We start from the raw sequence: 566,931 nt of genomic DNA, 5'->3' as shown, positions 1-566,931 counted from the left end.
AACCAACCCCCAACATCCCTGCACAACTTAAGGGTATCCTCAGCACAGCAGAGCGGTGACCCAAAACCCCTGCACACCTTTAGAGGAACCCAAACATGACACTCAGGGATCAGCAAGACAGCTGAACCATATTCCCTGTGTCTGCTCAGCATGTGACCCGGGGTGAACAGATGAGGCCCCGGGGGAAAATCCCCACTCTGCTCCTGAGGGCCCCCAGGGGGCCACAGACCCAGTCTCTTGTCAGGCTCTGAGCTCATCTCTCAGTCTATGAAGGACTTCCTTGTGGGTGCACAGCCCAGCCTCATTCCATTTCCTAAAGGCAAGCACTAGTGATTGCTTCTGTCTTTTCCTGGGCATGCTCCTGAAGGAGGTCCAGACCCAGATGATGCCACTGAAGGAGATGTGCCCTCAGCCCCAGGGATGCTCAGCATGGGCTCCTCCAGCCCCTTCGGACCCCTACCGCTGCTCACAGCAGCCCCTGCCTGGCTCCTGCCTGCCTGCACCGTGGGCATCCATGGCCACTCCTGGACATGGAGCTCAACCAGTGCTGCTGCTGCCGTGTGGGCTTTGCTGGTGGTACCACCCGGAGATAGCTTTGACAACTCAATCTCTGTATTGGAACATAAAACATGGGTCTGCCCTGGAGGACAGGGGCTGCCCAACTTCAGTCCGGGCTGGAGAGAAGGGCCAGGGGGCTCGGGGGCAGAGGTTCTCATTTTTGACGTGTGGGTGATGTTATGTGCTCAAGATGGGGGTGTAACCATGCCAGGGCAGATGAGGATGGATGTGAAGAACTGGAATGAGTCAAATTCTCACTGCCTGACCTCTTAGGTGCTCTTCTGAATCTGCACAGGAGCACCCGGTGGAGAGAGGAGTGGCTGAGGCCCCAGCTAGTGGTGGCACACAGGGACCCTCCTGCACAGCAGGGCCCAGAGCTGGCAAGGCTCCCCTGCATGGCTGGAGCTGCTGGCACACCTTGGCCCAGCTGGACAGCTGCCCCTCAAGGCCCCGGCGAGCAGGGGATGGCTCTGGGCAGGGTCCCTGGCCTGGTGCGGACCCCAGAGCGCGTCTGCCTTTCAAGGGTAATGTGGTCCCTGCGCTTTCTCCTCTCCACATTGCTTTGCCTCTGCCCACCTCTCCTGGGCAGGATTAATAATCAGGGATTATTCTGTCAGGAAAGGGACATTTAGACGTTGCCTCCAGCATGCACCATGATCTTCACACTGGGACCTCCCAGGACTTCCAGTTGTAATATATGTTGTTATAATTCATGTTTATATAATATAAGAAGGTTGTATAAAATAAAATAAAAAGAACCTCTTAAACCGCCAAGCACCCGGGGCCATAGACAACGGCTGTAATTAGGATATCAACAGACCTAGAGGACGGGAAAAGATCATCGATAAAGAACTTGTCAAGTACCACAATCAGACAGCCGATCACCTCGGCTGGTTTCTGTAAGAGAGAGACAGTACTCCCAAGGAAAATTACACATCAATGTGGAGCAGACACAGCCTTCATCAGCACGCAGGAAGGACCTTTGTCCAGGGTAGCACCAGAAAAAGGATTTAATTTAAATATGAGAATCTGCAGCAGAAACAAAGGAAACTTTCGCCTCAGACCAGAAAAACTGTATAAAAGCTGGGCTCCCCGAGATGGCGGTGTGAACACAAGGAGATCTGATGCGATAGAGGTCAGATCAGTGTATGTGTCCACCCAGCGCTGACCCCGGGCTCAGTGCTGTCCTGTTTTCGCTTGTGGCTTGCCAAGACCGTATTTTCGGTCGCAAAAATAAAAACTGCTGTTTTACTATTTAATTCAACTTGATTCAGTTATTATCTATAACAATCTGGTGATCCCGACATGAAACATGGTAAAAAAGGTATACTAAGGTAGCTTAGGACTTTTATTTGTAAAAGAAATAGGACAGAAAAAGAGCAAACCCCAGGAAAACCCTGGAGAAACTGAAAAAGAAAAAAAGGTAAGTTCCCCGAAATAACAAAGGACAGCCCGCTGGGTTGGATGACAGAACACTGGAATGGGAGTCCCGATAAGAAAAATAAGTAAAGAAAAATTAATCCATTATTGCATAGAGATTTGAGGAAGGGGTGGTGCAGCTGCGAGTCCCCTGTGTCCTCCACTTCCAGAGTGGCGGGACAATCAGTAAAGGTGATTGGGAGGGTGTATCGACAGCGGCAGGGGGGCAAGTGGTGTCTGTGTGTTATGGCAGGCTTGGTGGAAGGGAGAGTGTGCAAAGATATGAGTGAGAGAATGAACCGCCAGACCAAGCGCAGAGGTGCGGGTCCGGGAGCGTGGCCTGTGGAGGCTGGGGGAGGCTGAAGGGCCGCGGGAACTCAGCGTCCGAGCAGGAGCGGCAGTGACCGCTGGTCCCTTCAAGGCTGCAGGATGCTCGGCTGGCTGCCGCTGAGAGCACAGGTGGCAGAAGAGAGGTGTTTAAACTGTAACCAGACAGTGACTGGCCCTTGGATACAGTGTCTGAAAGAGAGGGGGAGAACAAAGATAGATAAATATCTGAGAAATGCAAATTGTATGCAGAAAAATTAAGCTTCTGTTTTCATGTAAATTCTGCTAAAAAATAAAAGTAATACAGAAAAAGCCATGAAGGTTTGCTGAATGTGTGAAATGAGGTTAAAAAGCTTGAGTTTCTGATTGTGTTTGTAATTTACTAGGAAGGTATTTAACAGTACATTGAAGAGTATAGCAAAAAAGTAAAAGAAAAAAGGAAGAGAAAAATAGTTTGTGAATTAAAGCTTCCACGTGCCAGCACGAACTGCTTTGGATTTTGCTTCTTTCTTTTTAGCAGCAGTTACTGCTTGTTTAAGCCTTAAGGAAGAAGGATTCAGGGCTTGGACAGCCCCCTTCCTTTATTCCAAATTGAGATTTTAAGTGCTTAAAAGAGCAGTCGGGGCAATCCGGGAAGATGATGCAGAATTCACATTCCCCATGTGTGCTATTCTCTGTAAATCAATCCTGCTCCCCTGCGTGCGTAGAGAGAAATGCCTGGGGGAAAAGGGAAAGACCTGGCCCTTCCCAGGGAATGTATGCTGGTGCTTTAGCTGTTGCTGGAAGATGTGTAGGGACAGCGCTGAAGTGATTTAAAGTTGTGAGCAGAGCAGCTGAAAAGGATGTTACTGTTATATTTTGCTCCTCTCAGAGAAACTCAGCCCCTTTTGAGGAGAGGGACTTCCTCACGGATAGTGCTGGGAAATGTCCTGGCATTTAAAGTGAAAACCGATGGTGCTGCTCCAAGTGTACACATGAAACCTCCTTCCCAGGTGCTGTGTGAGTGCAGGGTCCCAGCTCCAATGGCTCTTCCCAGCCCTCTGGAACTGTGTGTGCAATGCTGGTAGTGACACTAGTGTCCCTGTACTCCCCAGGATTGTCAGGGCCAGTGGGACACTTGGGTTTCTAATATGGTTTAGTTGAATTAACCCTGTTCATTGACGAAAGCTGAATTAAGATGATCTTAGGAGTGTTTCACATGTGTAGCTATCCCTAAACCAATGAAGTTGCAGTTGTTTTTGATATGTGTGAAAAGGGTGTAGAAAAGAGCATCCTGCTCTGTGTCTACTTCTTCCCACCATCCTGAAAGAATTTCATCTTAAATCCAAAACTGTCTGGATGTGATGTGTGGCAGCTGCAAAGCAGGTTGTAGAGTTAAAAGTTTTACAGGAGCTGTTGGTGTGTGGATTTTCCCTTCTCAAAAGCCTGTGCTTTGGTTTTTCCTTTTCTTTAACATATTTAAGTTGAGAAGAAATGTACGTTTTGGTAGGGTGAGAAAAAATAGCCCAGGAAAGGATCTGGGGGGGGCAGAAGTCAGAAATGAGGTGTTTAGACCTGGGAGAGGATGTAGTGTCCTTTGGATCACTCTGGCTGCAACAGAGTGTCCCTGTGGGAGCAGAGAGTGTCTGTGTAGAGGTGGAGGAGAAGTTTCATGAAGAGAAAATCGAGATATGCAAACATAGATGGAAAACACGGGAAGTATTTAAATCAGAGCCCCTCAATGGGAGTTGGTCAGCTCAAGCATGTGAATTGTATGCAGTTTTACAGACATTAAAAAAAAGATTAAAAGGAAAAAGAGGAATTATATTTACAAACTCAAAATATGCCTTTGAGGTAGTTCATACTTCTGAAAAAATTTGAGAAGAAAAAACAGTAATAAATACTCAGAGACAGGGACTAGTCCATGGAGAAATAATAAAGCATATCTTAGAAGCTGTCCGGGAACCAGAGGCAATCTTGGTCCTGCATGTGAAGGGACATCAAACAGAAATACAATTTCAGATTAAAAGAAACAATTTAGCAAATAAGAAAGCAAAAAGTGCAGTACTACTAACGGTTAAGTACCCCAGAATTCGAGAAAAGCAGAACTCAGGGATGTCCCCCTTGTCCCTTCCAAAAGAAAAGACATTAAAGAATACAAAGGATAAGTACATTAGAAGAAGATAAGTGGAGGAAATTACCAAATGGCAAAAAATCTAAGGATTATACCAGAAAAATTCTAAAAAGATTACATTTGCAAACACATTGGAGATCACAGGCTCTGGCAGAACAATTTCTGAAATTCTTCGGGTGTAAGGAGATTTATGAATTAGCTAAAGAAGAAATCCAGGGGTGCCTGATATGCAAAAAGGTTAACAAAGCCAGGACACGGCAGGTAATTTGGGGTACTCACCCTATAATCTATCGTCCATTTGAAAGAATCCAAGTGGATTTCACTGAATTACCAAAGGTTGGGAGGTATAAATTCTTGCTAGTACTGTGGAGAGTTAGGGATTTGCGTGTGGAAGAAATCGGGCTGTACAGGTCAGTCAGGACATCCACCCCCTGCAGTCAGACCTTTGCGTCCGTACCTGGCCGCACCTAGCCGGACGTGAGCAGAAGGAAATGACACTGACTGCCCAAGCTATGAAAACCCTTGTGACCCCTCAATAAATGCCATTTGCTGTCCACCACGTTGGTGTCAGGAGCATATGGACCGAGTGGCCCTGGGCTTGGGCCACCGTGCCGCTCCCTAAACCAGGTGGCCACGCCTTGAGAAGGCAACATCTGGTGCCAAAACCCGGGACACGATTACCGCCCGGGGTTCAGGGATCGCCTGGACGAGGGACCGGCGGCTGCACAGCTGGCCTAGTGCAGCGGGGAAGGACGCTTCCCGCACCAGCGAGGAGCATGGACGCTATCGCGAAGGTTGTAAGTCAGATCCACTCACAGTGGGGTATCCAGTGTAAGCTTAAGGATTTTATTCTCGCTGTGCCAAGATTGATTAAGCTAGGGGCTATAGAAAGCCCGGCAGAAATTCTCCATCTGGAGATATGGGATAAATGCACGAAGGCTCTGGCGGAGGAAACCATGTCCTCAGGCTCAGGGAAAACCCTCAAATCATGGGGCAGAGTTATCCAGGCTCTGCAAAAAGCTCGGCAAGACCAAGAAACCTGGAAAGCCGCACAAACTTGTTTATTAACCACGCCGCAGCTGGGGGTCGGGGCAGCAACGCAAACCGCGGAGTTTGACCCGGTGCGGCGCGCGGAGGCGCGCGAACGCCGGGAAACCCTTCCGCTACCGGACTCACCATCGGGGGGGGGAGCACGTGCGAACGTTTTGGCAGGGGCTAGCAGAGGAGGCGCGGAATGCTGCTATAATATTGGACCCCAAAGTAGTTGATAAAAAAGCACCCCTGCCCATATGCGTTTGAAAATGGTGCCGGAGTGCGTGATGGTGGGCGGAACGATCACGCCGGGGGGCAGAGATGCAGAAGGCTCGCTGAACAGTGCAAGCGTGGGCGAGCGCGGAGGAGGGGCAGCCCCTGAGAAGGAGCTTAAGACCAATCAAAGTGCTTGTTTGAAATTAAGTCCTTGTAGGGCAAGAACCTCCCCCAGCAGGAGGCGGGGGGAGCCCAGGGAGGGGAATGGCCCGACCTCCGCAAGAAGGGGCGGGGTCGGAGCCCGAGAAAAAGGCTGAGCAGCCCGGAAATGTCCAACCAGTCAATTTCCGGCTCGGACTCCGACTCGAGCTGGGACAGGCTCGAAAGGTGGTCGGAGGACGATTCCGACACCGACTTGGGCTTTAACAAAAAGGGAGCAGCGGTATATAAGATCACTAGCTGCACTGCTCCTGCGTGGGTTAAGGGGATATCAGAGAAAGATCAAACCCCGCTTACAGACTGGTGGAAAATAAAAATGGCTTGCGCGGAGTGGGCTCCGTCTGCCAAACTGGTGTTCCCGGTCCGTGGTGGGGGGAGGCAGGCGGAAATCAAAGAACCTACTGGCTGGTTAACCTGAAAGACGTGCAGGCAATTTTTAAGGCGATTGTGGACAGGGGAATTAATTCTGCCATGGCTTCCACGCTCATTGATAGCGTTTTTGGAGGTGATGACATGCTTCCCTTTGATATCAAACAGACTTGCAGGCTGATTTTCGATGGGGCGGGGATGATCGCTTTTAAACAAGAATGGAAGGACAATTGTGTAAAGCAGCTAGCCTTAGTAACAGGGGCAGACCATCCACTGCACGGCTCCAGCATACAGCGGCTAATGGGCACAGACCCCACTATGATCACCCCACAAGCACAGGCAGAGGGCCTGCGGGCCCATGAGGTTATGACAACAACCCATGCTGCCCGGGAAGCCAACCGTGCTGCTTCTAAAGTAATAGCCAGACCTTCGCCATGGTCCACTATAAAGCAGAGTGAGAGTGAGAGCTTCACTCAGTTTGTGGACCGCCTTCAGGCAGCACTAGATTCCTCAGCATTACCCTCAGAGGCGAAGGGTCCTGTGCTAGCAGACTGCCTACGCCAGCAATGCAACTCAGCCACCAAGGACATTTTAAGATCACTGCCACCTGGGTCCAATGTTGCTGTCATGATCAGACATGCCGCAAAGGACGAACACCTAGCTCCCATCCAAGCAGCAGTTCACACTGCAATAACCAGTGTGATGACATGCTTCAAGTGTGGCCAGGTAGGCCACATGGCAGTAAACTGCCCCTAGTCAGGGCACCCACCAGCAGCTGCTCCACCACGCCAGGGGAAACTTAGGGGACCATGCTGGGCATGTGGAAAGAAGGGGCATTTAGCTAAGGAATGCAGATCCAAGCCTCAGGGAAACAGGAAGGGGAGGGGGCAGCCGGGCTGTACCCAGCCTCCTCCCTCCTGGAACACGAAGCGGCCCAGCTACAGCAACCCTCAATGGGGCAGGGAGCTTCTACATCCATTACTCCCTCAAGAAATGTCCAACTTCATCGCCCAACCAATGGCTCAATCAAACCCATCTGCACCTCAGGAATACCAACAACAGCTCCCTGGGGGTGAGGCCCCTGGGTGGCTTTGGCCATGAAAGCATGGGAACGAGACCCATGGGTGGCCTTTGCCATGAAGGTGGGCAAGCACCCACTGATCGTGTGGGCAGTGTGTTGTCTCCACAACAGCTCTGACAACTCAACCATCTGCCTTCCCTTTTGGGTGGACACAGGATCAGACGTCACTGTCATCCCAGATATACACTGACCTCTACCATGGAAGCTAGAAGAAGCCCCCATGGTGGGCGGAGTTGGAGGACTGTCCCGAGCCCGCAAAAGCACCCAGCCGATAGCAATAACACTCTGCACCGAGAGAGGACCAGGAAGAACTATCACCCTCACGACATACATCATGTCGGATTGCCCACCCTTGCTGGGGAGAGATGCCCTAGCCCTGCTGGACGTTAGGGTGACAAATTTATTCTAAGGGCCACTGTCGCATACCCACCATTGCCCATCAAGCTAACTTGGAAATCAGTTGATCTGGTGTGGATCGAGCAGTGGCCCTTGTCCAAGCCTCGAATGACTGCTCTCCTTGAGCTAGTTGGCCGTGAGTTGCAAAGAATCATATAGAACCCTCCACAAGCCCATGGAACACCCCAATCTTCATAATACCTAAACGGTCTGGTGAAGGTTTTCGTCTCTTACACTACCTTCAGGAAGTGAACAAGAGAATCCAGCCTATGGGCCCCGTGCAAACTTTGCTGCCCATGAACTCAATGATACCGAGAGGACAACCCTGCACAGTGCTCGACATCAAAGACTGTTTCTTTTCTATTCCCCTGCACAAGGACGACAAGGAGCGGTTTGCCTTTTCCATCGTCTTTCCGAACAGCCACCGGCCCAACCTACGCTTCCAGTGGAGAATGTTACCCCAAGGAATGATCAACTCCCCTACCATCTGCCAGATCACAGTAGACCGAGTGCTAGAACCAGTCCAGCAGAGCAATTCAACTGTGACCATGATGCAGTACATGGATGACATCCTGATCGCTGCACCATCAACAAGACAAGTAGACCAGCTGGTGTCAACCATCTCCGAGACTTTAAAGATAAATGGCTTTGAGATAGTAAGTGCAAAAATAAAAAAGGGACCATGCGTGACCTTCCTAGGAGTGGGAATCACAAGCTCCTACATAACCCCTCCCCAGATGAAAATTCGCCGAGACATCAAGACACTCCACGACGTGCAGCAGCTCGTAGGGTCCTTACAGTGGCTCTGCAACATCGTCCTGATTCCTCCCGAGGTCATGAATCCTCTAAATGACCTCTTGAAAGGAAAGAACCCACGGGAGCAGAAAACCCTGACACCGGATGCGATAAACTCGTTCAACTTTATCGAACACCAGATGTCAGTGAGCACGCTCACCAGATGGGATTCAAGTGCACCGATCGATCTGTATGTTCACTTTACAAAAAAGGGGGGAGTGGGTGCCTTAGCCCAAGGACCCCCCCGACAAAGCACAACCGATACAATGGGTGGTCTTGGGGAAACCATCACGTGCCTTTTCCCTGGGAGTCGAGTGCCTCAGCAGCCCCATCATGAAAGGCAGGAAACTTGCCCTAAGACATCTGGGCACCAAACCTTCCAAGATATACTTGCCCTTCCGCAAACAGCTCTCCGCACAGTCAACAACAATATCCGAATACCTAGCCATGGTCCTTGCAGGCTTTGGAGGAGAGATTCGCTACACGGCAAAACCCCCTTGTACTCGGCTGCTCAAGGTCATCGACATTGACCTCCCACCAAAGATAATCGACCGACCGCAGGCAGGACCAACCATCTTCACGGATGCATCATCGCTGACCTCCACCGCAACAGCAGTATGGCAGTCAGGAGAACAGTGGCAATGTGTCAAGACAACTGACCCCACACTTTCAGTCCAACAGCTTGAAGCAGCAACCATAATGCTAGCGTGCGGACTGTTCCCAGAAGAACACCTTAACATCGTGACTGACTCCATATTTGTTGCTAAGCTCTGCCTAGCCATGTCCAGACCAGGTGTGTCAGTGTCCACAGTGGCAACGATGCTGGAAGAAGCGCTCTATTCACGGAAAGGCACCATATCAGTCATCCACGTCAACAGCCATGACCCGATCAAAGGATTCTACCAAATTGGCAACGACAAGGCAGACGCCACCGCAAAAGGTGTATGGACACTGAAAGAAGCTCGTCAGCTGCATGAATCCCTTCACATCGGAGCAAAAGCACTTGCGAAGTAGTGCGGGATTTCTACCGCGGACGCAAAGCACGTCATCGCTACGTGCCCTCACTGTCAGAAATTGCTGCTGTGGTCAAGTGGTGTCAACCCCAGAGGCCTCAAAGCCTCAGAAATATGGCAGACAGACTTTACACAATGCCAGCTGTTAAAATCCCGAGCGTGGCTCGCAGGTACCGTAGATACATACAGCGGCATGATCGTGGCCACACAGCATCCCAAGACCGATTCCAAAGCGACCATCCAACAGTGGCTGACAGCCGTGGCATGGCTTGGAGTTCCAAAACAAATCAAAACAGACAATGGCACAAACTTCATCTCAAAGACGGTCCAAGCATTCGTCTCGAAATGGAACATCGCCTTGGTACATGGCATCCCATACAACAGCACCGGACGAGCCATCGTTGAAAGAGCAAATCGGACTCTGAAAACTAAACTAGAAGTACTAGCAAAGACAGAAGGCTTCACCAATACCATTCCCCCGAGTGATCAGGTGCGCATATTAGCAACCGCGCTGCTAGCGTTAAATCAATTCCCTAGGGGGGATGAAACAAACAGTCCTGCCCAGAGACACTGGGCCACTCGAGCACTAGAGAAAGGCCCACGGGTTGTGATCAAAAATGAATTAGGGGAGTGGGAGCAAGGTTGGAGGCTAGTGCTCACGGGGCGGGGGTATGCAGCTGTTAAAATGATGGGGACGTTAAATGGTGTCCACTTAAATCTATCAAACCAGACCTTCAGAGTAAAACTAATGAGAGTTGTGAGATTCTATTTGCAGGACCAGATCATCAGATGCCCCCGCAACCCACGCACCCCACTACCCGAAGAGAAGGAGAAACCATCAAGCAGCCCGGCACCGCACAAGATGCCAGTGAACCCGAAGGGAAAAGAAGCTCAACCGGGACAGTTCGAGTCATGGTTCAACCGGTGCCCATGGCTCACCACCCTAATTTCTACCCTAATAAGCCCACTCACCATAATCTTACTAACACTAATCTTTGGGCCTTGCATATTAAACAAATTGGTGCTATTCGTTAAGAAGCGTTTAGAAGCGGTTAACATTATGTTTGTCGAACGCCGACAATTACTTTGAGGTGTTCCTGTTACTAACACACTTACAATTTTATATACTAATTTTACTAACCCATGAAATTTTGTAACGTCTACATTTTATAATTTTATACAATTTTTACTAATCATGAGGGAGGGGGGAAATGTGGAGAGTTAGGGATTTGCGTGCAGAAGAAATCGGGCTGTACGGTCAGTCAGGACGTCCCCCCCTCTGCAGTCAGACCTTTGCGCCGTACCTGGCCGCACCTAGCCGGACGTGAGCAGAAGGAAATGACACTGACTGTCCAAGCTATAAAAACCCTTGTGACCCCTCAATAAATGCCATTTGCTGTCCACCACGTTGGTGTCAGGAGCATATGGACTGAGTGGCCCGGGGCTTGGGCCACCGTGCCGCTCCCTGAACCAGGTCACCATGCCTTAAGAAGGCAACAAGTACTAGTAGACAAATTAACTCATTGGTTAGAAGCTTACCCAAGTTCAAGGGCTACAGCCCAGACAGTATCTAAATTCCTTCTGAAAGAAATCATCCCCTGGTATGGTATAATCAACTATATAGACTCAAACCAAAGAACACATTTCACCTCAAAAGTTATTAAACAACTGGTTGAAACCCTAGGAGTTCGGTAGGAATATCATACACCATGGCATCCCCAGAATTCTGGACAAGTTGAGAGAATAAATAAGACCTTAAAGGTTCAACTATCAAAATTAATGTCCTGGCCAAAATGCCTCCCCTTAAGATTCTTAAATATTAAGATGATGCCTCACTCTTGAGACAAGGCTATCTCCTTTTGAAATGTTATATGGGATGCCATACGATCATGGGATGCCAGTGGAACATCCAAAAATAAACAAATACAACCCTACTTGCTAACAATAAATAAAAATTCACAAGAATTGCGAAAACAGAGAATTGTCACACAAAATGCTCCTTTGGGGTTCGCCATACACAAAATACAGCCGGGAAATCAAATCCTCATTAGAACCTGGAAAGAAGTTTCTCTCTCTCCTCACTGGGAAGGTCCTTTTCTTGTCCTTTTAACCACAGACACAGCAGTCCAGTCAGCAGAAAAAGGCTGGACACACACCTCCAGAGTGAATAAGATAGAGACAACTGAAGAAACACCCAAGTGGAAAGTGGCTTCCTCCCCTGGAGACCTCGAGATAAAATTGCGCCGAACAAGCCAATAAGCAACCTAGATCAAATACAGTGTATAGCTTCCGGGTGCAGGTGTTTTCCTTTTGTCCATTTCAGGTGCCAGATCTGTCGTGGGATTTGGGTTACACATTGTGTACAGGGGATCCAACCTAGAGGGCTCTGTACTAAGTGTTTTGATAAAGAGCTGTCTCTGACTGACCGAATTCTAGTACTTGCCACTGAACTGAATATCGTTGAAGTAGATTCTATAGAGTGGTTTCTCTTATACCAACACGAGATTAGTGGGAAACTAAATTGCAGAACTGAAATTTTAAGAGTAGAGTGCTGGAGAACAAATAAGGTACCTTGTTGGACGGACACGATAAAATTATCGAGGTGGGATGTCTTTAAGAGGCAATATGCAGCTCAGACTTTGCATTGGTCCCCTGAAAAATACCTCTGCTGCCAAGAAGATGGTTTCCCTCACCGCTAGCAGCAAACCAGTGGGCGTAGGCAGAGGCAGAGGTACGCCTATGGGGAATCCTGGTGAGCCTGTGCCTAGTCATGTTCCCACCGATTAATGCATACCCAAGGAATTCTGCAAGCCCTGTGGCACAAAGCCGTAACAATGAGTGTGGGGGATGGCCACTAATCAGCACCCCGACTCCTCTGTCCTGGCCAACTGCACCCAAAAAGGAAAGGAGTACTGTACCTTTAACGGCACTCAGTATATGAAGTGTAAATGGGGAAAGAAAATTATATGCTGTGATCTCAAGGCACGACATGGGAAAGGGCAGTCACAGACATTTGCTCACAATATCCAGAAGAGAAATGCCAATCAAACACCTCTTCTCACTTGTGGACAATGCAATCGCTCGGTGTGGGTAGGGAGAAAACAAAAGTCGGTATTTGTGGCTTATTTTCGGGTGAATGAGTTATGCTATGACAATACCCAATTAGGTATGTGTGTCATGGAAGGAAAAACATATTGGGTGGGCATAAATCTTAAGTTTGAGAATAGGTTGATCTCGGACGGTAAACCAATCATCATTGACCTACTTAAAGAAAATGATGAACGGGTTTGTGCCCAATTCAATAACACTTTTTGTTTCTCCAGAAATAAGGAAGGCATGGATCCTGAAAGTAAGATAGAATAAATAACCTTAAAAATGAAAAGACAGGAATCAGAAATGAGAAAGAGGAGACTAGAACAGGAAAGGTTAAGAACTTTAAGTGAGCAATATGATTTACTAGAAAAACAGTATGACAATTTTGGTCTGCCAAGATCGGATTGATGCAAGTTTATTGATTTGATGCAAGAAATTGCAACTGAATTAGGATTGTCCAACTGCTGGATTTGTGGAGGAATCAAGTCAGCAGAAGAATGGCCCTACAAAAGTGAGGTTTTAACTCCAGAGCAGCTCCTAAGGTGAGACAAAACACGAATCTCAAAGTCACTCCAAAGACCAGAAGGTTGGGTCTTAGATAAAAGAGTAATTGGGACCATTTGTGTCAGTCGGGAGGGCAAGGAATATACAGAGGTGGTGGGATACACCCCGTGCATCTCCACCCTAGCAGTAAACTCAAACAACAAAAGCAAAACTTGGCAACCAGAACCCTGCTGGATACTGGAGCCTAGAAAGAGGGAATAATTGTAAATGGAGTGACAAAATTAGACTTTGTTGGAACAAAGGCTCTGGAGCTAACCCTTACCAATCACTAGGGGAGTTAAGTACTTATTGGACCAAACCAGAGAGCACAAAAGTCACCTGGAAAGCTCCTGATAGGATATACTGGGTGTGTGAAAGGAAAGCATACGGTGAATTACCACAAAGGTGGAAGGGGTCATGTACTTTGGGGATAATTCAACCTGTTTTCTTTACCTTGCCAAGATCTGACAGTAGGATGTTGGGGGCACCCCTCTACGAGACACTGAAATGGGAAAAAAGAGAATTGAAAAAGATACTCCCTAATTTGAGTAGTAACCAAACTTGGGGAGGGGAAGAATGGCCAGCTGAGAGAATAATAAAGCATTATGGTCCTGCAACTGGGGCACAGGATGAGAGTTGGGGATATCGGACTCCGGTGTACCTACTAAATAGGCTAATAAGGCTGCAAGCTGTAATTGTGTCCAATTACACTTCAGATGCTTTCGAATTATTAGCCAAACAGCACTCCCAGATGCGAGCTTTTGTACATCAAAATAGAATAACCCTAGACTACTTGTTAGCCGGGGAAAGAGGGGTTTGTGAAAAGTTTAATGAATCCAAATGTTGTGTGAAGATTGATAACTATGGAGAAACTATAAGAGATCTTGCTACAGAGATAAAAAGGGTAGCACATGTCCCTGTCCAAAAGTGAAATTCCATTCTCCAGGAATCTTGGTGGGAACAGTTATTCTCGGGAGCATGGTGAAAAAAGATTGTGTTCTTTATCCTGTGCTCAGTAGCTGGAGTCATCTTCCTACCATGCTTGATACCTTGTTTCATCAGATTAATACACTCAGTAGTGCAGGGCATGTAAATAGCCGCTATGCCCATGGACCCAGAACTTGCATCTCAGAGAGTGAATGGTAAGGCATCCAAATTACTGAAATTGGGAAAAAGAGAGGTGGATACTAGTGCAGTAGAGGCACTTGCAAAATTTGAAGAGCAAATAGAGAAAAATAAACGCCCTTACACAGATTATCAAGAAGAGTCAATGGAGAAATAGGATAGCAGTGATGAATCTGAAGAAAACTGAGAGGGAAACACGAATTAATTTGGTTATATAGAAGGGAGGGATTGTAATATATGTTGTTATAATTCGTGTTTATATAATATAAGAAGGTTATATGAAATAAAAGAACCTCTTAAACCGCCAAGCACCCGGGGCCATAGACAACGGTCATAATTAGCATATCAACAGACCTAGCCTGGCAATCTCAACAACGGACGGGAAAAGATCATCGATAAAGGACTTGTCAAGTACCACATATCAGACAGCCGATCACCTTGGCTGGTTTCCGTAAGAGAGAGACAGCACTCCTACACATCAATGTGGAGCAGACACGGCCTTCATCAGCACACAGGAAGGACCTTTGTCCAGGGCAGCACCAGAAAAAGGATTTACAGTAATTTCACGACTATAAGGTGCACCCTTTTGACTAAAATTTTCCCCCGAAACTGGAAGTGCGCCTTATAGTCTGGTGCGCCTTATCTGATGGGCAAAGTGGCAAAATTTGTCAACCCGGAAGTGCGAGCCGCGAGGGGGAGTGGCCCCGCAGCAGGGTTGGGCTGTGAGCAGGGAACGGCAGAGGGGCTCTGCTGGGCTGTGAGGGGAGAGGTGTCCCGCGGGGCTGTGCCTGGCTGTGAGGAGGGAGTGACCCCATGGGGCTGTACTGGTGTACTGGGCTGTGAGGGGAGAGGTGTTCCGTGGGGCTGTGCCTGGCTGTGAGGGGGAGTGGCCCCGTGGAGCTGTGCTGGGCTGTGAGGAGGGAGTTCCCCTGCAGGGCTGTGCCGGGCTGTGAGGGGAGAGTGGCCCGCGGGGCTGTGCCGGGCTGTGAGGATGGAGTTCCCCCGTGGGGCTGTGCCTGGCTGTGAGGAGGGAGTGTCCCCCAGGGCTGTGCCGGGATGTGAGGAGGGAGTTCTCCCGTGGGGCTGTCCTGGGCTGTGAGGATGGAGTTCCCCCACGGGGCTGTGCCGGGCTGTGAGGAGGGAGTGCCCCCGCAGGGCTGTGCCTGGCTGTGAGGGGAGAGTGTCCCGCGGGGTTGTGCCTGGCTGTGAGTGGGGAGTGGCCCCGCAGCAGCGTCAGGATGTGAGGGGAGAGGGGCTCTGCGGGGAGGGCCTGCCGGCATCGGGGAAAGCTGCTGGAATCGGGGCAGTGGTGGCGCGGGGCGAACCTGCTGGCATCCGGAGCACCAGGGAACTCCTGGAGCAGCGGGGCCCTGGGGACGCCACAGGGAGCGGCGGCAGGCATGCCCCAACCCTGGGGACGCTGCACAAAGCAGCGGATACAAGCGGGTCCAGGGGCCCATGGCTGCCAGGTTGGGGCGGGGCCTCGGCCTGCAACGGCTCAGGGGGAGCTGGGGGTGGAGCCTCACTGCAAAAAAACAAAAAAAAGTGCGCCTTATAGTCCGGTGCGCCTTATGGTCGTGAAATTACTGTAATCTAAATATGAGAATCTGCAGCAGAAACAAAGGAAACTTTCACCTCAGGCCAGAAAAACTGTATAAAAGCTGGGGTCCCCAGGATGGCAGTGTGAACACAGGGAGATCTGATGCAATGGAGGTTAGATCAGCGTATGTGTGCATCCAGTGCCGACCCCGGGCTCGGCGCTGTCCTGTTTTCGTTTGTGGCTTCCCAAGACCGTATTGTCGGTTGCAAAAATAAAAATTGCTGTTTTACTATTTAATTCGGCTTGATTTGGTTATTATCTATAACACAGTGAATCCATATCTTGATCCCAGTCTCGACAAGAGCACAGATCAAAGAAGTTTTCATGGTGTGTTGCATTCCATATCTGCTTCGGGCAACTGGGCACTGCCTGGAGGACCCCAGTGTGAGAAGTCACCGCCTCAGTTGTAACCCCGGTGCCTCCTGTGCCCCAGGAATGGTCGTGGCTGTAAATGTGTCTTTGGCTGCAGCACAGGGCCACAGCGTAGCGAGGTCCTTGTGGTGCCTCTGGCGCGGTTCAGCAGCCCCATCGGAGCCCTGGGCCACACCCTTCCCCGCCGGGGCTCTGAGCCGGCCACAGGACCCGGTTCGACCAGGGCGCGGCGGCTCCAGAGGCCCCGCCCAGCCCGCAAGGGATGCGCTCCACCCACCCGCTGGGCCCGCCGGCCGGGCCCAAGGCTCTGCAGGAAGCTTCCCACCCACTTGGCAAAACCTCGCGTGAGAGTGCCCTTTGCTGTGCTGAGAAGCCTAAAGAGACACATCTGCTTTAACCCTGCTGCACACCTCATGAGGGATCCCTGTACACCCTAGCAGAGAGCCCAAAATAGCCCTGTGTGCCTCACAAAAGAATCCAGCCCCTGCCACCATAGGAAGGACTCAGCTCCTCTCCAGGCCTTGATGGCAACCACTAAACCGCCATGTAAATCATGAGGAACTCAATCCCCCGCCAGCCTTACAGTGGTCTCCAGTCACCTGTATGCCATAGAAGGGACCCCAAGTTCCCATAGAACCTCATGAGGAACCCCAGCCACATGCACCACGGACAAAGAACCCAAACCCCACATGTCTTACTGGAAAACTCCACAGCCCACTGTGTGCCCCATGATGGTCCCCAATCATCTGCCAGCCTTACAGGGGTCCCCATCACCTGCGTGCCACTGAATAACCAGGCCTGCCATTAACTCTAGCCAGCAATGTGTTTCCTGACAGAAACCCTTTCCAATGTCCTTCTGGGAATTGGGAACATGTGTTGAGGTGCCGGCTGCATTTGTGGGACCAATGGGAAGCCTGAGCCCGTGTGTGCTCCCCTGCTGAGCTGGCAACTCGCTGGATACAGCCAGGATGTTCTCTGTTTCCCCCAGAGCTGGGGCCTGAGGCACCTTGACACCCTTTGGTACAGGTTGTGCCACCCAACAAAGTCCAGCAGGCTGGGACGTGAGTCTGGGGGCAGCAGGAAGCTGAGAGAAATCCCTCTTCTAGAACTGGGGGAGTTCTTTCAGAAGCAAAGACAGCGACTTCAAGAGATTCCCACTCTTTGCCTTCAAAGTTTAGCTCTGAAGACTGAGAGATGAACTTGTCAGAAATCTGAGAATATAGCTGGGAAAAGGTTTTACGTAATTTGGTTGTGACTAGGTACAAATCTCCAGTAGCTTCTGAAGTAGGCTAGGTGTCTTAGTTCTTCCTAGACTGAAGACTACCAATTACATGCAATTTTATTTTTTATTCTTGAAGTGTAAATATTATCTAGAATTCAAAAACTACTTTGAAAAATACGCAAATTATTGTGGAAAAGGACAATAAATATTTGGGGATTTCTTTCTACAAAAAAAAAAAAATATTTCTAAAATTATCCAATTTCTAGAAATGAAAATGAAAGAAAACATGGTGCCCCATGTTCAACTGCTGCCTGCCCAGCCCTGGCTGTTCCCAGACAAGGAGCTCTTCCATGCTGGTGGTACCAGTCAGACACCAGAGCTGAAGCCCAGAGGTGTCGCTGGACTCAAGCCTGTTCCAGGCAGGACAGGGCCACCTTCAGTCCTGGCCAGACAGCAGAACTGGCACCTGTAGGGACAGAGAGTCCTGTTCTGGGTGGTGGTGGCATGTCCAGGGCAACAAATTGGTAAGGCAGCTGTGGCAGGGATGAAGGACACTGGCTCGGGGATGGTCCATGACTGGTAAAGGTGTCTCCAAAGGATGGTTTTGACCAGTGTTGGGAAGCTGGAGGGGTGTTCCTGTGGAGAGAGGAGTGTCTGAGGCCCCAGCTGCCGGTGGCACACAGGGACCCTCCTGCACAGCAGGGCCCAGGCTGACAAGGCTCCCCTGCATGGCTGGAGCTGCTGGCACACCTTGGCCCAGCTGGACAGCTGCCCCTCAAGGCCCTGGTGAGCAGGGGATGGCTCTGGGCAGGGTCCCTGGCCTTGAGTGGTCCCCAGAGTGTGTCTGCCTTTCAAGGGCAATGTGGTCCCTGCTCTTTCTCCTCCCCACCTTGCTTTGCCTCTGTGTGCTGCTCCTGGGGCTGTTCTTGGGCACGTAGCCTCAGTGGGAGCCAGCACTGGCTGCAGCTCCATTGGGTTCCCCAGGACAAGGCCCAGCAATTAAGAGGGCAATTAAAGCACTGGGCAGCAGCAGAACCCTCAGCTGAGTTATGTGGACAACCACTGACCATCCACAACTCCACATTGGGAATGTTTCCTATCTACAAGGAGCCATCAAATGAAGCTGTTTGACAAAACACTCACCGATTTCTCTTGCACCAATACCAGATTCCGACACAGCATGAAATGAAGACAAGCCCCCAAAAAACGATGTCTGATATGAACTCTTGCCAGCAGTATGCTCCCTGACAGAAACCGCTTCCAATGTCCTTCTGGGAATCGGGAACATGTGTTAAGGCTGCATCTGCGGGAGCAATGGGGAGCGTGAGCCTGTGCTGTGCTCCACTGCTGAGCTGGCAGCTCGCTGGATACAGCCAGGACGTTCTCTGTTTCCCCCAGAGCTGGGGTCTGCAGGGTCCTTGGCACCCTTTGGCACAGGCTGTGCCACCCAACAAAGCCCAGAAGGCCGGGAAGAGAGCCTGGGGACAGCGCAGCTGATTGGGCAGTCACTCCTTCCAGGGACCTGAGCCCAAACCCATCCCTGAGCAGCCACTGCCAGCCTCAACTCTCCCTGCCCTGTGACAGCTCCCCCAGCCCAAGGGAACAGTGTCAGGCCCTGTCAGGACCCAGTGCAGCCCCTGCCCAGTCGGGAGCCAGGGCTGGCTGTGGCCCGGGGCTCACAGCAGAGCTCCTGGTTAGGGCTGCTCCTGTGCCTTGGGCCTCTGGGCACTGAGGGCAGCTCTGGCAGCAGCTGCAGCAGGAGGGACCTTGGTGCACCAGTCCCATTTCCCAGGGGCTGGGAATGAGCTCCAGAGGCCTTGAAGCTCAGGCGTCTCCAGCTTTGGCTGCTTGCCAGGCCGTGCAAGAGATGGACCTGGGGGAAGAGCTGCTGCCACACAGCCCTGCTGAAGGCTGAGCCTGCCACAGCAATTACCTCCTATGCCTGTGCCTGTGCCTGTACCTGGCATGGCCTCCCTTCCTGCAGCAGATGCTGCCAATGAGCCCTTGTTTCCTCTGGGAAACTCATTCTTCAGCACAGTCTCTCCTTCCATCTCTGGAGAAAGGAAAAGGGACAGCGGGATCAGATGGACTTGTTCCCCATTGGGAAAGTGCCATCTTCAGGAGGCAATGCTTGTCAAAGACATTGATAAGAGTCAGGAGAAAGGCCAAGTTATCGGGGCTGGCAAGGGCCTCCCTCCACCAAACAGCTGACCCTCAGGATGTGCTGGGAGACCAAGAAATTTCAGGGAATCTAAGGTTGTGCATGGGGCAGTTTGGGCTTCCTGTCAGCTGATGCCAAATGCCTTCCTGCAGAGGCTGAGGAGAAGCTGCAGCCAGGCCTAGCTGGGAAACAGCCCTGCAGGGTGTGACAGCAGCAGTGGGACAGCGAGGATCCCTTCCTGTTGTGTCGGGCACGGTGTCTCCAGACGTGCAGAGAAAGCCCCCGGCTGCTGAGTCTCAGGAGAGGGATGAGGGAAATGCACTCACCAGGGCGTCTCTCCAGATCACTCAGCATCTGGCCCAGAAGTTTGGCTTCCTCCAGGGATTTCTTACCTTCAGTGTCTTGGGTGTTGCCTGTTGGAGGACCTTAGAGCAAAGTAGATCCACTTCATGTGGTTGGGTCCCACAAAAGCAGTGCTCAGCTTGTGGGGTGAGCAGGGACACACTACTCACCACTGTGATAGGAGCTGGGTTTGTAAACACCATCCAGCCCTGGAGCTGGGAAAGTGCCCTCTGCAGACATACCTGTAACTCAACAGCCACAGAAGCTTCTGTGACCCAGTTCCTGCCAGGTTGCCAATGATTACGCTATGAGGGAAAATTGAGAACTTACCTGCAGAAGCTCCCAAGAGGTCCAAACCATATTCCAACCAACCCCCTCGAGAAGCCTTCCTAGGAACCTCATCTAGAAGGAAGCACAGATGAGAACCATTTCCCTGGTGTCCTGGGATCCCCTTCTGCCTTAGGAAAGGGGGTCAGGTAAGGCTGTATGAACCATATGTCAATGGACATGGCCAAAGCTCCAGAGGAGCCTGGGGAGCTCTGGACTGGCTCCTGTTCAGTCTGCCCACTCTTTGCTGGTCCTCTGCAACAGCCTTGCATGGAGGCTGAAGCAGCCCAGGGCCCATTGGAGTCTCTCACTCCCACAGCAGATGGTCTTGCTAAAGCATTGGGGAAAACTGCAGCAAGCAGGGCCACAGCCATGTCTTCCAAAATTCCTCGTGCCCTCCCTCTCTTTCTGCCTACCTTCCTCTCTCTCTCCATCCCTCCTTCCTCTGGAACAGCTCCACCAGCCCAAGGAGACAGGGTCAGGCCCTGTCAGGACACACTGGAGCCCTGCTCTCCCCCTCTGCTCTTTCTCCACCATGGGAACCCCTTGCAGCCCCTCCCAGGTTTCGGGCAGTGTCTTCCACGGAGGGACCCCAGCAGGACTGTTCAGTACCCAAGTGGCCTGAGCCTGTTCAGGATAATTCCTCTGGACTCTGCCCGTCTTGTCTGGGCTGTGCCCGCACTGCCAAGCAGCAGAGACGGCAGCTCAAGGCTCAGCAGGGCTCAGGCCCAGAGGCACAGCCATTACCTCCTGTGACTGTGCCTGGCATTGATTTACCAAAATAAGAGTATTGGTCTAATACAGATACTCAATTGTGACGGACAAAAGACTCTCTAACAATTTAAAATTAGAAAGGGTATGTTTGTTCACCACTGGGCAGCAGCGTGGGGTAGCCCCCTAATACACACTGTGAAATTACAGGTGGTCACAGAGTCTATGTATTGACAAAAGGTTTAAACAAATACATATTCATAATACCAGCCCCTCCCACCCCCTGCTTCTTATGGTAATTACCTTGAATGGCTATTAAGCATGCCATTAAGCATGGTTCTCTAAAATGCTCCTGATTGCTGTGAGTCCAATCAGTGCAATCCCTCACTGCAGCAATGTGTGCTGCCCTGTGATGTGCCATGGGCTTCAGGAGCTGAGGTAGCCCCAACAGTGCCCTGGGAGAACATTTTCACACCTCAGGTGATCAGCGGGGCAAGAACAGCTGAAGGGGGCATTTACCATGCTCTGCCTGCCTTTGGGTTTGGAAATGCCTCCAGCAGGGCAGCAGTGCATTAAACACTGTATATCTGGAGGGTCACTATAGAAAGCTGCTGGCAGTGAACTGAGCCAGCCGCAGGTTTGTGTCTCCCAAGGATTAATGACAGCATCCCACGAGCACGTACGAGTCTGCTTTGCATTAGCAAAGGCTCACTGAACTGCACTGATCCTGCCCAGAGCTGGGAGAGTCAGGATAAATACTGCTTCTTTTCAGGGCTCTCATCCCTCTGGGAACAGAAAGGCCTTTGCTTTCAGATGTGAGGGCCACTATTAATGCTGGTTTGAGAAGTGACAGGCTCCAGATCTGATGAAGGGACAAAGCCAGGGAAAAAAACCCCAACTGGTGCATAAATTTGATTTTCTAGCAGAAGCATTTGTTTAAAATGCCAGATTATTCCCAGGTCTCCAGTTAAAACTCAAACACATCATTATGGACAGAAATCAAGATATTCCACGTGCAGATGTGTTTCAGATGACTGCACCACGTCATGCCCCAGTGCCTCACGCAGCCTCCAGGTGTGAGTACCAGAGAGTATCTGGTGGTGAGAGTGCTGGCACCTGCTTCAGGAATTGTCATTCAAACACATTCAGCAGAATAATGGGAATTGAGGCCCTCGGGTGTAAGAGAGATAAGATGTAAGTTCTCAATATCCCTTAAAACCTCTGTTTACTTCAGCTCCTAGAAAGTGCATGCAGGATCAAAGGTGACTCCAGAGTGTATCACTGATATTTGGGAGAGGGTTTAACAAAACCTTGCCCTACAGCAGAGCTTCCAGGCCTGCCTTTATTCCCAAGGAGTTCCTTGTATCCAGCCCTTCTGTCAGGCCCAGTCAATGGGATTCTGTAGAGATCTTCCAGTGGCTGTGTTTTCCCACCAAGACTGAGCAAGATTCCAGGAAATACTTTTTCCTGGCCATGTGCAATTTGACTGGAACAGTCTGTTCTTATTCAGTTGAATATTCTAAATTTCCTGATGCAATTGCTGTTAAACAAGAGTTGCTTCTCTCCTCTGTGTGCTCCGTGCTGCTAGTTGTGACTAACCCATGGCTACAGATGGAGACAATTGCAGGATTGTTCCCTAAGTCTTCCCTTCCTTGGTGAGCCAACAAAGCCATCACATCTGAAGTTCTGGGGCCTGTTATTCCTGCAATAACTGTATTTGTTTCCAAAACCAGGGCAGAAAGTTCACATTGATGGTGCTGCTCTCGTTGACTTCTCATGCCTCTACATTACTGCAGAAGAAAATGTAGAAAAGTCCCAACATCCATGAGATGCCAATTTGAAAGCTATTTACTGTGTGATCATTGCAAGCCTTCCAAGGATTTAGTGCCTACAATTCTTCACAGTTGTTAGGTTTTGCCTGTTTAGCTTTAAATTATAATTACAATGGTTGTACTGCCTCTGACAGGTGCATCTTCCATGGACCTGTTGGATTTCCTCACTTCCCTGATGAGGCTGATGGAAATCTGGGACCCCCTTGTTCTTGTGCCCGAGGGCTGCGGGTGTCAGCAGGACCTGAGAGTGATGGAAACATCTCCAAACTCTCCCTAATGTTCACCAAGAGATTCTCTAAACTCTATAAAAGCTTCTGAAATCAGAGTAACATCATTTTGAGGCGACACATTTGACCTTTCTTCTACAAGATGTATAAAACCCAAATCAAATCTTACAACCTGCCAGTGCACACCTCAGCCTGCCTTCAGACCCATCTCAGCTGGTGCAGGGGGTCATTTCCTGAGCAATCACTCTGGAATCCACATTTAGGCTGCTTTCATCAAATACTTTTCCATTCCCTATGGGTCTGTGGCCACTTGGAAAGTGCTCTAATGACTGACTTTGGCATCATATACAAAACCTACCAAAAAACCACATCAATTTTAGTAGAACAGCATATGCAGTTATGTATTTGTACGTATGTGCCAGCATAGCATCAATAACAATAGAAAAAAGTTCCTTACATTAAAAGCTCAAAACAGCCCATAAAGGAAAATTTTTCCTGTCCTCTGGTGGGGATTAGACCTGCAACTCTGAAATCTGATAGAATGTGGTTTATTTTTATAAAATGAATTTCCTGAAGAGGAGAACTACAATGCCGTGGTTAAAAACCTGACAAATTATTTTCCTAGAATGGAACAGTTCAGTGGGAAGGGACTGACAGCCATCAACTAGTCCAAGCGTAACTCTTCTGAATCAGTATTGGCTTTTTAAATCGTCTGTATTTGATATTCATGATGGAGTTCTCCAGAATTCATAGCACACAGCCTTCCTCAAGACAAGCATTCATGTGAAGACATTTTAAATGAGATTTTTCTGAATAATCTAACCAGATAATTTCATCATGTTCCTTTATCATATGGACATTTCTCTAATATTCAGGATACAGCCTGTAATTGATATCTATGGTTCTGGCAAGAACAGTGTAACCTCTATAAAAACAGATTTCTGAAATAACAAACTTCAATGTCAGATTCAAAATATTCCTAACTTATCCGACCAAGGTTGGACAGCACAAAGTAATAAGATCTATTACACAAAGTTTCTTTCTCATTTTACCACCTAAACCAGCAGTTATTTTTCTGGTGACATGAGCTATTACAATGACTAAAATAATCTGATAGTATCATTTGAGTGGCTGTAGAATATGTACCAGTAAAAGCCACTGCTGTGGGACACTGCTGAAAATGCAGCTCCTTGCTCCTAAGCAGTGCTACTGGGGGAGGTTTGGGATGCCTTTGGGATGATTTGCTCCTGTTGAAGTGAATAATGCAGGGTGTGCCCTGCAGTTAATAACTCCTTTTGTGTCATCTGCTTAAGCTTTGTGTTTTAGAGCACAGTTCTCCTGTCTGGTTCTCCTCCATTTGTGGAGTCAGATTATTTTTATATCCTCAGAGAGGTTTTAAAAGAAGAGAGGATTCCTCATTAATACTTCATTCCTTTTCTCAATGAGGTAAAATGTTGTATTTCTATCTCAGGACTACCTGGACTAGAAATTAGAAAAATCCCTCTTTCCAGGGTTATAAACACCATTTTCTCTCCCTGACAGTCCCAACAGGGTGGGAGAAACCAAGTCAGAGCTGCTTTTATGGGCAGAGAGAGGTGAGGCACTTGGATATGAATGATCTCACACAGATTATTGAACAAAATTTTTAATACTGGATTCAATATACATGCACATACCAAGCAGTTTGGAGTGAAGTGAGCAAATGTGCACAGAGAAACACCAGTGCATGTCTGTGCCAGCCAGCTGCAAACAGCAGCAAGGCCAAGCGAGTGGAAATACTAAAGCACATATTCTATTTCTGATAAACACACAGTGCTCTGAAAATGCTCTGCTTGCTCCCATATCTCAGCCCATGTTGAGAACCTCTGGGCCAACACTCTTACAAATGATGTTTTTCAATTATGTGAGGAAGTATTTGCTGTGCCAGCATGTCAGAAACACTAAGCCTAGCTTTTCAGAAGAGATTTCGCTGTAGGCAGGAAGGGATGAAAAGGCTCCTTGCAATATTGGTGTGGCTGTCTCTGCCACAAAGGTTGACATCTCCATCGAATGGGCTGTGCTGGTTCCCAGCCCAGCAGGGAGCTCCTGGGCTCTGAATGCAGATTAAAGCAGTGATTGCAGGCTGGACAATGGGCACCCCCAGGACATGCCAAAAACGGGAAAGCCTGGCCTAAAGGCTGGGACATGTGCAGGGTTTTGTCACACCAGATTTGGGTTGGGCTCTTCAGGCACCTAATCCTGTATCCTACTCATGTCCTACAAGGAGAAGCTTGTGAGGGGTGTGCAAGAAATTTATGAGAGGTTGCTAATGGGGAAGTTTGGGCTAAAGCTGAGAGATTTTCCCAAATTTGAGCTAATATTTATCAATGTAGCTCAGAAATTCTCCATAACAGAGGAACAGTTAATCCATTTCAAATCCTGCTGATCTCCAGCTATCAGTGATATTTGTGCATCTGAATGAGAGGGGGTTGTTAGAAAAGAATTAAACAGCATCTCTAAGCTTGGAGGTCATCTTGAAGGTGACTGTAGGAGCAGTAACTGATGTGGGTGATAGTTGCCTTCTTCTGTGGCCATTAAAATCACTTTTTAGAAGAAGAAATTGATGTGGAGGGACAACACCCAAAGCAGTGGTCTGGACTGTGAGACAGGGTTCATCTTAGAGTCCTCTGAGATTACAGGTGTGAAGTGAGTTTGAGTCTCAGAGCTGTGACCCTGGACTCTGCAGATGAAGCCAAGGTCATGTTCAAAACTTGTCTTGGGTTACAATACAGAGTGTGATAAAAGGTATCTGTTCTATCACCATCTGTTGAGGGTGGGGGCAGTGATCCTTATCTCTGTGGCAGATATTCTGCTAATGGGCCATCCAATGAAACCAGGTAGGGCATTGTTCTTCATCTTTTCACAACCCATCCTTCCTCCAGCGAGTCATTTTCTGCTAATGGCCATTGAGTCCCACTGTGTGACTGATAAAATTACTGCATCCCATTGGAAGTTGCTCCAGCCAGAGGAAAGAGCCCAGCATTCCTTACCAAGATAAAAACAGAGGTTTTGGGACACTAAGGGAGCCCTTTCTCCACTGGACTCCAGAGGAAAACCAGATTTCTGCACATCATCACTAGACCTCTGGAGGGAAACTGCACCTTGTACAGGAGCACTGCTCCAACTGAATCACATCTGTCACTACAAAAGGACTACAGCCACCATTTAATGGGACTGCTATCAACACCCTGCCTGACGGGGTGTCAGGTTGCACTCTGACTTTGTCAGGGTTTTGTGTTTGTTTCTTTGTAGTACTGTATTTCTATTTTAATTTCCCTAGTAAAGAACTGTTATTCCTAATTCCCATATCTTTGCCTGAGAGCCCCTTGATTTCAAAATTATAATAATTTGGAGGGAGGGGGTTTACATTCTCCATTTCAAAGAGAGGCTCCTACCTTTCTTAGCAGACACCTGTGCTCCAAACTAGGACAAAACTCAAACTCTTATTTTGTCATTTTATGTATATTAAAAGCTCAAAGACAATATCTAGGGATACATTTCCCCTGCTCATCATGGATCGGGTCCATCCTTAGTCCTCCCCTGGCCTTTCACTGCCAGTATTTAAGTACAGTAATTTCATGAATACAAGCCGCACCATTTTGACCAAAATTTTGCTCCCACACTGGAAATGAGGCTTACACTCAGGAGTGGCCAATATGTGAATAATTTTCTGACATTTTCAACCCCGGGAGTGCAAACCGAGTCAGTGCAAACTGCAAAGTCAAGCACCTGCCAGTAAAACCCGGCATTTACGCGGTTGTTACAAATTGGTTACTCTGTTGCGTGGCGGGTGGAGCTGCTCCATGCAGGCAGCACAGGGGGTGCGGAAGGCGGGGCAGCTCCCTCCTGCTGGCCCTGCGGCCCGGGGGGAGGCAGGGGCTCTCTCCTGCTGGCCCCGCGGCTCGGGAGGATATGGGGCTCCCTCCTGCTGGCCCTGCGGTTCAGGGGGAGGCAGGGGCTCTCTCCTGCTGGCCCTGCAGCCCGGGGGGAGGCAGGGGGCTCCGTGCTGCTGGCCCCACGGCTCGGGGGGCTCCCGTCCCTGCGTGCCGCCGCCGCAGGAGTGGGGTGGCTCCATCCCCGCCTCCCACCGTCGCCACGGGTGCCAGCGGGCTCTGTACCCCCCCTGCCACCGCGGGGCAGCGTTGGGCTGGGGCGAGCGAGCCCAGCGGCAGTGGCGGCCGGCCCCAAGCGGCCCCGCCAAGCGGCAGCGCCGAGCTGGGCCATCCAGCCCTATTGGCAGCCCCGAGCCCTCATGGCGTGAGCCAAGCCAGTAAACCCCGCCCTGACGTGTTTCTGTTACTATTTGGCAACTTTGTTGCATGCGGGTCCTCCCTGCGAATGACAGAGCGGCTTATACTCAGGTGCGGCTTATTTATGGACAAAGAACAAAATGTTTGCCAACACCCGGCGATGCAGCTTATACTCAGTGCGGCTTGTATTCGTGAAATTACTGTAATTTCCATGCTGACTCAGGCGGAGTTATATTTCTATTTAATACCAGCTAAGTGGTTTTTTTTTTTTAATTGTTATTTTAGTTGCTTGTTTAATCTGTGTAACCTTTCCTCAAGCTCAGCATTGTGCAGGAAGGTGCTCCAAGATTGTGGGACCCATTGGATGAGAATAACAAAGGTTTTCTGTGTGCTGTCTCTGCTTTCAATGCACAGTTCCTGTGCTGAAACACTGAACAATTCTCCCCTATTCATCTTCTGGATGAAAATTTCACAGACCCATTTCACATGTCTCTAAAACTATCTCTCTTCCGCATCTGCAAGTGGCTAAAATAATTTCCATGTCTTTTTCCACACTTGTTGCCTTTTCTAGGCCTCTTCCAGTTTAACTGGTTTCAGTGGAAAGATCATGAATTTCCTTGATCTGATACAGGTGTTCTGTTAATGTGCAGAACTACTTTCTTTGTATTGTCCTCTGTTCCCTTTGTAATACATTTTAATATTTTATTTGTTTTCCTCCCTGCAGCTTAATAACTGAACAGATACATTCCTACAGTTACAAAGCTCAAGGATATAATTCTTCAGCAGCTGTAAAAAACTCTTGAGTTCATTACTGTGTCTTTTCATTACTGAAGCTGAAAGTGTTGTTCAGGGTTGGTTTTGGTTTTTAACCCCCAAAATGAACCTGATTTCATTTATGTGGTATCTGCCACTATCCCATCACTCAGTGTCCTAAGATCATTCTGCAATTCTTCACAGTTGATCCTGGTTTTTCATATCTTGACTAACTGAGCATTTTAAAAATCTTTATTTCCAGTATTATTTCACCTAAAAATCAAATGATAATCACAATATTGTAGCTTTCCTTACTGTGTGATATAAAGCAGATTTCTCCAACTAAAACACAGCCAAAACAAAACATGTTTCTTTGCAGATTACCAGTTGTGGTTGAAAATAGGATAAAGTCAAAGTTAAGTATCCTTCTCCCCTTCAGCAGATATTCTGGTCTGAATCCAAGCTTTGTGATTCAAATTCACTTTTAGTGGAGGCATGAATCAAATTACTGAGCTGGAACTTCACTGCTGTTAGTTTCAGGGATTGGTTCAGACTCCTTTCTGAGCGATAGTCTCTTCTGCAGGGTTTAATGAGAAACATCTGATATATCCTGGTGTTTACTATCAGACAGGGTGCAGCTTTCTAAGCACAAATAAATCTTCTAAAGTATAAAATCTAGAATGCATTTGCAATGCACTTCAACCACTAAATGGCTTACCAGTGTCTGCAGGTGAATTTGTTTAATCAAGGAAGGAGGGGAAGCTCTTTAAGTTTAAGGATACACAATCTAAGCCACATATAGCACTCACCTCTGACCTGGCACTTTATATATTATATTCTGGGCCAGATCATGGGTTTATAGCTTCACTTCTAATGTAATGGAACAAATGAAGCATTTTTTGTAAAGCTTTGCACGGCAGCATATGTTCCCAGAGTTCTGGGAGGACTTTTGTCACTGAAAAGTTGCTTCATTCTAAGCTTGGTTAAAATGCAAACCGAAATCCAAGAGCATTGGTTTGCTTAACTTCACCAAAAATAACAAACCCCTGAAAGTGAACTTGGATCTCTGCATGTTGAGCTGATGGATTGTTCATAAACCTGCCTTTAAAAACAATGCAGTGCCTGGTTTTCTTGATGTGCTGCAGCAGCTCTCTCAGCTCACATTCATCTTGCCCACTGTGAGCAGTTAAAACACAGAACTCAAACTTAGCAACTTAGATTTCATCTAGTGCCTCTCTGCAGGCTGCCTGAGGAGATTCAGGTGCCCATGGCAAGGACACTCCTGGAGCACAGGCGACATCCACACCTGGCTGCTGTTGTTCTCCACACAGGAGTCTCCCCGGCACGATAAGGGCTGGAGAAGGGAGGCATTTCTCTGCCCACCGTGACCGAGCAGGCAGCCTCTGCCCCATGAGTTGGAGGAAGCCAGAGCTGAACTGTGCCTGCCTGGCCCTGTCCATCCCCACTGCCCACGAGTATTCCCTGCAACTCCATCCCCACCAGCACGCTTTGATTGGAACTCCCCGGGTCAGAAAACGGCTGGCCAGGGAGGAAGGATGAAAGAAGGTGATGCTTTGGCTGCTCCTTTCTCATGGTAAGAAGTAGAGCTGCTCCTTCTCCCCGCTCTGCCTTTTCTTTCTTTAGAGAACGGAAGGATTCAGCTCTGCCTTCCAGGCACTGGCCAGACAAACTGGAGGGCTCAGGCTGTTTTGTGGGCTCTGCCCATTGAGTCATTGATCTCCTGAGAGGTTACTTGCTGTTTCTTCCCTGGATATAATGACAGGTAAATGTGGATCAATAGAATAAAGGTTTGGCTTGAGGACATGGGGTAGCAAAGCAACAATTACTTCTGGTGATTTCTGCTCTGGGAGTCATGTTCCCTCAGGAAACAGAGATCCATTAATTTAGCTGGTCCATGGGAACCTGCCACAGGAAAGCTGCCGCTGCTTGGAAGGAGAAGGAATAAATGCTGCCTTTCCAGCATGAATAATTTTCTGTTCTAAAACAACAACATTTGATACAGAGGTAATTTGGATTATAAGCAAGGTGCACCCTAACTAGAAGAAAATACTTGTTTGATGCAAGATACTGCTGCTTGCAGGAACAGGGCCCTAACTGGTAAGGCTGGAGAACTGCAATTTAAGCATAAACTACTTTTAATACTTCAAAACAAGTGCCCAGCCTTAGGGATTGACAGTACAGGTCTAAACTCTATGGATCTTAGATCCTTAGTGATGGGGTTTTAATGTAAAATCAAAGCTTAAGATCATTCATATCCCACATAGTATTTACCTCAAAAGATTTATACTTAATTAATTTTCAAGTTTCCTATTTTTAAATGCATTTGAAGCATCCTTTGGAAACTGTAAATCATGATGAACAAAATCCCCCAAACCAAAGAGAGCAAAATAGGCAGGGAACAAGGGCAGAGGGAGGCAAGCAGCAAAGTGTAAGACTTTAATAAACCTGGAATAAACCTGGTGCGTAATTCTGCTGTAGGGAGATTAATCCAAGCTTTTCTGAGAGATCTCAAGCCCTGGCTACACTGTTCAAAGTCAATGCATTTACCCAGGAATATCCTGCCAGTGCTGGGAATATTTCACAGCTGCGAGACTTCTGAAAAGCCTGTCACATCCCAGCCAGGGCTCCAGCAGCACAGACACAATTTTACTGACAAAATAAACTGAGAACATCCTTATTCTTGGCCTTCTTATTCTTTTTTCCCTGCTGAAAGAATTGTCCCTGGGGAATGTGGACAGCATTGGAAATTAAGCAGAGCCATGTACATGCACTAATGGAGACACAAACCTTTCAGACTAAGGACCATCTTCTCTTCCAGCTTTTGCTTATAACAGTTTTCCTTTTTTATTTTTTTGTTTGGTTGAATTAGAAATCTGAGGAAAAAATATTTTGCAACTAAGGAAATTACCTCTTCAACATGAAACCAAAGTCAAGTATTTAATTTTATTTCTTTTGTGTATGTTAAAGTGGTACTTTGAAATTTGATTTATTAATGTCATTCAGATAATGACAGAGGGCTCATGGGTGACAACAGAGTGATGCCCCACAAAACACTGGTGTACCTTTGCTGCAAATGCCACCCTTGCCTGTTTGTTGGCACAGAAATGGGTAGCAAAGCTTCCTCTTCTGCAATTTGCACAAGCAATGGCTTTGCTCTGGTTGCTCCTATTTCTGCCTCCTGCAATTTCGTGCCAAGCAGTGCCCCTTAGACCTAGCAGCTCCAGGAGAGTGCAAATGCTGTACTCAGAGCCTGGCTTAAACCTTCCAAAACTGTGCTTTAAACTTGGTTGACCTCCCCCTGTGCAGCCCCAGCTACTTTGATGTTGTGTGAGCTCACACCAAGGACGTGTGATGGGCTCAAGCACAGAGAGGCAAAGCAGAACAGATGTGCACTGAGTACCAGATTTTTCAGTGCCATGATTAATGGCACACCATGAACCATCCCTGAAACATTCTGCTCTGAGCACAGGCTCGGCACAAAACAAAGCACAGGGCCTGATTTTGATGCTGGAGATTTATTGAAAGCTTTGGGCTCTTTCCACTGAAATCTGACTCCCAGCACCTTTGCTCCTGAAAGGGATGATGGGTGCTGTGATGGCAATTAGCACCCCAAGCTCAGGCAGCCTTCAGGGAATATTCCTCTCAAACAAGGAGGGGCTGCAATCCACAGTCGGTCACAGCCTCTACACCTTGTTTTTCAAGTGGTTGAAGTACGATTCTATGAAGGCTGAAGTTGTTTGCTCCACAGAAGTAACTTCCTAATGATTCCTTGTGCTCAAAGAAACGACATTCCTCTGTGGAATGGTGCACAGAGGACAGACAGGTCCTGGGATACAAACACCTGCAATAATGGCCAAGCTTCAGTCCATGCTTTATGTTTTCAGTCTCTGAAGTTGAGCATTAACTTTGTGATGCCTTAAGGCCACACATACCAATTCATTTTGATCAGAATTTGACACATTTTCAGATTATGAAAAGCTATAAAAATGTATAAAAATTCTTATTTCAGAGAGCAGGTCTCTGAGCTAAAGCCGGCCTCTTGATGCATTTTACAACTCTCAGGTTGCTTGACTTGAGCAGACAGATTAGGTTTCACATCTGGAATTGTGAAAATATCATAGAATTAGAGAGTGGTTTGGGTTGGAAGGGACCTTAACGTTGATCATTAAGTGGTCCTAAAGTACTCCTGGTATAGGGGAGGTGAAACTAGGTATACCTGGATATGTCTTGTCTGTAATAAAGAACTGAAGCAGATACATTGACCAGCACCTCCTCCTGCCCTCCTTCTTCCCTCACAGCCTCAACAGTCTTGGAATTTCCAGTCTGGGATTATCTCAGGACACGAATCTGTAAGACCAGGTCCATTTAACCCAAGTTTACTTATAGTGCAGGATATCCTTTTCCAGCATTTGTTTCTGGTTTTTTTTCACTTTCCTTAGGATGTGACTGCAGTTTTCCTTCATTTTTTTCAGGGGCTGCAGTTCTGAATAGCTGAGATTCAGATTCCCAGGTAAATCCAGGGAAACATGCTGAGTTCCACAAAGAGGATACCCCCAGGCAGGCATGAGAGAGGCAAATATCAGCCTGGATTTTAATCATGCTGCTAAGCAGGCAATGAGACACTGACAAAGTTGAAAGGATATCCAGGAGAAGGAAGGGAATAGCACAGCAAACATGGGCAGTGATTCAGCAGGAGTCCCAAAAAGAACAAATATTTGCAGGGCAGCTGAGTGCCTGCCTTGTGTCACTGCAAGTGCAGGAGTTGCCTGTACTGTTTTCTCACATCAGTGACATTTATCAGCTCAGCCCAGCCTCCTCAGAGTCCAGGCAGGTTTAAATGCTGCTTGACAGTCTCCCCCTGGGTGCCTCTGCTCCTGGCAGTGTCCTGAAGAACATGAGGGTATTTACAGCGTGGCTGAGGGCTGGGTGTGATCCAGGACCATGTCTGGTGCTGGCTTTCGCTGTAACCCCAAATCAGTGGCTCTGGACTGGGAGCTCTGCTTTCTGAGGGTCACAGCCTCTCATGTGCTTGGGTTTGAAAGGGGTAAAGGAGGAAGTTTTTCCTTTCAAGTGATGTTTGTGTGTGAAATCCCTCTTTTTTGGGAGGAACGTAAGATAGGGAATCTGCTGAGCACCTAGAAAGCAGCTGTAAGAGAGTCTGGTACTGGAGCACTGTCCAAAGTCAGGGCAGGCAGATGAAGGAGGGACATGCACAGCTGTCACCAAGCTGCTGCCTGAGTTTCCAGGCACTAATTCAGAGAAGAAAAGCTGCACAAATTCTGACTACACATCCCCTTGGCAAAAACGAATCCCTCTGATGTAGGAGGGGTTAGCATGATCCAAATCATGCACACAAGGGCAAAGGAGGCAGCTGTGAGAGGCAGGGCTTGCTGGGTAGGGGTGACAGCCCCAGCAGGGCCAGCAAACGGAGCCAGGAGGGGCAGACACAGGGGTGTCCCTATGTGTGGCACTGCCACTGATTCACTCCCACACAGCAAACACAGCCAGGCACATAAAGGAGGAGGTAGGGAGAAGCCAGGGAAAGCCTCCCAGCAATAAACACTGTCAATAAGAGCCCAGCATGGAAAAAGGCAGGGAAATGGCTACACTTCCAGTGTCACAGCACTCTGGGGATAAATGTTGCAGTTCCTTGGGGATAAATGAATTATGTGCAATTATGTGACTGGATTTGAAGTCAAGGCTTTGCTATTATTATTATTATGGGAAGCTTTGAAAGACTCTTGCATTTGAAATAAAAGTAGCCCTTCCACAGAAAGAGATGCATTGCATTTTCTACATGGCCAAATTATTCTCTTTAAAGTGGCTCTGTATGGTTCTCTTTACCATAAATAACAACACCTTCCATCATCCCTTCTTGTGAAATCAAAATGCTCCTTCAAACTGTTCCCAATGAGAGTCATCTGATTTGCTTACTTAGTTTATGATTCTTCTAGGACTAGACACCCACAAGTACTCTAAGCTTCATATGATGGGAAAATATTCACCTGCTACAGCTAACTTCTTCCAAAACTTGAAGCTCTGTGGTTTTTGGCAGACTTCTCTGTAATACAAAACTTCTTACACTCTTTAATAGAAAACAGTACCAGCTCCAGGCAAAGTTAGAAAATAAAATGAGACAATATCTGTTCACCCAGAAGAATCTGAGGTGCTTTCACAGATGAGGTTCTGCAAATGTAACATTTCATTTCACTCTCTGAGCTCAGTTCCCTGAGTGCCATCAGTCTCTGCTCCCTGCTCCTGCCCAAGGATGTCTTCATCACCTGCAGGTCTGTCCAGCACACACACACCCAAAGCCTCTTCTCAAATTTTGTGCCACCTGGACAAACTGCCAAGATGCCCTCACCTCACAATAGCAAGGAGTTGGTATTGATGACAGTAGTCAAGCAAAAGCTGTCCAGATTTTCTTTATTGTCTAATTATTAAAGCAGAAGAAGAGTTTTAGGGTGCCTAAATAGAAATCATTATCATTCTGACTGGAAATTACTATAGACACCTTCTGTTGTGGCTCAGTGTTTCCTTCCCAGGGCATTTTTTTCTACACTTAATGGAGCTGATCCTGTATCAATTAGAAAGATTTCCATATTTCCCTCCTGTTCTTGGATTATTGATTTGGACCTGTTTGGTCCATCTTGTTCTATCTCACACAGTGAATGATAACCTGAGAAACTATTGAAAAGACCAGGGCACTGTTTCCTCAAAGAATAAAAAAGATGAACTGTTTCCAGTGTAAGATAACCTAAAGCATAACTTTTTAGACAAATTGACACTGATGAAGTAAATATATAGAGAGAATGATGCTAGAGGCCTCAGTCTTCATATTTACAGGAGAATTTGAGGGACTGAAACAAACCTCTCTGCATTCCATGCCAAAAGGATTCCTACTCATTAACACACAGAGATGCTGATGGATAATTAATTTGGGAGACAGACCATGCATATGAAAAGCATCTTTGGTATTTTATGACTTCCTTCACTGACCTAAGTAATTACTGTGCTGATGACTAATGCAGCAACATAAACCCTCTGTGAACATGGCTATGATGAAGTTTATTTCAATTCTAAATGACCTTTCTTTTTGTTTGTTACACTGGGATCAAAAACATGCTTTTTAAGTTGTTCTATTCCCTCCAATGCTATGAAAGAGAAAAAGAATATGGAGACTTTATTAAAGAATCAATTTCTAAGCCACCTCCAATGCAGTATAGAAAACAGAGCCAACTGATATTTGGCAAGAACAATTCACGTCAAACCAATCCAATTTCCTTTTCTGACAGGGCAAATGGCTCAATGGATGAAAGAAGAAGTAGATGTGAAATTTTTACTGTAGTAACATTTTCATGGGTGGTATTTTTATAAACAATACTTAGAAATCATAGGACTATATTAGAATATATGGCTGGTGCCATCTTGTGCTAGAGCAAAACCTAGGGGAAAAAAAGGGAGTTTAGGGAATAGAAGTTAATGATTTGTCCTCTGGGAATAACTCCCTGGGCACTGCATAAAAATGGGACTTGCCTGATTTCCTAAACTCCCCTGTAATCAGGCACTGGGAACGGCACACTTTTAATGTAATATCGATGATAAATAGACAATTTCTTCTGATGTCTTTTTCCTCTGAAATGAATTGAACTCAAGCTTTTCACTAAGCAATTTATTGAAATTTTACCTTTAAAGTTGAGCTGACTCACTAACTTGACAGGGATTAAAAAATAAAAACTGAAAGATAATCCAGACAGAAACCTGACACATTCATCAGAGCAGGAAGATTAGGATGGGCACCTGAAGACAAGAACTATGAACCATTTGGTCAACTAGCTGGTTTAGGAACTGTATGATGGGACAGGGACATTTCAAACCCTGGCACAGGAACCTGTGCACTCAGAAAAAGTTCATGATTAAGTCATACAGATTTGCAGGAATATGAATCTGGAATATTAAATCAGGAACAGGTGATTATAATTACAATTCAGGACAATGTTGAATCACTAGCAGATACTTAAACACTTTCTTGACTAAATGCAAACTGTGTTGTTTCCTGCACTAGGGATTAGAACTTAGGGTCATGGTTGGGATTCCAGATCTAAGTGATAGCAAGTAGGTCTCAGACAAAGGTCTAGAAAAGGAATTTAGATGCTAAAAGAGCTTTGAAAATCTGAACCTAAAAGAAGAAATAATTTCCTTTATAAATATGAAACAATAAACAGTGTGTAAAGCCCATAGATTGAACTCGTTGAACATTTCTTCCTCTCTGGAAGAAATCTGACTTTAGCTGGAGGAAACCTGTGGGTCACCAAGCCAGTTAAGGTCGATTCTCAGGAGAGATATCTGCAATTGTCAATGCTTTCTGCAGAATACCCAAATCCCCACCATTCCTCTCTACCACTACCATGCAGCATTAGTTCTTGCCAAATACAGACCCTGCTCACAAACTCTGTGTGGCACCTGGCAAGGGAGAATACTGCTCACTGGAGTGGTGACTGAAACACAGCCTGCCTTAAACAACAGTACAGGTGACAGCATCTGAAATAAAGCCTGACTTAACTCACAGTACAGGTGACAGCAACTGAAATACAGCCTTATTTTAACTCACAGTACAGGTAACAGCATCTGAAATAATGCCTGACTTAACTCACAGTACAGGTAACAGCAACTGAAACACAGCCTGATTTAACCAATGGGACAAGTGACAGCCTTGCCAAGTGATAGTCAGAGCCCTGCGAGTTCTCAGCTGTCCCTCCCTCTCCACACCTCAGCCAACCCACCTTTTCCCCTCACCAAGCACTCCCAGCACCTCAGCCGAGCTGCACCCATGGATGTGGGCTCCTGCACATCAGGAGAAAGCGATTCTGTCTGAGCAGGAGGAGTTTGTGCTGCCCGAGCACCAGCGTGACCGAGCGGAGGGAGTGGGACAAGCTGGGACAGCCAAGGCTGTGTGGGGCAGAGCTGCTGCTGAACATTTCCCCATCCTAACACACAGCTCTGCACTGCTTATTCACCATTTTCTGCCACTTTGGGCACCTCTGTGCCACTCTGGGAGGAGTGATGGGATTCCATGTGTTATGGAACATGACCATAGGCATGCAAGTCCCAGTTATCATTATGCATCCCTAAGTTAAACTGTTTACACCACGAGCCGTTTGGCATGGATGGGGAGCTGCAGGTGCTTCATGGTCAACAGAGAATCTCAAAGGGTGGAAGCTGGCCTGGGCCTCTGTTAAATCTGCCACAGGGCTAATAATGGGGTGCAGTTCCCAAATGGTCAGTCCAGCACCATTCCTGAGCTTGACACTCATTTTAAATTAGCATGCAACTTCACTTCAAAATGAGTATTACAAATTATAAGGTTATCTTACAAGGAACATAGAATTTACATTTCTAAACTCACACTCTTTGTTTTGATGTAACCCATCAAGTTCCTGCTCTGCAAGGCCAGTGGACACTGCTTATTGCCTTTAACCCGTTTCAAGGAGATTTTTTGGATCCTTCATTGGAAAAGCAATTTGATAGGACAAGAACTCATCTTAAATCTTTGGTGTCATGCCTAGAAGAAGGTGACAGACCTGATGAGTTTTGTGGTCCCTTTTAGCACCAGGAGTTGTATCATTCATCCAGAGACTCCTGAGAGTCATCTTGAACATTATGTGCCCTCACAGTGTGTTTTAAATCCTATAGATATTTAAAGAAATGCTTTTATTTTCTTTGATCTTCTGCAAGCATGCAAGTATTAACATACACAATGCTCACAAAAAGACACTGGATCAAATGGTTATTTTTAGAATTTCCTCACTATATCAAATACAATAGCTATGATGCCACATATAAATTCTTCTTCAAAGAAAACAGAGGAAGTGTGAGTTTAGGAAGAGGCAAGGTCTTCAGAAGATGCAATTTATTAAAATACTAGATTTAGTAGTGTAAATTAAAAATATATATAAAAATACCGGTTTTGATTTGGGTCAGTGAAAATATAAACTAGATTTTATTCCATAGGTCAATCTGAAACTTGGGCAGAAATGCCTAACACTTAATAAGTGAGTCCAACTTTTCTCTGAGACAAAAAGCAACAAAAGCAGTGGACTATTAAATTCATGACCAACTTTCTGACTTCTGGAACATTTGTTTATGCTATTATAAAAGTGGGGTTTAATTGCATAATGTTTTTTGTTTGAGATTCCCACTGTATTATTTGGTGGGTGTCCTGGGGTGACGTTATGGTGGCTTGTATCCCCAATCGTGCGTTCTGTTTAAGTGAAAGTTTGTTTAGTCTACTTATCAGTTGGCTCCCCTCCCCCACGTCTGTGCTTGGGAGGCTGGCTCTGCTGGCACACGCGGGCTGCTTGCTGCTTGCTGCTTGCTGGCTGCTAGCTGCTTTTGCTTGCTTTTGCTAGCTTTAGTTTGCTTTTGCTTATTAGTTAGGCAGTCCAATCTATTTCTGTGGACTGTTCTTTGTTCTTTCCCCACTTTCCTTTCTGTATACTTTCTGAACCTGTTTGGACCGGACTTGGATCACCGAGGAACACCGGGACCCTGCAATTTGAGATCTGCAGCAACCACTCTCAGCGCCGGAGACTGACACTACCCACAGGAGAGATTTTCCTGAGTTTGTCACCCTCTCACACCGGTGAAAGAGTTTTTTTGTCATCCGGGGTTGTTAATTTTCTTCTCTTGTGTTGGGAGTGTTTTGTTTAACAGGTTTTTTCCACTTTTTCCTCTGAGGAAATTCTTCCCGAACCCGGTGGTGGGGGAGGAGTCTTGGGGGGTTTGTTTGGGTTTTTTTTTTTTTCTCCCCTCTCCTGGGGGCTCCTCCAGGAGGTTTTTCCCTAAATTTGCCCTAAACTAGGACAGTGGGTTCAGGAACATTTCAGCTTCTCTCTTCTATTACCTCTTCTGTCAGTGAAGAAGCAATGAAGTCACAGCAAGTTTGAAACCACTGGCCAGAAATTGTCCTTGTGTGCTTTTCCCCAATTCCTAGGACACGCTGAAGAGCTTCTTTATGAAATGGAGTGTCAGCCAGCTGATTACAGCTGGCTTGGGATGGGACCTAAGCACCAGGAAATGCAGTGAAAAAAACAAGTGTGCTAGAAATGCTTTCTGAAACACTGTTAGAAATTTGTTTTGGGGCTTTCTTGAAGCATTCTTATGCTGAGCTCTGTTGTTGTGTGTCTGAGGAGTAACTTCAGCTCTCTGTAGATCTGCACCCTTACTTTGGCCTGGAAGGCTCCCAGATCTCCTACAGACCCCAACCAAGAAAATGGACAAGCAGCTTCTCATTTCCCTCTGGCTACATTTGACAAGGTGTTTTGGAGACATTTAATAAGCCACAAGCAGACATTCTCAAACTGCCTTGTGTCCCAGCACTGTGATTTTACAGGCACTTTCGGAAAGACTCTGACCTACCTGTAGTGCTGCAGTTGTGATTCCAGCTGCTGAATGTATCCTTGCAGATGTGGCACCTCGTTAGCTCTCACCTCCAGCTCCTTCACTTTGACTTGTCAGGACAGCGTGTCTGGCCTCCTCCACCTTCCTCCTCATCTCTGCCTGCTCCCTCTTCAGGTTACGGTTGCAATCCCCCAGGCTGATCAGAGCTTCCTGAGAGCTCTGCAGCTCCTTCTCCAGCCTGATTGAACCTGATGGCTTCTTCAATCTGCCCATCCCTGGAGCTGCAGGTGAGCTCCTTTTCCTTCAGGACACTTTGGAGGCACTTGGTCTGGGAGTGCTTCTGTGATGAGCTCCTTTTCCTTCAGGACACTTTGGAGGCACTTGGTCTGGGAGTGCTTCTGTGATGAGCTCCTTTTCCTTCAGGACACTTTGGAGGCACTTGGTCTGGGAGTGCTTCTGTGCTAATGGTCTCTTACTCCCTATGAAGCACGATCCTTCTTCCTTATGGCTGGCATGGCTCTTCCGCAGTCCCACCTGCAGTGACCAGGAGCACAAAGCAGGGAGAAATTGATTGAAAGTAGTTGCATTGTGCTTTGTTGGGCTTTTTTCAACTCACATCTAGTTTATCAGCAAGTAAAGCTACTTGACCTTTGCCAAATACAGAGACAGGAAACAATCTCTGGAAAGTAGTTTTGAATACCTAGCTATACATTTAATTTTCAAACTACTCACTATTACGTTATTGCACAAGTTCCTGCATAACTTTTAATGTCATTACTATGGTCTGTACTCAGGAGTCAAGTAGTGTGCTGAAAAAGCTATTTCCAATGAAGTTCTGTTCAGGGCACCTGGGGGTGTTCTGAAGCTCACCTCTTTGTTCTTTTGATTCTTCCTGGGACCTCTGACTGGTGACTTCATGTTTGCTGCCAATTTCCTCTCCCTTTTTAAGATGAAAATGGTCAAAGTGTCTTTGACCTGCCTTGCTGGACATTGTGAAGAGGATCAGTCATCTACTACAAGTGGAAGTGTCACAGGTGGAGCAGAGTTCTGTGAGTGCTGTGTTAGGACCAAATCAGACCTCCTCAGACCTGCCAGAACAATTGGTCCATGCTGCCCTTCACTGCTCTCTGCCTGTTCCACATTATTTCATGCCAGAGAAACTGAACTGCTGTTAAGTGTGGATGTGTTTCGCTGGAGCCAGTACAGCAGAACCAGCAGAGACCAGTCCCAGAATTAATGGGGCTCTGCAGAGAAGCCCCAGACTATTCATCAGCCTGCCCGCAGAACTGGCTCCAACTCTGAACTCTTGTGACCACACTCTGAAGAAAACACACTTCTAATATTTCTGAGGCACTTATGACTGAGACACTGCATGTGCTTGTGCAGGTAAGAATCCAAAAGCTCTTCCTTACCTCAGGAAAAACCCTGCAGTGGTGCATACCCAGCATCTGGTATCAGCACATCCTGGCTGCAGGAGAAGAAGCAGCAGCATCGTACCCGTGGGTTTGTTAAGCTGAACTCCCCTACACTTTGAACAGTGCTCATCACAAATCTATTTAACGGCACACCGGTCCCATGCATTTCTCCTAAAAGCCTCCCTGTAAGTCAACTTTGCTCAAAAGTTAATGCCGAGCATGAACGAGCAACGTGACTGTCAGTCTGGAGGTGGAGGGATAGAAACACTGACTTTCCGAGAGCAGCATCTCTCCTGAACGCTCGGTACCCCCGAGCCGCCCCCGGACTCACCTGCAGCGCCAGGCACCGCGCATCGCTGCTCTGCAGGGCGGCCCGCATGTCCTCCACCAGCTCCCGCAGGCTGCCGTTCTCCTCCTGCAGCTTGGCGAGACGCTCCTCGGCCTGCTCCAGCGCCACCATCTCCTTGGAGCGCTCTCGGCAGCAGGGCCCCGGCGGCCGCTGCTCGGGCTCGGCGGGGTGGGCGCGGCAGCGGCGGCGGCGGGGGCTGCGCAGGCGGATCTGGGTCTCGATGTGCTCGCTCTCCCGGCCGAGCGGCAGACGCGGCCCCGCGCGTGGAACTGGCGGAAGGTGAGCTCGGCCGAGAGCCCGTCCCACAGCCCCGCGCCCTCCTCGGGCTCCGCCGCCTCTTCCAGCCCCAGCACCTGGCACAGCGTGCGGAAGTCTTCGCTGGGGATGCGGCCCGCCCCGGCGCAGTCCAGGTGGTGGAAGATCTCCTGCAGGTACTGATCCAGGCCGGTGGCCAGCACGACGATCTCGTTCTCCACGCCGCGGTCCAGCCCGTAGTGGTAGGCCAGGGCGCTGACCAGCCACTGCGTGCGCTGGGCCGGACGCCCGTAGGGGTCCCAGCCCTCAGGCGGCTCCATCGCGCCCGCCCGGCCCGCGGCGCTGCCCGAGCATCCTGAGCGCCGCCCGCCCGAGCGCTCGGCCCCGGCCCGCGGCGGGGCGGGGCCGCCGCCGCTCCAGCGCCGCGCACGGAGCGCCCCGCTCGCCCCGCTCGGAGCCGCGTCCGCCTTTGTGCGGCAGGAGCAGGGACTCGGGCAAAGTGGGCAGGTGCCACCCTGCTCCGTCTGTCTGCCAAGCCTCAGCCCCAACTGCGCTTCTGATTTCTTCGCGAATTTCTCCCTGCTTTCTCTCGAACACAGGCAAGATAATAGCATCGCGCAATCCAGTTTGACAAATAAGGCTTGTGAACGAGTGAGTGCTTCTACTAAATTAGAAACCCCATGTGCTTGAATGCCGACCTTGTGTTCGCTCAGGCTTCCTCACCTCTGTAGATGAGGTGACTTGCTGGTGTTGGTATGTGGGTGTTAAGAGGTCTGTGTTAGACATGAGTAAGTGTTGAACTCGTTCAAACGAGCTGCCCGAAGCATTGATTTCAGTCTCTTCTTGGCTGGGGAGTAGGACCGGCGTTGTTGAACGCAGGCAGCAGCACTAGCAGGGTTCCTCCAGCAGCAGGGACACGCCAGGAGCCAGAGGGGACCGTGGCACCAGCCGTGCCCGAGGTCTGAACAGGCTGCCAAAGTCAGGTGGTGCTAACAGGCTGCGTTAACAATCCAGGCAGGGTGTGGTGAGGAGCCAGGTCTGGGGGCCATCCAAGGCGTCCTGTCAAGAGCAAATCATTCTAATATTCTCTCTAGGACAAAAATGGAGCAAACCAGTGTAGCCAATATGTGAGGAAAGAGAATTCAAGTTCATTTAAAACACTGCTTAATATAGCATTGGGTTTCTTTTGAGTGAACTGATGCTAACAAATATTTGCTCACATATGGTGGGGTTTCTTTGCAAATAGGCCTTAATGGGAAATTTCTGACCACTTCTGGTTTTGCTCTTTAAGCTAAGTCAAGCACCTGAGTAGCTTTGTTGAGGAATGGAAAATTGTTTGTAACAGGAGGAGCCTGTTAAAGTGACACACTTTGAGAGGATTCTGTGAGAAGTCCCCTCAGCCACTGCCAGAGCTGTTTGCCTCCTCTGCAGGCTCAGTATTCTGGGAGTTCCACAAGCCTCAGCTGCCACTGTATTTTCCTCTGAATATTTCTTGTTGTGCAGTACACAGGGAGAATATTTTGTGCTAGATTCTCCTCTGAGCTTTGAGGTGAATCTCAGCAACAGTGGTGATTTTTATGTCCAGATGTACTTTTTCTAGATAGTAAAGAAAAGGGAAGAGGTCCCATGGAAATTTAATTGCTCAAAATGTGAGTGGCCATCCATATTAAAAAGGAATTCTGAACTGAAGATTTTTTTTATTTTTTTCCCCTGATAGGTGGGGTAAAACATGCAGTGCTAAACAATTTATTTGAAGAGATTCAGTCAGCACCCAGCTGTATGAAAATCAAAACAGCAAAGGAAGAGACAGGGCATGGGAAGAATCTTCAGCCCTTCCTGTTGAAAGTACAACAGTATGAAAACTGCCTCTGGGTGTTATCCATAGGTAGCACATGTTATTTGTCGATAAGAGCAGATGCCCCAAGCTGTTGGTGGCCAATGTCCTGAGTGGCTGGCCCAGTTTCAGTCCTAGCTGGACCAGGGGGGCTGGCTGGGCAGGGGAGGAGGTGGGGGGATCTCGGGGGGCTTCCGCATCACAGCCGGGCTGGGGGGCCGTGGGGGAGGCACAGAGGCCTGGTGCTCTGCTTTCCTGGTGGACTGCTGCTGCTGAGGCCATGTCTGAGAGCTGTCAAACCGGACGGGCCTTGGGCTCCGTGGGGGCGAGGGAGAGTCGCGCCTCCTTGGCCGGGGTGCTGGAGCTGCAGCAGGGCGACTGTGGAGAGAGGAGTGGCTGAGGCCCCAGCTGCCGGTGGCACACAGGGACCCTCCTGCACAGCAGGGCCCAGAGCTGACAAGGCTCCCCTGCACGGCTGGAGCTGCTGGCACACCTTGGCCCAGCTGGACAGCTGCCCCTCAAGGCCCTGGTGAGCAGGGGATGGCTCTGGGCAGGGTCCCTGGCCAGGAGCAGGCACCAGAGCGCGTCTGCCTTTCAAGGGCAATGTGGTCCCTGCTCTTTCTCCTCCCCACTTTGCTTTGCCTCTGTGTGCTGCTCCTGGGGCTGCTCTTGGGCACGCAGCCTCAGTGGGAGCCAGCACTGGCTGCAGCTCCATTGGGTTCCCCAGGACAAGGCCCAGCAATTAAGGGGGCAATTAAAGCACTGGGCAGCAGCAGAAGCCTCAGCAGAGGTTTATGGACAAGCCCTGACCATCCACAACTCCACAGCAGCCTCACTGGGAATGTTTCTTGACTATCAGCAGCCTTTAAAGAAGCTGGAGGGTAGAGATGAACAACAACAACTTACTGTTTGCTTTCCTTCCACCACCGGAATCCGACATAGCACAGGACCATGGAAAGTGGCACTGTGAACACTGTCACTACTGTGCCTATCATGCAGGACCTGCGCACATCCTGGGGGCAGAAAACTCCTGGGGTGCTCGGTGGATTCTCAGCATGTGTATCTGACTTGCCAAGTGCTTCTGTGGGAGCAATGGGGAGCGTGAGCCTTTGCTGTGCTCCACTGCTGAGCTGGCAGCTCACTGCATATGGCCAGGACATTCTCTGTTTCCCCCAGAGCTGGGGCCTGCAGGGACCTTGGCACCCTTTGGCACAGGCTGTGCCACCCAACAAAGCCCAGAAGGCCGGGAAGAGAGCCCGGGGGCAGCGCACCTGATTGGGCAGTCCCTCCTTCCAGGGACCCAGGCCAACCCATCCCTGAGCAGCCACTGCCAGCCCCAACTCTCCCTGCCCTGTGACAACTCCCCCAGCCCAAGGGGACAGAGTCAGGCCCTCTCAGGACACACTGGAGCAATTACCTTGTGTGGCACTGCCTGGCTGAGATGCCAATGAGCCATTGCTTATTCCTGGAACAACCACCCTCTGCACAGATTTTTGGTTCATCACTTGAAAAAGGAAAAGGGACAGCTGGATCACATAGAAGCGTCCCCATTGGGGAGATGACATCTTCAGAAGCCAATACTGGTCAAAGTCACGGACAAGGATCAAGAAATTATATAAACCTTTGGGATTGGCCAGGGCCCTCCCTCCTCCCAAGAGCTGCCATTTCTGATCTACCCTGAGATTGGGAAATTGCAGTGATGTCAGGGTGTGCATGGCCCCTGGGGCACTTTGGGCTCCTTGTCAGCTGATGCCAAGGCCTTCCTGCAGAGGCTGAGGAGAAGCTGCAGCCAGGCCTAGCTGGGAAACAGCCCTGCAGGGTGTGACAGCAGCAGTGGGACAGTGAGGCTGCCGTGGATCCCTTCCTGCTGTGTCGGGCATGGCGTCTCCAGATGTGCAGAGAAAGCCCCCGGCTGCTGAGTCTCAGAAGAGGGCTGAGGGAAATGCACTTACCACGGCGTCTCTCCAGATTACTCAGCATCTGGTTCAGATGTTTTGCTGCCTCCAGGGATTTTTTGTCTTCTGTGTATTGGGCCTTGCCTGTTGGAGGACCTTAGAGCAAAGTAGTTCCACTTCATGTGGATGGATCCCACAAAAGCAGTGCTCAGCCTGTGGGGTCAGCAGGGACATACTACTCACTATTGTCATGGGAACTGGGTTTGTACATATCATCCAGCCCTGGAGCTGGGAAAGTGTTTCCTGCAGACACACCTGTAACTCAACAGTCACAGAAGCTTCTGTCACTCAGTTCCTGCCAGGCTGTCCATGATTATGGTATGAGGGGAAGTTGAGAACTTACCTGCAGAAGCTCCCAAGAGTTCCAAACCATCTTCCAACCAACTTCCTCGAGAAGCCTTCCTAGGAACCTCACCTAGAAGGGAGCACAGATGAGAACCATTTCCCTGGTGTCCTGGGATCTCCTTCTGCCTTAGGGAACTGGGCACTGCAAGGGAGGGAAATGCACCCACCACGACGTCTCTCCAGATCACTTAGCATCTGGTCTAGAAGTTTTGCTGCCTCCATGGATTTCTTGTCTCCTGTGTCTTGGCTCTCTGGTCTTGGAAAACCTTATAGCAAAATAGTTCCACTTCATGTGTATGGGTTGGGTAAGGCTATGGGAGGCAGATGTGAATGGACATGGCCAAAGCTTCAGAGGGGCCTGGAGAGCTCTGGGCTGGCTCTGGTCTCTCTGCCCACTCTCTCCATGCCCTGTGCAACATCCCTGGATGGGTGGCTGGAGCAGCCCAGGGCCCCTGTGGGCTCTTTCCCTCCCGCAAAGGAAAGCCTCCCTAAAGCCCTATGCAAAATGATCCCCAGTGCTTCCTGTGGAGAGGTGAGCACTGTCCTGGGAAAGGGGAGCCAGGCCGCCAGCTCACCTGCTCCCTGTGCTTGCCATGGAGCTGCCTGGGCAGCCCTGGCAGGCAGGGCCACTGCCAGGAGGAGCAGGAGGAAGAGGCGCAGAGCAAGGGCCATGGTGCCTTCCTCTCTGCCAGTCCTACAGCTCTTGCTGTTACTGCTGTCCTGACACCGCTGTCCCAATGTCAGCACCAGTTGTAGTCAAGGACTGAGGGGCTGCACATTGTGATGCTGCAGAACCATGGGGCTCTGTGACCTCAGAGCCTGCTGCGGCCTCTCTGGCCCTGGAACACAGGGCAGGCCTAGGTGGGGATGGAGACCTGGGATATTCCTTCTTTGGGAGGGAGCTTGTCCAGCCTGGCAGTTCTGTCCAAGGGCTGGGACAGCCCCCCTAGGTCAAGCACACAGGCCTGCCCTGTGTTCTGGGCACTGTCACAGGAGCAGTGAGAGCTCACAAGCCCTGAGAAGAATAGGAGATCACATCCACGGATTTCTGAGCTCCTCAGGCACTGTCAGCCACAGCCCCCAATGCTGAAGAGTGAGTGATCTTTGGCTGCAGACAAGGGCAGGATTCCCTCTTGGCAGCAGCCTTCTGGCTGCAAGTTTGACACCTTGTGGGGAGCATGGCTAACACAGCCCTTTTGTTTCATGCCAAAGGTGAAGGCTTCACTTCACCATTTGGTCTTCAGGTGCAATTTAGTGGTCTGCTTTTTCCTGTGAGTCTCAAAGGACATCAGTCAGTTGATAAACTGGCAGACCTCCTTAAACCGGCCCAACCTCTTAAATGCTCTGATATGCCAAAGGAAACCTCAAGGAGCACACAGTGGGTCTGTGCTGCCTGACCAACCCAGAGGCCTTCCATGATGGAGTGACTGCCTCAGTGCACAAGGGAAGAGCTGCAGATGCCACCACTCTGGACTTCTGTAATGCCCTGGACACATCAACCCTGCCCATCATCCTTGTCCCTCATTTGGAGAGCTAGGGATCTGATGGATGCACAGTGTGGAGAATGAGGAATGGCTGGGTGGTGATATCCAGAGGATTGTGGTAAATGGCTTAGAGTCCCCATGGACATCAGTGACCAGTGGTGTCCCTTAGGGTGACCACAAAACCATCCCTGGACACTGGGAACTCAATGTCCCAATGGTGCTGTGGACAAGAGAGCTTGAGGTGCCTCCCAAACGGAAGTGGTCTGATTGCCCAAGTCTTTTAGCACTTGCTCCGTGAATAAGCAGCTGACTGAAGTACAAAGATACTGAGAAACCACACAATCCCTTCCCTGGGAAGAAACACCTCCCCATCCAAACCTCACCTGTCTTTATCCAGCTCCAAGGGGAACAGACATATACATATATATATAATAAACTAACTTCAGCTTTAAGTAAGATTTCTTTATTTGTCCGTTTCATATGAAGTTGTGGTTAGAAAGAAGCTTTATTTTGTACAGTTGCATTTAGTAAAGACATTAAATAACAGATGTTTTTAAGGTGTCAAATCCTGGAACTGCAGCAAATTCCTCCCTGATTGGGATTCATCAGTACCTGCTGCCAGGGAGGGATCAGAAGGTCTTGTCCAGGGGATGGGAGCAGATGTATGCCCTCTTCTCCAGGATCTGCTTTGCAGCTTTTTTAATGGAATCATCCAGGTTTTCATCAGCATCTATGGAAAAACAGAGAAAAGTCAACTAAGGTACCATAAAGAGTTTTTTAAAATTTCTTTCAAAAAGTGTTTTTGAATACAAATGCAAGTGTTTGAGTGCCAGGAAGAAACTGAACAGTCTCTTCTGAAAAAGACTGATTATTACAAGCTGAGTTTCAGAGAGCCAATGTCCAGCTGGTCAGTACTTCCCAAAGAGTCCAAATCCCTAATTTCTATCAGTTATTTGTCAGGAGTATTTCCTACTGGTAGATTTTATATTCAAAAAAGGAATCCTAGCAGTTTGTTTTAGCTATGAAGTGAAGAGACTTTTCAACAGGTTCCAGCTCTGCTCCCTGTTTGAATTAAAAGCAGAGCAAAACTCTTGGTCACATCAAACCCACCTTCTTTTCATCACAGTCTGCGAAACACAAAAGAGTGTAAAAGTTATTTTATAGTACTTACATTTTTCTAATTGAGCCATGGCATAATTATTTTTGAAATAGGCTTCTGTGCAGAAGATATTTGTAAGAAGCACCTGGAAAAGGAGTAAAACTGAGTTAAAAATGGTGAATTAATTTAATTTTTAAAAAATGTAGTAAAAATATAGAAATTTAAACTTCTCAAAGCCCTTTGATAATGGAGCCCTGCATCCCAGTCACATGCAGTGCAGCCTCAGCTGTCCTTTTCAGCCCAGAGCTACCAAGGGTCAGGGCTGGGATAAGCCTTCACCCAAAACTGGTTCCAAGACTGATTGGGAATCAATCCTGAACAGGGCTCACAAACAGAGCAAAGTCTCAAGGTCAAAGTCAAACCTTCATCAGAGTGGATTTGTTTTAACACTGAATTGAAGCATCATTGAATTGCTCATCTCTTGGGGGAGTTTTTACTCTTTTCCTCAGTGGAGAAATTTTTCCCATTATCATGTTAAAGAAACCTGGCCGGCCAACTCCCTTGGCTTCTGATCCCTCAAGACAAAAGAGAGGGTGGGGATGGATGGCTGTGAGTTGCTTTGTCCTTCCAGAGGACACTCACTCTCGATGGCCCAAATGTGGAGGAGAGAGGTTCTGTTTCGCTGTGGTGGGACCTGCCCTGCACTCCAGCACTGTTAAAGCTTCCTGTTTCTGAGAACAGTGCTGAGAACCGAGGTGCAAACGGTGAGCGGAGTTTTTTCCTTCGCCCTTCTCCCATCCGGGAGAGCCCTGCCACCTTGCCTGCCTGCTCCGGCTGCTGCTGCGACTGAGAGGGGATCTGCCCTGCTCCACTGGGACCATGAAGAAGAGGAGGGCATCTGTGACTAGGGAAAAAGGACAGACTGAGTTTCGTTCTGTTTTGTCACTGATTTTTCATAGCTGATATTGTTCTTGTTTGTCTTGTAAATTTATCAGTAAAGAACTCCTATTCCTAAACCCATACCTTTTTGCCTGAGAGCCCCCAAAATTATAGTAAACTGGGATGGAGGGGATTTTCACTCTCCATTTTGGAAAAAAAGCTCTTGCATTTTCTTCCTGGCAATACTGTCCTCTAAACCAGGACAGATCTTGGCGCCCGAACATGGGGCAGAGAAAAGAGGGTAAAAAAAAAAAAAAAGAATAACAGTTCTTCAGTTGCCTAAGATTGTCTTTTTGTGTGCTAGCAACATGTGGTCCAGTTTAACCTGGTTTGGGCTGCATGTGTTCATATATGTATCTCTCCCATTTGCAAGCCCTCATATAAACATGGGTCTTATAACTAAGACTACTGTGGCTGTTATCCAGTTTGCTTTATGGGTTAACAAGGTGAGGAATTAATGGATTTTTAACTTCCTTTGGAAGGTGGGTACATGGATTCAGGGATACCACACACTAACTGCATGTTTTTGGGGTTACTTTAATAATGGCACCTACTGTGAGGGAATAACACCAGAGGAAATTTTCTCCCAACCCTTCACGCAGATTTTTGGGTCTACCCCACCAGTTCTTGAAGGGTTCAAATCTCCTTTGAATGCTAATGATATCATACAGTGGCTGGTGTTACTGATAGGCTTGTCTTAACATTTAGAAATAAGGGGGGATTGAGCTGGATAACAACCCTGATACCTACTGCAGAAAATAGGGATGGTGCTGCAGACATTTACCCTGCCCCAGAGACTAGAGATGCTGCCCCAGAGCCCGACCCTGCCCCACAGCCCACCTCAGAGAGGAACCACCCAGAGTGGGTGGGGGTTCTAGTGAAGGAGATGAGTCAGATGATGGAGGACTACCTTTCCCCAGCTGGTGAGAAGCCCTGCCTTAAAGGGGGAGAATCCAGTGATGCTGCAGTGGAACCCATAGATGTTACATCTGCCCAGGTTCCAGCTGAATTGCCAGGGCACACACAGCCAGCAGTAGTTGCCCCTATGGAAACTACAAAGTCTAAAATGAAAACAAGGCACCTAGTCAAGGAGGACCAAAGAGGAGGGCCCTCACAATCAGCAGGGGAGCCAGAAGTTGAAATCACCACCGAATCCCTGTCTTACGAAAATCTCCACAATCTGCGGAAAGATATTGCACGACGGGGCCGGGAGGCTTTGACAACTTGGTTACTTCGGGTCTGGGTACAGGTGTGCACTTGGATGGTACAGAGCAAGGAATTTGGGATCCTTGTCCCAGGACTCAGGTGTGGACCAGATATTCATAAGGGAGCCAGGCCCCCTTCCCCTCTGGGAGCAGCTTTCAGTGAGTGCAAGAGAGAGGTTTGTCAACAAAGAAAGAATGCAGGAGCACCACAATAGAATGCACTGGAAGACCCTTGAGGAAGGAATTCAACAGCTGAGAGAAGTGGCAGTACTGGAGGTACTCTTTGGGAGGGATGGACAGCATGACAATGACCCTGACAAGGTCAGGTGCACAGGGCACATGCTGTAGAATCTGGCAAACCGAGGGCCATCTCAATCTACCACCTTCATTGAAATGATTAACGCTGATGAACACCGAGAAACAGTGAGCTCTGTTGCTAACAAGCTTAGGGATTTTCACAGTATGATGAATGGTGCAATGCAGGCCCAGGTTTCTGCTGTGGTCAAGGATTGCATACAGGCAGAGATAAGGAAGGAGATGAAGGAAGTGAGGGGGATGAGAGGTGAGATAAGTGAGATAAGGGAAAAGATGAGGAAGGTCAATGCAGCACCAGTGCGAGCCTCATACCCCAAGGTTGCAGCCCAACGCCCCCCAGCTAGTGAAAGAAGAGTACACCCCACAAGCTGATCTATGGTTTTTTCTGCGTGACCATGGGGAAGACATGGGAAAATGGGATGGGAAACCCACTTCTGTCCTGGCAGCACGGGTGCATCAACTCAGGGAGGGAAATGCTAACCAAGGGAGCTACACTAAAGTGAGGGTAGCCTCAGCCTCCTATGACCAAGGTGCTGGACATTACAGAAGGGAGGATAATCTCTCAGACCCACTTGAAGGAACCTCCACTATGTATGTCCAGAAAAGGAATAATAGCCAGGGCTAGAGGGGCCCTGCCTTTAGCCAGGGAGAGCACGAGATAACAGAGTCTGTTAGATGGTGTAGATCCAATCGCCTGGCACATCAGAGCCACAAAAACATAGGGCGTTACTTGATACTGGTTCACAATGCACCCTAATACCATCAGAACATGTGGGGGAAGAGCATGTTTCCATTGTTGGGGTGACGGGGGGATCACAGGAATTGACTTTGCTGGAGGCTGAGGTGAGCCTGACTGGGAAGAGGTGGCAGAAACATCCAATTGTAACTGGCCCAGAGGCACCGCGCATTTTAGGCATAGACTTCCTCCAGAGTGGCTATTATAAAGACCCAAAGGGATTCAGGTGGGTTTTTGGAATAGCTGCTGTAGCGGTAGAGGGCATTAAGCAGTTGAACACCTTGCCTGGATTGTCAGAAAACCCATCTGCAGTGGGACTCCTGAAGGTGGAAGAGCAACGAGTGCCAATTGCCACCTCAACAGTGCACCGCCGGCAGTACCGGACGAATCGAGATGCCGTGATCCCCATCCACAAGATGATCCGTGAGCTGGAGAGCCAAGGGGTGGTTAGCAAAACCCACTCACCCTTCAACAGCCCCATCTGGCCCGTGCGCAAGTCTGATGGAGAATGGAGATTGACTGTGGACTATCGTGCGTTGAACAAAGTGACTCCACCACTGAGCGCTGCCGTGCCGGACATGCTGGAGCTCCAGTACGAGTTGGAGTCCAAGGCAGCAAGGTGGTATGCCACCATTGACATTGCTAACGCATTTTTCTCCATTCCTCTGGCAGCAGAGTGCAGGCCTCAGTTTGCTTTCACCTGGAGGGGTGTGCAGTACACCTGGAATCGTCTGCCCCAGGGGTGGAAACACAGCCCCACCATCTGTCATGGACTGATCCAAGCTGCACTGGAAAAGGGTGAAGCTCCAGAACACCTTCAACACATTGATGACATCATTGTGTGGGGCAACACAGCAGTGGAGGTATTTGAGAAAGGAGAGAAGATCATCCAGATTCTGCTGAGAGCCGGCTTTGCCATTAAAAAGAGCAAAGTCAAAGGACCTGCCCGAGAGATCCAGTTCCTGGGAGTAAAACGGCAAGATGGACGGCGCCAGATCCCCACTGAAGTCATCAATAAGATCACCGTGATGTCTCCACCAACCAGCAAGAAGGAAACACAAGCTTTCCTAGGTGCCATAGGCTTTTGGAGAATGCACATTCCTGAGTACAGCCAGACTGTGAGCCCTCTCTACCTGGTCACCTGCAAGAAGAATGATTTCCACTGGGGTGCTGAGCAGCAGCAAGCCTTTGCCCAGATCAAGCAGGAGATCACTCATGCTGTAGCCTTTGGCCCAGTCAGGATGGGACGGGACCAGAAGTGAAGAAGTGCTTTACACTGCAGCCGGGAACCATGGCCTGTCCTGGAGCCTTTGGCAGAAGGTGCCTGGGGAGACTCGAGGCCGACCTCTGGGATTCTGGAGCCGAAGCTACAGAGGGTCTGAAGCCAATTACACTCCCACAGAGAAGGAGATCTTGGCTGCCTATGAGGGAGTCCAAGCTGCCTCAGAAGTGATCGGCACGGAAGAACAATTCTTCCTGGCACCCGGACTACCAGTGCTGGGGTGGATGTTCAAAGGAAAGGTTCCCTCTACCCACCACACCACCGACACCACATGGAGCAAGTGGATTGCCCTCATCACGCCCGCATCGGAAACCCAAATCGCCCTGGGATTTTGGAGATAATTACGAACTGGCCAGAAGGTGAAGATTCTGGTCTCGCTGATTATGAGGAGCAAGAACAAGTGAGCTGGACTGAGGAAGCCCCACCGTATAACCAACTGTCAGCAGATGAAACACGCTACGCTCTTTTCACCGACGGTTCCTGCTGCATCATGGGGATGAACTGGAAGTGGAAAGCAGCCATGTGGAGCCCCACACGACAGGTTACACAAGCAGGAGAAGGTGGATCAAGTCAACTTGCTGAACTTAAAGCTGTTCAGCTGGCCTTGGACATTGCTAAGAGAGAAAAGTGGCCAAAGCTCTACCTTTACACTGATTCATGGATGGTAGCCAATGCTCTGTGGGGTTGGCTGGAAAGGTGGAAAAAGGCAAACTGGCAATGTAGGGGAAAACCAATCTGGGCCGCTGATGAGTGGAAAGACATTGCCATCCGGGTGGAGAAGCTACCTGTGAAAGTTCATCATGTGGATGCCCATGTCCCCAGGAGTCGGGCTAATGAGGAACAGATCAGGCCTCAAAGATAGAGGTGTCAAAGACAGACTTAGATTGACAACACAAGGGAGAATTGTTCCTGGCTTGATGGGCTCATGATGCCTCAGGTCATCAGGGCAGAGATGCCACGTATAAGTGGGCACGAGACCAAGGGGTGGATCTGACCATGGACAGTATCTCTCAAGTTATCCATGACTGTGATACGTGCGCTGCCATCAAGCAAGCCAAGCGGGTGAAGCCCCTCTGGTATGGTGGGCATTGGTCCAAATATAAGTACGGGGAGGCCTAGCAGATTGACTACATCACACTGCCTCAGACCCGCCAAGGCAAGTGCTACGTGCTGACCATGGTGGAAGCCACCACTGGATGGTTGGAGACCTACCCTGTGCCTCACACCACTGCTCAGAACACCATCCTGGGCCTTGAGAAACAGGTCCTTTGGAGGCATGCTACTCCTGAGAGAACTGAGTCAGACAACGGGACTCATTTCAAGAACAGCCTCATAAGCAGCTGGGCTAGGGAACACGGCATTGAGTGGGTGTACCATATCCCCTACCATGCACCAGCAGCTGGAAAAGTCGAACAGTGCAATGGCCTGCTTAAAACCACCTTGAAGGCACTTGGTGGGGGGACTTTCAAGAACTGGGAGAGTAATCTGCCAAAGGCCACATGGTTAGTGAATACCCGAGGTTCCACTAACCGAGCAGGCCCTGCCCAATCTGAGTTCTTGGGAACACCAGATGGGGATAAGGTTCCAGAGGTACACATGAAAGGTATGCTAGGGAAAACTTTTTGGATGAACTCTGCCTCCAGCAAAGACAATCCTGTCCGTGGGGTGGTTTTTGCTCAAGGAACGGTTGTACCTGGTGGGTGATGCAAAAGGATGGAGAGACCCGAGGCATACCCCAAGGAGATCTTGTTCTAGGGTGAACTACCTATGATACTGTGTCTGTAACTGCATGTATGTACATAATTTAAAGGTTCCAATTTGATGCAGTATGTTAGCATGGGAAAAACTTGGGGTGGATAATGTTGGGGGTTGGGGGAGTTTTTACTCTTTCCCTCAGTGGAAAAATTTTTCCCATTATCATGTTAAAGAAACCTGGCCGGCCAACTCCCTTGGCTTCTGATCCCTCAAGACAAAAGAGAAGGTGGGGATGGATGGCTGTGAGTTGCTTTGTCCTTCCAAGAGGACACTCACTCTCGATGGCCCAAATGTGGAGGAGAGAGGTTCTGTTTCGCTGTGGTGGGACCTGCCCTGCACTCCAGCACTGTTAAAGCTTCCTGTTTCTGAGAACAGCGCTGAGAACTGGGACGCAAACGGTGAGCGGAGTTTTTTCCTTCACCCTTTTCCCACCTGGGACCGCCCTACCGCTGCTGCCTCGCCTGCCTGCTCCGGCTGCTGCTCCACCGGGACTGTGAAGAAGAGGAGGGCATCTGTGACGAGGGAAAAAGGACTGAGACTGAGTTTCATTCTGTTTTGTCACTGATTTTTCATAGCTGATATTGTTCTTATTTGTCTTGTAAATTTATCAGTAAAGAACTCCTATTACTAAACCCATACCTTTTTGCCTGAGAGCCCCCTTAATTTCCAAAATTATAGTAAACTGGGAGGGAGGGGATTTTCACTCTCCATTTTGGAAAAAAAGCTCTTGCCATTTTTTCCTGGCAATACTGTCCTCTAAACCAGGACATCATCCTATAACATCACTGTTACTATGAAACTTTACATGAGCTACTAAATAGCCACTGTCCTGTCCTGAACTGTACTGTCCAAATACTGCACTGATTATGTGTTAATATTTCTTATGGAAGGAGGTTGGGAAGAACTGCATGGTGCTAACAGATTTGAGAGAACATGAGAGTTGTGATGAGGTTCTAAATGCCTCTGTATGTGTCAAAAGAAGTATTTTATACATGTTTGTTAGAATCCAGAAGCCTGGGAGTTTTGATCTTTCTGTGCTTTCTGACTCTGACCCCCAGGAGAACATTGCTTTTGACTTGAGGCCTTGAAGGCTCCCAAATTTGAGTGATGGAGATAGTCATGGGTATGCAGTTGGAATAGAAGTGTGTGATTTCACATGGTGCAGGGTTTTGAATTTGAAGGTTTTAGAATATAGTACTAGGTATGGGACAAGATGAAGGATTTTTGGGTGTTGTCTCTTTCTGTCTTCTTCCTTCTTCATGCTTTCAGGTAATAGTTTTTACTTGGATAGTTAGTGCTGCACTGCAGGTCACAGGAATTTGGTTATTGGGTTAAAAGTATAAATAATATAGGTGTTAATTCTCTATTAGATTGCTTAGCTTTAAAAGACCTTGTAACTAGCTTGATTCACCTCCATTTTGCTCACTTTTAGCTGCTAGCTAAAATTGTTGCAAAACTCTCTGTACTTTATATAAGATTTAATAAACAACTAAGTCTGAACATGGGAAAATCATCTCCGTGTTTTTAATCCTAACTTTGAGTAAAGACAGAAGAAAATTAAGACAAGCCACTAATTAAGTTGAGCAGTTAACCCATTTACCATGTTAAGAGTGTGCAGCTCAACAAGCAGAGCCCCTGAGAGGCTCCTGCACACTGGAAGGTTCAGCTACATTCTGCTGCACTTTTATGGGAGAGTTTGCTGTAATACCCCACAAATGCAGCCTGCCTGCTCCCCGGAGCACAGCCTGAGTGGCAATGGATGCTGCTGAAGGACACTCACCTCATGGTCGTGGTTCCTCAGCCCAATGCTGATGGAGCGGCTCGCCCGGGAGATGGCTGCAGTCATTGCATACAAATTAATCACCACATCTGCCACTCTCTTCAGCACCAGTTGCTCCTCCACTATTGTCTGGGATAGAAAAAAATATTATCAGTTTGTGGTGCGTCAGTTTAAAACTTTAACCAAATATCAGTGTCCATACTTCATGTTTAGGTCCAGCTTTACCTCGCATAAACAGGTTCTAGCCTAGGTCAGAAATTATCATAGCTACTTTTTGGGTTAACTAAGCTGCTTGTAAAATTGTAAAACTGCTGTGTGCCTTAAACATGAATTGCTGAATGTCTGCAGCAGCAGGAATTGTGCTTATACAAGGAGAAGAAAACAACCAATTCACCAAGGGTGCTGATGCTTTGGTTTTGGTTTAAAAAATGTTCCTTGTCCATTACACTGAGTACAGAATGTCAGTGTGTCTTCTCACACCCAATGAGAAGGTGCCATGTGAAGGAAGTGCTGGATCCTGCCACACTCAGTCCCCTGCAGGTTCCAGTGGGGCCTGGAGGATAAACTGTTCAGTAACAAAGACAACAGACAAAATAAACAGTTACCTTGCCAAACCTACTTAACAGGCCCCTGACTGTACTTCCAAAGTAATAAACGTTTTCTTCAAGTTTCTTGGCACTCTCCTATAAAACAAGACAGAAAATGCAACAATTTGTGTTGTTTTATAACAAAAAAAAGCAGCATATCCCCACCCCCTTTAAAGACGATTTTCTCTTTTTTAACATGCATCCACTTTGCTGATGCAAGCCAGACAAATACTCTTTCTCTCAAACATGCATTAAAATTTTCTAGAGTTTACTCTTGGTAACTTTTAGTATAGGTTTATGCTGACAAAAGTAACTAAGGGAACATCCCATGAAAAATATACCTTAGCTTTTTGCCATTAACAGAACATTCATTTTTTATGTTAAAAACTTTTCCTTTTGATGATGAAAAAAACTTTTCCTAAGTGATGAAGCAAGTATGTGTATGTGAAATTCAAAGAAATTCTTATCTGAAACTTGCTACAATTACACAGGAAAAACTCCTGTGTTTTTTAACTGACCTTACAACAAAAGACAACTATTACAGACACTTCAATATAGTGAGGGCTCAAATTATACAAATTACCCTAATGGAACTAAACCTGGATTTGGTACAAACACAGGCTTAGAGCAGCCTTCATCCTCCCTTGATACCTGGACAATAACTGTAACTTCTTACCCTGAAATGCTGTCAACATCTGCTTACACTGGAAAATCTCACATTTCCTAAGCACATATTTTTGTTTGTAAAAACAGGAGATCAAATTGTGGCAAGAAGCAAAGGGAACAAACATGAGAGCTCAGCAGTGAGGCCATTACCTGAAGGCTGGGATGCACCACTCCACGGTCACCTATGAGTCCCAGATCCACCTTCCTGCCCAGGGTGTCCTGTAACCTGGTCAGGAACTCCCCCAGGGCTACTCCCATGTTTCCTTTCTTGATTGCTCTGAAATGTTGGGGAAAGAACAGCTGTTAAGGAAATTCCAGGAGGTTCAGACATAACCAGTTGGAATTCCAAATACTTTAGCAAAATGCCTGCAGTTTGTCCATGAATTACCAAGTCTTGATCTTGATTTTACTGTGCAGTCTGGAGAACAACTGTGGAGCCTTAAGAGTCATCAGCTGCTCCCCAAGACACCCACAAGGAATTCCAGAGACCAGTACTCAATATGCACAATGCAGCTGTTGTGCCAATACAACTTCATTCAGATACAAAATATTCATTACTGGTCTTGAAAGAAATAATTACAGCTTGTGTAAAAGACTAAGATAAAATGCATTAAATTCTACAACTCCTAAATCTACAAAACATCCCATTAAAAAGACAAAGAGCCCCTGTAACACTGAACTTTTACAGGCAATAAATAGAAAATACTGAAGTTTTCCCTACTGTTTCTTCTCTTATCTATAAAGTTATCAGATTCTGCTTATTCTGTTTATTAACAATAAATAAGAACATACTTAATTTTTTCAGTTAAGATCTTCCCTGCATGCTGCATCCCTGTCAGTGCAATGTACATTCTCAGGATTTCATTGGTTCCCTGGAAAAAAAACAGAAGAGAAAGTCAGACAGGTGGGTAACTTAAAATACTGGGTGTTTACCAAGCAGGTCTGTTGTGCCTCTGCGCCCTTTCCACTGTTCCAGTATCACATGATGACTCTCCCCACTCATAAATTGCTATCTTTTGCTTTATCTCAGTTTTAATTCTGATTTCATGGGGCATTGCAGAAGTCGAGACTCTCATTATTAAACACACAAATGAATCCCAATGAGAAAGAAACCAGACTAAATGCATTTTGAGTGAATAAGTTCCAGTGAATGAACATTCAAATAGTTGTAGAACTGCTCAAAATGAGCTGAGTTAAAATCAAGTCTGGCAGTGACTCCGATGTGGACACGATGGGTCACTGACAATCCAGCTTGGAAAGAGAACAAGCTTCAGAACCAACCTTTCTTTTAATATGAATGCCCATCAATAAGTTAATCAAACTTCTAAGTTGATCTTTTATGAGTTTCCCTACTTCACTTGTGAGAAGCACGCAAGAGGAAAAGGTTACTGCTGTAACTCACACTCTGGTCAGTCTATAAAAGCCATCATAAATTATTTTATTATAGGGAACTACTATTGATATTCCAACAAAACAAGGTTAGTCCTGCAGTCTTACTCTGTTGCAGGCTTTGCAGCTGAAGGAACTCCTGGTCAATCAAACCTTCATGTTTCTGCTCACCTTTATAGAATGTGTGAAGTGCAGTTTGCAGTTAACAACAGGATCCTGGTACTTGCCTCAAAGATGAGCAGGATCCTGGTGTCCCTGAGGTAGCGTTCATAGGGATAATCCTTCATGTAGCCAAGGCCTCCAAGGATCTGCAGAGCCTCACTCACACATGCCCAGGCACCTTCAGAGCTGAACACCTGACATGGAACAGGGTTTAACAACCAGGGAAAATGTAATAAATCAGCAATAAACACAGGATGCCTTGCTCTGGTGTGGTAGCTACAGGACACTGCTGCAGTATTTTCTGTGTGCTACACCAGTCTTGTTAACTTGCCTGAACAATGTCCCTGTGGCTCAGGGGGTTTGGCCAAACTCAAACAGTGTCTTTGCAATGACAAGGCACTCTCTGAAAGGGCACATTCCAGGGAAAGGGGCAGCCCCACACGAGCAGAGCAGCTGTAGCTGCTTGGCTGGAGCCCAGAGCAGGAATTTTCTGCAGTGACCACACCGTGAGGGACACCTTGGCAGCCACAGCCTGGATATTCCACAGGATGTGTTCTGCCACCAGTTTCCTGGGAAATATGGCACAGCAGCAGCTTGGCCATGCTGGCAGCTGGAATGGAACTGAGTGTCCCTGTGCTCGTGTGAGGCCTCCTCACACCAGACCTCTGCTCAGCAGGGCTGTCATATTCCCAACTTGTTCCCTGCAGGTGTTATTTCATATGAGTCTGAGCTTGTGGCATACAGACAGAATAGTATCTATAATTTCATCTGTCTGCAGTACTTCTCTCACCTGTCTAAACACAGCCCCTGAGCTCTCAGCCCTCTGCAGACTGAACACAGAGCCCTTCCCCAGCACTGCTTACCTTGACCATGGCAGCCTCCACAGAGCAGTCAGGGAAGCCTGGCCTGTCCATCATCCCTGCAGTCAGGTAAGCCATGCTCTCCATCACATAGGCTTTCACAGCCATCAAACAAAACTTTTCCTGCCAGATAACAACATGAGTAATCATACAGAAATTCAGATGCAAAAGTCCACAGTCAACCCTTAAACTTAAAAAAACCTGTAATTTTTATATGTTCAATATCATCAAATGAATCAATCCATAAAAAGCACCACTTCAAAACAACAATGAATAAAAAATACTTTTCTACATTTATCATTCTGGACATTTAAAACATCAGTGTACAGAAGTCAGCACCAGGTTCACACACATTTCTAGCAAATCCTTTAAAACAGAACAGCCAAAATACCCCCAATGCAATCTATGTCCTGGCACTTAGCACAGAGATTTAGGTGTTTCATTTTCTGTTACCTGGATTAATCCAAATTGGCTGAGTTTCTTATTGAATTGTTTCCTGGTACAAGCATACTCTGATGTCAGTTCTTTAAAGAAAGAAAAACAATTCCATCTCAGAACGGCTATGAGAGACCAAGACCATTCCTGCTGTTGGTGTCTGTCTCTGGATGATGACACTCCACTCTATGCCCAGGAACCCCCTGGTGCTCCAGAAGCAGCACTTTGTGAAAGTCACCCTCACACTGATGGTGTTGATCAAGTCTGGGACCTTTCAGTTCCTGCCAAAGGCTTTTGAACCAGAGGTGTGAACCTGTACTCTTAGATAAGTTATCAGTTTTGGGGCTAATTGATTAGAGAGTCTTCTGCTACTGCTTTGGTTAATTACTGGCAGAAACCAGTTTTATTCCTAATTACTGTGTGTAGTTTTGAGCCACTTATTCTGGTGGGAGGTTCTAGGGGAGATTACGCCTTCTAAAAGCAATAGTACAGAAGTTTTTTTTTTTCTTGGCAAGAAATTTTACCTTGGGGAAGTCCAACAGAGGTAATAACCTCCCACTCTGAACCAGCACCATATGAAAGGAAAAAAATCTTTATTTCAAAACCTCTGCAAACAGGCTTTTAATAACTATTTTTCAAAAACATATTTTAAACATATTTTAGTATTTTAAAGCTGTCAAAGCATGCTATGACAAGATCAAGACTCCTGTTCCCACTCTGAATGTCGTGCAATACCTGCCTCAGGCAGAGCAGTTTCTGCTAGAACCCAGCCATCCAGAGTACCCAGTTCACCCACCTATCAACTTTTTAATCATTCCAGCAGATGCACTGCCCATGCTAAATCTTCCACTGTTGAGGATATTCATGGCAACCTGTGAATAAACAGATGGGGTTTAGGCCACGCTGGTCACTGCTTCCTGCTTCAGTATTCTCTGGATTTCACTCCTCACTGGGACACACTCCCAGTCCTGGGAAGTGCCCTCACATCAGCCACCACAGCTCTCAGCATCCCAAGGAAAATGCTTCAAAACTGGGCCTTTCCTGACACCTATTACATCCAATTTTGTATCTGACTTGTGACTTGATCCAGTGACTTGGAAATAATCTCTATTCCAATTACATAAAGGTAAAATGTAGATTAAAATGTATTTACCTGCAGTTGGTAAAAACATTCCAGCTAGACAGCACTGCTCCAGTTTATCAGATGAAGAATAAAACCAAAATATTTCTCCCTGCAGCTGCCCTGTGATGGCTGCTCTCTGCCTCAGATTCCTTTCAACAACACACCACAGAAGGGAACAAGAACGGAGTTGCAGAAATGAAATACAGACCAATAATGTACAAAACCAGATTTTGGAGTCTGGTGGTGTTTCTCAACATGGGTGACTCAGGTCAAAGCCTGTTAGGAAAGAAGTCACTGTCCTACATTTTAACTTGTCAGGAAGACACCATAAAAATCTCCTTTTAATCTCTACTACATTAAGGAAAATTATTTAATTTAGCATTTAGGCCTGGACTTGCCTGCTACAGCAGGAGTAAGAAATGGAGAAGGAGTAAACGCGGTTTTGCAATCCCCAGGTCACACTCTTAGAGAAAGGTTACACAGCAAGGCCACCTGTGGTATCTTTCCTGGGGTCCAGCCAGCATTTCCTTGTGCAACAATCCAGCCCTGGGGAAGCACCTGACAGTTCAGGGCACCTTGGACCTGGGCTTGCCTCCAGCATTCCCTGTGACACTCATTCCTCTGTCTCCCTTTTCACATTCTGCTGGAGGAACCAGCAGAGAGCATGTTCCCCATTCAGGTCAGAAGGGCAGCTGAAGTCATTCCCTTTTCTGAGGGGACCATGACAAACAACCAAGAGCGCAACAAGAAGAGGAGAAACACACAGAAATCTGAGGTGTCACACTGTGCACTGGCCAGTGACACCAATCTACAGATCAGTGGGGGAGTCTGTGCTCCTGTACACTACAGTGTGGCAGTGCTCATCCCACCCATAAGGAAACTTCAGTAGAGAGGGAAAACAGTCTCCTTCAGGCTTTAAAAGATCACCAGTAGTTATTCTCCACAGCTTACCTTAAACCCCCCTCCAACTTCTCCAATTACATTCTCTATAGGCACTTTGGTGTTTTCAAAATGTACTTCACAGGCTGAAACACAGAATTAACACTTGATCAAATATGACACAGAAATACTTAAAAGACATTCAGGAACTGAAGTCATTATTTGTAGTAAGAAATTAAGTCTTCCTAATGCATTGGTTTTTTGGACAGAATTGTGCATGCTTTGCCAAAGAAGTGAGAATTTGGGAAAAAGCCATTGTTGACATCAATTACTGATGTAAAATATTAAAAATGTTATGAATGTTCACTGTGTAAACAGAGAACTACAGTTTTGTCTTTATTTTTAGTTCTAAGGAAGTGAATGAACAGTCACCAAGATAGTGAAAAGCTGCAATCATTAAAAAGCTTAGAAGAGCTGATGAAAGTGGACTTCTAGATTAAAGCTATTGGCCACTGAATCTCCTGAGCAATTTCTTTCACTGCACAGTGAATGAACTCCACAAAACGGATTTCTTACTTCAGACCTGGTGTCAGGAAGGACTCCTGGGAAAAGCCAGCTAAAGAAACATTAAACTTATACTGTAACATGGAATAGGTACTGATTTGCCTTTGAATTCAGATGATCTAACCAAAATAAAACATTAAACTATTAAAACAATCTCTGCTAACAATTTTAGGTGATTCTTACTGTTGGAGCCCCGAATGCCCAATTTATCCTCAGGCTTCCCGTGGGTGACGCCCCCAAAGTCCCGCTCCACGATGAAAGCAGTGATCTTATCCTTCACCTGCCCATCCTTATCCACAACCTCTGTCCTGGCAAAAACTGTGAAAATACTGGCCAGGCCACCATTGGAAATCCAGACCTGTTTTGAGAGAGGGAAGATGGGTAAGAAATGTAACTGTGTTGATTTTGTGAGCACAAGTCTGTGAGGTTTTGTAACAGGCTAGGCAAAGTACAGAGTGCTGAAAAAATGCTGTTCCTTCCCTTCAGTTCTAATGAGCGTCTGCTCCCAGTTATTTCTGGTTTTCTATTTTTCTTACAAGGAGTTTAATGCAGTAATTCCCAAACAATAATTTTCTATTCTCTTTGTGCCTAAATCAACAAGGGTTATCCTTTTGACACAGTTGTTCTCCTGTAGATTGGAAACCTCCCAGTTCCAGACCGATGCAAAAGACAAGAACACTTCCTATACTTGTAACAAAATGCCTTCCTCTTCCCAGTCTGTGAGTGGGTACCTTGGAGCCATTTAACAGGAAGTGTTTCCCATCTTCACTCAGGGTTGCTCTTGTCTGGATGGATGCAGCATCACTCCCACTAGAGAACAAGTTATTAATGCTTAAAGAAACAAACATGCTTCAAAAAAACAAAACTGCATATTTTCCCTCTTCCTATCCTTTAAAAAGGAGAAATTCTTAAAGAGCAGCATATCAATTTCAGCGTTTAACTAACAAGGAAGCTCACTAGATTGAACCACTCTAAAAGTTACCCGAGGAACATTTCTGCTCAATTACCATGTTCTCAGGGTTATGACCTGATCAGAATGTGCAGAATGCCCCAAAAGCAACTTTTTGGAGCTACACTTTGAGCTATGTGAACACACATATTACTTAAGCAACACCCAAAATTCTTCCTTTCAGTTTTGGTGGCTCCTTCAATGCAGGCTTTTATATATTGAATAAGAAATGAAAGCATCCTAGAACAGTCATAGCACATTATTTCTGACGTAGCACAAAGCATCCTTTCAATTCATGGAAGAAATTAAGTAAATGAATTCCTGGGATGGGAATAACAAGAGTCAGGGATTTCACAGACACTGCCAAAAGCAGCTCGTTAGGGAAAGAGTAATTACAGAATCTGGAGTGCTCCTTTAAAAACTAAATATAAAACACAGATTTATATACTGAAGCCACAGGCTCAGAATCATGAAGACTTCAGCTCTCAAGCAATGCAGATAAAGCAGTAAGGCCCATTAGGAGCTGTGGGGGCAGCAGCACCTGCCAGGCTCAGTGAGGCAGAAGGCAGCAATGTGCTCCCCCGAGGCCAGGCGGGGCAGGTACTTGGCCTTCTGCTCCTCGGTGCCAGCAATGAGGATCCCCTGCAGAAACAAGCATAGAAAACTCTGCAGCATCACCCTGTGGGAAAAGAGAGGGAGCTGACAAGCTTCAGTATGTTCAGAAAGCTTCATTTGCAAGTTTCATGGCATAGCAAGAGATAGTTTAATAAACAACAGACTGTATTATTTGTCAGACATTAAAATATTTTTTCATTAGCATTGTCTGCTCAATTCCATGAGGAATTTTCTCTTGCTATAACGAACTTAGTGTGGTTTCAAGCTTCTTTCTGCCATCCATCCACCACTAAAAGGTAAATACCTATGGTTGTGTTAAAGTCCAAAACTGACACACTTGTTCTCAGATGAGTTTTCTCCCCTAAGCTCCCCAACACATAGCCCCAGACAGCCAGCCAAAGTTGCTCTCTTCTGAATTCTTTCCTTCCTCATCACCTGAGCCCTCCTGGCACTGTTTATTTCAATTCTATTTATTCCAGCTACTTTAAACAAGTTTGGCCAATTAAAAAAACACAAACGCAAGAATCTGGGATTATTTAAAGTAGTTTTCCTAAGAATAATTATTCTCATAGAAATTTTCTTGTGTACTTCCTATCCAGCCTTTCTTGTCTTACACTGAACCAGTAGCAGAGGCTGCTGGGGACACCAACAACCTGATTTATGCTTCCCCAGTAATTCTGATTTGCTGTGCCCAAGCCCCACATTTTTCACTACACCTTTTCCATGCAATCTGTACAGAAGCACTGGCTCTAAAGCAGCAGCATTACCTTCAGCCCAATGGCCTGATGAGCTGCCAGGGTCACTGCAATGGAGCCATCCAGAGATGTGATTTCTCCCAGACGTGCATACATCGTGTTTGACAGGCCCAGCCCACCTGCAACAAGCACAAGATTTGACTTTAGTACATTTCATGTGCCCCTTCCCCCCAAACAAATCCATTTCAAATACAGAAGTATAGGAGTGCAGTAGCTTTAACTGGAGAGCTACAAAAGTGACACAAAATGCACCCCTGAATGCACTGGGTTGTTCTTCTGTGACATTTACTCACCATATTCCTCTGGAATCTGCATGCCAAAGAGACCCAGGTCCTTCAGTCCTTGTAGGGTTTCAGGTGGGATTTTTGCATCTTGATCGATCTTCTTCGAGTCCACTACAAATACAGAAGTTTTTCTCATTTAACACCGTGCTTCTTAGTGCCCAGAGGAGCTGTGAGACTGCAGGATTCCCGCAGCAAGGCCAAGGTCACTGAGGAGACTTCTCACCCCAGCTTCACAAGAATTTCTCCGTTCTAGCTTCAGCCTGACTCTCCTGTTCGTCCTCACGACATATTCAGAGAAAAGACTTGGAAGTGGGAAAAATCCAGCATTTATTTCATTTTCTTAAACATTTCTACTGGTTCTGCATGTCAGCACATTCCAAGACTGGAATAGCAAAGTATTTCCAGCATTTTCTATCTGAACCAAGTCTAGGTCGTGAATACAAGAAAAAAAAAAGCACAGTAATTTCACAACTATAAGGCACACCGGATTATAAGGCGCACTTCCGGGAGTCGGCAAATTTCCGAACTTTATCCATATATAAGGCGCCACCAGACTATAAGGCTCACGGTTTTTTTGCAGGGAGGATCCATGCGCAACAAAGTAACAAATTAGTAACAATACTGCCAGTCGTGCTGTCTTGGGTTACAATACAGGATGTGATCAAAGTATCTATTCTATCACCATCTGCAGTGATCAGGTGGGGCAGTGATCTTTATCTCTGTGGGAGATACTCTGCTAATGGTCCATCCATTGAAACGAGTAGGGCATTGTTCTTTATCTTTGCACCCCCGTACTTCCTCCAGGGAGTTATCTTTTGCTAATGGCCCATTGAGTCCCACTGAGTTACTGATAAAATTACTTTATCCCATTGAGTTGCTCCAGCCAGGGGGGAGAGCTCAGCCTTTCCTACCTAGATAAAAGCTGAAATTCTAGGACACCAAGTCACCCTCTATTCCCTGGACTCCAGAGGAAAACTGGACTATTTTCCATATCATCACTGGACCTTTGGAGGGAGGCTGCACCCTTCTACAAGACCACTAAACCACATCTGTCACTGCAGGAGGACTGTAGCCACCATTTAATGGGACTGCTACCAACATCCCTAACTGACAGGTGTGTCACCCTGATGGGGTGTCAGGTTGTGCTCTGACTTTGTGTCTTAGTTTGGAGGACAGATGTCTGCTGAGAAAGGCAGGAGCTTCTCTTTGAAATGCAGAATGTAAACCCCCTCCCTCCAAATTATCATAATTTTGAAATCAAGGGACTCTCAGGTAAAGATATGGGAATTAGAAATAACAGTTCTTTACTAGGGAAATTAAAATAGAAATACAATACTACAAAGAAACAAACCCCAAGCCCTGACAAAGTCAGAGTACAACCTGACACCCCGTCAGGTAGGGTGTTGGTAGCAGTTTGATTAAATTATGGCTGCAGTCTTCTTGCAGTGACAGATGTGGTTTAGTTGAAGCAGTGGTCTTGTAGAAGGTGCAGTTTCCTTCCAGAGGTCTAGTAGTGGTGTGGAGAAATCTTGGGTTTTTTTCTAGAATCCAGTAGAGAAAGGGCTATTCGGTGTCCTAGAATTTCATTTTTTATCTACGTATGAAAGGCTTTGTCTCTCCCCCCTGGCTGGAGCAACTCTCAATGGAATAAAGTAATTTTATCAGTCACACAGTGGGACTCAATGGGCCATTAGCAAAAGATAACTCCCTGGAGGAAGTACGGGGGTGCAAAGATAAAGAACAATGCCCTACTCGTTTCAATGGATGGACCATTAGCAGAGTATCTCCCACAGAGATAAAGATCACTGCCCATCTGGTAACAACAGATGGTGATAGAATAGATACTTTGATCACATCCTGTATTGTAACCCAAGACACTCTGTCAGTGTTTGGGGCTTGTTTCTTTGTAGTACTGTATTTCTATCTTAATTTTCCTAGTAAAGAACTGTTATTCCTAATTCCCATATCTTTACCTGAGAGCCCCTTAATTTCAAAATTGTAATAATTTGGAGGGAGGGGGTTTACATTCTCAATTTCAAAGAAAGTCTCCTGCCTTTCTTAGCAGACACCTGTCCTCCAAACCAGGACACGTGCCAAGCCCCGCTGAGCCCCGCGGCCCCACGTGAGCCGCACCCGCTCCCCCTCCCCAGCCCACCAAGCCCCACAGCCCTGCACAGTTCGGCTCGCAGCTCGCATTCCAGATTGGCAAATTTCCAAACTTTGTCCATATATAAGGCGCTCTGGAGTATAAGGCGCACTTCTGGGTTCGGACCAAACTTTTAGTCAAAAGGGTGTGCCTTAGAGTCATGAAATTACTGCACATAAATGAGGTAATGAGAAAATCTTGTTCTTAGGAGTCTTTAGATTCTTGGGGGATTAAGAGAGCTGTTCTGTATTATGGCAGTGAAAACAAACAGGAATAATATTCTCTCCAGACTCCGTAATTTGACCCTTTCATCCCTCCCCTAAACATCAGGTTGTTTACTCCATAAATTATGTTCCACCACAGAGCAAAGAACTAAAAAACATCATTTGAATAAATTCTTTATTTACTGTCAGTGAGCAACACTACAATTTTTCAGTTAAAATCACCTGGATCTCACAAATTGTGATGTGTGACATTCACTGGCTCCTTCAAACCTCTCCAGTGTTTGGGAAAGCAGAGCTGGTGTCTCTGTCACGGGGAAGTCTGAGACAATGCTGTCTACCTGCTCAGAAATGGCTGGCTGTGCAAACCAATATTCTGCAGGTGTTCTGGAATTGGCTTATCCATGGCAGCACCAATGGAAGGAACACCCTGCAATGCTCTCTGGAATGCAGATAGGTAATAAGGCCTTACCCAAACAGAATTATTACTCTAAGGTTGAAAAAACAAAAATGCTCGTGATTTTTCATAAGTTCTCAATGAGCCATCATTTCTGAATATCTCTGCTGCATTTTGTTACAGTCAGTTTTACCAGAGTAGGACAGTTAAAAATTTCTAGAAAAAAAAATCACAATATATAAAGTGGTAAAAACACAATTCAGCAGAGTGAAAACCAATTTCAAATCCTATCTTTATCCTGGAATGCTTTTACATCCTTATTTTTTCCCTTGTTTTGGAGATTTAATTCTTCTGATCAGCACCCAAATACTCCCCCCAAAAAGCCATAAATGGACATACTACAGAATGAGCATCACTATGTGAGCAGCACATACTATGCATAAAATATAAGTATAATAATTTTATTCAACTGCTATAGCTAGATCATTTTGTAATCACTGAATCACTTGCATGGATCACAACATAATAACATACCTTCTTCATTGAAGAACTTTTCGACAGGTCCCACAAACTCATTGATCTCTGCCAGTTCTTCATTGCTAATTTCTGGGTAAGGAAAAACTTCTTCCTAAAATAGGAGAATTATTTAATAATTTTTAATACATGAATTGTGCAGTTGAAATAAAAATTATGGGAGATATGCCTTGCAAAGACTCTAAAAACTGTGCAAATTAAGAATTGTGGAAAATGTTCCCAAACAAAAACAGAGCTCCGCAGGACCCAACTTTATTACAGTAATTTCACGACCATAAGGCGCACCGGACTATAAGGCGCACTTTTTTTTTGCCGCGAAGATCCGTGCCGCGCGCAACAAAGTAACGAATTAGTAACGAAAACCCGTGATCGTGGAGTTTACTGGCAGGGGCTCAATTTGAAACATTTTTCACAGATCGGTGTAGGCTTTCAAAGGCAGCCCCCAGCGCCCTCCCCGTGCAGTGGGCCCTGGCACTCCCGCCCGCCCCCAGTGCCGGCTGGCGCGGCTCGGCGCAGCCGCGGGGCCACCTCCCCCTTGTGGCTCCGTTCTGCCGTGGTGCTGTTCCCCCTCATGGCTCCGCGAAGCTGCCGTGCCGTTCCCTCGCTCGGCTCGGCGCTCCTGCCATGCCGTTTGTCCCTCACTGGACTCGGCGCCACCACCATGCCGCCTGTCCCTTGCTCGGCTCGGCACTCCTGCTGTGCCGCCTGTCCCCTTGCTCGGTTCGGTGGCGCGGCCGCCCTGCCGCCCGTCGCTCGCTCGGCTCAGTGGCACCGCCGCCATGCCGCCCGTCCCTCGCTCAGCTTGGTGCTCCTGCCATGCCGCCCATGTCTCGCTCGGCTCGGCGACGCCACCGCCATGCCGCCCGTCCCTCGCTCGGCTCGGCGCTCCTGCCGTGCCGCCCGTCTCAGCGGCGCGGCCACCATGCCGCCCGTCCCTTGCTTCGGCTCAACGGCGCCGCCGCCATGCCGCCTGTCCCTTGCTCCGCTCGGCACTCCTGCTTGTGCCGCCTGTCCCTTGCTCGGCTCGGTGGCACGGCGGCCCTGCCGCCCGTCCCTCGCTCGGCTCGGCAGCACCGCCACCATGCCGCCCGCCCCTCGCTCGGCTTGGTGCTCCTGCCATGCTGCCCATGTCTCGCTCGGCTCGGCGACGCCACCGCCATGCCGCCCGTCCCTCGCTCGGCTTGGCGTTCCTGCCGTGCCGCCCGTCTCGGCGGCGCGGCCACCATGCCGCCCGTCCCTTGCTTCGGCTCGGCGCCACCGCCGCCCTGCCGCCTGTCCCTCGCTCGGATCGGCTCCGCTGCCATGCTGTTCCACCTCGCGGCTCCGTTGTGGTACTATGCTGTTCCCCCTCGCGGCTCCGCGGAGCAGCCCTGCCGCCCGTCCCTTGCTCGGCTTGGTGGTGCCACTGCCCTGCCGCCCATCCCTCGCTTGGCTCGGCGCACTGCGGTCCCGTCGGCCCCTATCGGGCTGTGGCCCCGCTGCCTCCAGCACCGCAGCCCCGTTGGCCGCGCCTGCCCCTATCAGCTGTGGGGCCGCTGCCCCCAGCACTGCGGTCCTGTCGGCCCCTATCAGGCTGTGGCCCCTCGGCTCAGGCCGCCGCGCACAACAAAGTAACAAAATAGTAACGCCTCCCTGCCCGCGCTGCTCCCGGTGCCTGGGGCACCCAGGGCTGCCCCCCGCCTTCCAGCCCACGCTGCTCCCTGTGCTTAGGGCCGCCTGGGGCCGCCCCCCGCCTTCCAGCCTGCACTGCTCCCTGTGCTTAGGGCCGCCTGGGGCCGCCCCCCGCTTTCCAGACCGTGCTGCTCCCCGTGCCTGGGGCTGCCCGGGGCCACCCTCTGCCTTCCAGCCTGCACTGCTCCCTGTGTTTAGGGCCGCCTGGGGCCGCCCCCCGCCTTCCAGCCTGCACTGCTCCCTGGGCCTAGGGCCGCCTGGGGCCACCCCTTGCCTTCCAGCCTGCGCTGCTCCCTGGGCCTAGGGCCGCCTGGGGCCGCCCCCTGCCTTCCAGCCCGTGCTGCTCCCTGTGCCTAGGGTTGCCTGGGGCCGCCCCCCGCCTTCCAGCCCACGCTGCTCCCTGTGCCTGGGGCTGCCCGGGGCTGCCCTCTGCCTTCCTGCCTGCGCTGCTCCCTGTGCCTGGGGCTGCCCGCGGCTGCCCCACCATGGCTACTCAGCGCTCCCACGGTGCCGCCCCCCCTCGCGGCTCTCACTTCCGGGGTGGCAAATTTCGCAACTTTGTAGATCAGATAAGGCGCACCGGACTATAAGGCGCACTTCCGGGCTTAGCAAAAAATTTTAGTCATAAGGGTGCGCCTTATAGTCGTGAAATTACTGTACACACCAAAACCAGACCAGAGAGTGTTACCTGAATAACAGAAACATTAGGGAGAAACCCAGAGATTTTTGAAGAACTATGAGATTGCAAAAATCCTTCACTGCCCGTGAGCTTTGTCAGTGTAACCCCATTTAGGGATTGATAAAAAATGAGTCTGTGTCAAAATCAATAAGCTGTTCTTATGTTTCCAAAGCTCAGCCCATGAACACTGTCCCTTGCAAACATCCAACACATTTCATCTGTTAATGGTGAATTTCACCTCGAGGACAAAGGTGAGTGAGTCCCAGCACTCCTTATCATCACCAGAGTGTTCTGGGAGCAACACAGCCTGATAGGTTTGAACTGAAAAAAAATCCAAGCAAGGAATACAAGAAGTGGGAGGCCATGTGAGAAGCACACTTCTAATTCTTACTGTCTTTGCCCTTTTAAACAGAAGAATTCGTCTCTCTTCATGATACTCTGAGCAATAATATCAGCGTCAAAAATTCAGGACCTGGGACATGCTAGAGGTTGTCAGAAAGCTGTTGTATTGAAATTTGAGAGAAACACCCCAGATATATCTAAAGAGAGGTTTAACACAGTGGAGCCTGAATGCTACCTGTTTTAACACTTTACCTCACAAGCTCCACTGCAGGACACTTTATTGCTAACCCCATTTCAGTGGATTTGAGTTATTTCTTCTTTGAGTCTATCTCACTCTGCAATCTCTGATAAATGCACTCTAAGCCTTGCACTAACAAACTCTGGTTACTACAGCGTTCTGTCTCAGACTTTAACTTCTTTGTCCAGGGGCATCACAAGATGCGACAAGAATTTCAGTCTTTCATATCAAAATGGTAGGGAGAAATTTACATAAAGCCTCGATCCTTGAAGTAAAAACAGAGAATAGAGTGGTACAAGCAGCGTACCACAGGTGTTTACTTCCACGGGCAATCTGCGGAGCACAGGGGGTTGTGGCTTTTTCGCTGCCGGTTTTTTGGGTATTCTGAGCTACATGGCGAGTTTTGTGTGCCAAAGGGTCACTTCATGCCCCCGTCTCCAGCGGACGGCCCCGGGCACCCAGAGCCACCTCCTGCCCGCTCTGTGCGAGAGCAGGGAGCTCTGAGGGGACCGGACAGGCCGCACCCAGGGGCTGCGGGACATCCAGGCCAGGGCCACGTCGTGCCCTGAGCTCACTACAACCCCGCCGCCCCGGGCTGGGGATCAGCCGCTGGAAAGGCCCTGGGGTGCTGGTGACAAGCCCAGGCGAGCGATGCCTCTGCTCGGTGCCGTGCTGTGCCCTCCCCGCTGTCAAGTGGGTAAAAGGGCAGCGACACCCCGCCCCCATGGCCGCCCCCATCCCCGCGGACCCACCTTACGCAGGGTGCCGAGGAACAGCTCCTTGGCGAAGGCGCGGCGGGGAGCGGCCGTGCGCAGGCCGCGGGCTGAGGGGGGCCGGGCCCGGGGCCGGGGCCGGGCGGCGCGCAGAGCGCGCAGCAACAGCAGCACCGCGCTCATGGCCGCGCTCGGCGCTCCTCTGACGGCACCGCCGAGTGCCCGGCCCGGCCCCGGGGCGGGGCACGGCCACACAGCCCCACAGCCCCACAGCCCCACCAGGCGGCGCTTCGGTCACAGGAAACCGCCGCGAGCGGGACAGCCCTGATCATGACTTCTCCCGTCCGGGCCCGCGGCCCGTTCAGGGCGCGGCGCAGCCCCGACCGCCACAAGGGAGGGGCGCGGTGCCGTCCGCTCCCCGGGCACGCAGCTCCTGCGTGAGCCGCACGGTCACACCGGGAAATAGCTCCTGGTGCACCCCGGATGCCTTTGAATCGCATTCCTCGTGCGGGCCAGCCGGGGAGCAGCACCACAGACAGGGATCGATCGCATCCCCGCGCGGACCTAGGGAAAGAGCGGCAAACCGAGCGCATGGAAATCGCCCCAAAATCTCCATCCAAGCCTAACTCCCCCTTCTCCGCGTGTCAAGTGCCGGAGCAGGATGGTGTCGGCAGCTCCAGCCTTCCCCTGAGCAGCCCCGCACTCCCACGGATAAGTAAGTGCCAAAGGCATAGCACTGTGCCCTGCACCGAGCATTCCCTTTCCCCTGCCAGTCCTCTGGCAGCAGGTTTTGTCCTTTTTGAAAATCCAAGTGCCAAACCCGTGTAGAATTACGGAGTCGGTTACCCGAGACTGAAATCTGGTTGAGAAGCACTCGCTGTTCCCTTTCTGTACAAGTGGTTTGTGGCACCATCACCCCACAGCTGCTGCCTCACCTGCAGGTGGCTGGGACTGCTCAGGGACACAGAAGGGCTTTCTGCCTGCTAAACTTCATTTACTCAAGGGTAGAATTAGTTTATTTGACCTCCTCCTTTCAATTAAAATAAGCCTGTAAAGGCTGCTGCTACTATCTCATTTTAGGCAACTCCATGTCCACCTCCCCTCATTTTGCTTTGGTCTATGTGGACCTGCAGAATGTAACAAAATGGCATTTGCCAAAAGAACAAGTAAACACAGGCTTAATGAACTCACTTATTTTGCTTCCTTTACTTACGATTCATAAAATGAAAATCCTTTAGTCTTATAATTCAAATAAATTGCCATGTTGGTTGCCTCTTGACTGTACTGCAGCAAGGGAACAGGAAGGGCTGAGAGTGAGGGGACAGGAAGAGGTAAGGATGTGCTCAGCTCTTGCTAAGTAACATTATCCTACTTTTAGTCTTGAAGGGTGGAAAAGCAAGAGGTGATGTCTAATCCTGCCAGGAAACAATGGGTGGGGACCGCTGAGCTGGGTTCAGCATTTAGTAGTCTTTGGGATGAAGTGATGAGGTGTCAGTGCCTTGAAAGAAGGGATAAACAGAGCATGGTAAAAACTGCTTGAAGAAAATGATCCAAACAGTGAAAACAAGGCTGGGCAGTTAGCAAGCAAAGAGAAAAGATAACCTCATCAGGAATTTCAAAAGAACTGAAGCAGCAGCCAGCACACTCCACCCTGTGTGTTCATTCAGCAAGCATGAGGATGGCATTGTGAGCATATCCTAAATAAACATCTGGGTTTTTTTCAGTCACAGAGGGTGATATCACACCCACAGCATCAAACTGCAGGCAGACCATCACTGGCACGGAGAATGCTCTGTTCCTCTGCTGGCACCAATGGTGCTACTCCAGAGATTTTGTCCCATGCATGCAACCCTTCCAGTGCTGTGTGCAACCACAGCTGAAATCACACTCCTGGGAGTTGCAGTCCTCCGCAGAATCCCCCCATCCTGACTTGATACATCTTCAAACTGCCTTGCACAGAACTGCATAATCTACTGAAAAAAAGAAATATCAGTATTTTTGCCTTCTGCTTCATCAACGTGCCCAACATTTTCCTTTCCCCACTTTTATTTATGACTCGTCTCTGCTGTCTCTGCCATTCGTCCAGGTGTTTCCATCATTTCAGATTCCCTTCCTGGGCCAGCTAATCCCTCAGCTGTTCCAGCTTGTCATAACTCCCATTTTGTGAACAACCACAACTCCCACACTGATATCCATTTTAGCCCATCCCACAGAAGTGGAAAAATTCCTTCCTGAGAAGGAATTAGAAGAGAAGTAAAGATCAGTAAATTACTGCAATAAATTTACCCTTCAGTTTTCCTTTTTATTCTTCCATATTTTTCCAGCAGCTGCTTACATTTAGTTGTTTGAGACACATATATTTTATTTATTGAAAAAGTGTCACTAAATTACAGAAACATTCACCCAGGTTTGCAGCACTTCCAGGGAAATAAATAAAATTTCTCCTTTCTTTATGCAATCATTGTTTGCTCCTTTTCAACCTGACAGATGGTATGAAAGTTTTGCACTGATAATTGCATTGATAATTTTGACATTGATAATTGTCTTTCCCACAGGCATGTGATGATGTGCCCATTGCATCACCTCCTGGCTCGGAATATTTTTTTAAAAAGCTGGTTCAAATGAAATCCTGGGAAAGGTGAGGGAAGGAACTGGTATTTCCACTTTTGCTCATGGTTACATACTGTGGAAGTGATGTGATGTGTTTGAAACACAGGTCTTAACGTGATCACTGTATAAATAGATAAATAAATTTGTCCAAGCTGTTATCCATCCATGCTGACTGGACTGTGGCCATCTAAGAAACCACCTGCAAAAATAAAGATACATTCTGTTAGTGAAAGGGGTTCCTCACAATATCAGGTGGCACTTGCAGGGAAACTGTCCATCAGCGCTGCCATGTTAGATTAAAAGGAAGCCCTAAATTGCCTCATGTTTTGAAGTATTTCATATTTTATTTCACATTTAATTTTTTTCTTTTAACAACCAAATAAGATTTAATTTTTCAATCGAAGGAAAATAGGCCAAACAATGTACTGAAATCAAGTTTCTGGCTCAGTGAGGGGAGATAACCTGAACTCAGGGCAGGAAAGAAGCTGTTGCTGTGGGATTGCACCCAAGGAGCTGCAGGTCAGCCTGGAGAGTGCTGGCTTTATGTCCCACACAGATGACAGTGATGAGTGCGAGGACAAGGGTGGCTATAAAAAGACCTTGCAGTAACTATATAAAGCACATGTTGGCACTATTAATGAACACAGAAGGGAGAAGGGTCAAGAACCTTTTTGCCGAAATAAACTTTATTACACTCTAATGTTGGAGTGAAGGAAGGCGTTCCCATGAGCTCAAGAACATGTCACTAATAATTATTAGTCCAATAACTTGTTCCATCCCAAATGAGGCATCTGTTTCTCTGTTTTCACATCTGGGAAAAGAAATAGATGACCCAAAATGACAGCCCTTTTTCACCAGCTTTTTTTCCAAGTAATTTCAAATTCCTGCAGTCAGAGGAATTGTTCAGGACACATCCCCTGTGGTTCACCAATAACGTATAGACAGGTATATATGTTTTTTGTTGTTTTGCATGAGGCTGTGCTGGCAGTCTGCAAATGTGTGAGCAGAGTCATGGAATATTGCAACAGCCCAGAAAGCTGCATGTTGCACTTGTAGGAACAAAATATAGGAAGAGTAGCAACCAAGTTTCCTCCCCCTTTAGGTATAAAATACACATACAAATAAATTTTGAAAATTTACAGGCTGGCATAGTAGAGGATTTAGCATATAATCAAGGACATTTTTAAAACCTGCTGAAATGCCGTGAAAATCCAGGGCTATAAACACCTGGGATGCTTAAAGTGTCAGAATTGGAATAGTTAGTGCATTTGTCACTGGGCTGGAAAATGTTGCTGCTCTTCCAAAGTCAGGGGTTGAAAGACAATAGAAGTATCTCAAACTCTGGTGATTGCAAGGTGTGTTTGGTTGGTTGAATTCCTGGGGTTTGGCTGGGGATTTTTTGGATGTTATTTTTAATTACAGAAGAGTCACATTTTGGAGCCTGGTGTCAGGGTAGAGGCAGAAGCAGAGACACAAGACTACCAGAAAGATGTCAAGCACAATATACAGGATGAATCATTAAATAAAAATGTTCTTCCTTCTTGGAGATGGACATAAAGGAGTATTAGCCAGCAAAATGAAGGAATAATCAGCCAAGAGCACATGGGGAGCTGGTGGAAGGGAAAGATGCTCACAGGGGTGGGCACCTCCCTGCAGGGTCCCATACTCAGCTGAGCTCTGCTCCTATAAAAAGTCACAACAAAATCAGACTGGTGTTGGGGGTTGGAGGAGTTTTTTCTCTTTCCCTCAGTGGAGAAAATTTTTCCCATTAGCATGTCAAAGGAACCTGGCCCGGGTAAATCCCTGGTTTCTGATTACTCAAGACAAAAGAGGGGGTGGAGATGAATAGCTGTAAGTTGCTTTGTCCTTGTGCGGAGCCACTCGCGCCCGCCGGCCCGAACGAGGAGGAGAGAACTTCTTTTTTTTCTCTGGGTGCAACCAGGCCCTGCACTCCGGCACTGCTACAACTTCCTGCTTCTGAGAGCAGCACTGAGAACCGGGACGCAAACAGTGAGCGGAGGTTTCTTTTCCTTCACCCTTCTCCCACCTGGGACCCCCCTGCCGTTGCCCCCTGCCTGCTCCTGCAGTTCCCGCGACTGAGAGAAGAGAGAAGGCCACTCCGCACCCGCTCCACCGGGACCGTGTGGAGGAGGAGAGCGCCTGACTGGACAAAAGGACTGAGACCGAGTTTTGTTCTGTTTTGTCACTGATCTTTTCATAGCTAATGTTGTTCTTGTTTGTCTTGTAGATATATCAGTAAAGAACTGTTATTCTTAAACCCATACCTTTTGCCTGAGGAACCCATAAGTCCCAAATTATAGTAAACTGGGAGGGAATTTTCACTCTCCATTTTGGGAAAAAACTCCCACCTTTTTCTTTCCTGGCAATACTGTCCCCTAAACCAGGACAACTGGCAATGATTAAATGAATTCATTCCCAGCCCTGGTTCACTCTGATCCCACTGCCGAGTCCCTGAACTCCTGCACAGTCCCTGCTTTTCTCATTTCCCTGGACACAAACCCAGGGCCCATTTCCTCATCAGAAATGAGGCACTGTGTTGTAGCAGAGCTGAGAAGCTGCAAAGACATTTCCATCATGCACTCCTAACATTTCATTTGCCTTAGAATGAATTTCCTCTGCTCATCTTATTAAAGACAGATTATTTTTGCTTTGGTCATTACACAGACCTGTCTAAAGCACTGTGTCCATGTATGAAAAATAAATGAAAGCTCCAGTGGTGTAATTTCCCAGCAGAGCTGATGAATTGCGTGCTCCTGTGTCTCATGAACCATGCTGCTAATTTCACATCTCAGTTACTGCAAAAACGTTAAATAAAGGGGATTATTTTTTTTCATTTTATCCCTAAAAGTATGCATTTATTCACATGGCAAAAATTATTAATCTAAACATTTGAAAAAAGTGATGGCTTCCAGTCAGCATCACCCACAAAACTTTCATTTAAATCTTGTTTAGCTGAGGAAGTACTTCCAGCAGAAATATTAATTCAAGCTTGTCTAACTTTCATGACCAGCCTCATCCTGCATTTTATTTGCTGAGTAACACAGCATTTGGCTTTAATTCTTGCAATAACGGGAAACAGAAAGAAGGCCTATTAAAAGATACATCTAAAATGAAATATTTGTTTAGTTTAGATATTTCTATTAGATTGGTTGCGCTAGGTTCTCTTCCAGGAATTTTATGTCAACAAAATACAGAGGCAAAAATCACTAAGAAGGGTAAAAATCCAGAAAGATTCTTTTGGAAAAGGTGTATTCGATGCAGCTGTAACACAGGGTGGAGATGAATAAAGCACTGCACAACTATTAAAATAAAATAAATATATGCTAAAATACTATACCTCTTTTTATGAAGCTCTGAATGAAAATCAATCATTAAGGCCAACTGGAAAAAACAAAGTTAAGTAGAACTCATTGATTGTGAAGTCAACAAAAATCTGAAGAAAGATACAGATAAACCATTTAAAGTTCTTTATTTTGTTTTTCTGTCCTATTAATCATGCATTTCTTTATTTCAAATAAAAAATACAAAAACTCCTTGGAAAAGAACCTGTTGTTAAAAAGTTGCTATCTAAAAGAGCTTGAAAAGTTGTTTATTGCATGACAACTCATTCCTGCAATCTGTGTGTGCGCTGCCATGTGCAGACATCCCGTCTTCTCAAAATGTATTAAAATTCTACAAATCCTAATTTCTAAACCAGGAATAGAAGTATCAGTGAAGAACAGCTCTGCAAATTCTTCTCCTTCCACTAGAGGATGTTTCTATGGTACAGATGCACTGGTCACCTTCCAAGGGGTCCCACAGCTCAGGTGGCATAGAAGATCATGTCATTGGGTACTTACCTATCAAATAATTGATGAAGATGCACATCCTGAAATTAACAACCCTCCAGAAAGAGGTCATAGTTGACTCTTCCCAGAAAATATTTAAAGAATCTCCTAAAATTAATAGAAAACAGAAGCAAACACAGTATTTACTTTAATTGACAGCTGAGCATTAGCTTGACCAGGCTTTACAGACACACTGCAATCCCCTGGACATGCTGGAAATGCACAGTGGTGAGAACACAATGATTATCCCACAGGTGGTTACCAAAGTCAAACTGCAGGATGCAATTCAAATACTGGGAAGGCCACGTGTGGCAAAGGATCCTTCTGGGATGGAAACTGAGACATACAACAAACAGAGAGGACAAGGAGTAACTGGGCAGTACTTACTCAGTGGTGGGGTGAGGGGTCCGGGGCTCCCTGCCCGTGGCCACAGATGCACTGCCAGCTCCTGGGGGATTCCACAGAGCAGCCCTGGCAAGGACAAACAGGGCCCTCCCCAGGCAGCGCAGAAGTGCCCTGGACAGGAACGCCACCTGGGCCACCTGGGGTCAGCTGGACACAGTTCCTGGGCCAGAAGGTCTCAAAGCTGTCAGCACTGGCCAGGGCTCGAGGGGTTTGGGAATTGTCCACCAGGGCCTCTGCACTGCCTCCCTGTCTGTCTGCACATCTGGATGCTGGAGTCACTGTCTCCCTGTCTGCACATTTGGATGTTGGAGTCACTGCTTCCCTGTCTGTCTGCACACCTGGCTGCTGGAATCACTGCCTTTCTGTCTGCATATCTGGATGTGTGGAGTCACTATGTCCCTGTCTGCACACCTGGCTGTTGGATCCACTGCTTTTTAGCCACTCTAGCACTAAATTCATTACAGCACCACCGCACCAATTAGAAGCCGAGTGAGAAGGGGTCACAGACTCTACTCACCACCTCCACTGCCTGATCTTCAGTTCCTGGCCCCTCTGAAGTGAGCAGCAGAAACCCCACTGCCTCAGTGGGGCCAGGATACCATTGGAAAGAATTTCCTTAATTTCAAATATGAAGAATTGAAGCTCTTGGATTGCACAAAATGAGAAACAAAGAGTTTTAAATGATTTATTTGATTTCTCCACATGATCACAGTTATAGTTTTACATCAATAGGGTCTGTTACTACTTACAAACAGAATGCATATTAAAATGAAAGCACTCCTTTCTTCCCCAGAGTTACAAAAGGGGTCTCAAGCCTCCCCAGAACAGAAGCTTCTTGTAAGCATAATGATTTTTGAAGTCTTTAACAGTCTGCATTCAAGACCTAATTCTAACAGTTTAATACAACTCAAAGCTGATTTAAGTTCCTAGCAGGAAATAGGCAACCTCAAAGTGACTGCAGACTTATAGTAATGCTAATTTACACACTATGTACAATTCAGAGAATTCTCCATTCCCTCTACTGGTCCCATTTTCACCACCCCCTTTTCTCTTTTCCAAATTGAATCTTGTTATTGGTTCCACTTTTCTTTGAAATATATACATGAGAATCAATTTTGCAGGCAAGAAGTATGATGGTATTTTACAAGGGAACAGCAAAATGCATGCTAACTGCAGAAAACACATAGCTTCATATGGAACAGCAAGTCAACATCTAGAGATTCAGTGTTTAAATATCTGCTGACTGTCTTTCAGCTCATTTTATCAAGAAACAAGAGGCTTCTGCTGCATGCAGTACATGATGGGAAAATCATTCTACACTGTATGTTAGACTTTTTTTTAGCAATACAAGACGCACATTATATTAGGATGAACTTTGATTTTTTTTGTTTTTTTACATTGTTTTACATTTCGTTTTTAACTTTAAAAAAATAAAACCCCCAAATATATATTTGATTGTTGTCCCAGAAAAGATTTTGTTGTTGTTGCCACACCTTTATTCTTTACTTTTCCCTTTCATTTGTTCAAATCAGCATTACTGCTTTGCCACATTGTTTATGGGAAGAGAGAACCACGGTCACTCTGTGCACTTCTGTACCAGTTAGTAATTGGCAATGGCATCTGAAAAAACCCTCTCCATTCTGCTCCTGCCTGCAGGCTGAAGAATTCATTTTAATTCATTTTCTTAAACCCTATGCTGTGTTAAGTGCTGGAATTCTCCTATTCTAGGCATGACCCACACTGCTCTAAGCAACTGTTGATCAAGGACTGAGTCAGAGAGGTTTCATGGCAACCCTAAACGAGCAGCAAAGGTCTGGAGACTTGTGCTGACACCAAGACACGTTTGGTTGGTTGGAGTACATAGAAACACATAGTCTAAGAAACAAAACAGAACAAAACTAGGAAAAAGTCAAGTCCACTGTTTCTCCTTGGCTTGAAAAAACAGTCTCCAAATCCTGTGTTCTCCCGTGACCAGTTTTGGTTTCTAACCAGCCTCCAAATGATCTGTGATTTCACACACCCCACATCAAATCTGTGATTTCACACTGCCCCATGCCCAGGGCAGGCACAGCCTGCTCCCCAGTGTCCATGGAACCATGTGGATACACATTTGTGACATCTCCTCAACACTTTGGTTCACAAATACATTGATTGCACATGAAAAATCAGTGGTCAGACATTAAACTGTGGCTTACTATTTAAGTACAGAATATTTATATGTAACTCTAATTTAAATGAATGAAAGGGTTTTTTTAAACATAAAGCAAATGTGGATCTGGGAGATTGAACATCTTCAGTGTTAATCAACACAGTGAGTCACATTTTCCTCTCCACTGCTACTGCATATTCTGCCTTTATTCCATATACAGAATTTTACTTTCATTACGCCTCTGCATCTGAAACAAGTACAGACTCTGTTACCCAGTGAAGAGGAGCTTTCTCACCTCTATTTTAATTAAAAGATGCAGTTTCGGAGAGATGTTTGCACCTAAATGATTCTTTATCTTTTCTGGAACAACCTATAAATTACAGTTAGACTCTACTATTGGTACAGATGTAGGAAGAAAAGTCTACATATTGAAATATGTTATCACTTTACTTCAACTAATATCAACAGTAACACTGGTATATTTTGCAATTATACGATATGTAGAGTGTAGCCTCACACTAATAACATTAGATGACATGCAGACAGTTCTACTTTCCCTTATAAGAACAGTATATATTTTTTAAACTGCAAGGAACAGAGCCTCAGGGGACCTTTAGGCGAGCCCTCTTAAGCCAAGTCGCAGAATTTAGAATAGAGTGAGTGATACAGAAAAATAATAATCACTTGTTTTCTTTACATGGATATCATTCTGAGGAGAAGGAGCAGAAGGGGAAAACATATTGCACATGTGTGAAACAAACGTGGACTGCTGGAAACAAAAGGCTAAACCCTAGATTGCTGTATTTGCTCTCTGTGGAGGTGAACAAAGTGCTCAGTTTGCAGTTTTGCTGGTATTGTGGTATCCATGGTATGAAAGGGAAAAAATGACTGAACCTCTCTCATCCTCCCCATGCTAGAGATGCCATGAGCAAGCCAACGTGACAAGTCACTCTGTTGCTCCCATGAGCCCCTAATGTGGGACACTTTTATTACTGTTACACAGAAACCCGACTGATTGGAGCTGTGATTACTTTTACCCATCTCTTACTGGAACTTTTTGCTCATCCTCTTCAAGGTTTGCTTTTAGGCTGGTACAGTTTTGCAGTTGTGATTCCTTTGTCTCTACTGTTTAGGTGTTAAGTCCTTGCAGTGGCTCAAAGTGCTGAAACTACAAAGTAGGCGCCATGGATAACTTTGTACAAGATTTTGGGATACAAATTGTTGAGAAATTTGCAAATGGTTTGGTTACAACACATAAGCAACAACAGCACAGCCTATTTTTATGTGATGTTTTGCAACTAACTGGACTATGAAAGGGAGGGTTTGAGCATAAACTCAGCCTGCTGAGTGCTGGGTGCTTCAAACTAACAAATGTGATGAGCAAAAATGGTAAAGCCACTTTGTTGCTAGCACATGGCTACATGGAATTACATATTTTTCTTACTTTTTATATATATATACATATATACACACACACACATATATATATATATATATCCTATACTAAATTCTAAAACAACCCTTCAAGTTTTAGAGCACTTCCACTGGAAACATTCTGGACTAGAATTCAGCTTTGCTGGGGGTAGAAATGAGAAATTATTGTAAACAGGAACCAAAGTAGCTGAGAAGGATGGAGGTTTGCCATTTTCAGGTTTGAGATGAATGTTTTTGCAGTGTTTACATGCACCTGGCAGAACTCTTCCTGTGTGCTCGTTCAATCCATATGCTTACGAAAGAAATGTGGATCATGTAAACTCACAGTTATCACAGCCTTTGAAGTGTCTAAAAACTTGTGTGACCAATGGTTGGAGGTGCCCTCAGGTTAAGTGGGCACCCTCCATTGCTATGGAATAATTACTGCATCTTAACAAGTTTGCTTACCTGAAATAGCAGAGCAGCTCTAATACTGATTACTTCTGATATCATCGTGTTAATAAAATAAGGATTTATACAAAGCAGTATTGGACTACAACATTTAAATGCTATGTTACTTGGCACATTTAGTAATGATTACTTAGAAATCTTAACAAGTCCGGGGGACTCGTGATGAAAATATTGAAATGTTTAAAATTGGTTTCTAACGTTTAATGTTTTTGGTCTACTCTTCCATATGCTATTCATCTATTATACTGTCCTATCAAGTAAGTGGAATTCCTTGTAAAGTCTATATTGCTAGTTTTGTGGACTGAAAAAATTTCTTTCCAAGCACAAATGTTAACTATACAGTATATATATATATATATATATTTATATGTATATATTTATATTATATAAAGTTTACTTACGTAATTTCATCAACCATATCAGGTCTACTTATTTTTTTTCCCATTGAGAATAAAAGAGCAAGAATGCAACACTTGGTTCTGTCTCACTTTTTTTCCCTGTTTTTTTTTTTTTTTTTTTCCATAGGCTAACTTTTCATTACGCATGTAAAATTGTCCAGGGGTTGGGTGTAAAAGGTAGCTTTCCTCAGATTTAGCAAGCAGCATGTTTTCAAGGCAAGTCTGGAAATAAGACCTAACCAGATGATAGTGAACATCTATCCAGTAGATAAGTAAAACCAGGATTGCCTGGGCTAACCGGAATGATTTTATTTAGTAATGGCAGGCCTTGAAGCTCATGGAACGGCCTAACGGTGTGATTTGTTGCTTCCTGCAAGTGCCTTGTTCAAAACTGGAGTTATGAGGAGGCCTTTGGGCCTAGACTATGGTGCTGATGCCGCTGTGCTTGGGCTTGGTGCTGGCGGTGGTGGGCGGCGGGGGCGGCCCATGGTGGTGCGGGCCGTGCCCGTGCGGGCCGTGCCCGTGCGGCAGGAAGGGGCCGTGGGCATGCCCGTGCCCGTGCCCGTGCTGGTGGTACTGGTGTGGATGTGGGTGCGGGGGCGGGTGGTAGTGGTGGTGGTGGTGGTAGGGCGGTGGGTTCTGGTGACAGTAGGGGCTGTGGTGCGGGTGTGGAGGGGCCGCCGTGCCCTCGGCGTGGTGTGGGGGTTGCGGGGCCGCATGGCTCTGGGATGGGGCTTTGCCCCTCTTGCTACCGAACAGGGACCCTAGGAGGGAGGAGGAGTTAGGCATAGTCTGGTGAGGGCGAGATGGACACTCTCGGGTTGATGTAGCTCTTCGGCGCATGTGAGGACTGCTAATGATGGACCCCTAAAAAGAAATTAATAGAAAATAAAAATTAAAAAAAAATCTTGAAATGTTTGAAAAGGGGAAAAAAAAGAAAAATAATAAAAAGAAAAAAGTTCACATTGACCCACAAACTCCTCCTTTAGAGTTTGCATGGGTGGATTATGTTAAAGAATTCTAGAGAAAATTTTATCTCCACCTTCCCTAAGTTGCCAATGGGGCACTCATGCCCTTCTTAGGGGATACTAAACACTGAGTGATTTTCTCTCAGTGCTTTGACATCAAAAGATATGACTTTGAATTTTAAAAAATGTCATGGAAGAATAACATGATACAAGACCTACAAGTGTGTTTTTAAAGGAAAAATACATTTTTAAATACTGAAAAAAATACTATACTTGCTTTTTTACCACACACACACACACAAAATAAAGCTACATTAAATTCAGCCTAAATAGGTGAACATACAGCAGCAAATATTACAGTTACAGTTCAGATTTTAAAATGGTATTTAAATCTTTAGTTATAGTAGTTTTCCACTACTATACATGACAGTGCTGCTTCTCAGGCCTACCTCTGCATTTTGTGTTAAATGGAACCATACCATTTTTGCCACTAAGATTTCCATGTGCTTGTATTATTCTGACCTGTGGTTCAACATTCTCTATTATTCAGCCTGGAATTTAGTTGCTGGAAGTTGTATTTTTAAAGAGCCATGAGGCACAACAGTATTTAGGCAAAGTGTGCTAGATTTAAACTGCAATCTACCTAAAGCAAACATTGAAAAAAAAGAGAAAAAAAAAAAGAAAAAAAACCTGCAAGCTGAATTCAGAGACATGAACAGTATATATAAATGGTTTGAAGATGAATGAAATCTCATGAAATCCACATTGAATTCACCTATCTGAATATTTTTTTATCCTCCCATGCCCTATCTGTGCAATTCCATGGTGTCATGACTGCATACATTTAGCAATTGAACTCGAAAATAAGCAATGGGGATGGTTGAGCATGTAGCTAAATATCAAACAGCAAGAACAGTGTACTTGGTAACAAAGAGCAAGTGGGCTTTTAAGCTGGGACCAGACTGACATGGTGGCAAAAGGACACATCATATCCATTTAACCATGCTTGCAGGAACAAAGGGAACAAGGTTAGCTCAAACCAAAAATGGTATTGCTCTAAAACAAGCTGTCAGTGCTTTGTAAGCTGGAAGAATACAGAGTAGCCTAGGCATGCATTTTATTTGTGGCAGGTGGGTTATATACATATATATATGTTAGAAGAAAAAAGAGCAAAAAAATATGTATGTATATAAAAGAAAAGTTTGAAATGCACATCATCACATCCAGCTAGACATCAGGAACTTCCTACTTACTTCCATATTGCTGTCTAGCGATCCTGCACTGCTGCGTCGCCCACGCTTGCCTGCCCAGGACATGCAACAGCAGAGATTAGAGACTGTGACACGATGGCGCCCACACCGGCCACACAACCCCACAGCTTTAGGGCCAGCAGGGACAGCACCTCCCTGCACCTGCCTGGGCTTTTAGGGGTTCAGTGGCAATTTGGAGGGCAGTTGTTGTTGTTGGGAATCGACTCGCACGAGCAGGGGGTGGGTTTTTTGTAGATTTGAACAATTGAAGTATGTGTGTTTGAGCAGTTTTAGTGCTGTGGTTGTGATGCTGAGCAGTAATGATTTTAAAGGGTTTGGTTTCTTGGAATCTAATCAGCTATGAAGTTTTTTTTTTCTTTAAACATTGAGATGTTCTTGTGGGGTGACATTAACTTAAATGCAAAATTTTATGTTGAAAATATTCTGAACTTCAGTGTGGAGCACTGTGAGGGGCATCGGTTTTATCACTTCATTGGTTTTATTACTTCAGTGATATCAGTTTTATCATTTCATCGATTTTATAATTTCAATTTCGGCTTTGAACCTCAGTGGATTTCATACAATCTTCTTTCATGAGGTTTAAAAAAAACTAAACTTAATTTTTCATCAATCTGGAATCTGTCTTGACATTATGGTTAGATTTTGTTTGTTTAGCTGTGCAGTGCTTTATCTTTAAGCATGTTGGATTTGTACTCCAACAGCATCAAATTGCAAAGACATTTGCCTAAACCCACAGGTGAAACTCCAGACTGTTTGCCTAAAGAATCAGAATACCTCAGTGGCTCTATAGGACACAGGATCTCAGATTTTCTTTCTCACTTCACAGCAGAGCAAATAGCATCTGGCTGCAGTGGAAATAGAGATTTTTAGAAGATAGCTTGTGGAGCTTTGCTTTGCAAAATTTTAGAATACTTTCCTGACAGGGTGTAGAAACAAAGCTGAGCTCAGAGGAGCCCTCAGGTGCTCAGAGCTTTCCTAAAATCTGCAGGGCTCTAGATACCAAAGCTTTCTCAGCATTCTCTCCTTGCTTTCCTTGAAGGCCAAATATCAAAGACAAATCTCCACTCTGCATTGGGACATTGCTGCCTTCAGAATCTTCTACTCTGGGAGGTGGTTTTGGGGCAGAATGTGAGGATTACAGCATCACAGAACCAATGAATGATGTACCCTCATGACAGGCACCCCAAAAGCATCTGGGATAAGAACTAGGGAACACTGGAACTGCTCATAGGAGAATTCAGACTACCCAAAGGATCAGTATGATCAAAAACTACCACCTGCTGGATTTATAAGCATAACGTTGAGCTTGCTGGTCACAGGACACTGCCCTGGAACAAGTTTCTCTTAAGCTACAGTTCCAGACTACTGGAACATTTTCCCCTCCTATAAAGAGCTGCTCCCCAGCATAAAGCCCTCTGCAGTGACATTAAACTGAGGGGGAGGCATCTGTGGTCAAAGTGTTGTGTTTGACTTGTAAAATTTGGGATTTGGGACAACTCTCTTGGATGGGCTCTTTGTCAAAAGCTCACTGCTTCATCTACAGCCAAATCCGAGTTGTACTATCTTATGAGCCCCCCCAGAAAAACTGGGTTTGATAATCCCTTATTTTGACTCCTAGTCAGGTTTTGATATTTTTCTGCTCTGATAACAGGATTAGTACTGATTAACACTCCAATCACTCTTGCTTGCTTATGCAAACATACTGCAGCAGCCACCTCGGAACTTAGCAGTCAGGGTTGCAAATAAGACTGAGAGCTGACATGGGGTATTAAATGTGGCCAAAAATGAAGGAAAACACAACAATCCAATGCTTTTTGCATATGGCAGGAGTCACAGTCTGATCAAATAACCATGGACACAGTAAATACAGACAAAGAGCGACAGATGGAATTTTGCTCAGAATAACTTCAGGGCAAAGTAGTATTTGCAAAGCCAAGAACAAACAGAAAAATCCTACTTAAAATGCCTCTGATTTCCCTCAGATAGGCACCATTGCTGTACAGAGGCTTCATTCATTGTCTTAAAAACAAACTGAATCCAATTCTGTGCTGACATGCAGTGTGATGGGAAGGCTACTCAGTAAACCCCCTGGAGTATTCCCCCTGCCAATGTGAGATTATTCCAGACTGTTCCCTGGTCTTTGGGATAGCATCCCATCCCAGAAATACCTCCCTAGAGCTCCAGCCTTCACATGCATCTCAGGGAAATGGTGACTCTCAACTAGAATTGCATCTAAGCATGTACTGGCAGGATAATTAGCAGCTGTGGTATAAAGCAAGGTGATATTTATCAAATCTGAAGATTACTTTTGCTTAATATATTATGCTTACTTTAAGGTTGTTAGAGCAGGCTTTAATTTATTTTATAAAATTAAATTTCAATTAATTTAACCTTATCTCTTAGATATGAATATTCCTTGTAAGAAATATCTTTAACTTACACAAGTGTATGTCCCATATATGAAGATGCATTGTATGGGGCTAAGGATATTTCAAATTTACAGTAGAAATATGAAGTGATTACAAGATTTTCACAAACTTGAACATGCCAAAAGAAAATTGAACTTCATTAATAAAAGTCATTGCACCTTGCAGAATGGATGTGTGCAGGACACATCACAGGATGTGTGGTGATCTCACAGCTCAGGCTGCAGATCAGCTCAGTACGTGGGAAATGCTTCTCTCTGCTACTCTGTAGTTCTTGAAACTCTTCTGGGCCAGTGAGATAATTGATAGTTAAACACTGTATTATGATCTGGCTTTGTGTGTCTTCGAGGAAAAGGTTTGGAAAAAAGTTTTAATTAAATTACTCTCTTCAGTCATTAGAGAGACCACTTTTGGCAGGGGTGGGGGGGAAGACTCTTTATCACCTTCACATTTTCATCTTGTTTTCTGTGTGAAACAGGTAGTCCTCTTGAGACCTTACACTGAAATAGAATTATTTTAATCCTGGAAATACTTTTTGTTTTGATTTGGTTTAATCTTTTTTGGTCTGTGGCTGTTCTAGACAAGCCCAGCTCCCAGTAATAGGAACCACTGTACCACCCTCACTTGGGCAGTACTACCTGGTTGTGCCAGTTGTGGAATACTGGGGCAAACAAGAAAATTACAGTTTTTAAACTAGTTCAGTGTGTAAATATTATTCTCACCTTACAAGTTAGGGATATGAGAATAAAGTTTGAATTCCACTGCAAACTCAGTGTAAAAGCACTTGGTCCCCCACCAACTCAAAGTGGCTGGAATTCAAATTAAAGAACCTAAAATCAGTCCAGAAAAGTGGGAGAAAAACAGAATGGGAAACACAATCAGGTCAATCCTTCCCGCCCTGCTTTAGTGACCAAACAATTCTTTCTGTGGAACAGTGGCCATGAGGGGACATCACACTTTCCCCATCTTTCTGTAAACTCATAAAACTCAGTTTTAGATGCATTAAAATTTGTCTGGTTTCTAACATTTTCATATAAATTAAGAATTTCTAAGTCTGGAATAAATAAATTCATCTCTTCCTTGAGTATAGCTCAAGAATGTGCAATAGAAATGATACATTTCTCTTTAGAGAAAAAGAAAGCCCTCAATATTTTTGACATATTCGCATCTTGGAACACTTGGATGCCACATTCTATTTTATATTCCAAGCAAAGAACTGTCAATCCACCGGGAACAGCAGCATCTCTCAGATGAAGAGACCCTCAGCACACCCTTTCCACAGCTGGGAGTTGAGCTGTTGTGGCAAAGGCATGGAACCACCCTCAGGAAAGGATTCCTGATGGACAAATCCTGCTTTTCTGTGCATTTCCAGCTTAGGAGGCAGAATCAGTCAGGGTGTCAGCACTTGTTAGATCGCAGAAGTTTCTGAATCGTCACTCAGAGAAATTCAAAGTCACTTTCCACAGCCTCCATTTACTGGGATATCTGAGGGACAGCAATGGATTGTTTTCCTAAATAGTTCTGTCATGTATCTGTGCAGCCAAATGCTGTTCATTCACATTTCCCTTTACTGAATACACAGTTAAAATTTTGGGTTTGCAGTGTTCATTGGACATTTACCTGCCTTCATACATAAATATGCAACCAGGTCATTTTCTCATGTTTGTTAGATTTATTTCTGATTAACTGCAAAAAGGTTCTCTCTAAAAATCCACTTTCCTACAGGGCCACACACTCCTGTTCATCTTTCTTGATGATCCTGTGTTTCATCCACAAAAGGATTTGAGGCAACCTAACTCAGTTCTGTTTCAGAGAAGCAATTTAATATGGGATAATCACTGGGATGCAGTATCTTCCTAACCGAGAGAGATTTCTTTGCTTTTCTATGGATCACCTCTCCCACATTAAAAACAGCATTAGCCTCACATGCAAGCTTTCCCCGAGAGAAGGCAGGAAAGATATGGATCATATCCCTAAAGACACTCCACCAAATAACAAAGCAAGTAACAGGCTGGTAATTTCTCAAGTCATTTGCACTGCACAAGACCAAACAGAAGCTCTCCATAATTCTCAGCTATTTCAAGTTAAAATTAAGTTTAGTTGGGTTTAACAAAGTCATTGATAAACCCTGCATCTGTGAGTGATTTCTACTTTTTGTCATGGAAAAAGGTTATTTTCAGTAATAAGCATGCCAGTTGTAGGCATGCCCTGTGAAATGTGTTTGTCATTACAAAAGCTGGTTTGTTGAATTAAACCCACAATATGAATTCAAATACATGGCAATGTTTGAAAGAGAGAGAGAAGTAATTCTGATGGAATGAAAAAATTAATCAGAAACCACATTTAGGGATACAGATACCCACTGAACTCACATATTAACAATATGGTAGTTCTCCTTCTAATGAAATAAAACCAGAACAACAGAAAAGGATGATGAAGTATCCTCAAATCTGAGAGATAAGAGTGGTGAAGACTAGGGCTTGATCTAAAATCCATTGGAGCCAAGCAAGCACCAATATTCAACTTCAGCCTGATTTTGGATCAAGGGCCTAAGTCTTTATAATGAAGCACATGGAGATGTGAGTATGAAAGCCTAAACAGAGAAGAAAAGAATTGAAAGAGCTCACTCTCTACATAGTTGTATGCACATACATATTCGCACAAAACAGAGGCTATCATTTCAGTTTACAATTTTATTTATTGTAGCATAGCTAAAATCTCTTCTTTAGTTAAAAGAAAAGTAAATAGGTAAGTAGCATCTACTACCAAAGATATACAGAATATTGAAATTAAGACTACGCTGTACATAATCACTGCAATTGAAAGAACAAAGTAGAGTATGCAACACAAAGACTACACTGTACATAATCACTGCAATTGAAAGAACAAAGTAGAGTATGCAACACAGCCTATGAACTAAAACCAAAATAATTAAAAAAAATAGAGTTGCTACTATCCCTGGAAATATTTTCTGAATAGTGGACATGGTGTTCAGATAAGAGTTCTTGTTGGTGACAAGAATATTTAACACTGAAAGATTACATGGCTATTCCACGTGTGAGGCAAACCATCAAATTAAAACATGCCCAATTTTCCCTGGCTTTCTTTGAGTAAAAATTCACACCACCACTGTTTTCCAGTCTTTAATCAGTTAATAAAACTTAAAACACACCAGTGGCTTTGTGGGTTATCAGCATTCTTGTCCACTAGGGCTGCTTTGGTTTTATTGTTAAGACAACTTCACAACAAGCTCTTTTTGCAAGAATTAGGAACTGTGTCTGAGTTACAAAACAAGAAAAGAGCATCAGGGATGCACTAAGTTACACAGTTCTAGGCAGAATTTAGTAGGGCTTCACTCAATTTCATTCATCCAGGTGGTAACACAGGTACACTTGAGCACAGAATACACAGAGACCAGGAGCTTTCCTTCCTTTCTAGGCCTACTCTATGAGGGGGAAAAAGCAACGGAGATGAAAAAAAAATCAAGGAAAACTAAGTGAATTACTCCTAGCACAAGTCAATAATTTCCGTTTAATTAAAAACTTAAAAGTTTTCCTCTGCCTTCACTGTCCTTTAAAAGTTTCTATAGTAACCTACAAGGGCTTAAATGCTTTCAAACAGTGGCCGCTTAATAGAACAAGGGTAAAAAACAAACAGAAATTAACCACGAGCTGGGGTAGGGTTCGGGGAAGGAGCTATTTGGAAGTGTGAGATTCCAACACTGCTATTTCTGGAGGCCCAGAGCGAGCTGGGCTCTGTGGGCATGGTGGAGGCGGCTTTGCATGCAGAGAGCCAGGGAGGAGAGGCAGCGCTTACCTGCTTCGGACAGGTCCCGCAGGGAGGAGCTGAGCGCGCTCCGCTTCAGCCCCTCGCCCCCGGCGTAGCTGTCATCCAGGCATGCCCTGGGCAGGGTCCCGTTCCCGGAGTCCTTCTTCAGGCTGGAGCACTGCGACATGCTGGGACGCACCACCCCCTTCTGCTTCTCCAGCTCGGCTGCAACACACACGGAGATTTTTACACTGGTGTTCATCGGGATAAAACAACCCAGAACATCCCTGTGTCCTGGAGGGGAGTGAACGCCACAGAGCAGCTTTGCCCCTCTACTGATGCCTTAACATTTAGCTTTCATGTTTTCCAGACTCTGTACTGCCTTAGTGTATAACTCTGAACTTCATATAAAATGTTAGCAACTTCTCCTCACAGTTTAGTCAGACAAAAATCCTTTTCCAGCCCCAGAACCAAGGACACTGCAGCTTCAGGCCCAAAAAGTGCAAACAGCAGCAAACTGAGGAGAGAATCTGGGAGGATAGGACTGCAGAACCTGGAGCTGGAATTGGACAATTAACCCTAACATGGAAATGGACCAAAACTTACAAAAGTGTGAAAACTTGTGATCTTGAGTCCATCTTGGGTGGAGCCATGGCCAGGCTCTTGCACTGCCCAAGGTGCATCCCTTGAAGGGCTTTCAATAAATTTCCTTTAACACTGTCAAGCGTCTGTTCCAGGGAGTCTCTCCAGGCATAAATACCAACAGCTGGATATGGATCAGGACCTCTTTTGGAAAAATGGGATAAAATTTCATGTTTGGACACTCAGGGGACTACCAGCAAAATATATCAGTTTGGACCATGGCTTTCTTATTGACTAAAGGAATTGCAACATGGAAATGAAGAAAAATTCCATGAAGCTTATTGGAAGGGCCATCATTGGGAATTTCAGCATGAGGTAAATTACCCCTAAAATTCTTGCTTTAATTTATGATACAATCACAGATCCATCTGTCCTCTGTCCAAATTATCCCTAAATTCCTACTGGAATTTACAGTACAAATCACAGATCCATCTGTTCTCTGTCCATATTATCCCTAAAATTCTTGCTGTAATTTATACTACAAATCACAGACCCAGCTCTCGTCCGTTCGTTGTCAGTTGCAGCTTGTCCAGGATAAATTCCACTGCAGCTACACTGCAGTAAACAGGAGTCAATGAACTCAGCTGGGCTTAAGGCATTATTGGTTTTTTCCTCCTTCTCAAGGCAAAGTCATGGAAAAACCCACATTACTCTGAACTTTTAAGGAGTTCTAATCGTTATATACATACTCAGAATTTTCTTATTTTGGTTAGCTGGAAAATGCTCTATTATATGTACCTTTGTACTTACACTCTATTCTGTGCTTTTCCATTTCTTGAACTTCTGCAATGGATTCCCTCAAATCATCTGTAAACTTCTTCCTGTCCTGAGGATTTGGTGCATTGAAATTTATAAGTACTTTGATATCTGCTCCTGGAACAGCTGACGTGAGCCGAATGCCATTGGGATAATCTGGAAGAAAAGGGCAAGAAAAACTAAGCTCTGATTATTATATTTTTCTTTTAATAAAAATACCCACCAAAACTGAAAGCTTTTTACTAATATTACTACAGAGGATACAAAGTCAGAGAAATAAAAATCTGACAGCACAAAATTAGAATAAAAATCCCTAAGGTACATTGGAGCAGCTCAACAGTCAAATACTGAAAATATTGAGAGATATCTTTATGTAGCTGCTACCCTTAAGGTACAATATAAAATATACATCAAAAATAGCAGGAAAAAAAGTGCAAAAAGCTAAGGGGATAATTTTCCCTTCATGGAACAGATCCCATGACCTACCTTACCCACTTGTGACCAAAGTTTTGCTGAGTGTAAAGGCTACCTGAAGACATTTCAAATGCTACAAATTGTCTTTTAACGTTATTTTTCACTTTTTAGCCTTTAACTCACCATTTGCAGGAAGATAAACAGGTACAGATTTAGTATTTCCTATTAGACTGTGTTTCCTGTACATCCTACTTTCAATTTTTTCTTTTAAATAAAATTAAAAGTATCTGTGAAATCACATACTGAAAAAGTAAAAGGACTGGTTAGGTTTTCTCACCCTTCTTTTGACCCATATTCTGGACTTTTAATAATAAAAGGTAGATTTTTCAGGAAACTATCTTTTCTTCTTTTCTAGGTGTACTTCTGAAATTTTAACAGCTGGTCAAAAATATCTCCTGGGACAGAAAACTCATTTACAGAAAGATACTCAGAATGAAAGTATGTCCTGCTGTAGAAAATAAATCAGTCTTTGCTTCAAGCACAGGCCTGGAGCAATGGGGTGTCAGCAAACCTCAACGTGTGCATTTTAACTCAATGTTTTCTTTTACTCAGATGCCTTCCCCTCTTGGTTTGCTAAAGGTCTCAAATATTTACTTCAGTGTTTGAGCCCAAGCTGAAGGGCTCCCATGTACTAAAACCTCCCTCCCTCAAGAGCCAGCAGATGAAGTGAAGGTGAGGTCTCAGCAAAACTTGAACTATTGAGAAATCAGTGTGTGTGTTTGGCTTTTTTACGGTACCTTAACTTTGGCTTTATTAGGATACCTTAATTTGGCTTTTTTAGGGTACCTAAACTTCCAGATCAAAGCTGCAACTAAAAGTGAAGCAAGTCCATTTACAATCCTCAGGGAAAACAGAGCAACTGTCCCGAGGTTCAAATGGTCCTGAGGGGAAGGAGGGAGGAAGGATTTGGGAGTTTTGCTGGGATTTGCTGTCAACACCTCACACAGAAAAACAGCCACAGGGTCCCAGTGCTGGGCAGACTCGGGTGGGATGTTGGGAACGCTGGCACAGGGAATGCAGCAAACAGCTCTGCACCACTTCAGCAGAAAGAATAACAATGTTTACAAAACCACACAAGGAAATCTGGCAATCCCAAAGTCACCAGGTCCCCACATGCGAGCCAAGAAGTAATTTCCACATAACAAACACACAGATTTTATTACCAGAGGTACTTCTCTGCACTGTATTGATCAAGTATCAGGAAATCCTCACATGAATATTTCTTTATTTCAGTCACACTCTCTCCTAAGTGATCTGCTCCCCCTCTACATTTTGTTAGTGATTTTGACTGAAAATGGAAAATATACTTCCCTTATGGCCTATTTATTTACTAGAGATATGTCACATTGTTTTCCCTTTTAGAGATCATCCATCCCTCAACATAATTGACTTCTATCATTAAAAGTCAATTCTTCTATCACCAGTGTCATTCATTTGTTCAACCTCACCAGCAACCAAACCAGTATTATTGTTGCTTCTGCTTTAGAAACACCGACTTTTATCCCCTTGAAACCAGGGAATGGTTGCTCCACACAGTGTTACTGATGGCTCTGGCCAAAACAGCCCAAACCTTGCCGGAGCCAGGGTAGACCAAGAATATTGAATTTTACAAATCAAAGGGGACAAATACTTCTCTTTCTCAACCAGAAAATTGTGCATCCCATCTAAGAGGCACCAGTATAACAGTACAGTCTGTTCTCTGATTCACTGCAGTGAATTCGACTCAGAAGCCCTCCTGAAGTGCTTCAGTTAAAATGCCTCTGTTTACTGGGAGGAATCCTTTACTTTTTATTTCACTACAGAGATTTTTAAGTTTATTTCATTAGTGCTTCTACTTAGCATGCTTGTATTTTTGAAATACATTTTATTTTGCATGGCATCAGAGATCTTTTTATTCTTAGCAGAATCCAGGACAGACGTATTTGGCCTTTCCCCCCCAAAACTGAATTTTATATCACATAATGCATTCAACAAGAGAGAGAGAATGCATGTGTAAGCACAGAAATAATCTGTGGGCTACAGAGCTGCTGTGAACTCTGCAAAACCTTCCCCTTGGAAATCTCCAGAGGCTTTGACTCAGTAGCAGCAATGGATTTTTAGGGAGCACATTCTCAAGGACAAGGCAAAACTAAGAACCTTCCATGACAGAAAAGCACAGGAACTACTGCAACTCACACTGGGCTGCATCCAATTTACCAGGGGTAAAAATCTGGCCACAAACCATGAATTCAGTCAGGCTGTCTCCCTATGTATCACACCACCAACTCTGCTCTGCTGTCACTACTGATACTGTATTTGGGCTTAGAAGCAGGATTTTAGTAAATTATTTGGGTTTTGTCTGCTAAGAAGCACTAAAGATAAAAAGAATATTGGACTGATGTAGATTGTAAAAGACATAAACAAAAGGCGTCTGAAAATGAAAGTTTATACTTTGTATTTAAATTTGAGGTAGCATATATCATCTAGGCAAAGTTAAGCCATAAATCAGGAAAATAAATTAAATAGTGCTTTGAATTACAGATATCATTATAAGAGTCATTAATTATTATCACTCAGTTCCAGCTAACTGTACCAGCAACAGATGTGCTTGTTTCTTGGTAATCCTGTCATGCTTTTCAAGTAATCACAAATACATTTGGGGAGATTTGGCTTCTGACTACAATAAAAAAAACTCTGTTTTACATACTGTCAGTATCTTGTTTTAAACTTCAAGTTAAATCCTGAGCAATTTTCCTAAATTCCTAAATTCAGAATCAAGTCGTGTCCATCCCTTTCATTCACTCAATTTTTGTTTTATTTATGAACCAAGTGGTCCTCTAAAAAGAGAGGGAATACTTACACTGGTTCTCAAAGAGAAGAACTTGCATTCCATAGAGGGAAAAGGACTGCCGAAAACTGTATGTAACAGAGTTCTTCTTCTTCTGAAAAATCTTGGTCACCTGAAAGGTATCAGATAAACAAAGTGAAATATTCCTTCTACCAAATGCGCCTGTGGAAAATTATTGCTCTGAAGAATTAGCATAGAGAAAACATTTTATTTAAAATAAAGTTATAAATCTGTCTGGAAAAAATGCACTTGCCATTTCCCCCATTTTTTAAAATGCAACTGCTGCATTTAATCTCCTGCTACTGAAAAATCCAAAGCTCTGCAGAATCATCTCTCTAAAGCAGAAGGTTAATATTTTATCCAGACAAAAACCCTTTGAGTTCTCTCTCCTCCAGAACTCTACTTCTTGAAATTCCAAAACAAAAAATAACCATGCATCATTTCTGTGCCAGCAAAAAATGTAAATACATTTAAGTTATCCTTTAACCCACCCCAAATTTAGGTGCTACCACACTGACAAATTTGGTTTATATTATTCCCCAAACAGTTTGAGAGAACTACCTGAGTAAGTAATAAAAACCAGCAGAAAACAATGAACCATCAGTTTCCACTCAAGCTCCCATTTACAACTTCTAGGTTATACTCAGAAGCAAAATGGTTAATGTTTTTTATTTAATTCCTGGTTTTAAGGTCTGCAGGTATGTAAAAAAACACAATAAAACTGTGTATATGAGGTGTGCTTTTTTCCTAACAAAATACGAAATATTTAGTGTAATTCGCAGTTCTCAGGTAATAGCCAAGTGCATTCCAAATGGAGTGCAACAAATTTTCCTATTTTTAGGAGTAAATCAACCAAATAATTCCAAGCTGTCCTGAGCTCTGTGTCTCTGCTTTTCAAAAGACTGGGTCAAGTTAAAGTCTGTGAGGTAAGTGCACACTAAAGTCAGCTGTAAAATCTATTTCAACAGATCCTATTCCTGTTTCAATGCACAAACAGATCTGGTTTATAGAACACGTGGGGAATACAAAGGAGGATGTAATTCTGGTTTTCCACAAGTATCTTGAATTCATTATTCATGGAATAAATAATGTCTGTTTATCCTTTAGGGCAATGGGTGAACTGGAGGTGAGGTTTTTTTTCACTATAATAAAAGCTACTGCATCAAATACCTTCTTACAGAGTGCAGTCATCAATAAAATACTTCAGTTTAAAAGCAAATTATACAAAATTAAAAAAATTAAGATAGAAATCTCTTTATCATCCCAGGATCGTTGGAATACAGGGTAACAGACATTTTTTTTTAGGAATGCTCGTGTACTTCATCGCCTATGATTTCATGGAGATAGGATTTCTGAATACCTCATTCTCTCTGCCTGGAAATACATACCACGAGAAGATCATTAAATAAAAATATTTCTCGTTGGTGCAATCCAAGCTTCTGAGGTTTATTTGGATCTGGAACTTCAAACAGCCTACAGTAGCAAACAAGCCTCCGGTGGGGGAGAGAGAGCACCTGCAACAATACAAAAATTCATGGTTCATATAACAACTTTCAGCCAAGAAAGAGCATTTTTCATATAATTTTTACTTTTTTTTCAATACTTCAAATATTTTTACCTCTAAGTCCATTAGATCTTTTCATCAAACAACCAACAACAGGAACATAAAGAGTTTACACCACAAACTTGCAGGACATTCAAATTTCATCACAGTTCTCTAAAATGCTCCCTAACAGCCTGTATCCCATACAGGATGGAAGCTTCACTGGGGATAGAGTTTTATTTTGTGAAATGATAGAAACGTGAAAGAACTTGAGATTAACCTGAGTGGAAGCTCAAAGCAAGAGATGGTTCTTTCCACAAGCATTTTTATTATCATTAGAAGAAAGGATGCAAAGCAGGTTTAGCTTTTGTGAGATGCTGAAGGTTACTTTTTGTCATTTGAGTTAATTCAATTTGTTCATTCCTTAATGTCACCAAGAAAATGGTGACATCAGGACAAAGTAAATGCATTTTTAATCTGTCTTATTTTCTCAAGCCAGCAAGAAAATCAAGATTGAGTTTCCACTTTCTTATTGGAATTGTCTGCTGAAGCTATCTCTGAAGCTGCTGAGTGAAACTTAATTTCTTTCAAATGCAAATGATGAGATCCCATTAACAACAAAAGAAATCCGTAAACTGGTGCATTATAAGAACAGTTTTAGCTTTATTACTGACCATGCCTATAATTTAAATCTGGAATCAGTATTTTCAATGTTCATCTACCATTCACAAGTGAACTTTAACTGGCAGTATCTTTCCACAGTAGCATTCGATTCTCAAATGGAGCAGAAAGAATAAACACACCACAGTTCAACTGGAAAGGTGAGGTGAAAATGCTGATGTTAATTACTTGTTTATTCTTTACTGGCCAATTTCTATAGTGATAATAACATTTCAAATAAATAAAAAGTGTACTAGAAAGGGCTAGAAGACCCTTGGCAATAAATCAAGCAGCTGCTGGGAAATACAGTAAATTCACGAATACAAGCCGCACTGAGTATAAGCCGCATCTCTGGGTGTTGGTAAATATTTCGGTTTTTGTCCATAGATAAGCCGCACCCGAATATAAGCCGCTCTGTCGTTCGCAGCGAGGACCCGCGTGCAATTAGTAACAGAACCGCGGGAGGGCGGGGTTTACTGGCTGAGCTAAGGCTGTGCAGGCTCGGCCCGCTAGGGGCCGCTGACGGGGCCAGGTGGCCCAGCCCGGTGCTGCCGCTCGGGGCCGGTCGCCGCTGCCACTGGGCTCGGTCACCCCGGGTCGGCACTGCCCCGCGGTGGCAGGCAGGGACGGAGCTTCCCCCGCTCCTACGGCAGCGGTAGCGGGCGGGGACGGAGCTTTCCCGCGCCCGTGGCGCCGGCGGTGGGCGCGGACAAAGCACCCCGCCTCCTCCCCGGGCCGCGGCAATGGCGGCGCGCACTTCCCGCCCCCCCCCGGGCCGCGGCAATGGCGGCGCGCGCTTCCACCCGCCTCCCCGGGCCACAGCAATGGCTGCGCAGGGCTCCTGTCGGCTCCCGGAGCCGCGGCAATGGCGGCGCGCACTTCCCCCCCCCCCCTGGGCCGCGGCAATGGCTGCGCAGGGCTCCCGTCGGCTCCCGGAGCCGCGGCAATAGCGGCAGCCCCCCCCGTCGGCTCCCCGGGCCGCGGCAATGGCGGCGCCCCCCCCCCCGCTCCTCCCCTGGGCTGTGGCAGAGGAGGGAAGAAGAGAGCTCTCCCGCCTCTCTCCCCGCCCCCCGTGCTGCCTGCAGGGAGCCAGGGCAACACGGTAACACTGTAACAACTGCAAAATGCCGGCTTTTACTGGCCGGTGCTTGGCTCGGCACTCTGGCTGGCACGTCTGGGGTTGTAAATGTCAGAAAATTATTAACATATTAGCCGCACCCGACTATTAGCCGCACTTCCGGGTTTCCACCAAAATTTTTGTCAAATTGCTGTGGCTTGTATTCGTGAAATTACTGTACATTTTTAAGAAAATCCTTATACTTTGGAGAGTTTTTACTATAACACAATGAAAATGTCACCTGAAAGAACACTAGTAATTTTAAAATTTCAAATGTAACAGAATTTCTTATTTCGAGTTTAGGAAAATGCTGCCAGTTACAAAGATTATAAATTTTGAAGCAGTAGGAGAGAAATACCTACACAACCAAGTCCATGGTGCAGAGATCCAATCTACAGTAGAAAGACACATACAAGTTGATTAAACTTCAGAGAAACACAGAACTGTATCATAGCAAGTAAATACAGCACGCTCTGACTATGACTAAATGCCTATAAAGTAAAAACAAATAGAGCTGTCAATAAAGACTCTTGCCTCTTTCCCTCATTTCCTTGCAAATAGTTAAAAAGTCTCCCACCAGAAGAATCCTTCAAGCTAGGACTCCACCAAGGGCATTGTTTTCTTAATCCCATTTAATTTACAGGGTCAGGATTGGTTTTAGGATTTGAATTGCCACATGTCTGAATATGAAAAGAGATACAGAAAAAACGCATCTCCCACAGAATCCTATCTATAAACCTAAATCCCCAATTACGGAAACAAAGTTTCATATTAAGTGCCTGAATACTGACTTCAGAATATTTATTTCCCCTCTTCTCAAAAACAGGTACAAGCTTTTATAAAAATTTTGCTTTCTTTCCACTGCTTCTTCAAAGAGATTTCCTAAGCATGTTCTTTATTGCAAGCAGACTGAAATTAGATTTTTGGTGGTCCCTCGTTCCCTTCTCCCATCCCCTGACTAAGGCTTGTCTGAGAAGAGATTACAATTCAAAGCCCTTTAACAAATCCCCCAGCCCATCAGACCCTGCTACAGTGAAGTTCCCTGGAGCTGATAAAAGCCAGATATAAGGCTTCAAGACCATGCAAAGGTAGGGATTTTTGGCTTTTCTCTGGGCACTCTTTGTGACTACTGACATGAAGGTTTGAATTCAAGAAGCCTGAGCATCCAGTGGTTCCACTCCACATTAGTTACCTTTTCTAGCATGGAAAATACTGTTCTTAAAACCTCTGTGCTCCTTAATTGGAGGCAAAATGCTGTGGGCTTTCTTTTCTCTCTCCTCTTCTAACAGATGCTTTGAAGATTCACTTATACAGTAAAATATTTCAGGACATTTCCCACAACAATCCTATCTTTGGATGCTCAAACCCAGCACCAGAATCCCTGGGATCACATTTCCAGATGTCTCCTGAGATATCCCATGTGCCCTTACAAATCCCAGGTCAGCTGAGCAGGTAACAAAGATGCTGATGTGAACTCTGTTACTCTTGCAAATTATGGAGCCATAACTGACAGTGCAAATTTTGAAATACAGTTCTCTGCAATATCACATTAACAAAGCACTTTGATTCTTCAGAAATAAACAAGAGAACTGCCTAAAATGCAGATATTGTAAAGCTTCACAATAAAGGATTTTAAGACTCCTAACATCATCGTGTCATCCATGACTGCAAAAACAAAATTCATTTGCATGGATTTAAGTCAACTTCTTATAGGGAATTACTTTGACAGTTTCTGCCCTTTGCCATTCCTGGTCCAGTGTGTACTGGGGAGCAGCACAGCTCTGCTGCCTTGCCCTGCCAGTTGCCCATGGCACAGCAGAGGGCACTCACCGGTTTCTTGCCCACGATGAGCTTCTCCACCTTCTGCACCTGGGACACGTGGTCCTCGTTGGTCTTCAGCTCGCGCTTGCGGATGCGCTCATAGATCCCGATCAGCATCTCCCGTGGGATGTCCTCCCCATCATCCACTCCTGCAGGGCCAAGCTTCTGTTAGCAGGGATCTGACCCATGCTGGCAGAAAAGAAAACCTGGGCACTCTCTGTTTCAAGCTTCTGTGAGCAAGGATCTGACTTACACTGCAGAGGACAAAACCTGGGCACTCTGTTTTCCTGCCCTCCCAGTGCTGCCTGCCTGCTGATGTTTGTGCTGGCTTTTCCCAGCTGCTAGTCAGCTCCTCTGTGTCCTTGTGCTGCCTCAGCCAGGCAGAAGAACTGGTATGAACAGGATTTAAGCACTGATTTTGATCCAGAAGTTTGCTGCCCCAGACACCAAGACATTGATGGAGATCACTCAGGTTTGGGGATTTTTTGTTTTAAAACTCCCATCTAAAACTAAGACATAAAAAGGTTGTTCTCTTGAGAATTTTTTTTTTTCTTTCACATTTCCTCTGTTTGGTATTAAAGCTAATGAGTTAAATTCCTTTTTAGACACTAAAACCTCCATATGACATTCTCCTAGGAATGGGAGGAAGCAGAAGAACAGCCCTGGGAGAAAGTAGGATCACTTCATTTTGCCTGTGCCTCAGTATTACTCAACACTGTTCATGAAACAATTTCCTATGTGAGAACCTTATGAATGCAGTAAAGTTGTTTAACCAATATTTCCTATGACATTTCAAAAAGAACTAGTTTATTCTGGAAAAACAAATCAACAAAATAGCCTGGATCCAATATAATTGTTTAGCACTGTGTGATTATCATTGGCATGACATTCTAACACAGTGTCTTGAATGCCTGATCCTGAATTTTTAATAGCAGTGGAAGTAGTCAAATTTCACTAAGTAGCTTAAAGCTGGATTTTCTGGGGACAGGGAGATGCATGTCTCTTTTTAAAACAGGTTTTAAAGCAATAAACTCTTGTCTCCCATTCAGAAACAAAGATAGAATGTTTTGTCACACAGTGCAACAACTGCTCCCATAAAAAATACAGTGATAAAATACAATTTGCAGATAGAAGCAAGCAAAACTGCCTCTGTTCTGTGCCACATGGCCAAGCCTTCCACAGTCCACCCTTTGTGATTTACAGCTGCAGCAGGGTAGCCTGTTACAAAAATGCCTGCAGTAACGAGAATTGCTGGCATACCTGCTGGAGCTCAGAGAGAATGCGCTGTGGCTAACTCCACAAATGTAACTATAGCATTATGCCAACAGATGCATATCAGGCCTTTGGAGTATTTGTGGATTTTACAATAAAATCTCGGCACTAACTTAAACCTTGCTAAGCTGAAACATCTGCTAAGCACAGGCTATTCACTGCTGCCTTATATCAATCTCGGGGAATAAAAATCACCAACCAGGACTTTCATTTTCAAGATCTGAAATTCCAGAACGCCACAAGTATTTTGGTTTTACTTGTCCTAAAATGAAAGGTCCTGACAATACATTCATCCACCAAGAAAGACAAGATAAAAATGACAAAATATTATACAATTAATCCTGATTTTGCTGTTACAGAAATCACTGACATCTGTCCAAAGGGCAGTCAGGTGATAGCAGCATGTAGTCATTCCCAAAAGACACAGAGTGTCCCTGCAAGGACAGTGCCAGGGAAAAGCTTTTAGGAGCTTTGCCCTTAGGGTCTCTTACCCCTGAGGTTCTTGATGAAGTCCTCCAGCTTCATCTTGCGCTCGGGTTTGACGTTGGGGCTGTACATGTCGGTGTTGAGCAGGATGATGGCGAAGGCCAGGATGAAGATGGTGTCGGGATTGCGGAACTGCCGCACTATGCCTGGGTTGCAGATGCAGTAGCGCTGGCTAGGAACACCAGGGGAGGCTGTCAGGGCTGGGAAGTGCTGCTCACATTCACCAAATAACCCACCTGCTGCATTCCAGAGCCTCAGGAAGCTACTGCTCCTTTTCCAGGTACAACTTTAGCTTTGCATCCACATGTTTTCATAAGGCAATCCTTGAACATGCAAGGAGTTTGTTTCTACTTCTGCTGTAACTTCACTTACTACAATAACTTCTATATCCCATTTTTGTAGTAATTAATACCCTGACAGCAACTAAGAACTCAGCATTCATTCTGGCTTACTGCCTTGTAGTGATTTCCACCTTATCCTGCCCTGGATACATACACCTGTGTCAGTACTGATAAGTGACTCCTCTTTCTCCCACTGTTCTTGAAGTGTTTAATAAAAAGTCAGGAGTATACATACCCTTAAAAAGTGCATGGGCTTATAATTCCACTCCTATAAATTACTAAATCCAAATATATTCTTAGAGATGTTCAAAAATCCTTGAGTATCTTTTCAACTGATGCCAGAAAGAACTTGTGAGAAAGTTCTATTAATATAAATGCCACACATGAACAACACGAGCAAATGAAACTTCCTATTCCATACTTAGCAACCCCCTGCCCAAACAAGACATATTTGGAAGTGTTTGTAGCTCATGAGGACACTTAAAATATAATTAAGAAAGTAACTTGGATAAGGCCAAGTTCCCCAGTTCTGCAGTGTGACTGCAAGGCAGTAGCTTTCTGAGGGATTTATTTCACATCCTACCTAAAAGCTTCAATGAGCCGCTCCACTTTCTGGGCTTCTCCTTGGACACGGATGTGGGCCTGAAATTTCCTGAGTGCTTCATCCAGCTCCATTGTGGAGAAGTCCATCTCATCCACCACACAGCTAGAACAAAAACAGATTGACATTATGTCTCTTCATTTCTAACAACGCAGTACCAAAGGGAAGATATGGAAACAGAAAAAAACTTTTCCATTTTCCATTTGACAGAGGTTTAAGGAATTGTTTTTTAAACTTTCAGCAGCAATTGCAATAATTGCAGGTAAGTTGTGAAGGAAGGTTGAAAATAATAGATCAATGAGAATGTGCACATGTGAGCAGACTCTTGTGTTTTTTAACAAAAGAACTGCTGGAATGACAAATATCTGACCATTTAAAATGATGTACCACTGCCACAAATAATTATTAGTTCTGTGCTTCCAGGCCAATCAACTATCGCAATGCCTCCAACAATAATAAATAGTTTATACTGCTCAAAATATATCTCAGACAGTCTGCAGCAGGCACAATAATCTGCACCAAATGGTGCTGTGTCTAGGAACGTTCTTAAATGCAGAGAAAAAAAAAAACTTGTTTGTATACTCTCTTATTATTACTGTAATTTTCATCTCCCCATCATTTGCCATGACTTACAGTTAACATCTATGGAGAAATAATTACTTTCTTGCTTTGAAAATAGTACTGACAAAAAATAAAAAGGAACCATTTTCATATAATCAGCAATATGAACTATGTAATTCTAATACTTTGTTTAAGGACTGCTTTAAAATCAGAGGCTTATAAATTTCCTTTAAGGTTAGCTTTTATTCTTGAAATGACCAGACATGAATCACTGCAAGTAATGGAACTGTAATGCAGAAACCACAGAGAGCATTATGCACTTTTAAAAGCTTTTCCTTAAATGTATAGATACACAATGACAAATTACAGTAGTTCATATTTTTCTTCCAGTAACACTGTAGCTAATGTAGATTAACAGCAAGTAATATTCCTCTTGCTTTTAGTACTTTTCCTTTTATGCAAAAGCACAATGAAACAATGAGCCTGACATTCTCACACCCTTTCCAATCCTCACCTGAACTTTATTAATCAGTTCTGCAATAATGCTCACAGGCTTCCCATTATTGCAAATTCTGTTAGAGTGTCAAAAGCCCCTTTCCCATTCCAAGGTGTAAAGCACATGTGCAGAGTCAAAATGAAGTAATTAGCACAATTAAGGATCCCCAGGAACAACTGGCCAACAACAGGATGGGCCTGGGAATGAAGAAGCATTTCCGTTAACCATGGAGACAGCAGATTTCCCATCGTGGGCAGTGCTTGCCGCTTCCCCACACCATACTCACTCTAAGACATCCCTGTTGAATTGCTTCTGCCGGTTTCCCAGGAATTCTCCAATCATCTGCCTGCTGAGCCCTTTCCTCTGCAGCAGGAAGTGGGCAACCCCAACAGGAGTGTCCGGCACAAATCCTCGCTCAATGAGGTACTGCACTCCTTTTTCAGGTTTTCTGAGGAGAAATGACAGTGCAAAATTATGAATTTCCTTCTATTCCACCTGACCACATCTGATTAATATTCCACAAGGAGTTCTGCCAATTATTGTCAATATATTTAATCACTTTTAACCAAATGTCCCAACAGGATGGATTAATGTAGATTCAGGAATGTGTAGTTGAATACATTGCTCACTGCTAAAAGCTGACAGCTTTGAGACACATCTTTGCCTCTTTTTACACATTCCCTGCTCCATAACCCTCCCAAGAAGAAGCTGTGGATGCAAACAGTCTCCCTTGCCAGTGAAACAGAGCCCAACTACTAAAAGCTCCTGTTGCTGGGAGAGAGGCAATTTCCAGAAACTGAAGTGAAAGACTACTGCTGAAAAACAAGAAACAAAGAGCTCCCCTGACATCCCCCCTGCCTGCTGGCAAAAGTTAAACTTAATGAATAAAAACATCTGAAGTGGTGTCACTTGCAAACTGAGAGAACAAAAAATAAGGGGGAAAACTAGAGTCCGTCAAGTAAAATGAAGCAATTAAAAATGGTGTAGCTCCCATCTAATTGAGACTTTTATTCCTTCCTTTAACACATCCACTGCTGCAGATTTTTCTCCCTCAGACAAGCACCTTGCAAGTTTCTGCAGTGTTTTACATCTCTTCATACAGCTCCAGATTTAGCTGTAACCACTTTCACATCCCAAAACAAAGCAAAACCAAAGCCACTCATTTTAACTTATTAAGAAGTGTGTGCTGGGGGGGAGGGTTGGGACAGAGCTGGCAATAAATATATTGCTTATAAAGACAAATGTTGCTTTATTCTCAAGTGCTGCAAAATCCCCCTTACAGCACACACGGTGCACTGCATCACCCAGCAGTTCAACACAGCAGGAAACCGTCATTCCTTTTAAAAATATTCAAGGGGAATATTTGAATTAGTAAGGGAACTAGTAATTCCACCATCAGCTTTATTTTGTAAGGAATTATGCTGTAATGTCCACCTGTAAGAGTGGGTGGTTTGCAGCTGGCTGAATGACCTAAAAGATATTTCCTTTAAGGCAAGCAAAATCAATCTGAGAGGACAAGGTGACTGTGCTATTTTTGTACAAAGTTGATCACGCAACCATAACCTTTCCCCAGGGTTTTAATTGCAAATAACATTGCTAAATACATCATCATTCAGTTCTCCTACTCTTCTGCATTCCATTATTATACACTTAATACCCTATTAAGAATTAGACACATCAGAGAAATATGTATAATTTAATCCAAAGGGCGTTCTCAAATCTCAATTTCTTGCATCAGGCTTTGTGGCTCTTTTCCTCTGAAATATGATTATGCACATGGTCATCTTCTAAAGTTAATCTCCTTCATACTAAAAAGTCCCTTTTCTGTAAGTAATGTAATTTCTATGTTCATACGCTCTTAAACTGCATTTCAGAATCCTTAATCTTTCTAAATTTAAATTCACAGCATCCAACAAAATCAGGAATAGTTTTCTCCATCCCCCTTGTTAGTGAGCTACAGTAAATTCAGAGTGATACAAACCCGGCAGAGTTCCTCACCAGCAACTGTCAAAGCAGAAAACAGCTCTCAAAACCCACTGTTTAATACAAAGATCACCTTTACCTGACATACAGAAAATGCTGGATCACTACTTACTGTACTAAAAAATCACTTGAATTCCTACCAACTGCATAAGCCTGAACACTTAAAATCATCACAAAGACGAAATACTTTCTTTTTCATCAGCCCTTATCTGGTTGTACAATTTTGCATAAGTCAGGGTGTGCTTTTTCACTAAAGAAGCTTTGCCTCTGGTTTGGTAATATGAAATCACTTGATTCAAATATCCTTCAAAGCAAGTAAGGTGAGTGTCCAAAACAGAGTTAAAAATCCATTTACAAAACATTGGAAGCCAAGAGCTCTTTTCCCATCGATACGCCCCTCATGCTGAAGTGAAATACCAGGGAGTTTTTCAGTCTGGGATTATTTGAAAGCACTCTAGGATTATTTAAAAGTAGCCCAGTTTGTTACAAAAGTTGTAACCTGGCAGCAGTAATATGAAAATAACACCCTGAACCCCAAGCTGTAAAAAAGAAGGCTGCTCCTTCCCCGTTTGATCAATCACCTGGTAAGTAAGGTAGGCTTAGAGTTTTATTGTGTTTTAATCTCTTTTCCAGCTCCCACTAGGTGGGACATTATCTTATTCACCAGGAAAAGTACTTACTAGAGAAATGATGACTCTTCCAGAGTGTTCTGAAGTGCTGTATTTCCAAGGAAATTTTACTTCAAAAGAGAAGTTAACAATAGATTCAGAGGAAAATGTACTCAAGGGGGCCTCCCCCTTCTGCTTTTAACATAAGTAGCATTTTATTTCCTTTCAAAGTCAGAGAAACTGAAGAACTAAATAGGATGATGGAAATTTAAGTCATCTCCAACACCAGAAATTTCAAACACCACTAAGTCTGAAGGTATTGTTCCCTAAAAGCACCAAGAGGAGGTGAAGGTTGGGATCCTGACAGCAAACTACCAGAAACTCATTTGCTCCTTCCCAAGGTGTTTTTTCACACTAGGTATCTGCCAGGATTTGAGGAGGGCAGGTTGGAACGGCACAAGCAGCCAGGGATTCTATGCTGTCAAACCAAGCTGTTTTAAACAAAACAAACCCTGACTTTTCCTAAGTTTTTGACTGGATGCAGAAGGGACTGGGACACGCGAGGGTCAGGACTGAATGCGGGACAGGACATCTGGATAAATTATCCTCATTTCTGTCTGCTCACAGCTGGGTACAGACCATTTTGTACTTACAACTAAGAGTCTTCTGTGATTAGGAAAATTCCCACTGACGGCTTGTTAATTACACAGACCGATAACAGACAAGCTAAGAAATCTGTAAATAGCAATGGAGGAAGCAGCAGAAGCAGAGCAGTTATTTTCAGATTTGAATACATTAGCTAATATCAAAATAAACCATCTAATGTTAGCACCTTGCATAGCTGATGATGTACTTATTTAGAGAACTTTTGATATTTACAAGGTTGCTTCCACAATAAGTTTTAAAAGTCTTGTCTCAAAAAAACCCCAACAAAACAACTTAAAATGAAACAATCAAAAACAACAAAAAAAAATCACAAGTACAGTAATTTCACGACCATAATGTGCACCAGACTATAAGGCGCACTCCCCGGGAGTTGGCGAATTTTGCAACTTTGTAGATCATATAAGGTGCACCGGACTATAAGGTGCACTTTTTTTTTGCAGCAAGGAGCCGCGGGCATGCAACAAAGTAACGAATTAGTAACAGAATCGAGTTTACTGGCATGTGCTCAATTTGCAAACATTTTTCACAGATTGGCGTAGCCTTTAAATGCAGTTTACTGGCATGTGCTCAATTTGCAAACATTTTTCACAGATTGGCGTAGCCTTTAAATGCAGTCCCAGGCACCCTCCCTGTGCCGTGAGCCTTGGCACTCCCACCTGCCCGCGGTGCCAGCTGGCGAGGCAGGGCTCGGGGTGGTCACAGCTCGCGGCGGTCCGGGGTGGTTCGGGGCTGCCCGTGGTCTGGATTGGTTCGGGGTGGCCACGACTCGTGGCTTCTGTGGTCGCCCGCTCCCGCCTTCCCTGTGTGGCTAGCGCCAGGCCAGCAGCAGTGCTTCCCTCTCTCCCCGCATGGCGGTTGGGACTGGTGTCGCTCCGCTCTCTCCCTGCGTGGCTCGTACGGACCGGCATGGAGTCGCTCTCTACCCGCGCGGCATGTACGGGGCCGGGGCAGCACTGCTCTCTACCTGCGCGGCGCACACTGGGCCGGGGTGGCACCACTCTCTCCCTGCGTGGCTTGTACAGGCCCAGGGTGGCGCCACTCTCTCCCTGTGTGGCTTGTACGGGGCCGCCGCGGCGCTGCTCCGCTCTCTACCCGCGCGGCATGCACGGGGCCGGGGCAGCGCTGCTCTCTCCCTGTGCAGCATGTACGGGGCTGCCGCGGCGCCGCTCCACTCTCTACCCACGCAGCACGTACGGAGCTGGCGCGGCAGCGCTCGGCTGTCTACCTGCACGGCATGCACGGAGCTGGCGCGGCAGCTCTCCGCTGTCTACCCACACGGCACGCACGGAGCTGGCACGGCGCTGCTCTGCTGTCTACCCGTGCAGCACGTACGGGGTCAAGGTGGCACCGCTCCGCTGTCTACCTGCACGGCACGTACAGGGGTGGGACAGCGCTGCTCCGCTCTCTACTCGCACAGCACGTACAGGGCCGGGGCAGCGGCACTCCGCTGTCTACCCATGCGGCACGCATGGGGCTGGCATGGCGGGACTCCGCTCTCTACCCATGCAGCATGCATGGGGCTGGGGCAGCGCCACTCTCTCCCTGTGCAGCACGTACGGGGCCATCGCGGCACCGCTCCGCTCTCTACCCATGCGGCATGCACGGGGTCGGTGCGGCGGTGCTCCGCTCTCTACCTGTGCGGCACGCATGGGGCCAGGGCAGTGCTGCTCTCTCCCTGTGCAGCACGCACGGGGTTGGCACGGCAGCACTCTGCTGTCTACCCACGTGGCAGGCACGGGACCAGTGTGGCGGCGCTCCGCTGTCTACCCACACAGCAGGCACCGGGCCGGCGTGGTGCTGCTCTGCTGTCTACTCGCGCAGCATGTACGGGGCTGGGGCGGCGGCACTCTGCTCTCTACCCACGCAGCATGCACGGGGTCAGGGCAGCGCTGGTCTCTCCCCATGCAGCATGTACGGGGCCAGCACGGTGCCGCTCCACTCGCTACCTGCGCAGCATGCATGGGGCTGGCAAGGCAGAGCTCCGCTCTCTACCCGCACGGTACGTACGGGGCTGGGGCGGCGCCGCTCTGCTCTCTCCCTGCGTGGCTCACATGGGACCAGTGCCGCCTCCCTCCCTCCCCGCGCGACTCATATGAGACCAGCGCCGCCTCCTTCTCTCCCTGCACTGCGTCCGGGGACGGTGCCCCCTCCCTCTCTCCTCACGCGGCAGCTGGGGCTGGCGGCAGCTCCCTCCCTCCCCACGCGGCTCCTGTCGGCTGTGGCTGCCCGCTCCCACCCCCCCTCACGACTTGGTGCTCCTGCGGCACTGCCCCCCCATTGCAGCTCACACTTGTGGGGTGGCAAATGTCGCAACTTTGTACATCATATAAGGCGCACCGGACTATAAGGCGCACTTCCGGGTTCAGGGGAAAATTTTAGTCAAAAGGGTGCGCCTTATAGTTGTGAAATTACTGTATCTACTGAAAGAAGACAAAAAAATCAACACTAAAAGATGTGCAAAATTATTTTCATAAGATTCTCTAAGGTTGAGGACTAAATATCTTGCCAGGAACTGATTAATAACAAGACATTTAGGGTGGTTTAAAGTGACTTCTAAGGGGAAAAAAAAGATGGAGGGATTAATGCAAACTTCAAAATAACAGATCAAGCCAGTGAATTTTAATAAGCTCATTTCTTAGAGAATACTGGTCATATCCAAAAATGCTCAAGACCTGCAGAGTTTGAGAAGGCAGGAAAGCCAGGCAGAGACAGCTCCTCCTTTGAAGAAGGGAAGGGTAAAAGCTGATTGACTTCCTAAACATATCCAAACTGTTATATTGAAACTTTTAGGAAATACTGCTTTTACAAACATTTTACGAACAGTGATTCTGAAAAGTGGATTTGGTAGAGGAAAAGCTTTTAGTGAGATTCTGGATGGGAAGAGGGATCAGCACAGGCTTAGCATGCCCTGTTTTCCCTTGGATTTACTGGTGCAGCCAGTCCTGGTGCAGGACAAACGCAGTAACCCCTAGTGTTGAGCTGGGTGAGCACTCCAGTGGCACTGCCAGAAGTCCCTTCTCCCATTCCTGTAGCTGATTTGGGACTTCCTGACAAACTGAACTAGGAAAAAAGGTGTTTTGTGTGTTTTGGGTTTCTTTTCGTTGTTGTAGCTTTATGTTTTGGGTTTTTGGTGGTGTTTTTTTTTTTTTTTTTTGGCAGTGTTGGTTTGGTTTTTATTGCTATTTTTCAAATCCAGTCAAGCTCTCCCCACAGCTGCACCATCATTTGTAGTGTCCAAGCCACAGTGTGGATAAAGTGCTGGTGTCCACAAAAGTGCTGGTGCTCACAGCAGCCAAGAGGACAGAACGAATAACAAGCCCTGCCTCAAAAAGAAACCTGCCACAAAACCACAGCACCAAGGTGAATAAAGCCTCGCCCATCTCTGACTTGCTAAACATGTAAAGCTTACAAACACCCAAAACCACATTAAATCTTTGTATTTCCTTTTAAAGCTCAGACAATAAGAGAGCTGTAAAATGAGAGCATTAATTAACAAACGAGCACAGGACATTTCCAATACCCAGCAATGCCAGAAGTATCATCTGAATTAAAGCAGGGATTTATGAGCAGCATAAATAACCACAAGCACACTGCTCTAATGGCTGACTGAGGCAAGGGGGAAAAGCCAGCCTGAGTGAGAGTGAGAAGCTTGGTGATACTTCTGGAATTTCAGGATTTCTGAAGGTTCACCTATGTTTGTTGGTTCCTTGTCTCTGGTACAGGGAAACTGAGACAATTCGAAAACAAGCAAACCAGAAGTACAATATTTCTTAGAAGCTGTTAGAAACCCACTGCAAAGACAAACACTTCACAAACATGCTGCTGCCAAAGAAATCTTTTCATGTCAGGGGCGGAGAGTTTAATACAACTATGATGCCAGCCCCCTGTTAAAAAAAAAAAAAAAAAAAAAAAAAAAAAAAAAAAAAAGGTACAGTAATTTCACGACTACAAGGCACACCCTTTTGACTAAAATTTTGATTGAAACCCAGAAGTGCACCTTATAATCCAGTGCGCTCATATATGGACAAAGTTGGGAAATTTGCCAACCTGGAAGTGTGAGCCATGAGCCAAGCCGCGCACTGTGAGGGTCATGAGCTGAGCCGCAAGCCGAGCCGTGCACCGAGCCGCCTGCAGAGCCACGAGCCGAGTTGCCCGCTGACTGTGCACCGAGCCGCACACCGAGCTGCGCACCGAGCCGCCTGCAGAGCCATGAGTCGAGCCGCCCGCTGACTGCGCGCCGAGCCGCCCACCAAGCCGCGAGCCGAGCCGCCTGCTGACTGCGCACCAAGCCGCCCGCCAAGCCGCGAGCCGAGCTGCACGCCGAGCACGAGCCGAGCCTTTAGTAATTTGTTACTTTGTTGCGTGCAGATCCTCGCTGCAAAAAAAAAGTGCGTCTTATAGTCCGGTGCGGAAATTTGCCGACACCCAGAAGTGCTCCTTATAATACAGTGCGCCTTATAGTCATGAAATTACTGTAATAATCTCACTTGCCTTTGATAGCAGCGATCTCATTTTGAAAATATTTACAATTGTCACAAAAATAAGCATTACTTTGGCATTTAAAAAACAGGGAAGGCTCTTTTTGAAGCAAGAACCTAAGACTTTTCTTAGAGTCATTTAAGAAGTTAAATATTTTCAAATAACCAAGCTGGCATAACAAGCTAGTTGAACATTCTCCTTAGTCTGGCACACAGCTCAGTTTTATTTCAAAGTTATATTTCTTGCTTTGCTTTTGCTGAAGAGCCCACTGCTACTGCAGTAAAGCCAAGAGAATCCATAGGTCTATTTTAAACCTTCTGGATAAGAAGGAAAAAACCAATATCCTTAAAATACTACCAAAACTAGTGCCAAAACAACTTGTCAGAGCTCACTCCACAGCGAGACAAAAGGGGATTGAGAGGAGGAAAATGAGAGAAACTGAGTAGGAAGCCTGAGCTGTGCTTTTCTTAATTGCGTAGCTGTTTAATGAAGAGAAAAAACTGGCTGTAAATTGCATCTTCTGGTAATTACAGGAAAAAAATCCCTGGGTCAGGAAAATAAGCCAGGAAAGAGCATAGTTCTCCCAGCTTCTCTGCATCTCATGGAAAAAGGGAGATAGTTATTCCCATGATTTGGGCAGGAGCACTACACTTTGCCCCCAATGGGCATGACCTCTCCCACATTAGCATATTAACTCTCTAAAGTTCACTCAAGAGCTCCCACCACAGATGGGGAGGTCAGGGCACACTTGCAATCACACCTAATTACCTGGAGTAACCTCTGTTCACAAAAAGTTAATTTCTACTCATGCGACTGAGGAAAGAATTCACCAAGAAGTGATCGCAGTGCCAGGTTCTGTTTGGTGGGGGAGCAAAATAGAGAGGAAACCCTGTAGATCTGCATTTTCATTAAATTGAGCAACTGACCTATGTGGTTCTACCATTACTTTCTGCCTGACCAACCAGTGTCTTTATGGCATCATTTCCTAACAAGGTGCTGGGAAATTATACATTGAACATTATTAATGCTTCTGGATGTTTAGACTGAAAAGTATTGCCTGAATCAGAACTGATTATTAAAAGGGTAAAAAGTGTATAAAAGGGTAAAAAGTGTATCAAAGGCACCTAAGGGCCCCCAAACAGAAAGCTGTGCTCATTCTAATAGAGGGGGGAAAATAGAGTTTAAAGCTATTTTCCTGTGTAAGAAGCATTATCCTTGAGGAACAGAGCAGGCAGCACAAAGAGGCACACGAGGCACACCCCAGGCACTGGCAATGCAGCAGCTGGACATGTCCTTGCTAGTGAAAACAGCCCTGAGTCATCCTGCCAGAGCATTTCCTACCTCCTCATTATTCCCTCTCTTGGCAGTGGGCAGCCTGCTTTTTTGTGCCCCCCACTCCTTCCTTCCTCACAAGAAAGAAGGCAATAAGAAGGAAATATTTTAGTTAAATTAATGATCCTAAACACTCTATGAGGTTGCTCTCACCTCCTCTGACCCCACTGTATTTCTCACAGAGCAGGGACAGGAGTTTGTAGCTGCCAGCAGAGCAATGCACAGTCCACTTTGGGACAACATGGAAAACTGGTCGCCTCTCTCAGGACTGTGTGCCAGGGCTGAGTATTGCCTTCATGTTTATGCAAGTGTTGTCAGAAATGACACTTTAGGCTGACTGTGTCCTTTAAACTAAGGAACAGTCCCTGTCTTTATGTCTTCTCATGTCCCTGCCCTAAATCCTCTTTTCACACCCACACTGCAGTTACACCAAACAGAAGCACTTCAGCTTCAAGTTCTGCAACTCTGCTGAGTAAAAATGGAAAACTCTGACAGTCACATTCCCTTTGAGAGGGACACCTTTTGTGCAAGTACAGTTTCAAGATCTCCTGATTTTCCATTTATGACCTACAAAACCACAATTCAGTTCGTACATATGAACTATTACATACGAAAGAGTTGATGGGACCTTCCCTTCTCCTTAACTCTTTTTCCTGCTGTTATAAGTGCATGACATTGGCTTTTCGCAACTATTGGGATAAATGCTACATGTATAATGTTAAAATAGCTTTTCTGTATAGGTTTTTTTGCTTCTAATAACAAAAGTTGAATGTAAGTTTTTTTAAAGATAGTATGCTTAAACTACCCAGTTAGTTAAAATAACAGCCCGTAAATGTATAAGGAAAACCCTACAACTATCAACACTCACCAATGACAAAAACCAAAACCACCACCCAAATTAAAAAGTTATTAAAAAAAATATTAAAACCACGAGCCAAAAAACACACATGCTCTAAAAAAACAAACCCAAAAAGTAACCATACTAAATAATTCCCAAAAATTTTTAGCTATACATAAAAAAACTATAAATATGCAACAAATTAATGTATTGTAAAGTATATTTTAAAAAAGTTCCCAAAGCAACCGTGTGCTCTTGGCAACTTGTCAAGCACCCAACCATTTTAACCATTTACTTTATGTGTCTCCTATTGTCTTTTTATTAAACCTTTTAAATTTTACCAAAACAATAAAACGTGTTTTTCGCACTACACTGCCTTCTCAGGTCCCTATTCTAACTGTTTCCTTCATTCCTGCAAGGCAGCTGGTCACATTTGTCACCCTCAAAATTTGACCACTGGAGATTTTCAGACAGAAGGAATTCCAATCCTGGCACCTGGAGTCCCATCAGCCACTGTCTGGGATCTGCTCAGCCAGTGGAATTCCTCCATTCATGGGCTCATTTTCCAACAGGAGGCACTGTCAGAGCTCAGGTTCCATTCCTGGCACGTAGCAGGGAGGCCAGGAGTGTGCCTGGAATGCTTAAGGGTAGCCAGAGCTGGAGGCAGGGATGAGGTAATGGCTCTTGCAGGGATCCAGGACCACTCGCACTCAGCTATTGTTGCTTCCAGCAAAGCCACATTTGCTTCCAATGTTTGAGAAAGTTTGTATTGCCTTTTAATGGCAATAAAAGGAGTCCCCATGCCCATATTTGAACCTGGTGCTTCAATTTACTATTGGTTCTACATTTCAGCTGCTTTGGAGGGATATAATTTATGCTAATCAAAGTACAGTAATTTCACGACTATAACGCGCACCGGATTATAAGGCACACTTCTGGGTGTCGGCAAATTTCAGAACTTTGTGCAAATATAAAGCGCACCAGACTGTAAGGTGCAATTTTTTTTTTTTTTTTTTTTTAAGCGAGGATCTGCGCGCAACAAAGTAACGAATTAGTAACAGAATCGCGCAATCGCGGGGTTTACTGGCAGGTGCTCAATTTGCAAACATTTTTCACAGACTGGCGTAGCCTTTAAAAGCGGCCCCAGACGCCCTCCCCGTGCCGCAGGCCCTCGCACTCCCGCCCACCCCTGGCACCGGCTGGCACAGCTTGGGGCTCCTGCCGCACGGCCCCCCCACAACTCCCACACCACGGCCGCAGCTTGGGGCTCCCACGGCGTGGCCCCCCCTCGCAGCTCAGCGGTCCCGCGGGGATGCTCCCCCTCGCGGTTCAGCTTGTGGCTCGCACTTCCGGATCGGCAAATTTCCGAACTTTGTCCATATATAAGGCGCATTGGATTATAAGGCACACTTCTGGGTTTCGATCAAAATTTTAGTCAAAAGGGTGCGCCTTATAGTTGTGAAATTACTGTATTTGTTTTGGAAAAACAAAAAAGCAGGAAAAATGGCTCCTCCAGGAGAAAAGATGAAACAAGCACAGAACAAAGCAAAACACACAAAGCATTTTTTTTCTTTGGGTGTTCTCACTTAGGGCTAAATGTTTTTAGAAATAATGAGAATCATACTAAGAACATTCTTCTCCTCTTACTAACTCCTCGGCATGTTAGAGGACAAGTTACATGGAGTGCTTTGATTTTAATTTTTGTTGGAACCGTCTGTGCCTGAATAATCTGCAGTCCAGATGTTGCAACAACAGCGAAGTCCCCCTCAGCACACACAAGGACAGCAAATGGCTCTGTTGTGAAATCCTGGCCAAGTCTCTTCTCTCCCCCTTCCTCCTTCTGTCAAACCATTCAAAAAAATCATTGAAGGTATTAGGGATCAGCTGGCAAAATAGAAGAATTGGTTCAAAGGTAAAGAGAATCAACTCAGTTTGATACATGCCTTCTCCCTCCTACTCAATCTGTACTTGCAAAGTAAATCATTAGAAATGTTTCCAAAAGGCTTTCAAATTCAAATTGAAAGGAGCACAGTCCGAAAGCACGTGTTTAGAGACCAGATATTGGAATGCTGAATGGGTGTCATGAGACTGACTCTAAGCAACACAAGAAGTATGTTCAGCACCTTAAATGAAATTCATTATGAGTATGATGGGTGTAAATTGAGAACACCAATATTACAGATGTTAAATTAATGAGTACTTGCAAAACTACTTTTTAAAAACCACGTAAGTAACATTTGGAAACTTTTAAGGATTCCAAATAGAAACCAAGCTTGCAGCACTTTTTGAGTATAACAGTACGTAGGAAACCAAATTACTTTCAGGCTCTACCTGGAGATGGAAAATGATGGAAACCTTATACCTCTGTTGAACAGTTAAAGATGCTTTCATGGAAAATGAAAAATATGCCTTCTCACAAATATTATTATTGTGTGCCTCAGATTTCCAAAAGAATTTATCTAGAAATTGTAATTTGTAATATTGTCTTTGGTATAATCCCACCAGCACTCGGCAAATTCCTCTCATATCTGCTTAGTAAAAGAAAAAACTTCTTAAATTAATATTCCAGGGAATCTAGAAATGTTAGAAAAAGCCTGCTCCTGGAATTAGTATCCAATTCATATCAACAGTGGGTTTTAAATTGGAATAAAATCATCCCCATTGTGCAATAAAGGAAGACAGTAGGGCTTTCAGGGCTAAGGATGATACATCATTACATATTGCAAACAGATACTCAAGCCCTTTTATCTCTGTCAACAAATTGTTTGGGAGAACTTTGGAAAAGCAGGAACCTTGATAACAGCCCACTATAAAAGAAGCTACAGCAAACTCTTCAGCACAGGGCATTGTAATGCACTGAGGACATGTGGGGAGCAGTTCTGTCATCTGTCCCTGCCCTTTCCAGAGAGGAAAAGAGGACACAAGAAGGGATGTAGGGGGTGAAAGGCATCTGGGAAAATTTATTGTAAAATTATTGTTGGCCCAGGTGCTGTTCTAGTACATGGAAGTGGTGTCATGTTCATGTACCCCCAAGAAGTACATGTAGGATTAGGATGTAAAGCCTCAACAATGCCCTGGCACCAAGCTCAGAGCAGTGAAACAGCCCCTGAGCTGTACTTTGCAGCCTCTCCTCAGCAGCAATATCAGCAATCAGCACCAGCAAGACTGGCTCCCATGGCAAGGAACACAATGCTACAGGAATCCTGCCAGACGGGAGGACCATTTACAGTGCCTTCCAACAGCTGATACCCCAAGAGAGACACTAAACATGATTCCAGGCTCTGCTAGATTAAAAACTGAGTCTGGGTGATGCCAACCCCTATCTCCCATCTCCTGTAACACCAGGCATAGTTGCAGCAAGTTTTCAAAGTGCTCTGATGTTGTCCTGGTTTTGCTGACACTGCTTTGTTAGCACAGAAGGTGTTTGTGTCGTGTGCCCAGGAGTGCTGAGCAGGCACTGCCCTGGCCCTGGCCCTGGCATGACCCTGCCAGGTGTCACCCCGGGCAGGGGGCACAGTAACCCCGGGCAACAAACACGCCTGGCAGTCACAGATGCTCGGCATGGCTCCAGAGCTGCTATCACCCTCCTGGTGGCACAAGGCTCTGTGGCAATCCACGTGCACAGACTGCCAGTCCTGCACTGCTGACCCACGGGCAGGACACATCTCCTCACTGCTGAGGTCAAACACTCTGTTCTAGTTAATCTGTCAGAACTATCAGCACATCAGCAGCAGGATGGAACCTGAAAATCCTACCAGAATGAGGTGCAATAACTGGTAAACCTGGTACTTCCAGCCTGCAGTCAAAACAAACAGGAGAATGAAATCACAGCTCTTTTTTCATTTTTTTCTCCTTCTTTTTATTTTCAAAGCAACAGTCAAAAGGCCTCTTGAAGCCTTGTTTGTAAGCAAACCAGTCTCAGAGGCTGGATTTGCATTGGCAGGATTTGCAGCCTGCAAAATAAACCTTTCTAGGTAGTGTTTTGCTTCTGCCTGTGAGGGAGGAATGGTTTCTAGTGCAATTCTCCCAGGCCACATCCCTTTCCAGCTCCACTGAAGAAAATGCCTAATTCAACACAGCTGGCCTGCCCAAGGCTCTCTGGGAGCTGCTGCACTCCGAGCATGCACCTGCAACCCCTCCTTTGGGGAGGGATGAATGGGAACACACACTGCCAGCCCACTGCCAGGGGGAATCACTGCTGCCATTCAGAGCCACAGCAATGCACAGAAGCTGGTACTCAGCTACAATTTCTTTGGCAGAAATAATTCCATTTTGGATGATACTTTACCTTCTAGCTCACTGGCTAGCTACTACAAATGATCTTCAAAAAGTGCACTTCTTTAATCAACCCTAAGGTTCCAAATTGAAGGCAAATTTACAGTTTGAAAAAAAATCCGTGATCAAGTGATAATCATGGAGTTACAAAATGGTTTGGGCTGGGAGGGGCACTAAAGATGATTTATTCCAAACCCTCTGCCATGGGTTCCAATAGAACTTCTTGTATTCTTCCAACAGAACTCCCAGAAAAGTGATTTTCAATGACTTATATTTTTTTCCCAATGTCATGTGTTCTCCAGTCTCCAGGGAGCTTTGTGCTACTGATGTTTTGCATCTATCAGTGATTAAGTGAACTGAACCACCAGCTGTGCTCAACTTTTACCCCACCCATAACTGCCTATCCTAATAAAGAGCCTCTGATAAGAAAACTGCACTTTGGCTTCTAGAAATTGTTATTAAAATAGGAAAGCCAGAAAACCCAAAAATTGAAATTTCAATTGTGATGATAGTGACTTTCCATGCTTTTAAAATCTTCATCCCTGTAGCACTTCTACTGAACAAAGCAGAAGCGTTTGCTACAATTCATGCACTTCTTTAACATTGTTAATTCTCTGCATTTCAGTCAAGCTTCACGTACCACAAAGAAAAGGACATTAGTTAATTAAGACTTGAGATCTTAATTTGCAAGAAAGATTTCAAAGGCATAGTAAAATTAAGCTGAACTCCTTATAAAAGACATCCCTAAAATTTCCACTGGTAGATGAAGACATTTGGAAAAAAACTTGCCCTCTTGTACTAGGTAAGTTCAAAGCCACCTCTTTCAGTGCTTCCTCCTGGGTGGAGCACACATCCTTCCAGGAGCTGCTGCCAACACTCCCACTGCTCCGTGGTTTGATGATCATAAATGTGTTGTAAAGATAATGTGGTGAAAAGACAGTGAAGTGACTCTGCTGCACTGACATGACCACTGCACTGACCACTCACCTCAAGATGCAGTTTGCAATCCCACCTGATGCACTCTCTAGAGACTCCTGAACTTTCACAAGAATAAAGCTTTGAAGGATTTCCAGCTCTCTTTTCAAAAGAATTTACAGATTTATGCACCATCACATACTGTGATGGTTCAATACCTGACACTGCACATTAACAAGAATGTCACAATCCTCAGACCTGAAGGGCGACAATCAAAACCCAAGACATGTGGGATATGTGGGATATTTGCGGACTGTCTCACCAATCAATAGAATCACACTGACTCAGGAAGAAGTAATGACAGTCTTCAGTTCGTTTTCAGCACTGGAGATAAAATGCAGTGGGGACAAGGAAATTACACAGAGCAAAAGATGCCACTCAGAGGTGCTGCCTGGAGCTCTGCACAGTCCTGTCCTGCAGCACTGACTGCTGAGGAGCTGCACATCACCTCACAACAATATAGAGAGCAGGTTTCTCTCTATGCAAGTCCGTGCAGCAAGGTCACTTCAATCTGTTTCAATCAACTGCCTCTACTCTTATCTGTTCCTGATGTTTATTTTTCACTTGCAGCCTCCTACTGATGTGTCACTAAGCAGCACCTGACAGCTTCCAATGCTCTCATACACACCTGCATGCTGCCTGAGCACTTTTTCCATGCACTTTTTCCCTATGCCCTTCTGCAGCTGACTCAAAAGACTCTTACCAAGCCTGCGGCTCGCTGAGCATTGACTGCTCGAGGCCTAATTGCTGTGCAAAACCCAGGAAAACACCAAGTGTTAAATGTCAGCTGACAGCACTAACATCTTCCTCCCTGACAGCCCTGCCAAGGACGTTATTTTAAAATCTTCTAAAAAAGAGCTAATTGATGTATTTTCCTACCCATTCAACTTCATAAGCAGCAATCCTACAACTTGCATAATTCCAATTAGCTGGAAGCTCCCAGAAAGGCATTTTCACCAAGATTAAAAGCTAAACCTGAAAGTGTTTACAGCCAAACTTGGGGATGTAACCCACAGCTCATCTGATAGCACCAAAAAGCTGCAGCGTTACAACAAATGCATGAGGAACCACCAACCCATCAATCCAAACATATCAAAGCACTACCTGAAAAGGAGGCCTGAAATCACACAAGCCACAGGGAAAACATAGGGAAATTATCAGTTGTAGGCAGAAATACTAATTTTGTGATAGTTTTATGATAAATAAACATCAATTTAGTATAAAAAATATTCCGTGCATTGGCTTTTAGCATCAGTTTTAATGAGATTAACTGAACAAATTCCAGGCCCTGCCAGTGTTAAACAGGAAACGCATCATATGCTGCATGCTGTTTCTAATTCCCATCTGATGCGTTTTACACCACCTACATGATTAGGGCAGGAAGAAATCCGAATTTTTTATAACACCAAAAAATGGATCAGGACCGAGCCATCATATTTTTCCCCAAGAAAGGAGTTGGATTAATCTTCAATAACTTACTACCATTCCTATACACATAATTACAGTAGTTTCATGAATACAAGCCACATCATTTTGACTAAAATTTTGCTCCCAAACCAGAAAAGCGGTTAATACTCAGGAGCGGCTAATATGTGAATAATTTTCTGACATTTCCACCCCCAGAAGTGGAAACTGAGGTGCCGAGTCGAGCAACTTGCCAGTAAAAGCTGGCATTTCGCGATTGTTACAAATTGTTACTCTGTTGCACCGTGGGTGGAGCCTGGCTCCCTGCAGGCAGCACGGGGGGCGGGGAGAGAGGCGGGAGAGCTCTCTCCTTCCCTCCTCTGTTGCAGGCCGGGGTAGAGACGGGGGGGGCCCTGTGCTGCCTTCCCCGCGGCCTGGGGGGAAGGCAGGGGCCCCATGCCGCCATCCCCGCGGCCCGTGGGGTAAGTAGGGGGCTCCTGTCCCCGCCCACCGCGGCAGGAGCAGGCAGGCTCCGTCCCCACCCTCCGCCGCTGCCGCGGGAGCGGGGAAGCTCCGTTCCTGCCCGCCGCCGCCGAGGCAGGAGCAGGGAAACTCCATCCCCGCCCGCCACCGCCACCGCCACGGGAGCGGGGAAGCTCTGTCCCCGCCTGCTGCCGCTGCAGCAGGAGCGGGGTGGCTCCATCCCCACCCGCTGCCGTGGGAGCAGGGGTGCTCCGTCCCTGCCTGCCACCACGGGGCAGCGCCGGGCCGGGGTGACCCGAGCCCAGTGGCAGCAGCGGCCAGCCCCAAGCGGCCCCGCTGAGCGGGGCCACCTGGCCCCGTTGGCAGCCCCGAGTGGGCCGAGCCTGCACAGCGTTAGCTCAGCCAGTAAACCCCGCCCTGCTGCGGTTCTGTTACTATTTGGCAACTTTGTTGCACGCGGGTCCTCGCTGCGAACGACAGAGCAGCTTATACTCGGGTGCGGCTTATTTATGGACAAAGAACAAAATGTTTGCCAACACCCAGAGATGCAGCTTATACTCAGTGCGGCTTGTATTCGTGAATTTACTGTATACATTTTCTTTTTTCCTGAAGCTGTTAAACTATGAAGACATCAACTTAAACTTGAACAGTCACCACAAGCACCTTGTTTATACACTGAAAGGTCAGTACCAGACACCAGTCTTACCTTCCTGATATAAGAAAAATACTCCTGGTTCATTCTCAGTGACAGAGAGGAAGGCAGGAAGTGCTGTACTTACTTGTTAAAAAGATTCAGCCCAATCCTATAATGGCGTTTCCTGATAATATCATTACTGAAGGCCGGGGAATCCCAGCTGTTGCGGGTCTCTTTGTGGTAGGTTTGCTTGCTCAAGGTTTGCTCCCTTAGGCTGTCCCTAGAAGAGGATTCTGAGCTGCAATTTATTGTATCATTGGAGTTGGATGTGCTGTTGATGCTGTCATTGTCTCCATCAGAGTAATCAGATTCTGATTTGCTTTGCCGGTTTGCTGTGCCATTGATGGCCAAGTGACTGTCTATGGGCCTAGCCCTGTGCCTGGCGTCCTGCTCCTCCCGGGTGATGATCTTGGCAGGAATGCTGTGAGGGATATGTTTGGGGGTGCCTTGCTGGCTGGTGATTCCTCGGTCGTATGCATTCTGTCTCTTTAACGAGCCCCTCTCCGAGCGATCGCTCAAGTCCACAGAACTGTCACTGGGCGGCTCGATAGTGAGTAGAGGGAGGTGTTCCATCCTCATCCTCTGCTCCTGACATTCCAGTGATGGGGTACTCCTACAGCTCGTATCAGTGTCTATCTTATCATCTTTGTGGGTCATGGACCAGTACTCCTGGGAAGAGTTTACGGCGCGGAGCCTCAGGTCCGACTCCGTGCTGGACGGTCTGTCCACAGACTGGGAGAGCGGCAGGGGCGGGGACAGCTCCTCCTCGTCAATGTATAACGTGACATCACTGTAGGACGCCGTCATCTCATCCAGCTTCCTGTGATCCACATTGTGGATGGCTGGTTTGCTCGGGGCACAGCTCTCCCTCTCCATCTCCCGGCTCCTGACCTGCTCCGCACTCTGGATTTCATCCGAATGCAGGCTGCGGCAGTTTAGCGCATCGTCGATGGATTCTGCCAGGGATTTCACCTGCCTGGAAAAAGCATCCTCCAGTTCTGTTATAGCATCAGTGAAATCAGTGGATGCTGCTGGGGACTTCATGGTAGCAGTCTCCCCGAGCTCGTTGCACTCTGATGGTACAAGGGAGCCCAGCTTTGACCCATCATTTGTAACAGAAACCTGCTTCCCTTCGAAGTAGGAGCTGTGGACTTTCTCAGGTCCTTCAAAGGAAAACTGCATTCTCATATTGGACAGGACGATGCGCCTTGACATGCGGTTCTCAGACATAGAACTGCGCAGGCGCTCAAAGTTCTTGTTCATCTGATACTGGCGGAAAGCGGTCTGGATGGTGCGGGCAGCATGTCTGGTGATCAGCCGACCCCCATACTTCCGTTCTAGCATCTCCACCTGCCAGGCGAACACACACACCCTCATCACTTCATGCAGCTCAGGACAAGGGTAAAGTCTCACAAAAGCATTTAACTCTCATAACGACTTTAACATACTTTATATTTATGGGTTTTGAAAGTAAAAACTCAAAACTCCGTTAATGAAGGGAATAGTAATCTGCAAGTTCCACCATAAAATACAAAAATATATTAATACACCTCACAGATATAAGAGAATATCAGTTGCAGTAAGTTCTTCCTTCCTTTCTGTGACAACAAAAGCATCCAGGTTTCAAAATGACTAATTTTCTTAGAAAAACATTTTGCATGATTCTAGTACACTCCTGGAGCATAAAATCTCAGTTCCAAGAACTGTTTTTACTTTTAACAGTATTAACCTATCTTTTACACTTTTCACCAGGAGGTAGGACAGGTGTGTGGGACAAAGAATAAGAGTTTTAAGTCCCAATTGAAGCAATGCTAGAAAAGACTTCTCCCAGTTCCCAGCCACAAATGAGGCAGCAGAGCTCAAATCTCAAATACCTGCTTATCCTGTAGGTCTGAAGAGAGTTCATAGCTCTCGGAAAGTGATCGGGACCGTTTGATGGCTTCTTCCTCGGCCTGTTTGCGCAGGATGGAGGTGGAGTGCTGCAGCTTGGGCCGGCGGGCTCGCTGCTGACCCGGTCCGATGGAGTACAGCCCGTAGGGGTGCTCGTAGTGCTCGGGGCTCAGTGTGGAGCTGTGCGTTATAGGGCCCTGCGGGTAGCCAGAGGGACTATCCAGAGACGTGCCGGTCTCGCTGCTGGGAGCCTCCCCCTCAACACTGCACAGCAAAACAGAGACAGAAAAAGCCTCAGGTGAGTCCGGCACACCAAAATCCTCAACAGCAAACAGCACCGGTTTCCTTTAGTTTCGTTTCGTGTAAGCATCTAGCCAGTTCTGTTTTTCGCGTGCAAGTGTTACAGGTAATGTGGCTTTCATGTCAAACACCACAGTTTTTACTGCAGTTTCTGCTGTAGTTTTTGCTAGTCTCAATCTGTAATGCCCGTGACATCTTTAGAGCATGAGTCAAACAGAAGAATAGAGATTTCAAGCATTATTTAATTTTATACACTAATTACTAATAACATCCTGAGTAAGTCCCTCAGCAACTACTCTGTAAAATGAATGAGAACTTCTAATTTCTTACAAGACTACTCATTTCCAAGCTTTTCTATTCAAAATGACAGATGCTTATTTATGTGTTTCTTTGCTTTGACAAATTAAAGCAATATTTTCTTACCCTTATATTGCGAATTGACATAAAAGGATGACTTTCATGGAGATTGGGATTTAATGGATCTTGAGAGCTACGATGTTTCTAGAAACTAAAGTTGGGAAAAAGTACTTGCAGGAGAAATCTAATTTCTTTCCCTGCTAGGGAAAGACTGCTCCCATGGGATACTTTTGGCAGGTTTTGAGCAAAGCATCCCGAGGGACGGTGTTTCTAGCTAATGAAAGTAACATGTTTTCAGGTGAAGAAAGCTCAAAAGCACCTATCGGGCAAAGAAACAACTTTGCTTTCACATGAATGCTGTTATTGCTAAGAAAGAAAGGAAAGGGAAAATACCTTTTGTACTAAAAGGGTTGCACACAATAGGAAACATTTTAAAACTGAGACCTAGGTGTATTCTGAAGTACTGATGACTAATAGCAATTTGTACTTGAGTTGTATTTGCAGGAGGGCACTCTCACATTGCAATATATGCACTTTCACTCTTCCATCCTTTCATGTTCCACAGTACTATTTACTGTCTCATCCTGTGTACACTAGAGCATTGGCAGAAAAACAAAATTTTCCCTTTTTTTTTTTTAATCCTTCAAAAGACTCAGTAAACACTTCACACATGCAGAATACAAGCATTTGCAGCACTTCCCCTACCTTTTGTTTTAGGAAAGGTACATCCAAACTCCAAAGAAGTAAAATTCCACATTCCCACCAAGCCCTGTATTTTTTTCCTTCATTCACATGTATTTAAAAACCAAAGCCCTCCTGTTGTCTCTCAGCTGTCCTTTCAAAAAGTATAGAGCAATTTCTGAAATAATGTTCTCCACCGACTGAAGAGCTGAGGGTTAACCCCGGCCAAACTCTCCCAGCTTGAACAGTTCGTACTTTTTAAAGAGAAGGAGAATAAAAGCCCCTTAGATTTCTTAAAATGCTTCTATAAACATGTAAAACTGAAAGCAAGTCCTCTCTTTTTGCCCATCAAAATATTACTCCAACCAAAAGGTATTTTCAAACATACTTAACCCAAGCTGGAAATATTTGCAGTGTGCACACATTGCTTTTTCCAAAAAGGAAGCTGACAGGAAAGTAATCCCTTTTCCTCCGTGATACAGCTGGCTTTCAACTTAAAAATGATAAACTATCCAGAGTTCTGACGGTGACATTGAAACTGTGCAACCACCCGCTAAAAACAAACAGATCATTCTCTCTGAAACATCCATTGGTATGATACTGAGCCGCTTCACGTTCTCTCTTCAAACACTGAAATTCCTCTGTTCTGCCAGCTGTGAGGCAGTGCTATTTTGGACATCATATCCTAGCTGCAAATTTATTTGCAAGTACTTTCCATACAAGCATCATAAATGTGTTTTTAACAGAAAGGCTGGAATTATCTTCTTAGGTTCTGTTGACAGTTTCTGCCTTCCTCACTCTTACATGGTGAAGTATTTAGTAACCCTTCCATGCTGATTTTAACCTCCTGTTGACATTTTAGTAACACTGCCTTTGATGGATCCCTTAACCTTTTCCTCAATAAAAAGGGTACTGCCCTAGTCAGAAGAAGTTGGAAGGATATCTGCCCAGAGTTCTGACTAAAGTTAAGGATTTCTTCTTAATTTTTAGTCTGCCTTTTGTACTTTTTCCAAATATAAATGTGATGCTTGACTGACTGTAATGCTTGATCTCATTTTGCTCATGGGCCTATTCCCTGCCACCTGACCTTTGAAGCATGGAAGTAATTACCTTTCACAACAGGCACAACAGCAGCCCTTCCAAGCAAACACAGGTGCACAGGCTTTCAGGCTTTCCCCCATTCAGCTCTTCCCAGCCTCCCAGGAGCAATGATGCTCCATATGAATTATTTCATTAAAATGAAACTTCACTGCCAAAGAAAAGCAGCTTGCTTTCTACTTCTTCTACTTTACATATGTGTGGAGAAGAAAAATATGTCAACAAATATGACTTGTGTGAACCTGTAAGGGTGACAAGTTGAATTGCTTCACCAAGGGGAGCAGCACAGAACTGGCAGAAGTGCTCACTGAGCCAACTTCCATCATCTCTCAGCAGCCTTGGGTAACTAGAGGTTATCAAATACAAAACACCCATCTTCAAGAAGCAGGGGAAGGAGAGTTTGGGGAACTCCAGATGTGGCAGCCTGACCTCAGTGCTAGGCAGGTCTTGGAGCATGTCACCCTGAGTGTCAACACAGGACAAGCTGGAAATCAGGCCTGGCCAGCCTGGGCTGGGGAAAGGCAGGTCCTGCCTGACCGACCGGCTCTCCTGCTGTGACTCCAGCAAAGCCTTTGGCACTGCTTCTCTCAGCCTTCTGGAAAAACTGGCTGCTGTGCACAGGTGTTCTGTTCCCTGGGGGGAACGGTTTAAAATCCGTGTGGATGTGGCACCTGGGGACATGAGGCAGGGATGGCCTTGGCAGTGCTGGGGGAATGGCTGGACTCAGTGCCTGAGAGAGCTTCTGCAACCCAACCATTCTGTAACTCCTACACAGACTCAGAGCATGAGCCAGTCACTGCAGGGTTATGAGGGTGGTTTTTATCTGTGTACTTATTAGAACTGCCAGCACACAAAAATGTCAAGGATTCTGTTCCAGGCTTGCAGCACGAACCAGGAGAAGTCTCCCTGGGACTGATGGAGTAGCTGAGACGCCTCTCCAGCACTACTTTACTTCCAAACCCTGCACACACGGCCTGTCTCTGATCGGGGAGAAATGAAGTATATTAAGCACACTACAAAAATGGACAATGTAATATGGTTAATTATTATTACTTAGGATTTTATTATATATACATATATATTATTAAATAAATGGTAATTAAGTCCCAATTGGAATTAGAAACAGTTTCTTAATAAAGGTCTCCAATTTGAGGCATCTGCTACCTACCAGACATGTCCAGTACAATTACTGATAATTACATAGTTTTAAAAAAAGAAAGTCTAGTGGATTAATTTGGTTCATCTCCCTGCAATGTGCAACTGCATATTACTAGTGAGCCCAGCAATCTGTTGAATATTCTAATTGTGCAGTATTAAGAGAATGCAAAAGAGCTGAAATTAACTCAGAAGTCCAACTGTTTTATTACACTCCTGTTTCAGCAGAAAATAGACATTCATTATCTGCCAAGCCAGAAAAAATGAAAGGTTGCTTGCAAGTATTTCATAAAGAAGCAGAGAATGGAACAACTAAAGAATGAAAATTAAGTATTTAAAAATAATTAGTATTACTAATATGACTTTGCATGAACAAAAATTTAAAATAGAGCCATTGAAAAACTTTATACAACTAAATTAATTTTTGAAACAGTGGCCAGCACTGACTAAACCAGCATTTTATCAGAAACTGAAAATTCCTTCCTGCATAAACCTCAGCTTGTAATACATTAAAAAAATCCAGGCTGATAAAAAGGGGAGGATCTGCTGTTGCTAGGAAAAGGTCCTGATATAACAATAACATCACATGCAATAAATGATTCAGTGCTCCTCTCACCCCAGAAAACCCCCAGTTTACAAGCAGTCAAATGTCCCTGTGCATTTTTAGAACTAAAACATGAAGATAATGGGAACATATGCTCACAGAAATCACCCAAATGTTTAAACCAGTTTGCTGCAGATTTAGTTTGAAACAAAGAAATGAAACATGTTTCTAAATAATGCAAATGCCAATCCCAAACTGCATGCAACATTCTAAAATAGAACCAAGAAGACCTTCTCAGCAGAACAGAGCAAATGTTTGAGAAGCTGTTTTAGCAATGAGCATTCTCTGACATCAGTATTATTTTCATCACTCTTGTGGAATGGACTTTCAACAGTGTAATATATAAAGTCATGAAATTGAAAACAGGCTGTAACAACTGGATAATAGACGCATGAGAACCAATCAGCATTATATTAATCCTGTTAAAAAATTGTTTTGGACACAGAGAGAAGTATGACTATAATAAGTTTGTGCTGCTACATCTTTGAAGATTTTTCCACAGCATTTCAGATCCTTAGAAGCATGAACACAAATTCAAGGATACACAGAATAAATTTCTTTTCTTCTACATTGTGGAAAGGTAGCGTGAGTGTTAAAATACAGCAACAAAAATATGTCCAACTTAAAATTCCAGTCAGCACAAGGTGATAAAGCCACTCAGTTTGACCATGACAATCCAAGGGCTCTGTTCTTTGGAAGGCAGGGAGGTTTTAAAGCAGGGCTGTGACAGTGCAGCAGTAATACTCCAGGTAGTCAGCACAGCCTAAATGCAAATTGAGCTTAATGAAGAATCGATACTTTATTTGTCTCAACAGTGAAACATTTGCATAGTGGTTCTTCCTCAAATTCCTTACCCACATACATCCTTCTCTCGCTTGCTTTTCCCTGGATCCATATGATTTATTTCCCTCTTCAGGAAAAATGCATGTAAAGCTGGTTCTCTTTAAGTCACATCTACTCACAGAACAATTCAGCAAACTTATCTTCCTCCTTGGTTCCAAAAACTTTTCTGTCCATAAACACCAACATATCTACAGCTGAAGTATCCAGATACCTTCTTGGGACTCTGCCTTATGACTTATGAGATGGATTTAAATGCAAACCACAGAGTGAAGCTTTTTGCATTAAAATCTCATTTCATAAACATAATTTCCAGTAAAACTTATGCCTCACTCAAAAATAAATATTCTGTATAAACAGGTCCAAATGCCCAGGGAGGAAGAAGACATCTGTTTTACACCAACCATCTCCTTTTAAAATGCGGAGGTTAAAACCAGTCAAACTGCGATCTGGGCTCCTAAATATAGATTTCTACTTGAAATAGATCCAGATTCTCTACCTAGCCCAAAGAATGCAGACCAGAAGTCGCCTGTGGAACTAAGTGAGTAACAGAGAGAAGCAGGATGGCAGCTGCTGCAGCAGCTGATATGGCCAGACACTCCCAACATGATGGCTGAAACAAACCACTCAAATAGCAAAAATGTTTAGGCCAAATGTGGGCATTCCACATAGGAACAAACCTCTCCAAAAGTTAATTTCTTGCACATAACTTTGCCTTTACAAGTGCAAGGAAGCCCTGATTTGAATGTGTAATTTTAAGTGATAGTTGCACCAGAACTCTGCTCTCCAGAGCTGTGCCTCCCAACACAGCCTCATCTTACATGAGCACTATAGTACAGGGTACACTCCACTGCTTCAAAGCTGCCTTGTGCTTCAGTACCTGTGGTGCTCTCTGCCATAAACGAGAAGGTGCATTTAATTAAAGGTCTCATGTGTGCATTGTATTATCTCAAATTACCTCACAAAACATTCTCCATTAACTTCTCAAAATGCAGAACTGGCCATATGTACTTCACACAAGCCACGGTTCAGCATTTTGCTCCACCCCTCAATACAATATTCCCACTGGAGTGAGAACATTTGAGCAGAAGTTTATTATTAGTACAGTCTGAACTAGAACCTAGTCCTTATTGCCATGTCTGGTTTGTGCTGTCTAGTAAACAGAAGTCAATTATATTAAGAACTTAAACAAATCTCTGAATTCAACAAGCACAATAACATTAACAAACCAGTCTACCTTCAAATATATCCTGCCAAGAGTTCAAAGCCATTATGATGGACAACAGCCTTCACAGGCAGTGACAAAGGCTTTGATCCGGGAAAGAAATATTGACCAATGTGTTTTACTTCCAATGCATTCTCAATTCAGCTGTTTCTGTTCAAAACAAATGAAACCTTTGAATGCACATCAAAGTAATGTCCTAGGTAATTCATCTGACTGAAGTTAAATATCATTGCAAGAAAAACACAGACACAATTTGGATGTGTCTCAGAAGCAAACCCTAACAAAGTAGTCACTCATTCTGTAATATTCTGGGTGAGAGTGCCAATAACAGCAGCCTGAGTCAAAGAGTCCGAGAGCCACTGAGGAAGGGCAGAACTCCACAGGCAGTCAGGTGCCCCTGAGTGCCCTGCAAACCTGCAGCTGCTCCCTGCTCCAAGTCCTGATTCTGAAATAACATGATAACCCCAGTGCCCATCCCTGGGACACTGCCAAGCTATAATTCTCACTAAGTAACCCCATAAAAGGCATTAACAAAAACGCTCTTTGGAAAAAGGGCATTTTGACCCATACTCAGATGTCAGCAGCAGCAGCAGAGAGCAGGGAGTGAAAGATGAGAGGTTATTTTCTCCCCATTGAAGAAGAATGCAGGATTGAATTCACTGTCTCTTCTGATATAGTGATGGACAGCAGTGAGACACAAATAGAGCAAAATAACAACCCACCCGTTTTAGACAATAACATTTACAACAGGGTTAAAAACTAAGACTATCCCTTTGGGAAGAGCTTACTTGAGATTTGACTTGACTTGAGAGCTTACTTCAGTTTCCAAGGAGCACAAGGAAGGTTAACCAGCTTTCAGATCACCTTTGTCAAACATACTGGCCATCAGACATAGAAACGTACAGAAGGATCCCAACTACCAACCCTCCCCAGGACCATCCAATGCCTCCTGAACCCTCCTGCTAAAGGCAAAGCTGTATTTTATTGGCATTATTTAGCAAAAGTAACAAGGGCACTGGCAGCACCAACGGAACCTGGGTACAGCTTACAAACGTTCACTTCTATCTTGGGTAAAGTCAGCCAGCATCACTCGCTGCCAGTCTGTGTTAATCATCACCCAGCATATGTTTATTCAGCAACAACGCTTTCAAAAACTGATATTATTAAAAGATGACTATGGGGTGATAATTTGAGGCCTGTAGCTCAAACCAGCCCAAGTTTTAGGATTTTTGAAGTCTTTTTATGGCCAGTTCTTCTTTTTGATGTGTAAGCATAAAACACATTAACATCAGCAAATGTCCTGTACGCTTCAAAAACGTGCTTTGTTTCTTACATGGACTAAAGCTAACAATTTTAATGAAACTGTGGTGTCTGTGGGGTGGATCACTTAACAAAATCTGTGAAGGTCTGCCTCCCACTGCAGACTTTGCCCTGACCCTGCTATGTAAACTTTTACACAACATGATAAGCTTGAAAAATTTGCAGAATTTCTCAATGCAGCTGTAGTAGAATTTGACCTTAACTATTTACAATTTATTTAGATACAACATTCAGCAGTAGAAAGCCTCTTAATTTAGCAAACCCATATTATATATGACATGTACTGAAGATAGCAAGATATTAGCACACATTCTACTGTCTATATTACACGCCCTTTGGACACCGCTAAATTGAAAAAGGAAGATTTAGTGTATGCAGCTGAAAAACCCTGATTTGCACATACAGCTGAAGCAGCATTTGATACAATGCAAGAATTCTTAGTGTCCTGGGCCAGCCATCCTTCTCTTTCACCTCTTCAGCTGTTGTGTCAAGCCTGTCCCAGGTAGGGGTGAGAGAATGGCATTGCTGCTGAGAAATCGGCTTGCTGGCAATCATGTTCTGTCAGAAATGAACACTGATTTCCTCTTCCCAGACAGGTCTTGGGGGAAAATACTCTTCTTTCCCCTCTTATATTCCATATATGTTAGAAACATGAACTACTTGGAAGATGCTTAACAAAATCCTGTTTAATGAGTCAATGTTCCAGGCCCAGAAATTTCATACCTAGAACAAAACTATCTCATCTTAGATCAGCTATACCTGATAAAGCCTGTCATTTGACTAATTTTAAGGTTTTGTTCCTGCTCTGTTTGAAATTAGAAGTTTTAAGTATGACGCAGTACAGACAGCTAGGAACAACTTTTGAGCAGACCAGTCTTTTCCAGTATGTCTGTCAGGGAATTTAAGAATCACCATAAACAAAGAGCATGCAGAGGGTCCATGCAGCAGAAATGATAACAAACCATCTTTCTGTACTGGACACTGCATTGAATAAAGTCGAAGAACACTAACAATTGTGTTCATTTAGACAATATTTTAACTTCTGTAGCAAAGGAATGTTGTACAAAAGGACCTATTTAGAACAATCAAAAAATTTCATTTCAATTACTTATAATATATTGTTATTGTCTAATGAGTGCACTCTCAAACAATGTCACTGATGAATATGAGCTACTTTGCTGTCTCTCTAGGATTTAAGAAATAGTTGGCCAAACTAATCTTCTTTTAAAATTAGAAAGGGACTGTTTAACTTCCAGTGGTTGGTTGACTTCCCTCTGTAGTTACAGATAAAATTCTCAAAATTACAGAGTAACTTACTTTCAAAAGTCAATCCAAAAGGAGGATGGGTTGTTACAAGTCTGATCAGAGAAACCTCTCACCGATCTAACTGAATCTGGAAGTATATATAATATAAAGTCATTTTAATCACTGCACAAACCCTCCACTTTGACTGCCAACTTTGCTGTGCCAAGTGAAAAAAAAAGCCCAAAAAGAGAATGAAACCCTACCAGTTTTCTCTATGGGAAAACAATGTAATTTCGAAATGTTTAAGTGCAAATGGGCATGGGAAACTCTCAGCAGGTAGGAAAGAAAAGGATGAGAGCACGGCACTTGTTCCTGCTCCCAGTGAAGCTCAGGGTGCTGTTACCCAGCCAGTGGGAGCAGGAACTAGCCTTGAGCACTCTGCACACACCAGGACAGAGATGGTGTAACTCACTGGAACATGAGCACTGCTCACCTCTCTGTAATCACAGGCATCCTCATAAAAGAGAGATTTTATCCTCTGCTGCACACCCAAGGTTTATATCAGAGCGTACAGAACACAGTGTTTAAGGAAACCAAAGAATAGGAGATTTTTTGTTGGAAGTATGGGCCTTGGTGGAAAAGACACTGTTGTAGATGATGCTTTGATTCAAGGCAATGTGCTCAAACACAGAAGGTGTTTGCAGACATACTCAAAGACACTACACATAAATCTTCACTCTTGTAGAAACGAGACCTCAAAAGATTGCTCATAACCTCTAAATCAGCTAAAAAGCTGACAGATGCTTTTTCTCATTCACCAATTTCCTTCCTTTTACATTTCCTCCCCATTATGCTGAGTCTATACATTTTACAGCTCTTTCTCTGGCAGAGAGGAATTAAGTGTCGGCTTTCAATAGAACTTCTGACTCACCTCACTGTTGACAATAAAAGAATAACACAAGTAGCAATTCCTGCCTTGGAAATCTTTTACTGCACACACAGAGAAGAGTCCCAGCTTCTGGGCTGTGCAGGGCATGTTGCAGCTTCCTTTGGGTGCAGCACAGCTGCCCAGCACTGCTGGCTCCCAGAACCACCCACACTCTGCACTGCCTTTTGCTTAGAGTTGGACTTGAGTATGCCTGTGGGTCCCTCCCAGCTCAGGAATATTCTGTGACAGTGTCTGTGATGGGATGCAGCTTGGCTTAGCTGGGGCTGCACATGAGGCTGCTCAAATGCCCCAGAACGTGAGTCTGAAACACACAGCTTGGGTAACTCTCAGTCATCTATGGGCTCTTCATCACAGCAAAGTTCACATTCACACATCTTTCCACAATGGAAAAGTATCTTTTAGGAAAGGGGTAGAAACCCAGTTCCTGAAAACAAGGGTCACCTTTTGTGAAATGAAAATGTGATATCGTGCAAAGACAGATTTTGAAAATCTCAACCAAAGACAGAGAGAAATGGTCTTGTGTAACATGCTGCACTGCGGTAGGAAAACCTGGAATACTTTTCTTCTAGGCTAACCTAATCAAAAACACCTTAATCACTTTTTAATAACAAAAAAGGAAACCAAATTTGCATCACATTGCCATCATTTGGGACAAGTTCCATTAACTCCAAGTAATCCTCTGTTCTCTCCCACTTCACAAGGCATTAATGACTAGTATTAACAGGTAATGACTAGTATTAACAGGAAACTATGAGTTGTAAAGGCCCATTCTTTCAAATCTAAGAGAATTAAAATCAGCTCCTTCTTGAAACCAGCTTCTACTAAACTAAATGCTTGACATCACTGGTATCTTCCAAACAAGACTCACAGAGTAAAATACAGGCAAAGTTAATATAAACAAAAATAATGAAGTTCCTTTCATGAATCCAAGGACAGCTGAGATTATCCAACATTTAACACCTTGCAATAGGGTGACTTTGAAGCATGAGAATCACCCCAGACACCTCTAGAATGAAAATTCAACACCCAGTTCACAGCACATTACAATAATGAAGAAGCACATAGAAAAATAATTTTATTCCTGATCGAGAACATAGAGTGATGTTAGATTGAGAGAAAATCTATTCTTAGGCTGCAACATGACCAGAAGGTCAGGGATTTCTGAAGGCCTGTTCTCTGTACTCAGATCCCTGGGAACTGCAGCTGGATCAGGAACATTGCTGTCTCTCTCCTTTGAAGGATGACTTCCTGAGCACAATCCCCAAACAAGGAGGGAAACCCTGTCTCTGGTACTATCTTAAAAGGCAGAACAGCTTCCAACTAAATCATCCATTCCTCCCTATGGATGCACCCTTGAAATTCTGTGCAGACACTGACATGGCCTGTTGACCAGCCTGACCATGACAACTGAAGGATCTCTCCTACAACCATTCCTACTCCAGGCTACTAAAAAGCATCACTGCACTCCAGTTAAATCCAGTTTAGGGTCCAGCTGCCACTGCCATTTCCAACTCTCCATGTGATGTGAGATGGAGCTGGGTCCATTCTGCCATAAAGGTGGGGAGTGAAAACTGAATTTAAACAAGCTGTGAATGCTCCTGCAGTGCAGAGTCAGGACTAGTTGCAAACATTCCCTGCAACAGAAAACGCATCAGCTTTACATCCTTGTTGCCTTTGCCCTGTGTAAGGATGACTGGAAAGGTCACAGACAAAAGGATTTGGTCTTCTTTTTCTGTGTTCGTGACACATCCATCCTTGTTAATCTGGTGAGTTTTAGGGGTGACTGAAATTTTTTGGACTAAGTAATGAGAGCACCCTCCAAATTAGCTTAGAATTCTTTTTCTATGGCCATGCCCTGCACGTAGCCACTGATGTGAATGGAAGCCAGATCATAGCTGTGGCACTTTGTTTGTGCTTGCACAGCAGAAGGCAACTGGGAATTGTGTCCTTTGTTTATAATCACAAGTTTAACTGGGATGACACTGAACTACTGAAAGAATCTGATTAACAGATATAATACATCAATTTCCTGTAGTAAAGGCTATCAAAGCCATCATTCTAATTTTCTGCTTCTCTCACAGGGACTAAATGGTTTGATATTTTTTATCATACCAAAGCTTGTATTTTTAATTTTATTTTTATTAAAGACATCCCTACAATTATTTCATGAGAACGATTCTAGTCTCTTGTCTATTGTAAGGAAGCAAAAGGATTTATTTAGCTAAATTTGCATTCCCCTTTAACGTAATACTGGGGCTTTGTGCTACAGTGGATTAAAGCAGCATCTGTTCTTCTCTGGAAACCTGGAGTCAAAACCACAGCAGTGCAGTGAAGTTGCCATCTCTGTCTGTACCCTAAATGGAACCTAAATAAAATTCAAATGGATTCCCAGAAGATATGAGAAGGGCTTTGTAAGTAAAATTTTTTTATTAATAAGTCTTGCTAAAAAAGTCTGTGATCAGTTTTGCATAACAGAGATGCATGAATTAAACAAAACCTGTACTTACATAATTTTTGACATAAAATGGCAATATACAAGATACTAAAAGTGAGCTTTTAGCCCCAAACACAGGGCTGATTCTGCTCTTGTGACTACACAGCCTTCCAAGGCAACAGAAATAAAGCAGCAAGCTCATGAATATGAATTTGGCTTGTGGCCCATACTCTGTTTAAATACAAACGACATCTAAACAAAGTATGTTTCACAAAACCAATGCACCAACACACTTTCCCCCCCTAACTCATGAGCCACCTCCTCATAATTCCAGTTGCTCTGTGGATCAGACAGTGTCTGGGTTAGGGGCACATCCTCAGAAATTTAACGTAACAAACACAGTAATCAGGCCTCCCCCTTGGTTACAGTTTCTGAGGTCTCCTGCAGTTCTGTTACTAAATAAACATAAAAAGAAATAATTTATTGACAGCTGCTGTGATTACAATATGCCTGACTCTGAAATTAATGATAAAATTACCATCGGGTCTAACAGAGGAAGAACCATGTAAATGCTGAAGGAGCAAAAAATTTGCATCCTGAAAGATCTTTATGAATGATGGTAAGTCCTTGCAATGAAAAGATAAAACAGCCCAGACTCAGGCTGTGGTGCTTCACAATTTATTTTTGAATTCAATATTCAAAAATACAGTACCTTAAGCCCTCCTTTGCACCTCTTAGAATCCTGCAGGAACTGGAAGCCTCATGGTTCACTCAGAAAGTAACTCCTCGCTTCCAGCACTTGTGTCCCAAGGTTTTGCTGGGGTTTGAACACCACTGGTGTTAAACACCAAGGAACACAGCTGAAGTATGTGAGCAGGTGTTTAACACCTACAGGTAACCTTCATGAGTGCTGGCATCCACCACCAGAGCACTGATACCTCTAGGCCAGCTTTGATTATTCATCTCCTCACTGGTGTTCAGTGCAGGCACAGTTTACAGGCATCGTTAGACAATCACCCAAGTGTGCTAATCAGCTGCACCATGATGAGATTTGCCTCTTCACAGAGTTGGAGCCTTGAATGAACATCTTTATACTCCAGGGAAAACATCATCAGGTAAAGGTAAACTGTTGTTTCACAGGAGCTGTTCCACCCAAAGTCCTTGCACTACTCTTGAGGCCCTCCAAGGCATAAAACAATCCCGGCCTTCAAGCTATGGAAAAATATTCTCCTCATGAAGACCCAGGGTTGGGAGAAAACACTTTCTACAGCCATATGAACAGATTCTCTTAAAAGACTTTGCATTTTGCAAACATGAAATTATTACAGGGTGGGAAAACCCATGTAAGGCCATGAAATCCTAAGAAATCACCTCCCATTTCTCCAGAGGAACACCCAGCATGCAATCCCTGCATCCAGTCCCTGCAACCTTCCAATACAAGACTCTAACAGGAACAACAAATCAGAGTTACTGTTCAACTTGGTATTTGCACTTTCAGGAGAAAAACGGAATCCTTGGGTTTCCTTGCCTGAAAACTGCAAATTATTCCATGAAACTAAACTGCAGTTGTTTATTAACTACACCAGGATTCCCAGAGGGCTTTTAAAGGGGCAAAGACACTGAATGCTGTTGATACACGGAGCACTATGGTTTTCACTGGCTAGCACCAGATCTTGGATTACAGAATCTTGGATGAGAATTAATTACTTCAGATTAGTAGAAATAGGAAAAATAAAGGATGACAGATGACCTCACATGGGAAACTTGAACATTGACCTTCTATTTAACCAGGAGAAAAAAAGCCCAGCTGACTACTTTGTACCAGTACTCTCAATATCTTCCAGGAACTAAAACAGGATATCTCAACAGCAAAACCAAATCTGATACAAAAGTAGAAGTAAAATGGAAAACAGGTCAATTTATTCAGCATGGCCATAGTTCTCCCAAAGCACTCAAGAGAGGTAATGAATTCTGTGATTATATGAAGGATATCTGCCACAAGAATAGACACAGTTAAATACAACCACCCAAACTAAGTACTCAGCAATTCCTCTTTTAGTACATCAGGCAGAATAATCAAGTTTAACTGAAAGGAAGTGCAGAGCAATGGACAAATGGAGGAAAAAAGTCTGAAACAATGATGAATAACAAAATGTTACTGTGTAATAGGCAAATCTGTCACTAAAGTAACTGTTATGAATTATGGTTTTAGCAAGCCATGCAATGGTAACATCACTTATGCAAGCATTCCCAACTCCACACAGGAAACTTAGATTATTCTATTCCTTAAGGGTAAAAAATGGGCTGAAGGATCAGTAAATATATGACTAAACTGTACTATGAAACACTTTTCTTTATCAAAAAATATTCCGCTTTCTTTTCTAGAAAAGCAACTGTTGCATTCATACACAGTTACACAGAATCCAGTCACTTCCTCCTTTTATATTTTTCCACACATGCCCACACCCAATTTAAGATGTTTTCTATCTTTAGCTAAGTTGAATATTCCTTTAACAGTCGAACAGCTCAGCATTTGGCTGAATTACTTGGTGGAATAAACGATGCATCGGAGATAAATTCATTTTGCAAGTGCACTGCAAGTGCAGGAGAACTTTTTTAGTTTATCATAAATCCACACAGAGCATCACATCAGAAAAAAACTCATTTGTGCATGGGGTTTTCAGGCAGCTCATGAACAGAGTTCTGTGTTGCTGTACTTTTGACACGCATTATTTTGGTAGTTAGTAGATCGTTACAGTAAGGACTGTATGTCTCAACATGACAAATCCCACTCTCTGTTTCTTCTCTGTCAAAAGCAGTCACAGAATTTCTCTGTCCGTTATTTAAGTATCTGTACTTTAAAGGTCTTTGAACTACACTTTTAAAATTATTATTATTTTATCTTATTTTCTGGCTGAGGGCACGAGCGGCAAATGTTGATTTACCTCTCGGAGTGTGACACACCTTCCCATGTAGCCAGGACAAGACCCCCAGGTCTCGGGCCCGCCCCGGACACGGGGAACAGCCTGTACCAGAGCTCTGCAGTAAACTCACACTGCTTTGACACAAATCATGTGATTCCTTGCTCTCTCCCGAAAAGCAGTGTGTACACATGGGTGTCTGGAGCGGCACACGCCAGGTCAGCTCACAGCCTGCTGCCACAGCTCCCGATTTATGGCTCTGCCTGTCACCCACAGCCAGCGCAGCGAGGCCACTTGGGACGCTGCGCTTAAACCACGGAGATCATTTAACCCTTGGCTCCTGCAGGGCAGACAGAACCTCCGCCTGTCTTCGGCCCGCGCCGGGACACGGGCAACAAGCTCCCGATCCGGGACATCCCGGGGACAGCGGGGATGACCCCAGGGACAACCCCCAGGGACCGCGGGGGCGATCCCGGGAATAATGCCCAGAGACAAACCCCAGGGACAACAGGGTGCCCCCACTGCCAGCAGTACCGCCCCATCCCATCCTCCCGCACCGCCCCACAGCAAGCCCGGGTAGCGGCGGCGTTGGCGGCGCGGAGCCCTTTGTGCGGCGGCGGCGGCGCGGGGGCCACCCCCGCACCCCTCGGCAGCGCTCACCAGCTCTCCAGCTCCAGCTCCAGCAGCGACTGGGTCCGCTCCGAGCTGCAGTGCAGGCACCACATGGCCGGGCCGTAGTGTCGGGTGGAGAGCTCCGCGCCACCATAGCCGCCCCTCGGGCCGCCCCGCCCCGCCCCGCGCCCGCTCCCCTCAGCCGGCGGCGACGGGGCAGGGAAGCGGGCAGAGCGCACGCGTGGAGAGCGGGATTCCCGGGAAAAGCGCGGCTGCGAGGGCTCCCTTCACGCCAGCAGCCCTCACACCCCGCACCGTGGCCGTAGCCTGGCCCGAGAGGTCCCCGGTCCCCCGACAACAAAACAGCAACACCCTCCCCACAGCTTCACACCCTGTAATACACAACAAAGGTCCGCTGGCCGATCTCTGTAGTTTGGGGAAACTAGTCAGGAACTGAAAATGTCGCTCAGGCGAGCCGGGTGCAAGGAGGAGCACGGCGCAAAGCTGTGTATACGACATATCTCGTGTTTACACATCCCAAGAGGGCTGATCACGTCTTTCAGAGTGCTGAAAGGAATCGAGGCAACTTTAGTTAAATCCCCCTTAAGCACAGATGGAACGTGCGTTTTCCATAGTTCCCTAAGGAAGCTTAGGCATAGATTCCAACAAGCCTGGGTTTAACTAGCTTTCAGTGAAACTCAAACACGTTAAGGAAGGACACACCTACATCGGCTGTTTTCATAGGAATGTAACTGCAAGACTCTATCCAGAGACTATTTAGGCGGCAATGCCTGCTTTCAACATGTAGTGGTTATCCAGACAGCCTCTTCCCCGCAGGTCTGGGATCCACAACAACCCCACGTTCTTCTGGTCCTGATTCAGTGCCTCCTGCGTCAAGCTTCGTCTCTACTTGTAAACAGAGACAAATCCAAAGCAGACACAAGCAGTTCCCAAAAGTCAACTTCTCCTTTGGAAACCAGTTTCCATTTAGGAACCAAGTGCAGACAGTTTCAGTGTGGACTGTGAAGGAGACATACTGGAAAGGGTGGCTGGAAAGCTCTGACCTCAAAAGCAGGCACAGAATTTTCTGAAGAATGTACTTTTCTGAAGCCACTACAAACACACTCTTCCTTCTACAGATACGACCACGCTAGACCAGCAAACAACCAAGCAATATGAATACATCCCATTCCAAACACTGTGTGGATAATTGTTACAGATGGCTTTCCCCCCATCAATGTCAAGCATCCAGAATTCTCAATTTAGTTTCGACCATTCTGGTACAAAGTTTTTGTTAGATCACTTCTTGCTTGAATATGTCATTAAAATTTAAAGTAGAGATTAAATGCCCAAATCGTCTACACGTTTAAGATCTCACATGTATTCCAACGGGGGGAATTAAACACAGAAAAACAAATTCTTGCTGCACTATGCAGACAACATTGCGGTTTCTGAGTCAAGGCAGACTGTTCCAGCTATTTTTAGAGGGATTTTTAGTGAATGTTTCAACATTTTAATTCAACAATAATCAATAGTTACATTCAATTTTCCCTCAGGTAACAGTAACTGTAATCCACACCGCACAATCCACCCTGTATCAGGTGGTGATTTAGCAGAGATCTCTTAAGTCTGTGACTTTTTAGGACAATTTTTGGTGGCATGCAGCTAAATTACTTTGCCATCCTGATGGCAGAGGTGATGAACACACAGAGCTGAAGTTTCAGGGCCCAGAAGACAGTGGCAGTAGAGGCTCTTCTGCCAATACAGAGCCAACCATGGGCTTCTATAACATTTATTGATCTGCACTTTGCATAGGAAGCTTTGGCAGGACCAGCAGGATGTATATTTTCTGTTATCCTCCTGCTGCTATTTTGACACCTAACTAGCATTAGAGTTGCCGCTAAGATATTGTATAAATATGTAGACCAGTGTAAGGAGGTCAAAAAGTAACTTTTCATGTCCTACTGTCCTTATTCCTAGCAATTTGTTGGAGCACAGCTAACAGCACAACACGAAGTGATCTTTGCTCCATTAGATCAACTTGACTGAAGTAAAAATGAAGGAATTGGGAAATCTCTCTGAAGAGGAAGTAAACAAAGATTTTAAAGCATGGTTTTACACTCTGCAGACCAGCCCAGAAGTTTGAGGGAAATAATTGTGAAGTGAGTAGGGTGGCTGACCACAGGAAGAGGTTATTGTGACAAGCAGCTCACTCACTGCAGCTGCTGCTTCATTCACTTTTGACCACTGCCGTTTCCAGCCAGGTGCCCAACAAACAGCACTTTCAAACTACAGTAATATCTCAGCAGTAAAAGACTCCCTCAGACCATTCAACTCTCCCTGCTAAAGCTAACCTTGTTTTCTTTCTAATACAGAAATATAATTAAACCTTAGATTAAACGCAACACTGAAATTTTGTTTTATCCAGCAATTTACAGAAATCTCTGCTATTTAATGTGCTAATGGCTAAAACAAAGTTTATAAACCACCAGAGTGCAACAAACTCAATTTGTAATTATGAGCACACAGCAATTTGTACAATGTATCATCTAAATCTACAGTAATTATGATCCTGCTTAAAGGGTAATTTCCAACTTATTCACATTTAATACAATATTATTTCCAAGATCTGAAAAGGCTGAAAATTAAGCATTTATCTTGCATTTTGCTTGAATAAAAGCAAAGGGTTACACAGGCAAAAAAAAACCCAAAAAAACCAACCAAACAAAAAAAAACCCCAGAAGAAACTACTAGGGAGTAATTTTGTTCCCGCAGAGTATAAATACAGCCATGCAGCATTGTACAGTAAATTGCATCTACAGGTCAAAATACCTATTATTCCTCTCACAGTGGGATTTGGGAGGATATTAATGAAAAAAAATATGCTAACCCATGTGGATCCTCCACTTCCTGCCTCCCATGGTGAATTCTGTTTCTTGTGCTCTCCCTCCACCCATGCTTACATGTACACCTAATATAAGCCAAGTATTCAGTAAAAAAGATTAGGATAGATCAGCTTCAAGGATGTACAGCACAATCCTCTTTCACATTATTCTCTTTCAGTGCACTGCGAGATTTATCATTAACAGTAATTGATCCTCTAACCATACAAAGTATCATAATGTTCCCACATGACCTGGAATTTCATGGAAATTCTTAGGTATGCCAGGGAATTCTTCAAAAGCTAACATGCTCCTGTACTCATCGCAGTTTTGTGTCCCCCCAAAGTGGATTTATCTTCTCTCATACACATTTCTGCATTTTCCATGGCTCTGTATACTAGATTATTTCATTTTTAATGCCAAAACACAAAAATCAGCATAAAAACAATAACTACAACTTCAGCTCATTTTAAAAACTGAACTTATAAAACCTATAAACAAACACATCTGGGAAAAGGCTTTATGCTGTCAGTTGCTACAGAGTAGGGAAAACAATGGTCTTTTTTGCTCTCCAAAGAATAAATCCAACGTCTATTTAAGGCAAGGGGTTTGGAGACCCAAAGTTGTACTTTTCATCCATCTATCTCAAAGCCCCTCATCTTCACAAAACCTAAACAAGATTATTGCTGTGTGAATGATGGGAATATAGAAGCATAAAGATTATAAACCCTAGCAGAGGAAAATTAGAGTCACTTCTCTCAGTTGCCTTGCAGGTCTATCTACATGTTCTACTGCTTTATCCCCTCCCACAAAACAAGATGCTGTGCTCTACAGAGGGAGAGGAGAGATCAGTGTGTGTTGTTGGCCCTCAAAAGGAACCTTGCCAAAGAAAGGCTCTCCAGCAGTGTCTCTCCATACACTGGCTAGAAGATTTGGGTAAGAGCAGCAATTTTGGAACAAAAAATGGAATTCCACATGATAACAAGGTTTCAAAATGCTAAAATACACTGATTTACCAAGGCTGGAGCATGCAAACCAGGCAACCCTGCAAACCAAAACAAGTTACGAAGCACATATACAAAATCTCAGTGCTGAGAAAAACAATGCCTAAAGAGGCTTAGACTGCAGTCAAACCATTATACCAGAGCCAGGATTCCTGACTGAAAATTCCCTGCTGTCACTAGTCTGACCTGGTTTTGTCCCTCAGAGTTGGAAGTTGATCCCTCAAGCCCTCACTTGTGCTAGAAACTATTGTGAACTGTATTAGTCGTGCACTAGAACACTGCCTGACTGTTTACATCCACGGCAACTACACTGAGGAAAGTAACATCAGGCAGAGCTGTTTTGAACGTGATTTAGGTTTGCCCCTCACACAGCTCTGAAATGCTGCTCACACTGCTTCTGAGCTGATGTGTTCATCCTCTGGCCCTGCCTCTGCTCCCCGTACTGCAGCTCACAGCAAGGCACAGTTCTGGTTTTCCACAAAATTAATCAGTTACAGATAACTACATTTCATTGTAACACTATCAAGATATTTAAAATTTCTCTTAACAGATTCACAGGCACACGGAACGTTTTTTTTGGTACAAATACCAAGTACTTCCCTTTGAAAAGAATTTAACAGATGCCTTTCTGCAGCTGTCACTGTTGCTGCCACTCACCCTAGCAGTGAAACGATACCTGAGGAGCAGAAGCTGCAAGAAAGGTCAGTCAGCACTGAGAGATGTTTCTTCAAGAGGAAACATTTCCTTTTCATAAATCCATGGACAAACAGATGCTGGATGTTTGGAAATCCCCCAAAAGCAGTACAGAGGCTAACCAGGAGCCAGAGAAAACGCTTAGAGAGAAGTTCATATGAAAGCCAAGAAAGCCACTCTCTTCACCAGAAATCACAGATGGAGTGAAAGGGAAATCTCTAATCTGAATTTGTAGGGTAATAAAGACAGGACTCTGTACCAGGAATTCAAGGTGACGGCAATCATTACTCTTCTGATGCCATTATATGTATAAAACTCCTTTGTCCTTTCCGAGTGAAATATGTACAAGGGTGGCTCCTTTATTCTCCTCACAGGGAGTGGCACCTTCTCTGTGGAATCCAGAGTTGCCACAGTCCAGGACACACCTACACATTTGCAGCACCACGTCACTGGGTTCCTGTGACTGTGTTTGGTGCCACTGCTGAGTGAGGGTGGTGGACACCGAGCCCCTGGGGGTCAGGATGGAGAAACTCAGGATGGATGGAACATATGCTGATGCTCTAAACCAGCAGACCTCATAGAGGGAAAGATGAAACCATGGGCTCCCCCTTTCAGACTGTTACTTAGCAATAATAAAAGTAATTGTTACTGAATAAAATACCTTGCAATGAATTTGGACAGAAAACACACATTGAGATGGTACAAATAATGCAGATAGCTAATACACATTGGGTTAATGGTCTTGAAAACCCTGTATAAACCACCTGAACCCTAATCATGCTTAAAAAATATTCCATACCAGAAGGTTCTTCAGAGCTTCCTCTTTTTATCCTGCTTTCATTTCCTGGCAGTAATAATGTATTTTCTACAAAATGCATTTCTTTGGGATTAATGACAGCTGAGATTAACAATGTTTAGTTATGCTTCATGTCATCAACATCTCAAAAGCTCTCCATCCCCAAGAAAAGCACAATTATGTTTACTTGATGTTTAATATTTTGGGGTTTTTTTCCCCCTTATTTGAACAATTAATACATTTACTGAGATGAGTGAGCTTCAGTGTGCATACTAAAATCAAGCAGAAAGACACGACTCATTCTAACTTTTTTTTTACTAATATTTTCCACTTCTAAAAATACAGAACTGTGTGTTTTTATGAACACATATGTGAAAAGAATTACAAACCCCACAGACTGTGGCTCAAAGCTTGGGAACATGACTACAGTAAATTCACGAATACAAGCCGCACTGAGTATAAGCCGCATCTCTGGGTGTTGGCAAATATTTTGTTTTTTGTCCATAAATAAGCCGCACCCGAGTATAAGCCGCTCTGTCGTTCGCAGCGAGGACCCGCGTGCAACAAAGTTGCCAAATACTAACAGAACGGCTGCAGGGCAGGGTTTACTGGCTCGGCTCGGGCTGTGCAGGCTCGGCCCGCTAGGGGCTGCTGATGGGGCCAGGTAGCCCAGCCCGGCGCTGCCACTCGGCGGGGCCACTGTAGGCCAGCCGCCGCTGCCACTGGGCTCGGTCACCACGGCCCGGCGCTGCCCTGTGGTGGCAGGCAGGGACGGAGCCCCCCCCGCTCCCGCGGCGGCGGCGGCGGGCGGGGACGGAGCTTCCCCGCCGTCCCCCCGAGCCGCGGCAATGGCGGCCCGGGTCCCCCCCCTCCTCCCCAGGCTGCGGCAGGGGCGGCTCGGGTTCCCCACCGCCTCCCAGAGCCGCGGCAGGGGCGACCCGGGTCCCCCCTCTCCTCCCCAGGCCGCGGCAATGGCGGCGCGGGGCCCCCCCGTCTCTTCCCCGGGCTGCGGCAGAGGACGGAAGGAAAGACCTCTCCCTCCTCTCTCCCCACCCCCCGTGCTGCCTGCAGGCAGCCAGGCTCCACCCGCGGTGCAACAGAGTAGCGATTTGTAACAATCGCAAAATGCCGACTTTGCCGCTGCTCGGGTCGCCACTCTGGCAGGCACTTCTGAGGTTGTAAATGTCAGAAAATTATTCACATATTAGCCGCTCCTGATTATTAGCCGCATTTCCGGTTTAGGAGTAAAAACTTAGTCAAATTGGTGCGGCTTGTATTCGTGAAATTACTGTACTATTCAGCATAAAAGTAGATACTAGAATGTTGCTGCTTTAGATTCTGGACAGAATTGTCTCTCCAGCAGCATTTGTGACATCTGGCTTGGGATAATGTGCTGCTCCCAGAGATCACGTGTGCAGTGAGTGCCATGCAGAAGGACGTATTTTCCATGAGTGCCTTTCTGCAAGCACCATTTGAAACCAAGGAATTTTTCTATTTGAAGTTCACACTGTGTTACAGTTGTTTGATAGCAACCACCAGGTTTAAATTGTCAGTAAAATGAAAAGCATCACTGCAATTCCCATTTATAAATAATAATTTAAAAAACCCCACAAAATCCAATTTTAAGGTAAAGAAATCACTTTTTCACTAACTGCATATTTAAACATATGGGTAAGAAGAATGTTATAAAGGACGTCTTATTGTTTACCTAATAAAGTTAGATTTAAAGGCCTTTAATGAAAATATTTTCATGGTTTCTGTATTAGTGCATGACTGTGCAATGCAACTACTTTTAAATCAAGAAAAATATTTATCTGTACTCCCATTTTGTCAAATCTATCAATACTGAGATGCACTGTAGTACTCAGATAGAAAACTTGACTAAAATGTAGGAATATTTTACATTGCACCTCCTTCAGTTGATCCTGCAGGTGACTGTGCCACCACCAGTGTCCCTTTGCACACAGTGCAACAGAGGACTTCTGCTGAAGCCATCTGTAGAGTGCAAAGGGTGGTCACCATGGAAATCCAAACCAACAAAGCCACATTCCCCAGCAGTGATCATGCAGCAAAATGAGTTCTGGGCTAAGGTTACCATCTACAAACATAGAACAGGCAGCAGCTGTGTGTGTGTGACACCACTGTGCTAACAGAGCTCAGCCTCCACTCATTGACTTTGGTCCATGGACCACACTCAAGAACTACAAAAACTCAATCCTAGCTGAAAGTAACAACAAATGTTGAACTCTTTAATGGTAATCCTTATAGGGAACAGAAACTAGACTGGTGCAAACAAAAACCAGGAGTGGAAGCAAGAACAATACACCTCGGAGAAACACTCCACATCAACGTGTGGTGGAATGAAGAGCATAAAAAAAGGAGTATTTTTGTTCCTGTTTCCTGACTGGAGCCTGGAGGGCAGCAGAGCAAGTTCCAGTGCCCTTTCTATGGAACTCTATGAGTGCTGAACTCTCAGAAAAAAGGCTGGGCAGCTCAGACTGCTTTCACAGGAAGATAGGACACCTCTGACCATCTTGCCCAAGCTCTGGGCACAGCAGGGCTGAGACAGAGCACCAGTGTGTGCTCACTGGGCTGAGACAGGGCACTAATGTTTGCCCACTGTCCCACTGACTGCTCCAGCCAGCTCCCAATCCCAATCATAACCTGAAAATACTCCAACTGTCCATACCTCTAAACTTGGAAAAAGAGGTGAGATATAAAAGGGTAGGATAACATTGCCTTATCTTTCCATCCACTGTTAAACCAGAGGGAAGAAGTGATCAGAAAGTACAAAATCTAAATGGCACTGCTGCATTTTACATGCAATGCGTCAGGGACTGAAAGGCAAGACGCTTATTACTACAGAGTGATCAATCCAAGCTAAGGAGACTGGGATTTGCTGTTTGGCACCAGTCTTGCTGAGTGTGCCAGTCCAGAGCACAGAGATGCATATGTGACACCTTCACATGGTCTTCTCTATCACTCTGACCTACACAGTGTGGTAAGGGGAAAAAGGAGCAGGAAAACCCGTTTTTCCAGCTCTTTGGTGCAGATAACTAACCACATTTGTCAATATGTTAAATGGACGAAGAAATGTGTGTTCCCAGTGTCAGATCTGTGGGGAACACCCAGATTTGCCTTAAATCTCTCCTAGGCATCATTAGCAAAATACCAACAAAGGAAATTTGCACAAGTATGCACAGCAGATCTTTGCTCACAGACGAACAGGACATATTTTGTTTCCTTTTGGAAATGCATAACACCTGAATTTCATAATGAGAGTTATACTTTGGCACAACTGCATACTGACTAAAGATATCAGGGTGCTGAATTTTCATCTTTTAAAATTGTTACTTATTGCAGTCATTATTTTGAGCCTGGACAAAAAGCAAGGGGTCCCTCTTGCCTTAAGGGGACAGCAGAATGGTTTCACTGAGTGGCACACAGACATAGCAGTCTGACCCACCCTCCTTTTACCTCCTCTGAAGGGGTATTTCCACATACCACCAACCACCACTTGCCCTACAAAGTGTGGGGTATTGTACCTATACATAAATCAAAGTATATTTTAAATCACTGCCTTCAAAAGGCAAAAATGGCAAAAGAAAACACATTTCTCACACCCTAAACAGAAATGTTATTTTGCAATAAACTACAGCACTGTAGTGAAAATTCACTGAAGTGAAAATCTGCTTTTAACTTTTGATTGACCTGTCCTGTCAAAGAAAACATTTAATGAATTGTGTCATCAAAATCTTAGACAAAAAGAAAATGAAAATCCATTATGTTAATTAATTACATGGTACAATTAAGGGTAGATATCCTTTCAAATGCAAACAGTTAATTTACAACTAGAACCACCCCAGGTGTCCTAGGAAAAGCTGCTAACCAATCTGGAGATTAGGAATGGGAAGCAATTTGAAATGTGAATTCATTTGCTTTAGCATCACATGTTGTTTCCTCCCCTCACCCACCAGTTTAGGTGCCCATGCTATGAACTCACAGTTTGTATCTGGGCAAATAAAACTACCCTGAGGCAATAAAAGAGACAAAGAATGCATTGCAAATATTTCATGTTATCTGACCAGAGAGATTTCCTCCTTCTCTAGGGTAGAATTTATCCTGGTGGGCTCAAAGCTCTGTTTGCTGAGAGGCCAGGAACGTGAATTACAAGAAACACTTTATTTTATTGATGGGATTGCAGAGGGGTGACTGAGGGCAGAGCATGGCCAGTTCCTGGTACCACCCACCACAGGCAGAGGATGATGGAGAGGAGGGATGCAGTTCCAGCCAGGGCTGTTCTATGGAAAACACAGCGGAAAGCTTCCCATGCTCATGAATCTGGCAGGAGCTGACAGCACAGCTGAAGACGGAACAGGCTGTTTCAGAGAGGGGGAGCCATCCAGAGCCCTCGGGGTTTCTAGTATGAACAACATTTTATGGCCTGTGGACCTGAGCTCCTATCCCAAACCAAAGTTAAACTAAGCTTTAGGTGCAAACTTGGCTATGGGTAAGACAGCATAACAGGGGAAACCAAAGAGGTGACACAACCTAAGACACCTGGTCACCAAAGCCCTTCCCAGATGCTGCAAGTATTTAGTTCTTGAACAACCACGAGGATAAATTTCAGTCTTCTGATTCTCCCCTGTGAATTCTACAGCAGTGTCAGAGAACATCACCCAAATGTGATGCCCAGGGAGCAGGCCCCTGTAATACATTTACAGTCCCAGAGGGCCATAGAGAATATTATATAGTATCAAACCCCCATCACAGTCACCATGAGCATTACTTTGGGCCCGAAGCTCTATCACAAAATGATCACACTGAGCTTTGCAATCCCATTGCAATGAAGGAAACAGTGGAGGACAAGCACTTCCGTGTTTAGTTATCAACTAAAACCCCCACTAATTCTAGGAAGAGAATTCTGGCTTGCTAGAGACATAAGACAAATGAAGATAACTGCAGCTCAACAAGAAGTGTTGGAAAACTGTTCAATTTCCTTGATTGGATCACCAGCTTGGATGTTATGCCATCTTTCGTTTAAATTATGAATTGCAAATTACAGTAATTTCACGAATACAAGCCGCAGCAATTTGACAAAAATTTTGGTGGAAACCTGGAAGTGCAGCTAATACTCGGGGGCGGCTAATATGTGAATAATTTTCTGACATTTACAACCCCAGACGTGCCAGCCAGGGCGCCGAGCCAAGCACCTGCCAGTAAAAGCCGGCATTTCGCGATTGTTACAGTGTTACTCTGTTGCCCTGGCTTCCTGCAGGCAGCACGGGGGGCGGGGAGAGAGGCGGGAGAGCTCTCTTTCCTCCTCTGCCGCAGCCCAGGGGAGAGACGGGGGGTCCCACGCCGCCATTGCCGCGGCCCGGGGGGGGGGGGGGGGGGAGCCCGTGCCACCATTGCCACGGCTCGGGGAGCTGACGGGAGCCCCACGCAGCCATTGCCAAGGCTCGGGGAGGAGGCGGGGTGCTCTGTCCCCGCCCGCCGCGGCAGGAGCAGGCAGGCTCCATCCTGGCCCGCCGCTGCCGCGGCAGGAGCAGGAAAGCTCTGTCCCCGCCTGCCGCCGGCGCCATGGGCACAGGAAAGCTCCGTCCCCGCCCGCTGCCGCTGCTGTAGGAGCAGGGGAAGCTCCGTCCCTGCATGCCACTGCGGGGCAGTGCCGGCCCGGGGTGACCGAGCCCAGTGGCAGCAGTGGCCGGCCCCGAGCCCAGTGGCAGCGGCGGGTGGCGCTGAGCAGCGGCCGGCCCCGAACCCAGTGGCAGCAGCGGCGGCGGCCAGCCCCGAGCCCAGTGGCAGTGGCAGGCGGCCCCGAGCCCAGTGGCAGCGGCAGCCGGCCCCGAGCAGCAGCGCCGGGCTGGGCTACCTGGCCCCGTCGGCAGCCCCGAGCAGGCCGAGCCTGCACAGCCTTAGCTCAGCCAGTAAACCCCGCCCTCCCGCGGTTCTGTTACTAATTGGCAACTTTGTTGCACGCAGGTCCTCGCTGCGAACGACAGAGCGGCTTATATTCGGGTGCGGCTTATTTATGGACAAAAACCGAAATATTTGCCAACACCCAGAGATGCAGCTTATACTCAGTGCGGCTTGTATTCGTGAATTTACTGTAATTGAAATGTGAAGTATTGCTCAATCGGTTTAAAATTTAATCTCAAGAAATTAAGCCATACTTGGTTTACCAAGTATTTTTCTTCCTACCAAAAATACCACCACAATCAGAGAAATTAAGAACTTCTAATCTTGCAACTCTGTATTTGATAGTCTCAACTGACAAAGCAAAATCGTTTGGTTTTTACAGGGAGATGAGCACAAAATGTACTAAAATAATTCCCCAAGCAGTGGAGTGTGTCCAAACTGTATCAGTTGCTTGCTCTATAACCACTCCAGGAACTTCTCTCACACATCACTCCACAGGCTTTTGTTACCCACCACAATGAGTTTCAACAAGTAATTAAAACTGGCAGCAAAGATGCATCTTTATTTACAGTAGTTTCACGAGTACAAGCCGCACCATTTTGACTAAAATTTTGCTCCCACACCGGAAATGTGGCTTATACTCAGGAGCGGCTTGTATTCGTGAATTTACTGTACATGGTTCTATTTCCATACAGCCTAGACAAAGTAACTGTCTGTGCTCAACAGAAATGAGATAATTCATTTTGCTTTCAGCGTGCTTACAAAGCCAGCAGAGCCTGTCCTGAAGTTGTTTAATGATGTTTTCTTACATTCATTTTTTATTAACTATCTACTTACAGCATACTCTAGCTATTGGGGATGATGGTATTGATAGAGGAAGGCATTTGTTGTGGTGTGGGGTTTTTTAGTCATCAAAATAGCTTGCACCAATGGAAAAATACTCAAAACATCCCTTTTTCTACTGTCCCAAAGCCACCCCCATAACCAAGAAGGAATGAACAGCCAAACAGTCCAAGCTGGAGTTATTTCCAATGGTTTCTTTTTGAAATTCCCAGCAAACAAGTACATTTTGAACAATGTGGAAAGATCATCTGATAGACAATCCAAAACTCTGATTTTTTTTCCTCAAATGGATACTGCCAGTGGCACCAATGGAACTGTTCCCAAGAGAGAAGGAGTTTACGGTTCCTGCAATTATCATTCAATGACACAGGGCTGAGAGGTGGGATTTGGGGTTTGGTTAGGTCTGAAGAAAGCACTCACACTGACACACACCAGAGTAGCAGCACAGCTCTCTGTTATGGGAGCAAGTTCCAGTTTAGGATTGTTGAAAGGAAGAGGCACCATTAACAATGAGGAAAGGTGATGCCTCCACGCTGTGACAGAATATTCAGGGCTGGCCTTCATCTACACCTCCCCTAAAATACACCCTTGAGAGCTCTGACAAAAACCTGTCTGTCCACAGACCTGTATTTACCCTCTCTACAATGCAAACAAATATAAGTAGAGTGAAAAAGAGCCCCAAAGATTCAAAATGAAGCATGCTGAATTCAAGCCCTACAGGCACTGACTGCAACAATATTCCATGCAGAATTAAAGATACACTTTAGAGCAGAAATCTGTTGAAAATCCCTGCATATGCTGTCGATGGCATAAAGCTACAGTGGTGATGACACATACACCCTTCAATTATTTCACTTCTAAAAATGAAGGATTAATTATTTTAAACCAAATAAAGCCCAGACACTTCTGCAAACTTTTCAAATAAAAATAACTTCTTGCCTGTGATGAATTTTATCATACTAAGAAAGTCACCATAGAAAAATCTCAGGAATTATTCTTTACTCAGACTGATTCCAAGTGCATGCCAGATTTTCTCCACCCAGAACACAGTTTTCCTTATAAAACTCAGCTCTGTACTAAGAGGGCTCCACATGCCCATGCCCTCACACACTCCAACTCCACAGAAAGCATTACATGAGCTCATCTTCAAGCAGGAGATAGGAACAGCAAAAAAATTCAGGAGGGTTTTTTTTGGAGAAGACATCTTTGCATTTATGTTCCCACAACATGCTGACTCATGTACAGCTGCAGCTGGCAGAACAGCATCTCCCTCGGAGGTGACAGTCCTCTGTGTTTGTGAAGGAAGCAGACAAGATCTGACTTTGCACGAGAGGAGAAGCAGCAGAATTTATAGCTAAAAAGCAGCTAACCAGGCTGTCTGGATGTCTGGTAACCACAGCCAGAGCTCTGAACAGCTCTGCTAGAGGAGAGGAGCTTGGCAAAATCCCAGATGGGGAACAAATGCCTGGAGCAAGTCAGGCTCTGTGAGGGAAGCACCCGGAAACACACTGAATGTTCCAAGTCTGCACCATTCAAAACACAATTTAATCTATTTACCAAAGCCATTAGGACGTTTCTCTCTGGGTGAAAGACAAAGGCACAAAAAGCATCTCCTCTTGGCTCGCTCCTAATGAAGTGTGGTCAGATGTACCCGCATCAAGAGGCCAGACAAAAATGAGCATGAGGCTGAAATTAAGTCTTCCTGGCTGCTCTGGTAAAAGAATTTAAGATATAATTTTTATTTTAAGTATACTCTGTTAGTTGATGCAATACCCATGTTTTGAAAGTTTTTCTTCTCTGCATCATTCTTTTTGGACCCTAGTGGGTTTATTAGAACCAAGCCACCCAGACTCTCTCTGCTGTGCTGTCAATGCAACAGTTATATAAACCTGATCCATTCAATTTGTTGTGCTCAAAGCTCAGCTACTGCAGCCAGTTTGAAAACAACACTAATATTCCATGGGCTCAAACAACAGGCACATCAGCTCCAAGGGTGTAGCCTGCTCAGCAGCTGCCACAGCTCCCACTGCCTGACATGGCAAGGGGGGAAGATGCTGATCTTTACCATTATTGCTCTATTTATGGCTAAAGCACAACATCTATCAGGTATAAACCCAAAAATTGTGTGCAGCTCTTGGGAACCGTTCCTAAAAAGCTGTAAATCTAAAGTCCTGTAAGTAGAAAGCAATCTCAAAAATGAGTGGAAGTTTGCTGGGGGAAATAATCTCTTCATCTAATTCTATTTAAATGGTACAAAATAATACGGTTTTCCCAATAAAAAATAGATAAAGATTATGATTTCCAATAAAAAACTCAACATGGATGTACAATTTTGGTTTGCAGCATGGAAAGGCTGCAGTATAAATAATCCAAGTGACCTTTCAGGTTGAAGCAAGCAACACGGTGCCATAATTCCTCATGCAGGATAAAAACACCACAGAGCTGATAGTAAGCAGAATAACCTGAGAGGTTTGAGACAGCTGCTGGAACAAAGACTCTACTGAAATAGCTCAGTATTTATACCTAGCTCCTATAAGAACATAGGAGATAAAACTTAACCACCTTTGCTTGATGAAAGAGGAAACAATTGCATTTTGAGAGGCATGTCTGTCTCTGCTGCTTTCTGTTCATGTAAACCTGGCACTTTGCATTAAAAACCTGAAGCCAAGCAGACTGGTTATTATTTCACCTGACACTGCGAAAGAGCATTTAGGTCAGTGTGCACAAAGAGCCAGACCTTTCCTGATGCCAATTTTGGGCACTGTTGGACTTTGAAGGGTCTCGTGATGAAGCTGTCATTTTCCCACCAGAGAGAACTGAAGATCTGGTGACACACCATGCATTTTGCTGACATGCTGGTTTAGAAAATTAAAAGTCTATCAGTATTTTCTTTGGGAAATGTTTCTCCCCAAATCTCTCAGATGCGGCTTGCTAGAACTTCCTCCTGCTGGCAAGAGAGCACAGTACAGTCGCTGACACAATGATGAAATGAGGACCTTTCGTTTTCACAGACAGATCTGTGTTGAAATCATCCTGCTGCAGTATGAGGAAAAACACAGCAGCTTTCTCAAAGCCTTCCCTGAACAAAAAGTTTGAACATTTGTAGGGACCTTGCCTTATCCTGAAACAGAGAGAGTATTCTGGTTTTATGAATATACATATGGATAAACAAGATTTTTAGGGCATGAGATCCCAAGACGATCATTATTAGCAGCATTATTCAGCTGTTTTTTTCCAATATGGTTTGTTTCAGATTTGCTCTTGATAAACAGGTGAATAATGAAATAGGTGTGAACCTGCTGAAGGAAAGGAAATTAAATAAAGGCAGAAACTCTGGAAAATGAGACAAAAACCCACAGTAAATGCATTCAGCAATGTCCAACACTTTTAAAGACCTTCACAGTTCCACTGGAACTGCAATGGTTGTTATCAGCCACCAGCTGGGAATCCTGACTGATGAGAGTCAGAACCACTGTACTGTTTAGTTCGTATTTTCCAAACAACAGAAGGAAAACAGTGAATTTCAGAAGATTAATAAACACATCACATTGTAATTATTTTGTTCCTTTTGCATGTAGTAAAAGCTAATGGGTTTTTTTACTGCATATTCTAACTCGGATTTTGTATTCAGTATATTAAGGCACTCGGTAAGGAAATATAAAACCTACATTAATGCCTTATGTGCAGGTCTGTTTTGTTGAAGGATTTATAAATATTAACAAGATAAAATTTACAAATGCAAAAGACACCATTTGCAGCTCTAAATGTTTAATTTGAAGGGAATAGGAATAACATTTTCATCTTCATGCAAGTCATGAGTTATATTAGAAGAATTCTGATGTACAAAGTATTAAAATAGTAGGACAAGCCAGTAGTGATCAGAGGTGATTCCAAGTCTTTCCTGCTCCTCCTTCTAGTCTCAGTTCAATGTATGACTTTTAGGTCCAAAAAATCTGCTTGGTATTGGCAGCAATCTGGAAGTGGAAGCCCAAATGATAATATTAATTTTATTAATTCAACATCTCCTTCCTCCAGGTCAGTGGTCACTCAAAGTCAACATTTTAAATGGTTGAATGGGAAGGTATGCCATAAACTACTAAAATCTAAACTCCCTATGAAGAACACTTCCAGCATGGCAAAGGGATAATTGAAGGCCTTTGCAATCACTTCAAAAACAGCTATTTATTTTACTTATTTCTTCACTCTCACTAGTGTGAGGTGTGGGGATGGTTTTATATCCAAGACTTTATACCCTTGCACTTCTCTGTCACTTAACACAGAAGTTAGGAAATTACAGCATAAAAGAGTCCCCACGGGCTGTGGCACAAAGCAAGCACCACAAAAAGCAAAGCATTCAATATGAAATGGGAAGGAAAGAGAAAATTCTTCTGTGTAATCAACCTGCCATTCTGCCTAGGCCAACTCCTGCATCATCAGCAGTAAATACCTGCTGATTTGACACATCACCCAACTGTCATATCATTCTCTGAAGAGAATTTGTTGATGAAGGTATTTCCAGAACAGTAAATAAACAACAACATCAAAATCTATTTTTCAGGTATAAACACCCAGGCAAAGGGAAGATGAGCTGCATATTGTGCTATTAAACTCTTTAAGTACAATTTACAGCTAATTGCCTTTCACAGTGGGGGAAACTCATCCCTCTCCAACCACTGCCATGCTTGATTTTTTATCCAGCTTCGCAGGCTTTAATTGCCTGCTCAGACTGGGATGGGAGGCTCCAGCAGCACATTCAACAGGGGCAGCTCAGCAGAAATGTGCAGTTTTATTGCTTTGCTCCAGGCCAAGAGTTCCAGGGAGGGAAAGCCTCATGTCTTCTGTCCCTCATTAAATACTAGTGCACCATGGTAATTACAAAATACCACCCCAGAGGCTTTGCAGTCTTTTTCCAGGCCCAAAAGGCAGTTTCGACTTCTTAGTTCACAAACCGAATAACTGAAATATGGTGTTCCAGCAAACATTGTAATTATTAGGGCTGCATTTATGAGGTGATGGATGCCCAGAATCCAGTTGGCTCTTTGGTTCCAGTCATTTCACCACAACACAAAATGCTGTAGTGTGGTCTAGAAACTGCTAGAATTACAGAGTCCTCTTGGCCATGAATTACCCATGGTGCTATGCTTAAATCTTTTAAGAATAAATAACCCTTTATTGATCAAATTGCTTTTAAACCCAGTGCTTTAGTCCCTTGATTTTAAGTGTGTATACGTAATTTTGCAGACAGACATAATATGCTTGGGTTTCTTTATCTCTACAGAATATACTTGCTCTCAAACCCCAAGGGGGAGGGCAGTGAGACAGCAGTGCAGGCTAGGATGCAACAGCAGTTTTAAATTATGGTAAAATTGACTTGAGAGCAGCAGTGAAGCAGTGTCCTTATAACAGCTGAAAAACAGCTGAAAGGTCTTTAATGAATTCCAAAGCAAAAACATTTACTTCTTAATTTTCACTTAAACAGGTGCCCAAAATGGTGCAGTGCACACTGTAAACAGTTTTGTCCTGTGAATGATAACAGAGAGAAATAATTTACAAGATAACCAAGCTCCATAATATATGCTGTACATCACACGCTGCAGAGACTGCTTGGCTATCTTGACAAATGTTCTTATGCTCACATATTCTCCTTTAGCCCATGTGTACAGACACAAACATCTCGCAGCTCTCAACAGCTCTTCACCTGCATCAATTCTCCATAGCCCCTACACCTGTCGTTACCTCCAGGTCGTGTTTATCTTCAGGTCAAGCCTATGATGATAAGTAGCAATTTCTGCAGCACTTTTATATTGTTAATCTGCTTCCATTACCTTCAAAACAAGCTGCAAAAGGACATTTAAAAGCCCTTGCCTCAAATTTATTTACACAGCACGGATATACACTGGAATAGAAACTGAAGAAGGTCTCATCTGGATTTCTGGAAGGAACAATAAAACTGCCCAGTCCCCAGTGTGAGATTAGGCTTTCTTTATGATCCTCTGTCTAGGAGGTACTCCTGTTTTTACAGCCCAGCACAGTGAGGACGAGATGATTTTGGATATGAGTATTGCCACACATCAACCCATTCACAGAAGAGCCAATTTCAGTAAAACTGAAATATCTCCTGTTCTTTGCCCTGACCCTCCCTCCCACCTGCATGAAATAAATTCTGTGGGAGCCAATTCATGATACAGGGGAAGGTCACATCTCTGTTTCGGAAACTTTTCATGGACCTCCTCTCTTCTTTGCACACGTTGACATTTTAAATCTGCTTTAGAGAGGCAAGGGGAGAGCTCAGCTGGTCAGAGTTGGTTACACCAGCGGGGGGTTCAGTCCCCGCATGGGCCATTCTCTTGATTTAAGCATTCGGTGGTCCTTGGGGGTTCCTTCCAGCTCAGAATATTCTGTGATTCTGTGTCAATCTGTGAATCCTGAGCCAGTTTTTTGTGAGGGACAGTGGCCATTTCCTCCCCTGATGCTGCACCAGCTCTGTGAGCTCAGCAGGACAATGCCCGGCCAGGTGGGACAGCTCCAGGTGATCCAGGCTCCTCCACAGGGAAAGCACAACATTTTCTCCACCCAGCAGAGCCTGCACTAATTTCAGGAATCAGGAACAACAATTTGAGCCCTTTCTGCCTTGCTGTCATGACCCAAAGACAGGCTTACAGCCTGGAGGATGCTCTCGGTGTCCAAAGCAAACCTCTGTGGGTCACTCCCAGGGGACACATGGGTGCTTGGGGCTCGCTGTGTTTGACATAGGGGTGTTGGAAAGGACTTTCCAGCGCTGCTGGAATGGACTCCTCCAGCCAGATGGTCCCCCTGAACTTGTTATGCAACAAACAGTTCATTCAGCACAGTCTGAGGATTAGTCTGCTTCAGCTGGACACTTGGAGCTTAATCCTGGCCAAGTAACAGAGTGTGGCAAAGGCACTCCTCAGATTTGTTGATGGGGAGAATCTGCGGCCAGAAGCCAACCAAATATGTAAGCTTTCAGAAAGCAGTATTTCCTCAGACACTCAGAATGTCTATTCTCTATTACCCCTCACAGTAATCACATCAGGCAACTTCCCATCCGGTTGTCACGGAGGGCCAGCTCGCTCCAGGAAAAACATGGAAGGTGGCATTTCAGTCCTATTGCAAATGACAGCGCAGGGTCAGCAGCAGGCCACAGCTGAAGGGAGCCGAGAGGGGAGAATCTCTCAGTGCTGGCACTAAAAAGGGCTCTGCTCAAATTTTACTTGCAGTTTGCTCTGAAGCAAAGCAACAGTTCTGCTTTCAGTGGGTAAGGACGGTGTTGTCTTGGCTGCCTGTCCATGCAGGCACATTTAATTATTGCAGATCCACAAAAGAACCAATTATGTTCCAAATTAAACTCCCTCTCTTGTTCCTGCCCTTTAATGTGCTGACAAATAAAAGCATGACATGATTTATATTCATCATCAGGATGGCTGGGAGAAGTTCAGAGCTTGCAGATGCAACCAGGCCAGGACAAAAACGTTCATGCTCAGGAGGGAATTTTAATTGCAGATATTTTGCACAAGGTAACAAGGGACCTGTGTGCTGAGGTTGCAAGGAAAAAATACTCTGAGGGTTCTCTTCGAATTTACAGTAGTTTCACGAATACAAGCCGCACGGAGTATAAGCCGCACTTCCGGTGCCTCGACAATGTTGCTGTCTTTGTCAATAGATAAGCTGCACCCCGAATATTAGCCGCACTTTCGTTCGTAGCGAGAATCCATGCGCAGCTTTCACAAATTGGCCAATTAGTAACAGGATCGCGGCATAGCGGGGTTTACTGGTTCGAGGCGGGGCCAGGAAGGCTCGGCCCACTCATGGTTGCCGACGGGGCCGGCCGGGTGGTGTTGCCGCCACCGCCGGGCTCGCTGGCCCCCCTCTCCCGTCAGCACCCCCCCGTTGCCGCGTTTCCTCGTCCTGCCGGCGGGCCAGCCGCTGCCGCCGCTGGCAGGCACGCCGGCCGCCCCGCTGCTGCGTTTACTCGCCCGGACGGCGGGCCAGCCGCCGCTGGCAGGCACGCCGGCCGCCCCACTGCTGCGTTTACTCGCCCTGCCGGCGGGCCAGCCGCCGCCGCCGCTGGCAGGCACGCCGGCCGCCCCGCTGCTGCGTTTACTCGCCCTGCCGGCGGGCCAGCCGCCGCCGCCGCTGGCAGGCACGCCGGCCGCCCCGCTGCTGCGTTTACTCGCCCTGCCGGCGGGCCAGCCGCCGCCGCCGCTGGCAGGCACGCCGGCCGCCCCGCTGCTGCGTTTACTTGCCCTGCCGGCGGGCCAGCCGCCGCCGCCGCTGCCAGGCACGCCGGCCGCCCCGCGCCATGTTAGCTCGCCCGGCCGGCAGGGCTGCCGCAGCTGCCAGGCTCTGCCGGCGGGGCAGCCGCCGCCAGGCTCGCCGGCCGCCCCCTCCCGTCTGCACCGCCGCCGCGTTTGCTCGCCCTGGCCGGCACTGCAGGCCCCCGCACCGCCGGGCTCCCCCACGCTGCTGGCCCCGATTCTGCTGGGTTTCCCCCGCTGCCAGGCAGCCACACCCGCCGGGCTTCCTGCTTCTGCCATCCTCCCCTGCACTGCTAGCCCCAGTTCTCCCAGGCTCCCCCGCCCTGCTGGCCCGGGCTCTGCCGCCCCCCCTGCCCCGCCCTGCTGGCCCAGACTCTGCCGCCCGCCCCCCACACTGCTGGCCCCGCCTCTGCCAGGCTTTCCCACCTCAGGCAGGGCCGGCCGGGCTCCAGCTTTGCTTGGGGCTGCCGCGGGCTCTCACTTCCGTGTTGGCAGCTTTTAGAATATTGTTCATGTATTAGCCACCCTCGAATATTAGCCGCACTTCCGGGTTTCCACCAAACTTTTGGTCAAATTGGTGCGGCTTGTATTCGTGAAATTACTGTAAACTAAATTTATAGAATTTTTTAAAAATGATGAACATTAAATTAGGATTACATCACCACCAAGCCAACACCTCATCTCTCTTGGTGATGGTGATCTCAACCACAAAAGTCACTACTCCACCATGTTTTGGCAAATAAAAGGAAGCAGTTGATTGGGGCATTTTATGATGCTGAAAATACAGTTCCTCATACTCTGGCTAAACAGGGTTTTTTTGGGGGAGTGGGGGGTGTTGTTTTTTGGGGGGTTTTGGGGTGTGTTTTTTTTGGGTTTTTTTGGGTTTTTTTTGTTATAAAATGAATAGAAAGAGAGCTTCAGTTATTAGAAAAATGGATTTCAAGTCCTATAAGGATGTTTCTGGAACCTTACTGAGAGGGATCAAACCTGCATTTGTAAAGTCCTGCTTCAGATCTCTATATTGAGAAATAAACATATATTACTCTAACAAAAAATTCCTCCCTCTAAATTTAAAGGTTCATAAATGTGCAGAACTCTGGCAGTCACACAAAACAGGTATTTTTACATAAAGAAACCCTTCTTGATTGTTTTATAGAGAGAGTCTTGGCATGAATCTGTAGCAGAGCTAAAACTGGTCCTGCACTGAAGGGAAACTGCCTGGTGGCTCCTCCACGCTGACAAGACAACTGTGCCATGGGGGCAGGAGGTTGGAGGCTGATTTAAAATTAATTAAAATTAATTCTTTAGCGTGGGAGTCAGTCCTGCAGATGAAGTGAGCTGATGTGCCCCGGTGTAGAACTTCCCCTGGAGGTCTGCTGTCCAGGGCTGGTTCATACAGGGGCTGCTGGGTTTTACAGGAACACCACAGAGCTATTTCAGCCTGGAATACAAAAATGTTCGTCCAGCTTTGGTGGTTTCTTCACACAACTGGGGCCACACAGCATGCCTTTACTCCAGAGCTGCAGTGCTGAGCTGCCCCACATCAGGAGCCATCCCAGCAGTGTGCAGGGACACAAACCTGCTATTTCTGCACGAAAAGACTGTGCCACACAATCCATTATATAAAAGTATCTCAGCTAGCCAGGCCTGACTTCATCCAGGCTCAGCAAGGGTGGGTTGTGGGCTGATGAAGGTCAGACAGAGAAGGGAGCTAGATCCTGCACAGGCATAATTTAGTGTCACAGAAATGCCTTCCAGAGCTGTTCTACCATTCTTCAACTAATAGGGCGGCTATTTAAAGAAAGAAGGCTCTTTGCAGTGATCCAGTCATTTGGAACACGACTGCTGTGTGACCAGCTTTGGTCACGCATTTTTCTATTCTCATTTAGGAAACTGAGACATCTAGTTATTTCTGCACAACTGAAGGGATCAATTAAAATACAGTAATTTCACGACTATAAGGCGCACCCTTTTGACTAAAATTTTGGCCCAAACCAGGAAGTGCGCCTTATAGTCCGGTGCGCCTTATATATGGACAAAGTTTGGAAATTTGCCAACCCGGAAGTGTGAGCTGCAAGCCGCGGGGGGAGCCGGCAGGGCTGCGGCTGCTGGGTGGAGGCGGAGCTGTGGGGCCGCTTCTGCCGGGTACAGGTGGGCCCGGGGCCCTGTGGCTGCTGGGTGCAGGCAAGCCCGGGGGCCTGCGGTGCCGCTTCTGCTGGGTACAGGCGGGCCCGGGGCCCTGTGGCTTCCGGGTGCAGGCGAGCCTGGGGGCCCGCAGCGCCGCTCCTGCCGGGTGTAGGAGGGCCTGCAGTGCCACGGCTGCTGGGTGGAGGTGGGGCCTCGGCCAGCAACCGCATGGGGGGAGCCGGTGGCAGATCTTCGCTGGAAAAAAAAAGAATCACATATGCACATTTAAGAGCTCCATATAAGGGTGGGAGATGTCCACATCTCCTCAGAATGTTACCGGTTTTGTTGATATTCAGACTGCTCACAAAACAGATTGGGAGGTACAAACCAGAAAGTATCATACAGCCAGTGTAAATTCCCCTTCTTCAGAAATGGCAGCTTCTGCATTTCCTGGCAGACTGTGTCTGATGGTTTAAGGACTTCCATGAGCTCATTATTTGACCATTATTTGTAGAGGGACCCACTGCTCTGGACCAACACCCCCCAAAGTCCCTCCTCCTCGCCCAGCTTTTCCCACTGAGGTACCAGAGGTGTGTCCCAGCAGGGAAGGTTCTCTGCACCCGCTGAGCAGACACAAACCTTTGGGCAGCACCTTTCAGCACCCAGCAGCCTGAGGTTTGCCCTTTGCTGTTCAGTTCTTGGTACAAAGCCACAAATCAGGGTTCTATCTTCCTAGGCTTGGAAAGTATGAAGGTTTCTCCCCTCAGATACACCTCCTTGTCTTCTGCTCTGCTTTCAGCTGCCTCAAATTGCATCTCCCACCCTCACATTCAACACTGTTGGGTGAGAAACAATGCGCACTGAGGAAATGTTCTAAACAGAGAGCTCAGAGGAACCCTGACCCACCCACGAGGATGCTGCAGCTGCAGCATCAGCCACTTGTCTCCTTCACGCTGCCCCCTGGGGTTGCTTGAGACCACCCTTGGTACCAACACCAGCCAAGAAACATCCTCAGGGAAGGATCAGCACTGCTGAACTCTATCCTGAAAATCTGAAGTCAGAGAAGTTGTGAAGGAGGTGAAGTAACAACACAAACCTGGGGAGGAGCAAGCATCTTTCAACCCAGGAACTGATGGAAATAAATTTGAGAGCATCTCACTGGGATCTCTATGGAGGCAACTGCAGAGAGAACTGGTCCTACATAGGAGCTACATATTGAAATATGGATTTGCCTCAGTAACCTCATCACTGTCCCCTGCAAAGGGGTTGCCTTTGCCTGCATTTCCTTGTGGAATCCCAATGAATTTTCTTCAGGCGCAATGCTGGAGAGAGCAGACCAACAGCTCCTGGGCCATCTCCTGGGCAGCTGGAGAACTGCGAGCAACTGAGACCATGAAAATGGCATGTGTACAGGAGACCCCTACACCACCATATCTACTATATTCGTACACTTTTAGAAAAAATCTATTTCATGGCATATTTTTTTCACCCGATAAAGGATGTATTTACAGTAAAAATCTCTTCCCTTTTCAAATTTGTAAAGCATGGAAAAAGAAAAAAGCCAAACCTGTGCCTATAATGTAGAGACTTTTTAAAAAGTGCACAGAAAGCGTTAATGTTTGATTTTCCATGTCTGACCTACTATTTCACATTTCACAATTTGTTACTCCAAGTAACTCAGCTCTATTAGATATGAGCCTAAATTTAATCCAGAGCACCCAGACAATCACTACACAGCCTGTGAATCTAAGAGTCAGAATTTACTCAATTCCACTTTAATTTCTATTGTGTGTAAAAGTGTTTAGAGTGTGAGCCTTGCTAAGAGATGACAGAATATCATTATACAGTAATTCAAGACTGCTAAGAAACCTCCACTGTGATGACAGGCCTTGTTGAAGTGCTTAAGAAATGCTGTTTCATACTTTCTAGACAAGTTTAGGCTAAGAAAATTAATATAATAAGATGATGTATTTACAGCACACAGGTTAACCTTTAAACCTGCTGTAATCACATTATCCAGAATGGGATCAGACCTGCAGCACTGGCATCACACGGTCCTTCTGAGCTGAGATTTTGTTTAGTTTGTTCCGAGAAGTAGAAAATCTGGGAGGACATTCTTGCAAGATGGCTTTGTTCTCCTTGTCCAGGTCCTCCTCTCAATGTTCTGGAATTCTTTAGCAAGGCTGAGCATCAGCTTCCTTCAAGAACACTGAACTCATGAAAGGGGAAACAGCTTGACTTAGTATTTATGTGCCAAGATAAATAAGAATGTCAGAGGAAGTGAATGTTTCAGAAGATTGGGTAAACATACCCTGCGAGGGTGGCTCACTTTTCCTAGAATGTTCAAACACCCACACTTTCTTCATACAGAAATATCAGAATGGAAATGAAATCTCTTCCATGGCACAATTTCACTGTGATCACAAGCAAACAAAGGAATGCAGTCTGTGCCCAAAATCACAATTGGCTCTCAGCAGGCACAATTTCTTTTCCCCAGAGCTAGATTTCTGCTCCTACCATGCTCTTAGCATGATCTGTGTGGCACCCACTGGCTTCTTTGTGCTCTCCAAAAGATCAGCCAGCTGAAAGTGGGACTTAGCAGAGAGCCAATCCTCTCTGGTTCAGCCAAGAAATAAGTCAATCCAGGCAGTAACCATTACATACAGCCTTATCTATTGAATTCTGAGCAACAGGTAAGGGAGACAGAGCAGCACCATGATGATAAATCAAGGTACACAGTTCTCACGTTTTCCCTCAGAGAATAAATGAATGAATGATCTCATAATGGATTGCCCTACTCCAGTACCAAACTGGAGACCTGAAGGAGCCTACCAAAGGATATCCTTCAGAAATATATATATCTCAATATTGTGTAAACCTTGGGTGTGAATGCTGCTTTCCCATTTACAGACAAATAGTTTTCAAACTGAAACAAATTAATAAAACTCAACTTCCTACATATCTCCGCTGCCACACTTGCACTGTGAGCTGCAGTTTACACTCTGAGAAATCATAGTCCAAGCTGTCCAAGCTTCCAGAGCAGTTCATAATGACACTCTTAGGAACACTGGCACCAGTGTGCCAAGGGAAGCTGGAGAAAGGGACAAACCTGGTAGTTCACAATCCAATTGAAATCTAACCTACGTGAACAAAACAATTCTCCTCACTTGCTGGTTAGGTGCACAAGCTGGACTCCTTTGAAGAAGTCCTCTTTGGTTCCACAGGGAACTGCCTATCTAGGCAGAAGCAGCTGGGATCTGCTTTGCTGGGTGCTGGAGTCTTTTTTCAACGGGCAGAGTGATTCAGATGAGGTATTGTGAGCAGAAGGACATGCAAGAGGATAATGTAACTGTGCCCAGAGTGCTGTAGGAAGCTGGAGCATTCAGACAAATATCTGGAGCTTGCCAGAGAAGAAAGCTTGCACAGCAAACAACAGCAACTGCAGGCTCATGGGTCTCAGCCCTGGTGCTGCTCCCAACCTCGAGCACCAGCTCTGCTCTGTTCTGCCTCAAAGCAAGCCAGCAAACACTTCTGCTATTGATATGCAAACATGCACACCAGGCATTTGCTTAATTTCAGCCTTTCCAGACATGACACTGCCATAACAAACAGCTTGTACTGGGATGCAGAAAGCTCAGCAATGTGAATTGCTGAGTTTTGCTCCTTTTGCATACCAACACTTTGTATTCTCCTACAGCAGTTGGCAGCTCCCTCATCCACTTCCACTGATGGCTGAGCTCTGGAGCCAAGCAGAACTGGCACATAAATCTCCTCTGTGATTTTCCTTCCCTGGGCCCTCAGCATCTGTGCAGGGTGAGCTGGAGCTCTGGATGGTGCTGACCCAACACAGCCACGGTTCCTGAACCATGGAGAGAGGAGATGAAGGGAGCAGCCAGGCAGGAGCACTGGGAAGAGGCAAAGTCCAGGGTGGGATGAAGTGACAAACAAGTGGCATTACAAAGGAGTCCCATGACAACAGAGCTCACAGCAACACAAACAGCAAGGGAAGAAAGGAGGGAAGGAGAGCAGAAGGAAATTTAACCCTGCAATTATTCTCTTCAGCTTGTTTACTTTCCAGCCAGCCTTCCACACTTGGATCTGCAAGTTAATGTTACCATCACTAATCCCCCAGCAATACTTTAGAGAAGTTCATGTTTGCCACATGAATTTAGGAGCATAATGGTCCAGATAAGCTCCTCTCTGAGATACAAATGCCTTATGCTCAGAGGCCTAAACCAGGATGTTGCTCTGCCCTTCCCATTTTCTACCTCATCACTTCTGTTACTGATAACAGAATGGTATGTTATTTTTCCATGGGGCTATTCATCATGTTAATCAAGAGATACAGAGCATCATGGTTATACTAACATGTGCCACAAATAGCATCCAATGGGTAAGGTCTGCTTACCGGAAAGTATTTTCCTATGGCCCTTTGCTGGAAAGAAACACATCTGAGGCCATCCCTCTTTGGCAGCTGCTATCAAACAAGGAAAAAGAGAGCAGTGTCTGAAAAGAAATACAGTTTTTTCCCCCTTCTGGAACTGAATCCAAGAATATCCTCTGGGTAAAGGCCTGTGGAAGGGGCACACAGCTGAACCAATAGCCTTCATTGCACACTCTGAGTAACATAATAAACTCAGACCAGGCCACTTTCTTCAGCCACACTCTTTGATCCCTGCCTTCTCCTCTGCTGATTGCTGCCTTGAAGACTGTCTCAACTGATCCAAATCTTGGCTGAAATCAGAAAAATACTGCTGGAGTAAACAACGAGTATGAAAGCATCTGCCTTGAGCCCAAGACGGTCTTCATAGCTGACCCCTCTGAAGCAGCTGAGGTTTTGTCCTTCATTGCGATCCCATCACAGCTCTGCTGTGCTGCTTTCTGCCTCTGCACAGCAGACTTCGACACTGCACTAATGCTTGAGAAACTTGGGAGGACTGGGAAAAATCCTTTTCCTGAGTGTCCTTTCCCTGTGTGTCTGCACATATTGGTTGTTTCTGCTATTTCAACTACTGTGCTCATTCCAGCCAGTTCAGGGCAGTGCAGCTGTGTTCCCCCTGGATTTTCACCACACCAGAAGGAGCAGGATGCAGTCAGTGCTGTAATTTGGAACACGTGATGACACCCACCTCAGTTCTGTCAGTTCAGCACTGCCTGCACGACACCAAGGGGAGCTCACCTGGAGCTGCTTGTACCCAAAAGAGCTAAAAATGTTTGCCCTGGTCTGCAGATCTCACACACACACACACAAAATCACACCTGTAAAAATGTGTTTCTCTATCTCATTGATCAAGCCTATGAAACTGATCCTGCTTAGTGCTCTCAGGCTGTTGGGAGAGAACAGAACTGAAATGGAGGTTTCTAAAATCCAACTCTGCATCTAATATCAACTTTCTCCTGCAGCTGAACAAACCATTCTCTCCTTTTCTCTCCCTCAGTCTTTCCATCTGGAAAATGAAGACATTTGCCTCTGTGCTGTGGATGTTTGTGCTGTGCATTTCAATCAGCAAACGTTCATAAAAATAATTTCAGGAGGAAAAACTACGTAGTTTTGATTTAATGCATTTATTTATACTTTTGTAGAGTAAAACAAAACCCAGAAAAGCCCACAAACCCAGGATCTGATCCAGAGTCCATGGAATTAATTTTGCTTAAGGTTATGGCACAGACACCTCAGGCCTGATATTAAATATGAAGGAGTTCTTATTGCAACTCCAGATCTACCAGCTATCACAATAGACAAAATTATAACAAGCAGTAGATTTAACTCTCCTCCCCCTCCTCCAAACCACATCCCAGTCCTGGACCTCTGCATGCCACCACACTGAGCAGGGACTGGCAGCTCCCACATTAGCAATTCTCACCGGAAAAGGTACTTTACCCCTCTGGAGAGCATCCCCTTGGTACATATCCTCATATTAGAAAATCTCTAAGGGCCCAAAACACTCCCTGAACTCCAGGCTGCTCAGTTCTCATATGTACAAGGTCTGTGAATTCTTTTTCAGAGAATGAGGAGCCTGGATTAAACTGAATTTCAGCAAGATTTTTCACTTTGGTGAATGCAGCTGTTGGAGGAAGTAGCCAGCTAAGCTATTTCTTGCAAGAGGCACAGATATATGGTTTTGCCTTGCTGAAAAGCAAATTTTCTTTTCTCAAAGTTGTTTCTTTTCTTGTCATCTCCCTCCCTCATGCTTCAGGAGGTGACTTTTTTTCTCACCTTCAGGAGGTGAATTTTCCAGTGGGCACAGCATAGCAGCCTGGCAACCTCCTGTGCTTTGCCAAATCTCAAGTTCCTGCTTCTGAAGGAGTCCCCTCTAACAAATGCATAGGCTTCAGCCTGGGAGAAGTCTCAAAGCAAGATCCAACTTGCCTGTGATTCTTCCTGAATAAATATTCTCACCTGGAAGATGTGAATTTCCTTCTGACGGTTTTCAGTTCCCTGTAGACCAAGCCCTGGGGAGGGAGTGATGCCCAATCACTGGTAGACCAAGAGCACAAGTGCATAGTTCGAACTTGCAGCTGCCTCCATGTCACTGAGCTCCTAGTTGTCCTTGCAGAGGATGCATTTCTGCTGTCACAGCGCTGCCATTCACAGGCCAGAGTTTTAAAAAACAGTGTCTGCCCATGGAACCCCTTCCAGCAAAGTACTGGGTGCCAGAAACACTGTTCCCTTCCCTGCCCTGCCTCAGCCTCCCCCAGAACTGCCCAGCAGAGCCTCCTCTGCTCCAGCAGCAGCACAGGAGCCCCAGGCATGCTGAGCAGCCTCAGCCCTGCCCAGGAGCGCTCAGCTCTGGTGTTACACACACCCCCAGACACCCCTGAGCTTGTCAGAGCCATGCAGGAGTGACCCAGCTGCTAGCACTGCCCTGTGTGCACCTGCCCAGCCTGGCAGTGTCTGTGCAGGGAGTTTAGGGGCTCTGCTGCCTTTCAGCACCCAGGCCATTCCCTTTTCCCGGAGTTCCTGCAGGGCATGGCTTGTCTGGGAGTGAGACTTGCTCGTGTCTCTACCCTCCAAAAATTCATCATTTCAGCAAGAAGGAGACCTGAAGGCCCCCAATTTCCCCCTCAATCAGTGTATGGAATACCAAACTTTCACACCCAACGTGCACGATCTTTACTGTCCAGGTTACAGGAAAACCAGAAACATGCTCTGGATCTTCAAATACCTGATCAGGTATATAACTGCAAGCACAAATACTGCAGTTCTAATGATTTGCATTTATAAATTCAAGACTTTGATTTTTCCTTAAGCTGCAGACCAGTATCTTCTAGTACTACAGTAATTTCACGAATACAAGCCGTACCATTTTGACTAAAATTTTGCTCCCACACTGGAAATGCGGCTTATACTCAGGAGCGGCTAATATGTGAATAATTTTCTGACATTTACAACCCCAGAAGTGCCAGCCAGGGTGCCGAGCCAAGCACCTGCCAGTAAAACCCAGGATTTCGCGATTCTTACAAATTGGTTACTGTGTTGCGCGGCGGGTGGGGCCAACTCAGCGCCGGCAGCGTGGGGGGCGGAGGGAGGCAGGGGAGTTCCCTCCTTCAGGCGGGGGAGAGGCGGGGGGCTCTGTGCTGACATCCCCACGGCTCAGGGAGGAGGCGGGGGCTCCGTGCTGCCATCCCTGCGGCCCGTGGGGTAAGCGGAGGGCTCCAGCCCTCGCCTGCCGCGGCAGGAGCAGGCTGGCTCCGCCACCGCCCTCCGCCGCTGCAGCGGGAGCGGGGGGGTGCTCCGTGCCTGCCCGCCGCGGCGGGAGCAGGGGATGCTCCATGCCTGCCTGCCACCACGGGGCAGTGCCGGGCCGGGGCGAGCGAGCCCAGAGGTGACGGCCAGCCCCGAGCGGCCCCGCCAAGCGGCCCCACCGAACTGGGCCACCTGGCCCCGTCAGCAGCCCCCAGCGGGCCGAGCCTGCACAGCCTTAGCTGAGCCAGTAAACCCCCCGCCCTGCCGCGGTTCTGTTACTAATTGGCAACTTTGTTGCACACGGGTCCTCACTGCGAACGACACAGCAGCTTATACTCGGGTGTGGCTTATTTATGGACAAAGAATGAAATGTTTGCCAACACCCAGAGATGCGGCTTATAGTCAATGTGGCTTGTATTCGTGAAATTACTGTACTTAACTGACAAAGCCTCTCATTTTAAATTATTTATTAAAAAAAAAAAAAAAATAGAAAAAACCCCATAGATTATTGCTTTCAAATGGTACTGTGTTTAAAACTGAATGATAATTTAGTGTGGGGAGGAAGGTAATTTTTAGTGGTATTAAGCAGTATTTTTCTCTTCTTCAAGCACTTATAAAAGCACAAAGCAGAGTCTCACTCTTGCTGGCTGGAACCCTGGATGCTGCACACAGATGAGGTGAGTGAGCCATCACTCAGGAGCCCTCAGAAGACCCTGGCCAGCACTTCCCAAAGTCCTGCCCTGGCTGAGGAGAAGAGCAGTGCCCACATTCCTGGGCTACCCAAAGCCTGGGAAAACACAGGAGGAGGGGAGAGCTTGGACCTCCAGGCAGCTCAGTGTCTCTGTGACCTTCTCCAAGTGACAGTGCCTCAGCCCAAACACCCTTTACCCCACCTGGCACCTCCCAGTGTGCTTAAAGACACCCCAGATTTTGATGGCACTCCCATTCCACCCCCAAAGCTGCTGCCCAGTGAACCCTCACCGTGTACAGGACTCGGGTCCAAACTCCCGTGGGTATTCTCATCCCCGGCCCTGTCCCACAGCACAGAAACTATGCTGCCATTTATGTCAGTGAGCATATGACAGGTCAGGGGATTTCTCATTCTGTTCCTGAAGATTCCCATAAAATAGCAATCTGGCTATGAATTTTAACTTTAACTCAGCTTATGAGTTCAGGGGGGTTTTCATCCCTTTACTTCCAGCTGCATGTGGAAATTAAAAGCTCCATAAGATCACCAGCTCCCAGACAAACTGCTGTGTAAAGCCTGAAAGCATCAGCTGTGATTCCATGACGTTTTGACAAGCAGCTCCTCGAGACCTTGGGTTTTTAGATGGGAATCTTGTAATTTCTTGCCCTGTTGCTGAGCTCTGATTCCCTCGTTCTGAGCATTCTGCAGCTTTCAGGGGACACAATCAGACCAAACCCAAAGCAATCCCACCTAACTGGTACCTGGCAAACCCAGCAGCAATTAACACATTAAAATAAAAAATGTATTCGTCCACTATCACTAATCTAGTATCTCTTAAATCAAATGACTCTGACAGGAATTAGCAAGACTGTTGTACAAAAGCCCAAGGATTGTATTACATATACTAAGAGCTATAAAAAAATATCTGAAGCCCCCTAAACCCCAGCCCTTTCCCCACGGGATGCCCCAGGCAGTCCTTACATAAGGACAGAACACCCACGGACACAAGCCAGTGCCAGGGCTGTGCTCGGGGAACTCTGCTGAGCATCCATTCTCATGTGTGTCCCATGCATCCACACCTTCCCATGGACAGCACAGCCAGGAGATCGATTCCCATCAACCTGAGCCACACGCATGGTTTGCATAAACCCCTCCTTCCTCAACTGCATAGATTGCAGCGATGGAACCGAAACATTCTGCTTCCTCTGCTGTAGTGATTGTTTGTTGTTCTGATGATTTATTTCAAGGCAGATACACAAAGAAGAATAAATACACACAGCAACAAAATCAACAGTAATTCACCTGAAGGGATTCAGGGTGGGCGCGGGCTTGATTGACCAAATGCAAATAAGAAACCTGAACCTCCAGCATGGAATCAATGCGAGCAATCTACATAACACAGCACATCAGCTGCGATGATTAACACCCTATTTTTCTGCTGAGAACTTGATATGCATTTATAAGGATGAAACACGACATTCCGTTAATTCCAGCAAGTTAAATGAGTAGCTCTGCTTTGAAAAGACTGGCTTTCTGTCATTTACCGGGGAAGCAAAATCTTCGTACATGGCTACTTCAGGCATAACAGAAAGCTGTATAATTAGAAATTGTCATCTACTGCATGCAGAACGTCCGGTTTTGCCTCCCTCCAGCCCAACACATACACAAACAGAATTTATTAACATTTCCCCCCACCGCCAGCCCGACACATTAAATCATCTCCGTAGCGAAGCTCCTGCTGCAGCAACTTCTGCACTGCATCATTCACCTACCTCTGACTTCATTGTTCTGCGGGCCGCGAATAAATAAAACCGAGCGCCCAGGTGGAGCTGCCACAGTTTCCCTTTGCGGCGGATGCGCAGCGAGAGTCCCGGCGGGCGCGGCTGGGGCTGGGGGCTGGCCGGGCTTCTGTGCAGCTCAGCACATTTGCCGAGCATGGTGCGATGGGCCAGCCCCGGCTGCTGTGTGGGCTCAGCCCCGGCTGCGGGCTCAGCCCCGGCTGCTGTGCGGGCTCAGCCTCACTGCAAGGTCAGTGCCCCGCCAGCCCTGCAGCGGAGGGAGCTCTACTCAGTGATGCTGCTGCCGCCCGTGGCACCCCACAACTCTGTCATCTCCTCGTTTTCCTGCTAATTCCCAGGTAATGCTCGCCTCAGCCCAAAATGGAGCGTTCTTATTCTTAGCAACTTGCAACTCAGGATTTGGAACAATACTGGCGATGCAGAAACAGTGAAATGCTGTAGGGTAACTTTCACGCCCAAGCAGAAAGTATTTTGTATTCTGATTTTAATTTTATTAATGATTATTTTTCCTCTGGATCATGCTCTTAAACACCGCTGAACCAGGCAGAATAGGTGAGTCCCCCGAGCACCCATGGTGTCCCTTGAAGCTGCCCCCGGCCTCGGACAGCTTTTTGCAGGGCACTGGGAGGGCTGAGGTTGTGCAATGAGCTGGCAGGGGCTCACTGGAGGAAGGCACCCATCCTCTCCCCATTAGACCCCCCAAGCTCTAAGGCTGATCTGTTTTTATACTCTGGGAACCTCTCAAAAATGTATGGGTCAGGCTTCTCCTGCTTCCAGAGAAAACATCTTTGCCCCACCTCTTGTTTTCTGCAGAACCACTTCCTTTACCACTGAATGCCTGCTCTGCGCTTATGTTACTGGGGCATTTCAGTACAGCTTGAACTCAACCCCAGAGAACAGGTCAGATCACCAATGTTTCTGGGTGCAGGGCAGCCCAAAGTACAGCAATTTCACGTGTATAAGGCACACCCTTTTGACTAAAATTTTGGTCCAAACCCGGGAGTGCGCCTTATACCCCGGAGTGCCTTATATAGGGACAAAGTTCGGAAATTTGCCAACCCGGAAGTGCGAGCCGGCAGCCTGCAGCAGCCCTGAGCCAGGAGGGGTGGGCCACTCCGCGCCACAGCCAGGAGCGGGGCCGGTCCCTGCCGCAGCTGGGAAAGGGGCCAGTCCCCGTGGCAGCCCCGAGCAGGGCCGAGCGCGCCTGGCCCCGAGCCAAGCCAGTAAACCCCGCAATCACGTGATTCCGTTACTAATTTATTACTTTTTTGTGTGTGGATCTTCACTGCCAAAAAAGTGCGCCTTATATTCCGGTGCCCCTTATACTCGTGAAATTACTGTAATTTGGGGTTTAAAATAATGGATTACATAAAAAAGTAACTCTGTTCATGCTTTTTCTGGTCAAACTTCAGTGCAATTTTCACATGTGCTCTTCAGCACAGTCTCAGCACACACTCTTCCAGTGATGCTCACCAGTTGTCCTGGTTCAAACAGCAACAAATTATTACACACATGTAAAGAAAACAATAAACCAAGATCTGTCCAACCAACTGCCAGATTTTTCCCACTTTCGCAGAGGAACCCTTTGAAAAGGAAATTTTTTGAACAAGAATTTCTCCAGTACTTTTCTGGAGTTTTGCAAATGGGGTCGCAGGTCAGGAGCTTGATGTTAGGAGTACAATCCACAGAAATAGCATCTGAAGGACTACATGCAGCCTCTCCTACCTGTCAGACATCTGTGCAGCATGTGTGATGATGGTACCTGACTACAATCCTCTTGAGCCAGAGGCAGGGAAGTGCCCCTGTCCCTGTCTGGGATGGAAATGCCACAAGTTCAGCTGGGCTGAACTCAGAGCCCAAGGCTTTTACAGCCCTTTTCTCAAATCTGAGAAAGGGTTTCTGTGAACTGCTTCAGTTCTTACTCCTTTGATGATAAAATCACTGCATTTCATTCAGCTCCCTCAGTTTTCTGGTGACTTTCAAAGTAACTGAAAGGTACTGGAAGCTCTTCCAAGGGTTAGGAAGCATGGCAGAAATGTGACTCAGGATTGACAGATGAAGTGTTCCCCTTGTGACAAACCCTCCCCAGCTCCCTGATAACTAGGCTGGCGGTCCCAAACCCCCTGTACCAGCCCCCACTGGGTCATCTGCTGGCTGTTCCCGCTCCTTCCCAAATTTTTCTCCTGGTCCCTCCTCACAGACAGGACATCTTTCCAGTTTGTTGTCTCAGGGATCTGCTCCTTCCCACACTCCCTCTATCACCCCAAGCTCTCTGTGCTCCTCTGCAGAGGCACACAGAGTGGATGCTTTTAGGAGACACTGGGGATTTTTCATCCCTTTAAGGAGAAACATCATCCCATTTTAGGAGAAATATGGTGCTCCAAGGGCCTGGGAGCTGAGGTGTGTTTGGGACAAAGCCTTGGGCCACGAGGTGAGCTCGTGGCCACAGCCACAAGCATCTGTGCTCCAACATGGGAATGTGGCCACACAGAAACAGGAGGAAGGTAATTCAGCTGGGATGGGAAGTGCAGAAACACAAAGGCTAAAGGAGCACCCCTGTATGTTGGGCTCCTCTCCTCATCCTTCTCAGGTGTTCCTTTGGCACAAGCCCAAACCCTCCAGTGCAAGCAGGAACTGTGTCCTGTCTCCCTGCGTGAGGTCTCTGCTGGCTGACAGCACATCCAGAGAGACACTTCTGCAGAGACGTGATCTGGTACAGGTTCCCTTCCTCATCCTTGCCATCAATCTGGCACTGAGCAGCAGAGAGCTCTCTCTTCCAGAGTTCAAGGTCAAAACACACCCAGCCCAAAATCTCAGACATCTCCGCAGTGACTGAGGTACCTCCCACATCCTCCTGGAATGGCTTTGCAGTAAAGAGGAGGAAAAAGAACAGCAAAAGAAACCCTAAAACATCTGAGTGTGCTGCCACTCCAAAATCAGAGAACTGTCAATCCACACCAGAGGTCCTTACCCAGCCTGTTTCATCTCCCCCTGAGGAAAAACTGGAGATGATTTCCACTGCCTTCTGTTAAGCACTTCTCAGATTTTCAATGCAATGATGCTGAATAAGTGCAAACTGCTATTGAAATACACATCGGTAAGAACAATTTCTATCACTGTTGCAATAATTAGAATAAAACCCAAGAGTATCAAGGCTGCATGCTTCCAGAGCAGCTGGAGCTGGACTGTACTGGCTTGGGCTGACTGGAGGAGAGCATCCATCCTTCTGCTCTGTATAGACCCCTGAGCTGCAAACCTTTTTCACTCTGGGAACAGCTTGGTTCATTTGTGTCAGTTTTGCTGCACTGCTAAAGTTGTTTGGGGAGATGGAGGAAGTCATTGTTTCATAAGAGCTGATTCGCTTCTTATGTTTTCATCTTGAAACCTCCCAGTAATTCTGTGGGCTCAGCCCATTTGGAAGCACATCAGTTGTGATGTCACCAGAGGATTTTGACCTTCAGAGGCAGAAAAGATCCCAACCTGGAGTTCAGACACCTGGGATGAGGCACAGGGGCAGAGAAAAGTCAGAGCATGAGGAGTCCAAAAGGGTTCTGCAGTGCCAGCAAGGGAGTGTTTGCAGAAATCCTGCTAAAAGTTGTGGAATGACATTGGACTGGCTGGTTCGCTTTAAAACAGTCTCATTTGCACCTTTTACATGAGCTAAAAGTCCAGCACCTTCCCAGGGGAGTTCTCCCTCAAAGTCAAAGCAGACAAAGCTCAACACCACGTAATTCTGACCTCACTTTTCTTCGTCTCTGAAAGCTCAGGGAAATACTAACAAATATTTATCAGAATTACCCTTGTCCTAAAGCAGGCCCACAGACAAGATAAAAGTGCCAGAAAGCTTTGCCTTGACTGGCTGCAGATTGCAAATTGCAGCTAAAACGGCATCAGTCTGAACTGTGCTTCCTTCCTGCCCCTGGGTTCCCACTGCTCCCACCCTGTGTGTCTGGGATCCTCCAGGGGTGTGGGATGTGCCAGTTTCAGTTCTGTGCAGCCACTGAAAAAAATCCCCATCCGAGCCTTCCTGAGCTCACACTGACAGAGCACACAGCCTGTGTATTTTGTATTTTAATGCAGCCTAAGGAAACAATTCTAAGCTCTTCCCCACCAAGAACATGTCCTGTGACAGTATTGCCTGGTCTCCAAGCAGCCTGCAGGTTGCTGTGCCATCAGTGACCATCCTGACCAAGTGACCATCACTTGTTTCCTTGGGAAACCTTAGCTCAGGACACCGGATCATGGTCACACACTGCCTTGGTTCTCCAGGATAACTGACTGCAACCTAGAGCAAAACCACTCCAGCTTAGCCTGTTAAGGGTTACCCAGACTGGGATGGAATTAATACCCTGGAGGTGAAGTGTGAAGCGTTCTGGCTCCAGTGCCTGGCCAGGATGGTTCTCTAGCTCATAAGCACAATTGCAAAAGGTCTTGACACCTTCATGAATTCAGAAGACCTTCCCTACATATTCCATAAGGATATTAATAAAAGCAGATCAACTCAAGCAAATGTTACCTGCTGGTGCAACAACTATGGCCTCTGAGAGTTACAGGGGTCAAAATGAAATCACTCTTGAGTAATTCATTTTAACTACGATTTTTTTCACCATAATCTCACAGGATTTCATTTTTAAGATAAATTAAAATCTTTTTTTTTTTTCATTTTGGACTACTGACTGCCAAAACAGAGCTGAAGGTAGCACCTCTGTGCTGTCACCCAGAGAACCATTTCAATCACCTTTAGAATAATGCCCAGGCAAGTGGTGAGAAATTACAGCACAGAAGGCTGGGAATTAGAGGACAGATAGCAGCTTTAGCTATATTGCTGGCAATAATTTAGCACCAGCAATGGAGATATGCAAGAACATCAAGCCAGATGATTTCATTGCTGCAGCCTGTGGAAACAGATGAATCCTGTAGCTGACACTTTCCAGCTCATCTGCAAAGAGGAGAAACTGCTGGGAACTGAAACAAAGCTCAGCCATTGCTGGGCTCCATGAAAACCTGGGAAACAGAGAAATATGCTCCCTGTACATTTAAATTTAATTTCAATCCTGGCTATTTTAGAGGCAGAACAGTGAGTGAGTGGCTGGGGCTGTGGGGGCAGCTCCCGGCCAAGGTGGGAGCTGTGCTGCTGGAGCCCCTTGCTTGCCCCTCCTGAGGTTTGAGGTTGTAGTTCAGTGAAACCTGCTCTGCAGACAGGGACCCTGGCGCTGCTGCAACACCTGAGATTCCACACTGCAGGGAACAAACTGCCAACCATCAGAGCGCTGACTGAGGGAGGGGCAGGAGCCCTTAGCACTGGCTGTGCTTCACAGATGGGGAAACTGAGGCAAAAACAAAAAAAGTCAGGGGCAGAAATTTTGGTTAAAAATGGAGAATCACTGCATACCCCATTAACTCACTAAAAATAAACCCCAAAGAAGTGGTATCTATTCAAATGCTGAACTGCCTTAATGGTGACAGTGAATAATCTTGAGGCTGGCTGGAGTTTTACCCTGCTCTCCTTCTGTAGGTTAGTAACTACACGCTAAAGACACTTTCTACCTGCAGCAGTGCTGAAGGTGACGTGGGGCATTTCTCAGGGATGAGAACAATCCCAATCCCCTTTGCTGTTCCCATCCCAGAGAAGAGATTTGTTTGTGTGTGGGTAAAGCCATTGGCTTCCCTCAGTCACAGGTTGTTGCAGGCCCCTGTAACATCATTACTGGCTTTACAGGGATTCTTTTAGTCACTTTGCTGCAGTTTATTTGATATATGCTCATTCCTTTAGTGAAGCAGCCTCAGCCACGTTCTCCTTATTTCCCAGCTGGAAGTTTAATTGCTGGCAGGGCACACACTGAGGGGGGATGGAGACCATGAGCCCAACTGCAGTCACTGCACTCCAAAATCAGAGTGATCATAACCAAACCAACCCACCCAGGAGCAGCACAGCACTGCCACAGTTGGGGCAAATAACAGCATTTGAAAGCTGAAACAGATTCAAATGCTGATACAAACATATTTAAAGAAATGCATCAAAGAGTTGGCTCATAACACACTCAGGGCAGTGTAAACTGGGTTGTAGAGAAGTTTTTTACAATGAGGGTGGTAAAATATGGGAACAGGGTGCCCAGAGCAGCTGTGGCTGTCCCTGGATCCCAGGCAGTGCCCAAGGCCAGGCTGGACACTGGGGCTTGGAGCAGCCTGGGACAGTGGGAGGGGTCCCTGGGAGGCGTCCCTGCTATGGCACTGGACGGGATTTGAGGTCCCTCCCGACCCAACCCATTCCAGGATTCTGTGACTTAGGTACTTGCATCGGGCTTAGTACAAGCAGAAGTTGTTGCTAAATATCCAAATCTTTTGCAAAGGTTTGACCTCTGCTATTTGATTGATTCCACTTAGATCTTCATTACTGAGACTGACCACCCTCAGCAAACCCTCCCTCCATTCCTCCCCTATCCATGCTCCATATTCCCCCAGAGATGGGCAGTTCCCTGAATTCAGGCAGCCCCATGAACCCCCTTCCCACCCTGGTAGTGATTAATGTCTCACATCTGATCCGATGCTTGGCAGGTCCCAGCTCCCCACATCTCCCCTCACTACAGAGCTCATTCACACCACACCCAGGAGGATTTTCCACTGTCATTTGCCATGGAGCCTTCCCACCCTGGACTCCCACAGGACTCTTCCCTGTCACACTGCATCTGCTCCTGCCTCCTCAACTCCTCTCCCCAGGGCTTTGGGAAGGTTCTCAGCAATGTTCCTCTCATGAACTGCACCTGAGTGCCTCCCAGAATTAAAATTACCTAATTTCCTTTGCACTCCTTCCACACAAACTTGGCAACTGCATTTGGAATGTCCTGATCACAGTTATGGTTGATTTTTTTATTGAAGCAGGGCTATGTTTTAGCTGTACCCTGAGGTGCTTCCAGCACCAGGTGAGTCAGGCAAACCCTCTCATGTCTTGCTTAGATAAAGATGCCACTTGCACATGGAAGTTCCCTCAAGAAAACAAGATGGATTTGATTCTTTTCCCCAGTTTCCAGCTATCTCACATTTGCCTTTTTTATCTTCTACACTTATGGCGACAAAAGAGCAAAATCTTGATTTAATTTTTAAGGCTTCTCCATATTTAACTACAGTTTGTTAAGGATTTGCAGAACAGACTGTTCATTTTATCTCCTCAACTGGTCCAAAATGCAAGTCACAGAAAATCATCCTTAGGGCCTGCAGCCCATGAATATCAGTTGTGAGGGATATAAAATTTTAATGCTTGACTGCGACTAAATGAGATAAGCATATTACAAAGAAAGAGGTTCATAATAAAGTTCATTTTCCAAGGTCCATTCTGCAAAAAGCAGCTCATCTCTTTCTCCCAGGGAACGGCACTTAGACTTGAAAAAAGGGTTTTGAATCTGAATCATTCGGATTTGCATTTTTTGTTACTGAGATTTTCAGCCTTTTTTTGTTTTTAACTAATTTTTCAGAAACAAGGAGGCTCAGATGTAGAACAGCCAAAAGGGAAAAACATGCAAGGAAAATATTGGCCTGCAATAAAAAGGAAATTGAAGTTTAACAGAAATTTTTCTACATTCTTATAAAGAGTGACAACTGGAATACAGACACTGGGGGCTGGGCTGTGCTCAGGTGAGAGCCTCTATGGGTGGCTTTAATCCCACCCAGCGATCAGTGAAATAGTGTAGACCTTATGTAGACTCAAGATTAAAACGTTGTAGGCAGCTTTTGCTTTGCTGGACAATTCTTTGGATTGTTTGACTGGCAGAGAGTATTGTATAGTTCGAGGAAACCATGTTAAGAAATAAATATTTTTAAGAAAATGATTTCAAATATTTTCTTCCCCTTTCTGCAGATAAGACAGGAGATGGGGCAAGGCTAAGATTTTGACATTACTCTTAGTGACAAGGACCAGGCAGATTTCTGGCTGGAAAAACTCAACCCCCTCATCCATTCCCAAACCCTCCTGGGTTTTAGGGGTGTTTTTTAGGTTTTTGGTTGGGTTTTTTTTGAATGGGGGGTTCGGTTTCCCATGTGGTCCCTGGCCTTGCCCCTCACACAGGTCCTGCAGTTGGTGCAGCTCATCCAGGACCAGGAGCTGCTCCTTTGAAATGTGAGTCACGAGGACCCACCATGCCAAGGAACAATCAAGAACCAGCCACAGAGCTGGAAATAGAGCCCTTGACTTTCAATCTGGATGTCATAATTAATTTTTATTCACTTTAAAAAGCCTTTCTCTCCTTCTCCCAACTGAAGAAGAGAGGGTGTCTTTCCATCTTTCCAGAAAGGAAAAGTGAGGGAAACAGAGCTAAAGGAATCCATAGGGGAGAATTGGAAAAATATTTATAATATTGGAAAAATACTTATAATATTGGAAAAATTAGAAAAATATTTATAGTTCTATTTCCTGAATGCCAAACTTGCCAAAACCTTCTTACCGAGCTGCTTTCCCCTCCTGCCAGCATCAGACCTCCACATGCCCAAGAAATGCACAAGTTATGATGTGCAACTTATTTTTAGAAACCTGTGAGTTTCAATGCCTTATAATCACAAATTATTATAAAAATCATCAAAAAAAGAAATTTCCGTCAATGTCAACATTGCCTAAAGGAGAGATTTAAGCAGGCAAAATGCTCCTTACTTCATCTCCTCTGTGCTTTCTGTCTTTGGCTTTTACCTGCAAGCTCCTCCTCCCACTCCCTCCAGAAAATGAAGACAAGAACTTGATTAATTTTTCAGATAATGTGTTAAAGGACTTGATCAACAAAATTAGACATCTTGTAGCAGGTGCAACACAATTATGGATCTTCTGTGCTACTACTCTGCCCCACCTCTGTAGATAAAATGAGATCTTTTGGAGCAAAAAATGAAATTTATTCCCAAAGCTTTCTCCTCCCCTCCCCTCCCCTCCCCTCCCCTCCCCTCCCCTCCCCTCCCCTCCCCTCCCCTCCCCTCCCCTCCCCTCCCCTCCCCTCCCCTCCCCTCCCCTCTCCAATGTCTTTAATGTGAAGAAACAGAAAGAATGCCTGTGGGAGTTAAGTGTGTCTGTACAGATACCCATGCACAGGTCCTCCAGCTCATCAGGAGTTTGTTGTAGTTCCCTGGCAGTTTTCCCACAGCAATGAAAATCCAAGAGAAACAGAAAAGGCAGGATAATGCTTCTATGGGGATTTTCAGGGGTGTTACAAACCAGAAGTTGTAAAATCACATGAGCCTGGAGAAAGTTTTGTTTCTTTTTTCATCAGAACTGTCAATCTAAGATCAAGGACATAAGGAAAAGCCTGGGAATTAGAAGATAATAATGTTGGAGCGCTGGGAACTGCTCTGGGAGTCACACCCATCTCACCTGCCAGCTGCCTGAGGGGCTCCAGCAAGGTCCCTGCACCAGGACTGCCCTCTGGGAGTGCTGTTTAAAATTCACCACCACGTCTGCCCTGCCTGGGCCAGGGGTAAGGCTCTGGCACAATCCAAATGTAAGGAAAAGCAAATCCCTCGTTGCCCTGGGTGCAGCCTTGGCTGCCAGCAGGACTGGGAGCTTCTCTGGCCTCTGTGGGCAGCCAAGGATCCACTGAGTCCCACAGAGCCAGAGGAAGGCTCAGAATGACTTTTTCAATGAAAACTGGGGTGGAGAATATGGACTGGAAATCCAAAATTAGCACCGGCACAAGAGTGTATGAGCTGGAAGCAAATTAAAACAGAAATCAAAAGATTTCCAGTTCTGCAAGCAGCAAACTGTCAAAAATGACTAAATTATGAGAAAAAGCCATACAACATGCTTGCTTGAAGTGGAATGGATTAGTGCTGAAAGCCCAGAAAGTCCCATTTCAGCTCCCTGGAATTGTTGCTTTTCCCAGTGTTTATCCATCATCCAGAACTCCTGCCCCTCTCACCAGAGCTGGGACCAGGTCTGGCCTCAGCCAGCACCACTCTTCATTCTGCTCCTGTAAGTGTGTGGAGGGCTGGACAGGGGCTCAGGGGACTGAAATCTCTCAGTTTGGCACTCCTGATGTGTCCTTTTGCCATAAATGCTGCCACAGCACAACCTCTGCCTCCAGTAAAGGCCTTCTCCAGGGGACCTCTGCACCAGGAGCCACCAGCATCAGCTCTGAGAGAGGGCACAAACAGAACTGCTGCTAAAAAAATGCAACAACAATCAATATATTTGGAAAAGAAAGCATAGGCACAGCTGACTGTAAAGCTGCTGCAATTTTCCCAAGGAGTAGCTGCTCTTTGGAAATAAATACCAGAGTGACAAATGGGACAGGAAGAATAACATTTTTCCATTTTCCTCTTGATGAGTGTGCATTACAGTCCATCAATCCAGCATATGCATGGCTCTTCCCAGCTGTAATACTGATTCAAAAGATCAATTCCTTAAATTGATCTGTTAGAAAAACTGCTTGTTTTACCAGTCCCTTCTTCTAAAAAGAAAGAAACCTGGTGTTACACACAAGCTTAGGAAGCTACTGAGGGAGAGCTGGAAACAGAACTCTTGACTTGCAATCCTGGGTATGATAATCAGTTTTTATTCACTTTAAATAATTTTTCTTCCCCTCCTCAGTGAAGAAGAGCTGGTCTCTTTCCACCTTTACAAAAAGGAAAAGCTGAGGAAACAGAGAAAGAAATCCATAGGAAGTATCAATATTTGAAATAACTTTCCATTGCCTGTACTAGTGCATCCGTATTTGATTGTATGACTGCTCAGAGCTTTGGTGAATCAAGTAAGGAGTTGGATCATGAAAAATGCTGGGGATATCCAGCAAACAGGAATTTATCCTTTAGTTTGGAACCAGGTCAGCTTTAAAAACCCCTCCTGTAAAAATGCCAAGTGCTCAACTTGGAAGGATTGAAACACAGAAAGAGCAGTGCTAATTCACAGTTCCTAAAAATAGCTGAATGTTTTAAAGGCTATTTCTGTGGAGATAAAGGTAATCTTAGCCTGGCGTCCTCTCATTATGTCAGCTCACTGCACTTTGCCACAGACATCCACCCAAAATCCCATGAGGGATCCTTCAGCCCATCCCCAGCCTGTGAAGGATAGGAGTCAAAGCATTTCCAAAAGCCAGGGATGGAGGAACATTAGGGCAGAAATTTTCTATTTCTGTTTCCAAATGGTCTTTCCATGGCCTGGGGGAAGAGCTCAGCTCCAATTAACTCCCCATGACTTGAACCTTCACTTCTTACAGATGTGATATGTGGCAGCAGAAAACACAACCAGACCATCACTGCAAAACGTGGAGAAAAGGGAAATGGTTGCATTAAAAAATACTACTAAGCATGGCTCTGAGATAGGCTGGTACAGCCTGTAGCCCATCCCTATCTCCAGCAAATGAGCAGCATTCATATTCCCTGTGTGCTCTTCAGAAAGCTTTTCCACTGGGGGATGAATTGGCAAAAGCAGCAGCTTGGAAATGTTTTCTCAGGAAGGAACTGTTCAGCTGGATGCACTGAGAGGAAATCAGCTTTAACTCTGCCATGGTAGGAGCAAGCTGAAGTCACCACCATGGACACATCAAACACCTTGTGCATTTTGAGTGGCTGGTGCCACCAGCAGTGCTCAGTGCTCCTAGTGCTACCAAACCTCCCAGGACCTCCACAGGGAATGGGTTTTGCCTCTTATTATAAGGTCTTCCTGATATAAACATAGCAGGCAGCAGTGCTTAAGCTCAGTGTTGAAGTAAAACAATTATTTTTTCACAATTAAGATATTCAGAATTACAGTAATTTCATGATTATAAGCCGCACATCCGGGCGTTGGCAATTGTCTTGGGTTACAATACAGAGTGTGATAAAAGTTATCTGTTCTATCACCATCTGTTGAGGGTGGGGGCGGTGATGCTTATCTCCACGGGAGATGTTCTGCTAATGGGCCATCCATTGAAACCAGGCGGGGCATTGTTCTTCATCTTTTCACAACCCATCCTTCCTCCAGCGAGTCATTTTCTGCTAATGGCCCATTGAGTCCCACTGTGTGACTGATAAAATTACTTCATCCCATTAAAAGTTGCTCCAGCCAGGGGGAAAGAGCCCAATATTTCTTACCAAGATAAAAACAGAGGTTTTGGGACACTAAGGGAGCCCTTTTCTCCACTGGACTCCAGAGGAAAACCGGATTTCTCCACATCACCACTGGACCTCCGGAGGGAAACTGCACCTTGTACAGGAGCACTGCTCCAACTGAATCATACCTGTCACTGCAACTAGACTGCAATCACCATTTAATGGGACTGCTACCAACACCCTGCCTGACAGGGTGTCAGGTTGTACTCTGACTTTGTCAGGGTTTGGAGTTTGTTTCTTTGTAGCGCTGTATTTCTATTTTAATTTTCCTGGTAAAGAAGTGTTATTTCTAATTCCCATATCTTTGCCTGAAAGCCCCTTGATTTCAAAATTATCATAATTTGGAGGGAGGGGGTTTACATTCTCCATTTCAAAGAGAAGCTCCTGCCTTTCTCAGCAGACACCTGTCCTCCAAACTAAAACAGCAACTTTTTGTTCTTCGTCCATATATAAACCATACCTGATTATAAGCCGCACTTCCGGGTTCAGACCAAAATGGTGCGGCTTATAATCGTGAAATTACTGTAATTATGAGGCATGAGAAACACACTGCCTGTTTTCAGTGATGGAGTCCTGTGGCACCAAAACCTGAGGTAATGCTGGAGGAAATCCCCTGGGGAACAGGGCAATGGAATGGGAGGCTCTGAACCAGCACTCAGCCCACAAACTGGGGTTTTTTAAAGCCCAAAATGGGATTAGTTTGTCCTTCTGCAAAGTGATGTCATGATGGGGCATAACATCAATTTACACAAATGTCCAAAGCATGCAGAGGTCAAATCCTTGCAGGGTGTGCCCAGCACCTCATCCTTCCGAGCCAAGCGTGATGTGCAGGTCTGTACCCTACAGAAACCCAGGAATGTAAAAACTGGACATTTGGAATTGCACATTTATTCTAAATGTACAAACTCCCACTGCCCAAGACCCTCCCCAAGAGCTGGAACTCTGAAGGCATTTACACCTCTTCATTACAGCTGGAATTGCTTTATCTATCTAAACAGATTAATTGCAGTTTGACAGCTGGTAAACCCTGGCCTCGGCTATAGTAGGGGAGACTTTGGTTTGCCACTGGAGGAAATTGTTAGAAAACAGAAAAACAATCCTCAAAGCTCCAGACAGGGCTGATTGTGCAGTTGAAGGTGTCAGACCCTGAGCCCTTTGTTTCCAGAAGCAGTTGATGATAGGTGCTCCCTAACCCTGTGCTCAGTTTGTCCAAGCTGCAATACCTCTAAAACATCCCAGTCTGTGTGCAGTTGTGGCTGGTGGTGTCTCTGTTGAACCTGAGCCGATCACCTGTGTATGCTTTTGAGTCTCTGTGTCCCAGCCCGAGCACCGGAGAAAGAGTCAGGAGACATCTTCTGTTGTTTCCAGAGGTGTTTATTTTATCTAATCTAAAAGTTCTTTCCCTGACTAGCCGCAGTCCTTCCAGCTAGTCAGCCCAGGCACACTGCTTGCCTTTGGGGTGGGCACAATCTTTTATACTAAAAACTATGTAAACATTATTTACAGTTATCTTCCAATACCTATCACTTATATTGTACAGTCTAGTTCTACTTTAAACTCATCTAAAAGTGCCAACACCACCTAAAAGATGGATGCTAGGAAGAAGGAGAAAGAAGGACAGAACATGCCCAGATTCCTCCATCTTGACCCCAGACCCTCATTATAAACAATCTTTAAAACCTACTTTTTTACTTTATAATAATCTAATTTACACTCTACCTAATTTTTTTGTGACTTGTAATTCTTCATGTAAGGGTGGTAATTTTTCCTAGGGAGAGAAATCAAAGGCACAGGGGCTTTGGGCACTGTGCCAAGGCTCCTGAGCCCCCTGCCTGGGTCTTGAACCATCCAGGGAAGCCAGAGGGATGTCTTGGGTTCCCACATGCAGTGAGTTATTAATGAGATTGTCTGGACAGAACACAGCAATGTTGTCAGCAATTTGTCCTAATATCTGAAAACATATCCTACACACAGAGATTCCAAAGGGAGAAGCCACCAAAATCCTTCCAATCTTCCCAAATGCTGGTGACACTCAGAGCAGGTCAGTTTGTCCCCACCAAGGCTCCATCTGCCTCTCACCAGCTTTCTGAGCTGTACAGAGCCACTTCCTTGGGACAGGATTCCCATTCAGTGTGGCCTCCAACCCCAGTTACAGACTCTCTGCTTTACATTCACCTATTACCTATTAAAATTAATATTACCTATTAGAGTCACCTATTAGCTAGTCACCTATTACCTATTCAAGTTTGCTTGGACTCTCCTGACCAAACCATCCCAGAGCTGTCACCTCTGGCCCTCTGTGCCATCCACAAGGATTGTTGCAACAGGATATCAAAATTTACATAGTACAGCATCCTTATGACTCCATTTAAACTCGGCTGCTCTGCAGTAATTCTGATTTACAGCCACATTTGGGGAACTATCAGAATTACATTAAAAAGTTTGGAGACCACTGCCTTGGACACCTGGCACCCTGCACAAACCTACAGCAAGCTCTGAGACAGGAGTCAAGTCTGTTTCAATTCAACTCCATAAATGCCCCATTAATTACAGACCCAGGCCAGCAAAATTAAGCTGCATTCTGGCTGTTCCACAGCTCTGTCAAAAATCAGTAGCAGGCTCCCACACATTAGCAATTGTCTAAATCATTCTCTTCTCCTCAAGGTGAAAATTACATTAACTTGCACTGCTCTGGCTTCTGTTTTCCCCATCCCCATAAAACAATCAATTACATGTTGAAGAGAATTCCTTGGCTCACTCTCCTGGAAGCATTTGGATTCAGTTTATCCAGATGTGCTGCTTGGACAGACGCTCTTTGACTTGTGGAAAGCAGAATAGAAAATATTACTCCGTAAGAAGTGAAAACATTTCCTCACCTGGCTTCCAAAGCACAATAAATGAGCTGAATTTCCCTTTCCTGCCTTTAGTGACAAATTTACCAGCTGCAATTGATGCCATTCAAATTTCTTTTGCATTAATAATTAAATATTGTCCTGTAATTGCAGTGGCATGGATTTGCAGTGCTTGGCTTATCATCAAGAGCAGGCTCCTGGCTGATGCATTCCCCAGAGTCACCTGCCCCTCCTCCAGGTGCATGCACTCCAGTTTTTATAGGTGCTCACTTCACCCTGAGCCACTTAGATAACACACAGCCCCAGGAGCAGCACAGGCTTTTATCTGATCACAACAGAGCCACTGCTGCCCAGAAATTAATCATTACCTAATCATTCCTTACCCCAGGTAAAATCCTGAGCACAGCAATGCAGGTCACAAACCACCTGATCCTTGTGGGTCCTTTCCAGCTCGGACTATCCTGCCATTCTGCCTCTAAAATCTGAACTTGTGACTATTCACATGCATCAAGGCTGCAGGACTGACTTGTGGCAGAGGAAATTAAACCCTCCTCACACTGATAAATCAATATTTATTTCATTATTATGTTAGATCAGATGACAAAATGAATTGTGGGTTAAATTTTAAGTGAACTTAAGCAATAACCGAGTCTGTTCTGGCTTAAGGGCCCCCATAACCTTCATCCCTGGTGAAGGACAGAGCAGCTGACTGACTGATGGCACCACCTTCAGTCCCACTGCCCAGGCAGCTGGGACTGAGCCACTTCTGTTCCAAGACACATCCCTCCTGAAATCTTTATTATTTTATTCCTTTTGTTTCCACTGGAACACAAATTCCCTTTTTCACTAAAAAACAAGGAACACATGCACTGCTTGTACAGGACAAATATTGTACTGTTCAAATGATCATAAAATTTTTTGCATCTATGTTTCAAAAAGTGGCATTTGTCGTGCACAGAACGTCCCGACTGCATGATATGGCAGTGCAATTTTAGCTTTTTTAATTTTCCATGTACATCAACACTAAATGGAACCTTCTGCAAGAATTAAGCCTATTTTGTAGTACTAAATTTTCAGGTTCTCAAGGTCTCCTGAGTGGGAGTGAGCACAGAACTAAGGATTTTCCATGAGGCCAGCAGAGCACTTTAATGGGACTTTAAAAGCCTGAATAATTCCCCCAGCCAGGGGCACTGGGAGTACTGAGCAGGGCTGACTGTCTCTTTCAATTATCTGTTCAGCTGTGGCATTTCACACTTAATATTCTATCTAAATAAAGAATTTCCCTTTAGATGCCACAGCATCTTCCTTTAATGGCACAGCTGCTGCAGTCCCTGCATTTTTAATTAGAAATAGGCCCAAACCAACACTCAGGCCTCCTCAAACCTATCAAAGTTCACACTTGGGCATCAATTTTGGCCTTGAAAGTTTTCAAAGATTTTTTTCCCCATTTCAGGAATGTCAGCCTGACTCATATATGACGTTAAACATCAAATATCCAGCCCTGAGAGCAAGCAGGACAGACAGGCTTTGCTGGGGACTCCAGCATTGAACTGAATGAATTTGAGCCCACTTTGAAACAGTAAAACTTCCCTTTGGAGTCTCGTGTATCTTGTTTTATCTGTAAATACTCATTGACACATACATAGAATACAGTTCTCCTTTACCTGGGCAGGAAAAGTTTTGTACTGCAGGTTGGATAAAATATTTAAAGTGCAAGTATCCTTCAGATCTTCTTTTTAAAAATTTATTTATTTTTTATTTATCTCCAGCAACAATTCCACTAGCCAGACGTGTAATTGTGTATAATTGTGTATAACAATTGTGTAATTGTTACCTCTGTAAAGCAGTGTAATTGCTTGTAGCTCCTGTTGCAGCTCTCTGCCATCTGAACACACACTATTTAACTCCAAACCACTAAAACATCCATATTACATGTCACTGCAATGAGGCCCAGAGGAAGGATGACCTTTTGCAAAGCAGTCTATGGCAAAGGAAGGCAGTTTGGCTCAGTAATAAAGACTGAGGACTTAAATTATTCACTTCAATCCCTCAGGAGATTTGAGCGCTTCCCAGACGCCTCTTTCCTTCCTGCTGCAGCTCCCCATTTCTTCCAGTCTTGTTCCAAGCTGACATTGCCTCTTCCAGTACTTGGTCCTCTTTCTTTTTTCATCTTTTCCATCCACTATTAAACCACAGTGGAGGAATAATGACCTGAACCCCACGGCTGAAAGCAATTTGACCACTCAAATTTCCAGTCAGCCCCTTGGTTTGTTTTTGTTCCACCTGAAAATGCAGTGGAAAGCTTTTTAGGTAACATTTTAGAGAAGCTCTGAGAGGGCAAGAAGAGGTGTGGAGTAAACAACCAGGTGGATTTCCCTGTGCCAGACACAGTTCCCTCAGGAACACACCTGGATGTGGGGCAGCTTTGGGCAGAATCCCAAATCACACCACATTTTATGGCCTTTGGTATCACACAAACTCCCAAGAGCCTCCCGAATGAGACCTGGGAGTTAATGCTCCCAACTACACACAGTGTGTGGAGCTCTTCCTAAAGTCCTGGAGAAATCACAGGTCTGAATTCCCCAAATTCTGCTCAGCAGCAGAACTTCCCAGCCCTGCCCCACCAGGCAGTTCATTGCTCTATCCAACAAACTTTTTGTTTTATTTCAGCCCCAAAAGTGCTAAAATCCACCCCAAACCCAAAAGAGAGCAGTAGCTGATGAGGCAGTAGCAGAATCACAAATTTCCACTGCTGCCAAAACATCTGCAGCTTCATCATGAAAGGTTTTGAAAGCTTGCTCACCGTAACATAAAGAATTTAATAGCCTGGAAATCACATAAGATATAAAATCACTGCTATATTGTTAAAGCATAGACAATCTACGCAGTCCTACAATCTCTGACTGCAGTTTGTGCATTTTGGATGATTGTTTTCACATCACATCTGTAGCTGTGGGAACTGAAAGTCCACGTGGCTACAGTGGGAAATCTGACATTTCAATACTGCCTTGATAGAATTTTCACATTGTTGTTTGGATTCTCCAACTGTGCTTGAGAATACTGGAGGAGGAAGGAGGGATACTTTGAAGAGGGGAGCAGACACAAATAAAATCTATGCAACCACAGGGCAAAGGATGGGAAAAGCAATTATCTTAATGTCTCCATTGCAGAGTATCAGGAATAATTTTTTCAGGGGAAAAACCTATTCAGGCACTGCGTGAGTTAAAAGGAAGACCATTACACAGCCAGAAAATTAAAGCAAAGGCAAGAAAGAAACATCTCTTGCAGGGTCATCTCCAGGCACTGGGGACTTGGAACCCCTCACACAGGAAGAGCAGCCATGGGGAGCTGAAGTTCTGTGCAGCACTGGAGATAAAAGGAAAGGTTCAGCACCTTGTGCTGCTCAGTATTGACCCTGGTTGAGCACACTGAACACTGAACAGGTGTAATTTTCAGCAAATGACTGTCCTGAGCTGCAGAACACAAAATGAGGGGATGCACACACATTCATCCTCCTGCCTGCCTGCTGTCTTTGTTCTCCACACCCCCTGAACTGCTGGATTACACAGCTAATCAGATGCTAAAACTGGTTTTAATTTTGCTTGGAAGACAGATTGCTGTGTGTGGAGCACTGAGGGGAGCAGGGTTCAGTTTATATGAAAATGATGGAGTGCTTCAGCAGCTGCCCAGGCAGCCTGGCAGGCCCCTCTGCTACTGCAAGCAACCAGAAAGTTGAACACATGCATGGCTTTTGTATCTACAGCCAAATTAAAAAAAATCCAAACAACAAACCAAGCTCCAGACCAGGAGACATCACGTGTACAGCAGCCAGGACCCCTTTTGGGAAAGGAATTATCAATTCACATCACTCTGTTCACCTGCTAACCAGGCTGAGCACTGCAAAAGGCACTGGAAATCTAAAATAAGTGGAGTTGCTTGGTGTTTGAAAGGGGAAACAGGGATGGGGGACAGGGAGAAACTGAGGGGGGAATAAAAATCAAAAATAAAAACTCACCTATTATTCCTGCAGATCAGCAAAGCCAAAGTGCTCCTATGAGAGCTCTTATTTCCATTCCGCTCCTCTACCAAGTTCTTAATAGTGTCAAACTTCAATTTATTATTTTTAAAAAAATTTTAATTCTTCCTTCAAAGCCAGTTTTGGGTAAATAATTTAAAAGCCTGTGAGCTGGAGGCTGTGTGACTCCAGCCAGGCTGGGAAGGCAGAGCTGGAAAGCTCTTTGGAATCTCCTGTCAGCTTTAAACATCACTTCTGAAATTAAGCATGTTAACTATAATTGAAACAGATTATCAGCCACCTGTGCTGAGGGCTTTAGCAAGGTGCTTGGCCAGGGCACCATTCCATTAGAACAGGCAGAGGAGTGAGCCCACATCCACAGGAAGCTGTGGATGGAGAGGGAACTCAGGTGGCAGCACCTGGAATTGCATGAGGTGCTGATTTTATAAGTTGTGAGTGTAGGTGGGAGGAAGAGCAGCGCTCCTTACCCAGACACAGAACTCATCAGCCTCAGGCCCACTGCTGGACAGCTCTTCATAGGCAAACAACTCCTTAAACATGCCAAAAATCCTCTACTCTTACATAGGTGTATATGTATACACACCTATATAAATATCCATTTCTTTATATAGCTATATATATATATATACATATATAAATATATATATTTATGTATTACATACAATATATAATATTGTATTATACATATAATATACAATACATAATACACATATGATATATCTATTTTATGTGAGTGTATATATTCTTGTTACCCCTGCTTTGCAGTTATTATGTCTTTGAACACCCTGTTTTTATGACAAGCCCAGGTGTTTCCTCAGAGCCACCTCTCCCCTCCCAGCCAGGTTTGGTGGAATCTCCAGAGCAAGGTGGTTTCAGGGACTGAGGATCTGCTCCTAAACCTACTTAGAGGAGCTAAACAACGCTGCACAAAATGAGGTTTTCTCTCCATTAGAGCATCCAGCTTTGAGGTTTACTGAGGCATTCAGCACATCTCAAATCCAATTGCTTAAGGAGCTTTCCGTGGGATCTCGTCTGCTGCACTCGCTGTGCTCCTGCCCCTGAGCCACACAAGCACAATTAGAGGAAAAACTGGAACAGCTTTCCCTTGGAACAAGCACCCAAGGAATGCTGCTTTGGGTTAGCACCCTGCTGCTGCACACATTTAATTGAAGCCACACCTGGAATGTCTGAAAGCTAAAAGAGACAATGCAAAAACCAGCAGAAAAGAGACGGCACAAAATTGACCAAATAAGTAGAAATTGTTACCTGCAGACAAGAATGAGGATTTTCTGCATATCCTGTTAAACCAATTCCTTCAGCTTTGGGCAGCCCAATTTGTTTCTGCTAGTACCTCCCCAGTTCTGCACAGTCAGAACAGAGCAGATCACAAACTACCTCAAACAAGAAATATTTCATTGCTACTGGAGCAAGAGCTCCAATGTTCGGTTTATTTTGAGAAAGATAACTGAAAACTGTAAGAAGCAGAATTATTCCAAAAGCCATCAGTTTGAGGGCACACTTTGTACCATTTTCCAGTTTCACTGGTTGTCTCTTGAGGGCAAATGTGAAATCCTGGTTGAGTTAGTGGGAGTTTCCCCACTGACTCTCAATGAGCTGTCCCTTAAATTGCATTTTCATTCACTTAACCACATGTGAATAACAGGTTTATTTAGAGACGGATCTAACAGAAGAGTGATCACAGCAGCTGTCAGGAGGAAAATTCCTCCCTGCTCCTCATTCCATGCACAGACACAAACAGCAGGGACAGACTGTCACATGGCAGTACAAACATCCAGGCAGAGGCCTCCAACCTTGGCATAAATGTGCAGGCCAGGGAAATTCACACAGGTTTATGCAAGTTTCAACTTTAAAAGTGAGGATTGGTTGATTTTTTGTTGGTTTTCTTTTTCCCCTTTGTTTGTTTGACATTTTTTCTCACTGTCAAGGCAGAATACGGCACCTTTCCAAACAAACCCATGAAACAACTAAACCAGCACTTCTCCAAAGCATTAAACTCAGTCTGTAATCTAACTTTGAGTTTGATCTGAAATTTTGAAGGTATTTTGAATATTCTGCACAGTTTGGGAATGCCATCAGTTTGACCTGTGCACTCCATGCAATACAAAATAGATCCCAGAAGAGCACTGATGCAATATCCAGCTTCTGTTCAGACCTCCTTGCCAGACTTTCCAGAGTTCAGAATCTCTTTCTGTCTTGCTTTCTGCTTATACCTACCATGCAGTCTTCCAAAACTCATAGAGGTTCTAAACATCAGGAATTAGAAATCTACAGTAATTTCACGACTATAAGGCACACCCTTTTGACTAAAATTTTCCCCCAAACCCAGAAGTGCACCTTATAGTCTGGTGCGCCTTATATAATGTACAAAGTTGTGAAATTTGCCAACCTGGAAGTGCAAGCCTGCAACAGTCCCGAGCTGAGCAGAGCCCGCCTGGCTGCGGCATCGGGCTAGCACCGGGCCGGGGTGAGCCCTGCAGCATCAGGACAGCGCCGGCGCAGGGGGAAAGCTGGCGACGGCTGAGCAGCCTGAGCGTGGGGGGAAAAGCCTGGCAGTGCAATCTGGGTGGGGGGTGGGGAAAGCTGGCGGCATTGGGGTAGCCCGGGCGGGGGGTGAAAAGCACGGTGGCGCAGCCTGGGTGGAGGGGGGAAAGCGCGGTGGCGCAGCCCGGGCGGGGGGGAAAAAGCACGGTGGCGCAGCCCGGGCGGAGGGGGGAAAGCTGGCAGCATTGGGGCAGCGGCGGCGTGGGGCGAGCGCACCGGTATCGAGGCAGCAGCGGCATGGGGCTCCGGGAGCGCCAGGGGGGCGTGAGGCTCCCGGACCTGCACGGGCTGCTGGAGCGCCGGGGCGGTGCGGGGAGGGAGGGAGCGGGCTGCTGCAGAAGCCGCGAGCCGCGGCTCCCCCAAGCCACCGCAGCCCCGGCACTGCAGGAGCCCTGTGCCCCCCTGAGCCGCTGCAGCCCTGGCGCTGCAGGAGCCCCGTGCCACGATGGGGAGGCGGCTCCACGGCACCGCGGAGCTGTGAGGGGGAACGGCATGGTGGCACCACAGAGCTGCGAGGGGGAGCGGCATGGCGACACCACAGAGCCACAAGGGGGAATGGCATGGTGGCAGCGCTGAGCCGCGGGGGACAGGCGGGACGGCGGCAGCACCGAGCCAAGCGAGGGACAGGTGACACGGCAGGAGTGCCGAGCCGAGCAAAGGACAGGCGGCATGGTGGGAGCGCCGAGCCGCACAAGGGAACAGCACGGCGGCTCCACAGAGCCGCGAGGGGGAACGGCACGATAGCAGCACCGAGCCAAGCGAGGGACAGGTGGCAGGGCGGAGCCGCGAGCGGGAACAGCATGGCGGCACAACGGAGCCGCGAGGGAGAACGGCATGGCAGGACCACCAAGCCGAGTGAGGGACAGGCGGGAGGGTGGCAGTGCCGAGCTGAGCGAGGGTCAGGCGGGATGGCAGGAGCGCCGAGCCAAGCAAGGGACAGGTGGCACCACGGCACCATGGAGCCACAAGGGGGAACAGCATGGTGGCACCATAGAGCCACGAGGGGGAACGGCACAGTGGCAGTGCTGAGCTGGGGGGGACAGGCGGGACGGCGGCAGCGCTGAGCCGAGCGAGGGACAGGTGGGACAGCGGCAGGGCTGATACGAGCGAGGGAACAGCATGGCGGCCCACAGAGCTGCGAGGGGGAACGGCACGATAGCAGTGCCGAGCCAAGCGAGGGACAGGCAGCACAACAGAGCTGCGAGGGGGAACAGCATGGCGGCACAATGGAGCCACGAGGGGGAACAGTACGGCAGGAGCACCAAGCCGAGTGAGGAACAGGTGCCACGGCAGGAACACCAAGGCCAGTGAAGGACAGGCGGCATGGCAGCAGTGCCGAGCCGCACAAGGGAACAGCACGGCGGCTCCACAGAGCCGCGAGGGGGAACGGCACGATAGCAGCACCGAGCCGAGCGAGGGACAGGTGGCAGGGCGGAGCCGCGAGCGGGAACAGCATGGCGGCACAACGGAGCCGCGAGGGAGAACGGCATGGCAGGACCACCAAGCCGAGTGAGGGACAGGCGGGAGGGTGGCAGTGCCGAGCTGAGCGAGGGTCAGGCGGGATGGCAGGAGCGCCGAGCCAAGCAAGGGACAGGTGGCACCATGGCACCATGGAGCCACAAGGGGGAACAGCATGGTGGCACCACAGAGCCACGAGGGGGAACGGCACAGTGGCAGTGCTGAGCTGGGGGGGACAGGCGGGACGGCGGCAGCGCTGAGCCGAGCGAGGGACAGGTGGGACAGCGGCAGGGCTGATACGAGCAAGGGAACAGCATGGCGGCCCACAGAGCTGCGAGGGGGAACGGCACGATAGCAGTGCCGAGCCAAGCGAGGGACAGGCAGCACAACAGAGCTGCGAGGGGGAACAGCATGGCGGCACAATGGAGCCACGAGGGGGAACAGTACGGCAGGAGCACCAAGCCGAGTGAGGAACAGGTGCCACGGCAGGAGCACCAAGCCCAGTGAAGGACAGGCGGCATGGCAGCAGTGCCGAGCCGAGCGAGGGAACGGCACGGTGGCTCCACAGAGCCGCGAGGAGGAACAGCACCGCGGCAGCACGTAGCCGCAAGGGGGAGGTGGCCCCGTGGCTGCACCGAGCTGCACCAACCAGCATCGGGGGCGGGCGGGAATGCCAGGGCCCACTGCACGGGGAGGGCGCCTGCGGCTGCCTTTGAAAGCCTATGCCGATCTGTGAAAAATGTTTGCAAATTGAGCCCCTGCCAGTAAACTCCACGATCGTGGGATTCCGTTACTAATTCGTTATTTTGTTGCGTGCGGCGTGGCTCCTTGCTGCAAAAAAAAAGTGCGCCTTATAGTCCGGTGCGCCTTATATAATGTACAAAGTTGTGAAATTTGCCGACTCCCGGAGGTGCGCCTTATAGTCTGGTGAACCTTATGGTCGTGAAATTGCTTTAACTCCTCATCTCCATGAAAAAACTCACTCTACAATATTGAAGATTATTTTAAAAATACACAATTAAATCAACACATCACCACATCCATTACCACAGTCACAGGACCCCAGACTTGTTTGGGATGAAGGGACATGAAAAATCATCTTGTCCCACCCCTGCGATGGGCAGGGACACCTTCCAGTATCCCATGTTTCTCCAAGCCCTGTCCAACCTGGCTTGGAACATTCCTGGGCTGTTTAATTGTAGAATACAATAAAAAACAATCCCAAAGACTATCAGTTTCACAGAAGCTGCATTTCTGTATTTTTATTTAGTTTATCAGTGGCGATAAGCTTTATAGCCAGGCTGTGCTTCAGCAGTGCTGAACATCAGAATGGTTTGGAATTTGTATTGATCATCCTATAAAATCAAACAGACTTTAACTACCCACAGAAACAGTAAAAGTAAATATTAACATTATGCTCACTGTGTGCCTTTTATTCCTGTCTTTTTTTAGGGCACCCTTGGAAACTCTAGCTGTAGGAATGGATGGGAAGGGGATGCTGTACAAAGCAGAACCCCTGCTTAGGGAAAGCTCCCTCCCAGCTCAGTAATCCTTAGGAAAAGTTAATAGACAAACCACATAAATATTTGATAGGAACACAACAAACTGCCTTAATACCAGAAGAGTGAGGGGAAAGAATTAAAAATCCAGAGCACATGTGAAGCTCTCTGGTAGATAAGTCATGTCCTGATATCCACCATCTGGGATCTGATCCCTGGAGCTGCTCCTCAGCTGGACAGCATTTGTTGCATTAGCTGGTTAATTAGAAGGATCTCCAGCTTGAAGAGGAAGAAACACTTGAAAAATATTTTCCAAAGAACCATAAGCCTCAGTTTGAGACTTTTCCAGAGCCTGTCTTCCATTAAAGAAGTAACAGAGTTATATTTATTTGCATGTGAATGGATTATATTAAGGCTTTTGCAGCCTCTGCAAGGAATTACTTTGTGACACGTAGGTTGGAGGGCGGAAAAAAGCTTCAGCAGCAGCAAATTCCCCAGACACACCACAGATTCATTCAACAGAAGTAATTACTTTAGCAAATGTTGGTGGCTTTTAATGCCAAGAGGAGGATTCCAGGTATTTTTAAAGCTTGTCAGCCCAGCTGATACCCAGAAACATCTCTAGCCAGTGTGATGTAACATTGACATCAGAAAAATAGGCTGTTTCTCCAACAAAAGGATTTTAACAAACGCCACATTTCATTTTTATTAATATATTCTGAGCTGATATCATGTGGTCTCTAGTTTTCCCCTGGAGATACAGATTTGAAAAGTCCAGAGGGAAATGATAATTCTGTACACTGCTTTGTTGACATATGAGCTCTGAAATTACCATTGGAAAAAAAAAACCCAAGGTCTGCAAAGATGATTTCACAACCCAGAGTGCTCCTAGCCCTATGCTGAGGAGTTTTAAAAGCTTTTTGAAAGGAAAGTTATGAAGAATGTATGACTAGCACTTCAGGCCAGATTTTAAGGCCATTTTTTAAAGCACTGAGCAAAGTTCATCTCCCTTTTTAATATACACCGACTTGTTTGGACAAAATGTTTCCCTCATTTCCCTCTCAGCAGACTCAGACATAGTGAAATTCATCTTTTGTGCTTTGATAGACATGAGAAATTAGAGACAGAGATGGAAAAGGCTGAGACCTCCTTCCAGGTCTCTTGTTTTCTTAGCAGTCCATCTGTTCCAGTCACATCTGGACATTAGCACCCCAAGGACAGTGACAACTCCTGTCTCTGTCTTCCGTGAAAAATCAGGGACACAGCTCCTCTTATGGATGGCATCATTAGGCAGTGGTCTGGAGGAGACAAGAGCACGTTGTGAGCTCAGCCCTGAGCAAGGACAGGCACAGGAGCCCTGGGGTGAATGGCTCTGAGCAGGCACCAGGACAGAGCAGGGCAGCACCTCTCACACTTGGGAGGCAGCAGGGAAGGGAGAGTTCTGGAACTGCTTTGTCATACCCTGAAAGCCTGACAAAGTCATGGAAGGTCATCCTCTCCTCTGCTGAACTTCTTTGTTTGCATTTTGGAAAGCTCATCTTTACCCTGCCCCAGAAGTCCTGCAGAATTTCTTCAGACCCCAGATTCAGATCACTGACACTCACCAACACACAGAGGAAAATGTCTATAAAATTACTGTATTAAGGTCTTAAAGGCCTTCTCAGTCCTCACCTCCAGGGTTTCCTAATTCATTATCTGAACTCCTCAATGAACAAACCCCAGCACCAAACCACTGACCCCTCAGTGTACTCAAAATATAAACCAGGGGGGTTTCTCCTCCTCAGAACAGCTTCACACCACTGACAACTCAAATGGCTACCCCCGGGTGCTCAGAGCTTTCCCTAAGGCTCCTAAGTGCTTGAAATAAACTTTTCTTTTTTTTAAAGTCAGAGGAAATGATCAAATATTGATACAAAAGACTGTAAGCCTTGCAAAACTCCTTGAACAGTTGAATCCACACTACGAAATACAAAGTATCAGATACAGAAATAACTTGCAGAAGGGTTTTTTTGTGTGAGGTTTTTCTCTGCTTGGGGTTTTTTGCCTTTGTTTTGTTTTGTTTTGTTTTTTGTTTTTGTTTTAAAGACTCAGCTGAACTGCCACATGTCTGCTACTAGTTTGATTCCTCTGTGAGCAGCACTAGGACTTGTATTAATAAGGAACCACAGATTCCCAGACTGGTTTGGGTGGGCAGGGACCTTAAAGTCCATCTCATTCCAACCCCCTGCAATGGGCAGGGACACCTTCCACTGGAGCAGGTTGCTCCAAACCCTGTCCAACCCGGCCTGGAACTCTGCAAATGTACAATTTTAATTCTGGATGTCTTTGAAGGAACAGCCATCCCCATCTTTGCTTGAAAGGGCACATACAGCCCATTCATTTAATGGAGTCCACTCCCAGTTTCTGTAAAAGCTCCAGTGTTCCCCCTTCTAAGAAAATGGTCCTGACAGCCTGTGTTTGTGTGGATTCTTTTCCTTATCTCTAACCATGGATTTTTACAGTCACTATGGGATGAGAGGACACAGGACAGCACAGCAGGGGCAAAAAAGGCACTCACAAAGTGTCGTTTACACCCTTTCCAGCATCATTCTTCACTCTCCATCCCACCGTTATCCCGAGGAATGCCAACAAGACAGGCATTACAGGGATTAGTCTCCCTTTAGACCTGGATTTGAGCTACTGTGTGAGACTCAACCATCTGAGCAACAAATCTGCTCGAGCACTTAGAATGTGCAGGTGGAATAACCTGCAAAATGCAGTGGTCCCAGAGCCTGGGAAAAGGAGAAACAACTTGAGACAAGTCTTTCAAGATAAGCCTTTAAGGTCTGTGTTCTTTTCCATGTGTTTGTTTTTAAGGAATTAATGCCAGGCATTTGGAAAGAAGTCAAATATTTATCGGCATTCCATGGCCCCTTTCCTCCACAAGTGTTTGTTGCATTAACTTTAAAATACACACACAGTGAAATTCTATCATCAGGTCTTTGTGTCCATGGCCAGAAAAACCCCACAGCTGAGCACTCCAAGGCTCTTTGTGGAAAAGTGCTTAAATTCAGGGCTGTGTGCCCAGTCCAGCAGCAGGGTTAAGCCCTCCTAAATGGTCCAATTAAGCAGTGTGCCTGATTTTCACTTATTTTGAAATATCAGGAGATAATTTCAAACAGATAATAAGGTACTAAATTGATTGATCTGCCCCCATCTTATTGATTTGGTGGAATAGTTCACTCTTGCTGGTTTAAACATGGACGAGGATTAGGCCATGCAAACATCTGCTTGATAAAGACACACCTGCCTGTGCAGAATCCCTGTGCAGCAGTTGTAGGTCTTCTGTGGACACCCAACAGTTCCAAGGAAATTGGAATTGAGCTTTAACCCTAAGTTGAACACACAAGATTAAAAATATGCAATTTAACACATAGTATCTCCTAATTTCATTGTGAAACTTCTGTTAAATCAGCTTCCATTTCTTAGGAACATCACAAAGCCCACAATAGCAGCATGGGGACTGTTTTGATGGCTTTTATAAAGGCTTTTTTATAACTGGATCTGCCAATAGCTATTGCTTCTGTGCCCTTTTTCCCAAAGTCAAGCAGGGCTTGCTCTTAGATAACAGCATCCAAGGCAAAGTACAAATGTGCCTTTTATCTTCCCAGAGTCATCAGAAGCTCAGCAGCTCCTTCCCACAGCTTTCTCTGAAGCTGCCTGGATGCCTCGGCTGTGGCAGCGCTTCCCAGCTGGACCCTGAGATAATAATGGAATCATTTCCCAGCATCACAGAGCCCCACAACGTCTTGGGTTGGAAGGCACATTAAATATCCCCTTGTTCCACCCCCTGCCAGGGGCAGGGACACCTTGCACTGGGTCAGGCTGATCCCTCTGGACGTGGCAGGGCTGACCCTGGGCACTCTGAGAGGAGAAAGAGCCAGGGAATCATTTAATGGTCAGAGGTGGGACATATGTTCAAAGCACCTGAGACAAAGAGATCCTCATCCAGGGCTGTGGGCAACAGAGGAGACTGCAGCCACACTGTGCTTTTAATAAGGAAATATGTTATCCATAAGGCTTGGAACACACTCCAGAGGCTTCCGAGCAGCACAAAGGTGGCATTTCCCTCCTCACCAGCTCCTGCCTTACTCACAGAGTGTGCCTAGAGCTGGAAATGCCTCTTGCTCTAGCAAAAGAAGGGATTCAGGCTGCAGGTACAAGAGCAGGATCAGCCTGTGCCCTGTCATGGGAGCACAAGTTGCTGGCACTGCTGAGCTCTGCCCCGGTGCCCGCACTCCAGTGTCACAGGTCCTGCAGGGGCACATGCCACCTCAGTTCAGCCTAAGTATTCCAATTCCTTACATACTAATTTCTTAAACCTTAAATTCTATGGGATCCTGATTTCCAAGATCTCCTTGGAAAGATGGCATTACTTGACAAATACAGTGAAGTGGCTCACAGCAAGGTGACACGAATGTGGCTGTGATTCAGCCCCCAAGGTGATGTGGGAAAGCAGTGTCCAAGAGGTGTTAGAAAACCAATTTCTGTGAAAATAAATGGCTTTCAGGAGAGCTGAACCAGAATGCTTCGTGTCAGGATATAATTCCCCTGTGTAATTCCCAGCCATGGTGTTCTCCCTGCACAGCCCGGGCCCCATCAGACCATGACAGTGGCTCCCTGATGCTATGAAGGAATATTATTCCTTGCCCTGGCTCACCAGCTAATGAGAATTCATTGAATGCAAAATGCTGTCACGCTGCTGAGACTTTTCCAGAAGGCCAAAGCAGGTGTGCCAACTCAGGAGCATATTTAATTGTTAACTGATCAGCTTGCAGCTCTACACCCCAGCATACTCAGCATGGAAATACAGCAGCTCAGGCTGCCCTTCCTTGCTCACCTCCAGCTCTGCTCAAGTGTCATTAACCAGTTGGTAAATACAAATGTGAGGAGCTTTGATTTTATTTTAATTTATTTGTCTGTTCCTGCAGTTGTCAGGAGAGCCTCATTAAGCAGCTCTGCCATGCCCCACGCCCCCCAGCAGAGGTGAGCACAGGAAACCCCTCAACAACATAAGCCCATTTAAAATGCCTCACACACTCAATACCTGTGAGGCAGTTAATTATACCCATGAATTATTGTCTCTGCTAAAGATGACTGAACATGTGACACTTTGCTTACTGCATGAATTCCTGCTGGTTTTATGATTACTGTCAAAGAAAATGATTAATAGTCAGATATTGCATCAAGGACAGCAAAAACACAGCAAGAATCAGAATTCATACTTGTAGAGCAAAATGAATTTCTGTTAGTAAAGGAATAAAACTCTTACCAGGCATTTAAGCAGAAGATTGTTTCCTTAAAACCATTTCACACTTCATGTTTCCATGATCAATCCCTGATTAACATAGATGTTAATGACATGATTCATAAGCTTTACATTGATCAGTACTTACCAATTCCTAAAACGTCGTCTGACTGCTGGAAAATGCGTGATCTTGTTAAAACCAGATAAGGTCAGAGCTTTATGTTCTCCCTACCTAATTTGCTTTACAGTCCACTGTAAAGATAATTCTGTTCAAACCGAAGAACAGGTAATGCTCCCATATAATTTATTTCTTTATACGTTCAAAAAGACCCAAGCTGATGGGCCACTTCAGGAGTTAAAAAATACCAAAAATGCAAACAACTGAGTAATTGAAGGACAGCAGCAGCAGCAGCACCCTTTCGGAGCAAAGCCTGAATGCCAGTTTCTAGCTCTGTCTGAGGAGACAAGGAGCAGCAGAAGCAGCACAAAATTCAAACTAATTCTGCCAAAAAAAGCTGCCACATATTTTTACCATATGCCTCACCCCCAGCGAGCATTAAACTACAAAAAGGTGCCTTGAATAGAATGAAACTCCTCCACCACTAGACAAACAATTCTACCAGCTCAGTAACCCATGGTTCTGCGCCAACAAGCTCTTTGGAAAGGACTGTGTAAATAAATAATAAAATGGGCTGTTAACTTCTCTGGATTGCCCTGGATTAGGTTTCTGACTTCTAAGGTTTCAGTGCATGTCATTAGACCCTGCACCCTGCAAACATAGAGCCTTGGCAGGGTCCAACCCAGGGCTGCTGAAACTTCGAGCAAAACTTTGATGCAATAAGTTTAATGCAAAGACATTAAAACTCGAAAGAGTGCTGGAAGTCGATTTAAGTTTCAGCTACTTAGCTAAACTGGCTTCTGGTCCTTTCACAGCAGACCAGCTCAGCACAGTCAGCCTTTCAACGAAACAACCAAATTTTGGGAATGCAGCTTGTGTGGGCAGTGACTGAAGGCAGCCCCCAGCCCTCACCCTGCTGCATCACAGCCCCATTCCCAGAGTTTGGACCACTGGGGCCACTGGGAGTCATCCAGCCCAGCCTCCCTACCCCAGAATATCTCCTGCAGTTATCTGGCCTGCCCCAAAACCCACCCGTGGCAGCTGCAGGAGCCCCCAGCAGCAGCAGGGCTATGCTGACAGTGCCTGCTCAGCTCCAGGGTTCTGTGGAAAGAAACACTCCAATACCTGCAAATATTGCAAACGCTGGTGCTTTATACCAACCCTCAGGGTGATTAAACTGTAATCACCTGCTGTCTCTACCAGCCTCTGCCTGTGCATTTTGAGCTTTTATCAGTAATAATACAGAGTGCAAGACAAAAAGAACACACAGAAGTACAAAGTGGGAGCATTTTAATGAGAGCTCATAACAAAAAAAAAAAAAAGGCAGAAGGAGCTGATGAGGTTCTGGCCCTCTGCTCTAAGAGGGCTCTAATGTGTAACCAGCTGAAGCGCACTGAAGTTACACGGCAAACCTCTCATTTACATGAGCAATCAGATTGAAATAATCCAGCCATCGAAGCACCCATCCACCCTGGCTGAACACAAGCAAAGGCAGCTAAATAACTTTAAATGACTTTTAAAAAATAACAATTCAAAGCAGAACCTAACAGTGTAATTCCACCCTTGAACAAGCTGTTTCAGGTAGAGGAATTAATGCCACAGTGATTCTCTCTGCAGTTTCCTGTGCACAGACACTCACACAAATAATATATTTGAGGATGCAAAATGCACAGGAGAGACTCACATACCCCAGCACAGTTTTCTGATGACGCCAATTTTGTGCCGCCCTGTCTGTGATTTGTTCCACTGGCACTGCGAGTGCATCAAGCATTGCCCAAGCAGCATGGAGCTATCAGACTGAGCTCAGCTCCCACAAAGGCTCTGGGATAACCATAGCCCCAGCACACCATAACATAGGACTAAAGCCTCCAGAAAGCCAGCACTGCCTGAAGATTAAAGCTGTCAGATGAGTAACAATGACTTGCATTTGGCTTTATCTCGTAGCTTCTCAAGTGCAGCATTTTGCAGATGACAAAGAAACCCACGCAGAAACTGAACACAAAAACAGACAGGTGGTGGAGATAAATACGGATATAGCTGGGTTTAGGATTCTGGCTTTTCTTTTTAATCTTATAAATAAATTTTTAGTAATTCTCATCAGTCTTTAAGCCATTAAATAGTTACAGGAAAATCACATTGGTAACTTCTGATCTTAATGAAAGATGCCCACCCCACTGCTTCCCACTGGAACAATACATAACAGACACTCTCTTTATCCACAGGAGTTTCACAAACATTAACGCTGGAGCTGCCAGAAGGAGCAGCTGAGGTGGGTGTTGAAGTTGCCATTACAGGAGAAAACTGACAAGCACAAATTGAGTATCTGCTTATCTACCCCATTATCTCTGGTCACATGCTAGTTGCTGATGTTTGCCCATGAACTGCAGAGCAAACTGTGCCTAGTCCTGGCTCCCAGCCCACACTTCTGCTCTAATCCCAGTGTCATTTAGAGCACTCTGGATGCTCACATTTATGAACAAGCCCCTACCCAAGTTACACTAAATTTTATGTGCTCCAAGCTTCCAAATTTTATGAACTACATCCCCACCACCCCAGCTCCAGTAGCTGCCTCAAAAGCCACTGAAGCCCACGGGGGACCCTTTCACTGCTCAGGGTGTTGGCTTTCTTTGATGAAATCACTGCATTGTTCCGACAGTCTTCAGGGGAAAAAAAAATAAACCAAAAAAAAAGCCAAAGCAATGAACTAAAAATAAAGTATGACCAAACCAAAATGGAAAATGTTTGTAGCAGAAGGAAAATAAGGCAAGAAACTCACAGACAGCTCAGATTGAGGACTAATTCTTATTTTTTCCAGATGTGTGGAGCACTAAGAATTCACTATTGACCATTTTCCTCCATTACTTGAGCTGGAAGTTTAAGATGCAAGTTGAAAACTATGTGTTACACTGCTATAAACCCTGTAATTTATTCTCTCTGAGCTGGGATGTGCTGATTCAGATGGCTCCAGTCTCCAACCACCACACCCATGCTCAGAGCTGGTTGGCACAGGGACACCACCAGGGATGAGCCATTCCTCAGGCAGAATCTGCTCCCACCCCTCTCTAACACTTGTTCCTCTGCCTTAAAGCTGCCAGGATCCCATAAACACAATGGCCAGCCTGAACATCCTGACAGACAGTTTCCCAATTGTGTGTTTGCCTGTCCTCACCCATGGAGGGTCACTGAAGTGCAGCTTTAACAGAAACAATGACAGATGCTCCAGCTCTGCTTCCAGGCTTTGCCAGCTCCCTGATTTTGGGGAAGTTTTCTGCCTGCAGGTATCACCTGGAGGCTCCCCAGCAGAGGAAAGCACTGCTTTTTAGTGCCACAGCCCCTGATGGTGGCCTTCAGAGAGTGGAAGGACAGTGGCACCCTCTGCACACAGACTGGGACAGCGCAGAGGGCGAGGGGCTCCTGCAGGGCTGTGGTGACAGCACAGCCACTGCCACCCCCTGCACCTCCCCACGGGCTGACACACACCCCTGTCCCATCACAGAAATGTGGGAGACAGCACTCTGGGCTGGAGCACTGAACAGCTTCGTGCAGGCAGAGACTGCAGCCACCAAGGAGAGCCCAAAGCCCGTGGGGTGGCATGAGCCACTGCTGGGCAAGGGAAGGATGGGGAAAGAGAAATGGAAAGGGGCAGTCATCCTGCATCTCACCAGTGTCAGGACAGGAATGACAGCTCTCCCCTTGGGAACACCAGCTCTGGGTGGGCACTGTCCTGAGGCTGAGGGAGTCACGCTGTTCTGTGCTGCGATGGGCAGCCAGACCCTGCCTCTCTTGCCCAAAGCAGCTGTGGCTACCCCTGGATCCCTGGCAGTATCCAAGTCTGGGCTGGACAGGGCTTGGTGCAATCTGGGACAGTGGAAGGTGTCCCTGCCCATGGAACAAGGTGAGATGAGATGGGTTTTAAGAGTCCCCTTCCAGTGCAGACTGTTGTGGGATTCTGCCCTGCCGTGTCTTGGGAAATAACCCGGCAGTAGCAAGGCTTCCCTGTCTCAGGGAAATGAGCTCTGGAAGGACAGAAGTTCCACGTTAAGTGCAACAAGCTCAGCTTTGGCACAACAGTGAAGACATCCCTTTATTTTTTTAACCTCTGCAATTGTACTCTAGGAGCTGGCCAACAGTTCCCAGCAGGAAAAAAAGGCACCATTATTTTCAGGCAATGCAGTATTTCCACACCACACCGTCCTGCTCTCTCCTAAGCTTATTCCAGCATCACTGAGGACTCCCCTGGACTAAAAACATTTTCCTCTGCACACAAATGTCCCCCTGCAGACGGCTATGACCCCACAGGTTTGGGGTCTGGTTGTGCAGACTCAAGCACAGGCACACGGAAGTGGCCGAGCTCTGCCCACAGCCCAGCCAGAACAGGCAACAAAGACTCAGTCAAATATGTTTTTCTAAAGCTGCTGCAGTCCAATGGAAACAAGATCAACCCTAAAGCCTAATTTTGCTTTTGGAATGGGGCTGTTTTCTCAGGCAGGCACAAATGCCCTTATTCATCAGGGCCGCAGGACAAGTGGCCCAGTGTGGTTGTGATTGGTGCCCATTGCAGGGAGGCTTCCACCAGGGCAGCACAACACCAAACTCACTCTGCTGGTCCAGAGCATAGCCAGGCTCACTGACACCTCCAGTGAGGGCTGCACAGGCTCCAGAGTCTGCCAAAAAAGGGAGAAGAGGGACAGAGGAAGAAGCTGGGATAGCTTCCCCCTGGATGGGTAAGGATGTGAGCCCCAGTGGTTGCTGGAGTCTCCCAAAACACAGGGAGATTTTCAGGGTCTCTGAATTGTGTCAAAAAAGCAACTTAGGGTGGTAGAGAAGTTATTCCACAATGGAAAACTTGTTTATTTTATTCTCTTCTTAGCGTTGCTCCCAAAGAAAGATAGGATCTGTCAAAACAACCAAAATCACTTACTGAAAATCTTCTTGTTACTCTGCATTTCACTGGCAGTGAGAGTCACCAACAGCTCTATAAATAAGCCCTGCTGTGAATAACTCAGCTAATATTCAACCCACCCTACTGCAGAAGTAAGGTCACTGATGAAATAAAGAACTGGTTGTTTACAGGACATCACAATTTGCATGTCAAACTTCAGGAAAATCACCACACCCGAGGCCTCCGAGGAACTTTTAAAGTTTAGTCTTGGAAGGATCATCCACCCTCAGGGTTGCAAAGACTGCACTCATGTGCTTCTTTCAGGCTTTCCCTCTGCTTCTGGTTCTAAACCCATGTCATAAATAAAATTCTTTTTGTTTTAATCGAATCCCCTCTTGTGGACTATTGCCAGTTTCTATTACATCGACTCTGGTGGGAACTAAGGGATTTCTTAGCTTTATTTTGCTGCCCTGACGATAAAAAGCCTTCCACAGCTTCATTCTGAGTTGTAATGAAAGTCCATGCATGAATTCAGGCTCTCTAAACTATTTCCTCAGCCCGGAATAATTATGCAGTGTGAAATGCAGTAATTACTTGGATTACATGACCTCTCCAGGGGAGCTGGCATGGCCAAAGGTACCACTTAATCCACACAGCTCTGTCCCACCAAGAAACCAAGGCCTGGCACTGGGTAACTATTTAAAAGTATAGAAAAAATCGCTGCGAGGATGCACAATCATTCAGTGTCTCTCTCACAGCTCCATTCCTGGAATGAGCTCTGTTGGAATACCTGGCAGCGGCTCTTGGCAGGGAGCAGTGTCCAACACCTCGGGGCTATGCCCAGCCAGGCTCCGCACTCACAGCCCAGCCCCTCCTGCAGTTTTTGCGTTTTCTATGTGGGCTCATAGCAACACACAGCCTGGAGACACTGAATCCAGTTTATCCTGCCATAAAAGCCACCTTCTTTTCGCCCTAACTTCTTCCCCACAAGTGATGCTTGCAGAGTGCCAAGAACAACTGCCCAACCTCTGCATTTGGGAGACAGAACAAACAGAAAATTATGACAGGCAAGCATTCAGAAGAAAAACAGAATTTTCAAATTTTAATTCCCTAAAATAAAGTTTCTTTCATATTCCTATTTTCTCCTGCTTGTAAATGAGACAGAAAAATCCATGTTGCTGGAAGATTTTTTTGCAATAACCCTGTAATTTTCTTTCTGCAGGTTCAGTATAAGGCTGAGAAAGAAGAATCTACTCCAACAACCCTCCCAGGCTGCTGAGAGTTAACTCTGCAGGGAGCACGAGCTCCAGCACACATACCTTTCATCCTCACCAAACCAAGTTTTACAAATACCCCCCCCATACCTGATGGTCCTGACAGAGATGCAGTATTTCCACATCAGGTTCCACATGGCACTGCCATCCCCCTTCATGACCTTCCCCAGAGCGTTTGCAGAGAGAGAGGATTCCCGGCGAGCCCAGGACAAGGCGGCTCAGCAGCACAGCAGAGCCAGCCCAAGGTTCAGGCAGCAGCCCAGCTCTGATTCACCAGCTCCAAGTGATTCCTCCGACCTCCACTCAAGTGAACTCTGAGGGAAGGCAGCATTCCCATCTGGAGGCTCGGGTTACTCCTTTCTTCGTGATTTATAAGATTCGGTGTTTACATTATTTGCAAGCCAGAAGAGATTATTAGAGGTTGCTCAGAAAGCTCCTTGTTACACTCGCTGCTCCGAGGTGCCAAGTCAGAAAACCCTACCTAGGCAGCACCTGCAGAAAGTTTTTCCCATTTATTCCACTTCCAAAACGCCCCCCCAGCTCAGTAACACTGCCATAGAAAATCCCTTATGAGACCTGCAAATACTACCCCAGTACACACTCCATCAAATGCCTTGGGCTGGAAGAACCCTCAGCTGTTCGCAAAATATTTTGTGTGCTGTAATAAACTTTTTGGTGCCAAAAAAAAAGTAATGAGTAATTTTCCAAAGCTGGATTTCAAGGCATATGAAGAAGTCCTGGCTTTCAATGGTGAGTATCAGCTGTGACACTCAGCCTGGAAATGACAGAAACAATAAAATGGCAAGATCTGATTAAACAGAAACCCCAAACCAACCAACTGACAAAAAAACCCTGAAAAAACCCAAGAAACCCCCAAATCAACCAAAAAAATCCCAAAAATAGATTATGTACGTGGAATTCTTTTGCTGTGCTGAGTAAGTTTAAACACACAGCCTTTATTGCCAAAAGTTTAAATGAATTGAAGCCCCAGCACACAGTAACATGCAAAAACCTTAGAAAAAAGTATCATTATTGTTGTTGTAGAGACAAGCCCTTTAAATCCTGCCCTGGCATCTCCAAGACCACCATGAAAGTCAGAGTTGCTGCTCTGACAGATAAAAGTTCCCCGAGCCTTTGCTCAGCCCACACTCCCCTCTCTGCAGAGGTCAACAGCACCATTATCAGAGGCCCCTCTGGGCCAGGGACATCAGATACATGTTTATATTATAAAACTTAATTAAGCAGGAAACCAAGTTCACGCTGTTTCTTCACAGAGCAGAGTCATTCCGTGATTAACTGTTTGCTGTTGCGTAATTCCATTTTCTCCAAGGCCACTTTGTCCAGGGTCTGGTGACTGTTCCCACTGTTTGAAACACATTCTGCTTTAGGAGCTCCTGATAATTGTTCCTGGAGAAAGCTATTGATGGCTTGTTAGGAAAAGTCACATCAAGTTCCACAGTACACTGTGCATTTAAATCAGCTGGCTTAATGAAGGAAAATTACATTAGACGACTTCTACACATCTGTTCCAAACATAATCACAGAAATACATTTCAATGCTGGAAACAGCTACATAAGTTCAGGCAGCCCAGCTGAACCCTGTCCCTTCTCTTTACTCCTGAATTTCAGAGATGAAGTGCCTACAGGAGAGATTTTCTGGGTTTTGTACCCTGTACACTTGCAAGGTTTCATCTGGCATAAAGAAACCTATTATATAAGGAGTATAAAAGCAAGAGTTTCTTTTCTGTGCAGCACAGAGGTATCAAACAACACCCTCAGTTGTGTCAGCTCCCTCTCTGAGCTCAATCCTGAGCCCTCAGTGTAATTGATGTATTTAGATTACAACCTCCTTGATTCTCGTGCAGTCCCACCAACATCTGCAGGAATAGTGTTTTTATCTGTCTCTAAAGATAGATTCTGTGAATGAGATCTACAAGAGAGCAGAAATTTCATCAGCTCCTTCAGCCACGTTTCTGAACTTTGTGCACAGCCAGTGACCAAAGGAATTAAAATAACATGGGAACATCATAGGGCAGAGGTGAAATGATGCAGGGGGACTGTTCTTTGATTTGGTTTTAAAATAGTTGCTACAGCATTTTCCATGAAAACCAGACTATTAAATAGTCTAGAGTATTTCAGCTCCTGAGCTGAGTTTGTCCACTGATTCCCTAAAAGACCTGGACAAACCCAAGTAGCGTCTCCTCTAAGCAAGCAGGGATTATTACTATTATTATTATTATTTATTGTTATGTAGGAAATACATATAATTTAATACATATCCAGAAAATGGTGCAAAATGTGCAAATCACATCATGCGCTAATATAAGTCACAGTTCAATTTTGTGATTAGATCTCTGCTATAAGAAAGTGCTATTTATTCTGGTGCAAATATGAAGAAGGGATTGGTGTGAGGTGCTCCTTGGGATGATATTTGGGGGAAATATTCAACCCCATGGCATCCTGCAGACCCCGGGGAGGGCAGGGCCTGGCTTGATGTGCCAAGCAGCACCAGGAATAGCTGCTGGTTTCTGTGAAGAACTGGTGATTAACCCAACCTGATTCTGTCTCTCATACTGGGCTGCCTTCTCTAAAAACAGCTCCTCTGGGGTATCATCACCTAGGAGGTACCAGAAGGGATGGCCAAGAGAAACTGGACACATTAGCTGTTTGTTAGTAGCCAGAAAAATCTTACTGAGGAACAGAGGAGCTTTTCCAGGAGCAGTGGGACAGTGAGGCCCTTTTGTCTGGCTCTTTACTTCCCTCCCCGCTTTGTTGCCAGTGACATCACCCTGCCCCAAACAAGGCACACATTTGCATATCAAGTGATTTCTCTGTCTTTAAGCCTTGTTTGCTTTCCCCGAAGCACAACCAGGATGAGTCCCAGCACTGCAGGGGCCACTTGGTGCCGTGCGTGCCCTGGACATGGATTTTCTGTTTTGTACATCCACCGCAAGCTCCTGTCAGCACGGCTGTGCCACACTCACACAGGCTGGGGTGTTTGGAGCTGCCTGCCTGGGCTGTTCCTCCCCTCTGGGTGTGGATGAGAACTCCATCACTTATCTCTTCCCCTTGCAATAAAACAGATTCCATTCGCAGCACATCACTGCACCCACCCCGAGCTCAACTCCCCACACAGATTTTCTTATTTGCTATTTTTATTTTTCTTCCTGGAAACATTTACAGTAGTTTCACGATTATAAACCACACCGGATTATAAACCGCACTTTCGTGCAACAAAGTACAGTAATTTCACGAATACAAGCCGCACCAATTTGACTAAGATTTTGCTCCTAAACCGGAAATGCGGTTAATAATCAGGAGCGGCTAATATGTGAATAATTTTCTGACATTTACAACCTCAGAAGTGCCAGCCAGAGTGCTGACCCCAGCAGCTGCAAAGTCGGCATTTTGCGATTGTTACAAATCGCTACTCTGTTGCACCGCGGGTGGAGCCTGGCTGCCTGCAGGCAGCACGGGGGGCGGGGAGAGAGGAGGGAGAGTCCCTCCTTCCCTCCTCTACCACAGCTCGGGGAAGAGACGGGGGGGCCCCGCACCGCCATTGCCGCGGCCCGGGGAGGGGAGGGGGGACCCGGGCCGCCACTGCCGCGGCTCTGGGAGGCGGCGGGGGACCCGAGCCGCCACTGCCACGGCTCAGGGAGGAGAGGGGGGACCCGGGCCGCCCCTGCCGCGGCCTGGGGAGGAGGGGGGGTACCCGGGCCACCCCTGCCGCGGCTCTGGGAGGCAGCGGGGGACCCGGGCCGCCCCTGCCGCGGCCCGGGGAGGAGGGGGGGGACCCAGGCCGCCACTGCCACGGCTCGGGGGGGCGGCAGGGGGCTCTGTCCCCGCCCGCCGCCGCGGGAGCGGGGGGGGCTCCGTCCCTGCCTGCCACCACAGGGCAGCGCCGGGCCGTGGTGACCGAGCCCAGTGGCAGCGGCGGCTGACCCCCAGTGGCCCCGCCGAGTGGCAGCGCCGGGCTGGGCTACCTGGCCCCGTCAGCAGCCCCTAGCGGGCCGAGCCTGCACAGCCCCAGCCGAGCCAGTAAACCCCACTCTGCTGCCGTTCTGTTACTATTTGGCAACTTTGTTGCACACGGGTCCTCGCTGCGAACGACAGAGCGGCTTATACTCGGGTGCGGCTTATTTATGGACAAAAAACAAAATATTTGCCAACACCCAGAGATGCGGCTTATACTCAGTGCGGCTTGTATTCGTGAATTTACTGTAACCAATTTGTAACAATCACACAATTTACTGGCAGGTGCTCAATTTGCAACCGCTGCTCCCCTCCGCGGTGCCGGCGGGAGCCAAGCCTGCCTTCCCCCAGGCCGGGGTGCCGGCAGGACAGAACCAAGCCCGCCTTCCCCCGGGTCGGGGTGCCGGCGGGACGGAACCAAGCCCGCCTTCCCCTGTCCTGTGCTGCCGGCAGGAGCCCGCCTCCCCCTGCCATGCAACAGAGTAAACAATTTGTAACAATTGCATGATCGTGTGTTTTCCTGGCATGTGCTCAATTCGCGAGCTCAGCTCAGCTCGCGGCTCACACTTCCGCGTTGGGAAATTTCTGAACTTTGTTCATATAGTAGCTGCTCCAGAGTACAAGCCGCACTTCCGGGTTCAGACCAAAATTGTAGTCCAAATGGTGTGACTTATAATCGTGAAATTACTGTACTAGATCTGCCCTGCCTGCAAGAACCCACAGCAGCTCTCTCTCTCTGCAGTCCTGTGTGTCTGAACGTGTTACGGTGCCCCACACAAGGGGCACTTGTAACACAAGCTTAAGTCCTCTCAACTTGCAAGGAGAAGTTCTGCCTCCTTTCGAAATTTCTTCCCAGTTCAGGACAGTTTTGTCCAAACCCAGCATCACTAGTGGCCACACTAGATGCCTTTTGCTGCCTGTAAACAGGGAAAGTGACTCTCAGCTTCGCAAACCATTTTGCATCTCTTCTAGGAGGAAATCTTTAATTCAAGCAGCCACAATCACTAATTCAGAGATGGTGCTGTGGCTCTGGGGAGCTGAGCACACTGTGGAGGCAGCAGAAGGTGGCTCTCCCCCTGGACTGCAGGGTCAGCACAAAGGCTCTGCTCAGCTGCTGGGGCTGCAGGGGAGGTGCAGATGCTGATGCAGGAGGGTTTGCACCAAGGCAGCCTGGAACACCAAGACACACAGCTTTGGTTCTGTTGACTGGACACAGGATCAGGAAGCTGCAGCAGCGCAGGGAAGACAACTGGAAGAATTGATATCACAGAGAAAACCACTAAGTTTGTGAGTTCTCAACATGGCCACTGCCAAACACATGCCACCCATTTTAGGGACAACAATGGGATTCTCCCAGTGGTTTTTATTCCTAAGGGAACCCACAGCAATAGAGAGCAGTTAGAAATTCCTGAAAACCCCAGTGCTGAGGGGCAGGGAGGGAAAAAAAAGGCAGAAGAGAATCACAGAACCATTTGGGTTGGAAAAGCCCTCGAAGATCACTGAGTTCAGCCATCCCTCCACACTGCCAAGGCCACCAGTCATCATGTCCCTAAGTGCCACATCCACAGATCTTCTGACTCCTCCAGGGATGGTGACCCACCTACTGCCCCAGCAGCCTGCTCCCAATGCCTGACCACCCCTTCAGTGAAGGAATTTTTCCTAATATCCAACCTAAAACCTCCCCTGGCACAGCTTGAGGCCATTTCTGAGGAACAGGAGGCTTTTAATCTATTTTCTAATTTTCACACTGGAAATAAAGTTGATGCAGGCAAAGACACCACTAGGGATAAATCACTCTAAGTATTTCAAAATGCTGGAGTTGAGGTTCCTTTACAAATTGTAGGTGGTGTGTTATTTTAAAAAGCTATTAATAGAAAGGCAGGGCTTAATTTCGAGTCTCACACTCCACCACTCTCTCCCCTCTGGAGATCCATTCCTGTTTGGCAGCAGAGCCTCTCTGATAAGCAGAGAGCTTGGTGGGTACAGGAAGGGAGAAGAGCCCAGAGACAAGCAGCACCCAGGACAATGGATACTTGGTCTGGGATACAGTTGTGTGCCCTGGATGGCTCCACCCCCTCACCCACGGTGTGTGAGGTGATCTGCGCACTGCCCCTGTGCCCAGGCCCAGCCTAAGTGAGCTCAGCACAACATCCTTGCCCCAGGGAACCTGCCTTGCTGCAGCCCTCAAGGGTGAGGAACACAATTTGCCTGTTTTTCTGAAGTTTCTACCACAGTGAAATGTCCCAAACCAGGATTTGACAGCATTTCTGTCCTGATGTAAGTTATATTTGCAAGTCATTGGACAAAGAAAAATGTGACTGCTGGAGACAGCCTGGTTTGGGTTGTCAGTACAGTCCCAGACCTATTTTTTAACTTAGGTAGCATTCGCCTTATACAATAGCTATTACCAATTAAGGATTGCAAGGAGTAATACAAATAGATGGAGTTTAAATTTTTATCTGAAAAAGCATTCTGGCTTTTTGGACATCTTGGAACATCTTTAAACCTTCAACCTGCAACAAGCCAACATTTTGACTTAGGAGGTTTTAATAAAATACCTTCACTACATGTTTTCTTCCCAGCCTTCGCTGCATTCTATTCCATTCCCTTTGAAACCTTCTTTGCTGATTTTTCACCAACATTCCTAAGGAAATGCAAACCACGGCGTTTCCTGGGAGCTGACAGCAGTGACATGCACATGCCAGTCCTGCTGGGGAACAAAGCCAGCCTGGACTTGGCATTCTGATAAAGGGCATCTCCCCTCACCTCTAAAAACCTGGAGACTGTGGGATCCTTGGCAGAGCCTCTCCAGCACCCTCCACGCTGCAGCTTCTGAGAGACTCCTGGGATGTCTCCAGGCCACCACCGAGCTCCCTGTTGTGTAACTCAGTCTTGGACAACCATCAAAGGGAACTCAGAAAGCTTCCAATTCCCCTCTGCAGGGCACAGAGCCAGAGGCACAATTAAAATGTGACTGCTCCAGGGGCTGCCCATTAGCCGCATCCAAATACAGGAGAGACTGGAGAGGGAAAGGAAACCTGGTAAACTCTGTGTGCTCCAGGCATCCAGCTAAAGGGCAGGAACCCCAGGACAGGCACTCCAGCTCCAAAAAATCCCAGTATCAGCCTTCAAAGCTGTCTGTGGAAGGTTAAAATCTCTGCAAAAGTGAGGAAGGGAAAACCTGACGGCTAACAGATGGTTCCTGGGTGAGAGGGAAGGGGGTGGAGAAATGGAAAGTTTCAGGAAGCCTGGAGAATTGATGGCATGAAGACTGCAGAGAGGCAGGGGAAAGGCAGGGGAAAGGCAGGGGAAAGGCAGGGGAAAGGCAGGGGAAAGGCAGGGGAAAGGCAGGGGAAAGGCAGGGGAAAGGCAGGGGAAAGGCAGGGGAAAGGCAGGAGACAGGGAGGGGAAAGGGAGGGGAAAAGGCAGGGGAAAAGGCAAGGAAAAGGGAGAGGAAGAGGGAGGGAAAAGGGAGGGGGAAAAGGCAGGGAAAAGGCAAGGGAAAGGCAGGGGACAGGGAGGGGAAAGGGAGGAGATAAGGCACGAGAAAGGCAGGGAAAGGGACGGGGAAGGCAGGGTAAAAGGCAGGCACACACACAAAGAACTGACAGGTCTGAATCCCAATTTATCCCAGTTCCAGCACTGGTCCAGGGAGAGGCATCCCAGTCCAAGAAACTCGTGCAGGGTTTTGCTCAGCTGTGCCCAAATCCCACTGCACTCCTCGGTGAAAGCAGAGTGAACCAGGTGCACCAGAAGCGTGAATTTCAGGCATGTGAGCAGTGAACACCTGCACAAAGACTCCTTCAGAGAAGGAGAACTCCTTCAGACACAGAGAACCATTAATGACATTACAAGGAAGGCTTCACCAGATCAGCAGGTATTCGGTGTCTTTTCATTAAAATGTCTCAACTCGGAATCACTTCCCTGAGCACAGAGAAATCCTCCAATGGCTTTTAAGGCATTTTTGCTACTTTGTGCATTCATTTGAGGGTTTGCCCCTAATAATTTTTATGCTGACGGTGGGAATACTGCAATGTGTGCTGTTTGCAGGCTGTGCTTCCAGAGGGGCTGGATTTGAGAGGTGAGGGAAGCTCTCAGCCGCTCTGCAGCTGCAGCAGCCTCGCCAAAGCATCCTCTGGAGAAGGAGCTGCTCCACAGGCACATGACTCAGCCCTGCTCTGGATGAAGTCACTGTCAAGGGAAAGCAAACTCCATTTGTTTCTACCAACATATATGGTGAACTCCAAACACAAGTTCAAGGCAAAACTCCAGTAATTCTCCCCACCCACTTTGCTTTTGTTTGGTTTAAGATGCTGCAAAGGAGCTCAGTTTAAGTGACTGCAAGGAGATGCACAAACCCACTGACATCACTGTCCAGCACTTTGCAAAAGCAGATCCCTGCCCTCATGAACCAAAACTCTGATGATTTTTCCCCTTATACTCCCTGTTCCTGAGGTTTGTAATTAGTATGCACCCATCACCTCCAGAAATATGGGACTATAGGATTGTATATAAGTTCATCCCCCTTTATTAAATCTGTTCTTAAATAATGAATTGAATTATGTGGTGACCCATGACCAGGGAGTTCTTGGCACCTTTTTTTTTAATGCTGCCTTTCCCTTAAAGGGAGCAGCAGCACTGCTCTGTGCTGTTACCCATGGGAAGCCACCTCACACAACCCCAGAGAAGAGTCCATGCTGGCAGCATCAGAGATGAGGAACAAAGCCTCTCAAAGCACATTCTTTTTTAATGAAGAGTTAACCTAAAGGACAGCCCTGGCATAGATAATTTCCAGCCCGTGTGCTGGCTTTAAAACAGCATCTAAATTAAGGCTGGCAATTCCTTTCATGGCTTCAAATGCTACATATTTTTCTAGGATAAGAGAGTGGGAGAGAGGATGAGCACAGAGCTGCAGGTGCCCTGCAGAGTGCAGTATCAGAGTGGCTTTAAGTAGCTTCTGACATCAGATACTCTGACATTCCAGGGTGGCAGCAAGAGGCTGCTCCCAACAAGCCAATTAATGAATGCATTTTCATTTCTAATCAACACTGAAACATCCTCATGGGAATGAATCATATACCAAAATACAGACCTATTTTGCCCAGAGATGGGCTCAAGCACATGATTCAACCTATCCTGAAGCACTGAACTGTGAGTCCCAGCTGAAAGGTGGCAGAAACAATTCCAGCTAATCCCTGACTTCAAAGAGCCAGCCACCTCTCACTTTGCTTATTCCACTGGGGAATAACAAATGGCACTAATTGTTCTGGAAGGGACTCATGCCTCCTTCAGAGAGACCAAACTGACGAAAGAAAAATTGAAAATGACAAGAAATAAATTTTAAAACTGTTCAGTTTGCCAAACAAGGCATTCCAATGAAACAGCCTTCACAAACTTGGCACTTGCTTTATGCTTTTTGAAATGCTCCTGTTTTAGCCAGAAGAGAGAAGATACTCTGAGAGGGAACATCTGCAGATTACAGCTGCCCTCGGTGCCAGTCACACATTTCCTCACCTTCTGCTTGACCTTTAATGCAATGCTAATGGTAACAATTTCTAGCCTGGACTATTACCCACCAGCTGGCAGCAGCACAGCATGAAGCCTTCCCCCCGGCTAAGGAAAATCTTCACTCTCACATGCTAAACCTGGAGTCACATGGGTTTATAATAATCCTGGAAGTAAAGCATGAGTTGTTCATCCTACAAAGCCCACAGAAACCCGACAGTGATTGCTCATCTTACACTTTAATCTGCCACAGAAACACATGTCAGCACCACCAGTGTTTGTATTTAGAGGGTACCAATACCCTCAAGTGAGGCATTCTCACCAAAATACACTCGGTGTTATTGGCAACTGAAGAGCACTGAAATCCCATTTTCATGAATCACTGAATTATCAAACATCTCTTGGAGCAAGTTTCTACCCCAGAACCTCCAGTTTGCTCTATGCAATTTGCTGACACTTGGATTAGTCAGGCTGTTGGTTTATAAACACATTACTGGAGGCACCAGCACATTCACCTTGGAGTAACTTTGTTTTGTAAATGCCCACGGGATGGGCAAAGCCCTGGTTACTGTAGGTGCTGCCAAATTCAAGGAATGGACTGAAAGTGGGGTTGGTGGATTTCTCCCAATTTCCTCTTTCCCTGGCTGTATTGAGAGAACAAACAGCTCTCTCTGTACACATGGTGTCTGCCCTTACCTCGCATTTCTTTAGGAGTGCCACATGCCCAGCTTGCTATTTTGGAGCTGATTTTTTTACCCTGTGTACGTAAATAAACTTGAAAAGCTGTCCTAGTTTTCGTTCCTCCCATCAGCCAGGCTCAGTGTTTCCTTACAAGGTCCCAGCTGGCACTGCAGCCACAGCCAGGGAGGGGCAATGGCTCATTTTCCTTGTCCCCCATCACTCCCAGCCACACAGCTCTGGGCAGTGGGGCCACCATGAACCATAGCACACCCTGCATGGAATTCTCTTCAAGCCCATGGACTTCACTTCCATGGAAGCGGGCCCCAGAGCAAGACAAAATTATACCAAAAATCAAAATTGTCCAGGCCAGGCAGCAAGTCCAGAATCCCTGAACCATTCAGGCTGGAAAGGTTCTCAAAGATCATCAAGTCCAACTATTCCCCCAGCACTGCCAAGGCCACCCCTGGCCCATGTCCCCAAGTGCGACATCCATGTGTTTCCTGAACATCTCCAGTCATGGGGACTCCATCACTGCCCTGTTTCAATGTTTGATAACTCCTTCCATGAAAAAAATTTTCCCAATATCCAATTTAAACCTCCCCTGGCCCAGCCTGAGCCCGCTCCCTCTCCTCCTGTCCCTGTTCCCTGGGATAAGATCCCAAATCCCCCCGGCTGTCCCCTCCTGGCAGAGAGTTGTGCAGAGCCTGAGCCTCCTTTTCTCCGGGGCTGAGCCCTTTTCCAGTTTCCTCAGCCCTTCCCAGCTCCTTTCCCTTCTCTGGACACAAACCCATAAGAATTCTCTGAATAAAAAAAGCTGGAAAACACAGTTGGACATCCCACCATGGAGCAGCAAGTCACAGCTTCCAAAGGAACCAGGAATATTTTCCGCAGTTCTGAGCACTGACTGCAACTGGAGTCAGGCAGTGCACAGAAGGAAAGAGCACAGTCACTCCATGGAAATGTTACCTGAGTCCTAGTTTGGTTATCTGTTATCTCATTTTTATACATAAAGATAGGAAATATATACACGGGGCACACACAAAACCTCCCCACTGCCTTGGGCTCTTTTCCAAGAATATTTTAAACAATTTACAATCACTAATAAAAAGTAATTGAAAGTCTCCAGAAAGGGTTTTTTTTTTTTTTTCCAGATGAACTTCCTTGCATTTAAGGCTTGTTATTCTGCAACACCTACTTTTCACACTTATTTGTGCTTTAACCAAGAAATCATTTTGTTTCAAACGTGAGGAAGTCACAGGTTTCCTTCCATTTTCTTTTCTTCTCAAAAAGATGAAAACAAAGTGCCTCTATGTGATACTGAAGTGCTTAAGGCCTGGTTTTAGTGCTGCTCGTGCCAACAGAAGATTCAAGCACATCCAGGTTTTGATGGCAAGTAAATTAATTCTCTGGAAGGAAATAAGTGGGCAGCCCTATTGCAAGGGTTTCCATTAGGAGATGTAGAATAACTCCTCAGTAATTCATTTACCACAAAGCTGGGATTTTGCCACGGACGCAAGACAGAAAGCTCAAGTTTATTTGTGTCAACACAGTCTGGCTACATTTCTATTATTTTATATGGTTTCTCAGCAAGAAAAACATCACAATGGGCTGGGACAAAGTTGGGAATTTTTTGCCTTGGCAGTGGAATCTGTGAAAAGCTGCAAGGAGGGGAGAATAAAGCTGTCTTTTGAAACTTCACAAGCCAATGGTCACAGATGAGGGTCCCGTGTTACTTAATGCAGAAAGTGCAGGGCACCCCTGAAACCTTGAAAAAGATTGGAACAGCTCCCTTTTCCAGCCTTCATCGCTGCATGAAAAATTCAATTGCAATTAGCATTTAGTACAAAGCACTTTCTGTAGGCTGACAATAGGTAGCCAGGGCAGAAAATACACGTAACAAGAACGGAATCCTATTTTAGAGAATCACATGGGTTTTGTTCACAGTGAAGGGATCCCTGCTTTTCTGCCCAGCAAATTCAAACCCATCCAATTCCCTCTGCTAAGCAGCGTAAATCAAGAGCAAGGAAAAAACGAAGTTTAGATTAAAAAGCATTAGGTTAAGTTCAGGGACGTGTTAAATGGAATTGCTTATTTTGCTGTTCCATTAAATAGGCAAGCTCAATGCATCTGACACCCAGACCTATTCTTTACGATCACCATTCACCATCAATCATTTAAGCTGGGTGTCAGACCTGCCTAAGTGAAGTGGCCACTGCCCTGAATGACTCTGATGTGCACTTTGTGCTGGGAGGGAGTGGAAAGATGAACTATTATATTGCAAAATATCTCAGGGAAATAAAACTCTGCATTACATAAATTCCCATGACATTTCAATAATCTGCCAGTGTTGTGTACAGTGTGGACACTACAGCACAAGCTACTGTGCCTAAGCATAAAATAGCAGAGAAGAAAAAGTCCTGAGTCTTAGCTGATGTGACCTAAAGTAGAGGTTAAAACCAAACAGCACCCTCACCTTCACATGCACGAGACAACAGCAGCAGATAATTAATGCAATTTTAAAAAAATTTAAATGCAGCTTTACAACCTTTGTCACAAGTTCTCATTAATTGCCTACCACTCCCTTCTCCCAGGGAACAGAACAGCTAGGAAAAACCCTGGTAGCACCATGTGCTGAAGAGCATGGCAGAGTTAACATTTTCTTACCTTTTATAGAAACCATGGAGAGGCTGGAGACATAAAAACTGCCAGTAATCCAAGCAGAAGGCCTTCAACTTCAGCATTTTCCAGCACTCCTGCCGCCGCTGCTGTGCTCTGCAGCGGGCTTTTAGCAACACAAGACTTGTTTGTGGTGGTGTGAAAGGCTCAAAGGCGGCGCAGCAGCCTGGTGTCCCTGTGGCCGCATCCCGGGCTGTGGGACAGCCCCGGAGCGAGGGCTCAGCACCTGCAGCCCTGCTCATACAAAGAACCAGGCGCACAAAGGACACGGATCCATGGGCGCTCTTTGATCCCGCTCGCCGCTTGTCTCTGCCAAAGCCCCCAGTCCTGCCGGGATCACTGGAATTACACTGCTTTAGGCCCTTCTGAAAGCGCCCTGGACAAACAGCGTGGATAAATTCCAGCTGCGGGCTCTGATGGACCCTTGGAAAGCATCCTTAGAGCTCCCAGAACGTCGTAAAACGCAGGCAGTTATGTCGATGGGCTCTGACACCAGTACCGGTACCCAGAGCAGAGCTGTGATTTCAGCTCATGGGGCTGCAGGCGTTTGCCGTTTGCCCTTTTCCCTTTTCCCCCACCTTGAATCAGCTCCTCCTGTACCAGCTCATCAGCTCCATTGTCTGCGGCACCTCGGGAACTGGGGGCTTCTCGTGAGGGGAGGGGAAAGCAGCGGAAAAAGGAAAAAAAAGGAGAAGAGGGGGGAAAAAAAGAAAAAAATAAAGAAGCAGGAGCTCAGACCCTCCCGCTCACACACCAGATTGCGCTTATCTGGTTCCCAACGCGCTTTGCCAGCGAGCGCGGGGGGGAGGATGAACCAACCCCGAACCGCGGGGCGGCTGCGGGACAGGACAGCCCCTGGGGCACGGGCACGGACGGACAGACAGACAGCCGGACTGGCGGCCGGGACGGACAGCCCCTCGGGGAATCCCGGCGGAGCATCCTGGGGGATCCCGGCGGCCGCAGCCGCTCCGGAGCCGTCCCCGAGCCGCAGGCACGGGCTGGGAGCTGCTGAGCTGGGCATGACAGAACCAGCAGCGATTGCTATCGAACCCCCTGCTAGGCACCATAAAAGCGGGTTGCTTTTGTTCGGCGAACACAGGAGCACGAATTTTTAAAAATGTCTATCTTTTACCATGGCCCAATTCTACCAACTCCGTCCCCTCCCCTCCTCCTCATTCTTTCGTCTCTATCCCAACGTGAACTGCTACGGGTGAGAATCCTGGAATGGAGTCACACAGGGCAGGATTAGGTTAGAGATTAGGTTGGAATTCTCCCACTGAGGGTGGGCAGGCCCTGGCACAGGTGCCCAGAGCAGCTGTGGCTGCCCCTGGATCCCTGGAAATGTCCAAGGCCAGGCTGGATGGGATTTGGAGCCACCTGGACTAGTGGGAGGTGTCCCTGCCCATGGCCATGGAATCGGTGGGTTGGGCTTTAAGGTCCCTCCCAACCCAATCGGTCTGGGATTCTGTAAATCTCCAGGGATGGAAGAGACCCACAAGGGTCACCCAGTCCAACCCCCGTCCCTGTCCAGACACCCCAACAATCCCACCATGAGCATCCCTGGAGTGCTGTTCCTGGAGCTCTGGCAGCCTCAGGGCTGTGCCCATTCCCTGGGGAGCCTGGGCATTGCCCAGCACCCGCTGGGGAAGAACCTTTCCCTGAGATCCAGCCTGACCCTCCCCTGGCACACCTCCAGCCCTTCCCTGGGTGCGGTCTGTGGTCAGAGAGCAGAGATCTGTGCTCATCCCTCCCAGTCTCACAGGATACTCTGACTTAACAACAGCACAGAACTGCTCCATCGCAACAAACAGGACTGGCACATGAGAACTTCAACCACATTTTATCTTAAAATTTTTTTTTTTAAATGTTGCTGTTGTGTCCTGACAAAGACCAATGCTTGTGTACAGTTTGCTGTAAGTTTACTCTTCCAGCAGCTACAATTTGGCTGCTTCTCATTCTGTTTCATTTCTGAAAATCATCCACAGTAAACATTCAGGCTACAGCTTGCACTACTGTCAAACAGGTATAGAGGAACTTAAGAGTTCAACAGTCACAACAACAAAACCAAAAGCAGAATCTGACTAAATGCTTCAAAACCACTCTGTCACTTGGACAAGTGTTTAAAACAAAACCAACAACCAACCAACCAACCAAAAACCCAAAGAAACAAACAAACCATAAAACACCCCCACAATCCTCTCCCCAAAAAGCCAAAAGAATTGTAACACTGTTTAAAAAAAATGCCAAGAAAACCAAACCCCTAAGCCTCAACCTGAGGCTCTTTTCCATGTGGACCTATCTAGCTCCCCAAGTGCCTGGATAATAAGCTATATTTAGGGATGCATATAAGCTATATTTAGGGGTTCTGGTTTTACTCATTGTCACTGTGCAGTTATAGAAGTGCCTTGCAGAAAACTGCTTTGTGTAAGTTTGATTAAATGAAATTATAAATATATTTGAGTAAGAACTGGCAGGTTCTTCAGTGGGTTATGCTTAAACAGCGTCACACTTTGTGTAGTATTTCCCTAAAAACATCTTGTACAGCACAGGATAGGTGGTAGGAATGACCAGATCATGACAAAAGCAACTTGCAGGGAAAAAATATGTTTGACTGGGGCCTTAAAAAAAAAAAAAAAAAAATTACTGTGAAGATTCTCTTTCAAGTACCTCATTCCTTGTGCTGCCTGCATTTATTTGCTGGTATTTCTTTCAGAGCAGCACCAGAGATGGTGACTCCTAAGCAAACTCAACTGGATATCTGTGAGAAGCAAATCATCCCCCCAAAATTATTTTTATTTTATAAACAAAACACTGCCCAAATCCAAGTCTATTTATCTGCCTGGATTCATATTCCCTTGGGCTTCATTAGCTTGGCATTTTTCAAGTCATTGATGCCATCATGCTGAGGATATTTAGATTTTCTTATCAAAAATCTTTCATCCCTGCTTCTTATCCCCTGTTCTCCAGGATCGTTTTATCTAAAGAGGAACTGAGGGAAGGCCCTGGAGGCCCAGTGGCTGCTGGTGAGCCCCAACCTCCTGGAATTGCCTCCTGCCTTAGGTTTAGACTGCCAAATTCTTTTCCCTTTGTTTCCACAAAAAGAAAAAAAAATGGAAAAAAGAAAGAAAAAAATGGTTACATCCCATAACCAAGCCCAGCTATTCCCAGGATCAAGGAAAAAGGGGAAAGCCAGCCCAAGACAAGTAAGCTCAGGAGATGCCAGCCAAAGACTTGATCCTGAAATGAGACTTTTCAGGAAATTTACCCTTTGTTCACATTCCAAAGCAATTTCTTTCTCAGCATCATATCCTTTCCAGAAAAAAGAAAAATCCTATTTATCAACTTAATGATCTATTTCTAAGCAGTGGGCTCAGAGCATAGGAGCCGTGTACCCACGGATTTCCCGACAGCATCCAACACTGATTATCCCACCCTGCGTGCAGAGAAAATGCTAATGAGGACTTTTGCAAATGAAAAGCCCCATGCTCTCAACACGTTTTTCATTTTCACTTGTCTTCCAGAGGAAAACAACAAAGGAAATTAAGTTTCATCTCACGCTCAGCCAGGATATAGAACTGGTTCTTTCAGAAAGGCATTTACCCAGGCTTAACACAAGTAGGGATTTTTGGATGTGCTGCAGCTCCAGCACTGAAGCTGTGAGCAGTTTGCTGAGAATTTCTGCAGTCACTCAGAGTTCAGCCTCTGACAAGGCTTTCAAAAACAGCCACTAAAAAAAGGGCCAAGTGAAAATCTAACATGGCACCACCTTCTTTTTTAGGGGTGGTTTTCTTGCCAACCCTGGAGCCCTGAGGCTGAAGGAAAACAATCTACTGAATGATAAAATAACACCAGCATGAAGCCAGTGCATGCTGGAGTTCCTGGTGTATTGCTTTCAAAAGTTGGGCAGACCAAGAAAACTGACTTGTCTGGTGACAATCTTTCACAAAATACTAATATTGAACTACTGTTATTTACTTAGTTAAACTTTGAGAGTGACATGCCAGCCAGGAACGTTCCTGAAAAATATTTCACTTCCCCAGACAAACAGTGTATCCCCCAATTTAGGTGGAGCACAGAAGTTGTAGCAGTTAAGTTGTTTTCCCCAAGTCTTTCAAGAGTCCAGGATGAAATACTCAACTGGCCACACACAAAAAATTCATGGTAGCCACTCGTGTGTTGTGGAGTTCAGGAATTTCACGGGACCCAGACAGTGTGGATCCCATATTTATCGATGATAAAAAGTGGGGGAGTACAAAGCAGGAATACAAACTAAGGGTTTGGGCAAGCAAAGAGATGCTGAACTTCTTCCTGGAAGGTTTGAGGTGCTCACAAGACACCAGAGCACACACAGCTCCGTGCCCTGGGTGCTGTGTGGGCACTGGAGTGTAGTAAGTGGCATCTACATCAAAGCTGGGTGGAAAATTCCTGGGCTGCTCAAAGAATAAGGCACACTTTGATGCTCAAGGCTCTGACAAACCAGATGTCCCTCCCTATCCCTGGCAGGCATTCCTGGGTCCCACCCCTGGAGCATCCCTGCCCCACCAGGGCAGGTGGAAGAGCTCCTACGGAGCCCTGGGGCTTGGGGACACCCTGGGGACGCCCCAAGGTCTTGGAGACCAGCCCTGCAGAGACTCCCAGAGAGTCAGGACATAAATCAAGGTCTCTCCGTTTGCCTTGAAAGGCAGCTCTGCTGCCTAGAAACCTTCCAGAAACGCAAAACAAAGTTATTTGGCTTCAGACACCTCTCAGAGTTCTTCACTCCCCCAGAGAGGAATTCTAATCACCATTTAAGCCACTCAGCTGCCAAAGTATCCTTGGAGAAGGGTAGGGAGAACTTTGCAGTTCTCTTAATTCTGACTGTCCTTTCTGCACATCTGTTCCCTGGACTCACAAACCCACTGGTTGATAAATTTGCTACAGAAGATGACAAATCCATCCCAAATATCTGCAGAGCTCAAACATTTAAATTTCCAGCTCCTTTGGAACAGGCAATTAAACCCTCCAGAAGGGCCACACTGAAATTCAGATATTAGGAAACAAAATATTTTCAGATGCCAGCTGAAAGCTGACAGAGGCCAACTCAAAATATCCAGAATAAATCCTGTGCAGGCTAGGAAAGAAATTGTGCCAACCAATATATACACACATAAAATATGCCAAATTTTACATATTTACCTCTTTATAATGGACATAAGCAATTTTTTCATGTTAACCTTTACTCTTCCCAGCACTGAGTGGTGCACTGAGGGGAAATGTACCTTGTGACAGGGAAATTTGTGAGCAAAATGCAAAAAGAGTACCCTGACTAGGAAATACTTGACAAGACACTGGGTGGGGCCCTGTTAATTGGAACATCCTATTTTCTGGGTTGTTCAAAGGCCAATTTGCTCAACAGGTTAATGAGAACACATCTAGCAACGAGAAGTCTTCCATTATCTTTCATTGTACTTTAAAAATAATGGCCTTAATTCTGTCTAATTACAGTTCAGAACAGGCTTATTTGACCTGCTGTAGTGGACTAGGTATCACATGCTCTTCCCTCTATAACTATTTAACACTAAGAAAAATTCACAGTTTGATCTGATAAAATCTCAATAGTTTTCTTCAGTTTCTCCTCTGTGATTGTTCAGATTTTTTTAACTTCACAAAATTATTCAATTTATAGTTAAAGTGTGGCATTTTTACATCCTTGTCTGGTAACCTCCAGGTATTATTTCAGCCCAGTCCTTATCATTCAGAGGGATTTACTGCATGCATCTAATTCTTCCATATTCTTCATTGATACCCTTCTCCCATGAAAAAAATATTCATCAGAAGAAAAAACATTGTAATAAAATCTATTTCCAGCCTGCAATAAAGGTGGAAGCAATACCTGGCTCTGGTAAATCACACACCAGCAACACCACGCTCTTGTTAAAATCAATTTGCAGAGGAGCAGAGCAGGGGGAAGTTGGGATTTTTCCTGCATTGTCCTGCCAGACAAAGGCCCACTGTTCCCATCACACTGGGAATGGGACAAAAGTAGAGTGGGGACTGAACGTGGTGCAGTGTTGCTGTGCTGAGGACAAAGGGAATATCACAGCAGAGGGAGTGGATGCTAGGAAATGGCAACAAAGCAAATGTTTCACTTTCAGAAGACTTTACACTGGATAATAATGGAAGATTAATTACAGAGGGGCCTTGATTTGAACAAGGTTAAACAGAACAGCTCCCACCGTTGTGTTCAAGCAAAGTTCAAATGACATCATGTGGGAAAAAGTCACATCCTCAACCCAGAACATCTCCAAAGGAAGACTCGTACCAAACCAGCTGCCAATTTGAGAGGGAGGGACTCTGCCCCAGCTCTGTCAAAGAAACTCTGTGCCTTTGATGCACTTTCCAGTGTGCAGGGATGAGAACAAAAGATGCAAGGTACCCATTTGATATGCAGTGTTAACAGGGCCAAGCATTTCTTTCTACATGAAGTGATCAAAGTAAAATCCCAGTCCTGGCAGTGCCTCCTGTGACAGAGCTCTGTGAAGGGTGGGTGCTTTTATCAAAATGCTGAGCAACAGGAACACGAGTGACATCTCCACACAACTGCTCCCCTAAAACAGCAGAGACCTGCCAGGACAGGAGGAAAGGCTAAATATTCGCAGCATGAAGGTTATAAAAATCTGAGAAATAGGTGGTATGTGCACAGACACACCTTCTGTCCCTCCCCTTTGTGCTCCTCTGAGAACAAACCTAGGGTTTGAAGCTACAGCAGAATTTCAAGTTGGAAATCCTGGAAAAGAGCAAATTATCCACTCTTAGGAATACCCAGCTATTATTTCAGTGCCTCTGCTGGCTGTGCATTGCAGGATAAAGCTGTGATGTGCAGCTGATGCAGAGCAGGGCAGTGCTGGCAGCTCAAATCTACAACTACCAGCTACGATTGCTACAGTACCTGAGTGGGTCAGTTGAGACGCTGCTTCCTGTTTCCAGTGAAGTCCTGAGGTGACAGCAAAAGAATAAAATTATAAAGCATTAAAGTATAAACCCTTAAAAGCATGAACTATTCAAAAATTCTATGTCCCTAAAAATGAACGACTTTACATTCTCTTCCTTCTTACTGACATTTCAGAGTACTTAGCATGCCATTAAACATGAGAGCAAATAAAAAGACCCAAACAAAAAACCCATCACCCTTTCCTAGATTAGAGAGGAGAGAGGGGGGAATTAGAGAAACCTTTGTCTGAAAAAGTCACAAGCAGATCAATTTCCAATATTCTAAAAGCACTCCATCCTTCTGTGTCTAAGTAAGTGACTTTTACACTCTGGGGCTTTCTTCTCTCTACCCAAAAAAGCAACTGTGGAGTTGTCCTGCAGAATAACTGCAGCACAAAGTTCAGGTCATTGTAAGCACTGAGGAACTTCTCTAGGTATGTTGACATTTGAGCAGCAATATTTAACATGCAGTGTGGTGTAAGTACCCTTGCTCCCTCTGACTCCAGGTTTATTACAATTTTATTTCTATAATATAGATACATTTTTAGAGTGAAGCCAGGTTTTTTTCACAGACTGTAATAAATCATCAGCCAAAGCCTCATTATTTTTAATGGTTACTTGCACACATCCATTTCTATCCCTTACACAAATGGCCACAGATCAACCTTTGCTCACAGAGCCATAAACATGTACAGTCTGTGGAAGTTCATAAAACTCACGAGAACTGCATTAATTATATTTACAGTGGCCATTCATAAATCAATGGCAAATATTTACTTTGAATCCCAAGATTCCTAATTTGTTTACAAAAATAAACAGGGTGGTGTGAAGGGAGGAGGCCATAAAAGCAGCAAGAATTAGCTGTACGGAAATGGAAACAAACCATATTGTCCAAACAGTTTTTAACTAAAGCCCTAAAGCTTTAAAATAGCTTTGGGGAGCTTATGCCACCCTGTAATTTGTTTGCTTCCCCAGTTCAGGATTTATGAATAGTGCTGAATTTTGAGGGGGTGGCTCACATTTGTCAGCTTTGAGGCTGGGTGTTGGTTTAACCACGGAAAAGGGTGAACTACATTTCCTTATAATGAAGTTTCCTGCTTCCCCCCGTGTGCTGTGCAGGTGCCAGCCTGCTCACTCAGCGGGGCTTTTGCCTTGCTTTTAACCCAGACTTACAGAAAAAAATCTGCTCTGAGCAGTTTTGGCCCTTGGTGCATGAATAAATACATAACTATTTCTCAGACACTGTCTTTGTGCAGCAGAGATGTGCTGTGCATACAGAGGAGATGCTAATGAGCAGTGATTAGCCCCAACCCCAGCACACCCTGATGACACTGAGCACTCCTCACTTGGGGACTCCTTGCACAATCCCCAGGAGCAGGATCACAGCTTCATTAGTAATCCGGGCTCTCCTTCCTGTAGTCAGGCATCCCGGGTATTCCCCAGCACCCAAACCCTCAGTCAGGAGAGGCACTTGTATTTCTATATTTAGAAACACCTAGGAAAAGCACAGTTCTCGTAAAAAATAGTCCTCCTGGAGTCATAAACCGCAGGGTCCTCATGGGTGGGAAAGACCTCCAGGATGAGTCCAACCATTCCCCTGACACTGCCAGATCCATCAAACCCTGTCCCTCAGCACCACACCCAAATGTTTTCTGAGCAATTCCAGGGCTGCTGATCCAAACAGTGCCTGGGCAGCCTGTGCCGCTGCTTGTCAGCCCTCTCAGGGAAAAGCTTTTCCTAATACGCAACCTAACCTTCCCTGGTGCAACTTCTATGTGGTTTCTTAGGGAAAGATTAGGTATAGGAACAGTGGCAAAGACAGGAAAAGCTTCTGGAGCTGATGTGGAGAAATTCCCTGGGTGAGACAGAGCCCCACACTGTAGGGAGAAAGATGGAAAATAAGCCCTACAAAGAAGGGCTACACCCCAGAATTGTTATAGCCCAGTCTTTTTACCTGCCACACATCCCCAGACTCAGCCTGGAAAACCTCAGGAGTAGTCTGACAACACGAAAACCAACGTTTAGTGGCTACAAAAACCCTCAGCAGAAACAGAAGAAATCAAGTTTAAGTTCTACTGAAAGATCTGGATTTTGGGTACAGAAAGTTAGTTAATACTTATTGAATTTACAGAATAGTATAATCACATCATTACTCCCCTTCTTTCTTTCCAGCTGAAATCCCATTTAAGTCTTTTGGTTTCTTTCCAAACTACTCAAAGATGGAAAGCTAATTTAAAACATAAAAATAGTCAAGTTTCTGAACACAATGTCATTAAAGCTGCAACAAACCAAAAATCCCATTGCACGCAGGGTCACTTCAGGAATGAGAAAAATATATCTCACTTAGGTTACTTCAGAATAAGGTTTGTAGCTTTTGTTTTGCTATTTAACAAATTAACTGGACAGGAAAATAAAATACTGCACTGCTGTGAAGAAAGTGAGCAGAAAGGTCTGACAATCCTGTTCGTTCCTAACAGGCACTGGCTCAGGACATTTGTAGCCCAGAAAGAAGCAAAGACAATATCTAATGATGAAGGCATTAAAAAGAGATTGTTAATCACAACAGAGTTGTCTATATATGTATAATTTCCACTGGTATTAATAAAGATATTTTTAAAAATTCCCAAAGTACCATTGACTGCAGAACTATGCCCAAGGCTTTAAGTGAAAATTGAGCTGAGGCAGAGCATAAACTGCAGAACTGCCTGGAATTATCAGGGAATGCTCCTAACCACCCTGGGGGCTGTTTTGTTTCTCCAGTTTGTTTCCATGGGGTTTGCAAGGTCCTTCCAGGTGTGCAGTGAAGGAAACATGCCCCAGTTTCACTGGTGACTCAGCTGAACAACATCTCCTGTCATACACATTCCTGACATTTCAGGGAAAAGCCAGGGGAATTGTGGTATGAACTGTAATTAAACTGGGCACAGTGGAATAATTTCCTGTTAATGTGGCCAGCAGGAAACCTGAAGAATGTGTGTAATTGTTGGTAGTCACAACTGCTTTCAAGGCTAAAAGGATTATCCGAAGTATGGATAGCCACAGCTCCTGGATCAGGAGCTTGTCTAGAGCTTCCATCTGTGTCCATCAGCACAGGAGTTGTGACCAGTCCACTTCTGCAGTCCATCATGCAGGAGAAAATACAAATATTTCCAAGAAATCACTGGTCTAAAATTCAGACAGTAGGCTTTGGGTATCCACAGACAAAAACTATAAACACAATTCTAGTCAAGAGTTCTGTCCTGGAGCAGCACAAAACAAGGCCACAGGCTCCAACTCTTGTTATTGGTGCTGTGTGGTGAGCAGGAGCGCATTCTCAGCCACTGGGCATCTAAAAGATCTTATTCCACAATGTTTTAGCAGATTGAAGGGAAACAATAATTAGCTCTTGGCATCTTGAGCCATGATGCAAAGCTTTGGTTTATTTTGCTTTTTTGTGATGAAAGAAACTGGTTTTTGTAAATACAAAAATCAGTGTAATTGAAGGGTATTTTGGAAATAGTCTAAGATGGAGTTCTTTACTTTGTGTGACATAGAGAGGGTAGGGAATGAACACTGGAGAAGTGAAAACCTCCAGTGGTGTTTTGCTCGACTGTGACAGCAGACAAGGAGTGTTACTGATCTGGGACTGCTACAGAGCCCTTCAACTCCTGCCTGTCCATGTGGAGCAGCGCCAGTGGGAACCACAGCGCATTTGGCAGGTGTCCTCGTGCCTGCAGTGAGCGTCAGTGTGACAGAGGCACCCAGAACTGGGCTCTGGCTGGGATGGATGAACAGGGACAGGCACTTCACAGCCCAGTCCCGTGTCCACACACCAGCCTTGCTTTTACCTCTGGTGATGGAGGGCAAAGTTCTGAGGAGGCTCTTCCTGGGATGAGTGTATAATCCTGGGGGAGTCCCCACACTGATGGCTCGTTACAGCTGCCTCCCCTCCTCAGGGTCCCCTGGGCAGCCTCCACCCTCCGGGCTCAATTTGCCTGGATAATGCTGAGCTGGGGCAGGAAAGTCTTTTCCCATCAGTGCAGATGGCTGCAACTGCTTCATTAGCTGCTCATCAGACGACAGAGGAGACCCCAGCACCACTCTCTTACTGCTGGCAGGGCCTACAAATAACCTCACAGCACAAGCACACATCCTGCAAGCAGCCAGAAAAATAATCCAGTTTGAGAAAAGCCAAGATATTCTTCTGGCACAAAAGCGCACAGTGGTGACAGATTAAATAATTGCAGCTGAAGCAAACCCCCAGCTTGATCCCAAATACAGACTGCTTAAATATATCATCTTTGGCTAAGAAGGGAGATTCTCTTGGAGCATCGGAGTATAAAGATATGCTGTGTGCAGACAGCAGCTCTGAGGGGTGTGAGGGGAAAAGGCAGCTCTGAGCTCTGTCAGCCTTGGTGCTTGCAGTATTATGCTGCTGCCTCCCTCCCACACTGAGGAAAGGAATGCAGAATAATACATTAAATATTTAAGACCCTGTCTGGGGTGTTGCTCAGCGAATAATTGCTGCTGCTTGGCACAGTTTCTTCCTAGAAGCTGGCAGCTCACAGAAGAAAGGGAAACCTCACTGCAGGCTGGTGCTGTGATGCTCCACATGTTGGCACACAAAGGAGAATGAAATAATTTCTTTATATTCCAAAGTGCAGCTTCACCAAATAAAAATCTTTATACCCTTGCTTGAGGATGGTCTGGCACACTATGGATCCCAATCTCAGTGCTTTATTTGGAAGGAAAGCCCAAAGCATCCAATCCCAACAGGCAGAAAGGACAGAAGGATCACCCTCAGCCAGGGCACCGCAACTTTCAGAAACAAAACTGGAAATTATAATCCAGCCATTCAAAGAAAATCATCTCAAGCCATCAGGGAGGGCTCATTCCCAAAAAACCCCAAAGTGCCCTGAGCTCAAGGGACCCAGGGCCTGGCAGTGCAGCTCCTGTCACACTCCTTTGCCTGATCTGCCCAATAAATGGCCTTGAAGGAACAAGCTGTGGAAATCCTCATTTGAATCTCATGGAGCAGGAACTGATGAAGAGCTTGGTCTCCTCCCAGAACTCGGGGGAATGTGATGGAGCTATGGCTGGAGCCCTGCAGTGACATTGCTCTGTCTGGAGTACCCTTTATCAGATGTGCAGCTGTGGCCTGCATTAATTAATTCTCTCACATTAACTGTGAGTGAATCCAGGCACTGCCAGGCACCAAAGGCAGGGCAGTGCCTACCCTTCTCCCATTCCCTGGCCCTGTCACGGCCACTGCCATGGGCCACTGCTAGCCACGGTGGCCAGGATGAACACTCCCCTTCCCTGGGACACACACCCAGTGACACAGCAGGGACGGACACAGGCAGGAGCTCCCAGGGAAGCTGGAATGGCTCTGGCAGCTGCATTCAGCAGATCCAGCTCAGCAAAGATGTCTCACTGTAGGTCTGGAAGTGGAACAGCTCCACTCCAGAGGATTCTGCAGGATTGCATGGGTGAGTTGGGCACAGAGAAACAGCACTCGACTGAGAGCAGTCCTTGGAACACAATGTGAAAATACACTTTAGGTGAAGCCTTTCTGCTGGACAGACACTTGAATAGCTGTGCTTAGAGCTGCTCACCTACGGAAAGGAAGCTTTCAGAGGGAAGGGCCTTAAAGGACACCATGGAAATTCCTGCTTCTCATTTTCTCTTCTCATACATTTTGTTCCAAATATTTTAATGAACCATTTATTCAAACAGTAATTTCACGATTATAAGCCGCACCAATTATAAGCTGCACATTACAATACAGAGTGTGATAAAAGTTATCTATTCTATCACCATCTGTTGAGAGTGGGGGCAGTGATCCTTATCTCCACGGCAGATATTCTGCTAATGGGCCATCCATTGAAACCAGGCGGGGCATTGTTCCGTATCTTTTCACAACCCATCCTTCCTCCAGCGAGTCATTTTCTGCTAATGGCCCATTGAGTCCCACTGTGTGACTGATAAAATTACTTCATCCCATTAAAAGTTGCTCCAGCCAGGGGGAAGAGCCCAACATTTCTTACCAAGATAAAAACAGAGGTTTTGGGACACTAAGGCAGCCCCTTCTCCACTGGACTCCAGAGGGAAACCGGATTTCTCCACATCACCACTGGACCTCCAGAGGGAAACTGCACCTTGTACAGGAGCACTGCTCCAACTGAATCACATCTGTCACTGCAGGAGGATGCAGCCACCATTTAATGGGACTGCTACCAACACCCTGCCTGACAGGGTGTCAGGTTGTACTCTGACTTTGTCAGGGTTTGGAGTTTGTTTCTTTGTAGTACTGTATTTCTATTTTAATTTCCCTAGTAGAGAACTGTTATTCCTAATTCCCATATCTTTGCCTGAAAGCCCCTTGATTTCAAAATTATAATAGTTTGGAGGGAGGGGGTTTACATTGTCCATTTCAAAGAGAAGCTCCTGCCTTTCTCAGCAGACACCTGTCCTCCAAACGAAAACAGCAACTTTTTGTTCTTCATCCATATATAAGTCGCACCTGATTATAAGCTGCACTTCGGGTTCGGACCAAACTTTTAGTCAAAATGGTGCGGCTTATAATAGTGAAATTATCGTTTAAATACACGTGCTTAATGCTGCTCTTAGAAACAAAAAGTTTTCCTTGCTTGGGGCCCAAGTGAATTGCATTCCCAAAGCTGGGAATGTGTTGCACTCCTTGATGGGTCTGAAGTGCTCCCAGCACTGGGAATGGAAACCAGCTCCACTGCCTGTCCTCAGAGCACAGCTTGTTTGCCCAGGTCACTCACATAGAACACTCATTTGCGCCCAAACACTCGTTTTTACAACGTGCTTTCCAAATCAAGATATAATCGCAGTATCTCAAAGAGATTTTAGATCTGTAAGAAAAGCAGTGTCTAGGAAACAAAGTCCAACATGACCCTGAAAGTCAGGAGGAAACAGCCAGACTAGCAAGGCTCAGCTGGCTTCATTAATTTCAGAACACTGTGCAAAAGCCAAATTGAATTTCTGTGCAGGGACAACAGAATTACATTAAATAAAACCCATTTGTGCTTGCAAACTTGGGGCCTCCATTCCTAGAGCAGTCTGCAGGAATAACAACAGGGGGACCTGGAGCAGCAGAAATGCTGTAATTTCTGTTTTGTAGTAACACACATACTGTACAGTGACAATGTTGCTTGAAAAATTAACTTCCAAAAACTGCCATAAGCTAAATTAACTCCAACAACAACACCTGCAGGTTAATGGCCCTGATGTTTAGGATTTCACTGTCTGTTATTCAGGCAGCCCAGCCTTCTGCTGGGTTTTCCAAAAGAGCTGCAATCTCCCAAGCCTGAGAAAAAAAAAACAACAAAACTTTATCACGGCCCCACCCCAATGACAAGAAGCAGTTTAGAATTTATTATCTTCTGAACATCTACCCAGCACTTTTTTTCAAGGTGCTATCTTGCCAGAGGAAGTGATTTCATATTAAAATATTGCAGTGATGTGGTTTTGGCTTTGTTAGAAGTGAAGCCCATCATTTCAATTGCACTTATTCCCAGAGTTACACAAACATCAGATGTTTATAAACAAGCTTCACTACTATTTGCAGCTCAAGTTTAGAACCCTGAAAACAAAACCAACCCATACATGTGACGTGGGAATTGAGGTTTTCCAAAGAAGGAAAAGGAGCGTTGTGATAGGAGCAGCCAATTGTATATAACTCAGTTTGAAGACATTAAAGCTTCCAGATCTATGTTTAATCCCCTAAGAGACCAAGGTCCAGCCTGCTAATGTAATCTGAGAGCTGAAGTGTTTGAAAATGTCTTGTTCAACAACATGGTTGGACAAACTTGCTCTCCACCAGGAGTCCTCACTGGTGTCCCTGGCCAGCAGCAGCTTTCCCTTTTTGTTTCTGCATCATCTGCACAGAAAGGGATGCTTGTGAGAGACATAAATCCCATAGCACTTTCATATTATGTGAAAGGTTCCTTGATGACTGTGGATGGAGCACTGGGACTACCTGAGTTAGGCAAACTGCTCTACTCTGGGTGAGCAAAATCCCAGCAAACAGCCCAGAGAAACACCCTGCACAACTCCCCACACGCAGGGACCACCAACATCCCAGTCCTCCAAGTATCCTCCCATGGCATTTGAGATCAGCCCACTTAAAAACAACAGAAAACACAGGCTGGTGTGTAAACCTGAACTGCAGGTGTAATTTGTGTTTGAATGTCCTGTGTCCTTTTGCCAGCTGTAGCACTGTCCTCCAAAACCAGCTCCCAGCAGCTCTGTGGCTGGATGTGGCATGGTTTAGTTGAGGTGTTAGGGCACAGCTTGGACTAGATGATCCTGAAGGTCTCATCCAACCATGTGATTCTGTGATTCTGTACAAGTGATGCAGTGGAGGATAAAAACCTCACCAAGGTGAATACACAACGACCACACCCCAAACTGGCCACATTACATCACATCCTAAGACACAAACTTACAAGAGCATCACTTGAAACTGAGCTTGTTCCTGTTGGTGCAGGTGCTGCAGGTGGATTTAAGCACACTGTGACAGCTCCTGCTGACACTCAGGGGTGGCTCAGGGACGCATTCCACTCCACTTTTTGCCTGGTTTTTAGGCCAAAGGTTTGTTTCTCACCTTCCCATCAGCAGCCCCTACATACCCAGCTCAGAGTGGGAGCTGGAGCACGTCTGCAGCTGGAGCAGCTCCCCGGATTCTGCATCCCACAGGGACAGAAGAACAGCAGGGTTGGGCAGGAGCCTGCTCCCCTCCCAGATCTACAGGCAGGAGGAGCCCAACCTGCACTGCCAGGGCTCATTTATCACCTGTCATGACAAAGCCATTCATTCCTGCAGCTCTCCAGAACCATCAGCATTGCCATTTCAGAATGCACATGACTTCCACCCTATTTCAATACATCCACTCCCAATCAATGAATATTCCCCTGCACGCCAGTGCTGCTCTTCTGTGATCACCCAGCATTTCACAGAAGCAGCACATTACAAGACACTGTGGACCAATGAGCATCCCTCTTTTGTTTCCCAGGAAATGTAGAGAATTACACATCCTGCTAAGTGTATTCAAAGTCCTACAATCCATAGGCTGCTTCCCTATCATTCAGCAAAGCTGCATTTATTATCTTAATCCCATTATTTATCAAAACGAAAATTGACAGATTAGCATATTCAATGGCTTAAATTCTGGTGCACTCTGTGAGTCTGTCGCAGGTTACGATGCTCCTTTTTAAAGACAGAAAACAACCTCTTTATCACTCCACATGTACAGTCAATGCTTCAGTGATCCTACTCCTCTGCAGGCTCAAACCTACAGGCTGAAAAGGGTTAATTTTTTTAAAAGCATCATTGCTTTCTGGAAGCAGAGGCCTACAAACCTAAGTTAAACAACATGCAATTAGCACGCTAGCAGAGAATCCAAACCCAGCTGGAGCTACGTCAGCAGGTCTGTGGCCAAACAACAAAAAGTGGGGTTAGTGGTGTGTGTGCTGGGAAAGGATGGGCAACTATAGAGCAGCTCCTCAACTGAAAGGAAACAGGATTTTCCAGCTAACTGGCAGTTTACTTTTATCAATTTACAGTAATAATAATTTTCACTGCCCTGAATTTTGATACTAAAAGGAGCCAGTTGAAACCACAATAAAATGACTGTGTGATTGATACAATACAAGAGCTCCTGAGTGCTCCCCATATTCATCCTAAATTCCAGTATTTACAGTAGAACAGTTCAGGGTGCCTTTGCACCCACGAGAGCTCATGCAGCTTTGGTGCAAACCCAGAAATCAGGATGGGCAGTCCCAGATGCATCCAAAGGTTCTGGCTGCCCTTTATATGCAGCTGGATATATTTGGAGGCCAACCATACCTGGAAAATGCTCTGTATTTACACACATGCACACACAAAGTCCTGAAATTCTTTGGAAAAGCCCTCAAAACACAAAGAACATGGAAGGAAACTACCAAAGTAAGCACTAAATGAGTCTTCCCCATTCCTCACTTTTACTCAAAGCCCATTTCATCATTTAAGTTTTCCACACCAGAGAATCAGGTGGAAGAAACACCTGGCAGAAACCTGCACGCCCGCCTGGACAAGGCATCACTTCAGCTCAAGTTTAACCAGTACAGCCCCCGACATTTTCCCTTCCAGGTTACAGGCAGAGCATCTTACATGGACACTGACAAAAACTGCCCCCCAAATGTTCCTGCTCCTCAGGTAAATTGTGGGCTTTCTGCAGGGGGACTGAGTGTGTGGCCACTACAGTTCCCTAATGAAACCTGAAAACCAAGCTCAGCATTCATTTGGCCTCATCTGGAATAAAGAGTTCCTGCAGCTCCACTATACACCTGAACCTTTGCCTCCCTTCATGGCGCTTTGATCATCCTTCAGTCTTTGATGAAAACCATCAAATGAGTTGATAGTGCCTATTTGTTGCTTTTGGCTTTACTTCTAAAAGCAGTGGCAGCTCCCTTGCCTTAGCCCTGGCTATTCCTTCCTCCAGGCACTGAAGTAATCAACCAAGGACAACTCCTCCCCACATCTCCCTTGGAATCCAGCATAAAATCAAACACAAAACTTTCAGTGAGCTCCCTCAAATCAAAAAGAAGAACAATTTGAAAAGATGACTCAACAGTGAAGTCATAAAGAATGTTCTGGTGGGCTCCTGAACAGCTCCAGGCACATGGAGAGTACCTCAACCCCAGGCTGGACGCTGGAGGCACCTCCAGCACTCTGGGAAGCTGAGAGTGGTGGGCACAGCTGAGAATCACCCTCACAAAGGATTGAAATGGCTTTAATCAGACTAATTCCTTACGTTTTAAGTTTTTCTGTTCTGTTTGAGTGTGCAGATTTTAGTTTTATACTGAGAGTTACTAGGATCTTTTCACAGGGTGGTGAAAACAAAACAGTCCAATTCCAGCTGGGGACTCAAGGACAATTTCCTCAAACTTCAGGCCTTAAGCAAAAACAATGTCGACAGAGGAGGGCAGGCAAGCAAGCAAGCAAGGAGGATGAGACTTCATGATTTCAGGCTCTTAACTGGACAGTTGACTTTTGTATGCAAATAGAGTAAAACCTATAAAAATGAGAGGTGTTGCGACCAAGCCCTCTTTTGGAGCCGTCTGGGCAGGGGCCATGACTGTGGCACTGGGACTGCCAGGGTGTGGCCTTTGAAGGCCTCTCAATAAATATCCACTTTATTCCCCTTAACTCTGCCTAGCCTCCGTTCCAGCTCCTCTAGGCATTGAGACCAGCACGACCCCATCACACAAAGTTGTTTGTCAGGGCCATCTGCCAGGGGCAGGGACGGTGCTGGCAGAGACAGCTCCTGATTAATAACAACCAGGGTTGGGTGACAGGGGAAAATGATCTCAGTAACATGTCCTGATCGAGATTAATTATCTCACACCCCAGCCCCTGGCAAAAGCGTGTCGTAAAGCAGTAATTACAACTAATTGAATCCTCCGTAAAAATGAATTTAATTGAAGAGAGCAAGATGGATTTCAGTGCTATCTCATTTTCAGGTATGCAATGCTCCAGTGATTGGCTTGAAAAAAAAAATTCAGAGATGAATGAGATGTGACATACTTTCTTTAGGAAAAAATGCTTACACTAACTGGTCATAAATTGGGTTGATTTTACACATTTGTTCTAGGATCAGCCAAAGATCATTAAAGGTCAAAGAACAGACAAATATCATAAAAAAACCTAAATACTTGACTAGGTGTGGAAGAGGAAGGACTTGCTTGAAGCACTAGAAATGAGAAAGGGACATACTTTCATTATATTGTTTTGGACATTTACCTTGAATATGGGAAGTAAACGCAAATCAAGGAAACAGCTCTCGGTTATTTGAAACTCCAGCTTCCCAGCTTGTTCAGCAAATAAATATAATTATTCTCAAATCTTCTCAAATCTCAGGTCTACAGGGAAAACAGCAACACCTGCTTCTCACAGGAATGGCATTACATTCCTGGCTCATAAAGGTGTTAGCTGGGCACACGGAAGGGGGCCTTGTTCATCAGGGTCTGCAGAACTCTCCCATATCAGTGCCTTTATTTCATAGAAATTTTAACACCTAATGTTTGCACTGCACTCCTTGGTTTATGGGTTCACAATGTGTTGGGGGAGGCAGGGAAGGTGTACCTGCCCATGGCAGGGGTGGTACTGGATGATTTTTAAGGTCCCTTCCAGCCCAAACACGCTGTGATTATGTTCCATTCCACATCAACTGTACAGCTGCTCTCCTTCTGACCCTGCAGTGTTCTGCTGCTAAAACCAAAACTGCCTGGCTCTGACAAGTCCCTCCCTTCCCCAGGAAGGTCCCCAAGGTCTCCTGGAGGGTCAGTGGCTGGAGACATCTCCGGGTCCCAGGAGGGAGCCGGATGGCAGCAGGGCTGAGGCACAAAAGGTCAGCTCACAGCTGGGAGCAGGAGGCTGGAGTGGATCCAGACATGGCCAGAAAAACTCTCCCTGAACTCATTAATGGCATTTCTCCTCGTGGATGGACTTGGTGCAGGTCTGTCTCTCCTCATCCATCCATTTGTGTCAGCTCAGCACAAGGAGTGATCCCTGATTCCAGAAGGAACTTGGACCTGGAGCCTTACCGAGCTCCCTGCCTGGACCCCAGGCTCATCCTGAACCCCAGAGCCCCTTCCCTCTGCCAGAAGGGTGAGCCAAGGGAGGGAGGGGGGCAAACACCCAGGGAATGGGGATAAACACCCAGGGTATGGGGATAAAATACCCAGGGAATAAGAATAAAATACCCAGGGAATAAGGATAAAATACCCAGGAATGAGGATAAAATACCCAGGGAATGGGGATAAAATACCCAAGGAATGGGGATAAACATCCAGGAATTGGGATATAATACCCAAGGACTGGGATAAAATACCCAGGGTATGGGGATAAATACCCAGGGAAGGGGGATAAATACCCAGGGCTGCTCAGCTCAGCCCCTCCTGGACAGGGCCCTCCCAGCCCTGAGCAGCTGGTGCAGTTTGGGGAGTTAAAAGAAAATGGGAAACCCACCTGAACCACAGAACTACTGAGTTTGGAAAAGACCTCTTAAGATCCTAAATACAACTTTCAGCTGAACACCCCCATGCCACTAAACTATGTCACAGAAAAGGAGAGGAAAGGTTCAGAATGGCAGACACCTTGTAAATACAGGTGTGATATAATTAACTATTATAAATTACTTTAGCAGAGGTAGAATAATAAACATGGATTTTCTGCTGATTTATCAGCAGGTATATTTGTCTGGCAGTAATAAAATCTATAGATCATATTGTTTCATACCTTTTAATTATCAATTTATTTGAAAACCTACTAGCCTAGGAGAGGTATTTCTGTGTGTCTTGTTTTCATAGCCCTTCCCATCCCAGACAAGCATCAGTGACTGGGATGTTAAAAACCCTCCGTGACTTTTCCTGTGCTGTTAAACATTAACCTTCCCTGGAACATATTCTGCATTACACTCCAAAAAGGTGGTGGCACAAACAAACAAATAGTATATTTAGGGTAATAATTATAAAATTTATAGACAACATTTGTGATAATAGTTATAAAATATATAAACGACATTGACTGTAGGACATCCTGCCATATATATCCCGTGTCCAGTGTTCACAGGGTGCAGAAGTACATCGAGTTGGCTTCCTCCTTCCTTCGCAGCTCCATGGACTAAGCCAGGCAAGAGTGATTTACCGGGAAGACTTCGGGAAGGCTGCACTGGAGCTCCCTCTAGCCCCCACGTCTGGAAATAGTCAATTATTGAAAAATAAAAAAACCTCAAACAAATTCTACCACCCCCTGCACGCAATCCTGGCACAACATAAAGCCAGCACTCCCACAGATGTTTGGATGTGTATTTTTGGGGTTGGATTTTCTGAAAACTCCCTGCTCCATTTCAGTACTCCAGGTGAAAAACGAATTAGTGCTGCACGTCAAAAAGGTCCATTTGGCAAATAAATATTCTACAATACAAATCCTGCAACACTGTGGCTCGAGGGGTTCTGGAGGGGGCTCAGCCTTTCCAAACAGGGAATTCCAAGTCCCCAGCTCTTGGCAGTGACCTCAGGGACTGTCCCAGTTGTGCTTCACTCTGGTGGCATTGCCATCCCTGGGCACCTGCTCAAGGAAGCAGCTGCCTGGGCTATCAATCACTTTATAATTCAAACTCCTCATGAATCCTGAGTTGCCTGGAATGGTGGAAATCTCTGTTCCATGGCACAGCTGCTGGCTTGGCTAAGGGAGCATCTTAAAACCTTGGCTACAGCTGTGCTGAGATCCACATCCTGCTACATTTTTCAGGGAATTATTTCTTCTCCTACATTACACAGTATTTTCCTTCAGCTAGTTAAAATCTACTTTGGGAGATAAATATCTTCATTTATCTCAGTTGAACTGATTTGGTTTTGGCTTTTATTTTCTTCATCCAGTGGTGCACAAAAATCCATACTATTCCAGTCCAGAGTATCCACACTGCTCTGAGCTGTTTTAGTGACTTCTCACAGTTGTTAACGGAGAACAAATAATAAAAGAGCAGAAAATAACAGCAAGGCAGTGGTTGCTCTGCAAAGCTGGAGATTCACCCACCAATTCCAGGCAAAACCATGTAAGAGCTGAATAGGTTTGCAAGGAGAACTCCACACTGCAGAAGATAACCAAACCAGCCTGATCCTAAATGTGCCTGAAGGTGCCGAAGGAGAAATTCCCCATCTGAACTCCCCCAAAGCAGCAGCTTCTTTTCAGCCCTCTGAGTTCATGGAAGGAGAAAGTAAAAAAAAAAAAATTAAGAAAAATGCCATTTCTACTTCACCTTCCATCCCAAAATTCTCAATAAGACAGTCTTCACTCTTCACAAAAACAGTGCAAATTGACCCAGGAATGGGAAATTTTCTGCTGGTACATTTCTGTTTTATAATAACATGCAGCATTTTAGGTCATCTATCTCTGGTTAAATAAGAGAGTCCCTACCAGCCTCTGCTGTTAAACACAGGGATGCACAGCATGTTTAATTCAGCCAGCCATGATTTATTCAAAGAGGGAAATGTTTACTTCTGCATTTCTGGCTTCCACTGCACCAGGGAAGGTCAGCTCCCTGTATGCTCCTGAAGAGAAAATGCCACAATTCAGGGATACTACAGCTACAAACCCACACCGTTCGAAATCCCAGCAACCCCTAATAACCCTATTTCCCCTTAGTTGGAAAAATGCTGGGTAGAAACACCCCATGCCAGTGTCCTGCGACAGCCAATAATGCTGGTGAGGCTTTGCCTTCATTTTCTCATGAGACTCATCATTAACGGCAGCCACTTTCAGGATAATCACCTGCTGGCTCTTCAGGCTGGGGGGTTTAATTTTCAGGGTTAAATCAGTCTTGCTTCTTTGTTTTCATTTGCACAGATAGATGAAAGGTACCCATACAAAGATTGGGCAGACCTTCCCCTCTGCAAGTGAATAATTACAGTGCTGCAGAGTTCAGTTCACTGAGGAGAGGGTGGTAATCACTGTTTATATCTGGGAGGGAGAGAAGCAAGTCAAAATATCAGACATTACCACTGTTTTTATCTTTGGGAAGCAGCCCTGAGAAACTCTTAATTATAGAGCAAAAGACCCAAATGGTGAGCAGTGTTCAAATATTTCAGTGTTCTACCCTGCCCAGTAAACATCAGAGCACTTCCAGGGATATAATGAACTGCAGTCATCCACTACACTATTTTGTGCACACATTATTTTGAATGAGTGTTGTTTCTCTACATTGTAATGAAAAGCGATTAAGAAACGTGTGAAACTAAGAACATTCAATACCAAAGAACAGCAGCAGCCACAGAATGTGAACAGTGAGCAGAAATGATGCAGCAAGACTTGCAAATTCATGAAGGTGGATTATTCTTGCAGCAGAAAATCCCTCCCCAGGTCTGGGACACTGCACAGTCACAGCCAAGACAAGCACAAGGAAACATTTCAGAGCAAGGAGAGACAGTTGATCAAGCCTCACAGAAAAGCAAATAACCCGTACTCTGGTTTTACAGAGATTCCTCTGAGGGGAAAAAAGCACATTGTAAAGATGAGAGAGAGCCTCAAGCTGCCTTCATAGTTCTTCCCTCCTTGATCCTGGAGATCCTCCTTTTATCCCATCCTCAAAGCCACACACAAGCACAAATAAATATCTGCTTTCCTCCCCACATCAAGTCACCTCTGCCTTGTACACGAGCCCCAGAGAGTAGGCAGCAATATTTTGCCTCATGATAGCAACTACAGATTTAAGAATATTTTTTCCCCCTCCCAGTCCTTCTTTCCCATTATTTTCAGGGTAGTAAATGCCACTGCAGAGAAATTCTGTTCCCTGGTGTATCTGCTTGCATTGGTTAAGTTTGGAAGACCCAATCAGCAGAAATTATCTGGTTATTTTAGAGCCACAGGATGTGTCTGGAAAGGTGTAACCAAACAAGAGCCTTGTGGGCAGTGGGAGCTTGGACATCCATGGACACAATCTCATTTATCCAGCTGTAGTCATGGGGCTGCAAGTTCATTCCTTCAGTGACAACCTCATGCATAGCTTTGAGAGAAATATTTTCATTGATGAGGAAACAGAAGCCCATGAGCAGTGATCTGGTCTTCTGGTTGATCCAAGACTTGCACTGAGGCCAAGGAAAGGAGAAGACAGAGCTCAAAGCCTCTTAATGGAAGCAGACATGGAGAGGGGATCTGCTGCCACAACAGAAATGTGCTGGCTCCTCCGAACCTGCACCAAGGAAAGGAAGAAGGGTTCATCTCTATGCAGCAGCATCCATAAAATGTTGGTGTGAAGCAGCCTAATAGAGACTCTCACAAGAGCTACCCTCCCACCCACATCTGGGAGACAAAAAATCCCCTTGGGCTGTGCCCTCCACACCACACAGCAACAAAACTCACACTACACCTCAAGACTTATGGAACTGTTTATTTTAGTTGAAAATAAAGTGTGCACTGTAGGAATCTGTTTACAGCTGTGTTCTCAGCACTGGGCAGGAGGAGAGAGCTGGGGAGGCCTGGAGAGGAGGCATGGCTCAAACTGGTAGCACAGGGTCCCATGGCAGTGCCAGTCCAGGCACACAGAAAGGGAGAAGAGGAGAGATGGGCTGGATGAACACTGGGCAGTGGAGCACTGACTGAGCCCAGCTTCGTTGTTATCTTGAGGATGGGCTACTAGACCCCGAAGGTGGACAGCAGAACTGGTGCATGCCATTATCTTCCCTGCCAAGGAAGGGGAGGGGGGTGGGGGCAAGAAAGAAAAGAGATAGAGGAAGAGAATCACAGGGAACAGCATTAGGAAAATTCAGCTTGAAATCTGCTTTTGTTTTCAAATCCACAAATACTGTGAGTTGTTTGTAAGCACCACCCAGTTAACCCATTTCCATCTCAGAGACAGGACCCTCCACAAAGGGAAGAGCACCCCAACAAGCCAACGCCAACGCTGGTGACTTAAACTCTCAGAAAAGCACTGCTTTGAAAGGGCCACTTCTGTTTTTCCCATTAGAAAAATTACATTAGGTAGTCATGTACATACCCAACCTAATGTGGCCATGGCCCCTTATTTTTACCACGCTTCGAACTTCCCACAGGTATTTTCAGCACTCACATTCTGCTGGAAGTGCAGAACAGATGCATGCCCATTCTGTGGGTAGCTCATGCACACAAATCCTCGGGATGACCAGGTCTGCTCTCCACTCCCCCTCCCTCCTCAGGTGCAAAGAAGAGCTCTGTCTCCAGGAGTTGCCAGCATCATGAATGGTGCCATGAGGCAGGAGCAGTTTGGAATACCCACATCTGTAATGCTAAAAGTGCTTTATGGCAGGGAAGGAGATGCTGGCGTGGCAGGGAGCTCCAGCAAGGCCACTTCTGAACCAGTGACACAACCATGAGGGGCTGTTCCCTTGAAAGTAAAGAACGGGCTAAAGGAGGAGGATGGAAAGGAACACAGTGAAGGAAGAAAAACAAGAAAATCCAAACCCAAATTTCAGGCTATCCTGCCAGTTCTGGTTGTGCTCAGGAACACAATCTACCATTTCATTCCCTGCATCACGCAGGTGTCAAGTGGAAAATTACAAGTATTACCCTAATTATGCCAGCTTTCCTTTGCCATAGAGTGTGAGCACAGATGCCTTATGTAATCAGCTGAACCTCACACAGACTTAGGGCAGGATTTGGTGACAGTTTGGATCTGGTTTGCTCTGTCCATCTGCATCCTGCCTCTCTGGGTGATGTGCTGCTGGTCTAGGCAATGCTGTTCTCCTTTGCTCACTTTGAAAATTAAAATACCATAAAGTTTTTACATCTCTGCATATTCTAGAGAGAGCTTTAACATGCTGAGGCATACAGCTAGGCAATTGCAGTTAGAAATTAGATCCCTATTCAATATTTTTTGGGTAGAAAATGTCAGTGAACAGTCATATCAGTACTAAAAAGAATTCTGAATACAGCTCCTTCAGATATGTCTTCACCTGGGATTAAGCACTGACTGGAAGCTACCACAGGACCAGGGATTCTGCTGCAGGGTGTGGGATGTCTCTAGAGGTGTTTGTAGGGAGGACACAAGAAGTATTAGCTTTGTGTCTCAGGGAAAAGTACAGTGCCCAGCAGTGGGAAAAAAGAAACTGAGAGGTGCAAAGTACATTTATCTATAAAGGGATATTTTTCATTTTGGGGGTATAAGCTATTTCCCAGTTTTCCCTGGCAGTGCTAGTGTGCAAGAATTCCCACTCTTGAGAAGAGTTAAGGAAAACCAAACCACTCCAATACATGATAGAAGCATCTGAAAGCTCAGCATTGTTGCAGGGGGAGCCTCTGTGTTAACCAGTTATGGTGGCAAAACAGCTCTAAAGCCTCCCAGGGGCTCAGACAGAAAGAAATGGCTCAATCAATCCTTCTATCATTGTCCACACAGTGGTTTGTTTCATGTAAGCCAACATTACCTGGTGAAACAAAGATTCCACATTAAAATTTCACAAGTAGAGTATTTTCAGAATGATGGTTTTACCTCCCAGAGGTGCTGATTAAACATTAAGCAGGCAGAGACTGCAAGAAAATGATGGGATTTCTTTGGTACTATAAGATCCTTTGCATTATCATTTTGTTTTCACAGGTCTCACTGGGGGAAAAGAAAAGAAAAGAAAAATCTCTAGCTTCATGATTTAAAATACGGTCTTTGGACATGATAAGGGCATCTAATTTGAGATTAGAATGATGGAAGATAGAGTGGATGGAGACAGGAGTGAGTGACAGCCAACATTTCATGCAAATCAGAAGGAGGAAATTACAGTTGTAAATAAACACATCAGATGGAAAGATGCTCAGACATTAGTGGTAGGCAAATCTGTCCACAGTTGCAGTTTGCATACATCAGCCTGTTCCATTCCCACACAGGGAGTGCAGAGAGGAATAGGGCTGGAGGTCTCCAGCATGGGCACTTCTGGATGTGGAATTTTGCTGTGTGCGAGGTACCTGCACAGATGGGCTAAGGCTCTGACTGAAGTTTGCCTTATGATGTGTCACAGAATCCGAGACTGGTTTGGGTTGGAAGGGACCTCAAAGCCCATCCAGGGCCACCCCTGCCATGGCAGGGACACCTTCCACTGTCCCAGGCTGCCCCCAGTCCCAGTGTCCAGCCTGGCCTTGGACACTGCCAGGGATCCAGGGGCAGCCACAGCTGCTCTGGGACTTCCAGCCCACTCTCACAGGGAAGAATTTCTGGCCCGTATCTATTCTAAACCTACTCTCTGTCAGTTTAAAGCCATAAGCATGTTTAGAAAAAGCTGGGAACAAACTTCCTCAGACAAGGCACCGAGGAGATTAAATTCCTTTCTCATTTTATCTCTGGGCTTTGCTCAGCTCAGATTCCACCTGTGAGGCCTCTGAGATGATGATACAGCTTCATCAAGCCAGAGGCCCAGTAGCTGAAGTACAGGACTACCTGGATTTCTACTTTTGGAAGCCTCTCCGGGGTGTCCCACATTTCCTTTATTTTGCCCTTCAGACCAGATATAAAAATCTGCATTCCAATGATGTCTAACAAACCCAGAGCAGCTCCCGGAACCTTCTAACCAAAGGCTGTTGTTCTCAAGGCCCTACTTGGGAGGCAGGAAGGGGAAAGGAGTAAGAGAAGCCAAGCTACAGACATTGCTGGTCTATTTTTTAATTCCCAAACAGAAATAACCCAAAAAGAGCAAGCAGAGGAGGCATATGGGCTAACTGGAACCCAGACAAGTATCTAGCTGGAAGGACGTGACATGCTCAGGCTTCCCAAGACTTCCCCTGTAATAGAAGAATGCAAAATAATTTGTGTTATTTCTGTCTCTTTTGAGCATTGTAAAATGAGTGAGGGATTACTGCAATAGATGCAGTTATTAAAAATGCATTATTTCCCTATTAACAATTCAAAACAGATGCCAAAGATTGTCTCGACTAGAAATAAAACTGCTGGAGTGAATAAAACATCCAGCAATTAGCCAGCATGTGAATAAAACATCCAGCAAATCAGAGATGTTCCAGATTTCACTGTAGTGCATTCATTAATTGCTTCTTTCAGAGCAAATTTAATTTTTAATTCTGGGCTACAAAATTAATCCCTCTGTGTATTTTCTAAATAAAGCCTCAAAACTGAAGCCAGACCAAAGCATCCACGTCTATTAGTTTTGTTTCTAATGATTTCTGTTTATAAATTGATAAATGGGAAGACTAAAAGCTAAATTTAATACCATTAAGTGTATGTAGAAATGCAAAGCCCAATCCTGTTAGAGCTCTAGTAGCTCATTTTCATTCAGAGCCATGGGATCCCTATGTACAGGTCCCATACAAAAACAGGTGCATCATTTGCACTTGACTCAGAGATTGCAGTTGTGGGGGTGGCAGTTGGGATAGAACAACTTCAGAAACTGAAATTATGGGTACACCAAACCAATTCCTGTTACGTGATTGTAACAGCCTGGTTCCAGCACAGCAGCACGTCTGTGATCAAGGACAGCACTAACACCACTGTGTAATTTGAAATTAAATTCTATGGACTACAGTTTTCTATTTTGCAGTTCTTTTTAACTCTTCCCAAGGACAGAGTGGGATGTGGGATGAAGGATAGTTTGTGTTGGAAAGGCCTTGTGGAAGTGTGGACAGTGCAGTCCTTGCTCAGAGCAGGGCACAGGCAGCGATGCCTCACTGAGCTGAGTGTGGCTGAGGACAGAGACCCCTGTTCCTCTGCTGGTCTCTGTTCCAATGTCTGACCAAGCTCATACTGAAATTCCCTCTCTCCCTACCTTGTATTTAACTGGAATTTTCCTTACTGCAATTTGTTTTGGTTGCCTCTTGTCCCTGGCAGAGACTGGCTGCAGCTTTTCCACATTCTCCTATTCACAGAAGCCCAGACTGGTCTGGGTTAAAGCTACGGGCAGGGAGTGCCCCCAGTGTCCCTCCAAATCCCAATGTCCAGCCTGGCCTTGAACACTTCCAGGGATCCAGGGGCTTCTCTGGGCACCCTGTGCCAGGGTTTGACAACTTTTCCAGTGAAGAATTTTTCCCTGGTGTCCACCCTGAACCTCCTCTGGCCCAGCCTGAGGCCATTCTCTTTCCTACTGTCCCTGGTCCCTGGCAGCAGAGCCATATTTCCCCTGGCTGTCCCCTCCTGTCAGGGAGTTGCGCAGAGCCTCAAGTTCCCCCCTGAGCCTAAACTTCCCTGAGAGTAAACAAGGTCAGGGATGAGCTCCTTGCCACCCCCTAGTCCTGAACCAGCAGCTGAAAATCTCACAGCACACACTTGGACTGCACTACACATCCAGAGCAGGGAATTCCTGCACAAAAAAAAAAAAAAAAAAACCCTGAAGAAATCCGTATTTTTCAATCACGAAGCTATGCTTCTCTAAGTTTTAATTCCAGAAGAAATATTAGTGATAAAAGTAACACCCTACATGGAGCAAGACAATGCAACATTCAAGGAACAGCTGGTTTTCCCACTAACATCCCTACAGGAAGATCCTTAAAATTAAAACACTATCAACTAAAGACATAGGGAAACTAAAAGCCTCACTAAAAAGCAAGCAGGGAATCTGAGAATTTTCAGGTCCTGCTCCTCACCAAAGGAATATTGAGCTGTCTTACAACTCAACTATGGACTCACCACCACCAAGTAGATGAAGGGCTCTGATGGGAGGAAAAAGCCAAACACACAAATAGATGCTGCAACATAAACCAACACGGTGAATCCAAGCATGCATGGTTAGAGGTAACTAAGGAATGAAATATTCAATCCAGAAATATGTTTATGCATTTACAGATTTAGGATTCATTGTTTGCTTTTGTCTTTCCTTATTACCCATGCAAAATGATTTTTGTTTTTTCAGCACCAGACTTCCAATATTTTTATATTATTCATGAGCTGGCAATTTTCACTAAATTTATCACTAATAGCAGAAGTAAAAATTCAAGACAGTATTTTCCATGGCATGCACAGGTTTTTAACAGTTTTCACATTTCCTATTACTTAAGATTAGTTGCCCTTTGACGCTTCTCTAAGATACTACAATAAACACTGACACTGACAAGGAATTGTACTGTGGGATGTAATTGCTGCTCTCCACATTGGATCAAAGAGAACACATAGATAGCAAAGGAATCTATGTTTAAAAAAGCATTTTGAGCTGGAAAACACGTGTTTTTTATGTACGCAGGGGAGACTGCTTGGCCTTGAGGGCCTGAATGTGTTTAAAACCCCTTATTTCATTCAAATCCAAGGCAGTGCTGAGCCCTGGGTAGGTCCATGCCTTTCACCTTCAGGGGGTTAAACATGTGGATGAATTCCTCAGCTGCTGGCATGGAATAGGCAGGGGTGAAAAGAAGTGTCGCTCAGAACAACATCAATATACTCCATAGATTATATAAATATTCCAGCATATTTGTCATGTGAGAGCTAAGCCTGCACCTGCCTTCTCCCTACCTTTGCAAGCCCAGGGGGATATGCCTCTTAAAGCACACGACACTCATTTTACTGAGTAATTCCAGAATGCCTGAGAGAAGGACTCACTGCAGCGATGGCTCTATTCACAGCTACCCTACAAGACATCAAAAATATTGGATGTTTATTCCAGTATTCTTGTTTTGTTGGTTTGTTTTGTTTTTTTTTCTTTTAAAACTTGAGCAATTATTGCTTGGCTGGTTTCAAATGGCAACATTAGATCTCTGTCCAAAAAGCAGCAGTGGGTGGAGCATGTCTACTCTTACCTGTACTCTGAGTGTGTGGCAGGGACAGCTAGCTGGGAATGGTACAATGGAGCTGGACAGCAAAACTGGTGCAGAGTGTTTAAAGACCTACGACACAAGGAAAAACACAGAGTCAAACCACCAGCTGTTGAGAGAGGGGCTTTTGAGGGGAAGGCAGGTGCTGACAGGAATATTGGAAACTCACAAGAATGGTGACTGAAATTTGAGGCACAGCTGTCAATTCTGGATCCCAGGGGACAGAGTGGAACAGTCCCAGGTTTTAAATGCACACATCAAAATGATGGTGAGGAGCTGTTGCAATGAAGAATCAATCAAAGGTTTATTGCAGGACTAAGATCAAATGCCAGTTTAAGGCGTGGGGTTTGTCTTGCCACGTGGAAGGAAGGCAAAAGTTGAAACACTGAGGGTTAAAATCCCTATGGAAATGAAGCTTTAGGCTTGCATCTTACTTTGCACCAGTCAGGCTGTTCTCTGTTCAAAGAATTAAAGCACAGTGCTCTGAATGAGGAAGGAGAATGAAATGGACATGGACAGAAGGTTTTCTTCAAGCCCAGCAATTACAAACATATTGCAAAATAAACCGTTTGAAGAACCTGAGTTTCACCTGTGTTTCAAACAATATTCAGAACTGTGCAATAGCAGTTTAATTGCTATCATTTGTTCTAAGCCTAGAAAGAAAACAACAAAAACACTTTACAGCACAAAGATATTCTGCACCCCAGATCATTAGATTGGTATTGTGTCACTAAAACAAAGAGGAGTCACAAAACCAGACAAGGGGCCACATCTGAAGGAAAACCTGGGAAATCTTTAAACACCACACAGCACACATTCCAGGTGTTTGTACCAGGAAACATTAAACAAGGCTTAGCACAGCAAGTCCTCCATAATAAATCCAGCTAATCAAATTTCTCAGGACACAGCATTCTTCTAGGAAATCATAAAAAAATAATATCTCCGAGCTCTCTGAGTGGGCACCTGTGGAAGAGAGAGCCATTAAACTGAAAATCCTCGTTTTACTTGTGAACATCCAACCTGATAGTTAACAGAGGGGGTGTGTGTTGGGGTACACAAATGCACTTTTTAACTCCCCATCTTTCTCTTGGTGTTTTGACAGAAGTCTCAGAAGATTGATGTTGATTCTTCTGCATCCCTGAGGCTTAAAGTGAATCCTGTGAGGTCACTTTCTTACAAGATCAAACACAAGCAAAAAGAAGTCAGGCTTTGTTCAGGAAGGAGTAAGTTACTAATCCCTAGGAAAAAAGACAAAGTCAGCCTGTTCTGATTACTGTTGCCAACACTGTGTTAGCAATTGCAGGGCCAGGATCAGCTGGATTTTCTGTTTAAAGGTGGTAACTCCTCTAGGTACTTGAGCTTTTGGAATTACAGACACAAGGCAACTCCCCAGCATGGGATATACCCTGCTAACACCTCACAGGGCATAGGTACTCATGGGGGCCCCTTCAAACCCCTTGGAAAGACAAAAAAATTCAAAAGATCAACACTGAAAACGTTGACGGGCCATATCAAAGCAGCCAGGACATGTCAAAGCTGGATTTTCTGACAGGAAGAACATACAGTATTGCACACAAGTTGCTCCTTTCCTGGGGCAGTAGGCTGTGAGAGCAGGGCACAAGTTCACACTGGGCAAGGGAGCTGCTCACATGGAGGCACTGCTGCCTTGGCATACCTGCTTTTTTCCAGTAGAAGGAAAAGAAGGAAATGGAGCAAATCAGTAGGAGAGTGTTCCAGATTCCATTCCCACCACTGGTTTTTTTCCACACAGATCTCTCTTTCTTCAGAGAATTAACCAGTGAAATATGAAAGAATATGAAAGAATCTCTCTGATTCAGGTCTGCGCAACAAAGCTTTTTGAACAGAGTTTGCTCCTGGCTCTTCCAAAAGTATTCTGTCCACAAGGCTCTGTGAATCTGTCCTGCTCTGACCTTCCTGTGTTCCAAAAGAACCTGAACAGTAAAGAAGGAAGCTCTCCCAGTGCTCTTGTTAGGGTTTGTACTCACCCATGGCACAGGACTGGGGTCAGAACGTCACCTGGTCCAATGTAACAGTGAGAGCATATGGGAGCTCCAAAGGTTTGGAGGAGGTGCCTCACTGTCCCAGGGGTGCACCAGGTCACACAGGTGACAAGGTTCAGCTGCAGGCTGGGACTGAGGTGCCCCCAGTCCCTGCTGTCCAACACAGCAGCTGCATCCCCAGACAGGATCTTTGTACCACCACAGACAGAGGAAACACAAGGTCTGGACTCTGCTCCAAATTTTAAAATTCAGGAATAGCTTCAGTCTGTTTGGGTTCCTCCAAACCTCACTGATGTCAGCCTGACCATGGTGAGGCTCAGGCTCTACAGATCCTAACTGATACTAATTCCACCCAAAGCAATGGGGTAAATCTGCTTCTGGAATTTAAGGTTCATATGTGGCATTTTGTGCCTTCAATAACCTGCCAAAACAGCATTTGCAATCATTTACCCCTCTGCAATATACCACAGAATGTTTAAGGCTCTAATCACCTTTTTTTTCGTTTGGCTTGGTTGGAGTTTTAATTATTTTTTAAACTTCAGAGCTATATGTTGCAATCAGCCTTCAACACAAGTTTGCATTCAAGCTAAAATTCATTTACTGATTTTTAACACCTAAAGACATCAGAAGAAACCCATTTCAATCATTTGGAGGAGGAATTAGTCACTTCTGTTCACAGTCTCACAGATACTCAGAAGATGCTTCCATATCTGTAGCTGATGTTCTTCAGAGGAGGATTTAGGATTACAAAGAGAGCACAGGCACTTCAGTACCAGCATAAGACAAAGGATGGAAGTGACAAATGCTGCTTCTGCTAATTTCAATTTCTGGCCCATTGCTGCAACACCCAGTGCACATGGAAGTTTGGCCATTTCCCACTTTCAGGCCAAGTTCCTTCCAGCTCTGCCCTTGTGAGAGCAGCTCCTTGTGAATCCCCACACAAGGATCTTGTGAGAGCAAATGAGCCCACCAGTAAAACCAGAGCCAAATCTGACCCGAGCCCTCGACATCTCTTTCCCCTAGAACAGGAGAAACCCAGCTCCTCCTGGAGCACACAGACCCCAGGCAGGTGTGCCTGTGCCTCTCACCCCTGTGCAAATCTCATTATGTTTGCCATTAGAATCCACTAATTTTAACAGCAAACAGAAATGACGCTTCTTTTTAATCTTCTGGGTTTAGAGCTTTGCTCAGATGTACAAATAAACAGAAATTGATTACTGGTCATCACATCAAGCCACAACTATTTTTATTTTTTTCTTTCATTTTCTCTTGCAATCCCCAACAAGTCTCCCAAACTCATAAGACAATTTTCTCAATATTGGCTTTTAAACAACCTGGGAGAACAGAACATGAGGCTGTTAACCTGGAATTGCTTTTGCTCTAACAGCTTATCCTGTGCTTTCACAATGTGCTGGGAGCCAGCAGATGCTTCTGGCAGGATTGGGAGCCTGGAGGCAGCTTGTCCTCTCTCCCTGCACAGAACATCATGGTGAGCACAGGACATCCACCCACCCTTGCTTATACTACTGCTGTTGGATTTTCAGCAGGTGCAAACCTGAGAGTGGGTCAGAATTATAAAACCATCACTCTCTGAGAGCTCTTTTCCTACAAGAGCTTCCAAACAGAAAGCCTGAGACTGAGGGAAATTGGAGCAGGAGCAGAGCTGGAAGGAGTCTGTCTGGAGTTAATGATGTGGCTGATGAGAGGAGCTGCTCAGAACCTTCAGTGTCCTTTGCTGCTGCCCTCTCCCAGAGCCACGACTTCATTCACCACTCCTCCTCTGCTCTGAAACAACAATCTGTTCCCCTCCATCTGCCAGGATTCTTCCCTTTCTTCTGGCACATTTTTCCATAATGTGCATGTTGCAATGCATGTGTGGAAAAAATAATCCCAGCCCAGGCTGCTGTCCTGCCTCGGATACCCATGTGCACCCATCCTTCTAAAATCAGCCTGGGAGCAGCAGGAGGGACAGACAAATTCAGCCCCTATTTCAGCCCATTGACTCCATGTCAGCTGAGGTAGCCAAGAATGGTTTGTTTGACTGGAATTATTAACAGGAATATTTGCATTTTCCAATGTTTTAGCCTGTTGAAGACTAAAGTTATTTTACAAGTTGAAATTTTATTTCTCATTTTGATCCAGAGTTATGGCAGCAACTGAGATTAGAAAAGACTATAGTTAAAAACTAATAAAATCTGTCCTGTTCTTGTTTAATAAATCTAACCATTACTTTCATGAGGAACAATATCTGAAATATAATCAAAAGGACAGGCAAAGAGGTAATGAACAGTAAAAGCCTCCATAATAATATGGACTCCCGTCAACTCCAGCTAAATGCTTGCTAATTAGCAGATTTATTAACCTGCTAGAAGGGCCTCCAGAATGAAAACTCTGACCCATGTCATATGACAACTTTTTGGAAAGCAGAAAAAGTAGCAGGAAGCTTTTCATGGCAGCTCCCATTGTCCCAGCCCAGGTGTGACTGCAGCTGTCTATGACTGTGGCCAGTTCAAGGTGATTAAGCACAGACACATTCCCATTTCCAAGGACAAACTGCTACTGTTCTTTACCCAAAATACACAGGGCAGTAGGGTTCTGGCTTTTGAAACAGCATTGATAAACCTTCTCTTTTTTCCCATTTATTTCACCCCACTGCATGTCCAGCAGCCAGGCACGTCAAGGAGAGGCTGTGGTGGCACACAGAAAATATTATGTTTTTTTCACAGTGTTGTTATTATTAATTAAGTTCCTGGCACACAATCTTTTGGATGGCAACCCCACAACATTAAATGCTGCTATTGCTTTTATGGTTCATACATAAAAACCTTCCAGTTCACAGCAGAGACCACCACACACTGCAGGAGAACCACAACTCCTCCCTTCATTCCCTGTGCACAAAATAGCTCTTTGGGCACAGCACACCAAATCGCAGGGAGGCAACAGGACAGCTCCTGGAAGGTAAACACCAGTGTAATTACTCTGTACATAGTTTGAGAGTCAAAAAACCACCCACATATCACAAACAGCACAGTCATATGTTGCAGAGCTACTCTGCTGGCATCTCCTTCCATTTCTGCCTCCCCTTCAATGCAATAGTCAGAACTCAGTTAAAAGCATTCTAGAATTCCATTTCATCGTCACAGAAATGAAAGATGTTTTCACCAGCTACACGGATGCTCAATAAAACCTGCAGTTCCAAACCAGCAGCACACACAGTCCAGAGTACAGACCACTGGATTTTGTTCCAGAATTCATCAAATTTGGTTGTCATCAAAATTATTTAATAGCAGCATTTGTACACGGCGCAGCAGAAGAGCAGACTGGGAGTTCTTGTTTGGAATAATGCTTCCCTTTGTGTATTCCCAACCCAAGTGCCCACAGCTGGATTTTTAATGGAATCATCAGGCACACTCTCACTGACCTCTCCTCCATCAAAGGGCCTGCAAATAATTGTCATCTCCTGGGAGAATGGAACCATGACAGGCCCAACATACTAAATAAAGAACAGCCATTATTTTGTCCCATCCTAGAACACAACACTTATTAGCATTACAGAGAATTATAAATAATTAATATAAACTTTTTTTTGGTTTCATGAAAATGCAGTACCAGCCTACACAAAGAGGCAGGAGGGATCCTCCTGCATCCCTGCTGAGTTTGCTCCAATCCTGGGTTAGCTGGAACTAGGGTAAATTTAATTAAGACTATTAATATGTAGACACTTATAATTAGAAAAATTTCCTCTTAAGTCTTACTAGAACCCCATCTATGTTGCAGGGTGACATAGAATAACTTGCAGGACTCATGCCATGCACTTGTGTCAGTTGTGCTTACTGGGAGCTGCCAAAATCTGTAGAAAAGACCCCACACAGTCCAAACCCAGAAATTAAGAGCAGAGACACGAGAGAAGGAAAATAACTTTTAGATTAAATCAGAAAGTGGATATATTAACCAGACCTTTTCTGTATGTCCCACATCATTAAATCAGGTCCCAGATATCCTCAAGAAACTCCCAACTCCCATTACAGGGCACAGCCACATTTATAATCTCACAGAGCAATGACCATAGCAAACCCACAGCTAAGCAGTGCCAGTTATACATACTGGATTTGCAGCTGTGAAAGAGGAAAAATATCAAAACACAAAGAATGAAATTACCCAGATACAGTGTGAGAGATTTACAGCAAGGCAAATCCTGTTGCTTAAAACAATGCTCCATTGACATATGTTCTATTCAGTGCAGCAGCTGAAAAAAAATGCTTTCACTAATCCAAGTAGAGTGACACTGGTGTTCAGCTTTCTTTAGAACAGCAACAACCAGGTTTTCTACACTTTAAGATGAAAAAGATATTTTTATCTTAAAAAAATACATTCAATGGCAAAGATCTTTGGTATATATATTACAAGAACATTGACTGAGTTATTATATGTAAGGTTTCATCTGAAAACTTACTCAAGCATTGAAGAGCTGGTGTATAACAGTTTAACACACATTTTCAGTATTGAGAACCCTTAGTTTTAAAAGAACATGAAGGTTTTCTATATACGTGTGTTATTAAGAGTAAGTTCTTAAAAAAAATCCCAGCTTACATTTTCCACTTTCAAACAACCAGCACCATCTCTCTTACACAGGAGTTAAAACACAGAATTATTGTAGCGGTCAGAATCCACTTCATGTTTTCTACAGCAATATGCTGAGTTGGGTACAAGATACCAAAAGCAGCAAAACAGGAAAATCCTGCACAAAATGGGTCTGTAAGTAAGACTGCAACCTCATTGTTAAAGACAGCAACATACAGGGATTAAATATCTTTACCCCCACATGATAAGCACTGCATGAAATCCATTCCCTGCTGAGAGTTACAGAATCCCAGGACCCAAATTAAAATGGAGTCCACCACAACCAGAACTATTCTCCCACGGATAAACACACAGCAGGATGTTTCAAGCTGATTCATGCATACCTGGAAGGCTGCAACCTGTTCTCCAAGTTTAGTTTTCTTATTTCAACTTTCTACAAAAGGGTCTGCATTTATTTTGATTTTAAAATATTTCAACTTAAGCATTCAACCCTTCAGCATAATATATAAAGCTCAAGAAAACTTTAAGACAGATTCTAATATTGTTTTGTTACTCTATTTGAGGAGTTGGGTTTTGAATGGTTTTATTTACTCTGCCTGTGTGTGGATGGTGCTGCTGAGGCACTCAGAGACACTGTTAAAATAACTGGAAGAGGCCAGGGATAACAATTACATGTATTTTGTGCAGAATGCTCTGAAAACCCCAAATTTAACCCTAAAGGGAGTGGATGGTTAACCAGGGTTCAGAAGTGTTTTGAGGTACAGCCATTCCAAGCCCCTGGACTGGGAGTGAGGACATATCCACGGGCCCATCCCTGCCTGGTCTGGTCCCATTTGGAGCAAACCACCTGTATGTTCCATCCATCCCTGTTTTTGCAGCAAACCACCCATGTTTTCCATCTATCCCAGCACCAGCATCGTCCTCCAGAGTGGCCAAGCCCTGAGCCCCAAGCCACGGGCTCAGCTCCCACCACGGGCTCCTCAGCCCACAGGAGAATCAGCTCCTCTGTCTGCCCTCAACCCTCCAGAAACTGCTCCAGGGAATAATAATCAATGAATGCACCTTTATGTTTTGATCGGCATAAACGTAACGACAAAATCACAGTGATGTTTTGCCTCCTCGATATGACACTGCTCAAGGTTGCACTGCATGTCCTGCTGTTTGTATTTCTGTACTGAAAAGACAGATTGCACTTTAATATGACAAAGCCTTCAAACAAAATGGAAGAGAGATCCTTGACTCATCACAGACAGAATTCCTAGCACCCTGCATTGCTGCTTGGATGCAAAGTGAAGTTTTTCCCTGCTAAACCCAGACTGCTCACTTTATTATGCTGTATTTTTAAATATCCGTATGCACAATCATCATCATCATCATCATCATCATCACAATCATCATCATCACAATCATCATCATCATCTAAACATGTTTAATATATAGAACATTCATCTGCTAAAAAAGGTAACACCCTAAAAATGGTTTGTGGAAAGAAACCTACCCAACAATAAACTGATCACTACTCCCACTTCTGGAATCCTCAACACAGAAATCAGAGCTGTGATGACAGATGAAGAAGGAAAAGGTACTCACAAATAACACCTTCTGCAAGCCATCCTTGAAGGGGGGGTGGCCTTGGTATTTTTATTTTCTTTCACGCAATCTGAGGTAGAAAAGCTCTTTCTCAAGGAAAAAAAAAAATGTAAAAAACCAAAATCACATTCACGGCTTTTGCATGCTCATTCAGGTTCAGCCACGGTGGAACATCACGGATAAGTCAGTTGGTGATGTAACCAGCATCAAACACTGCATCAGATAAACCCAAAGGCTCTACAGGGTTATATTTTGCAAAGCCAAAAGGTTTTTCCCAGAGAGGAGGTTTAGCGAGCATAAACCAGCCACGCTGTCCTCACATTCCTGGTGGGCTCGCTTTCTGCTTCCAGAAAAAGTCCCAAAGCTGTATTTATTATTCAACTTCATCACCAGGAAGAAATAATATTCTTTCTCATTTGATATTTAGATGGGAATATCAAAGCACAAAATGTTGCATTTTCGAATGCACCATCTCTGCCTGCTCACTGTAGTACAGTCCAAACCAAGAAAAGGCCATTGGTCCTTTTATCTCCATGGAAACAGCAGCATCTGTGAAGACGAACGTATTCCCTCCTCACTGCAAAGTCAATTTATAGTCACATACTATGACATAAACTGATAAGACGGCAAAGCTAATCAGCAACTAGGAGAAACAGCAACCTAAACACGAGATTAAGCTCTTGCTCAGGAGAATATTCCTCTGTATACAGCATTTCTCCTGTGAAAACTGCAGAATTAAGAACCAAATCAAGCTGTTCCTGTGAGCTGCTGCAGGTTGGGGATTTGTGAACTTCCTAGTTTGGCTAATGAGGAGAGTGGCTGAATATTTCATACAGTCAGCTTCTGGCTTCAATCTCTAGTTATATCCTGCTCAATGGGAAGAGATTTAAATAAAGTTGCTCTTTGCAAAAAAATTACTGAAGAATTATTACTCCAGTGTTACCTTTTCCATGCAGGAGAGCTGTCATCTTTAATAGCAACAGCAGAGTGAGAAGTTTCATAACTCGACAGACAACTGCCTCCCCATCTCCCCCCTTTTTAGCACCACCAGTAGTACAAACACTTCAGCACCATCCTGCATGTGCTCTGCAAGCCTCCTCTCCAGGGAAATGATCATTTCCACAGGCCTGATGAGTCACCCCTACTTGATTTTATTTGGTGGTACTTTGTAAAAGAGAAAACTAAACAAAAAATGAAACCAGGAGATCCCACAGAGTACAAAAATGTGCTTTTTTCCTCCCTCCCTGCATCCTGCCCAGCTCTGATGCTCAGCACTCAGCCCTGACGTTCCCAAGCCAAGCTTCCTCTCTTCCTTCATGAATCAATATAATGACCATCTGCTCACATTATTAAGTTAAATATACACCAGAACACACTGATGAGGGCAGCTCATTTGCCATGGTCAAGTGATCAGCTCCATGGCCAGTTGTCCCATTTCCAGAGGGACAGGGGGCAGTGGACAGCCAAATCCTACTGATGCACCTACGTAGCTCCTGGAGCTCAAGGAGAGCAGAAGCTGCCAAAGAGGCTGCAAAACTTAAATAAAATAAAAAAGCCAGGGAGGGAGGAAAGAGATCATTGGTCCAAACTGATTTACAAATGAATTAGGGTGACCTAATTGCAACCTCATTGAACTTGAAGGAGCCAACAAGGAAGATGGAGAGGAACAATTTTAAAGGGCCTGGAGCTACAAGACCAAGGGGATTGGCTTCAGACTGACAAAGAGTAGGGAGAGATGGGACAATGGGAAGGAATTCCTCCCTAGGAGGGTGGGGAGGCCCTGGCACAGGGTGCCCAGAGCAGCTGCGGTTGCCCCTGGATCCCTGGCAGTGCCCAAGGTCAGGTTGGACAGAGCCTGGGACAGTGGAAGGTGTCCCTGTCCATGGCAGGGGGTGAAACAAGGTGGTTTGTAAGGTCCTTTTCAACCCAAACCAACTCCCTGATTCTGTCTAGCAGAGGTGCACTTTGGTTTACAAAAGTAAATTTGATGATAATTTTTAGAATTGTCAGAGCAGCCACAGCCCTCAAGTCACATCAGTATGTGCTGATGCCATGGAATGCAATACGAAACCAGAGGGGAAGCAAAGGACCCAAAATTCCCCATTCCCCCACATAACTGGTCTGTAAGGCTGGGATCCAGCATCAACAGGTGCTCCAGCATGATTCATCTCACAAAATCTATAATAAAATAAACTTCCACTTGATGTGGTGCTGCCCCACCCAGCACAGTGAATTCCAGGGAACCCAGCTGGGCTGGCCATTCCCAAACATCTTGGTTCCCAAAACCTCCCCTGAGAGCTTGATCCTGTAACTCCAACCCACATGGGCTCGTGGCACAGGTCAGGCTCCTGAGCAAGTATCCCCATGCCACACTGGAGGCCTAGATTGGAGCACTCATACTTTAAACACAGCTGTGCAACCCTGAGAGGCACTGACATGATCACAGGTATCTGTCAGCTTTGAAAGCTGAATTCTCTTTTGCACAAATTAAGATAATTCAGAAATATCCAGATTTAGATGAGTGTTTTTTTTCTGCTGCATGGCCTAAAGGTATCTTGCCTTCCAGGAAAACTTTATAATGATTCAAGTACTGCTTCATTTTTAGCAGACATCAAAGACAGAGCACTGGAAAAGTACAATATCAAAAGGTACTTGTGTGTCCTGAATTGCAAGTCACAGCCACCAATACATCACATAAATGACAAATGCCTGCTAAGGAAACAACACCATTCCATAAAGAATCCCATAAAACAGCTTTATTGCAAGGTCAAGTAGCTCAATCACCAGTGGCATATGAGAAAGAGAATGTACAGGCTTGGCAGCTTGGTGCATTCTTCTGGTTCTAATTCCAGTTTCTGCAGATGTCTGACAGTGTCCCGGTCACATGAAAAGTGAGGAATTACTTACCCGGGTATTCAGAAAGGTGCTCCCTGGATGATAATCAATCCAGATCAAGGAAGACAGAATAATAGGAAGCTTTTCAGTGCATGGAATTGTTGCTTTTGTTGGGACAAGCTTTCAATTCAGTTCTAGTTTTTGGATTGTTGTGTCTGGATAAAATAACTGAGAAAACAACTTTCTGGTTCTAAACTCACCTCAGCTCCACAGTTTTATTCAAGATAATGGATTCATTTGCATGATTTCTGTTAAACACTGGTTTAGCCAACATATCTTCTGTTCAGTCTACTTCAGCTCTCCCCTGGAACAATGGGAGTTGGGCTGATGAGTAAATGTGGGATAAAGTCTGCCCACGTCTGCGTCTTAGCAGAATGAATTCAAATGTTTCACAATTGATTGAATACTAAAAAGTGAGGAGTTAGTAACTGCACAGGCTGTTTAGCCTTAGCTTTTAACTTTAAAAAAAGCTTTTCTTTATCAGAAAAATGCAGTAATTAGGGCAGAACTGAGCACACCAGAGCAGAGTCCTCCCCAGCATTACAAAGTCATCTCAGCAAGACACTTGTACAGTCACTTGATGTCACTGTGTGAAAAGAACTGGACATAAAATGCCCAAATCATTATCCTAACCACTGCAGAACCTGGAAGTATTAAAGACAAGGACTCTGATCCCACTGAAGTGCCTGGGAAGAATTCCACAGGCCTCAGCATGGCCGGGCTGTCACAATAAATGTCCAGTGGTACTGAGTGCTCTGAACACTGATAGCCTGCCAGCAGCAATGACCTGCAAAGCCACAGAACTAGCTGTCCCCAAAACCCAGTTTTCTCTGCTGAGATTCCTGTTCTGTCCATGCTGTGAGGAACAAACAGATCACCTGAGCAATACCAAACACAGTACATCATTTGTCTGGAATGAGGGCCTGAATTTATCTTCAAGAGTTTGAGATACACTATCAAGCAAAGCCATTTGTTACCAGTCACTGTATTTTCATGTTTATCATTAGCGTGTTGGTCTCTGCAGGATTAAGTAGTTTCACCACTGAGTCATTCTAGAAAACCAGAGCAAAGGCAATTTGTGGTTGAAGTTCTGGGTGAGGCCACAGGGGACAAAGGACACATCCCTGCCCAGGAGGTCTCAGACCATCTACTCAAACAGGAGATGAATGCTCAGCTTCTCCTCCCTACTCCTGCCTCACCCATCCCAAAATAAAACTTCACCCTCCCTGCTCCTGACACAGCCCCCAGAGTTTGTTATTTGGAGTTTAGGAAGGAAAAGTAGCTTTATGAGCATTACCCTCAAATATGGACACACACAGGACACAAAGCTGACCACCATGGTGTTCACACAAGCAACTTGTGACCTTTTATAGCAAAAACTTCCATTACAGGCTAAAAACTCTCACATATTCACTTTCCCACCTGAGACTAAGCTATGTCTCGGAGCAGCCTGGCCAGGTGAAAGCTGTCCCTGCCATAGACTGGATTGGCTTTAACCCACCTTCCAGCCCAAACCATTCCATGAGTTCTCATCTGAAATCCTGTGGAGGCTCCAGTCAGCTCCTGAGGAGCAAGGCTGCCACAGGGATCCAGATCACATCTGTGGCCCCTCCTCATCAGGGCTGGTTCTAGACCCCTGAGCCCCAATTACATAACTATATACTGTTTGTTTCTCTGGGAACTTGTACTGCTAATGCATAAAATGTGTCTCAGAGTAAGAGTGAGAACCCCCAAGGGCAGCAATAGAGATGCTGATGCTTGGGATGTGATGGGAAGGATCCAGCTCCTTCTCTCTTCCCTGCAGGCATATGTGCCCCTCTCCATGGAACATTCACTGGATATTACTGCACTGATAAAATATTGAAACTCAAAGCAAAAATAAACAGTTGTAGAACAACTGCCAAAAATGTCTTGGGCCAGTGTACAGTATTTTCATTTTCAATCATGTTTTGAAATGTTTTTCACGAGCGTTTGTAGTTCTGTCTGAAGTCTCTGAATAATTTTTTCCTACTGTCTGTTTTAGCAAGATGCCCCAAAGCTTTCACTGGAAGCTGCTTCTAATTTTCAGTTTGATTGTTACCAATGAGCTGATACACATTTGCTTGTGTTGAATTTCCTCTGCAATAATTATATCCCTGAATGTTCTGAGCTTTATATAGATGCTAAATGCATTTATCTATTATATCTTATATACTTTCCATTTACCCTTAATATAGTTAGAAGTAGTTATTAAATCTACTCCTTGATCAAAATGAGGCCTCAGCTAAGCATCATTTACATAGTTGCTGTGTTGAAGGAATTTTACTGTCCCTCATCACACACAAAATATCCCTTGCCAGTATTAAACAATGCTGGCAGTAATTAGAGTTGTGGAAAAATCTGTGTTATCACTCACAATAAATCCTTTTTCAGCTTGTACCCTGACATTACTATTAAAACATCATTTGTTTCCTGCTAAACAACTTGAGTCCCAAGTAACAAACTGCTTCCTTTTAAGCTACGCTTCAGAACTCTGCTAAAGCAAGGCTCTAAACAAGTATTTATACCTCCTCCCACCATGCAGAACAACTGTTTTTAAAAGGAAACCTTTAAAATATAAAAATCTTTCCCACCCAAATTCAAATACAGTACAGTAAATTCACAAATACAAGCCGCACTGAGTATAAGCCGCATCTCTGGGTGTTGGCAAATATTTTGGTTTTTGTCCATAGATAAGCCGCACACGAATATAAGCCGCTGTGTCGTTCGCAGCGAGGAGCCGCGTGCAATTAGTAACAGAACCGTGGCAGGGCGGGGTTTACTGGCTGAGCTAAGGCTGTGCAGGCTCGGCCCGCTAGGGGCCGCTGACGGGGCCAGGTGGCCCAGCCCGGTGCTGCCGCTCAGGGCCGGCCGCCGCTGCCACTGGGCTCGGTCACCCCGGGTCGGCGCTGCCCCGCGGTGGCAGGCAGGGACGGAGCTTCCCCCGCTCCTACGGCAGCGGCGGCGGGCGGGGACGGAGCTTTCCTGCGCCCGTGGCGCCGGCGGCGGGCGCGGACAAAGCACCCCGCCTCCTCCCCGAGCCGCGGCAATGGCGGCGCGCGCTTCCCGCCCCCCCCCGAGCCGCGGCAATGGCGGCGCGGGGCTCCCGCCGGCTCCCCGAGACGCGGCAATGGCGGCGCGGCCCCCCCTGCATCCTCCCGGAGCCGCGGCAATGGCGGCGCCCCCCCCCGTCGGCTCCCCGGGCCGCGGCAATGGCGGCGCCCCCCCCCCCCGTCGGCTCCCCGGGCCGCGGCAATGGCGGCGCCCCCCCCCCCCTCCTCCCCTGGGCTGCAGCAGAGGAGGAAAGAGAGCTCTCCCGCCTCTCTCCCCGCCCCCCGTGCTGCCTGCAGGGAGCCAGGGCAACACGGTAACACTGTAACAATTGCGAAATGCCGGCTTTTACTGGCCGGTGCTTGGCTCGGCACTCTGGCTGGCACGTCTGGGGTTGTAAATGTCAGAAAATTATTAATATATTAGCCGCACCCGACTATTAGCCGCACTTCCGGGTTTCCACCAAAATTTTTGTCAAATTGCTGCGGCTTGTATTCGTGAAATTACTGTAATTTCACGACTATAAGGCGCACTCTTTTGACTAAAATTTTCCCTCGAACCCGGAAGTGCGCCTTATAGTACAGTGCACCTTATCTGATGGACAAAGTTGCGAAATTTGCCAAACCGGAAGTGTGAGCTGTGAGCTGTGGGGGGAGCCAGCAGTGCCACGGCAGCCGGCTGGGGGTGGGCCCAGGGGCCTGCGGCACCGCCCCTGCCGGATACAGGCGGGCCTGGGGGCCAATGGCTGCCGGGTGGGGGCAGGGCCTCAGCCAGCAACTGCGCAGGGGGAGCTGGGGGCGGAGCCTCGCTGCAAAAAAAAAGTGCACCTTATAGTCCAGTGCGCCTTATCTGATCTACAAAGTTGCGAATTTTGCCAACTCCCGGGAGGTGTGTCTTATAGTCCGGTGCGCCTTATGGTCATGAAATTACTGTAATTTTGCAGTCTTCAGCCAACCCTAACACAAACTTCTACTGAAAATGCTAAAATGCTTTGTATTAAATTGATCACTTTAAAAAACATATTTCTCTACTAAGACTTTCTGTGACAGCTCTCAGACCCCTTTTGGCACCTCTGGTTTGTGCAGCTTTGCCCTGTTCCTGGTCATCCAAGCTCCTCGAGCTCCTTTGCACTGCACTTGACTCTGGAGAAAGGATCACCTCTTTAAAGCAACCTGAACTCTCAATTAAGAAATTGGTACATTTTAAGGTAAAATATTACACTCTCATGTTCTTGAGGCCTTTAGTACACTCCTGACCCTTCACTGGGTAATACCTTAACTGTCCTAAACTTAAAGGCATCCCATAGATTTGTTTTCTCCAAGACATTTAAACTAGACTTTAAACTAGGTTTGAAGGGGGAAGGGGGTGCAGCTGAGCTCTCTGAAAGCAGGCCCAAGATTGGTAATCCTGAGTTAGGGGTGATATCAGTAGCCCAGCTGAGGTGCATGTATACCAAGGCACACAGCATGGGTAACAAAACAAAAAGAGCTGGAGGCCATGGTGCAACAGCAGAGCTATGGTGTAGTCGCCATCATGGAAACATGGAAAGGTGGAACAATTCACATAGCTGGAGCACTGCACTGGATGGCTACAAGCTCTTCAGAAGAAACAGGAAAGGGAGAAGAGGGGTGACCCTTTATATTAGGTAGGTTGGCATAGGTATTGAAATGAATGATGATGAAGTTGAATGCCTGGGGGTAAGAATTAAGGGCAAGGCCAACAAGGCTGACATCCTACTGGGAGTCTGTTATTGTCCACCCAGCCAGGGAGAAGAGGTGGACAAGTTATTCTATAAGCAGCTAGAGAATGTTTCAGGATCATCCTCCCTTGTTCTTGTAGGTAACTTCAACTTGCCACACATCTGCTGGGAACTTAATACAGCTGAAAAAAGGCAGTCCAGGAAGGTTTTAGAGTGTGTGGAGGACAACTTTTTGACGCTTTTGGGTGAGCCCACCAGGGAAGGGACTATGTTAGATCTGCTGTTTGCAGGTGGGAGATGTGGTGGTTGGAGGTTGCTTGGGTCATAGTGATCATGAAATTATAGAGTTCTCGATATTTGGTGAAATCAGGAGGAATATCAATAATACTTTTTGATTAGACTTCCGGAGGGCAGACTTTGGCCTATTTAGGAGACTTATTCAGAGAGTTCCTTGGGAAGCAGCCCTTAAAAACAAAGGAGTTCAGGAAAGGTGGATGTTTTTCTAAACAGAGATCTTGAGGGCACAGGAACAAACTGTCCGTGTGCTGAAAGGCAAGTCAACTAGGGAAACGTCCAGCCTGGATGGGCAAGGAGATTTTGGAGGAACTTAGGAATATAAAGAGGATATATCATCTTTGGAAGGAGGGTCAGGTCTCTCAAGAAGTATTTAAGAGAGCTGCTAAAGTATGTAGGAAAAAAGTTAGGGGGGGCCAAAACTCAGTATGAACTAAAAATGGCAACTTCTGTAAAAGATAATAAGAAATGTTTTTACAAATATGTTAATGGTAAAGGGAAGGTAACTCCAGCCTTTGTTCTTTACTGGATGAGGGAGGAAAATTAGTAACTGCGGATGAGGAGAAGGTGGAAGTGCTTAACACCTTCTTTGCCTCAGTCCTTAGTGGGAAGACAGCTTGTCTTCAAGACAGCTGTCCTCCTGGGATGGTAGATGGTGTCAGGGAGCAGAATGGTCCCCCTGTTATCCAGGAGCAGGCAGTCAGAGAACTGCTGAGCTGCTTGGATGTTCATAAATCTGTGGGCTCAGATGGGATCCATCCCAGGATGATGAGGGAGCTGGCAGATGGGCTTGCAAAGCCACTCTCCATCATTTACCAACAGTCCTGGGACACTGGCAAGGTTGCAGATGACTGGAAGCTGGCCAATGTGACTCCTATTCACAAAAAGGGTGGGAAGGAGGACCCTGGTAACTATAGGCCAGTTAGCCTGACCTCAGTACCTGGTAAGGTCATGGAACAGTTTATACTGAGTGCCATCACACAGCACTTAGAGGATGGCCAGGGTATCAGACCCAGCCAGCATGGGTTTAGGAGGGGTAGGTCGTGTTTGACCAACCTGGTCTCCTTTTATGCCAAGTGACCCACCTGGTGGATGCAGGAAAGAATGTGGATGTTGTGTATGTGAATTTCAGCAAGGCCTTTGACACTGTCTCCCACAGCAAACTCCTGGAAAAGCTGCAGCCCGTGGCTTGGACAGGAGTGATCTTTGGTGGGTTAAAACTGGCTGGATGGCTGGGCCCAGAGCATGGTGGTGAATGATGCTGCATCCAGCTGGGGATCTGTCACCAGTGGTGTCCCCCAGGGGTCTGTGCTGGGGCCTGTTCTGGGGCCTGTTGTGTTCAGTATTTTCATTGATGACATGGATGAGGGTATTGAATCATTCATTAGTAAATCTGGAGATGACACTCAGCTTGTGTCGATCTATTGAAAGGGAGGAGGACTCTGCAGAGAGGCCTGGAACGGTTGGATGGATGGGCAGAGTCCATTAAGATGAAGTTTAATAAGTGCAAGTGTCGAGTCCTGCATTTTGGCCACAATAACCCCCTGCAAATGTTACAGGTTGGGGACAGAGTGGCTGGACAGTGCCCAGGCAGAAAGGGACCTGGGGGTGCTGTTCAACAGCAGGAGGGACATGAGCCAGCCGTGTGCCCTGGTGGCCACGAAGGCAAATGGCCCCTGGCCTGGATCAGGAAGAGTGTGGCCAGCAGGAGCAGGGAGGTCATTCTTCCTCTGTACTCAGCGCTGGTGAGGCCACAGCTTGAGTGCAGTGTCCAGTTCTGGGGCCCTCAGTTTAGGAAGGACATTGAGACACTTGAGTGCATCCAGAGGAGGGCGGCAAGGCTGGTGAACGACTGAGGGAGCTGAAGTTGTTTAGCCTGGAGGAAAGGAAACTCAGGGGTGATCTTATCACTCTTTACAACTCCCTGAAAGGTGGTTGTACTCAGGTGGGTTGGTCTCTTTCACCAGGCAGCACTGACAGAACCAGAGGACACAGTCTCAAGCTGTGCCAGGGGAGATACAGGTTGGATATTAGGAAAAAGTTTTTCACAGAAAGAGTGATAAAGGACTGGAATTGTCTGCCCAGGGAGGTGGTGGACTCACCATCCCTGGATGTGTTTAAAAAAGACTGGATGTGGCACTTGGTGCCATGATCTAGTTGAGATGTTAGAGCATGGGTTGGACTTGATGATCTTGAAGTTCTCTTCCAACCTAGTCATTCTGTGAATTCTGTGAATTCTGTGAATTCTGTGAATTCTGTGAATTCTGTGAATTTGGTTCCCTGGTGATGGTAGGAGGTGGAAAAAGATGTGCTTAAGGTTCTTTCCAACCCAAACCAGGTTGGGATTCCATGAAAATGCCAAGAACAGAGAAGAAATACAGAAGTCTGTAAACTTACAGCTTGTGCATGACTGATCAATGAAATATTGAGGAAAAATCCAGGACTGGAGAGTTTCAGACACAGGCACTGCCAGCAGCAGCAGGAATCTCTGGAACACAGCCTGGGAACAGCATGGACAAGGAGGCAGGACAGGGTTTCAGCCTGAGTGACCAGTGGGCACCTGGCTGCTGTAAAACCCCACTGCAGTGGGGGCCTGGGGAGCAATCCTGCTTCTGCAAGTCTGGGAAAGGTTTTTAATTGCTTGGGTTAATTTGATATCTATTCCTTCCCCTATTCATCACAAAAGTACAAAATATTTGTTGAGATTCATTCCTTTATCCTCTGGACAATGGAGCTGAAAATGCAAAATCCAGGATGGATCCTCCTGCATGGACCTTTCAGCTGTGAGGTGATGCAGGTACAGCAGCAACGAAAGGGCAGAATAAATCCTAATGAGCAGGATTTAATTAATGCCTGTTTATTGCCTGCTCTCTCAGTGAAGCCATATCTGCCACCAGAAGAGGTTTTATAAACATTAGCAAATTAATGGGCAGTGTAATCATTAATCACTGCAGAACAGGTAGAGAAATCTCTAGCCCAGGATACCTTGTGGCACTGACACTGCAGATGTTTTTATCCTTTAATGTGTTTTTCTGACCTAATCCAGAATTACAAAGTCATTTACCCAACAATTAGCTAAGCCAGAAAAGCAGTCAACTGGGCTGCAAATGGATAAAAGAAGTTCAGAAGTGTTTCCTACATCATTGGTGCATATTAATCATGTATTTTATTCTTAGCTTTAAACTCTGACTGCAGCTGCTGTTCAATGAGTCTTACATAACACACCAACATTAAATTTATTTGTTTCATCTTTTCTACATAAAAATATGCTGGGATTTTATGATTATTCCTTTGCATTTATTTTCTGTGAAGGCATTTTAACTTTTTTTTCCTTAACTTTGCAATAAAAATCCATCTTAAGCATTTTAGATGAAGCAAAAGCCACAAATTAAAGATCATTAAATTATTTTGGCAACCAAGCTCATGGCAAATTCCACAATAAGAGGCTGAAACTCCATTTTAGTAATAAGACTAGCTGAAATATTTGCGCCAGAATTATTAGCTAGATGTTCAGCAGATCAATTTTATTAATTAAACAGGGAAGACTGAAGACAACTGATGTCAATAACTCTGTCAAAATGTTAATTCAGACACCAGTGCCATGGCTCTCCACATGGTAAATATAAACCAAACCCCAGCTGCATATTCCATCGATGCAGTGCTGACTGGAGCAGGAAGTTATCATGGAACTTAATATCCTACAAGCTTATAGGAAAAGATGAGGATGAGATAAAGAAATCCCATCTGAGGTCTCAAGTCACCTGGTTCCCATCCCCCAAGCGACACCTCTAAGTCATGCATTTGCTGTATTTGTTTATAAAATGTATTTTAAACTTAAGAGGAACGTCAGCAAAGGGATTTTCTAAAATATTCAGCAGCTCCTAAAACATGGGGTGACACCAGTTTGGTGCTGTTTGCTGATGGAGGGTCATCAAGTCAGTAATTTCAAGTAAGAACTTTTCAGTGAAATAATCACAGTGTCACATGATAGTTTGGGTTGGAAGGGACCTTAAAGCTCATCCAGTTCCACTGTGGGCGGTGGCACTTTCCAGTGTCCCAGGTGGCTCCAACACAGCCTTGGGTATTTCAGGGATCCAGGGGCAACCACAGCTTCTCTGTGCAGTGAAGAATGAATTTCAGTACTGGAGGAATGCAGGAAGAGAACAACTCACAGCAGGGCTGCACTTGAAGTTTTAACTCACAGAAGGAGAGCAATGGGATATCCAGAGGGGATTTCTCAGGAGAAAAAGCCCTCTCAGTCAATACATGACACACATATAGAACCTGTGTGATGGGCAAGAAAACCTCTGGAGCAGCTACATATGGAAAAGCATTTGGAATATTCTCCTCATCTGTTACCTGCAGAAAAAGTGGGGGGCAGACACTTCACAGCTGCATCTGCAGAACTATGCAGAACTATGGCAGATTTAAGACAGTAACTTTTTGACAGTTCTAAGACAATGGAAGTTACAAAAACCCCATTTGTATCGCTTAAAACACTCAAAAGCACTAATGTATGCTCCCAGTGCCTGCATTCTCCTGCAGACTGAGTGATTTGAGATGAGTCAGCTGAACACGAGAATCCAAACAACATGAGCCTGAGCACATGCTGCTCAGAGCTGCAACAACAAACCCACAGCATTCTGCTTTGAGACATCCATCCAAACACCTTTCCCCTGAGAGCCCATCCCACACCCCAGGACAGCAGCAAACCAGGCTGCCTCCTCTCCCTGCCCACCCAGCTCCTCTGGGTAACACAGATCCTCACAGAACCTATCCTCAGCTTCACAAGAGTGGGGAGACAACCACAGCCCATGCCTAATACAGCTCAAATCTAAGGGCATTAAAGTCTCAAAGTTTCTTTCCACCATCATTTCTCCACTACACACTAATACATTAAAAAAAAAATAAATAAATTCACTAACATCCTTTTGGTTCCAAATTATGTAGAACTGTGGACGCTGTTGGAATATTTTGAGTTTTCCCACTCTGGTAGAGGATTTCCTTTGCCAACCCTCTTGCTCTTCTCCAACTTTTGTTCATTTCTATAATGCATGTTATGATTGGGACAAAGTCTTAATGCAAACCACAACTCCCAGTGCTACCTGAAACACGATTACAGTAAATTCACGAATACAAGCCGCACTGAGTATAAGCCGCATCTCTGGGTGTTGGCAAATATTTCGGTTTTTGTCCATAAATAAGCCGCACACGAATATAAGCCGCTCTGTTGTTCACAGCGAGGACCCGCGTGCAATTAGTAACAGAACCGCGGGAGGGCGGGGTTTACTGGCTGAGCTAAGGCTGTGCAGGCTCGGCCCGCTAGGGGCTGCTGACGGGGCCAGGTGGCCCAGCCTGGTGCTGCCGCTCGGGGCCGGCCGCCGCTGCCACTGGGCTCGGTCACCCCGGGTCGGCGCTGCCCCGCGGTGGCAGGCAGGGACGGAGCTTCCCCCGCTACGGGAGCGGCGGCGAGCGGGAACGGAGTTTTCCCGCGCCCGTGGCGCCGGCGGCGGGCGCGGACAAAGCACCCCACCTCCTCCCCGAGCCACGGCAATGGCTGCGCGGGGCTCCTGTCGGCTCCCCGAGTTGCGGCAATGGCGGTGCGCACTTCCCCCCCTCCCCGGGCCGCGGCAATGGCGGCACGGGACCCCCCCCCTCCCCGGGCCGTGGCAAAGGCGGCGCGGGGCCCCCCCATCTCTCCCCTGGGCTGCGGCAGAGGAGGAAAAAGAGCTCTCCCGCCTCTCTCCCCGCCCCCCGTGCTGCCTGCAGGGAGCCAGGGCAACACAGTAACACTGTAACAATCGCGGAATGCCGGCTTTTACTGGCAGGTGCTTGGCTCGGCGCCCTGGCTGGCACGTCTGGGGTTGTAAATGTCAGAAAATTATTCACATATTAGTCACCCCCGACTATTAGCCGCACTTCCGGGTTTCCACCAAAATTTTTGTCAAATTGCTGCGGCTTGTATTCGTGAAATTACTGTAATTTTTTCCACCAGAACTCCTCAGTTTAATAATAATTTCCATATAAGTTTAACAGTAAGTTCAGTTCTAAACCAAGCATGTAGATGTCAGTGCTGGATCTCTGGAGCATCTAATGCAGAATTAGAAGGGCAGGAAGAGACAGTCAACCTTCGACCAAAAACCCCCATGGCCACTAAGTCACATCTCCCAGGGCAACATCTGCTCATTTCTTGAGCTCTTCCAGGGATGAGGATTCCACCACTGCCCTTGGCAGCCTGTGCCAATGTTTAACTCCTCTCTCCGTGAAGAAATGTTTCTTGATATCCAAGCTGAACTCCCACTGGCACAATTTGAGGCTGTTTCCTTTGTCTCGTCCTGTTCCCTGGCAGCAGAGCCGCTGAATAACCCCAAATGTGCCCAGAAAGATTATTTTGATGAATTAAGAGCAAATGAAAAATCAACTCTCCATCCTCTGAAAGGTCTTCCGCAAAAGCCTGCACAAACCAAGCCCTTGTGCAAGGTGGCAGCACTCAAGTCTGCACACAGACCAGTCTGTGGCTCACAGAGGAGCACAGAACTCACTCTTGGAGACACAAAAGCCCCTCGAGTGCCCTTGGCCAGCTCTGTTTGCTGGCAGCAGCTCTGGGCTGGCCAGCAGCTGCTCCCGGAGCACAGCCAACCCCTCATCCCTGCTGGACGCCAGCCATGCTGGGTACAACTGACCTTGGCAATGCAGGGCTTCTAGCTGGGCTCTGCCAGAATCATCCCAAAAACCTCTGCACCTGAGGCTTTTTTAATATCTCATCTATTGCATCTCTTTTTTATTCGTAGTTGCACCTTCCTCTTTGGTTATAAATATTAAAAGCATATTTAAGTGATTTAAATGACCTTTCAGAACAGCAAAAGCAATGAGAACAGCTCCTAGTAAACCTCTGTTTTTAAATCTCCAGAAATGGGACAGCTGCAGCAACTTTCCCGTTTCAAACTGAAATTTGAGATATTGAACAGTTCAACCAAGGGCAGCATCTTGAAAAGTTTGCAGGTACAGGGTTGAGCCCTGGAAATTTTTGTTATTATTCTTTCATATGCATAAATGGCTTGAAACCATGCCAGAAATTCTGATACTATGCCAGAATAATTCATACAGGAGCAATCCTGTGTGTTTATCCTATTTCAATTCTCCTCCACAGACAGCAGCTACCAACAATACAAACTACAATAAGTGACTTTGGCAATTAAATATAAAGTACATACCGAATTTTGAGTTTCGAGTACACATCAGAACATTTTAGGGCATAATTAATAACACAATTAGAATATATTACTGTGATGTTTATTCTACTTGTCATGAAATTCAAAATAAAAACACTTTCAAAGCAATTCTTACATAGAATGTATAATTCTATAGGAGCAGAAACCATAGAAATATTATAATGAATTCTAACCATAAGCTTCTTGAACGTGAGCTTGTTTAAAGCAATTAGTGTCTTTTCCATGCAAATATCTGAAAATAGAACAGCAGGTTATGAAACAATTCATTGTATATTTGTGTTGTGGATCACCAGACAACATCCTTAGCAGGAACCACACCATGGGGACACACTTCAGTTTGGTGATCTGAAAATCCATGCACAAAATATCAGAACAGTACTCATCTTCACCATCTAGTATTATTAAAACAACCAACGAGGAAAAAACCCAAAAAAACACAACCAAAAAAAAAATCCAAAACAAAACAAAGCAAAACAAAAAACCAAAAACACAAACAAAAACAACAAAACCCCAATCAAAGAAAAAAACATCAACAAAAAGCCACAGTAAAATCCTCCAAACAAACAAAAAAACCTCACCAAAAGTCCCAGCAAGAACTTTGAAAATTTTTAATAAAAAGCAATGAAAATACAAAGTTCTTGACCTTTGCTTCTGACATGGGCTCTCAGAATAAAGGTCTTGATAAAAGAGCAGTTCCTGAGGAAATCTCATGCTTGACAAGGCCAAGTTTTGTCCAGCAGACCCCATCTCTCACAGACTCCACCAGGGAATGGGACAGAAGGGAAAGAAATTGGAGCTGTTTGGCCTGGAGGCAGTAGTAGCTTTGGGGTACCTGGGAGGAGGTGACTGAGGATGGGGACTGGAACAGAAGCCAGACTGGAACAGGGAATTCCTGACTAAAAAGTCTTTTTTTCCCCTCTAAGGATGACAAAGCATTTGAACAGAGCCCCAGGGCAGTCATGAAACTTTCAGGTTTGGGGTTTTCAAGATCTCACTGGAAAGCTCTGGAGCAAACTGCTCCAGGTCCAGGTTGATCTGACTTTGAGCACAAGGCTGGAGTAGATGCTGTGCAAGGTCACTCACACTGAACAGTTGTGCAATTTAATCATACTCTGATTACCTCTCCATTTCCAAGAACTTACAGTTCAGTGAGTCCTCAACCATCGGAGCATCTTAGAAGTTAATAAACCTGGGTACTGTCTTTAAAATCTGAATGGACTCAGCATCAACCACCCTCTGAGACATAGCCTTGCAAAGTTCCACTCTGCTTTACAAAAAAAAGAGATATTTCTGTTTTCTTAAGCAGCCTCACTTTGACTCAATAGCTGTGATTCCAGGAGAGGGTGAATGACTGCTTCTAATTCCCTCTCTGAAATCCTCAATTCTTTTGAGAGTCTTGCCCCACACAGTTGCCCTTTGCAAAGAAAAGACCCAACAAAATTGTTTTTCATGGCAGGTTCAATGTTTTTCTTCCTCACTGGGGGAGGATGGTTGAAAGCCTGCTAATAAAAAATGCTGAAAGGAACTTCACCAAGCAGATTATTGGGATGCAACTTGCAGACATAAATGACTGTGGGGTTCTCATTCTCCCCTGGGCACAGGGAACAGGGCAATGTGCCACTGCCACCTGAGTCAAGAGGGAGACAGATGGCACTGGAGGCAGCATCAAAGCTGCAGCAGGTAAATCTGTTCTGTTTGTAGAGTGGAGGATTTCAGCTGAACTTCAGAAAATCATCCCTATTAATCCCAGCTCCGCCAGCCACAGTAGGGCAGGGGTTTTTCTTTCTAAAAATGTATTTAAAGATGTTTCAAAGAATACTTTTGTTGCTGGGAAAAAAAAAGTTAATTAGTTTCCAATTTACTGAATAATAAACTATACATTTCTTACAATGTTTGCTCCAGCAAAAAATACTAATTTTAGCCTAACTTAAAATGCAATCAAAATTAAAATCTAGAACTAGTTGCAAATATATCAGACTAACCAGCAGTAGTTTTCTGACAATGCTAATACAATTATGATGGACTATCCAGCTGGTTCCTAGGCATGTGACCTCTCTCAGTCTCATCAAAAAGCTATTTCTTAGGGATAGTTTTTCTTTGGATGGAGAAAACAAAAAATAAATGAATTCCTCATATTGAGCTTTATATTTCAGAAAATAAAGTGGAGCTGTGGCCTTCTAGGCTGCAGGCTTTGAAAGAGAAGCTCTGCCTTTGGACAGGCCTAAACTGAGAGCTGACACACTTAGCATGGGAATGTTCAACTCAAAGGACTTAAAATGTCTGCAAGACAGTCTAAATCTTTCAGTGTTGAGGCAGATTACAAAGAGTCATGTGGATTGCTTATATAGGACAAAATCAGCATTTCCTAAGGCTGCTGGGAGAAATCCATGGGCAGAACAAAGGCGGTAGCTCCCGAGGCAGCTCAGCAAGCTGAGAAATCCTACAAAAAACCCTGTTTGGTGGTACAGCAGAGGGGGAGAGGGCTGAAGGTCATGCCTTGAGAGGAATGGCAAAGGAGGAGAGGTAGGGTTTTTCTATTAAATCTGCACTGCATGCCCTTCCTCTGAGGGGGCTGCACGAACTGGGACGCAAAATCCCAAGTAAACATGGAAAGAAAGTTTCATCCGCCAAGGCTAATGGGGTCAGCTTTGGCACAATAATTGCTTTACATCTGAAAAGCTTCTCAGCCCACTTTGGAGTTTAATAGACATGGGTAGCATGGGCATTTTTTAATTTTTAAGCAAAAAGCTGACTATCTAAACCTACAGACTCAAACCCAAGCTGTTGCAGGCAAGAGAAGCTTTCTTGAGTGTTTGGTGCAGAGTCCAAAGCCTCACTGCTCAAACCCTGGCTTAGCGTAAATCTTTTGTATTAATGATTGGACTTGATCCTGGAGATTTTTTCCAACCATAATGATAATGTGATTTCCTTTTCTATCTCTAGTCATGAGATCTTTTCTATCTTTCATGGGAAAAATTTTGCTGGGGTTGGGACTAAATTTACAAGCAATCCATCCATCCTCCCAAAGTCACACCAGGTTTTCCTGGTGACACCAAAAGGGGAGCTGAATGCTGTCTGAAGTGCAGCCAGCATCTGGGAGAAGGTACAACCTGGCCAGTTTGGGGAAGAAGGGCAAAGGGAGAAATAAAGGCAGTGCCATCAAACCTAAGGTAGCTACTGAACATTCTGCCTCCTTGAGTTTGGGCAAGGATGGTTTTGGCAAATGAAACTTAAATGCCAAGAGTGAGTCATCCCTCGTAAGCAGAACACAACAGACTTGCCAGTAGCTCTGAGCTGATCTCTACTTTCTCAATGTCTGGTGAACACTTCATTACCAGTCTGGGGAGCTTCTCCAGAAGGTATAATTGCAGGCACAGATATAAGGGAGGCTTTAAAAATAAAAATAGAATGGTGGCAAGTTATTAATGTAGGTGGTTCAGATTTTAGTCTTTAATTTAAACTGAAGGTTAGTGTATGTGAAATAATAAGTCTTGGAACTCCCTGTAGTGCTATTGTTATTCCATGACAATAAAATGGGAAAAACAGAGAGGTGCATTTTAATCCAGGGCAACATGTGTTCCAGGAATAGTCATGGTGCAGTAATATATATTTGTGTTGAAGGAGCAGGTCTGCACAAAATGCAAAATTATTCGAAGTGCAGTGGCTCTGCTTTGTCACAATCAAAGAGGAATCACCTCCTTGCTGTAACAAGAGGAACTGCCTTCGTGGGAAAACCCAACTGCTGGCCTGGGGCAACTCTGGGGCACCACAGGCATTGCCAAGACCTAGAGAAGCCCAGGTTCTTCCTCTCAGAAGGATGGATTTCAACCCTAATTTTGCCTGTAGCAAGCGAAGGGATGAGTTCAGCACCTCGGGAAGGGCCAGATGGCCACAGAACGACTCCCGGTGAGGACAAAAATGGTCTCAGAAATGATCTCTGCTGCAGACAAACCACAGCATGCCCTGCTCTCAACAAACCAGAGCATTCTCTGCTCCCAAAAAAACACACCATCCTCAAAGCCCGAGCATCCCTTGCTCTTGACAGACCACAGCATTCCCCGCTTCTGATAAACCATAGCATCTCCAAAACCCCAGCATTCCCTGCTCCTGACAAAACACAGCATCCCCTGTTCCTGACAAACTATAGCATTCCCTGCTCCCGACGAAGCATAGCATCCTCAAAACCACAGCATCCCCTGCTCCCAAAAAACCCCAGCATCCCTACTCCTGACAAACCACAGCATCCCCTGTTCCCGAAAAACCAGAGCATTCCCTGCTCCTGATAAACCACAGCATCTCCTGCTCCCAACAAACCACAGCATCCTCAAAACCACAGCAACCCCTGCTGCCAACAAACCCCAGCAACCCCTGCTCCCAACAAACCCCAGCATTCCCTGCTCCCAATAAAACACAGCATTCCCTGCTCCCAACAAACCACAGCATCCTCAAAGCCAGAACATCACCTGCTCCTGACAGACCACAGTATGCCCTGTTCCTGACAAACCCCAGCATCCTCTACCCCTGACAAACCACAGCATACCCTGCTCCCGACAGAGCACAGCATCCCCAAAACCCCAGCATCCCCTACTCTGCCAAGGCCCTGCTGCTCTGGTGCCTGCAGTTTGCCCAGCCTGCCTTCCCCAGCAGCCCTGCAGTAGATCGGACCCTGGAGAGGAGCAGAGCTCCAGCTCTGCCATGAGTCACCCAAATGAGTCAGTTCTCACCCGCTTGGCACTCAGACACTGATACAGTATGGCACAAGTCTGCCTGGGCTCAGGGGTATTTATAGCAGCCTGACTCACCAGCTAATGAGAGCTGCCTTGCTCAAATTAAACATTTGTTCGGAGGGCCGTGCACAGGATCCCAGCTCGGTGCTCCACAGGCACCATAAGCATCTCCAAGTCACATCCGAACCCACACACGTGATTCAGAACTTAATTCAGTGCTTCTGATTATTGAGATGTGGCTTTCCTTCCTCAAGGCCACATCTTTTGATGTGTGTTTGGATGACTCCAGATAAAACTTGAGAACTTTCACTATTTCTCATTACTCTTCAAGCAGCTATTGCCTAGAAGCTTTATTTTGGTGACACAATCTATTAACAACACCAGACCTGGTTTAGGATCAACCTCCATCCTAACTTCTTGGAGGCAGGAAAGGCATAAAACCAAAATGAATAAAATGGGAATTTTTAAACAAACATATAAGGATGAAAAGGACCAAGCTTTAGACAGGAGTTCATCCTTTTTTCAGTGCTTTCTAACCTGAAATATCACAGCCTAGATTGATTCAAAAAGCTGATGATAACAGTATTTCCCTGCACAGGTTTACAAAGCATCCTGATAAACAAACAAGCAAAAAGTGGAACCTGTTACAACTTCTATGGCATCACTTTCTAGATGAAAGTAACACCCGTAAATGGCAAAAATGCAGGTAAAATTTGCTTCTAAATAAAAATTAGTTGCATAGTGTGTGTCTGTCTAAATTTTAAGGGTTCAGTGAATGTCTTAGATAACTTTAATGTAGAATTTAGGGCAAGGTATCAAAGTTTTCAGTGGCAATAACTCAGCTCATATAATGCAGGACCATTCATTCATGATGATCCTTGCTACAACAGGTTAATAAAAATCTGTGACTCCATTTTAGAAAGAATTGCTGTACATAAAACTGTGAAACCTCATAGATTAAAAGGCGAATGAGTTGTCTAGAGACAAAGAAATTCAGCATGATGATACTGCAACTGGCTGACCAAAAATCCTGCCTTTAGGAGGTGCAGTCCCAGCAGATGGATGGTGAAAGGAGAAAGGTTTGCAGCAAATAGAATACACATAAAATCTGTCTGGATGCAGAAGTAGAAGGTTTTGGAGTTCAGCTTTGGGTATGTTCTTTTCTCCTTCTTTTCTTTTCTTTTCTTTTCTTTTCTTTTCTTTTCTTTTCTTTTCTTTTCTTTTCTTTTCTTTTCTTTTCTTTTCTTTTCTTTTCTTTTCTTTTCTTTTCTTTTCTTTTCTTTTCTTTTCTTTTCTTCTTTTTTTAATAGCTTAGAGATTTCCAGTACAAAGACTGTCTCACCATGTCTTCAATGCGGTTATTTTTGGAGGTCTCAGAATTAGAAATGTGGTTTATGAAGAGGTTTGTTGCTTCCACTCTACTCCCACCCTCCCTTCTGCTGCTGCTTGGAGCAGGATCAGATGTGGAAGCATTTTGTTCTGACAGAAGCAATTCCCATACCAAAGTGCCTCTGGAGGTTTTTACAAGTACTCACTTTGCACTACTTAAAAGACTATGAAAATGTCAGGTATTTTCAAACCAGAATGGAGCAAACCAGTGAGATGCCACTGTATCGGAATAAACTTCTATCCCTGCTACCAGACATCCTGAACAAAACAGACACAGCTTCTCAGGATACTCAGGAAACTGCTGAAGTGCTATTTTGCCCCTTTTCAGTACAAAAAGCTGCTGTTAAAGCAGTTATTTTGTTCAGCTGATGATTGAAGGCTATTCACCAAGCCCATGTTCTTCAGAAGTTAAACAGCCGGGCAGGTTTCAATAATAGATGTTTCAGAGGACTACTGTCATCATCTTTTTAAACACTTGTCTTACCTATAGCAGATTTTTTTCTTCCCCCACAGAAAGAGATCTTAACACAGTCTATAGCAAGTATTTTAGTCCACTAGTTAAAGTTCATTCTAAAAGAGAAAGCTAGATATTCAGCAAAACATCCAAATATGAAGTTTCAAAGCCCAGCCTATTTAACTGAAGGGTATTTATAGTGTGCATATGCTCCACAGTCCCAAGGATCCTATTAAACTTTTTATAAGTTGAGTATTCTGTCACACGAAGCATCTGATAAAGGGAGGTAGATGAACAGATTGTTTTCTGCTAAAAACAATGTAGCTTGAAGCACCACTCCATTAAAAATAACCCTGCTGGTGAATCAGCAGATGAGTCCCTTGTTCGAGGAGTTTTGCTAAGACAGCACTTTGAATTAAATGATTTTGTCACCCCAGAACGCCATTCTCTCACCAAACACGTTCCATTAAATTCTTGTGTTTCATCAAAGCTGAGAAGTGATGAAGGCACAGCAGACAAAGGGATGGATTCTGGCTGGCACTCCCCGTGCTGGGAATCGCGTTTTGTGCAGATCCAGGAGAGGGCAATGTCTGCCTTCGGAAGAGATCCCTGCTCCGCCACTGGAGCTGTGTGCCAGGAGGAATAAACAGAGCGCTATTAAGAAAATCACAACCAATCTCTCCGAACAGAAGCTGGGGGGGACATTCATTCAGTTCCTTCTGCTCATTTCCAGCCGGAGTTATGGTACTGGAACGTCCCACCGCACGCCACAGATGATAAAATCCACCAGCAGGGCAGCACCTCATCTTCCTCCTGACCAGATGACCACCTACCAACAGCTTCCAAACTCAAATTTTAATTAACCTGATGCAAAACCTTCTAGAAGTCGTCCCAATAGCTATCCCAGCACTCCCGCGTTTTTCAGTGTTCCTCCTGACCAGATGACCAGAGACCATCTACCAACAGCTTTCAAACCCAAATTTTAGATAACTTGATGCAAAAAACTTCTGGAAGTTATCCCAAGTCACAACCCTAGCAGTCTTCTGAGCCCTTCTGGTAATTTGAGGCTCTCACCAATGCCCAGAGAAACATAAGGAAAAGATTCTTCCTGTTCATCAGAAACCAGCAGGGAATGAGCAACAGCTTTAAAACTCAAATCTTTTCAAGCAACACATCCTATAAGCTCCTCATAGTCAGGTAAGACAGACCCAGGAAGCCAACAGAGGTGAATTAAGCACATTCATTAATCTCTCACCATTTTCCAGGACCAGTTTGTGCCTTCTCAGACACGCAGAAATGTTTTTAGCACGGCAGAAGTGTGTACATCCAAACATTGCTTATGAAACAGTAAGGTCTGAGGATTTTATGAACTATGATTGGGAAACTTTTAAGTCCACTCCAAAAATTCTGCTTGAAAATCTCATAAGAAAAAAAAAAAGCCCTGAGGAAATTAAGGAAAACTACCCAAGTATTTACGAAAACACCAGGAAACTCAGGGCATTTTTGAGGTTTAAAGATGAAAATATTTTCAAAATTCATACAGCTACAGGACTCCATCAGTAAACCTAAGATCAGAACCAGTTGTGGGAGATCCAAAGGAAACGGTTCAAACTTTTATTAAAAATAAAGAAGAGCAGCAGACCCAGTCTGAACTCGATGGATGCCAAGAACTGCAGTGTTGGTCCAATTCCTGATTAAGCTCTGCAAACTAGCCCTTCATGCTGCTTTTTCCTTATGGAAGAATAGTCCATACGTCGAGACCACCAGATTTTGTCAGCCAGAATGGTTTGTTTCGGGTTTTTGTTTGGTTTGGAGTGGGGTTTTTGGGTTGGGTTATCCTGTTTTGTTTTTTAAAGCCTCCGAAACCCAAACCGTCCAACTGCAATAGAGAGCTGAGAGCTGCCTTGAGACACCCCAATTGTTGTAACTGCATTACAAATATCGATCCCTTTTCACAGCACAATAAACCACCACTGTGGTGCCCTTGATGCATTTCAGAGGCTGAAAAGTGTTGTAAAGAGTAATGAACTTCAGCTCCTTGGGGTAGTACAGTAAATTCACGAATACAAGCCTCACTGAGTATAAGCCGCATCTCTGGGTGTTGGCAAATATTTCGTCCTTTGTCCATTAATAAGTCGCACCTGAATATAAGCTGCTCTGTCGTTCGCAGCGAGGACCCGCGTGCAACAAAGTTGCCAAATACTAACAGAACCGCGGCATGGCGGGGGGTTTACTGGCTCAACTAAGGCTGTGTAGGCTCAGCCCACTAGGGGTTGCTGATGGGGCCAGGTAGCCCAGCTTGGCGCTGCCGCTCGGGGCTGGCCGCCGCCTCTGGGTTCGCTCGCCCCGGCCCTGTTCCCGCCGCAGCGCCGGCCAGGCATGGAGAGCGCGCCCCACTCACGCTGCGGCGCCGGCCAGGCACGGAGCTTCCGCCTGCTCCCACCACGGCGGCGGAGGGCGGGGGCAGAGCCCCCCCCGCCCCCTCCCCGAGCTGCGGTGGGCGGGGGCAGAGCCCCCCCCCCCCCCCAAGCCGCGGCAATGGCGGCGCGGGCTCCCCCCCTCCTCCCCGAGCCGCGGCAATGGCGGTGCGGGGCCCCTGTCTGCTCCCCGAGCCGTGGCAATGGCGGTGCGGGCTCCCCCCCTCCTCCCCGAGCTGCGGCAATGGCGGCGCGGGCTCCCTCCCCCTCCCTGAGCCGCGGCAATGGCGGCGCGGGGCCCCCCCGTCTACTCCCCCGGGTTGCGGCAGAAGAGGGAAGAAGAGAGCTCTCCCGCCTCTCTCCCCGCCCCCCGTGCTGCCTGCAGGGAGCCAGGGCAACACAGTAACACTTTGTAACAATCGCAAAATGCCGGCTTTTACTGGCAGGTGCTTGGCTCGGTGCCCTGGCTGGCACATCTGGGGTTGTAAATGTCAGAAAATTATTCACATATTAGCCACCCCCCAGTATTAGCCGCACTTCCGGGTTTCCACCAAAATTTTTGTCAAATTGCTGCGGTTTGTATTCGTGAAATTACTGTAAGTTGTTGAATGCAGCTACAATGTCCTAAAATGCAGCAAAACTTCATGAATCAAATGTGTCAACTACACATATATCAAGTGTCCATCTTCATCTTCACTCCCTTATTTGTAATGGTTTAGAATATATTGGTGTTATTCTTAAAAATTTGTTTCCCAGTCTTTTCTCTAAAAGGCCACTGCAGTGGAAAAACATCATTTCATTAGCAGAAATAGGTATGGATTGGCAAAGGTAAGTAAAGACTGGACACTTTGAAGTTCTGAGACCCTTGGCACAGGGAACAACCCTTGTGAGCTCCAGATAGGAGCAAGGAACAGGGAAATGGGACTTCACACTTAGTCCTTTGCTCAAGTTAATGGATATATATAATCTGAGTGAGCCATGCCTTATTTCCTTCCTTTGGAAAAGGAGCCTTAATCCATGACAGCCTCAGAACTGCTCCCAGACACCCTGCAGCTGTGGTGAGCAGCAGCAAACACTCATTCACTGAAATTTATAATGAGCATTCCCTCATGTTCTGGCAGAAGGACCTCCCAGGCTTCTACCACGAGAATATGTGTGCTGGATCACCTAAAGATGTCAGCTCCCTTTTACATTAATGTTTTCCATAAAACGTAATTTCTTGACCAATAACTGGCTTTAGTTAATGCCATTGACCCAAACACCAGTTCTATAACATTTCAGTAAAGCTTCTGTGCAGCTGAACATAATTTAGAATTCATCAGTCACTTCAAGTATTTACATCAACTGTGTGAAAGTAATGAAGCTGAAGTGTTTATTTTAATGCCAAGTTAGACAATATGAATATTCCTTAGAGGGTTTTATGTGCAGGGAGATAAAAGATTGAGAGCAAATGGAATGAGAAGTGACCTATGGTGCACATAACTTAAACATGTGTTCTTGACATGCCTCAAGTATGTAGAGCTTCCTGGAATGACATTTAGAGGAGCAATAAGCAACGGGAAAGAACAAGCAATTTAATTTGATAGAAATCTTCACCACTCCATTGGGTACAGTCATGGGAAGTTTGGGCTTCTGACCCAGCTCAACATCCATCATAATGAGACAGAAAAAGATGAAATAACATCGAAAAGAAACTACTTTGTACCATTTTTTTCCCACAAGCAGCAGTGCCTGAAAGCCCCTCCCAGCCCTCTCAGGAGTTTGCTGGTTTCACTCATCTCTAAGAACTCAGAATTTCATCTCCCCAAGCTGACACACAAGGGAAAAAAAGATATACCAGCGTGTAAGGATCACTGCTCCTACAGAACCTTTCAAAGGCAGGGAGAGCCCTGCAGTAAGATGTGTTTCTGCTCAGAAAGAGAGATGTTTTATACACAAGATTACAAATTGCTTGGAAAAGATCTGAGAGGTATGGGAGTGCTGACCTTCATGTCCATATATCACACACTATAAAGTGCTGGGAGAAGCGTGGCTGATACCACAAGGTTTTTATCCAATTTTAAGTTTTTCCCCAAACCATGCTGGATATGGCTCACTGGGGAAAAAAATTCACCTAAAAATAGGAAAAAGTTCTTTTATCCTGCTGTTTTTCAGCCAGTTCTTTTGGAGTGTGGCCATCTCCCTGTACTAAGAAATAAAAGAGCTCAGCTCAGTGCATCCTCAGCTCTCCAAATGTGCTGCTGGGACAGGTGATTGACTTGAAATACTAATGTTGCCTCTGGCAAAGATTTCCATGGGTAAGAGAAATATAGATCTGAGCTTTTAATTACTCACCTCTTGTATTATCAGTTTTTTAATACCAATTTATGTAACAGTGAACTACACAGAAATATTACCATATGTGATATAATAGCTTTACCAATACCTGAATTTCTATTTAGCATTAAAAATTAAAGGCTTTTTTTTAGAAGTTATGACAAGCTCAGCCTAACTAGGAATGAAATATGTATTTAGCTTTGTTTTAATAATTTTTTTTTTTTTACATGTGCTGATTTTTGCTACCTTCACAAGTGCTTGCAGTGGGTTCTTCAATTGTTACAGCACAGGACAGAAATCCCCAGAGCCTGCAGATGGCTAAGGCAGCGCCACTTTATGGTCTGTGGCTCCCAGTCCATATGAATCAAGCTCCAGCTGTCTTCCCTGTTTTCCCTGGGTCATTACTCTGACAGCTTGGAAGTGTTAAGCTCTTAATGCTTCTTTTCTTAAGCCAAGTGTTCCTGCATTGTTTAGATTTTCAACTACTGTAATTAGCTCACCGTAGTGCTACAAATCATACTTTTCTACAGAAATATTTCTTATAAATTGGGGTTTTACTGTGTTCTCTCTGGAACTGACTGGTAATGAGCTAGTTGGATAATAGCTCTCACAATGCTTGGACAGCATGTGGGCATCCTACTTCTCTTTTAGCCCAGTTTCCATCATCCAAGTGCACAGGGAATCCAGCAGTCCTCTGGAGGTGTGGGAGATTTGACTCCCATCAGTTTTTTGCCATACCATTAATAATTTGATATTTAAGCATCAAGGTGACAAAGCATTTTTTACAATCAACATGAGAGAAACATTTTTCCAGATTCTTTCTTTGGACATTACTGGCATGACCAAGGCCTAGAACTAGAAGATGTTGACCCACACCCCACCTGCAGTCAGTGGGACAAGGTGGCAACAAAAATGTTCAAATAGTCACATCACCACCTTTTATTTGCTCCTCTCTCCAGATAAGTCCCAAACCCTTTTAAGACTGGTCCAGGAGAGGGCTGCAGTCACTACCCTGTGGCAGGGAACAGGAGCCTCAGGGGTTTTCCCTCCTGGAAGTGAAACTCCTCCCTGTTAATGCCATTAGGTGACTGCTTCAAGTGAAACATGGATCTGGCTCACCCAGACAAAAATCTGCTCTGAGCAAATTATCTGCAGGCAGATTTGTTACAGACCGGTGCTGGACTGTTGCACCCTAGCTCATTAGCAGATGCTGATCCCACTAAGTAATTAGCAGGTTTCTTTAGCTCTTAATCCTCCCCTGACACATAGCAAAGGGAAACGTCAGTGGGAAAGACATGGCAGGGAGCTCTGTGGGAAATTAGATGTAAATTTGACTCTCATTAGCTGGGTTCAGTGGAAACGCTGGGCCCTTCTGCCAGCATGGAAGAGAGCAGCCTAGGAGGGCCTGGGAAGGACATGGGGTCAGTGCTGAGAGCTCTGCAAATCCAGCAGATTTTTCATAAAAACACCTCTGCACTAAAGAACGAGGAAGGAAGGGGCTGGTTTGGCTCATTAGGGGTGAACTAATTGTGGCTTTCCAGTACCTGAAGGAGCCAAAAAGAAAGATGGGCAGAGACTTGGGACAAGGGCCTGCTGTGACAGGACAAAGGGGAATGGTTTCACTCTGACAGAGAGCAGGATTGGATATTGGGATGGAAACGTTTCTTGTGAGGGTGGGCAGGCCCTGGCACAGGGTGCCCAGAGCAGCTGTGACTGCCCCTGGATCCCTGCAGTGTCCAAGGCCAGGCTGGACATTGGGGCTTGGGGCAGCCCGGGACAGTGGAAGGTGTCCCTGCCCATGGCATGGGGTGGAATGGATGGGCTGTAAAGTCCCTGCAACCCAAACCAGTCTGGGATTCTACAAATCCTGGATTCTGCAACTGCTCTGAAACCACGAGACTTCAGGACTTCACAAAATGGCATCAGCTCTGTCTGGGAATACTCAGAAAATTCACTAGACAAAACTGAAGGCAAAATTGCTGGGCAAACATCCGAGGTGCTCGGATGTGCAACATCCTGCTTTAAAAGAAAAAGCACATTTAAAAAACCCAAAGCAGGACTGGAGGGGAGTTTTCCCCTGTTCTCTGAGGGAGCACTGCTACGCTCTCAGCAGTGATGGAAACTCAGAAGTCTAACAAGACCTGGAGGATACAGGGCCCCAAGGCAGCTGGAAACCAGCAGGAGAATTCCTCTAGGGTGGTAAAGGAACAACGCCTGGCCACTGGCTTGAAATGCTTTCAACCCTCAGGAGTTTTCGACACCATGATAAAGCTGCCACTCCTGAGTCAGCCCCTTAAGCACTGTACACTCAGAGAACTTGTGGCTAAACACATCTGCTATTAATTCATTGCAACTAAAGGCATGTAGGTTAAAATTCCTGCTATGAATGCAAAATCAACTGAAAACCAAGCAACCCCACTCATTGTTTGTGACTTGTTGGATATTGATCAAGAGTTCCCTGTTATTAGCATGCATTCACTCAAAATGGCCCCAATTCCAGTAATGTGTGATAAAATCAGATTCCTGTGCTCAGCTGAAACATTAACTTCCTGAACTGATCGGTGTCAAGAACAAGCTTCTATTAATTTAAGGGACAATATTACCCAGCCCCATTACAGACCCCCCAAAACAGAAGGCAGGTGGGAACTGTTCCCATCAGCCCTAAACCAGGTTACCTCTCTTGCAAATTTAGATAACTAAATTTTTTCCTCTCAAATGATGCTGCTGAGTTTTTTTAATTTTAAAAGCAGGCAACCAGTGGTACTTGAAACCAGTTTTATTCAGGCAAAAAAGTTCCTATAAATATTAATGCTGTTGATTTTATACTCCATGTAAAACAAAGGTGCTATTTGCACTTTAAAAAGCAGTTCATTCAATCAAATCAAGTCTGTTGTAATTGAATAATTCAGCTTTAATAAACTCTCCCTGAAGTGTACAAAGAAACATAAATCTCAGTGCCCCATCCTCTCTGTAGAAAGAGACTGTGAGTCTCTCCTACCTCCCTCTCTGCTTTCCATCAGCGTTATCAGCTCTCCATTAACAGGGTTTATAGCTTCCTCCAGTCCACTTTTTTCCCCATGAACTTCTTTCAAGAGCCTTAGAATTTCCTGGAAGCAGTACAATAATTCCTTCCATTCCTTCCATTTTCACAGCTGAAACAACCACATGAGTGTTCATCTTGGAGTTATACTGAAAATTAACTGGGGAGCATGTAGCAGGAAGGCTCGAGATGGAAGATAATCAATGCAAAGCCACTAGAAGTTTAATCATTTGTTGTTATCTAAATCCTGTCAATACTGATGAATGAAGGCAGGTGAACAGGACTGAAGTGTGTTTTCCAAAACAATCCAAAAGAGTCGTTGAGCAATTAGCTGTTAAAATACCCTCTCAGCCCCAGATGCCACCCATTTTCAGCAATTTTAAATGTTAATTCCTCTCCAGATGATGGCAATTTTACAATCATTGACAAGTTTTAGATACCTGTCACTGGAGTCTTTTCATTGATTTGATGCACAGCTGGCCCAAATTATTTATTGACTTGAGTTCTACAACCTAAAACATTAACCACAGGGCTCAAAAAGCTGCCTTGTGAGAAAAGCAGAAAAAAATCTGAGTAATGGTGATCTGACATTATTTATTCATAGATTTGCACTCACACACACCGTAAGGCCCCACTGGTCTCCAGAGTCAGGTTTAAGTAGAGTCATCTTCACCTAACCTTGTGCAGAGTCAGGGAAACAGCAGGAGTCAGCCAGGGTGCATAAGGGCAGGAAAAGAGCAAAGTGATGAGCAATGCTTATCTTGTATCAGCTCCAGAAGAGACAGGAATGCAGCCTGGAGGTAAAAGGAAAGGCAGGTCCTGCCCAGGGAAAGCCATGCTGAGAAGAACCCAGGCAGCTCAAACCACTGCACACAAATCAGTGACAGGAAAACAGAACCGTGCATTTTCCAAGCAAAGGAGAAAAAGTCAGAGCTGCTCGTTACAACAGCAGGCAAGGAATTAGAAGCACATCATCTCAGACTAAGAGACAGCAAAAGGGAAAGGCAGGAGTTTGAGTCCCTGGAAAGCTTCAGAGGCTAACAGATACCTTCAGAAATCTGGAAATATTCAAGAGAATTTTGAAGAGGTGATACAGGTCAAACTGCAGTGAGTTTTCCCTGTCCTTTTATAAAGTTAAAAACCATGATGTTTTCAAAGAATACTATTTTTATACACACAAAATGGATTTTAAAATATTCCAGGAAAATTAAGCTTGCTCTTATGTTCAAATGTATTTGTGGAAGCCTCCAAGAGACAAAACCCTATCAATTCTTATAAAATAGGTTTTTCCTCTATTTGATGTTTTCCACCTTCCCCATCCCCACATGAAACCCAGTATCATAACTGGCTGCTCATTTCCAGCTGGTAGTCTTGGATCTTTAGGAGGAGGGAGTGGTGCAGAGCTGCATCTCCTCTGGAAAGCAGCACAGCTCAGTGTTTGCCCTGCTGAAATGCTGCGAGGCAGTGCTTAGGGAAAAGCGGGGGTGTGCCTGGGACAATGACACAGGGGACAGGTACCAGCTGCCACCACTGCTGTTCACACTGAATTACAGTCACGAGAGGCTACTGATGCCAGGCAGGGACTGCCCAGCTGGTTTGGAAGCTCTGGTTCATCCATTTTGCCAAATCCAGGCAGGCAAAGCAGAGCTCTGAGGGAAGCCAGGTCACTTGGACACTGCTGCCTTAGGCTCGTGCCACTGTTTAGTGACAGGCAGGATGTCACACTGACTCCAGCAGTGCAGGTGAAAACCAGTCTGCCCAGTTGGACCATCTACCAGTGGGGCTGCCTGGGATCAGCATTTTGTGTTGCTCCTCCAGAGCTACAAACAGCCCTTTGCCTTTGGCAGCTGCACCTTCACCATGCCATCAACAGGAAGGCCAAACCCCTGCATGTTTTAATCACTCCACTGATAACACTAAAGCAAAATTCAGTTTACCAGGCCCTTTCCATATCTAAAACTTGTACTTGTCATATTCTACACAGTAGGAGAGGCTTCCAGCCTTTCCATATTCTAATGTGATGAATCACACTCTGTTACTGAGCCACTCTCAGAAGTAATCTACGCTTTAGAACAAAATCACTGACTACAGCAGCCTTAAGAAGAGAAAAAAAGATAAATAAGAGAGATTCACTGGAAAATAAGCTGCTGTGAATGAGGGGGAAGCAATTTTGTGTCAAAAGAAGCAGATCTTTCATGTGTGGTGTGTCTTTTTAACAGGTTACTTTCAACTGAGGCCTTTCTAGGAAGGCATTGGTAGCAGAATTGAGGCACTTCAGTGACCCTGTGATAGGCTGACAGGGTCCCCACTCATAGGGAAGCCTGTCAGCTTCTCCAACAAGTGAGGAATCCAGCCTGACCACACCTGGAGCTCCTGGAACAGGCAGGATTTGATCTGGGACACAACCAGCAGGGTTATTTTGACTCAGGATCAGAGCTGCACAGCATCCCTGTTTCCATCCCCATGGAATCACCGCACATGGACAAGGCTCTCCTGACCCTGTAAACCCACCAAGGCTGCCACTGTGTGAAAATCAGACTTGACAGGGACAATTCTTTGGTAGAAGCTGAAAACCAAAGCGGGGGAAAATCCCCAAACCAGCTTTGATCACTTGATCTTGCAGGGCTGAGATTCTGCTGTGCCCTGTGGGAGGAATCCCTGGATGTCAGGGAGCAGGGCAGGTTACCTCAGAGGTGACAAACAGGAGGAGGCAGACACAAAGGAATGATGGTCCTTCAAGGTGAAGCACCCAATTCCCAAAGTGAGCCAGTAGGAAGAAGAGACAGTGGTGATCCATCAGAAACAAACAGAATTCAATGCAATGATTAAGCTTCAACCCTTGGAAGCACAAATTGAGTGAGAATAACCCATCAAAACCCATGGCAGGAGGGGCCAAGCCTTGGGTGTGAGATGTGGCTCAGCCCCAGAACATGGTCAGGTTTGGTCTTGCCAGATTCCTGCAGCAATCTCAGGCCCACTGCCACTCCTCCATCTGAGCAGCAGCTTGTGTCCTTGGGTTAGTTCTCCTTGGATGCAGTAGAAGTACAACAACCACCTCCTCACCTGCAAGGGATCCATGTGCACGTGTCCTTTGGACAGCACAGACTAGGCTGGGGCTCTGGCTGAGGAAGGACTTTATATTGGAAGCATGAAATGCTTCACATGTATGCCTCCTGCTCTTCAAGTCCACCTCACTGCTGTCAGGTAGCAGATTCCCAAATCAGAATTGTCTCAGGCAGGGCTAAAGCTCAGTGCTGGAATTCAAATTACAGAGGAGACCATTATTCTCTGAGTGGGACAAAGTACAGGCCAACCAGAAAGTGAAAATTAGTCTAATGGCAGGAAAAGTGTTTTCATAAGAGAAAAGCTTCTAGGAAAGAAGATGGGCTGAAATGAGCTGAATGATTTGAAAGCCTGCTAAAAATTTATTTAAGTTTCTTGGATGGCTTATTTTTTTCAGCTCTATCACATCACGAACAGTGGGGTTTAATTTTCTTTTCCATTTTTTTAAAACATGTTATTTTCTTACTTATTTCCCTTTGACTTTCATGAAATTGGTTCTCTAACTGAGTATGCAGGTCACTTTCTTCCCTTGGCAACCACACAGGACTGGACTCTGCACATGTTTTGGAGGTGAGGAGGTGTCTGTGCCCAGTTTTCATCCCAGCACTTCTCTCCAAGTAACTTCTCCAGCACTGACGCCAAAGCTCACTATTGACCTGCATCCATGGTAATTAATTCTAATTTTAGTGCCACCTCTTTTTGACCACCAATAAATCCATGGTGCATTGTAATCCAGAGCTGGCATATGTTCCAGCATGACAGAATTTGGCATTTAAAACCATTTCTGTACCTCCACCCCAGCTGTCAGTACCCTCAGTGTTTGGCAGATGACAGAAAATCTACCTGTGTGCTTTAGGGTTCAGTAAAGCCTGTGGGATGGCAATTCCAGCAGCAATTCCCTTCCTGGCACAGCAGGTACTACAGCCCAGCAATGGCATTGAGTGTGGAAATGGCTGTCTGTGCACAAGGAAAACCAGTTGGGTGTCATCACAATGAGCTAGAATTCTTCACAGGATCAGCTGCTGGAAATGGCAATTCTGCTTCAAAATAACACATTCACTGAAAATCGTTTACTTGCTCCTTATGTCGCTTTTATATCAAGACAAAATTTTGATTCTAACAGCTATACACACCTTCTTTTCTTTTTTGAAGCTTTTGGAGATCAGTAATACAGAAAGATTGTTTTATTAGTCTGCAGGCTGTTGTCCAACAATTCCTCAGATGTTTTCTAATCTAATTGTATTTCAAAGAACTGCCAAAACCATGCATTTTATTTAATTCAAGCAATAGATCTATGGATCCTAAACTATGCCTTGCTCTGAATCCTTCTGTGATGACAGTTATTACTTGCTGCTTTCATGGCAGGCAGCACCCACCTGAAATTTGGGGTTATTCCTGAGGAAATTGTTACAGCTGGTGTCAGACCAAGCTGACATGGTTTCAGCTTCCATAGCCTCAGGCACCTTCCAATTAAAGTCAGGCAGAGAAGACTTGAACTAATTTGAAATACAAACCAATAAATAACTGGGTCTGACTGGGGGGAGCTCAGCCTACTTACAGCAGCGAGCACTTGTCATGCTCAGCTCATCTAAAGGCTGCACAGCCCCTGCCCTGGGGGGACATCAGTGGGGTTCCAGCCTCTCCTGCTGCCCTGGCCCAGCTGGAATTCTCCAGGGCAGAGAAAGGATGCTGTCTGCTGCCTCAGAAGCAGAGGAATCTGGATAATACAGCAATAACACAAAGCACAGTAAAAGTATAATTGTATTACACACTTAAGACAGAGCATGATATTTGTCCCACTTACACACACTTCCAACCTAAGTCACTACTCTGTAAACAGAATTTTGATTAATCCCACTGAGGATTCTCTCCCTGTGATATATATTCTGCAGCTCTCCATGATATTCCAAACACTCAGAACTGTTATATTTATATGAGGAAAGCTCAATTATTTATTGTGCTCAGCCCTTACCTTACCTACTTTGGTAAATGAAAACCCAAAATATCTGACACTACAAACCCCTCCTGTTTTGAGCTGCACGTTCCAGAGCAACTGTTGAACTTGTCACACCTAACACACCCTTATTGGTGAACATGCAAATCTTTCTCTGCTTTGTCTTCTCCATCCAAAATCTCAGCATGTGACAATGACAGGAGTGAGAAATGCTGCTGCTAATTGGTACAGGATTTGCAATGAGGGCTTTAGCTTGGCTCCCCCTCAGGCTGCCCTGAGGAGATGACACAAACTGAGTGCTCAACGTGCACACACTCCTAAGTTTGGTTCCCCCTCTGAGGGTCTTCCTGGAGAGCTGCAAGGTATCCTACTCCTCCCCAGGGCACGTGGAACAAAGGAATTTCACAGAGATGATCTACCTCATAGAATCTCAGCAGGGCTCGGGCTGCAGGGAGCATAGTAGGCATCTGGTGCCACCTCCCTGCTCCAGCAGGGCTATCCCAGGGCACAGGATTGTGGCCACACAGCTCTGGAATACCCCTAGGGAGGAGACTCCACAGCCTCTCTGGCCTCTGTTTAGGGCTGGGCATTGCCCAGGGCAGAAGTTCTGCCTCCTGTGCGGGGGAATTCCTGGGATCAGTCCTTGCCCTTTCCTCTGGTATCATTCCCACATGTTCTCCTGGCAGCCTAAGGAGAACATTGCCTTCCATGTCGGAAAGTCTTTATTTCCAAAGTACAATCAAAACATCTGCAAATTAATAAATGCCCTAATTAATATGCTTTTAAATCACTGCATGCTGAGCTATTATAAGATTTGCATTTATGGGAGGTTACCCACGCAGGTCTCATTACACTGGAAATCAAACCCTAATCTCCAACCTGCCACCACAGAATCACCCTCTAATTTAGCTATTTATGGGATAAAACCTTTCCTCTTGAACAGCAGGCAAGACATTTTCTTTGAACCTCTTTGCAGCTTCTTGTAAACTGAACAACATTCAATCCCTCATGAGTGTTTTCTGAGAAATAACAGCACTTCATGCCATAAGAGGTGGGGGTGACCAGGGTTAACACTCAGGTGATAGAATAAAATTAATCAGGGGCAGGTTTCTGCATCTATCAAAAGAGATCTGATTCTTCTGCAAAAGGACAACAGCTTTGTTTGAAGCAGTTTATTTCAGATGCAAAAATTATCCAGATATGCTCAAAGACTGCTTCTTCCCAAACTTCTTTTTGCAAGCAAAAAGGGGTGAGGATGATGCTGGGCCACAGTTTTAGAAGTCTAAATTGAGGCAAGTGTTTCAATTTATGCTGCTTTTAGGCAAAACTGCCATTTGCAGTGTAACTTGTGCTCCTGATCCTTACCTAGAGGAAATATTCTGGCTCTTGAGGGAAAAAAAAATACAGATTTCTGTGACTTTGAGATTAAATACGGGGTTAGCAAAGAAAACTACAAAGGAAGAGTTACGGAGCAAAGAGCTTCCAGAGCCAAGCACTTCTTTCCTAGGTTGGACTTGGGCATCCTGAACTGACACCTATCTCTGCTTCCTGTGTGCCATAAAGGATACCAGAACCATTTCCCCAGATTCCTCCTCCCTGGTAAGATGGGGAAAACCTCCCTTTTTTTAATAAAGCTGTGTACAGCAGTGTTTACAAAGCCATGCACAATGCACAGAGAGAGGTCCACAGTGCTGGTAGCAAAGGACCTGCAGGATTATTTTAAGGTATTATCTTTTTTAAAATAGTCACTGTCCCCTGGATGGAAATTCTCAGACAGTTTCAGCCCACTGGATCTGGGTCTTTGCTGGACCTTCTCCAAGGCCTGGCTTATGCAGTGGACCATGCAGACAGGGAATAGCTCATTCCACTGCACTAAATCCCTCCTGGATCTGAAATGAGCCACAGAATTTGGGACTGGAGGACCAGGCCAGGATGAGAGTCCCAGCTCCTCGACAGATTTGAACATGCACAGGAATTATGTGTTTGCATGAAATCTTCATGCACCCAATTTTGCAGAAAATATCTGTATTTTTGCCAGCATTGCTAAATAGTAAATAAATACTGTGATCATACTGTAATACCAGAGGTTTTAGATACTTTGTGGTACAGCTGTGACCTGACACATTTTCAGGCCTCACAAAGCTAAAACTGCTTGGCAAAGAGGCAGAAATGTGTGCAGACATATCCTGCAGCAAAGAAACAGAATGGCCCTGGTAAAAAATATCTGAAACACAGGAGAGCAGGCTGAGATGCAGCCCTGGTGGCAGGGGACAAGTGGGTGCAGCAGCACAGTCAGCACAGGCGTTGTGACAACAGGCTGCAAAGGCTCAATACCCTTCACCTTGCTGGAACTGCCCAGGGCAGGGGTGGAATCACTGTCCCTGGGAGTGTCCAAAGCTGTGTGGATGTGGCACCTGGTGACAAGGGCCAATGGTGGCCGTAGCAATGCTGGGGGAATGGTTGGACTCTTTTCCAGAACCATTAAGGTTGGGAAAGCCCTCTGTGATTCTGCCTATCCTGTAGCTTGGGTTTTCTTTGTGAGCTCTGACAAAGACCCCTGTTGCACAGTCACATAATCCAGGATAATCCGTGCCAGGACACTGCACCAATACACTTCCCTTTCCCTGGAGTTCAGTGCTAGGAACTGAAATCCCAGCAACTCCAAACAAATTCTTCCTGCTGGATCACATCAGGATCCATGGCCTTGCAGAAACACAAAGTTCCTGAGCCAAGGAGCTTCAGCTGCAATGTGAAAAACACAACTGTGAACAGCATTGCCTTGTGGAGCTGTCGCACTTGTTTGAAGCCAAGATAAAATTTCCATTGGTTTGTGCAGGGCCAGGGATTGGAGACTTGATGACCCTTCTGGGTCCCTTCCACTTCAGGATCTGTGAGATAGATAGATAGATAGATAGATAGATAGATAGATAGATAGATAGATAGATAGATAGATAGATAGAATGTCCAGTGAAAAATCAGCAATGGTGAAGGATGTGAGCCAGCATGATTAAAGCATGTGCTGCAGCTGGACACCAGGATGGCCCCAGGCCTCAGCCCCTTGGGAAGCAGGATGCTATCCCAGGCTGGACAGCTCTGGGTGCTGATAGCCCAGCCCAGGGGCAGCTGGGCTGATCCCCAGTCCCACAGGGCCAGCAGCTCTCATCCCCCTGCTGCATTCAGCTCACTGAGCTCTTCCTTCCATACACACTTAATCCACTAAGCCTCCCATGAATACGTGCATAGAGTCTAATGGCTCTTCCTGATCTGGTCTCTGTCATTACTAAAGCTGGAAGTTAACAGGAACCTCGGCCACTGTCACTGTTCTGCCATGGGAGCTCATCCCAGCTCAGGAACCACGGGCAGCTCCTTGGAAAACAGGCACAGGAGTGATAGAACTTACCCAGAGCCTCCTGGCTGCTCTGTGCACAGTGAACACAACCCATGAGAACAACACAGACTGAGGGAATGAGTCCCCTAGACCTCACTCAACATCGCTGATCCACAGCCCAGGGACAGAAAATATTCCTTCTGCTCTATTCCTTCCTGTTTCCTCTCAGGGAGACCAAGTATTCCTCGTGGATTGCACTAAGGAAGCAGCTGCCCTTCTTGCCCCAGAAGTTGTTCCCATTTGGAGAGGGCTGCCAGCAGAATCAGGCTGTGAGGAGACACCTTCTTTAAGGAGCTTTATCCCAGAGCAGCATTGAAGGAGCTCTTGGAAAAAGGACTTTTCAGAGGAATTGGGAGGATACAGGTGGCAAAGGTATCCATCACACAGCTCTCTGCCAACAAAGAGAAGGCCATTGCAACCTCAGCCCATTCGCAGGAGCCAAAATTTGGTCACCAGTGGGAAGTGCTCATAAGACACACACAAAAGGCAGCCTGGGAAAGAAGACATGGCTTTTGCAGTTAATCCAGGAAAAAACAAAGGAATTGCATCTTCCTCTTTGAGCAAAATGGAGAGGGGAGAGTTCAAAGCCTCTCTGAGGTAAGGCAGCAGTTTTTGAGGCTGAACCATCACAGTGACAGCTCCTGTGCCCACATCCAGCCTCATATCCTCCTGGCACAGGGAAGCAAAAGCCCTGGAATGCAGCAAGACACAGCAGCTCCTGCCCTGTCCTGGAGACACTCAGCTGGACACACTACTACTGAGGGAATCCTCTTCCCATCCTGCAGCAATCCCAGCTCCTTCTCCTCAGTTTCACGCAGAAACTCTCCCGGCTGGGAGCAGAATGCCAGGCGTGCTCTTCCACACACATATCCCTCAGCCAGGAGGGAGCATTTCTTGGAAATCAGATTGCTGCTGTTTGTTCTGCTTTCCCATGAGCAGCTCACTTGTACCCTAGAGAGAAAAATATTTTGTTCCAATCTCAAAGTTTTTCACAGCAGCCTTTCACAAACAGTTCATATCCCATCAGGGCTGGCTGGTCCTTGCACACAAACCCTTATCCCAGCCAGCTGATCCAAGGAGTCACTGATTCGCAGCACCACATGCATTCTCCTCACAGATCACACCAGGAATACAGGATTTTCTTGGAATCACAGCCCCACTCCTGCCTCAGACACAGGCAAGCTGTGGCACCATTCCTCAAACTTACTACATAGAAATAATAATTTTGAAGCTAAAAAGTAGAAGGTCCTTGGAGAAGGTCTGAGGCTTTACCTGGGCCATGACAAATGGTTAATACTACTCAGAGGAGCCCAAGACACATCCCAGTGATCCCTGTGCGTTCCAACAGCCTCAGAACACCTGAATGAGTCTCACTCCCCTTGGCAGCACTCAAAATCACATCCAGGCAGATAAGCATCAATGTTTAGCACAGTGGCCACATCCTGGTCCCAGCGGCTCCGGAATTGCTTCCATGAAAGCAGAACTAATTCAGCAAGCCCCCCCCTCCCCCCACTTTATTTGACAGATGTGGCAATGTCCATGCAAGTCCACAAAGCTGATCCTGCCTAACAGTGGCAAAATTGCAAGTTACATCCTCTAATTTAATACAGACACTCCAGGGCACAGGGACTCAATCAAACAATCCTCACTCACTAAGGAAGATATCCTGGCTGGTTTCTCCATCACAAGACTTACACTTCCCAGCACTACAGATTGCTGCATCCAGAGGGAGGAATGTTTTTCTTATTTCAGTGATAGACTCTACAAAGTCACGTTCACAGTGCTCAGGTGACTCTGAGAAAACACAGGAAGACGTGACACAGACAGGAGAAACACAGTTTTCCCCCAGCTACACCTGGAACATTTCCCATGAGCAAAACTTGAACTTTCCCTCATATTTTAAATGTCTGTGAATATGTAACAAAAAGCATTCTTAGCAAAATTTCACTGATTTTTTTTACATAGTTTTTCTTTCAACCCTTATGTTACAACAGCAGGAAAAAAATTCATTATTAAATTCTTTTCTTTATTTGGCCTTTGTTGAGGGATGGGAGAGAGGGAACTCCTCCCAGTAACATTCCAGGTTATTGCAAAGCTAATCCCAGTTACTAAGCAGCAGGTAGATGAGGCTGCACGTTGCTGGACATGAGCTGCCGGAAAAGTCCGTAGAGATTTTTGCTATATCTGCTATCAGCCAAAAACAGAGTGAAAAATGCTTCTCTTACCTTGCATGAGTTTGGTATCTGAATGTTCTTCTTCATCCTAAAATTACCCTACTGATTTTTTTGCATCATTGTTTAGATTGCTGAAGTTTTGTCTAGCCATTTTTTCAGCCTCAAAATTAACATTTCCATATATTGAGTTTGAAGACTAAAGAAAAGCAGTAACACTGAAGGACTCCAGAACTCCAAGCCTCTGTAATTTTAAAATTACTCATTCCCAGTGCCAGAGCTACTCAAAATTCTTCAGAACCTCTGAGCTCGGCAGCTCCTCCTCTGGATGGATGGAAGATTTATGGCAGTGGAATTTACAACACTTGGCTCCTGGATATCAGGCCATTTATTCACCATAAGAGAAATTTAGTAGCTGCTCAACACCTGACAGTAGCAGCACAGAACATTTTAAGAGAATTAAAGACAATTTCTGTATTTAATTAAGAACCATCCAGGCAGTTGAGAATTACACAATACCAGAAGATCAATAGTGAGCTTTGTATCTCATCCTCTGCAAAGAACAACGTGGCCTTTGCAAAGACCAGGAATAGTTAAATTTAACATAGAAGAGAAAAAGTTTTTTCAAAATTTCTGCATTCAGTCCCAAGTGTTACGCATTTTATATAGTTACAGGAACATTATTTTTGTGCATTAAGATTGGGCTACCCAGAAATATAATCTGTTTTCCACAGGAGAACCAAGAAAAGCCATGTTCTGCTGAACCCTACACAGGGTTTTGCCCTGCCTACATCTAAATACCAGCTCCATAAAACCTTCACTTTTGCTGCTTTTACAACCAACTTTTTCAGTCACATCCTTTACATTCTCAGCTGTACAACAGCAGTTCCCAGGGTTGCTGGGTCATTCTGCACAACCTTCCCTGTAGATGGAGGTGACACAGGGAAATAATTTGGTTGCAAAGTCTCTCTTGCAGGAGTCCTGAAGCCTATTAAAGCTGTGTCTCAGGGAGGGAGAACATGTTCTCTCTAGAATTCTTTGGAACTCGGAGTCCTTTCAATGTTATACTATGAAAATCCGTGTTATAATAAAGGTCAAGGCTCATTTTTATGCCATGAGCAGGTGGTAATGTCCACATTGTGCTCCACACACAGCAGGTCACTCATTAACACCCCACCACCCCTCAGCCCTGTGCTAACAAGCCCAACCTGGAGCATTAACAATTTCTGGAACAGCTTTTCAAGCACGCACCTCACAAACTGTACACGAAATATCTCAGTAGGCAGTAGTTCATCTAAGTAAAAAAATTGCACTGGTGACACCATTCAACATCGCTGAGTTAATTTTCTGTGGATTTTTTTAGCTCTAGAGAACATTTTTCCTCCTAACATGCCTAAATGTGCGAAATAGTGCTGCAGTAGCTCAAACCTTAACGCATAAATACAGACTGTTTTCCTTAAATATGTATACTTAGGTTGTTTTCTAGACAATTAAACTTCTCAAAGGAAAGTATCAGCTGAAGAGAGCAAATATTTGAATGATATTCAGTGCAAAAAATGATGACTAATGGATCAGAATGGTGGAATTTCGAGAGCTGTACTTTATAATCATCATTTTGAGCAGAGCAGGGAACAGTGCTACAAACCACAGGGTACAAACCCAGCTGTGCTGCAATCAGCTCCTGCTCCTTCACACAGATTCTGTAGCTTTGTGTAGTTGATAAGTTTTTAATTAATTTTGCCCATTTGAAACAAGAAGAACGCCAAACCATACTTTATTACTACTGCTATTGCAGGATTTGTAGCCATGAATGCACCACTCCAATGGTGAGAGGCCCTGGCAGAGCTTCCCAGAGCAGCTGTGGCTGCCTCTGGATCCCTGGCAGTGTCCAAGGCCAGGCTGGACAGGGCTTGGAGCAGCCTGGAACAGTGGAAGGTGTCCCTGCGATAGCAGGGGTGGCACTGGATGGGCTTTGAGGTGCCTTCCAACTCTAACCATTCCATGGACACTGCCTCTAGCTCTTCCTGCATCTCTGTCCTGCTCTTTAGCTGGCTTTAACTCATGAACCACTTGAATGGTGCCCTCTCCTCCTGGACCTCAGTCCTGTGTCAGAACACACTTCCACAGCTCTGGAGCTGCAGAGCAGCCCCTAGCACTCCATGGCTTTCCTCAGGGCAATGCTTCCCAGGGTGCTGCCACACCAACCATCCTCAGAGGAGTGCAGAATGTGCCATGAGACCTGATCTGAGAGATCTGACATCTTCAGAAAGTGGTGAGACAACCCCAAGGAGGCTGGAGAGCACCCATGAGAGGAGGACAGAGCAGCACGTGAGGAGAGCTCCTGACCTGCTCTTCAATCCTGGCAAAGGCTGGCTCACATCCTGTGGGATGTCTCTGCCTCAGACACAAACCCTGAAAGGCTGCTGGAGTTTTTCAGTGATGCCAAAGTGCTGCCTTCCTGGGGCTCAGCCCCTTTCCAGAGGCATTCATAGGTGGAACAGTCAGAGTCTGGCTGCTGGACATCGGAAGACAGGACACAAAAACCACACAGCTTAAGGGTCATTTCCCCTTCTCAGGGCGCTTTATTAAGGTCCCATCCAAGAGCATCCTCCCCATGACCATGGGAACTGACAGCCCAGCCCTGAGCCTGGTGTAAATCACTTTGGCCACATCAAACTCGAATGCCCCAACAGCATTGTGCAAAGCCGAAGACGAACACAAGCAATTTGTGGTGCCTGGCTGCAAAACTGCAATAAGAGCCTTTAAAACATCCCTGCCATCCTCAGCTGAAGAATCCCTCACTCAGGCAGGCAGCAGATTGCTCATGCATAATTTAAGAGCCTCATTCAGTTTCCAGCAAGTCCATGAGAAATCTCTTACAAACCTTAATGTCAGGTGAATGGTGCTCAGGGAGCATCTGGTGCTGGGAGCAATAGGAGCCTGGCAAGGTGATCTGAGCTACATATTTAAAGTAAAAGCTGCAAAAAATAAAAATGTAACCAAATCATTCTAGAAAGGAAACAGGAAAAATTTATTTCTAAGGATTATAGCTTTGTGTTTCAAATGACTGAAGGGTTTTTATGTCACTGAAGGACTTCTGGAGGAGAGCAGTAGCACAGCTAAGTGGGGATGCTCAGTGCAGAGACGCTGCTGGCACGGGACCGAGAATCTCCAGGAAATCTGTCAAAAAGGCAAAGATGCTTGTGCCACCCAGATCACACCAAACTCAACCTCCGCCATCAGGATTTTGCTGCTTTTTCTAATTAAAAATAAAGAAAAAAACCCCACACAAAACCCACCAACAAAGAAATTTAAAAAAGAGCAAAAAGAAAACCAAAGTTAGAAGCTTTTTTTAATCTCAGTTACAGTAGTAATTTGAAGGAGGGGAATGAGGAGGAAGGGGAACAGAACAATTTCCTGGTACTTAAAGTGGCTATTTTCTGCCAAGGAAAATTCTGCCTTCCCACTGCACTGCCCAGGCACTCAGTGCTGCCCCTGCACTCTCAGATCCTGCCTTGAACCCCAACATTTGCCAGGGCTCGGCCAATTTGACACACCAGTCTTCCTGCAGAGCAGACAGCTTTGATAAAAAATTTTAAAGGCTCAAAAAGGGGAAAATACAACTTATGAGACTTTTCCTTCTCCTTGCTGGGGATACCAGTCCTGTTTTTCTGTCAGGGACTCCAAGGTACTGGTTTTTAAGGACCACTGCCATGTTGGAACTTCAATCATCTCAGGTACATCTGTGGAATAATCTCATGTAAGCCCACACCTGTTGGAGCAAATCAGCCCTCAGAACCCTCAAATATTTCAGTATCTACTTGGATTTGGGTTTCTCGCAAGCCTAAGGAAATCAAATCCTTCAGGAGCATGTCAGCTTTGCCCTCCTCCAGCATTTGTCTCACAAAGCAGGAGGAGATGTTTGGCCTAATTCCATCTCACATCTCATTTGCACAAGCTCACAGCAGTGCTTGAAAAATTCCATCAAAGAAAAAGATATGCAGTGTTTCACATATTAATTTGTGTATTAAAGTGGAAATGAAACCTTTCTTGCCTCGTGGCTTGACTGTGAGCAAGTGAAGTTTATGGCATGCTAGCAATTAATTACTCCTTTCCAAAAGGAGCAACAAGTCCTCCCCAGCATCTCTCAGTGTATTTCCACCTCACAAATCCAACTACAGGCACAGATACCTCATCGAGCTCACTTGTGTGATGATACAGTGTTTTTAAGGAAAAATGCATTTCAAGTAATCAGGACTGCATTACATTATGCACAGTTCTCCCAAGAATCTCTCACTCAGTGAGCAGCTCTTTCCTTGCAGGAGAGCTCACCCCAGCCAGGATTAGAAGGGAATGATCTGGAACGGTTAAATCAGCACTTCCAGACCCCATGAGCTCCTCCAAACCAGACAGCAGCTCACCCAAGTGGTCTCTGACCTCGGGGTAAACCCACTATTTGTGCGTAGAATGCCTGTGTGGACAGCCAGCACAAGGCACTGAATATTCTGCTGCAAATCCAACTTCACTGCACGCTGTCTGAACAGCTCTGCAAAAAGCAGGATGTAGAGCAGGCCCACCTGGACAGGTAAAAACCAGCAAACAAGGGAGACATTTGTCAAGGGCAACACTGATTTTCTTGTGTTCCCAGAAGAAAAGGGAATTTCATCTGACAGCACCCTGTGAGCGTACCTGGAAATTGCATCCCTATCAGAAAAAAAAATTATTTCAAAGCTTATTTCTTAAATATAGTGCAGATTTAGGTGTTGGCCACATTTTTTACTGTTATATGCTATGGAAAGATTCCTGCAAGCCATATTAGAAGCGTTTACCCAGGTTTCATTGCTTAAAAATATGATTTAAACAAAAGCAATAGAGAAAATTGAAAGGTTATTGAAGACATCTGAGTCTTGAGTATTAGTCTGCTTACACAATTTCTGGCATACTTTCATTTTCTTAATCTTATTGAAAGAACAGTAAACACATTTCAGGTAACAGCTTTTCCCATGGAATTATAGCTGTTTCTTCACTTCAAAAAATAGGACCTTTAGATGTAACTTAAAACATTATTACTAGCATTCTTGTATTCATAATGAAAATGATAACATTAAGATTTAAAATTTTCATTCTACTGTTTACTAGCTGTTCTACATGACTGATAGCTTCTATTTTCTACATAAAGCACAGCAGCTTTGGGGCTCTTTATGCACCATGCTCAGCTTCAGTATCATGAACATGATTTCTTGAAAAGAAAAATACAATAGATGGTGCTCAAAAAACCCCAACCCATCAATATTCCCACCATGTGAATATTAAAGAAAAAATAACTTTTTGAGACATGTTAGGAACATTAATGAGTGGAAATAAAAACATGTTATTAACCCAGTTCTGTAAGGAACTGCCTAAAGCATCAAAACCATCTGACCCTCTAATGCCAGGACATCCCACACAAATAATTTCCAAATCCCAGCCCACCTCTCATAGCTACAACAATTCCTTCCACTTTGCAGAAAATGGGACAAAGCAGGGGGAAAGGGCTGGTCCAGCTATGTACAAAATGACACTAAAAAGCCACTTCACATATTCACATCAGTCTTTCCCCATCTACTCAGCATTTCAAAGTGGGAACTGTTCTGTTGTGATGTTTTCAGATTGCACTTTTCAAAGCAGCAGATCTGTGTTTCCATAAGCAGGAGCTTGCACTGAACCAGGTTCTTCACCAATGTTTAAATACATTTCCCCCCACCAAATCCAGTTATGTAACAGGACACCAACCTGCAGCATCATCAGTCTAACCGACTTAACAGAGATCTCTGGGATCCTGAGATGGGAATTAATTACTCACAAACAAGTCCTCGTTAACTAAAGCCATTATTACCCACTTACACTGGAGAGCTGGGTTTAATAAGCAGTACAAGCAATGCAAATGGAAAATTACTGGGAGATAGCTAAACTCTGAGAGCTGCTTCCAGAGCCAGCCCAGCTCCTGGCAGGACATACACATTAAGGGAACTTTTCCCAAACCTACTCCAATGAGGGCTGCAAAGGCACTTCCACAACTCAATTGAAAATCCGAATGAGCTCTCCGCATTAAAATAATTACAAAAATCTCAAATGCACCTCTGTGCCCTGAGCAACCTGGTCTAGGGAAGGTGTCCCTGCCCAAGGCAGAAGGATTGGAAGAAGATGAGCTTTGATCCCAAATCAGTCTGGGTGTACAATTCAGGAAACAGCAAGAAACACTTATTTAATGATTTCTGACTCTGAGTTGTAAATACTAATTCCAAATCTCCAAAATCCCACAACTGCCAGTTTTGAAATCTGGTGTTATAAATTAGCAACTATCACACGACAGAAAGGGAAAGAGGGCCAGATCCCAGTGCTGGATAACCCCCTTTCCATGGCACAGAGAGCCAGCATTGCTTCATTATTCATCAGAAGGTGCTGAGAAACACAGGGTGTGATATTTGATCAAGCAGCAAGCTTCTAAAAATATTTTCAGTTCTATTTATTGGAAACTTGCTTCTATTTTTTTCCTTTGTATAAACCACTTGCATGGCAAGGTGCAACACAAGCCTGCAGCCAGTGTCATAAACATGCCAAGGTGGAAGAAAAAGCTCAGAGCAATCATTTATGTTGCAGAAATCCTACAACCTTTAATAGAGAAAGGAACTCTTCATCCAAACATACTCCCTGGGAAAAGAAGAAAGTGAGATTCCCTGCCCTGCCCCATCTGTGCCCTCCATAAGCCTCACTGATGTTCTCCCTTCCCACTGCTCATCCCTGAAGGCCCATCCCCAGCAAAAGGATGGAACTACGGAATGCAGGACCCTAGGATATCCTGGAAAAGACCCACAAGGATCACTGAGTCCAGCTCCTGGCCCATTTCAAGAACTCCAGCACTAATTAGAACAGTGGTTCAACTGCTTCCTCCCAGCAGGTCAATACAGGCATTCCATGGCCTGGGCTGTGTAAGCAGCACTTGGAAAATGGGAGCTGGCAAGCTGAAAGGGACTGCATTCATTTCTGGAGGTATTTTAATCTAATTAGGAGTTTGAAGTGTCACCCTTGTATGTTTTGTGACAGCACTTTGGGATGCCAGTTAGTGAAGGCACACAGGAGAAATTGATTCCTGAGCAAAGTCAATACTGAAGGTGTGAAAAAGAGTGGGGGGGGAAGAGGGGGTGAAAAATTGCACCTTCAGCCTTAAGTAAGACCAGAAGGAAATCAGGCAGTGATAGGGATAGAGCTGTCACCTGCCAGCAGCTTTTACAGACCCTGAGACAGGTTTCTGAAACCCTCAAAGCAGTATTAACACAGTAACTTGAGCCAAGTCAGAGGAGGAGGGCTTGCAGCTTATTTCTCAAAATATACAGAAAACCCAGCAGAACACTGGTGATACATCATTCTGCTGCACCTCCAAAGCACCCCTGCTTCCCCAAAAACCACCCATGGTCACCCAGGAGGAACTCACAGAGAGCAGCCAGGAGTGCTTTTAACACAAGAGTCCTAAGAGGCAGACATGACAAAACCTGATTATCAAGAACAAGCTGAGCTCCTTGGTGCTAGTATTTCTAATAATCAGAGACCATTTCAAACACAGAGAAGAGCAGTCAAGGCAGGTTTTCAGCCTGCACATCCAGTTGATCCTTCATAACTAATCACAAGAACAGAGACTGAAAAGGGACAATGAGCTTGCAGCCAAGGTACAGCAAGGGGAAAGAGGCATTTTATAAAATGCTATTACAATTCAGCAATAAATAGACATTATTTTATTATCTAATGAGATACAGAACATATTTAACATATATATGTTAAGCCTATCTAACCCAGCTAAAGCTGTACACTCCTAGGTATTCATATGATGACCCCAGAGATTTGTTTTTGAGATCTTCTTAGGGACCTACAAATCCCTTCATTTTTAGGCTAATGCCACCTCCCCTCATGGCTGCAGACACCCAGAGCTGCTTGCTGCTTGCAAGTGGCCATCTGAGCCTCCACAGACACTTGGAAGACGCTTAATTTTTACTTAATGTTTACATCTAATGAGAAATAGGGAGAAAGAATAAGGCACTTCAAAGAAATAAATTCTGGCTTGGTTTTTAGCCAGTTCCTGCAGTTGTTTCTTAGCCAGTTTAAAGTACGCAAAGTGGCGGTGAATGAATTTTTGCTGCACAGTGCCTTTTTAAGAGCGAGGAACATTCATTATGAAACTATAAAAAGCAGCAATAGCAAGCTCTGTATCAAACACTTGACATAGATCAAATATATCAAAATACCCACTTAGTATCAGCTTAACAGACAAAAGTGTCCACAAAATCAGAATTTTGCTCTGTTAGGAATACTTGCCCTTATTTCAATGGCAAGTCTCACTAGCAGCAAAGCCTCTTAATTGTGTGCCCTTGTTGAGTATTTGTGACTCTGCAGCCCTTCCTTCCTGTAATGAGAAGAAAGGTGAAATGGGAATGGGATTTAAGTGCAGTTCAGTAAATATTTGGCAGCAGGCTGCTGTTCCTGATGCATTAAACATCATCACTTCACACCACAGCTCCTCAGAGACTGTTTGGTCAGGACTGTCGAGGGACACACTTTGGAAGGGAATTCCTAATGAGCAACTGCATTCCAGCATTCACATCCATCTGCTTTCATTAACCTTACAAAGGAGATGATTTATTCATCATAAAGATATTAAAATGCACTAACCCTTTTCTTATCTCGAGGTATTTGTCATTGTTTTGTATAGAAAATGGCACTTAGAAGGCTGTTTGAAGTCACAGTCACTTCACTGTTTAATTACAGTTAGCAGTTAATTGGCTCCTAGGGGAGGGACTCAAAGGGATTGTAGCTGAAGCAGGGCTCTGAGAGGCCACAGGTCTCAACCCAAGAACTGACAGGTGAAATCCCACTGTCCCTCTGCCCTTTCCTTGTGCTTGGTTAGCTCCAGCAGCTCCTGCCCCGAGCAGAGCCCTGAGCTGGGTCACAGCCCCTGGTTATGCTTACACAGCCCTCTGCCCTCAGGAACTCCAGGGCAAAATTCCTAACAGAATTCCTAGTGAAGATTAGATATAACCAGCTCACCAAAACATTGAATCACAGAATGGTTTGAAAGCTCATTTAAAGCTCATTTTGTTCCATGGGCAGGGCCACCAAACCCCATCCAACTTGGCCTTGGACACTTCAGGGATCCAGGGGCAGCCACACCTTCTCTGGGCACCCTGTGCCAGGGCTCCCCACCCTCACAAGGAGGAATTTCTTCCCAATATCCCATCCAAATCTCTCCTCTTTCACCTTAAAGCTTATCCCCCCTTGTCCTAACCATATTCTGTGGTCCTCAGTGGGACTGAGCTGATGTGGAAGCTGAGGTCATCTAGTTATCAACAGCCATCAATGCCAAGTTTATAATTTCCTGCCAATCTGCTTTTTTCTAAACATTTTCCCATCTTCCCACCATGGACACCCTGCACTATTTCACGCTCTACTTAGCCCTGTAAGTACAGGCACCTTTCATTATCATAGCTATCGAGGTAATAGAATGCTGATATTCTGTGCTACCTTCTTTCCAAATATTAGCCCAGTAAAATACCTCTTCTGAAGACCTAGTTTAAAAATCCTATTCATTTGCTGTGTACACACACACAAAATCAGTGTTCACATTTTATTCCTAATTCAAAGTATTTTCTGTTTTGTACCATCAGTTTTTCTGCTTCCTATGGCCCCAGTTTAATCACTTGGTTAGATTATTGATCAATCAGCTGAATCAGAGATATTTTACAGCACAGGACCCTCCAAAAGGATATTCCCAGCACTCCAGGGCAGAGCAAATCTTCAAGTGATTTGTTAATAGCTTTTTGGATTCAGCTCTGAGTTCAGGGACAGAGAAAAAATAAATTGGAAAGAATATTGGAATTCTTGCCCAGTTGCTGTTCTGGTGGAGCTGTGGAACAACTTATCCCTCCCTGCCCTTCACACTGCTCTGCCATATCTATTTTTTCCCCAGTGTGCAACCCCACCCTCTCTAACCTACCACTGCCCAGAGCATATGGAAAAATATTTTGAGATTACTGGTAATTATGTGGCTTTGAAACAATTACACTCGGGAAGAGGAAAGAGAAGGGCTACAAACACCTGTTTTAAAATTACTGTCCTAAAAATTAGCTTTACTCTCGTCTCACAACCAATTAAGCCCAAGTGCCCAAAGCATTAAGGACCTTCAAGATCCTTTGGTTCTGATAGCAAGAGAGCATCCCAACTACGGTGCTAAAGCTTTTTTCCTAAGTAAAAACACCCAGAAGACAACCACATATCAACCCAGAAACAAGTGTAAGTCTGTCCTAACAGATCTCCAGGGAGAATCTTCCCTGACACTGTGCGCCCACCTCCAGAGAGCAGCAGGAACAAAAAACCTAAATAACTGGTATTTTCAGCTATTATAGACTCCCTGGGTTAATAGTGCTGCTCTTCTACCCTTATTCTAGCCATTTTTAATCCAGACCCATCCACATGAATCACCCTACAAAACCCCAAGCAGGTCATTCCAACTCCATTAACTGGCACCCCAAGCTCTTCCTTAAGCTTTTCACAATAATAAAGACACAGAAAACCAGTTTCTTGGGCTGCTTTTTTATTTTCCCCTCTTTCCATTTCTACAACTTTTAGAATCAATGCTTTCTCTCAAGGAGAACAGCTGTTAAAAGTGTGAGCGCTGAGCTCTATCTGCCTGTGAGGTGGTTCTCTTCAAAAGAGCATTTCTGAGTGTTTGACTGATGGCTCCTGTCAGTGCTCTTCACATTTGCAAGTGCTTGTGTGCAAGACAAAGTGAAAAAAGCCCAACAGAAAAAACATTCTGTTTTTAATAAAAAATAGACAGTAAGGTGGTACAGCAATATTCTAAAGAAATATTCTAATCTGGAAACCTAAAAATATCTCTCCGCTCTAAAAAGGCTTGACCATTCAAACCCTTCTACTTTCGTTTCCTGGTGTTCCAAAAAGCAAATCAACATCACACCATCTCTCAATACCCCAGTTTTCATCTGGACTTGCACCAGCAGTTCATTTAAGCATAACTTTAGTCCACATTAAGTTTTAATGTGAAAGGAGCTGCGTGTGCACAGCAACTGAAGGGCAAGAGCTCTACAACTCCATTTTTTACACTTGTACCTCCCCACAAATGAGCATAAATGACAAGCTTCTGTTTCCTAATGAGAAATGCATACAGCTGCATGGGATCCATGTGGCTTGCACAGATGTTTGACCTTAACCACACAGGGAGGAGTTAATTTGCTTTTCTAATGCTACAGGAAAACAAAGATGCTCCAACCAGAGATCCCACATCACCTGGTGAATTTATAGAAGGAAGTATGAGTTTAATTGGAAATAGCCCATGGGGGTCAGTGCTGACTGTCCACCGCTTAGTTCTTACATTTAAGAGGAAAATTTCCTGCCCATCACAATCTGCACTACTGTTAGGAGAAAGGAGGACAAAGCCAAAGCTCAAGGCTTATCTGGTAGGAGCTAGAAATTAAAACTCCTCTTCTGCAGGTCTGGTTAAGGGCACTTATTTTCTACTCGCATAATTTTATTCCCTAATATTGTACACTTGTAGCTGGCACTGAGAACAGCCAAGTTTCAGGAATCATATTGTCCTTTCTGAATAAAGAACCAGTAATTAATTTGCAGTCTTATTGTATCTTTCCACCCTCCTTCTATTGTTAATTATCCACTGCCTAATAGCCTCCTCCATGTTTTCAAGGAGTAGATATCAATTTTGCCACTGGCTAAGTGCAAAAAAAAAATTAAGAAATAATCAGCTTTTATGATTCTCATCTAATCCTATACCTTTAGGACTGACCTGTTCTGGGTGAGAAACAGTGCCAGGATCTTTGGCCTCCAAATGATAATTAAAGAGCTCATTATGGAACTCCATTAAAGACCTCCATAAAAGCCTCAGCCTGGGAGTGAGTGGTGAGGGAGGGCAGTGCTGGGGAGGACTCAAAGGCCCCTGGTGTTTGTGTGGGAGCAGCTCCCTAGGTAATTTTGTACATGAGGAAGCTGATCTCACCCAACACTACAGGATAGGCTCTGGGATTTGGGGGGTTAGTTTAGGTTTTGTTTCAATGGTCTCATGTAAATTAGGTTTGGGGTCACTGTTAGGAGGGCACAAGGTAAAGCAGAACTCACTGAGCACAGTCTGAGAAAAGTGTTCAGGACTCAGTAGCACTAAAACTAAAAGACATCTGGGAAATCTCTGCATTCCATCACTGCCACCCAAGAGGCTGAAGGTGAGAAGGACAATCCTGTACCTCCTACATGAGGTCTCTGTCTGTCAACAATCTCTCCAAAATACAGACACAGTGAGGTAAAGAGTAACCCATGAGCTTTTCCTCTGGCCTCTCCAGCCTGCCCTGCTCATGTTGACACTGCTTCTACTACAAAATGAATTCAAATAAAAAGGAAAGAAAAATGTTAAAGCTCCCACTCTTTTTGCCTACCCAGTTCCACTAGCAAGCACATACATCTGCTGTGAAGCTGAGACAGGAAATTAGAAGAATACTCTTTTCATCAGTGTGATTAAGATACATGGAGTAACATGTATTTAAATGCCTTAAGAATTCTCAAAAGCATCTTGGAGTCCTTTAAATACTGAAGTCATTACCTATATTTAACACTGACATAAAACAGGACTGCTTCTCACTAGGACTTAAATCAACTATTTCTCATTAATCTGGATTTGAAAAAGTGACTTGACTTTCAAATAAAGGTGAATCTCCTAAATAGATTGGTTTAGACTATAAAGGGAGCTACATTTGTGTTACCAGTTTTAAGTGCTTTGCCTGGTTCTTCCTCAGCATCCCAAAGCAACCCACTCAGTATTGCCGTTGGAACTCAGAAACCTGGGATTTTTGAGCTTTCTGTGCTTTCTGGTACTGATCCCCAGTCACTGCTTTTGACCTGAGGCCTTGGAGAAGACTTCCAAATTTGAATGCTGGAGTTAGAATCACAGGTGTGTAGTTAAATAGAAGTGTGTGATTTCACATGGTGAAGGGTTTTGAACTTGGGTTTTTAGAAGATTTTTTCAGCAGTGTCAACTCACAACTAAATTATTTGTGGAGGTGCAGCACGTTTAGAGCCATGGGATTACCAGTTCCACTGCGGTGCACAGGCACAGTTCCTGAAGGACAAAGGCTTATTTACAACAGACGAAGTGCACAATCAAAGCAAGGCTCAAACACCCTCCTGTCATTTCCTTGGTTCCCCTTACTCCTTGTGGTGCTCTGAAAGGCTGCTGTCCCCTCTGAAGTGGCTCGTGTGGGGCAGGAGGTGATTGACCAGTAGTGCCTTTCCAAGCAGCTCCTTTCAAAACCAATGGCAGCAGAAGGAGATAATGACAAAAAATCAAGAGCTGTAACAGCACAGGCAGGGCAGGCTTATCTCAGTACAGTACATAATAAATGACAATGGGTGAGCTGCAATTCTCATCTTCATTACAGAGTGGAAACTTCCTCCATTTATGCATCAAAGCAGAAGGGTTATGAGAAGGCCAGAGGCTGAAATGAGTTCTTGCTGGATTTCTGATATTTGCTTGAGCACAAAGGGATTGTTTATACCCAAAACAGAATAACAGTAAGCCATCTTAATTCATGCACACAATGGGTTTACAGCACCCAGAAAAAAGGGATGTGATTGATTCAAGTTCAGGGTGCATTTTAACAAGAAATACACTCCAATCTTTACCACTTCTAAACTTTTAAACATCAAATTTACTTTGTACAATAAACAAAAATAAGTGAAGAAATTGCAAGCCTGAGGATATCCAGAGAACATTTGCTAACTGTGCTGTTGGAACACTTCAGAACATAGCTCATAATTACTTCACCACACCCAAGGCAGGTGAAATAAAACTTGACTAGGAGCAAGTTAATTCCTACTCATCTTCTACAGACTTGGTGTATGGTAAATGTACATAATATTTTGTACAGCTCTATTAATTTTAGCTCCAATCTCTACTTTTGTGTACAGATACTGCTTCTTGAATTAAAATTCAGAGGAGGAAATCTTATTCCCCTGGTACAGTTAATTATTATAAATAAATTACAGGGGTATCCCAAGTAATGTGTTTGATTTAATCAACAAAAAGTTAATGAGGCCAATTTGATGCACAAGTTAGGCAAGACTAAGCTGACAGGGATTTAAAGATCTCTTCAGCTCCTGAGACTACAGGATCAATGTGGGATTTGAGAAGAGAGGGCATCCATTACAGAGACAAGGGAAAGGCTTCATTTTCTGCTCCTCTCCTCCACAGAAGACAGCTCAGGATGGGACAAAGCAGGGAGGCAGTAAAGGTTACAGCTTCCACTCAGGAAGTTTTACTCTCAGTTTACAGCTTTCACTGGACTTTAATAGCCAGGAATCTCCAGCAAAGAAAGCCTCTCTCTTACTGCCTTTTGTCCATCTTTGAGAAGAGGCAAAAATCAACAGCTTCACTTAAAAACCCAGTTACAACAATATCGACATAATTTGAAATCAATACAATATTTGGCAGCTACAGTCACAAATACAAATGAAGCTTTAGTCTTGATTCCAAGTATTTACAATGCATTTTGTGGTAACCTGAAATTTCCTTTTAGCCTTTATGTTTTTATTAACTGTTCTCAGCTTCCCCAACACACAGTTTGCTCACTTCCATTTATTGACAACTGCATTTACTGGAACACTTCCAAAAGCATCATTAAAACAGCTCTGACAAGGAACTAGATACCTGAATCATGGTTAATTCCTAATCCAAGGACCATTCTTGAGTTATGCGGAGGCATAAAACTACAGATACAGATTAGGAAAGAAAAAAAAAATACACAGGGGTCTTGAAAGTTATCAGATGATTTTCACAGATCTGGCTTTTTTCCCACATATTTTCCTGTTGGATGGAATTAATCTAACCATGACCACCTACATAAAGCAATGAGAGCAGGAGAAAAAAAAAAACTGGGGAAGTTCTGCCTTTTATTTAAGCCATCTGTGTGCAGAACACTACAGGAAAATTGCTTTAGCTTCAAGTCCTATCTATCAATGTCTCATACATTAATTCTTTTCAAAGAAACAAATTATGTGCAAGGAAGCAGAGACTTTTTTCCACCAGTGCATGGAGGCAACTCCTCAATAGAAGTGCCTGTCTCCTGATCCCAGCAGTTTGCACATGGATTTCCAATAGCTGGTGCAGCCTTTTTTTTATATATTCTGCAGAGAAAATTATGCTGGTTAATTCTGTTCCTGAAGTCAGGTTTTATTCCTATCCTCACAGGGCTCTGTGAATAATGCTGCATCTCCATTACAAATAAACAAATAAATAGAATAACTACTTTACACCCATGAGAGAGCTTCTGACCATACCCTGTCCTTCTCTGGAACTCTGCCACAGCTACAGTAGGGATGGGTTGGGACTGAGAGATCCTTGTGGGTCCCTTCCAACTCAGGATGTTCTGTGATCCCAAGTGGCTCTGTTGGATTCACCGTGCCCCAGTTCTGTTTTCCAGGATTCAGACCCCTCAGGCAGCTGCAGGGGGCTGAAGGAGGGGAGAAATACACATTGCCCCTGCCCACAGCACAGAGCAGGGGAAAAGCCCTCAAAGAACATCACAGAGCACACAGAAAGGATAAAACACCCCACATTTTCACTTTCTTTATACTCCAATTCCAACCCCAAGACTCACCCAGCTTTTTCTGTGAATTTTAATGGAAAAGAACAAAAGCAACCCAAAGAGAATGGCAAAATAACAAAGGAAACTCAAACTACTTTATATATTCCAAGGAGCAATCCTCTGCTCCTCGAATTGAGCTGTGCACACATGTTGCTCATTAAACAGACTTATCTCACAGATAACCAGACCAGCCCCTCCAAGAGCTGGGATGGAAATGAGCTGCACTGAATTAATGTGAAACCACTCACAAAGCTTTGTCTTTCTGAGACTGCAAATTCAACAACTGCTGGCCTGTCGAGAGAATTCTCTGGAGCACAATCAGCACTGGGACCCATAAATTACAGCTGTCTATTTCCAGTGGAAATAACTGTGGACAAAATGCTTGCATATGCTGCTGTACCCACCTAGATGGCATCCAAGACTTTGTGAGGATGGATTCTACTTTTTAGAAGTCAAACTATTAATATAATGCATTGCCTGATGCAAAAACTTAATCTGGTAGAAAACAAACACCTACCTGTGTTTACACAACTCCTGCCAAAAAAACCCCCATCCCTTTTCCCCTTTAATTCACCCATTCACAATGCTCTTGGACTTCATTGAGGACTGAGTCTAAGAGAATGGTATTGAGGGGGGAAAACAGATTGAGTGCATGCAGGACATTTTGTACAAACGTGTTACAGCTGTGACAATCATTTACAACTGAAGTCATGAAACATCACAATGGGCTTGAAGATTCTCAGTAAGAAATCCAGAAAAATAAAAATCCACATGAAGCACAGAATTATGGACACCTTTTGAACACCATCAAACCACAAAACACAACCCTTCTGCTCACCAGCACTTGCAGCTTAAGCTCCCTAGGCAAGACACGGGGACTGAAATAAAGAAAACAGGTTGCCTCTATGCTTCATACTATTTCGGGGGGGGGGGCGGCAGGGGGGGAAGGATTTTTTTGACATCACAAATGTATCACCACTATTAAAGATGACATAGGAGCCGTTCTGACAATTTGATGGATGTATTACTGTCCTTTCATTCTGAAATTCAGATTAAATCATCACCATTTGAAAGCCACTGGAAGCTCCACAGCCATCTCAACCACCAGAAGCTGTTTCCATATGTTTTATTTCTGTTTGCAGCAATGAAACTAATTTAAACTAACATCAGAAGACTCATCAGATTCCACTCTACTGGAGAGGGTCAACCTGACATTTATATAAAAATCTATTTGACAAAAATTTGGGGATTTTAAAATTACTAGCAAGTGATGATTTTGCACATTCTAAGGACTGGCGATAAAACAGTAGCAGAGTCATTATGGAATGATTAAAACCAGCCAGAAAAGGCCATTTTTACATATAGATACTGAGTCATTTAGATGGCACAGCAATACATTCCAGCTTGAAAATTACCATAATTTCACTATTATAAGTCGCACCATTTTGACTAAAATTTTGGTCCAAACCCGAAGTGCAGCTTATAATCAGGTGCGGCTTATATATGGACGAAGAACAAAAAGTTGCTGTTTTCGTTTGGAGGACAGGTGTCTGCTGAGAAAGGCAGGAGCTTCTCTTTGAAATGGACAATGTAAACCCCCTCCCTCCAAACTATTATAATTTTGAAATCAAGGGGCTTTCAGGCAAAGATATGGGAATTAGGAATAACAGTTCTTTACTAGGGAAATTAAAATAGAAATACAGTACTACAAAGAAACAAACTCCAAACCCTGACAAAGTCAGAGTACAACCTGACACCCCATCAGGCAGGGTGTTGGCAGCAGTCCCATTAAATGGTGGCTGCATCCTCCTGCAGTGACAGATATGATTCAGTTGGAGCAGTGCTCCTGTAGAAGGTGCAGTTTCCCTCTAAAGGTCCAGTGGTGATGTGGAGAAATCTGGTTCTCCTCTGGAGTCCAGTGGAGAAAGGGGCTCCCTTAGTGTCCCAAAACCTCTGTTTTTATTTTGGTAAGAAATGTTGGGCTCTTTTCCCTGGCTGGAACAACTCCCAATGGGATGCAGTAATTTTATCAGTCACACAGTGGGAGTCAATGGGCATTAGCAGAAAATGACTCACTGGAGGAAGGATGGGTTGTGAAAAGATAAAGAACAATGCCCCGTCTGGTTTCAATGGATGGCCCATTAGCAGAATATCTCCCTTGGAGATAAGGATCACTGCCGCCACCCTCAACAGATGGTGATAGAATAGATACCTTTTATCATACTCTGTATTGTAATCCAAGACAGTTGCTGACACCCAGACGTGCGGCTTATAATCAGGTGCGGCTTATAGTTGTGAAATTACTGTAGTTTCCAAGTCTCTCTCTGTTTACAGTAATTTCACGAATACAAGCCGCACTGTTTTGACCAAAATTTTGCTCCCATACCGGAAATGCGGTTAATATTCAGGTGCGGCCACTATGTGAATAATTTTCTGACATTTTCAACCTTGGGAGTGCAAACCAAGTCAGTGCAAACTGCAAAGTCGAGCTCCTGCCAGTAAAACCCTGCATTTACGCGGTTGTTACAAATTGATACTCTGTTGCGCGGCGGGTGGAGCTGCTCTGTGCAGGCAGCACAGGGGGTGGGGAAGGTGGGGCAGCTCCCTCCTGCTGGCCCCGCGGCTCGGGGGAAGGCGGGGCAGCTCTCTCCGCTTGGCCCCGCGGCTCGGGGTGCTCCCGTCCCCGCGTGCCGCCGCTGCAGGAGCAGGCAGGCTACATCCCCACCTCACATCGCCGCCACAGGTGCCAGCGGGCTCTGTGCCCCGCCTGCCGCCGCAGGGCAGCACCTGGCCGGGGTGACCGAGCCCAGCGGTGGCTACGGCCGGCTCCGAGCGGTCCTGCCGAGCGGCAGCGCCGAGCTGGGCCACCCAGCCCTGTCGGCAGCCCGGAGCCCTCATGGCCCGAGCCGAGCCAGTAAACCCCGCCATCCCGCGATTCTGTTACTATTTGGCAACTTTATTGCACATGGGTCCTCGCAGTGACTTTGCTGCTGCATCCCTGCAGTTTGTCAGGGTCCCAACCAGTCCTCCCAGTCCACCCAGCACAGAACAAGGCTGATAGTCCACAATTCTCTCCTTCCCTAAAGTAAATTAGGCAATTACTTTTCCACTTAATCTAATGTGCACCTTTACAAGGAATCAGCCTTTCTGTGTGATCCTCAACAGACACAACTCCACACATCCTCTATCTATTACAGACTGGGAAAAATCACACTTTTCTTCTAATTCAGCTAAATAACTTAGCTGATGTTTTCCACATAACTAATACTTAGGCTGCTATTTTTTCTATCTTGTTTTTAAATTAACCTTCAGCTTTTTCACTCTTTCTGGGCCTATTTCATAGCTCTTCCTAGGGCACCACATATTTTTGGAAACAGCCTTGGCACCTCTCAGCTCAGGAGCCACAAAAGCCTCTCCTTTTATGCAGTTTCGTTACAACTTTCTTAATTTTGTACCTTGTTTCTCCTTTAAAAGCACACAACTAGGAAGGAGCAACTGAAAGAAAGGAAGACCCTAAAGCTTTTGTTTCTGGGCAGGTTTCAGAGGTTTGCTCACCAGAGCTGCTACCTCAACCCCTCTGCACCTCACACTCTACTCAAATCCTCCACTCTGGTGATTTTTAAACACACAAGGCCTGTGCAGAGGAAAGAGGAATATCTACTACTAAACGCTGAGATCATCTTAACAAACTTTGATAGGATATACTGCACACAGACATCTTCATCTTGGCTGCCACATCACACCACTAAATATCAAAATGCCTTGTAAAACAAATTGCATTTTCTCCTGTGTGAACAAAGACAGCTAATTAAACCAGCCCATCACATTGACAGCTCCAGATTGTATGTGTGCATTACACCTCAGAATCCAAAGTGTTCAAAGCAATCTACCCATTTTAATAGATTTAGCAAATACCTTGGTTTGGAAATTGTGGCATTCACCAAAGTGAGTTTATTACAGTACAACTGTGTTATAAGCAGAAAAATTTTAAGGGCTTTTACAACAGGATAATTAATGACTTTTTGTCACAATGAGAAAACCAAATTAAACAAATAAAGTCAAGCTGATTTTTGGTTGTTTTAATGTATTATTTGGAATCATTTTGCTTTGCTATGTCAACCTTGTCTCTGCACAGATTCTGTGTTTTTTTGCAATTCACAGCACTATAAAACATCTTGTGGATGCAATTTCCTTGTTACAAGCAGTTATAAAGCTACTGAAAACAAATCCACCAGGGCAATATCCTTTGCAACTGAGCAAGAGTGTAAAATTCCAGGGCATCACTGGTACTGGATATTCCATTCCAGCATGAAAAGCACCAGCTGTTCCAAAGCAATCTCTGGATCAGGAGTCTGATTACACTCACCCAGCTGCAAGAGACCAACATCTCTGGCTGCATCTCAGTTTATCTGGAGTGATCCTTTCATCATCAGTGTCAATGGCTGGGACTCAATCAATGCTAACCAATACTTTCATTTACTGACCACAAACACAAGCCCTTCTAACTTCCCTCCACCTGGTGTCTGTCCAGTTAACACTGAGACAGGACATTTTATCCCTGCCTTTTCACCTGCTTGTGGCTCCTCACGCCCCTCGATTTCATGGAACCATCTGGCTGGCTAGCATTTGGATTTGCTGCTACTTTGCTGAGACGTCTGTGAGCAGAACAATGATCTCTTCAGAGATTAAGTACTGTTCCCCAACTGCCCTGATCATTTCATTTGAGATAATTACATTTCATCTTCATTTGCCAGAAAGAAAGGAAAACACTAGGAAACAAATTAGCTACAACAAAGATGCTGCCTAAACATCCACAGAGCTTAGAAAGCTTTTGCCCAAGACAAGACTACAGCTGACCAGGATGTTGTGCAGGCAGAAACACAAAAGCACATCCTCAGTGACATTTCACCTCAGAGAAAATGCAGTTTAAGAGGGAGGACAGCAAATTTATACTGAAAAAGCATTTCAGTAGTGTGGCTCTGCCTCCTGCTTGATTGCCGTCAGCCTAGTTAAAATCAGGTTGTCAGAGAAGTCTGGAGCTGTCTTGGAGTAGCTCAAGCTTACACTGAATAACAAAAGTAATTCCTTGAATAGCCTCCGACCAAGCTGGAATCAGCACCCCAGGGCTCAGCCTGGCAGCCCACAGATCTCTGTAGGAACAGAGTGCTGATTCCCCGCCACCACTGGACACAGCTGGAATGTGGCACTGCCAGGTCCCAAAGGGGCACCAAGCTCCAGCAGAGCCTTCCTCTGAGGTAAGAATGGCTCTAGCCAGACAACTTCCTTCCATCAGTGCCTTACCCTGTCAGTAACACACCCTGAGTGAAATATCGCAGTGCATGAAGCACCAAACCAGAGCTGAAGTCAGCAGCTTCCAGCTGTGCCTGTGCACTGCCTAAACCAAAAAAGTCCTGCAAGAGTGGACCTCCACTCCCACCAGATGCATCCAGGGATGCCACACACACACATCCATGAGAGCAGCCAAATCCCACAGGAGGCCCAGGGACAAATAAGAGTGATCACTGAGGCTGAACCATGACCACACGGCTGGAAATCACACACCAGGGGCATAACTTTCATTTGTAAAAGCCAACCAGCAATAGTCCTCCTACAGCTTGCCAGCACACTGGCAACTCTGCTGGGAGCTAAGATTCCAAAGAATTGAGGTAGTGATGCCCAGTCATCCACTGCAGCCTTGGGATTTGATCCAGTTCAGTGGTTGTGCATTAGACATATTTCCCAACTCACCCTGCACAGCCTCGAGCTCAGCTCCACGTCACAGGGATCCTGACCTCTGTCCTAAGACAAAAGCCTTTCAGAGGACCTTTAATCCCTCCCTCCAGATTTCTAGTTTTCTAATATCTGACTGTTCTGCAACTCGCCTGTTCTTGGGGATAGTCTGCACACCTGTGGGTAAGGGAAGGTCCCGCCTTTGCCTTGGGGTTTTACAATAAACAAACACGATGCCTTAAGATACAAATGGTATCTGACAGCCCCCAAAATACACTGTGGGGTATTAAGGTGAAGCCAGTCAATATTATGAACCTTGTTATCACTGATCAATAGTCATGCTGCTGGAGAATCAAGGCATCTGCTTAATGGCAATGCTCTAATGAATATGGAACACTTTCAGATCCAAAGATAGAATTTTCACATCTCAGTCCTGTTGAGAGCACTTTTACAAGCTCTAAAAGCTTGACTCAGCCATGTTTGCAGAGAGTTAGGAATAAAAACCACCCCTGAATATAAAACACCAAGTGAGTAAGCTGGAAGTCAAGTATCTGATAATTACATGAAATTCTGCACATTATCTGAACCTTCCAAGTGCATAATGAGCATTGTAATAATGAGTCGATGAAGACTCTCCCTGACAGGTGAAGGAGACTGCTAAGAAAGCCAGAACAAGTCCATGAACTTCCCCCCAATACAGATGCTGCCCCAAAACTGGCACACAGCTTCCCCAGGACACAGGATTGTGGAGCAGGAACTCTGATTGGGAGCACCAGGAACTAACTCTAAATCCTTTGTAACAATCCAAACTAATCCCTCACTCTCAAACTACACTGGAGATAGACCAATTCAGTAACTTATCCAAGGGAGAAGAACCTTTACTCAAAACACCAATGGCATGTTAAGCACAACCAATAATGCCCACATTTTAAAAAAATCTATTTAATGCTTTTAAATAAAATATTTTCTTAGACCAAACACATCAAGATGATGTACACATACCTGAGGCTTCTTGAGCTGTCACCTTCAGACCTGTAAAGTAATACACAAATACTTAGGACACAGTTATTTTCAGCATTTAAAATTCAAAAGCCATGCACCTTATCAAGCATTCTCTCCCTCTGTACTTCAGTGAGTGCCTCTAGGGCTTGTTGTACTTTTTCTGCTAATAAGACACATAGAAAAGAAACACATCTACTTAGGCTTCAAGGAAATCTATTAGAAGTTAAAACCCAGTTAACAGCTGAAGTCAATAATTGCAATATCTAAACAGGCCCTCTGAACTCTCAATAAAGATCTTCCTCAAGCATGCACAGAGATTTATTTTCCATCCTTACAAGTGTAAAGCAACACTGACACTATTCTAGAAGCAGATTATTTTGTACATTTTAATTTTTTGTCTTCATCTCTTCTTTACAATTTATCTGAAAATGCCACAGGCAAATTGGTCAACACTCTTCTTTGTCAGACACTCAGAAAGGGCCAAGGTTGGCAAATAAAGGCAATTTAACATCTTTGAAACCTCAAGCTTTTCTGAATTTCAGAGATGTTCAAAAAGGAGGGATAAGATGTAGTAAGTTACTGAGGGGCAGGTTTATGAGATAATTTCATCAGTCAAACTTGGAACAAAGCCTCTCCTCATTCCCCAATATTTTTTAAGCAAAGAAACTTAATTCCAGATCACTCACACTGAAAAGGATTTCATCTCCAAGGAGAAATTAGACCACAATATTCAAATTTCATGACCAAACAAAAATCCAGAAGAAAACATAGAACCATTTGCCCCATTCCTTTCCTCTTTCACTCCCAAAGCTGCCTCCTCAAAGAGAAGGGGAGCTCTTTAGGAACTGAAGGAAAGGTACAGACACAATTATTTAACAGACACAGCAACTTCAAAGCAGTTTTCTCAACAGGGACATCCCACAAAGCTGAGCTCAGCCTGCACTCCCAAGAATAATGAAAGAACTACTGAAGCCAGTGTTTAATCCCACACTCAGCTCTCAGCAAATTCCACCTGGCAGAGCACACACCTTACACTGGGAAAGATGTTCCTGTAACTGCTTGTGCTTTCGAGTTCTCAAATACAGGAGACAACTGCCTCGTTAATGTCTTCATTTCCTGCCTCTCCTCTGGGCTGGGATAACAAACTCATCCAACAGGGAAAACTGAAGTGGCCCCAGCCACCCCAAACCACCATTCCTTCACCACATCCCTCCTCTCACTAGAATTCACAAAGTATTTTCAGTGGGTGAGTGTGATCTCCAGCTGATCACCCCCCAACCCTGCACAGCAAACAGGCAAAGGGGGCCCACCAACCCTTCTTTATTTTAGGATTGCCAGAAAAGTTGGGAAATTTTGCAGCTGCTAGATTTCCATTTTCAAGGGTAAGATTTACTAGAGTAAATTCTGAAGAGCTGTTCAGAGCTGGACAGTTCTGCTCAGGGAATGAGTAATTGATGAGCAGGGCTGAAAGAACACAGCACTGAAAGAATCCAGTGCTTGTAGTTTTAGACTACATTCGATTTTCTTTGAGCATTCTTTAAAAGGCAGCATTGGGAATCGATATTTAATGTTTCTGCTCACATGGGAAGCATGTGCAGGGCTCTGGGTTAGTTTTTTTCCTTTAGACCCAGACAAAAGAAATGATACTGGCACTGCTGAGACAAGGAGAAAGGTGAAAAGGCTTCTGGCAGTATCTTGCATTATTTATTTCAAAGTAGATCTTAGAGGGTGGGGGAAATGCCCACAATATATAGAATATCTTCTGTGGTGTAGTACTTGGTACAACACAGATTCCATTTAGATACCTGAGTTGTATCACTTATGAGATAAATGTCAGGCAACATCCTCCAAGATTTTTCCTCTCAGCCCTGGATGGTTTCCAAGATTTCCTTTTGAGTAGAACTAAATATTAAAATATTACACTCCTATTGAAGTACAAGTTTGTCTTCTTCCTGACCCCAGGAATTTCACTTTCAGTAGGAAACACAGTGAAACATCCTTTTTGAGACTGTTATAGCCAAGAGAAGAAATTATTTTCCTACCAGTAGTAATTACTGCAATTTCATTGCAAGCAAAGGGCAGGAGGAACAGGTATCATCATAACAAACCTTGAACCAATAACCAATTGTAAAAAAAAAAAAACAAAAACCCCCCAATACTTGAGATTTACAGGACTGACCATTAAAATCCTGAATGATTTTTGAGTTTAACCAAGTACTGCCATCACCACCTGCCAGTCCCTATCCAAAACATGGATATTTCACAAAAGAGCTACACTCATGCTACCAAAATTACTTTTGTCACCACTGTCCTCCTATAAAAACCCCATGCAGAACAACAAACCATCTATCTTGGGGTCCAGTTGCTGACTTGGTTGGCAATTTTCCAACACACCATCTTTGGTGGGAGGTGTCAGCTCCTAAAAACTGGAACCCATTTACAGGAATAACAGATTTCAAAGAAAATGTTGGGAAAAGCACAAGAGGGAAAAGCCCTTCAGACTGGGAATGTGAGAGGTTCCCATTCCCAGGTCTCCTGTTCACTGAGGTGACAGCAGGACCTCAAAACCCCAGCAGCAGCAGAGCTCCTTCAGTGGCTTTTCCTCACTCCAAAGATTTTTGCCAGTAGGAAATGTTCAATTCTCATTACTCCTCCCAAGAGCCACAATGAATAAGCTGAAAGTCCTGTGGCATCTGATTTGTTGTTTATACCTAAAACTGCACTTAAAAGTGGAACAGCACAAGGTCTGGGATTCATGTTCAGAGGTGCAAAATGTCATACAAAACCAGCAGTGAAACCCTTCTGTAAGAACCCACAAGTGGACTTTAAAGGGCTTTAAATAGTTCACAGAGCCACCCCTGTGGCAGTAATCCCACTCAAATCTCACCCCCTTGGAGCTGTCACTTCCATCAGAATAAAAATAACTGGGGAAAAGCAAAGGTTTCTAACAGCATGTTAAGCATACACTGAACGATCAGACTCCATCTGAAATGTGTCTTCTCACAAGTCACAAGAACTGATGTGACTGAAGGACACTCAAGAGTATACAGTAGCCATGTATTAAAGAGCATTCTAATTCAATTTTTTACAAAAGGAGGAGATCAAACCAAATCTTTACACAGCAATGCAAGGATCAATGCATCTGATTAATCCTTGCTCTGAGCACAGAATGTGCCTCAAAACCAAAACTGCACCCGGCACAGATTGTTCCTTCGTAGTGTATTAAATCTTTCAGCAGCTGTAATGTAGAGGAACAGATTACCTTCAAGGCAGAGAGCTTCAGAGAGAATTCATTGATGGCTACAGAAATTATACTTCCTGTATGAGGAGCAGGGAATAGTGTGGGGTTCCTGTAGGTGAATGTTCTGAGCAGCTTTTCAAACGGAGGCAGATGTTGCCAGGAAATGTCCAACACCATCTAAATGCTATTAGAGCTTTCCAGGATTTTTATTTGAGCCTGCTGGGTATGAATGATATTCCTTGCCCCTGTGGATTCCAGCACATGTGCAAAGCTGTGCCAAGGCAAGCAACGCCCTCCTGGGAAGAGCAGCCTCAGGAATGGGGTGGAGTTGGAATAAAACTTCCCCCGCTCAGACACACTGTCGTGCCCTCATAGCCATGCTTAAAGGTCTGGATCAGTACCAGAGCACTGCCAGCAATGTATAAACTGGGAATTATTTGAGTTGGAAGGGACTTTAAAGCCCATCTCATTTCATCTCTCCCCAGACCAGGCTACTCTCAGCCCATCCCACCCAGTCTACATTCCAACAGACATAGGCAGTGGAGATTCTCCTTCCCCAAAACTGGGGTGGCTAGCAAGGCTCTGTGTGTTAGGTGGGGTCAAAAGACTCTACTGGGTTGAAGACTCAAAACAAGTAGTAAAAAGCCTACTAATAACTGCTCAGTCAGTAGCATTTTAACAAGGGGAGTTCCAGGATGAGAAAAGTGATGAATTTCACCACTAACTAAGCCCCTTAAGCAAGACTCTGTCATTATGCACAACAGGGTGAACACCTTTATATCAATACAATTAAACAAACTCACCACAGCCTCCCATGAAATTCCAACTAAGCTATAATGGTACCAGCCTCACACTAAGGTCCCAGGACTCTTGGCAACTTCAAGATACAAAAAAACCCCTGTATCTCTGATCATATTCCATGTTTTTAAACACTGATTTGATGTCATGATGAATGTCTTGAAAGCCTTCTGGTTCACTTGTCTCAGTGTTCCACACACTTCAGCTCACTGGGCACCCATCCACTGCTCCCACCCTCCAAAAAAGCCATAAATACATTCTGAGTGCAGAGAGCACCAAGAGTTTAGATGTGATCTCCTACCACCAAGCTGAAAAAGAAGTTTCAACCAAGCCCCAACCAAGATTTAAAAGTCATATCAGCAGTACATACAAGCTAAATTTGGGTTGCTACTTGGACCATGATCTTGTGGCAGCTTGAGCATGAAAGGACAGCACCTCCCACATGGAATGGCATCATGCAGACAAGTTAATGTGAGCTAAACCTATGAATCACCCACTACAAAATCCAAGGTCACTTATGTAAGAAACATTTTCAGGCACCATTTTGAAACAAAAGGCAGATGGGATGTGCCCAGTCCCTGTTGTGTGCTGTGAATAACCATCAGATACTGCTGGAAGGGCTTCCCCCAAAACCAGACAATTCCCAGGTATGGCCACTCTCACCAGGAACACCAACACGGGGCAAGGAGCTCTGTGTTAAAGCACAACACAAGACTGGCTGCTTTAAAAGAATCTGTTTGCTAAATTAACTAGATTTTAGACCTACAACCACCAATTAACCATGTTCAATGAGACAGCACAGTATTTCACCCAGACCATCCTTTTTGTCCCTGTTTTCTCCAATTCCCATTAAAGAAACTGACTTTTTAGCCATTTTAATTCTCAGTTAATATTGCAAATGCCCCTTTTCAATATAGATTTACTCTATGCCGATTGTGTGCTATTTGTGCAGAGCACCTCCAGCCTCAGTAGAATCCTCCCATCCCAGCCCTGGGAATGCACTGCTTGTGTGGCAGTGACCACCAAAAGCTCTTTAGTCCTTACAAAGCTGTTACACATGGACTATGGTGAGAAAATAGACTTTAAAACAAAACAGAACAAAACCTTTAAAGTGAACTCTAACCGTGAGCCTGGACAGGAACACTGAAAAGAGCCACTTCCATGGATCCCACTTCTGTCATGGCAAGCCCAAGCAGACAAGTCTCAGCCCATGAGAGGCAGCACACTTACCTCCCACAGATAACTCCAGCCTGGCCATCTGGACTATCCTGAGCCCTAGGGAGAACGGCTTTAGTGGGGAGGCTGGTCTGGATGACCTCTAGTGGTCTCTTCCAACTTGAACCGTCCTGTGATCCTATGATAAATACCACGGAAATGCAGCTCCTGGCATATGGTTTCCATAACAAGCTTGCTATATCCATTCCTGGACTTCTTACAGCCACTACTGTCCAAGAAATGTCCCTTCCAAACTCTGAGAGCTCTCAGAGGAGGGATTTGCAGGAGTCCAGCCTGATGTCCCAGCCCAGGCACCGCTCTATGCCATATGCTCTGAGCTCGGGTGGAGCACAGCCCTCCCCACGCTCACCTTCTTCAGCCATCACGGGCTTTTGAGTAACCTGGGCTCTCTTGATGCCTGAAAATAGTTTGGAGCAGCAGCCAGGCTCCAAAGCAGGCAGCCTGTGCTTCCCATCCAGGCTGTTGGGACCATCTGTGCACTGAGGAGTGGGAGCAGCCTCCCCCAGCAGGGTGCACGGCACAAGGTGCTGCCTCCAGCCCCACCTGGGCAGCCTGGAGCTGCCTCCAGAGCAGTCATCACAACAGCTGAACACAGGGGAAGTCAACATCCAAGTGCTGCTGCTGGTACCAGACCAGAGGAATGCTGCCAGCCCTGTGACCCAGGCAGGGATGTGCACACCTGGGGCAGCCCAAAGCAGCTCTGCTCCAAACATAGACAAGCTGAGATATTTTGCTTGTGTCAGAGTGTTTGGTGTCACCTCTGGAAGGTGGAGCAGAGCCAGCAGCTGCTCTGCCCCGTGCCACAACACTGTCACTGATTCTGGCCAGTTCTACCCTGCTCTGTCCTGAACACAATCTCTTCACATGCACTGAGAAGAACAGAAAATGGGATTGTGAGCAGTGGGATTCCCTCCATCCCATTGATTCCAGGGGATGGGAACACAGTCAGGTAGAACACACAGGAGGAAGCTTTGCTCCCCAAGGCCCTCCCTCCACTTCCCCTCCTGCAGCAGGTGAGGAGTTTGGGATGTGCAGGGTCTGGAGAAGTGCAAGGCTCCAGGATAACACAGCCCTGCAGCCTGCCTGCCTCTCACCATCTCCTGCCTCACCAGATGAAGCCATTAGGCTGCACAGAGCAGCCAACTGATGATCTAAGTAAGAGCACTGCCAAAGAGCCATATGGAAGGGAAGCAAATATTTCGCTTCAACAAGCGAGGGATGATCTTAAAGTCAGCACCAGAACGAAGACTTGAATCTCAAGTGGTAAAATATGAGTAAAATGTCATTGGTTCATGAGGTCTCAAAACCATTTTACTTATTTTCTTTGTTCCCTCCCCTACAATTGTTTATAATTTGCAACAGCTTTTAAGAAAAAAATCCAGAAAACTGACAGGCTGCCTCCGTTCTATTTGAAAAACACCTCATTCTTATTATATTTATCATTTTACAAATGAGTCAATTCCTTACTTTCCCCTGCAGCTGAAATTTTCCAATCCAGTTATTTCTGCACCCTTGACCTGCAGCCTTGTCTGTCCCTACCTCAGTTCAGGGACGAGCAACTTCACAACCAAAATTCCTTTAGATGTGTCTTTCCAGCTCAGTTCATTAACTGAGGTGTGGAGTAGGTTTTTAACAGCTGAGGGAGAGAACTGCAGTTTAACTCCTGAAGTACTGAAGAGCTGCACAGCAAATTTTTAATATCTAAGAGCACATCAGAAATCTCTCTCCAACATTCCTGTCACCACCTATTTTCTGCAGGAAGACAAGGCAGTATTAAGCAGCATTAGCCTGTGGCAATCACCTGGATTGAATGTGGAATACTGAATACAGAAGGCATTATTTCAGCTTAAATTAAGGGTGAACAGAAGTGGAAAGCCACAGGGCAGGATTATTTCAGATCTCTTACCACTTCCAGGTAAGACCTTCCAAAGAAAAAAAAAATCTCTCTAGAACTGGAGTTTAAAAGAAATAGCTCATCCTTTTATCTTACATTCAAAAAAGTGATGCTGTAAGTGTGGTTTTTGAACAATCATGGCTCTAATTATGGTGCCTTTTAGAAATCCTTCCTGCCTCCAACAGCAGCTAAATGGTTCTCAGACTATGAAGATACTCACAGCAGAACACTTTATCATCAATTCAACCTCTCAACATGCAATCATCAGCCATAAACATTTAGAAAATTACTGAATCAAGTTTAATCTTTCATTTGTATTGAGTATTTCTATGTTCCCTAATAAAATCCTCTGCCTGCAGAGGGTTGTTGTCAAATTATACTTCGGACATACGTGGGATCAGAGAGCTGAAGGCCAAGAGCCTTCAACAAGAATGGGACATTTTCTGCACGTGAAACTTATGTCCTTAATCCTCAGGCTTCGGAGACCATCACAGCTCTCTCCTTATCTTTCATCTAAGACAAGATCTGTGTTTATTCCATAAGGAGAAAGAACAAACAATGACACTGATGGGGACAGCTCCACCCCAGGAACTCATCCACTGACCCAACAATAATTACAAAACCCAGTCCTGGAAACCTCCCTATGCAATTTAAACTGAGGCACTTCATGGATGAAATTTTCAGGGTAAACTAGACCCAAGTCCTATTTCCAGAGGCATCTGCTTGTTAAAAACCACACACAGACTGTGAGAAGTTTGAGTGATCTGCCATTAAAACAGCAAACATATTTTTTAGAAAAAATTGACATTTCTAGAGAGAAAACTGAATTGAACACAAAGATGTAAGAAAAGTATTAGAGCCTCAACAAACTCAACCTGTGGAGTAACCTCACAGCCTGCACTGGCAGTGCTCAGGATGGTGCCAAACATGAATAAAACCTGAAACATTTGGAGTCATAAAATCTGTTCTCAGTGGACTTGCTGTGACCTGTCCCCACTCAGGACAGGAGCTGCTGGACCCCACAGATCATTTCTGACACATCACAGAATCCCAGAATGTGAGTGTGGGTAGGACAAGATTTTTAAAGCCCATCCAGTGCCACCCCTGCCATGGGCAGGGACACCTTCCCCTGTCCCAGGCTGCTCCAAGCCCCAACGTCCAACCTGGCCTTGGGCACTGCCAGGGATCCAGGGGCAGCCACAGCTGCTCTGGGCACCCTGTGCCAGGGCCTGCCTACTCTTGCAGGGAACAATTCCTTCTTAAAGGATGTTTAAGTCCAATACTTTTGATGATTGTGTTCATCTGCCCCTGGAGAAAACCCGAGCCACTCGGGGATTCCAAATGCCACCGGAGTTCTGCTGCCATTGATGTAACCCTCTCCTCCAGTTAAGACTAAGTTAGAAAACCTGAAAAGTGTGTATTATACTGCTTTAACTCACCTGACAGACTGCATAAAGAATGGGATTTAAGTCTTCAATTTGTTTTATTTCAACTCTCAGTTAAAACTGCAAAAACACTGTAATTTGTAACTATTAAGTCTGCATGCAGAAGCTACAAAAACACCCAGATAATCCCATAGTCAGGATTCTTGGCCACTCTCTGGATGCCTGGAGGTCTCAGTTTCAATTATAATGGCTGTACTTACAGCTAATGGTTTTCTTGCTATTAGTCAGCTTCCATCTGTCCCACAACCTGCAGTGGTTACTGGAACAGCCACCCTCACAGAAAATGTCCTTCCTTTGAGAATCTGGAGGTTACAGGTTTTTGAAATTACGTTGGCATTGAATGGAGCAACACAGCCCAGTTCTTCACTTCAGAAAAATGCCTTTGAAGGGTTTTGGTGGGGGTTTTTTTGTTTGCTTTGTTTGATTTTTGGGATTTGTTCAGTGAGGTGTTTTGATTATTTTTTTAGGGGGCTGCATGGGGAGAGGCAGTGTTTAACATGGTTTGTGGAGGGGCTTTTTTCCTTTCTTAAAATCAGTCCCCAAACACAAGCTTCAGTACTATCACTACTTTCAGGGAGAGTTTTAACCACTAATCCATTCAGCTTTTAGAAGCTTTACTTCAAATACCTTCTTTATCCCCCATAAGTGTTACTCAAACACTCCCTGAGAAATCTCTGCACCATCAGATCTACCAATTCAGAGTTTGGCATTTTCAACTGCCTCTTGACACAATTGCCACATCTTATTTTTGTCCTTTAGGTCAAAGCACTCTCCAGTTGCTTACACTGACCTGGACACAACCAATGAGTCCTCAGAGGTTTTGCTGCTGAATGAGGATTTTTGGTGTTTGTTATTTGTTTAGTTTTTTTTTTAATCCTCAGAGGATTGCAAAAAATACATTTTGTCTCACTGCTCACAGTAATGTATTTCACTTTTGTTTTTTGGTGGCATTACAACCTTAAGTGAAAGCAGATCCTGCCCACCTCCATTTACCACTAGCAAGATAACATTCACAGTTCTGTACCTTTTAGGTGAGTTGTCTCTGCTCAAAACCACGTCACAACTTTTACATCTCTCCAATTAAAAATAAAGCAAAACACTAGGTTCCCCAGGATGGCTGCTACGGGGTGGCAGTGTCCAAGGCCAGGTTGGACACTGGGGTTTGGAGCAGCCTGGGACAGTGGAAGGTGTCCCGGCCATGGCAGGGGTAGCACTGGATGGACTTTGAGGTCCTTCCAACCCAAACCAGTCCGGGATTCTGTGGTTTCATTAAGCATTGTCTCATCAAGCTGATTCACTGCATTTTGGCCCATCTGCTCCACCACAGCTAAAACAGCCTGAGAGGATCCAGGCCATGGTGCCCACTAAGGAGTGGCTTGCATCCTTGTTTGCTGCCCTGGCACAGCACGCCCAGGGCAGGGAACACGGAGCTGTCACTTTGTTCAGGAACTTTTCCACACATCCCTCAGAGAGAGAGCTGCAGAAGCCCAGTTCCTACAGCAAGTCAGGCTATTCCCACAGCGACCTTCTCAGAATTATTTTTACTGCCAAGACATTTTGTCTCAGCATTTCCCCTTCTTACAAGAAGCATTTGTTCATTCCAGAGCTCTGCAGCTCCAGGACATCCAAACCCCAGTATATCACAACTGGAGATATCACAGCTGATGTTATTTGTCCTCCTCATTATCTTCCTTCACCTCCTCCTGTCCTTGAGCTGAAATAATGTGAACATTCTCACTGCTCCCTGCCAGAAATTCCAGGTGACACTGCTGAACTTTTCCAAGCTCACTGCAGCTCGTGCAGCCCCCTTCCTTCTGATTTATGGACACACACTCAAGGACCCTGGATTTCCAGCCCCAAGGATTAACAATTCCCCTGCTCCACTTTTTAGGCTCTTTTTGCTCTGTACTACTCTGCCCCATTAGCATAAAACAGGGCCTGCTGTTCACACTGCAAACTGATACCTATTCTTTGTTAAGAGCACACTTGAACACATGAAGAAGGTCTCACTGGAAATAAAACAAGGGTGGGAGAGAAAAAACAGGTGAAGAACCAACCTCAGCCATCTAACAGCAGGTTTTAGCCACATTCAAAGGGAGCACTCAGCTGGCTTTGTGCCTTCTGTTCAAAACAACACAATGTGTGTTTATTTGGCTGTTGTCAAAGAAGTCTATAAACAAATGAATTTATTTTTAGCTGTGCTTGAGCTGCCAGCGAAATTCAAACAACACCCAATGAGTGGTACTGGCACAAGCAAATGAAGTGATGACAACATTTATCTGGCACTCAATATATTAATTGCTTAAGTAGGCTTTGCCTTCTCAGGGTTCAGCACTTGCAGTGTGCATGAAATGCAATACCTTCAACTCTGGAAACCAACACGAGTTTATATTCAATAGGTGCAGAGTTGGGGGAAGAGCATCCATTTGGATGCTCATCCATCAGGAGCCTGTTTTTATAGTAGTCTGACATTACAAAAGCAGTAACATTCCACTCATGGAAACAGCTGAGCTCAAAGATCAAACACTGATGATACTCCAGAGGCTTCTTTACATAGATATTGAAATTTAAGATTCCTTTTCCTTTTACAATAAATCAAGTGTCCCCACCTGAACAGTCACTTTAGTTTGTGATTTTGATGGATCACTGCTACCTGGAGCAATGAGCTCCCAAACAAATCTCTCCCCATGGTAGGCAGCTCTCATGAATAATGACCCCAGAGCCCCAGGCTGGATCTGGCAAAGCCAGCACTGGATCCCTGCTGACCAGAGACCAAGGACAGCAGAGCTGACAGGACAAGCACATCATGCTTGGAAATACTCTGTGCTTGCAAGCTGCACGAAGTTTGTGCTATACAAACTGCTCAGAGACACCCCTGCAGCGCCTTCAGGACAATTCCTTCCTCAGGCCAGCACCAGCTCCTCAGGGCTTCACAAACATCAGGCAGCCAGCTCCTGAGCAGAGGGTGGGCAGTGAGGAGGTGGCAGAGGACAGGATATTCCTGTGTGTTGGTAGCCTGTCCTGCTCATCATAAGCATGTAAAAGTTCAGCCACCATCAAGAGGTGCAATTCCTACACAAAACCAGCAATTTTAACTTAAACCTCACTGCTGTTCTTGCTCACGACAGCAGCAAGGACGTGGTGATTCCCATGGCAACACCAGCACAGAATGTTCCAGTTCTGCTGGAAGCACTTGGTCTTTCCTGGGGCAACCAGAGCTTTTTCTGCTGCATCCTCATTGTTACAATTATTCGGGCTGTACTGAGGCGTTAGGAACCTGCCCATTAGTGGTGGTTTGGAGTTTTTAAACCTGAAACAGAAACGCATATGTTTGGGATATTATACATGGATATTTCCATGTGGAAGCATTGAACCTGCCCATCTCCTCTCTTGGTAATAGTGGATGGTTAAAAGGCAGTTACTGGATGAAATTAGTCCCTGTTTTAGGTTCTAAGAGAATAAAGATTGGCTGTAAATTGAATAAACTGACACCATTACAGATACATTAAATTCCTCAGACAATACCCAGTTTTCAATAATTCAGACTAAGACAAAGAGGAGACTCCACTAAAAATTTTATGAAGTAATATGGTATAAAAACATTTGCAGAGTGGGAAGATTTGTCTCCACTTTTTCACTCACAGCCAAACTTTCTAACACAGGTTGATTATATCATTCCACTGAATGTAACTCTAAGCTGGGAAAATTACACTGACATCACTACTAACTGCTGGAGAAAATTACAGAAATGCTGAAGCACTGTAGCAGTTTTATCCTGATTTCTCAAATGATGACAGCAACTTGAAAAGCCAAGAAAAACAGCAGAAAGCTTCATCTGAACAACCCTCAAGGTAAGATTTCATTACAGAAAAATCTGCCCCATTTTACAGGTCACATTTACCCACAGTTCAGTCTCTGGGAGAAGAGACCAGCAGGTATTCACTGAAACTGGGATTTTTAAATGGACTGATGGAGCCCTGAGAAAGTGGTTCCTGAGCTGGGCTTATGTTTAGTGACTCCACTTCAAATCTGTACAGAGATGAGAACATTCCCACAGAAGCTTATGAAAAAAACATTGGTGGATTTTCAAATATGTCCCAATGACTTCAGTAGAGATATTCTATTCCTTAACACCCCCTTTACAAAGTTTTAGCACTTCAAAAGCAATTCCAAGTTATTCCAACGCCAATTCAGTTCCAAGAATCTCCATCACGACTTTCTACACCTGCTTCCAACACTTGTTCCAAGTATTTACAGCAAATGGAAAGGCTGGGGTAGGTTTCTGTAAACAACTGAAAGAGCAGGATGCACTCCCTTGTCACTTGCACAGAATGGGAATGGCACAGTTTGAGAGCTTGTCTTCCCTGCTCTTTATGAAACATGCCTTGTCACACACACCTACAATATTATTAAGTCAGATTATTTCATTCTTGACATTTAAACTTAAAAATTAAGCTTGTAAAAGATTTGAAATGCTTTTGTTTGTGCCTCATAAGTTAATTCAGACCTGCAGGTGATGGCTGAGGATGTGTGAGGAGATGAGTGCACTGCCTTCACATCCTCTGATAAGATCATTCACAGGCAAGTAACTCCCTGAAATTCCCACAGCCCATTAAAGACAAGGCATAATTTCCTTATCAAGGTATGAACACGTCATTACACTGATGTTTGTTATCGTTCCTGCTTTCATTGCAGTGTGCACAAATGAATCCCCACACAGAGCAATGTTAAATTCTAACATACAATAGTGCTTAACTGCCTTTACCCTGAAGAGAAAGCAGCAAAGGTGACTACATTCATCACTGTTTGTCAGGCGGTCAATAACACTATAGAATTCATTTTAAAGAAAGAGACAAGATATTCTATTAAGTGTTGATCTTAAATTTCCAGTATTTAAAGGTTCATTTTTTTTTTGCATCTATGCAAACAATAATCTGAACAAAAGAGTACCTAGCCAGTGATTTTCATTTCTCTCAACACTTTGTGCTTATCACTATCTGCTGTTCAACTGTCACATTAAAACCTCTACAGAGGGCTTAGAAAAAAACAAAACCACTAAAAGAACATTGTAAAGGCAGCAGGACCTGCAGGTTTCCCTGTGTGGCTATAAATCCCAAGCCTTGCCACAACTTCAGGCAGGCATGGAAGGGGTTAAGTCACACTTTTGCATTTCTGAGCTCCAATCCGAAAAATAAATAAATAAATAAATAAATAAATAAATAATCACAGATCCTCTTATTATGAAAACAACTGACTGAGCTTAGATATAGATATATCAATGATGTATCAGGAGATAGATAGATAAATAGATAGATAGAATAGATAGATAGAATAGATAGATAGAATAGATAGATAGAATAGATAGATAGAATAGATAGATAGAATAGATAGATAGAATAGATATGTAGTTTTCAGGGTGGAGCCAGGACAAGTTGGATCCTAGCTCAGGATCCCATCAGATTGCATAGACAACACAGGAAGATTCAGGAACACTTTTCCAGCTGAGACACTTCCAAAAGATCTCAAAACCAGGGTGTTTTGTTCCAGATGTTTCCAGAAAAAGCTCAGTCAGTTCTGCTTTTCTGCAGCCACAGCTGTAGAAAGTGAAAAATTGAAGAAGAAACTTCAGTACTCGGCTACGACGGACATTGAAGATACTGGGAATAACCCACATTATGTCATCAGCATTAGTAAAGACACTTCCACAAAAATCTGCCACTTAATAAGGGAAAGACTTTCAATATATAATGTACAGGAATTATATAGGTTACACTGCACTTACTTCTCTATTCCCCAATGCAAAGAGTTTACTCTCAGGTAGTTCATTATAACCTACAGAGCAGTTGAATTATGTGTATAAGGTCAAAGGACTGCAGAAATCTGCATTATTCTCCAAATTACAGAAATGACAGCCTCAAACACTGTGGCAAATATTACCTTCTAAATTAATTTCTGCTTTTATCTCATTTCCTTCTTCCTCTCACAGGCATTGTCAAGCCACCATTTTCTGTGCAATTTGGAAACACATTTGGATCCCAGCCAGCTGCATCTCACTCTTTAAATTCTGGTTTGTGCCTTCTCTTTGGCTGTCACCAAACCACCCTGACCATTCCATCCTGTGGATTTCTGCTCCCACACCTGCTCATGTGGCAGCAGACCAGGGCTGCAAACCAGAGAGGAACAACCCAAACTGTTCACTGGAAATCTGACACAAAAGGCTTGAGAGATGCTGCAAAAAATACTGCTCAACATATACCCCAAGGCAACCACCTCCAGGAGAACATGACAAGTAGCACAGCCAGAAACTCCCATGGTTTCTGTCCTGGGAATAACTTAGGTGTGAAAACACTGAGCACAAAAAAACCCCACCTGGATGTGCTGGATGCTATTGATAGCATCCAGCACATCCAGGTGGGGGTTTTTTGTGCTCAGTGTTTGTGTGCTTAGAGCTGCTCTGGGAGACACCTCATCCTGCACATCCCTGACCAAAATGGGGCTTTAGATTGGGCTGGCAGTGGGGTTTGATGGCAACAGTTGTTCGAAGCTCAGGAAAATAATATTGCAGTAAAACCACTTTAGATTTTAATCAAGTATTCTACAGGGCAAACCATCCAGCTGAAATAAAAGTGAGGGGATTTCTGTGTCACCAGACCACCACCTCTGCCAGCACAAAGCTGATGAAAGCCTGTTCCTTCAGGAGGAAAGGAAACTTCTTCTGGACACTTGGAGCTAAAACCACCACTTGAGAAAGAATTCAGCATATTTTTGAATATATTACCAGGAGCTTCCTCGAGGAAGCTTGTTTCAGAGAGGTTTCTAACAAGGACTCCAATATTCTGTTGTAACTGCACTGGAAGAAGTCAGAGTTCACACTGGACTGTCATTCCCACACAAGCCCCAAAACTGAGCCCTCAAACTCTCATTTTCAAACTCAGGAAGGGTCAGAGCCTGGGTTTGTTGCAAGCCCACCTCGAGCTGGAATCTGCACTGAGAGGATTTAGCAGAACATTTGTAAAATGCCACCAAGTCACCCTGGGCTGGCTCCCACTGAGGGGACAACAGCCAGCCCTTGTGCAGCACTGCTGGGGACATTCCTGGTGTTGGGGGGCTACTCTCAACCCCGTGGGGCCAGAAATGTTCTCTGTCCCACAGCTCATTCCCCAGGCAAGTGCCAAAGCCATCAAACCAGCACACAAAGGTTGGCAAACAGCAGAAAAAGTAAAGTAATGAGAAGGTAAATCCTTGCTACCAGCTCTAAGTATTAAATACACTTCTTTTAAAATAATTTTAAATGCATGATAGTTGGAACTAAAGGATAAAAGTGATCTTGATGTGAAATAAATATACAGAAACATCATTTACCACTTACCACATTACATTTACAATATTAACATCCAATTTTCCAGAAGTTCATGGCATTTTTTTTCATACAGTACTTAAATTTTTAACAGTCTGGTGATGCATAGATCATTCTTTATAACCTGGAATTGTACAATGCAGGCAAGAGTCAAAATATTCTATATTCAGGAGGCAGTTGCTTTAAGAAAATTAACTTGTACAAAATGGGGTGTCTAAAGGAGATCAGGTAATCTAGAACAGGTTTTCATGAAGCAAATCTGACACATGAAGCTGATCTGAATGATGCCTGTGAACAGCTCCCTGGAGCAGCCAGAATTAGACATTTCCCTGCTGGAATTGAAATTCAGAACATGGAGAAGTTCCCCCACTGAGCAGCTTTATCTCTCTATGCTCCTGTCATTCCATCTCCCCCAAAAGCGCCCCAGCTGTCCCCTCAGGCTCCTGGTCGAGGCTGCCAGAACACCTCGGCTCCAGCAGGTGCAGGATCCACGGATCACAGGTGTTCTCACAGGATGTTCAGCCTGGGAGAGGTCTTTGCTTATCAATTATGCAAAGCTGGCCAAAGCCACCGCAAGTGCAGGTGGTGAGCCAAGGCACCACTTCCACCCCCAACCCTGAGCCCTGCCCTGCAGCAGAAGCAGATTTGGAAGCCCTGGGGACAAGCTCAAATGCTCAGCTTCTGTCTGGTGTGTTTAATCCAAGGAAAGGTGTCCAGATACCTCCCTCACTGCAGCACCTGTGCCACAGCAGGAGCTGATGGGCAAAGGCACCACCACAACCATTGCCAGGGCTGCTGGGGGCAGGATCCAGCACTTCCAGATGCTGTTTGACAGCAGGGACCAGGAGGCACATTCCCTGTGCTGGTGGCTGAGCTCAAAATGCCTGTTCAGGTGAGCAACAACTCCTGCCATCATCCCTGAGCACAGGAGAGTAAGATGCCAGAAGTAAGAAATACCTCTGGATATCTCAGCTACCAGGTACCACTGCTCTAGACCATATTCCTCTGGAACCAGGAAAGGCCACTGCTGCTGCTAAACACAAAGATGCAAAATGCAATAAATATCACCAAAAGCACAGGTGATTTTGTGTGGAGTGTTTATATGAATTCTTGCCACACTTCATAAGTCAGATAAGGTTCTTACCAAAGCCCAGGAGAGCCCCACTCACACATTTCCAGCTTTACTACTGTGGCAGAGACAGAAGAGAGGTGAAGTTGAACTGAAGTTTGCTACAAATTGCTACCCCTACAAAAAAAAAAAGAGGGGGAGGGTGGGTTCTGAACCTCAGGAAATGCCTCTGCCCCACTCATATGAGAACTGTGCTTAGGTCTGTGGGATGGTAAGGGCTACACACCAGTTCAAGCAGTAATTTATGCAACAGCACTGCCAGAACCTCAACCCTTCATGGAATCACAGGACAGCTAGGGTTGTGGAAGGGATGTTAAAAATCCTCTAGTCCTGACCCCCTTGCAGTGGGCATCTCAAACATGCAAAGCATTTCGCTATTCCTAATAAGCATTCACTTCGGTGAGAGAATTAATGCATGATTCTACAAACCTCCAGAAAATAAAAAGCCCCACAACTCTCTGCCCACAGTAATTCTTCATTTCAATGATCAGTTTGATACTCAGGGCAGCAGAGCAGTTATTCCCCCTTAAAAGCCTTGTGAAAGAGTGATTTCCCCTCTGGGGCCCCACCTGGAGCTGACCCAGTGCTGGGTTCCTCTCAGCCCTGTGTCCTGCATGACTGAGGGCAAAGAGAGATGCTCCACATCTGAAGTCAGATCCTGCCCATTCTCCTCCCATCAGATAATTTACCTCCCAGCCAAGACTAAACTGATTCCAGCACAGAGAAAACTGATGAGGCCAATTCATTGCAGCAGGATTTATCACAGGTCTTGATGCTACCCAAGATGAGTCATGGACTGAAACACGGGAGCCAAATTTTCCATTTGCATTGTGGAATTTATACATCAGGAAAACTGCTTTATTCGAGGGCATTTATCAGTGGTTTCACTGATTGCATTGCACCAATGACTAGAACATGACTAGAACAACTAGTTCTTGTCGTGGTCTAAAAGCTTCAGGTGTTTGAATCCATTTGTATTTGGAAACAGCTTTTGACCATTTGCAGCACACCCAGAGCTGGTGTCTGGGCTGAAGGCAAGAGGCACTGCAGCTGGAAAACTTCCACCAGCACCAGAAAAACCTCCCCCACCTCAAATTAATACTCAAACTAGTCAATAATTATATTGCTGGAGATCTTAACCAGTTATGTGACCAAAAATTCATCAAGCCTAACTCAAAGTGCTTCCCACCCCCCTATAGCAAGTGGAAACCCTGTCCCTCTTGCAGCCGAGTTTCCTGGGAGCTGGAATTTGTCCAGAGCCAGCAGACAGGGTGAAGGGCAGCACCAGGAAAACATCACACCTTTGGCCAAGGTGCCAACCAAAGCAATAATAACATGTCAGAAGTCTCTCACGAGCCATTTTGTGTCATAATCCATCACTTGATGCAAGTGGGAAATAAACCACAGCACCTTCAGCAGGCTGATCCATTCCCCACTGAAACCCAGTGCACAGTCATTATTTCCAAGGCAGTAGCAGCTCTGCATGAGGTTTTTCACCTGCGATCTGTGCCACCTGTCCATAACTCACTCAGCTTCCAGAGGTTCAGATCCAAAACAATTCAAGGTTGGTGGCTATTATGGGTAAGCATTGAGGAGACTTTTGCAACAACTATGAGTAATGTTCTCTCAGTGTCTGCAGCAGACTAATTTTCTGGTTTGGTTTATCTCAACACCATAACTAAACTCAGCAATACAGAAGCACAGAAGTTATTTATCACACATGGAACACTTCAAATAAAACACCCATCATTTTTCATTTGAAATAGCAAAATGATCTTTTTTTTTGATACAGAGAAGAGCAAATTTGGTTTTGTTACTTTTTTTTCATGTTTGGTTTTTTTTTTCCCCTCTGCAGTAGAGAAATGTAAAACAAGTTCTCAGTACAGTACAGCTGCAAAAACCAAAAGATGCTGCCCCTCCTGCTCACCTGACATAGACTCTGAATAGGAGTTCGAGGACAAGAGGACATTTCATCACCTTTGCCAAGGCATTTCTTGGTTCGGCATGCCCAGGCTCTGGCTGCCTTTTTGTCTACCCCATATATTCTCTCATTCACTTCCCTGGGCATTGGTGGAGTCACCATCCCTGGGAATGTGCAAAATACCATGGATCTGGCACCTGGATATGGTTTAATGGTGACCAGAGTGGTGGTGCTGGATTCATGGCTGGATTTGATCATCCTGAAGGATTTTCCCAAGATGAATTCCCTGTTCCTGTGACCGGAGGGCAGGACAGTGCCTGCACACCTGCAGTGACAGGAGGAGCTGGAAGTGCAGGGTGTGAACACACACCAGTGGCAGTTTGACAAAGACATTTTCAAATGAATATGTAAATCATCCCAGGTTTCTAAAAATACCTGGATGGTTCTAACCACAAGCTGAATGCATAAAATTAAAGTCTGATTTATCAACCGTATTCCCACAGTCAGCACGTCTACTCCATTAAAAATGCAGCTCATACATCAGTGTCAATAATATCAATGTCCTCCATAACTTAAACAGTTCATTAATTACCCTTACAGAAAACAATCATTACACAAAAGGCATGGGTTTGTGCTAACCATTGACCCCATCAAGACTCCTCATTTTGTCTTCACAATTCAGATGAAAAGAGCAACCCTTGCCCTATGATCAGGTATTAATCACTGATCAGTTATAAAAATGAGCTTTCTATTGAACACTGATGGGCTGTAAATAGCCTTGTATGGCTTACCTACAAATTACTGCTGTAAAGGAATATTCTGATTTAAACCCCAGCTGTGCAGCTGGATTGGGTCATCACTAAACTCTGCAGCTGCAGAATATTTTCTATGAAACACCTGAAATTGCACTTCAAATCTGTACAGGAACAGCAAAGACATCCAAGTTCTGCCCCTCTTGTTAGCCAGGTTTTTAATACATTCCCAGGGCAGAAAGGAAAAACTGAGCTGGAAAACTTCAAAGGAATATTTTGGGGAATGCACTGCCCCAAATTCGTGGGGCCTCTCTCAAGGACCAGGCAGGTACCCAGGGCATTTGGAATAACCTGCTGGCTGCCTAAGGAATCCTCAGGATGAATAAATAAACAAATATTATTACATTTACCACTCAAGTCTCTTCTCAATTAAGCACAGGTGTGACTCCAGAGCCCCCCAGCCCAGAAAGGGAAGGATGCTGAGGTGAAGGAGACGCCTCACTCCACCCAGATCTCCCAACGGAGGCTTGGGGCAGCTCTCCCTCTCTGCTGGCACTGGGAATTCACTGCAGGCAAGGAAGCAACCGGGAATCTGCACTGTCTCCACTGGCCAAGCCACGTCTGCTGTGCTGACAGTGAGGCAGAGCTGACACCCACAGAGCTCCTCTCACTCAAGAGATTCTACTCCTACATCCCCCTCCAGGGGCCACTCTGTTCATTAGACTGGGTTGGGAAACTGCAAGGCAATCATGGAATCACCTAGGTGGGAAAAACCTTCCCGATCAAATCCAAACATTCACCCAACACTGCCAAAAATCTATTAGCTCTGATCCAGCATCCCCCAGAAACAGGATAACCAATCCAAATGGCACAAGCAAAAACACATCTGTTTTCCTCTGAAAAACCAAACAGGATCAGCTTTTCCCTAAACATCTTTCCAGTACTTGAAGCTGAGTACTTCTGGTGAGTTCTGCAGAGATTTTAGAGCTGCTCAGATCCCTGGGGGTCCCTTCCAGCTCAGAAAATCCTGAGATTGCTTAAAATATCAGCCTTTGGGGAGCATCACTAGAAGGAAAAACAGGAGCAGGTGCCCAGCTCAGAAGGACACCTGGAGCTGCAGGAGCTCTCCAGAAACAGAGAAAGAGCTAGCAAAGTTAATGAGGACCAAAATCCATCCCCACAGCAGCAGAAAATTTGAGGGCCCTCCTTGTCAGCTGGAAAAATACTGGATTGAGCAAGAACAGCCAAGAACAGTGAATGGTCCCACAGCAGTGATCCATCAGAGAGGCAGGAGCAGCTTTAGGAAGTCACTCGTGAATCCTAGATTTTTTCCAAATACACACAGAGACTGCAAGTCTCTATTGTCCATTTTAAAAAAGGAACAAGCGAAAAAAGGCAAATATTTCTCCCAAAGCAGAGTTTCAAGGTGTTATTCTGTTATTCAATTAGGAATCTGCTTTGCTTGGGAAACAAAAAAGCTGTCCTCAGTGCTCAAGGAAGGGAGGGAAAAGCCATATTCCCTTATTATTTCCCCTTCAATACAGTTAATTTACATGATAAAGAGATATACTTTCAAGTGAGCAGTAAATTAATTTCCAGCAGAGAGCAAAAACCATTAGATTTAATCTCAAAATCCATGACCCATGATTTCATCTCCATTTTAACACAGGAGGAAAACTGACCTGTGAGAAAACAGAGCAGGGCACCAGAGCTGGATGGGTCTGTCTGCAGAATGGCAGAGTCTGACCAGGGGAGAGACAATCCCCACATCCCCCTGAGTCATGGACACAGCCCTTTGAGTGCCAAGGAGGCAATTTAACACCAAGAACAAGAATAAAAACTGCTCTCCTGCCACCCCAGAAGTGCCATTTTGGGATTCCATTCACGACCCAGAACTGCTGCTCATAAATTGCTCCATCTGAGGTGGACACACGACAGAGTCCTGCGTGAGATGGACTGGATTTACAGTAATTTCATGATTACAAGCCGCACTGTTTTGACCAAAACTTTGCTCCCACACCGGAAATGTGGCTTACACTCAGGAGTGGCTAATATGTGAATAATTTTCTGACATTTCCAACCCCGGAAGTGCAAACCGAGTCAGTGCAAACTGCCAAGTTGAGCACCTGCCAGTAAAACCTGGCATTTACACGATTGTTACAAATTGGTTACTGTGTTGCACGGCAGGTGGAGCCGGGCTCCCTGCAGGCAGCACGGTGGGGGGACTGCCTCCTGCTGGCCCTGCAGCCTGGGGGGATGTGGGGGCTCCCTCCTGCTGGCCCCGCGGCCCGGGAGAGGCGGGGGAGCTCCCTCCTGCTGGCCCTGTGGCCCGGGAGAGGCGGGGGAGCTCCCTCCTTCAGGTAGTGCAGCCCGGGGGAGGCAGGGAGCTCCCTCCTGCTGGCCCCGCGGCCTGGGGGGAAGGTGGGGGGCTCCCTCCTGCTGGCCCCGCAGCTCGAGGGGAGGCGAGGGGCTCCTGTCCCTGCGTGCTGCCGCCGTGGGAGTGGGGGGGCTCCATAACTGCCTCCCACCACCGCCGCGGGTGCCGGCGGGCTCTGTGCCCCCCCTGCCACCGCGGGGCAGCGCCGGGCCGGGGCGGACGAGCCCAGTGGTGGCGATGGCCGGCCCCAAGCGGCCCCGCCGAGCGGCAGCACCGAGTTGGGCCACCTGGCCCTGTCAGCAGCCCCAAGCCCTCACGGCCCGAGCCGAGCCAGTAAACCCCGCCATCCCGCGATTCTGTTACTATTTGGCAACTTTATTGCACATGGGTCCTCGCAGTGAACGACAGAGCAGCTTATAATTGGGTGCGGCTTGTGTATGGACAAAGAACGAAATGTTTGCCAACAGCCGGCGATGCGGCTTATAGTCAGTGCAGCTTGTAATCGTGAAATTACTGTACATCTGTCTGCTCCAAATCTGACACCTCCTCCTGGAGAAAACGCCACAGAAATGTATTCCAGGAAGGTTTTAACAGCAATCTCTCCCAGCTGAGAAATTATTTTGGGAGAATATGGCACATGGATGAAAAACAACTGTTACCAAAAATTTATGGAATAGATTAAGAACATTTTACAGCCAGTGTGGAACATGAATTATTACAGCCATGGAGCCAAGAAGCTGCTTCCTTCCCAGGTAATACCATGTGCCACTCATCATTAACATGAACAAGCTTAATTTGAGATGATCAGCACAGACTCCTCAGATCCTACACACACAAAATGCTGAACGAAAGACAAATTCATGTTTACCTAGCACTCACAGGCACTGACTATCTGATGGGAAGTTTCTCAGAAAACCAACACCTACAAACTTGCCTATGTGTTCATCTCTCACTCTGCTCAGACCATTTTTTCTCCCCTTCTTTTCATCTTTATTGCACTTACAGCTACACTGCATCATACATTTATAGCTATGGCATCATATTCATACATGAAAGTGCCTCAAGTTCTCCAGTGCATGTTTCTAGGCAGAATTTACAGCACAAAATCTGACCACAACCAGCACAATCACTGTCAGCACTCAGGAATCTGTCCCATGGGAAAGCAGTATGTAATTAAATACAGATTTACCTGGCCCATCATCTGGCCACCAGTGAAGTCAGCACAGAGCCCAAATAATCTACTTTAGAGTAATGTGGTGCAGGTCTGTGGCACACATAAAGTCAGACTTCAGACTTTTATCGACTGCTAAAGGACAATTCTGTGAGATGATGACTGTGTTATTGAGCATCTAATTTTCACCCAACTCCTTCCATATTAAATAAATATTAATTACACCAGTTGCTAATAATTATAAAAATTATTATATAAATGATATCATTTCTACGTGGCATAAATTAATACCGACTAAATAAAGCAGTATTTGTCCCCATCACTGCCTCCAGGTGGCTGCCTCCAGACAGGGGATTCATGAAGCTGTTGTTTAACATTTCCAGTTTCACCAAGGGCCAAATGAAGTCTCAAAGTTGGTGATCACAGTTCACACAGACCTGCTTTCCTCCTACTTCACATCTTTAATAATCCCATTAAACGCTCTGCACTTCTGTTCCTGCAGAATTACTTTTGTTTTAGCAAACTTTTGTTCATCAATCTTTGTTGCTTAACTAAAAATTGACTACAAACACCCAAGGGACACACCCTGCAGAGATGCTCCAAGGAAGGGCACGCTGGGAACATTTTCCAACAGCTCGGCACACACAAAATGAAAACTTAGCCAGTTAACTGAGCTGGCAAGTCTGGGATCCCACATCCTGCTCTCCTCATGAAGACGGAGCAGCTCTAATGTGGTGCCAAATCTGGAAGTGCTGAACAATTGGCCTGTTTCAATGTCTCCTGCATCCTCTCTGCTCATCCAGCAAGAAAAGGGAACCAGGAGCAGCCACTCACCAGAGAAACCAGAGGTGGAGGATGTGTGAGGGATCCTGCAGGCTCTGTAAAACCACAATGGGATGACTTCTCCCACCCTTCTACATCCAAACGAAACCAGTATTATGGCATATAGACTAAAACTGGCATTTGCAACGTGTGAGAGCTCAGCATCAGTGTGTAAATTTGTGCTCTCCATTTCAGGAACTTCCATAAAGATTTAATGAAACAAACCATTCAGATACCACAAGTTTTCACTGTATCCGGGACACAAGGTGCATACAGAGAAGTCCAACAGGCCAGGAGCTCACATTAGTTCAACATTAACAATTAATTGATGCTATCTTCCTTCTCACATGACAGTGTCACCAAGCTCCAGTTACTGATGTCCCTCCTGCTGACACACTCCACGAAGATGTGTAAGGTCAGATAAAGGGTGGGGGAAAAGGTAATGTTTGAGTGGGATGAGTCAGTTCCTCCTACAGAAGCCAACTGCATTTGCTAAAAAACAGCTATTTGGAAAATAACATTTGGATTTGCAGGGTGAACAACAATTGCTGCTCATCAGTGTGAAAACAGCACATAAAACCGAGGCTCATCTGAGAAGCAATTTCTTCAGTACTTTTTAAAAAATTTGCTTTTAACTTCCAAGAAGTTTAAATTTTGAAAGGCAAAGGAGAGAACTCTGTGTTTATAAATAGTCAGCACTGAGGCTTTGGAAGCCTTTAGGAGGAAGAAGCAGAACATCCCAAACTGATCAACATCCTGTCCTAAAGGAGACAACACGGAGTGGTCCTGATAAAGCCTCTCCAAAGGAGGTCTCAAAGCCACACACACAAATGTTGTACACTGGGTTGTACAAATAGTTCAGTTTTACTCAGAAGTAATGGTCCATGCCCCCATCACGCTTCCCACAAGACAAATACCATCTTCAAGAAAAAGGGAAGAAGAATTTAAGCCTCTTCACAGTACTACCAGTGCACGATGTGCATTCTTTTATTAGAAAAGGATGTGATGAATTTCAACCACCAAATTGGGCTGAAAAATCCAAGTATCCTTTAACTTTGCTTTAAGTCATAAGGCTCTGCAGCTTCAGAGAGGCAGAAAATGTAGCAGCAATCACTTATGATTGCAGTGGGTCTCAGGTAAGGGAATGAAAACTTTGTGGGAGAAAAGTGCAGAAAAGAGACAGAAATGTAAACCCTTTGAAAAAACAAACCAGAAAACCTCCACGACTATAACAGAAGGTTTCATTGGATTAAATCCACCATGAAAACAGGATTTCTGGGTTAACATATCTATCCATTTATGCTGAGGGAGAATTCCTCTTCCATCCCATTACTTTTGACAGCACAGAGGAGAGAATCATTTCACTTGCTGCTGACACCAAATGGTGCCAACGATGAGATGTGGCAGCACTTGAAGTGCTTTAAGCTGAAAGTGAGGTGGTACCACATACAGTAGTTCTCATCAAGCTTAGTTTTCTGCCTAAAGAAGTCGCAGTAACAATTCCTAAAACAGTTTTTTCAGAATTTTTGCATCCTTCCAGCAGACACCAGGAGCTTTAACAGCACTTCTCCAAACAAGTCTACACCCACTCCAAGCCCCACAAACTGAAAATGTGTTTATGACCAGATCCTTCTTGGTGATGGCAATTCCCATTTGCTCGCTGCTAGCAGCTGCAAAAGGATCTGCTCTGCAGTAATTGGGTTCTTAACCAGCTCAGACACAACTTTCCAACCCACTACCAGTAACATTTGTTTTATTTTTAAACGTGCAGCCAACGCTGCCTTTCACACCACTGCTGAGAAGGGCACTGGCTGAACTGTTCCAAACTGCATTTTGCAAATCAAGATGTTATAAATAACACATAGGTGGGAATATCCACTTTGTGTCTGCCCACAACACTAACTAATGCTGCCCATAAAGACTAAACATGCTTTATGTGCTTTTAAGCACCTCTGCTGTTACTAAAAGCTGTCTTGGACAGCAATTCCCTTTTTGCTCTAAGTGAGGCTCTGTCCTTCGAGCCAGCAAAGCAGCAGCACTCAGACTGCAGAGGCACATTGAGATCCTTGATCGCACAGTTATTTCCCAATTTGCTTCTCTGGTTTATTTCTCTGTAGCTTTTGCAAGTAAAAGCCACGGCTCTGAGGTGTAACTTGCCAGTTAATCACACTCAGGGATTATGGTATAACCTAATAAGGAGCTGCATACATCATTAGGGTAAGGACCACCTGTGCAAACTGCTTTATACACCATTGCTGCTCTTCTGGCAAGAGCAAGAAGGGTAAGACTGCTCAAAAAGAGATCAAGTTTCTATTTCCATGGGCAATCATCAACAGAATTGCTGCTCAGAAGTTGTCACAGTGGAAAAAAAAACCCCAAGTTAGTCTTGCTTTATCACTTCAGAATAAAAAGAGAAAGGTCAGTATTTGAGCAGGTTACTACTGCTCCTTCCTACTATGTGTAAGGCCTGACCTGGAACAGCCTGTTTAGCTCCTGAACATCACCTGATCAATACCAGAGAGCATCTGCACTAAAGGCTTTATTCCAAATCCTGACATGGAATAGGACTGGGGAATAAAGTTGTCATTCATAATCATCCAAATTATAAAATATTAGGACACAACTGTCTCAAATGCGAGCTTAGAAGGCTGAAGAGAAAAAACCAAAACTATTTAGAAGCAGATGAATTTGTTGTACTATTTACAGTAATTTCATGACTATAAGGTGCACCAGATTATAAGATGCACTTCTGGGTTTCAATCAAAATTTTAGGCTTTAAGGTGCGCCTTATAGTCGTGAAATTACTGTAATTTCTATTCAGTCAGATTAAAAGCCCATTTGCTGTGTGCTGTGTAGGGCTCCCACCTACTCAGGGAGATCTGCACTCTGCTCCACTGCTTCTTGCCAGGACTCCAGAGGAGGCAGCGCAGCTGAATTCTCATCTGTCCTCCCTCCAGAATCCATGATTCACTGGAGAAAAAGGCATTTTTGCTTGTGATGGCTTGTGGACTATTTTTAGGTTTGAAGTTAATCCAGCTCTGAGCTCCAGCTCAGCCTCCACACAGGAACTCCAGACACTGCTACAGGGAAAACTCTCCAAGCAGCATGAAAAACCAAACCAATGCTTTTAATGAGTGACTCTCCTTAATTGGCACCCAGGTATTCATGGGCACAGGTGCCTCGGCACAGAGAGTGTAATGCTGTTCCCCAGGGAAGAGTTTTCAGTTCAGAGTGGCAATTTTGTCAGCTAAGATTCTGTTCCATTGAAGAGCTTGGATCTGGAGTTTGACACTGATATTCCAGCATCAGCCAGAGCTGTCAAGACAAGCTCAAGCCACAAGGCACGTACTACTAAAGATACAGGCAAGCCTTTCAAAACAGCCTGCCGAGGGGAATGGGTTGTTCCATGCCTCATCCACCAGGAACTGCTAAATGACCCAGCAGAACACAACACTGGCACCAGCTGGCAAATGAAGAATGAAGATTCCTCAAAGGAAGATGAGGCAAGTTAATTTTAACTCTGGTTTTAAGGAGAATGAAGACAGAAAATACACACTGCAAGAGACAACTCCAAGTACCAGGTAAAAGGACAGGACTCTCAGAATGGGCTTTTAAAGTCAAAGCCTATTCTGAGATGGTCAGGCCAGTGCTGTGTTACAGGAGTTCTAGAACAAGGGTAATGGCTTTGAACTGAAAAAGTTAGTTTAGATGGGATATTGGGAAGGAATTGTTCCCTGTGAGGGAGGGCATGCCCTGGCACAGAGAAGCTGTGGCTGCCCCTGGATCCCTGAAAGTGTCCAAGGCCAGGCTGGACACTGGGGCAGGGAGCAGCGTGGGACAGTGGGAGGTAGGTTGTACCTGGATCATCTTTTATGTTCTTCCAACTCAAACATTTCCATGATTTTGCAATTCTGTGTTACATTCTTTTCACTCCAGGAGCACAAGAGGAGCAGCATGAGGGAGAGGGAGGGTGACCCCTAAGGCACTGTCTAAAGTAAAACCAGGGTGCTGACATCCCCCTTTTTATGTTGAACAAGTACACACAGCTTTCTGTGAGTTTCATAACCATAATCCTACATTCATTTTCACTTCCTACTTCAGAAAAAGCCACAGAGCTGTGGGAATGCTGCTGAAGGAGAAGGGATGGAACTCAAAGCTTCATTCCAGACACTCCTTCACTGGGTGCTGCCTTTACCCATCTGAGGTATCTCAACACTCTCAGGTATAAAAAATACATCCATGACTGAGGTCTTTGCTTGTAAATCCAACATTCTAAAGCTGGAGTTCCAGGTCCAGCTGCTGAAGAGTGCTGCCCTTCCCACAGCTCTGCTCAGAGCAGCACAAACAACAGCAGGGATGGTTCTGAGCAGCTGATGCTCTTCAAAGTGTTGTACAAGAGCTAAATTCAGGGTGCAGACTGGGGCTCCCTCAGCCCCCCAGCACCAAAACTGGGCCAGAGGATTTCAACTGCTTTTCCTTAGAGTGACCCAAACTCTGGTACCACCCAAACATAGGCTGGTTTGTGCAGCTGTGCTCAGTGCCTCAGCCCAGTTTTTCAGAGTAATTCCTGTTTTCCTGCTGAAGCAGAGCTACGGAAGGATCCTGGGGAAGGAAGGATCCCTCGTGGCAGACCCATTATCACCAGTCTATTCTGCAGGAACTGCTCCCACACAGGAGCTGCTTGGAGCAGCTGACCCAGGCTTTTCCTGCTCCACCTAGGATTAGGGTTACAACCAGGGTTAGGGTTCAGAAAACCACAAAGCCCAGAGCTCCGAGCACACTGCAGCTACAAAAGGTATGCCAAGTGGAACACAGCATCACTCCCTCCATCCCTTTCTGTTTGGCACCAGCCCCATGAGGCTTTTACTGCTCCACCTGGGGTTAGGGTTCAGAAAACCATAAAGCCTGAGCCCCTCATCCAGCACAGACACCTCCCAAATCCTGTGAGCCAAGGCACCAAACTCACTCACCAAAACTCACCAAACTCAGAGGGACAGAAGTGAACCACCAAACCAGTGGATTCTAAACATACCTAATCTCCCATCTTCAACGTCCTTCTCCATTCCTTTCCCCACATCTGCCTCCAGGCATTTATTCAAAAACAAGTCGAGGTGTTTCTGCCACGTGCTAAGGCAGAAACAGAATTCCATAAAGTATCTCTTCCTTCCAGAAGGACATTCCAATGGCACTTCGTTCCTATGGTGTTGAAGGTTTTCCTCATCTAGGTATGAACTCAACTAAGGGATTTCCACACAGGACCACTACTGAAACGGATATAAAAGCACATTCTGGACGCAAATCTTTTCCACTTGTTCATAGCCAACACCTCAGTGAGGTAATGTTTTCCTACTACAAAGAATCAAATGAGTTACAACATCTACTGCTACTCCAAGTGCCATTTGAACTACACCTGAATAAATAAAATTGGATTATACTAAGAAAATTGAAATTGTTTCCAAATGCATCCAATTTTCAGCTTAAAATACTAATCCCACTTCATACAATAACTTCAGCTATAATTATAAAAGGATATAGAAAAACTACAGTCATTTGTAACACAAAAATATTTTTTTCTTCCCTCCATCACTCTAAGAATCCATATTGTGGCAGTAGTTGTGCTTGGGGATACCAGGGTGTCCTATGAAACAGGTGGAGAAACAAAGCAGGGAAAACCTCTGCTGATCTGGTATTAGCAGGGATTGCTTACAAAGAAAAACAGTTTATGCATGGGTTTAAAGATTAAACAGAATTTCATGCTGAGAGACTGTTAGGGTTATGGTTTCTTTTTTATTTTAATAAGTGAGGGGAAAGAAAAAAATAATTGTAGAATCATTAAGGTTGGAAAAGCCCTCTGATTCCAACCATGAACCCAGCACTGCCAGTTCCACGCCCTCTTTAGCTCATCTTTAACTTCAGACAGGCTACAACCACAAACACACTCAAAGTTGTTGTTTTCTTGAGGACAGCCAAAGAGTTCCTGTGGAAGCTTAGAAATGAGACTCTGGTTTAATGCAGCAAAGCTTCTGACAGTTTGCCAAGGGTGCTTTGAGATTTCCCTCTTCAGTTTCTTTAAACTCCCACTACCACCAAAATAAAAATCAAAATAAGATACAACATAACCCTTAAGTTTTTGGGAAAAGAAGGTAGATTTTTTATAAGCTACCTCCCACACTTCCAAGGCTCTGTTACTGCTCATCTAGGCACAACTTAAGCAGGTCCAAAGCCCTTTCCTGGCTCAGCCTCACGTTGGGCACACACAGGTACAGCCACAGGTGAGCTCTTGGGGCAGTCAAGGAAGCCGCCCCCAGACTGAGGCTGGGAAATGGGATCAGTCACAGCTCATTTGGACATAGCCCTGTGACAGGTGAGTGGCAGCTGGAGATGGACACACATCCCCTTCAAAGTGTAATTACAGCAGGAGTGCCCCAAGTGCCACAGTTCACTCTTAAACACAGCCAAATCAATTTTAATGGCCCTGGTTCCACTTGAATTACAGTTCTAGCAATTTAATTATTCTCACCTGATGCAGAGCATTCACTTAAGAGCTTTGCACAGGTTGCAAATGATGGCATTTAAATCACTTTATGCTGGTGGCCCCGGAGCTGCTGGTGAGCTGAGGGAACACAGAAATGGGTCACCGTGACATAACACAAGAGCTCATCACCACTGCCCCTGGGAGCCCTGCAAACATCCACTGCTGCAACCTGGATAATGCTTAGGTCATAAACTGCTTGGAGATCACCTGAGCCGGGGCATTCCAGGGCTGCTCCAAATCCTGCTGAGTGTGATTTATACCCTGGGCTGAGGTACGGAGGTGCGCAGGGAGCAGAGCCGACAAAAAGGCACCTCAAGGTGAACACTGGCATTTGATACAGAACAGATGAACTCACTTTATTAAACTGACTACTTAATAAAAGTCTGTCTCAGCAAATATAAAATGAGAATTTAGTGCTGTCCCATTAAGGAGTTATTTGTGTTTCAGCTGTAAATGCTGCTGTTGCTTGTGCTGCTGGTGAGGATTTACTCATTTAAAAAACTGTCCTAACCCCAGTGCTCTGATCAATTGTGCTGAAATTTAAGAGCCCTAGCTGTTAAACCTGAGCTTTCAAGTAAGGAAATCAGTAGCTTCTCTAGAAATCCATTAAACTGAGACTCTCTCCTCATACTCCTGCCCTGAACATGGCAGGGTTTTGGCAAAGACTTAAGCACAATATTCTCCTTCACAAATAGAAACACAGGCCAGTCCCTCACTTCTGGCACTTCACTGCAAGCCAAACATTTTTTCCCAGAAAGGCATGGAAACCTAGTGTGTGCCACAGCAAAATTTATCAAAAACACAGCCTGAAAATATCCTCTTAGTAGGGTTGGGATTCTAAACCGTGACTGCAGTATGTGGAAGTTCAAATATTCAACACCGTGAGATTTGACAAACATTCCCATTCCCTCAGTGTAACAATCTTTACTCTCTTTTTTCCCCCCAGTCCTTAACTTGTGCTTTGGAAGGTCACTGATCTCTCCAGCTAGCTACCACAATAGGTGAATATATCTTATTTTATTAATGCCATGATGTGCTGAAATGACAGCTATGGAGAGGGAAGTCCTGAGAGCTTTTCCTGCACGCTCCCCATGCAATTATTTTAAAACACTTCCCCAGCTGCCAGCTTCTCCTCCTGACAGCTGGCCCTGGCTCCCTCCTGGCCACAGCCTGGCTTCCCTCCACAGAAGATTCAGCCAGAGGCTGGAGATGCATTTGGAACGGCACGCAAAGATTTGAAGCTCCTTACAATTGGTTTATTATCTTTTCTCCATCAGTGCTAGAGTGCACCAGCATGCTTCTTGTCTGCTGAATGCTCTGCATGGGAAGGAAAATAATGATGCAGAGCCCTCAGGCAGATGAATGGGGCAGTGCCAGCACTTCTTGGTTATCCCCAGGAAATGCATATCCTAATTCAGCAGAACCCTTAAATGCAGTACTCCCAGTAGTCCGACTGACTTCATTAACTACCTGAGTGTAGTTTAAATATTTCTGAAGGATTAGCAAAGCTTAGCCCTGTCCTGATGCTGTGCTTCAAATGAATTTGGCAAGACAGAAACTGAACACTTAGAATCAAACTGTTAAAGGAACTGCAAGGGAGCATTTATTCCTAACAAGCCACGCTCGAACTTACAGCCTGCAATTTGTAAGCCCCAGCTCCTTTAGAACCCTAAGCGGTTATCTTCACAGCTCTGAAAGAAATACAGAAGAGTTGTGAGGTCAGGCCCAACTTCTGAGCATTTTGCTCCCCAGAAAAGCCCCTCCAGCAGAGCAGCCTCAGTTTACCATTTCTGAGTGTATTAAGTTATTCAAACACCATCCCAATTTCAAAGACAAAGAGAGCTCCTCAACACGTTTCCTAGGCAAGTGTTAATACTGGGTTATTTGCAAATGTCCATTGTGAGATTCCAGCACAGCTACACATTCTCCTACATCAAGGATAATCCCCTGCTCTGTTATTAACAAACAATTCCCACCTCCCATATGCAGCTCTTGCAAGTGACAGAAAAGTAAACCATTACACTACTCCTAATATTCCAAGCAAAACTATGTAGGTTTGTATGAAGAGCCCATTACTGCCAGGCTCCAAAATGTCCATTTCATGCTTCTGTGTTGGATCCCAGAAGCTTGAGGTTTTTGAGCTTTCTGGAGAACACTGCTTTTGACCTGAGGCCTTGGAGAAGGCTTCCAAATTCGAGTGATGGAGTTAAAATCATGGGTGTGTAGTTAAATAGAACTGTGTGATTTCACACGGTGAAGCGTTTTGAATTTTAGGTTTTTATAATATAATAATAGTTATGAGACAAGATGGAGGATTTTAAGTGGTGTCTCTTTTGGTGTTCATCTTCCTTCTTCATGGTTTCAGGCAGTAGTTTCTGGTTGGTCAGTCTGTCACACTGAGGCTCATGGGAATTTGGTTACTGGGTTAGAACTATAAATAACATAGGTGTCAATTCTCTATTGGACTATTTAGCTTTAAGAGACCTTGTAGCAGTTCTAAAGAAAGATCTGCTTCCACACTGCTGACACTCAGCCTGCTGATCGACCCTGAGAATTCAGATAACACCCTGCAGCGTACGCTAATTACCTCAAGCATCAATTACAAGCCAAATAAAGCCATTTGCAAGGAGTGACAGGAGCTTGCTAGGACTTGATGTCATTCAGCATTATTAAATTTGAAATCCACCTTCATCCCATGTTGTGCAAGCCAGACCATAGCTAAGCTGATTTAGCACATCAGGTTACACTTCATGGCCCTGAAACACATGATCTGGAAACAGGAGGAGGGTGTATAAAAAGGCACATAAAAGCAGTTCATAATCTACCAGAATACACACAAGATAAGAAAAGAATCATTAGTTCAATATCAACACTGGTCTTCACATTTACTGGGGTAAGAGAACTGTAATCTTTCCCAAATAAAGCTAAGTCAACATCTACAAATAAAAGGTGCTATATTTATTTTCCTGATCTACTATACATCATTTTTATAATACATTATACTTGTAAGAATACAGTCAAACCTGAGAGGAGGCATCAGTGCATAACAATCTCAAAAAGACCAGGGAAAGATGACCCAAAGAACATGAGGGTAACCTTTGAAAACCAAGTTCATATCTATCAGAGTCAGAAGAAATTAAGAATTAGAACAAAGTGTCCTCACTTTACTTGTTTGGGCAAACAGATGTTATTTGGCCCAGTGCTTGTATCAGCAACAGAGTCTATAAAGCAAGCCTAGAATTTCAATACAGAAAGGTGATCCCTTCCTTACAGGCAGAAATAACAAGAACACCTTCTCCAGGTATTTGAGGGAGGGAATGGCAAAGAAAACAAGAGCAACTGATGCCTGGAGAGGCTTGCTGGAACAGACACTGGACAGAGTTAAAGGAATAAAGTAGAGATTTATTAAAAGCCCTTCAAGGGATGCACCTTGGGCAGTGCAAGAGCCTGGCCATGGCTCCACCCAAGATGGACCTAAGATCACAAGTTTTCACACTTTTCTAAGTTTTGGTCCATTTCCATATTGGGGTTAATTGTCCAATTCCAGCTCCAGGTTCTGCAGTCCCATCCTCCCAGATTCTCTCCTCAATTTGCTACTGTTTGCACTTTCTGGGCCTGAAGCTGCAGTGTCCTTGGTTCTGGGGCTGGAAAAGGATTTTTGTCTGACTAAACTGTGAGGAGAACTTGCTAACACACTCTATATGAAGTTCAGAGTTATACACTAAGGCAGTACAGAGTCTGGAAAACATGAAAGCTAAAACTTAAGGCATTACAACAACCTTCGTTAATTACTGACATTTAGAGCTAACCCTCAGCTGAAGGCAGAGCTGACCCCCCACTTCAGAAACTGAGCGAGTTTTCCAACAGCCTCATCTTCCACTGGACAGAAAATCAGATTTAAAACAAAGCCTGGAGCCTCCTCCTGATCCTCTCCTCAGAACACACTTTCCAGCACTGGTGGCACGAACACTGTAGTAGTTTCTGATTTGGGATTAAAAATACCAGAGAATGCTTTCCAAGCAAGGCAATACATTTAGTCACCAACACCTTTTAATTGCATTTCATGTGGCATTTACAGTTGGGTTCTCTGAATCTCTTTTCTGGAGGGAGGAGAGGAAAGAGGGGGAAGTCCTATGTTTTCCAGCCTAGCTGTTCTGGAAGGATTTTCTTCCCTTTCTTTACATAACGAACAAGCTTTTCATTAATGCCAAGGATCCAACACCAGATGGTTTCAGCAAACAGCACTGGTGCTATAAGTAGGTTCTCTACGCCTACTCCATGAAACTTGAATTTCAGCAACGAGAATTTCAGCAACTTGCAATTTCAGCTTGAGACGTGAATGGCAAAACTCCCTCAGAAGTGTGGCACAGACCCTGCCATGGACCAGGACTAAACCCCTGCATCTCCAACACGCCTGTGGCCAGAGGGAGGATGCACAGCACAGCTGCAAGTCAAACAAGCCACTCGTGGCTACTCAGGAATTCTACTGGCAGCTCCAGCAACAAAGGAAACACAAAGTCAGCAATTTAATGAATATCCTGAAGCTTTGTCAGCAGCACTGGCCACTGAGAGCCCAGGCTAAACCTGCTGCGCTTCTTAGTGCTTCAGGTTGATCCATTTACTTAATTATAAACAAGAGATCAGACAGCAATTCATTTTGCTTTGTTGGGAGCTGATTATTTTTTAAAGTCATTAAGTTCAATTAACAGCAAACTTTATGCTATGCCCTTTTCTACAGCAGTGCTAAGATTTTTCGCAGAACAACCCAGTTGTGAATTTCCTTTAAGTTCACTTTGTGCTTTAAGTGTTGTATAGTAGCAAAAAACTTCTGAATTAGAATAACAGCTACCCACAACTGCAGGTAGCTCCACTCAAGGAAGTCTGTCCACTTGCTGGAGTTCACCACATTTCAAAATAAGTATTATCAAAATTAAAGAAAACACAATTCTAATAACACAGAGCTGCCTGAAATCATTGTAAATATCAGTTGCAAAGTGTTCTCCAAGCAAAAAAACCACAAAACACCTTCAGCTTGAAGCATTTAAATACCCAGAAGCAGAAGAAAACCCAAGTGGTAAACAGAATGTGGCTGCTATGCAGGAAGACTGTTAAAGGCTTTCTAAGGTAAACCTGTATTTGGATAATTTCTGAAAAACTCAAGGTCCAATGGACTATTTAGTCAAATACACTGTAGATATTACATTAAAATATCCTTTTTTTTTCCAAAATCACTAATATCAACATAAAATCTCACTGAAGCTCATTTTTCACTGCCTCAACTCACAAGCTGTGCCATATCACTCTTGTTTGCAAAGCTCTGAAAGTCCATTTTCACGAGGGGAAAAAGAGCAGCTGGGACATCCCCACCCCTCCACTGATCCAGGCAGGCTTTGTGTCCCACTCAAAAAGGCAGCAGAGAAATGGCACCTTTCCCTTCTGCACAGCCAGAAACATGCAGAATTACAATGAGGATGCTACCACCTCAGTAAGAGGCAGTCAGAACACTCCAAGCTGATTTTTCAACCTCACCTTGGCCACCCAGTGTGAATTAGCTTCCTCAGGCAGCACAGGGAGTGCAGAGGGATGAGATGAGAGAAGGGATGCTCCTGGAAAATCTGGAGTGGGGAAGAGGTGTCCAAGGCAGACACATCTGATTTCTTCCTTCAGCACTCTCTGTGCTATGTTTAGCACACACTCAAATTGTGCAACCACCATGGAATATTCTGTTGGGTGAGGAAGGACAAAAGTATGTCACAGTGGCTGTTTTGCCACGTTTGGTTGATGGAGGTAAAATAAAGCACAAGTTGTGAAAAGCCACCAGAATCTGAGATTTTTTGGTGGGTTTGAGGGGGTTTTTTTGTTTTGGGATTTTTTTAGTTGGTTGGTTTTGTTTTTTCATTGTGATTATTGGGGTTTTTTTAAGAAAACATAGCAAGTAAAGGGAAGGGAAGTTTCCCAGAGTTATTGTCTGCACTACTTTTATGAAAGGAAACAAGATTTTTTTTTTTCTTGCTATGAAAGTGAGTGATCAGGGCTGGGTTTTTCAGTTGCCTTAAGTAAAGCTGCAGCGAAGTATTCCTTCAGCTCTGTCTGCAGCATGAAAAAAAAAAATCACATTGTCAGAGGTGCAGAACATAACCCAGCCACCTCAGAAACAGCCTTCTCCCAGAGCTACTGAAGCAGCAAAACCTATGGCAAATACTTTACACAGAAATAAATAGTTAATGAGCTGGTGCTGTGCAGCTGCCTTCTGCTGTTTGCAATCCTGTCCTGCCAACAGGAAGCCTTCAACGTGGACTTTGATGCTCAACACTGGATTACTGGTCACATGTAAATAAAAATATCTGCAGCTCTGTGGGTAGTGAGACATGAAAAGAATTAGGCATTGGCATTAAGTTTTGAAAATAAATGTAAAGAACTCACATCCCCATGAAGGAAGTGAAAATCCCATACAAAACTGTCATGTGAGGCAATGCTAACAGATGGACCCCAAATATAAAATCCTGTAAGGTTAGGAAAGCTAAGCAAAGTTAAATCTGGGAGGGATACCTAGAGTGCTTTCAGAGGAGCTAAGCAGAGCAAAGATGGCAGGAATCTTCCCAAAGCTCTGTTTTCCAACTACAGCTGAACACGGAGCAGGGCCTCTGCTCTAAAGTGAGGAAATGCCCCAAGTGCACCAGGGTTGACAACAAGAGCCTTTCTATCAGATAAGTGGGTTGGTCAGTGGAAAGAAATTCTCAACAAGGTCAAAGTCACTTGCTGTCCAAATGCTGCAGTGCAAGGGGAGATCATAAATTAAGCAGATAAATAATATAGTCTCCTACCTGCTCTGTTTGGGAACATGGTATTCTGAGATGGGATTTTTTTTTAAACAGTGAGGAATAACAGAACAACTTGCTTCTCTGAGCACCCTGTGCCCACCCTCACAGCCAGGAATTCCTTTCCCATATCCCATCCATCCCTGCCCTCTGGCAGTGGTAAGCCAGTCCCTGTGTCCTGTCCCTTCATCCCTTGTCCCCAGTCCCTCTCCAGCTCTCCAGGAGCCCCTTTAGACCCTGGCAGGGGCTCTGAGCTCTCCCTGGAGCTTCTCCTCTCCAGGGGAGCACCCTCAGCTCCCCCAGCTTGTGTTCTTCACAAGAAGACTTCCAATTCAAAGGACAATTATTCCCAGGAGGTCTGGAGCTGCAGAGCAGCAGTTCGTACATTCAACTCTTCTTTATTCACAGCTTTTCAAGAACATGGGCAGAGCATCACTACCTCCACACTTTACATCAAACACAAAATTAGACAAGAGACAAGAGCACTTACCAGCTTTGACAGCATCCCAAGCTTCCCAATCCCCAGGCACTGCTGTAGATTTTGGCTATTTCCACATCCCAGACAATACCAGCTCAGAAGTCTGACTTCTTTCAAACAAACAAACAATTAATTAGAGATTTAAATTTCTCCACCTCCCAGAGACTGAGCACATGGAGATCAAGCCACCCCACACTGACACTGTTCTTCAGAAATTAAAGCAATCTGCTTAAGTTAAAGAAAGATATTGTTGATTGTGGCAAAGAATTCTAGTCTGATCAGCTGGCAGAAAGCCCAAGTAGCATACTTGAGCCTTTCCTGTTACTTTCTCTGCCTTAGAGAAAATATTCCAATTGGTGAAGGTAATTTTGTGTAGTTAACATGAGTTATTAAGGCAGACTTCTGGCAGAGGCCCATCCTTTGGGAAGGAGCAGATCTGCAGTAGTCAGGAGATCCCTACTAGTAGTAGTTTCTGCCTGAGTGGGATCTCCTGCCTAGTTAACTCTCCACCAGCCCAAACAACCACCCAGCTGAGCACAAGCAGCAAAGTGAAAATCCTCTGCTCCTTTGAGCAGGTGACATAGATTTCAGCTACCAAGGAACATGATGGCTTACAAATTGGCTATTTCTCTCTAAATGGTCTTTCTAGGTCCTTTGGTAAGAGTTTTAAAGAAAAGCTTAAAGGGCTTGGCACAAAAGGCTTTGAGTGTTGAGCTTGTTCCAGCCCATAACTGTCCCTGGGGGAAATAGAACCAGTTGTGATTACTGGTCAGTCTTCTGTGGACTGGAATCAGCCAAAATCACAGAGCATATCACAACAGTTTCATGGCATTTATTATTACAACAGCAGGCTGCTGAACAGCCACTTTACACCATCTATTCTTAAATAGAATACCAGAGCATAAACCAATGTAATACACAAAGACTGACCAAGTTCCAGACCCACACAAGCTGAGTTATTAAGCAAAACTCTGGTGACCTTTGCCAGGCACCTATGTAGAGTTAGATAAGCATGTTGGTGATGCCTCCGTTCATTGCATTGTTAGCATGAGGGGAGCATATTCCAAATTAAATCACACTAGGTGGGAAGGGACTCTTCATCTTGCTTTGAGATGCTTAATGGTTTCTTCACTCACAGCAAGATGACTCAAAACAGCCTAGGAGGGTCATGCCATGCCACACAGAAACCACCTCAGCTCCTTTCTCAAAGCCTGGGAAGCACCTATTTAAAGATGTTCACAGAGAAAAAGTCACTTAAAACAATGGCAGTGTTACAGGAGTAAAGCTCTGAGACTCAGCCCACACACACCATTCCCTCAGCAGGCAGCTCAGACTGGCACCTGATTTACCAGGAGTTTTCCCTACTCCAGAGTAAAATACTGAGAGAGGTCCTAATAGCGCCCACAGTCCTGGGAGCCAAGTGAGGTCAAGGAAATAATAGGTTTTTCATGAGCAAGTCGAGATGAAGTTCATGGCTTATGTCAGCAAGTTCTGGTGATGTATCGCATTACATAATAAGGAAAGCTCAGTGCTGGGAAGAATATTCCTGAAGAAGTTACATAACTCTTATGTTTAAGAGTTTTGTGTTTAAAAAATTATCCTTTCTTGCTTTCAGAGCAAGCAGGAGAGAGGACAGACAGCCCTCAGCCCCTGAGTAGGAGATGCATTTGGGTGGAGATAAGATCACTGAAGGAAGTTGACAGATGGGTGAGAAAAGGCAGGTGAGGGTAAAAAAAAAAAAATCACTCCCAGTACATAACAACACCCTGTGAGATGGGAGCCTGACATCTGTTTTGAAGCACCTCCCAGCACCAGGCTCTCAGTGATTATTTCCAGGGCAGTCACATTTCTTTACCACCCTAAAGTTGTTACTATATCAAAGGAAAGTAGAGAAGGTAGGAAAAAACACCCCAAACACGATGTTTTCTCTGTTTTTCCAAGGATTCTTGGCTTCCTCTAAGGTGTGAAGTCCCCCTGGAGTTTAGAAAAATTGTTCAAGTCAAGGTACAAGACAACTTCTGAAACACCTGGTGTATTTGAATAAGAGAAGCTTAGTTTCCATTCAGAAGGATTCCATTCTTTTTAGCTTGGAAGTCCAGAAGTGTCAGGAAGAGCAGTGGTCACTGCCCATTTCAGCATCACTGGCACCTGACACTGAGCTTCAGCAAACAAGAGATCCTCATGTCCCACCCAAACATTCCCAAGATATCACTGAGCCCCTCAGGTGGCACTGAACACCCTGGGACAGCCCCCAACCCTGTCCAGGCTCCAGCACACCCCACAGTGATGTGTGCTCACACACACTGAGCTGCTCCTGACCCATCTCTGCAGCCCTCAGCTCACACAGCCCTGCCCCAGGAACGTGAGCAGGGCCAAGAGGGGCACAGGAACACTTCACACAGAGCACAGCCTGCAGTGATGCCCTGGTCCTGGCAGCCATCACCCACGTTAACGCTGCACAGGACTGCACTGCTGCAATCCTTGTGCACAACCAAAACCCCATTTAATCACACTGCTCTGAAGAGACTTCAGCAAATCTCCTTTTCAGGATTAAAAGCAACCTGCACTGCTCAATACAGAATCCAGATCCAAATCCAACCATTCTCCTTTTAAAGCACCAAAGGTCAGGAAATTTGTAAGGCACAAATTGGGAAATGCAACTGGGGAAAGCCGGAGCAGAAAATAATTTCCCTGTCTCCCTTCTTCAGTTCCAGTCACTTGTACATCAGGCTCTGACTAAATATTGAATCAGCACTAAGGTGAGCTTCATCTACAGGAGGACATGGTCCCAGGAGCCTGGCATGGGCCTGGCAAGCTGCATGCCACTAGAAACAAATATGGGCAGGGGGAACTCCTGACCTTTTGTTCAAGAGGTCTCTCCTACCTTACCTGAAATAGGTTTTTTATCACCCTTTTAGAATTCCCTTACAGTGCAAGCCAGGAGCACCTACTGAATTCCATCCACAGTCTCACATCACTGCCTTCAAAGTTTTCCTCCCAAGCCATTTGGGAAAAATGTCACAGTAAGTTCTTTCACTGCTGATTCTCCTCTCTTCCACACGTGGCACTTTCATCCCCAAACACTTGACTGGCACAGCCACAAACACAGCCCACTGGGCAGGGGGAGTGCTCCATGTCAGCCCTAACTCTGTGCTAGCACTGGTGTCACAACCTCAGCAAACCTGAAGAAAAGTCAGCTTTCTCCTTTCCTGAAAGACAAAGTCATTCTCTCAACCTTTGACAACCTCAAGCACTCAAGAAGTGGTGGACTCAATTAAAAGCTTAAAATAGAACCAAGCCTGAAAGCTGAATATAGATTTTTACCTTATTCAAATCTAACTGATTCATTTGCATTAGATCCTGGCCCTCCCCTTGCACAGTAGGGCCTCAGTCTTCAGGTCTCAATCAGGGAGATCAACATCAGGAAAGGCTGTGCTAAATGAAGAGGAAAATCCTCCAGGAAGGAACCACAGGAAGGGTCAGACATCCCCACTTTGCCTTCCTGCAATTAGAGCCTGCTCAGCTCTACAGCAGGACACATCCAAGTTATGTGCACGAATTAAGACCAAGATAATAGAGGCTATTTTTGCCTTTAAAAAGATAAAGACAGAGTGTTTGGTTTTAGCAGTGAATTTTACCAAGAGTGACACTGAGGGTTGGAGAATCCCCACCCACTGTCCTGCCTAGATGAAGCAGAAAGCCAGGCAGAAGGAATAGACTAAAGCAGATGTTCTTCGGAGTGCACACAGCTTCTCCAGCTCGAAGCCAAGATCAAATGCTTCTGCCATGGGGCTATGTAGGAACCCAGGACATTCCTCTGGGTAGCCTGGATGGCTTGAGACCCTGGCAGGGGGCTCAGAACCCTTGGCACAGAGCCCAAGACCCCTATGCCTTTGATTTTAGGCCCTGGGGAAAATTACCACCTTTGCATGAAGAGTTACAAGCCACAAAATATAAGTAGAATATAAGTTAGTTTATGAAAAGGTGAAAAAGTAGAATCTTAAGATCTTTTAGAATAGTGGTCTAGGGTCAAGATGGAGGAACCTGGCTGTTTTCTGTCCTTCTTTCCTTTCTCCTTCTTCCTAGCATCCATCTTCTGGGTGATGTTGGCATTTTTAGATTGGTTTAGAGTAGAACCAGACTGTACAATATAAGTGATAGGTATTGGAAGATAACTGTAAATAATGTTTACGTAGTTTATAGTATAAAAAGATAATACCACCCTGAAGGCGGGCAGTGTGCCTGGGACTGACCTGCTGAACAGACCTCGGCTGGGCAGGGAAAGAACTTTTAGATTAAACAACTTCTGGAAGACGTCTCCAGACTCTTTCTCCGGTGCTCGGGCTGGGACACAGAGACTCTCAACATACACAGGTGTTTGTCTTGAGCTCCTGAGACACCACCAACCATAGGGCTACACAGAAAGATGGAATGCAACGAAAAGTCAAAATACACCTATTCTCCACAACACAGAGCCATAAAAATAAAACCCTCAGGGGATATTCCCACAACTGTAAATTCCTTCTTTGGTGTCACTACAAGGGCTTTCCACATAAACAGCCCAATCTGCTCACAAAGGACACCACTGTACAAGCTGGAGAAAGGCAGCCTAAAGCACAGGACACACATGGCACACACACCCTGGATTGTGGTGCCACTGGATTCTGGCACTCAAGTTGAGAATTTAAAATGACAGTCCAGTAGGGTGCTTTGGATTTGAATAACAATGCTTCAGTTTCCAGAGGTACACCTGCCTGCCTGACAAGGAAACCATTAGGGGAACAAAGCACATCAAGCAGAATGTTTCTGACCAGCACCTGCTCTGAATTCCTGGTGAAAGGAAGGTGAAGGGGTTGTAGAAGCAAGGATGAAGAAGAATGACTCAGGGCTCTGCAAACCCCCGAGTCCCTCCAAACCCAGCACAGCACAAGGTCCCAGCTGCTGCGGGAGGAGAACACCCATGTGCAGCCAGCTCTAGGCAGGGAAGCTCACACCTCTGCAGTGCCATCCATACACCTTCCTCTTCCATTCCCTGCACTAAGCACAAGTCCAACACGGCACCAAGGAGAGCATCCCCAGAGCACAGCTGGCAAACAACAGCTCTGGGTGCACCCAAAGGCTCCGTGCTGTGCCTGTCCTACCAAGAAACCATGCTCAAAGAATATTGCTGCCTACTACAATCCATTACAAGTGCGTTTGCTTTCTTTTAGTTTGTCAAAAAAAACCCAAAATAACACCTTAATTCTAGTGAAAAATAACTTTCTAAATTCAGAAGACTGTACCAAGAGATCAACACTGCAGATTGATGGGACCTGAACTGGAAGGTTTGAACATTTGTCTGGAATGACTCACATGCATCCCTGACATTTTGCTGTATTTCCAGGACCATTAATGGCACACAGGAGACAACCAAATAAGATTTTATACTTCCCACGCGTGAGCAAAGAACCACTACTTTCACAGAAAAACAACAAACAACAAAATGTTGCTGCAATGAACCTCTGAAATTGAGGTAACTTGGACCAGTCAAGCAAAGAGAGGCCATGCCCGCCTCACATTAAAGTATTTACTCATATTAACATGCCCCATTTCTTATCTGTGAGCAGCCCCAAAGAGTTACTGGGGTCTGCCCAGCCGAGTGCTCTGCTCAGGTTTGCCATGCCCCAGTGTCTCCTTGGGCACTGAGGTCCCACCTGGCCGTGGGAGAGGATTCCATGGATTCCATCAGCTATTCCTGGACTCTCACCTGCAGGCAGTCAGGCTGATGGTCCCCACTTGCACCTCCTCCATGAATTACTCTACAGCGGTGGAGTGATTAACTCAGTGATTATCAATAGCTGCTCTGCTAATTGAAATGCAGTCAGAACTTCGAAGAGATGATTCTTTGGTTATGAAAGAGCTTTGTGGCCTCAGCCCCCTCCTTGTCACAGGTCACCAGCTGTGTTTCCTTCTGCAGAGAGCATATCTTTTCCCAACTCTTCCCTTTATCACTGACATTCCTATAGAAGCTTTTCTTCTTGTCCTTGATGTCCCTGGTCAGATTTAAGTCTACCAGGGCTTCAGATTCCCTAATATAATCCCTGTCTGAGGACAATCTCCCTGTGCTCCCCCCATAGCTCCACATTCCATGCCCAGAAGGAGCAATTAAAAGCTCCCAAGTCACCTGTAGTCATTGTGAGCCAGGAGAAATCCAGCAAAGATGGAAAACCCTGACAAACATCAACTCCAGCTGCATCCCAAACCATGAAGAAAGCCAGGAGATTGCTTCCCCACCTTCCTCTGCTGCTTTCTTTGCCTCATTACAGAATGAAGTGAATTCATGCTCAGTAAATATGAATAACTGTGGTGCAGTTAGAGATGTATTACATGCGTGTCTTTGTCTCCACTTGTGTTTGCAGGGGAAGTCTGACTAGAAATCTTATTAACATGCAAATAATGTATATTATATTTCAATCAGTTGCTATAGAGAGATACTCAGTAGCAGCATTTTTCTTATCTAGCACAGCAGTAAGACTCAGTCTACACAGATACCTCGCAGCAGAACAATTTCTTTCCTTAGAATATTTTAAAAGGGCACCACTTGAAAAGAAAGTTTCCCTCTGCACTTCAAGACAAAGCTTAACTCATAAGGAATCTTCAGCTGCGTTCACAGCAGCCTTTCCAATGTCTGAGGAGATGCAGAAGGAGCGGAGATGTTGCCATTAGAAACAGGCTCCACGCTCCTCATGTGTGTTTGGAGCTGAGCAGTGGAGCCAGCAGAGGGAGCACCGTCCGAGCCCGGGATGCTGCCCGGGGATGGGGATGGGAGGGATGGAGACTCCCCCGGGATCACAGTCCCACACCCCACAAAAACGGGGAGAAAAACCCGTGAGTCAGGGGTTCAGGTTCTGCTAGGAAAACTGCTCTGTTCTGCAGCGTTTCACCCTCTTCAAATATTTTGGCCACTCAGCTCTAGAGCCAGTTTGCGAGAGCTGGGAATGCTCACCTGGAGAAAACAAGGCTCCAGAGAGAGCTCAGAGCCTCTGCCAGGACCTAAAGGGGCTCCATGAGAGCTGGAGAGAGACTTGGGACAAGGGATGGAGGGACAGGACACAGGGAATGGCTTCCTACTGCCAGAGGGCAGGAATGGATGGGATATGGGGAAGGAATTCCTGGCTGGGAGGGTGGGCAGGCCCTGGCACAGGGTGCCCAGAGCAGCTGTGACTGCCCCTGGATCCCTTGAAGTGTCCAAGGCCCTGCTGGACACTGGGGCTTGGAGCAACCTGGGACAGTGGAAGGTGTCCCTGCCCAGGGATCATTTATGGTCCCTTCAAACCCAAACCAATCTGGGATTCATTCTCTGATTTTAACATTATTAGTTTTTCCTGCCACAAACTACACAAACAACATCATTAAACTCAAACAAGTTGGTTTAGAGCCACGAAGGCACCCAGGATTTTAAGAGGCTTGTTTGTCTCAAGCGTGCTGTTTAACACAACCACTTCTCACTCCAGTATCTGAGCAGCCCATTAAGAAAAGATCATTAACTCTGACTTGCCCTGCTGTAAACGAGCCATCAGTCCCCCTGCTCCTTGTGCCAAGGGCAGAGAGTAGGTCAGCAGGAGAGACTGAGCAAACACCTTCTGCTCCTGTCCTCAGCCACAGGGCAATGGCCACTAACAGCAACAAATTCTATCCACATTTCTGGTCAGCAAAACCAGCACCTCTCCCACTGTAGCAGAGTACCTATAACAGCTAATAATTCCAGTATTTTAGGAAATGCTGTGAAGGATCTGGAGAGGAACTCCTAGCAAGGAATTTGGGGGGAAAAGCAGCCCGGGGACGGGTACCCAGCAGCCAGCAAGATGCACCACCACATCCTCCTCTTCAAACCATGCCGCTCTGCTGCACCACAGCCTGCTCAAACTGTCTCCATTTCCAATCTACAATTCTGCTGAGAAAAACAGTGCAATTAGGCAGGGATATGGGCAGAAAGGAATTATGACAACCTCATTCATGGGCTCACTGAGCTAAGATGAAAGGCAAGAGTGCTGGCAGGTATAGCCTACAAGTATCTGCAGGCTGCAAAACACCAAAAAAAGGTGCAATTAACATAATAGAGAGGGTCTGAGTCGGAATGATGGGATCGAATTAGAATAATACAAGTGTGGGTTGCACATCAGGAATTACTTCTGACCTGCAAAATCCACTTACCTAAGCAGCTTCCCACACACCTCCTTAGTGCCTGGCATGGGATGACCTCCCTGAACCTGCACGCAGGAGCCTGGAACAGAGCACAGCTCCAGAGAACCAACCCTGAACTCACCTGGAACAGGCTGCCTGCTCTGGGCAGGTCTCCCCAGACTGGGGATGGTAACCCCAGCTGAGCCATGAACTCCAGGGAAATTCAGAGCCCTGGGATGTTCTGTGGGTCTGCACAACAGCAGGGCCACCAAAGTGAGCAGTGTCAAGCAGGGGCTGCTGCTCCTGCCCTTAAGGGAGCCCTGGAGGAACCCAGAGCCTCTGCACCCTCTCTGCACAAACCCTGTGTCTGGAGGCCCCACTCACACTGCACTCAGCTCAGCATCCCTGGCCAGCACATCAACAGCCAACTACTTCTGCTGGGTCTAAAGAATCAAATGAAGCTTTTTGAGATGCTACTTGCAAGGAGGATTTAAGAATTTACTATTTCAGTGTTAATAATTTAGTCCCCCATCAGTATGCTGTAGGAAAACACCTTGAAATGCCTGGCTCTTTTTCTTTCAGAGCTTCTGTGATCTGCCCTCAAATCAGCTCTTCCTAAAGACACTTCTTTGCGTGTGCTGTATTTTGCTTCAGGTTTTCAAAAAAGCTGCAACACACCTTCCCTAAGGACTGAAGGAGACTTGTCTTCCCGAGCAAATAACCAGGGCAAGAAGGCTGCAAGGTTCAGAAACGTGCATGTGTGTTCTTCACCTCCTCCCAAAGGTTTGTCACTTGGAGTGGACAAAGCTCAGCAGCCCTCACCCAACAGGAAGCTGAGACCTTCAGAAGCAACACTGACGGTTGACTGATGCACCATCCCAAACTTGCCAAGCTCTGAGAAGCCAAGGACAGACAGAGGTGCTACACTGAGAGGCTCCTTCCACAGGTGCCATCTTTCTCCTCTCCCTGCTGTGGTTTCTGATTAAAACCAGCAAAGACTGGCACTGCAGACCCAGAGAAGCCTTCCCTCGCCATGCTGGGATGGTGACAGCCAGCAATGTCCTGCTGTGAATGCCACACCTGTCTGTGCACAGAGCAGCAGCTCCAGGAGTGAGTGCATGGGTAGAGAGGGGAGGGGATGTTCAGACACACACCTGTAATCACAGCAGCTCTTGTTGGTTCACCAGGCTTCATGCACACGGCCAGATCTTTCCCAAAAGTGCATCTCTAGAAGTGCTTTTCAATTTCCTCAGTGAATCCATAAATGTACTTTGTTCTTTAAATTCAGAACACAACTCCAAAGTTTGGAAGCTCAAAAGCTGTTCTGTATCAGCACAATAAAGTGCTTAATCAGAGGAGGATTCCAGATCCAGTCAGTCCTGGTAATTCTTTAAGGACTGCTCTGCTCTAAATAGGACATATTTACAGTAATTTCACGACTATAAGGCGCACCCTTATGACTAAAATTTTTCCCTAAACCCGGAAGTGCACCTTATAGTCCGGTGCGCCTTATCTGATCTACAAAGTTGCAAAATTTTCCACCCCGGAAGTGAGAGCCGCGAGGGGGGGCGGCGCCGCGGGAGCGCCGAGTAGCCATGGTGGGCCAGCCGCGGGCAGCCCCAGGCACAGGGAGCAGCGCAGGCAGGAAGGCAGAGGGCGGCCCCGGGCAGCCCCAGGCATGGGGAGCAGCGCGGGCTGGAAGGCGGGGGGCGGCCCCGGGCTGCCTTAGGCACAGGGAGCAGTGAGGGCTGGAAGGCAGGGCGTGGCCCCCAGCGGCCCCAGGCACAGGGAGCAGCGTGGACTGGAAGGCGGGGGGCAGCCCCGGGCAGCCCCTGGCACGGGGAGCAGCAAGGGCAGGAAGGCAGGCGGCAGCCCTGGGTGCCCCAGGTACCGGGAGCAGCGCGGGCAGGGAGGTGTTACTACTTTGTAACTTTGTTGTGCGCAGCGGCCTGAGCCAACGGGACCACAGTGCTGGGGGCAGCGGTGCCACAGCTGATAGGGGCAGGCGCAACCAGCGGGGCTGCGGTGCTGGCGGCAGCGGGGCCACAGCCCGATAGGGGCCGATGGGGCTGCAGTGCGCCGAGCCGAGCGAGGGATGGGAGGCAGGGCAGTTGGCGCCGGCGAGCCGAGCGAGGGATGGGCGGCAGGGCAGTGGCGGCGCGGGACAAGCCCGCCGACATGGGGGCACCCGGAGCACCAGGGAACTCCGGAGCAGCGGGGCCCTGGGGACGCCGCACGGAGCGGCAGCAGGCGTTCCCCGGCCCTGGGGACACCGCACGGAGCGGCGGAGGGCTTTCTCCGGCCCCGGGGACGCCACACGGAGCGGCGGCGGGCATTTTCCAGCCCCGGGGACGCCGCACGGAGCGGCGGCAGGCGTTCCCTGGCCCCAGGGATGCCGCACGGAATGGTGGATACAGGCAGGCCCGGGGGCCAATGGCTGCCGGGTTGGGGCGGGGCCTTGGCCAGCAACCGCGCGGGGGGAGCTGGGGGCGGAGCCTCGCTTAAAAAAAAAAAAAAAAAAAGTGCGCCTTATAGTCCGGTGCGCCTTATCTGATCTGCAAAGTTGCAAAATTTATTCAAATGAATTTGTCTTTACGAGTTATCATTTAGCTTAATGTTTAGCAGATATTAAGTACAAGAATTTGCCAACATTTCAGAGATCCAAAATAATTTATCCGAGTTCAGCTAGCAAGTTCATATCTTCTTGCACCATCCTCACACTATTGATTTCCTGCAGCCTGCCAGCACCACAAATGCATGTTCTAAGAGATGCTCACCCCTGTGCTGCTGTCCAAATCACACTAATGACCCCAAAATGAAGGCCTCTAAAGCAAAAGCATTCCCTGAAACCCTCACTCTCAGGGCTCAGCAGTCCCACATTCCAGTTATGGACTGCAAATGAAGTGAACAGGGTTCTTTTAAGTTATTTGAAGGTGCAAGTTTCTGCACAAAGATGGAATTACACCATCCCTGCCTGCTACAGGGCTGTCAGGACACAGAGCACCCTGTAGGAATAACCTGCTCATCCTGAACACCACGTGTGCTTTGCACATGGATGTATTCCTCATGAGCCAGATAAACACAGAGGTGCATCCTCTGCTAAGAACTGCACTGGCACTGCAGACTTCCAGCCACAAATAACACTTCCCCACGCAGCTGCTGGGGAAATAAGACCCAACAGCAGCACTTCATTTCCATCCCTGCTGCCAGGGAGGCACAGAAAGCAGAAGGTTGTCCAAGCAGAGCCTACTTTAGCAGATGCTGGGTACCTCCACTTCAGCATAGCAAACAAAAACAAGCTGCTGCTCAAGTGCGGCACAGGCAGGGAAACGGGATTTACGTCATTTGAACAGTCTGTCTTAGCAAAGAACATCTCTGGAGGGAGGGAGGGAGGGAGGGAGGGAGGGAGGGAGGGAGGGGAAAAAGCCCTGCTGATCTGTACACTAATGCAATGTGTGGCTGCTGCTGAGGCTGTGTGCAGGGCAGCTCCCAGTGCCGGCAGCGACAGGCCAAGTCACAAGCTAGGCTTATGTAGGGCACAACGCAGCCTTCACATGTGACTGTCACCAGAGCAACAACTTCAGCAACTCCACTGCTCCCAGCACACCTCAGCTAGACCCAGAGCATCTCCCAGACACTCTGGGGGTGTCTTAGAGCTCCACACTGGGGTTGGCGTGCCCCAGAGAACAAAACCAGCCCTAGATTCATTTAAAAATAAATCAGCCGGGCCAGGTGCAGAGTTCAGACTGAGCTGCAAACAGCAGCCCCTTCAGACTGTTCTATCTTAGCAGACAACTCTGCTCTCCCTCCTCCGTCTGTCGCCAGGCCCTTTCTCCATGGAAGAGCAGCACAGTTTTTAACTTGATTAGGATAAGCACAAACATCCACCCCTAAGCTGCGAGGGGCCAGTGCTGAATTCTCAGACACACAAAACTATCCTTGTATAGATGTGAGAAAATGCAGTACATTTGGGTTTACATCCCAAAAACACGTGTATTATTGAATTACACCAAGGAGCTGAGCTCTAGAGGCTCTTACTGCTTCTCAAACATTAAATGAAGTTCACTGAAAATTAGTCTTTATGCAACTCAGAGTTAAACACCTTAATGAGTTAAGCACCAATTGTTATCTTCCTTATGCTGATTCATCACATCTAACAAAGCCTGCTAATCAACTATTCTCAATTCCACCGGTGCATTTTAATGTTGATTTGCTGACAGCAAATCATTGTAAAAGTAGTGAGACTGCTCCCAAACCTTTTCTGGTCTGTCCTTGTAGGATAAGGAGCACACCTGTACCTGCTCACCCAGCCTTCTTTCCCTTCTTCCATCAGCAACTGGCACAAAATAAACTTCTTTTCCCACTCTGGGATTTTCTGTAAGTGCATAAACCAGATTATTTTTATATTTTTTATATATATTTATATGCATATTTTTGGACTGAGTTTCTTTCTTCCAGAAGTCTATCTCAGGGCTTATTAACAGTTCCCCTTCTCACAAGCTACAGAACTTCTACAACTACGCTAGCTTTTCCAAATTATTTAAGCAGTCTTCACCTCTATATTCCTTCCTTTATAAGAACTGAAAACTTTTAGGACTTGTGGAGATTTTGTTGTTTTGGTAGTTAAGTTTCTTTACTATCTTTTATTAAGTATAAGATCTAACCATAACCATATTATCCCGTGTAACTTTTCCATACTCCCATTTATACGAGTGAACCACATCTGGCAATAAGGAACCCTTGTGAGGGAGCCACAGCCACCTCACACATGGAGCTGCTGCAGGTCAGGAGTCTAAGTAGTTCAGAAAAATTGTTCAAGTCAAGGTATAAGACAACTTATAAAAGCCCTGGTGTATTGGAGTAAGAGAAACCCAGTACCATTCTTTTTAGCTTTGAAGTCCAGAAGTGTCAGGAAGAGCGCTGGTCTCTGCCCATTTCAGCATCATAGGTACCTGACACTGAATTTCAGCAAACAGGAGATCCTCATGTCCCACACAAACATCCCAAGGTGAATGGGACAATTGGCCCTGAGGAAACTGAGGCTGAGCTTCTGAAAGCAAAGCTCCAGATCCCTGGGACCAGCAGGTTGGGCTGTCAGGAAGCTGAGGGACCCGTGGGACTGGGAGAAGTCTTTAAAAACAAGTACTGTATTTTCCAAGCTGGAGACTTTCTCCATCTTTTGTATCCAGCCAGCGAATGAACTGGTGCCATGGGTGGCTCCTGTCCCTGCTCCTGGACAGTGTGGGGGCTCAGCAGCCCCTGCCACAGCCCCTGTGCCAGCCCACAGGAGGAACCCAGCCAGGCAGGGGCACATGCAGAGATGAAGGGGCTCCCTCCCTCCCGAGGGAGCACAGTTCTGGGGTAGAGGGGACAACAGGACTGCTCAGATGAAGGTGGCCCTGAAGCTGTGGCTCCCGAGGTGGGCACGTGGGCCAAGGACCCAGCCAGATGCACAGGGCTGGCTCCTGCTTCCCCACTAAGCCCCCAGGCTACACCTCAAAGCAATACAATTCTGCCATAAATATCCCAGATTAATTCTGATCCCAGCATCAAATCCACTTAAGAGACTTAAAAGCCTCTGAGTCCCCAGAGCTGCCTGCCCAAGGAGGGCTCTGCAAATGAGTCCTGGGCTGCAGAGAAGAAATATTATCAAACAAGGCAAGCCATTTGTACAATTTTTGGTAATGTCATTTGCAAGAGACAAATGGGACAAGATAGCTGAGTTGACATCTTGTACTACAAGCACAGCCACAAAAATCCTCGGGTACTGGACATGGATACACAGCAGGATAGGATTAGTGTAAATATTCCATGTTTTCTGGAAACAGCTCTTTCTCCTTAAGGAAGGGATTGATTGATTGATTGATTGATTGATTGATAGATAAATGACACCATGCTCTCCAGTTTATTAAAGGAGCTATTTACTCTCAGAGCGACATCTCTGTTTACAAAAGAAGCCTAAAGTGATTATCCCAGCGTCACAGGGGAAAAAAGCCTTTGCTAACACTGACAGCAAGAAGGGCGCTGGGGAGGCGGAGCCCCTTCCCTCTCCCCTGGCCAGGGGCAAGGCTTGGGAACAGGAGCAGGCAAAGGGGACACTGACTGACCAGCGACCTTTCTGGAGCCTCTGAGAAAACGCTGCTTCGGAGCACCAGCACCCCGACTCCGAGCACAGCAGCAGCACTTCCACCCTGGCGGCGGGAGCTCCCGGGGCACTCCCGGGATATCCCTGCCCGACACCGCTACCCGCACGGAGATGCGGCCGCAGCTCCAGGCCCCGGCAGCTCCCGAGCGAGCCAGCGGTGCCTCCGCAGCGGGACGGACATCCCGGGCATCCCTGGCCGGAGCACGGCCCGGGAACTCGCCCTCCAGCAGGCGATGCCGTACCTCGCATCCCGTGTCCTGCATCCCGGGGGATGGTGGCGGCCAGAAGCCGCCGCGTGTTTTAGTAAACCTAGGGAATTCGAGCGCAGCGGATCACAAACAGCCCATTGTGCTGTGTCAAGCAGCAAAGTGGGCTCGTAATCTTATGCATGCTTTTCCCACTCCGTTCTGGGAAAGGCAAGCCTTAAATACTTTTCCAGAAGTAAAAACACGCCGGGAAAGCGCCGACCTCAGTTCTCGCTATTCCCGAATCCCCGCTGCTTTGGAACCGCGCAACTAAGCGGATTTCCCAGCGCTGGGGAAACGCAGACGATTAATTACAGCTTAGAGACGCTGGAATAGATGCGGCGGCCAGGAGCGAAGGCGGCCCAAACGGGGCGAGCTAGCGCTGGCCCGGGCCAGCCCGCCGGTGGCGAGCGGCCAATGTTTACTGACCCCTGGCCGGGTCACTTTCGATAGCGGCCGGAGCCAAGGGCCGCTCCGCGGGAGCGCCGCGGGGCATCTCGCGGGGGGCGAGCGGCTCCTCAGGCCGGCTGCCCCCGGGCCCCACGGCGCTCGGACCGGCAGCGAGCACGCTACGGGGAGAAGGGCAGGCAGGGCTCGCCCCCGCTCTGCCCAGCGCTCCGCTACCGCGGCTCTGCCCAGGGCATCCCCCGGCGAGGCCCGGGGCGGCGGTGGCCGCAGGGACAGCCGTGGGCACGGCGGGCGGGGCAGCCCCGTCTAGAAAACCCCCGGGACCCCGGCCAGGGAGCGAGTGAGACACGGGCACCCGCACGGGCTGGGGGACAGAGGCTGGGGCCACCCCTCCGCACCCCACCGCTGATCCCCGGGGCACACACCCCGCAGGGAAGTCCCGCTGCTTCCAGCTTCGGGCAGCCGAAGGCAGGAGGGGAAAGGGAAGGGAAACCCCGCTAGGGAAACCCCATTAGCGAAAAAGGGGCAAAGAAAGGCGGAGAGCGCTTACTTCTCGTGCCTGGCGTTCTCTTGGATGGCGCTCAGCACCCCCGGGGGCGCGGGGAGAACGCCCTGCTGGAGCCGGCATGTGGCCAGGTGCCGGTGATGCTCGTCCTGCAGGCAGGCATTTTCGTGGTACAACTTGGCCACTTGCTGCTCCAGCTCGTCTATCCTCCGCTTCTGCTTCTCCAGCAGCTCCTGCTGCGTCTCGATAATCTTGTTCAGCTCCTTCAGGTACTCGGCCGCCTTGCTGGGGTTCTCGGCGGGGCTCTCCATGGCTGCCCCGCACCACCGCGGCGCGGGGGGGGGCAGGCGCCGGCCAGAGCGCTCCACTGGCAACTTAAGCGAGAGGGGAGGAATAAATAGTCCGGCGGAAAGCGGCGCCCCGCGGCCCCGCGCGTCCCTCCTAGAGCCGCGGCTGCCCGGGCGAGCGGCGGCCCCGCGCCGCCATTGCTGCCGCTCGGCCCCCGCCGCCCAGCGAGGGCAGGGCCGCCCGGAGAGGCCGGGGAAGCCGGAGCCGCCGCCGGAGCCGCCCGGGCCCCGCCGCGCTCGCGCACGGCGCTGTCTCCGCGCCCGTCCCGCCCTGTCCGCGCCGCAGCCCGGCTCGCCCGTCGCCTGGCAGCGCCCGCGCCCCCGCCGCGCTCGGCGCCGGGCATGGGCAGGGGCGCGGGCCGTCCCTGCGCCGGGCCCGCCGCTCCCCGCCTCCCCCGCCGCCGCCGGGATGCGCTTAAGTCACGGCGGCCGCTCCTCCGCGGGGGCTGGCAGGGGGTCGACGAGCGCCCCATCCGCGCACCGCATCCCCGGCTCTGCATCCCGTCGCAGCACCCCATCCCCACATCCCTTGTCCAGCATCCCGTGCCCGCGCCCCATCCCCGTGCGGTTCCGGCCCCGTTCCCCGCGGCGGGGAGAGCCCTGGTAGAGGTGCGGGAGCGCTTTCGGGAGCGGGGCCCCGGGGCGGCGCGGGGAGCAGCGCGCTGTGCGCGGAGGCGGGGAGGGACCCGGCCTGCGGGACCGGCGCTGTCCCTGCTACATCTGGGCAGCGGGGTTGGCCCCCCGAGCCCGGGCGCTCCAGCAGCTCGCCCCAAGTCAGGTAGCTGAGCCCTCCGCCTCTCCTGTCAGCATCGCTGGCGTTAAAACCTCTGTCGGTGAAACACTGCTTCCCGCTAAGGCTGCATCAAGCCAAGAAAAGTTGCTGAGGTTTTGGGTCGTGTATCATCCCAAGTGTGTGTTGGGAATGCTTGTGAGAACCGGGAGTAGGAAAGTGAAACGGGGAGATTCTGCAGGAAGAAGATAGGAAGCTGAAGACGTGCAAGTTTACAACTAATACCATTTTCTTAACGTGGTTGTTCTGCTGTCACTGACGCCCCGACCCTTCGTGGTGGAGTCAACTCTTTCTCCGCTTTGCCGGGATGCGCCTTTGCTTCAGGAGAGCGGCCGAGGGGCGAGGAACCCGCCGCTGGCGAGGATGGGGCTCCGCCTGTGCCCATCAGTGCCCGGCAGCTTTGGGAACCAGGTACGGGCTGCCTGTCCCAGCTTCCTCTCTGCCTCTCGCAGGCACCAGGGGGAAAAGGGGCGTGAGGGGAAGCTGCAGCCACAGCCAGACCCGTCTGGCAGTTTCCAGGGGCATCCTTGCTTTCGGCAGAAATAAGTAATTGGCAAAACTGTTACTTTTGCTCTGACACTGGTGCAGCAAAGAGCTGTTGTGAGTGTCGAGGTGACTGAAGCATGAAAGACTAATTTCCAGTCCTAGTGGGGATCCTGACTTCACAGACGCGTCTTCAGCCGCTCTCTGAAGAGACCAAGCCTCATTTCCAGGAACTTGATTAGTATTTTGCATTAGAATTCTTGAAAAGACTTTTTTATTTCCCGAATACTATTCGTTCAGAATGTATTTTCTAAAGTGCACTTTCCTCTGCTCTGTGTGGAAAGAAATGCTTATCACGACATCTCACTGAGGAAACCTGCACAGTAGCAGGCAGCCACAGTATTTGCCAGGGGTTAAATTAATAAATAAAGCAAGTGAACTTGCTTCTTATACGCAAAATAAAATGCAAAGTAAGACACTCAAAACTGATTAAAGTATGCACAGACAATAAAAGCTTATTGAGCATTTTACAGCAAGGACAGTGGGAGCAGAGCAGCACAGCTCCTACAGAGAGGATCTGTTTGAAGCATCCCTTTTTAGGCAGAAATCCCCGAGTTCCCGGGACCCGTCAGCGCTGCTGAGGGGGGCAGGAGCCGCCTTAAAGGTGAGTTTACTTTCTTTTGACGCTTGCAGGCGAAGCCTCCATTCCCTCAGGGAGAGCCTCGACTCGCCCAGCTCCCAGCGCGCTGGGTGAGCAAACCAAACCTGCTCTCCACAGGAAATCGTGAATTAGCCCAAAAAATACATTGAACCTCGGACATGCCCTGGGGTTGGCACCTGGAGCCTGCACCGTGCTCCTGCTGTGTTCTTGGTATTGCTGCTGCTCAGCACTGAAAGAGGAAGGAGGACTCTGTCTCTGTCCCTCCAAAAGCCTGCATGCTCCATCAGGCTCCGTGAATGAACAAGGAGAGGTAAACTTCGAAGATAAGCATATTCATAAAATCGATAATTTATTCAATCTCTGTCTGTGTACAGATTGTAAAAGCAGACCCAGCTTGTTCAGATCTGCTCAGTTAGAAAATTGTGACATCAAGCCTAACCTTTTAAAATATGAAAATCACCAAAATAGCATCCTTATTACTTTCTAACATCCTATCTCAGACTGTCCCTTTCCATAAGTTACGCAGCACATGGTTAATTCTTGCCTGGGAAAGTGCCAGGGAAGATTTAAATATGAAAGGGAATGTTGTTAATTCAGTAAGTAGGATTCTCTTACTCATTTATTAATGGCAAGAGATAAATCACAGAGAGGTTGGGGCTGGAAGGGACCTCTGGAGGTCATCCAGTCCAACTCTCCTGCTGAAGTACCCTGTTACCCTTTAGAAAAATCTTAAAGTGTCTTGAGTTTTGGTGTTTTCTGGCAAATCAATACCCTGCAGAGGACCCTTTTTGAGTGCTCAGAATCTGGTCCAGGCTCAGAGTCACATCCCTGGTGCTCACAGGCTCATGTGCTGTTTGATGCCCACCAGAGATCAGGCACAGTCCTGCCAGAGCTCGAGGAGGGTTTGGACAAGGCTCTCAGGGATGCTCAGGGTAGGATTGTTCGGGTGTCTGTGCAGGGCTAGGGGTTGGCCGGGGTGATCCCTGAGGATCATCCTGGTCTGTGTTTGCCTATCGTGTTCTGAGAGCCTGGCTCTTGCACTGGCTGCCTAACTTGGGTGGTTTGTCAGAGTTAAATTTATTTTCTGTGTAGAGGGCAAGCATGAAATGTCACTGTTTCAGAAATGGTTTGGTGTGGCTAATAATGCCATGGGTGAGCAAACAGGTGAATTTTTTTTTTTAAAGGAAGATAAGACCAGGAAAAAGCCTGTGATAGATATTTTTCTATGTAAAATTAATTAGGTCAGTGTAATATATAAAAACAAGAACCCGGAAGTCATGCAGTGATTTGTGCTCTATCTTAACTCTGCCCTCCATCTCTGTCTTTTAAAATTCTCTTGGAAGCCATTTCTTTCTTGGTTGCATTTCTCTCTCAGTTCCCCCCCAGCCCCCTTAAATCTCTGCCTCACTTCTTGGTTTTGCTGCTGTGTTTAGACACTAAGGAATTTCATCCTGCTATTCAAATTTGTCCTGTTGTTAGAATTTATATGTAGGTCACAGAATTCACAAATGGGTTGGGTTGGAGGGACCTCAAAGCTCATCCAGTGCCACCCCTGCCATGGCAGAGACACCTCCCACTGTCCCAGGCTGCTCCAAGCCCTGTCCAACCTGGCCTTGAACACTGCCAGGGATCCAGGGGCAGCCACAGCTGCTCTGGGCACCCTGAGCCAGGGCCTGCCCACCCTCCCAGCTGGGAATTCCTTCCTAACATGTCACTCAGTGTCTCTCAGTGTCAGGTTTGAGCACCTTTCACACCCTGTACCCCACCTGTGTGTCCCCTCCTTGAGTCCTGAGGCAGGACAAATGTTCTGCTCTCGTTCTGTGTGCTCACCACACACCCAGCAGTGCATGCTCCTCTCCAGTGGATCAGCTGGATCATACCAGAAAAACAATATTCTGGAGGGCCCATTTGCTACGCTCTTTCCTGGGGGAAAGAAGGAATTAGGAATCTCACTGCTGACCAGGACCATGGCCCCATAAGCCAATAACGCCTGTGAAATGAGACCAGACTCTGAGGTATTGAATGAGAAAAAGGAGAAAACACAGCCATAAAGACCTGAAATCTTTTAGGAACTGTGGTGTTTCTGGTTTTTTCCCTCTCCTGGTTAAACATAACCTACTTTTAAGACCTGACATCTTATTTCTCTCACCAGTTTTTTGATTTCTGCTTAAAAGCATGAAACTTCCTCATGCGTTTTCCTACCACAAATCTTTTCCATAATAATCTCTTGTGAAATACAACCATATTGCACGTTTTTTCTTAGTTAAATGAAGTGTATTTAGACTTGATCTATGTTCCTCGACCCCTGCTCTAAAAAGGGACAATACCTAACCCACTCTCAGGAGCCTCCTGGCTTGCTCCACTCCACAGTGCCTGTCTGGCTCTGATGGCACTTGGAGAATTAGGCTGTTCTCACCCTGACCAGCTCCTAAAGTATTTTAAATACCCCAAACTAAGCATGGTAAAATTACAGACCATATTTTAAGGTATCTCCACAAGGCAGTAGAAAGTTCAATTTTAATTTTCTGAGTCCTATCCAGAGCAGAGCGATCATTACTGTTTGTAGGAATTGCCTTTTGATTTATGATAGAAATGATAAATTGGCTCCTCCAGGTTCTGTAGCTGAATCTGGAGACTTGCCTGCAGTGTGGTCCAGAATTAATCCATCCAAGTATGCAATTTTAACCATTTAAGCCTTCATTCTAACGAGCCTTTCATAAAAGGTTTCCTTTGAACTTTTGTTGTTTTCTGTGATTTCTACTTCTCTGTCTTGTTTTGGTCAGTGATATCAGGGAATGTTAGCAGGCAAAACCCAAATGTGTCCTCATGTGCAGAGTCCTTGGGAAAGGACCGTGTCCTTGTGTCCTGCAAAACAAAAAGCACAGTTAATGTAAGGTATCAAGCAACTCCAACATAAAAGTGATAATTTAACCGGGATAAATAATAATGATATCAGTATATCCCTAATATAAAAGGGATACTTTTATATTACTTTGGAATACTTTGCTTCATTAGGGAAAGAGGAAAGTTCAGTGCTTGGTTTTAAAGGAATGGGTGTGCTTTTCACAGAGCTGGCTGTCAGCTGTCCTTGGAGAGGGGGAAGTGGCAGGGTGGCAGTGACACCAAGGGCAGGGCTCACACAGAGCTGATCCTTTGGGGCTCTTCAGAGAGAAATTCCAGAAAGAACAGAACAAATTTTGCTTTGAAAGTGGGAAACAATTTTAAAGAAGGGAGTAAATGAAACTTAGGACTCTAATTTAGCAATAAATATAATGAAATTTGGAGTAGGGTGTTAACTAAAGAAGTTATTTTATAAATGGTGCAGAAAATTTTTTCTTGGTGCTTATGCTGAGATCGAAGCCAAATCAGAGCTGGAATCAAGGACACCTTTTATTAACACATCATATTTTAAGTTGTGGGATATACTGTGACTGAAGGAGAAGAGTTCATGCTGTGGTACCAAGTACCTGGGGCAAGAACAGAAAAATACCAGAATAAAACACTTCCCATCTGATAAAGATGAAAAGCACAGGGACAAAAACCACAACCTTGGCATTGGGGTAGGAAGCTGAATACTGAAAGAGGAAAGGCAACAAATAAACCTCTCATAAAATTATACCTTCAGGAACTCCCTGAGAGCAAGGAGAAGTCGCAATGCTGAAGTAGCCAATTCCATGTCTCATCACCACTCCTTGTGGTTCCATGATTTCATTGCAGTGGGCTGCTTTTGTGAGCTTATAAAGCAACAACATTTCAAATAGCAGCACTTCAGCAGAAAAATAAAAACTCAAATCAAAGTTTTCATCAAGTCATTTCTTGACAAAAACTTCATAAGCAAATTTGCTCATGGAAAACTGTCAGAGGTTTTATGTGTGTTTTGTTGGGTTTTGTTTTAAAACATCATTTAAATAATTAATTACCTAGGCAGCCAGAGTCAAATTCACCCACTATTTTCTATTTTAAGATGTTTTATTCCATTTTGATTCCATACATTTCCATTCTAATATTTTTTCTGTGCTTTAGTTGGTCAGAATCAGTTTTTCCATGCTTACCATATCCATGCTTAGACTGAATTATCTTGGCAAATTTCAGCAAACTCTGCTTTTCAGAACAAGATTATGAGGAAACATGAAAATCAGATCATAGTCTGTTCTTTTTTAAACATCCATGGGAACAGAAATTAGAGAAAGGTCAGACTAAGCAACTGTGATAAAGTACAAAGTCTTCAGAAATATGGATTTATTTTCATAGAATCATAGGATATTTCAGAGAATATCCTGAGCTGGGAGGGATCCACAGGGATCATCCAGTCCTGGCTCTACACAGACTCCCCAGCAGTCCCACCCTGTGCATCCCTGAGAGTCTTGTCCAAGTTCTCTTGCCACAGGCATTTTAAGTTGGACACCTCCACTGGTGAAAACCAAGGATTTTTATCATTAATTTCTTGTTCTTCTTTCACATCTGTACCTGGCACATTGCTTCCAAGAATGCCAGGAACAGAAAGTCACTTGGATGGCACAGTAACATTTTTTAAATTAGGAAAATAATTCTGCCCTCCAAGAGAAGTTTAAATTAAAAAGAAAAAAGAAAAGAAAAAAAAAAGGTGAGACATACTGAAAAATCAGTACCTAATTATAATTCCAGTATGTATCCTGTTCATTCTATCTGAATCCAATGGAGAAAATCACAGTTTGAAAGCAGGGCACACCACACTGTGTGTGCCTTTGTCATCAACAAAACTTGAAGGAAAAATATCCTGTTATCCTGTTTTACTCATTTCAGATAATTGCAGCAGCCTATAAATCCTGCAGGCTTGGCTTCCCTTCTTTTCCTGCACCCAGACCCCCTTTTATTGGATATATTCCTATGGTTTTAAGGATGATATGGAGCATTTCACCTGCTTTTTCCAGTTGTGCAGCACACCCAGGACTGCTGCATTATCTGCTGACAAGATCAGTGCACAAAAATAAAACATTTTAGTGTATCATAGCAGGTAGAAAAGGCCAATGTTAATTCAGGCAGTCATTACCTAAAACAGGGCATGAGCAAATAAAGTTGTGCTATGATTAGAGGGGTATATTTTTGATCCTGTGGTCATTAAGGTATATTTGTACTGGTGCAATTAGAGCAGCCCAGGTTTGCTCTGACTCACTGTATTTCATCAGTCTGCAGTTGCTCAGATTTCCACCATATCCTTTTTTTCTTGAGAAAAACCAGTAATATATCACTCTATGTATATATATACACATGTGTGAAGAGAAGGAGAAATAACATTTCATTGTACAAAAGGAGGAGAAATCATCCCCCAGCTGTATCGCTGACAACAGCTGAGGGAAACTTAAGTTCTTTCATTTCATTTACAGCAAGGCTTAAAAATAGATCAGCAAATTCAGACTGGAAACTCTTCTATCCTTTTCCAAAAAAGAAAAGCACATCACAAAATGGACAAATTAATTCCAATTGCTTCTTGCCCAAAGAAACAGCACTAAACCTCAAGGTGTCTTAGGTAAAGATTCCAAATCAGGAAATGAAAAGCTGAACAAGAAAATGCTGAGGTCAGGCAGGCTCAACCTTTCCTCATCGCCTTTTTATCCTTTCTGTTTCATGCTGCTGGGAAGCACAAGGAGGGGATGAGAGGCGCTGCTGCTGGGCTGGATCATTAAGAATGGTCTGTATTTACAATTTCAGTCTGTATTTACAATTTCTGCATTTGCAATTCCAAATCTGTATTTACAACTTGCGATTTCCGTATTTACAATTTCGGCAAGTCCCTTAGAACTGACCAGGGTATGCATCTCCAGCCTCCCTCCCTTGTGCTGCACTGCCTTGGGAAGCCCCAGAGCCATGGAGTTAAACTCTGCTCAGTCTGGGAAGGTTGAAAGGTACCACAGTTACTTCTGTCCAAGTTTACATGAAAAAATGCATTTGCCACTTCATGATTGCCAAATATTGCCTTTTTTCTGGTCTTGCATAAGCAAGGGCTGTGAAACACTGAGCAGCAGGGGAATCCAGCCCCAGGGGATGTTGTCCCTATGGAACAGGTGGATTCTGCTGCACGTTTCCTGTTTCTATTAAAAATTACTATTAAAATGCTCACACGGACATGATGCAGCCCCAGCCTTTAGGTGGTTGGTCACGCAATCAGAGCTCTTGTTGTAAGTCGAGCTTTCACTTGGGTCAGGACTCCTGAAAAGCATTGATCCCACTCTCTTTAGAAAGCTGAGAGAAATGCAGCAACTTCTGGAAGCTTTTCCAGTTGACATGCTAAAAAGAAATCTAAAAAAAAAAAATTGAAGTACTTGCTTTTGGAAGCTTTGGGGTTCTCTCAATAGGAGGCTCTATCACAGCCTGAAAGTTTGTCCCAGGGAATGACAAAGCACTGTGGCAGCAAATTGCTCAGTGAACACTTTTGTGGGGGATTACAGACTGGCACAGGAACAGCTTTTCTAAGACAAAGGATCTTCCAGAACTGATCCTGTCAATGAGTAGCTGCAGGTAAAAGCAACTTGATTCACTCAAAAGATAAACTGGAATTCTACTCAAAAGGACAAGTGAAAAGGGGAAGTGCTGCTGCTACAAAGAAAGGTTGGAGATGTAAGTTCTGGAAATGCAGTATGGAGAGAAGGAGCTACATTTTTCATAAGTCTGTGCGTGTTACTTTGTCAAAATTAATCCAAGTCGTTTATCCAGAGGAGAATAATGATCTGAACCAACCCTGAGAGCAGCAATGTGTTAATCAGCTGTTTAGAGGTTTCCCCTTGGGCAGGGTCTTGGAACACGAGGAGAAACTCCATATCAAACAAGTCCTGAGTACAAATGACAAATGTAGTTTATTCCCAGTCCCTTGGCAGGGACTGAGGTTTCAGACTTGTCAAAAACAGGGAGTGGGCTAACTGGGAGCTGGTGACAGCTCTCCTGAGCCCCAGCTCTCCAAGGGAACTTGCTCCAGGAGATTTCCCAGCAATCCCAGGAGATAAATGCTGTGCTCAGGCTCCTCAGTTGCTGGGTTTGGTGAGGTTTGTGCTGCTCTGGAGCCTTGAAGGCCATCCCTGAGAGGTCACACACAGTGAGAGGAGAGCACAGAAATGCAGGGCCTGGGTGGCACTGAGCATCCTTGGTATTGCCCCCCCTCCAAGTGAGGCAAAGTGTCTGTTTGCAAAACCCAGGGCAGCAAAGGTTCATAAGGACCCAGATACCAGGGAAGAAGGAAGTGGTATCCATCTGTGTTTTCAGCCAGGACCAAACCCCAGCATAATCTGCAGGATCTGACGTGGGGGAGATCCCTCCGTTCATGTGTGGATCCTGTGTTTGTGACACTCCAGGGCTCAACCCCAAAGGGAGGACTTGGACTGAAGAAGTGTCTTAGCTTTTAAAACCTCTGCCCCACTCTTCTGAATGGGCATTGATTCAGTTTTCTTCATAAGAGTTTTGATCCTCAGCCTACTCAGGACACCTTTTCTGAATTGACAGCAAAGTGAATTTCTATCTTCAGAAATGCCTTCTTAGCAGAGAAGATGCAGTTTAAATTATGTGATAAATCTGATCCATCCACACATAGAAAAGCTAATCCTGATCCCCATGTTAAGTCTTTTATTGTACTGAGCCATATATTCCATTGTCCCATGTAATCAAGAAGTATCCTCTGTATCTTGAATTAATTCATGTGAGTAGCTCTTTACTGAAGCACACAAGTGGCACTAATCAAATACTTTGGGGTGAGTGATCTTGAAACCTATCTTTGAGGAATTCTATGGCAGGGCTGGGAACTGGAACTTGGTTTTGCCTGTCAGTGATCCTGCATTTAAAAGTCTCTCACTGCACTTACTTGCTGAATTACTACAGGAGAAACATGCATTATTAATGTTTGGCACTGCCTTTCACCTGAAAAGGTATTTTCCAAAAAGGAATGTAAAGAGAAGGTCTCATAATTGTGTTTGTATTACTCAGATCTGTTGAGGAACATAGTTCTGCCATTACTTCAATGTGCGGCCTGGAAAGACTTTCACGTTGCAAAAAATTCAGTTTGCAGCTACATTTTCTCAAAACCTGGCTGTCAAAAAGTCATCCCTGTGTCATTTCTGTGTTTGATGCTGGCTATAAGTTGACAGTTGAAATAGATCTCGAGGAATTTCTGATGCAGAATGAAATAAACACATCCTTGGGGAAAAAAAGGGCTTTCAAAAAGGTGTAGCTACGACTGCGAGCAGGTTTCAATGCATTCCTTTTTGGCTTCTCTTATTGTCTGTTTTTTCCCCTTTAATCTCCCAGAATTTCTGCCACTGCCTTTGCCACACTTGCTACAAGGGCAGGTGTGGAGCGTTTACCCAAAACAAACAGGCTCCAAAGCAAAAGCAGAGCTCAGGAAATCCCACAGGCCTTTGCCTGGGTGTTCATTCCCATTTCAGAGAGCCCCTGACAAAAAGGGATGTGTCTCTGTTATATTCCAACTCAGAAGTGAAGCAGACAAAGCCCTCGTTCTGCTTGCTGCAACCACAGCTGTAACCTGACAAGAGATTATTTTTTCTCCTTTATTTTTTCTTTCCTTCCTTTCCTTCCTTCTCTCCTCTCCTTCTTCTGTTCCTTCTTCTTTCCCTTCTCCCCTTTTCTCTTACCCTTTTTTTAAATTTTTAATTTTCCCTTTTATTTTGCGTCAGAAAAATGCTGATGGCATTATTCCTTAAGGTTGCACTTCAGAGCAATTAGAGAATCTTGTGAACTCGAGGTCAGCAAAACTGTAATTCAGACACTGTGCTCCTCATCTTGCTCTGTTTGGTGCAAAATCAGGAAGAATTCTTGACAAGGTCTGCACATCCACAGCATTCCTCCTCAGCTGATTTCAGGGAATGTGCTGCTTGGTGAAACACTGCATATCAGCTCTCTCAGAATCCAACTGGCAAAGAAAGCAGGCTTTTGTTATGCAAAATCCTTATTCGTAAACAATGTTCTGCCTTTAAATTGATTTTAATGCTTTGCCTTGGAGTACTCCTCCACTGATTTCCCCAACAGAATCCACCACAAGGGTCATCTGGTGGCAGCAGCACATTGAATCTGCACAAAACCTGTTAGGGAACGATCCCAGGGTAAATTTCTAGCAGAATGCAAAGGGATCTAACCCTGCACTTCTCTTAAAGAGATATGTGCTATAACACACTCTACGCTGGAAAAATTCCCACAAAGCTGGAGGGAAAATAGAACTTGTTCCATGGCTGTCGTCCCAAGATAAATGTCAGTACAGATACTAGAATGTAATAACTTTCTATTTTATATTAAAAATTAAAATAGTTTGCCTTCCTGTCCCTGTTCCTGAGCTGTCCCCAGTCAAGGATTTTTGCTAATGGACTCCTCGATAGCCTCTTGTAGGGAGAAACATCTTTTCCTTACTGAAGGGAAGGACTGCATTGCACTGGTGAGTGCTGTAGAAGGGCTAGAAGGGCTCATTTGGTACCCACAGCTTATTACAGATATCCCAAACCTTCAGGTTTCAAGACTTCAATAAATTTCATGCTTGAACCATCATTACTATTACAATTATGAAAAGGTGAAAAATCCTTTGGGAGAACTATTTGAGATTCAGCCCCTCAAGGTAAATTTAAGACTTTTTTCCCTCTGGAGTTGTTTTCCTGGGGTATTTTGGCCTGTGTCTCTGCATATCTGGCACTTGAGTTTCCTGCAGTGATGCAAATTTGGGGTGGTATCGCTGGACAGATCTCAGACACAAGTCCCACATTCTTCTCTTAGCACTTGAGGAGGTGCTCAGGCTGGGGCAGACAGATGCTGGCAGCATTTCATCTGTTACCAAATCCTTTCAGGAGGAGAGCTCTGAATAATCAGGCAGATTCACTTTTTCCCTTGTATCTGGATGTCAGTTCTTGAGGCAGACTTGCTGACTAAGGAGCAGAGTTTGATGTTGGGTTACAGCTTCCAAAGGGGCTGCCTCCACCCTGTGAATACACAAACACCCCTAAAATCGTCCCAGCAAAGCACTTGGGATAACTAAATAATGCCCCAGTAATGATAACCTCATTTTGGATTGAAAACATCCTATTCTAGCTGGAAACATTTGGGTCTGCAGAGCCAGCATTCAGAGTGTTTCCTCAAGCAGCTTTTCCTAAGGCAGAGTGGCTGCTGTCACACCCAGCTGTGTCGCTTGCCCTGTGTCTGTCCCTGCACTACACAGGGGTCCCAGCCATGGGCCTGGTTCTCTGAAGCCACCTGAGTTCCCAGGGCTGACTCAACACCTGCAGCTTCTGTGCCACACCAGAAATTCACCCCATCCCACCAATCTGGCACTGAGGGGAGCAGGGGACCCCTTCCCCCCGTGCCCATCCCAGGATTCTGTTCCCAACTGCTCAGGATAATGTGCAGTTGTCTCCCAGACTGTCAGCTGTGTGCTGTGCCTGAACTCATCCCTAGCTGATATAAACTTCCAACTTTCCACACTGTGGTACAAAGCAAAAGTGGCTCAGAACATTTGTGTCTGGCCCAAGAGCATGAAAGGAAATAGAAGTGACCCTCCAGTATTTTGTGGAAAATTGAAGGTGCACACTATTTCTTAGTGTTATACTTTTATGGATCCAAAACAAGCAAAAAAGGATTATCATGGACAAGTGTGCTGTAAAGGATAATAAACAATCTATGGAAAGGATCAGAAACCCATCCTAGATAAAGCCTCTTTCAGTTGCTGAAACAACAGCAAGGGATGAAGTTATTCCTCGATGCCTCAACAAGTGCCTGTTGTGTTCTGTGAATCACCCTGGGAGTGCAGGAACCTGTTATTTTCACATGCAGAATGTCCAATTCCAGTGCAGTGATAAGTGAGAGGGAGGAGAGCACACAGAGCTGAATCATACACAGACATACGTGCCAATAGGCATTGTCAAGGGAAGAGAGTGTGATCTACAGCCCCACAGCAGGGCTGGGGCTGGGGAGGGTCTCCTTGTGGGGTACCTGCTACAGAAAAAATATCTCAGCCCTCTTGGCTCAACTCCCCACCCTGGGCACCCTGACAGGGCCACCAGGCTGCTTCAAGGGCAACGTCCCACTGCTGGAAACTCGCCTGGGGCAGGGAGGGAGCGGGGAGGTGGCACTGGAATCCACCCCAGTTCTGCTCCTGCACCCACCCAGCCTTGGCTACAGCTTCCCCCACTCAAATCCCAGTCATGGAAGCCTGGGAAGGACCTCCAAGATCACCATGTGCAACCTTTGACTGCATATCTCCATGCCCGCTGAATCACACCATGAAGTGCCACATCCATTTGTTTGTGGGTTTGGTCTGTTCCTATAACAAGGTAAAGCCGTCATTTATGTGCAGCCTTGTGCTGATTTTCTGAGCTGAGAAAGCTGAGAAAGTCATAATGCTGCAGGAAGTACAGGATTTGCACAGCACCGATGAGAATGCCTGTGGACAATGAGCACCAGCACTAATATTGAGGGATAGAGCAGGAAGGGTGAAATCCAGAGAAAAGAACAAGGTGTAAACATTAGGACAACACAAAGAAATTCCAGCATATGCCACTGAGGTTTAAGTTTTGGAAAACTTGAAAGCTTTGAAAGATTTCCTTAAGTGGGTGTTGAAACCCAGAAACCTGGGAGTTTTGATCTTTCTGTGCTTTCTGACACTGACCCCCTAGAGAACACTGCTTTTGACTTGAGGCCTTGGAGAAGGCTTCCAAATTTGAGTGACAGAGTTAAGAGTCATGGGTGTGTAGTTAAAATAGAAGTGTGTGTTTTCACATGGTGAAAGGTTTTGAATTTGAAGGGTTTTATAATGCAGTAATAGGTATGAGACAAGATGGAGGATTTTGGGTGGTATCTCTTTTGGTGCTCATCTTCCTTCTTCTTCATGCTTTCAGGTAGTAGTTTTCAGTTGGACAGTTAGTGCTGCACTGCAGGTCACAGGAGTTTGGTTATTGGGTTAAAAGTATAAATAATATAGGTATTAATTCTCTATTAGACTGCTTAGCTTTAAAAGACCTTGTAACTAGCTTGATTCACCTCTATTTTTCTGGGTTTTAGCTAGTGGCTAGAAGTGTTGCTGAACTTTCTGTACTTGAGATAAGATTAAATAAACAACCGAGCCTGAACAGGAGAAAATCCATTTCCTCTGTGTCTTTTAATCCTACCTCTGAGTGAAGACAGAAGAAACTCCAGACAAACCACTAATTAAGTGGTGCAAAACACCACCCCGTTCCAGGTGAGAATCCAGAGCTTCAGGGCTGACATCTTATGAGATCACTGAGCCATTAAACTGTGGAGAGAGAATTTCCTGGCTGCAGCACCCTCACCTGCCACTCCTGACACCTGGGAGCAGGGGGGCAGGGAGCCCTGTCCTCGCATCCTGAGTGGAGAGCCCACTCTCTGTGTACCGCTGTTCCCGGCTGTGCTGTTGGCAGGGACACATCAATTACCTCTGGAGTGGCTCCCTGGGTGTGCTTGGAGCAGCAGCAGAGCTGGTGGAGCAGAGTTTAACAGTCCCAGCTGTTCTGTGCTTCCCCATCACTGATTAAAGGCTCAGGACTTCCCCTTCTGCTACCTCTGCTTGGCCTCAGCAGTAGAGACTCTCCAAGCCCTGCCAGAACAGCACTGACCTTTTTTGGGATGGAACTTCTGGTTTTTAACATGGCGTTTTGTCCCTGCTGATCCTGGGAAGAGTTGCTGATCCTGTCATGCAGGAGCTGCTTCAGGACACACACACATTCTAGCAAGGCTGAAACAATAAATTATTGGGCTTCAGAAGCTGTTTTTCAGCTAAGAGGCCTCAGTTCTGCTGTAAATAGTTCCAAAGCTGACCCTTCCTCAGCCTCAGTATCTGCTGTATGGATGCACTGCTATATCCATACAATATCTATCCATACGATATCCATAGCAATTCCAAAGAATTGGAAATCACATCTTAATTCTTATTTTAAAAATCATCCCTACAGGAACTCTTACACCTTTTTAAAAGCATGAAACTGTGGCTTTTTGCAGAATAGTTCCTCTACATGTTGTAAGCAGTGAATGTCTTAGGGTGGGAATCTAACATTTTTGTGTTTTTTATTAGGGGAAAAGGCAAGATTCTGAGAGTCATTAAATTTTATATGTATGATATATATGAATAATTTGACCTAACTCATCTCAATCACATATACAATCACAGCAAATGAATTTGTTGTATTGTGCAGTTTGACACAGTAAGGTAAAAAATATTTTTACCTAAGTAGCATTTCTCAGAATTTCAACGAAGCAGTAAATCTTAAACAATCTGTTTTTTTTCAGTGGATGTTTTCAAGGGCTCCACTGTGGCAGGAATTGCTAATGTTATGGATCGATATGCACTAACATTACTCATGCAATGTGCTTCTTAAAATGTAATTTAACATAATGGAAATCTCCTAGAAAGGTGGATGTTAATTTTCAAAAAACTCTGATCATCCATTTAAATTAAATGCGCACCAGTTCATTCCTCAACGCATAATGCAAACTTCTATTTGGAAGACAGATGTCATAATTTACACAGTGCAGAGATCCTCAGCTAATGTAACACCACTGTTTCAGGCAGCAGTAAAACTGTCTTAATTAAGGAAATGCCAACAGATTAAAATGTTCTCATGGTTCATAAAATATTTTAGAGGGTGGCTTGGCAGCATTAGTACAAATGTTGTGAGGCCTGGTGTGTTTGAAGCTTATGCTCTGTACTTAAATAAAAAAAAAGATCTGTGAACCATGGAAAAAGATGGCAATGTCCCATTTCTATTGCCGTATGTTGATGAATGTAGGTATTGTGATTATTTAGGGGCTACAGAGTAGGTTCCTATATGGCCACATCTCATGGGTCATCACTGAGTTTCTGCTGTGCTTCTATAGCTCCAGGTAAGTTCCAGCCACTGAAGGAGCAACAGCAAAAAATCATCTAAAGGTAAGGATGAAATTGGAAGATAAAAGGAGCTGAGAGAGGGCTGGGTAAAAGAAAGAAAAATTTACTATAAGAAGGAAAAACTTTCCTTCAGTTTAGCGTGCACAGATGAAGAATGAGGGGTTTGTAGGAGATGAATCCACAGCACAGCACTTGGCCTGACTGTAAATAATATATATTCACATGGGCCAAACTAATTTCATTTAAGCCACAGCTGGTAGCAAAAAATCTACATAACTGGGGGCTGTTGCAATCAGCACTGAAGTTTGAGTGAGCAAATCAATTAATTATGCATTGATTTTCCCAGGCATGTTTGCTCCAGTAGTGCACAACTGCGAATTTGGCTCTGGAGTGCTGAAACATCTGTTGAATATTTACATCCAGCTCCTGAACACAAGCTCAGTGGTTCCTTTCTGGCTCGTGACAGAGAAGCGAACAGCTGTTTGCAAAAAGCCACACAATCAAAATGTACCTGCAGAGAATGTTGGGTTCCAGCATGGCCCAAGGGAGGGAAGGCACCTTGTCTGTTTGCAATTAGGCTGAAGAATCCTAATAGGTGCATGTATTAATTGCATAGAACAAAATAGAGAGAAGGGAAATATGGTTTTTTTCATTAATTAATGCTGGATGTTGCTGACTAGAAGCAGAAAGTAAGCGGAGATAAGTTTTCCTTCTTATTTCTGCGCTTTACAGGAAAATCGGTCTGCACTTACCCATAAACTCATACACGGAGTTCTGTGTTCTATGAATATAATCCTGTAAAATACACAGTTCCCTTTTGCACTGAATCTGTCAGGTCTCATTGATTTCAGCAGTTCCTGAGGAAATCCAGCTCCTTGCTAGGCACAAAGTGAGTCCTGTACCTAAAGCATGGGGCTGGAACCTGAGTACAGAGTTGCTGGAATAACTACCTGAGAAGTAGCTAAAGCTAAGGGAAGTGAGTAAAAACATAATTTAATGGGAAGTGATGACTGAATAGGGATAAAATAAAGAAGTTAAAATTGATGTGATGTTGGAAAATGAGACTTTCTAGTTAGGATTCAAATATCTGTTACGTGGAGCTTTAATGAAGTTTATGCCATGGCAGTGCTATATAAATCTAGAGCAGAAGACAGATTTAATCCCATTAAATATTTGTCAGGGATTTAATGTAGTAGATAATATAACAGCACTATTAGACCTGGCATTACAATTACCCATTTTTACCAAGTTCCAAGCCTGTGGCTGCAGGCAGAACTTTGCCTGAGACAGGACTCTGTGGCTGTGCTCATGTTTGTGTTCATGGATCCCAGTCAGGCTCTGGAGCTGCCCATGCACTCTAAACCAGCTTTTCTCCCTCCCTGCAGAGATGGCCACTGAAAATGCTGGAAAAGGAATATTTCTATAACCTTCCTTTTCACAGAAATTGGCTAATTTGACCTGCTGGCTCTGTATGTTTTTACTATTCAAGAGCAGAATGTCATCATCAACCTCCTTAGAGTCAAACAGCTGCTGCCAAAACCAACTTCCTTTCCTAAGATAGTGATATACCCTGGGCCTGCAGCCCACTTCAGTCAGACTCTCCAAACTGTTAGCTCAGTGAATGCCTGTCTTCCAATTGTGCGTTTTATTTTCTTGTGTCATTCCAGCTTTTAGGCTTGGCTGAACAAAGGCAAGATAAATAAAAAAAAGGTTTGAGCTCTGCAAATGCATGGAAACTTTTTTACACCCAAGAACTTGGGATGGATAAGGCATCATTGAATTTCATTTATACAGAGTAATTTATATTCTTTGATTGATGTTTGAGGCCTTTTTGTGCAGTCTGTAGCAATTACTGCAGATGGAAACTGCTTTTTAAGAGTACCCTCCTGCTCTGTCCTCAAAAATTTAGAGTTTCTGGGTCATTATAATCATCTCTGTGGCAATTAAAGCCTGGAAATTCAGATACTTGGTTGTTGGTTTTTTGTATTTTCTTATACAGTAGTTCTCCATTAATTACAGTAATTTCACGACCATAAGGCGCACCGGACTATAAGGCGCACCCGCCGGGAGTTGGCAAAATTCGCAACTTTGTAGATCAGATAAGGCGCACCGGACTATAGGGCGCACTTTTTTTTTGCAGTGAGGCTCCGCCCCCAGCTCCCTCCGCGCGGTTGCTGGCCGAGGCCCCGCCTCAACCCGGCAGTCATTGGCCCCCGGGCCCGCCTGTACCTGGCAGGGGCGGTGCCGCGGGGCCCCAGGCCCGCCTGCATCCGGCGGGGCCGGGGCATGGCCGCCACGCCTCCGTGCTGCCTCTCCGGGGCCGGGCTATGGCCGCCACCCTTCCGTGCTGCCTCTCCGGGGCCGGGCTATGGCCGCCGCCCCTCTGTGCTGCCTCTCCGGGGCCGGGCTATGGCCGCCACCCTTCCATGCTGCCTCTCCGGGGCCGGGCTATGGCCGCCACCCCTCCGTGCTGCCTCTCCGGGGCCGGGCTATGGCCGCCACCCCTCCGTGCTGCCTCTCCGGGGCCGGGCTATGGTCGCCACCCCTCCGTGCTGCCTCTCTGGGGCCGGGCTATGGCCGCCGCCCCTCCGTGCTGCCTGCACGGGGCCGGTGGGTGCCTGTGGAGGGGCGGCTCCGCCTCCACGGGGCCGGTGGGTGCCTGTGGAGGGGCGGCTCCGCCTCCACGGGGTCGATGGGTGCCTGTGGAGGGGCGGCTCTGCCTCTACGAGGCCCGGGCGTGCCTCTGGAGGGGCCGTGCCGCCTCCACGGGGCCAGGGGGTGCCTGTGGAGGGGCGGCTCCACCTCCACGGGGCCGGGGGGTGCCTCTGGACGGGCGGCTCCGCCTCCACGGGGTCGATGGGTGCCTGTGGAGGGGCGGCTCCACCTGCACGGGGCCGGTGGGTTCCTGTGGAGGGGCGGCTCCACCTCCACGGGGCCGGTGGGTGCCTGTGGAGGGGCGGCTCCACCTCCACGGGGCCGGGGAGTGCCTCTGGAGGGGCGGCTCCGCCTGCACGGGGCCCAGGGGGTGCCTCTGGACGCGCGGCTTCGCCTGCACAGGGCCCGGGCGTGCCTCTGGAGGGACGGCTCCGCCTGCACGGGGCCGGGGGGTGCCTCTGGACGGGCCGTCCCGCTTGCACGGGGCCGGGGGGTGCCTCTAGAGGGGCCGTCCTGCTTGCACGGGGCTGGGGGGTGCCTCTGGAGGGACGGCTCCGCCTGCACGGGGCCGGGGCATGCCTCTAGAGGGGCCGTCCTGCTTGCACGGGGCTGGGGGGTGCCTCTGGAGGGACGGCTCCGCCTGCACGGGGCCGGGGCATGCCTCTGGAGGGGCAGCTCCGCCTTGCCGGGCCGGGGCGTGCCTCTGGAGGGGCGGCTCCGCCTGCACAGGGCCCGGGCGTGCCTCTGGAGGGACGGCTCCGCCTGCACGGGGCCGGGGCGTGCCTCTGGAGGGGCGGCTCCGCCTGCACGGGTCCGGGGCGTGCCTCTGGAGGGGCGGCTCCACCTGCACAGGGCCCGGGCGTGCCTCTGGAGGGACGGCTCCGCCTGCACGGGGCCGGGGGGTGCTTCTAGAGGGGCCGTCCCGCCTGCACGGGGCCGGGGTGTGCCTCTGGAGGGACGGCTCCGCCTCCACGGGGCCGGTGGGTGCCTGTGGAGGGGTGGCTCCGCCTCCACGGGGCCGGTGGGTGCCTGTGGAGGGGCGGCTCCGCCTCCACAGGGCTGGAGGGTGCCTGTGGAGGGGCGGCTCCGCCTCCACGGGGCCGGGGGGTGCCTGTGGACGGGCGGCTTCGCCTGCACGGGGCTGGGGGGTGCTTCTAGAGGAGCCGTCCCGCCTGCACGGGGCCGGGGGGTGCCTCTGGAGGGGCGGCTCCGCCTGCACGGGGCCCGGGCGTGCCCACCCCTACTCCGCCCCACCTCCACCTGGCAGCCATGGCCCTGCCGGCTCCCCCCGTGGCTCGCAGGTCGCACTTCCGGGTAGGCAATTTTTTTGAACTTTGTCCATCAGATAAGATGCACCGGACTATAAGGCGCACTTCTGGGTTCCAGGGAAAATTTTAGTCAAAAGGGTGCGCCTTATAGTCGTGAAATTACTGTAATTTAAAAAGAATAATTAATTCTTCAATGTTTGTTATTCTCTTGTTTAAAACTTTTTAGCTGTCATAGCTGAAAGAACACTTGGTGATTGCTGATCCTGAAGAGCACTAAGAAGGGTACGTTTCATGGCTGAAGTTGGTGCCTTCAGTGCCATTTATTTGAGTATGAACACGTATAACATGAATTTCCAACACTGGCCTACCCATAAAGCTTCTGTTGTTTTCACTTGTAAAAGTTGGGTTTGAGACATTTTCATACTGTGTTTTGTGGCCACTCATCGGGTGATGTTTTCTGTCTAACAATGGAAGGAAGTGAAATAAAAGATGTGTTATCATTAACTAGGAGTGTTTGGGAAATTCCTGCCAGGTTTCATAGGACGATAAATTATACCCAGACTGTCCAAGCCTGCATTTTCCACTGAGGGACTATCAGCATCCCAGGAAAAGTGAAACTATTGTTGTTTGTTAAAAATCCACCCACATTTGTATTAGTCCTTTCTCCAGAGATGTAACTCTGCCTTCCCAGGATTTGCAGTTCTGTAAGAGGCAAAGTCAGACACGGAAAAGCTAGTTCCTCCTCTCAGGACAAGAAACCCTTGGTAGGGCACAGGGAAGCCCACTTTTCCTGTTTTTTAGAGAGGAAGAAGATGGAATGTTGCTTTCCTCCCTGTCTCTGGCAACATGTTGAACACAGTATCTGCAGAGGAAGGATGTTCTGAGTCTCAGGATGCCTGGGGTCAAATCTCCAGGGCTTCCTGAGTGGGGAGCAAACAAAGCAAATGTTATTTCCCTTCTGGAGCAGGGCACTGGGGCACAGCAGAGATGCCCAGGTAGGGGCAGCTCTCCAGGATGTCCCTGTGGCTGTGGCAGGGCCAGGCTGGGTCCTGCTCCCTGCTGCTGCTCAAGGATGAATCTCCTGCAGAGCTGTCCCTGAACCCTCCACACTGAAGTTTTTCATTAAAACTACCTGGACGAAGAAAGGATTAAAAATTCTGGAAACCCTTCAGACCTGTGGCACTGCACTTGCTGCCCTTTCTCTGATTACTGGTCTTGGCTTGCCCCAAGGATCCCTTACATTTTTTACTTCAGCAATTTCTATCAGAATTTTCTGTTGGGCAGATGGGAAAGGTCCCCCTTCTCTGGCTCCAAATCCATTACTTTTCCTCTGATCCCAAACATTTCCTTTCTTCTTCCCTTCAGCAGGATGGAGCTCTGACTTTAATATTTTTCACAGTGACTAGGGTGGGAGGGAATGGGGGCATTCTCAAAGAATGATTTGGAATTTGGGTCAATTCTTTTTAAAGCAAAAATATTCCACTTTAATTCACACACTGAATTGAATCAGGATCTTGCCTGTGGCCCAAAGTACAGTATAATTATGACTAAATGTAGTCCTTTTGCCCCAGTGAAAATTGTGGGTATTTCATTACACAGTGGATGTTTATCTGAATTTGTGGCCGGTGTTCTCTCTTGAACCTGAGCCAATCACCTGTGTATGTTTTTGAGTCTCTGTGTTCTAGTCCGAGCTGGAAAAAGAGTCAGGAGATGTCTTCTGTTGTTTCCAGAGGTGTTTATTTTATCTAATCTAAAAGTTCTTTCCCTGACTAGCCGCAGTCCTTCCAGCTAGTCAGCCCAGGCACACTGCTTGCCTTTGGGGTGGGCACTATCTTTTTTACTAAAAACCATATAAACATTATTTACAATTATCTTCCAATACCTATCACTTGTATTGTACAGTCTGGTTCTACTCTAGACCAATCTAATATGCCAACATCACCCAAAAGATGAATGCTAGGAAGAAGGAGAAAGAAGGGCAGAACACACTCGATTCCTCCATCTTGACCCCAGACCCTCATTATAAACAATCTTTAAAACCTACTTTTCACTTTATAATAATCTAATTTACACTCTACTTACTTTTTGTGACTTGTAATTCTTCATGTAAGGGTAGTAATTTTTCCCAGGGAGAGAAATCCAAGGCACAGGGGCTTTGGGCACTGTGCCAAGGCTCCTGAGCCCCCTGCCTGGGTCTTGAGCCATCCAGGGAAGCCAGAGGGACGTCTTGGGTTCCCACATCTCCCCCCACTGTTTGCACTAAAAGCACCTCTTTTGCAGCCCTGTTCATGGCCCGCCGTATGCACTGGATGATGCATGGCAAAATAAGCAGAAGAATTACAAGTCCTATTAATACATAACACTCTATTTTCAAAAGTTCTTTCCATAATGGTGAAAGGTCAAAAAATTCAAACAGACCATCCAGCCATGATCCAGTAACTTCCCCAAGCTTGGCCACACCTTCTCGTAGCTGTTTTATGTTTTCATGAATTGATTTCGAGTGATCAGACAGGTTCATGCAGCACATTCCTTCAAATTCTTCGCACCCATGCCCATGAGTCAGCAATAGATAATCAATTGCTGTTCTGTTTTGAAGAGTGGCTCGTCTAACACTGTTGACATCGGTTAGCATGTCACTTAGTGCAAGAGAAACTGCCTTAGCATGTTTGCTCAGCCAACAACCTATGTGATCCAATCGAGTCAATGCTTCCCCTGATGCTGCCTGGGGTGAGAATATCGCCACTGCGATTCTCTGAGCCTTGCTCCATGTATAAACATTGTCATCACAACCTGGATCATATTGTTCAATTGATCTTTCCCTTCTATGTTTTAACTCTCTCAAAATTTTCAAGTCAGGTGTTAGCAATGAAAGCCTTCCAATGCTGCATGCACCCCCTTTGATGTTTGCAGGGATAGCAGGCCAAATTCTCACAGTGAAAGGCAGATCTCACTTGAGAACTGGAGATACTCACTGGAGTAACACATTTCTCTACAAGCTGTATGTAAATAATAACCAAGACAGAGCAAGCAGGCTGCCATGGGAATGGGGATGTGTTACAGCATTTTGACTACAAAGCTTCACTCCTGTAGAGAATCAGGCAGATTAAGAGGAATTTTAATGGATACAATAATTGTTTACAGTAATAACTTAAAAGAAAAGTCATTGGGATTAGGGTGCACCGGTGTCCCCTGGCACCCAAAGGGTGACCAGAGCCAATGGAAAAACAGACAAATTAAAGATGTGATCTGTAATTCCAGGGAGACAGGGGTCTTGCATTTCTGAAAGGTCCAAGTGTAGCTTTTTCGATCAAAAATTAATCGTTTTAATGACTTCAATAAAAATTAAATTCCTACCAAGAAAGAAACAACAAATGTATTGTATAATCAAGACTATCTTTTTGAAAAATCTATTTCCCAATATGTGAAATGCCTAAATACTGGAAAAGATAATTAAGAAATATAATTAATATGTACAAGGGTTATGAAAGGCATCGAAGTAATTTAAATTTCAATCTCACAGTTCAGCAAATGCACTCAAAAAGCTACAAAGGGAAAACTCTTGGATAAAAGGTGACAAGTTCATGGTAAGTATCATCATTAAACCCAAATGTGTAACAAAGCAGCACAACAAGAAAATTCAAGTGCAAACTCAAGTGAAAGAGAAATAGTTTCTTGTAGATAACAGTACAAGCTGTCACAACAGTTCCTTTGTTTAAAAAATAATCTAAGAAATATGAAGATTCCAAGCAAACTGGGAACTGCTTATGTGAAAACTACGCCTGAAGTGGAATATTGGGAGCACCATGTGATGCATGAGGATATTTTACAACTGGAGCAGCCTCACCCTTGATAGCAGAGATAAGGGGAGGCCAGAACTCTTGGGTCAGACTCACACTCTTGCTTGGAATTAAAACTTACCCTAGTTGCTAAAAACCAATTTAAACCTAGAGATAAAAATGGCATTTTGTCAACCAAGAAAGACATTATGTCTAAGGAGTCAGGAAGAATCAAAAGAAAGACAAAACCATATATATGATCATAAAAGGTCCTGAAAGCTCAAATTATACCAGATGCATATAAATTAGCAGTATTACTCAGATAAGACATTCTTTAATAAGGGAGATAACACTATTAGTGTAATTACTGACTGCCTGGTCCAGCACTGGGAAAGAATTAAATACATTGCACTTCTGGATAAAGCCAAAGTAATTATGAATTTCCAGTTCTTTCCAGCTTCTAGAACTGTCTGGTGAGTCTCTCTAAATGGGTCTAATGCAATAACTCCATCCTGGTATCAATGCTGTTCTAAGCCCCAGTAATCACTAAACTCTTCTGGCTGCAAGGCAGAGTCGAGGAATTCCCGGTTTGCCAGGGCTGGGTTGCCTTTTGCTCTTCCATTTCATGAGCTTCCTTCTCATTAATCTGCTGTCCAATACCCCTCATTCTCTGCAAAGAAAGCCCAGCTCTGGTGGCATAAATGATGGATCGACAAGCACTGGAAGTATTACTCTAAACAGAGCAGGGAAACCTGAGTGGTTTGCACCTGGTCATTCTGGTTCAGCTTCTCTAGCGCCCTGCTTTAGAATAAGCCTGGAGTTAAACACTTCTGTTGTTGCTGGCTTTAATACAAGGCTTTCAATCTTTGTGAATTATGTGGGTTCTAGATGTCTCTCAAGCTTTGAGTTCTTGTGCAGTGGGCCCACAGTGGTTGTGTTTCCTTCTCCTCATGACTTGTCACTGACAAAGTGCCCCCTGTTAGTGGTGACTTACAGCCTCTGCCATGCTTGGCAGATTTCCTCTTGCTCCACATGTTATTTCTTTTCAAAGAAAACTGCAAATTTTTCCAGGTGACAGAGCTTGTAGAGCAAATCTGTCTTCTCTGTGCTGGAGCCAAGGTACTTCTCTCCCCTGCCTTGCTCTGCTTTCAGCGCAATAATATTTTTGCGGAGGAACAGACCAGTGCAAAGAATTGAAGGGATGCAGAGGTTGGGTGGTAAAAGGGTCGTTCCAAAGATTGCCTGATCTGCCTCACAACTATCGAAATGGCTGGAGACCCTGAGGCCCTGAGACCCCTGCCTCTCGTTCTGGACAGAAGTTTCTGGCCTGGCCAGGGTGGATGCTTGCCAAGGGGCTGTTTGTAGGTGTGCTGGGTGCTTTGCCATGGTACGCTGCTCTTGAGCAGAGTACTGGTTATAGCGTCCTGTTCCTGCACCTGTTTCTTGAAGCCATGGGCTTCTGAACACAATAGCGCATAAATCTCCCCACCTTCTGGCCAGAGGCCACTCGCCTTGGATAAGAACTATAAAATGATTACTTTCTGAAGAGACTTTCGAGATCTCTTTCTCCCCACAGATGGAAGACATCAACGGATGACCCGAGGACATCCCACCTGTTGGTAGCTATTCCCCCTATTCTCTCTCTCTCTCTTTCTCCCTTTTTTACTTTGTTTCCTTTCTCTCTCTCTCTTCTATCGTAAACTAAGCTGTTGGCACTCTATAAACTGCATTGCTGCTTGTTGCTGAATAAAACTTTGGTCTCCGTCTCGTTTGTCTTTTGCACCCTGGGGTCAAACGAACCATCACGACCCCCACTCACATTGAGCGGATCATGACAGGTGGGAACTGTTTTGTGCTGGTGGAGCTTTCAGGAGCTGCTCAGTTTTTACTGCACCCAGCATCTGTTCCACCTGTCCCCCCAGTGGGTCTCCTTCCTCCTCTGGAAGGCTGGAAAGAGCCCTTCAAAAGTCTGTTAGGATTAAGAGCAGCATTTACAGACACCTTCCCAGGGTGTCCTCCCTTTGAGGAGTGCTGCCCCTGCCTGGCAATCCCTGTGTGTTGAGCAGGAGCCCACAGCCCTAATCCCAGGATATCAGCAAAGGTACCAGCAAGTGGGCAGTACCTGGATCTTTATTCAGTCCAGTTTTACTGCAGTTATTTTTCCCTATCCATGGAGCCACATGCCTGGGAGTTCTCCCTGCAGACCAGATGTCACAAAAGGAAGAGTTTCTGTCATGGACAGCTGCAACAAGAGAAAACTGAAGAGACAGAGTGATGCCCTCCAGAAAGAAATCTGACAGAGAACATTATTAAAGCATCAAAACCCCCACCATTTAAGAGTATGCAAACTCGGAGGGGAAGGGGGCAGGAAAGTAACCTCAAATCCCTTCTTTTGGGCCAAGCAGCTGCAGACACCAAGGATTCTTTGCACCAGTAACTCCTCTTCCTCTTGCCCTCACTGTCACCTCATGGGAGAACTCAAAACGCTGGTTTTGTACCTGGCTCTATGGGCTTCCCAGGAAAAACTGACAACTGATTGCTTTCAGGCAGAGGAACTCTGAGAATTCATTCCTCACTGCAACACAAACTCATCTGGAAAGGTTTTGGCACATCCCCTGTGTCTGGAGCTACCTCCCACAACATGAATACCTATCAGCACTCAGATTTCTGCTGGGCAGATCAAAGGGTTACCCACAGGCTCTTCAGAATGCCAAGGGTACTTTAAAGAACTGGAATACCTTGAGGAAGTAGTAAAGAAAAATCAATTTAATTACTGGTTTATGGAGAATTAATAGAATATTCTTGAATAGTCAAGAGCAGTAGTTAAAAGATCATTTTGACAACTTATCAATATATTTATAATCATCTGCAGCCCTACTCTCAGGTATTACCTGCAAAAAGAGGCTTTGATTTTGTCACTCAATGACTGAGACGTCTGGTGCACTTAATTTCCCCCACTCCATTTCTTCTGGGAAATTGTAAATCTTTTGTCAGAAAGTGCTTGACAAAAACTAACTATTACTTCACATAAGTACCCTTTCTGAATAGAGTTTGGAAACTTTTGTTCTTTAAACACAAATCAGATGCCTTCAGATTTTTTCATACTGATTTATGGCATTATTTAATGAATTATAGCAGAAAACAAAAAAGGAGTTGGCTCAGAAGATATTTTTACCACTAGTGACTTATATTATTCAAGTAGAATTGCAAAAAAATTAATATACTCAGCTAAACCCTTGTTGTACCATGTAGGTTCATCTCCCTGCCTTGGCAGTCAAGCAAGACCTGATTTTTAAAAACAAATCACCCAAAGTGCTCAGTTCACTGTTAGCAATTGTGTCATTTTTTTGTTCATGGCTCCTGGCCACTTGTGTTAGGAGTCCACTAGAGTTTGCTTCAGATATTTTGGATTTTAATTCCAATGTAATAGAGTGATCAACAACATTAACCCTTGAAAATAAGCCACAGTGTAAGAAGTAAATGAATCAATGCACAGCAATGGATTGAGGAGAGTGTGGTGCAGAACCTGCTGCTATTTTACAGTGGTTAGTTTGTCATCAAAAGAAAATCCTCCTGCTCATGTTGGGACTGGGAAGAGCAGAGCAAGGCTCATGTTTTGAAATGTAAGATGTTGACTGCACCTCTTTGCAAAGCCTCTGACCATGGTCAGCACGTGTGACCCATCCTGCAGCACATCCACCACTGCTCTGCTGCCTGCACCAGCATCACCCTCTGCAGCTGAAAGGCCAAAATCTGAATTCTCCATTCCTTGTGTGCCAGACACCCCCAGAGCCTTCACCAGGAGCTTGGCATCCACGAGAGCAGTGGAATATTTTTATCACAAAGGGTTATAAAGAACAAAGGCCATAACCTTGGCAGATGACAAGTGCTGGTGCCCCTTGGAGAACAGGAAACAGACTGGAGAGGGTTTGGTTTAATCAGGATGTGAAGCCCTTTGTTTCTCAGGCCATTAACCTTTGGACTTTTTATGGTGCAAAGCCTCTGGTGGCAAAGCCCTGTTGTAGCAATGGTTCATTTAAATTTTATATTCTTTTATATACCTGAAGTTACCAAATGCTGTTTGGTTTAACAGAAAGCACCTGACTAAAGAGTCTGTCTCCAATCAGATCTGTATTTACACTGTTGTCCTCCCACCTCATAAAATAAAAAACTCCAAAGAGAGGAGGGAACTTTCCTTTTCCTCTCTTTAACAACATTCTGAAATTTAAAATAGTTAAGTGATCCTCCATTTCCTATATAATCACTGGCACTAAATGAATTTATCCTTACACATCCTGAACACAGATTCCTATACTCAAAGATTTTTGTGGTCTCTCATTTCCATCCTGCCATTTTTCTTTCCCCTAATGAGTCAAAACCAAGGACAACAGAGTTTCTGCCTGTTTTCTCTCTCTACACCCTTCCCTTCCTTGGGCTCCTCAGGTCTGACTACAATTCCACATCTGTGCCTCTCCCTGATTTCTTGTTAAGTTTCCTCTTTTTCCCATCCCCAGGGAAGTCCAAGGGGATCACAGCTTCTGGAATTAACTCTGGTCCTAGACCAAAAAACCTCTGGTCTAGACAGATTTAAAAAAAAAAACAAAAAAACAACAAAAAAAGGGAGAGCAAGAATCGAGGCTGAAATGAAAAGTATAATAGCACAATTCCAAGAGAATATTCTCAAACTTTGACAGTAACATTGGCTCCAAATTCTGCCTCCACTGCCTGGGCCCTGCTCAGAGCCCTTCCTGCAGGGACACCCAGGCACCCAGGGCTAAGGGCCCCTCTCAGCCCTCTGCTTTGGTGTCACCCATGCAGCTCCTTGAAAGCAGAAAACTGTTATTTTCAGAGAGACAGAATAAAAAATCCATGCACAAACCCTCCAACATTGAGAGTTTTCTACTTGGTCCACAATAGTTGGAAGGTGCTGCCTCATCCCATGACTTTGAGGCAAGCCAAGCTGCACAGAGGTGGCACATTTTAAATACAAATCAATTTTGCCACAGGGCACAGGCACATCCTGCATGAACATAAACACATATTCCCTGTTTGTTCCCATTCAGGACAAACAGAAAGCTCAGCCCCACCGAAGATGCCAGGGAAGGGAGAAGAGCAGGTTCCACACTGATTGCTCACGGGATTGAGTGCCTGGGAACAACTCCCCAGTTTGTTTCTGAGTTGGTTTTGGATCTTCCCTACATAAAACACAGCTATATTGAAATCTGGCACTCAGGAGATGATGTTTGGAAGGATCTCCGCAACTCCAGCTTATTTTTAATATAATACAAAAAATATCTTACAATGAGCTTGGCACAGTACCTGCAGGAAAAAAAGGCACCACAAAACAAAGCCAGGAACTGGCACCGTGTCAGCTCTGCACAGCAAGGGAGCAGCATGACCAGCTGCCAGCCCTCAGCAGAGAATAACTGATGAAAAAGTCCCAACTGCTCCTCATTACAGGCAGACTTTTGTCACCATAGCAAAGTTCCCAAACTGCAAATCAAGTGGCACAGTGACAGACACAAAAACCCTGGGACAATAGCTACTAAAATCTAAATCTCATTTGTTCCTCTCACAGTCAAGATGCTTTTTGGCAAGTGGCTGGTGTTTACTATGGACTCCTACTTTCTGAAGCAGATGAGCATCCCAAGGCAGGAATTAGAGTTTTAGAAGACTCAGGAAAGCAGGTGGAATATTTATATATTGTACCATAATTTCCGAGTGCCCCTGGCCCTTCTGAGGTTAGCACGGCTCAGAGCAGCTCACAAAGGCTGGATGCCCTGTTTCCCTGGCATTCAGCCTCCTCTGGATATTGTCCTTTGTAATAGGAATCTTTTCTTCAATTTGCTCCTTAAGACTCAATTCCTAAAGAAGAGCTTGAGCGCCTCATGGTAAACTTGTTTTGTTAGAACTTCAACCAAAACTCCCATTTGAAGGCAGAACAATTTAATACCTTTCTTTGCTATTCTAGTTCATCTGAAAGAATCCTGCCTGCCACCTGGATGTCACTGTCATGACCCTACACTCACTGATGCCGTTGGGATGGGATATTTTTGGTATGAGTACATCATTTGAAAAAAAACCAACCTCTGGCTTTTGGTCCTGCTTTTGGGAAGGGTCTCTTTTGCTTTTCCATGCTGTAGGGCTGCGTTAAAATGGGGATGGCAGGAGAGCACCACTGGTCCCTGGACTGCAGGCCCTGATGTCCCAATTTAGATGCAGCCCTTTTTATCTAAAAACACTCAATACAAGACCACAATGCAGAAATGAGTTTTCACTGGTGCTGCTGCCGCCCTGCCAGATGCTCCCAGGCCCTGCTGGTCTCTGCTGCTTCCTGTCTGGTGCTGATTTCTCCCAGCAGAGTGGCAGACAGGCTGGTGTGGGTGCTGCAATTCAGCCCAAGCAGCAGCAGTGCTGGGAAATGCCAGCTGTGAGTGTCTGCAGCCCAAGCTCCCACAGGCAAGTGCCAGCTGCAGAGTGATTAACAGCTGGGCAGATTTAGTGCCTTAAATCCTGGCAGCTGTCTGCTCACTGCGTGTGAATCAGCAATTTTTATGCAGGAGGCTTCTCCCAGGCAAGATGGATTCCTCTCCCTCCCAACACTCTGCCTCAGCTGTTGCAGTGAGGGATTGTATTTAAATTCCTCTTGGCTCTTTATTTCCCAGTAAGCTGCTTGAGAGCAGTGTGCTGTAATTTTTTATGTTTTTGACATTCTCTGATAGGCTGCTATCAAGGCAGGCCACACATTCCTAAAGATACAGGGCTGTTTTGATCTCCTTCCAGTGTATCATTAGGAAAGTGAGGTTAGGAAGAAACTTCCACAATTCTGACACATACCAAAAAATTAATCAAAATCAAAGCACACACGTTTACACCCAAAATCAAAACATAGGAAATATAAGACCCCAGAAAACTACGTTAAGGAAATGACTGGATAAACACCTGCAAACGAGCATGGACAGGATGATGCTTTCATTTGAAACAGTTCTATCAGAATCAATGAAAACATTTGCATTGATTTCAGCGAGAAATTAATTAGAATTCCAACAGCTTTGGACAGGACAACAGCTAACTGAGGCCAAGAGGTTGATGTTGTTTGCTGACCCGTGTAGAATTACGTGTAACAAATACATAATAATTATTATATGCTTGCAAAATATATGTTATTACAGATAATGATATAATCGGTATCAGGATGAAGATCAGAACATGAAACCTACTTCTGCCTCAGAAAATCTGTTTATTCTGTTCTGTTCACTCCTTCACAGTGGGCAGGAGAGGGTGGCTCTTTCATTTCCCAAATCTCCAGTGTAAAAACAAATTCCAGGCTCTTGGTTCCAAAGCTCAAAAATACTCTGCTCTAAGAGCATAAAGGTAAGAGCCATGAAACATTAATAATTTACAGGAAATGTTTCAGTGCATGAGCAGTGTTTATTGTACCTGAAGGAAGGAAACATCCAGGATCTTCTCACAGCACTGGGTTTTATGTGACAAGTCCAGATATTGCTGCTATGGAAATGTCAGTGATGTGCGGTTAACTACAATAACATGAAATTGTGAAGGGAGTTTTCTGTCCAAGGCCAGCCTGGGACAGTGGAAGGTGTCCCTGCCATGCAGGGGTGGCACTGGATGGGCTGTGAGTTCCTTCCTTTACTCTATGAGTAAAGCTGCTCCACTGAACAAAACCCCAGCTCTTTCAAGGCTCTACCTGAGCTGTGTGGGCACAGTGGGAGGACAGGAGCAGAGGAACAAAGCTATGGATTGGCAGTTCCACATTGTTGAGGAATTCCCTCACTGATTCCCAAGATAAATATGCTCTGTGTGAGAAACACCTTGATTTTTAGTCAACTACCCTCATCACTTTCCTTTCTAGCCCTTTTCACTGAGATACTAACAAGAAAACTACATTTTACTTTATGCATTATAGATGTTTTAATGTCACTAAAATAAAACCGTCCACCAAAAAAAAAAAATAATTGCATATGGGGAATACCAAATTGTGAGTAAGTGTTCACAGAACACTGTGGGGAAAAAATAGATCTGGAGTTTCTGGCAGCTCAGAGTAAAGCATCTGATGGCAGACTGTATTAAGAGATCTGTACACATGAAATAGGAAGCAGTTATTCCATGTTTACTTTGTGGAGGCAGGGCATAATTTGGAGCTCCACACCTTGGGTTTGGCTGTGGCAGAAAACTTGCACTGCTTGGAATCTTAAATAAAGAGCTTGGATTATGCTGGAAGAGCAAAGAGCACAAAAGTAAAATTTTCCAAGCACTTCAGTAAATACAATATTGATTGTTCTACATGGCAGTTTCATATCGTAGCAGGAAATACAAGGTGGATTCTAGGCCAACCCCATCCCCTCCAAAAGCAGAAAACTCATCTTTCTTCCCCACCTGTCTAACCATGAGCTAAGCAGAGACAGGGATACTTCAAGGTTCCAGGAAATCTGGGACACCCATTGCACATGCTGCTGCCTGAGAGTGCTCCAGGAAATGGGTAACCCAATCCTTGTCCACAGCTTTTAAGAGTGAGCTTAAGTAAAGCATCTATCAAGAGCAGCCTAGCTTTACCTTATCCTCCTCTGCATGGCAAGCAGAACTAAATGATAATCCATGTCTCTACAGTCCTAATCCTTGTAGAATCATAGAGCCATTAAGTTTGGAAGAGCTCTCTAAGATCAATTCCAACCATTAACCTAGCACTTACAGCTCCAGATTTAGTCCAACCTAGATTAACAAAATTATGGTTCTGGAACCCCTAGCAGAAGTCCATCACTGATGAAAAGGAAGATAAATGCAAACAGGAAAATGAATGAAGATTATATTACATTAATCCTAAATATGGAGAGAAAGGGCCATTCAAAGCAGAACTTGCTGTAGCAGCACCATGGAAATCAGAGTGCTGACATGTCTTTTGGCTTTGACATCCTGAAGAGGACACAAGTCCTTCCTCCCCTGCAATGAAAAGCTGTCACATAAACAGAGCCCTCATGCAGTGAACACCACCTGGCTGTCCTGTACTCGTCCCCAGGTCTGAAAGCCTTCAGCAGAGTGCCTAAAGTCTCACTGAGGGTGCTGGCACTCTGTGGGCTGGGTACTGGCACTCCAGATGCATCTGCACAGTCTGAACTTTCTCAGAACCTTAAAAAAGATTCAATGCACTTATTAGCAGAATAATTTTGAAGTTCAAAGAATAACAGATACCAATTCACCCTACCAGCTTTCTAAATAATGCCTTGTAATTAAGATTATTTGTTCCTTGCATGCTCACAGAGCAGCTCTGAGCAGTGATCAGGAGAAGGCAGGGGATATTTCCCCTGTAATGTTCAGGGCTGATTAACGCAGCATCAGGTTTTATTGGCATAGGGCACACCACAGCAAAAATGAACAGTCCTGACAGTGGGACTGTCACTGTAGGCTCAAGTGGCACGAAGGGAAATGTCCTCAGTGCAAATCACCTACCAGAAAGCTAAAGCAAGATCTCACCAAGAGCTTGTACATTTGCCAGTAGAGGAAAAAAAAAAAAAAAACCCAAGGAAAAAAAAACCAAACAAAAAACCCACAAAAACCCCCCAAAACAACCCAAAACCCCAAAGTTAAACTAGAGTTCAACACCCTGCAGGTGATTGTGTTTTCAAACTAGTCACTTGTGTCTTGTCTTGCTAAGCCCAGCTGGATGGGGGCACCAAAGGAGATTCCCTCTAGATCACACAAGGCTGTGCCTCCTGAACAAAAGCTCTCTCCAGACGTTCAGATCCTGCCTGTGAATGAAGCTGGGTGACACCAGCCCTTTCCTCTTTCCAAGGAGGATCCCAGCTGCCTTTTCTCCATAAGAACAGGAGGGCTCATCAGGGTAGCAATTCCTACACCCACGTGGATTCAGCTCATGATCACTTTGCACCTCCCCAGTTTGCCAAATTCAATAAACAGTTGTGCCATGCCTTCTAGAGCAGAGGACATGGCCTACATCCCTGCAGCCTGAGACTGACCTCTAAGAGTATTTCTGGAAATGAGGTATTCAACTGTTTTGTGTCTCAAGGTCACAGCATTTAGTTTGAAATTATTTTCATCAACTGCTCCAGAATTTCATGTATTTTTAAAAATTTATTTTCTCTTCACATTATCATTTCTATGCAGTACTTTAAAACTTACTTTGTGGGATTTCAGCCTGGAGGTTTTATCACTGACTTACAATGAGACAGACTTTTACCCTTCATTTAAGGTTACTTTATCTGTGCATGTGTATTTACAATATCCATGTGGGGAGCAAATATTTACTGTCGGGGTCCTTTTCAGCAGCTCTCTCCAGTGCTGGAATTATTTCCAAGGTTAGCAGAGATAACAATTCACAATCTAACAATAACACCCCAGACTACACCTGCTGGCAGTGTCTGCAAGGGAAAGCTCTAAAGCTCAGTTTTGCTCCTGTGTTTGCACCATGTCCCCTGCTGCCTGCAGATTGCTCTGTGTGACACAGATTTATGTGTAAAGATGTTAAATCTGCTGGGTCACACTGTGTCTGCACAACCAGATCTCCACATTCCTGCTGGGGATTTGTTGCAAGAATTGCAGGAGTTCCAGGGATGGGATTTTGTGTCATGTTGGGTCAGAACCAGGTGTCCCCAGAGACCCAGGTACCTGAGCTGGCATCCAAGCTGAGGAATTTCCATGGCCCTGTACAGAATCACCCCAGAGAGCAGTACAGGTGACACAACCAACCCTGAATAATACAAACACGTTTGCCCTGTTCAGGACAGAATTCTGCATTCCCAGTCAGATGAACCTCCACAAGAATTTTACCAAAGTATGGGTTTACCAAAGTGGGCTCATGGGTTTGTTATCTGGTAGGAAATGCCACCAGAGCTGGGTACCTCCAGTGCACTCAGCATGACACAGGCTATAAGTACCGTGATCCTGGGCACTAAACCCTAAACAGCAGCAAAGAGTTTACCTATATCTCCTTAAGATCAACCAAATTGGGGAAAACACAGCAATTACAGCCTCATTAAATTTATTGCTAACATTAACCCTAGCCCACCACACACTGGGGATCCTTTTAAATTCCTTCTGTTCCCTCTGGGCAGACACTTCATTCTGCAGACAAGGCTGCTGAAATCTGTACGTTGTTACCATTCCAGGACTTATCTATGTTGGCTTTTTGGGTTTTTTTACTGCTCTAGTGTTGTCCTCTCATCCAAATGGGAAAAAAGTGCATAGACAAAACACCAACTCCACCTCTCCATCCTCCGTGGTTGACTGAAGTAGTGAGATGATGTTAGGGCACAGAGCTGTTATGTAAGTGGGGCTTGTGATTTTCTGGGCCATGCCGTGGCCTGCAGTTATCTCCATCTGGAAGGCACCTCCTGCTGCTCTGTCCCTGTGCACTGACACTCCCAGACCTGAGCACAGAGGTGGGGACAGAACCTGCACCTGGCAGGGACTGGCACTGCAGTTCTGCCTTCTGGATTCCATCCCCCCCTTCTGGATTCCATCCCCACTTCTGGATTCCATCCCCACTTCTGGATTCCATCTCCCCTTCTGGATTCCATCCCCCTCTTCTGGATTCCATCCCTCCTGGATTCCCATCCCTCCATTCTGGATTCCATCCCTCCCTTCTGGATTCCTTCCCCCTCTCCTGGATTCCATCCTTCAGGAGCACTGCAGGACCAGCCCTTGGCTGGGAGCTCTCTCCTGCTCAGGACATGCAATCCCCTCTGCTTTGGGCTGGAAGGGGCCCTGGGACTCATCTCCTCCCATCCCACCTCCACCGGCCCAGGAGTTCCCTGCAGACCCCTGTGCAGGTCAGTGCCAACCTGAAGAACCTGCCCACCAGCTCATAACCAAGAAATGCCTCTTTTCAGTGCTTAAATCACAAAAACTGCCGTTTCAATAAATTATTTTACTGGCAACAGGAGAAATACTCTGGTTTCAATGATGACTTCAGTGCCAGCTACACCAAGCTTTGTGTAGCTCTGCTTCTCTCATTATGTAACTATATTGCTTCATTCTTGTCTAATTACAATTGCCTACATTTTTAAAAATAATGATAATAAAATTTTGTCCTAATTTTTCCCTGTAGTCCAGCAGAAAGCGATTTTCTGCTGGATTAAACATCTCAATATTCTTCAGGAATATGTACACATCAACTAATTACTAGGAAAAAAAAAGATTTGTTGTTTGGGCTTTAAACATAGCAGGAGGCTTTTGAATTACAGACTAAAATTTCAGGCAATTAAATATTTTTTAATGGATCTCCTTATCTTCCCAAACCCCCGATCTAGTACATAACAGCAGCATGCTGAAAAGCTTATGCATTTGAGCAGAAAAACTTTAAATGTAACTAATTAACTAGGCATAATTTTAGATATATAGATATTTAAGTTCTTGGATGAATCAGGTACAATATTTTTGGTTTCTAAATCTAAATAAATGGGGAAGACGTCAGCAGAAAGTAAACACATATACCAGTTTATCCTAGATAACAACTTTTGATGCTTAAATGGCTCAATACTTAAATATCATTGTGAAAAGCTGTCAAATATCAGATTCAGAAACATATTTTCACTTGAAATACATCATGCTGCTGCAGATTCCCACTTCCATGGGTAATGAGTTTTACTGTATTAACAGTGACACACCTGTATATGTAATACCAATAAAACAGATAAAACACCAGCTTCCACATGGAACTCCCAGAGTTCAGCCTCAGGAGCAGCAGCAGCAGAGCTCTGGTCCTGCTCTTCTGGCTGTGCCTGCCTGAGCTGCAGGGAATAAAACAGTCCTTGGTGTGCCAGGGGCTCAGTTGGGCTGTGCTGGCACAGGCAAGGCACAGAACCCAGAAGGTTCCTCCTCTTCCTGGGCCCTGCATTGCTCTTCTCCTGCACAGCTCATCACTAGGAAAGGGGAATTCCGCCTGGCTCCTGGAAATGTAGTCAAATGTTCAGATGGGCTACAAAAATCATAATAACATTAATATAACTATCAATAATAATAATTGTTATATTATATTGTAATAGTAATAATAACAACTATATTATTACTATTACTATTATTATTATTATTATTATTATTATTATTATTATTATTATTATTGTTACTAGTGTATTAAAGTTTGAAAGTGGTTTTTTGACCTCTAACTGATAAGGAGTTTCCTCAAGGCTCTGGCCTCTCAGCCTTGCAGATGAATTACAGTAATTTCATGACTATAAGGCGCACCTTAAAGCCTAAAATTTTGATCGAAATCTGGAAGTGCACCTTATAATCCGGTGCGCCTTATATATGGACGAAGTTCGGAAATTTGCTGACAACCTGGAAGTGCGAGCCGCAAGCCGAGCAGCAAGCAGGAGCTGAGCCGCACGAGGCTGCACGGCTCAGCCCGGCCTGCGTGGCCCCGCGCAGGTCAGTGGGGCTCGGCCCGGCTCACGCCATTCCGTCACTAATTCATTACTTTGTTGCATGCGGATGAAGTGCGCTTTATAATCCGGTGCACCTTATATATGGAAAAAGTTTGGACATGTGCTGACTCCTGAAGTGCACCTTATAATCCGGTGCGCCTTATAGCCATGAAGTTACTGTATTTTCCGTGGAAAGCCAGGGGGGTACCCCAGGGAGATGCCCAGGGCCATATCCCAGAGTGTCCCTGTGTGACTCCCTCGTCTGCAGCATTCTCCATTTGCCCTCCTTTGTGGGAGCTGTTGTCACTGAAGGTCGGTACCCTAACCCTCGTCCCTGGCAGGCATCAGTTTAAGTTGTGGCATCCCAAAGGAGAAAGCTCCAAGGGGTTATGGGATCGCCCATGTTAATGCCTTAGGAATATTCCCGTCCCTCATTTCCCAAGTTATCATTACCACTCCCAGTTTCCAGAATGTTCCCCATTCCTCGTTTCCCCATTGGTCCCCACCTTCCCTGACCCCACCTCTGCACTTTCTCCTCTAGCCATTGGACACTCACCTCAGCTCCACCTCCTTTCCTGCTTCCCTTTTATACCCTAGTCCACCCCACATCTTGGTCCTCGGCCATCGACCCCTATAGATTTGTGTTTGCATTTCTGGGGCTGGTCCCACATTTGTTTTCACCATTATTAAAGTTCTTTATGTTACTACTCGTGGCCATTTCACCTGCTCTTCATTTATTTTTGCCACTCCTACCCTGATATCTGAAGAACCCTGAACCCTAAAAAGCATTTTCGGGGATCACCCCCTGACACTCCTTCTCCTTGGTGCCACAGATCCAGCACTGAGCTCTGCTCAAACACAGGTTCTATTTTCAGCCCTGAAACCTCTGCCCTGATGCTTCTGCCCTGGCAGGGGCCTTGGACAAATCCGCCCTCTCTGTGTGCTGCAACTTCTCAGTGATGAGGTAAGGATATTCTCAACACTGGAGTTCAAAATACTTTACTGTTCTATATTAAGCACTGAAATAGTGCTGTGGGATCCAAAACAACCTGTCCTTCCCTCCTTTCTCTTACTTTGTGCTCCACACAAGAAGCCAAACACATAGGTCCTCAGCCGGTAAGTTTTTTAAGTTTTGATATTTCATAAAATGTAGCTTAGAGAATATGAAAATGTTAATATTTACAGTAATTTCACGACCATAATGCACACCGGACTATAAGGCGCACCCCCCGGGAGTCGGCAAAATTTGCAACTTTGTAGATCAGATAAGGCGCACCGGACTATAGGGCGCACTTTTTTTTGCAGCGAGGCTCTGCCCCCAGCTCCCTCCACGCGGTTGCAGGCCGAGGCTCTGCCTCAAGCCGGCAGCCATTGGCCCCGGGGCCCGCCTGTACCCAGCAGGGGCGGTGCCGCGGGCCCCCAGGCCCGCCTGTATCCGGCGGGGCCGGGGCATGGCCGCCACCCCTCCGTGCTGCCTCTCCGGGGCCGGGCTATGGCCGCCGCCGCTCCGTGCCGCCTGCACAGGGCCGGGGGGTGCCTCTAGAGGGGCCGTGCTGCCTGCACGGGGCCGGGGGGGTGCCTCTAGAGGGGCCGTGCCGCCTGCACAGGGCCGGGGTGTGCCTGTGTAGGGGCCGTCCCGCCTGCATGGGGCCGGGGGGTGCCTGTGTAGGGGCCGTGCCACCTGCATGGGGCCAGGGGGTGCCTGTGTAGGGGAGGCTCCGCCTTCACGGGGCTGGGGAGTGCCTGTGTAGGGGCCATGCCGCATGCACGGGGCCGGGGGGTGCCTGTGTAGGGGCCGTGCCGCCTGCACGGGGCCGGGGGGTGCCTGTGTAGGGGCCATGCTGCCTGCACGGGGCCGGGGGGGGTGCCTCTAGAGGGGCCATGCTGCCTGCACGGGGCCGGGGGGGGTGCCTCTAGAGGAGCCGTGCCGCCTGCACGGGGCCGGGGGGTGCCTGTCTAGGGGAGGCTCCGCCTGCACGGGGCCGGGGGGTGCCTCTGTAGGGGTCATCCCGCCTCCACGGGGCCCAGGCATGCCTCTGGAGGGGCGGCTCCGCCTCCACAGGGCCGAGGCGTGCCCGCCGCTGCTCCGCCCCGCCTCCACCTGGCAGTCATGGCCCTGCTGGCTCCCCCCGTGACTCGCAGCTCTCACTTCCGGATAGGCAAATTTTTTGAACTTTGTCCATCAGATAAGCGCACCGGACTATAAGGCGCACTTCGGGTTCTGGGGAAAATTTTAGTCAAAAGGGTGCGCCTTATAGTCGTGAAATTACTGTACTTTATGGGAAGGGCAAATAATAGTATAAAACAGCTGGGAGATGATGGTCTGTGAAGTAAAACATAGTGAAAAAAGGAGGGAGAAAGAACCAGTTCCAGGAGGGATCATGAGTTAAATCTAACTGTTCTTCTTGAGGATACATTTCTGCAAAATCGATCAAATGCAGTAGTGCAAGATAAACTGTTACAAGCTTGGTAAGCCAAGTGAAAGGATATCAGGAACAAACAAAACCTGCTTTAATGCCTGAGACAAGGTTCTTAGCTCTCTTTGGACACTTGTGAAATGAATTCTCATGGTTTCATGTTTAAATTTCCATTAAATTAAAAATTAGAAACTATTTATGAACTTTGAATAAATGCTTCTGCATTTTTTACCAGTGCCCAGTATCCAAAACACATGCAAATTCCACAGCTGCAGGCAATCAAGGCACCACAATGCCAGCAGCAAACTTGCCTTCTTGCACATGTAAATCCATATAATGACACAGAGTCATCAAATGTACCTACAGATTTACACAGGCACGCTAATCAAGATATGCTGATTAAAAACACCCAAAAAACAGAAACAGAAACAAATGGGATAAGTGATTCGGCTAATAAAATTGCAACTGTATTAGAAAAATTGTTGCTTTATCAATAGAAAATAATTGTTACAATTACATCAAAGTGGAAAGGAAGAGGAAAAGGGACAAAGCAGAATCCCCCAGATGTTTTGTGGGAGGGAATATAGTAAGGATGTAGGTCTGATAACAGCATCTAGAAATAAAACTTTCAGCCTTGAATTGCATGAAATTGGGATGATTCCAGGCTTTGGACACTGAAATAATGCCTGATGTTGGAACATATATTTAATTCTATAACCCAAAGCTTAGTGCATTTGCACCACCTGCAAGGTTACACAGCAAACATTGAGAAAGACCCAGAGCCTTCATCGGAAATGAGACCCTGAAAGGATGAGAGACCCCCAGCTACTGCTGGAGCATGCAGAACACAACATAGTGACGTAGATTTTAGGAATAGAAACTAGGAGGAGCTTTTCAGAAGATTCTATGTTAATATGTATTAGCAAACAACATATAAAGGAGATTTTTACCTTGATTGGGTTGGTGCAGAGGGAAGGGCCCCATCCGTACCCCCAGTCGGTGTAACCCGGTCAGTTTTGCTTATGTTTTATTCAAACCAAACCTCAATTATACTAAATTACTCACTGCCAAATTTTGTATATACAGTAATTTCACGACCATAAGGCACACCGGACTATAAGGCGCACCCCCCGGGAGTCAGCAAAATTCGCAACTTTGTAGATCATATAAGGCGCACCGGACTATAAGGCACACTCTTTTTTTGCCACGAAGATGTGTGCCGCGCACAACAAAATAACGAATTAGTAACGGAAACCCGCGATCATGGAGTTTACTGGCAGGGACTCAATTTGGAAACATTTTTCACAGATCGGCGTAGGCTTTCGAAGGCAGCCGCAGGTGCCCTCCCCGTGCAGTGGGCCCTGGCACTCCCGCCCGTCCCCGGTGCCGGCAGGCAAGGCTCAGCACAGCCGCGGGGCCGCCTCCCCCTTGCGGCTCTGTGCTACCGCAGTGCTGTTCCCCTTCATGGCTCCATGGAGCCACTGTGGCATTCCCTCGCTCAGCTCGGCGCTCCTGCCGTGCCGTTCCCTCGTTCGGCTTGGCGCTCCTGCCGTACCGTTCCCTCTCGCAGCTCCTTTGTGCCACCATGCTGTTCTCCCTCGCAGCTCCGCGGAGCCACCCTTCCTCCTGTCCGTCGCTCGGCTCGGCGGCTCGGCCACTCTGCCCCCGTCTTTGCTCAGCAGCACGGCCGCACCGGCACCCGTCCTCGCTCGGCTCGACTACCCTGGCCGCTTCTCGCCCCTTCCCCATGGTTGGCAGCAGCGCTGCCGCTTCTCACCCCTTTCCGGTGGCCGTGCGGGCAGTGCCACGGCTTCTCACCCCTTTCCGGCAGCTGCACAGGCAGCGCCGCCGCTTCTCGCCCCTTCTCTGTGGTCGGCAGCAGCGCTGCCACTTCTCGCCCCTTTCCGCCGGCCGCATGGGCAGCACCACCGCCACTGCCGCTTTCCCGCGGCCACATGGCAGCGCCGCCACTTCTTGTCCCTTTCTGGCGGCCGCACAGGCAGCGCCGCCGCTTCTCGCCCCTTCCCCACGGTTGGCGGCAGCGCCGCCGCTTCTCGCTCCGTTCCCGCAGCCGCAGGGGCTGAGCTGCCACTTTCCTGCGCCTGGCGGCGCCCGGCGGCGCTTCGCTCCCCCCACGGCCAGCGGCTCCTCGTTCCCCCCACACTGGGGCCAGGGCCAGGGCAGCTCCCTCCCTCCCCGCGCTGCTCCTGCCGGCCGTGGCTGCCCGCTCCCGCCCCTCCTCGTGACTCGGCGCTCCCGCGGCACCACCCCCTGCTTGCGGCTCACACTTCCGGGGTGGTAAATGTCGCAACTTTGTACATCAGATAAGGCGCACCGGACTATAAGGTGCACTTCCAGGTTTGGGGAAAAATTTTAGTCAAAAAGGTGCACCTTATAGTCGTGAAATTACTGTACTTAAATATATGTGTCTAATATACTTTGATTGTATTCATTTTTATACAATTGCTACTATTAAAAATTGCTGTTAAATTTAACATTGGTGTCAAATTTAATTTTGTTTCATAAATTGGACAAATCGAAGAGTCCATTTATAACACAAACAACAAAAGAACAAAAATAAAACAAAAATCAAAGCAAAACAAAAAACAAACAAAACCAACCAACCAAACAAAAACAAAACCCAACATAAAACTTTATTCAGGAGAATTTGTATATGAGCAGTTGTAGAGTTGCAAACTCCAGGCACTCTCCTCCTCCTGGAGCCACAAGTCTTAAGATGCTCTAGAGATGCAGCTTCCCATAAATCCATCCCTGGAAAGCAAGCACAGCTTTCTACATGGGCTTTGTGAGCTTGGGAGTGCAACATCTGAATTCCTGCTGCCAGAGTTTTCAATTAACAAGTGGAATCATGGAATCCTGGAATCCCAGAATGGTTTGGGTTGGAAGAGACCTCAAAGCTCATCCTATTCCTTGGGCTGGGACACCTTCCCCCAGCCCAGGCTGCTCCAAGCCTGGCTGTGGAGAGCAGTAGTGACTGAGCAAAAAAAGAGCTTATCTGAGAGTGCAGGCACTAAACCAATGGAATGTCTGTTTGGTTAGAACCTGAACAACAGGCTAATCAAGATAACAAATTCGTATAAATATATCATTTAGTCACTCAGAAGAGGTACAAGTACACCACTCTATCTGTGGATCTGAAGTATTCAAAGAACAGTGACTTAGCAATTACCTCTTCTCAGAGACAACATTCCTAAAGTGCTCATTGGCACTGAAAGTATTTAAAGTTAGCAGTCTTTATTGCTTGAAATCAGCTGCATATTGTGCTGGGGGTTTGAGCAGCTGCAGGTGCTGGGAAAAATATTCACTTTAAATATTTTATTTATCTGGAATGAAACAACCTGAAAAATTAATAACAGACTTAGCACAGCCCTATCTGTTCAGGCAGATGGAATGAGAGACATTTATAATGATAAGAGAACTCCTGAAGCACAACTGAATATACAGTACTTGAGACCTGGTGTCTAAGAACTTTATGGTCAGATTCCAGCAGCAGAACAAACTGGCTCACACAAAGATTCACCATTTAACCTGAAAGATGCTGCAGAATTTAAGACAACTTCCAATTTTTAAGTCAGATTACTCACAGGAAACCTTCCTGTCCTTCCTTGCTGTCTTCTCCCAGAGCTTTATTCTGCACATCCAGGCTCTCATAAAACTGGGAAGTGAAGACATTGTTTCCTTTGCCTGTCTCACTGTGTTATGCAAACCCACTAATTCAGTAAAAGCTGTTTTCTACTTCTCTGTATCTCATTTTCCTGCATTGCCCAACACCTTCAATGCTGTGCTTCTAGGACTTCTTCTCAGAAACTGTGAATTTATTTTACTTTCAGAGATTTTTGCCTTCTTATGTACTTTTACCTAAATGAGAATTCTTTAGAAACTCATTATTTCTTTCAGGACTCTCTTTTCTCTCCCATCAAAGGTTAGCTCCAACTATTTCTAAATTTTGGCTTGTTAGTCTTAACTGGAACTATTCCAATCCTCCAGAAGCCTAAAAGTCTTCATCTAGTGAGCCTAAGAGGCAAAATTCTGCTTTCTCTTGCAGAATTTATTTTGTAAAAATGTGAGCTGAACAATTATATTATTCATATTTTACAGAATCACAGAACCAGAGAAGAGTTTGGGTTAGAAAGGTCATCTAATCCAAATTCCTGCCTTATAGCATATAATATATAATAATATCATATAATGGCTTGTATTGTGAAATGGCTTGCCAAATCATATAAAAATACATATTTGTGAGTGCTCTACCAATCCAAAAATCTCGAAGTTGACACTAATAATTTTAAAAGCAGCAAAACTCTAAGTTCTGTGGAAACACAGCAGGTGTTTCACATGGAGTCAAGGCACTTCCTATGGGGTCACCAATTACCTGGAGCACGGGGTGGTGTTGGTGCACACTGGGACAGCACAAAGCTCACCCCAGTAAAACACAATTGCCTAATTCCAAGTACGCAGGATTCCAAGGATGTTTCATTTAGACAAGTAACATGAATAGCTTGCTTTCTGCTGCTGGCTGCCCTTTCTAAAACCATGAGTGCCTCAAGACCTGGTTTTACTGCTGACATTGTTTCATCAGAAGAAAGGCTTCACCTTGAAGATTATTTGGCAAGAAGAGTGGGAAAATAAATATTTAAGGTCCTATTCAACATTGGGTTCCATATGTACAGTGGTTTATTTTGTTGCTGAAACCAAAGAGATTTTTTTCACGATAGCAATCACTAATCATAACAGCAGGATGCTGTTTGAAGATAAGCCCACTTGCAAAAGCCAGAATGAGCTCTGACACATTTACAATAGCATTCACAAAAGGTATTCTGCTGTATAATTCTGCCTGTTTGTTGTAGAGCACATTCAATGACTTTTAAAATTACATTTGACAGATATCATGAAACTATGTGTTCATCCCAGTACACAGTCTAGCTCTATCAAAATAGCTGCTCTAACACCTCCTGGGCAAATCAACCAAAGCACAGAGAAAGCTTCCTTTGGCAAAATGTTAAAATTCTTTATTGGGGTCTGAATGACAAGGCTGCAGAGATATTTGAATAAGTCTGAAGGATGTGAAGACATCACTGTTGGGCTGTAAGAGGGTTATTACTTAAATGAAATGCTATTTTCCAGAAAGCCCTGATTTACAGGGTTGGGAACCAGGTGCTCCTGTATCATTAGATCAGCTCACCTGCTAAGGCAGAGAGAGGAGTGCTGCTGGCAGGTGCCTGAGGAGCAATGCCCAGAAGATGTGTATTTGTGTACACAAAGATGCTGAGTTCAGGCAGGAGGCCAGACACAGGTCTAACACCTACTAAAGTCCTGCTTGGTTTGGAAGGAAAATAGCTCACTCTAAGGGTTTCCTGAAATAACAGATTGGGGCAGGCAATGATCTCTGCTCCCTGACGAGGGACAGGACCCAGTGAATGTCTGGAGCTGCTTCAGGGAGGGTGAGGCTGGAGATCAGAGAAAGGTTTTTCCCTCAGAGGGTTCTTCCCCAGGGAATGGGCATTGCCCCGAGGCTGCCAGAGCCCCAGGAACAACACCCCAGGGATGCTCAGGGTGGGATTGTTGGGCTGTCTGGGTAGGGACAGGAGCTGAACTGGATGATCCCTGTGGGTCCCTTCCCGCTCAGGATATTCTGTGATTCTGTGAATCTAATTTTAATCTAAAGTTCACTGATATTAAATATTCCACAGTTAAACTCAAAACTGTGGCTTAGGGTAATTTCCAAATGCATGAACACACTGCCTTTCCTCATCCTCCTCCATTTAGGAGGGAAATTTCACTGTCCAGTGCTTTCTACACCACCTACTTCTGTAATTCACTGCTGGAACAGGATTTCCCTTGGGAAATACTACTTTGAAAACACCTGATGTATTTCCACCCTATTTTCACTGTGTTTCATGGAACAATAGTTTCTCTTATGTCAATCCCACTGCTTGATTAGTCACTGCATTGAAGATGTATTTACACTTGTACCCAGCTCTCCCAGCCCTGCAGGCTGGGTCGCTCACCTGGGTCAACGACACAAAGCACTTCAGACCTTTCCTAAACAGCAACTGAAAGAGTCAGGATAAAAGGAGAGAATATTGTGGAGCAGAGGGAGTGGTTTGTGGCATCTCTGCTGAGAATATGAAGCTGTGATTTGCTAAGTCAGATCGTGGAGTGAGCACTAACAGGGTTCTGTGACCTTACAACTCAGCACTGCTTTTTAACTTACTCATAATTCTGGCATTTTGCACTGTCACTCTAACCCTAAATCTAAAAATCAGAAGTGTGATATGTACTTGTCTGCTTTTAGAAGCACATTCAGTAAAGCTGGAACCAAAATGAAATTGCTGTATCATGTTTTATGCCTAAACTACATTCTGCTCTCCCAACACCCCCAAGATAGCTCTGAGCAAATTGTTCATAATAATTTAATGAAATAATTTGAGAGTGGAAGCAACTACTATCTACTTCTTCAATTATCTCAATTTATCAATCTCCTCCTGCTGAAGGAGGTGGAATCTCATAACAGAGATAAAAAAAAAAAAATCACACAAAGGTTCACATTTTTTGTAGTAGGGGAGGAATATGGAAACTACAGCAATGGTGATGATAATCTGTGTAACACAGGCTCTTAGACCCCCAGCAGGTCAGTGATGCCTTATGAAAGCAGCATGCTCAGAACTAAGGAGTCAGGCACCAAAAAAACCCAGTAACATCAACAAAACCCCTACAAAACACTCCAGCTGACCTTTAAATATCTCCAGTACACCAATATTTCTACAACAGTATCAAAATAATCTTCAGTTCAGCTGCTTATTTGGAATCCACTTCTGGCATTGCAAAGAGGATGTTTAGCCTTCAATGTCTGCATATTTGCTGCAAATACTTCTTTGTTTGGCAATTTTATTAATTTTCCTTCCATGCAAGAACCAGTTGGCAGAGAGAATGACCAGCTGGGGTCAGATGCTCAGGACAACAGAGTTCTCTTTTCTTCACAAGAGATCCTTAATTGTGCTAGAATCAAAGGCTATTTATTTCTATTGGCCAGTCTTCACCCAGCATGAAATCAAGTATTAATTTAGCAAATTAACAAACCCCCAAATATCCATCAGGACATGGCCACAGCTTCAGATCTAGTGAGGCGTGATTACTAGTGAGGCACGAGGAAAGAAAGTTTGAAAAGATAAACATGCATTGGAGCAAAGACAAAGTTCTGAGGCCAAATCAGCTTTATTGGCTGTGTTTGGTGACTTGACCAAACTGTGTGCAGCAGGAGAGTTCAGGAGCTGGTAAAGGCTGGATCATAACCCTGAAACTTCAGGATTCTTAATATTCTTCTAAGGCTAATTGGTTTTTATAGAAAAAGATAACTGAAAGCAGCCTTTTCCTTTATTTTTACAAAAAAAAAACAAAACAAAACAAAACTTTTTTAGTTAGCATTTCAAATAAGCTGAGCCTGTTTGATGGCCTGGTGACTTCTTAGCTACATGTTAGGAGACATCGTTTCTTTATTATCTTTGTACATTTTGAAAAATAACTCTTTTGGTGCCTCTTCTATTTATGACTCATAATAACACAAGTGACTCACGCTGTCAAATTTTACAAGCTATTACTTTGGATAATTATTTTTTCCCCTTCCTTTCAGAAAAAAATATGACAGTTTTCACTATTTTGTTACTAAGGGCATCTTCCTACTACTTCAGACATTCTCAGAACTTAATTTTCTAAGTAAAGCATATGCCACAAAAAACAAAAGCATCTTCCACCTCTTGTCTCTCTCACAGATGAACACATGTGAAATAGAATAATTATTTAAAACTAGTTCTAGAACTTCTGAACTTGTTGATCAGTAAAATGAATTTCAATCACCAGATTTTACCTAGACAATACTGCTTTTGATTTAAAGATGGTGACTGTAAGCCACTTGCACATGCTGGCCTAAAATTATTTACCAGGGCTGCCCTTGGCACAGGCTGCCTCAAGTTCTCCATTGCAGGGATTTCTGGTCTGACTCTCCAGTGAAGTTTTGTAGTGCTTTCCCATCCAAAGTGTGAAAGGATGTCCCTAGGTGGGGATTGGCTTGTATGGAAATGAAATTAAAAATGAGCAAAAGGTGACAGAAGACACCCTGGCATATCCATAAGCACAACAGCTTGAAATAAATTTATTTATGCTAAATGCAAAAGTGAGGCCTGAGATAAAGCTTTGAACTGAGCAGAATGGGAACAGCACTTTAAAACACAGCACGGCAAGAAAGAAGTGAGAAGGGAAAAATGAATGACTGGGTGAATTATAAACATGTACACAACGTCTGCTCCATGGAAAACAGCACTGCAGCTCTCAATGTGCTCAGTGAGACTGGCAAAGCACTGGAGGGAGGCAGCACACAGAGCAGCACAGCAGAGGCTGTGCTGAGGGCTGAAGATGGAAGAAATTGCAGGAAATAGTTTATTAGCACACAAAGCTCTGGAGCAGGCCACAGCACCTGGGAAAAAGCCAGCCCTGGAGATGGAAAGGACAAGTGGTATGAAGGAAGAGATGGAAAGCAGCTTACTTGTGGTACATCTACAGCTCAATGCAGTGGTAATAAATATGAATCAAGGGGAAAAAATAGTGTCCTGTTCTTGTTTCAATTTTGCAAGTTTCAAGAGAAGGTCCTGGGAAATTGCATGCCTAGTAACAGAGAAGTTGTCTCATTGAAGTTAACAGAAGAAAAGTGAACCTAGCTTTATTCAAACTGAAAATAAAGCAGGGGTTTTTGAATTTTGCCAATAAAACAAATAAAAAATGGAGTATTTAATGTTACCCCAAGACCTTGTGTCAGATAGTCATCACTTGATAAGTGTCTTTTTTTCCAGCTTAGAAATTGATGCATTTCCTATGAGAGCACAGAGCCTGTGTTGTGGAGAACACAGGCCAGCTAGAACCTTAAACTTGAAATTGATGCAAGGAAGAAACAGCTGGAAAGGAATGGTTTTAATCAAATCACCAATACTACACAGACTAAAACAGAATCATTAAGCTAAATATACCAACAATACCTCTAGTTGCCTTACCAGAAAAAACCCCACCATTTTAAAAAAAGAGGAATTAATGTCCCTTGCCTGTTAACCAAACACTGTCTATCTCCAGGGCTCCTCCAAGGAGAGTTCCTGCTGCCACTCCTGGGACACAAGGAGACACAAACACAGATGCAGGCAGTGCACCACAGCTGTGTCTAACTGGGGAAACTGGGATGGGCAAACTCCCCAAGCTTCTTGGGGAGCCCAGTACTAAGAAATTGTCAGAGCATGCTCACAATGACTGATATCCTCATGAATGCCAAAATCAACCACCAAATCAACCTCAGTACCTCAGTGGCTGGTAAGGTCATGGAACAGTTTATACTGAGTGCCATCACACGATGGCCAGGGTATCAGACCCAGCCAGCATGGGTTTAGGAGGGATAGGTCGTGTTTGACCAACCTGGTCTCCTTTTATAACCAAGTGACCTGCCTGGTGGATGCAGGAAAGGCTGTGGATGTTGTGTACGTGGATTTCAGCAAGGTCTTTGACACTGTCTCCCACAGCAAACTCCTGGAAAAGCTGCAGCCCGTGGCTTGGACAGGAGCGATCTTTGGCGGGTTAAAACTGGCTGGATGGCTGGGCCCAGAGCATGGTGGTGAATGGTGCTGCATCCAGCTGGGGATCTGTCACCAGTGGTGTCTCTCAGGGGTCTGTGCTGGGACCTGTTCTGGGGCCTGTTGTGTTCAATATTTTCATTGATGACATGGATGAGGGTATTGAGTCATTCATAAGTAAATCTGGAGATGACACTCAGCTTGCGTTGATCTATTGGAAGGGAGGAGGGCTCTGCAGAGAGGCCTGGAATGGTTGGATGGATGGGCAGAGTCCATTAAGATGAAGTTTAATAAGTGCAAGTGTCGAGTCCTGCTTTTTGGCCACAATAACCCCCTGCAAATGTTACAGGCTGGGGGCAGAGTGGCTGGACAGTGCCCAGGCAGAAAGGGACCTGGGGGTGCTGTTCAACAGCAGGAGGGACATGAGCCAGCCGTGTGCCCTGGTGGCCACGAAGGCAAATGGCCCCTGGCCTGGATCAGGAAGAGTGTGGCCAGCAGGAGCAGGGAGGTCATTCTTCCCCTGTACTCAGCGCTGGTGAGGCCACAGCTTGAGTGCAGTGTCCAGTTCTGGGGCCCTCAGTTTAGGAAGGACATTGAGACACTTGAGTGCATCCAGAGGAGGGCGGCAAGGCTGGTGAACGACTGAGGGAGCTGAAGTTGTTTAGCCTGGAGGAAAGGAAACTCAAGGGTGACCTTATCACTCTTTACAACTCCCTGAAAGGTGGTTGTACTCAGGTGGGTTGGTCTCTTTCACCAGGCAGCACTGACAGAACCAGAGGACACAGTCTCAAGCTGTGCTAGGGGAGATACAGGTTGGATATTAGGAAAAAGTTTTTCACAGAAAGAGTGATAAAGGACTGGAATCGTCTGCCCAGGGAGGTGGTGGACTCACCATCCCTGGATGTGTTTAAAAAAAGATTGGATATGGCACTTGGTGCCATGATCTAGTTGAGATGTTAGGGCATGGGTTGGACTCCATCTTGAAGGTCTCTCCGACACACTTGCCACTTGCCAGGGATTTTCTGGATGCAGAAGCTAGCCTGGCAGCTCCATGTCCCTGTCCCAGGGAGGGACCCTACATGCCCCTGAGCCAGCACCTCATGGCAGGGTTCACTTCCAGCTCCTGAGGGAAAAACTTCTTGCCAGAGCATTCTCTGCCCAAGGATTGCAGCTCCAACGGGGAAGCCTCTGCCCGGAGCAGATCCCGCAGTGTCCAACACGGGCGCTTCCAGGAGCACAGGATCTGCCACGGAGCCCTCCGGGCTGTGGGGACAGCCCAGGGCATTGGCTCAGTGATTTCACTACTCGCTGCTTGGGTTTGCTTGTTTTATTTTTGAAAACAAAAACCTCTCGTCTCTGTATCAGCACGAGGTGATGAAGCTGCTGTTGCTGGCACACACCAAATCTCCTGCTGGATGGGAAGGGACTGGGGTTTGGGCCTGAGCTGGCACTGCTTGGTTACTGAAGAACTCAGACATTTCAGCTGACATAAGGGCTGGACCTTGGAACAGACACTTGGAACAGACACATTCCCGACAGCCCTTCTCCCTCTCAGGGGAGCAAACAGTCCGGAACATACAATAAGTGAACAGGGGGAAAATTCAGCATTAAATGCAAAATCCCCAAATCTCTTCTCAGTCAATTAAGACTGAGTCAATTTGCATTGGCAGCAACCTGCTCGGAAAAACTTATATCCCCAAAGTCCCCCTGGCCCCAGGAATGACCTCACAGGTCAGGTGAGCTCCTCAAGGCACAAGCGTACTTGTTGCTTGCAGGAGGTTGGCTCCTGAGTTGTATCAGCTCCCTACTTCTTTTTTTTTTTTTTTTTTCTTTCCAGGAGACTGAAACTACTTGCCTAAAGAAATGAAATAAACAGCAAGCATTTGCCAAAGTACTCCCACCACTTGGAGCAGTTTGTTTTTGAGAACATTCACTGCCAGACTGCTGAATGGGAAAGAGAAGCAACAGGAGAGCAAAATCTCTCCTTCAAGCATTTCTGAAGAGCTTATCACATCAGTACTGAGATATTCACAGCCCTTTGGTTTCTTGCTGAATGGAAGTAGAAAAAAGATCACATCTTTCCTTTAAAACTCAAGTGAACAAAATGGGAACTTTGAACAAACCTAGAAAATTTAGAGCTGCATCTACTGATTTCAGCAGGGAAAAATGGGAGAAATCCCTAACAACAAATACTCATTGAAGCATTGTCAAAATATCTAAAAACATTACATTGTCAACAAAAGGAAAAATTAGAGTGGAAAATCATGACTGCGAACACTGGGGGGCTGTAGGAAGTGAAGTTGACACAACAGCCCAGAGCTAAATTCCGAACAGCCAAACCACAGAAAATTAATCAACGGCAAAACAAAGGAATCCTTAAAAGCTTTATTAAATAATACAGATTCAAATAATATTGTCCAGTGCTAGATTCTGAACAGCCAAACCACAAGAAAATTCAAAATAAAGGAGTCTTTAAAAAGCTTTAATACAGATTCAAATGATTATCTACATCCAAACTGACTTTTAAGTTGTACTAGCACTTAAGGCACAATTTCTCCAAAACTAGCCAGCAAGTTAAACAAGACTCAATACAATTACATGTAAAAATCCCTTTGTTTTTAACACTGTGTGAAACCAAAACTCTACACCCTGCACTAGGTCTGCATTCCATTCATCTATTTGCCTGCATAGTTCTGCACACAAAGTACTTTGCATGAAGTGTTTTGTTATTTTACTTTCCTCATGGTCCTTAGGAGAGTTCAGACAGCCACAGTTATTCACAGTTAAAACTGGGATGCTTGTTATATGTAAACAAAACCCGTATTTGATAGCTGCAAAACCCTGCTTACAAATAAAAGTGACTGGGATGTGATTCTATCCTCAAAATAAAGCCATCCTACCAGAAGAAAGGTCCACTTAGAAGGCACATGCTTTCACATTCCCAGTTCAAAAAAGTGCTTACAGTACCAAGGAATACTGCAGTTGTACCCAAAGGAAGACACACTAAGTTCTGGGTTTCTTTTTTTTCTTTTTTAATCATTGTTGTAAGAAAACTTCCAAATTATTCACAGTTGTTCCAGCACTCCTCATGTTAAACCAGCATATTGTGCTGATGAATCCCAGTGTAAGGCTAAAAATAAAAACACTTATCAGTGCAATACATTCCTGAGCTTTTGAAACACAAAATAAAAACTAGTTCTTCAAAATATACAATCATTCAAATTTTTGGCTCATATTTCATCTGTTTTTCTAATTTCCCTTTTTTAAAAAAAGATCATTAGAAATCTAATTTTTTAAAAAGTAAATTAAAAATTATTATCACTCTAACTTAGATATTATCTAACTTCAAGTTGCTTCAAGAGTGCAAGAAAGCCAGATTAGCATGAATGCTGGTTTTTGTGCAGGTAGCAAAAAACAACAAATAAAACAAACTTTTGAGAGTTGCAGCACTAACATTAAAAAATAAACTCAAAGAGCTCTAAATATTTAAAAAAAATAAATTAAGGACCTAGTTATATTCCAGAGCAAACTTGAATTGCATCCCAACTGCTAAAGTTGCTGAGCTTGCTAAGGCACTGGATTGTGGATTTGTTTTTATTTGCCAGCACGAGGAGGAGTCTCATGTGTTGCCTCTACCGAGAAGCATATCCCGTGCTCCAGAGCGTGGCTGAGGGGCTCGTCTGCCTGCTGGAGGCCTGGGAGCTGAAGGAATGTGCAGGGGACACAAGAGAACCTGGAACGTGGCAAGGAGAAAACAACCATCAGGGAATGGTGGGAGAGGGAACAAAGGAGTAACTGCTCTTGATCATCTGCTGAGCACTGACAGTGAGTCTGATCATCCACTCCAAGTGAAATCATCCCTTTAGCTTAGTGCCTCTTGAAAAGGTATCCTGCAAGTATCACAACTTTGTGGGTCTTCCTGGTCAGGACTTTTCAAGTGTGAGCTGGGACACAATACATTTCCCCTCAGCAAGTGATGTTCACTTGGAATTTGCCTCACTTTATTTGAAACATCACACATTTGTCTTTACAACCAGGCCTGCAGCTCACTGAAATTTAAATGCATGTGTAAGAATGAGAGTTATTTTTTATTACTACTCTTGATTACAGACCTTCCTACATTCAATCCCACTGCAATGACCAGACTAATCAATTAATTCACTTTTGACTCTGTGACAGCTGCTTACTGTTAGGGGTGTGCTGAAGACTTGTCCTTGGGTGGAATACTGGCTGATTGTGCTGTTCATTCTGTGAGAAAAATGCATGGTAGGCTGCAAGACAGTTGAAAAACAAACCAGAATTATTTCCCATGGCAATCATTCCTTTTCATCTTACAGCTAACACATTGTAAGAAACTACAGGGAAAAAGAATACTAGTGCGATCTTTCCTTCTCTTACCTATGATCATAACAGCTGTCCCCGCTAAGAGTGCAAAAAGCGTGAAGATCATCACCTGGTAAGACTCAACAAACTGCTGGAAGAGACTGGCTTCATCTGCAGAATTGATTCAGAGAAGGCAATATTAAGTTAAGAAGAGCATCTTCTCCAATCTGCTTTAAGAGTTAACCTCATAAACATCAGAAAAGCTAAAAGTTTCTTCTGGCATACAGAGTGCAGAGCTGAACTTACATCTCATGGGTGCAGTGGTTCTATCAGCCAGGTAGATCACTGTGACTGGGATGGTGATGGACTGGTCTGTCATGGGACTGGAGACAGTCAGAGAGGTGGACAGAGAACCCTGGCTGGGAACTCTGGGATCAGCCAGGCTCACAGTGTACACCACGTAACTGGGCAGCCCATAGGATTTCTCCTTCTCTTGCACCTTCACTGCTGGGGACTCGCATGTCACCTGCACAGGGAACATCCAACCTGACACAGGTTGCTGGGCACAGCCCAGCAGACCTCCATTTCCCAGGCCAGCTGCCAGCAATCATTCCACAGAAACACAGAGCAATTCACCTCCCCAGAGGAGTCAGGTGCACCTTTACAGTGACACCTGCAGCATTTCTCCCTGCCTATTGCCAAGGGTGCCCCCTCTCACCTGCCCTTTCCACAGGTCTGGGCTAACCCTACACAGCCAAAATCCACAGACCTTTACGGGTCTGTGTGAGCTATGGGCAGTCAGTCACACACAGATTTGGGCAAGAGTCCCCCAGCCACAGGAGTCAGGCAGGTTTCTGCTTCCTGACCCATGAGCTGGTTCACATACACCAGGCTGCACACCCAGGTGAGCCTGACACACCTGTACTACCCCAAAACCTCAGGGCCTGAAGGGCACCTCTGTGCCCAGCTGCTCCCTGGGCACAGGGCTGCATGGGCCCCTGAGCAACCCAGTGAGTTGCATCCCATGTCAGTGCATTGGAACACAATGAGCTTTAGGGTCCCTGCCAGCCCAAACCATTCCGGAATCCTGTGAAAAGTGAAAACTGAGGAAGAACACATTCCAAGACAAGCATGTCCAAACCATCTCAGGAACAAATCTTGACATGGTAAAGATGGCAGGGAGTGCCTTGCCTTGAAAAGCTGCATGTGACAACTCAAAATGCTTCCAGCTGTGCTGAGATACCTCCTGGGAACGCACTCACCTCCAGGCTATCCAGGATTTCACTGTCCCCGAAGATTTTCAGGACAGAGCTCATGTCCTGGTTGCTGAGCAGCATCTCAGCCTGGTCAGCGTAGAACCAGCGGCTGAAGGGCACCTCTGTGCCCAGCTGCTCTCCGGGCACAGTGCTGCCCTGCACTACCGCTGTCACCTGCAGTGTGGCTTTGCTCCTGCTCAGGTGCTTCAGCTGCTTGTCAGTGAGGCTGTGCATCCTGATGGAGCACGTGTAGTGTCCTGCAGGAACGAGACAGTTCGGGCTGGTAACTGCTCACCTTTAGGGGTTTTTCTCCACGTACAGTGAGACTGCTGGGACATCTTCAGAGTAAAGCTAAAAAGGGTGGTAAAGCTCAACAGCATACTGTTGAGTCCATAGATGGATTGGGACAGTGTGTCTGTTGAGTCAAACATCACAATCTCAGCACTACAACAACAGAATTATTCCTTGTCCCAAACTGATCATCGTGAAAAAAACACTACGCTGGTAACTTCCAGTCACATTTTATTTTAATATGCTACTGAGACTCAGTTCACTTTGAACATAACATTTATACTAATACTGAAAGGCTTTACTGAAAACAAGACAGAACATCCTATTTCATATTCTTTTCAACTAGTGTTAAAATTTCAGCCAGCTACGATCACCACCATCAAATCTGCGAAGATGCAGTTTATTTATAAAAGTTCCTTTAAAAGTTATATATTCACCATGTTTCTAGTCTCATAAGGGACCAATTAATCTGTTAGCAGCAGTAAAGGTAGTAAACTTTCCAGAGAATGAAGATAAAAAGCATCAGTAACAAAAAGAACTTGCCAGGTGCATGTTTTTCCCCTTATTTTCTTCCCCATGCTAAGTAACAGAGGCATATGCAGGGTAAAACAGGGGCTTACACAATGGGTGCAGGGATAAATCTAACAGATAATTACAGTAAATTCACGAATACAAGCCGCACTGAGTATAAGCCGCATCTCTGGGTGTCGGCAAATATTTCGTTTTTTGTCCATAAATAAGCCGCACCCGAGTATAAGCCCTCTGTCGTTCGCAGCGAGGACCCGCGTGCAACAAAGTTGCCAAATAGTAACAGAATCACAGCAGGGCGGGGTTTACTGGCTCGGCTCGGGCTGTGCAGGCTCGGCCCGCTCGGGGCTGCCGACGGGGCCAGGTAGCCCAGCCCGGCGCTGCCGCTCGGCGGGGCCACTGGGGGCCAGCCGCCGCTGCTACTGGGCTTGGTCACCACGGCCCGGCGCTGCCCTGTCGTGGCAGGCAGGGACGGAGCCCCCCGCCGCCTCCCAGAGCCGCGGCAGTGGCGGCCCGGGTCCCACGCCGCCTCCCCGAGCCGCAGCAATGGCGGCGCGGGGGCCCCCCGTCTCTCCCCCAGGCTGCAGCTGAGGAGGGAAGGAAAGAGCTCTCCCTCCTCTCTCCCTGCCCCCTGTGCTGCCTGCAGGCAGCCAGGCTCCACCTGCAGTGCAACAGAGTAACAATTTGTAACAATCGCAAAATGCCGACTTTGCAGTTGCTCAGCTGGGCACTCTGGCTGGCACTTCTGAGGTTGTGAATGTCAGAAAATTATTCACATATTAGCCGCATTTCTGGTTTAGGAGCAAAATCTTAGTCAAATTGGTGCGGCTTGTATTCGTGAAATTACTGTAGTGTTCTTTACATACAGTCCATGGTGGTTTGGTTCTGTTCTAAATCACGTTATACTTTCAAAGAATTAATACATTGTGTAGACTTAACATTTTATTTCCACCTCCACAGTGTCTGACAATTTCCCTCTTTTTAAGACCCAGTTCATGATGTTTTGGGGATATAGTTCACTTTTGGAATACCTGTCACTCGATTGCTCCTTTGCCTCTTTGACTTACTACAAAAACTCTGAAAAACATGAAGTGGGCTGCCACTGACTTCTGGCTTTCTCTGAAAGCCAACACAAGATTTTGTCACAGGCAGAAAACCCACTGAAACAACAAGTGTCCATGTGAACAACCCACTGAGGCCTGATGTCCTACACAGCGAAGCCCAGAGGCTTCAGAAGGAAGGGGAGAGGAGGTTTAAATTGAATGTTGGGACAGAATTGCTCCCTGTGAGGGTGGGGAGGCCCTGGCACAGGGTGCCCAGAGCAGCTGTGGCTGCCCCTGGGTCCCTGGCAGCGTCCAAGGCCTGTTCAAGGTTGGACAGGGCTTGGAGCAGCCTGGGACAGTGGAAGGTGTCCCTGGCCATGGCAGGGGTGGAATGGGATGGGCTTTAAGGTGCCTCCAACCCAACCCTTGATGCTGGGATTCTCTGGAATCTGCTGAACCAGTGTGGCTTCTTGTCAATCTTACCTGAAATTGCATCAAATCCAGGTTCTGCCACAAATATATCCTGTGCTGGGAAGTCAAAGGCATCACTGTTGAAATCGAGATGGCAACTGATAATGGACTGGGGTTGTAACTCAGCAATGGCTTCAGTCTGAGCAGGGGAACACTCCCCTAGGGGGAAGGAGAAAGTTCATTGCTAATTAAGTACAAAATAAAATTGTAACTAATTAAGTTGAATTAATTAAAAGCAAAATCATGGTTTGTATTGGGTTATTCTACCACCTTCTGAAATTGTTTCACAAGGTTATGAAGATCTTAAAATAGCTGGAAATCACAGAGAGTTGTCCTTGCTCAGGTCTAATCCCAAATAGACAGCAATGAAAATTTTATATATTGTGGGGTTTTCTTGACAGGAATAATTTATTTACAGGAAAGAATAAGCTGGAGAAAATGTTCTGCTCAGATGTCTCTTGAATAACTTACCCGATCCTGGGAGCCTCGAGTTAGATTTTAGTACCTGGCAAGATGATATTTTGGTAGGCTAATAATTTACATATGGCAAAATAAAATACTATTGGAAGGAAGTGCTAATTGTTAAGCTGGAAGTTAAAGGGATCTGTAATCACACAAAATACAGATTACTAAATAGAGGACACAATATGATGCTTAATCTCTATATTGATTCTAACTGGTGCTAAATTCTGTAAGAGATTTAAGGATGGTAACTAAGTAAGAAAATATAACTCCAGGAAGGCACTTGCAATGAAACGTTAATAGTGCCCCAGAACACCTTCCAAATTCTGTGCCATGGCTCTTAGAGCTCCTGGGACTCTAGAAAGGCATTTGAGGTTCTCAGGGATCTTGTTACCCTTAAACAACAAATAAAAACACGAACCAAAGCATCATGAATCCATAAGCACACAATAAACTATCAGCATAAATATTTTTAATCATACCTTTCAAATTTTTGTTTGTCTCCCCAATTGAAACTATGACTTTTGAGGCTGCCACTCCCTGCAAACTTGTCTGCATGCCACTGACATGCATTGCTGTGGTCCTCTGAGGTGCATTAATCACAATCTGGAAAAAAGATGAAGCCCATTGTTACCAAAAACTCTTTCAACAAATAAAAATTAATGCAAAACCAGACTGGATTGGTTGTGAAAGACTCAACGAGGTGATGTTTTTCTTTGAAATCCCACATTTCTCTAATATTAGAAACTGCCTTTCCAAGCAATTTAAGCTAGCAAAAACATTTAGTCTTCCTACCCAATCCCCAGAAGTTAATATGCATAAAGCCCTACGTCTAAATTTAATTTTAAAAGAATGTCTAGTGCTTATGCTGGCTGATGCAGTGAATTGTGTCAACAGTACAACTGCATTGCAGATAAACAAAATACAGTAATTTCACAACTATAAGGCGCACCGGACTATAAGGCGCACCGCCCCGGATTCGGCAAAATTTGCAACTTTGTAAATCAGATAAGGCGCACCGGTCTATAAGGTGCACTTTTTTTTGGAGTGAGGCCCCGCCCCCAGCTCACCCCGTGGGGTTGCTGGCCGAGGCCCCGCCTCAACCCGGCAGCCATTGGCCCCCGGGCCCACCTCCACCCGGACCCAGGAGCGGGGGTGCTGCCGGCCCCCTAGCCTGCCTTCATCCGGCAGCCATGGCTCCCCGGGACTGCCTGGACCCAGGAGTGGGGTTGCTGCCGGCCCCCTAGCCTGCCTTCATCCGGCAGCCATGGCTCCCCGGGACTGCCTGGAGCCAGGAGCGGGGTTGCCGTGGCCCTCCTAGTCCACATTCACGCGGCAGCCATGGCTCCCCGGGACTGCCTGGAGCCAGGAGCGGGGTTGCCGTGGCCCTCCTAGCCCACATTCACGCGGCAGCCATGGCTCCCCGGGACTGCCTGGACCCAGGAGCAGGGGTGCCGTGGCCCTCCTAGCCCACATTCACGCAGCAGCCATGGCTCCCCGGGACTGCCTGGACCCAGGAGCAGGGGTGCCGCGGGGCCCCTAGCCCACCTTCATCTGGCAGCCGTGGGCTCCCGGGACTACTTCCACCTGGGAAGGGGGGTGCCGCGGCCCCCCTTGCCCACATTCACCCGGCAGCCATGGGGCCCCAGGACTGCCTGGACCGGAGAGGGGCGGTGCCTCGGGCCCCCTGGCCCGCCTCCACCCGGCAGGGGCAGTGCCGCGGGCCTCCGGGCCCACCCCCAGCTGGCTGCAGAGGCACTTCCGGCTCCCCCCACGGCTCTCAGCTCACACTTCCGGTTTGGCAAATTTCGCCGCTTTGTACATCAGATAAGGCGCACCGGACTATAAGGCGCACTTCCGGGTTCGAGGGAAAATTTTAGTCAAAAGGGTGCGCCTTATAGTCGTGAAATTACTGTAATTTAATAGAGTACTTCTGATCAGTGATGCATGGCATAACACTTGAGCAAGTTCTTGCTGGCATCTCATCCTGCAGTGAAGCTTCATTCACACAGCAGCCATACTCAAAAATTGGTTAGCACTTGGAAACAACTTAGCCAAAAAAGGAATTAAAATGTACAGTATAAAAACAGTAGAGGTGAAGAATCAAAATTGTTATGCTGTATTTTCTTCCTTAGAACAGATGTTTAAAAAAAACATCATGTTTTTGGACATATACCAAATACTTCCCAACCATCTGCATTCCTAAAAGAACATTTCTAAATATTTTTTAACGAAAAAAAAAAAAAAAAAAAAAAAATCCCTTAGAATACAGTTTGGTGAGGGTCCACTCCAAACAAACCAACCTCAGCAGGCATGGAACAGTACCTCACCTCTCTGTAGGTTTTCAGTAACCCAGGGATCTCATAATAGACAGTGACCACCCCAGAATCCCTTGCCAGGGACACACCAGTCTTGGAGTCCACGAGAAGAAGAGCACTTGAGGAGGAGCTCCAAACGCCTGGCAGGCCTGGAAAACACCACAGGGTTACTGCCAGCACCAACCGCAGCACTTCCTGGGCACTCTGGTGCCTGTGAGTGCCACTGCCTGGCAGTTATTCTGACACAAGCCGATTAATACCAGCAGTCACACACAGTGAGTGCAGGCAGTCCTGACTCTGCAACAGTCCCACAGAAACCACTCTTCCCAGCTAATGGAATAGTAATGTCTGAAGTGTGGTGCTCAGGAATTCAATACAAGAGACATATTGCATAGTGCAATTAAAATTAGAGGAGTTGATCTAACGTATTTTTACCATTAACAAGAACAGTGACATTTAATTCTGAACAAATATGATCAATTATGCATTTAGTTTTGCTGAGAGTAAGACAGAGGCATGCTGGTATCCCATGGAATAGCTGCTACCCCACACAGTTGGAGGTCCTCACCTTCCTGGGCTGTCAGCGAAGTCCTCAGGCACAGGACATCCCCCACCACCACATCTGGGAGCTCTGGGAAGATGGCATGTTGGACAGGCAGTGGGATGTAGTCTGCAGTGCCACTGTGCTCTGCATCCCACACCCTGAGCAGGGTCAGTCCCACGTTCACGGTCCTGACCACAAAGGTGTTGTTGGCGGCTCCCTTGGCGATCTGCACAAAGTCATCTCTGCACACAAACAGAAGGCAGGCTTACTAAAGGCATTATCTCTCCAACTGGAGAGGTATCCAACTCCTCAGATGGCTGGTTGCTTGTTTTCAGCAACAGTCATCTGATGAAATCCGCAAAGTATGGAAATTATAAAAATTATTTAGGTGCCACTGAGGCAAATTTCAGTTCTCAGTTCACCACTATGCTGAAGAAATACTGAGATTGTAATTATGCATGAAAACTACTTCTTATTTGTGAGAATTTGAGAGCTTTAGAATGACATCATCTCACTCTTTTCCCTTTTTTCTCAAGGGAGTTAGGAAGCTAAGAAATTTGAACACCAATATACAACTTTCCAGACATAACAATGCCATTTGATTGCCAGTTCTGGTATTTACCCGAATTCAGCAAGGTGCTCTGCTGAAAACAATCCATGTTTCAGTAACAGCATAAGTGGTATTTTACTGAAGACTACAGGAGCCTTCTTCATAATATTTATTCTGTGAGGCAGAGACCAAAAGGCCCTTTGAGGCTTGTCCCTGCTGCGGGAAGGTCACACAAGCCTATCTGAGGAGACGGTCCCTGATCCAGAACATTCCCCACCTTACATAAGTGCTCAGTGAGTCAGTGGAATACAGCAGCACTGGGAGAGGCAGATGCTGATAGATCAGTTGTTTCTCTGCGCCCCTGCTGTGCAGGGGGATGATTCAGAGTCACAGAGCAGAGCAGAGATCCTGCAGGCCCCGCTGGGATCATGCTTATCTGGGCAGCTTTCCATGGCTAGGGAATATCGATTGCTAACTGAACTCTTTTTCCTGCCACGGTCTCTGAAGGCCGCAGAGACAAAACCCTTGCATTGCTAATCCTAGCCCAAGCTGATCTTCACTTGGTATCTTTGGAACAACCTCTGTTCTGTGTGTGTCTGGCCTTTTTTTGCTCTCTGTAATTACCACTCACGACAGACACGCACCTGTTGGTGGCAAAGTTGAGCACAGCATTGTGTGAATGGAAAGTATCTCCAGAGTTATCGTGGAAATGGACTGTAAATGTCAGTGTCACACCCAGGGGCAGGGCCAGCAGTGCCTCTTTGTTCTGGGTGAGCAGAACGGGCATCATGGAGATCCTGAGGTAAGAGATGGGGCGGACCTGCAAAAACACCAGCAGTGAGAAGGCAAGTTAAATTGCTTTTTATGATGTCCCTATAAAAATAATCAAAAAGAGATTTCATTATGTAAATATGCAGAGCTGCCTTTATGAGCCATATGCCAGAACTAACATGTGAAGCTGTTATTATCACTAGCTCCATTTCACAAGTTGAAAGGGTCTCTGACACTGTCTAGTGCAGCCCCCCACTGAAGCTGAGTTACTCAGGGCCAGCTGGCCAGGACCATGTGTAGCCAGCTCTGGCCATCTCCTTAGATGGAGACTCCATAGTCTCCTGCAATCTGTGTTCGACAGCCACCCCAGCGAGAAGTGCTGTCCTTTGTTCAGGGTTTCCTGTGTGTTCCCCTTGCCCTGTCATGGCTGACAAAAGCCTGGCTCTGTCAGCTGATATTTCTTAGCCCTTTTTTTCTACTACCACTGGGAACTGACACAAGCAATAAGCATGTAGAAACACACATCACACACAGACTTCAGAGAACACATTACTATTCCATCAATTTGAACTGTTAAGATTCCCTGGATATGCAAGAGAACAGGTGGCCCCCTAGACCTCTCTCCTAAAATCCCTGAAATAAAAGGTGCAATTCAATTGCCCAGATATTAGAAGAGTAACTCGAGATGTACATGTGAGGAAGGGGATGGAATGGTCACTGCTGCCCAGCTGCCCTGCACCAGGTGAGAAAGCCAAGCTGTTTCAGGCAGAGCTGGCAGCTGACAAACCCTGAGGGGTTGGCAGGCTGAGTTCTGCTCCCTCAGTGTCTCTCCTCAGCCAAGACAGAGTTGGGAACTGCTTCAAACTTTTTAGCAGAGTCTGCTCCATTTACCATATGTGCACACCCCCACATTTCTGCAGTAACACTCCACTGAAGAAAGGTTTTCTGAAGACAAAGACTTGACAACCTATTCTTTTGGTTTTTAAATAGCATACTACTATTCTTGATTAACTTACCTAGGTTAACAAGCAAAATTACCCAACAAAAATAACTACAAAATAACTATTGTTACAGCTGTTGGAAAATAAATAATGGATGGACAGAGGAAGCAGAAACTCTCAAATATATTGAGAAAACTATTTTAAAAGAAGGCCTCAAGCTTATCTCATAGAAAAATCCCTTTATTTTCCTGACCTAAGAGGCTCAGCTAAAACATAAAATTCTGCTATCTGAAAATGTACACATCAGAACTTAAAAAGGAAAGGACAAATTTGGCCTCAAGCAAAATACATCTTCGGTGAATCCAAAAAAAAAAACCACACTGTCTGCTCCACAGGCTGGTTTCATCAGTTAAAATCTCCATGCATGCAGATCTCTGCCCAACAAGCTGTGGTTACAAGCCAACAGAAACCCCATTTCCCTGACACATTATCAAGCTTGCTTTACTTTAAAATCTCAGCAACTGTCCCACAAGGGACAGCTGCTAAATTTAATATTGATGAATATAGCCTTTTACTGTTAAAGCATCTCAGGTTTTGAAGAATTTTTTTTTAATTCAAGAAAAAATAAAAATAAAATAGTGAGTGCAGTAGGTCGACGCAAGAGCTGAGCTCACTGCCACTCCTTCCCCCACCCTCCCTGGCTTATGTAAGAGCCCTTCTTTGAGTCAAGTTCAAGGTCTAAGTGTGAAGTGGTGCTGCTGCAGCAGTTTGGTTCTTAATTGTGTACACTTGCAAACAGACAACACAAGATCTTATGAAAGAAGGACAGAGTGAAGGAGAGAGCTTTGCCTTAGAATGACACAACAGATTCAAGCTCATCTCCAGCTCTGTCACAAGTTTTCTGATATGACGTTTGGCAAAACCCCTCAAACTCTCTCAGCTTTTCAGCCATAAAATGAACTGTGTTACCTCATGAGGTTAAAAATATTATTTCCACATTTCCATAGAGGCATTGCAGTTGTAATAAGTACAGGAAAACAAATGAGCTGCACAAGGTGCTGAACTGAGATGGGTCCCACTACAGAGAGCTTCATATCACCATCCTCAGTACAGGACAAACTCACACAGGGGGATGTGACCGGTCCCACTGTGTGCTGATTAGATGGCATTTGAGCCACCCCCAAACTCAGACATCTTTCATTTGCCAAAGGGAAGAAACAAGGTCCCGTCTAACAGTGACAGGAGAATTCACTGCCACCACCTTGCAGCAGGGGTGGCTTTAGTGACACTGGGCCTCCATTTTGTGTTTCATTCCCTACCCAGGAGAACAGATTCACACCCTATCCTATAGGCAAAGTTGAACATCATGGGAAATACCAAAATTCAAATTAAAAAAAAAACCACAAAAACACCAAGCCACTTCACAGTGACTACAGGAGTTAAACTTAGAAATAACTTAGAGAACTCAATTGTACATCTTTCTCCTTTAGGTGGGTAGAGGGAGATGATGACAGTAAAAAGGGATAGCAGGAAGGGAAGCAGTGGATATCTCAAGGTTCATGTTGCCAGATGCAGGAAGTTCTTGGCTCAAGGATTTTTTGAACAGAGATGATGGGCAAACATTCCCTGGTGTCCACGTTTCAAAGCTCAGAGTGATTAATTCCTATACTGTTCATTTTTCGGAAGTGAAGTTCAAGAAGTGCAGCCAACAATCCCTGTTGTAGTAGTGAAGATGTGTTTGAGGAAACCACAATGGAAGAGAGCTGACACTACCTTAACAGCAGCTATGATGGTCTGGTTGATGCCAAACAACTCTTGGGAAATCACTTCAATCGTTGATGATCCAATCACAGACCCAGAAACAAGGAATCCTCTCTCATCGATTGTCACAACAGGGACTTTGTCTGGTCCATCCAGGACACGGTAACTCAGGGAGGCCACTCGGTCCCTGAAGAAAAACAAGAAGTACGGAACCCCTTAAATGTGTAAAACCATATTTAGGGTCTCTTCCAACACAAACCATTCTGTGATTCTATAAAACTAAGGGTTCCCTCCCCTTAAAATCTAAATGCCTCTAAAGCTTTGCCCTCATTGTGTGTCCTACTCTCTCTATCTGCCCGTGATTATGCTAGGAAAACTACAATTCAAGCCGGATATGAGTCTAAAATGTCAGCCTTTGACAAAAGATTATGTAAAAAGAGTTTCTCATTGGGAAATGACATTTTAATCTGAAAATCCAGCCATAACCTCTGTGAGAGAAATACAGAGAATTATATACCACAAAGCCTCAATCACCCATCAAAATGTCTACAGGAAGCAGGATACTGGTTCAGCTTTTAAAAAAGGCATCTGAAAGTTCCCAACATTGAATGAATTTTCCAGCTATAACCTAATACAAGATTTGACAAAGCCCAAGAGAACGGGTAAGATACCATGAACCAGTATATAAGTTTTGTATTAAATGGATGTACAGTGACACTGAGAAACTGAAACAGTTCCCTTGAACACAACTGCCCTGCAGTTCAGATAAAGGGGTGACAAAAGCCACAGTACAGAAATCAAGCACTGACCTGTTGGTCCGGAGTTTAACAAAGGAATTTGGTGACATTAAGATCTGCTCTGCTTCTGTCTCTGGAGTGACTAGTTGAAGTTTTTCAAACACCTGGAAAGTAACGGGCATTTTGGCCTACTGTTGTGTGCACACAGTAATTTACTTTATTTATTTAATCTTCAAAACAAACAAACAAGCAAAACCAAATAGAACCGTAACTTCCTTTCTTCTCTTATAGAATATATATGGTAAAACAAAACAACTGAACATGAATATTTGAGAATGGAGAGTCAGTATCTTCTACAAGTTATTCTAAAGAGCATTTATTTCCAGGGCTATGGCTAAACTAGGAAGCAGCATGAAAACAGAAGATTTCTCAAGGGAAAAGGTGTTGGGAACCCATATTCACTAGAGTTACTTTAGACTACCCCTGTCCCCATGAGCTGAATGAGCCCAAGTGAGGAACATTATACAAACAAGAGTAAGGGCTCAAAGATAAACCAAAGCCGGAGCTACTTCTGTATTTCAGATTCTTGACTTCAAATACAGACTTCAGTCCAGTTCTGAAGGAGATGCTTAAACATGAACTGTGTTACAAAATCATCCTACCTGAATTTGGATTTCATCAGACAGTTCTCTTGCCATGTAGAACTGGTTGGCTGCAGCATCAAGGACCTTCACTACAACTTTCAGGCCTGTCCTTCCCTTTACTCTGCCATGAACATCCACTGCAAAGTTGTAGTTTGCAGGAAGCTGAAAAGCGGCCTTGAACAGGAGAAGGGGATTAAAGTTGGACTCATGGAAAGCCCAGACATTGGCACAGAGGTGCTGACAACTGATCCTGGGTTTTGAGGCATTGGAGGCAGCACTATTCCCTGCATTGCCCTGCATTGCATTTTCTTTTTCCAAGCTGCACACACATGCACTACACACACACACACACACACTTCACCTCACTGTGCCTTGTCCTGACATCCAGAGTGTCCCTCTTGCTGACAGACCAGTGGAACGTTAACCCTGGCATGGCATTGCCAAAGGAGAAAGGAGTCTGGGTGCTGGTGATGCCCATGACATAAACTGGCATCTGGAAAGAGAGAAACCAGCCTGCTTAGGTAATGCCAGCATGCAAACCAAACACCTGCCCACAGCAAAGAGAATTAAAATTCACTGATGAAGAGATGGGGGTCTCTCGTAAAGGAAATTATTCCTCCCAGAGCTGCAGTGCTGTCACCAGATGATGTGACAGGAATGGGCACAACCTGCAGTTCCAACATGTGAAGGCAACAGAAGTCAGTCCCAAACAACTCACCTGAGTACCAACTTTCATTCGTGTAATGGGTGCCCGAATTCTCACGGCTGTCAGCTGTACCACCTCAACATCCACCTTGTCCTGGGAAGGAGGAAGGGAAGACAATGTAAGCACTTGTCAGACAGAAACCAGATTTCACTTTCAGGCTCTACAGCCCCTATTCTGCCATTATCTAATCACTGTTGCCACGTGATTTGCATGACTTGTCAGAGAAAATAGCTGGACAAATTCAGTAGAAATGTAAAAAACTGAAAAGGATTAACTTTTGATTGATAGGCATTTTTAAATGCCCCCTAAATTGAAAAAACAAATCTGTTCAAAATTGCTGATGGCATGAATGATGGAGCTGAGAGGTGAGACAGCAGTGGACAAGATCACGGGGAGCCCCAGCAAAGAGGGATGAAGAAACCCAGGAGGTAAAGGAAGACATGGAGAGGGATGTAAGAAATAAATGAGGACTGTAGAGCACCAAATGGGACAATGGAGAATAAAAGGATAATGTGTGACTGATACGTCCTCTTCATATATCCAGACATTCCTGATAGATTTTATTCCTGCTATATAATGGGGAGGAAAAGTCAGATCTGGATCTCACTGGGCAGTAGATTTATCTTTCAAGTTCACTTTGCCTCCTGTCACACCATAAGGGCAGACTGCTGCCCATGCATTAAAAAGCAGATATTTCTTGGTATTTTATTTTTTAAAGAATTATTCTGTGTCCTCTTGGCCTGTGCTGACACCTTTCAAGCAGCTGAGCTTTGTGGTTCACAGCAGGTGTGCTGCCCTGAACTCAAAGGCAGAAATCGTAAGATCTGGCCCAAGTTCTGTTGTTCTGAGTCTCATGCAAATTGCAGGGACTTATGCTCCCTTGTAGGCCTGGCTCACCTCCTTCACACTTAGTTGCAGGAAAATCTAAGGACACAGATTCTGATGGAATATCAGGGATCCACTGCTTGCACCTCACAGATGGGTTCATACCACAAGGGATGACTGTTCTATTAAGAACACTGCAATTTAGGAGACAATGTGGGTTTTTTTGAGCAACAGCTGCCTTCTGGATCCTCCTGACCTAAGAGGGAATGCAGACAAGGACAACCTTCTGCTGTTCTTAAAAGTTTCTTTAAATGGGCTTTTCTAGATGCACGAACCAATCCTGAAGATACCAGACTGGTCATAAAATCTCCCTGGTTATCTGTGAGACTCTGGTTTAAGGTACAGCAAGGTTCAGCTACCTGTTCAAAGTACCACCTATGTCAATACCTGTGTAAGTTCACAGGCCAGGGAGTAAGGAAGGAAAGCAGAGAAGTGCACGAGGTAACACTGCTCATGCAGAAAGACTCTGTGTTCCCTTTCAGAGCCAAAGCCATGAGTCAGAGAGCCCCTATCAGTCCCCAACAGCACCATAAATATTACCTGGGACACTGCCACAAGCTTCTCTGTCTCTGCATCAACAGCCTGCAGCACTCCTGTCACCACCCCACTGCCAATGGCCACTCCTCTGACCAGCCCAGAGCTGTTCACTGCTGCAATGTGCTCATTGTCGATGGAGAAAATGATGTTAGAGAGAGGCTGGGGGCCTCCTTCAGCAGTGATCTGTCAGAACAGCACACAGAACAGTTCATGAACCCTTCAGATAGTTCTAATCACCATTATAGGACACACTCTTCCTGCTCAGCACCACAGTGACTTCAGTGCTGCCTGCACCTTCCCAGAGCAGGTTCAAGGATTATTCCCCCCTGCACACTGGTCCTTTCAGGATGTCAGCCTGGGAAATGCATGAGCTAAGCACAGCAGTGGACTCTGTGCCTCACAGAGTGTCACAGGCTGATTCTACCTCCAGTCCAGAAAGTTTCAGAAAACTTCACCTCCCTTTCCCTCCAGCACCCTGGTGTAGAGCTCTGCTCAGTGTTTTAGTTTGGACAACAAGCCCACTATGTCTAATTCCATGGAGCTGACAGATTTACTCATGTTGTGCTGGTATTTAACACCAGAAAAGTTGACACTCCATTGACAAATGCAAATACAAATCCTTTGATCCAGCAATAAAGCAAAACAGAAGTTGGCTCAAGAATGACACTGTTCTTGTTCAGAGGAGTATTACTCACAGAAACGCACAATGGGTTGGGTTGCAAGGGACCTCAAAACTCATCTTGTTCTACGGGCAGGGACACCTCCCACTATCCCAGGCTGCTCCAAGCCCTGTCCAACCTGGCCTTGGACACTTCCAGGGATCCAAAGTTGCTCTGGGAAACCTGGGTCAGGGCCTCCCCACCGTCACAGGGAACAATTCCCTCCCAGTATCCCATCTGACCCTGCATAGGTTTGAAGCCACTCTTTATGTCCTGTCACTCCAGGTCCTTTCCCAAAGTCCCTCTCCAACAATTCTGTCAGTCCATTCAGTGTGAATGCAGACAAATGTCAAGTTGAGTATCTACTGCTGAAAATCCAGTTATGAAGATTCATTTTACAACAGAAATTACAAAATAAAGAAAATATGTAAGAAGATGCCTCACCTGAATCAAGGCCCCAATAATCAGGGTCACTTTCCTTGGCAATAGTCTAAATGGGGGAAAGACCTAAAAACAGAAATATGAATACCTGTGTTCAGGATCCTTCAATCAGATAAATTATGCCACAAAACAGTACAAGTGTAAAACTGAGTCCTTAGTTGCTTAATCACAGTAAATTGAGCATGCAGAAATTTAACTCATCATCTGCAGTTAACACTGAAATCTGACTGCCATTAGGTCAGTTTCCAGACAGAATGAATTTTCTGGCACATTGATTACTATACTGTAACCATAATTTATATATTCCTGTTCCATTGTAGCACAGACTTTATTTATGCATGCATCTTATCTGAAATTATTTACTTCAATCTGCTGTGGAGCAGAGTTGATTCTCTGTCCTCTTCTGTCAATCACAGTTGCCATCAGACTCGTCTGCCCAATGGTCATCCCACGCACCAGGAAAGTAGCAGTGTGGTCATCCAGAGCCTCCCTCAGGGGACTGCAGAAAGTCCATTAAAGAAACATTCTCTGAGTAAATTACAAATAACAAAGCAAAGGACTTGTTTAGTGCCCAGCAGTTTTACCACAAGGCTTTGACTATATCTGAAGCAAAGTTAAGAGAGAATTATCACATTTTTACATGATGGCTCTTTGCAACATGTACTTTACTGTAACATTAAACACCTGAAACGAAAATGAAACAAGTGAAAGACATAATGAGTTAGTCACTGCTTCCAAGACGCAAAAAGCTTCATCAGACATGACATTGGAGGAAGGTAGTCTCTTTCATCAGCCAGTAACATTCAGGTTGTTAGTTCAGGCAATTTCCCTCACAAATAATAATTTTTTACCTTTTAACAGGTAATTTAAGACTTCACAAAAATAAATAAAAACTCAGTCATTGAATATTACCATGCCTCCAACCCTATACCTTTATTCATTTTTTGCTAATTCTTATTTGCAGATTAATTTCAAAAATCCATTAACTTACACAAGTGAGACAAGCTGAGATGTCGCTCTGAGACTGAGATCCATGACAGGGAAGTATTTTGCCAGAAAAGGTTTCTTTGAGTCATCCAGAACTCTGACATAAGCCTTAACTGTTTTTCCAATCTCCACCTGAAACAGACACATTCAGTCATTCTGTACTCAAACCACTATAATTTATTAGCATAAACATTTCCTTTTTTTGTGTATTATGCTTGTAGTAGGGTAGTGGAGATGGAGCCCCAAGGTTAGATTAGCACTGATTTTAAAGACTAATCCCTGCCAGCAAAAGCTAGTGTCAAAGGAAATAAATGAACTCAGGTCCTTCAGCTGGCAAGCGCATAATTAACATCCAGGAATATCAGCATTTCTTTTGTTTAAGGTGCACCCAAGCTGGCAAGTGGAATGAGCAGGACCTTTTTCTGTTCAGTTTTAAAACCTGACATATGGAAAATGACCTAGGGGCAAAACCTACTCCTAAAAGAATCGCTCACATGCACTTTAAACAGGAGGAAATGTAAATGAGCACATTCATATAAAGTATGGATTAACATTGCTGTGTAAATGCGAAAGTTGAGATTGCTGTCACACAGAACATGAACAGGTACCTGATACTCTGAGACACTTATAATCTAACAGGATAAATTTGGGAGGGAAAAACAGACACAGGGAGGTTGTGGCTGTTTCTCTGTTGTAGAATCTTGTCCATGTTTGATCTCTGTGCTCAGGAGCAGCACAGGGAGTCAAGGCAGGCTGGATCAGCTCCTAATGCTTTCAAGGCACTGACCTTGTCAACAACTCGTACATACACTTCCTGGATATCAGAGACATGAATTTCAGCTTCAGCTGGGGCAGGGAAAGCCAGACACAGGTCATGAATCATTACAGTCACTGATCCTGGGAGCAGAGGCTGCACCTGCAATGCCAAAAGAAAACTGCATTATAGCACTTCTTTTGTCTGTTGTTCACAGGATAAAATTTGTATCACTTTCAGGACAGAAGCAGTTGGATGCAGAAATCTCCAAGCTTAGACACAGACAATTTTTCCACCAAAATAAAAATCAAGCTGTAAAATGTATGTAAAAAGTATCATGCTACTGAGCTAGTACAAACAGCCCTCAAGCACCAAGTGAATTAACAGCTCTTCATCCTGGAACAGCCTGGCATCCTGTTACTCTCCCACCATCAGGAGAAAAACACAGAAATAATTTAGAGCAACAAAACTTTTCTTAGTAGAGTGAAAAACAAAGTGATAAGGAAAAAAAATCGAGGACAAAGATTATGCCTATAAAGCATTGGTATTGCTTCCTGGAAGATTTGTACTCTACTGTCACCGCTTTCCATCTGAGCAGCCAAAACCTGTGGTAGACCCTGGCAAGTAAGAGGACGATTGACAGATCAGGTATTGCTTTAATACAACTATTATTCCATTAATTTTAAAGGAAGAGAATGGTATACTCCTTAATGGAAAAAGAGAATAAAACAATGAAAAAAGAGACCTCTGGTCACAAACACAAGCCCTCAGAACTAAGCACCCATCCCAAGTCCCTCTTCCAAGGCCATGCACCCACACTTTGCTTCCATCAGCTCTGCAGTTCTCCTGCAACTCCCTGACCTTGCCACAGACCTCAGGACAATCCCAGCTGTTCTCCTCCCTTTGGCCAGGGACTGCAGTGAAGCTGGATCTCCTGCTCTGTACTCTGAACAAGAGGAGATGGCCAGGCCCCCCAGTGCAAAGGAGTTCAGTGAACTCGCAGCAGTGCCTGGCAGGACCACAGGAGTCAGCAGCAGAGCAGTGGGGAGAGCTGACATTTTGTTCTTTAAGGGCACCACTCCTACTTCTGCCTCAAAACAGAAAGAGATGTGAAATTTTAATAAAGGTCAGCTTCCAGAACAGCAGCAGTTCCCAGAGAGGGTGGCCAATACAGAAGATGGGCAACAAGGCAGGGGATGTGGTCAGGGGAGGGAGCCGGAATGGAGCTCAGCTGGGATGGCAAACCAGAGAAAGGAAACCGGGAAAAGGGCAAGCAGGGCTACAGCAACTTTTAAAACTCTTCCTGTCCTGGCCACCTCTGCTGTCCTCCTCTCTCATTAGATGTCCAGTGGCTCCCAGTAGCCAAAGATATTGCATTGGTGACCACTCTTCACTCCTCCCCTGCTACCACCCACTCATGCTTAGAGAAGCTGCTATGTCAAAACTAGAGGGACAGCAACAGAATTTCTCCTTAGCAGCCCCACTGAAAAGTCCGGGAATCACCGCTTCAGATAACTTGAATTTAGTTTCTCAGAAGAGTTTACTGCCAACTCATCCTCTGTCAACTTGGCTGCACTGGTGCCTGCCATGGCAGCAGCCTGACAGAGCCTGCTGATTTCCAAGGCCATTCTGCTGTTTCCATGGAAAAACCCATAGCTGGTACTGGGATTTAACCCAAACATAGCACGCAGGGCTAACAAACCAGCCAAATGTGTGAGGGGTTGCATTTTTTAAAAAATGTGTTAAAAGTGGAGTTTTCTCTCCTTTATTCTGACAGGCAGTAAAACCTCTTCCTACACTTCACAAAGCCTATTTGCCCTCACTGCTCCACTCCTGAATTCCAGATGAGAGCACTGAACTTCTTATGTAAATCAGTTAAAGCCATCAGGAAGACCTGACTAAAAAACTATTAAGACTTTGGACAACGTACGATGTACAAAACACTCCTCATCTCTTCTACTGTTTTCTCACCTCTGTACCTACCTGGAAAAATATTCCCACCTCACACTTACAACAAATATCTTTTGATATTCTAATTTCCACCTTAGTTATCGTCATTTCACAACTTTATCAGCATTACTTCCTGAAAGACAAATCTGTAAATTATACATTTATAAAAACCACTCTTTAGAGCAATTTGTTTAGTTTCCGATTTTTGCCTAATGAAAGCAAAGCAAACACACAGTTTTATTGTGATTAACTGAAGAATGTCTTTCATATCCTGGGCCTGACGAAGTCAAGCACACCTGCACTTTAGTGCCATCTTCCAGTGGAGAAGTGCATTAGAAACTTTCCATGGACATAGGAATAAACTCTTTAATAGATATTCATTCACAAAATCAGGTTGCAATACTGTCATTAAAAAATACCCTGAAACAGCACCATAGTATAGAAGAATTTAAAGCTTTCAGAAGTACTGGCCCATGGTAAATGCTCCAATATTACTTTGGAAACCAATTAATCTTACATGTAGCTTCTGAATAGTACTATCACATTATTCTTTGTGGTGTGTTTTTGAAATCAGGAGCGTTTTACCACAAAGTTGTAATGGGTGAAGTACTTGGAACTGGCTTTTATCTTATAGAGAGAACACAAGTGCATCACACCTATAATGAAACAATTTCCTGTAACTGAGGCTATACATGAAAGTGCCAGTGCAAAGATCCCCGCCTGAAGCATGACTGTGACAGGCAAACAGCTACTGCCTCTCTATCCACACCTGTTGGAAAATGCCCAGGAGTGTTGAAGCTGCAGAATGATAACCTGGTTGCCAAAAAGGTGTAAAACCACAAAATACTGCACTCACCACAGCAATGCCTTGAGTCTCCTCATGTGTCACTCTTACAATATTTGGCACACTGGTATTAATGAAAAAATATCCAGAACCTTGATGGATGAGAAGTTCTGCCTGCAAAAGCAGAAAAGCACCCAGAATTAAGATGGTATCTTTCTAGTAAAGCTGGTCTCTTCACACATCTTCTGCAATGTGTGATGTTTTCCTCCCTGCAGTTGGAAAGCAGCAGAGTAACTCCTCACCTGAATGTCAGGGTGGTTGTAGATGGAGACCCCATTAGGGCTCACTTTCACATCTTCCACTAGCATCAGTTCCAGGGTGGCAGGCCCTGGGAGCACAGCTTCATGCTGCAAAGAACAATGTCGGCAGTTACAGCAGAGAGGCAGAACACTGCCAATCTGCTGGGAATGGTAGGGAGGATGTCTGCAGCAGGTAACCAAAGTTCAGAGCACCAGCTGAGGGGATGAGATGCCCACAGGATCCAGGTGGCTCAGACAATCCTCCTGCACAGGGAAGGGCATCCTCAGGGCTGGTCTGTTCTGCACCCTGCCCAAGCCAGAGGACAAGGCCCAGGCACTGCAGGATCAGTGAATGGTGTCTGACAAGTACGGACAGGGTATGAACTCTGAGCCACGGCCTAAGTTCATACAGAATGATAAGGCAAACACACAAAGTTTCCTATCTTTAACTCATCTTTTCATGATTCTTCTTAGCACACCACCAAGAGAAATTCTTTCTTAAATGTAGGTACATGAACACTGAACCAGATGCAGGTTTAATCACTCACTCATAACAACTATAGCTCAGAAAAGAAAAAAGGTTCCCAGAGGAAGTCACTACTCTGTACCCATTTCACCTCATTAGCAGAATTATTTCCTTGATGTAGAAAGGATGTCATCCTTCCCTAATGACATAATAGGGTGTTCCACTTAAACATGAACAACAATCAAGACATCTTAATATCCCATGTACTAGATTTTTGCTTGTTTTTGGCTGCAAGAAAGGAGAGCGGGCAGGTTTGAAAGCAGAATAGAGCAGCCCATCGTTGATGTACTTGAAAAAAGCAGCCAAATCACCTCAGTTAAAAAAAAACAACACGTGAGCCTACAAAGTGCAGCAGAACTGACATCTACAGCTCCCAAGTTTAAACATAGAGAATAGAACCTAAAAGAACTCCAGTGTTCTCTAAATTAAGGGCAAAGTTTAGAGCATTCACTTTTTAAATTATTTCTAAAAGAAAGAAAGAATATTGAATATTGCTCTAACAAAGCAGAGCACAGTGAATTACAAAATTATTGCAGAACATTGAGTGTCCATATTACAGCTCAATTTTTTAAGAGGGAAAAAAAAAGAAACACAACCAAATATATCAAATAACTCCAGTAGAGAAGTAACAGTGTCTCTGCAGACATTCTCACTAAACTGCAGTCAAATTCTTCAGGGAAAATGCATCTACACCACACTTCCCAACAGGAAAAGAGTGGAAACCTAACAGAAAAGTCAAGAACCAAGTGGCAAAACAGATCACCTCACAAAGAACTTACTAAGCAGATGCTACACTTGGGCCATGCTGAGAGGAACCTGGCCCACAAGGTATGTCATATTACTGGTGCCCATCTGGCACTTGTTTTGAGTTAAATCCTGTAACCTCTCACTGAACATTTTACTCTTTGCCTCAACTCTATTTTCAAGGTACTGCATATAGTCCAAATCCACTTAAATCTTGCTTAATAAGATTAAAAAGAAAATATTCTGCTTCCTAACTGAAGCTGGTTATTCCACAGTCGGAAACCTGCCCTTATATTTGGTTTAAAAAAAGTGACATAAACAGAAAATTGCCATCTGTTTACACCTGCCCTCTTTGTTCATCATCACTACCTTTTGTTGTTTTTCTTTCCTAGGTTGAGTATCTACACACTAAATATTTCAGGGAGTAGCTAATGACTTGTAAAATGAGAGCCTGGGTTTATGGCTGGCATTGTACAATGGAGGAGTCCCTCGGGAAAACAAAAAAACAAAAAAGGAAAAAAGAGAGCATTACTCAGAGCCCAGACTAACATACGGTCCATATGAGGAATCAGTCAGCTTTTGCTTTGCTCATGCAGAACCTTCCCACCCATCTTTTCAGGGGCAATAATCCATTTGCTTTCCTCAGCAACAGCTGCATGAAGCACATGGCTGCTTTAGTGAAGGACAAGCAGCAGAGATTCACCAACTCATTAAAAATCCTGAATGGAAACAAAACCAGCTAAACACTTCTCTGTAATGCCCTTGCCCAGATGGTTAAAAAACTCCCAAGGACTTGGATAGATTTTATATGGATAGCAGTACCTAGTGCAGAGGAAAGCAGGAAAAACCATGAACCAGTACCAAACCTCTGCTGTATGAACCCATCTCCAGACTCCACGATGGAGCTGCCTCAGCTGTACAGCGGTACAGTGCTGTGTGTGGAGGAAATAAATCCATTCCAGGAACACTGGGCATTAACCACAGGGAAATGGCAACCCCCCCCACCAAATGCTGGTACCGGTATTTTGGCTCTGGCTGCCTTCAGGTAGGGTTGCTGGAATCCAGTGGCAGTGGCAGAGATGGCAGCAGTTCCAAACTCACGGTCAACTACCACAGTTTGTAAGCCTAGAATGCAACACAGATGAAAAATACACTGCTTAGCTCTTCTAGGATCATTCCCATCAGACAAGAACTTTCTCTCTCAAGACAGGTTCTAGACATTAGACTTAGCTCCTTTTTTCTCCTCTCAGCAATACTACACAAAAAAAATGCACATTAATGTTAAGATGAAGTATGACTGCAGATTACAGTACTTCATTTAACCAAGATGAGACATTATCAAATAGATTTAATCCTGACCTTCAAACAATGAAGTGCTCATTAAATTCAACATACCATGCATTTTCTTCTGACCATTCCCCTCTTCCTTTAGAGTCAGCTCCATTGGCAGCTCTGGCTCAATATGAGCAATGGCCTTATTTGTGGATTCCCACACAACACTTAGAGAGCTGAAGTTGTCAAATTTTCTGCCTTGCTGGTCATAGACAGCCAAATCCAGTACTGGATTGCGGTAATTGGAAACAGGAACCTGAAAAAGAAGGAATATTTTGAACTGAACAGATATGAGAGGATTTTTTTAAACACTAAAGAAAACATATGCTGAGTTCCATGAGGTTTGTTACCAACACCAATACATAAGGAATGTTCATTAAAATAAGGCATCAGTGCAAGGCATTAAGCTGTGCTCCAACAGCCCTGAGATTATCTCAGTTGGTTACACCAGGTGGGTTCAAGCCCTGATGGACTTGGAGTTGGACTCCATGATCCTTGTGGGCCCCTTCTTGGAGCACGGGTTTGGGGTTTTCTTAGACAGTGGATTACTTTAAAACAAGCAAACAAAAAAACCCCAAACCAACAATAACAAAATTGAACCACAGCTCAACAATTTAGAATTCAAACAAATTATGACTAACACTGCTGTTACAGCTCAGAATTCTGGTGTTTTTCTGATGAAATACATCCATAACAGCAGTGCACCAAGACAGGCTGACACATAACGGAGCCAGAAAAGTAGGTGAGCTTTGAGGTGGATAACAATACACTAAAATCTCTCCTTATGCTCTTCTTATTACATAGAAGCTTTTAAAAATTATTAATCGACTGTGGTTTTAGGGAAGGAGGATGACTTTTATGTTTGCCTGGGAATATTAACACGACAAAATGTGGTTTACTCAGCAGCCAACATGTGACAACACTCATTAGGAATAAAAGCAAAGTTCTTTATGCCTGATAACCTACACATATCCACTGTCCACTGACTGCAGGATGCCCCAGCCTGCTCTGTGCTCGAGCTCCCAAGGGCACCAATGTGGCCACAGCTCCAGTTACTGCTCCTCTTGCAGCAGCTCAGATGCTTTATTTCACAAATGGAGCTCCAACCACTGATTTTTCAGCTGTAAGAACACCTTTCCCCTGTCAGTTCCCAGGCTTACCACTTGCTTGTTCTGCTGGAGCAAAGGGCAGGAGAGATCAAGCTGAGGGCTGCCATAAACAGGAATCAAAGTCAGCCGGGAAGGGACAGCACAGACAAACTTCACCACAGCAGGTTCAACCACTGGGAAAGGGTTGGTGACTGTGGGGCTGTTCCCAACTGTTAAGGTAATAACCTGAAAACAGCAAATGAGGAAAGAGTTGCGTTCAGGTATGCTGTATTTCCACAGGTCTCGGTTACACTGGGATATCAGAATGAAAAGCAAAAATACAATTCCTGGGGATTTACAGCACTGTTGAGACACAGGAAGATCTAAAAGGGGGAGCATGTTTCAAGAACAGTTCTTGAAAGTGCTGTTCTGGCAACTCTTCCTAGGTGCTCACGTTCATTACTATCAAACTTGTTTCAAACAACAAATCTCTTGTAACTGAAAAAGGAAACAGTAGGTGTTCTTGCAGAGTGAGAACAGCCCAAAGGCAACGTTTATAGTCACTTCAGTGTGTTTAAAAAAATCTCATCTTTTATTTTACATTCCTTTTTTAGTCTTCAGCAAAATGAAGTGTATATAAAACCAGAAAAGGCTGAGGCAGCTCTGGTCACCTGGTTTATCCCTTCATGCACTGGTGTGGGCAGAGGCACACAGGTGTGATGTGCTGGGGACAGCCAGCCTTGCACAGACCCACACATCAATCCCAAGGCCTGTTCTTTTTGAATATGCACTAACAGAAATAGCTCTACTTTGCAAAGTGTCCACTAGGGAAATCAGCGAAACCTGGCAGCCCAACCAAAATGCTTAGGTCTTGCAGGAAGAAAACAGCACGCGGAAGCTAAAAGCTTCATGGGCTGGGGAGGGTGAACAAAGCAGGAGAAATCACTTCTGTATGTTGGAGACAACAAAACCAAGTGGAGAATGAGCATGGTCACGCTTACCAAGGCTGCAGAGAGAGCAGAACAGTCAGTTCCCGTGGCTGTCAATTATTAGAATAAACAGAATTACACTGGAAGGTAACACGGTTAAGAGGAGCAGGTCAGACAGAGGAGTCAGCCTGGTCAGTAACCACCTGCTCTGATCCTACTCAAGCAAACTGAACCTGCACTCATCAGGATGTTCAACACATCCCACAAAATAAGGCTTTCATGACTTGGGTTTATACTGTAATAAACCCGTTATAAACCACTTTTTAACATAATGTTGTAAAATGTTCATTCTAAAACCTGCATCACAACACATAAACAATGTACTTACCCAAGTTCTTTACTGGCTCATTACAAAAACCTCTTGCTACATGAATAGGTATATGGCCCCATAAATCTGTCTGGAGCCAGTTCTCAGTGCCTGATGGAGGGCAACACCGAGCCCTTCTGGTACTTACCTGCTCTCCCAGGCTCCTGCACAGCACCCTAACCCAGTGCTGGTTGTTGTTTCGAGATGTGGGAGGTTCAAGTAAAGAGAGGGCAATGCTTTCTGGATCCTCAGCAGCGACATTCCTGAAGAATTTGGAAGGTTCTTGGACCCATGGCCTCGGTCCTCCTTCAAACAAAATATCCTTAGAGGAACCCAAAGTCACTAAAGCAACAGATGGTGGATCGATAGCCTGTAATCAATTTATTAACACATTAAAAATTCATCATCTATTTACATAGTTTGGTTGTGCTCTGCAAAATAAACTTCCTTCTGAATGGAACAGCTGTACTGGTTACTTGGATAAGGCTGTGATTTCTCCCATGCAGTGGTTTGTCAGCATACTTGGTGAAAACCAGAGCTGCATCAAAATCCACAAGGATTCTGGCCAGCTGAATTAGATTCAAAGGAAGCTATGGATGCAAAGAAAAGTTTTAGCTGCATTCTAATCACATCTCTTATATGAAGAATTATAGCAAAAGGGAGACCCTTAATATATTCTTCTGAGATAGTATTCTGCTACACTTTTAAAGCAGTATTTAAAATAAATTAAATAATATCAAATTGTACTTTCACTTCACAGTGCTCTCTCCAGAAGAGTTCTGTGTATATAATTATTCTCCTACACAAGTTTTACTTCAAACCTCTCTAACAAATTATGCACTGATGTGCATCCCTGGGACAGCCTGTGCTGTTCATCATAGAGCAATTAACCCGACATTTACTATACAAAAACCATTTCCAGATTGTGTTTCACAGCATCATATTACATCATTATAACCACAAATTTGTAAGATTTGCACTGATGTTTTTTTCCATATTGGGGGAAAGCTATGGTCAAATATCCAGACTTCAGCCTGCAGTCAGTTACCTCTGCAGATGAGGTAACAAAGCAGCCTCTTCTGTACTTCCATCTACTGACCCTGGACTCAGCTTCCTTTTTATATTCTTCACTAAACCAGCCAGTGGCGGAATGTAAACCCACCCACCTGGGTTTTTCAAACCTACTCCTTCCATAACCTGCTCCCTGTCATGTGTAGGTGTTTCAGAGATGGACTGCCCAGGAGCAGAGGAAGTGGACTCACTCTCAGTGGGAAATAAGCAGCAATGACAATGCTGGCACTGAGGCGCACGTGCCCGTGGGTGTACAAAACCACCAGCCTGGTGTACCCCTGAAATTCAGCCTTCACTCTCACTCCACTGCAGAAATCAGCAGTTGGCTTAAGCCTTCCTGTAAGATAAATTTAAAACAGTAAAGAGATTATTTGGAAAGAAATGCCCAGGCATGTGCATCAAATTCAACACAGCTGTTTGAAGGGAGCCTACCAGAAAGATGGTGAGAACTTTTTACAAGGACACGTAGGGACAGGACAAGGGGGGATGGCTTCAAACTGAAAGAGGGAAGGTTCAGCTGGGATACTGGAAAAGAATTCTTCGGTGGGAGTGTGGTAGGGCTCTGGCACAGCGAAGCTGTGGCTGCCCCTAGATCCCTCAAAGTGTTCAAAGCCAGGTCGGACAGGGCTTAGAGCAGTCTGGGACAGTGGGAGGTGTTCCTGCCATGGCAGAGGCGGGACTGAATGAGCTTTTAAGGTCTCTCCAACCCAAACTATTCTGCGTAAAAATGCAAACATACCCTCAAAATACTACTACTCAGATCCCATCCCCTCTGAAGCTTGGCACTTCTGTGGGGATACAGTAGAGAGCCATGAATCTGTGATTTAAGGGAGAGGCAACACTTGGTAACACCTGTCACCAATTTAACTTCCCAACCAGAGAGGGAGCTAAAGGACCTTCAAGTGGGCTGAACACGCCAGGGTTCTCCAGCTCCACCATGAGCTCCAGGTGTGAGCAGTCGCTCAGGGGGACCAGCTCGCCCCCATCCACACTGGTCCAGCCACTGATCCTCAGGGGCAGCTCCAGCACCTGCCCCACATGTGCTTCCACCTGGCAGGAAGTGAACTCCATGGCACTGGGCTGGCTCACATACACCTGCGGAAGGAGGAAGAAGGACAACTACGTGTCAGCGTTCAGCCCAAGCCCACAGTGGCTTGGTGGGCCTTCCTTTTACTGCTCCTCCTGTAATTCTCTCTTCTTCATAGACTTTGAAGTGTGGACTTTGAGCTGTGTGCTATCTCCAGGAGATGTCATCACCAGCTAGGAGAGGTTTAGCATCCGTTAAAGAATCCACCACAGACTGACCACAATCACTGTGATCAAAGCTTTTATTTGCAGTATCTTAGCTATTTAAATCCTCTGCAACTGGCTTCAGGATACCAAACCGTATGGTACAGAGTTAAAGCTGTAATCTGTGTAGATGAACTACTCCTAAAATTACTACTACTAAAAACTTGTTCACTGACGTCAGTAAACAGAACTCTGAAGAGCTGTCCAACAAAGAAAGCGGGTCCTAACATAGGAACAAAGGTATTAAAAAATAACCTATTCAGATTGTGCAACACACTGCTCTGAAAGCTCACATGGACAGAAGGTTTCTTTCTGTCTTCAGGCTTTGACTTATGTTTGAGGATAAGAAGTTTTAGCTGAAAAAAACTTTCATTCCTGTGTCTCCAGCTGGTAACTGTTGCACTGCTAAAAAGCAGCATCCTGGGTTGTTCAGAGAATTATTTCAGAGCAAGTGTGCAAGCTCAATTCTAAACAGATGTTAATTCCTGTCACACCCCTCCCTTTGGGGTCACCAGATATACTGATTGGGAATTCTCCTCACTCCATACCACACACTGACCACTATGACCAAAACACAGGGGATGGTCTGCAGAGACAACACAAAATCCCCCTTGGGAACTACATTTTTCATTGCCATTCTCTTCTCATTTTCCTAAAATACTGGGTTTTTTTCTTGGCCAGCTTAGGTATCAGTCTGCAGCACTGTGCTCACTTCAGTTACTTCTTCAGACAGAAATTTCCCTGAATATCCTGATAACAACTATCACTCTTTGATATCAAGGGAGACCACCCACCTATCACCCTACAGAATGAATTTTTAGTTTGGCTTGTCTGCTTAGATGGCCAGGCCAGGAGTCAATTACTATTTCCTTCTTGCACTTAAAACTTCCAACAAGGAAAAAGACTTACCAAGGAAATAAAGAAGGGGCAAAAATGGGTGTCAAGTTAATGCTCTGCACAGCGTTTGATTCCCTAAAGCACAAACTGAAATTAATCACTTAACCTGCCACAGGGCAGGAAGTGGAAGGGGAATGCCTACGGCATTCTCAGCTCCTTAGCTGTTTCAAAAAGCCATATTTAAGAACAATCACTGCAAAATAAATCTCTTACCTTCATTTCTCCATAATGCAACGGATTCCGAACGTCAAATGCCTGAATAATGCTGACCCCAGCATCACTCCCAGTGATCATTACACCTTTGACTGTCACTGTGGCTACTGCCTGGTTAGAAGAGGACCAGCTGAAGTTGCCACTTCCACCCTGAGCCTGAAATACAGAGGGAAACATCTTTCAAACTTCTAACCAAGGCCATGGTTCTCACATTTCACAGCTTTGGGTATCTTGCCTTTGGATTCTTGCATTAAAACCAAGAATGCACTGAGAATGGGACATACAAATAAAATAACACCTCAGAACTTAATAAGCAAGAGAAATAAGAAAGAGAGAGATGAGAAGATTGCTACTCTTCATTCATTTTCACACACCAAAATAAATGTCAGAAGTTCCATCAGAGTAAAACACGAGTGAACACTGAAGCAATTTTTTTATGTATATTGTTTCAATTTCTTTAATTCTTCAGCATTTCCTTTAACCTATTTCATAATTTAAAATGAATAAGGTCATAAATCTTGTCTAGAGGGACAGTGTGGAAAACAAACAAATCTAAATTATGTGGGAGCTTAGCCAGTAATTTTTACCAGGAGAATAAAAAAAAAACTAAGAGGATGGTCATTTCACTTCTTCCTTCCTCTGAGCACATGCACAGCCTGATTACAGAAGGACAAATGAATAAATAGGTAGTGGTGTGCTACAGGAGATGCATGGGATGTGGTGAGAAAGGCTAAAAGAATGCAAGAATTCAGCAGATTTGTAAGGGAATTTTAGTTAAAACAGGGAGATGAGCAGAAAACATAAAACTAAATACCCAACTCTTAATAACTGTATGAAGTCTTATGTCCTTGCCATAAACCCCGGACACCACACTACATTTTCTCTCTCTGGCAGTTAGTCAGAGAAGGGTAAAGCAGCTTCTCCTGCAGCCTGGTCATTACCCACAGCCTGGCAGGGAGCACCACACTGCTACCTGTGAGTGATGCCTTCCCCAGGAACCTGCATGTGCTCCGACTGTAACACCTGGCATTGCACCTCCCATGAATGAACTGAAGGGAGGCAACAAAAACCATCTCATTAGCACAAATATGAACAAAGCAAGCCCTAACAAACCAGACAGCTGACAAAGGAAAACCTGCCAAGCATTCTGATACCATCTGGAGGGAATTGCTTCAGCTATACACAGAATTTGGCTAGATCCAAAAACCTCTTTCAATTTATTTTCAGAAAAACTTAATTCACCTATTTGAAACAGCCTGCCTGATATGAGTGGGAGGCAACTCTGATGGAGAGGCAGGAACAGTTGAGCTGTGTGTGCGCTGTTGACTACCACTGGTATTGTGGCATGGAGAGACCAGAAGAAGGGTCTCAGTTTCAGCAAAAGCTAAATCTTGGGAGAAGAAAAGTTTCTATGTTTTTATAGAAAAAAATCAGACTAAAGTAAGAATAGCAACACAATTATTGCAGTACCTTGAAGGAATGTTTTCTAGTGAGATACTTCATTATATATGCAAGATAAGGCAAGGCAAGAATAGAACTGTGAGAGAGGTAGGAAACAAAACCACATTTCCTTTCCCTTACTGGGAAAACTCCAGCAGAATTATGATGAAATACTGAAAATGCACATTTATACTAAGAATTTTTACCACACTCTGCTGGTGTGGCCAGGAATAGCATGAAGAAAACCAAACTACAGTAATTTCACGTCTATAAGGCGCACCTTTTTGACTAAAATTTTGGCCCGAAGCCGGAAGTGTGCCTTATAGTCTGGTGCGCCTTATATAATGGACAAAGTTGCGAAATCTGCCAGCCGCGAGGGGGGGGCAGCGCCGTGGGAGCGCCGAGTAGCGCCGAGGGGGCGGCCCTGGGCGGCCCCAGGCACTGGGAGCAGCGCAGGCAGGGAGGCATTACTACTTCGTTACTTTGTTGCACGTGGCACGGATCCTCGCTGCAAAAAAAAGTGCACCTTATAGTCCAGTGCGCCTTATGGTCGTGAAATTACTGTAATCCCACAGAACAGACAAGTAGAGATGCAGGGCTTAACTCAATGGAGTTGCCTTTAGATTTACACTGGAGAATGTAGTTTAACCCCTATGACACTGATTCTCTCCATGGAGTCACTGAATCAATCAGTAAGAGGAAAAGATCTCCGAGATCAACAAGTCAACCACTGAACCACATGCTCAGGTGCCATGCCCCCACGATTTCTGAGCACTTCCAGGGATAGTGACTCCATCACTGCCCTGGGCAGCCTATGCCAGTGCTTGACAACTTTCTGTGAAGAAATTTTGTCTAATACCCAATCTAACTGTGAGGCTGTTCCCTCTCATCCTGTCCCTTGTTACCTGAGAGAAGAGCCTGGCACCAAGTGTCCTGCTGTCTATTTGGATATGGTTTACTTAAGACAGATCCAAAACTGAGCACTATTTTATGCTAAAAGGGAGAGGTAGGAACTGTGCATACAACACTTCGTGCAGGATCTGAGTATCACTGGCCTAGGATAAGAGTCTGCACAACTTTCTTTTCCTTACTTAGACTGGAGATACTGCAACACATGCCATTTGTTTCATGAAGCATAAGGAATAACTGACAGCTTGGCAGCTACAACACACCTAAGGAATACCGTAATCATCTCTTCTGTAAATGAGCTGTGGTCTTTGCCTCTCTGGAACTTTGTATTAGGAACACAAGGTGTGTGGCCAGTGAAGAATACTGATGTCCAAGGCTGGCGAAGTGCTGCTAATTCATCTTGTCATGCCCTTTTTGCAGTCACTTCACACTCCCATTCATATTTCTGATCCTTGCCAGCAAAGGGTAGCTTCTAATGATTGCTGTGGAGCTTTTGATATAGGATGCTTCCTGGAATTCCAAACCACTCCAGGCACAGCTACATTGTGCATGTGTGAGGGAGAGAGGAAGACGATAGGTAGAACTTAGTGGGATTTTTATGTTTGTTGGTTTCTTGGCAGTTTTTTTTTAAACTGTGTATTAATTCCTGTAACTAATGTTCCACGAAGTTCCTCCAAATTCCATTTTGGATGCCACTATCCATGAAGTATCCAAAGCCAACCCTACCTCAGCGGTGTCAGGCCTCAGTGTGCCTGCCTGAGCAACACTCACTGCAGCTGGGTACTTCTTTGGCATACCTGGATGGTGTACTGGTAGACTCCTGCTTTTGGCTGCCACGGAAACATTAGAATGCTGGGTAAAAGAAATACAGGAACATAGATCTCCACATCCTGCTGGTTTCGCACTGGAACTGGTAAGGTATGAACACCTCCATCCTGCAAAGCGCAAAAGCACAGTGTCATAAATGGCATCACAGAGTTTCCCAGAGCCAGTGCTTAGTCCTTATGTACAGACAAGTCCTTGAAAACACCTCAGAGAGGAAGGAAAACTATTTAGGATAACTTATTAACAGAGTTCCTTGCGAGCAAACAGCTCCTGGCAGCAAGGTGTGCCACTGTATTAAATGAGTACTACTGCTGTGAAGATCCAGGTGCCAACATTAATTTGAAAGGCAAACAGTAAGAAGAAATACCGTCTTTCAATTGCTCCTATTTTGAGACCTCATTTGGAGAACCTGTCTGGAGGCTCGACACCTATATTTACTCTTTGCTCATCCCACTGTGTACAAAATTCAGCCTGAAAGACCCATTGCTCAGCCCCCAAAACGCTGGCCTTCACAGCTCTGCTGCCACTGCACTGCCACAACATACTGCTACTGCAGTTCTGAGGGAAAAACAGCTCTCAGGGGATGCCCTTCCACTGAATAGAACATCTGACACAGAGAATGACCGTGATTTATCGCATTCAAGGAGCTACTAAATCCTGCTCAAGGAGTCACTCAAATGATCTCATAGCAAATGGGTTGAAGTGTTGAATTTTCAAGCAAAAGCAACTCACTTCCACACCACATGCCCTAGTTAGCCACACATTCAGCAGCCTGCCCAACCAGCAGAAATTTAATGAATATTAATTTGGAGAAATGTGCAGGCTGATACATTTGGCAGATTGTCATTCCAGAGTTTAAGGTCACTTACCAATTGATAGTAAACTTCCCCAATGTAACTGACTGCAGAACAAGGCCAGGGTATGAGAGTGATGATCCTACCACAATAAAGTGTAAAATTCCCTCAGCCTGAGAGGCCCCTTGCCCAGCACAAGGATCTGCCATGAGAAAAGAAATCAGTGCTGTGCACCACTGCCTTAACAGGAGTTTGCCATATGCTTGGGAGCAAAATCCACAGTCTTTATTTAAGCAAATCGTCTGTTGACTCCATGCCAGTTTTCATAAAGAAAGGATTTTACAATTTGGTTCTTAATCTGCTCAAACAAAGACAGCTCAGACTCAGGCAATTCTTAGGTTTCCTTTTGCTAGGAAGTCATTACTACACAGCTCCATTATTTTTAGGCCTATCAGTGAAGCAGAGGAGTTTTCACAAAGACACACCTGATCAACTACTGACGTCAGTGCAGCATCAATCATGGTCTGACCCGCCTTTACTGCCATCACATGATGATAAGATCCATTCAGAGAGGACTGCAGTACCTCAAAGTATTCTTTGGACAGCTGTGTAGTAATTCTGATGTTCTAAAACCAAGACATGAAATAGAATTTGCCCCAGGTAACTGACATCAATACAGGACAGAAAGCCATGAACATACAAGTCAGTGAGCAAACCACTGTGCAATAACATGATTCAAAGACACATTGTTGAAACTGATTAGAACTTTCCCTACAGAAGTTTCAGTCTTTCAGTAAGATTTTACCTTTGGACACAACATTAACTCCACAGCAAGTTTTTCTTTTTTAGTTTTTTTTTAATGATCAGCAACATGCTATTTAACATGAAAGTACCCATATTTATACCAATAAATAATTCATATTTTACAGTATTTTTAAATTTTCTTCCTTCTTCAACACAGAAGAACATGTGAATATACTGCCTCAACAGCACACTACTGAGCTCCAGCTGAAACTCAGATCTGTATATCAAAAAACAATTCTGGGCAAATAAAATAACATTCCCATAGCTCCAATACTGTGAAAAGCAATAATTTAATAAATTTTTTCTTGTTGCAATGAAACTATTTAAATCTAGTTTTCTTTGTAGTTTTTTAAGAACTGTACATATCTGGTACTTAGTACATAGAATTTAGGAAAAAGCTCTTCCCTGTGAGGATGCGCAGGCCCTGGCACAGGGTGCCCAGAGCAGCTGTGGGTGACCCTGGATCCCTGGAAGTGTCCAAGGCCAAGTTGGACATTGGGGCTTGGAGCAGCCTGGGACAGTGGAAGGTGTCCCTGCCCATGGCAGGGGGGAACTGGATGATTTAAGGTTGCTCCAAGCCTCATCTAACCTGACCTTCTAACCAGAAGTTATCCAATTTCCATTTTTTTTCTATAGCACTTAAGATTCCAATAATTTCACATGAATCACCCAGAGTGTTTTATTTTTAAAAAGTAACAACAACAAAACAAATGGGAAAATGAAAGGGCAAGAACCAACATGCTTCGCACTGTCCTGTCTCAATGTAAATAAAAAACCACTCAAATAGTTCTAAAGCAAGTCAGGATTTAGGAAACAGTCACTGAAAAGTATCTAAGCATTTCAACTTACATCAGACAAATACACCTTATTACTTGATTTATCATACACGTCAATTGTAATTTCATAAAGTCTGCCAGTTTCCAGGACCCATCTGTCACCTAGATGAACCGTAAATCCTGCAAAACAGGAAATATTGAACAGCACAAACCAACAGCCTCTTTATCTAATGGAGAAAAGCATTTTGCTTCTGGTGCCCACACTCTGCAGATGAAAATTATTTTTAACTGCTGACTACAGAAATAAAAGAAAATACATAAAACCTATTTGACGTTGAGCTGCTTTTATGAATAAAATTACTTTTCTGTGAAAACCAACACTAAACAGAAGCATGGAGATAAGCACGAAAATCCCAGAAACAAGGCCACAAACTGCATTAAGCAATGAGGAAGACTGCAGCAATACCAACCCAAATATGCTGGAGGTACCACATAGATAGTGCTGTTGGGAAGCCTTGACACCCCCTGCATGCGGATGCCTGAGGGCTCAGTCAAGGAACACACAGGTTCAGTACAAGCCAAGATCTACATTTTCCTGGGACTCCTCATACCTCTTCAGCTATTTTAAAGCTAATTGTACACTGCAAAAAAACATTATCTACACTTCACTGCAAGACAGTGAGCACTTTGGAGAGATCTCACTAGAGAATGTAATGATTGAAATATAAAGATTAAATAAAGCCCCATCACATTTCTACAGTGACTGAGGGGAACAGACAAGACTTAAGCGATCTTTTGCCAATCTAATTTGTTAAAACACTCCAAGGCATCAGACATATCTGCTGAGACTGAATTCACAGCAGTGCCGCTTTCCATGGCTCCACCACTACTCCTGATTTCCAGGCTCTTGGTACAAATGAAGATAACTCCATCTTCCTGAGCTGCAAAGAGTGGAAAGCTTGTCTCCTGCCACAGAGTGGTGGCTGGAGCAGCATTCCTGAGGAAGGATACTCTTGTGCACCAGGATGAGGTTGGTTTGGCCCTGCTGCAATGCAGTCACAATGGACGTTGCCTGGTCCAGCTTGGCAACTGGCCGGGAGGAATCTCCCTTGGGATGGAGGATGTTGTTCTGAAGCTGCAGCTCATACTGGTCTGATGGCATTGCTATCTCTGGAGGTGAAACAGAACAAATGAAACAATAAAAGCAGGTGTGGCAGTGTTCGGCTCCTGCTAATTATTGCTGATCATTTTTTATTGATGCCTAGTGTACATAATAAATCTGTATATTTAGTGTCTTGTAAAAATAGCACTTCAGTCATCACATCAATATGCACACAAAAAGCTTCTTGGCAAATTTAATGTTTGTGAAACTGAAATTCCCAGTTAATATCATCTCACTACTTAGACCTAGCACTCAACTGATTTCCAGCTTAAAAAAAAAAACAAGACAAAAGGGAAAAAAGGAGAGAGGAGAGAACACTCAAGGCACTGCATTTTGTAATGGGCATAAAGCCAGCTAGCCCACATTTTAAAAGGTTTCACTTTGTGGAGCAAATCCATTTCCCAATAAAACATTTTCTGTTAGAAAACTTACTAATCTAAATTTGATTTAAGTACGAAAGTAAGTCAGTTCCTTAGTGACTGTCAACATCTAAAAAGTGTTAGCTCCTATTTTAAATTACCGTTGTCTTTTACATCCTTGACAAATCTGTTAGAGTATATTCTTAACAGTCACAATTTTTTTTCACTGAAAGAACTAAATAGCTGTATCACTGCGTGCCCTACGAAAACAATATTAAATATTAACAAAGTAGTTTAAACACAATTAAAAATTTCTCAGCAGTTAAAAATTCACACAAAGCATTAAAAAACAAAAATAAACAAGAACAGAACAAACCCGTGATCTTCCCTTGCCTCAGTTTCTGAACTCTGTACTGAATTGATGTTCCTACCAGAAGATAAATGTCATATACTGGATTTAAAATTATGTTTTCCAAAATAAGTAATCTGACTTCTGCAGGGTGTACATCCTGTTGATAGAAGGGGAAAGAAAAGCAACCATATTAAAAGCAGCTCATTTTCTGAAACAGACCATGCAACAGGAACTTAGAACCTAGAAGTGAAAAACATTATTTGCTGTAATTGGCTCTTTACTTTCGTTGTGCAAGAATGAAGAAAATAACCACGTCTGTATGAAGATCATTTTGGAAAATACAGAAAAACTTGAAACAGAAGCTCATTCAGGCATTCAGAATGCCATCTTCCCCCCTGATATTCAGAAATCTTACCTTATAGATGCTTTCCTGAAGTCTTGCCTTTAATTTAGAACTCCCTGTTTTCATTCCAGACACCAGAATAGTATCTCCTTGCTTGGCAACTTTTTCCATTTCCAATATATAGGAAGGTGGGATGTAAGTGGATTCTAAGAACTTAAGTATACTGAAAGGTGAATCAAAAAGTGAATACAAAATTGTTAAACAATCTTTGCAAACTCACAGAGGAACACCACCAACATCTGTTCCCAGCCACTTCCATTTTCAAGCCAATTTAAGATGTTTGCCTGGGACCAGACATCCAAATTTTACTCATTTTCTGAGGTATCTGCAGCTAATTTCTGTGACAGATAAGTTTGTCTGAAGATTGCTCATGAGCTATCAGAAGACTGTACATGTTGACTACAATGACCCCTCCAGTTTGTTCAGTAGCTGAGACTGCAAAAACTCTCTGTACTGTAGAAGAACTGATGTGCAAGACCCAAAGCTTATGTTTATAGAAGCAACAGCTCAACAAAGCCAGAATGTAACTCTGACGTCTCTCAAAAAGCCAGGACGTACCTAATAACTGACAATTAAAATCATCACTACAAGCAGAAGACTTGTAGTAACTGTTGGAAACTTCAGTGAAAAGTGGCAAAAGAGAGGGAAGGAATTTGCCACGAATGGGCAAATGACAGGAAATTTTGGAAAGAGGAGCATGTTTTACAGGGTGTCACCTTCTGTATGCACATCATCTGCTTGGCTTCATGTGCACTTCCACAGTAAAACCAGTAGAGCCATATGGAGAACAATTATGGCTATTAACACATCCATGACAATTTATGATTTATTTTGCAAAGCTGTACCAGCTGTAGAACATTTTTATGCTATCACAGTCATGCTAACAGTATATCAATATTACTTTGGTCAAAATGACATCAGCAAATACTTACACTGAAAGAAAAAGCTGTGCATGTTTCAGGACTTGGGATATCCAGTCCCATGAAGTCATTCATTCTGGCTCTCACTTGTACCTGCAGCTTCAGGTGTACTATGGGTTTAACAGGCTTTCCCCAGCTAAAGCTGCTTCTCTAAGGCTGCAAAATCAGTTTGTGTTTGCCCAGCAGCAAGGTTTTGCTTGCTCCCCCCACTCCACTTGTAGTGTATCTGGAGTATCGGTTTGAGGATGGAAATTGGTTGTTAACCTTTCGGCTTTGTAGAACTGGTTTCCCCACACGGAATCATCCTATTTCAACACCAGAACTAAGTGTTCACTGACTCCTGAAATACTTCAGGTTGAGAGAGCTCTTTTTTGAAATGGGAGACTTTTTTTCCTTAAAAAGCTAAAAATAAAACTCTGCTGAAATACTGAGGTAAGAATCTTACTGATAGATCTTCCTCTTGGATGAGATGTTTCAGCAAGATCAACAACCCCATCTGTTTATTTCTAATTACTGCATCAGAGCTACCGGAGCTGCTCACTAACACTATCAGGTAAACTAAACAGACACCAAAGTGCCCAGGCTGTCAAGTATGTAGACACTTAAAAAAACCCAACCTGAAATAACTGACCCTTAACGTTATAATTTTAGGCATCAGTTCAGTAAACTGCCTAGATGTGGGGAAGTATTTTTACACATCAGACTGAACAGACTTTTGAGACCAAATACTTTACCGTAGAGCATTGTGGGAGTCTGAGAAGCCACCAGCCTCCGGGTCCTTCACCACTGTCCAGTCAAACACCAACCCTGCCAAAGTGCTGAAAGTGTTGCCTACAAATCAATCGACCAGATTAAAACAAAAGTAGAGAACAAGCATAGCATCTTCCTGGAATATAAACCATGACTTATTTCTCTGGGAAATCTCTCTATTTTATCCCTACAAGAAGAACAACGAAGCACCCTTGAGTTTGCACAAACACCAAGCCATGAAACCAGTAATCCACACGGAATAAAAAGACATTTACAGTGATTTCACAATTATAAGCCACATAATTTTGACTAAAATTTTGCTCCCAAACCAGAAGTGCGGCTTACATTCAGGAGAGGCTAATATATGAAGAAATTTTGGAAATTTCCCAACCTGGAAGTCCGAGCCAGCAGTAGCCCCGGGCCGAGGCAGAGCCCGCCTGGCCCGGGGGGCACGGCAACAGCACCGGCCGGGCACACCCCTCTCCCTCTTCCCAGCGGCGCCAGCCGGGCATGCCCCTATCCCTCTTCCTGGCGGCGCCAGCCGGGCCCGCCCCTCTCCCTCTTCCTGGTGGCACCGGCCGGGCAAGTCCCTCTCCGTCTTCCTGGCAGCACCAGCCAGGCACGCCGCTTCCCTGCCTCCCGGCGGCAGTGGCGAGCGGGTCCGGGGCCGCTCCCTGACGGCCGCCCCAAGCAGGGCCGAGCCAGTAAACCCCGTGATCACGTGATTCTGTTACTAATTGGCAACTTTGTAAAAGTTGCACGTGGATCCTCACTGCGAACGAAAAGTGCGGCTAATAATCCGGTGCGGCTTATATACGGACAAAGAATGAAACGTTGCTGACACCCAGACCTGCGGCTTATAATCAGGTGCGGCTTGTAATCGTGAAATTACTGTACTTTTCATTGCTAACAAATCACCATACTTCACCTGGCATTCATGGTTTACACACACAGGTGGAATGGGCTCAGTAAATACCCAAAACAATTAATCCAACATTTTTCCAGCTGCTTGACACATTATTCCCTTGATCCCTTGCTCGGAGTGTTATGTGTACATGAAACTCAATTGCCTAAAGCACGTAACTGTCACCAGATCATGGCTCTTTTTCTGATGCTATGGACTACAAAAAGTAGAAGTTTTCTGCTCCTATTAAATAATAATGCATTCAGTCCAAATGCACTGACTCTTATGAGCCTAAAAAGTGCCTCCCAAAAGTGAGTGTTTGTGTAGTAATTAACAGGTTGAGCAACAGGTGGCTGGTCTCAAACATCACCTCTGAACTTCCTGTTGAATACCTGATTGGTAACAAGAACTTCCTTTTGCTACATTCTTTAGACTACCTCAGCTCAAAAGAAAAAAAGAAAAAAGAACTAACAACTTCACAGGGTATTAACCAGAAAATCTCCTTAGAATTCTTCAAATCATCAACTGTATGACAAATAAAGCCAGTGCATGTATCAGATAAAACTTTCATTATATATTTAATCTACTACAAACAGATCTCTTACCTTCTGAATCCAAAGCATGAATTTTGAGCTCCAGTGGTGAATCCTCAAGGTAGAGCTCTCTTGTTGTGGACACAACTTGAATACCATGAATTAAATCAACGATGGCATCACAGCGAAGCACTTGTCCAGTCACTTGAAGAGACATCAGAAAGAGCACAAGAAATCACAACACTGGATGTGCTCATCAAGAACAACCATAAGTCAAGATGCACCTCAAATTTAGCCAGTGACGCAAGACACTGACACTGAAGGAACTGAAACTTGGTCGTGACCTTGATGAAGAAACTCATGGTCAAATGGTGGATCAGAAAGCAAGTGAATCAATTCCCTTGCTCACTGAACTGCAGAACAGATCTGCAGAAACTCTGATTTCCATCTACACTGACAGGCTCAGGTGTTGTCTGGGAGAGCTTATGCAGAGTTGCTACAGTGCTCTCATGTCTCAGAGAAATTAATAACTTTATCCACAGACAATAAATCTCCATCAACTCCTTCAGTTAGCGACTGCACGGCATTTAACTGGCCATCTGGTTTTGCCTCTCTGTTACTATAAAAACTAACCAGGTATACTGTATGACAAACAGAAACTTCCAGCATTTTCAAATGCAAAGTATCTGAATTTGCATTAGTCATTTTTATTTATTAAATACTTTTTTATATTTCGGTCACCCCCTCTATTTGTGGATTTGGGGGTAGGGAGTTTAAGAATTACCTTTTTCCTGGGTAGATCATTAAAATAATTATCTGAGGCAGAGAAGCTAAAACCCACACCCACAGGAAGTCTAAAATGACTGTGCATAGGAACTGAAATGGATCTATGTGGGTCTAGATCTCTGCAAGGCTGCATGAGGAGGGTAGGATGCCCAGGAGCAGCGGAGGTTGGCTCAGACTCACGTGTATCCTCCGCGGAGATGATGGCAGTGAGGCGCATGGGCTGCGAGGAGCGCGCCTGGACCAGAGCTCTCTGCGAGCAGCGGCAGCCATCCTGCCCCAGCGGCTCGATGCTCGCCACCTCCGGCCGCGTGGAGGACCTGCGGGGTGCAGTAGGGTGCTGTCAGCACACAGCTCACTGCTCTGCCTTCACAGCCACACAAGCAATTCACCTGAGGCGTGCTGCAACTGACTTTGGGAAGAGCTGGATGTCAGCACCTCCTTGAGGACCCCAGCCAAGGCCAGCATGGGCTGAGGATGCAGCAAGCCCTGGCCAGAGGCAAGGCAGGCAAGCTCAGCGTTCTCTCCATCACGGCATCAAACAACCTGCCCTTAAACGCATGGAGCGGACCAGGGCATTACAGAGTGGAGCCCAGGTCTCCCTTCCAGAGTGCCAATAACGTCAAGAAAAAACAACAACAGAAGTTCAAGAGTTATTAAAAACCAAGCCTGTTGAAAGCAAATCTGAGATAGCAGCAATACACATCTGCAGGCTAACTGCAGAGCCAGTGCAATGATCCAGCATCAAAGCCCTTGCCAATCCCCCTGGACCACCAGCCTGTGCCAGAGCTAGTCCCAGTTGCTCCTCCCCAACCGCACTCACAGCCCGAAGCTGGGCAGGGACAGAACCCAGTGCCAAACAACCCTGCTGTGTGCCCGGGACCAGCTCACAACGGCCCTTTGAAGGACTAAAACAATGAAAGCAAGCACTGATGGGTGACAGTGCTGCTTGCAAATTGCTTCTCCGGATTATGAGAGCAGCTTCGATGAAAACGCTGTGCTATCTGGTAAATGCAATCTAAAGATGGGACTGGATCCCTCCTGGTAAAGATGGGGAAGCTGGACGGGTTTGGACTTTTTTTCTGAAGGATGTACAAAAATACCTACCTGGGATGGGGGGGGAATTCTCTAACCCAGCAAGGAGCAGGATGGGAGCTCCAAACAGCAATGCCACATATGCCTGAATCCCCAGAGAGAGGTTGCACTTCCTTCTCTTACTGGCACAACCAACAAATCCACACCAGCAAAAAACTAAGTTTCTCCTTAACTAAAACTGTATTTAAAGATAACACATCACACCACACTCAATTATCTGAGAGGTAACAGCTGCAGCGCAGGTGAGCATGGACCTCCGCTTCTAGCCACTGCAAAAAAACTGCAAATCCCCTTTTGAACCTTAAGCTCCCAACAGTACTTTGCTTACATAAGGAGTAGTTTTAGACGATTTTGAAACAACAGTACCAACTGCTGATCCAGAATTTCAAAATATTTTATCTGATCAAGGAAAAAAAAGCCCACAGCAGTATGCAATAGGCAATTTAAACACCAATTAGCAGCTTAAACCTGAAAATTGTTTGCTTATATCAATTGTATATACTTAAACAATGTACACAAATATATGCACATTTTTTATAGCAGGGTTTACACTGTTTCTAAAATAATATGCTTTTTCTCTATTAGTAGCACATGAAACGAAAATATTTTTTAGCTATTAAAAGTGAGTAATTAGTTATTTTCCTGTTGTTCTGTCATTCTCAGGAAACAGTTTTCCAACATTTAGCAGGTTTCTTTAAACAACATTAACATTCACAGCAAGTAAGGCTTTTTCCTGTACTTGGCTGGCTGTTTTTGAAGCTAAGCTTGTGCATTTGACTTAGTCTGCATGTAGATATTTTTTAAATAAGTAACATATGCAGGAAATTGACTTTTATTTAGTTCTTTACACTGCTTAATATTCTCTGCCATTAGATTTTTTGCTATTAATTTGACGGTTTTGCATCCCTGCAGTCTGGAATTGAATGTGTTTACAACACAACAGGGGTTTCACTGTGGTATGTATTTGTTCTTTTAATATCTGAATTGTAATACAAAACCACTGTGGTTTGCACTAATAGCAGTGCTGTAAAACTGAATCTAATTACCTGATACTTTTCCGACTAGAAAAAGAGAGGAACAAAGACAACAAAAATAAAATTTTAACTGTAAACTTACACACATTCCACAAATTTAAAGGAACTTTCAAGCTTTTACAGATAAGAGCAATAGAGAAAAAGCAATTAGACACTATTTGGCTTCTAGCAGTAGTTTAAGAGGCAGAGTATCAGCTGAATGTCTTTTTTTAATACAAATTTTACTCAAGTGGGCCTTTCTGAGGCTTGGTTTCCTATGGATTTATATTTAAAAACAATCTGCATGACTAGTGTTTTTTCCAGCAGAACATAGGAAGTATTTGATGACCCTTTGTCATTCAGCAATATCAAAAGCACATTCAAGCTACCTGGATGCAGAGCCAAGCAAAGGCAGACAGGCAAAGGCATTAATCAGCCAAACTGGGGATCACAGCTGAACTACTCTGCAACCACTACTGGGTCCTAGATGGGCAAGAGAAAGAAACTTCAGCTTTAAATGAGAAAAACTGCAATCTATATCCTCTGCCAACGACAGCAACTCTTCAGTAGTGTGTGACATTGAGAGCTGGGCTTGTCAGAGGGCAAAATTAGATCCTGAGAAGCCAGCAATGGGAAGCATTTCTGGCACTAGCTCTGGATCCCGTGCCAGCGCCTGTAAGAAACAGCAAGACAGGGAGCAAGCACTTGACAGAAGAGTGAGGAGAGAAAGCAAAAAAAGCTCACTAAAGTCCCCAATTCATATTTCCCTCAGAGTAAAATCCTACATACTGAGGAATGAATGGCACTGGCAGAGGCTGCCAGCCCTCTTGTCAATCTCTGTCTCATGCACAATTTCCATCCCCTCTACAGAAGGGAGACAGAGCCATGTGCCAAGATTGCATCCACACATCTACCCAAACCCAGGCCTGCATTCTTTATGGACTGTTCTGTAACACCGCATGTCAATCGCTCACTAGATTATACTTCATTTATTTATCAGTTGGTTCAAAGATCAGGCACCTATTCCTGTTTCTCTCCCTAGCAGTTCTGTTGATTATTATTGCTCTAGTGTTTCACACTGCTCTGCCAGCTTTTCAAACTGAACTCAGCTGAGTCAGCAAAAATCCACCTCAGTGCAGCTGTACCACAACTGTCAGTTGATCTGATCTTTCAGAATTTTGTCAGGTATTTTGGGCAGATAATGTAGTCAAAGGGAAACCGGGTAGTAAAAGTTTCCAAGAGTTTGGGAAGATTGGACTGACCAATACACTAGGAACGTTATATAGTCACTCTTGGGACTAAAAACTGAGCAAAAGTCTTAAACGTTTATTTCATGGGTGCTCAGCAATGAAAGTTGCTCAAAATCAACAAGTCTCTAATCCTTCTGTCTGCCTCAGCAGGCAGGTGATGCTCAGACTGCGACAAAGCTTTTTTCAACAGTAAACTTCTACTGACATTGACATATCAGCTAATAGAAATAACATTTCTTGTGCCTCCTGGGCTCTGTCAGAACACCTCTGCTACAGACTGCTCTGGTTCTGAGCCAATACTCTCAGGTAACACACACACCTGAGCCACAGCCAGCACAGCCACTCTCACTTTACCAACAAGGACACATCGAACCAACTCTGAGCTTGTGCTGGCACTTCCAAGAGCTGGCAGCCTTGCTGGGAAAGCACAGCCAAGTGAGCCCAGGAGAGTGAGAACATCGTGCTGCGTACTGCAATGACTTACAAGAGGGAAATGCAGAGCAGGTGAGAAGCTGAGGGGGAAAAACAAACATTATTTAAGATGTCACTTCATAATATGGAACAGTATCTCACACAAAACATTATTCAGTGAGAGTCAGGTTTTTTTAGAGCTGTGGTAAAACAGGTGATCCAGGACAAGACAACCCTCAGATCACCAGGGATGAGACTACTGGTCTTAGAGCAAAGCAACAGATGTCAGTGAACAAAACTACTGATACAGATTTTTGACAGCACACAAGCCACCACATACATCCCATGGAAAAGTAAAATCAATTTACAACAAAACCATGACAAAGTAAGGAGCTAGAAAATGAGCTTTGCCAGTCAACTACTGCGACAGCAGCACTGTGCATTGGGTTTGGGCTCTCTGGAAGTACCTGTGCATTTCACAGCTCCAACACCACTCGGCCACTGCATCTCTCCCTTCACCACTCTGCCACCAGCTCCTCTCCCATGGCAATCACCTCCATACAACTTCCTCAGTGAGGGCTTCAGTAGCACACACAAACCTTTCACTAAAGCGGCAATAAACTCCTCTTCATTTCCACCAGCTCTCACCATGTATCTCAATTCTACACTCCATGAAATAATGAAATATGTAAATATAGTTGTACACTGCAGATAATTTCTGCTACAAATACCCAGCCATGCTGTGTACCTTGGGGGGAAATGTTTTTTTTGTGTGTGTTCCCCTCCTCCCCTGAAAAATGTTATTATGGTATGACAAGTTTCAAGGAGAACATTCTGCTTCTGAATGCCTTCATTCTTTCAGGTGTAATTTCTGGATTAAGGTAATTAAAACACAAATACAGATGCAACATAAATGCTAAATATATCTGCACAGACTGTGTTTTATATCTGAAGATAGTATCACGTACAATATTCACAGATGGAAATACTGTGTGCTTTGAAAACAAAGCTTTTCCCAAAAACTAATTTTAACATAAAGGCAACCCAAACTCCAGAAGGCATAAGCATCTTGAAAATTAGAAAATACTTTAGAGTCATGCTTATAACTTTATCACTGCTCCCAATCTGCTGGGATGATGATAGAACTTGACCTTCTCCCTCTGAATCAGTGGAATTCTCAGACATCACTACAATCAGTTTGAAAATATCCTACTTCCAGAGGTAAACTTGAAGGCTGAAAGGGAAACTGGGAAAAAATAAGGTCACAACATGCTACAGATTTTCAGGAAATTGAACATTTGTCTTCGAATTCTGAATGTCTGAGATCAGTAATGCAGGCCTTCGAAAGGTGTCATCTGCTATCAGATGCTGCTGTACAACCACAACAGCTCTCATAGGCCACTTCTAACCCCACCATCTCTCATATTACATACTCCCAGTTCCCTCTCCAGACACAGAGGGCCTGAACCTGACCATTAACATTCAAATCCCTGCTTTCATGCATGCAAACACACCCGTCATTTCTCAAATGTGAGGAAGACTCACTCCTTCTACAGCCATTGCATTTGGTACTTGCTCAGTTCAACAGCCCCTCTCCAGTACCAGCTCCTTCTGACAGGAAGTACAGGAAACCTGTCAACAAGTGGCTGTGGTGCTGCTCCTCCAGATCCATTTCTTTATAAATCCCCCGGTTCCAGGCCTGCGGGGACAGGAGTGCAGAGGAAGAGAGCCCCAGATGCAATTGCTGCCTCTCCTCAGTCACACACCCACAGCTCCTGCTTCCTCTGGACGGTTTGCTGAGCACACATTGGGTTTTACAACCCACAGGCTGTAAACCCTTGCCAGGCCTTGCAAAAGCAGAAGTGAGTAAATGCCCATTTGCAATCCTGACACAGAAAATGATGGCACACAGAAGGTGAATGAGGTGTGGTTTCCTTAATTCTCAACCAAAATTCTCCTCTGAAGGGTAGAGGGAGAGGATGGAAAAGGATGTTGAAGCATGAGGGATATGAGTCATTGCACACCGGCAAACAGCACCAACAGAACATGCTCTGAAGTGCACAAAAATCACCTCCATTAGAGGTATGAACGTGGATCAAATCTGGCATTTCTCTGGAGAACGATCTTACATATTTTCATTTGTAGACTTCAGTGAGATTAGCAAAGATCTCCATGCTTCTGATAGCTGGATAGCACCTGGCATGTGCAGGAATGGCTGCAGCCAGCTCAACATCACCTAACAGCTCACTGGCAAACAGGAGAGTCTACACTTTCAGATTTTACTAGTGTTTTCATGAATTTTGGGTTTTAGCTTTATGCAATGTACTTTACCTCACAAACCAAATCCATTCAAAGACTCAGTAACCTTCAAACATTAGAATAAGAAAAGAGGAAAAAACCCACAGCTATAAGACTTTCACTAAATAGGTTCATTAAAAATTAAATTACATGACCACAAGCAGCTCATCCAGTAAGTTTCATTTCGTTTACATCTGGATAAAATTAATTACTGCTCTTCTGCATAAGCATCCTCAAATATGTAAATTGCCACAGACCAAAGGTTTGTACTCAGCCCAAAGATGAGAAATGTACACCAACGAAGCAAACAAACTTGCAGAACGAAAATATAACCCTTTAAGACGTATTTCAGTAACTGCCAGACACAAAACACTAACTGAAAACTGCTCCAGGCATCCATCTAGCACATATGGAAGTATCATCCTAAACACACCTCGTTCTGCTTCTTTTTCAGGTGGGTACTTCCTGCTCATTACTGATTAAGTTACCGTTTTGGAGCTCGAGAAAGGACAAGGAGTTGGCAACATTTGTTTAACATGAAGACTACTGTGAGCTTTCTAAATTTGCACACGCTGTGGGACTTGCCTTCAGTCCCACTGTTCAGCACTGCCCAGTCCTCCCCCATGTGCGCGGCAGGAAGGGAGGTCCCAGCCAGAAGTTCTTGGAGTACATCCCACGTGCTCAAGGCCGAGAAAACCGGGAGAGCTTTCACTTTTAAAACTTCACTGTCCCCAGGTGAAATATTAAGGGTGCTGTTACCTACACTAACAGCAGCAGTGAGAGGCCCCCGACTGAGTTACGACTCCTTTATGTCCATACCCTGAGCTCAAAGCTGTCAGGACCTTCATCACTGACTACACAAGAGCAGGGGCATTTCCCCAGCAGCAGCATTCCGGGGCCATCCCCGCACAGTGGGGCTGTGGCGGTGTGCGGGGGTGCACTACGGGAGTGCGCGGCACCAGGGTGGGCACACAGGGGAGTGAGCAGGCAGAGCGGGCACGGTACGTGAGAAGCTGGTGGAATGCGCGTGTAGCGTACCGAGAGAAGCAGCTGGGGGCGTGGGGTGCAAGGAGAAGCAGGTGGACGTGTGGGGTGCGTAGCTGGGTGCATACGGGGTATGAGGCACATGTCGGGCACGGAGCCAGGGCGGGAAGCTTCCTTTACAAGCAGGGACCTTCTGCTCAGGGCCCGGCCTGAGACATTGTCCCTCTCCAGCGAGTTTAACCCCCACTGCACAAAATAAACAACCTTTCCCCTTAACTATTATCTCCGTGTCTGCTCCCGCACGGCTCGGCCGCCCACACCCCACCGCAGCGACGTGAAAGCGGTAAGAGAGGGCCCGGCTGCCTCGGAGCCGTCAGGCCCCGCCGCGGGCCGAGGAGCCGCCGCAGGTGCCGGCAGGGGGGACAAAGGGCGGCGGCACCTACACTCACCATCGGTAGCAGCCCTCGCTGGCCTCTAGCGTAAAGTTGACGCGGGTGCCGCGGGTGAATGGGAGCAGCACCTTGGGGGTGTTGAGCTTGGAGGAGGCGGCGAGGTGCAGGAGGATGAGGAGAGGCAGCGCTCCGGGCGCAGGGGGAGCCATGCTGCGCGCGGGCGGGCCCGTGCGGGGCGCGAAAGGGCGGTGGGAGCCGCGCTGGGGCCGGGGCCGGGGCCGGGCCTGGGGCCGCGGCAGGGCAGGGCAGGGCAGCAGAGGGCAGGACAGCCCGGGGGCAGGACCTCCCTCCGCCCCCCGGGGCCGCACCGCCCTCCCTCGGGGAACTCCAGCGGCGCCAACAGCGAGGCGCTGGCTGTTTGAAAAACCGTCTTTTGTCCGAGCTGTTAACCCCGAGCCCTTCATTGGAGTCGTGCTCCAGACCCTTCCCCGCTCAGGCTCCAGCACCTCAGTGTCTGGTATGTCGTGGGGTACCAAAACTGAACACAGGATTCGAAGCGTGGCTTCCCCCGAGCCCAGCACATGGGGACGGTCACTGCCCTGGTCCTGCTGCCGCAGCAGTGCTGGAACAAACCAGGTGCCATTCCTGGCTCCCTTCATGTTCCCCAGGTACACTGGTGCTAACAACTATGCTAAGCTACAGTTCATTCATTTTCATAGCACCTCAGAAGGGTTTGGATTGGAAGGGACCTTAAATCACCGACTAGCCACCCCTGCCGTGGCCAGGGACACCTCCCACTGTCCCAGGCTGCTCCAAGCCCCAATGTCCAGCGTGGCCTTGGACACTAACAGGGATCCAGGGGCAGCCACAGCTGCTCTGGGCACCCTGTGCCAGGGCCTGCCCACCCTCCCAGGGAAGAACTCCTTTTTAATACCTAATCTCAAACACCTCTCTTTCACTTTGAAGCCATTCTCCCTTTTCCTATCACCGCAGATCCTTGTAAATAATCTCTCCCCATCTTTTATGTCAGCCCCTTAAGGTACTGAAAGGCCACAATTAGGTCACCCCAAAGCTTCTCCAGACTGGAAAATTCCAGTTGTGCCAGCCTTTCCTTGTATGAGAGATATTCCACGTGTGGAAGATCTGCCTATCCATGGTACATGCACGTATCAGGAGAATGGATTTGAGGAAGGACGCAAACGTCTTGGAGTAAAGATTGTTAAATCCTGCCCAGAAGATCCGCTGCTGTCCAGGGACACCACCTAAGAGTTTACCCAGGTCTAATTTAGGTGATATTACAAAGTTATCGTCATTTATTCTAAATAAGTAAAGATATACAGGGCATTTTCTTTATCTAGGAGCACTTTTTGCACTATTTATTCAGCTCGTGTTTTATTTATCAGTACCTCAGCAATACTGTTCCACTTTCTATCCCAGAGGAATGTGTGCTGCTGGACAGTTCACTTCTCCCTGCAGCTTCTCTGTGTGTATTACTCATTTTCTGATTGCACATCATGAAATTTTGTGGTCTTATTTAGAGAAGAGCTGAACTGTGCTGCTGCAATTTTAAGTCAATAGGAGCTGGGACTAGAAAGATATGTGATGTTAAAGGTGTTGGCAGATCAAGCCTTTGCACTTTAAACTGCTCCCCAAAATACTGAGGGTTGTTTATTTTCTTTACTTTTCTTCTCAGGGAAGTTGGAACCTTTCTTTGTAGGCATGTTAGGAAGGTTAGTTCAGTAAAGACTAGGATATTAGGGAGGAATGTGATAAAATTGCCCATGACTAAATAGCATAATGTGTTTACAGTTAGTACAATTACATCTGAGTAAGTACGAGGTAGATAGTGAGTCTCTTGCATCCTGTGTTGTGAATGAGTTGAGGAAATGTCTGAATCCCAGTACTTCCTAGCTTTAAAAGCAGGGTGTGCAATGTCAGAACTTAGTTCCTTTCCCTCATCAGCAGTGGTGGTGATGAGTATTCAATGTGAGAACAGTAATCTTCCAGTAACGAATACTTCTTAGACTGAGTTATTTTCGCAAGGACCAGCAAGGTGCAATTAGGACCTTAAAGCTTATTGATGAAACATGACAGTGAAGCACTGCAAGTAAACATCCACCACATCTTTCAGAACATACTGAGCAATTTTAAGAGCACAGTAAGGCAGGAGACAGTGATGAGCAAATCTGCAGTTTGCATTATACAGTAAGATTACAAAGTGAATTTTGTACTCACTTGAATTGGAAGTCATGCATTGCAGCACTGTGCTAGCATTTCTTTTGGCCAGAGGAGGGCGAGCTGGGAGGCAGCCAGTGCAGTGTGTGCTCTGTGAGGAGTCCCTGACATGGGGTAGGAGTCACTAAAACATCAGGGGCTGCCTTAGCAGCGTTGCTGCACTGCTCCGCTTTCCCTGTCCACGCTGCTTTGAGATCCACAGGAGTCAGCACATCCCTCCTCCCAGGACAGACAAACACCTCCTCTCAGGGTTACCTGGTGTGCTGGAGAACTGGAACAGGATACACACACCAGGAATCTGAGGGACTTTTACAGACATATCAGTGTACGCCCCAGTAAGTCTGATAAAGAACACAAATGGAAATGTCTTGGTCACCAAGAACGTGATTACAGAGCGACAGAGGGAGTGCTTTAATCAGCTGCTTAAGGAGGGAGATAGACAAACAATAAATGGTCGCTCCCTGAGAAGTTGAGCCTTTTGTGGAAGAGTTTGAAGAGATTTTAGAGGCAATCAAAATATATGCAATAAATAACAAAGCACCAGGTGCTGATAATGTTTCTACTGGAATATGAAAATAAAAAGGGGAGAATTACTGAAAGATTTTACAAACTAACTTGGTCTGAAGACCTGAAAGCACTGCCAAGGAACCAAAGAGACACGTACTTGGATCAAATCTTTTAAATCCATCAATTTCTGGGGGAAATATATTTTTCATAAAGCTAGAAAAAAGTCTATCAATATCTTATGAGGTGATCTATTGGCAGTGAAATACTTTTAAATCCTTGTTCAAGAAAAAGAAGTATTTGAATGGCACAGCGATGAAGGACCATCTGAACAAGAAACACCTGGCTTCATTTTCAGGCATTTCATATTTTTAAATGTCGGAGTAATTTAAAATATTTTAAACACTCTTCTTTGAAAAAAAAGACATCCCCCCAAGAGAACCCAAAACCAAACAACAAAACCAACTCTGAATAAATGCAACTTAGAAGGTGAAACTTCACCAAAATGCTAAGGCAAGGAGATGTGGAGGGTTATTTTTAAAGTGTACGGGGTGAGGCTGACTCAAACCAGCTCCAGTCCTAACCCCTGCAAGTATCTCTGTAGTTGTGTGTTAACAGTGTAGGGCCAGCTCTGAGAAGCTTCAGCAGCTGAATGCATTATCTACAATTTACTTTTAAAAACTGTTTCATTAAGCTGTAAGAATCAGGGCTCACCCAGTAGAATGATGAAAAACATTCTTCATTATCATTCACACTCCCGAACCTCTCAAATAAAATAATATTTGATTTAAAGGCTGAAGGAAGGCTGACAAGCACTAGTAATATATTTAATTAAATGCCTACTCCTGTAGGGATGCAGCTCTGGTTGGGAAGAAATGGGGAGTTGCCTACACCACACTGAGAAGGAGATGAAAAGGGCAGGTCAATAGACTTGACAAAGAAGGTGGAATAGTAACTTTAGAGCAGAATAGCAGTGATGGGCCTCTGTTTTGACTGATGCTGTGTTTACGCTGCAGAGCAGAACAGGATCCTGCAAACACCACTGGGAAAGATGGTCAGCTTCCGTCCTCCCTGTCAGGCTGCTGCTCCCCTTGTCTGTCTTACCTATCACTGAGCTCAAAGTATGAATATAATGTATGAATATTAAATATATATGTAGGTAATACATGTATTTCCCAACTGAGCAGCTCAATGACTTTCATTGCTGGGCTTTTTTCTGCCTAATTTGCTTCCTGGTTCCACCCCCACAGCCACATAGCCTTGCAAAGTATATCGACCAAAGGAACTTCAGTCAAAGAAAATAGGAAAAGTATCCAATATATTAAAAGGTACCTTCAAAAAACAGCAGCAGAGGAACAACTCTTCAGCCAGTGTCCCTTACCGCCAGCAAAAGACTCAGAGAAACCCGGAATGGCTTGGGTTGGGAGAGATCGTCAAGCCTATCCCATCTCCCCCCCACCACCAATGACAGGGACACCTCCCAGTATCCCAGGCTGCCCCGAGCCCCGTGTAGCCTGGCATCGATCTGCCTCCAGGAGCGCATGGAGAGCCTCTGCATCAGGGTCGCATTCTTGCTCAGCTGCTCCTGCTGCCTACAGAAACTGAGCTGGAAGAGGAGGTATTACACTGCATTACTTCACAATTGAAGACTTACAGAGTACAGAAACAGTCCTTTTTCAGTTATTTCTTTATAACTTTCCCCACCAGTAATCACGTTCAATTTACTGTATTAGACTTTTGTATCTTCATACACCTATGGAAGATTTTATGAGAGCACCCTCTCAGCCTTACTACTGCTTTCTACAGGGGTAATGATGGATTGACAGCAACTATAAAACTGAACATTTTTGGTTATCCTGCCAGGATTTTCCTTTCAAGGTGTTAGGCCAAATTCAGAAAATGTCCAAAATTAAGGCAGACAGTTACTGCTGTCAAGGAAGGAATATTTAAAATTGGGCAAGATTGAGTCCCTTCAGGTTACTGAGACAAGAGCACTTGTGTTTAGAAAATGGGTAAAATAAGAGCCAAGCCTGCCTTTCTTTGCACAGCCTCATCTGCCAGCAATGCTGCCGGGAGGTTTCCAGTGTGTACCAGGTTACAAATGCGTCCCCACTAAGAAATACAGCTCTTTAGATCCCCGTTCCTATCGGATAAATCCATTCGATATGCAAGACTTTCCCAGATGGTATGAAACCTCAAGACCTCACTAATTTATGCAGGATGAGTCTGATAACATTGAGATTAAGAAATAGCAGCATCAGATAAAAATAAACGTGTTTCACTTCAGAGTTTATCTACCTTTCTAATGTAAATTTATGGTTATTAAAGGAAGTTATTTATAGGTGTCTTTTCAAGCTGTTACATAACAGTGCTTCTGCCCTGTGCCTTTGTACACAGATAGAAATCACATTAATGAGCTATTCAGCCAACAACTCAATGAATGCAGGAGTGAGGAGAATTCACAAGACGAGACAAGTAACAAACAAAAATCCCAACCTTTGTTTCTGCTTTAAATACATCAGGGAAATTTTGCAGAACACAGAAGTCTTAAATCTTGAAAATAATGAATACAGTATATGAGCAGGCATGTGAATACGTTTAATGACTTAGTTAATAGTACTAACAAAAGTGAATTTGGTCTTTTCAAGGTTACTTGGTTGCAAATTATGTACACCTCACAAATCTTAAGTAGGCAGTCAAGTACAATAATTCTGAGTCTTTTTAAGCATTAGCACTCTTCTGAATTGATTTGCTGTTTTTTATGCATTAAACAACAACATGACACAGCGTATAAAAAAATCCCAGCATCTTTTCTACTTTTCCCATTCTCTTAATGTAGAAATCTTCTGATCTCATTTATCTCAGCACTGGCAGTGATCTAGAGGGTTCTGTACCTAAACAACAAAGATCTCAGACTTCTTCATCTATAAAGACACTAGAAAGTATGCATTCCAGCTGTAAAATAGCATTTCTTCATTTAAAATAATTATTTTCCAATTCTAATATATACAAAAGTACTAAAAATTCAACTCTTCCCGCCAACCTTCAAGTAACCTAAATTCTGTTACGTGCACAGTGAGTCCTTCAAAGAAAGCATCACTTCCAGCAGTAGAATGTCAGTGGAAAAGCAGGAGGTGCTGCAATATACCACAGAATGTAACAGATCATGTACACACTGCACTCAGGTGCCCTGATTTCTATTTTGTCTCCTAAAATCCTTTCAGGGTCACTTTTCCAGGTAAGCCACCTACCAATCAAGTTACAGTAATTTCACGACCATGAGGTGCACCGGACTATAAGGCGCACCCCCCCGGGAGTTGGCAAATTTCGCAACTTTGTTGATCAGATAAGGTGCACCAGACTATAAGGCGCACTTTTTTTTTGCAGTGAGGAGCCACGCGGCGTGCAACAAAGTAACGAATTACTGGCAGGTGCTCAATTTGCAAACATTTTTCAAAGATTGGTGTAGCCTTTAAACGCAGCCCCAGGCGCCCTCCCCGTGCAGCAGGCCCCAGCACACCCGCCCACCCCCAGCGCTGGCTGGCACGGCTCCCGGCTCCCACCGTGCGGCCGCGCTGCGTCCTGGCTTCTCCCCGGCTGGCAGCAGTGGCGCTTGTCACCGCTTTCCCACAGCAGTGGCGGCAGCCGCGCCGCTTCTCCCTGCTTTCCCGCAGCGGTGGTGGCAGCCGTGCTGCTTCTCCCCACTTCCCTGCCACTTCTTGCAGCTTTCCTGCGGCACTGGCGGCGGCCGCATCGCTTGTCACTGCTTTGCCGCGGCCACAGGGGCTGCACTGCCGCCGCTTTTCGGCAGCCGCAGGGGCTTGGCTGGCACCACTTTTCGGTGGCCGCAGGGGCCGCGCCGCCGCCACCGCCGCTTTCCCATGGCCACCTGGGCCGCGCTGCTGCTGCTCCAATGCCGCTGCCGGGAGGGCTCTGCTCGCGGCTGTTGCGGGCTCGCACTTCTCGTTCCCCCCGTGCCCGGGCCAGTGCTGGCACCGCCCAGCTTCTTGTTCCCCCTGAGCCCAGGGCGGTGCCGCCCGGCTTCTTGTTCCACCCGTGCCCGGGCCGGGGCCGGCGGCAGCTCCCTCCCTCCCCTCACGGCTCCTGCCGGCCGTGGCCGCCCGCTCCCGCCCCCTCCTCGCGACTCGGCGCTCCCGCGGCACTGCCCCCCCATTGCAGCTCACACTTCTGGTTTGGCAAATGTCGCAACTTTGTACACCATATAAGGCACACTGGACTATAAGGCGCACTTCTGGGTTTGGGGGAAGAATTTAGTCAAAAGGGTGCGCCTTTTAGTCGTGAAATTATTGTACTGTGGGGAATGGAATATTCAACACTGAAAAATTAGATTAATTTATGGAGCAAAAAAGTTGTCTTTGATGTGAATTTGCAACTGCAGATTTGTATCAAATAAGAAGGTTAAATACAATGTCCCTGAGACAAATTCATTGCAGATAGTGAGGCACAGGATGGTGATTTCAAAGGTCATTTTGTAAACTCTTCTAACCTGCGTAAAGGAATTTGCTTCGATAGAACTCATTGAAAACTTCAGTAAAACATGGCAGACTTCCCAAAGAACTTTTCTGGCTTTCTATTGAAAGGCCTATTAGTTTATTAACAGGTTTAGTTTAATAAATTTTTAATTAAATGCATGATTACACCTGCACACTTTATGTGAAGATTAGTGCTAAGAAAATCTGGTCTCTCAAAATGTTCATGCATGAAGGAGGTTCACTTCAAGAGCATGTGAATATTCATTAACATTTTTTGTATTCTTCTACCTCTTCATTGAGACAAAGTTCAAACAAGATGATTTGTACTTGGAAGACACTAATTAGAATTTTTAAAGCTGTTGTATAAATTACACTTTTTAGATGTTGAAGTGTTGTAGTTACAGGAATAATTCTAGACTTTCTTCTGAAGTTTATAACACATCTAATTTTTAATACATCGTTTTTTATAACAATGGCAGAACACTAAGAAACTGCCCTTTTTTTATACGGCTTGGTGATATTTGTTCCAAATACATTTTTTGCTTTCAGAAAAGTCCACTACAGATACTATACCAAAGTGTCAGAGAAATGCAGGTATTTTTCTGATATCCCCAAAACTCTAAGTGACTTTGACAAGGCAGCATGTCCTGCCAGCATGATTACAGCTATAACAGTCACCAATTTGGTTCATCTTGTTCATCTTTGACTTCAGGCTTGATTAGCTATAAATGCTTACCTTTTCCCCTCGGGATCAAATACCTAAACAAGCTTTGATGTTCCAAGGATAATCTAGCCAAGGCACTTTTAGCAATGTCATGGGGGGAAAATGCTTAAGGTGCTGTTTTATAGTTCAGTAATTCCATAAACAGCAAAGGAAACAGGAATACTGAGGTGATTTTCCCCCTTTTTTTAATTGGATTTGGTTTTTTTCCTCACGTAGCCTGTTTTTTCCCAAGACCTGTAATTAGATTCAGTGAAAATCACAGGTACTTGCACTTGCAAAGTTTTGGAAGGGATTTTGGTTTGGTTTTTTCTTCAGCTTAAGAGTAAATCACAAGTCATCCTGATTTTCCCTGTGTCAACACTGTTGTTCTCATGCAAAGAGTTTAGAGATTCATTAGGCTGTCAGTTTTCAATTCAGTAGGAGGTTAATATTAGTATGTCCTAAGGATCTGAACTGTAGTTAGCATTTAATACACTCATTCATTATCCAGAAAGGCAGAAATGAGGTGTAGAACAGAAAAATGAGGTCAGCAGGATTTGTAGATGACAAAATTATTTATCTTCCTAAGAGAAGGCTGTGATGAACTTCATGGGAACAGAACTAGGCAAATTGGCAGCATAATGGTTGGTGAAACTCAGACATTGACAAACGCACGGGAGAGCACAGGAGATTGGCAAATCTGAACTGCCTGTACCCAGGGCCCTGTTCTGACCTCTCACTAACTGCTAAGGGAAAAAGAACACTCAGCACAAATACAGACTCTTCTCAAGGCCCAGCAGCACTCAAAAGCTAAATAAGGTGGTGGAATACAAAAAGGAATAGTCTAGAAAAGACCCAAATACAGTGGGAAACATTAATTCCTGTTTTCCTTTGAACTTCACACTAAGCCGGGGTCATTCCCATTCACCTGAGATCTATCATAAGAGAGGGCCATGTCTCTAACAATTCCTAAATGCATTGTTAGGTATATTTTGTTGCTGAGGCAGGAAGCTGGAAGCCCATTGTCACAACTCATGCTGGCCTATGTGGAACCTGTGAAGGTCATTTGCCTCCCTTTACTCTCCATTCTGGAGATCAATGCATGCAGTGAATATTGGAGGACTGTTCTCGGCCACAGAAGAGCTGCTCCCCACAAGATGTCATCAGTTGGCTTCTATTTCTGTGTGATCTCCCTGAGCACATCAACATCCATCTGCCATTTTATTTCTCCTCACCAGCCACAGCTTGGCCACACCAGGTTTTACATTATTTAGGAATGTTTCCTCTTGGGATCCTGGGAACGTATGGGTTCTCCTTTCTGCCTCATCTGCCTTTCTCATTGGTTGTGGGTCCTTGTGAGTAAGTTCTCACCCTCAGATCAGTTCTCTGCATAGCACTACCAAGTCAATAAAGAGACAGGAGGATCCCCTCAGAAGTTCATGAGCACCTTCCATGCTGCACCGGGAGCCAGGCTCACTCACACTGGAAGCACAGGAATCCTAGAGGACTAAAGATTTTTGTCAGACAAACTGTGCTCCAGCAGTAAACTGCAATTTGAACTTTTTCTCAGTGGAAGTGTGCCAAACAGTTCTTTACAGTTCTGGTAGTAACCCAGACCCACAACCACAGAGCAGTGTTTTCAACAGATTTTCATGCCATTTGTACATTTTTTCTCATTTTAGTTTACTTTTAGTCTAGAATGTCAATTTTTTTCTCCTATTAGAGGTTTGTGAAAGAGTTGTGTGAAACACAGGAAAAAATATAGAAGATTCTCCATATAGCCCAATATTGGCTAATTTTACAATCACAGAGTTCTACTTAAAATTTGTAAATCTATCAAGCACCTCAGACTGTAAGAGCCCCCAAAGTGCCATTCTGATTTATTAACTAGGTATCTGATATAATTCATAGAAAGAGGAAAAAAGCTTCAAAGCAATTCTGCACCATGCAGTTTCTTTTTGTGAATTATTCTCCCCATATCTTTTTATGTAATAGTGTAAATTAATTACAAGAATGCCAATTTAAGCTCTGTGTTCATCAAATGAAATTACAAAGAGATTCCCAGGACTACACTGTATTAAAGCTTACATTTTCAGAAATATTTAAGTTGATGAGAAATTATTTTTTCCTTATTAGTTCTCATTTCACAAACAGAATCTTCTTTGCTCCTAACTAGCTGCTATAACAGCTTTGAGTCTTTAATTGTTGCTAATTATTGACTAAAGATTTGTTATTATTGGAAAGTTGCAGCCTTTTGGCTCTAACTAATGAATAGGATGGAGCAAAGAAAAAAGGTACTGAATTATTCACTAACATTTGGTTTAATTACAATCAAGTGATGCTCTCTGAATTGGAAGGCACTTGGTGAAAAGCAGAAGAAAAATGAGATTTTTCTGTATAAATAACAAATAGCCCTGTTTTTTAAGTTTAAACACCGAATTAAAAACCAACCAAAAAAGAAAAAATCACGCCCTACACTATCCATTCTAGAGCTTTGCAATAAGATGTCTGAATATATTGTCCAGTTTGTTGTGAGCTCAGAACACATTCTATTTGACTCTTCTGGAGTTCTCTTTCAGATCTGATGTTGCATCTGCTTGGCTTTAGGGACTGTAATTCTATTCCACTAAAAAAATTACACTGAAAACTCCATAAAAGGTTTTTCCTTCCAGCTTATGCCTGATTTTCTTCATGCAGTGAACAAAACAGATGAATTATACTGCAGAACAATATTTGCAAAAAACCATATTTGCTTCACAATTCAAATAGGTAGTAGTATCTCAGCCCCTTGACTATGCTCCTTTTAAAATCCTAGATGTTCTTATAAAGGACATATTTTAATTAAAAAATCAATTTGGTAGGGCGTAAGATACTCCTTCAGTGCAAAGATCAGCTGTAAGTATCTAAAAATTTTATTAACTTTCTAAATTCTTTTTAAATTCATCTTTCCAATTGCAGGTGCTCTGCTCCTCAGCACGCATGCACGCCTTATCCTTGGACACTGCACGGCCTCCAAACGCTCAGAGTAAAATTGCATCTTTTGCTGTAAATTCATCCAGATTTGTAAGATCAGTGTATCTGAAGTAGATGCATGGCCTAGAGTTCACATAAGCCTGCATCAGCTTGAATCTTAAACAGTAAAATTTGGCATTTTGGAAATAGTGTCCTGAATCCTGCTGCTGCTGCAGAGGTCAAATTAATGTATGTGCTGCTATGGCCAAACGTCCCCTATCCCTGCCTGCACTCCTGGCAGCAGTTAGCTCTGCCAGAGCACTCCAGGAAGAGGCAAAGAGCAAGGATAGTGAAACCCCAAGCATATTGTACTGCCAGGAGACAGCCTCAATCTCCGTAAATGTGCTTTCAAACCCAGCCAGGGTTAACTTGCAACCCCCCCATTTCAGGAGCGAGTCATTTGCTAGGCACGTTGTTCCTGATGATCTGTGACTTCAGGTATCTGTCAGTTTATCTCAAATCCAAAGCATGCAGGGCAGGAGCTGCCGAAACCCCCGCCTTCCCAAAAGCGTCTCTGCCACGAGAAGGGATAGCTCAGGGCACGCCACACACTCACACACCGTGTTGTATATTCTGAGGGTCAACAAAATTAACAATGACAAGAGGGGCTCTTTGTGGGGTATTCCTGTGAGAATTTAGCAACCAGACACAGACTGGAGCCAAGGACAAAGAACGAAGAACAATCGAGGTATACAAACTGGCTAGCCGAAGGTGGAGTAACAGAACTGAGGGCCAATGGGCTGAGGGAGCGAGGGCGGAGCAGAGGCAGGACCGAGGGGAACAACCAAATGGGATTCAGGAGAGGAGTGGCTAAGAACATGGGGCGAATGTAGGGAAGCTAGGAGCAGGGAACATTCTAGAAGTGGGGAGGAGATTGGGGATGCCGTAACTGGGTAATTAGCATGGAAAAGTGGAGAACTGTGGGAGAACAGCACTGTAACCTTTAGAGGGGTGCTTTTTCCCAAGGCCTCTGGACCATAGCTGCACGATACTGGCATCACACTAAATGAATGGAACATTTACAGTGGAATAAAAGTAATCTGTGACGACTGATGTCATGCCTCTGGCCTTCAACTGAAATACACTTGAAACTGTGAAGAAGGTGCCTCCCCAAAGGCATCGTTGTCTTGGCAATTTAAACAAATGAAGCATACTGCAAGTATTCAGATGGGATTATATGAAAGTGGCTTCCAATTTGGGTTAATCTCGAAGAGGGAAATACTGGATTTTATCTCCATATAAATCTGTTCAGAAGAAAAAAATAACCCAGAATACTATTTAAGGTGCTTTCTTTTTCACCAAATGCCACTGTTCAGTCATGCAAATATTCAAATAAACCAGTAACAGCTTGTCAGAGGATAGGCTACTAGAAAACACAGTTTGTTTTCTCCTCATTATTCAAGACTGTGCCCTGAAACATTATCTACTGCATGTAATTCAAACCATGGTCTGTTAAGAATAATTGACTTCTTTTTCTGTCACATTCACCCATCCAAGCCCCGCCACTAATGAACAGATCTCAACATTTCTACAAGCCAGAAAATTTCTAGTGTGATGGTGGACACTGAGGATGTGGGCGAGGATCAGCAGTTTATTATCCCACAGTACAACTTCTTACACTTTTTCTCTATATCACACACGAAACGCAGACTTCTTTTGCATTATCATTAGCTAACAAACTATGTGCACGTGCCTTCAACTCTTGCAATTGGTTATAAATTTCTGTTTCTTGTTGTAAATGTCAACACAGACCAGAATTATATGCTTATTCTCCCTTAAAGTTGTTTACCTGTCTTGTTCCAGGACACAGCTGTAACTCATCAAGGTGAAAGCTGCCTGCAGCCCCATTCCTATTCTCCTACAGTCCCCGCTTTTTGCTCTTCAAGTACAAATGCCATATTTACAATCTTCTGCAGGGACCTTTGCAGACACAATAACAAACACGGTACAAGCACCTCCTGTGTAGTTTCCATTAATTCAAGAATGTGTTTATGAATTGATTTTGATTCATCTTTTAAATTCATACAACACATACTATCAAGATCTTCGTACCCATGGTCATGGGATAATAACAAAAACCAATAGCTGCACGGTTTCGTAAAGTAGTGTGGCAAATGCTATCTGCATCAGTGGCCAGTGCAAAAAAGAAGCTAGCAGCTATGCATTCTGTTACGTTCCCTAAATGGATGTCATCGCAATAATCCACTGATAATATGTTCAGTGCTCTCTGCAATCTACGGTGTGTAGTGTGGTTTTACAATGAGTGGCATATCGGGCGTCACCATACCTAACTGTCCAATGGTGCAAGGCCCCCCTACTCTTCTACTGGGGATTCCTGGCCATGCACAGTCTCTACAAAGCAAAACCAAATCTTTAGGCAATGATCTGAATTTTGCCAAGCCATATGCTGGCTTGCTTTGATAGCTACCTAACTGCTGACACCAAGCAGTGTAATTTTGAGAAACAGAACTGCTGGGTGTAGTATTTCAGCTGGGTGTAGTATATATGTTTCCAGTGCCACCTTGTTTGGTTTAGTGCATGCAATAGGATCACCCAAACTTTCTTGCTATTCCAGGGAGTCAGGCGAGCCATGGCCAGGTCTGTTGCTCTGAGGTGTGTCATCCAACACAGGCCGAGCACAACAAGCAGGTACCCACCAAACTCTGGCATTTACGTCCTAAGGTGACAAGATCCCATGGGCCCTCCTAGGCTCATGTTTGCACATTGCGAACCCAGACTGGAGCTGGACCACAGGTCCCGTCACTTAGTGACTGTAACAATAAAAAATGCTTTAGAATAACAGGCATTGTTAGGGAGGGAGGAACAGTAAGATGGTTCAGTGTAAACACAGCTTTCCAAACTCTTGCCTGCGGGGTTTCACCCTGGGTAGTAGTCAAAGTTTTAAGAGTAATGATGTTAATACTACTAAATGCACCAGTGGACAATGGAGCCCGTGATGATTTTAGAACTCAGTGAGGAGGGAAAGTAAGGCCATTCAAGCCATCCCCTTTCAACAGTGGAGCAAAAAAATACTAAGATTATGCATTCCCTGCTCTGCCTGCAGCCTCTGGCAACAAAACTGCTCTTGGTGCTCAGGGAACACACCATTTTCCCCTGCATCAGCTCACAGGGAAAACATGAGGGAATGTACAGTTCTAACTGATCCCATTTTCCTCAGCACTCTGTCTGCTCCCACAGGTGACTGTCCTCTTGGTCAATGTGATCAGGTACAGAACCAGGAGAGAAATCTCAGCTACTTGACCAAAAAAAGAAAGTGATTGGCCTTCCATAGTTCTGCCTCAGAGATTCACAGCAGGCCTGGGTCTGATTTTAATGATTAGAGAGAGAGATATTTCAGCAACAATGGCAATAGCACTCTTAAATTCTAAATAGTACTCAATTTCTAGGTTTTTTTCTGGCAGTGCCTTTTTGAGAGGTGACATCTCCTGCCCCCTGAGTGATCAATAGACTCCCTAGACGCAAATAACACAACTTGCCCAGAATCTCAAGCATTTTCATTTAAAGATGAAGTTTCCTCTTCATCCTTAACCCTCATGAACGCTTATCGCTGATCACAGCTGTGCCTTTTAAATTACTCCTCATTCCTGTTTGTCACACTCCAAGTCTGCTAGATTAAAAAACCCGAAAGTACACAGTAAGACATTTTTGGGTTTCCCCATCCTGTACTAGAACATTTTAATGAGACATGAGAAGAAGGAGGTGGGGGAAGGTTCTGTTCCACCAGAACCATCTCAGCCCTCACTGTTCGGCCCTGGCTGAGCTGCTGCCTTCCCTCAGCAGCTCTGATGGCGCTGCCCTGACCAGCGGCGATTTACAGCATGCAATTGTTTTATGACAGAACACATTTGTAACGAAGCACATCAGAGTTAAAGCCTGGACTTTGTTAGAAACTGCAGTGCGACTGCTCCAAGAGCTGAGGCGAGGCAGCGCAGCTCTGAGGGAAGCGCTCGGCCCGAGCCCCGCACTCCGCAGCAGCAGCCGCTGTGCCGAGCCAGCACCTCATGGCAGGGTTCACTTCCAGCTCCTGAGGGAAAAAACTTCTTGCCAGAGCATTCTCTGCCCAAGGATTGCAGCTCCAACGGGGAAGCCTCTGCCCAGAGCAGATCCCGCAGTGTCCAACACGGGCGCTTCCAGGAGCACAGGATCTGCCACGGAGCCCTCCGGGCTGTGGGGACAGCCCAGGGCATTGGCTCAGTGATTTCACTACTCGCTGCTTGGGTTTGCTTGTTTTATTTTTGAAAACAAAAACCTCTCGTCTCTGTATCAGCACAAGGTGATGAAGCTGCTGTTGCTGGCACACACCAAATCTCCTGCTGGATGGGAAGGGACTGGGGTTTGGGCCTGAGCTGGCACTGCTTGGTTACTGAAGAACTCAGACATTTCAACTGACATAAGGGCTGGACCTTGGAACAGACACTTGGAACAGACACATTCCCGACAGCCCTTCTCCCTCTCAGGGGAGCAAACAGTCCGGAACATACAGTAAGTGAAGAGGGGGGAAATTCAGCATTAAATGCAAAATCCCCAAATTTCTTCTCAGTCAATTAAGGAAGGGGGGGGCAAATGACCTTTTCATTGGCAGAAAAATGCTCAGAAAAATTTATATCCCCAAGACCCCTGCCTCCATGAGCCCATGAGCTGAATGAGCCCAAGTGAGGAACATTATACAAACAAGAGTAAGGGCTCAAAGATAAACCAAAGCCAGAGCTACTTCTGTATTTCAGATTCTTGACTTCAAATACAGACTTCAGTCCAGTTCTGAAGGAGATGCTTAAACATGAACTGTGTTACAAAATCATCCTACCTGAATTTGGATTTCATCAGACAGTTCTCTTGCCATGTAGAACTGGTTGGCTGCAGCATCAAGGACCTTCACTACAACTTTCAGGCCTGTCCTTCCCTTTACTCTGCCATGAACATCCACCGCAAAGTTGTAGTTTGCAGGAAGCTGAAAAGCGGCCTTGAACAGGAGAAGGGGATTAAAGTTGGACTCATGGAAAGCCCAGACATTGGCACAGAGGTGCTGACAACTGATCCTGGGTTTTGAGGCATTGGAGGCAGCACTATTCCCTGCATTGCCCTGATTTTCTTTTTCCAAGCTGCATACACATGCACTACACACACACACACACACACTTCACCTCACTGTGCCTTGTCCTGACATCCAGAATGTCCCTCTTGCTGACAGACCAGTGGAACGTTAACCCTGGCATGGCATTGCCAAAGGAGAAAGGAGTCTGGGTGCTGGTGATGCCCATGACATAAACTGGCATCTGGAAAGAGAGAAACCAGCCTGCTTAGGTAATGCCAGCATGCAAACCAAACACCTGCCCACAGCAAAGAGAATTAAAATTCACTGATCAAGAGATGGGGGTCTCTCATGAAGAAAATGTTTTTGATGCTGCTTACACTACAAGGATACATCACATGGAAGAGTCATCCCCCAACTTGTCAAAAGTCTATTTTGATTCCTTCTGGTTTGGTACATGCTCTACAAACAACCAACACAAGGATTTTCATGGTTTTGTTTTTAATCTTGAAAGCAATTCATTCACATGGGATCAATGAGCTGGAATCACTGGCACCTCCATCAGCTCACAGGGAAAACATGAGGAAACGTGCAGTTCTAACTGATCCCATTTTCCTCAGCACTCTGCTGCCACAGGTGACCATCCTCCTGCTCCCTGTAATCAGATACAGAACCAGGAGAGAAATCTCAGCCACTTTACCAAAAAGCATGAGATGGGCAGAGATTGTCCTTCCATAGATCTGCCTCAGAGACTCACAGCAGGCTTGGGGCTGATTTTAATGATTAGAGGGAATCCTTTCAGCAATGGCAATATCTATTGTTCTGGATAGAACAGACATGCTGGAGATTTTCAGCATAGAAAGGAAGGAAGTCTCTATTGCAAACAGAATGAAGATGAGAGAACCCTTCTCCAGATTGATGGATGCTGCTTCAGCAGGGCTTGAATTTTCAGAAATCTGGTACAGATGGTAAACTTTTGAATTTTGAATTCTGATTTAGTATCAGAGAATGACAAAAGGATTGGATTGGAAGGACCTTAAATTTCACCTCATTTTTGCCCCCTGCCTTGGGGGCATTCATCTTCCCTCAGTGGCTCCATGCTCGCAACCTCCAGGCATGTAGAGGATCTGTGGGCTTGCTGGATTCTGTCAGCAGGGTTGCTGTTACTGCTGCACAGAAATCAAAGATCTGCCTTAAAAACCATCGAAACAATTTCTGTGGAAGGTGGATTTAGAGGGGCGAGAGTGACTGAGCCATGGCCTGCCCCAAAATGGCAGAGTGACCCCTGGCCTGCTCCAAACTGGCAGACTGACTCCACTTGGCTTCAAACAATCAACTTTGTGTTGCAAATAAAGCCAGTGCACACACTGGACAATTAGAACTTTCAATACATATTTAATTTCTACTAGTACATCTCTTATCTTCAAAATACAAAGTGTGAATCCTCAAGGTAGAGGTCTCTCCTTGTGGTGATACTGAAAGCAACCAGGAAGAACCTTTCCACCATAATTTCAGTGTTAGAAAGCAGGCACTGTTTATTGCAGTGCTGGTCACTTGGAAGACTCCTCTAATCAAGTGCCCTGAGTGTTGGGCAAAGAGTTTTTACACAGATGGATTACATATTTATTAGCTCTGCCTGCTTATTTGATATATATGTATCACTTTATTTTACACAGTCACAACCTTTATTGGAAGCAGCGCAGCCCTGGCCCCATACGTGCTGTGCGGGTAGCAAGCGGAGTGCCGCCGCGCCGGCCCCGTGCGTGCTGCGTGGGTAGACAGTGAAGCGCTGCCGCGCCGGCCCCATACGAGCTGCGCGGGGAGAGAGCGGTGCTGCGCTGGCCCAGTGTGTGCCGCGTCGGTAGAGAGTGGCACCGCGCCAGCCACATACGAGCCACGCAGGGCCGCCGTGCGGGGAGAGAGGGAAGTGCCGCTGCTGGCCCGGCGCGAGCCGCGCGGGGAAGGCGGGAGCGGGCGGCCACAGAAGCCGCGAGTCGTGGCCACCCCAAACCAACCCAGACCACAGGCAGCCCCGAGCCACCCCGGATCGCCATGAGCCGCGACCGCCCCGATCCCTGCCTCGCCAGCCAGCGCTGGGGTCAGGCAGGAGTGCTGAGGCTCGCGGCACGGGGAGGGCACCTGGGACTGCATTTAAAGGCTACACTAATCTGTGAAAAATGTTTGCAAATTGAGCACATGCCAGTAAACCCGTGATGGCGCGATTCTGTTACTAATTCGTTACTTTGTTGCGCACTGCGCGGCTCCTCGCTGCAAAAAAAAAGTGCGCCTTATAGTCCGGTGCGCCTTATGGTCGTGAAATCACTGTACTTCTCCTTTGTCAGCTTTGCAGAACCGAGCTAGCATCCTGCTTGTGTTGTGCATGACTTTTGTTTGCCTCAGTTACACCTTTATCTATTTCTCCAAAGCTAAGCTGTTCTGTTCTACTGTCCTTTTCAGAGTAAAATCCTGTTCTGTTCTGTCCTTATCAGTGGATACCATTCAGACGCCATGAATTAAATCAACAATGGCATCACAGCAAAGCACTTGTTCAGTCACTTGAAGAGACATCAGAAAGAGCACAAGAAATCACAACACTGGATGTGCTCATCAAGAACAACCATAAGTCAAGATGCACCTCAAATTTAGCCAGTGACGCAAGACACTGACACTGAAAGAACTGAAACTTGGTCAAGACCTCGATGAAGGAACTCATGGTCAAATGGTGGCTCAGAAAGCAAGTGAATCAGTTCCCTTGCTCACTGAACTGCAGAACAGATCTGCAGAAACTCTGATTTCCATCTACACTGACAGGCTCAGGTGTTGTCTGGGAGAGCTTATGCAGAGTTGCTACAGTGCTCTCATATCCCAGATAAATTAATGACTTACCCACAGACAATAAATCTCCATCAACTCCTTCAGTTAGCGACTGCACGGCATTTAATTGGCCATCTGGTTTTGCCTCTCTGTCACTATAAAAACTAACCAGGTATATTGCATGACAGACACTGTCATACAGAAAGGCACTTTCCATGTTTTGAAATGCAAAGCATCCGAATTTGCTTTCACAATTTTCAGTGCATACTTTTTATATTTCAGCCACCCCCTCTACTTCTACTTTTATTTATTTTTATTTTTGTTAAGAATTACCCTTTCCCTGAATGTATCATTGTCATGCTTTAAAGCCATGTAGAAATTAAGCCCTGTGGATCTGCTCCTATTTCCCCAACCTATCAGGAGACAGTGAATCAGACAACCTTCCTGTAAATCCACGGAGCAGGCTGGGGCATTGCCATGTGGACTTTATAGAGGTGAATAATTCTTACTGGAGCAGTAAAAAAGACCAGGCTATCACAGCAGAACTTAACTCACTTTTACACTAATCTCTTCATAAGAAAAAAATAATTAAACTGCAGAGAGCAACAAATACTCTCCTTAATTTTACTGATTAGAATGAAAGGCTGAGTGGGAAAGCAGAAACACTCAGCAGGTGAGCAGGCAGGGAGATGAATTGCTTTTACCTGTTATTTTGGTGATTTTTCTGGTACTGAGAAAAGTCTCTGCTTCCTGCTGCTGCTTTAAATCACCTCACCCCCTGAATCAAGATGGTATAAACTACCCTTAATGCAGCACTAACACAAGAATCAGTGTCATCAGGGTTCCTAAATGAGAATGATGCTAATTGCTGGTTATTGGCATCAGCTGATGAGCAGCGTACTAGCCTGAGAAATGAGAGAGGTTCAGTACTGCTGTGTGATCAGAACTTCTTTGTCAAAAAAACTGCCGGTGGAATAAAAACAAGTGAGCTGCTGCTTACACATTAAGAGGAGTTTTCCTGAGATGCTTGAAAAACATGTTTTTCTTTTGTTTTGATTGCATTTATTAGTCATATGGAAGATAGTGAGGAAAACAAGAGGGATCAGCTTTATCTAAAATTTATGAAGGACCCCTGGCTGTCAGGCTTTCTAAAAAGCAAGTATTTCTTGATACCACCTCTACTATTTTTATATATTAAATATATGCATATTTCTATCTGTCTCATGGTTCTTCACCAGTAGGAATTTTTATTGCAATGCAGCTATGAAATGTTATCTTGTTCTCAGGAAAATAAATACAAATCACATGTGGGAGTGTGATGCAGCAATATGCGTCACAGCCAGATTGTGGGTGGATTCTTACAGCTCCTCTGGCCACGCACCAGAACACCAGAGAGTCCTGCTGTAGATACTCAGAGCTGCAGGCTCTTCTCTGGCACTTCCTTTTCTTGCTGCTGGGGATTACCTTCGCTTCATAGAGCCTTGGCTTCCTGAAGAGTTTCCTGACCACAAAGCAGAGCAAGCATTGTGGCAGAATCCTGTCTCTTCCCCCTAATTTCTGTGACCATTACATCCAGTTCCAGATCAGTAGTAACAAAGTCAATAAATAAAGCCACTTATCTGATAATTTGTGCCTGAATTTTGCTGTGATAGTTGAGAACAAATAAAATGTCCCATCTGGTTATCACAAGACATACCTATCTAAACCTGTGAACACCTCACAGCCCAGTGAGGAATTTTAGCTGAAGGTCTTAGACTCTGAAGGAGTTTCTGAATTGTTCTGAGCTTAGGAAACTCCAAAGCTTGGAATAACTCCAGAGTATTTAGTACTGGTTCACATTGCTGTGGTTCCCTTGCTTTTCTCAGCTGTGCTCAGGTGAACACTGAGACTGAAATTCCTCCAGGATATCCCTGGAGGCATTGTTAGAGTGCAGTTTATGAATCTAAAACTAGCACAGAAATAATAAAATAGTGAAAAGCAGTAATGGATTTGGAAATGTCTTGAGTATGTTTTGTGTCATGATGGTTCTTCCCATGAACCACACATCATTTCCTGAGCCCTGAGCTTCTCTTGAGGCAGCAGAGGTGTTCCAAGTCATTACAAGTGATGATTGTGCTACTGGTAGCAGAAATCCCTCTTCTAGTTACAAGTGGTCAATACCAGGCTGGACGAGACCCTGAGCAAGCTGATCTAGTGACTGACATCCCTGTCCATGGCAGGGTGTTGGAATGAGGTGATCTTTAAGGTCTCTTCCAACCCAAACCAGTCTGGGATTCTGTGATATCTTTAGAATGTAAAACTGCATTTCCCTCCCTAGCCCCACTTTCATCAAGTCCAAGACCTTTGTAGCAATGGTAAATGGGAAAGATGCAGGAAGCCATCAGGAACAAAAAAAATGTACATTGTGCTTTACCACTTGCATATTATAAACAGACTAAATATCACTCAGATTATCAAAGGACTGCAAAATCAGAACAGGTCAAATATCATCTAAATGTTCTCACCTGACCATACTGATTATTAGATGAAAACAATTTCTATGTATCCAGTTGTCCTTTGGACTGAAAACTGTATGTGTTTTACACAACCCTGCTTATTTTGACCGATAACAATACCAGGCTTCAGGTTGTGTCTGTAATTGACAATGAAATTGCAAAAATGATATACCATACCTACATTTATAAGTACGTTCTGGAGGAATGGTTACAAATGAATTGGAGATTAATCTGATGCAGCAGAGAATGTGTTATTAATTAATTTGTGTTTCCTCCCTTCTGGCTCATGTTAAGCCAGAGAGTAGTAGACTGCATCTCTGAAGGGACCTGCAAATGAATCACTTGTTTGAAAACTTTTTTTTTGCTTCAGAAAGCACCTCATTGTATTAAACCAAATTTTCTCCAGTTTCATACTGACTTCCAGAGGTTGACAGTGTATGAGAGTAAATGAAGTCTCATGGCTTCCTCCACTGGCCATCAGCTCAAGGCACTGAGCTGAGTCCCTCCAGTGAATCTGAAATGGACATTTAAAGACTATTTTGGAGAAACCCTTGCTGGGGTTTGTATCATCTGAATTCTGTTGCAATAGCTCACATCTCTCATCTTGAAAATTGCATGGCACTGAAGGCACAGAGCAGTGGTTTGTGGATCACACCAAATCGTTAAGAAGTCAGGATTTCAGTTAGGTGTAATTCAGAGAGGGAGACATCCTTAGGCTAACCAGAGTGAAGGAAATTTTTTTCCTTCACTGTAAGGAAAAGAATCTTATCTTTAAGGAATATTCAGGCCTTACATTTCCAGTGGCTCTGAGCAGGGAAGAAAGCTGAATCAGTTTCTGAGCTATAAAAAACACAGACCTTTTTCTGCTCTGCTGGATTACAGGAATGAGTAATTTCACATTTTCAACACATCACCAAAGAAAATGCCTGATCTCAGTCATGCCATCCCATGGCAAATCAAAGGCCCCAGGATCAAAGAGACTAAAGTAACATGGGCTCTCAAAATATTATTTCCTGTTTGAGAAACACCAATTATATTACTATAGCAATTCATGTAAAGAGTAGCAATTCATATAATCAAATTTTTAAATAGAAAATCAAGTCCCAGTGTAAATAAATAAAAAAAATCCATTTTCTGTATGTTTCTTTATAAGTGTTTCATTCCTGATTTTATTGACAGATTTCTTCACGTCACCTATTTCAAAAGCCTCAACTCACACAGGTTTGAAGGCAAACTATTAGTGGAATGGCTTTTATGTCAGTCTTGAAGGTGCCTTGCCCTTTAATGATGCATATTTAGCATCTCACAGCCGAACCAAAAGAAGCTGATTCACGCACTGCTTTTTTCCTCTACTGAGGATAGGCTGTCATGACAAGACAGGAGAGAGACTTTGGAAGTAGCTCAGCTGCCTCCATGAAGTGGAGGAGGAGAGCTGCACATGTTAGGCCTGGTCAGATCCACTGGAGTTATGCCAACTCCTGTGGGATCCCAGCTCCAGGCACTAAGTGGGAATTTTCAATGCAATAATGCTGTGAGTTTTCATCAGCTTTTAACTTGGCATCAGATAGTTTCATCTGTAGGAGGTAACCCAGAGGTTATGCCAGTGATCCACAGTCCCAACTTTCTTTGTGGCATGCATTTGCTACCACTGACTTTAGCCCATAATTTCAGTTTCTTGATAGGGAAAATCCCTTACCCTGTTTCACCATTCATCATGTTTTAGTGATTTTACCATCACAGAACTTCAGAACTTCTTGAAGTGCATCCTCAGGAAAAGAAAGAGCTCGAGGTGCTGGAGCATGTCCAGGAAAGGGAATGGGGAAGGGCTGAGGGAGCTGGAAAGGGGATCAGCCCCGGAGAAAAGGAGGCTCAGGGAGGACGTTCTGGCTCTGCACAACTCCCTGACAGGAGGGGGCAGATAGAGGGGGTCGGGCTCTGTTGTCAGGGAACAGAGACAGCAGGAGAGGGAACAGCCTCAAGCTGTGCAGAGGAAAGTCCAGGATGGATATTAGGAAGAACTTCCTCATGGAAAGAGTCAAGCATCAGCCCAGGCAGTGGTAGAGCGTTCCAACACAAAGAAACATGGAAACTAGTCTGGCAGTTGATTTTTAATTTAGGTAATAGTTAATATAAATGAAAATGAAATAAAAACAATGGTAGAAATTAAGCCCCGTGGAGGGCTTAAAACATTAACGAACTGTGTTTGTAACTCCTTAACAAAACACTCAAACTCTAAGTCCCAAGTACTAAGTAGTCAGGAACAAGGAAGAAAAGGTAGATGTGCTGGAGAAATACTGAGGTGAGCACACAAAGGACCAGAACAAAAGAAATGTTAATTAAAGGATAATGTCAAAGCGATAGCATGTTTTCATGGTATAACAGTCTCCTGCTGCTAAATAAATACCAAGGTGAAGCCCAGGCATCCATCAAAACTGAATGCCAAGCCAAAGCCAGCATATTTTTTTAAAAAATATATTTATCAGTGACTGCTCCAGAGAAAAGAATGCTTCTGGGAATTTATCCCGGGGTTCATAGATTCTGCTGCTATTGATGGACCGTTTTTCATTAGATTATTGATTTAGCTGTACAACTGTGTAAGAAATGCTTGCTGCATATATTCAAGCAGGATTAGTTAACTACGCTTAGAAATTGGCTTTTGACTTGAAAGCAGTTTATTTTTCTTGTGTGCCTGACTTCAGTCATGTTGAACCTGGGGTGAATCCTGCCCTGCCAAAATCAGCAGTAGTTCCACTGCTGTTAGGTAGGATCTCTGTTTCACCTTTGCTTTCCTTGTGCTGCAGACCTACTGGTATCAATTGTTCATTTTATTTTACAGGGAGAATCATACTTTCCTTAGCAAAGACACCGTTAGTGCGTGTCTTTGAGGCCCTTGACGTTGCGTGTCCCTAACTCCCCCAACAAGAGCCTAGAGGCTCGTCCTGCTCGTCCTGCGACTTTGCAGTTCCCTTGACACAAGGATTCCCAGTGCGAGGCTGTATTACGCCGCGCATGGCGCAGATCCCGTAGGTGCCGTGCGCAAGTCGCTGCTGGCACACTCTGGCCGGGCCCTGGAGCAGCGCCGTGCCCACGCTCCCGCTGCCGGCCCCGCCCGGGTTGCCGTGCGCCCGCCCCGCGCCGGGCGGAGCCGGGGCCGCCTCTTCTCTGCGCGGCCCGGCGGAGGCGGGGATGTGAGTACCGGCACGGAGCACGGCACCGGGCCACGCGGAGCGGCACCGCGGAGAACGGCGACTCTGGGGGCGGCGGGAGGGCGTGGCCTACGGGCCGCGGAGCCGCAGGGCCGAGCTGGGACTGCGGCAGCGCCCCGAGCCCGCGGGGGCCCGGCCCGGCCCAGTCCCGCCTCTGCGGGAGGAGCCCCGCTGGGAAGGCGGTGTCCCGCCGGGACCACCTGGGGTCTCGAGAAACGATCCTGTTTTCCAGGGCCGAGGCTGCAGGCCCCATGCCGGAGCAGGGGGTGTCAGAACTCTTTCCTGACACCCCGCGTGTGTCGCGGGGAGGGCCGAGGGAAGGGGCTGGGCGGCCCTGACTCGCTGTTCTGGGTGGTATGTGGGCACCGGGCTGCGGGTTCTGCAGAAAAGCCTGCATTGTCCTCGTGTTTCTTTTGATTTGTTTATAAGAGGGGTTGAAAGGGTGTTTTTGATCATGTTCAGAGTGGAAATAAGGGTGTTTCTGTTTGTATTGTTTCCCTGACAAAACACTCTTGTGTCTTGCACAGTATGTTGCAAAGCCTTTTCCAGACTTTAAATTTCGGAGAGCAGAGAGGTCTCGGCATGACTGACGTGGAGTTTGGGGCACAGCAGGCAGCCCGCAGGTGATGAAATAGTGTGAACACAGAATCTCCTGCCAGCTTTGGCTTGACCTGCTGACCCCCGTGTGTGCTTAGGTGTCCACAAACAACTGGTGTTGGTGTTTATATACACAGAGCAGTAGCATTGCTGGGGTTGTGAATGGCTTGTGGAGACAGCTGAGAGATGGCTGTCTTGTGTTTCTTTGTGTTGGGAAAATACAGTAATTTGGAGGTGGGGATGGGGCTAAGGAAAGTATCGGTTAAGGGTTGCAGGTGTGACATCTTGAGTTAAGAGCATGTCCTCTGGTTCTGTGCTCTGCAAATAAAAACCTAAGGTTTATTAGTTTGCTCAGATGGTTGTAAGGTAGTTTGTTGCTTTCTAGGAAAGGAGTGTAGAAATCTTTCCAAACTTCTGTTGTTAGAAGCATCATGGTTTGTGTTTTGCTAGAAAATTTAAAATAGAAGTCTAGTTGTACAGATATTGAAGGTTGTGTTGTCTGCAAACTGAGTTCACCTTTGAAGGTAGAGGTGCTGACTGATGCACCTGGCAAGGCAAGGGGAGAGAACCAAATGTTTCCATTTTTCTGTTGGAAATACCATCTTTAAGAATTAGAAAGTTGGTACTAATTTGTAATTTGGGTCTTCAGTGTAACACTAGTGAATGGTTTTTGAAGTAGTGATTGTTGTGTGTTTGCTTGCCAAGGCCTCACAGGACGGAGTTGTACGAGGCCCCGCCGTCATGGTGCTGGCCCATTGTGTATTCCCCAGAATACAACATCACCTTCATGGGACTTGAGAAGCTACACCCCTTTGATGCGGGGAAATGGGGGAAAGTCATCAATTTCTTGAAAGGTAAAATAACAGACGGTGCTTCTTAAACTAACATTTGCACAAAACCTTAAGAAAATTATGTGGTTAGTGTAGACTTATGTTAGGCTTACCAGAACCTGAATTGCAATGTGTGGCTTCCTATAGCTTGTGCTTTCCTGATTTTACATCTGGCATAGCAGGAACTGGGGCATTCCTATGGCTGGTGAAACACCAGGTGTTAATGATGCTACAGGTATAACTTAGTTACTCAACCTGGACTGCCCATAGGGCTTCTCAGGCTGAGGGAGAAGTGCAGCTGTCGCACTTCAGTCTATTCTTTAGCAGCGTCATCCTATTGCTCTGATAATGTTTGGGAAAAGCTTTGAGGCCCCTCTGGTACAGAACTTTTTATGATGCTTCTAATTATTGTTGTTTAAACAGTTTGGAGGATACAGGTAGGAGTGCGTTAAGGAGAAGCAAATGTAAGAATCAGGGCTGTGAAATCTTGGCATCTCTTAATTTAAAGCACAAACTTGTTCATCAAGGTTAAAAAAGAGACTTGTTTTCTTGCCAGGACAAAGGCTGTTGGTTGTCCCAAAGCCAGGCCTCTTCTCTTTATGTGGTCCTAACAACTCCTTCAGCTGATGGTCCTTCGCAGTTCAGGCTTGCCCTTCAGATGCAGGCTGACTTGTAATTCTTTTAACTGAGGTCAAATAATTTTAACACACTAACAACTTAGTAGCCAAGTTTTGGCTTTCTTCTCTAACAACCTTAAATAATTTAGTCTTGGGTTCCACAACAGTTTTCTTAATTAATCAGAACCCTTGCCTTTCTGTTTTTTCTATGTAAAGTCTTTTCCTTCAGCTCTTTTCTGTATGACATGTCTATTCTGAAGTGTCTCAGGCTTTCACAGAAAATTAGTTTTCCCAATTACTTTACTGTCCTTGCTTTGAAAGGAGGAAGAAGCCCCAGGATACCCCAGAGCACTTGGTTTGCTCTGGGTCTGTAGCAATTCCTGGCAACAGCTAACCTCCTCTGTGCCTTATCACTGAGCAGATCAGCAGTGAAATCTTTCCAGAGCACCTTCCTCCTGGAAAAGGAAGCTGGCAGCAGTTTGGCTCTGTTTCACACCAGTGTGTGAATGAATTGTTCCTCAAGCCTCAGTCAGGAGAAACAGAAGCTTGCCAAAACAAATGTTGTTGCAGGTGCTGTTCTTGTATAACACTTTAGAGCAAAATCTCTCTCATTTCCAAGTTGTTTTCTTTCTCCTCCAAGTATAAAATTAAAGAAGAGATACAGGCTTAGAAGGCTACAGCTGTGCAGCAATTAAATATCAAAATTTGTCTGGGAAGATCGGCAGGATTCCTTTTAATTGTTGTTTGTAGTAATCGTATGCACTCATTCTGAATTCTTGGAATAATTTGCTCTTATAAAACAAAGTTCTGAAATAATCTTTTGGTCTCTAAGGGAAAGAATTAATAGTTGCTCATTGCTTTTTCTTGAAATTAGATTGAGGCAGGGGGTACTAGAAATATCGTGATTAAGCTTATTTGCTTCCGTGAACATCCAAGCCATTACAATAATTTCACGATTACAAGCCGCACTGAGTATAAGCCGCACTTCCGAGGTGTTGGCAACGTTTCGTTTTTCCTCCATATATAAACCGCACCGGATTGTAAGCTGCACTTTTCGTTCGCAGCGAGGATCCCCGTGCAACTTTCACAGAGTTGCCAAATAGTAACAGAATTGCAGGATCGCAGGGTTTACTGGCTTGACTTGGGGCCGGGCGGGCTCAGCCTGCTCGAGGCTGCCAGTGGGGCCGGGTGGCCCAGCTCAGCGCTGCCGCCCAGCGGGGCCACTTAGGGCCAGCTGGGCGGCACTGCCGCTGCTGCTGGGCTCACTCACCCCTGCACTGCCGCCACTGTGTTTGCTCGCCCTGCGCTGCTGGCCCCGGCTCTTCCGGGCTTCCCCGTGCTGTCAGGCTTCCCCAACACTGCCGGGCCAGCCCGCCTCTCTGCCGGCTCGCCTCTCTGCCAGGCTTCCCAGCCTCTCTGCTGGGCTTCCCGGCCTCTCTGCCGGCCCGCCTCTCTGCCAGGCTTCCCAGCCTCTCTGCCGGCCCGCCTCTCTGCCAGGCTTCCCAGCCTCTCTGCTGGGCTTTCCGGCCTCTCTGCCGGCCCGCCTCTCTGCCAGGCTTCCCAGCCTCTCTGCCGGCCCGCCTCTCTGCCAGGCTTCCCAGCCTCTCTGCCATGCTTTCTGGCCTCTCTGCCGGCCCACCTCTCTGCCAGGCTTCCCAGTCTCTCTGCTGGGCTTCCCGGCCTCTCTGCCGGCCCGCCTCTCTGCCGGGCTTCCCGGCCTCTGCCGGCCCAGCTCTGCTGGGCTTCTCTGCCTCTGCCGGGGCTGGCCGGGCTCCAGCTTGGCTTGGGGCTGCTGCAGGCTCTCTCTCACGGGTTGGCAACTTTCAGAACATTGTCCATGTATAAGCCACTCCGGATTACAAGTCACACTTTCAGATTCAGACCAAAATTTTAGTCAAAATGGTGCGGCTTATATTCGTGAAATTATTCTTCTGTGATTTAGGGGATTAAATCCTAGTATAAACTGTGGGATTTCTTGAGGCATGTTAAAATAATGGTGATGGTACAAGCACCAGGATTTCCCCAGGGCACCAAGCCCTAAACTGTGAGTTGTGTGATTCCAGTGTGTGTTCATCCTCTGTCATACCTGTCTGTTCTTTCAGTTCAGAGAAGAACTTCCCATGATCTTAGCACACTCTGAAAACTTTCTGTACACAGTATCTCTCAAATACACACTACCTGAACAGCTTATCTGGGACAGAGGGGGTATATTTGGAAAACTTACAAGCTCTGAACAACCTAAAGTCGTTCCAGCAATAAACATGACAGAGGAAGTTACCCCATCAAGGTCAGAGCAGAGTGTTAGTTGGGAGGGGAGATGTGGGGAGCTAAGCACTGCTGTACAATGCCAATTGTTATTTCTCTCCTGTTGCAGAAGAAAGACTAATTGCAGATGACTTGATTGTGCAGGCACGGGAGGCGACTGATGAAGATCTCTTGGTTGTTCACAGCAGGCGTTACCTTAATAAATTAAAGGTGCTGTACTTTCATGTGTTTGTCCAGCAAACTGTCCAGAGCGAGTGTCAAAGGCAGTGGATGTCTTGTACAGTTGTTTTAAATCAGCCTTACAGATATGGAATGGTGTCTGTTGATCGCACTGATAACTTTGGTACTGAGAATACTGAAAGAAAACCACAGAAATACTGGGCAGTTCACACTAGGGAGGGGTGGAGGGGAGAGAGGGTCTACGATATTAAATAGGTGGCTTGAAAGAATATTTCAGAGAAGTGAAACATAGGGAAAATTTAAATGTTGGAGATGTCAGTAGTATCCTTGTTAGTGCAAGGGTTTTGGCGTTGAGCAGTGTAAGTTTTGTTGTACTCTGGTAAAATACAGTTCTGCAATTGAAAATAGAATAGAAACCACTAACATGGGGTACTTCATTGAATGTTTTCTGATGCAGGGATTGTTTTAGGGGGGTTTGAGGTTATGTTATCTTGACAGAGCATCTGTGTAGGAGTTCTGTGGTCAGTCTGTTGGGGAGAAGTACTGGCTTCATACTCAGACACTGCCTGTCAGTGGAATATGGAGAGAGTTGAAAGATCAGTGTAAGGGCATAACCAAGCACATTATCTGTTGTGAAGGTTTCCAGAGCCAGCTCACACAGGACTGGAGGGGAGGTGAAGAACATTCCTTGTGTATTTCTAAAGGAAACATCCTTTTGTTTAACTTCAGCGTACAGTAAATTCACGAATACAAGCCGCACGGAGTATAAGCCGCATATCCGGTGTGTTGGCAACATTGATGTCGTTGTCAATAAATAAGCCGCACCCGGAATATTAGCCGCACTTTAGTTCGCCGCGAACTTTCACAAAGTCGTCATTTAGTAACACAATCGCGGGATCGCCGGGGCTTACTGGCTTACTGCCGACCTCGGAAACATTGTTTCCAAGTGAAAAAAGACACACCCTTTATTTACAAGCCGAAAAAGACAGGAACAATAGCGTGGTCATTTTGCGAGCATTCCCAGTGGATCCGCGTTGCCTTTAAACAGCCGCTCAGCCACGCGGGCAGGCAGCTGAGCTCCGAGCGGAGCCACATCTCCGTGCTGGCACAGGAGCGGCCGTTGTAGCCCTCGCAGCCCCGCGGGGCGAGCGGCCGTTGTAGCCCTTGCAGCCCCGCGGGGGGAGCGGCCGTTGTAGCCCTCGCAGCCCGCGGGGCGAGCGGCCGTTTTAGCCCTCGCAGCCCCGCGGGGGGAGCAGCCGTTGTGGCCCGCGGGGCGAGCGGCCGTTTTAGCCCTCGCAGCCCCGCGGGGGGAGCGGCCGTTGTAGCCCTCGCGGCCCGCGGGGCGAGCGGCCGTTGTAGCCCTCGCAGCCCCGCGGGGCGAGCGGCCGTTGTAGCCCTCGCAGCCCCGCGGGGCGAGCGGCCCTGTTGTAACCCTCGCAGCCCCGCGGGGCGAGCGGCCGTTGTAGCCCTCTCCCTGCGAGCTGAGTGGCCGTTCTACCCCTCTCCCTGCGGGCTGAGCGGCTCCCTCAGCCCTCTCCCTGCGAGCCGATCGCCCACTTCATCCCTCTCCCTGCAGGGAGAGAGGCTCCCCCAGCCCTCTCCCTGCGAGCCCAGCCAGCCCCGTAGCTGCACAAGACTGAAAACACTTTAAAAAGTACAGAGAAATATCACACACTTTTATCGAACTGCCAAGGTAACTCGCCGAGGTAACTCACCCCGATAACAACCCCCGCCCCTCAGTAACGCCGCCATCCACAGGCAGGCAATAAACTGTTCTCTGATTGGTTCATCGTCGGAACAACGGGAAACCGTGGATTTCAAACTGTTTCAGCTCGGGACTGGACTGGTATGATACTAGGTAAGGGCAGATATCACATTTTTGTTCATAGATTAGCCGCACCCAAATATTAGCCGCACTTCCGTGTTTCCACCAAAATTTTTGTCTAATTACTGCGGCTTGTATTCGTGAAATTACTGTAACTCTAAAAACATCAGCATGTGACATTTCTGGTCCTGAATCTATCCAGTTACCTATGGGTGGAATTGGGTAGTGGATGAGTGCAGGTGACATTACTTTCACTTTGTAATTCTGCTTGGAGGGCAGAGAATGGATTTGTAAGAGAAAAGAAATCTTTCATTTCATAATTCAAAAGAAGTTATTTTGAGTCACTCATGCCCTTCCACAGTGGAAGAGTCCTTGGATTGTTATTTATGGAATGTTTTATTTTTCTATATAAATGATCTGTTATTTGTGTGAACTTCTTTACTCTTAACTGCTTTTCTGAGTTCTCTCCTATGCTTCTTCATTCTTTGCTGTGAAGTTACATGCAATTTCATGCATCATTAAGATTTGATATTATTGCAGCTATTCTTGATATTGAACTTTTAATTCCATAGAACCACACACCTCTTTTTACTGAATCACTTCTTTGAAGCAGGGTTTAATGTGCATAGCTCAGATTGGAATGCCATAATATTTTTAGTACCTATGGGATGGCTTCACAGGGAATTGTCTGTATAACTTGTCTTGTGGTCAAGACGAGCACTGATGTGTGTATTCAGATGGGATTAACTTGTCTCCTCTCCCCCTTACCCTGAGAGAATATTTCCTGCAAGTGTAGGAACTGGAAGATGTTGTATTGGTTATGCCAGCAGATTCCTGCCAAGCAGCAAAGATAAAAGTGCTTAGTTCCAAAAGCAAAATAGCATCCTAGATGTGAAAAAGCCCTGTGAAAACTCTTTATTGCCTTATCCAAAGTCTACTGTGCTATTTTTTTTTAATCCAAATACATAAAAATGGTATAGTTTTATATTAGATCATCTGGAAGGACTACAGAGTTGCTTGCTTTTTTCAGAATGCCTAGGTCTCCTAAAATAATGGATCACTTGAGTGTTCATTTAAAATCTGTGCATGAATTCGGTAGGAAATTGCCTACGCTTGCAAGAGTAGGTGTGATTGGTGTCTTTACCAGCAGTTGGAAGGCCAGCTGAGTGTTGGGTGAAGGGAAACAAAAAGTTGTGCACAAGGTACTTCTGCTACTGGAAATCAGGTCTGTGTTGGCAGGAAGGGTCTCCCTGTTTCCCTGCTCAGTCCTCAAAACAAAGTTTGACCTTCTGAATTCAGGTGATTCCCCTTCAATTATTCCTCTAAAGAATTTAGATCTCCAAGGTAATGACTGGACTGTGGGTAGTTTGCTTGCAGTACGTTTCCACTTGCTGTCTTTTTCTAGTGTTACATAAATGAATTTCTTGTGTGTCAGCATTCTGAACTTTGGGAAGGAGGTAGGCAATGAGGTTAGAGCCAGTTTCAGACTGTGCCTTTCCCTTTTTATTTATGAGAAGTTCTATGGTAACATACACGAGCAAACACTGAAATGCAAATGCTGAGGATAAAGCTGGTCTGAGAATTTATTGTGGGAAATTCTGGAAAACAAAACCAGCACACTGAAGAAAAAAGCATAAAACCTTCCACAGATTTTTAGTTACTAACTAGAGAAACGTTTTCCTTCATCTGCCTTCTTGACCCCCAGACTTTGTTCCCAGTTGGTGACTTCTCTCTGTCTGTTGGGAATTACTAATCCCAGTTCAGGCCCGGGTGTGGGCAGTGAGTGGCAACAGCAATGGCCCCAGCTGTGACCAGCGATCCTGGGAGCCAAAACTCCCACCACACCTGGATTTCTCATCTCCACTTAAAAGCCTGCAGCTGCATAATTCCATTTTAGAACAACAGGATCGAATATAGTTTTTAATAATGTGCTTGTTCAAAAGCTAAAATGTCTTGCAAAGGGGCTTTATCAAGATTGACTGTACTAAAAAGTAATTAAAGCAACTTGTGATGGACAGCTGATAAGATGGTGACAGAATAATGTCTTGCAAGTATAAAAGTAGAGAGATTTTGAAATTAACTGTTGGCAAAACATAGTTAGGCACTTCATGAACAATGTCACCCCTTCATCCACCCAGTACTACCTGGTAACTGAAATATTGCTAACTGGGAAGTTATTTTGAGCATCAGAGGACCCTGAGATGGGGATGTGATTGCCTTTGGTTCAAATTGCCCACCTGCATATCCTGCCACCTGTGAACAGCTCAGGAATGGGGCAGCCAATGCCCTCAGTCTCATTACACTTCCTAATGTTGCAGAAAATAGGATCTGTTCAGACTCTTTGTACATGGTGGCAAGTTGCAATCCTTAGTCGCTCAGTGTTTCGGAGCTGGTTGGACAGGTATATTCTTGCTTGTGACTTAGGCTTGGAAATATATTTAGCAGTGTTATCACTTGGTAGCAGTGTTAGTGGAAGTGCTTTAAAGTAATCAATCTGTTTGCAAAAAAAAAAAAAGCATTTGCATATTGCAAATATTTTGTGTTGTAACCTTGAGGACTTTTGTTCAAAAATTTTTCCTTGAAACATTTTCTAGAAGTGTTTAATATGCTAAATAAATTTTAATCAGTTCTCTATGCTAAAGTTTGCACTGTGTATTCACTTAGGTGTTTGAACTTCTTAGTTCAGTTTTCTGTTTTTGTTTGCTTTCTCCTTGGTTTATCCTTTTGATTCCACACAGGTTTGAACAATACATCAAGTGTAGCTGAAGGATATTTTACAGTTCTTCCTCCCAATCTGAGGGATATTGCATTTTCTGAAATACTACCTTCCTGAAAAATTGCTGATTAAATACAGTTTGATACTAAAATCTGGAAAGTGATGATTTTCATAGTTAAAAACTTGAACATGAACCTGTTTGGAGGTCATTAATAAGAACTGGTGTGGTCACTTCTATCTAAAAATATTAAAAGTCTTCCTAAGAAACTATGTCTTTTCAGTAAATAGCAACTAATGAGAGAACTAAGTGTCATCATTAAACCAGACTACATTAATTGGAACTCTCTTTTTCTCCATTGCAGTGGTCGTTTGTTGTGGCTACTATCACAGAAATTCCACCAGTTGCCTTTCTTCCCAATTTTGTTGTTCAGAGAAAAGTTCTGAAACCTCTACGAACCCAGACAGGAGGAACAATAATGGTAAGGTGCTCTTGATCCGCTTTTATCATACTTAAATTTATTCATCAAACACTGTAAACCTGGGAGTTGTGGTGTTTGTGTAACTCAGATTGTCAGCCTTGGACAGCGCTGCCATGCTAGATACAGGAACAGGGTTTATTGCAGCTCCTAGATAGTGACGAAAATGCAAAAGTTAGACCAGCTTTTTTTAAGGGCTGTTTAAAGATTTGAATCCTGAAAGAACCTGCTGGGTTCTGGATGAGTCTTTAGATGCATTGGATTATGGTGATAGGCCAGGTAACAAAAGTGCTGCCTCCTTTAGCAGGCATGAACTGGCAAAAGCAGAGATTGGGAGGAGGGAGAAAGAATTTTGTCGAGTTCAAGGTACTTAAAAGTACAGTAATTTCATGATTATAAGGCGCACCATTTTGACTAAAATTTTGGTCCAAACCTGAAGTGCAGCTTATAATCAGGTGCGGCTTATATATGGACAAAGAACGCAAAGTTGCTATTTTAGTTTGGAGGACAGGTGTCTGCTGAGAAAGGCAGGAGCTTCTCTTTGAAATGGAGAATGTAAATCTCCTCCCTCCAAATTATTACAATTTTGAAATCAAGGGGCTTTCAGGCAAAAATATGGGAATTAGGAATAACAGTTCTTTACTAGGGAAAATAAAATAGAAATACAGTACTACAAAGAAACAAACTCCAAACCCTGACAAAGTCAGAGTACAACTTGACAACCTGTCAGGCAGGGTGTTGGTAGCAGTCCCATTAAATGGTGGCTGCATCCTCCTGCAGTGACAGCAGTGCTACTGTATAAGGTGCAGTTTCCCTCTGGAGGGCCAGTGGTGATGTGGAGAAATCCGGTTTCCCTCTGGAGTCCAGTAGAGAAAGGGGCTACCTTAGTGTCCCAAAACCTCTATTTTTATCTTGGTAAGAAATGTTGGGCTCTTCCCCCTGGCTGGAGCAACTTCCAATGGGATGCAGTAATTTTATCAGTCACACAGTGGGACTCAATGGCCATTAGCAGAAAATGACTCGCTGGAGGAAGGATGGGCTGTGAAAAGATAAAGAACAATGCCCTGCCTGGTTTCAATGGATGGTCCATTAGCAGAATATCTCCCACAGAGATAAGGATCACTGCCCCCACCCTCAACAGATGGTGATAGAATAGATACCTTTTATCACACTCTGTATTGTAATGTGCGGCTTATAATCAGGTGCGTCTTATATATGGACAAAGAATGAAAAGTTGCTGACACCTGGACGTGTGGGGGCAGAGTTTCTTCTCATTACAGCCATGCTGTCACTGCAAGATTGGCACAGGAATGAAGGGAATGGTCTGAGAGAGAGGAACTTGGGAAGAGTTTAGAGCTTCCTGATGCTCTGCCTTGGATATTTCTTGACAGGAGCTCAGTGTGTGAGAAGCCTCTTTCAGTTTGGTTCAAGCTAGGCAATACTTTTCTCTAAGTAGGTGATGTTTTTCACTGTCCTTGTGTTATCTTTAACTCCCAGGTGTGTGTTCTCCAGTTAGAAATGTCCTCAGGTGGAGGAGGCACCCACCAATGGTCTGGTGGCCCCTGAAACACGGATGCCACTCCTGGGCACTTTGGGATTCATCTTGAGGCCGTGTGCTGTTACTTTTACTCTGTTTTTTTTTTCATTATGGGGAAATAAGTACAGTAATTTCACGACCATAAGGCGCACCGGACTATAAGGCGCACCCCCCGGGAGCCGGCACATTTTGCAACTTTGTAGATCAGAAAAGGCGCACCGGTCTATAAGGCGCACCGGGTTTTTTTTTGCAGCGAGGCTCCGCCCCCAGCTCCTCCCGCGCGCTTGCTGGCCGAGGCCCCGCCTCAACCCAGCAGCCATTGGCTCCCGGGCCTGCCTGTACCCGGCAGGGCCGGGCTATGCCCACCGCCGCTCCGTGCAGCATCGCCAGGGCCCCGCTGTTCCGGGAGTTCCCTGGCGCTCCGGGTGACCCAATGCCGGCAGGCTTGCCCCGTGCCGCCGCTGCCCCGATTCCAGCTGCTTGCCCCCTCCCCGCGTGGCAGCCACTCCGATTCTGGCGGCTTTCCCCCTCTCCGCATGGCGGCCGCCGTGCTTCTGGGGGTTTTCGCCCCGCCGGCGCGGCGACCGCCGTGATTCCGGGGGCTTTCGCCCCGCCCGCGCGGCGACCGCCGTGATTCCGGGGGCTTTCGCCCCCCCCGCGCGGCGGCCGCCGTGCTTCCGGGGGCTTTCGCCCACCCCACGCGGCGGCCGCCGTGATTCCGGGGGCTTTCGCCCCTGCCCGCGCGGCGGCCGCCGTGCTTCTGGGGGTTTTCGCCCCGCCCGCGCGGCGACCGCCGTGATTCCGGGGGCTTTCGCCCCCACCGCGCGGCGGCCGCCGTGATTCCGGGGGCTTTTGCCCCGCCCGCGCAGCAGCCGATCCGATCCCTGCGGCTTTCGCCCCCCCCGCGCAGCAGCCGATCCGATCCCTGCGGCTTTAACACCCCCCGCAAGGGAGCCGTCCCAATGTCGGCGGGCCGGCCCCGCGCGGGGGCGGCCCCGAAGCCGGCGGGTCCGCCCCGAAGCCGGCGGGTCCGCCCCGCGCGGGGGTGGCCCCGAAGCCGGCGGGTCCGCCCCGCGCGGGGGTGGCCCCGAAGCCGGCGGGTCCGCCCCGCGCGGGGGTGGCCCCGAAGCCGGCGGGTCCGCCCCGAAGCCGGCGGGTCCGCCCCGCGCGGGGGTGGCCCCGAAGCCGGCGGGTCCGCCCCGCGCGGGGGTGGCCCCGAAGCCGGCGGGTCCGCCCCGAAGCCGGCGGGTCCGCCCCGCGCGGGGGTGGCCCCGAAGCCGGCGGGTCCGCCCCGCGCGGGGGTGGCCCCGAAGCCGGCGGGTCCGCCCCGAAGCCGGCGGGTCCGCCCCGCGCGGGGGAGGCCCCGAAGCCGGCGGGCTCTCACTTCCGGGGTGGCAAATGTCGCAACTTTGTAGATCAGATAAGGCGCACCGGACTATAAGGCGCACTTCCGGTTTTGGGGGGAGATTTTAGTCAAAAGGGTGCGCCTTATAGTCGTGAAATTACTGTATGTACTTTCAAAGCAATTTTGATTCATCAGACAATAAAATTTGTGTGGTACAAGTCAGAAGTGCAGTTTTCTGCTATTCCTGATGGGCCTGTTTATTACAAAAATTCATGTTGCACTTCTCTACTTTTTAATGATATTTTAGCAATATGAGAAGATTGGGTTTTGGAGAGGAATCCCTAGGAAGTGTGATAAATCACACATAATGTGTTCTTCCTGGGACTTAATGGGTTTTATAGTTCAGAAACTGCAATCTTTTCCCAAGATCTAATTTGTATAAGTTGCCATGATCATAACAGAATCATGTTTACCATGCCAGTAGTTGTCCTAGTACTGAATTAAAACGGTTCAAATGTAAATATTGGTTATAAAGACTTCATAACTGTCCAAACTTCATTTTGCATATGATGTGTAATTTTTTCTGTCCATGACTATGGGCAAAAAATAATCCATTTTTAAATGGTTTTTCTCCTTACTTTTTTTTTTTTTTTTAACTTGTAACTAGTAGTATCTTAATGTAATATTACTTTTATCAAACCAGTTAAGGAATACTGCACTTAAACATTTGTTTGACTCTTCCTGGCTGAAATAATCAGGGTTTTTAGTTAAAATTCCATCATTTAAATCTTGTATATCTCTTCTTTGTCAATACTTTCCCTTCCCTGATTGTCATTTGAGCTCAAAGGAGACATACAGGCACAGTTTTCCTTTACTGGAGGGGAAAAGATAATAGTATTCTATACCCTGCATGTTCTGTCATAATAAAAAGTAAAAGATGTGCCAGAACACTTCACACTGGAGCACTTGTCTGGTCCCCAGCTGGAATGATGTTTTTTTAATGTCTGCGTTGCAGGATTTTGAGCTTACATTCCTTTCTTTGTGCATGAACAGGAAGGACATCAGGGGTTTCTTCCTCATTTTTAACTCTTCCCAGCACTTTCCCTTTTCCAGCTGCCAGAGAAGAAAATACAGATGACATAGCAAATACTCTTTCAGCTCCTTGTGCTGAGGATAGTTTTGTTAAGTGTTGCACTCAGGGACCTGCTTCAGTGGCAGAAGATCTGAAAATTCCACAGACATGTTGGAATGCCAGGAGTGATATGGGGTGGAAGCAGGCATTAAGTGTTGCCTCATTCATTTATGAAATTCCAACTGTAATTTTTTTTTTAAGGCAGGGAAACTTGCTGTGGATAGAGGCTGGGCCATCAATGTGGGTGAGTACAAATTCAGTGATACCCTAAACAGTGTGTTAAAAGCACATGATTTTTATTTATGTCTTTTTGCAAAGCCCATTACTGTTTTTACTATCTGGCTTTTGTTTAGTATGTAGCTTTTCACCCCTTCACCATTTTCCTGTTCAGGGGGTGGTTTCCATCACTGCTCCAGTGACAAAGGGGGAGGATTTTGTGCATATGCTGACATCACACTGGCCATCAAGGTAAGAATGCTCCTAAACCACTGTTTTCTGCTGCTTGTGCAAATGGAGGAGAAATCCATGTAAATGCCTAATTTACATCCTAATAGGAGAAAATGGAGCCATTTCCAGATGGGCAGGAATAGGGATATGGAGAGTTGTAAAGTCGAAGGGAACAGTTGCAGGGATCAGAGTTATCAATGTAGATAGGCAGTACTCTGATTGCATTGTTAATGTTGTCTTGCAAAAACCACTCCAGATCAAACCAGATAGATTTCTAATATCCTCAGTTATAATTCTCCTAGCCTTGCAAGTGTACCTGGACATTCCACATTGATTTCAGTGGTTACAGTCAAGACAAATGCAGAGACAAAAATCCCCTCTCTGAATCAAGCTGTGCTGTACAGGGCTCAGACTGGTTCAGATTCATGAATAAAACTGTGAGTGACTTCAAAATAGTCACCAAATAGGAATGAATACATTTTGTATTTAGCTGTTGAATGGCTGAAGTAAGAGCCTTGTGCAATTAGGGCTTATTTTTACCAAATAAGCTATGGTATATTTGTATACTAGAATAAAGTATCAGTAATAATCAAACATTAAAGAGCTCTAACAATTGCAGCACACCATATGACATAACATCCTAACTTCTGTACATGCTAATTTTCAGAAAAGTAATCCATAGTGTTATTTTTTCATCTACCATTAAAATACAGGTTGAGAAATTTCAGTGGGTGACAGTTTGTACCAAATCTTCGGTTTGGGTTTTACTGTGTGTATTAAAGATTGTTAACTTAGCAAAGTTAAGACTTAAAGAAGTAAAAATCTTTTTTTTTTTGTTCCCAGACAGAGTAAGAAATTAATTATGTCACTAAAAGTGGCTCTAAGGCACACAGTCCTTACAGCAGCTTTTCCTAAACACTGAATTTTAGGCTGTTGCAGTTGGATGCTGTCGCTGGTTCCACTCCAGCCTGTAGCAGCACCAATGCCACCATCAGCTCTGTGATCCTTGGGTGGGCCTGGCTTCTCTCTCTTTTCTGGTGGAAATATTAAAAACAAATGTTTTAACAAAAATTATCTTTTTATGTCAAATAATGAGATGGTTTTATTGAATGCATGACAATTGTCTCAGTTTATTTGGTGACTGAAACAAATAGATGTGCCCTACATTCAAATTCCAATACTCATGCACTATGCAATCTTCGAGCCTCCAGTTCAATCAGTCACCTAACTTGATAAATTTCTCCATGTTTTTCCTTGCTTATATATCCAGTTCTTATTTGAGAGAGTACAAGGAGTGTCTAGAGCCACAATTATTGATCTGGATGCCCATCAGGTGAGTAGTTTACCTGTATTCAGTGCTGCAGATGTTTTGCTTGAAGCACAAGTGTGTGATAAATACTTTTTTTAAACACAAACATAAAATCACAGAATACAAAGTCCATCAGAGAGGATGAAAACTGTGAAGAGTTGATTCTTCAATTATTTTATGGTCCAAAAGGCTCTTAAGCCAGTCTAATAAGATTAACTTGAGCTGCAGCTCCATCATGTGGCTGCATGTAAAAATCTTGCTGCAATGCATTCCCGGTCTCCAGGGGAGAGAACCAAGGATCTCTCCGCACAATCCCATCTAGTTCCGAGCGCCTGGTCACTGCAGCAGCCTCTGCAGGGGAGGGATTTCACCTTCAGTGGTTTAATTTTAAGCTTAGAGCTTCAGGCTAATGAAGTAAAGGATCCATCTGTCTTCACCTGGTGAAGTGATTTACTGTGGTAGTGAGATCAAATATCAGCTTTGGTGGGATTTACAAAATACATCCTGAAAGGATGGAAATGGTAATTTTAGAAAAGCAGTTAATGCACCAAAGTGATGTCCAAACTGAGGCATTTCAGGTGATTTATTATGTGTAAGAAACTATTTCTACACACTTCCATGGTATTGAGGAAGCCTAATGGCTGTAAGTTTTTAATCTCTCATTTCTCTTACGTGTCCTAAAATCACCATGATAACAGGACACAGATTATGCAGAAGAAAGATGTTTTGTGTTCATGGTTCTTGTCAGCCTGTGGATTTGTTGTGTGCTGTATGGGGATGGTTTGGTTTTGAAATATTATTGGAATGTATTTTGAGTATGTGCTGGTAGTCTTGGTGTGCACATTAAAACACCTGTTGTTTCCTTTCTTTGGGGGATGAGAGGTGTCTGAGGTAGCTCAGCAGATCCTGTTTAAGGATGCAGATATTTTCATCTTGTGACTGTTCCAATTCTTAGTGCAGTGGTGAGTTTCACCTCTCATAAGGAAATGGTTCCCCCAGAGGCATTCATATTCCTAGGCTTGTATGCATGAGCTATTTATTTGTGGACCAAAGATGCTGAAGAAATAAGTAGAGTTGCCATTTGTCAGCATAAAAACTGAATTACAGCAGATATATCTATGGAAATGTCTGTTTCTCTAGTTCAGGTGAAATTCTGGGGATAGGGGCTGTGGTCCTGTATGATACACTGATTTAAACAAAATTATCTTAGTGATTGTTGTGGTAAAATTATTTTTATATTAGTGAAAATAAGTGAGAGGTGAAAGAATAGTATTTAAATTCAGAAATGGGGAGGGGAAAGTATTCCGAATCAGACTCCTCTCTCAAGCATCCTTCTTTACACCCAGTACAATTTTTTGTAAGGCATTTCTGGTGTTAAACTGTTGGGATTTTAGTGTTTGTAGTTTTTCCAGGGAATACTTAACTCACCAAGGCTTGAGTTACCAGGAGAGCTGTAGTCTGCTTTTATTTATTCATTAATTCTTACATAAGAGTACTCAGTATTCCTGCAGCAGTTGAAAGTGACTTTTTCTTGCACAACTGGAAGATGATATATCTGTTTGGCGGTCACACTTGCTTTTGTCATGTTCTTAAGGACAATTAGCTTCTCATATTTGCTTATTTTTCTTACACGTGTAGTGAGATCCATGCAAATTGCCTTCAGAGAGACAAGAATTTTATTTGTGGTAGTACCTGCAGTCTTCAGACTGATACTGTCAAGCCCCCCAAAACTCCACACCTCAAAATAATCTCTAGGACTGTAAATAAGCGAATGACACAGGAATTCTGAATATTAGAACTCTTGTAGTGTTAAATACTCTAGAATTTGCAGTGTATTTAATTCTGTGTTGGCATGCTAGGAATAGCTAACTGTAAATTTCCTTCAGGGAAATGGCCATGAGAGGGACTTTATGGATGATCCTCGGGTTTATATTATGGATGCGTACAATAGATATATTTACCCAGGGGATGGTTTTGCTAAACGTGAGTATAATTGAAATTCATCTTTCCCAAATGTACCAGACCTACTGTGTTGTCACATAAGATCTTTATTTACTACTAAGCTTCCTTGCAACACTGTTACCTAGATTTCTTTTTTAAAATTATTTTTAATTTCGCATCATTTTCACTGCTCACTATGATATATCTCAAGAGTGTTCATGCTGAAGTGTTTTCCCTCACTTCAGGAATGACTTTCTGGAGTGCAGGGTGTGGGAGGTGTCAGTGCATGTTGTTAGCAGTCCATTCCAAAGCATCGAATGTAATAATCCTTTGATGAAGAGAGTTGTTAGATCTTCATCTTTTCCTTACATTACATTTATGAGAGAACTCACTCAGGATTAACTGATAGTGAGTAAAAAGGTTTTGTGTTCTTTTGAGAGTGAAGTTATAACATATTCAGGTGTTGCCTTGCCAGTAGAATTTGTTTGATAAGCATGAAGGAAAGAATCTGCATCTGAATGTGACATAAGGTGGGAAGCAAAGCAAGGCCTGGAACAGAACCATAAAGTTGAAAAGTCGCTCTGAGGCTGAGTCCAGCCATTCCTCCAGCACTGCCGCCACTGACCAGTGTCCCCAAATGCCACATGCACACTGTTAAATCCCTGCATGGATGGGGACTTTCCCCTTCCCTGCCGTCCCCATATTAAGAGCTGGTGCTTGATTTGGTTTGGTTGTGGTTTGTTTATCCCTGCTGTGATATGTTTGTTGTGTCTTGTGACCTGCCACAATTAATTAGTGGGGGCTTTGATAATGGTTAAATTGGAATGCAAAAGCCCCAAGTTTATTTGTTCTTTGATTCTGTTACACTGTCATTTATTACAGGCCACTGGGTCAGGGGATGCTGGGGGAATTGTTCTGCTGTTAGGTTTTTCAGAACAACAGCATCAATGAAAGAATCCACTTCATTTGGCTTCTTGACAAGAGTTAGGTGCAGTGCATTACACTGCTGTCTTTTGACCAGTAAAGATATTAAGAATTGTACTATTTCAAGGTTTTAAGCTAAAAAATGACCATTCAAAGCACACCATGTCTGGAGGCAGACAAATTGCAAGCAAATGTGGAGGTTTTTCCCCCAAGTAAAGCATCCCTTTTTCATGTATCACATGGCAGCGTTTGAACAGATGGATTAGGACCAAAACAGTTAGCAAGTCTGAAGCACTGAGCTGCAGTACCACACTGAATACCAGCATTCCCTCTCTGCAGATGTAGGGTGAGCTGCACAGGGCTTGGCCAGAGCCATGTGAATTTGTAGTTCCTTGCAGTTTGCATAAGAATGTCTAAATAGGATTTTTGTCGCTAAATCCCTTAAACCCTTTCCAATAGGTGACCAGGCAGAAATGAGATCACAGGGGGAATCTCTTTGAAGAAGGATAGAGACTTGAACATGAGATTTTGAATCCTTAGGGTAAACTCCAACTCATCACTGTCCCCTTGGACTTCTTGCCTGTTTTTTCCATGCTTTATTGCAGGAACCTCTTCGACACATTTTTTTGCCCCATGCATTTCATTAGGGGAGGGAGAAAAGGGAGCAGCTCACCTTGCCAATTGAGTCCCTGGGGGAAGCAGTGTGGAACTACACAGGCTTAAGAGGATAAAGGAGGGATGAGGAATAGGGCTAGTTCACTGAAGGGTAAGCAGGAAATGCTGAAGCTCTGAGGAAGCATAAAGAAACAAAAATTTTGAAACTAATGTTGATACAATATAAAATAACAAGATGAAAAAGAAAAGCTTCTCTGATGCTTTGTTCTGATGGAAAGCAGAAAAAAAGGCAGCAATCACAAGAATAATTAAGTGTCATTCTGTGTTGAGTGCATTCTTGCACACTTGGTGGGGGCTGAATCCGTACTTGAGATGTGACATCTTTTAACGTGAGGCAGAAGTCGTGCCTCGGAACAGCTCTGGCATGGCTTTGATTAATTCAGAGGTAGAGTCACACATTCTCCCATAAAAGCACCCAAAACTGAGCTGCACAACCTTGGATTTCTTTCCTTTACCTTTTCAGCCTTCATTTTCTACTTCTATTGCTTTATTAGAAGCATTAGAAATAATTTGATTTAAATTAGGAATTGATATTTGCTCTTCTGGTAGGATTACAGGGTAAGAGCATTAAATTGAAAATGCTTGGGGCAAAGCTGAATCTTGTTATACATTCATAAAGCAGTTCACATAAATTCATGATCCCTTGCTGTGAAGTTTTGAGTGTTGTGATAAAAATAAAACATCTTCATAATTTCTCAGTGATATTTATCTTGATTTTCCCCCAGCTGCTTCCTCTGCAATAGCAGTTCAGTGTTTTCTTTGCCTTAACACTTTATTTAGGTTACTTTTAAGTTAATAATTTTCTTTATGATTTCTCTGCTGATTGGTAACTGGACTTGTAGATCAGCTGTTTTTCAATAACATTTTCCATTTGCATCTCAGATTATTTTTTTTTGCCCTGCATCTAATTTTCTCTCTTCAATGGAATTTTTTCAAGATCATTGTTCTTTACATTTGCCGAGAAAATAAGCAGTTGAATAATTTTCTTTAATTTATGTTTCTGTGAAAATGCAGTGTATTGAGAGAGCTTCCAGAAATGTAAACTTTTTTTGCTTGCTTACCTAAATTGTGCATTTTCTTTCAAAGCAGTGCTTCGTTTATTGAGCAGTGCTTGCTTTGTTGTCCCTCAGGTGCCATAAAACGCAAAGTGGAACTGGAGTGGGGCACAGAGGACACTGAGTACCTGCAAAAGGTGCACACCCATGTGGAAGGAGCCCTGAATGAATTCAAGCCTGACATCGTTGTTTACAATGCTGGCACTGACATTCTGGATGGGGATCCCCTGGGAGGCCTGGCCATTTCCCCCCAGGTGTGTGAGCCTAGGGCAGCACAGCCTCGAGCTGCAGGGAAGGGCACTGTCCTGTCGCAGACACAGACATCCATTTCCCCTGCCTCTTCACCCTTCTCTTCCTTCTGATCTCTCTCTGACTCAGAATATTTTTGTTCTCCTGGTGCCTGTTCTAGTATCATTCATCTTCTCTCTATAACATACTGATTGGCAGCACCTGAACAGTAACCAGAGAGATACGTGTATTTTCACACTTCACCGGAGTTCTGTTTTCCCTGCTTGGCTTGTTCTTTCTTAAGTTTGTTGGGGTTTTTTTTCCCCCTCGCATGACCCGTTTTGCAATGTATTTTTTGTGTCACCGGCCCCCAGTGTGTATCTTACATTTAAATTCCTCTTTAGCCTTCCCAGCTGTTTCAAACTACTCTCATGGTTATAACAGTTTCATGCAACCTGGCTGTGTATTCTTAGCAAATGAGCAGTTATTTTCCTTTTCTTGATCCTTTTCTTTAGATACTATTTACTTTCTCCAGTTTGGTACTAGACTCAAATTTTGGTTCCTGTAAAACTACATAGAAGTCTTCACCTTTCTGCTTTTCTTAAAAGAAACAAAAATTTACAGTCCTCTTATTTCCTTCATGGGTTTTAGTGATTGCTTCTCTGACAGTTCTGTGCTATCTCTCTCCTGTTTCACATTTAGTTCTCTTTAATGGCCACCACATCAATACAGAAAAGTACTTGTTTGATCTGTGAGCTCTCAGATTCCCCTCTTTGAGCCACCACTTGATCTGTTCAGTTTTAATTCTGTTCAGATCTCTTGCATGAAGCGAGAGCTGAGGGGCTTGGACTCGGTTGTGACCTTGGAGAGGAGATGGGCTGTGGTGTGAGGTGGGATTTGGTGAAGCAGAGCCCTGTGGAGAGTAGTAGCCACCAAGGGGCATCTTGGTCATAGGGAGATACTTTGAGATTTGCCTTAAAAAAAAAAAATCCAAATTTCTGAACTTTGAGAAGGAGCAGTGTTAACTGCTAAGAAAAAATGAGTTGTTGTAGCTTGCTGGGTTCTGTGCAGACAGAGAATGTGAGGATGGGGGAAAAAAGGTGAAGCAGCTTCCCTGGCCACGAGGAGAGGTGAAAGGCATTCTCTGCACAGCCGGAGGGAGCTCAGGCCTTCAGTGTCTACTCTGAGGGCAGGTCTCTGGTGTGCAGGCTTGAAATCCCAGTGCTGGAAAGGCATTGTGCCTGCACAGTCCCTCTCTTCAAAGGTCCTTAGTCCAGGCTTCAATCCTACTCCTGAAAATGTCATTTGTATTTCAAGCTCCTGCTGCAGTGTTAGTTGTGCTCAAAATGAGGCTCCTCAGAGTGCTCTGAGTGATGGTTTCCTGATTCTTGAGGCAGTAGAAAAGCCTATGGTGCATCAGCTGAGTCCCTCTTCCTTTTGTTTGGAAGTGGGAACTGTGCCAGGCTGTTGTTTTCCACAGAAATGTGGGAATAAGCCCATGGTTTCCCCTTAGTTCCTTCAGACTCACCCTGGAGTTGCTGGAGCAATGAGGCTCCTGTGAGCAGAGCTTGCTTCCACTTCTGGTGTGGGATAATAGTGATGCATCCACTGCTGGCTCCCCAGGGCCCTACAGCTCCTTCTGTAATTCTGTTGCTTCCTTTAAGGATCTGTTTCCAATAGAATTCTTCAGTTTCCTTTGTCTTAAGTGTTCATTTGTTATTCCTTGTTCTTTCACAGGACTGTGTCAGACTGTGCAGTGAACAATACTCTTGGATGGTTGTACAAGATATTTTTTTTTCTGCAACATTTGTTTTTTATTCTTTCCCTTTACCATCTGTTTGTGGTCTAATTAATGGCAGGGTGTTATTTCTTGATGTACTTCTACTCTTCCTGTAACCAACCTGAGCAGTGCGTGTTCATTTGGAAACACTTCTGCTGCTGCTTCCTGAATTTTCAAATTTGTATTTGATTGTATTGTGATGCCTTTTCCCTTCTCCAGATTTGCAGTTATTTAAGTTTTGAGCTGTCCATTGTAAGCTGTTGTCAGTTGAATTGCAAGTTTTTGGGTCTTGGTGATTTATTTTTTTTTGGGGAGTTGTAATGAATCACATGTATCTGGACCTCTGCATTTACAAAAGTAGGTTTTAATTCTGTTCTCACTCATTCCTGAAGAATTTTTCTCCCTCATGTGCTGATTTGAAACCCAGAAGACTCACACTCTGCTCTTGCCTAGGTTCAGTGACAGTACAGCATCTCTTGGTCAGCAGTCTTTGTTATCTTGCAGTTCTATACCCTTGTCTTAGTTAGAAATTATTTAGAATTTATTTTCTTTTTATGGATTTACCGTTGCTTACATTCTGCCACTTCCCCTTTACCCATAGTTTCTTCTGGCATTAACCATAGGCTCTTACTGCAGAAACTGGGACTTAAGATTCAACCAGTGATGGTGAATGTGTGAAATTTGATTTGAATTTTGGGTTCTTCTGTAGGATTGTGAAATTTTGAACAAGTTACTACATTTTTGACAGAGGGTGCTGTGCAAGCTGTGCTTTGGTTTGCTAAAGCATTGTGAATCCAGAGAGTCTTTTCTAGTCTCAATTCCTCACCTGGGAAATAGGGTGAATACTTGTAAAATTTGCAGTCAGTTTAGACTTTATGGCCTTTGAGCTGGAATTCTTGTAGAAATTTGTTATAAAGACTTTTCTCTGCTGTGTCCTCTAAAGCAAGACAAGGATATTTGATTTGCTGGGGGTTTTTGGGGGTGGTGTGATTGTTTTTTTGGTTTTTTTAATGATTATGCATTTAAACCAGCTAACAGGACTTGTAAATTAATTTTTAATTGTAAACTGTAAGGCTTAAACACTTAGCAAGCATCCAATCCTTGAATCCATAAACCACAGGTTAGAACTGAAACATCACACTGCTCTCAGTGATTTTTTCCCGTGGTGACCTTGCAGGGCATTGTGAAGAGGGATGAGCTGGTGTTCAGGGCTGCCAGGAGCCGTGGGGTCCCCGTGCTGATGGTGACATCTGGGGGCTATCAGAAGAGGACAGCGCGGATCATCGCTGACTCCATCCTCAACCTGCACAGCCTGGGGCTCCTGGGCAGGCAGCAGGCAGCCTGTGCACTTGGGAGTCCCAGCCTGGATCACATGGTCAGAGACTCTGCCAAGGACTTCAGCAACTTGTCACTGCAGTGACAGGTCACTGGATGTTAGTCACATAACCCAGAGGCAATACAGAGTAACTCCTGAATTTATCTTGAGCTAAGACAACACATCCTTTTAAGCTAATTGAGATACGCACTCAAGGGTACTGTCTTTGTGTCTAATATTGCTGTAGAAAGCTTAATTTGCTTCTCTGATTGGTATGGAGGGGTCTGTTATGTTGGAAGAACTCTGCAGCTGGTATCCGAAGACTGTCCCAGACCTGTTTCAGATGGTGCAGCATGGTCTGAGGTGGGAGGAGCATGGGCTAAAGCTACTGTTTCATGGGGTTTTTTAAATACTGTGTTTTATTTATTGCTTTTAAAATTGAAATACTGTTATAAAACGACTTCTGGGCAGGCTTCAACTGTCAGTTTAACACTAAAGGGAAGTGCAATAGTGTAAAAGCCAGACAGTTTTTTTATGGCTTTGAAACCATAGGCAGTTAGAAGGAATGTTTTTAATTTCATAGTTTATTCCTGTTGTTGATAGTGACTGAAGTCTTGCTCATAAACACCTTGTGAAATCGAATATGAAACACCTTTGGCTCCATATGCAAATGAACCATAAGGGTTCACCATTACCAGTCTGGTGTTCCAGGCAAGTTCTGCATGTGACAGGCAATAGTTCCCTGTGCACTGCAACTCACAGACAGAGAAAGTATAGTCCAGTGAAGGCTGATCTAGCAGTTCTCAGCAACCTTGCAGGAAAAACTATGTAGAAATATAGGCTGTCTTATTATTGCCAGCTTGCCATGTACAAAACAGGGTGGAGTACCTTTAAATCATTTTTCCCCAGCTACTGCTGTGTTTTTCATTTGCTCAGAGATCAATGGTACTTCTAGTTGCAGTCATAGTTGGTAAGCAAGTCCTCCATTATTTTTGTTCCTCAAGGAATGCAGTGACATTTCTGCATTAAGATAATGTGCTGACTTTGTATGGAGCTTTTAGGAGGATTTGGGAACAAAAAAATAGTGTATTCAAGGCAAATTCAATTGCACTACCGGGGAAGTTTGGCTTTGTTCAAGTTGGTATATTTTGCATTGGGTACTGTTTGTAGCAGTGGATTGTAAATGTACTAAACTGTTTATTTTGCAAGAGCTTTTAGAACTTTCACAGACTTGTTCCACAAGTTTTATGTCGTGTTTAGGTTGGAGCTGTCCTGTGATGGAGCACCAGGACTTTATTTGTAGTAAAGTTGTCATGTAAACTCTTTTAGGAAAGTTTAATTCTAATACTTACCTCATTTAGTGTTCATGGGGTTTGTCCATTGTAGGAACTGCATAACTGCTATAAATACCTGCTTTAAACCAGATCTGACCTATTGCACTAAGCTTGATTTGCTACACTGGGATTAAAGAGCACTTTTAAATTTCTTACTAGAAGGACCATCAGAGTACAACTAATGTTGAGATTTATTTTTTCTATACTGTCTGATATTACTGAAAGTTGTTATTCTTGCATATAATTTTTATAAAATTCTAGATTACATTTCTAAGAACTAAACCCCCCATCATAGCACCATAAGGTCTTTCCCCAAACATATGCTGTTTGTGTTAATGCGTTTATATAATTTTCCCTCAGTGGAGATTAAAAAGATGTTGAACAATGCTGACTGACTTCTTGTCACTTCACATGGATCTTGTCTGTCAAAAAGTTTGACTGAACAGTTTCTTGAACAGACAAGAAGATGTATTTTTCATATTTAAATGTGGCTGAAACTACAGTGAGTCTCAAGGGTGAGTAGTATAAGGTTTGTCAAGCTTCTCTGAGAGTTCAGTGGTGACTCCTTGAAAAGAGCTTGCAAGTTTTGCGTCCATATAAGTTTTAAGATGTCGTAAAGGGGTTAAAGTCACTTTCTAACTCCCAAGTTCTATTTAATTGCCTATCTTGAAGTCTTAATCTAAGTATTTTAATATTAAAGGTGTTAAACTGGTAACTGAGCTTCTGATAAGACTGCAGTAGTTTTGGAGGCTTTTTATAAATCAGTGTTTTTTCAGAGAGCTGAATGTTTGCAGCAGAGTCTGCTGGCTCTCAGGCTCACTTGTGAAATTTCTGATAAGAAGCAGACACATTGACTGCATTTCAGTGTTCATTGTAAAGTTACAATTGGAAAACACACCACTCCTTCATATTTTCAGAAATCTGGTGCCTTAATACAGAAAAGGAAGAACACTGTGTGTGGAATTCTATCTTTAAAAGTTCCTGTGTATTACCAGATACATGTATGGTATTCTGTGCTTTAATTGGGCTCCTCTGCTGCAGTAATCTGTTAGATGAATAAATTAGTGCACAATGCTTTCAAAAGATGCAATTATTAATCATGAGCTGTTTATAAATGGACTGTAAATATGGCTGGTCATGTAAACCATCATAAAAATTATACAGGAGAGAGAGACATGGCAGTGGCTGAGGAGTTGGAGTCTGACAGCTGGAGAGGGTTTGAACTACGAGTAAGTAACACATGGAGGGAGAGGGAGGCTGCAAATCGTAGATTTTTTTTTTTTTTTGCCAGAGGTTTCCAAAGGAAAATTGGTTTGTCCTATATAAAAAAGGTACACATTTCACCAAACTATTTGAGTGTTAAAAGCCATTTCATCTGTTTACATTTCCTTAAGAGTATTTTCTCATGAAGTGCAGAGCTGTACTGCAGATGACAAAGATGCACAATTTCTGTGTTTCTTTAACAAACACAAGCAGAGGCAGTGCAACTCTGGGTTTGACTGTCTGGGAGTTAAAGAGGAAACTACCATTGCTGTTTGTATCTGTATGTGTACATCTCTTTATTCTGCACTCCATGGGGATGGTTTAACAGGTTTCTCCTGCCACCAAGGGTTGGCTTAACTCCTTCTACTAGCAGAGAGAGGCTGGTGAGGAAATTTCTTGAGATTTTTGCCACCAAATAACCCGGATCCAGCATTCCCAGACCAGTTTACAGCTGGAAGTCCCTAACTTGTAAGCACAGGACTGAAGTTAGAGAAGAATACAGGCTTGTTCCTTCTGTAACACTGGGATTTAAGGTTTGTCAAGTTTTGCTATCTTTCACTCTAAACCTGAACATGTCTGCCAAGGCCAACAATGAAATGAGCACATTAAGATAATAAATCTCCAGTGAGGAGCCTGAGTTATTTATATTGGATGAACAAGACTGCAAGTAAAACTGGGGTGTCTTTTGGGTAGCTGGAGATGGGAGTGCTGTAAGAGTTGAATACTTTCATATTCAGCTTTAGCTGTGGGAACCTTTGGGCCTGAGACATGAAAGAATGCAGCCCTTTCAAAATATAGTATGTGAGAAAAATGTATTATTTAGTGTTTCCATTTCCATAGAGGAAATAGCAATGTTCTGCTTGAACCAAATGACACATTTCCTTTAAACTTAGTCCTATGATGATCAGGGAAACAGATTGCCTTTCAACCCCAGGCAAAGCAGCTGAGGGCAAAGTTTGGTGTCTTAAAACTACCTGCTACCTACAGGGCATGGTTCCATTAGTCACTTAGAGGAGGACTGCACTTTTCATCTTTCTGAAGGCTTTTTAAATGGGCTTAGAATAAAAGATAGAAGCGTTTGTCAAATTAATGAAAAAACTATCAGAATTTGAATTGGGTTTGTGGTTGCTGCACTGTCAGAACAATTGTAAGCATTAGTAAGTCTTGGACAAACCCATACCTTTTCCTTCAGCAGAGAACTGAGGGGCAATATCATTAGTGTTTCTGCTTTTGAGCCGTGTGACACTGTTTGAAATTGCAGAATCCCAGAATAGTTTGGGTTGGAAGGACCTCAAAGCTCATCCAGTCCCACCTGTTGTCATGGGCAGGGACACCTTCCACTGTCTCAGCCTGGCCTTGAAGTGCATGAGGTTCAACATGTAATACATCTTTCTAACCTCACCTCATACACATGTGGCAGGAAAAGGCCACTTTTGGTCCTTCTGTTACTGTGAAATCCATTGAGATCTCTGTGTAGCACTAAACATGGAAATAACCAGGAAGAGCCTTTGATAGGACAAGGAAAATAGAGCAGAATCATTCCTGGATGCAATCAGGGCTTGGAATAAATACAGCTAAAGCAATAATTGTCACTGGTGCCTTTATGTTGGGTAGGATGAAACAGGAAAACCTTATAAATATGATTGCCTAGCAAAAGATTTTGAGAATATGGAAACTATAAGCGAGATTGAAATGAAAGCCATTTTTGAGATACCAAACCTTAGTTACTAAATAACTAGAAAACAATAGAATGGCCAGCTGAAAGTTTTCCCTTCTTGATTGAACAATTCCTTCTGCTGGCGAGCAGGTCCAAAGGTCAGAGAAGACCCTGCTAGCTTGGCAGAAGGGGTCCAAAGATTAGTTTTTAGGGTTTAAAGTGTAACACAGTATGGTAATGTAATGATTCTTATAGGCTGTATGTAAATGCTATAGGATTTGTATCTTGTATTAGATTGGTTAGTGAAAATTAAAATATTCAACGCAGAAGATTTTTTATTGTATTGTAACGGGAACCTCACTCTCTTAGCTCTTTCTCTTACCACCCTCTTACCTCTTTCTCTGGCTCCTTGCTCTCTCACTGCCCTGCTCTGAGCTGTGGCTGGCAGCTCCAAGCAGGGTCCTTCCACCCAGGCCTTTTTGCAATGAACCGTAAGTTCCAAGACCTGGCTTTACAGATCTCTCCGTCTGTCCCGACCGTCCTGCCCGTCGTCGCTCTTACACCTTTACATCTCTTAAACCTGAGGCAAAAAAGATCTTTGGGTGCTGCTTGCGGTGTCGAAAGTATGAAGGGGATGCAAAGGGAATTCGTGGCCAGCGAACTGCTCCTTGTGGAGCAGTCCTGGGGCTCTGCTCAGGATCGCCATCTCCAGCTGCAAACAGCTGGAGCCCACAGATAAGAGTCCTGCTGACAGTGATTGCCAGAAGTCAGCAGGACTGGTTTCAGACAGGTTTTCTCTTGATATGTACAAGGGATGGTTCAGTCCAGTTGGATTTTGAATTAGGGAGACTCAGTTGCATCATATTGAAACAGATGTTCAATTTCCAGTGACCCACTTAAAACCTGCTCCCGCCAAAGTGTTCCTCAGGTCAGTGGGCTGATCTGTGTGCTGAGAGTTAGAAATGTCTTTTTGTGGGCTATGGCAGGAGTAGGTAGAAGTTTCTAAGGATATGATCCTGTCAGGAATGTGCAGTAGCATCACCTTATAACACACTGCAGGTTTATTGAACAGGTGCAGTAATGTGGTAAGAGATGTGGTATTAAAAAGAAGTTTGAAACTTTATTCCATTTACAACAGATAAAGTGATCTGCAATGAACAACCCACAAGTGCTCAGTTTAACAAGCACTGAGCCACTGTGTAAATCCTTCCATGGACCCTTTCTTGGTCCATCCCATTATGCCACATAATTGTGTGGCCAGGCTTGCTTCCAGGAAATCTCCTCTCTGGCAATCTCACTATCATCATGCCTCCCTGCAGGGAAGACTGAAAAAACATGGCAGTGGGAAACATGACCAGTGTTTACAAGCAGCTGATGGGAATCACAGCTGCTTTGGCAGGGTTGCATAACCTTGGAGTGGGAAATGCAGTGCCCGAGGAGAAGGCGATGCCAGAGTGAGCCTCTCCATGGGAATGCTGTCAGATGGAGTGTTGGCATTGTGCGCATGGTCACATTTAAACCCTCCAGTCTGTCTTTGCTGAGTTCCTTGCTTACGCAGAAGAGCCTAGTGGGTTTATATTGTAATTGGAGTAAGTATCTCCTGAATTGTGTTGAATTTGGAAGTCTGATGTGGCTCAATTAAAATGTGATTAGGTTTTCTGTCTCCACTATAGAGGCTGTAAGTGCTCTGGAGAACCATTTAATGCTGAAGGCTGGCCTGCTGCTTTTGGCTAAGATGCAGCTTGAAATATGCAATGCTCTGAGAAATTCCAGGACTCCCACTAGGTCAAAAAATTTTCTCTCAACTCTAGCATTTCATCAAGTTTCCCAGTAACATGTCTCCATGTATCATAATCCTTATTGCTTGGAAAGCCACCAACTTTGGAATGAACTGAGAGTTTTTATTATATGTGCTGGATGACATTGTCTAGGTAAAGAGGTCTGATTAAAACAATTTCCATCCCTCTGGTTTCAGACAGTATTTGTGTTACATGCTCTTGTTTTACTATGTGTATTCAGTTACACTGAGTATCAATCAATTAATTAATTACAGATTAATTTAGTTCCACTATTTATCTAATCTCATTCTGTTAATTACAGTATTTTTAACCAGCTTAACCTAGGATAATATGTCCAGGATCCAGTCACTTAAATCTGGGCTGAAGCAGAAATGAACTGTACTTTCAGAAGTGTACTTGGCATAAATCAAAACATTGTGGACAGGACAGGAGATCCTAAAAATCCCTGAGCTAGTCATGTTGTGGTGACCATGCTGACTGGGACTCGATAATGTCTCACTTCAGTACAGCAAACCTTTGGAAGAACTTTGTCCAGCTGGTCTTATTATGGACTTTCACTTTCCTGGGGAAAATACAGAAAGGTTCTCATCCAGACCATTCTTGGCTTTGTCACGTTTGATTAAGTTGTTCAGAGATAGTCAAATAAATTGTTTAGGGACTCATTTTCAGCTGAAAGGACAGTGTGATTTGCATGTGGAACCAAAAACCTCTTCCTTTGTTTACCCACCCAAAGATGTTGATAATGAGTAGTTTTATAGTAAAAAAGGACACTGATGTTCCATAGGGGTCTGTGTACTCAGTATTTATGACTCTATGATGTGCTGGATCCCCTAGACCCCAGTTCTTCGAGATGCATTTGAGCTGGTTTCAGCAGGCTGAAAACCTTCTTTTGAACGGTACAATGTTCTGATGTTCTTTTATTTCAAGAGAATCTTGGGAAGCAGAGTTAGAACATTCCACATTCTGGGCCTCCCAGCAGCTTCTCCAAGTGGTGAAGACTTATCCATGCCTGTCTTCTTCCTGCAGCAACACTGTGCTCACACTGGTCTCTGTGTCCTCATGGCTTCTTAAAGAAAGAAAAAGTCCTAAACTTGCAAGTGGGACATCAGAACTTGTTGGTGAAATTTCTGAACGTATTTGGGCACTCTGGGCTTATTTTAGTGCATGTTAAGCACCTCAGTGGGTCTCTGAAGCATACCTGCCCTGAGTTGCCAAGGGCTGTGCAGGAGGTGCCTGGGGGACTCCTCACTCCATGCCCAGAGCTGCAACCACTGGAGGATACTGCCTTGTTATTTCTGGGGAAATGAATCACTGCAAGTGTAAAATGCAAATTATGAGGGTTGCCTTGACTTCATCTTGGATTAAATGGATTTTTGTATTTTGCACTGTCACTCTGACAGTGGTGCCATGTGCTCAGGTTATGCTTTGAGCTAAATTTGTGCCCAAAGCAGCTGTGCTGCGCTGATAACAGTGAATAGTGCCCAGGTAACAGTGAACACCTGAGCTCCTTGCTCAGTGCCTCGAGGGCAGCAGAGCAACCCTGGAAGACCTGCAAAACTCAGAGCTGAGCTTTGGCTGGTGGAGGGTCTGAATGGGAAATCCCATGAGGAACTGCTGAGGGCACTTGGTTTTCTCATCTGGAGAAGAAAGATTGAGGTCAGAGCTCTCCAGGGGCTGCAGCTCCAATCTCTGCTCTCTGGGACAGGACAGCACCCAGGGGATGGCTGGAGCTGGGCATCGGGAGGTCAGGGTCTATTTTGATGATTAAATTCCAAATTAACATGAGTAAATGCATTTGGATTCTTTAGCACTAAATCACAGTGGTATTGTTTAGACACTGAAAATATAAACCAAAAGTCACTAATTTAGTAATATTTTAGAAAATATTTTAGGTGTGTGCCTTTTAATATCTTTTGACATATACTTTTTAAGTGATTTATCTATGCATTTATAAATTTCTCTTTTGCTTTAAATAAAGCAGAACTAGGTATTTGATAGTTAGAATCCTCATAATTGTTCTTGGAATTTTTCTTTGGATGAGGATTTTGGCATGGATGACACTTTACAAAACCATTCCAGATCTGGATCCCCCTCTTGGCTTCCCATGGGAGCGTCCTGGCTCCTGCCTCAGCTCCCAATGTCCCTGCAGGATGAGGATGAGCAGAGCTGGAGCTGCCCAGAGCCCACGCGTGTACGGTACTGTCCCCCGCATGCGGCTGTGCCTCACCCTTTATTCCTTGGGATGAGTTTCCCTTCACATCTGACCTGCCATTCCCCCTCAGAAGAGCTGGCCCTTTGCTACCAGTTGCACTCCAGGAATTTCCCTGCTGCTGGGAAGAGATTCCCTGCTCAGGACGTGCCAGAGTTCCCAGGGACTGTGCTCCCAAATTAAAGCAAAGTGACAATGCATGTGTATCATGTTTACTAGGGGGGCTGGAACAGTTCTGGCAAAGTCAGGGAGAGCAGTGCAGTTTTCCTAATTTTTTTTTAACAAGTCTTTGAAATCCTTTTTGACATCTGCTCTTTATTACACAACAATAGAATGTTCTTTTAGGAAAATAGACATTTTTCCTTATTCATTTCTAAGTTAACAGACACATTTCCAAGTGCCTACAATAACGGAGGGTTTTGCTTTTAGGTGATTTCACCATACAGCTGAATCTAACTCCAACACTGCTTTTTGTTCCATGTCTGCATTTACCTCGGTTACATCTGAAACCAGGCTTTTATCAGAGGGCCAGAGTATGATTTCTATTAAAGAAATAGTTTGACTCTGTCTGAATGAATGACATGAAATGCTGGGAAGAAATCTAAATCTCACAGGCCCTCAAATCTCAACTTTATCAGCAGAAGCATCTTGTTTGTTCTTTTGTATGGACAACACTGTTTCTTTTCCCTTTCCCATCCCAAGGATCACACTGAGTTTTCTTCCTTTACATCTAAGTAAAAAAACATGTAAACTTTGTGGGGTTTTAAATCAAAAGTAATGTGTAAGAATTTTAAGGCAAGGGGATGGAGCACTGAAAAGCTGACCTCTGTTTCCCCCTTCATGCCAGACAGCATTCCCTGTATTTGTGTTTCTGGAATAGCAGCGCAGGGCTGGGGCTGCTCTCTGGGAACCAGAGACTGTGAAGGGGCAGGAGCTGTAAGGGCAGTGGGCACCCATCATGCCATAAGTCTCCAGTAATTACTGCAACATCATGAGTATCTGCAAACCAGGGAAAATGATCCAGGCACCTATTTTTGATTTTTGCTGTCCTTGACTCCAAAGTTACGCCTGCATCAAACTGATTTTAAAGACTGTAGCACATCTGCAGTTTCAAGGGATAGTAAAGCCAGTGTTGCACTCTGAGAAATAACTCCACAGTCTGAGTTGTTGATGTAATTTAACTAATTTCCAGTTTATTGTGATGAAGATGCTATCATAGAATATTTGCTTTTTTTGCTCCCTCAAATAAAGGTGCGGTTCAGCTACTGGAGAAAAGAACTGTCTAAGGTGCTGTTTGGCACTCATGGAGGGAGAGGTGGGGGGGAGAAAGATATGCCCCAGGTGGATGCTCTAGTGGGCTCCAGCATTTAAACAAGCTTCTTTTAACACATAGATTGGGCCACTTTTGATACTAAATGGCTCCATGAAATGTTTTTCCAGGCCTTATGCTGGCCAGAAAGCTTTTAAAGCTCCATAAAAAGAAGCATCAGTTCCTGTGCCAGGTGAAACATATCATTCAAAAGTGAAACTTGTGTTTAGAGAAGCCAACAGCCTCATGTAAACAAGGCCATAAAGCTTCTCCAATGCTGCTGAGTGGGTGTGGCAGAGCTGTTGTGTTTTACAGCACTTCCAAGGCCCCACATCAGCAGCAGGAGAGGGCTCAGGACAGGCGTTCGGGGCGGAGCGGAGTGGCAGGAAGCTGAGAGAACCCCCTCCTCTAGAACTGAGGGAGTTCTTTCAGAAGCAAAGACACTGACTTCAAGAGATTCCCACTGTGCTCAAAGTTTGCCTCTAAAGACTAAAAGATGAGCTTGTCAGAAATCTGAGAATATAGCTGGGAAAAGGTTTTACACAAATTGCTTGTGACTAGGTACAAATCTCTAGTGGCAAAAAGAGCCTCTGCAGTAGGCCTGGTGTCTTGGAGTGTCTTAGTTCTTCGAGAGTTAAGAGTACCAATTAAATGCAATTTTATTTTTAATTCTACAAGTGTAAAAATGTTCAAAGCTTTTCAGAATTACGAAACTACTAGGAAAAGTCCTAAACTACTAGGGAAAAAGAGAAGAAATACTTGGGGATTTCTTTCTATATTTTTTTTTCCTAAATCTAGCCAAATGAAAATGAAACACAGTAGCTGCTGGTCTCAGGAGCCCTGTGCCCAACTGCTGCCTGCCCAGCCCTGGCTGTGCCCAGACAAGGAGCTCTTCCAGTGCTGGTGGTAACACCAGACACCAGAGCTGAAGCCCAAAGGTGTCGCTGGACTCAAGCCTGTCCCAGGCAGGACGGGGCCACCTTCAGTCCTGGCCAGACAGCAGAACTGGCACCTCTAGGGACAAAGGGTCCTGTTCTGGGTGGTGGCAGCATGTCCACGGAAACAAATTGGTAAGGCAGCTGTGGCAGGGACACTGGGCACTGGCTTGGGGATCTGCAGTCACTTTGCCACTACAGCCCTGTGCCTAGAGAGTGGGTCACACTCTGGGAACAGGAGGCCTTAGATGTGGCTCATGCTATGGCTCCGCGGCCTTTTTGGCTGACAATGCATTTGAAGGAGGCAAGGAGGAGGGGGAGGTCGTTTGCACGGGAGAAAAAGGATTTATTACTTTGGGGAATCTGGGGGGCAAAAGACAAAAATGGTGAAGATGCAACAACTTAAATATGGACGAGGTTCAAGGGCACGGTACAAACTCTTAGCAAATTGGAGAAGTTCTGAGAAAGGAAAAAGGGTAAACTTTACAAAGGCATTGTCCAATGAGAGAGGTAGGGGGGAAAACTGGGTCACATGGACTAATGAGAGATCGAGTTTTAGTCAATTTCCAAAGAGAAATTCAAAGCAGGGGACTGCCACAAAGCAGGATTGACACGTAGTACAGGACAGATTGACAAAGTGGGTGGGAGGGTGTAATTTTGGACTAAAGCATTAGTTTGGGCAATAACAGAACATAACCGTTGAAAAGAAAGACACTGCAACAGGTGGCCGATTACAAGTATCAGGTATACCTGCCCACTGCTCCTGGGCAGGATTAATAATCAGGGATTATTCTGTCAGGAAAGGGACATTTAGAAGTTGCTTCCAGCATGCACCATGCTCTTCACACTGGGACCTCCCAGGACTTCCAGTCAATCCATATTTGGATCCCAGTCTAGACCGGAGCACAGATCAAAGAAGTTTTCATGGTGTGCTGCATTCCATATCTGCTTCGGGCAACTGGGCACTGCCTGGAGGTCCCCAGTGTGAGAAGCCACCGCCTCAGTTGTAACCCCGGTGCCTCCTGTGCCCCAGGAACGGCCGTAGCTGTAAATGTGTCTTTGGCTGCAGCACAGGGCCAGGGCATAGCGAGGCCCTTGTTGTGCCTCCTCACCGTAGCAGAGAGCCCAAAATAGCCCTGTATGCCTCACAAAAGAATCCAGCCCCTGCCCACCATAGGAAGGACTCAGCTCCTCTCCAGACCTTGATGGCAACCACTAAACCACCATGTAAATCATGAGGAACTCAACCCCTCGCCAGCCTTACAGCCGTCTCCAGTCACCTGTACGCCATAGAAGGGACCCCAAGTCCCCTAAGAACCTCATGAGGAACCCCAGCCACATGCACCACGGACAAAGAACCCAAAGCCCACATGTCTTACTGGAAAACTCCACAGCCCGCTGTGTGCCCCATGATGGTCCCCAATCATCTGCCAGCCTTACAGGGGTCCCCATCACCTGCGTGCCATTGAATAGCCAGGCCTGCCATTAACTCTAGCCAGCAGCGTGTTTCCTGACAGAAACCCTTTCCAATGTCCTTCTGGAAATTGGGAACACGTGTTGAGGTGCCAGCTGCATTTGTGGGACCAATGGGAAGCCTGAGCCCATGCTGTGCTCCCCTGCTGAGCTGGCAGCTCGCTGGATACAGCCAGGACGTTCTCTGTTTCCCCCAGAGCTGGGCCCTGAGGCACCTTGGCACCCCTTGGCACAGGCTGTGCCACCCAACAAAGCCCAGCAGGCTGGGACGTGAGTCTGGGGGCAGCAGGAAGCTGAGAGAAACCCCTCCTCTAGAACTGAGGGAGTTCTTTCAGAAGCAAAGACAGTGACTTCAAGAGATTCCCACTCTTTGCCTTCAAAGTTTGCCTCTGAAGACTGAGAGATAAGCTTGCTCTCTGAAATCTGAGAATATAGATGGGATAACACTTCACATAATTTGTGACTAGGTACAAATCTCCAGTGGGAAAAAAGCCTCTGCAGTAGGCTGTGTGTCATGGGGTGTCTTAGCTCCTTTTAAAGTAAAGAGTTCCAAGTAAAGAGTACCAATTAAATGCAATTTTATTTTTTATTCTAGAAGTGTAAAAATGTTCAAAGCTTTTAAGAATCCTAAAACTACTTGAAAAATCCTAAAGTACTGAGGAAAAAGGGAAGAAATATTTGGGGATTTCTATCTATGAGAAATATTTCTAAATACTTCGAAAAATTACTAATTTATAAAAATTAAAATTAAAGAAAAATGGGAATCACTTTATCTCAGAAACCCTATCTCAATGCCTAACTGCTGCCTGCCCAGCCCTGGCTGTGCCCAGAAAAGGAGCTCTTCCAGTGCTGATGGTACCAGCCAGACACCAGAACTGAAGTCTAGAGGTGTTGCTGGAGTCATGGCCATCCCTGGAAGGCAGGGGCCACCTTCAGTCCTGGCCGGACAGCAGGGCCAGCACCTCTGGGGACAGAGGGTCCTTTTCTGGGTGGTGGCAGCAGAGCAATAAATTGGTAAGGCAGCTGTGACACGGAAAATGGACACTGGTTTGGGGATGGCTGATGACTGGTATCTCCATCTGATGGATTTGGCTGGTCTTGTAAAGCTGCACGGGCGTTCCTGTGGAGAGAGGAGTGTCTGAGGCTTCAGCGGCTGGTGGCACACAGGGACCCTCCTGCACAGCAGGGCCCAGCGCTGGCAAGGCTTCCCTGCACGGCTGGAGTTGCTGGCACACCTTGGCCCAGGTGGACAGCTGCCCCTCAAGGCCCCGGCGAGCAGGGGATGGCTCTGGGCAGGGTCCCTGGCCAGGAGTGGGCCCCAGAGCGCGTCTGCCTTTCAAGGGCAATGTGGTCCCTGCTCTTTCTCCTCCCCGCCTTGCTTTGCCTCTGTGTGCTGCTCCTGGGGCTGCTCTTGGGCACGCAGCCTCAGTGGGAGCCAGCACTGGCTGCAGCTCCAGTGGGTTCCCCAGGACAAGGCCCAGCAATTAAGAGGGCAATTAAAGCACTGCGCAGCAGCAGAACCCTCAGCTGAGTTATGTGGACAACCTGACCATCCACAACTCCACAGCAGCCTCACTGGGAATGTTCCCTGTCTACAAGCAGCCATCAAATGAAGCTGTTTGAGGGGGAGAGCAACAAAACACTCACCGTTTACTCCTCAGGTAATACCACATTCCAATACAGCACAAGACGACGACAAGCTCCACAAAAAGCATGCCTGCCATTACCTGTAGCCGGCAGCGTATTCCCTGACAGTTACCACGTCTAGTGCCCTTCTGGGAATTGGGAACATGTGTTGAAGTGCCGGCTGCATCTGTGGGAGCGATGGGGAGCGTGAGCCTGTGTTGTGCTCCACTGCTGAGCTGGCAGCTCACTGGATACAGCCAGGATGTTCTCTGATTCCCCCAGAGCTGGGGCCTGCAGGGACCTTGGCACCCTTTGGCACAGGCTGTGCCACACAACAAAGCCCAGAAGGCCGGGAAGAGAGCCGGGGGGCAGCACAGCTGATTGGGCAGTCACTCCTTCCAGGGACCTGAGCCCAAACCCATCCCTGAGCAGCCACTGCCAGCCCCAACTCTCCCTACCCTGTGACAGCTCCCCCAGCCCAAGGGAACAGTGTCAGGCCCTGTCAGGACCCAGTGCAGCCCCTGCCCAGTCGAGAGCCAGGGCTGGCAGTGGCCCTGGGCTCACAGCAGAGCTCCTGGTTGGGGCTGCTCCTGTGCCTTGGGCTTCTGGGCACTGAGGGCAGCTCTGGCAGCAGCTGCAGCGGGAGGGACCTTGGTGCACCAGTCCCATTTCCCAAAGGCTGGGAATGAGCTCCAGAGGCCTTGAGGCTGAGGTGCCTCCAGCTTTGGCTGCTGCCAGGCCATGCAAGGGATGGACCTGGGGGGAGAGCTGCTGCCACACAGCCCTGCCAAGGGCTGAGCCTGGCACAGCAATTACCTCCTGTGCCTGTGCCTGTGCCTGTGCCTGTGCCTGTGCCTGTGCCTGTGCCTGGCATCGCTTTTCCTCCAGCAGTAGAGGCTGGCACTGAGCCACTGCTTCCTCCACGAAGTGGCTCCTTCTGCACAGACTTTTGGTCCATCACTTGAGAAAGGAAAATGGACAGCTGGATCAGATGGAAACATTCCCCATTGGAGAGGTGGCATCTTCAGGAGGCAATGCTTGGCAAAGTTATGGATAAGGTTCAACAACTTCTGGGCTTTGGGGGCAGAGTCAGGGCCCTCGCTGTCATCAGCTGCCACGGCTCAGCTGCAGGAGCAGTGAGGGTATTGCACAGAGGGAGGACACATTTGCAGAGCTCTGTCCTGGCACCTGCAGCGATGCCCCCCTGGCCGAGGTTTGGGCTCTGAGCTGGCAGCTCCCCCAGGGGAAAAGGCCTTGACCTACCCTCACCATCTTCAAAAGGCTTATCCCTGAATGTTGGCTGGGGAGCCAGATCACCTTCCCCAACAGCTTCAGCTGCAAAGAAAGGCAGGACAGAACAGCTCCCAACACTGCAGGAGACCCCCAGGCTGCCTGGGGCAGGCAAAGGAGACACACAATGCATAGCCCCTGGGCACGGCCCTATGCCCTTCCCTTCCCTCTCTGCTTTTCTGTTTGGCCACAGGGAGCACATGGAAGGAGACACTGGCATTGCACATGGGAAGAAGATTGACAGCTAAATGTTCCTTCTTCCCACTCACATCCATCCTGTGGTATCAGTCAGGGTTCCAGAAGGGAGCCGGGCAAGGGTTCCATAATGCATCAAACTTCAGCCACTTAAGGAAAGTGGCACATGAGTGAACTCTTGCCACAGTGATACTGCTTATTCTGTCATGAAAGGGACATGGAGAACTTGCCTCCAGCATTCTTGACGGATTTCAAACCATCACGTGCAAAGGCTTTCAGATAATCCAAGTCATGATCCCAATCTAGAAGGAAGAAGAATTTCCATGGTGTGGTGGGATCCCCTTCTGCCTTAGAGAACTGGGCACTACAGGGGGGTCGGGTAAGGCTGTGGGAGCCAGATGTGAATGGACGTGGCCAAAGCTGCAGAGGGGCCCGCTGGAACTCTGGGCTGGCTCCTGGTCACTCTGCCCTCTCTTTCCCCATCCAGTGCAACATCACTGCAAGGGCAGTTGGAACAGCCTGGAGCCCTGTGGACTCTTTCACAGGAACCCCAGCCTAAAACCAGAGGGAAATCTGCAGCAGGCAGTACCACTACCATCCCTCCTTGCATCTATCAGCTAGCACAACTCAGACAACCCAAAGAACAGTCAGGCCCTCTGAGACAGGGTAGACCCTTGTGGAAGAGCTGCTGCCACACAGCCTTGCCAAGGCCTGAGCCTGGCACAGCAATCACCTGTTGTGCCTGTGCCTGTGCGTGGCAATGCTTCCCTTCCTTCAGGAAATGCTGCCTTCCATAGAGCCTCTAGGTCCATCCCTTGAGAAAGGAAGAGATACAGCTGCATCAGATGGAACCATTACATATCAGGGAAGTGACCTTGTCAGGAAGCGATACTTGTCAAAGACATGGATAAGGAAAAGGCCCAGGCACTTGGGGCTGTGACAGGGCTCTCTCTTGTCCAAACCACAACCACTCCTGATTTTCCCTGAGACCAAGAAATTTCAGGATATCTCAGGGTGTACATGGCCCATGGTACAGATTGTGCTCCCTGTTAGCTGATGCCAAAGCTGATCTCCTGCAGAGCCTGGGGAAAAGCTGCAGCCAGGCCTGGTTGGGAAACAGCCCTGCAGGGTGTGACAGCAGCAACAGGGCAGCGATGCTGCCATGGATCCCTTCCCGCTGTGCCAGCCACAGCATGTCCAGATGTGCAGAGCAAGCCCCCGGCTGCTGGGTGTCAGGAGAAGGCTGAGGGAAATGCACCCACCTTGTTTTCCCTGCAGCAGGTCCTTCAGCATTTGCTGCGTGACTTCGGATGGTTTCAGGGATGTCTTGTGTGCGGTGTCTTGGGTCTTACCCGTCGGAGGACCTTAGAGCAAAGTATTTCCATTTCCCAGGAGTGGATCCCACAAAAGCAGTGCTCAGCCTGTGGGGTCAGCAGGGACATACTACTCACCCCTACGATGGGATCTGGGCTTGTGTGCAGCAACCAGCAAAGGAGCTAGAAAAGTGATCCCTGCAGACACACCTGTAACTCAACAGCCACAGAAGCTTCTGTCATCTCTGCTGCTCTGCATGGGCAGAGTTGCAGGAGCAGTGAGGGGATTGCACAGGGTCAGAGCACACACGTGCACAGCTCTGTCCTGGCACTTGCAGAGATGTCCCTCTGGCCGAGGTTTGGGTTCTGAGCTGGCAGCTCCCCCAGGGGGAAAAGCCTTGACCTACCCTCACCATCTTCAAAAGGCTTATCCCTGAATGTTGGCTGGGGAGCCAGATCACCTTCCCCAAAAGGTTCAGCTGCAAAGAAAGACAGGACAGAACAGCTCCCAGCACTGCAGATCCTCAGGCTGCCTGGGGCCAGCAAAGGAGACACACAATGCACAGCCTCTGGGCACAGCCCTTGGCCCTTCCCTTCTGCCTCTCTGTTTTTCTGTGTGGCTGCAGGGAGCACATGGAAGGAGACACTGGCATTGCACATGGGAAGAAGATTGACAGCTAAATGTTCCTTCCTCCCACTGACAGTGATCCTTTGGGATCAGTCAGGGTTCCAGAATAGAGCAAGGCAAGGGCTCCAGAATTCATACACCTTCAGCATCTTAAGGAAAGTGGCACATGAGTGAACTCTTGCCACAGTGACACTGCCTATTCTGTCAGGAAAGGGACATTGAGAACTTGCCTCCAGCATTCTTGAAGGATTTCAAACCGTCATGTGCCAAGACTTTCAGATCATCAAAGTCATGATCACAATCTAGAAGGGAGCACATATCAGAAGAATTTCCATGGTGTGGTGGGATCCCCTTCTGCCTTAGAGAACTGGGCACTGCAAGGGGGTCGGGTACGGCTGTGGGAGTCAGATGAGGATGGAAATGGCCAAAGGTGCAGAGGGATCTGGGCAGCTCTGGGCTGGCTGTTTTCATTCTGCCCACCCTTTCCACTTACTGTGAAACATGCCTGAAACCCTGTGGCTGCACTGCCCAGCAGCAGGAATGGAAGCTCAAGGCTTAGCAGTGCTCAGGCCCAGAGGCACAGCAATTACCTCCTGTGTCCGTGCCTGACATCGCCTGACTTCCTGCAGCAGAGGCTGGCACAGAACCACTGCTTCCTCTGGGAAAAGCTTCCTTCTGCACAGCCTCTGCTTTCATTTCTGGAGAAAGGAGAAGGGACATTGGATCAGATGGAACCGTTCCCCATTGGGGAGGTGATATCTTCAGGAGACAATGTTGGTGAAAGACACGGTTAAGGATCAGGAAAATGCCCAGGCTCTTCAGTCTGGACCAGAGCACTCCCTCACTGAAACACCCGCCCTGTCTGATCTACCCTGAGACCAGGAAATTTCAGGGAATGTCAGGGTGTGCATGGCCCCAGGGACAATTTCGGCTCCCTGTCAGCTGATGCCAAGGCCTTCCTGCAGAGGCTGGGGAGAAGCTGCAGCCAGGCCACGCTGGGAAAGAGCACTGCAGGGTGTGACAACAGCAGCAAGGCTGCCGTGGATCCCTTTGTGCCGGACACAGCGTGTCCAGATGTTCAGAGCAAGCCCCCGGCTGCTGAGTTTCAGGAGAACGCTGAGGGAAATGCACCCACCTTGTTTACCCAGCAGCAGGTCCTTCAGCATTTGCTGCGTGACTTCAGATGGTTTCATGGATTTCTTGTGTGCGGTGTCTTGGGTCTTACCCGTCGGAGGACCTTAGAGCAAAGTATTTCCATTTCCCAGGAGTGGATCCCACAAAAGCAGTGCTCAGCCTGTGGGGTCAGCAGGGACACACTACTCACCCCTACGATGGGATCTGGGCTTGTGTGCAGCAACCAGCAAAGGAGCTGGAAAAGTGATCCCTGCAGACACACCTGTAACTCAACAGCCACAGAAGTTTCTGTTATCTCTGGACAGGCAGCACTGAGCTGCAGGACCAGTGAGGGGATTGCACAGGGTCAGAGCACAGACGTCCATGGCTCTGTCCTGGCACCTGCAGAGGTGTCCCTCTGGCCGAGGTTTGGGTTCTGAGCTGGCAGCTCCCCAAGGGGGAAAAGGCCTTGACCTACCCTCACCATCTACCAGAGGCTCTTCCCTGAATGTGGGTTGGGGAGCCAGATCACCTTCCCCAACAGGTTCAGCTGCAAAGAAAGGCAGGACAGAACAGCTCCCAACACTGCAGAAGACCCCCAGGCTGCCTGGGGCAGGCAAAGGAGACACACAATGCATAGCCCCTGGGCACGGCCCTGGCACTTGCAGAGATGTCCCTCTGGCCGAGGTTTGGTTTCTGAGCTGGCAGCTCCCCCAGGGTAAAAGCCTTGACCTACCCTCACCATCTTCAAAAGGCTTATCCCTGAATGTTGGCTGGGGAGCCAGATCACCTTCCCCAACAGGTTCAGCTGCAAAGAAAGGCAGGACAGAACAGCTCCCAACACTGCAGGAGACCCCCAGGCTGCCTGGGGCAGGCATAGGAGACACACAATGCGTAGCCCCTGGGCACGGCCCTGTGCCCTTCCCTTCCCTCTCTGCTATTTTGTTTGGCTGCAGGGAGCACATGGAAGGAGACACTGGCATTGAACATGGCAAGAAGACTGAGAGCTACATGTTCCTTCTTCCCACTGACAGTAATCCTCTGGGATCTGTCAGGGTTCCAGAAGGGAGCCAGGCAAGGATTCCATAATGCATCAACCTTCAGCCACTTAAGAAAAGTGGCACATGAGTGAACTCTTGCCACAGTGATATAGCTTGTTCTGTCAGAAAGGGACATGGAGAACTTGCCTCCAGCATTCTTGACGGATTTCAAACCATCACGTGCCAAGGCTTTCAGATAATTCAGGTCATGATCCCAATCTAGAAGGAAGCACAGATCAGAAGATTTTCCATGGTGTGGTGGGATCCCCTTCTGCCTTAGAGAACTGGGCACTGCAGGGGGGTCGGGTAAGGCTGTGGGAGCCAGATGTGAATGGACGTGGCCAAAGCTGCAGAGGGACCTGGGGAACTCTGGGCTGGCTCCTGGTCACTCTGCCCTCTCTTTCCCCATCCAGTGCAACATCACTGCAAGGGCAGCTGGAGCAGCCCAGGGCCCCTGTGGACTCTTTCACAGGAACCCCAGCCTAAAACCAGAGGGAAATCTGCAGCAGGCAGTACCACTACCATCCCTCCTTGCATCTATCAGCTAGCACAACTCAGACAACCCAAAGAACAGTCAGGCCCTCTGAGACAGGGCAGACCCTTGTGGAAGAGCTGCTGCCACACAGCCTTGCCAAGGCCTGAGCCTGGCACAGCAATCACCTGTTGTGCCTGTGCCTGTGCGTGGCAATGCTTCCCTTCCTTCAGGAAATGCTGCCTTCCATAGAGCCTCTAGGTCCATCCCTTGAGAAAGGAAGAGATACAGCTGCATCAGATGGAACCATTACATATCAGGGAAGTGACCTCGTCAGGAAGCGACACTTGTCAAAGACATGGATAAGGAAAAGGCCCAGGCACTTGGGGCTGTGACAGGGCTCTCTCTTGTCCAAACCACAACCACTCCTGATTTTCCCCGAGACCAAGAAATTTCAGGATATCTCAGGGTGTACATGGCCCATGGTACAGATTGTGCTCCCTGTTAGCTGATGCCAAAGCTGATCTCCTGCAGAGCCTGGGGAAAAGCTGCAGCCAGGCCTGGTTGGGAAACAGCCCTGCAGGGTGTGACAGCAGCAACAGGGCAGCGAGGCTGACATGGACCCCTTCCCGCTGTGCCAGCCACAGCATGTCCAGATGTGCAGAGCAAGCCCCCGGCTGCTGGGTGTCAGGAGAACGCAGAGGGAAATGCACCCACCTTGTTTTCCCTGCAGCAGGTCCTTCAGCATTTGCTGCGTGACTTCGGATGGTTTCAGGGATGTCTTGTGTGCGGTGTCTTGGGTCTTACCCGTCGGAGGACCTTAGAGCAAAGTATTTCCATTTCCCAGGAGTGGATCCCACAAAAGCAGTGCTCAGCCTGTGGGGTCAGCAGGGACATACTACTCACCCCTACGATGGGATCTGGGCTTGTGTGCAGCAACCAGCAAAGGAGCTAGAAAAGTGATCCCTGCAGACACACCTGTAACTCAACAGCCACAGAAGCTTCTGTCATCTCTGCTGCTCTGCATGGGCAGAGCTGCAGGAGCAGTGAGGGGATTGCACAGGGTCAGAGCACACACGTGCACGGCTCTGTCCTGGCACTTGCAGAGATGTCCCTCTGGCCGAGGTTTGGTTTCTGAGCTGGCAGCTCCCCCAGGGGGAAAAGCCTTGACCTACCCTCACCATCTTCAAAAGGTTTATCCCTGAATGTTGGCTGAGGAGCCAGATCACCTTCCCCAACAGGTTCAGCTGCAAAGAAAGACAGGACAGAACAGCTCCCAGCACTGCAGGAGACCCCCAGGCTGCCTGGGGCAGGCAAAGGAGACACACAATGCATAGCCCCTGGGCACGGCCCTGGCACTTGCAGAGATGTCCCTCTGGCCGAGGTTTGGTTTCTGAGCTGGCAGCTCCCCCAGGGTAAAAGCCTTGACCTACCCTCATCATCTTCAAATGGTTTATCCCTGAATGTTGGCTGGGGAGCCAGATCACCTTCCCCAACAGGTTCAGCTGCAAAGAAAGGCAGGACAGAACAGCTCCCAACACTGCAGGAGACCCCCAGGCTGCCTGGGGCAGGCAAAGGAGACACACAATGCGTAGCCCCTGGGCACGGCCCTGGCACTTGCAGAGATGTCCCTCTGGCCGAGGTTTGGTTTCTGAGCTGGCAGCTCCCCCAGGGTAAAAGCCTTGACCTACCCTCACCATCTTCAAAAGGCTTATCCCTGAATGTTGGCTGGGGAGCCAGATCACCTTCCCCAACAGGTTCAGCTGCAAAGAAAGGCAGGACAGAACAGCTCCCAACACTGCAGGAGACCCCCAGGCTGCCTGGGGCAGGCAAAGGAGACACACAATGCATAGCCCCTGGGCACGGCCCTGGCACTTGCAGAGATGTCCCTCTGGCCGAGGTTTGGTTTCTGAGCTGGCAGCTCCCCCAGGGTAAAAGCCTTGACCTACCCTCACCATCTTCAAAAGGCTTATCCCTGAATGTTGGCTGGGGAGCCAGATCACCTTCCCCAACAGGTTCAGCTGCAAAGAAAGGCAGGACAGAACAGCTCCCAACACTGCAGGAGACCCCCAGGCTGCCTGGGGCAGGCAAAGGAGACACACAATGCATAGCCCCTGGGCACGGCCCTGGCACTTGCAGAGATGTCCCTCTGGCCGAGGTTTGGTTTCTGAGCTGGCAGCTCCCCCAGGGTAAAAGCCTTGACCTACCCTCACCATCTTCAAAAGGCTTATCCCTGAATGTTGGCTGGGGAGCCAGATCACCTTCCCCAACAGGTTCAGCTGCAAAGAAAGGCAGGACAGAACAGCTCCCAACACTGCAGGAGACCCCCAGGCTGCCTGGGGCAGGCAAAGGAGACACACAATGCGTAGCCCCTGGGCACGGCCCTGTGCCCTTCCCTTCCCTCTCTGCTATTTTGTTTGGCTGCAGGGAGCACATGGAAGGAGACACTGGCATTGAACATGGCAAGAAGACTGAGAGCTACATGTTCCTTCTTCCCACTGACAGTAATCCTCTGGGATCTGTCAGGGTTCCAGAAGGGAGCCAGGCAAGGATTCCATAATGCATCAACCTTCAGCCACTTAAGGAAAGTGGCACATGAGTGAACTCTTGCCCCAGTAACACAGCTTGTTCTGTCATGAAAGGGACATTGAGAACTTGCCTCCAGCATTCTTGAAGGATTTCAAACTGTCATGTGCCAAGGCTTTCAGATAATTCAGGTCATGATCCCAATCTAGAAGGGGGGAAAAGATCAGAAGAATTTCCATGGTGTGGTGGGATCCCCTTCTGCCTTTGAGAACTGGGCAATGCAGGGGGGTCAGGTAAGGCTTTGGGAGCCAGATGTGGATGGACATGGCCAAAGCTGCAGAGGGGTCTGGGGAACTCTGTGCTGGCTCCTGGTGACTCTGCCCTCTCTTTCCAATTCCTGTGCAACATCACTGTAAGGGCAGCTGGAGCAGCCCAGGGCTCATTGGACTCTTTCACAGGAACCCTGGCCTAAAACCAGAGGGAAATCTGCAGCAGGAAGTGCCACAACCATCTCTCCTTGCATCTATCAGCTAGCACAACTCAGCCCAAAGAACAGTCAGGCCCTCTCAGGCAGGGCAGACCCTTGTGGAAGAGCTGCTGCCACACAGCCTTGCCAAGGCCTGAGCCTGGCACAGCAATCACCTGTTGTGCCTGTGCCTGTGCGTGGCAATGCTTCCCTTCCTTCAGGAAATGCTGCCTTCCATAGAGCCTCTAGGTCCATCCCTCGAGAAAGGAAGAGATACAGTTGCATCAGATGGAACCATTACATATCAGGGGAGTGACCTTGTCAGGAGGTGATACTTGTCAAAGACATGGATAAGGAAAAGGCCCAGGCACTTGGGGCTGTGACAGGGCTCTCTCTTGTCCAAACCACAACCACTCCTGATTTTCCCCGAGACCAAGAAATTTCAGGATATCTCAGGGTGTACATGGCCCATGGTACAGATTGTGCTCCCTGTTAGCTGATGCCAAAGCTGATCTCCTGCAGAGCCTGGGGAAAAGCTGCAGCCAGGCCTGGTTGGGAAACAGCCCTGCAGGGTGTGACAGCAGCAACAGGGCAGCGAGGCTGACATGGACCCCTTCCCGCTGTGCCAGCCACAGCATGTCCAGATGTGCAGAGCAAGCCCCCGGCTGCTGGGTGTCAGGAGAACGCAGAGGGAAATGCACCCACCTTGTTTTCTCTGCAGCAGGTCCTTCAGCATTTGCTGCGTGACTTCGGATGGTTTCAGGGATGTCTTGTGTGCGGTGTCTTGGGTCTTACCCGTCGGAGGACCTTAGAGCAAAGTATTTCCATTTCCCAGGAGTGGATCCCACAAAAGCAGTGCTCAGCCTGTGGGGTCAGCAGGGACATACTACTCACCCCTACGATGGGATCTGGGCTTGTGTGCAGCAACCAGCAAAGGAGCTAGAAAAGTGATCCCTGCAGACACACCTGTAACTCAACAGCCACAGAAGCTTCTGTCATCTCTGCTGCTCTGCATGGGCAGAGCTGCAGGAGCAGTGAGGGGATTGCACAGGGTCAGAGCACACACGTGCACGGCTCTGTCCTGGCACTTGCAGAGATGTCCCTCTGGCCGAGGTTTGGTTTCTGAGCTGGCAGCTCCCCCAGGGGGAAAAGCCTTGACCTACCCTCACCATCTTCAAAAGGTTTATCCCTGAATGTTGGCTGAGGAGCCAGATCACCTTCCCCAACAGGTTCAGCTGCAAAGAAAGACAGGACAGAACAGCTCCCAGCACTGCAGGAGACCCCCAGGCTGCCTGGGGCAGGCAAAGGAGACACACAATGCATAGCCCCTGGGCACGGCCCTGGCACTTGCAGAGATGTCCCTCTGGCCGAGGTTTGGTTTCTGAGCTGGCAGCTCCCCCAGGGTAAAAGCCTTGACCTACCCTCATCATCTTCAAATGGTTTATCCCTGAATGTTGGCTGGGGAGCCAGATCACCTTCCCCAACAGGTTCAGCTGCAAAGAAAGGCAGGACAGAACAGCTCCCAACACTGCAGGAGACCCCCAGGCTGCCTGGGGCAGGCAAAGGAGACACACAATGCGTAGCCCCTGGGCACGGCCCTGGCACTTGCAGAGATGTCCCTCTGGCCGAGGTTTGGTTTCTGAGCTGGCAGCTCCCCCAGGGTAAAAGCCTTGACCTACCCTCACCATCTTCAAAAGGCTTATCCCTGAATGTTGGCTGGGGAGCCAGATCACCTTCCCCAACAGGTTCAGCTGCAAAGAAAGGCAGGACAGAACAGCTCCCAACACTGCAGGAGACCCCCAGGCTGCCTGGGGCAGGCAAAGGAGACACACAATGCATAGCCCCTGGGCACGGCCCTGGCACTTGCAGAGATGTCCCTCTGGCCGAGGTTTGGTTTCTGAGCTGGCAGCTCCCCCAGGGTAAAAGCCTTGACCTACCCTCACCATCTTCAAAAGGCTTATCCCTGAATGTTGGCTGGGGAGCCAGATCACCTTCCCCAACAGGTTCAGCTGCAAAGAAAGGCAGGACAGAACAGCTCCCAACACTGCAGGAGACCCCCAGGCTGCCTGGGGCAGGCATAGGAGACACACAATGCGTAGCCCCTGGGCACGGCCCTGTGCCCTTCCCTTCCCTCTCTGCTATTTTGTTTGGCTGCAGGGAGCACATGGAAGGAGACACTGGCATTGAACATGGCAAGAAGACTGAGAGCTACATGTTCCTTCTTCCCACTGACAGTAATCCTCTGGGATCTGTCAGGGTTCCAGAAGGGAGCCAGGCAAGGATTCCATAATGCATCAACCTTCAGCCACTTAAGAAAAGTGGCACATGAGTGAACTCTTGCCACAGTGATATAGCTTGTTCTGTCAGAAAGGGACATGGAGAACTTGCCTCCAGCATTCTTGACGGATTTCAAACCATCACGTGCCAAGGCTTTCAGATAATTCAGGTCATGATCCCAATCTAGAAGGAAGCACAGATCAGAAGATTTTCCATGGTGTGGTGGGATCCCCTTCTGCCTTTGAGAACTGGGCAATGCAGGGGGGTCAGGTAAGGCTTTGGGAGCCAGATGTGGATGGACATGGCCAAAGCTGCAGAGGGGTCTGGGGAACTCTGTGCTGGCTCCTGGTGACTCTGCCCTCTCTTTCCAATTCCTGTGCAACATCACTGCAAGGGCAGCTGGAGCAGCCCAGGGCCCCTGTGGACTCTTTCACAGGAACCCCAGCCTAAAACCAGAGGGAAATCTGCAGCAGGCAGTACCACTACCATCCCTCCTTGCATCTATCAGCTAGCACAACTCAGACAACCCAAAGAACAGTCAGGCCCTCTGAGACAGGGCAGACCCTTGTGGAAGAGCTGCTGCCACACAGCCTTGCCAAGGCCTGAGCCTGGCACAGCAATCACCTGTTGTGCCTGTGCCTGTGCGTGGCAATGCTTCCCTTCCTTCAGGAAATGCTGCCTTCCATAGAGCCTCTAGGTCCATCCCTCGAGAAAGGAAGAGATACAGCTGCATCAGATGGAACCATTACATATCAGGGAAGTGACCTTGTCAGGAAGCAATACTTGTCAAAGACATGGATAAGGAAAAGGCCCAGGCACTTGGGGCTGTGACAGGGCTCTCTCTTGTCCAAACCACAACCACTCCTGATTTTCCCCGAGACCAAGAAATTTCAGGATATCTCAGGGTGTACATGGCCCATGGTACAGATTGTGCTCCCTGTTAGCTGATGCCAAAGCTGATCTCCTGCAGAGCCTGGGGAAAAGCTGCAGCCAGGCCTGGTTGGGAAACAGCCCTGCAGGGTGTGACAGCAGCAACAGGGCAGCGAGGCTGACATGGACCCCTTCCCGCTGTGCCAGCCACAGCATGTCCAGATGTGCAGAGCAAGCCCCCGGCTGCTGGGTGTCAGGAGAACGCAGAGGGAAATGCACCCACCTTGTTTTCCCTGCAGCAGGTCCTTCAGCATTTGCTGCGTGACTTCGGATGGTTTCAGGGATGTCTTGTGTGCGGTGTCTTGGGTCTTACCCGTCGGAGGACCTTAGAGCAAAGTATTTCCATTTCCCAGGAGTGGATCCCACAAAAGCAGTGCTCAGCCTGTGGGGTCAGCAGGGACATACTACTCACCCCTACGATGGGATCTGGGCTTGTGTGCAGCAACCAGCAAAGGAGCTAGAAAAGTGATCCCTGCAGACACACCTGTAACTCAACAGCCACAGAAGCTTCTGTCATCTCTGCTGCTCTGCATGGGCAGAGCTGCAGGAGCAGTGAGGGGATTGCACAGGGTCAGAGCACACACGTGCACGGCTCTGTCCTGGCACTTGCAGAGATGTCCCTCTGGCCGAGGTTTGGTTTCTGAGCTGGCAGCTCCCCCAGGGGGAAAAGCCTTGACCTACCCTCATCATCTTCAAAAGGTTTATCCCTGAATGTTGGCTGGGGAGCCAGATCACCTTCCCCAACAGGTTCAGCTGCAAAGAAAGGCAGGACAGAACAGCTCCCAACACTGCAGGAGACCCCCAGGCTGCCTGGGGCAGGCAAAGGAGACACACAATGCATAGCCCCTGGGCACGGCCCTGGCACTTGCAGAGATGTCCCTCTGGCCGAGGTTTGGTTTCTGAGCTGGCAGCTCCCCCAGGGTAAAAGCCTTGACCTACCCTCACCATCTTCAAAAGGCTTATCCCTGAATGTTGGCTGGGGAGCCAGATCACCTTCCCCAACAGGTTCAGCTGCAAAGAAAGGCAGGACAGAACAGCTCCCAACACTGCAGGAGACCCCCAGGCTGCCTGGGGCAGGCAAAGGAGACACACAATGCATAGCCCCTGGGCACGGCCCTGGCACTTGCAGAGATGTCCCTCTGGCCGAGGTTTGGTTTCTGAGCTGGCAGCTCCCCCAGGGTAAAAGCCTTGACCTACCCTCACCATCTTCAAAAGGCTTATCCCTGAATGTTGGCTGGGGAGCCAGATCACCTTCCCCAACAGGTTCAGCTGCAAAGAAAGGCAGGACAGAACAGCTCCCAACACTGCAGAAGACCCCCAGGCTGCCTGGGGCAGGCAAAGGAGACACACAATGCATAGCCCCTGGGCACGGCCCTGGCACTTGCAGAGATGTCCCTCTGGCCGAGGTTTGGTTTCTGAGCTGGCAGCTCCCCCAGGGGGAAAAGCCTTGACCTACCCTCACCATCTTCAAAAGGTTTATCCCTGAATGTTGGCTGAGGAGCCAGATCACCTTCCCCAACAGGTTCAGCTGCAAAGAAAGACAGGACAGAACAGCTCCCAGCACTGCAGGAGACCCCCAGGCTGCCTGGGGCAGGCAAAGGAGACACACAATGCATAGCCCCTGGGCACGGCCCTGGCACTTGCAGAGATGTCCCTCTGGCCGAGGTTTGGTTTCTGAGCTGGCAGCTCCCCCAGGGTAAAAGCCTTGACCTACCCTCATCATCTTCAAATGGTTTATCCCTGAATGTTGGCTGGGGAGCCAGATCACCTTCCCCAACAGGTTCAGCTGCAAAGAAAGGCAGGACAGAACAGCTCCCAACACTGCAGGAGACCCCCAGGCTGCCTGGGGCAGGCAAAGGAGACACACAATGCATAGCCCCTGGGCACGGCCCTGGCACTTGCAGAGATGTCCCTCTGGCCGAGGTTTGGTTTCTGAGCTGGCAGCTCCCCCAGGGTAAAAGCCTTGACCTACCCTCACCATCTTCAAAAGGCTTATCCCTGAATGTTGGCTGGGGAGCCAGATCACCTTCCCCAACAGGTTCAGCTGCAAAGAAAGGCAGGACAGAACAGCTCCCAACACTGCAGGAGACCCCCAGGCTGCCTGGGGCAGGCAAAGGAGACACACAATGCGTAGCCCCTGGGCACGGCCTTGTGCCCTTCCCTTCCCTCTCTGCTATTTTGTTTGGCTGCAGGGAGCACATGGAAGGAGACACTGGCATTGAACATGGCAAGAAGACTGAGAGCTACATGTTCCTTCTTCCCACTGACAGTAATCCTCTGGGATCTGTCAGGGTTCCAGAAGGGAGCCAGGCAAGGATTCCATAATGCATCAACCTTCAGCCACTTAAGAAAAGTGGCACATGAGTGAACTCTTGCCACAGTGATATAGCTTGTTCTGTCAGAAAGGGACATGGAGAACTTGCCTCCAGCATTCTTGACGGATTTCAAACCATCACGTGCCAAGGCTTTCAGATAATTCAGGTCATGATCCCAATCTAGAAGGAAGCACAGATCAGAAGATTTTCCATGGTGTGGTGGGATCCCCTTCTGCCTTAGAGAACTGGGCACTGCAGGGGGGTCGGGTAAGGCTGTGGGAGCCAGATGTGAATGGACGTGGCCAAAGCTGCAGAGGGACCTGGGGAACTCTGGGCTGGCTCCTGGTCACTCTGCCCTCTCTTTCCCCATCCAGTGCAACATCACTGCAAGGGCAGCTGGAGCAGCCCAGGGCCCCTGTGGACTCTCACAGGAACCCCAGCCTAAAACCAGAGGGCAATCTGCAGCAGGCAGTACCACTACCATCCCTCCTTGCATCTATCAGCTAGCACAACTCAGACAACCCAAAGAACAGTCAGGCCCTCTGAGACAGGGCAGACCCTTGGGGAAGAGCTGCTGCCACACAGCCTTGCCAAGGCCTGAGCCTGGCACAGCAATCACCTGTTGTGCCTGTGCCTGTGTGTGGCAATGCTTCCCTTCCTTCAGGAAATGCTGCCTTCCATAGAGCCTCTAGGTCCATCCCTTGAGAAAGGAAGAGATACAGCTGCATCAGATGGAACCATTACATATCAGGGAAGTGACCTTGTCAGGAAGCAATACTTGTCAAAGACATGGATAAGGAAAAGGCCCAGGCACTTGGGGCTGTGACAGGGCTCTCTCTTGTCCAAACCACAACCACTCCTGATTTTCCCCGAGACCAAGAAATTTCAGGATATCTCAGGGTGTACATGGCCCATGGTACAGATTGTGCTCCCTGTTAGCTGATGCCAAAGCTGATCTCCTGCAGAGCCTGGGGAAAAGCTGCAGCCAGGCCTGGTTGGGAAACAGCCCTGCAGGGTGTGACAGCAGCAACAGGGCAGCGAGGCTGACATGGACCCCTTCCCGCTGTGCCAGCCACAGCATGTCCAGATGTGCAGAGCAAGCCCCCGGCTGCTGGGTGTCAGGAGAACGCAGAGGGAAATGCACCCACCTTGTTTTCCCTGCAGCAGGTCCTTCAGCATTTGCTGCGTGACTTCGGATGGTTTCAGGGATGTCTTGTGTGCGGTGTCTTGGGTCTTACCCGTCGGAGGACCTTAGAGCAAAGTATTTCCATTTCCCAGGAGTGGATCCCACAAAAGCAGTGCTCAGCCTGTGGGGTCAGCAGGGACATACTACTCACCCCTACGATGGGATCTGGGCTTGTGTGCAGCAACCAGCAAAGGAGCTAGAAAAGTGATCCCTGCAGACACACCTGTAACTCAACAGCCACAGAAGCTTCTGTCATCTCTGCTGCTCTGCATGGGCAGAGCTGCAGGAGCAGTGAGGGGATTGCACAGGGTCAGAGCACACATGTGCACGGCTCTGTCCTGGCACTTGCAGAGATGTCCCTCTGGCCGAGGTTTGGTTTCTGAGCTGGCAGCTCCCCCAGGGGGAAAAGCCTTGACCTACCCTCATCATCTTCAAAAGGTTTATCCCTGAATGTTGGCTGGGGAGCCAGATCACCTTCCCCAACAGGTTCAGCTGCAAAGAAAGGCAGGACAGAACAGCTCCCAACACTGCAGGAGACCCCCAGGCTGCCTGGGGCAGGCAAAGGAGACACACAATGCATAGCCCCTGGGCACGGCCCTGGCACTTGCAGAGATGTCCCTCTGGCCGAGGTTTGGTTTCTGAGCTGGCAGCTCCCCCAGGGTAAAAGCCTTGACCTACCCTCACCATCTTCAAAAGGCTTATCCCTGAATGTTGGCTGGGGAGCCAGATCACCTTCCCCAACAGGTTCAGCTGCAAAGAAAGGCAGGACAGAACAGCTCCCAACACTGCAGGAGACCCCCAGGCTGCCTGGGGCAGGCAAAGGAGACACACAATGCATAGCCCCTGGGCACGGCCCTGGCACTTGCAGAGATGTCCCTCTGGCCGAGGTTTGGTTTCTGAGCTGGCAGCTCCCCCAGGGTAAAAGCCTTGACCTACCCTCACCATCTTCAAAAGGCTTATCCCTGAATGTTGGCTGGGGAGCCAGATCACCTTCCCCAACAGGTTCAGCTGCAAAGAAAGGCAGGACAGAACAGCTCCCAACACTGCAGAAGACCCCCAGGCTGCCTGGGGCAGGCAAAGGAGACACACAATGCATAGCCCCTGGGCACGGCCCTGGCACTTGCAGAGATGTCCCTCTGGCCGAGGTTTGGTTTCTGAGCTGGCAGCTCCCCCAGGGTAAAAGCCTTGACCTACCCTCACCATCTTCAAAAGGTTTATCCCTGAATGTTGGCTGGGGAGCCAGATCACCTTCCCCAACAGGTTCAGCTGCAAAGAAAGGCAGGACAGAACAGCTCCCAACACTGCAGGAGACCCCCTGGCTGCCTGGGGCAGGCAAAGGAGACACACAATGCACAGCCCCTGGGCACGGCCCTGTGCCCTTCCCTTCTGCCTCTCTGTTTTTCTGTGTGGCTGCAGGGAGCACATGGAAGGAGACACTGGCATTGCACATGGGAAGAAGATTGACAGCTAAATGTTCCTTCCTCCCACTGACAGCAATCCTGTGGGATCAGTCAGGGTTCCAGAATAGAGCAGGGCAAGGACTCCAGTATTCATACACCTTCAGCATCTTAAGGAAAGTGGCACATGAGTGAACTCTTGCCACAGTGACACTGCTTATTCTGTCAGGAAAGGGACATTGAGAACTTGCCTCCAGCATTCTCGAAGGATTTCAAACCGTCATGTGCCAAGGCTTTCAGATCATCAAAGTCATGATCACAGTCTAGAAGGGAGCACATATCAGAAGAATTTCCATGGTGTGGTGGGATCCCCTTCTGCCTTAGAGAACTGGGCACTGCAAGGGGTTTGGGTAAGGCTGTGGGAATCAGATGTGGATGGACATGGCCAATGCTGCAGAGGAACCTGGGGAGCTCTGGGCTGGCTCCTGGTGACTCTGCCCTCTCTCTCCATGTACTGTGCAAGAGCCCTGGATGAGTGGCTGGTGCAGCCCAGGGCTCATTGGAGTCTCTCACTCCCACACCAGAAATTCCTGCTAAAACGATGGGGAAAACTGCAGCAGGTAGTGCCACAGCCATATCTCCCAATCTTCCTCCTTCCCTTCCTCCCTTTCTTCCTCCCTCTCTCCATCCCTCTTTCCTCTGGAACAGTTCCCTCAACTCCAGGGGACAGAGTCAGGCCCTGTCAGGACACACTGCAGCCCTGCTCTCCCCCTCTGCTCTTTCCCCACCGTGGGCACCCCTGGCAGCCCCTCCCAGGTTTCGGGCAGTGTCTCCCACGGTGGGACCCCAGCAGGACTGCTCAGTACCCGAGTGGCCTGAGCCTGCTCGGGATAATTCCTCTGGACTCTGCCCGTCTTGTCTGGGCTGTGCCCGCACTGCCAAGCAGCAGAGACGGCAGCTCAAGGCTCAGCAGGGCTCAGGCCCAGAGGCACAGTAATTACCTCCTGTGACTGTGCCTGGCATGGCCTCCTTTCCTGCAATGGAGACTGGCACAGAACCACTGCTTCCTCTGGGAAAAGATTCCTTCTGCACAGCCTCTGCTTTCATTTCTGGAGAAAGGAGAAGGGACATTGGATCAGATGGAATGGTTCCCCGTTCCCCGTTGAGGAAGTGATATCTTCAGGAGACAATGCTGGTGAAAGACACGGTTAAGGATCAGGAAAATGCCCAGGCTCTTCATGCTGGGCCAGAGCACTCCCTCACTGAAACACCTGCCCTGTCTGATTTACCCCGAGACCAGGAAGTTTCAGGGGATGTCAGGGTGTGCATGGCCCCAGGGATAGTGGGCTCTCTGTCAGCTGATGCCAAGGCCTTCCTGCAGAGGCTGGGGAGAAGCTGCAGCCAGGCGAGGCTGGGAAAAAGCCCTGCAGGGCATGACAGCTGGTGCAGGGCAGTGAGGCTGCCATGGATCCCTTCCCGCTGTGCCAGCCACAGCGTGTCCAGATGTGCAGAGAAAGCCCCCGGTTGCTGAGTGTCAGGAGAACGCTGAGGGAAATGCACCCACCTTGTTTACCCTGCAGCACTTCCTTCAGCATTTGCCTCATGACTTCGAATGGTTCCCAGAATTTCCTGTCTGCTGTGTTTTGGGTCTTACCCATCGGAGGACCTTAGAGCAAAGTATTTCCATTCCCCAGGAGTGGATCCCACAATAGCAGTGCTCAGACTGTGGGGTCAGCAGGGCCACACTGCTCACCCCTATGATGGGAGCTGGGCTTACCTCTAGCATGCAGGCCAGGAGTCAGAGACATCGTCCCTGCAGACACACCTGTAACTCAACAGCCACAGAAGCTTCTGTCATCTCTGCTGCTCTGCATGGGCAGCACTGAGTTGCAGGAGCAGTGAGGGGATTGCACAGGGTCAGAGCACACACGTGCACGGCTCTGTCCTGGCACCTGCAGCGATGCTCCCCTGGCCGAGGTTTGGGTTCTGAGCTGGCACCTCCCCCCAGGGTAAAGGCCCTGACCTACCCTCACCATCTTCAAAAGGCTTATCCCTGAATATTGGTTGGGAAGCCAGATCACCTTCCCCAACAGGTTCAGCTGCAAAGAAAGGCGAGATAGAACAGCTCCCAACACTGCAGGAGACCCTCAGGTTGCCTGGGGCAGGCAAAGGAGACACACAATGCACAGCCCCTGGGCACGGCCCTGTGCCCTTCCCTTCCTTCTCTTTTTTTCTGTTTGGCAGCAGGGAGCACATGGAAGGAGACACTGGCATTGCACATGGGAAGAAGATTGACAGCTAAATGTTCCTTCTTCCCACTGACATCGATCCTATGGGATCTGTCAGTGTTCCAGAATAGAGCAGGGCAAGTGCTCCAGAAACCATCAGCCTTCAGAGGAACTTATGGGAAATGGCACATGAGTGAGCTCTTGCCACAATGACACTGCTTATTCTGTCATGAAAGGGACTTTAGAATTTGCCTCCAGCATGTGGGGAGGTCTTCAACCCACCTTGCACTAGCACTTCCAAATAATCCCAGTCATGATCCCAATCTAGAAGGGAGCACAGACCAGAACCAATTCCATGTTGTAGTGGGATCCCCTTCTGCCTTAGGGAGCTGGGCACTCCAAGGGGGTCATGTATGGCTATGGGGGCCAGATATGAATGGACATGGCCAACACTGGTTGTTCTCTCCCTCCCAGAGAGGAAAGCCTCCCTAAAGCCCTTTGCAAAATGATCACCAATGTTTCCTGTGGAGAAGGGAGCGCTGTCCTGGGAAAGGGGAGCCAGCCCGCTGACTCACCTGCTCCCTGTGCTCGCCATGGAGCTGCCTGGGCAACCCTGGCAGGCAGGGCCACTACCAGGAGGAGCAGGAGGAAGAGGCGCAGAGCAAGGGCCATGGTGCCTTGCCCTCTGCCAGTCCTGCAGATCTTGCTGTTACTGCTGTCCTGAAACAGCTGTCCCAATGTCAGCACCACTGCCACTGCTGCTGCCACAACGGTTGTGGTCGGGGACTGACTGGTCGGTGACTGTGCTGCTGTGCAACCATGGGGCTCTGGGACCTCTGTGACCTCAGAGCCTGCTGTGACCTCACGGCCCTAGCTGTACCCCCAGAGCATACCCTCATCTGTACGAATGGGCTGCCCTGATTGGAAATGTTTTGCTTCATCAATGGGCCATTGCTTAGCAAAGCCTTTGTTTTGCCTGCTGACATTGCTGGTCAGGCTGTGTCCCTGGAAATGCTCTTGATGGCTTCCTGTAGCAATGGGGCACAAAGAGACACGTACCCGTTTATGCATCCAAGGAAGATCGCTTTATTATAGAAATCATCCCCCATTTATACCTTTAAGCTCAACCAGACAAAACAAAAACTTAACAGGAGATGGGCACACATTGGCTGGCTCAGCTGCAGTCTATCTACGCGTCTTTTCCCCCAGAATGCTTCCCATTCATATGCTGTCCTTGCATTCCTCCTCATAACTGCCTCTCACCCCCAACCAACTTCCAACCCTCCAGCCTGCCCCTGAGCCTTCCCCACAGGGCCTTCTGGTCAGCATAGCCCTTAAGAACTTTAACAATAATTATCCCATATCCTACAGCTTCCCTCTTTTGCTGGGCATGCCCCCAGAGGAGGTCCAAGTCCAGATGATGCACAGTGAATGGCCGCATGCATTTGCCCACAGGTCTGGCAGGGATGTGGAAGGAAGCCGCCCCCATAGCCCAGCCCTGCCCACGGGGGCCTGCAGCTCCTGCGTATGGTCCAGCAGGTCCTAGCATGACAGAGGCAGCAGCTGGGACAGTAGCTGGGCAGTGCAGTACACATTGCACACGTCTACTGCTGGGATATGTTTGCAATATTGTGTATACATACACTCCAAATTGAAAAAATTCAGGCGAGATGTAGCTTAATTTCAGAGGCATTGGGGAAGAATTATTGCCACTGCTTTCCTGGCTGATTTTTGAAACCTTATACTTTTTTTTTAATACTTTATTAAAGCAATCTCTGAGTCTGAAAAGGGAGTTTTTCAATCACAAGAGTTCTTGCTTCACTCCAGGAGAAGCGTAATTCAGTGTACCTGGCAGATTTTCTCTTAACACAATGCTGATATTCTCATGCTGCCACTCATTAGTAGAGATGGAATAATTTCTCACAGTTTATGTTTGAATACAGTAGGAGAAAAAATGTGCCCACTGTGATTTGGTTCATGTGGGTCAGTTATTATTTCAGCTGTAGAAGTTGAGGGAGGAATTCACAGAGGTTTTCCCAGGCAGAATCTCTTGCTGGTACTTTTGCCACTGGGATCTGAAGTGGGCTCTTTCCTAGCACAACTCACCATGCTGAGTTGCTGGGCATATCTGGTTTCTTTTCTGGTTTTTACTGACTAAGAACAGCCAGGCATCATTTAACAGTGCCTAAAACAGATTTGTTGGTTCCTCTGAATCAACTCAAATTGTGGATGTTCAGCCTGGAGAAAAGGAGGCTCGGGGGAGCCTTCTGGGTCTCCAGAACTCCTTGACAGGAGGGTGGAGCCAGGTGAGGCTCTGCTGTCAGGGAACAGGACAGGAGGAAGTGGCCTCAATTTGCACCAGGGGAGGTTTAGATTGGAAATTAGGGAACATTTCTTAATGGAAAAGGAAGTAGAGCATCGGAACAAGTTGCCCATGGCAGTGCTGGAGTCTCCATCCCTGGAAGCGTTCAAAAGACATGTTGATGTGGCACTTGGGATGTGGTTTAGTGGTGAACATGGTGATGGTGGTGGTTGATGGTTGGATTTGATGATTGTAAAGGTCTTTCCCGACCTTAAGGATTCTCTGATTCCATGATTCTAAACAACCCAGTGATAATATAACCTACAGTAATTTCACGATTATAAGATGCACCTGATTATAAGCCACACGTTACAATACAGAGTGTGATAAAAGGTATCTGTTCTATCACCATCTGTTGAGGGTGGGCGCAGTGATCCTTATCTCTGCGGGAGATGTTCTGCTAATGGGCCATCCATTGAAACCAGGCGGGGCATTGTTCTTCATCGTTTCACAGCCCATCCTTCCTCCAGCGAGTCATTTTCTGCTAATGCCCATTGACTCCCACTGTGTGACTGATAAAATTACTGCATCCCATTGGAAGTTGCTCCAGCCAGGGGGAAGAGCCCAACATTTCTTACCAAGATAAAAACAGAGGTTTTGGGACACTAAAAGGGAGCCCCTTTCTCCACTGGACTCCAGAGGAAAACCGGATTTCTCCACATCACCACTGGACCTCCGGAGGGAAACTGCACCTTATACAGGAACACTGCTTCAACTGAATCACATCTGTCACTGCAGGAGGATGCAGCCACCAATTAATGGGACTGCTACCAACACCCTGCCTGACAGGGTGTCAGGTTGTACTCCGACTTTGTCAGGGCTTGGGGTTTGTTTCTTTGTAGCACTGTATTTCTATTTTAATTTTCCTGGTAAAGAACTGTTATTCCTAATTCCCATATCTTTGCCTGAAAGCTCCTTGATTTAAAAATTATAATAATTTGGAGGGAGGGGGTTTACATTCTCCATTTCAAAGAGAAGCTCCTGCCTTTCTCAGCAGACACCTGTCCTCCAAACTAAAACAGCAACTTTTCATTCTTTGTCCATATATAAGCCTTACCTGATTATAAGCCGCACTTTGGGTTCGGACCAAAATTTTAGTCAAAATGGTGCGGCTTGTAATCGTGAAATTACTGTAATTTCTCTTAGTGTAAATTAGCCAGTTCAATCTCTGATGTTTCTTCCACACCCATCCTCCAATGCATCCTCTAGCACATGGAAGGAATAAACCAGGTATGAAGACTGGATATAGTCTCCAATCCTTTCTAGCCTGGCTATTAGGACCGGAGACTGCACTGAACTTGGCAATTTTATGCAGAAAGAGAATCTGACCCAATTGTTCCGTAACTAAAAAACTTTAATACCAGAAAAAAACAAACAGCAAGCCGAGCAGTTTGTACTGAACAAACTGGGAAAGATGGTACAGGGAGGCTAATTCCATCCACAAAGGCAAATGGACAAAAAGCAGGTGTTAGGGCATGTCAGGGGTATTTATAAACTTGGAGGAGGGGAGGAATTAAGGTGGAATTTAGGGAGGGGGTCCAATAAAGAAGGGCGATTAGGAATATTGAAATTATTGCAGCAAAAAGGAACCAATGATAACAAGGGAAGCAGAGAACTTTCTGGCATTGATCAACATACTAGAACTGGAGTATGGCAGTGATCAACATAGTAGAACTGGGGTGGTTTTTTACTCACCACTACTGAAGGGTTTTCCCGTGACCTTAAGCCATGGTCATCTGCACTTATATTGGACCTGACTCCAACAACTGGAGAAGGAAAATGAGCCCACAGCACTTTCCCTGGGAAGGGAACAGAGGATTCTGCAACTTCTAGTGGGGAGAAGAAACAGGGAAAACCTTTGAGAAGGTGAAGTAGTGGCAGAGGTACCATGGAGAAGAAATAAGACGTAAGAGAAATGGTTCGTGGCTATGAATTACAGGGCAGGCAGAGGACACCAGTCACCTTAAGAGTTTGGCACCTCCTGGCCATTAGGCAGCTGATCCCAAAAGTTCATCTCTGCTCAAAGGGCATGCACAGCCTGGCTCAGCACAGGTGCAGGAACAGTGTGAGGAAAATGGGAGGTGAGTGTAAAAAACTACCTAAATACTGTTGTGTGTTTCCAGCAGGTTTTGCAGCCTGCACTGAGTACCTTGGTCCTGGTTGCACTGTTCACAGGCACCAGCACCATTAGGTCAGAGGGAGCTGATTTAATCTGTTGTTAAAATAGTCAAATAATTTCATTTCAATGATAAAGACCATTTAAATCTTGCTGCTGCTGCTCAGAAGGCAGAGGATTGGGCTAAAGCCAGAGCTTTTGAGGAACAGCCAGATAGGGACAGCCGGAGCCAGGGAATTATAACATGGCACCTCTGTTTGGGAAGAATTATTTGCCCAGCAGGAGCCCAGGTCCAGAGCAACATCCCTGGAACCTCTGCAACATATATAGTAGGGAGTTCATTCATACAGCAAAAGATTTCCTGGCCTTATTTACCCTTCCACATTCACTACACCTCTTCATTTCAAAAGCCACCACGGGAGTACTCTGTCCGTGCTGTCAGGCTTGTCCTTCCCTCAGTCCTGCTCTGCACCAAGATGTTCTCTGTTCTGCTGCTGCTTGATGCGTCTCTTGGCTCCCTACCATTGAAGGAAAAGAAATCTGTTTACAAGATACAAACAGCTTTGTGTAAACCACAAGCTGCCGATTGCATGTTCTCCCAACTCAGCAGTGCCTCCTTCCCCCAGCACAGAGCGCTTCGTTAGCACAGCTCCAGGGGTGTGTTGCTATTAGGTCATGTCACCAGGGACGGGAAAGCACCAGACTATGTCCTGTGTCTTAAAAATCCAGATGTGTGATGATTATCTCATGATAGCCATCAGAAGTCCTGTTGTAGTGATATTTCTAATAACTTAGCTTTCAGGAGTTCTTAGGCTGGGATCAGCCTATGCTCGGAGCTAGAGCAAACTGAGTGCTCAGGTCTGCTGTGTGAAGCAGCCACTGAGGTCCTGGTGCTGCCTGTTCCGGGAAAAGATGGAGCTGTTACATTTTCCTGAGTCCACATGGTGTAACTAGATAATTTCTAGTTGGCAGGAGGGATAGCAATGCTCAAACCACTAATACCACTTAATATAGTTGCATGAGATTAAATAAGAATACCCTTAATGTCAACCACACTCCCCTTTTTTATTACCTGATTATATGGTAATATGTTGTTATAGTACTTTCCTTATATTTTTTCTTTCTATATGTTGAACATCTTGGGGCTGCAGATGCAGCAGGAGTGGAAGCACCCAGGGAAATGACTCACCTCCCTCGGGCCAGATGTGGATTTTGACCCAGCAAACCAGGGGAACACTGACATAAAGGTGGAGTGTTGTGTTATTCAGGGAACAAAACATCACAGCAGATGACTGCCTTGAGATTAGTGTGTTTCTTAATAGACTTGTGAAGTAAGTATGAAGCAAATGTCCTTACTGTTTATTACAAAAGGTCAAGTGTACAAACACCTGCAGCTGCAGACAATCTGAAGGATGCTATGGTTACACCAGGCAGTGCCCCACTCTGCTGGGATTCTCTAGCCCCAAACAGAGCTTGTTCAGGCTGGGGGAGGTTTGGAGAGACACCAGGAGGTTCCCTTTTTTCTTTATGCTTCTTAAAAGTCCCTTTCCTCTTCCCACTAAATGTGCAAGCACTGCTGTGAGCAGTGGGATTGGCACTCTTTGCAGTCATGTCCCAGGACAGTCCTGGCACTGCAAACACGTTTTACCTCTGCAGTTTGCAGTAATAGTCAGGAGCATCAAACAGGCAAAGCTTGTTTAAAGGATGGGTTTGGTTCCGGTGAGTTTCCAAGGACCCCTCCATGCAGGGGAGTCTGTAGTCTCCCTGTACCCTCCGAGTTGCAGAGGGTGCCTGGAAAACATGTAACTCTCCTCTAACCATCCCTAAGAGCAGGCAAGATGCCGTCTCCCTTTCCTTGAGCTGGAAGGTGGAAAGGAGGAGGCTGGGATGGCAGTGAAGGGCGGGTTTGTGGCTGTCCCAACAGCCTCTGCCTTCCCCCACTAGCCTTGTGGGAGCTCTGCAGCTTCTCCCCGTGAGAATACCTCATGGAAAACCCTCTGCCCGTGTGCAGAATTCAGAAGTAATGCACATTCTCTTCCCTTCCCAGAAATCAGGCAGCGTGAGTGTGTTTGCACATGTGCACGCGCCAAGTTTTAGTCCAAGGAGAGTTTTATACCTGACTTACAACCCGCTGAAATAATTTTATTACGGAAGCAGTGACATAATGTGATAGTAATGCACACAGCCACTCCAGTGCCAGGGGTTTGTAAGGCTTTTATGAGGTGTATGTACAGGAGGTGACATCCCCAGCACAGGCAGAGCTGGCAGTACCTGGCTGCAACTCTTCCACCGAGGGGCTGGTGACCTCAGGGTGTCTGGCAGCACTGTGGAGATGGCTCCTCACACAGCAGAGCTGGGAGAGGGACAAGGACATGAGTTCAAATAGCTCATGGCAATGAGTTGGCAGGATCTCCTTCACCTGAGAAATTCTTCTCCTTAGTTCTGACGGGCAACAAAAAAATTTTGTGTGTGCAGCCATTGATCAGCTTCAGGTGAGTTCAAAGCAGACCTCCTCCTCTAACCCCCGCTGAGTATTATCTGCTCTGTAGTGTGGCCCACTGGCATCAGAGCCTTGTAGCAGTGGGTTTCTGCTGCCATGGGCCATGAAATGAGATGTCCTGGTTGGTGCAGTTGTGTTTGAGGGAGCTGGGACAACTCTGAACAGCTAGGTAACTCTGGAGCATCCCTGGGGATCAGGTATTAATTAGAATGTAAAATTTCATCTGCAATGACCTTGCATTACTGCTGTTGAGAGGACAAAATCTTCCATTATCCTATAATTTCTGAGGGTGCAGAGTCATAGCTAAAGCTGGGCCAGAGACAAGAAAAAGAAGTTTTGGCCAATTGGCCACTAATTCATGTGTGGGTGACATTCAGCACCCAGTTTGCTTTGCCAAATCAGTAAAGGTGAGGGGCTATTGTAAACCTGAGAAATAGAAGTGTTTGTGCTGCAGTACTTGATTCCAAAATTGTAGTAGAAAAGAACAAATACGCCTTTGTAAAAAAAATGCGTGGTTTGTATTGCCCATCCCTCTACTGTGTGAGAAGCTGCCTGGAGAGCAATACATGTT

The 566,931-nt window shown here is 45.7% G+C and overlaps 6 protein-coding genes across 25 annotated transcripts; 1 reads left to right on the top strand and 5 right to left on the bottom strand.

The window, feature by feature from the left end:
* Window positions 1–39,580: 39,580 nt before the first annotated feature.
* LOC117002365 (EF-hand and coiled-coil domain-containing protein 1-like) lies at window positions 39,581–41,920 on the bottom strand. The gene is given in 4 exon segments (XM_033071388.1): window positions 39,581–39,882; window positions 39,941–40,090; window positions 41,303–41,577; window positions 41,580–41,920. Coding segments are annotated over 4 exon segments (807 nt in total). The 5' UTR covers window positions 41,896–41,920; the 3' UTR covers window positions 39,581–39,816.
* Window positions 41,921–42,027: 107 nt separating this feature from the next.
* On the bottom strand, window positions 42,028–47,572 carry LOC117002390 (proline-rich receptor-like protein kinase PERK1). Of its 2 annotated transcripts, XM_033071434.1 has the most exons (6): window positions 45,708–47,572; window positions 45,548–45,619; window positions 45,362–45,460; window positions 44,827–44,913; window positions 44,316–44,490; window positions 42,028–43,787 (listed from the first exon to the last, which is right to left on the bottom strand). In XM_033071434.1, the coding sequence occupies exons 2-6, from the start codon at window positions 45,573–45,575 to the stop codon at window positions 43,544–43,546; spliced, it is 633 nt and encodes a 210-aa protein (XP_032927325.1). In that variant the 5' UTR covers window positions 45,576–45,619; window positions 45,708–47,572; the 3' UTR covers window positions 42,028–43,543. The 2 variants fall into 2 exon arrangements, with proteins under 2 accessions (XP_032927325.1, XP_032927324.1); XM_033071433.1 differs by having other exon boundaries at window positions 44,827–47,572.
* A 62-nt stretch (window positions 47,573–47,634) lies between these two features.
* ACAD9 (acyl-CoA dehydrogenase family member 9) lies at window positions 47,635–72,711 on the bottom strand. The gene is made up of 18 exons (XM_033071431.2): window positions 72,553–72,711; window positions 68,871–68,964; window positions 65,582–65,683; window positions 65,301–65,407; window positions 64,460–64,560; window positions 63,701–63,779; window positions 63,153–63,327; window positions 62,478–62,551; window positions 61,200–61,275; window positions 60,422–60,492; window positions 59,972–60,091; window positions 59,174–59,302; window positions 58,350–58,429; window positions 57,708–57,834; window positions 56,910–56,987; window positions 56,305–56,433; window positions 48,365–48,437; window positions 47,635–47,923 (listed from the first exon to the last, which is right to left on the bottom strand). Exons 1-18 carry the CDS (start codon window positions 72,694–72,696, stop codon window positions 47,823–47,825), a joined length of 1,860 nt encoding a protein of 619 aa, XP_032927322.1. The 5' UTR covers window positions 72,697–72,711; the 3' UTR covers window positions 47,635–47,822.
* Window positions 72,712–80,047: 7,336 nt separating this feature from the next.
* IQSEC1 (IQ motif and Sec7 domain ArfGEF 1) lies at window positions 80,048–377,599 on the bottom strand. Of its 14 annotated transcripts, XM_033071510.1 has the most exons (17): window positions 377,210–377,599; window positions 323,725–323,754; window positions 252,989–253,075; window positions 229,710–229,754; window positions 125,449–125,728; window positions 123,660–124,924; window positions 106,124–106,285; window positions 104,763–104,885; window positions 103,844–104,010; window positions 102,090–102,229; window positions 100,622–100,651; window positions 98,328–98,453; window positions 96,952–97,051; window positions 93,633–93,794; window positions 92,289–92,465; window positions 86,029–86,078; window positions 80,048–84,674 (listed from the first exon to the last, which is right to left on the bottom strand). In XM_033071510.1, exons 1-17 carry the CDS (start codon window positions 377,473–377,475, stop codon window positions 84,225–84,227), a joined length of 3,660 nt encoding a protein of 1,219 aa, XP_032927401.1. In that variant the 5' UTR covers window positions 377,476–377,599; the 3' UTR covers window positions 80,048–84,224. The 14 variants fall into 14 exon arrangements, with proteins under 14 accessions (XP_032927401.1, XP_032927388.1, XP_032927390.1 ...); XM_033071497.1 differs by lacking the exon at window positions 229,710–229,754; XM_033071499.1 differs by lacking the exon at window positions 252,989–253,075.
* A 51,206-nt stretch (window positions 377,600–428,805) lies between these two features.
* NUP210 (nucleoporin 210) lies at window positions 428,806–478,948 on the bottom strand. 2 transcript variants are annotated; one of them, XR_004419273.1, is made up of 41 exons: window positions 478,753–478,948; window positions 471,436–471,572; window positions 470,542–470,673; window positions 469,017–469,113; window positions 467,375–467,525; window positions 466,984–467,116; window positions 466,098–466,256; window positions 465,557–465,625; window positions 465,160–465,266; window positions 463,992–464,132; window positions 462,685–462,822; window positions 459,539–459,694; window positions 458,035–458,233; window positions 457,330–457,475; window positions 456,216–456,437; window positions 454,844–455,017; window positions 453,747–453,939; window positions 453,370–453,476; window positions 451,085–451,189; window positions 450,855–450,956; window positions 448,082–448,210; window positions 447,299–447,426; window positions 446,671–446,806; window positions 446,311–446,373; window positions 445,211–445,390; window positions 443,798–443,878; window positions 443,441–443,572; window positions 443,098–443,253; window positions 442,508–442,599; window positions 441,711–441,885; window positions 438,870–439,045; window positions 437,700–437,917; window positions 437,144–437,280; window positions 435,296–435,419; window positions 434,364–434,510; window positions 432,025–432,275; window positions 431,069–431,288; window positions 430,838–430,933; window positions 430,627–430,710; window positions 429,948–430,172; window positions 428,806–429,569 (listed from the first exon to the last, which is right to left on the bottom strand). XR_004419273.1 is itself a non-coding variant. In XM_033071437.1 (40 exons), the coding sequence occupies exons 1-40, from the start codon at window positions 478,902–478,904 to the stop codon at window positions 430,072–430,074; spliced, it is 5,646 nt and encodes a 1,881-aa protein (XP_032927328.1). In that variant the 5' UTR covers window positions 478,905–478,948; the 3' UTR covers window positions 428,806–430,071. The 2 variants fall into 2 exon arrangements, 1 of the variants encoding a protein (XP_032927328.1); XM_033071437.1 differs by having other exon boundaries at window positions 428,806–430,172.
* Window positions 478,949–503,095: 24,147 nt separating this feature from the next.
* On the top strand, window positions 503,096–528,122 carry HDAC11 (histone deacetylase 11). 5 transcript variants are annotated; one of them, XM_033071606.2, is made up of 11 exons: window positions 503,330–503,561; window positions 503,735–503,830; window positions 504,510–504,658; window positions 507,626–507,726; window positions 512,600–512,716; window positions 516,929–516,971; window positions 517,119–517,195; window positions 518,445–518,507; window positions 520,370–520,466; window positions 523,154–523,332; window positions 526,264–528,122. In XM_033071606.2, exons 2-11 carry the CDS (start codon window positions 503,736–503,738, stop codon window positions 526,504–526,506), a joined length of 1,164 nt encoding a protein of 387 aa, XP_032927497.1. In that variant the 5' UTR covers window positions 503,330–503,561; window position 503,735; the 3' UTR covers window positions 526,507–528,122. The 5 variants fall into 5 exon arrangements, with proteins under 5 accessions (XP_032927501.1, XP_032927500.1, XP_032927497.1 ...); XM_033071610.2 differs by lacking the exons at window positions 503,330–503,561; window positions 503,735–503,830 and adding an exon at window positions 503,096–503,189; XM_033071608.2 differs by lacking the exon at window positions 503,735–503,830.
* Window positions 528,123–566,931: the final 38,809 nt, after the last annotated feature.

The sequence above is a fragment of the Catharus ustulatus genome, chromosome 13 (genome assembly GCF_009819885.2).
Source record: "Catharus ustulatus isolate bCatUst1 chromosome 13, bCatUst1.pri.v2, whole genome shotgun sequence".
Taxonomy (NCBI): Eukaryota; Metazoa; Chordata; class Aves; order Passeriformes; family Turdidae; genus Catharus; species Catharus ustulatus.
The sequence above is the reverse complement of the archived record's forward strand: the minus strand, read 5'-3'. Positions and strand labels throughout refer to the sequence as shown.

Excerpts from the sequence above, each read along its gene's own strand:
- LOC117002390 (XM_033071433.1), bottom strand. The coding sequence starts at position 45,124 with ATGCACACCCTGACATCACTGCAATTTCCCAATCTCAGGGTAGATCAG. Across the intron at positions 44,491-44,826 it reads GCCAGGCAGTGCCACACAAG|AAGCACTTGGCAAGTCAGAT; the intron begins GTAATTGCTCCA and ends TTGCTCCCACAG. Across the intron at positions 43,788-44,315 it reads TGGTGGAAGGAAAGCAAACA|TCGCCCTGCTGCAGCTCCAG; the intron begins GTAAGTTGTTGT and ends CTCTCTCCACAG.
- ACAD9 (XM_033071431.2), bottom strand. The coding sequence starts at position 72,696 with ATGAGCGCGGTGCTGCTGTTGCTGCGCGCTCTGCGCGCCGCCCGGCCC. Across the intron at positions 65,684-68,870 it reads AAAGTTCTTCAATGAAGAAG|TGGACTCGAAGAAGATCGAT; the intron begins GTATGTTATTAT and ends CTGTATTTGTAG. Across the intron at positions 59,303-59,971 it reads TGGAGGCTGCCATGGTCAAG|GTGTTCAGCTCTGAAGGTGC; the intron begins GTAAGCAGTGCT and ends GTTCCATGTCAG.
- IQSEC1 (XM_033071510.1), bottom strand. The coding sequence starts at position 377,475 with ATGGAGAGCCCCGCCGAGAACCCCAGCAAGGCGGCCGAGTACCTGAAG. Across the intron at positions 124,925-125,448 it reads CAGACCTACAGGATAAGCAG|GTGGAGATGCTAGAACGGAA; the intron begins GTATTTGAGATT and ends TTCGCCTGGCAG. Across the intron at positions 98,454-100,621 it reads TGCACCATGGACTTGGTTGT|GTGCTCTCTCTCCCCCACCG; the intron begins GTAGGTATTTCT and ends GTATTGTTGCAG.
- NUP210 (XM_033071437.1), bottom strand. The coding sequence starts at position 478,904 with ATGGCTCCCCCTGCGCCCGGAGCGCTGCCTCTCCTCATCCTCCTGCAC. Across the intron at positions 465,267-465,556 it reads GGTACCTCCAGCATATTTGG|GATTTACGGTTCATCTAGGT; the intron begins GTTGGTATTGCT and ends CCTGTTTTGCAG. Across the intron at positions 435,420-437,143 it reads TACTGAAAACCTACAGAGAG|ATTGTGATTAATGCACCTCA; the intron begins GTGAGGTACTGT and ends TCTTTTTTCCAG.
- HDAC11 (XM_033071606.2), top strand. The coding sequence starts at position 503,736 with ATGTTGCAAAGCCTTTTCCAGACTTTAAATTTCGGAGAGCAGAGAGGT. Across the intron at positions 504,659-507,625 it reads AGTCATCAATTTCTTGAAAG|AAGAAAGACTAATTGCAGAT; the intron begins GTAAAATAACAG and ends CTCCTGTTGCAG. Across the intron at positions 512,717-516,928 it reads AGACAGGAGGAACAATAATG|GCAGGGAAACTTGCTGTGGA; the intron begins GTAAGGTGCTCT and ends TTTTTTTTTAAG.